Raw genomic sequence first — 566,944 nt, forward strand, 5'->3', positions numbered from 1 at the left:
AGGAAACCTCCTAATAAACAATAATATACAATATTCAATACAATATACTAAACCTCTAAATACACATAATACACATAACTAGAGAGGATACAATTTCTGGGGAAATTGTAGGGTGTGCTTGCTTGCGTTGGTTGCACAGGGGTCTGTATATTTTATATAAAAATGCATCGGGCCTACTTATTATTTATAAAGATTACATAGATTTAAAAGCATCTTTTTTTTGCTGCTCATTTACAACTCAAAATACGAGTGAAGTGTCGAATGAAATATGATGTCTTCTCATTTCCCCTGCAAGAGGCAGCTGACAGGCTGAATCAAAAGGAATACATTTGGCAGACCGGTGTAAAAATTGACCTAATCTCTATGACTTAAACGTCCTTTTAAGTTGTCCCTTCTCGTGATATTTTCAGGCATTTAGCCTACTCATATTGCATTCATTCATTAATAAAGAACCCCCTTTGAAGATTATTCTACGACTTTACCGGCAGAAGATAGAATCGCGATTCAAACAGTACCATCTGCTAACTGAAAATATGCCCCCAAAAACGTAAATAAGCTTGACATTTATTTAGTGGAAAATCGCTCATTCATAAAAAGCTCACTGGTAGCGATCATTGTCAGTAACAACGCAAAATGCGATATAGCCCTGTGTGGAGAAGCTGCCCCTGTAAATTCTACTACTACAGTACAGTACTTGACTACTGCTGTGTTCGTCTTGGTAGCGATTGCGTTGGTTGAATTCGATTTAACGTTCCGTTGTACGGTTTAGGCTGAAATTAATTATTTTCATGAACAGATTGACAAAGTTTAGGCTGTGGCAATGAAGTTCAGGTTAGTAGTCAGATTGTTTCAACTATTGAAAGACTTTTGAGTAAGGGGAGTGCCGAACATGTTCTGTCACCGTTTGACTTGAACAGCTGAGGAGTTTTTGTTAGCTACTCACACTAGTGTCTCGGGTAGGCTACAGCGTTGCAGTGAGCTACACTGGTTTGAAACCACAGGTAATGGTAATTTCACCAACAAATCGTTTACTAATGTCAGAATAAATCATATAACGAAAATGTATATGTGAGGAATGTTTATTTTAACGATTGAAAACAGATACATCATAGACCACTGTAGTATGTGTTGCCCGGGCAACACAGGCTAATGTCATGATGCTAATACTTCAGTGAAATAGTAGACTACTGTTTCCGAAAGTAGATGTACTTCCTTAATAATATCAGCTTATATTGTACATTACACATCACAATTGTGTGTCATATCACAAAGTAAAATGAGTAAATAGTTATCACCCTGGCCTCTTTTCTTGTGGCGTTTCTGCAGCTGCCTTGCAGTAAAGCTATAGTTAGCCTAGGTATCCCCCAAGTTAACAGATGCAAAACGAATGTTCTGCCAAAGGTAGTCATGCGTGTTTTCGTGACATTAGTGCAGACCGGTGTAAAAATTGACCTAATCTCTATGATTTAAACGTCATTTTAAGTTTTTCCCTTCTCATGATATTTTCAGGCATTTAGCCTACTCATATTGCATTCATTCATGAATAAACAACCCCTTTGAAGATTATTCTATGACCTTACCTGGCAGTAGAAGATGGAATCGCGATTCAAACGGTACCATCTACTAACTGAAAATATGCCCCCCAAAACGTAAATAAGCTTGACATTTATTTAGTGGAAAATTGCTCATTCATAAAAAGCTCACTGGTAGCGATCATTGTCAGTAACAACGCAAAATGCGATATAGCCCTGTGTGGAGAAGCTGCCCCGGTAAATTGTACTACTACTAGACTACTGCTGTGTTCGTCTTGGTAGCGATTGCGTTGGTTGAATTGAATTTAACGTTCCGTTGTACGGTTTAGGCTGAAATTAATTATTTTCATGAACAGATTGACAACGTTTAGGCTGTGGCAATGAAGTTCAGGTTAGTAGTTAGATAGACTTTTGATTTAAGTAAGGGGAGTGCCGAACATTTTCTGTCGCCGTTTGACTTCCTAAACATCTGTGTACTGTAGCTAGATGTTTTTGTAGTGTGTCTCGCGTAAGCTACAGCGTTGCAGTGAGCTACACTGGTTTGAAACCACAGGTAATGGTAATTTCACCAACAAATCGTTTTCTAATGTCAGAATAAATCCTAAAACGAAAATGTATATGTGAGGAATGTTTATTTTAAGGATTGAAAACAGATAACGCTACATCATAGACCACTGTAGTATGTGTTGCCCGGGAAACACAGGCTAATGTCATGATGCTAATACTTCAGTGAAATAGTAGACTACTGTTTCCGAAAGTAGATGTACTTCCTTAATAATATCAGCTTATATTGTACATTACACATCACAATTGTGTGTCATATCACAAAGTAAAATGAGTAAATAGTTATCACCCTGGCCTCTTTTCTTGTGGCGTTTCTGCAGCTGCCTTGCAGTAAAGCTATAGTTAGCCTAGCTATCCCCCAAGTTAACAGATGCTAAACGAATGTTCTGGCAAAGGTAGTCACGCGAAAATAAATAAATAAATAAATAAATATATATGTGAGAGAACAAAGGTTGTGCTCTCGCCGAAGGCTTGAGCACACCCAATAATATATATGTGAGAGAACAAAGGTTGTGCTCTCGCCGAAGGCTTGAGCACACCCAATAACCTATACTAACCTTATAAACCTATACTAACCCAAGACAGGTGAAATAAGAATTGAAACGTTCACAGGAGATTGACATCATCGACGGTGTTTCTGATTGAGTGACCGAACCTGTTTGGATGTTTTACAGCGCGACATCCACCTGCGCGAATGCTATTTTCAACTTAAAACCTCAACTTAGACTTTGATCCTCCTACACTGCACCAATAATGCATTTACATTTAGCAGACGCTCTTATCCAGAGCGACTTACAGTAAGTACAGGGACATTCCCCCGAGGCAAGTGCCTTGCCCAAGGACACAACGTCACTTGGCACGGCCGGGAATCGAACCAGCGAACTTCTGATTACCAGGCCAATTCTCTAACCGCTCAGCCACCTGACTCCCAATAATACCACACCACCGCCACAAACACACACCCGCTATATTTCCTTCTGCCTTTATACACGTGTCAGACTGTGTTCATCTTCACACCAGTCAGACCATCTGACCACCCTCTCGCACAGCGCTGAGTCACGCAGGTCGTCTACCCAGGTTACCCTCCTGATCCCTCTGAACATGTGGGATGGAACCACAGATAAGATACACCATGCTGATACTCCCAGACTTGACCTATGAATCTTGCACTCACCACTACCATATGTAACACTTTACTGGTCAAAAATAAATAAAAGCTAACCTTTGCCTGAATAGAACTACCTGTTTCTGAATTGCAAACTTGTGTAACTCACCTGTTCATGTGTAATTGTGGTAGCACACCCAGACAGATAATCAGGCATAATCAGGTGTAAAAAGTTACATGAGCATGATCATGTTCCACACTAGTTTATTTTTGGGATAGACAATCTTGACAAAGCAGTTGTTTTGTATTTAATGAAATTGAAGGTCAAACATGTTGAGTTGCCACACAGAACATCTGGTTTTATGTTTCATTTCAGGTTGAGAAACTGATGACTGGTAAGTACCCATTGTGTAATACAGACATGTATGCCCATTGGTATTGAATGTTCAAAATATTACATAAATCCCCAAATGCAGTCATAGCAATTGTTGGAGGAAACTAAAAAGACTACTGTGTTTTTTTCCTCTGGAGCAATGCCAATGTTATTTCCCCCAAATCTGTTGATGCATTATGCCAATGTGTCCTCATCCAGGGGTAAATAACAGGATAAAGAGAAATGCAGAAGTGAAGAACTATAGCTGGTATACTGTGGTGCCACCGTGTCAATGCTAATATCAAAGGCCTTGTCAGGCTGTAAGGTAGGAAAGTACCTTAGAGAAGAAGTCAAAAGAATGAAAACAATAATCACAGGTTGCTTTCATTCTGTTCAGTAAGAAACCTCAAAGAAATCCGCACTTCATCGTTTCGAAAGTGAAGTCCGAGAGTGTCCCGCCCACTTTCTGATAACATCCAATCAGCGGCCATCACAATTTGCCACTTGCCATTCTATAATGTTATTGGAGGATGGCTGATTAGCTCAATTGCCATGGGCTTACTAGTAGACCCAAATGCAGTACAAAGCAACACAGGATGAAGGGATCGAATCAGGGGTATTTAATGACAGGGTAGGGGAGTGAGGAAGGCAGGACAAGAGGCTATAGGCAGGGAAGGCAGGCAGGTGGGAACTGGGGAGAGGAAGCACGAACACAACAACAAACGATCTGGCGGCGAGTGGATGGAGAACCTGAGTACCGACGCTGCGGGGTGAGGATGAGCCACAGGTGTGAAAGTTGGGCAGGTGGTGTAGAAGACGTGTACTGGAATCACAGGAGCCTGGAGCCAAGCCTATCCTCGTGCGCACACAGAGGCTGACAGGGGAGAACAGGAAACACAAGGGGAATAACTCGAGGCACAGTCGAGACCGGGACATATGCATGCACCACCGTAGCACAATCCGTGTTAGTGTCTTTATTTTGTATGTTGTCAATTGTAATTGTTTTGCTGATATTCGATAAGAATGTTGAGAACTGTGCAGATACTATACTGTTGGTGTGTTCCAGCATCACAAAACTGGACTGTCTGATAATAACTGACTTTCCACACCTGTCTGACCTCCTTGGGAATTAAATCCTTTTACATTTACTTTTTACACTCACGTTGTCACACATCCGGCTCAGACACTGTGACAAAGTATGAGGAGGATATGCCAAGGGTCGATGATTTACAAAATAGTTTATTAAATGACTAAAGAAACTTCCAGCGACACAACCAATGATCAGTGTCAGTCAGTAGATCAGCTGTGTAAGTGGGTGGTGGATGAGTGAGTGTGTAACCAGGGTGTAGAAACAAACAGTCCAAAATGCCAACAAATAAACAAAACATGTGGCTTGGAGAAGGGGCTCCTAGATGTCTGTGACCAGCGTTCTTAGAAAAGGGACGGGACACGTTGGGTCCGAAGACACAGGGAGGAGACCGTCACACACAATGTTTCTGTCAGTGTTCAAAGCTCAGGTCTTCAAGACATCAAACATCTGTAATGGAACCGATCTAGACCTTTATGAATGACCTGCATTTTGCCCCAGATGTATTTAGAAGAAGCAAGCCATTGTTTCACCGACTTCATGTTTCTCCACAATGACGCTACTGTGAAATATAATTTGTCTAGTTTAAAACAAGACTCCCATTTTCAGTTCATGATCTCGTGCTGAGCTTTGTGAGTGTCTTATTGATAGCTGTTGATAGATCAGCTCAAAGCTTGGTCTATATTTCCAGGCAAATCATGTCTACAATGATCTGATACCATGCTAATTTTGACGGGGAACATGTTGATGCCTTCAATACTTTGAGCAAACCTTAAAATGGTCTGTGTAACATGCAGTAAAGGTCACATACTCGATCTCTCACACAGAACATATTGCAGTTCTATTCACATGGTATTTAGGGTAATGTCATTTAATCTCCAATCCATCTCATGTGTGAATCTCTGTATATTACTTTTAAAGGCCACAGCCTACAATGGGCACTTGTATTTGTGTATCCAGACGGCCAGGCTCGTCACAGTCTGCCTAAGGTGATGCTACATAGACTGCTCAGCTGCCAGTGAAAACCAATACTGCCGTTCATACAGAGGTCTTTTTGATATCTAAGGACACTGCTGAATGTCTGGTGCCGGTATTGGTTTATTATTCATCTCCCAGACCCTTAGCAACGGAATAAATACACATTTTTAGATTCTGCTGAAGCATCACTTCCTCGTTTTTCCCCCCTGTATGTTGGTGAGTCACTAAACTGTGATGGTAGTGCATCTGTTGCTGGGTTCATCCTTCTCCATACTGTTGTTATAAGAACATTCTGGCCCCTTCAAAAACACAAAGAGTGGTTGTGTAGTTGTTCAGAACCATTTTGGGATCTAAGGAGGACATCGGGAACTTGTTCTATATAAAAGCAAAAGGGATTCTGACTGACAAAATAAAACTCAAGTATCGGCAATATCCAACTTCGTATCCATGCCTTGATATGCCCTTCATATCAACCTGTAACTTATGTAGGCCTAAATAAAAGCTACTCTTTAAAGTCAGCCTTTGTTGAGGCCTTTGTTTTGCAGAATGTGAATGGAAGACAAATTCAATTCTCTTTAATATTACCTCAACATCTAAGGACATTATATCTGCATACAAATGTAGGCAAACCAATTTAAATAGGCACATTCAGAAAAATGACTGAATGTGCCTTAACAGAGGATCCTGTCAGGCCTCTGGATGAAAAACTGTTTGAAGTACTCCGCGTTTCATTATCTAGCATCCATCTCCATGTTTCTGCGCCTACTTACTCCTGCGGCAGGTCGTACCAGGTGAAAGAACTACAGCATGTGTTTCCAATGAGACTGTGATATGAACGTCTTGCCTATCTAGCGAGCCAAACATCCGCCTTCTATTTCTCATTCAATGTTTCTCACCATTTATTTATGCCTGTGTGGATAACAAGGGCTGTTTGATGTGTGGGAGACATGAGGTGAGTGAAAAGATTTACTTGTTTGGGAGGAGGAAAGGAGTCAAGTTTGCATGTGTGCCAGTTCCAACTTTTTCTTTCCCCACTAGGATGCCCATTAAACCAGCACCTCGAATGCTAATTTGTTTCTGACTCCGTAGTTCCAGATAAGGTTGTTTTTCGGCATAATTGTTGGTTTTCACATATCTGTACACAATCCCATTGTATTCCGAAGTGGTACTGCTGAGAGTGCGTGCGTTGTCTCTCATGTGCATCTGTGTGTCTTTCTCTCAAAAAACTCAAGTCAACACAACCCTAAAAGATCCAAGTTAAAGCCCTGATCCGAGGAGACCTTTGAAAAGGCTTGTGCCCGTGAAGAAGGAAGACAACACTTTGATTTGCAGCCGTGCTGCCTGAGAGCAATGGACTGGAGACTCTCAAGGCAGTGGGAGAGGGCTGTGTAGAATGTATGGAAGTGCAAGAGAGGTGAGTGGTGCTTGTTTCCCCCCCCCCTCCCTTTTTTTTACTTCTTCTCTTTCCCTGTAAAACAAAGGATGCATAGGCTATAATGAGGAAGTTGGGTTGTGGGGGGGGGGGGGGGGTGTTTTACGTCAGTCATTTATTACTCCTCTGTTCCCTAGAGGTGAGAACTTTGCCAGCCATTGTTTTGGAGAAAGCTTTAGGCAGCCAGCTTGTAGGATTTTGTGTTTCAGAATTTACAGGAAGGATTCAAGTACAGGGCAGACAGAGAGAGGGAGAGAGAGAGAGAGAGAGAAGGAGACCCACAACCCGAACACCAAGGCCCCAGGACAAAGAAGATGAATCGTCTGATGTACTCCCTTCTTCTAATTGGATGCCGCTGCTCCACAGTGGAAGGCTCAGGTAAGTTGTTTTTTTAATGAATTACTGCTTTTCTATCTGAAAAAGATTATAGCTTTTAGTTTAGTTAACAACGACATACAAGCCTGCTCACACCCAGGATTACATGGAGTGATGGTGGACTATTCATAGTAATACATTACAAAATGTGACATCACGCTCAGGAATACAATATAGTTCATTAAACCTCACATGTACAATACGCAAGCTTAACCACTTGTGTAAAATTGTGTTCAGTCTTTGTACTTTTGCTTCACGTATTATCATTGAGTCACTGAAAACAAAACGCTAACCATGGCTACTTTTGCCACTGTACCATTATTAGGATCAAGTAACCCCTATATATTTTCTTTATGGGAACCAGTAACTTCAGTTTATTGCCTGCTGCTTCTCAAGCTGCACATTGTTTGATCTCTGAGTAATAATCTCTCACCAGTGCTGCTGGTGTCTGTGAGGGACCTTGCCTCTCTGTGTCGCTTTTATAATTGTCCCCCAATCAAGCGCTCCTGCAGCTATAAAAGAATCCCCTTTTACGAGCAGCCAGCCAAGGGTAGCACTGGTCTTGAGAAGAAAGTTCAGCACAGCTGCGTGTAAAGTTACTTGTTACGTCATCAACGCTCCCCACTCATTCTACTTATTGATCCAGATTTATGGGATAATTCACCGTCTATATGGGTGGATGTGAGCATCTCCCTGCGCCATAGATGTGACCGAGCCAAAACAGATCAACGACATCATGGTCTGAGTTAGCTTGGCTGATTATTCTAGCAGTTCTCTGTCTTTCAGTTACTGTCAATGTCCGTCTCTCACTTCTTTCTTTTTTCTTTTCCTTTTACTCACCACGTTTTGCTCTCTTTGTCTCTCTCTTTCCTTCCCTCTCAATCGGTCCTCAAGTCTTCCTCGCGATAAACACACAATTTCACCCTTTCGGTCTCTGCACGTTCTCTCCTCTTTGCTCTCTGTAATGCGCGTATCTCTCCTGATCTCCCGCAGTCTCTTCCATCTCTATCTGTTCAAACTGCCCTTGCAATCAAGATCAAAAGACAGGAAGAGGGATATGCCCTCTCTTTGAGAAGGGGGATGTGTGGTCTACACCACCCACATCTCTGGTCTGACAAACCTGCACCTAAACATTTCCTCTGAGCTATAATCTAGAAACACGATCTGGTCCAACCACTATAATTCACACAAGCTATCCAGCAGACGCCAGTTTGTTGGAAGCTGTGAAATACAGGATGTACATTTGGGCCCACTTTCTGCAGAGTGTATGGAGTATCTCTTGAAGCAACTACTGTAAGATGTTTGATGTGCGCGTTTGCAGTTGTGTGTGAAACCCGACATGCACATGTGTTTTCGTAGGAGTACACTCCTGTCACAGATACAGACTTGAGTGGTGAACGTTTTTCCTTCGTCGTGGTGGGTTCAATTCAATTTATGAACCATCGAAGTCACACAAAAAAATCCCTCCCGACTTTTGTAAAAGAGTTATCACGCAAGAGAGAGTAAAAAGAGGACCATAATAACCTGCAGCTATTTTGAGTTAAGAACAGTCACCTTTGCCGACATAAGCCAGCCTTTCTCCTACGACTGAGCAATCCTGACAATGGACAGACGTGTCTCCACAAGATCGGAGGCTCGCGTGTCTGCTCTGGTATTTGGGTCTGCATGGTGCGGCCACGTTATGGGAGGCCCCTGTCCAAGAAGCCCCTCCGATTCCCCTGTTTTTATTAGCTTGATCACGTGACTACAATGACCACAACCCACCACTCTCCACTGATGACTCACTGGCACAGGCAGACAAGTAGATCTACCACAGAAGCTGTCTACTGTGACTAACGGCAGTCCTGCTCCCTACTGTTTCAGGAAAATCATATTTTCCATAGGTTTTATAGAGAATGAAGATCTGGAGTATACATGGAGAGAAGACTGCAGTGATGCATTGGGATTTAAATCAGTTTGGGTGTACTGTAAAGGTATTAGATTTGGGTGTACTGTAAAGGTATTAGATTTTGGCCTCTAACTGAACAATCCTGGCTTCACTTTGTTTTAAACAACAGTTGTTGTGTTTGTGTGAAGTAAAATTAACAGGATGTGTCAACCCCAGGCGATCTCGACTACCTCACAAATGAAAAATGTATACTTCCCCGACAAAAAAACTGCAAGTTTGGTTGATAATGGAGCCAAGAGGTATTTTTACAGGCATATACATAGTTAGTGAAGAAAATTGAAATATGACCCTAGCATGAAATCCAGAGCACATCATGACTCAATCATAATATTCCTGAGAATAAAACCGTTGGACCCTTTTTACACACAAAAATATTTTTTCCAGGGGGGAAGAGAGAAATGAAAAAGCAGTGATTGTGATTTGCATGGTGTCGAATGCCAACACCAATTGGGCAGCCAATTTTTTTTCTCAGTCAAATCAACTGGTGCATAAAAATACCCATTAGAGCATTTCCCACATCAAAGGGTATTTCAATTTCTATGACACCCAATTTTTGAGAAAGCGACAAAAGAGAGGGAGAGAAAATGAATCCAGCCTTTTAAAACAAACAGGGACAGTACATTGCAATTAAAAAACGAAAGAGAAGAGAGATCACTTCGACATGTGGGGAACTATACGTGAGCTTGTGTGGTCCCAGCTTTCCCCCCAATTTTCTCATCCTTTCCCTCTCTCTATTTTGCTCCCTCTCCCCTTCTCTAAGCCTATGAGCTGGCTGTGGCCGTTGCCGGCAACACACCCTAAGATTTAAAAGGCTGGGCTGAAGGTTTTGGGAGGCACACTCTCTCTCTCTCTCTCTCTCTCTCTCTCTCTCGTCCTAAGTACTGGGTGTGGAAGCTCCTTTTCGCCCAGGCTCCAGGGTAGGGATGCAGGTGTCACAGAGCTGGGCCCCCAGGCTGTGGATGCTCCTTCTGGGCTTTCTGCTGCTCTCCTCTGGGGGCCTCGCAGAGGACCAAGGTGAGGAAACAGCAGGGCCATTGTCCCTGGTTGTAACATTAGAACAGTGTGGGTGAACGTACAGAAGGATGGGCTGACACAGGTGAACCTTTTGGGGCGGTGAGTAAGTGGTCAGGTGTGTGTGTGTGTGTGTGTGTGTGTGAAGAGGTTGTGTGTGTGTGGTTTGTAGGGGGAGGGAATGTATGTGTTTAACTGTGTGAGTGTGTGTCTGTGTGTGTGACTGACCAGTGTGTGTTTCAGACCCGGCTTGTGTAAAGTGTTATGACACACTGGGATGGATGGACTGTTTGTCTTTCCGTTGTTTTGGTGTGCAGCGTGGTGGAATGTTCTTTTCTACTTCCTGCTAAACCATCGGCCCGGTCTTCCAGTCCACCCACAGTATCCTAGTCAAGGTGTCTTTATTTCGCTAACCTTTTTCCTGACAGCTCCTCAGATCCGTTCCGCATAGCTTGAGGCCACGCCGTTTCGTAGGTGCCAAACCAAGACGCACGGATGTCCAACTTGACACCGCCTTTCTTTTTTTTCTTCTTGTTTTCTCTCACTCTCACTTTCTCTCCTTCTCTCTTTCCTTAATCTCTCTGTGGTGTCGAGCAGCAGAGCAAGAGAAGGAGCCGGCCTACTGGAACTCTCAGGCCAAGGAGACCCTGCAGGCGGCGCTAAGGCTCCGCCCCCGGGCACACCGCGCCAAGAACATCATCCTCTTCCTGGGGGATGGTAAAGAGCCGGAACCGTTCAACATACGATAACCAGATGGTGCTCATGTCGAGCATGGCATTGTCTGGAACTGTGCATTTTCCCCCTGCCTCACAATACGATGTGTGCTTACAGCTTAGAGCTGTGATACTTCTATCTGCTGCGATCTTGCTAGTATCTGATTTCTTTGTCAGTTTGGAAAAGGGATGTCTTGACTCACAAAATCAACAGAGCTGAGTTTAATGTGTAAGCTGTCCAGCACAGGCACGTGTCCAATGGATGTTTTGAAATATTTTAAAACGGTTCAAGGACCCTGACTGAGACATATGCTCAATGAATGGATGAATCAGAACGATGGGTCATCTCAGTCCATTGATGGTAAAGAGAAACCTGTTTCGTCTTGAGGTCCAATTTATATACTTCTGAATAGTTATATTAGTCATATGAAAAGGCACAGTATACATGACCAGTGTGGTTGTAATATGCTGTTAGACATTCACTTCTTTCATTGCTTGTTTAATGTTTTTCACCTCGGCGTCAGAACCAATGAAGGTTGAAGCAGACTTCCTTAAAATATAAACTACCCGAGGCTTGTAGGAGTTCAGCTGCAACAAAGTATATTTGTCAACTCATTTGTCAATCAGGAATGGGGGTGTCGACGGTGTCAGCCGCGCGAATCCTGAGAGGCCAGATGGAGGGCCACCTGGGAGAGGAGACGGTGCTAGCCATGGACAGCTTCCCTTACCTGGCCCTCTCGAAGGTGGGATCCCCTCTGAACCCTTGGGTTAGATTAGATTTAGATTAGATTTTTATTGTCATTATAAAAAAACTAAACAAAAAAACAAGACAATGAAAAACAGTTTAGCAACTCTTAATGGCAATAAACACATGATAGCAAAAACATGAATAACAGTAAAGATACCCACACTAAGGTTGTTTGCTAATGTCACAAGAGGGACTGAGAGGAAAGATTAGTGTAGAAATCAAATGGTGTCGAGCCACCTCGAGGTGGGGGTGTGTTTTTTTTGTGTGTGTATGCTTGACATGGTTTTCAAACTTTTCGTTTTCCAAACATGTTGCCTCTTGTCTCATTCCTCCTTGTTTCAGCTCTGTAAAGTCCTCTTTGTGCGGCATGGGAAATTCTTTTTTTTTCGCTTATGTTTTTGCAATACAAACAATTTGGATATTATGGTTGAGAGTGAGATTAGGTGTTTGGTCAAAAAAAGGTTTATGACACAGCATAATCTTCTGTTTTCACATTTCAGTCACAATATATGGGCATGCAAACTTGGTCTAGACTAGTCTAAGTTCCTTTCCAGCAGCATTTTCAATCATATTCTAACAATTATTTACATTACTTTATCTTTTTTACAATTGTACATTTGATGAAGAAGCTGTTCTTGAGGATTCCAACTGAAATGGACAGCAGACCTCATAGGTTTGCAGTAATGTTTTGATGCTTTTTGTGATTGTGTTTTGCTTCCCAGACGTACAGCGTAGATAAGCAGGTAGCGGACAGTGCAAGCACGGCTACAGCGTACCACTGTGGGGTGAAGGCGAACGCTAAAACGCTGGGCCTCAGTGCTAATGCGGTAGCCTATGAGTGCAACACTACCTTCGGCAATGAAGTATACTCTGTATTACGGCGTGCCAAAGAACAAGGTATGGTGTACTTTAGCACACTTTCAATAACAGACACTAATTTGATAATAACGGATATACTGTCAAAGTATGCAAAAGAAAACAGAAATTTGCTAGAACACAACTACAGATACAGTTTGGCACCTGGCAACTTGGCCCTTTGGCAGTGATGCACATTCACACAACCATAATTAGAGATACGATAATGAATGTTTGATTTTCTTCTGGCTGACACGCACTCTTTGTCAGCCTGTCCTTGAATGACAGTCATTATAAGGAAGTGCATAAAGTGTGATTACATTATTATCTCCTCTAGAGCACCGCTGTAAGCTCATCTCATCCCTGATATAGATGGAAATCAATCACAAGATTACAAAGGATGGACTTTAGGGTCACAGACATATCTCTGCCAGCTATCAGGGATTGTATGGGCTTGGTGCATGTATGTGTGTTTGTTTGTTGTGTTTGTGTGTGTGTTTTGCCTGTCAAGTGTTTGGTGTTTCCTCACAGGCAAGTCCGTTGGCATCGTGACCACTACGCGAGTCCAGCACGCATCCCCTGCAGCCGCCTATGCACACTCCGTGAGCCGCAGCTGGTACAGTGATGCAGACATGCCCTCCAGTGCCCGCCGACAGGGCTGCGTTGACATCGCCACCCAGTTGGTCACCAACGTTGATATTGATGTAAGACTCTGCGATTCCTCTTTAGTTTTTTTCTTTTTTGTCTCGCTTTCTCTACATCACACACACACACACACACACACACACACACACACACAGAGGAACACATTTAAATAAAGCAGACTGGTTGGTTAATAGTTATCATTTTGGCTACTTCCTGTTCTTTCCCTCTACTGTTGACTATTGTCAGCTTCTTACGATATCCTTGCCCTGATAGGTGGTGCTGGGTGGGGGGAGGATGTACATGACTCCTAAAGGAACTCCAGATCCGGAGTACCCTACCTCCTCTTCAAGGAAAGGAGATCGCAAGGACAAGAGGAATCTCATCGATGTCTGGCTGAATGCCCAAAAGGTAAGCTTCTATTTGATTCTCCATATTGTAAAAACTTGATACTGCAGCCTTTTCTCAGATATTTGTCCTTTTCAGAACAAGAAATCACAGTATGTTTGGCATAGAAAACAGTTTGACGAGGTCAATGTGAAAACAACAGACCGGCTCATGGGTATAGTACTTATCTTATGTACTGGAAACTCATACTTGCATGCGTGTACAATCTGCAGTCAGAAGAAATATCTGCACAAACAAATATTCAAAATGTAAAATTCAATGAAAGATCTCATCTTGCCTCTCTAGGTCTCTTCGAGCCCAAGGACATGCGCTTTGAGGTGTTCCGGAACATCTCTCGAGACCCCTCCATCGTGGAGATGACAGAGAAGGCCATCCAGATTCTCAGCAAGAACCCTAGAGGCTACTTCCTGTTTGTGGAAGATGAGTACTATTTACACTACTGTATAGTCTGTACTAGTATACTGCACAATACTATACTAGTGTACTACTTAGAATGCTCTAAGCGAAATGGAAGACAATTGTACTCCACGTTTTAGTTATCATAATATAGAGTAGATTCATTAATACTGACTTTACGTTGATGTGGGTGTTTTTTTTCCAAGAGGGAGAATCGACCACGGGCATCACGATGGCATTGCCAAGCTTGCGCTAACCGAGACGGTGATGTTTGACCAAGCAATCAGGCGCGCCTCGCGACTCACCAGGGAGTCTGACACGCTCACCGTCGTTACGGCGGATCACTCGCATGTTTTCACCTTCGGAGGAAACACCCAACGAGGGAACCCCATCTTTGGTATGGCCCAGGACACAGCGGCATAAAGGCCCTGTGAAGTGATTACTAAATAAGTGACATGGTCATGTGAAATCCCAGTTGAGGGTCATCCTCTTACACAAAGGTGGTGAACATTATCTTCACAAGCAAAGGAATATTTCACGATGCTGAAATCAAGTCCGTTTTTTTTTCTTAACCAACCTTCCATCCAATCTTTGGGACTTTATGGGCACGGATTGAATATGGAAATGATCATATTTGATTTACAGTTTCAAAAATCCTCATGAAAAGGGGGAGGGGTGCATGCAGACTTCTTAGTTGTGGTAATCTGGGATGAATATACAAAAAAGTGTATTTGTTTTATTGGTGGAAAGTATGGTTGCTGAAATGACGTCACCTCATCTCATGCAGACCTTGCCTTGAAAAGAGATGTTTAAGGAAATGTTTAAAACCTGACCCTTTTAGAGAAGAAATGTACAAATCACCTTCAAGCAATATGCCATGACAAGCCAAATGCTGAAGATAATCACAAGTTGTGCTGATATTAAGCAGTAACGTACATCCTTGAGTGTGATATTGCTTAAATAAGATGCCATTGGTTAACAAGCCAACAACAGATGTTCCGCCACTAGACTGGGACTGGACTTGCCAAGCAGCACAAACGTTTTCCTGCACTCTAGCGACAAAGGGTTGTTAATGTAAGCGGAGTGATGCATGTTTAGTTAAAAGCAGTGCTGTTATGGCGAAATGTCAGCACTCGTGGAATGCCTCTTGTCAAATCAAATAACTTGGTCAAAACTAACTGTTGCATAAATTGTGTACATATTGTAGAGAATATTTGCTTTAGTGGGACAAAGATGGTGAAGATCAACAGGAAATGTTAGGGAGAGAGAAAGGGGAGGACATGAAGGATTGGGCCAGGGCTGGATTCGAACCCAGGTCCCCGCACACTTCACTGGTGAGCCAACTATACAGAGTATTTAAGGGGCAGGTAAAGGCAGGTAAAGTCTCTTTGTGCTGAGGTAAGCATGTCTACTAAAATGTCTACTATTCAACCGACACCCACAAACATTGAGCGTTTCTTTTCAGGTCTGGCACCAAAGCAAGCGGACGACAAGATGCCATTTACAAGCATCCTGTATGCCAACGGTCCTGGTTATGTGCATGTGAACGGTACCCGAGGAAACATCACTCTGGTAGATTACTGTGAGTAATGGGTGGGGATATCATATGAGTCAGCGCTGTCTTATCACCAGTTATAACCTCCAACGTCGTGGGTCAGGGACGGACTTGGAGTAAAGATAGCCCCCGGACTTTGATCCAGACCGGCCCTCCGGCCCAAAAGTGCTTAGGCCCACCCGATGGCCAGTCCGCTACTGTCGTGGGTTATGGTACTAGAGTTTACGACTGTGAATGGTTTGTGTATCTGTTTTTGTTGACCAGCATGTGCTCTTAAACTGTTTACGTCATCAGCAACCCTCTTTCTCCTCAGATGATGAGGAGTACATGCAGCAGGCTGCTGTACCCTTGGACTCTGAGACCCACGGAGGGGAGGACGTGGCCATTTACGCCAAGGGCCCCATGGCCCACCTTTTCCACGGGGTGAAAGAGCAGAACTACGTGGCCCACGTCACGGCCTACGCCGCGTGTCTGAGACCCTACACCGACTGCCCCCCCAAGCCACCCTCGTCCGAGGGCCACGCGCACCCCTTCCCTGGGCTGCTTCTCAGTCTCAGCATCCTCCTGTTGCTCCTGTTTAGATGACTGCGCACACACACACATACACACGCGCTCTCTGTCTCGCACGCACGGCTCAATGTGGGAGTGTTTCTTTACAAAAAGGTACTCTTATACACTCAATTGTGAAATCGAAGTTCCAGTGTATCATTAATCTCTAATTGATGAATGAATAGCAGATGACTGAAGTGTATCTGGTTAACAGAACCATTGTAATCATCATGACTCATTACTGCAGTACACTTCTCCCATCTTTATCATTGAAACTTGTTTTCCAAGAAAATGCTTTTAGTAGCTGATCAAGTGGACCTGCATCAGAGCACATATCACATTGTTTTTGTTCGGAAATGTATTCAAACACTTGCTCATAACTGTTTCACAAAGCACAGTTAACAAGAGAAAATCACGTTTACCTCAGCATTGCAGAAGGTTGATGAACTTTTTTTTATGGTCTTTGAAGCTTGTGTGCTGACCTCCGTGTCACCAACTTGATGAAGCTGTCTTTTTCAGATTATACATACATATATATGCCAATTACCTTTATACTCCTTTTCTATGTGTGTTTTTTTTTATGAATGTATTTTGTATGAACATTTTTATTGTGTATTTTTATACCATTTGTTGCCAAATGTTTGAATATGTATAAAATGTAAAAACAAAAACATTGTTTTGCTTTGCAGTGCTTTGACATCTGAGTCAGGCATCATAAAAAAATACCAAATGTCATACATGTATTCTGATGCACACAGTTACTGAAGAAAGCTCAAGTGCTCTGTTGAGAATTTAGCACCCTTGCAGTTTACTCAACGTATTCCTCAGGCTACATTACTAATTCAGAAACATTTCCTGACAAGAACATCTTTTATGAGCGGTAATAGAGTACAGAGTACAGATTATTATCTAATCAGCAGTATATACATTTTATAATGTCAATTTGCAATGAAAGGAACTCCTGATTCAGTGGTTTAATGGTTGATTGTTCTGGATAAGTGTTGCAGTGCTTTGACATCTGAGTCAGACATCATAAACAAAACACCAAATGTCATAAAGAGAAAGAAACATGCAGCCAATAGAATATCTCGGAACCAACTACGCCATTGTGTAAGCTTGACATTTCCTGGTCACAAATATGCAAACTGAATCTGCAGATACTCAAATCATATAGTAAATAGGCCAATGTGTGTGACCAATGTGTCTGTGAAAGCTAAGAATGTTAAGATTGATAATCAGAACTGAATTGGTGTGCCACACTAACAATCATACTTTATTTGTACAATAAAACATAATACAATTGCTTTAACAAATGGATTTTAGTTTACATGCAATAAATGTCATAGATTTTAAACACAAAAAACTTTTTTACTAAAAGAAAATATACACAAAGTAAGGGATAATGCCCGACGAGGTGTACAATATCACCTGATAATGGACGATGCGGAAGCGTGAACCGGTTGCTTCCGCGGAGTCCATTATCAGGTGATATTGTACACCTCGAAGGGCATTATCCCGCTTATACCATGGTCACTTGCCAACGATTTTTTTTCCAAACTTTAATTTATGTTTTCATGCGTTTTGCAATAGAAATCTAAAGTTTTTTTACCTTAGCCAACTCTGATATTTTATAGTCCGCTCAGCTCATAGAACCAACACCGGCTTTCCTTTGGATGAGCTATTAGCCCGAAAGCTAACGTTATGCTAGCAAGATTAAAAGGCAATGTTCAGGTGTCCAATATCACCTGATAATGGACTCCGCGGAAGCAACCGGTTCACGCCTCCGCATCGTCCATTATGGGCATTATCCCTTACATCATGGACACCCCTACAGCCAATCAGAATCGAGTATTCACCCAGACCATCGTATAATATAGAATAATAGAGAGAATGAATTCATAGTTAATAACTCAAGTTAATAACTATAACTCATAGATAACTTAGTTATCTTCCATACAGCAATTTGGTGTGATCTCTTACTTCTGTTACCACCATGTTGTTGTTGTTATCAACCATTTTCCCCGAAAAAGTGTACCGTATTTTATGGAGCACATTTTTAACAATGCACTAACTAGCTGACTCCCATTGGCTACTTTTTTAATGTATTACTTTAACGACCACATGAACACCTTTATTGGGAACTATCACTTTAAAGTGATAACACTTTAAAGTGATAGGCCACAGGCCACACAAACTTGAATTTATGCAAGATATTCACAATTATCAAGCAAAGTATCTTTCACATAATCGTAATATGGCAAAAGAATGTCCAAAATGCATGTAGGTTTGCTACAGCACACAATGCTTAATCTGTGTCTGTCAATCCATGTAGTTGGACAGCCTGTATAGTTTTCTTACTACACCAATACTTCCATCTATTCTTTTGTGAATGAGCTATGATCGTAGACAGAGTGGTCATGCCCAATAAAATTATGTTTTGTCATTACTGTTCATCGTCCAATTGTCCATATTTATCACGTTGTGTAATGGGATTGCTGTATGTGTGGATGTGTGTATGCGTATTTTTGCTCTTGTGTACATTCACACAAACTTTACATTTAAATTTACATTTATGTAATGTACATTTAATTTACGTATTTATGTAATATTTGTGTAAATACTATATAGATGTATATTTCTTTTTTCTTTTTTTACATTTTATGAATATTGCAGAGGTTTTATCCAAAGCAATGTACAAAGCAGTGCATAAAGTACAGCAGAATATCAAGAATCATAAGTGCCTGGTTCAAAAAGTATTTTGGTGGTCGGGGTCAAGGAACGGTCTGTTTGTACTAGCCACAGTGTAAAGTAACCACAGCTCAGCCTCTGACACGTATTGTTCAGACACACTGAACAATACCAATAATAATAACTACAGTGCAACAATAACACAATAGTGCATAGTACAGTGAAGCAAAAACAACAATATATATGTGCAACATCAAACACTTTTGTGGGTGCAGTCTCTTGTCAGACAGCGGGAAAACAGCATCTCAAATACAACGTGCAGAGAAGAGCCAAATTTGCTAGTATCACAATAAGTAACGTATTGCTAAGTTCTGCTTTCGGTGCCCTTATGCTAACTAAAAGAATGGTTAGTTGAGGTAAAGTTTGAAGAGGTTGGTCTTGAGACCACGTCAGAAGAACGGTAGGGATGAAGAGTTTAACGGGGAGTTCATTCCCCTACCGTGGAGGACTGAAGAAGCACTGCATTGTGGGAGTGCCAGGACCCTTTTGTGAGTGAAGTGCCTGAGTCGGTGTGTGCAGCTGTACGATGTCCTTGACTTATGCGGGGCCCGTCCTGTTGGGAGCAGCGTGAGCAAATTGTCAGTGTTTTTTTGTACCTGATCCTCACGGTGACCAACAGCTAGCAGAGTGACCTCAATAGGGTGAAGCTGTATGTGAGGACTTGGGGCGCTTGAAGAAGCTACATTCTGGGTGACCGGGAGGCAGGGCTGAAGGGCGAAGAGGGTCTGGAGGACAACCGGGAGGCAAGGCGGAAGGACTTTGTCACTCAGGGGGTCGATGATGTAGGATGGGCCGCTCTAGAGGGCGACAGCGACAGCTTGGTCACGCTGGAGACAGGGGCCGAGAAAGTTTCAGGATCAGAATCAGAATTTGGTTTATTAGGCATGTAAGTTTACACACACAGAATTTACTGTGGCAGGAAGGTGCAAACAATAAACATATACGCATCTTAGATAAAAAGTAGAAAAGTACAATAGTCTAACTGATTCGAAAAACGAAACAATTTAAAAATGAAACAATTTAAAATATATATAAAAATAAGAATATGAATGGGCATCATGCAAATGAGGTCAAGGTGGCTTGTGCGGAGTGCAAATAGGTGTCGGATGGACTTATAATAGATGATAAAGTGTTAAATGTCAGTGGGAGTCCTTGGTCTGGTTGAAGAGGCCAGTAGCAGATGGAACGAAACTGTTCTTATGGTGTGAGGTTTTGGTCCTGATGGACTGCAGCCTTCTGCCAGAGGGGAGCTGGAACAGAGAGTGTCCAGGGTGGGAGGAGTCAGCCACAATCTTCCCCGCTCGCCTCAGGGTCCTCGAGGGGTGCAGGTCCTCGAGGGTTGGCAGATTGCAGCCGATCACCTTCTCAGCAGTGCGGATGATACGCTGCAGTCTGCTCTTGTGCTTGGCAGTGGCAGCAACCAAAACAACCCACTCATTAGGTTGCTTCCATCTCACGTTGAAGTTGTCCAGCATACTACACCATGGGAATCATTCCTTCATGAGGCATAAAAGCTGTATCTTCCAATTGATGTTAAAGAGTTTGTTGAAACCTGGGAAAAGTGAAAGCTGCAATTTAATAGACTATTCTGGCATTTTTCACATTTGCTACCCTTTCTCGATTGCATCATGAAATCCAACTTTAAACATGCTAACAACTTGTCTCCAAGCACAATTTTCAACAACAGTATATCATTACACTCAGGGACGGTGTTTCCTACAGGCGGTGTAGGCGGTCGCCTAGGGCGCCACTCAGAGGGGGGCGCAAAAACATTGCGCCCAGCAAAAAACAAAACAAAACATTTTTTTTTTGCTGGGCAGTTTTTTTTTGCACCCCCTTCTATAGCTCCAAACAATATTGGAGATATTGGACACATTCCCTCATCGCTTGAAAGTTGCAATTCCGTTTTCGTGCAAAATCGTTTTTAATTGAATTTCTTTGGTTTTTTTGGGGGGGGAGGGGGGCGCCACGAGTGAAGCTCGCCTGGAGTGCCAAATGTGCTAGGGCCGGCCCTAATTACACTAGCCTGACGTTGTCATACTCATAATTCTAGTCAGAATATGAGTCTGATACCGCTCCGTTGGGTTGTGAGTATGGGGCGTGTTTCAACCGAACCCGGATAAAAAATGCCTCTTCGCTCAATTGGATAGACCTACAACCAATCAGAGCAACGTAGTATGTTGTTTGTTGAAAACAAATTCAACCCAAGCGCTCTTTGGTGACGTGGTTGATTACGTTACTGTTGATCATCTGTCCATCATCGTATAAAGCCCGCCCTGACAATTTGATTGGTCCGAACAGCTCTTGTTCTGACATAGTTTTTCCCCAACTGAGCGATCCCAGACCCAACTTCCACACCAAATTTATTTGTGGGCGGGGCTAAGCTCGGTTGGCACCCAGGCTATCATTACACAGCATGGAGCATGGAACACTGGACAGGGAATGAATTGTCTTTCCATCACATTCGTCAACACACAATCATAGACAATAGCATCAGTATTCCTTGCTAACGGTACAACGGTTCATCTTCTCTGAGAGACCCCCTCAAGGTTGTTTTGACAAAGTTCACTCTTCAGAAACCTTTTCTTAAAAAAACAAACAAAGTAAAAACATAACATCAGAACACGACAATCAAATTGTCAAACAGTCAAGTAACTTCTGCATGTGTGTGTTATATACCTGTGTGTGTCCTCATGCATAACACCCACAAATGCACATGGGAAGTCTGCACTGTCAGTGTGCCCTTTGCACCCAGGTCTGAGTTTAAACCCTCCTGACTTTGGTTCCATTTCTAATGTTAACGCACATGTAACTCAAGACCATGGCTGTACAACATTTGCCAATCATTCTTGGATTACTACTCTTTCTCTCTTTGGATTTTTCTTTTTCTATCATTCCAGGTGAGTAGAAGAAAAGACAATCAGTAAAACAGGGTTTTGTTTTTCAATTAATAAATGTAATTTCTCAGTAATTAATTCAAAAGACTATAAAATGCTGTGAAAAATATATTTTTTTTACATTTTAACCATCCTATTTGGATTACTCTACAGTCATACTCTATAAGTTTACTTTTCCCATGAAAAATATAAACCACTGTGTTGAAACCTCTCCTGAACACAAAGTGACTCAGCTAATAATAAATAACACATAAACTGTACTGCTATTCGTCATTGGCCAGGTCAGGTCTGACTAAAAAGTTCTTTCCTCATGGTTTCTTTTGTGGTTGGATGCTAGTTGGGTAGACAAAACATCACGACTGTGTATTCTTTGTTCATTCCTTAGAGGAAGAGCAGCACCCAAGCTACTGGAACAACAAAGCCAAGCAAGCTCTGCAGAAGGCTCTGGATGTGAAGCCTAATCTCCACCAAGCCAAGAACCTCATTCTTTTCCTGGGGGATGGTGAATGACTTAACTTAGAGAAAGAGAGAGAGAGAGAGAGAGAGAGAGAGAGAGAGAGAGACAGAGAGAGAGAGAGTAAGAATGGGAAAATCTGACTGACAATTCTTAATTATAGGGTAATGAGGTGTAGGCGGTTGATGCAGTGAGCATAGTAGAAATAAAATATATAAAATATGTGAATATTTGTGAAATATGTAAATATTCCTTATCGAGTTATGTTGAGAGTACACAAAACATACTCTACAGCAATAAAATGTGGCAGTGTACTTGGACAGAGCACTTCATAATAGAATCAAATCAAGCCCTTATCAAATAGAGACCTTTGTCATGGCACAATCCTGCTGCTCAAGCAATTTCAGCACTATTAATAAATTGCTTATAAATGAGTGTACAACCATTGTCTGTCACTGCAGGTAAGTTGTGACATTGATCTTTACTTTCATAACTAAAGTGACACATGAACACGATATAATATTATATTATAACAAAAAACAAGATATAACAAGATAATAACAAATACCAAGGTAAAAGGCCAGTTTGTAACTTACTGTTGTGGAAGAAATTGGGATTTCCTGTGAGCTCACGTTATTCACTAATCAATAGAACTAGTCACCCTGAACATCTATTAACCTGACACATAGACACAATATACTCTTTTTAATAGTAAGCTTACATGAGAAGGTACTAACTAGTATCCAATGACTAGTTCTATTGATTAGTGAATAATGTAAGCACACAGGAAATCCCAATTTCTTCCACACTGTGTACATCAAATCCTTCAGATTCACAAAATAGACTAGCAAGAGAATTATTAACGTTTATTCATGAGCTATCTATCTATCGGTTCAAGAGTAACTTGTTTTCACCCAGTGTTCGCAGGTCTGATCACAGATCCACAGCATGACTGGGTTTTTCAAACTAAACAGCCATAACAATTTTTGTAAACAAATACTTTCACCTGGATGGGCAGATGAAAACGTATTTAAATATAAATGAAAAAATGATCATTTAATATGATTTATTTTATTCAATTCATCAAACCTTTCCTGGAAAGCTAGCACTATTTTTTTTCCACCGGTAAAGTTAGGTAAGTTAAAGTCTCTGTCCGTCTCTCTTGAAATAAGTCTATGAAGAGGGAGAAGTAGACCTTGACTCATAAGCTCTAATTATATCACGTGAAAGAATGGTTCCACCCAGGAGCTGTCCTCAATGTTTGACTTGTGTAAAGGTTGTCTGTGTCTTGTTCCACCCATTTCCTAGGCATGGGCATACCTACTATAACTGCGGCACGTATCCTCAAAGGGCAGATGGAGGGGAAGACAGGAGAGGAGTCGAGTCTGGTCATGGACACATTTCCTTACCTGGCCTTGTCTAAGGTCTCCACAATCTATCCATTATTTTTCCCATCTTGCCCTGGCCTTCCTGGGCATGTTTTGTAAAGCTGACCCAGAGAATATGTTCCCGCTTGATGTCTGTCATATAGACAATTAAAAGTGTGCATGCGTGGTCGGTGTGTGTGTGTGGCCTGTGGCTGCCCCTCGCAGACATACAACGTTGACCAGCAGATGCCAGACAGCGCTGCCACAGCCACGGCCTACCTGTGTGGTGTGAAGGCAAACTACGGAACCCTGGGGCTCAGTGCTTCTGCTCGGCGCTACAACTGCGGCAGCACCTTCGGCAACGAGGTCAAATCAGTACTCCACCGGGCCAAAATGGCAGGTAGGGCATGTCCTTGCCTCCTCTCCCACCTCCCACGAGAAGCATTGGTGTGGCCTGCCGGTATACAAAGCTGTCACTTACTGTACCGAACTTCAGGTCATCTTCCTTGTGTCCTAGCTTCTTCTCCTCACCTGCTAGCTTTCTTTTCTTACGTCCCAGGCATAGGCACCTTCTGACCTTATACCAACCAGTGGTTATCAATGAGGGAAAGGACAGCAAGCCTGCCAACCAGCACACACAGTGTCTTTATCAGACCCCTTAAAGGCTCACATAGAAAATTTAGATATTGAGCCATTGGCAATTGAAAATTGGCAGGTATGTAGGTTTGCGCCTTATATGTGAGGTTACTGACTATACAGATAAAGGCTCTTTGGATGAGTACTTTACAGACTTTTTTCTTTTCTATCACATTTATTCCTGTAATTTAGCAGATGCTTTTATCCAAAGACACCCCCATTGGGATCAATAAAGTAGTGTTCCGCTGTCTACTGTATTCTACAAAGCTTATCTCTGGTGGAGACGAGTCTGATTATAGGTGGGAAGCGGCCAACCTGGTGACCTGGTGCAGCCAGAACAACTTAGAGCTCAATGCTCTTAAGACAGTGGAGATGGTTGTGGACTTCAGGAGGAACACAGCCCCACTCACCCCCATCACCCTGTGTGACTCCCCAGTCAACACTGTGGAGTCCTTCCGCTTCCTGGGCACTATCCTCTCCCAGGACCTCAAGTGGGAACTGAACATCAGCTCCCTCATCAAGAAAGCACAACAGAGGATGTACTTCCTTCGGCAGCTGAAGAAGTTCAACCTGCCAAAGACAACGATGGTGCACTTCTACTCAGCCATCATTGAGTCCATCCTCACCTCCTCCATCACCGTCTGGTACGCTGCTGCCACTGCCAAGGACAAGAGCAGACTGCAGCGTATCATCCGTACTGCTGAGAAGGTGATTGGCTGCAATCTGCCTACCCTCGAGGACCTGCACACCTCGAGGACCCTGAGGCGAGCGAGGAAGATTGTGACCGACTCCTCCCACCCTGGACACTCCCTGTTTCAGTCACTCCCCTCCGGCAGAAGGCTGCGGTCTATCAGGACCAATACCTCACGCCACAAAAACAGTTTCTTCCCTTCCAAAGCAAATTCCTTGTCTGTGCAAACTTTCATTGCGAATAAATCCCTTTCTGATTCTGATTCTGATTATGTATCTATTTGTGTTTCTAGGGAAGTCAGTGGGAATAGTTTCCACGGCTCGCGTTCAGCACGCTTCTCCTGGGGCTGCGTATTCTCACACTGCCAACCGCGGCTGGTACAGCGACCTTGAACTCCCTGCCGACGCTGTCGCCGGAGGCTGCCGCGACATCGCCTACCAACTGGTCCACAACACGGAGATCAATGTACGACATGAGGCGTGAGACATTTTGGCTCGGCTACTCAGAAACTGCTTGGCAATCAACAGGGCCTCTGACTGTGGATAATAGAGAAGTGTCTTTGCAGTGTTGGATAATAGTGTGGTTGTTTTCGGACCGCCAAATATTCAACAGTCATTACCAAATATTTAACTTTGGAGTTGGGGGACATCCACGTCATACATTCACCACATCATCTCAGGAACCATTAATTGAAACATGGACTCCCATTGGCTTAACTGTCTGACCTGTGTTTGCTGTGATAGGTCATTCTTGGCGGAGGGAGGCAATACATGTTCAGCAATGAGTCCTTCGACCCAGAGTACCCAACAATGAAAGGCGATCGCCTGGACAAGACTGACCTCACTGCTGTGTGGCTGCAAGGCAAAAAAGTAAATTTTGTCTGTCTGTATGTCTGTCTGGACGTAATGATAATGGAGACATTTTGGAGGGGCTCTCATGACAACTTGTATGCTGTGTGACTACAAAAATACACCTCAAATCCTTAACTACTTATATATTTGTTTTTTTCCCTTCTGTCTCATGCCCTCAGAATGCACATTATGTTTGGAACAAAGCTGAATTTGACAAAGTGAACCCAGAGAAGACTGATTTCCTGATGGGTAAGAGTTTTCTTTGGGGGATAGATGTTTGAGGGATTGTTCGAAACACACATTCTACATTTCTCAGAATCTTTGTGTCAGGAACACCAACCATTCTTTTAGTGAATGTGACAGAGGGTTCTCAAGATAATGTAAAAGCAGTAAGATATACTTTACCATTCTTGTCCAGAGTAAGGCACCCAAATAGTGCAAGGCAAGTTTTAGCTGTAATATGTATGTAAATATGTAATTTGATTGTTCCAAATTTATATTTAACGGTTATGATTTGGAACAGTTCACAACTTTGCTTCACAGTAAGGATTGATTCCATTTATTAAAACAAAATGTTTAGTTTCAAATTATCATCACTCGTATTTGTAGTCTTCGTATCAGTACTATAGTAGTAGTAGTAATTTGTTATTGTAAGCTTACGTCCTTGACTCCTGCCTCCATGAGATTATGATGATTGGTAGTATGTAGCAGCAGTATCAGTAGTAGTAAATATGACAAGATCATGTGTCCTACCTGCAGGCCTGTTTGAGCCAAAAGACGCCCGTTACGAGCAGGATCGTGACCCTTCCATGGACCCCTCTCTTACTGAAATGATGGAGAAAGCCATCAAGATCCTTCGCAGGAACCCCAATGGATTCTACCTATTCGTGGAAGATGAGTACCTTTTCTCTGGAACTATAATGTGGAGACTGAACTAAATTATTGTTAGTGATGATTTTGGATGTTAGCTTTAAATACTTTTTATATTGAAACTCGTTTTGATGTCTTCAGTACAGCTACTGCTTACTCATGACACGACTATGGCCATCTTTTAAACTGCAAGGGGGAGAATTGACCATGGTCACCACGGTAGCCAAGCCAGCTATGCCCTGACGGAAGCAGTGGAGTTTGACCGGGCGATTGGACGAGCAGCTGAACTGACCAACGAGCTGGACACGTTATCTGTGGTCACCGCCGACCATTCCCATGTATTCTCATTTGGGGGCTATTCAGAAAGAGGAAATCCTGTCTTGGGTAAAACTTTATTTATTTGTTTAAATTTTACAAAACATTAAACATGCTACATTACAGAAATACCTAATGTTGTGTGTATATGCCTCTAAAAGGATTGTCCCGGACATATGCTATGGATGAGAAACGATTCACCACTACCCTCTATGGAAATGGACCTGGCCACATAATAATTAATGGAAGTCGACCAGATGTGAATGCCAGTGTTGCAGGTACTTGCTGTCAAACCATGATGGAGGAATTCCTGTCAGACATTCCGTTATAGGCAAAACATATTCTACTAGCGCCCCCTTGTGATGTTAATATAAATTACATACGCATGAATGAATGGGAATGAAACATGGTGTTGTTATATAACATATACTGCTTGCATTGGATTAAAACAACGGCCATGCAAGTCTGAATCTTCTTTAATCTCATTTATCCTCAGAGAGCAAGGAGTACAGACAACAGTCGGCAGTCCCTCTCGATTCTGAGACGCACGGCTCTGAGGATGTGGCCATATTTGCCAAGGGCCCCATGAGCCACCTGTTCCACGGGGTCCAGGAGCAGAGCTACATTGCCCATGTCATGGCCTATGCAGCCTGCATTGAGCCCTACGAGAACTGCGATCTGGAACCTTCCCCCGACCATGCTGGAGCCCACCACCCCAGCTTGGTGGTGCTGCTGCTTGGTCTTGTACCCGCCCTCATCTCCCTCACATCTGCCTGATCCACAACGTGGAGAACAACGTCTTATGACGCAATCATTCCAATTTTTTTGAATATTTTTTATTTTATTTTTTCCCCCCACTGTACATACTAATAGACACTCCTTGCTAAAACTGATTCAATCTGGTTCAGAAGCTGCTGTAAGATGGCTGGTGTAGGTGTAACATAGTGTCTTTGAATTGTTGTTTTACAGCTTCCACTTCTCCATGTACATTATTGTAAATTATTTGCAATAAAATGTCAAAGTGAAATGTGAATGAAAATTCCCTCAATAAATCTCAAGTCAGCAACCTTTAGGCCAATTTAGTGCGCAAAAATGTGTCAACTGAAATAACAATGTAGGAAGGCCAAGTTCTTGTGAGGCTCCTGCAGTCATGCAACAGATTTCAAAAATGTTGTTGGGAATGCGAACTGCCTCGCGTTATGACTGGGCAACAGTCAGCTCACATCTACCTGAAAGAAGTTGTCCCACTTGGCCAGGACTTCAGGGTAGCTGTCAGAGAAGGAAACATGGAAAGGTAGTTGTCAAAACCTGCACAGAGAAATTAATTTATGAGATTAGGCTTGCTCTAACAGGTAACAGGAATATATTGCTCTGGTAAATACTTGATAAACAACTCGTCAGCTAGGATGAGGAAAAGCACATATAGTTTCCACTCTTTCACATAGTGAAAACCATTTACCATGACCCCAACCACACTAGTATTCTGGGCATGTAAAATACACTCATTGAGCAGAATAATCCAACTAGGTCCATTGTCAGTTTATTCATATGGCAAAACCACAATGCTAGGCCAGTTGATTATTTTCGCATAGATACATTTTTTAAAATATTATTTAAAATTGTATTTTTTAGATACGGTACAACATTTTTCACATGCAGGTTCCCTTGTACACCATCAAACCTGACCACCATTAATGGACGTCTGTAGTACGTAGTCAGATTGGTCAGGTAGAGATTTTGGTTGGATTCAGCCAATGAGTGGTATGCATAGGGAGGGTGTCTACACAAGGGGCGGGATCAGTGTTCTTGGAGGGAACTTTAACCGTGTTGTTTAGCTTACTAGCTCGGTACTGTTAATGCAATTTGCAACCTGCCATTGAAAGTAAAAGTTAAATAATGATCTAGGTTGCTAGACAAACAAGCACGAACCAGCGGGCATGGGAATCTATAATCATGCATCGAAAAAGTAGAGACCTGGCAACTCAACTGTGCGACGCAGTGAACGATGGGGATTCAAGGTAATGTGAACTTCTGCTTGTCTTGCTCTCTACGTAAGTTAGCATGGAGCTTTGTTATGTCTTCTGTTATTTCTTAGTCTCTGGCAGTGGTACATTTGAGCTCACTCGTACAGCTAGGCTAACTATATAGTAGCTAGAGACACCTAACCAATTATCCATATGAAAGCTAGCTAGCCAATATGCCATTATTCACTATTCATTCCAAGTCATTGATTTCGGCATCTATAGGCTGACGACGTTCGATGTTTTTTAGTTGGCTGTCATCGAGTCGATCATCCCAAATGATTGCCTACAGCACTGTATTAGAGATAGCTAGTTGGCGACAAACTAGTGTAGCTACTCAAATATAGAATATGTGTAAGTCCTATATGTACAATAGTTTGTTTACAAAGTAAACTAAGATGTTTAGCTAGCTATATATAGCTACGCCACACAAATAAAAATACTTGCTTCTGTGCTTCGGCCTAGCTAGCTCTAGAGCTAAAATTACTTGGCATAATAGTTTACTGATTAAAGCCTAAGCATCACTTTTTCATCCCATTTTGTTCAGCCAGTTTGGTGTCATACGTGGTATGTGTACCATCCATTATGGGCCTGTACAATGACATAATTATAACCACGGTAATTCTTCTTGGCAGAGCCGTTCAGATCCTTCTGTCTCAAGGCGCAAACCCCAATAGTATTAACAACAATGGAGTTGCAGCAGTGCATCTAGCAGTCGGCAAAGAGTCTGAGAAAAATACCCGCTGTCTCAAGCTGATTCTGCAGTATGGAGCTGACCCTAATCTCAGGTAAATGACAGACATCACTATAGTGTTTAAAATTTTGTTTAGTTGCTATATATCTAAATCTTTACGACTCCAAAACGGATATGCACATAGCTGGATAGTTACACATGCATCAGACATTGTTCATTATTTCTTCCAGATCCTCAGATGGGTTGACTCCCCTGCATGTTGCTGCTTTGTGGGGTTGTTATCAAAACCTTAAACTGCTCTTGAAGAATGGAGGAAATCCTCATTTAAAAGATCAGGTACTAGCATAGTTAAAGCATAGTTGTTTTGTAATATTGTAAGACAATATTAATGCCCATGTGAACCATAATGGTGTCTATGTAAGCACAAAAAATAAATGTATCTTTTAAAATGTTTGTTTCTTCTTCAGCGCAACCACACAGAATACAAAAAACAATGCAACACAATCAACAATGTCCCCAGCTGACCTTATAGACAGTTTAACACTCTCTTTATGTAGACAAATATCAACATGGATTTGTTAAGCATATGGATTTAGCTCTTATTGTCATTGTTCTTTATAGGAAGGCAACAAACCAGGTGATCTAGCACAACAGCAGGACAACCGCAAGTGTGCCTCACTCCTCCAGGAGTACCAGTCCACTTCTTTAGACACAGAGGAGGAAGACCTGCCTCAGTTCCAGTACTGTAAGACAATTCAAGTCCCCAAGATGCTCCTTTCTGCACATCAATCGCAAACACACTGGTTTTGTATTTAAATGGACATTTCTCTTGCCCCGCAGCTGTTTATAACGGTGAAGTGGACACATCCAGCTATGCCGAGACGACGGACGACTGCTCCGTTCAGAGCCTGTCCTTGTTGAGTGACTTTGGGGAGGGCCCGCTGAGTAGCACGCGATGCTCGTTCCTTGACTTGTCTGCCATAAGAAGGCCAAGCTTGAGGGAAGGACACCTCTCAAGGCCTTCAGATGTCAAGCCTAATGTGGGCCACACTAAAACCTGGGACATAGACAGTGAATGGAAAACGGAGGCTCCGTCTATGCTATCGAGTACACGGATGTCTGTTGCTGGGTCCAAAGCTACCCTGCCTCAACTGAAGGAGGGCGTTCTGCTCACTGACCACAGCGTAATACCAACTCAAGACGTGGGCAACGTTCAGGTCGGAAACGTTGGAAACGCTCCCACACCTTTGGAGACCCTCCCTCCCTTTCGACGTGCGAGTCGCAAGAGTGTGAGCTTCAGAGACGTGGATGAGTATTTCCCCGTTTTCAGCTTGGAGTCGCCCAGGGGGCACCCTGCTGTCCCAGAGAGTCCCGCTACCAAAGACTGCTCTCTCGACCTTTCAGAGTACTCCGGCTTCCTGAACTCCGACCGCATGGCCACTGTTCTACAGCGCCATGGCATCGACGTGACATCCCCGGATCACGTGTTTGTTTTCTCCAGGGATGCTCATGACTTCACAGCGGAGGACATGGAGAAAACTGTACTAGGACACTTGCTACCCGAGGAAGAGAACGAGGATGAAAAGGGTGATGGAATCGGAGAGGAGGTGAAGGCCGATGAGCGGCCAGCATGTAGCACTGGCAGCAGCAGCAGCAGCAGGAGTAGTCAGTACAGCAGTTGTGAAAGTGACCATTACATGAGTGCCCTTGATGCTTCCGTGCATCCGAGATTAGGTGTAATCCGTGAGGACGAGCAGGGGATAGTGAAAAACACAGTTGTTGAAGCCGGCAATAATAATTATAAAACGAATGCTAACCTCCATACTGATGGATTTAGGCAGGGTATTGGCAGTCCAGTTGTTATAACTGAAACTCCAAAGTACCCATCGTCCAAAACGACAGGAGAAGATGAGTACCCAGCCATTGATAAACTAACACTGTCTGAAAAAATATCTCCAACCAAACTGTCGGAGATTAACCGTGGCTCTGAAGGGAAGGTTGCAGGTGCTGCGTCAGGCACTGCGGAGGAAAAGCGCGCAACTCAACCGGTCCAATGCACTCCTGTGGCACGTGCAACTGCTGCCTGTGAGGACGAGTTTGACGTCTTCACCCCGAGCCCCTTCGTCACAGGACGGACCCGATCGAGGCTCAGCCGCTGTTCCCTGAGGACCAGCAGAACCCTGGAGAACTCCACCTCGTCTTTGTTCGAGCAGAGCCTGGTCACGCCAACCAGAACCCGCCGTGACAGGGCCAAGTCGCAAAGCAGTGATGGCGTCTTTTGTGACACGCCCGGGCGTTGTCCCACTCCTGTCTATTCTGGAAGCAGCGATGGGAGCACAGCTTGGAGCTCTGTGGACCAGGAGACGCAGTCTGGGCCGCTTAAAGACGGCTCGTGCCTGAGCGCGAGCCAAGCTGACACCATTATCATCCCCAAGAGTGCCGGCCAAAGGACCTGTTCATATGGTGTCAGTCAAGCAGACACCCTCAGAATCTCTGACAGCACGTCCGATGCAGTCATCAAATCTCAAACTTTGGCCGACACCATTATTCTGGAGAGAGGTGAAGAAGAAGAAACGTCAACAGACTACCGAAATCATCACGCTGACCCTTGGCTGGCCCATCTTCAGAAAGAAATCAGGGAAGCTTGTCCATTTCTGACCGATGACACAAGCTCAAGTGACACAGGTATAAAGGAAGCCGGCAGAAGTACCGCTCCAGTGGAGCCAGTTGGTGGTCTTAAGAGAGATGAAGAGCCATCTTGGACCACCGAAGACTCTGACTCTCAGCCTGAATCATCCCAGTCCACATCATCCACCTCCCGAACGCTCTCGTCCAGCTCTAGCCACTTCTCCCCAAAGAGGTCAAGGGACGACACCCCCCTGACCCCCGGCACGGGATGCACCCCTCGCTACAGCATGAGCCGACTGTCGGGCCTCCACAAGCCGCGGTGCTTGGCCGACCTGTCCTACACCCCGGGGGGTCGACCTCTCATCCAGGACCTGGAGGAACCGGTGGAGTACCTCTACACCGACACCGAGCAGGGTCATGAGCTCATCGAAACCCGCGTCCCGCCCACCACTAACACCTCCCTCAGCTCCAGCGCGAGCAGTGAGGGCGACGAGGACACAGTGCTGTACGATTGGCGCTCCATGCACGGCGGCCTGACCAAAGGGAAGGAGAACCGGAAGCCGGTTGACGAGAAGCTTCCCAACACAGAAGGGCTGACCGACCGGGAGTTGCGGCGCAGGCTGGTGGAGCTCGGTGAGAGTCCCGGTCCGATTACCAGCAGAACCCGGCCAGTGTACATGCAGAGGCTCCAGCGCATGATACTGGAGCCGGGTCCAATGCCAAAGTTCCAAGCTCAGAATCCGGATCAGCTCCAAACAGGTATTGAACTATCTTACTACACATTGCAGAATATCAGTTCCACCGGTTCCTCTAGAATCTGAATGAGAGGGCGACCCTCAGTAGCCTGGCTCTGCCCTTATACGTACTTCTGCTCAATTTTGATTTTGCTTCTGTACTAGGTCTGGCCATTCGGTACGTAAGTCAGATTTTTCAGGTTGATTTTCAACCGGCCAATCAGCGAACAGAGGGAGTGGCTGAGATCGATGACGTTGATGTTGTGCGCTAGTTTGTGTTGTAGTTCCGTAATGGCGGCGGAGAAAGATGCGAGCAAAGCCATTCGGTCCGTTGTGGCAACGCTGCCGAATATCCATAAGCTAAAACCAGAGTTTTGCTGAGTTTTGTTGGTGGCCATGATGTTGTGGCCCTCCTCCCCACGGGGTTCGGGAACAGTTTGATTGTCCAGCTACGGCAACTAGCTCTGTTACAGTGGTGAAGGAATTGGCTAAGGCGAACGCTAGTGATTGGTTATGGCAGATCAGAGTGGCTCTGGGCAGATCCTATAGTTTTAAACTTCAACATAGTACCCGCCTACAAGGAAGTCAACGCTTGTCAATGGAGCGAGGCCAGACTGTCTGTACAAATTAAATGTACGAGAGTCTGGTTAGGACCAGGATAGACCCTCAGGTGTGTAGGAAAGATTCAAAGTGTATTTCTTAGTACTTAAGATTAGTCCATGCTAATATTGTCCGGGTTTCCCAGATTCTTTAAGAAGCTCTTAACGCTAAGAGCTTCTTAGGAGCGTTCTTCAGCGCTCTTAGAACGTTCCTAAGAAGCTCCTTAACGAATCTGGGAAACCCGGCCATTATCATTCGATGTCAAACTTGTTCTCCTGCTGTAGTGATGTCGGGCCACAGTCTGGAGCTGTGCCGGGCCTTGCAGACGTTGGAGCTGCCTGATTGCCAGGCCGATGAGCTGGCTCTGTGCCAGCAGTTTGACCAAGCCGATCAGAACAGGAAGTGGAGAGAGGGTGTCATCAAGTCGAGCTTCAACTACCTTCTGCTGGACCCCAGGTCAGATCCTAAGTTTGGTCTATCTCGGTGGAGTTTTCACAATACTTAAGTACATTCAAGGGTTGACTGATTTAGTTTTCCTTTTTTCATTGTCTGTGGTGAGTTTTTATGGATGGTTTTTCTGTGATTCCATAGTCTTATACCGGGTCATTTCATAGTTATGTAAATGCTAAAAGTGCACATCAAGTAAATCAAGCCTATATGTTAGGACCCATGTTTTATGTACACTCTGCAACAAACCCAAAGCTAAACCATTGGTGACTTTACAGATATTGATACTTATTTCTCTGTACGGTTAACTTCTCTTACAGAGTAACAAAGAACCTTCCATACCGTAGTCACTCCATGACTCCACTTGAGTGCTTCCAGACATTTATTGGCTCCATATTCTACATCGGGAAGGGCAAGCGCTCGCGGCCCTACAGCCACCTGTACGAGGCTCTGGAATACTTCCGAGGGGACAAGACCTCCAAGGTTTGACCATGTATCTTTATTGCCTTTTATGTGAAGGAGTATCACTCTTAAAGCAGAGTGGCACTACAATGCAAAAGCACGAAATCTCTCTCCCTCTCTCTCACACACACACATAGAAGTTGTGCACGAAGGTTCAACACATTCTCCAGGTATGGAAGGCCGGTCAGGGGGTCATCTCTCTCCACTGCTTCCAGAACGTCATACCAGTTGAGGCCTACACACGAGAGGCCTGCATGGTGGATGCTATTGGTGAGTCTCTTTCGCTGTCAAATGTTCTTTTATTATTAAATGAGTCATTGTATTCAAGTCCGCGAGCTGGTTTTACATGACAAATGTACCTGCTTTACAAAAGACTCCCAAGACACTCTCTTTAGAAAACAATTAAACCTTTCAAACCGACTTGTTTCGGCATCAAGCCTTCATCAGGGAATCAAACAGAACTCAGTAACACCTGGCCCAATCCAAGAGTTTCCTTAGTTGTCACCTTTTTGGTTGGAAGATTGAATGTGATCAATGCCAAAGAAGTGTTGTGGATGCGTTATTATGTCGTGGATGGGTTACTATGATGGAAGTCCAGATAGTGTCAAGCACCTGCACGTTTGTCTTCGCCCCACTGTTACCAACGATTTCATGACATGGCACTCGACCCACATCCAGGACTGAAGATGCTGACCAACCAGAAGCGAGGAGACTGCTATGGAGTCGTGTCCACCTGGCAGGTGAAGAGGAAGAAGGAGCTGGGGGTGCGCCTGCTCTACCGTGCCATGAACATCTTCCTGGCCGAGGGCGAGAGGCAGCTGAGGCCTGCAGACATCCGTGCTGGACAGTGACCCCTCCCCAGTGGAGGGAGAGGGAACTGCGCCCACAGACCTGCTATTGGAGGGAGCCTCCACCCAAGCTGCTGCTCTGGGAGAAGGATAGTGGATGTGAAAATACAATGTACTGATGGCTGTCGTGGTCAAGGTCATACACGTTATCTTAATGTTCATTATCATATGCTTCAAATGGGCTAACTTTTTTTTACAGGCATCTAGAGTCGATCAAGTATTTTAAGCATTGTACCGTCCTAGCTTTCTTTTACTTAGTGAACGTGATTATATTGGAGGTTTTTTATACAGCAATTTGAAATGGTATGTTTAAACTTTTTCCCACATTTGATTACATTGTTAGTAAAAAATAAAAAAAAGCTAGCGTAAACTATAAACAAGCAGTTCATTTGATTGCTGTGTTTTAAGTGGCCCTTATGATGTGATTTCATATAATTAAGAGCAGTTTTAAAATGAAGCACTTGTCAGACTTATTACACTGGAAGGTTTGTCATATACTGATCATATACGGGTTTGTGGTAGATCTAGCAAACCTAGGCCTTAGAAATAGTAGTGGATTTTTTTTTTTTTTTTTATATATCAAGTGTTTACAGCACATTCTTTAAGGGCCAATTACATGAAAAAATATAAAATCAGTAAATTAGTGTTAGTATTAGTAAATGTCATGGTGATTGTATATGTAGGAACATTATGCATTACTAATATTGTATGTGTATTCAACATTTTTCTAGAATTGTTTTTTTGGAAAATTGTTTTTTTTAAATGACTGAAGAGAAAGAATGTGTGTTTTTTCTTGGAAAATCAAGCACACCACAATGAACGGGGTTCAAATGAATCATTACCTATAACGGATTTTGCAACAGCCATTGAGTCTCAATTATATAAACAGCATTTACAATAATGAGGTATTGTCTCCCCCACTGTTATTTTCAATAATGTATTGCCCTCTAGTGGGTAATAAGGGAATAACCATTAATTATGCATCATACGGCTACAAAAGTACAAAAGACAAATTATTTTGGGAGATACCATTTAAGGAGCAGAACACGTGAGAATGGTGATATAGCAAAATGTTTAATATCAGTATAATTTATATATAGAAAAATACAAATAAATGTCAGAAGTCAGGCACTACTCTGACATGGTTTTTACCTAATTTCTAAGTTAATAGTAGTTTACCCTTTGTGTGGGTGTAATTTCTACTAGGACCAGGAGATGGCGTGTTTGGATCGCCTGCTCGTGAGGGCGTTGCAGCGTTCCTTCCCACATCTCCAGTAGTTAGTCCACACTGACCTCATAACAGGAGATAAATGGCAGCGTGACACAGCTGGTCCGCTTGTTGGCTCAGGGCAGCTGTAGACCCCCAACATTTAAAAGAAGTAGCATTCCACCCATAACCCCACCACACGCCCACTATTTCCCATACATACACCTTGCATTTGCATTTCACCCATACCCCAGACACACAGTACTTTTCCCCCTTTAACCATTAACTTGTTCCCAGGCTTTCTCGCTTCACAAGAGAATACCTGGTCGAAAAATCTCGCCACTTCGGTCCTTGGGGACAGGTATATACTGATGCGCTTCATATCTGGATCTACCCACCAGACTCGATTCACATATTTCTTTCACATAGTGTAGGCTACACGTACCACCTTATCACAGCAGATTGTTTTCTAGATTGTATATCTGTTAGCTGTAGCATGTCGGCTCTTGTGTGACAATGCCTTTGTTTAAGTAGACTGTATTCGGGGACTCATCAGTGGTGAAATGTGCATTTATATTTACCATTATAAAACGGTTGCTCTTTTAGTTAATGCTAGCTGACATCAGGTATGTAAGAAACATTTTATAATAATAATGTTGCATGTTGATTTAATTTGATTTAAATAGTCTATCTACGGTTAAAACAAAAGTCTCATTCATTTTCACCAACATCATATTACATATCTTAAACAGTCGTGAGTGGAGTGCATACTGTATAAGAGATTTTGTCCAACATCTATTTCAGTAATAACTGTTAAACTAGAGCAATGATCCTACAGTAGACTCATAAAGGGCTATGTCTAACAGTCACCTACATACAGAAAGCACACATCCACATGTGATTTCCAATTTCAGCTTGGTTAATAAGTCCCCTTGTGATGGTGAGCGAAAATAGACACAGAATACCATGCAGTAGATAGTTTGAAAATAACTTTATTTTTCTTTCAAGCAGCCACATAGCAAATCTCCCAAACCAGGATGATCAAAATAGATTCTGAGCTCTGTCTCTTTGCATTGCCTATACAAGCCTTTGGGGTTGATACAATAAATAATAAACATGCACTCAGCATATCTAGCTATATCCTTTTTGACGGTTGGCTGTGTAAATCTGGGCCACAGTTGCATTCATTGTTCTGTGAGCTTTTCCACATAGTTAAACCCACCGACAGCAATGAATGTTGATTGTGACCTTTGCTGAGGTTGGAGGCCGAAGTCATCCACCAAGTTGTTCGGGGGGTGGGGGGGTGTGGGGGTGGGGGGGGGGGCGATACTTGGCGAGCAGGGGCGGAGAGGACATCAAGAAGTGTGTGTGTGTTATTCGTGAAAGAGAACACGGCCACAATTTGTGGGTGTGCTGGAGTATGTGATCATTGGGAGCGACAAGAGCTGGCCACAGGGTACAATCAACGGTCGATGGTTTTTTCAATTGAGCTAAAACTCACCGACAGCGTTGAATGTTCACCGGGGCGAACAAAGACCTGATGGTGAGCCTGGCTGACAGGCTGCTTAAACATTCAGAGGAGGTGAGGTGGCATAGTGGGTGCCTGGAACTCTCCCTCATACACAACACTGTTCCTCTCTCCATCTCTCTTTCTCTCTCGCTGTCTATCTTCATATCTCTCTCACTATCTGTCTCTCTCGTTATCTCTCTCAGAGCCGAAAGAACACAACAAAGACATTGCTTTTATCTGTAATGACTTGGGTTATTCATCAGAAGGCACCATTTTAGCTCTTATCAGAGGACAACAATAAAGAACCCATCATAACATACTTTTCTTAGGTTCCTTACCTCAGCTGATATAGCTAGGTTTAAGATTAAAGGATGAGCATTTGAACTTTCACCTTTTCTTTCCCGGTCTCCTTCACGTCCCTAAACTGTGGAGACAAAAACAAGATTGGTGAGTGTTTAAACTGGTTTGGATTCATAAAACCAAATGCATGACAACATCCTTAGCACAGGAATGTGTACAGGAAGAAAGACATTTGACTTCAAAACTTTTGACTTAAAACCCATATTAAAGTTGCTGTACATTTGTAGAATGTGCTTCATTCTGGGTTAGACATATAATTCGATCCAAGTTGTGCCTTGTGCTTTACTACGATTTTTCTGGTTTTAAAGAGATGATAATATTGAATTTCAGCAACACCTTCAATGAAACACTTTAAGGCCTACAACTTGATTACAAATTAAGCCCTAAAAGAGTACAGTATTGTTGTGATCAAAATGGGCTCCATTTAACCTTCAGTCTTGCTGGTATTGTGTCTCCAAGGCAAAACCTCATGTCACATGTAGTTCTACAAAAATCTGTCAAGGCAGCAAAATACATTTCTTATTTTTGCTCGGGGTAGCTGTCGAGGGGAAGTCATCTCGAAAGTCCTGACTCATTCTGGGTTTGGTAGACATAGTCCATGAGAGAGACCTTGGGGGTGGTTTTTGTGGTTTGTTGGCAAGAGAGCTACCGTCGCTGAGCAGGATTGGTAGATTGAGAGAGCTATAACTCAGGGCATCATCACTAGCTCAGAATGACACGGCACCGGACTCTCAGAAACTGCTGACTCATCCAGACTGATAACATCTGGAGTTTCACTATGACTAGCAGGGGTTCACGAGAACAGAAGTGCTAGCATTGATGCCAGTAAGGAAGCAGTAGACTGTCACAGATTGTGCACTAACCATTCGATGGTTCGAATCCTGCGTGAAGTTACTGTACAGTTTCAAGAAGCCCATCTTTGTTGACAGAGTAGACATGAATGAGTAGGGACGTTTTGCTCCTTTCAGTCAGTTTGCATAACAGCAATGGCCGTATCTCCATCCTGTTTGACTCAAAGAGAGAAGCTTAGCCTTCGGAGAAAACTCCCAACAGCTAGCATCAACTGGACTTTAAAAGACTGCCTACGCGTTACCCCCCAAAAAGCACAGTCTTTGCTGCAGGGGCTGCAAACAACTAACAAGCCATGGTGGTGCTCCAAAGGTTCTGTGACTGACATTATCTGAATTGGCCAAAGAGGATGGAAGAAGTTCTTGTAGGTCCAAAACTGCCTGAGGACAGGGGTGACGCTGGTGTCTGCCGAGTGGCTGTCCAGAAGACCTTGGACAAGGGGCTCTGGGCTGATGACCCAGCCCTAATCTGAGTGACAAGGCTGGTCGTCGCCTTGGATAAATCAAGGCGGGGGGTGGGGGGGGGAGGACTAGTCTACATGGGGCTGTAGGTCGGTGTATGTGTTTGTGAAGGATTCAGACAAGATGGCCTAAATGGAACAGGCACGCGGTACATTGATTATTGGTTTGGTGACATATCATACAAATCAAAAAAAAGGTTGAGGCTGCAGCTGCTCTAGAAGACATCTCGGTAAAGTACCTTGATCAAGTTACTAAAAAATAATAAAAGACTTGTCTGCACATGGATATATCAGTAGAGTGTGAATTATTTGGAGTATTTTACAGCCTGTGATCACCTTACGGAAAACGGAGGGGTTCATGTAACCCAAAATAGCAATTTAGCCACAAAGAAATTCTTTTTGGGGTTTTCTAATTTCTTTACAACTGGTTTTAAACAGTAATACAAGATGAACCAGTTTCAGACCAGGTTTTTTTCCACATCTTCCCCCTCTCTCTCTTTCTTTCTTTCTTTCTTTCTTTCTCGCTCTTTCTAATGAAGACACACACACAATTCCAACGAAGTGTGCTTTGAGGTTTTGATCTTTGCCTGCAGGTACAGACTAGTGAAGCTCTGCCTGTCTGCAGATACTATACACTACGTGATCTGTTTAGCTCCAGTCTGAACGCTCACCTGCCACGCGCCTCTGAGAGAGTGTGTGTGTCAGGATTCTTCTGGCTTCCTCCATCTCCTCACAGCAAGAATGGCTTTTTCAACGTCCAATTATCTGCAAAACACACACAGGTTCACAGACATATAAACAGGTGGGGGAAAAGGAATATATTGTGCTATTTGCACAACATTTTACAGTTCAACATCACAGTCGAACTGTAGAGTTTGAAACATTTTACGGTTCATAGTTCACACAGGACACACACTCACGCCACAGACCGTGACAGGCTGTCTTTGCCAAGTGTGATTACAGTCATTAAGGACACCGAGATCTGCAGTGGGGAAGGGTGCAAGGGATGGGGAGGACAGACTGGCTCCGCCTCCTTCACCCTGACAGGGAGAGCAGAGGGTTAGGCCTTGGGGAGGGTGGGGGGGGGGACTGGGACAGCCCTCCTCTGTCAGCCTATGGGTGTCACACAGAAAACAACCATCCTCCACAAGCCTACAGGCTTGCCTGCGCTAATCCCCTGGCTAGCGCTAACTAATCAGAATTCCGCAGACACGTTGACTCGCCCATGTGTGCCACATTGCTGAAGTGATGACACGGAGGTAGGCAGACAGACAGTGATGACACGGAGGTAGGCAGACAGACATACACTCTCCTTTGCTAGTCTGACAGTGGGGGGGCATCGGCATTTGCAGCCTCCGTTTTCATATTTGTTACACAACAAAAGAAATGGAGAGCAAGTCAGACAGAAACTCGCGTTTGCGCACGTGTGAAGAAACGGATGGAAACGAGGAGAGGGAATCCACGCTGAGTGAATAATAACCTGCACCATTATCATCGTCATCATAATTTTTCAGTCCGCGCCTGTCTTTCAACGCAATCATTCCAGTATCGTTTACAGTGGTGCGGCCTTAACGTGAACATCAATATTCCTCCATTAGCTATCTGTTCTGAGGGGTTTAACGGCTCCAGTGTCAGATATATGTTCACACTACACACTCACACTACATATCTATATATCTATCCATCCATTTGGAGTGACTTGTTGGACACTGTATCAAGACTAAACGGGTAGCGATGCCAGTGGAGAACCGGTTGGTACACAACACGTCATACACTTTTGAGGTCGGGATGAACTGGTGCGATGAGGGCACACCTGTTGTGTGGTGTGAGATAATTAGTATCTCCGCATAGTTATGTTAAAGACACACACAAACATGAATACACACACATTCACACATTCATCCACATTCATAGACACGAAACTAATAAACACAAATTCATCTGGAACACAAACCAACAAGACAACAAGAATCACACCTCAAACCCAAATTGCCTTAAGCTACAAAATCATGTTTCACTCCAAAATCCTCTAGATCGACAGCAGAGACCCTTGTTACCCTCCTTAATAGCAGCACCAGGCCTCTCTCTCTGTCTCTGCCTCTCTCTCTGTCTATGTCTCTCTGCCTCTCTCTTTCCTTTCATCGTTTCCTTCTCTCCCCCCCTTCATAACACAGCACCAAGCTTCTTTCCCTCTCCAACTCCCCTCCTTGTCTCTCCCTAACGGGGCATTATAATTGCAGATGTGAATTAATGGGGGCCCAACTTTGATAGTTGTATGCACATCAAACGGATCTCAACCGGACCAAAATGAGAAGCAGACTAGGAAGAGATGGAGACACCGAGCCGGGGAGAGAAGGAAAGGCTACACCCTCCGATTGGGGAAGGTGCACCATGTGCCATACAAAATGTGTGTACACAGAAGGTATAGTATGAATGTCTCTTGGTTACACAAGTTATGATTAAAATCAGGTGATCTCGATTTGACAGGCTGAAGATCTTACCGTCGGTGGTGCCATAGAGGTTCATGTGGTGTAGACCGCAGACACTGCTGCATGTATGGGTGGGTGTGTGTGTGTGTGTGTCTTCCATTTCTGCACCTGAGGGAGAAAACACAGACAAGAGAAACAAAGGGATTAACTTAGGTGTGCTATTATACACAGTATCATTAAGCAGTCATGTTGAGACAAACACACACACACACACAGACTCGCAGGATTGTGAAAAATGGATAAACCCAACAGAAGGATTTACTTTTAAAAATATTTAATAATCATAGCCCTTTATTACGCTTACTATAAATACCCTCTAATATAATTCCATCATTGCTTTGAGTTGAATATTGTGGCCACTGAGATACAGGTCTCCAGAACAGGAAGATATAACATAAACCTTTATAAAACAACCCATCTACCGAAAGAAAGTTGACGGTTTTCTTGCGAGGTATGTTGTGTCTACTCAAAACCTCACTGGGTGGTCTGCAGAGACAGTGGTAAGAAACGGTTCTGTGTTAACCATACAAAAGGACATCCTTATTCATTTTAGACCCATGCAAGTAAAGTTAGTTTGTTTTTAAGTACATGGATGAAGTGTGCCTCGTCCCACTCAAACCTAAGTTGGGCTTTTAATTCAACAGATGCGTACAAATGTCTACACAAAGCCAGAAAAACCCCCAGACAAATGCAGAACAGTTTGGTGCCATAATAGTGCCACCAAACGTTTAATCTCTGTTCCTATTTTTTTTTTTAAAGGGGTAAAATGTGGATGTGCAGGTACCAGTGAATCCTCTATTGAGGTATTTAAACGGTTTCACGAACAGAGAGAAAGGACAATGATTGACCTTGGCTTGGTGGGGGAAATTGCCTCCATTGTTCACAGCTCACTTTGATGTTAAATATGACTGGGGAGTGCAATAGTTGCAGCACTTATATTAAGCTTCTTTTGACAGCGGCGACACGTCTCCTCCTCTCTCTACCCTCCTTCTTGGTTCTCCATCTCCCCCTTACTTTACTCTCCCTCTTCCAATTCTCTCTCCTCTCTCCCACCTCCTTCTCAAGCCATCTCCCTCCCTGGCTCTCTCCCTCCCTGTCTCTCTCTCTCTCTCCCTCTCTCCCTCCCTGTCTCTCTCTCTCTTTCCCTGTCTCTCTCCCATCTCAACTCCAGTGAACGAGCTCTTGCTCCAAAACCGCGGAGGGCATTTCTTCATTAGGGCTCTGTGCGGACTCGCCAATTCATTCTCTCATTAGCAGATATGTTGTGTGAGTATTCTGCACGCTACATTAAAAATGAGGCGACCACCCACACGCGTTCATGCCCTCTCAGACAAACTACGAGACAATAAGGACGCTCCACTAACTAAATGAGGGAACTCGCTCCAATAAAATAGAAGAGAGCATCAAGAATTAAATGTGGCAGTCTGGGGGAAACACACTGTGCCCATGCTCGCAAGTTCAGCGGAAGACGCCATTCGTCTAGATCAGGGTGTTTGAAGCCCCCCCCCCCCCCCCCCCCCCCCCCCCCCCCCCCCCCCCCCCCCCACCCCCCACCCTCAGATGAAGGCCTCAGTGCTTGGGCACAGCACGTAAAAATAATAATGGGGGGACTGTTTAGGACTGTATGACTAACTCCCTTCTGGAGTGAAGGCAGCATGTCACATTTGCTAGACTGTAAAACTGGATGACATCGAAGGCATGCATTGGAAAAGAGAACATTTTGGATATCTTTTGAAAGGGGAAAAAAAAGAAAGAAAAAAAAACACTTCTGCACAAATAGCCGTCTATCTTGTGACAAATACACAGGTGTGAGACATCCCACAACAGAATAACATTTCCTATGAGTCACACTCTACAGTCATTTCTCATTCATATTTCTTTTTCGCCATGTACAATCAACCAGCTACCAGCTAAAAGGGAGCAACAGCAGTGTCTGAAGGACAGAAATGACCTGGTTTCTACAGTATCTTGGATTACCATTGTGAGTGTACTGTAGCACTGTAGTGTGTACTACCTCGTGTGTCCTAAGCCTTCTATACGGTGACCAGTGTAGTGTATAGTGTGTGTGTACTGTACTGGGTTTTACCCTCCCTCATATGTGTGTTGTAGCTACATGAGGGTGTGTCGCGTTGCAGTGCATGTTGTACTTTTGTGCAGGTATTATTTGTGTGATGTGCTCTAGTGTGTAGTATTGTAGTACTGGAGTGTGTTCTACTGCAGTAAGTAGTACTGTAGTGTTTTGTACTGTATTATAGTTTTGTAGTAGTGAGGTAATATCCTACTGTAATGAGCAGTATTGTCCAATAATGTGTGTTCTACAATAATGTATATTGTTATAACTTTTAACAATGAACTGTCTAGCTATTAAGTAGTGTTGTAGCGTGCATTCTGTTGTAGCATGTAGTATTCCAGTGTTAAGTCTACCCTGGTACCATGACCTGTGTAGCGTAGCGTGTGTAGTAAAACCGGTATGTTAACGTGGACCACCCAGAGCACTCATCCAAACATCCCCCTCCTTGAAAGTCTTAATTGTCTCCATCCTCTGGGCAGCCCTTCATCTTAAAACATATCCAAACTACCCACACTGATGGTACACCTCATATATACAGTAAGGGATGGGCCTTAAGCTTGATGCATGTATACTTTTAGCTGTGCAACTCCGTTGGACAAATAAACTTCGTAAAGAGCTGTTGTTTACCAATTATCATGGGTTCCCAAGTTAGGGATTTTATACTTTTCTACTGCACCGATTTGCTGTAACAACGAGAATAGTTGAAATTTTGTTGCAACTGTACAGGACCAAACCATTGACTTGCTTCAAAGGGGCGTAAAATACCTACCATATCAAACAGCGTGCAGAGGTAAACTCGAAAGAGATACACACACACACCGAGTAATAAAAGAACTGTCTGCTAAAGGGAGGGGGTTGTTGTGACTACACATGCCTGTTCAGGGTCTGTAATTTTAAGACGGCAAAATCAGGGGCAGCCAAATACAGGCTGGGGAGACTAAGGAGGTAGGACCCGAATCATCCATCTGCCAGCTTTCCGCCTTTGATCCATTGCCCGCTGCTCTCTGTGTTCTTGTTTTGAAATGAATACTTTAGATGCTTCACTAGAACACAATGAAATTCCACTGTACAAAAAAAAAAGTCCCGGAAAGCCACCGCAGAAGTGAATTTTAAATGAGAGGCACAAACTCAAGTCGAAGACGAAAAGAAACGTCCTCCTCCGCCATCCCTCCATCTCCTCTTCTCGTCCCAGAAATCTGCCAACCTCCAGGCTGGAGTATTAATCTGTCTCTGTTGTCGTTGAGCAGTTTAGCCCAGATGCTATCAGAGCACCATTTATTCCATGCAGTGAGGCTAATGACCCTGAACTGATGCAAGTAGCTCCCAGGCCGCAGTGCAAGGTAAGGTAAGTAACCCAATACATTCTGGGCTCGCTAATGAGAGCGAAGGGGCAAGGCTACTTCGCCCGGTTAGCCCCGACAGTCGCACTGAGGTTCCCCAGAGCCACTCTCTCATACAGTGCTCGCACACACCACTCACACAAACACAGAAACGGCGACACGTAGCCCACACGCGCGCGCAGGCTAGGAATGGAGTGGAGAGACGCCATTTTAGCTTCAGTCAACTGGCTCTGATGGGAAACGGCAGGGAACCCGCTCTTCTCACCTTATTCGATTCCGGTGGAGCCTGACTGAATCTTTCACTGTGCGTACATGCGTGCAAGGGTACAGTGTGCAAGATGGTGCGTGGCAGTGTGTTTGTGTGTGTGTGTGTATGTTTGGGGGAAACATTATGTGCGTGTGTGCTCGTGCGAGTTGAAGTAAAGCTTCCAAGGGCAGCCTAATGCTAGCTCTTATCGACACCCAGCAGTGAATACGAGCCTTTGTCTCCACTCACGGGCATTAGAGGAGGCTTAGGGGCTGCAGTCTAAGCCTCTCTTTGACTGCCACCGAGATGGAGAATAGAAAGGCAAACCACTAGATATCTCGCATTGTACAGTACGAGGCTATGAAGCACCCCACATCCTAACCAAGCAACTGAACTTCCACCAGTTCAGTCAAGACACTCACGTATTGATTTAACCATTTAATGCAATGGAAATTGGTTTTGTCTTTGGGCGGTGTGGTTCTCTCTGAGGGGATATCTCCCTGCCTTGGAGCAGCTAGCATAGCACAAGTACATACAATAACAAGGCAGGGAGCAAGGGATGTAAATCCCCCGGTGGACAAGAAATGAAATCAACTTAGTGTTTAGCCCTTTTAACAAGCAAAGTCAAAGGGCTTCACAGAGCATTAACAACGTCTTGTAGTAATAATGCAGAAGGCAGCGTGGAGGACCTGGGGATGGTGAAGGGTGGCAGGGATTGCACAATATGCATGTACAAAAACGTATAATGTGTGTTTCCGGGTCTGTGAATGCACGGAGGATTCACAAACCCGAATGGAGAAAGCATAGACCTTCACTTAAAGATGCTGTAATGCAAATTCCATGATTTGCTTCTCAGTAATTCTCAACAAATTCACAAACTAGAAATGTTACTCTCGACAATCATAATCGTTACGGTTAAAGGGCTAGCTGGAGTATGGCTTCTTAAACAAAAGCAAAAAAAGCCGTTTTTGAAATGAAAATGTTGTCTTCAGCGATTGTTATTACGGTTTAGGCTTTACAACTCTGCCATACAATTCATTGAGGAGAACCATGCTAATTCGTAAAGTCGTTTCCACTCATAACATTTCCCTCACTCCCTTTTTCCATCCCCCTCTTTTTCCCCTTTAACCATTTTGCTCTATATACACCTCTGATTAACTTTCATTTCCTCTCTTTCACTTGTTTCTCCACCTTCCCCATTTACTGTACACTTACCCTCCATACCTCTTTCCCCCTCTCTTTATCCTCTCCCTTCCCCTTACCTCTGTCTTCCCTTCTTTTTACCCCTCCCTCCTTCCCTCTCAGGACCAGTGCGCCTGCTGCCCTAAACAGAGGGCAGCCAGACAGTCAGGATTTAGCGTCTCTATTTAGCGGGCAGGTACAGTACAAGCAATCCTTCACTGCAATTACACAAGAGCCAGGAAGCACATGCACTTTATGACGTTATAAAGAGGTTTAGAGTTGTCTCTCTCTCTCTCTCTCTCTGTCTCTCTTTCCCTTCCTCTCCCTCTCTCTTTGTGTATTGTAGGTACTTCTGTTTCTTGTTTTATTCTCTTGTTTTTATTTTTCTTCCAGTAAGCAGTTTTAGTACAATGAGAAGTGGTGTGACTGAGGGAAATGGCCTTACATCTGTGAAAAATGCCTCCTTCATCAACTGCTTTTGGCAAGTCAATTATTCATTGTGTTGTCATCTAGGGTGAGGCATACAGTCATTCCCAAAAGGATCAAATAAGATCTGGCAACTGATTTTAAACATCAGTGATGTGACAGAGCAGCATGCTGGGTGGGGTGTGCATAGCTTGGTGCAAATTCAAATCCCCCACTGGACTGTAGGTCACTTTGGATAAAATTGTTGGCTAAATAAATACACTATTATGGTGCATCTCTCTCTAAATTACTAAAGGATAGCACAATAGCTAGCGCAGACAATGCCAGTCCTGCTATTTCTGTGGCTCAAAAAAAGCAGCTTAGACCAGCCTTGTGCATCTAGCACAAGTCCCTATTCAAAGTACTTCTCACTCCAGCGAGCGCACGGTTTGTGCTGAATAACAGCGGTAAGTGGCCCTTCCCATAAAATAATCGAAGAGTCTTCCGCTGTACTCTGTTCTTTAGGACATTCCGGGCTATTTGTGAGAAGAGGCCATCCTGCAGTACTAAATCTGCTCTGAGATAGTGCCCATTCAGAATGACAAGGAAGCCATATTGTGAAGCCAATCAGGTGATAGGGGCCCAAGCTTTTAAGCTCTAGGAGTCGAACCTAAAGTGTGTATGGCTGTGTGTTTGTGTGTGTGTGTGTGTGACGAAGTGTTATTTGTTAGAATGCTTTCCCTAAGGGCCTTCCCCATTGTAAAGATCCAAGGAGGTACCTTTATATACCACCCCCCCCCCCCCCCCCCTCCATGCACTTTCTGAATCCCTACCTCCTGTCCTGTCTTTAAACCAGGAGGGCCCTTTGTTGGGGCCTCTGTAGACTGGAATCACCAGGTCACGCAACAGCAGTCAAAGGCCTGGGAACCAGCCTGAGTCGCGGGCGGGAGAGCGAGGTGTGGAGCGCCAAGAGAGAGAGGGACTTGTGGCTGCATGTGAACAAGCCAGCGACAGGATGCTAACACAAGCCACCGGTTGTCACATAAAATAGCAACCTGGCCAAGAAAAAGAGGGCCGGACGGAGGGAGAGAGAGGGAGGGAGGGGTAGAAAAAGAGTATAAGAAGGGCCTCTTCATACTGTAACCGGTTTTCACCAAGCTGTATTTTGAGAGAAGTGATCAATGTGTTGGTGAAAATGTAGATCTATCGCGCCCATGAAAAATTGCCAATAGGTAGTAAAAAAACTAAAAATGTACGGCTGTGAGTGAAACTCACCTAGAGATAGTGAGACAGAAAGAGAGGGACAGAAAATGAGAGATGGAAAGAGAGAACAAGAGAAAGAAGGCAATGAAAGTTCTTGCAGCCCTAGCCCGACAACATGATTTACAGATCGCCTTCAACCCAGAAATAAAGAAGGCTCTCAGACTAAGTAGTGGAGAGACATTTGGTCTGGAACACTAAAAGACGACAAAGAACAATACAATATATTTCATCCTCCTGCAGAGAATGTTGTGACTCTAGACTCAAACAGAGACGTGTTGTTTTGATGGAAAGACCTTGGTAAACACTATATTTGACATTTCCAAAAATGTTATGCACAGGTCGTCAAAGGTTTTGATCTGAGATCAGTTGTTAAAGAGGTACATTGCTCTTGACTAGACACGTGTGTAGTTGATGTTAAAGATATCTGTACAACAAATGGATTTGGACATTTAATGCATTTAAATGTTTATTTCTGTTCAATTAGAGAGAACGAGATAGAGTAGATTAAAGGGATGGGTGTCAAACCAATGCTAAGACTAATCTATGACTTGTTTGCTGTTTAATTAGGACAGAGACAGAAATAGAGTGGATACTTTATTTCATTCAATTAAAGAAAGAGAGAGAGAGGGACAGAAAGAGAGATGAATGATTGAGGAGCAAAGTGTAGGGGATGACGCTGGCGGGGGGAGACAGGAAGCCAAGCTCTTCACCTGCCTGACATGGCTCAGTGCCCAAAACACACACACACACACACACACACACACACACACACTAGGCTGCATGCAGGCAACTAGGTGTAGAAGTAACCGAGAGCAACTGAGGACACGTTCCTCTTGTCTCCACCTCCTTACCATAAAAAGACACCATTTAAACCCCCGGGCCAATCGACAGGTCCGTTCCCTCTCTTCCTGATTCACCTTCTCCGTCCTTTAAGGATGATTCTGTCCCAGGGATTCTTCCATTCCTCCAAAGGCAGACAGGGCAAGGCCTCTCTCTCCCTCTCTATGTTCTCTGTCTCGCTGCTCCTCTTATATTTCTGCAATAACCTGTGAAATGTAATAAAACAGAGAGTCAATGATAAAGAAACGATTTGAGCAGATAGTGGCCTGTGTTGTCTAGGCAGAGAGCAGGTGTACACATTCCATTGAAAACTCAATTCGATGGCACCCTACTAGCTTGTAGGATTCCAATCATTAGATTGGAAAATGATTTCAGCAATGACCCAGCTAAATTCATATGACTAAATGTATAAATGAAAAGAATTACGCGAGCTGGTAGCAGAAATAAAAAAGAACGCGTTTTAAGAAGTATCTATAAATAATAATTCTAAATTGTGTTTTCAATAGTGAGCCAAGTTCAGAAGTCGGGGCACTCCAGGGAATGTTCAGGAACATTGAGTATCAGCAAGAGACGCCGTGTTAGCCAGGGTTACGGGGGGGCGATGGGGGCGCCATGTCCACGGCTGTTACAGAGCACTCATGAAATCGCTAACAGCTGTGCTCTTATTCTAGCCCCCCAAACCCCCCCCCCCCCCCCCCCCCCACCAACCCCTTTTCTAATTTTTTTTTTTGCGTACAGCTGCGTAGATAAAGGAAGCGGGTTAAGCAAATATTACACAATGAACAGTAAACAGCGTAGGCCCCTTCTATCCATCGAGGAGTATCTCTCCTCGGGAGGTGAGGGCGAGGGCGCCAACTGTGCGCCAGTGTTTGTGTGAGAGTGTGAAACACTCCCTGCTTGTCCTCTTCATCCCCCTCTCAAAAGATCCCCCCCCCCCAAACTCTCCATATTTAATCTCTATTCTCCATGTACTCCACCCAGCCACCCAGCCAACCAACCCCTCCCCACACACACCCACCCAATATCCCTCCGCCCTAGCCCCTACCCAGCCAGCCAGCCAACGCCGACCTTCCCCAAAAACCCGGGGGAAGCGGCGACAGTGCTCCTTTGTTCACCCCCTTCCCACCCTCTCCTCTCGCTCACCAACCCCAAACCCCCCCCCCTCCCCCACCCCTCTCTCTCTCTCTCTCTCCGCCTCGGCGTTGGTGGTGAGGCATGCCTCGACAGGATGAGGGTGAAGGGGGTGTCTAACCCCCCCCCCCCCCCCGGTCTCTCTCTCTCCTACTCCCTCTCTCGTCCATTCCTGCGTGTTTCTGTCGACTCAGCATTGCGTGAGGGGGCTTCCGAAGGGGCAGCCCTAGAGCCTCCGACCTTGGTGAACTGAGCTCTCCACTGGTTACAACCAGAGGAGGCCCCAGAGTTGGGCCTAGTTCCGCACTGCCTATTGCTGTGCCGTACGTAGAACGTCACAAGCACGCACACACACACACACACACACACACAACCTAAATTAGAAAAAGAGTAGATGGAAGAAAAAAAACGAAGAAAAGAAAAAACGCAAGGCACTTAACGAGTAGACTCTGTGTCTCCTGTCCCTCAAAGAACAAACAGCAGAAAGGTCTTATTTCTGCAAATGAAGCCGTTTGCGAGGACAGAAATAGTACGCTGTGATATTCCGCCACTCCTCAAAAATAGCCTTTGAGTACACATTGTGTAATTTCTCATTTTAAGCTAAAGAAAACACCAAGTCTGCCCACTGAGGTCAGTCACCAAGACGTCCCTTTAGCTGGATTTTTTTCCTCGTAACTTTTACAGGAAAAACCCATCCCAAATAGCATAAATAATGGTGCTGTACAGTGCCTGAGGTGTGTTTCGTTTGGTAGTGAGGGGGACTGGAGAGCCAACCAAAGCTTGGTTTTTCTCATTTTTTTCTCAGCAAAGCCAGTTGCTCACAGGCCACTGGATCATTAACCTCAGCTAATCTACAAACATTATGTTTAGAAAAAAGGCCATTCCAGCTTAAGCTGTCTCCTCGGCCCACAGCCTGCCTAATTCAGTACCAGTTTGCGAGGAAATGTGACAGAGTGTGTGTGCGTGTGGGGGAGAAAGCGTGTTTCGGCACTGAGCATGTGTATGCATGCCGGTATGCGTGCGTGCGTGTTCCCACTGAAGCTAACCGTCGTGTGTATGTTTGTCTGTGTATGTCTGCGTGGGTGAGCGGATGTGTGCGTGCAAGGACGTCTCTGTGTATATGTCAGAGCAGTTTTCTGTGTGTGTGTGTGTGTGCGAATGATTGTGTGAGCAGGAGTCGAGTGTGATTGCTACTGAAACAGGCAGCTGCCTTGATCTTGCCTCTCTCCTCTGCACAGTACTGAAACCCTGCTGGTTTGTGTTCATTAATCAATAGGACAGATGAAGACAGACTCCCACTGCGCTGTGTGCGTGGGTGTGTGTGTATATATGCTCTTGTGTAAGAGGAGGAGGAACGAGATGAGGTGGCAGACAGAAATAATGCTTAGAGAGCCCTTTAAGGTTCCCAAAAAACACAGAAGATTTGTCATTCTTTTTTCCTTATAAAGCTGTCCATATAGACTAAATGCCTGTCTGTCCCATCAGAGACAGTATACAGTACAGGGTGTTGTAATGTTTATTTTTTGAAATTGTATCTAAAATCATACATACATTATGATATTTTTGACAAAGGTAAAAAACCTAGTCAAGATGTTCATTATGTACTGTATGGTACTGTACTACTAACTCAAAACCTTTGAACATAATTGTGTCTGCTTTTATTTATATCATCGAAATTAGCCTAATGCTGTACACACAACTAGCTGACAACAAGACACTCAATCAACCATTTATTGGCAAAGACAAACCCTTGCCTCACCTTTCTACCGCCCCCCCCCCCCCCCCCCCCCCCCCCCCCAAAAAAAAATTAATTTGCATTCTTGAAGCAAACAATAACACAGTACTGGCGCTTTGAGTGTTTTCCTTTTGGCCCTCCAGAGAATCCAGTCAATTACAGGCTTGTCTAATTACAGGCCTCTTGACCTGGGCACTAGCCACGTGGCTCTGAGCTCTTTAAAAAACACACCCAATCCACACTACTGCTATGCAGATACAGCCTCAGCTCCTGAGCTTAAGTGAGTGCAGGTGACCTGAAGGAAACACAGGAAATCGCCAGGGATACCTAAAACCCTGTCCATGGGAATGGCAGCATGGCATGTGAAAGGAATGGCGCTAAAGCAACAAAGGAGATCAGTCAGAAGATACTGTGAGCCCATTCGTCCGCTTGTTTCCTCAAACTTGTTTTTCTTTCCCTTTTTGTCTTCCTCATCCTGGAGTCATATTAACTCATATGCAGAGTGAGGAAACAACCCCTTAGGGAAGAAGCCTAAACTCGGCGTATCTCTTTGTGAAAAATCCACTTAAAATGATTACTAATGATTACTCATATCCCGGTTTTCTATTTAAGTGTTGAGTAACAAAAGAAAAAAAAAATGTATCCAGCTACTCCTGCATGGCCTAATCTACCAAACAAATCAACTACAGGCAGGAAGTTGGAGTAGGAGGTTTATTTTGTCATTTCTATAAAGGAATGTGTGTCATTTCCTGGACTTGTACAGTGTGTGAATCTATGCCACTGCACAAAAGACGATTCTTCAACAGTAGCCTAACCTTTGACTAGCTGGTGCCCATCCATGGAAGACATAATCAATCTACTTATTATGTGTGTGACTACAATGTGGTAATAGCTTGAATTTGTCACAGGGTTCAATGTGCTCTTTGTGTGCACCTTTGTGTACTTTTTCTTTCTTTCGAACTATTATTATTATAAATTATAAAACTAGACGGCTGCACTTTTAGCGCTCAGCGGTATGGATCAACCAAACAATGACAAGATGTTCATCTGGAAACAAACAAGTCTTTGTGACTGCATAGATTTTTTTTGTTTTACATTCTCCAACACTACAATAACATCCCTGAAAAGGCACATCGTGGCTGACCCATTCACGTGTTCGACGCCAAGTCTAGCCATGAATACACATGTAGTTGCCCAACCCGAGATGGCCCCCGATTGCATGGGCATATTGTACCGGGGCTGACACAGTGCAAACCCACAGTGCCCGGACAAAAGAGGCAGCGTGGGCCTCGGGATGGGGGTGAGCGGGGGGGCGGGGGGGTTGACGACAAACGCGTTAAATCCATCCAGACGTAATCGAGTCTCGCCAAACAAATAGGAGGTGGAGGGCAACTTATTCAGCACACATTAGTGGGGGGGGGGGGGGGGGGGGTGACAGGGCCAAGCGCTGAGGGAGCCTCCCCTCTCTGCTGCCCTAATCAACCCACCCACCCACCCACCCAACCCCCCTACCCCCTCGAGACCCCCCTGTCCCCCCTTCCTTCCATACATCCATCCATCCCCCCTCCCCTTCCCCCTCCACCCAGACACATCCAGCAGCGTTTATGAGGGCTGCTAACCAAATGAACGGCCCCACGGGACCTGTAGTTTAATTGTCCGTCTTGGTCCAAATTAAACAAGCTGCAGCACACAGGGGCTGTAACTACACAAACCCCGGCCCCTCCTTAATAGACTGGCACGTTCCCTAGACTGTGTCACTGGTCGGGGAAGGATGAGCGAGAAACTATTGTCCCATCTCACATTCTGCAATTAAGGGGGGGGGGGGGGGGTAGATGATAGAGATGATGATATGAACATTTGTAATCATGACTGCTGGGACACCGCTGGGAATTACAACCTGTTTCTCCAAAATGCGCTTCTCTCTATTACTCTGAATGACCGTAGCACCATTTTAGCTTAAAAAGATGCAGTTCTACCCTGCAACACAAACTATGTCTAAACCAATCAAATTAAAAGAAGAAATGCATTTCAGGAGATAAACGATGGCCCAAGGAAGCTAACTAGCAGAATGTCTTTCCCACACGAGAAAAACCCATCCCTCATTTTGCCATGTAGTTCCAACAAGAGCGCTGAACTGCAGGCCTGTTGAGTTCCACCTGACCCATCTTCATGTCGTTTATCTTTCTTCGCAGATGGACTCTGCCAGACTGCTCATCATCGCGCGCGGGGACCCATTCCTCCCATGTGTGTCAGATCTCTCTGTGTAACATCAACTCTTCAATCAATGCCGTCTCCCAAGAAAGCTTGCGAGGTTGTGGGGGGAAAAAAACGAAAAACACGGCTAAAACAAGAAACTGCACTCACGGTTTCACCTAATCCACATTAATGTTGTCCATGCACCGCTTTGGCGGGGGGGGGGGGGGGGTCAAATGTAGCTTTCACAAAATTGTGCAAATGATTTCTTTCATCTCTGATCGCAACAGCATTGTTCCATGTCTTTCTCCTCCTCTTTCCCTCATGGCACAGGGAGTTAATCTGAGACAAACACAAGCACCCACTCTTTTCAAACTAAAAACAAGCTCCTCCCACTATAATTTCTTTTACTCACGCAGAAGTGCAAGGTGAAAAAGGGTCCCTTATTCCCTCTGGCCGGGGTGACGAAATGGATGGAATTAGCCTTGCTTTTGTGGCTGTGATGGGGTTTGACTTTAAACCCAACCACCAGCTCTCTGGTCATTTTTACCATGCATCCAGAGACACTTCCTGGTTATGACCACATTAAAAAAACAGGGCCGGATGGGACCCCAAATGCTTTGAACAATTAGATCTCATACTGGGTGCCGGTCGGAAGGATATCCGTCAGATAGTGCCGGCCTAGGGCCTTAGAACCCATTCTGCTAGACCCAGACAGCCTTATCTGATTCCAACAGACAGGGGGAGATATCGGCTTTGCCAACCAGAGATCCCTTGATTCCTAAGGCCAACCCTCTGGTTCATTGACAGCCTACGGGTTTTACTTAGTCTCTTCACGCAAAACTAGCTTCATCAACAATCTATTTGTAACGCAATCTTCTCGATGAGGGACGACGCCCAAGTAGGAGGGGTGCTAATCTGCCATCGCACCCTCTGTGGTGAATTTCAATGACCGGTCCTGTTGGGTTTCAGATTGGCGACCCCCAACCCCACACTCCCCTTTGAGTCCCCCAGTTTGGGCGGAATCCTCAAGTGTCGCCATGATAGAGAACAATAGCCCAAGCCGTGCGTTGCATGCTGGTCAAATGTAATAAATAAAAAAATGATGACGAATTTAAGAGCACACAATGTCTTTCCTCTGTCCGCCTAAAGACTCGCAGTTCTGAGGGTACATGTACTACAACATTGGCCCTGAAGGAAGGGCCTGTACAAGTGAATCTGTCGATGTAGGAATAGAAACTTCCTTCACATTTAGTTACATTATGCAACTATATAGCATCTGTCGATTCATTGTACCCAGCTGGCAGCAGAACATATGTAAATTGGTTCATTAACCTTACAGCGCTTTACTAGTGGGCCGTGTATAGGGTTTAGTCCATCAGGACTTTGTGGAATTTTATTAAAGCACATTAATAGCATCTGGAAGCCTTGGTAATTGCTGGAGGTGGTTTACTCTACCGTCTATCTAGTCCAACTCGGCAATAATCAAACATGACAAGCCTCTAATTAATGTTCTTATGTGTATTAGTCTTATTTATTTATAAAATATGTTCATGTAAAGTTTTTTTTAATTAAAATAATAAAAAATATATATAATTTTGATATAATAAATAAGTGTCTAAAAAAAGGGATCGCAGGGGGCCACCCTGTCCCTTCTGGTTTGAATCCTCACCCTGAGACGATACAATAGGCCCCCCTCCCAAAAGAAGGAGGGGTGAAAATGTGAAAAGGATCTGTGTTTTCATGCTGCGTTTCCCTGTGGTCTTCCAGTGTGTATATGGAATTAATGTGGAGTGTGCGAGCTTCAGCAGTGAGGGCTTGCACCTGGAGCAGGGAGAAGCATGTGATAGGTCAGGGGTCAGCCAATGGGCTAAACGAGACTCAACGCTCTCGCCGGCAAGGGCCAGGAGAATCCTGCTGTGCCTTTGCACAACATGAGCCTTTTTTTCCCCTGCCCTTTCTCAAAGCTCCCTTCTTTTTCTGTCCCCCTCTTCTTCTCTGTCTTTTCTCCTTAGTATAGGAGGTGCAGTAATCCATAACACACTCAACAACCGGCAGCTCAATTATCCTCCCCTTTGCCCATTTTCTCTCTTCGGATGGGAATTCAAAAACAATTAACCTCTTCGTGGCCGGGAAATATTCCCAGGAAAGAAAGAGTTGGTAATTGAATGACTCCTCCATTTTAAATTCCTGACCGTGACTCCAGTCCTTCACGCGTGAATCTTGTTACAAAAATCCCAAACTGATGCTTTGTGATTGCCCAATGACATTATCATGCTCCTGGCATTATCATGCAGGGAAGATCCCATTTTAAAGCTTGATTTAAATTACTTTTGGATTCATTCTTTTTTTATGGTTAATTTAATAAATACATACACACACAAAAACTGTTTATGTGCTTATTTACAAAAAATATAACCTACAATAATAATATTGACTGTCTGCTTATATCGCCTATGGGGTTAAATAGCAGATCAACAGAGCATCTAAAGCTGATTCTCTAGAATTTTTCAAATATATTTAATTAATCATACATTTTCATTGTTAATAGTAAGCAATAGCAACACTGGCAGTATTGATAACACCATATAACTTTGGGAATTGATGACTTCTGTATGAGCAGTGTTGCATCTACCCTTTCCTTACGCTGCAATGAAAAAATACTTTTCTCTCTTCTTTGCTTGTAGAGGGCCTCCTATTCATCAGTAGGTAGAATGCCTTAAAGTGCAGGAGAGAAAAACAGCTTGTTGCTCCCATTGAGCCCTTTATTGCTCCCCTTCAAAGGATCATGGCAGAGGAGGACAGATCTGTGGAGCTACCCTTTGGAAGAAACACGTAAATTGTTGTCAACTGAGGCTTCTTCAATTTGCATATCACAAAGTATGTTTTTCAGTAAGGCTAATGTGCCTTATTTCAAATATTTATGTATTTTTTTTGTGACGAAAGGTAAGATTTCCAGCCATCTACATCGTAAAGATTTACTTCTAAACTGAATAAATGCAAAAAATTTACTCTGTGAATACCTCAGATTTTTCTCAATAGTTTTATACTGTGGTAAAATATGTTTTGTGCTCTTGGACACTTTTTTGCCATGAGACAACCTCAAACAAAGACCAATCAAATCTATTTTCCAACCAGCCATTTTATGAACAGAACCTGCAAGCCATCTATTCAGCAGCCCATACAAGATATACATATTGTGTATATAATTTTCTTTATAATTATGAAAAAATGTATTTCCCTGTTGAACTTCTAATGAAAACAATTTGATCGTTTGTACTCGTATTTTGCATTTCATTCTGAAAGTGGCGAAATACGCTGCAAGAACCGTTTTAAGCCATGTGCTGAGATAATGATCATTCCTAAATGTATAATATATTTTTTATGAAGATGTTGAGGGCCAAAAGTCTGTGTATAAAAGTCAGTTAGGATTTTTTAATGCAAGGTTTTTGGAATAAAACACTTAATTGGTCATCTAGTTACAAGCCTCCAGTTCTAAACTTTTCAACATACAATATGACAGAACATGGCGAAAACTGCAGCCTTTGAAGGCCTTCTGAACATCTCACCATCGTTGCTGTGCTATGAGAGATGCACAAAACCATCAATGGAAGCCATAGCCCAACAATGGCGGGAAGGTTTACAGTATGAGATAGAAATAATGAACAGAAATGGATAATAGATACCTCAAGTCAACAAGTCTAGGTTTCAAAATGAGATATATGGTGAATACGCCCACACTATGTTTGCTCAAACCACTGTAGGAGCCATTTCAAATGTCTTTTTTTCTCTTTTTTTTTTCTTTTTACAGAGGCTTGCTAAAATCATGAAGAAGAAAACGCACAGCCACATGAACAGTGTTGTCTTTCATGTTCCCTTACTGTGTGCGTGTGTCTGTGTGTTTATGTGTGCATGAGAAAGAGAGAGAGAGAGACGGAGAGAGAAGGAGCCAGTCAGGCTTCATCCTAATTCCATACATAGCGGCGGAACTGGCCACGTGAAAACTTAGCAGGCTACAAGGCTCCTTGATTGTGGCTGCGCCGAAGAGGAAGGAGAGGAGGAGCAGGAGCAGGGCAGGGCAGGAAAAAATAAAACAACTGGCTGCGTTCCAGACAGACTGGAACTCTGTTGATCATTATGTCTAGCCTTCAGGTGTCTCGGGGCAGCAGTGGGTGGTGGTTGGGGGAGGTGTAGATAACAGAGGAGCCAGACAAAGAAGGAGCATGCCACCAGCATCAAGGAGAAAGAGAGGAAGAGAGAGAGAGAGGGGGGTGGGGGGGTTATAAAAATTTGATTAGACAGTCCTCCACTGAAGTGACTTTCTGTGTTGTGCACCCCCCCCCCCCCTCACCTCGACCCCCACCCTTCCTCCTAACCAAGCACCGCCCTGAAGAATGGGACAGACAGACTTTATAGGTTGTAATTAAAACCATCTGAAGCCTTTTCGACATCAAACGACAGCACTGTTCTTTCTGATTGCGCTGAAATCAAGAAAATCAGCCACTTTTATTGCGTCAGGAAAATATTTTCTTTCAGGGATTTCGCCCCAACGGGTGTGGGAATTGATATGGGGGTTGAAAGAATGTCATGGCCTCTTAGAAGGTCTGTTAAATTCATTAGAATGTGAAACCCTGTCCAATGCACTGGCATGTTCATTGAAAAATTATGCAAAATTGACTTCTTGTTGCATTATACTAATAAAGTCTCAGAATAGTCCCGTTTTCTGTTTGTTATGTGTCACCATATCCTGTGCGGGAAGACACAGCCCTAGTGAAGATCCACCGTTTTCCAATTCCAAAGCTGTAGCAAGAGCTTTGCGCCTCAAGTGCTCCATTCCTCTTGTTGAGCTAATTATCCTCACTCAGCCGTGTCGACCGGTTGGACAGCCCTCCACGCATTGCGAGCTAGGGTCAGTGAGTTTGCCTTGCTTTATTCATATTTCATGCGCTGAACAGCACAGCCAACATATTTTTGCCACAAAACACGAGACACATCAGTACAATTTACCCTCATGAACCAAACTATCAACCTTAATTACCCCTAACTATTGCGCCTACACAAGAGGCGCAATTCAAGAAGAAACACTGAAATGCATTTGACACTGAGGAGACAGACATATAGATATCAAAGTGTCTGAAACTAGGTTTACTAAATAACAAAATACAAACAGTGGTTTCTACTAAACTTATTATCTATTATAAATAGAACTACAATAAAGTAGGCTCATTTTAATACTTACAATTAATTTCAATAACTGGGCGTCAATCATCTCTTTCGTCGCAGGGTGTTCACGCCGTGTGGTGACAGGAAAGTCCGTTTGACAGAGCTATTATTCTTAATACGGCAGCGTTTGATATTTCATCAATGGAAGTCTTCATTACTGATTACTGTACCGCGATGTATAAGAATCTACTTTGCCGGTTTCGGTTCTCCACTTCAATGATGCATCCACGGCGAGATTGAACGCTATGTGGTAAGGCGAGAGAGAAAGCCGTCATGTGAGCTATGAAGAGCCGCGCCATTGGCTAGGCAAACATATAATGATAAGGCTGGTCTTTGTTCCATTGGGCCAGAGCGAAGGCAGAGGCACCTCCTCGCTAAGGATCGCAGCCAACTGATATGTGTGCAAGAATGCGACTGCATTGTTCATAACTTTGCAAAAAAGAGGAAAGTCAAAATGTATGGCCTTGCATTCCGAGGTGCAGAAAAAAAAATCAATTTTGTGATATATTTGGGTCTTTCTTAATTCTTAGAGAGGTGAACTTGTGAATGTCACTAAATGTGTCACTTTAGGGTGACACATTGTACATGGTACATGCATTATTACAGAATAAAACAGAACAGAAAGTATTGCATCATTCATAGTTCAATGGAGAGCTTGTAAAAAACAAACTGTGATATGTTGTCTATGTTTTGCTTTTCATCCACCAATCATAGGCTAATTAAAGGTAGCTCTGTCAAGGTATCACAATAGCTTCATAGCCTACCCTTTTTTCCCTTTCTTGAATTATGTTACAGTTGGCCTAATGTATCGATTAACGGACAGAGGACAGTTGAAACCAAAATACAAACGTGATACGGGCATGTGCACTGGTTTAAATGAAAATAGGGCAAAGCGACTCATTTGATGAAGTACATTCCTTAGGCCTACAAGCTTCTCTTTGATATAAGGTGGTTGTTTATCCTACCATGTTTTTTGTATTTTAGATATATATTATACATGGTTTGACTTCACAGTTGAGGGGAAACATCCTCCATCCATGTTGAAAATGACTCTTTCCTGAGCGGAATCCAAGGTAGGCCTATATGGGAATGTGGTAAATAGAGCATGTGTAATCGCGCATCTTCCACTGCTTGAACGCAGCATTAAATCAATATTCCGCAAAGCTTTCTCTTGTTTTCATATTCACTTGACTGCTGCCACTATGCGTTGGGCGGTCCCAGAATCTGCTCTTTGATTTTTGTGGCACTTTCTGCCTCTCCTGGTCTTTCGACGGGTTCATTTGAAGGCTCTGATGCAATTTGTTCGTCCTATTTGTCTCCAAAGTTTGAGCAGCAATACAATGACATGCTATTGTGACACAAAACATTTCCTCCTGGTTCTGGGCCGCACAAGATAGTATGCTACGCTGAAACTGAAACAATGGGGGAAGCAGGTGTTTTTAAATTATCCCTATATAGTGAAGGACTATACAAGATACAAGGATACAAGATTCAATATTCCAAAATATTTCAGAGTATTTTTACTCACTGAGTTGCAAAAAGGTTTCCCCTTCTTACAGTTAGTGATCGTTTTAAGTTTCAGGTTGTCATGCTTTTCTTGCTTACTGTATTATAACTAAACGTGTGACAGTAGCATTTACCAGAAACCAACCTAGCACTTCCTTTCAAGATATAAGCTTGTCACAGCAAACCCATCCCAGTGTGATACTGGTGAGCACAGGCTGCAGATACCCCATCATTATGAAAGCAAAACCTTGATTCTGCAAAATAGGTCACAAACAACACTTATAGCTCAGCAAATAAAATATCTGTTAGTAATAATTGACTATATTTGCGTTGATGTGTGTTTGGGTGAGTGTGTGGCTTAGCAAGTATATATGAGGCTGATTGCTGAAGGCATCAACTGCATGCGGATATACGTAGCTTATGTTTCTCTGGTTAATAGACAAGATGGCTTTATAGATGAGAGAGTGGGCAAGCTTCTTGATACACAAGTCAAATCTCTGTCTGTCTTTCTACTGTTTTTAGGAGCGGTTTGTCTTGGAAACAGTTCTGTTTACAGAACATGGTGTATGTGTACAGTGTGTGTGTGCATGTACGTATATGTATGTGTGGGTGCGTGTGTGTGTCAAACAGATGCCACTCAAACAGGCAGATCAGAGAGACAGATACACAGGCAGATCCCAGATTGGTCTAATCCACTCTGTATTCCTGCAGCCTATATTTAGCGGGCCAGAATTTCAACACTTAACATAATTTAACAGGAAGAAAGGCGTTTTTGAGCACAGTTAACCTTGGTGGTTTTAACGTTGCATCAAGAGTTTCATCTGCACTCAAAAACACCTGCTCTCACAAACGCTCTTGCACTCTCTCCCAGTGGTTCTTTATTCTTCTTGAAAGTTTGGGAATGGGGCAGTGCTGTTTGATTGATGACAGCTGACAATACATTGCATCTTTCTCTGCGTTTCCCCATGATAGGACTGACATCATCAAACGTGTAGACAACCCTCATCAAAGATGTTAACATTTCAAATGATAAATGATCGAATGTAACATTGCCTTTCATGATAAATCAGTCATTCAAATCATATGTGCACAATGAACATACTGTGTAACAATTATTGGCACGCTATAATATAATAATACTTATTAATTATTAATAACTATTAACTATATAATATAATTTAAATAATTCAACTAAACGTTTTGATTAAACTAATAACATGAACAAACTGTATGAATTATGCTTCAAAGTGGTAGCCGGGAGTAAAGGGTACCAAATGTTCTGTGTTGGACCCAGACCCAGAGGGACATTCTGAGAGCCACTCTCCTCCATCTGCTGTGTGGTCCAGATAAGAGTGCCCATTGAAGGGGCCAGGAGAGGTATAAGGGGGGGGGGGGGGGGGGGGGGTTGCCTGGTTAAAACAAGCTGTCCCTCAAGCATTAGGGGTGCTATAGGTTTGGCCCCAGACCCACACAGGGGACAGACATGGCAGCTGCCCACTCTGAGTCTGAGCCAGAACATGGGAGAGGGATGGTGTCGAGGCCTAGTCCACGCCAGCCCCCTCCCCCATCACCTCACCACCATTCCCCCCTGATTCTGAAACCACTGGGGGGAGGTCTTGATGAAGTTCAGCTGAGGACCGCTGATAGTATTCACATGGGTGAGTGTTTTTGTGTGTCTGCGTGTGTGAAGGGATGTGGGTTGGTGTGTGTCTGTATCTGCGTGAAGGGGGTTGGGTTGTGTGCGTGAGTGTGTGGTTGTATATGTGTGAAGGGGGGGTGGTTGTGTGTGTGTGAATCTGTGTATGTGACTGCTCTATAGTATCGTTCTTATCCCTGTTTGCACATCCAATCACAGATTCCACCACATTTAGGGATCACGTGTGCTGCATCTCTTTTAGTCAATACAGCTGTATACATGAGCGCATTTATTCTGGTTAATTTGCAGTGTTAACAGCGAAGCAACCCTTCCTTGTTTATTGACTTAAATTATGTTTATTTACAGTGTTTAATTATACCATATATACTGTATATTGTGACACAATTATACTTTTTTATTTTCTCTACAACCCTTGTCATTCCGCTTGTCAAACAGAAATATTAATTATAAAAAAATCAAGGACACAATTACAATTAATACTTGTAAATGGTTTGATGCCAGAAAAAGAAACCAAAGGAATACTTTCTACTCTGATAGAAAATACAGTCACTTGACTCAATATGTTCAATACCCTCCTTCTACTTGTGGATAATATTAGCTCTACATAAGAACATCATTCAACAAAAAAGAAAAAATCTTGAATGAAAGTAATTTGAATGAAGTGTTTTTACTCTATCCAGATAAGCAAACTGCTTCTTAATAAACGGGTAATTACTGCATGCCCTTGTTTCACCTCAGGATGCACACAAAAGCCAGAATGGAAAAACCTTTAAGAACTGTGTATTATTAATCTATTCTAATGTGCCAACTCTTTCACAGTCTCATCTTATTTCAGTGTTGTTCCTTGTAACATTTGTCAAACTGCTTGTTGTTGCCAATGTTTTCTTTTGTTTTATTAAATAAATAGTAATATTTCAAATGAATTATAAACTTTTATTGTGACACATTTACATCAAATGCCCTGTCTGTTGCAGTTGTAACCCTAACCCTTTTCATCAAAGAGCACATAAATCGTTTGATGTGATGCAGAAAGTTTGGCAATAGGAGAATACAAACATGCAGCATAGATTAAATGCAGATTCCTTTTTTCTGAGTTTTTTGGTTTTGTGAAAGAAATATGTCAGGGGAAAACTGACCTGTATTTTTCTGTTCCTGACATTTTGTTTTCTTTAACCATTTGATTTTGCCAGGCCAAATATGGCCTAACAATTTTGTTTATATATAATGTGCAGTGTACTTCGCAGCACTTTCCATTAAGGTTACATTAACAACCATGTAATAGCAATGCCAAGAGTTACAACGTTGTAGCTACATTACATAGAAACTGCTTGGTTTTACTTCATTACGGTTTAGCGGTACCAACTATTAGACAAGTGAAACTTGGTAGGGGGAAGTTGAGCTTTCCAGGAGGTGTTGAACTGTGTTCCCCTTTACAACATCCACTTACCGTTTACACCCCTTTCACCCATCCCAAATACAGTGCCTTCCTACACTTCTGTAGGAATATACATATCAATGTACATATCAATTCGTATGTATACCTACAATGGAACAGGATAATCCTGGAGCAGGATAGCAGCATGCTCCAAAAATTATAAAAGGATATTTCACTGGCACTGAGCCGTCTGTGTTGATCAAAAACTCACAGAGGGCCTCCTAAGCTTACACAGCATATGCATATGGAATATGGGAGTAACCATTTTTCACTGAAAAAATCCTACTTATTGCACCTTTACTGTCAAAACTTGTGGAAAACAAGGATATTGAGCATAATAGTAGTAGCACCCCAGAATATAACATATAAATGACAGTTTAACAACAATCTCTTTTTTCTCATCTCAAAGTTATGTTAGCAGGCCTCTGATGAAACGTTAAAAGTGTTGGGTTAAGTTGTCAATTTGGAAGGTTACTGGTGAGAACGGTGTAACATTCCATGGCTTGCCATGTGTCTGTAACCCTGAGAACAGGAGCATGTGTTAATACTGGATAGAGAGAGTGACAGAGAGAAAGAAAGAGAGAGAGGTAGAGAGTTAGAGAAAAAGAGAAAAAAGAGAAAAAAGAGAGAGAGAGAGAGAGAGAGAGAAGGAGATAGTGAGAGAGAAGGAGAGAGTGAGAGAGAATGAGAATTCTACAGGATCCAGGTCAGCTATGAAGCCTCAGCTGGAGTAGAGGCTACACCTGTCAGCGCCCTGCCTTCCCCTCCCCCTCCCCCACTAGCCTCCCTTTCCCCCCTCCCTCACTTTCTCTTTCTCCAGCTGGACGTGCAGGCGCCCCTAGTGCCCCCGGATCGGACCTCCCAACCCAGCCATGCGTGTCTTCATCAGGGAATTCATTCCGGAAGCTTTCCTGACATTCCTCTCTTTTCGCTCCCTCTTTCATAATCTCTCTCTCGCTCTCTTTATATAATCCATCTATTCCTTTGCTACCTCATTTTCACCCCATTTGTTTGTGCTCAGATCCTATTTCATTTTCTCTTCTCAATCATCTTATTATTTCCAAATGTTGAGATGGCAAGTTGTTTTAGTTCATATCTTCAGATAATGGTTTTATAAATAGTAATTTATTCAACACCAATGGAAAGTGCAAACTACTACACATTTGTAAAGTTATTACCAAAAGCTTACATTTCACACTGATGTGATTTGGTGTCGGTGAAGCTTAGCAATTGCACTCATGCAGTTAGGCTTAGTTTCAAATCTTGATTAAGGTCTAGATTTAGAGTTACTACAGTAAAACATACAAATAAGTAAGGTTTGCTAGCAATACAGAACATATAGATAGATGTACTGCAGGATACATAATATGTAAAAGCTACCTGAAACATCTTTCTTTACACTACTCCAGTAATTTGATGTTTTAAGCAGTGAGTTGGGGCAAAAGGCTGAGTTTATAGAGGGAATATAAGGGTTTGGGATCAACTGATGGGAACTATTCAACTAGGGCCTGTCCCAGAAAGGCAGAAAGGTTTAGTCACCCAGCGTTAACAATTGACTTCCCAAAGGAGACCACTTTCTTGAAAATGAGCACAAACAGACACGCACAGGTAAACACACGCTCAGAAACAAACACACACACACACAAGAAAACACACACTCGGAAACAAACACACGCGTACACACAACCAAGCAAAATAATGTCACCATTATCGCAGTCTAAGCTGTCTGTCAGACAAGGTAAGATATAAAAAATATTAACGGAACTTTGTTTGCCATCATCTATCATATGCAAAGCACTTTGAGCTGCAATTATTGTATGAAATGTGCTATATTTACATTTACATTTAGTCATTTAGCAGACGCTCTTATCCAGAGCGACTTACAGTAAGTACAGGGACATTCCCCCGAGGCAAGTAGGGTGAAGTGCCTTTCCCAAGGACACAACGTCAGTTGGCATGACCGGGAATCGAACTGGCAACCTTCGGATTACTATCCCGATTCCCTCACCGCTCAGCCACCTGACTCCCCTTATATAAATGAAGTCTTATTATTATTATTATTATCATTGTATGAACATTGTATTGAGATTCCACTGGTAAAATTGGTGGTCCAATAAGGCTGATGCACTGTATAATAACACTAAAATAACATGCCTGCACTCACACCCTACCTCATCCTACAAGGAAGTGAATGAATTATTCAGCTGTTTGTACCTGTGAAGCAAGCGAGTTCTGTTAAGGGGCCCCCTGTATGATCCATAATTAAATATAATGCCACATGAAAGTGCATAAGAGATAAGCGCAGGGTTGGGGGATAAGTTCTGGAAAAACCCCACATTTGGTCATACTGTGCTGCACAATATGTATCTGTGTGTTTCTTGAAAGTCTGATCACTCCAACAGGAAGTTCTGGGTTTGAGTAACACTTATCCATTTATCGTCCTGTTCCATATGACTCGACACCGAGAAGAATTCTGAGAAACGTCAGCTGTGTTTCTTCAACGCTATCTGTAACAGTCACCGTCGCTGTACTCACTGACTCACACACTGAATCAAGGTATGTGTATCCTCACAAAGTTCAAACGACGAGACACTGTCTCCCGCTCTCAGACGTTTGAAAGCCAAAGTCAGGAAACACACCACAGTGCATCTTGAAATATGACCATGACAAAACCGTTTACAGACCGTTTAGAGGTTAGTGAATGGACCGTCTGGGATCCATAAAAACCCTATTTCCGGCCATTGTTCACTTCAACCATCTGACTCTCATTTGGTAGCTACACTGTAACACCTCAGCAGGCACTGCCAAAGGAAAACACATCCACAACTAAACATCTCAACTCAACATGGAATACGTCTCTCATGAAGAAAACAAATGAATACAGGTACCCTTCCCACATCAAATAACCCAGAGTTTGTGCGATCTTTTCTGGGAATCGAAGCAACATGAGCACTCCCCGGGTTAGCTTAGCGCAGTGCCTAGCCACAGTGAGATCCTAACATCTGTCCAAAAGTGTATTGCAATATCTCCCCCTCGCAGGCGGCTGGTGGGGACGGCTTTAGGCGCTCGCTGCTTTCTTCCTCACCGGCTGCGAAGTGCAGTCGGAGGTGGCAGGTTTTCTCTCTCTCTCTTTCTCTCTTCTTTCTCCTCTGAGGCTGTGTGTCTGTCTAGCGTACGAGTGTGTGCTTAATAGGGAACACTGCATGAGTCTGATAAGGGCCCGAAAGTAGATATACACATCCTGGAGTAGAGCTGTGGGTCCCTACAGAGAGACAGTAAACATATCACATACATTAGCCTCGCTGGATTTACTCAAGGCATGTGTACACTGCAAGTGTGGGGAGATTATGTACATTAGCATATGGGATGGTGAATAGAGAAAAGGCGTGCTGTGGCAATGTGTGCTGGAAAGCTGAAAGGTGTACATCAGAAAGACAGGTGTTTCCGATTGCAATGTGTTAACGACAAGGTTGCCGGAGATTTACCTCAGTTTTCTCCCAAACAAATGAGATTGACCTCACGTGCCAGCCATAACTAAAACACATCATTTCAGTTAATGGATGACAAAGAATGTTTGAATAAATTCTCTCTTTGCCACCGGCTGAGAGCATATTTGGAATTTAACACAGACAAGCTGTTTTACCTTGTTCCAGCTCACAAAGACCCTGCAATTACACACTGGTTTGCTGACACCCTGAATACCAACATTACAATGGCTTTTCTTCCTCTTCAAGATTCCCCCCTTTTTTTTCCCTTCCCACCATCTCAAATAAAAAGTTGCCATGACTACAGTGGGAGTTCATAAATTCAGGCGCTAAGGGACTCTTCATTCTCTGCAAATTATCTTTTGGGGAAAGAGAGGGGTTGGGGTGGGGTAGGGTGGCGAGTTAGGGGGATAAAGGATTGGGGGGGGAGGAGAGAGAGAGAAAGAGAAAGAAAAGATGAGCTCTTACCTCGGTGTGCCCGGCTAAAACAGATGGCTGTAAGGGTTGAGCGAATGCCCGTGTGGTTCCATCTGAGCTGAGCCACCATAAGGAGGAGGGTTAGCCGGAGATTTAGGGTGAAGGAGTTGGCACTGCCAACAAAGTGAAGACGTGAAGGACCACAGCCAGCACACATGAAAGGTAAGACAGTGCTCCACGCACACCCTGGGTTTGCGCCTGCTGTTGCTAAAGAGAGAAGGATGAAACAGCTCTCAGTTGAGACAGTATTCTGTCCTTTCTTTTGTGCGGTCTAATTATCGAATTATCTTGAGGGTTAATATGACAAGGTAATATATTATGGATGAGGTCAACATCATTCAAACTAAATAATAATGTAAGCAACAAAATCAGTCCTATTTTGATGTGGAAATAAATACAGCATCATTAATCACATTTCCCAATATAAAAATGTTGTATGACTCATTTGTTCCTAACTTAGATAAAGGTGAAGGTATACTGTATGTGATCGATTTGTTTTTTTTCCCCTCCATTTTAAAAGGGGAAATAAAAAAACAGGTACAATACTGTAATTAAGCTGGACCAATCAGATCCACTATACAATATCCTGCTCCAGGAAATGACAGGCCAGTCTCTGTATCGAGAACAGTGTGTACTAGCTGGGCTTCAGAGGACAAGATGTGTGTGTAGGCTGGGGTGGGGTTTGGGGGTGGACGGGCTTCTAGATGCTTCAGAAAACACCCTGACACTCTCACACACACCAGCATGCACATAGGCACGCACGCAAGTTCAAACAAATACACAAGCCCGGTGGACGCGCACACACAGACAGATAAAATCCCATCCATGCACGTGGTCACATGCACACATACACACACACACACCTAATACACACAGAGATACAGACACGTTCATGTACACACACACACACACACACAGATACACAGATACACAGATACAGGGACACACACGTACACACACACACACACACACACATACTCAGATACAGGGACACACATGTAAACACACACACACATGCACACACACACACACATTGGGCCTCTCTCAATCCATGGGCTGGAAGAATGGAGGCACTGTGCAGTGAAGCTGTGGGCAGGCAGGGGCAGGGCCAAGGTTTACAGCGGCGGGGTGGGGTTTGGGGCTGAGAGGAGACAGGGGAAGGAGGGCAAATGGGAGGGGGGGGTAGCTGAGGTTAGCTCCAGGGAGGGGCTTGTGGGCTGTACATTTGAAATACATTTAAGCAAACAAGAGATCCAAAATAGAAGCTGAGGTCTTTTAAGAATCACACACATGCAGAGTAAACCATTAGATGTGCTTGAAGTCAGGCCAGGCCCAGGGGAAAAGAGACTTTACAGTGAATGTGACACATTGTGGGCATCCTACAGTTCTTAGTCACTGTTGGTTTTCAGAGGTTCCCTTATGTCGACTGTTTATCTTTGATTCAAATTCAGAGGTCATTCCTAATACTGTAGGTAGGCCTATAACATTTTTGCATTGTATATCTTTTTTTAAAGCTACAGACCCATTCAATTTATGTATAATCTGCTACCATCCTCCATCTGATTTCAGGATTTCCAGATCTTGGAACGCATGCTGTGTAAATGACTGCATTCAAAGGAGAAATATCAGTAACCTAATTGTGTGCGAGCCCTCCATCCGATCGTCGTACGGAGTGTGTCCTCGTTCACTCCCTCCGATCTTTTCATTCCCCATCCTCCCTTTCCCCCCCCACCCCCCCCTCACGGTTTCTTTCACAGGCGCGGCGCAGATGTGGAGGGTGAAAAGCGACTGGCAGCTTTCTGTAGAGGTTGAGACGGACCATGCTCTCCCCCAAGATGGCCGCCGTAAATCAAACATGGAAGGAGCTGAGTTAATTGCACAGGCGTCCATGATGAGTTGGAGAAGGCACTGAATTACTTCCAGGGCTTGACATTCCTCGTGCTAGGGCCTCAGTATGAAGAGGTGTGTTTGTGTGTGTTCAAAAAAGGAGGAGGAGGGCAACACCAAGTCCAGTGATGCAGTCGTTTTGCTAATTAGTGCACCAAACTGCAGATATACATTGTAACAATTGATTGGACTGTGCTGAATTGGTTTACCATTTAACATTCTGGACTAAGAGAACACAGGAATAGAGGACATCATCATGATTTAGTGTGCGTCTCAGAGCTAGACATCTCCTCCAGTCCTTTTCTGCTAATCTAAGGCATACACTTTGTTAGTTGATCTTATGACACTGTGGCGTGTTTTATGTTGTAGGTATTGCACACTGAAACCTCAAAGTAAATATAACAACGCAACTACACAAACTGAATTTCTAAGCTTAACCTACAATACGACAACATTATCAAATTGAGGAATTGTGCAAGTATTGTAATGTATTTAAAAGGAAGTTCCGTTTTGTACATGTAACACCTTTTTTTTACATATTTATTCTTACATAGGACAGACGCTTCTAAAGTGGGGCAAATTGTGCAATCCAAACATCTAGGAACAATGCAGTGTTTTCACGGGGACACCAAGACTTGCTCTGTCCCTGACCTTCACAAGTAGCCCTCCGTCAACACAGAAAGCTGATGAAGACACAAGTTGACAACACACAACACACACATACGCACAGTACGTGCGGTTCGTTCGTAACCCGGCAGATCCTCATCAGCAGGGGGCTTCAGTCCCTCCACTCGGTCCTTCCCTCCTCCACCATAAGCCTCTGCAGCACCTCTTTTCCTGTGCGATGGTATCTCTCAGGACCTGGCTGCCTCGCCGCCAGCTGTGCGCTACAGGCAGCCCCCCCTCCACACGCATGCGGGACCGAAGAGTGCGAGCCGAGAGCAGGGGGAGGTGGAAGTGGTTAGAAACCGTTGACGCCGTGGTTGAGGAGGTAGGGCTGTGTGGCCGATGATGGGAAACAGTCGTTAGCGAGTGGAGGGGGGAGGGGGGGGAGGGAATCTTGATCCCTGACAGAAAATAGAAGAGAAGAGCAAAGGAGGGGAGGCCAAGACTGATATTGTACTATATATATTGTATGACTAGAGATCAATAGATGATAGGCAGAGGTTTTGTGGGGTAATATATAGTAAGAGAGAGACACAGAGAGAGAGAGAGGATGAGAGAGAGAGAGAGAGAGAGAGAGAGAGAGAGAGAGAGAGAGAGAGAGAGGACCTGAGATTGCGTGTCCCCAACAGAAGTTATCAAGCCTCTGAGTATGAACAATCTTGAGAGAAGAGGGTTGAGAGTTTACATGCTGCCCCACTTCCAAATCAGAGTCAATCTCCCACAAAAGCTTGTAATCAATTACAACAGAGTTACCCATCAAACTTACTTCCTGATAAATATTTATACAAACTCCTTTCTTTGAATTCAAATCCTCCTTTCCTCACCTCAGGTGTTTGAAAATGTTTTATTTTATCGCAGGAATATTAATGAAGTGATGATGCTCCCGATTGCGGAAGCCTACCTGAGATAACGGCTAATCTTATTTCCCAACCATGGCAGACTTGGCTGAGAAAACTAGGCCACTGGCATTATGCGGAAGGATAGAGGATGGGGGTGGGAATGTGTGTGTGTGTGGGGGGGGGATCAGTCTGTGCAAAGGCCTTCAGAACTTGCCTTGGTAAAGAACCTGATCTCCACAGGGGGCTATCGGAGCTCTCGTAATCCAAAACTACGGATTGATCCCTCACTCCCCCACCCGCCATAGCCCCTGTCTTTTCTCTGATTCCAGAGCATGTTACCGTATGCTGACGAGGCTGGGGATGAGAGAGTCTATAATTAGACTGTGACACACTCCTTGTTCTTATGCTAATCCCAACTCTCTCTTTCCCTGTTTCATTCTTTCTTTCCTTACAGTTTACTTTACCTAATTTACCTGTGCTGTTAACGACTTGGGCAATTTGAAAAAAGCTCAATCTTGGAATCAAAATAGATTCAAGATACATAAATGTTATTGTTTAGCACATCATGATGTAAAATGGTCTTAGATTAGGGGCTCAAAAGCAGCATGAAACATACATACATGAAAGACGTTTGCAATTCTACAAAATTACATAACAACAAACAAGAAATAAGAGCATGTGTGAAAAACTGCTTTAAAAAGTAGTGACTGTCTACTTGGCCTTGTTTGAATTTGATATTGCTGTGGAAATGAAATCATTTTGCCAAGTTGTCACTTAGCAACAAAATTGTAAAAAAAATGACATTATCAGTGACTTAAAAAAATTATGCTGCTCGGAGATTCTCTTTGAATATCAGTTTGGAGACCTTGTTGATTGAAACGATTTTAATAGACAGTGGAAATGGTTGACCTTGTCATTACAGTCTAAATTGATCATTGTAACACTAACAATATTTTGTTAAATTGTGTAGTGAAGAAGCTTGTTTGAACTTCAAGACCAATGACTGTTACATTCAAAACAGTTTCATTCAAAACAGTTTGAAAAATAAGTGTTGTTTGTCAGCATTATCAGGGCTACAAGTATCTTCACAGAAAAGTATTATATTTTCTAAATGAATTTAAATGTTCACCATATAAGAAATTAGTGTATCAGCAGATAAATATATTTGTTGTCAGCATCTAACAAGGTTGTCTACAAATATTATCCAATGTTTTTTTGTTTTTTTTGATTGTATATTTATTTGACAATAACAAACAAATAAGGATACAACATACTGTGTCCATACATACACAAAAAACAACCACATTTATATATACAGTATATATACTGTATATGGAGGGAGAGAGAGAGTGAGACAGTGTGTGTGAGAGAGAGAAACAGAATAAATATGATACATATACTATATAACTATATACAAAAATATCTCTCTATATTTTTTTGTCCATCTCACATCCATGGATTTCCATAAAAAACAGCTTTCCGTGCTAAACATTCTTTTTTCTATTTTTATTCAGCTGGGTGCAGGGCAAGCTGACTCGTCTCTCAGATGCAGAGGCCTGTGTCACAGGGATGCAGTGAAGCTTGCTTGACGTGTGTATAAAATGCTCTGCTCTCCTCACCTCAGGGTGCGTGGTGCATCCGCGGCGTATGGCCTACATGCTCGCTCAAGCGGGAGGTAATGTAGCCTCAACCCTCTCAACACTGCAACTTCAAGTTTGTCGTCTAAAGATCCCATTTATGCTGATAATGTTGTTTTGTTTGGTGTGCTGTTGAAATACTCAGAGGAAATATATGGCCTCTCATTTTGAGCCTCTCATTTGTGGTGTTTGAGACGGAGGGCCGAGTATTTGTACACTCTCTCATGTAGATTTCATCTCAACATCTACATCTAAAACAAAAAAAGTGGTTACCTCACATGAATGCATTTTGTCATCTCAAATGAGGATAGGTTATTTTCATACTGTTATTCTACAAGATGTGGAGCGGTCGAACTCTCCTATCTGAAAGAACATGAAAATTCTACAGATTCAGAATTACATTAAAATATCTGCAATAAAGTAGTGTCCAATAACTTATTCTATTTGAAACTACAACAAAGAGTAAAACTTCTGCTATGTTAAATCACATATAACAACAGATTGACAGCGTTGACATTTCACAGTCTGAAAACCCTGTGTGTGACTGCATGAATTGTCTTACATGCTTGACCTATCACAGTGGCCATATATACGTTGAAATACAAAACACAACGTTTTGAGCTTTTCACTTCTATTATTTCAACATCATCAGTATCTTTTGATATAAAGTGACGTTCATTTAATTATGTTTCACTGCAGGCCATCGCTGAATCACAATCACTGAAGTAACACTGGATACAAAACCCAACTAAGTTCAGCCATATTGGTAGGTGATATTTTTGACTGTAGCACAGCCTCATTTGGTCCACTTGAGTTGGTTTTGCCCTGACATTGACAAGACTGTAATTCAATCATTTTTAATGGAGGTTTTACTGATTACAGATTCATTTCAGCAGACTCGCTTGCCAGATTTTTGGTGCATGGATCCAAGAATAATTGGTGCTGCCAATTATTTAGATGTATTGCACACAATGAGCATGTTGATGCCCCAGTAAAGCGTAAATCAATATTAAGCCAACTCTAAGGTCCATTCGACAAATGACTACACATCCTTTTGACTGTTCATAATGGCAATAATTCACAAATAAATGGTTGACATTCATTAGAATGCTGTTTGTGGATATATAATATATGACAAAGGCAAATAGGTACTTGGTATGATACGCTTTTGTGTATACAACTTGCCACATACAAAGCATCGAACAAATGCCTTCTCTCTTTCGTTGCCATAAAAAGATTTGTATGTAAGCATGTAAAAAAATCTATCCCCAACGTGATATCAGACACACAGCGGAAATCCAGTGAGCTTACGCCAAACCCTCAATCAGAATTATAGGGTGAATCACTCCTTATCTCTGCTCTGGAATAGTAACATGTAACAAAATCATCACGGGAGTCAGATGGCTGAGCGGTGAGGGAGTCGGGCTAGTAATCTGAAGGTTGCCAGTTCGATTCCCGGCCGTGTCAATTGACGTTGTGTCCTTGGGCAAGGCACTTCACCCTACTTGCTTCGGGGGAAATGTCCCTGTACTTACTGTAAGTCGCTCTGGATAAGAGCGTCTGCTAAATGACTAAATGTAAATCTTTAGAATAATAATGGATATGGCTTTATTCCTAGAATATAATTGTGCAATGGCAAAAAATGACCCATATAGCTTTATCTTCCATACAGCATCTCTAATCGCCTCAAATGTTGCCTGTGCTTTTTGGCAGGCCATACTACTGTATCTTGACTCTCTAATGAAATAACACAAATATGTAGAATTCAAACTGGGGAGGATGGATGTGCTCACAGTAAAGTTCTTGTCTTCGGAGGCTCTGACCAAAGTTTGCTTGCCTATGAGCGAGTACTGTTGCTCGTTCACAGGTTTTATGTTGTTTAACCAGAGCCCTAACCGTGTGTTTTTCTGCAATTGAAGACTAACCTACATAAAGACATTTTACTTCAGTAATTCGCCTTGTTGCTGAGTGCTCCTTGTCCTTCAGAATCACAGATGTAGACATGCACTGTACTTGCTATGGGGAGGCAAATCCTGGACACAATTGCAGATAGGGCAAAATATTAATGTAATTCCCCTGAGATGACATTCCGTAGGCTAACCGCAGACTAGCTCCAGGCCAGCTCCTCGTCATCCAGTCCTATAATCCCTTTACAATCCGAGCAAGATTGGACTGTCTGCAGTTCATACTGTCGGTACGCCGTTCAGACTATCAAACGGCGAGAACACGTTTTTTACATTCCGAGGTTTCTCCCCACGGAGAGTAGATGGTGTTATTCAGTCAAGCAGCAGGGGAGGAGTAATGGAGTGTGAGTTCCTTGGCTACACTGTAAAAGAATGCCCTGCTGGCAATGCAGTGAGGAGTAATAGAAACAGCCTCCGCAGAAACTTCTAGGTGTCTCTTCACTCTCTGAATGAGTGGATACACACACCGGCGAGTAAAGTTACACGGCTTAGCTTGGCACACAAAGACATGTGGGCTGAACTGAAAATACATTGATTCCGCCATCACGTGCTTTGTGTCTTGTTGTCTGATGACTGTACGGTGAGGAAACTGGCGCAGAGTGGCGAGGAGGAGCATTATAATTTTTTTGCAGCGGTGCATATTGGAATTCAAATCTCCCCTAAGTAGAAATATTGGTTGCTCATATCTGTTGTTCAGTGACTCAATGCGAGTACAGGAACACTTCAGAGAGCTTCTGGCACAGGTCCAAGTCTGGATACAACTTTAGAAAGAGATATCACGTTAAACTGTTCCCATGCTTCAGGCGTTTCAACCGCAGAAAATGTATGGAATTCCTTTATGGGTTCTCTTGCCTTCCATGCTGTGCTCTGCAGGATCTTTTTTAAGGATCCAACTGAATCCCTTATTCTCTGTTTAGAAGTCCTTGAAAAGGAGTTTCAGTTATCGTGAGTGAGGGGGAAAATGCTTACACAAAAAGATGTTATCAAATATACTGATCTCCAGACAAACCAGGTCTCTCGGATAATTAGACGGTATTAAATCCGGGACTGTTCTCAGAAGACTCAGGCCTCGTTCTGAAACCCACCCCTTGTCCGTATCTGAAAGCCTTAGACTCCACATTGCTGGTTTGATAGGGAAACAGTGGAGTAAACATACAACCAAACAACCGAGAACCTTCAGATAAAACTGGAAGCCGCTCACGTTACATGAGTATTTAACGTTGAGTTTTTAACGTTTTTGGGTGAGTGTTGAGGGATTGACGTAGAACTAAGCCTGTAGTTGTACTGTACCTCTGTTTATATGTGCTTGCCCTCCAGCTAGTTCACCAAGCTGCTGGTCTCCTCCCTTCTTTCCTTTGAAGAGAACAACTGTTGTCTCATTTGTTTGCTCGAGTTCAGGAGCTTGCCGGTGAGTTGCACGGACAGTAGCAATCGAGGCTGGGCCTTAGAAACAGAGGAACGAGGTGATCGTGCGAATGCGCACATGCCCCGAGGTGGCCTTGTCACGTGATGATGGCTGGGTTGAGTCATCCTGCAAACAGAAGCAGTGTAGCGGACAACCAACAGAGGCTTGCTCGCTGTAATGAGTTGAACAAGTAGGACACTTCTCATTAGCAATATTTGTGGACGTTTGAAGCAGAAGCGGTTCATTATTTTTTGCATTCTGGAGTTTTCTGGGAGGAGGAAAGGATGTTGAGTTTTCAAATGAACAGGCGCATTAAGATTACTGTCGAAATGACTAACAGGGGCTAGGTTGTGTAACGTGAACTTTTTTGATTTAATGGTTATGTTTTTCATTAGCAATATTGTACATATGACCACTACAAGAACATTATTGGAAAAAAAGAAATTAAGGCCTGAATTGTGGATTTCACGAGAGTATAACACTCTTTGTCAGGTATAGATCATTTCTGGTGTTTAGTATGTCCAGCATGTGAAAGATGGAACCAACACTTGACATGTTCACTATATACTTGTGTTCATTGCAGGTCCTGATCTCCTGATATTCCATTAAGAAAAAGTGGACAAGCAGCACCTACCCATCTCCTCGTCTTCCGTCCCTCCAAACCCCAGATTTGAACCCGTCGTCCTGCCGCCGTCCTGCCCTGAGGGGCTCGGTGAATGGACCAACTTCCTGCAGTTTAGGGCGGTGATTAACCCGGCCTGCTTCTTTATGCTTACGAGCCCCCGCGCTTTTGTCATCTGTACGCCTCACTTCCCCTCCCTGAAGGGGGGGGAGAAGACAAGAGAGAGCCTCCCATGCCTACTCAAACACACAAGCCCCAATAATGTCTCCTCCATTGTCCTCCTTCCACTACATTGTAGGGGTGGAGGGCAGAGGAGGGGGGGGAGTAGTAAGCTAGTATAGGAGCACCATTGCAATAAAGAACTCTCAACATGTTTAGAGCCCCGTGGTAGCCTTTCTGCGCTGGGCGGCGCCCGCAATTACAACGCCATTGAGCCTCTCGTCTGTAATTAGGCCTCAGAACTCTTCCACGCGGGCTCAAAGAAAGCTCCGCCGCTTAGCATGAGAATCAGGCTTGCGGAGCGTTGTTAAAAGCTACCTTTTGTTCTGGTCATACGGTAGGCGAGGGGCCAGAGTGGAGTTGTTTTCATTCAGAATTAAAAACTGTATGAAAGATGGATGTGGCGGTAACGTGGGTTTAGACGACTGTGATGTGAGGTGTCTTTACCATGCACAAACTGAACAATTCATCAGTTATTTTGTGGCATGATATCTGCTCTTTTATTCCTTCCATTTGATTATTTTCCATCTTCAAATGGCAGATAAATCAGGCAAACTATACTTACAATGACATGCAGAATTTAAGAGCTGTGGTTGAATGGAAAGGTTGGTGATTTTGTAATCTAAGATCACATCAACATTCATGGATTTACAGTACCATCAGAATTGTGAATTGTGAATTGTGGGAAGAATATGGGAAATAATTTTCATTCATGAAATCCAAAGGTCTAACAATCTAACTGCAGTTTCTGCTTCTATGGCAGTAGTAGTGGCAATAGTATTAGGTACTACATTCATTGCTGAGGAGAAATAGTCTTGTTACAGCAGGCAAGGTTAAGAAAGAGGTCAAATAAAATAAAGAAATGAAACAATTGAAGTTTTGGATGGCAGCAAACATTCATAAGCTCACCTCCTAACCTCCTTTTGTGAAATGTGTGTTGTTTTTTGCATCCTGTTTCCAGGTGGGGAGGTTTAACCCTATCTTAACCATATTTCCACACTGTCTGAGTTCCACAGTGTCGTTCCACATGTTTGCACCGAGCAAAGTGTTGATAGTGTGAGGCAAGGTTTGGAAGAATAACTTTCATTCCACACAATAGCCATCAGATCTTTAATGACGACACACCAAGGCAGGTGTGTGAGAGACAACAACAAAAAAATGTACGTTACCCTCCCTAATTTGTGTGACATATGCTTGGAGACCAGAAATAAGAGAGAAAGGGTCTGATGTCCAGGCGCTCGGTGTGTGCACATCTTCTCATGTCAAACGGATCCCTCCGAGTTCCCAAGAACAGCCCCTGTGGTGAGAGATGGCACACGGATGGAGGGACGGAGGGATGGAGGGAGAGAAGGAACAGGTGGACCGCCTCCCTCCTCCTTCCCCCCTCCCTTTGTCTCAGGCTAATTCCTCCCTCTTGTCCTGACAAAAGGGGTCCTTTGCACAATGTTTACAAAGGGTCTCTCAACCGTGACCCCTCATTATGTTCAGACCATCCCCTCAGACACTCTGCTTGCACTCCCCACCCCCAAAAAACACAATACATACATATTACATTTGCATTTGCTTTCACATTGTTGTATAATGTTTTTTTTGTTGTTGGTTTGTTTCTATAAATGCATGTCTCTGTAGATTGCGTGCAACCTGTACAGCTTGTTTATGCTTGTTTAAAATATTGGAAATGCATTTAAAATCAGACAAAAGAACAAGTAACGTGTAGGCGTCAGAGGGTAATTTGTAGAGAGTGATAGAATGGATTTGAAATTAAAGTCATGCATCAATTGCTTTATTGACAATAACTGTGATAAGTAAAACAGCATTCCTGCAGTAGCAAATTAAAATCAAGGGAAAACTTTTCTGCGTGGGGTGGCTTGTCAGAGCTGAGCATACTGCCATTCTCTATATGTCAGTGAGTGTGTGTGTGTGTGTGTGTGTGTGTGTGTACAGTATGTGTGAGGGTTAGGGCTCGTCTGTAGGGCAGCTGTGCCCCTGAAACGTCAGGAGCTGACCCAGCTGTCACTCAAACAGATTCACACGGAACTCTGGGTAAGGAGGGCACTGGAATGCAAGATATTCAAATCTACAATTTAATTTCAGTTGGAGCCTGGAAATATTTTATATTATATCATATTACCATTCCAACGTATCTATTTTGCCTGCTCTGCAGTGATAAACCAAGAAAGACATTATATCCCAAATTTGACCTCTTTCCATATCTCTAATGATTCTCTCTAATTATCGCAGAAGAAAATCCTGGCCATGCTCATTTTGTCAAAGCATGTGGCTTAGTTGTATCTAAAGGAAAAAGAGATCACCTGGTAAACCCGGTAAACCGTTATTCAGCCCCAACACAGGCCCAAAAACATCACAACCAGATCAAAATATGGACGCCACACTCTCATGGATGCACGTAGCTCTCACCACGGCAGAGAGTAGCCAGGGTAGGAAGAGCTCTGGGTGGCCTCGGCGCTCGCGCTGTGCTCCCGGTTAAATATAACCGAGGTCCCGGCTCTCTAAAGCAAACGCGATGTGAAGGGCAGGCAAAGGCGAGAGGGACGCAGCTGTCGGCGAAGCGACGTCTCCTTTTCAGAAGGGCTGCCCCTAATGACTGGAGACAGTTGGCAATTACATAACGATCACTCTGAGGCCACAGAGCCACGCAGCATCAAGCCCACACGCTCATGGAACAGGGGAGGGGGGGGGGGGGGCGGTTGGGGAAAGGGGCATTGCAGATGAGGCAGGGAAGGGGGAGGACAAACTGGCCAGGCACCAACGTGGTCGATGGGTGATCTTGGCGCATGCCAGGGTGGTGTGTGTGATTGCCGTACCCCAGTGTCTCTAGTGTTTTCCCTGTTTTGTTCCCTGCCTCCCAGGTGTTTCCTTGTCATTTCCTGTATGTGTGTTGTGTCTGTGTTGTGGGTGTGTCTTGTCTCTCTCCTGGTCCCTAGCTTAGCTCCCTACACACCTGTGTCTTGCCTGGAATCACCAAGCTGTCCATTGTCGTCACCCTCCCTCTGTAAATAAGTGTGCTCCCCTTGTCTCATTGTCAGTCCTGTTCCCTCATGTGTACGTTCTTGTACGAGTGTTCCAACCCCTACATCCCTCCCTGTTGTTTTTGCCACTGCTTGTCACCTTAGTTGCTACATTTCTTATCTTTTTTGTTGTTGTATTAATGTAAGTTCTTTAGATCTTGTCTGCCTGCCGTTCCTGTGATTGGGTCCACTTGTTGTGCTGCACAGCTGACAGGCATGGTAGAGTGAGAAGAAGAGGTGAAAAATGTGTCGAGGGTCAGATGAACGATAGCCAAATTTGATTTAGTAGATCTACATCACAGCCGGAGGAAGCATCTAATTGCTTCATGATTCTGTTGGTTATCGATTGGCTTTCCCGCCTGACTCTCTCCAACCCTCTCTTGTGGCTGTTTCTCCTCTTTCATTTGTCACAGCCAACTATTTGTTTGGGTATTGGGGTGTTGTGTAGGTGTTCCAAGTCCAGTCTTTTCTGAGGCCTATTGAGCGTGGTCTAGGCCTGCAGACCAACACGGTCGACTCCTCACTGTTATTAGCAGACTCCTTTACTTTGCACTGAGTGGCACCCTGCCGTGCCGACTCATCTGTTGTCAAATATTTATAAATGTCACCAAGTCAGGGCTGCCAAATAATGTGACTGTCTGCTGTGAGGGTCTTAGTAATGAGGGGAGACAATCTGAGGGAAAGACTGGAGTTGGACCATACGTCCTTCTGCCTTACCCTTCGACCGGTACAGAGTAATTGGGTGAGGTTACAGAGACAAAAGGCTCCTTTGTATTTATCCAGATAATTTCACAAGCAGTCTCTTCCATTGCACATGAGACAGGACAAGACATGAGTCAAGTGAACTCAATTGGATGAAAAGTGGCTTTTGCATTTGCCTTGAACAGTGCGGTGACAAGGTCTTCCTAATAATGCCTAACAGTCTTTGTCAACATTTGTCACCCTGTCGGGTTAATAATGTCCAATTTCGGTAATTGTGAGGGACACCAGCGATGACTGTTTATTCATTTGCACAAACGGCCTAATTATGTGTTCAACCATATTTGTTGTGAATATTGTTTTCCACAGAGAGCTCAGTTGTCTGTCACACAGTCCAACCAGCATGATACACAGAAAAATATATCGATTTGAATTCTCAAAGTGTGCTGCTTGGAAGTAACCTTACAAATGGCATAATTGCCTAAAGCAATTTGTTTTATGCTGTATTTTACTCCATTGATATTTTGTTCTAATTTTGCTATAATAACATTTAAATGTATTCATGTTCATGGGGTAAGCTGCAGTATGCTCTTGATCTTTCGGCAGTGAGGAAATACTGTAGACTATCCCCATTCATATTGTAGTGCAGATTACAATAACCAATTTCTGTGCATGGAGTGTTTTAGTAAAAAGAAAATCACAATTGACCGAAAACAATGTGTTCTGCCAAACAAACAGACGGGTATTTAGAAACTGTTGCCTCAATACTCATACCATAGGGTGAATGAGTCATAGACCCGAGTTGACAAAGAACCCAGTTATTCTATCTCCTCGCCTGCTCTACCTTCCCCCGATATGAAATCATTTGTAACTTGCAAAAAGGATTACTTCCGTCAGAAAAAAATAAAAACGCTAAAAAAAAATAATCCCGCTGTGATTTTCAAAACTTGCAGGGAGGCTTGTCACAGTACGTCTTCTAATCTCTAAGGAGGATTTGAATAAGTACTCAGTCGCTCCTTCTCCCTCGCCTCTCCTCAACTCCACCCGCCAACCCACCCCCCTCAGCTCAGGAGGGAGGAGGGGTGGGTGGGTGGGTGCAGGTCTCAGACTCCTTGAGATCCCCATGCTGCCAACTCACTAAGTGAGATTCATTTCCACATAAACAACTGGTTTTCAGATCCTGCAAGCGGCGCGGTAGAGAAACAACCGTGCTTGACTGTGGTTTGTGCCTTCATCTGCCACAAGCCAGATCATAGCCCCTTTTTTCTTTTTGTTTGTGGGTGTGTGAAGCACTAACTGGCTCAGAGGAGTGAAATGTCATGATGACACGAGGCCATTGTCTCTCGTTTCTCTCTCCCGACCATCCTGAGACAGGCTGATAGCTTTTTAGGAATAATGGAGATTTCATATCATATAATTTTCTCTCACCGTTTCGAACCCCACCCCCAGCCCCCCCGTCCCCACTTCCTTCCAATCACTATTACCCCTGACGTATTTCGACTCAGACCTTTGTGAAAAGACCTGCTGTAAAAAAAAAATAACAACACGTCATTAAAAGCCACAGGGCCAATCTCTCAGTGTGCAGCTCAGAGTAATGCAATCACTGGCCCTGTCTCATGCTGTGAACCAAACCCATAACTGTAACGAAAATACCCAAACAGGATGCCTCATTAAGAAGTGATGTACTCTTATTAAATTTCAACAACATATCTAATCACGAAGTGGACTGGACATTCCTTCATTTCAGAAACAAAAGGATCTCTATAAATTGTGATTGGCCTACTGGCGTCAGTGTAGGCTTGCTGGGGCTTTCGTAAAGCCTGTGGTGATTCTGAACATTTAGTCAATCTAACTGAACCATCGTGGTTCAATGGTGATTGTTACTTCCCAATTATACACTGTATGTTTTTTAGTCTGGGCAGGAGGTTATGAAATCCATGTTATAGGGAATCATGAAAAGGTTAAATATGCTGTGTGTTTTCTATATTTTTGAAAGATATATTTTACTTTGACAACTCACAGGGCCAAACGAAATGCATCTAACCGGAGTATTTGGCTCCACTGTTTGTACCAATTTAACACAAAGTTTTTCCAACCTGATTTCAACAGATTTAAAGAAGGGCCAAGCAAGGCTGCTTTAGTAACATATGTAGTGATGGAAGAAAGAATCTTATTGCTCTGTATTTGTGTGTCCAATGTTTTTTCCCCACAATGCATCTCCCCTCACGAACGTATGTTGCGTCGTCGACTGCCTGTCGGCGTGTGACGAAGCGTTAACAACGCCGCAAAACACACGCATACATTAACACGTTTAGAATACATGAATACGTAAACAAGTGCACTTTCCAGCGCAGCTCAACTAAACCGAAACATGGAAGGGATGTAATATAAACAGGCTTGACCTTAACTCAAGTGACCGCTCTCATGTTGATTTGCATGAATTTGGAACCATTTATTTACTGTTGGGAGGATGAAATTGAACAGCCCCAAATTTCTGTCTTTTCAGATGCCTGTTTATACAGTTCATGCTAATTCCAGACCTTGCTGTAGCAACAGCGCTGCAGGGTTGAAACCTCGTTGGGGGTTTCCAACATGCAGTGGCCTTCTTGAAATACAAGAGGTTCACTCTATCAATCGACAACGTCCAACCAATTGCTATGGAAATTGTGACAGCAATGCAATTCCATTGAACCCGTTCTTCAGAATAGACATAAAGATTCTTGTGTTTCTGGTTGATCATCTTAGGTGACTTTTGACATATGCTGCTCACCACAACATACAGTCAATTCTTCCAGTCAGTTGTCAGTTGTCACAGGTGCCATCTTCCATGCTGTCGTGTGTTGGGTGCCGGCATCAGGGCTGGAGATGCCAACAGGATCAACAAGCCAACAGCCCCGGAGGAGAGGGCAGGGGGCAAGGACAGGGTCCAAACTGCAGGCCATTATAGACAATGCTTCCCACAACCTCTACGACATGGGGGTGGAAAACCAATGAGACTTCAGCACTGGACTGATGGTGTCACCAGGTCAGGGTCACTCATCAACAGTGTTGATATTGTTTGAACTGTCTGGTTTTCTGTCTGTCTGTCTGTCTGTCTATATGCCTACCTATATCAATTTCTCTCTCTCTCTCTCTCTCTCTCTCTCTCTCTCTCTCTCTCTCTCTCTCTCTCTCTCTCTCTCTCTCTCTCTCTCTCTCTCTCTCTCTTTCATTCTCTCATTCTCTCACTCAATGTCTATCCATTTAGTAAGACATGGTCTCCCATAGCTCTTTTATGTAAGATCCAGTGCATTGTCGTCTCCACCCATTTTCTCAGGGTGGGAAACACTGAAAACGGATTCATGCAGTATTGCTGCTGAGAGCAATAGGATGTGTAAAGAGATTGTGCTTTGTGTTATGGGGCGTGATTCATTATTTGACTATGTGATGGTAAAAGAGAGATAGTTCCTCACTTGTTTCACACCCATGTACTCACAGTGTGAAGACTGCAGATGTGTAAATGACACACGAGAGATGCCAATAACGTGAAAGTATGTGTTAGAACGGAGTTAGCTGACAGACAGACTGCAAATGTCTTCTAACCCGTATTTTACAATCCCATTTGAAAAAAAAGAATGCAGCGGGAGATTCCCATTCATTTTCTGTTTATACTGAATATTTGAATGGAAATGCCCGCCTCAATTTCAAGTTTCCTCCCAAAACCTGGATATCTCTGTATCCAGTTGCTGCTGCCGGGCCTCTGGACTACACTTCTGTCCCTTAGGAGAGAGAGACGGAGCTGGGGGGGTTAAAAGAGAGAGAGAGAGAGAGAGAGAGAGAGAGAGAGAGAGAGAGAGAGAGAGAGAGAGAGAGAGAGAGAGAGAGAGAGAGAGAGAGAGAGAGAGAGAGAGAGAGAGAGAGAGAGAGAGAGAGAGAGAGAGAAAAGCAACTCAGCAGCCGACCCCTGTAGAGTCCAAATTTATTATTTGTGCAGTTGGGGAGGACATTTCCCAGCTGTGTTTGTCTTGGACTGGTGTGGTGAGTATTGGGTGGCAGGAGTACGGGGATTGCAGATGTGATTAACCATTCACGGATCAGCCCCGTCCAAAAACGGTCCCTCAAGTTTTCATACCTCCTATGGCCCAATTAATCAACCCCCAGCCCTTCTCACCTCCCCTCCCCACCCTTGACCCTCCCCACCATCCCCTAAAACACACTTTTCCTCAAGACTGTAATTCATCAGCTTCTGCCTAATTTAACAGGGGCTTTTTCGACGTTTTTTTTTCTTTCAAATCGTGTCGGCTCCCCAATTAGGTTGCTCTGGGGTGAAGTCAGTTCTACCGCTCCCTGTTTTGTGTGTCGCTCTGGGAATGGGTCCAACTTGCGATGGAAAGAACGACACAGTGCGGTATATTTACAGTCCCTGTTGGCTTGGGATAGACTGGCTTTGTGTGGCCTGTTGGCCTGCAAACCAAGAGAGTGCTTTTACTGTACATTTACGGATCCATACTGTATCAAAGACTGTAGTGACCTCCTAAGTCTAACGTCTCTGGTTGTGTACACAGGCCGTAGGAGGGGGCAAGTCTTAGGGCAGGACTAGGGTGTTGCGAATGGAAGGGAGAAGGAGAGGCTGGGGTGGAAGTTGGGGTAAGTACAGGAGATGCTGCAATGGAGTTTATCGTAGGTGTGGGGGGGGGGGGGGGGGTTAGGGTAGGACTTGGGGTAGGAGATGTATATGCAAGGATGGGGTGGAGTTTGGGGTACATGTAGGAGAGCATGGCAAAATATCCATTTGACTATATTTCTTCGCCTGTGTGGAGATGGGCATGAAACTAAAACTTCCGATTGTGTCTTCAAGAAGACAGAAAAGAATCAATATCCAGCACAAACAAAGAACAAGCAAACAAAAACAAATAAATAATACTCTACTGACAACTTATTGCATCCAACATACAAGAACTGGAAAATCAGGCCTGTGTTTGGGTCTCTGTTGTTGGGGAGTGGACAGGTGTGAGCAGGCCCTAAAAATAGGTTCAGGTGTGTGTGTGTAAATTGAAGGTGTCACCTACTCTGCTTCAGGTTGGGTTAAGGTTAGGGTTACGTTTGTTAGTATTAAAGAGGGAAACACCCTGTGGGTTTGTGGAGAGAATACCCCGGGCTGGATTCTTAGGTTAGGCAAACCTAACCCTAAACTTAACACAGGGTGTTTCATCTTTAATACTTCCAAACCGTTTGGAAATAGCAAAGAGAAACAAAGAGGTGGATTTACCACACATGGAATGTACCGTGAAAGATAAAGAGCCGCAGGTGTGACCATTGTCCCCATGCCCCAGCAGTAGCACAGGATCGACAGCGCCACGATGTTCAAACCCCGAGAGATTATTTACAGCCGAGAACAGCTGAAGTCAATGTGCTACCTCAGCGCCACTCATAGCTTCCATAAAACACAGTAACTAACGGCGAAGGTCTCAGCTAAATAGTTAGATTTAATTAGCCACTGCTGCACATCTGGTTGAGGTCAGTGAGGAGCACTGGAGTCCCTGTCTGTCAGCCAGCCAGCCGGCCAGCCAGCCTGTATATCTGTCTGTTAGTCTGTCTCTGTCTATTTGCCTGCCTGCCTGCCTGCCTGCCTGCCTGCCTGTCTGTCTGTCTGTCTGCCGGCCTGTCTGCTTGTCTGTCATTCGGTCTGTCCATCATGTTATTTTTTTCTGTCTAACTGTTCCAGAGCTTCCATGCAACTAGGGGACACATTGCACAAAATCTCCTAACTGCATGCTTCACGTAGCTGTAATTACGGCTCGTTGCTCTTTCACCATGTAAATCAGTTCACATTGGTAGACATGTATAGGGGCACATGGGTACACTTTTACACACAAACGAAGTCTAACATGGCCATGGTAGAATGACTTTAAGGACAATGGTTGATTGGTTTCAATTTGTTTCTCATGATTTCCTGCTCATGTGAGCAGCACTGGATCATTTGCATCATCTAAACTGATCCAAAACCTCTAATTAAAACGAAAACAACAAAGTAAGGTTTAGCAATGCAAATAACATCGCAGAGAACCCTAATTGCCAAAGCTATGTCAAGGATTTGATCTGTATGCAACATCCACACACACAAACACACTCAATTGCGCACACACACACACACAAACTGTATACATATACAGTTTATGTATTATATATACAGTATAAAATACATACAGTGTATACAGTCCATTACAAATACGTAATGTATACAGTACACATTACTGACACACATATTACTAATATTTATGTCTCATCCAAGCCATTCAAACCAAAGCACTGCTTCCCAAATTACAGCAAAATCCACAGCCATGTTGCTACCATACAGCTTACAATCATTGTAGCCTCTTAGCCACATCTTAAAAGTAAACAGGTGCTCATCGAGCCCTCACACATATACACACACTGAGCAGAAAATGGTTCTGGTTTATGGAAATGGAATACCTCCATTTGTCCATTACACCTCCATTACTCCAAACTGTCAAAACGGCTAGTCTCTTTATCTGTCTCCACTCGCCGTCCGTCTCGGGAGACGCGTGGGCTAAACGCTTCTCCTCTTCCTCTGGCGAGGAGGAGGAGGAAACGTCCATTTTAATATCCTGTCTGGGCTGCTCCCTCTCACGTCTATCTGCGGATCTGAGCACGGTGGCGGGGTGCGAAAAAAAAAGAAGAGAAGAAGATCCCTGCTATCAGATGCAAACTCCCCACAGCCACTTCCTTCACCGCCACCCCCCACCTCCGGCCACATCACCCTGGGCCAGGCCGGCCCGGCTGGGGACGCGAGGAAAGGCAGTGGACGAGAAGTGCGGTTCCTGGCATTTCTGGCTGATTTCACTTGTTGGTTTACGCAGGGAAAACACCACCCAGACACAAATCCTCAATTGAAGGTGTGGTTTTTGACCCAAAGGAGGGAAGAAAAAAGAGATGGCGTGGGTGCGTGTCGAGGGGGGGCGGGCGGGTGGGTGGGGGGGGGTAACGGATGCCACATGGTGTAGCCCAAGCAGGATGAGGAAGAAAGGAAAAAAGAAAGGAAAAAAGCAGTCGAGAGAGAGAGAGAGAGGGGAAAGAGGAAAGACATATCCGTCACATCTGTCTGACTCTTACAGTACATGTGGCACCTCTCCATCTTACCTTGCATGAACCCCCTTTTACAAAGTACAGCCTTCGTTTTTTTTCCTGTTTAAAAATAGTTCCTGTTCAATTCTACACGCACAACTTGCCTCACTGGCTGAAGTCTATGGTGAGGTTTTCCTGTGTAAACACTCGTACTTTTACCCCTTCACTGTTTAGCATATTTTGAAACAACAACGATTGGAAAACAACAGCGTGCCAAAGTATCTTCAGGTACATCAATGTTTGTGTTTGTGTGTATACATAATTTAGACTGTGATACACTGCTGGTCTTACAAATGATAATGGGTAAGAAAGAGAGAGAAAGAAAGAAAGAAAGAAAGAAAGAAAGAAAGAGAAAGGGAGAGGGAGAGAAAGAGAGGAGGTTTCTCTCATTTAAATTTATCTGCCAGGAAAATTCTTGTAAAAGGGATTGGGTGAACGCTCCTAGACTAACTGTGAAGTGATTATTTTTGCAAGCCTTTCCTGTTATCATACACTAGCATTACATCAATAACAAGCGGAAACCCTCAGGACTTGCCAAATAGTGAGCAGGCATGAAAAGAAACTGTGCAGCGTGCCTGTTACAAAGAGGTCGTATTAGCTGTATGAGTCAGTACGGGCCAACATTGTCATGTAGATGAGTTTGTCGACATCTTTGTACAAACGTTTTTTTGTACTGTCAAATGTAGTGTGAACTGCAAATATGACATACAGCCTTGCGTGTCACTTTGTAGAGCATGTGTTTGTGTGTGTGTGTGTTTTGGGTAGGGGTGCCACCAGGCTTCCAGAAACAAAACGTCACAATCAACAGCATGTGGTAGCGAAGTGCAGCTGTCCTGATAATGAGATTTGCCATAATGCTCCTTAAACGACTCCTACATAGAGAATGATATGCTTCATGTGTTATATTTGATTGGTGCTGAGAGGTAGGGGGGGTATGGTTTGTGTGTGTGTGTATGTGTGCGTGTACACACACACGCTTGTAAGAGTGTATGTGTGTTTGTGTGTGCTAGAGTGTGTGTTTGCAAGTGTGTGCTGGTTGTCTGTTGTCAAGCTAAAGCTAGGAAAAACTTGCATCATTTTTGCAATTCTTGCTAGATAGTAACTCACAGTGTGAATGAATTACTTGAATATTCAAATCATAACTCCTGTTCTATGTGACCTTGAATGCAGAATCAATGTATGTGTACCACTGAGAGGCACTGAATTGCATTGTACAGTGTGCAATGGCAATACAAGGTATTGATCGAGAATGTGTGGGTCACTGTCTCTGTGGGTCACTGTCTCTGTGGGTCACTGTCTTCTTTATCCCAAGCACAGACAGGGTGTGATTGCTGCTTTTCAGAAGTATATTTTCTCTGCTGAGTTAGCTAGCTGTTTGAAAGACCAGGCAGGCAGTTGAGCTGGTAAAGTAAGGCTACTTAGTAACTGGGAGAATAAGGGAGTGAATGGAGATAGAGAGAGAGAGAGAGAGAGAGAGAGAGAGAGAGAGAGAGAGGGAGGGAGGGAGGGAGGGAGGGAGGGAGGGAGGGAGGGAGGGAGGGAGGGAGGGAGGGAGGGAGGGAGGGAGGGAGGGAGGGAGGGAGGGAGGGAGGGAGGGAGGGAGGGAGGGGGAGAAGAGAGATAAACAGTGTGTATAGAAACAGGCATGTATGTGTGCCTCAGACAAGGAATGACTGTAATGTCGCTAACCATTGAAGAAAAGCAACAACACAAGTGTGTGATTGCGATTGTGTGCGGTTGGTGCGAGTGCGAGCGCGTGCGTGCGATTGCCCGTGCGTGCTTGTACGTGTTCATGTCTGGATGTGCATGTTTTGGCCTGTCTGAAGACATCTTTTGTATGAGATATGTATGCTCTTTGTGGCAAAATTGAAAACCATTAGCATGATAAAGGCAGGCTGGGGCTGTCTCCAGAGGTCACGTGCAACATTACTCAAAAAGCACATAGATGCTAAATGACAGGAACCCCATTCACACTAGCTGCCCTGCCTCCCCTTAAACTAATAGCCTTGCAGGAAATATCAAGGAGGGTGTATCCATTATGACCGTCTCTTTGCTACCATTGGGATACCAAGAGACACAGGCTCTGACACAGCTTGTGCTTGTGGGGCGTTGGTTTGTGAAAGCCTAAACGACGATGCTCTGTCTTCTTTCTTTCTTTCATTCTTTTTTTTGGTCGTCGTTGTCCGTCTTCCCTCGTGCCCTTCTGCTCTCCGTGTGTGGGCAGCCTTAATAGGAGGGTGGCGATGGCATCTCTTGTTTTGGAGAGCTCCGTTTCAAAGCTCTTCACAGTGGTCTTTTTTTTGGGGCGTTTGTGTATGTGTTGGTGTGCGTGTTGGGTGGGGGGTGGGGGGGTTGGTTTCTCTCCAGCACTCAGCTGTGGTCACGCCACACACTTGGCATCACGTCATGACAGACAGATAGGCGACATGCTTTGGATTGTTTGGGGTGTAATGATTCTGTGTGGAATGAAGCCCTCTCCGACGAAGGTGCCACAATAAATGATATAGTCGTTTGCATCTTTTTTTGACATTGCATTGCATTTGACTTTTTATTTGGGGTTTTGGCTAACTGATTTTTGGCTGTGGCATTCTATGGTTGAGTGACTTGCTGAGTAAACGCGAGAAACCTGTTTCATCTTTGAAATGTCAGAGATGAATATGTGGATTGTCGAAGAAAGATATCTGCAACCCGAAACCAAATCCCTGTGGACTTGGAGTCAAACACTGTCCCCCGGTGGAACGCGGAGATAACGGCCACACATTTATCAATCCGTCATTGTTACGGTGTGTTTTTGGCAATGTATAAAATTTATGGTTTTAACGTTTACTTAGACAGGAGAACCAGACTGAGTTAAGACAAGGGGACAAACAGAAAATAAATGACAAAATATGGTGGTGGAGGGGCTGGATAGGGATGAAGTGACCCATGGAAATACAAGTACCTTTCTGCCATGATAAAAAATCACCAAACCACTTTTCACTATACTACCAATCCACAACCCATGAGAATTTCTGTTATACAGCTATTGGTCTCTTAGAGCACAACCATAAAAATCCAGTCAAATGAGGGCTGTGAGGTGAAGTGTGTGTGAGGATGAGTTGAGAGCGAGACCTGCCAGACCAGGGCGTTTCCTCAGGCAGGGGGTCTGGGCACATACAGTAGCTGATGCTGCCATCTTGTGGACAGTCCCAGGTTGGCGTTGTAATAGCTTCAAATGTTGTACTAAAGCATTACATAGTACACTGCAGCAAACTAACATCCTGTCTTAAGTACGACATCAAACAGTTGTGTGGTTCAGTCCTATACGTGACAGCGGTACTAAAATGGTGCAAAAATATCTCAGATATATCATTCAAAGAAAGGACAGATTTGCAGGAATCAGGAATATGAAATGTACCTTTTTTTTGAGTAGTTAGTCCATGTGAAGCGTAAAGAGGACTGTCTTGACACCTTGTTGGAAGGAATACAGGGACGGAGAGGCGTGCTAGTTAAACGATGACGTTATTCCACCACTGTGGAGCACGGACGGATAAATACCACGTGATAGGTAAAGCGAGGACCCTTCTTTCTCTGTACAGGGGTCACGAGGCGACCCTTTTGAAAGATCTGCAGCGGGCAGATAGTACATGCCGGTAGGCCAGCGAGAAGGGAGTTACAGTCAAGATGATGGCCTGTACCAGTGAGGTGTCTAAAACGGTTGTATCTTCTAGATCTTTCCTATCAGATCTATACTGTCAGATCTGCATGGTGAGAAAAAAAAGCCAGATTTTCATCGAGGACGATGCAGAGGTTTCTTGCCGAGTGAGAGGCGGCTGCAGAGATGATGAGTGATGGAGAGCTCTCGTACCAGGGAGGATCTGGATGAACAGGATGAAGAATAGCTCCATCTTGTACCGAGGGGGTGAAGTGCTGAAGGGGACCCTCTCCAGGTCCCATCAGAGAGGTAGCACTTAGACCTGGAGGAAACAGTTCTGGCCATACCAGCCAGCTGTCCACCAGATTCCACCCAGCGTGGAGATGAAAAGGTGATGGTTGACCATGTCAAAAGCAGCAGAAAGGTTCAGGAGGATGGATGGGATGTCGGAGGCTTTACCTTTGTTGAGGGCCTCAGTCACGGCCAGGAGAGCCTTCTCTGTCGAGTGTCTGGTTTGGAAGCCAGATTGGTTAAGTTCATACAGGTTGTTCCTGGTTAGGACAATATCGCATAGAACTTTGGTGGCGCAATTTAATTGACACGTTATGATCATGAGGATGATGAGGAGGATTACTGTCATTGTTGTTTTCAAATATTTCAGGACGGTGATGGAGGGAAACTATCCATACACTCTGTCAGAATATAAGAGCAACAGGGAGAGGTTTTGTACTAGAAAAGCAAAAGAAGAACAACTCAAACCAAAGGTATGAGAGATGTACCCTACAATAAGTGTATGATGTCGGAAGTGCCACTAATTTACACCCTTTCCCCGAGAAGGAAGCACCTCACAGAGTGAGAGCCGTATCCGTGGAGAATGATGAGCAGTGGCTGGCGATAATCCAGCTCCTCACCTTCTCTCTCCTTCAGGATGACAGGGACCAATTACAGTAAATGATAGACCTTCTGAATGTCCCCCATTGGCTGGCCACCCACCCAACCCACCAACATCAGCGAGCCAGTGGCAATGTGATTTGACCTGCCACTGCCTCCTAACCAATGGGTGGCCTTCCCTGAGGCCTGAAAACACTCCTTTGGGAATGGGTGTGCAAGTGTCTGTGTGTACGTGTGTAAGTGTTCGAACCTACGTGTGTGTGTGTATGTGTCTGTGTGTGTGTGTGCATAGGGTAGATTTAGGGGAGGGGGGAAGAATGGATCTACTGTGGAGTCAACTGTGTTCCCCCGAAGACCCCCAATTAATTTGTCCCCCACCCCAACAGAGAACACACAAAACACGGACTAAGTAGTATTAGTAGCACTGTAAACAAGTAGTACAGTAAACAAGGCTAGCATTTTCAAATGTGTCTTGTCCAAATTGCCCAACTTCTGGCTGTAATCAGTGGGCACTGTATGGGGCACTGGAGGATTTGGGAGTTGTAGAAATCCTAGGGGGACTGATAAGGGAGTGGGGAAGGGAGCTGGAGGGTGGGGGGGGTGAGGGGCGTGACCCAGCACTGACCCCCATCCTGGGGTCAGCCATGTCATTTTTCTCATTTGGAGCATGTGTTTGTGTGCGGTGGGGGGGGGGGGGGGGGGGGGTAGCTGGGGGTGCAATTGTGGAATGCTGGGAGGTGTCTGATTAGCACCTAATGGTGCAAAGGAGGTTGATGGGTGGGGAAAGGAGTGAAGGAGGGGAAGGGGGAGTGGCTGGTGAAACCTGCAGCAGCCCATCAGAGAGCCAACCGGCCCTGGGAAGCCAACCTGTCAACCAGCCTGCTAACCAGCCGGCCAGCCAGCCTGGCCCCGTGCTGGGTGATCTTGGCTGATTTATGAGACCTGCAGGCCCTCTGAGGAGCCCTTAACCTGGGGAGATGGTTTCTCTGAAGACCCCAGGAGTGCGCCTCTTTCATTTGGGAGTTAGGTGAAGCAGTTTGTGTGTGCACACGTGCGCGTGTGTGTTTATGGGAGAAGAAGGCGTGAGTAAGGGAAGGGAAGGGAAAGGGGAGGGGGGGGTACTGGGGTACGTGAGGGCTGGGGGGCTGTTAGGATGACACATGCCCCCCACGGTGGCTGCTCACATAACCGTGGTGAATTTCAAATTTAATCTCAAACATTAAAAAAAGGAACACCTGATTGTTTAGGTCCCTACGGAGATATATATTTGGGAAAAGGCCCATTTTGTGCAAACTGGCCTCAGCGAATAGATAAAGCAAAGCTTTGCTCAAAGTTGCACGCAGACAAAAAATATGTAATGACTGTGTTGTTGATATGTGGAAATTTACAAAATGGCAGCACTTTACATTAAGGTTACATTAAATACCATGTGACTACATTGCAATACTGCACCTATAATAGTAAAATATTGTGTACTAAATAGGAATTTCTGTAATGAAATGGTATTAAATGTTAGCAGTTAGTATAAAACTGTAAGAAGGCACATGATAGGGATGGTGTGTAAGGGATACGTGTTGTAAGTTAAAGGTTTAAACCTAGATTAAGGAAGATGGGCTCAACATTTGGACATTTGACTGCAGATTTCACAGGTTTCAATATCTGTTTTGTACATTGCTAAAAGTGTCATGTAAATTAATACATTTTTATAATAATAACATCCTCTTACATCTCAAAAGCCCAAGATCCCCATTTCAAGTTTTACTTGTATAATAACTTTTACTACAAAAATGTAATACTGTGTAACCGTATAGAAGGTCCTATGTGACTCCAATGTTGTTGTATTGCTATGCAGAATATTTATTATGGTAATTGATTTAACCGTAATGTAAAGTGCTTCTGACAAAATTAGTTGTTTTTAAGTCACATACAGTATGAATGACCTTTAACTAAGTACCATGTTTCTAGAACTGTGATTTAAGCTATTTCAAAGCATCACATCCTTGTTTGACGCAATTTAATTTTGAACCATCACAATTGCACTAGATGGCAGTAGAGTGCTGGCAACAAGCGTACAAATGTCTACCATCAAACCAAATTGAGAAACATGGCTGTTTGTAATTTGTTGTTGCAAAGACCTTGGAAGAAAATCAATTATTTGAATAGAATATTTATAGAGGAGCAAATGACGAATATCTGATCTAATATTAGTTGTGCCAGATGCTTCTATGCATTATCATGTTAAATTGACTATTTGCATCACTAAGAACTGGATACTGTGTGTATTTAATGACCCTATTTTAGGACGTTGGCAGTGTCAAGGAGGTCTTCTAAAAGTTGCCCACTTTGTGATGCTATTAGGCTACTAACACATTGTTCACAGTTCACAGAGTCACTTAGCGCATCTTTAGATTTCGGACTTCTACTAGAGGCGGACTGAGGTTATAAAGCACTACGCCTATATTTAAATACAATTACTATACTAATTATATTGGTACATATATATGTTTCCTAAGGATTGGTTGTTTTCAAAGGAATTTTGAGTTTACAGCTCTACATAAAGAGTCTTACAGTTATTGCCAGTAATTTACTTTGACTGTGAGCGTGCTCTGTGGGCACAACCTTGTAGCTAGATCTTCTGACCAGCAGGTGTTTAGGGGTTTTACTGGTCATTTTCCTGGTGCTGCTCTCAGGATACACAAACACAGAAAGACTGACAGCCCTGATAACATGAGTAAACTCCCTAAGCTTCCAAAGCCAGGTTGGAACCATGGGAGAGCCCCATGCGTTCAGCTCACTGTGTGTGTATGTGAGAACGTGTGTGTGGGTGTGTGTGTGAGTGTGTATGTGTGTGAAAGGAAGGAAGGATGAGAGAAGAGAAGGGGAGAGATGCCGCAACAGTGAGTGGTTGTGTGTGTGAGAGAGAGCTAGAGAGTGAATCAGAGAAATCAACAAAGAGAGGGAGTATGAACAATAATTCATAAGATCTTGATTAAGTCAATCAAACTAGAGTATTTAGTGAGTTTGATTAGACAATTGGATTAAATTAAAACTGGGATTTCCTGTGGGTCCCACATGTCCAGATTCATTTGTCATACTTCCTCTGTGCAATCTCCTGCTTAAATGAATAATCTTTGACAATACAAAACCTCCAGGCCAGCAATAAATTCTGAATGAAACTGTCATCCTTCAATATTGTTAGGAGTAATTCATTAACTTATTCAACAAATTTCAAAAGATGCTACAGCACACAAGAAATTGTAAAACAGTTCATAGTACAACGTTGACTATATGTGTCTCTATGTTAACTGTTAACTTGACCATTCAATTTTGTATTGTAACAGAATGATTATATATAAGAATAATAGTACAAGACTAATTTAACACAAAAAGCACTGAGCATAAAGTAAATGAGTCACAATAGTTTTTTTTGTGTGTCAATGTCACTGTAAAGTATATCAGATCATAATCAAAACAGCAGCATGTCATCATGTTTGTGATTAAATATACACAGTTACAACAGCAGAATGGTTTTAGCTTAGGTACAGTACGGGATTCCGATTTGAAATTCTTGTCAAAGCTGAAAGGACTGCAGGAGCAAATGTGGGCGGTTAATATTTGACTTTCGTCCTGGGAAACAAATTCTGCAAACATTTGTGATGTTTTGCAAGCAGCCCTTATTATCATTTTTAAAGACATGGTATTCAGTTTTGTCAGCAGGTGTTTTTATTTCCTTAAAAAAAAAATATGAGGCGCTGAAATTCAAGACTTGGCTTTGCTTTGTACAACTAACTATTACGATAAACCTATTTTTATGTCAGAAACATAAGGTTGAAGCCTGAATTGTTATAATTAATCGTGTGTGTATGTTTGGGTGTAGGGTTTGGCTTTTTCTATGTTAATGCACTATGCCACCTTCCACAGAACCAAATACAATTTGAATCCCTATTAGTTGAATGTCACACATCTTACAGTAAAATACATCCCATCAGCCATATGTGTCGCGTTTTTTCCACTGTACTTCTAATACATCGTCTATTCCAACCCAGAAATGGACCACAAGTACTGAACAGTTGTAATAGACCCTCGCACACTATTCCATCCTTCCACCTTGTTTATATAGCTTTATGCTGTTGTCTCTCTGTCAAGTCATGGATCCTTTCTTACAAGTTGGTTGTAAAAAACAGTATTAATCTGCTGTGTGCTGTTCTATTTCAAGTTGTTTAAAGTAACTTTAACTATAAATTTGACCTGACATAGTTAAATGGCAGATTCAGAAGATGGGACAAGAATGTCACTGAACTAGCCTTAACCGGACCAGGTTTACCCACAGTTCAAATCAAACATACAAAACTTACCACTTACCCCCCATCTAGCCACAGAATTAGTGTTTTAATGATAATTCATCCTTTTGCATAAATAGCCTTTCCTCTGATATGTAACTACAACTGTCAGACAATTTTAAGGACCCAAACAACAAAAAAAGGAACAGATAATTTCCAGTCTACTCTCAAAAAGAATATTATTGCTAACTTCTGTTGTCAAAACATCTTTTTTCTTTTATTGTGTTATGCATTTCAGTACAAAGTTCAATAAAAACAAACTTGGGTTTAAATACAAAAAACGTATTCAGAATTTCTAAATGTTGACATGTAGACGTCCAACATATTGTATTGTGCTGTCAAGTTATTCATCCAGGAAAATGCACCGCCATAAATGTTTAAACCATACCTCTTTTTATTTTAACATAGTATGGTTTGCATTGAAGGCACAATGACAGATAGTGTCATGCCTTTTCTATTAATACCATACTTTCCACTGTTGGCTCATGAAATATCTCTTTCTCATGCACAGTTGTTTGTGGGCTCAGTGGTTTCCGTTTCAGCTGTGGAGGCATGGTGTGAATGAGTGCATCAACCGCTCAGCGCCGACAAGACACACACACGCAGACACATACCTCTACACGCACACACACACCAAACTGTCACACACACCTCTCTCTCTCTTTCTCTCAAACACACAGTGTCTCATATACACGCACAAAGACACACAAACACTGTCACAAACACACTCTTTTACACACACACACAAACTTTGTGTCTGACTCTGCCTGGAAGATTGTTTTAATGTGGACATCAAACAAACCTCAGGACGACCAACTCCAAAGTTCTATGAGCAACAGTACAAAATCATTCACACTTTACCAAATAATATGAATTACCACTTAGCCTTTGGTCTACCTGTCGGATGCCAAATCCTGAGTGTCTCTGTCTGTTTGTATGTGTGTGTGTGTACGTGTGTGTGTGCCGGACACGTTTTCTTTCCTCCGGTCCAGTGTTTTAATGAGATATAGGATATGCACGGAACACGTCGGAGTTGAAAGAATCAGTCACCGGTGGCAACTGTGCTGATCCATCAAGGATAGCACCTTTACCCTGAAAATTCTGCTAACTCAGGAGGGCAATTAACACCTCCGCAACAAGGGTCAGAAATGAGTTTAAGATTTCTCCCTTGTGGACGCATGGTCAGGCGCAGAGCAGCACTAGGCTTTGCTGATGCGCCGGTGTGTGTGTGTGTGTGGATGAGAATAGGGAAGCAGGGAGATGCAGGCAGGTACAGCTTTCCATAGAGTAATTACACATCTCCTCAAGAGGGCAAACACTGAGGCATTGTGGGTAGTTTTGTTTGTCTTAGAGAAAAAAAAGAAGAAATTCAGATCATGAATGAAATATCAAATATACTACCTTAGTGACTAGTGCCCACTTGTGAGTGTTCAGTGTTGATCTGCATATTAGGATTGATGTTGGGGAAGTGTGATCTGTAGACTCTAGACACACATCTCTGAAATTAATATGCGCTTGATATGCTCTGAGCACTGTTGCTCATGCATATTCATAAGGTGTAATGTGCATGTCTGCAACCAATCAATGTCCATCAAGATAAAACATTCTTAATGCTCTTAATTGGCCGCCCTCCCATGAATGCATTAGGATTTGGCTGTAAGGTTTTTCTGTGTCCATTTTAAATAACCTTTCATATATAAACTGTATGACCTGAACTTTGATCAAAGCAATAATTGTACAGATTTCATTCAATTATATTGTTCTGGTTTGTATTAAATCCGCAACGCTGATCAGATGGATTCGTGGACGTACTGTATATTTATAATAGATGATTGTCAGTAGTGACAGCACTGCAATTTCCACATCATGGAGTTAATACAGATTACGGATTATTTTCAGAAAATAACAGCAATAACAACAATAAAATGTCAAAATATATGTATGCCTTTCATGCTGCATTCACCACACTCAGGCCTGTCTTGAGAGAGCTCTTATGTTTTTTTTTTTACTGAATAAATGATAATGCATTTTTCGGCCCTGGATTGTATCGGCATAATTACAGCATCAAAACCATTCATTATATATATTTGTGGACTAAGAAGCATGCTATTAACTACATTGAGCCTTTATGCACCTCCCAAATTTAGGCTCCTCAAAGGAACTGAAATCTGAAGACTTGACAAGCACGAGTCATTAATAGTGTTCCACAACAATATCGCCTACCCTTACTCTCTTGTTCGTCTTGAACATCATAAATAAGAGCGGGAATGTGTCGAGAGGGGCCGAGGGGGCGAACAGCGGCTGCCGGGGTCGCCATCCATCACAGCTCCTTCGCGCTGTAGAAGCTCTGGAGTCGTAGGCTACGCAGCGCACCGGCGGGCCAAGCAACCCGATATGCGGTAAGACAAACACATGCTCCTTCCAAAATAACAATGCGCTCCTGTCACACTCGCGCTAGCCTGCCTGCCTGCCTGCTTGCCTGCTTGCTGCCCATACACAGCCTCAGGCCCGAGGCATTCTGACATCGTAATGCTGGAAAGGGGTATTGTGTTACTTGGCCGGCTGTAGTTTGAACTGAACGGGCTGTTCTTCCGAAGAGAGGGGGGCAACAAGCACTAAAGATAATCGTAAGTGACAACCTCAGGAGAGCTTGTGATGCTTTTGTCTCGCATGAGCTGCGGCGTGTCATAAAAGAGGAGGTTGTAGGGATTTGACTGTAACTTATACCTAGAAATGTAGATGTTACGAGGCGACCTGCGCTGCATCTTCATAACAGTGCCGCTGAGGCTCAAGACCAATTTATGCACGGTGCCTTTCTTTGGTGACCTACCAGATAATAAAAATAGAATTGTTGTGGCTGCCAGTTCATTGGGGGTTGCTTGCTGGCAGCCTACTCATGGATTGACCACCATTTAAGTAGCTATCCCACTGTAACTAAGACCTAACTAGGAGAGTGTTGGGCATGTAACGACAACTAAGTTTTGATATCAGACATTCAGGTGGTCAGTGAGAAAACTCTTCTGACCTCAGGGCTGTTTTTACTCTGTAAGTCGCTCTGGATAAGAGCGTCTGCTAAATGACTAAATGTACTCTCAGAAAACAAGTGTTTTGGAGAAGGAAGTGTTCTTGTCAGTCATTAACCTCTGTCTGTCAGTATAGTATTCTTCTCGATGCCTGGAGGAAACAGCCTTGGGCAGGCCTCTCTGGCCTGCTGTGGTTCAGCTGGCAGACCTGGGCACACTCTGGGGCATGACCAGCCTGGCCAGTGTGTGTCTGTGTGTGTGGGGTGTGGGTGGGGATGGCAGATCCTAAAGAAATAATTACACAACAATCCGTGTACATAAACCAGCACCGACTAGCCAAACAACATTGCTTTTGCAGGGCCTTTCCTGTCTGCTCTCATCATCGACTCGGAACTAACATTCATGCATTGCTATAGTACTACAGTTACAATTTATTACTTCGTGTTTTTTACTACATTATTGAAATGTAATATTAATAATGAATGCATTTTGTAATGAACAAAATGTAGCTGTTATTATAGTCCCCGATCCCTTCTTCCCCTACATTTACAACTTTGAACCAGTGCACGGCTTAAGGACTAAGGGAATACAGTATCTTCTCCAGGTCCCAAACAGTAAAATATTAGTTACACCAGTTAGAAATAGGAGAACATTAATTGACTAGACTTGGTAGATTTCAATGCTCAGCACAAATTGCTCATTCACACACATGTACATACACACACACACACACGCTCACACGCACACACACACCCATGCACACCTCTTTCCCACGCCACATGGGTGTGTTTCCTAACTGTGTACACAGGGTGTGCAACTATACACGTCTCCATAGATTTGTTTACGTTCACCGGTGCAGATGTGCTTGTGTACGTCCGTCTGTGTGTGTCTATGTCTGTGTGTGTGTGTGCAGTAGCGGGGGCGTAGAAGGGAGTCCCTGGTCGCTCTGCTGCTGAAGTACCCCCAGCTGCTCCCTGAGCCCACAGATTTACAGGTGCCACTGACCTTTTCATCAGAGGAAGTCTACTTGGCCGGCTGGGCCTACCCCCCCCAACCACCCCCCCCCACCCCTCACCCCTACCCCTCCATCCACCCACCCTCTGTTCCCCCGGAACGTCTTTTCGGAAACCAGATATCTTTTGATGACTCCATCTTTTGAGACGCAGGAGGAGCTAGACAGAACGGGACACGGCTTGTGTGTTTTTGTGCTGCGGTTTCGTGTGTGTGTGCCTGTGTGTCTGTATATGTGTGTATCTGTGTGTTTGTATGCATGTTTGTGTGTGTCTGTGTTTGTATGCATGTTTGTGTGTGTCTGTGTTTGTATGCATGTTTGTGTACGTGTACATGTGTCTATATGTATGTGTGTGTGTGAGTATGGGTGTGCATGCATGTCAGGGTGTGCATGTGTGTGTCTGTATATGTGTGTATGTCAGCATTTGATTCCCCAGGCCTGCTGGAGGGACTACTCTGCCTTCCAGTCACAGTGTGTGTGTTGGTGTGTGTTTCTGTGTGTGTGTGTGTGCCTGTATGTTTGTATGCATGTTTGTGTATGTGTGTGTCTGTAAACGCATGTGTGTGTATATGTGTGTCCGTGCATGCCTGGGTCTGTCAACATGTGTGCGTGTATATGGGTGTTTGTGCATGTCTGGGTCTGTAAATGTGTGTGTGTGTGTGTTTGAGTCTGCAGGCCTGCTGAGGGGACTAAGCTGCAGTCACAGTGGCCTTAGATCAGCAACATTTAGAGTCTGATTTGTAGACAGGTTATGTTATAGATTGGGACTCTTCAAAGCTTTGAGATTGAAGTATGATGTTGTGAAACGTGATGTGATAGTGAATAATAGTACAGTGATGGACACCAGTGTAGGTAAGCATGAAATGGCAGCTCATTGAATTGCTGGACATCAAGGAGAAGAAACGTTATGAACGATGACAAATCCCCAAATAAAAAGAAAATGGCTGCGGAAAAAACGTTTATCATCACAAGGTGTGAAAACTTTCTCATGCATAACAAAACAGTATCTAAACACAAAGGATAAATAAACACTATCTTAACACAAAAGACAACAAAACACTATCTAGACGCCAAGGACAACAAAACACTATCCACACACAAAGGAAGTCAATGTATTGTATGTTGGTAATCAAAAAATCATTCCATCTCTAACTTTTCGTACCCCATAGAGTTGTGCAAATAGCCTACCCTAAAGGGGAAAGACAATTACACCTTAATGCTTGTAATAATGAACTCATGAACCCAGCTTTATTGGAAAAGCTTGAGAGATCGGAATCAATACAAATGGACCGAGAAGCCATTGGGAAGTGAAAGCCGTTCCAAAATCCCTGTGCTGCCGGAGAGCTTCTCCCAACTCTTATTTATTTACATGTCGATTGACGTGCTGCGAAATCTATCTCGCCCGGCAACTCTGCTTGAGTGCTCATTTGCTAGGAATGATATAAGGGCGTCAGGGTGCGGGACAAATCTAGCTGCTTGAGATGGATATTTACACATTTGTATAACACAATCCAGCTGTAATGGCAAAATCATGAATCTATGTTAGGGACTCTATCTGAAAACTGGGCATAATCTAAATTTTAGTGCTTGTGGATGGATCCCTCGGGGAACATTTAGGAGTATCTGGGAGAACATAGATGGACCTTACCATTGAATATACCGGGCAATTCTGCCAAGACCAGCCTAGGATGTGCGAGAAAATTGAACAGCTCCCTAACCTCTGGTATGAAATGGGATCAAAGTCCATTGACCCCTGTTGTCCATTAAGCATAATTAATTTGCCTGAATATCAAAACACTATTAAAAGCCTGAGGTCAGCATCAAACTGTGCCAAAATGCTATCGATTTAAGGTTTGCATTTGCGCTAATATATTTCAGCGAGCCCATTACTGGATGCTGTCATCTGGCATCTGAATATGATTAAGTTAAGATGGTGGCATGTAGAAATAGGTGAAAAGGATAATGTAATAATAAAAAAAAATACCTTTCCAAGCGAACTCATCGGTATACACATTGTTTGACTCAAAACTCTTATTCACATGTAAGGTGTTGGGTTGATATTGGCTCAATCCTCCTGAATGAGCCCCCAATTATATGTCAGCCTGTGTTGTATATTGTGTGTAGGTCTTTGATGACTTGTTCTAGTTATAAACATCACCGTAATCATGATACGTGTGCTGCTACCGGTCTGTTTAGCTGCTTGTTTGTCCGCTTGATGTTCTATATCCGGTATAGCGATATTTTTTTGTTTGGTCGTATGCCACAGGGGCTTTTGCAATAGTCTAGCTAGTTTAGAGTCCTGGTAGGCAGTGTAGTTAGGCTGTTTTATTTCTTTCATTAGTTTGGTGCCATTCATTGTTTCTTTGTCCTCTGGCGTGTGAGGTTGGCAAAATGCCATTGTTGTTATAATTAATCAATGATATTTGTATAATATTTCTACCTGTACTTATTGTGGCCACACTCTTGCCCTTCACCTTTGCTCCTACCAGTTCGGTCACTTATGTTCTTCTTAGGCTCTTCTAACCCTAGACCAAAAGCCAAAAAACAAGGGCAATAACAGCTTCATTTAGCGTACCTAGGTGCCTAGGATAAAATTTAATGAGAGGATCGCTGAGGCGTCAGAAATTCCTCCGGCATCCCTATTATTTTAGTGATAAATGAAAGCTAATGGACAGTGTTAGCCGCAGTAGCAAAGGGGGAGGGCGAGAGCTAAACGAAGAGGTGGAACTGACTCATTTTTTCCCTGTCCAGTTAGTCTAACGGCTGAATCAAACGAGCAAGCACATTAGCTGCTTTGACTGGCTTAATGGGCAGAGGGGAGAGATGATTTAACGCGCGTTTATGAAAACACAGTCGGCCTCTCACTCGTGAAATTGCCTCAGAGTGTTACACGCTGCAACTGCCAGAGTTGACTGGCAGCTGGTTAATTTAGACAAGAGTTATCCTGTGTTTGTGTAACAGACGTGGTCTTGCTCCATCAGAGGTATACGGGCCGATGTTTGCCCCTCACTGGGGTCGAACACGCCACCTCTGGCTTGCCAAGAGCGACCACTACCAGCTACGCCAACGAAAAGCTAGCTATTCGTTGACGCGGGTGGCCTGTTTACATACTTGAGGAGTGAGTTTAAACCGATACACACCGGCTACATTTGCATGTGTGGGCCTGCACTGTTGCATGCGTGGGCCTGCACTGTTGCATGCATGGGCCTGCACTGTTGCATGCGTGGGCCCTAACACCCATCTTAGACATCTCACAATGTCATCCCTGCACGTGAAGACGTACTAAAAACATACTCCAGTTGTATAATCACCTAACCTATCTCGCTGTGTCCTCGGAGACAGCGTGCCATTGTGTGTGTGCATCACAATGAGGGAAAGGGTTCCCCCCTTCACCCATCCCTTGTAAACAAATGTAGTCTTTAACACAGTGCTCCATGCTGAGAAGCACCCCTCTGATGTCGTGCTCGGTGAGGTCGGCACCTTTTCCTGGTAAACACGACGCTGTGCCCACCTTCCCCCCTGATCCTAGCCCCTCTCTCTGGCCCCCCCAACGCGGGGACAGTCCGTGGCACGGGATCCTCAGGATGGGACGTAACCGCCATCGCCACTTCCTCGCGGCCCAGGCCGAGGCCTCTGAAGCAGCTTGCGTGTTTTATTGGGGGTCGGCCTGTATGAAAACAAACGGACCTGTTCGGAGGGCTTTGATCTCCGTTTCCTGCCCCGTTATTTACGTCTGTTTCTCACGAACCTTTTTTCTTTTTCTTCCACTTGATTACTATTGGTTTCCTCACTGCTTCTGCCTGACCCAGACAATGCGTTGTTCTTTTATGATTTTTTTTGTAGAGGACAGGAAGCTATAAAAGCTTTCTAGTCAATGTAATTTGCCTTGCTGAAAAAGTCTATAACCGTGCCACCTAAAGTAAGTGAGGGAGACTAGCCAAAAGGATAAAACATACAAATGAATAAAGCAAACATTTGTTCTAAAGGTCATTCTCTTTTTTCTCAATCATACAAACCAAAAATATTATAATAAAATACAATAACATTCAAATGAGACTCTTGAGTTACATTCACTGATGAGGTCATGTCTTTTGGTGCTCAGTTAGGTCTCCTTCCTGCACAGTGAGCTCAGATCTATTTGCAGCTTTTTCATCTTAATTCTAGGCCCATGTCAAATGATAACTTATTGATAACTCAAGAAAAAGCAATGGTTCGTAAATTGTATTATGTGATACCAGAGATTTTGGCTCAAACAAGAACACAAGCCTTTAAACTCATTCAACTCCCCAGTTTGCTGGTTGAGTAAAAAAAATGTCTAGTCTCAAACTCTCACCAGAGTTGAATCCAACAGAATCAGCAGAAATGAATTAAATGTTGATATGAATGATATGAAGACAATTGAGTAGATTAATCTCGTGGACCAGGGTCCAGTCAAAGTCTGACTGTTGGACTGACCAGTAGTTATCTCCCCTTGACCCACGAGCAGCACAAGCTCAGCATATCTACCTGAAAAGCCTCTCTCTCAGTGGAAAAGGTGGCTCCTTTTGAGCCAAGATGGTGGCAGTCATTAAAGACCCTGCAGCCGAGGGTCATCGTAGGGGCCAGTTTGTGTCCAGGTTGCAGGTTGCATTTGATGTATGATCCTGTACAAAAAAATTTTTTTGTCTAACACATTGTGCAGAAAAGGAGGGATTTTTGTGTTTGCGCTTTTTGTGTCTGTGTGTCTTGATGTGTATACTTGAGTGCATGTACAAAACCTGTTTTGTCACTCATTCCTTTCACTCAGGTGCAGCAAATATTCTGAAACTACAACCCCGTCAACTGTAATACACAACTTTTAGATAAGAATAGGCTAAGAGAATTGGCTGACGTACAGGAACTTGATAACTTGCTCTAGAGAGAACATTGCATGTGTGCTGTCACACAATGAAGAGAACATTTATTTCAAATTATTTGCATCCTCTTTCCTTATGCTAAAGCCCATACCAGATGTAAGGTGCGTAAGTGCCTGGATGGCCAATAGTTTTAGTGCTCGTTTTTTCCAGGTAAATCTTCTGAACAAATAAGGGAACGGTAGTGTGTGAGTTCTCCAAAATACCAGACCAAAACTGCGACACAGATGGCTTCTCCTCTCACCCAGAACCAATGAGGACAAAACAAACCTTCTCAACGGTCTGGCTACAGTAATTAGCTTTTTTTTTTGTCAGACAATCAACTCATCGTCTGTCGCTAGGTCTTTGCGTACATCCGACAACCAGGTTCCAATATCACAGGCCGCTAAGCACCCATGGATAGACGGGAAACGTTGCAATAACTATTTGAACGATTCTGGTGCTCAAATTGTCTCAGCCTTGTTGACTGAATTCAATTAATGAGAATCTTCCCTCCTTGAGGTCCAAAGATGAAAGAGTTGGGGGAGCAAGTGGTCAAAAATGCGGGGGTGGGGGGGTGGGTGAGTTTGTCCATTGCGTGTTTGAAAAGAAGCAGTTGGGAGGCCGATGACAGAATGGTCTTTGGGAATTTAAGAGTAGCTTGGAGTGTACTTTTCCCTCTGGACGACAGGTCCAGGAAGGAAGGCTTTGCCTTTCAAAGGGCCTCCAGCTTTATTTATATTACATATTTTCATCACCGGGCCCTTTCAAAGGGAGGAGGGCTTTCCGATTTCCAGTGAGTTTGGCTAGCTTTTTTATCTCTCTAACAATGTATTTGTTTCCGGAGCGACGGTCGTCTTTCGGGCTGCGTGTGAGGACAATGTTTACTACGGAGGGAGACAGCTGAGGTGTTATTGTTGCGACGAAGAGAGAGTGATGGGGGGGAGCAAAGGGGGGGGAATTGTTTCACCAGCTCCATTTTCCAATAATGCCCAGTAGAGAGGAATAGGAAAGCACAATGGTGAAGAGACCTTGGAACGATTGTACAAAGCCGCCAAGAGTTATGCATCAGTTCATTTGTGTAGAAGCTGGCCTTTGTTTAGTAGAAAACAAATAGAGTGTACATGTGTTCTTGTTAACTTGTTGGGACAAACTGAAAGATGGTTATGGAGGCATTGTTCTATTGTGCAAGATCATGCTGGGGACAGATGGGTGTTGAGAAAATATTTATTCCATTCTACGTGGAACAATTCATCACGTTTTTCACACACAGGGACAGAAGGATGGCCTGAAACAATTTCCAAACTTTCATACTAGGATCAGGGACTACCTATGTCAAGGGAACAAAACAACGAAAGTGAACAGATCACCATAAGTGTTGCACATAACAAACACACACTTTGCCCCCTTAGCAGTCAACCTCAGCCTAGCTATCAGTGGCATCATTAACTATCATTAAGCCCAAGACAGCCGGTGATAAATGAGTTCTCCATCAAAGGAGCCCGTATCGTCAGGGGCACAGTGTCACGACGGGGGACAAACAACGGTGTCACATGACACTGTCAACCTCCCGCCCCTCTGAGAGTCGACCACCCCCATAGCCAATCACATAGGCCTCTGGGGGGACAGGGAAATCAAAGCATGGCCTTTTCACCTGTTAACCTACCTGTCACTGGGCTGAACCTGTGTCACGCTTAAGTCAGGTTTCAGGTAACTGGCTCTCAACAGCACAAAGCGCAATGTATTGGAAATAGCCTGGATGTCATTCTCACTTTCTTTCTTTCAACTTTCTCTCTTTCTCACCTTTTCTTGTGTACAACTGGTGTTACTAACCTTCCAACTGCCTTTTTGAGTTATGGTATTTTGAAATGCATATGCATTTGATGCTGGAAAAACATTTTTCTGTACTTGTGTAAAGTTGTACAGCTTACTGTTATGTAAACATTTTCAGCTATCATAAAAACAAAGTGAATTAAAGTGTTGAAATGAACGAGTAGATTTTCACTCTCCTTTGGTTTTGGGTGAAAATATTCCAAATTTGAAAATGATTTAATTTGTTTGTTTGTTAGACTAGCTGAAAATATTTGAAAAATACTTGACAAATATGAAATTTGACCAAATGAAGAAGTCACATTTTCCTTATTTATAAATGTTGAAAATTACATTTTCTGTTCATAAATTGCCAACTTTGCCATAAAACGTAATAAACAGAACATCTAACAACACTTCAGCTTTGCCGAGGCAACTTATGAACCATCTTATGAACACAGTAGTGGAGAGAAGTGACAGTTTAAAAGCTCCAGGAGGTGGCTTAAGGTGACAACACAAGCTGGTACCTTTTGTTCTTACAGTGTCTCGCCCTCCCAAAACCAACACTTAATTAATTACACACAGTTGCCAACAGTGGTCCCCAGGCCCTGGAGAAATCAAACGGGGCAAATTACAACAAGTTACCGTGTGTGGGGAGGAGCACTGAGGGGGGTAGGGGGCCTGTTGTTGTCATTGTTATGACAATTGATTAATTTCTCTGTATAGATTCTGACACTGGGTGCATATGTAACCTGTCACTGCACTGACATATCTATTCATCACTGTGTGTGTGTGTGTGTGTGTGCGCGCATCGTGTTTATGTGTGCGAGTGTGAGGTTTGTGCGTAGTACAGTAGCACCATGTAAACAAGATGGGAAATCCTGAAGGGGTGGGTGGGATTAGGGGGGCAAGGGGGGGTGAGGGGCGTAGAAATGACAAATGGCTGATAATGTCTGGGGACGAAAGGCCAGTGAGGAAGTGTATTGATTAGCCTTATTACCCCGAGCATCCGTCTTGGGAACGCAGGGGGGAGGGAAGGGGGAAGGGGGGGGGGGGGGGGGGGGACAGAAGGGAGGAGGGGGGGGGGGGCAGGGAAATTAGCCGTGCTCCACCCTGCTGACGGACTGATTGCTCCGGGGGCCCTGAGCAGAACAAATGGGCCCCACTTGTCTTTTCTCGCAAAAGCACTTGCTAGTACACACACGCACGCACACACACCATTATACAACAGCGCACAAGCGACAGCACGGATAAATGAAGGGAAGAGCACAAGATGCATGTATGCACACACACATAGACACACATAGACAGACAGAGGCACACACACACTCGCTCACTCCATACCTATTAACCCAACTCCTAGAACTTTCTTGTCCTCCATGGTGTGGGTCATGGACTCTGGGTTAGTAGAGATACATCAAATGGTGCACAAATCAATACTGGTCTGTAATCCGTATATACTTCTTACTCCTTTTGAGTCGGAATTCAAGAAACAACATTAATAGAAGTACACATAAAAAAAAAAGATTTCATTGCAAAGTCAATAAAAGTTCAATAAAAGACACCTTTGCAACGCGTGTTGTTGTTGCATTCACCGCCTTATGATGTTTATGTTCCATATTTGAATTCAGCCCCCTCCTACAACCCCCGTACATTAATGCTAAACAGCTGCAATTATCCAGCTCAATACACTAGTAAGTCTCGCAAATGCTTCATGCGTCCATTCATCTGCACTGAGTTCTTAAATGGTGAAGTATTGGCTCCAGAGGCCAGAGACGTCCATTCATATTTTAGTCCAATGAGATATTGCATCACTGATGGGTTCCCAGTAATTCATCATGCTAAGTGTACTTAATAGCCTTTAGTGCACAACTTCATCTGAAAGGAATATGGTTTCTAGTTTATTTTTATTGATGGGTCAAAATATGCAAATTCCATAAATTACAGTGCATGCTACCCTTTAAATTCTACAGTAGATCATAGTTATTTTTGTTGTGCAAACCCAGTTATTTTGGGCTGCCTCCGATACCTCCACACAGTGTTTTTTGGTGTTCGATTTGAAGCAGAAAATTCATTTCCAGAAATGCTGACTTTTAAGATGTGCGCCGTCCGCCCAGGTCAACCTTGCGTTGGCCGTAGAAGCGCGGCAAAAAATGAGGTCACACTTTTCTGCTGCTTCGCCACAAACTCACTGAGGTCTTTGCCCTAAACACTGGGCTTTAAGCCTATATGCTCTCTAACCTTCCTATTTGTCCCTGTCTTTGACTCTTTCTTTCTCTCTCCTTCTGTCTTACTATCTGTCCTATGCTAATTTCCAACACTTTTACATTGGACTTATTTATTGAACTCGTTCCCTGCCTGTTGTTAACAGCACACGCTAGTGTACGCTGGGAATAGTTATCCATTGCTTAGTGCAGCTCAACATGGCGACCGAACGCGTTTATATGTATAATTATTTTGTTCACGCAAGTGTGTGAACAATTGATACAGTGCTCTGTTCGCGAGTAACCACAGACTCACACACAGACACCAAGATAGACACAAAGTTACATAATTGTTTTCATAGATGTAAACCACATTTCTACATCAATACTGTTTGTATAGAGATACACAGTATACAGTACATTGTCATAGGATCATATTACAATGTTTTGACACAGAATTATACTATACATTCAATTTTAATCATGTACTTTAGTCTAACTCAGTGTGATGAGCCTAACCAATCCTACCACCCAATTCAACTCTTTCACTATAATTTGTGAATACAACGAAATTGAATATCACACTTTTCTTATAATATTAATCATTGTTTCTGGCGGTAGGCTTACTTTCAACAGAGGTCAGGAACTGTGGTTCATTGTAGTGTCTTACCTGGGAGCTGCATTGTATTAATGGAACTGATCGATCTATACCCCCCCCCCCCCTGCCCTATCCTTTACTGTAAACCTTCTCAAGTATTTATGAATGAATTGACTTCCTCCATCCTAATAAGATCCTCCCGCCATCGGAGTTGTTATGCGGACGTCACAAGCACTCTGGGTAATAAATAGGGCTCTTGGAAAAAAACTTTGGTACACCTTGTTGCTACCACAGCTTGACCCTTGGCCAGAATGGAAACAATTTCATTCATGTGGTTTCATTGTCTGAACCAAGCGTTTGAGAGCAGTGGCGTTGGAGTTCAGAACGTGAGTGCTGCAGGGAGAGTCGACCGAGGTGGGTGGGTTGAAATCACTATGTGTTGTTTGCTCCGGACTACATTGGACATCTGTATCATATCGTATAATCTGGTCAGTTTGCATATTTGCGTACCTTAAATGTGTTTGTGTGTTCCCTTCTCGCTCGCAGTCATTTAAGCCTGTGGGTGTGTTCACTGCTGTTGGTATATAAACCTTGTACCTGTTGGTATATAAACCTTGTACGTGTTGGTATATAAACCTTGTACGTGTTGGTATATAAACCTTGTACGAGTGTGCCTCTTCCTCCCTTTTCATACATGAAAACTCTGTGATTTCCCCACTTGTTTCCACTTGCTTCTCACTTGTTCTGTGTTCAGATACTCAGGTGTTATATACTGTATGTGTGCTTGCGTGTGTTTGCGTGCACGTGTGCGTGTCAGCCACTCAAACAGATCCATTCTGATTTGGTGAAGGTCATCCCCATTGTGGAGAAGGCTGCGATAACTGCAGTGACAGATTGCATTTGAGGCTGTATACCTTTAATCTCTGCTTTGCTCCAACCAATCACCATGACCCAACCCACCCCTAGACCTCGCACTCAACCTGCACTCATTATTGGATAGCACAATGATAGAGAGGAACATTCTCAAAAAGACTGTTGTGAATGGGCTTCATTAATTGGATTTCTCTCGATGGCAGACTTTAATTTCAGCTTTGGCACTGGAAACTGGAAGCAGCTAGGATCTGCATAGGGGAAAAGAAATAAAAAACATGCAAAAAGACTTAAAATCTCACGAGGGTGAAAAAATACTGCTACTATTGCAGAATATTTCAAATCAAGCCCACAGTTAATAGACCACCACAGGAAAATCGAAAAAGGATTTTTAGGGAGTATTTGACGTACAGCTTGTTGGCCGTCTGTGCCCCAACCCATTAAATCATGGGATGTCACTGGTCTGATTTCAGACGCATGCTCCTGTGTAGGAGGTTGTCGACACTTGGGTGGTACTGAAGGGAGGTAGTGGCGTTTCAAAGGGAAACATGTGGAACAAGCTTCTTCCCTGCCACGGTCCAGTGACTGTAGGAGTGGGATGGGCAACCAACCACCCTGAGAAAACATTGTGGTCCGCCTCCACTTATGAGAGAGGGCAAAAATACTAGAGACTGCTGGGACACTGGGAGTACGGGGTTGGCCGCTGGAAAACACTCCTATTTTAGGACCCTCTAGATTTATCTTGCTAAAAATCATTACAAAGTCGACGTTTTTTCGTATTGTTATTTAATAAGGAGACACATTTAGATCAGAAGTTAGTCCAACAAAAGTGGGGTTCCTTACAGGGAACTTGTTCTCTTTTATCGGGAAATGTTTTCTTGCAGGCCAGAGTCCAGCTGTGATATTAACTTTCAGCGTTTGGGTTAAGACCACACGTGTAGCCTCTCACCCCGACGCAGCACCCAGACTACAAACCGCCAGTAATTTTAGAGGAAAGCTCCTTTTTTTAAATTTCACTATGAGATTTATAGATCCTCTTTTACAAGCAAGGCAAACAAAAGTGCACACAACCGTAATATCAACCACCTACGTCGAAAAATTTGGGGATAGTAATAACGTTAAAATAGTATTGTTAATATATACAGTAGACATGGTTATTTCATTGTTTTTTTGTATTTGCCTTACAGAATAAATAGATCATGGGGTTGAGTGTGGACATGTATTTATACCATTTTTAGCTGGTGGGAAACGGAGAGAGATTGACCAGATCCTGTTTGAGGATGGGAGCGTGTGAGCTCTTCAGAGACTCTGACTGTGAATGAACGAGAGCATTTCCTTGATAAAGACTGATGTTATATTATCACCTCTCACTTGGCCCGCTGCCCTTTTATCGTGTGTGTGTGTGTTTGTGTGTGTGTTTATCCCCTTTCCTCATGCCAATAGATGGCCTCTACTACCCTGTCTGAGATCCTTTCTTTTTTCCTTTTGTTATGTCGGTATGTGAGAATTTGTGGGGATTGTGTGTGCATGTGTGTGTGTGTGTACATACGTACATATGTGTGTTTTAGAAGGAGTTGCTACGCAACACTCCAGGGCCTATCTGCATCCTCTTTGAGCTGCGTCCCATTTCCGTCCGACGACTCAAAAATAACCGGGGCCCTCTGCTCCCCTGCATGTTGTTGCTTCCTCTCTGCGCGCCGTGACATCGAGTGTTCCAGCGCTTCCCTATCTCTTCCTGTGACAGACAACTTCGAGAAACTAGCCAAAACACACACATAGGCATACACACACATGCACGCAAACACACACAGTGCACATCCACACATATCGACAAACCGTTACACACACACACACACACGGAAAATACCGTACGCACACTTACACCCAATCCCTAAACACACATTTGGACACGCACTCAGATATACACATATGCACACAGCCACACACACGCACAAACACAATTCATGACCCACACAATCAGCCACACACTCACACATGCACTGCACACACATCTTTTTCATGTCCCATGTTTTCCTGCTTGTTTCCTAGTAATGTGGTCTTTGGGATGGCTCCAACAGGGAGAATAAAGCCCAAGTGACTGGTGCACCTGCCCCATGCAGCCTCTGAGATAGAGAGTAAACAGCTTGCTCCATCTACCTGGGATGTTCTTGTTTGCTTTCGATAGCAACCGACTGGAGCGCTTCAGCCGCACGCAAAGCCGAAACTATTCCCTACACAAATATCAAATATCACACACTCAAGACTTGCCATTTTAAAGCAAATAAATGTACTCTGAATGTGTGTGTGTGTGCATATGCGTGTGTGTGAATGTGTGCATGTGTTGTTTTTTTATCCATGTTGCATTTCCTACTCGAAAGACGAGTAAACAAAAGTTTGTGACGTGGATATCTCAATTTAATCCCTCCAATCCCTGTGTGGTCAGACAGACAGCCATGCAAGACTCCATATTCTGTCCAGTGTTCCCTGGTTCGAATCCCATTGGGGAAGAAGCTTAGAGGAAGCCCAGAGAGAAACCATGCCAAAAACTGCAGCCCTGAGCTCAAACAATTTAAAACCACAATTTCTGTCCGGCTGTCTGATATTTAATTACTACTTCCCTATTTTCAGTCGAGTATGGTTAATACCTTACCTGGCTCACTCATCAACCACAGGTCAATTTATAGAAATATGATCAACTGACATGCATACTTTCTGCTGTTTTGCATCCCTGGGTTAGACTTGATGTAGCGTTTGCAATTGAGTTTGGAGCTTGCAATGATGCAGACACATCTGTTTCTTTGAAATAATGATTGCGATATCTCTCTGTTTCTTCAAAAATTGAGAATTTGTACAGGATGTCAAATATTACATTTATAAACTCCTCCCCGAAAAATCTTTACCCCCATACCACGGAGCACTGTAATGATCTGTGCCGGGAATTTCACCTAGCTGGGGCCTCTTCCCCCAAGATGGGAGTGTTTTCCTGGGGCTGATCGAAGGCCTCCCTCCCCTGGCTGATCACTGCCGACGGGGCTCCCAGCACTAGCCCGCTACACTTCACAGATATTTCCTGAGGAAAAGAGATCACCCCAGGCTAGGCCGGCTGAGCTGAGACAGCAGCCCGGATCCACAGCACCTCCACCACCCCCCCCCCCCCCCCCATCTCTCTCTTCCTCTCTCTCTTTCTCTCTCTTCCTCTCTCTCTGTCTCTTTCTCTCTCTAACTCTCTGTCTGTTTATCTCTCTCTCTCTCTCTTTGTCTCTTTCGCACTATCGCTGTCTGAATCCCACAAACACAAGTACCCTGGGTGGAAATAATTACAAATCAATACGTTTAATCGTTTTTACGATATGAAAATATTTGACGGTGGAAAAAAAGGAAAAATCTATTCAAATGATCTACCGCTCTCAAACATTTAGGAGATGGGAAATGATGAAGTCATACAAAAGTAAAATGTGCGTGTTCAACACAAGGCCATTTATGTTTTAAGCTTTTCTCAACATGTTCTGTGGCGTTTATTGAAACAGGTGCCTCAAATGATTAGATACAGTATATTACAAACTGCAGCACTCTACTATTGAAAGTCATTTTGGCGAGTAGGTCCACGAATGGATTTCGATATACTGCAGTAGTTCTGAATGCTTCTTATTCATTTGGAAATAATTTAATGCAGACACACTTGCGGCAGTGGTAACTAAAAAACTTTACTTTTAGGCAATGACTCATTGGACGTGGAGAAGAGGGGGGCAGGATTTTACATAGAAGAGGTTGGGGAGAAGGATGGGGATGTGGGGGAGGAGTGCAGGAGATGGGGCTAGCCCTCTGCTGTGCCCCCTTAACAGTCCGTCCCCCCGTCCCCCCCTCGAAACTTTGTCAAACGTCTTTGCAAGCTGCGGGGGAAAAAGGAAGGACACGATGATGTGTTTTATGTGGGAAGGGGGTGACTGGGGAGGGGGGGGGAGGAGACAAGGGGGAGGGGGGCACCCCTGAGGACTGATAGTAAAACAGGGAGGACATGTTAAACGTATTGATACCGTCGTGTCAGGAAATCCCTTTTACCTGATGCTGTCTCGCTCTCCCCTTTTTTAGCCTCCAAACCCATGGCAGCATTGCAGATCAAGGTACGTCTGTCTGTCCGTCTGTCTGTCTGTCTGTGTGTCAGCCTGTCTTTGTTCCTTGTGACCAACATGATTTGTTGATCGAGTATTGGGAATATTGGGAATATTATTGCATTTCATTTCAATTGGACATACCGACATACATACATACATACAGACAGACATACAAACTGATCCATACATACATACATACATATTCTACAGTAAAGAATTGTACAGTAGATAGACAGCTAAACAGTCAGTGAGGCGTGGCCAGCCAGGGGGCTAGAGTGATGCCTAGCAATGCTCATCAGGGGCCAGAGGAAGTCAAGGTACATGGGTCTATTATGACTTGGTCTATCTCAGCCATGTCACACCATATCACTTAGTTTGAGGAATCACTCTATCTGCCCCCCTCCTCCCCACCTCACCCCCAGCCTCCTCCAGCCTGTCGGGGCCATGATTTGTCGAGATGGGATCTCCCATTTGGATAATTGATTTGATCGAAGTGCAAACAAATCTGGTTTTGATTCGTGTGATATGGACCCTGATCGTACTTGGACTTATTTGGGGGAGTTTCTTATTGTGAATGCAACACAATGCTGTAGAAATTGACAAAAAAACAGAAAATGTTGACATGAGTGTGTGTGTGTGTGCTGTTACAGGAACATGCCCGGAGGTGACCCACTCTTGTATGTATGTACTTGTGTTTCCTGCCTTCGACTAGCCACTAGGCCTATTCTGTTGATGGTTGCTCACTGTTACAATAAAACAGCTCTACATTCACTGAATTATCGCGACTTTCATATACATTCAAAGCCTATGCCCTACATACAAATTCACTGTACCACACTCAAAACAGAGAGGCCTGACACCTTGATTTACATTTCAATGACATAAATGAGTCTAAACACATAGGCTAGTCCATATCGTGTACAGTGCATAACAAGCCCTCCCTACAGGAAGGGTTGGATGTCATCCGCTTTGACGGATAGGTTCCCATTGGTGTCCCACAGGTTACGGGGGGGGGGGGGGGGGGGGGTCGGGGGTGAGGAAAGAAAAAAGGGAGGGGCAATAGGGGAAGTACTCTCACCCTTCTCTCCCTGTCCTGAGGGAGTGTCCTGAAGGGAACGGAGCTACAATGGAAGAAAGCCCCCAGGCCTGGCTAACTAACTTGCTGGTTGACTGAAAGGCTATCTGACTAACTGACTTGATGGCTGGTTAGTTGTCTGACTGACTGACACCCTGACTTGCTGGCTGGCTTACTGGATGATTGATTGACTGACTGATTGTGTGGCTGGGTGGTTGGCCTGCTGGCTGGCTGACTGGCTGACTACCTGCCTGGTTGGTTTGCTGGCTGACTGGCTGGCAGATTTGATGACTAGTTGGCACACAGATTGATTGATCCCTTGACTGGCTGACTGACAAACTGGCTTGTCGGCTAGCTGGTCAGACTAGTTGGCCTGTTGGATGGTCAGACTGGCTGGCCTGTTGACTGGCAGGCAGGCAGGCTGGCTGGCTGGCTGGCGTTGCATTTGCAGGAAGCCCAGAGAGAAGCAGCAGGGTGTGGGCCACTCTGTCCGCTAGGATCCGATTTCCACATTCTTCCTATCGCCACACCTAAATCCTTAATTGTCTGGCCACAGACAAAGTATTTTGCAGACCACACGACTACAGCAGCTAGCGTTTTGCCAGAGAGCTGTGTTTAAATTGGTTAGGGACCAGTTATACTGTTCCTAAGTTTTGTGCAGCATTGGAGTCTTTCTTGACAGAAAAGACAGAGAGAGAGAAATCTTTTCGGAATTTACTTCTGGCAAAAGGCACTGAGAAAATAAATGGTGACAGTTTGGTTATTCAAATCACAATCATTGTGGAAAATAATACATGGTGGGGAAAAATATATTGTGATAACAGTTTCATTTTAGATTGTATTTCCTACTCTGGGAAAACAAATCTATGTAGGTATTTCTTTTGACAGTAAGGTTAATCATTTCCCTAAAATATCACCCTAAAACATGAGTACATAAAGTCATAATATTGAATATTAATGAACTGAATTCATTAACTGTATTGAGTGTTAGCAAATTGCAATTGTTTTAAAAGCAGAGCATGGACAGTGAGCAAGTAAGCACACACATTTAGGCTAATAACATCATTATTACGAAATCTATTTAAAACGAGCTCCGACATTTGAATTTACGACACGGAAAGTCTATAAAATCATAAATAAGCGGTGGGAACATCATTTTCCTAGATGTCAGCCGTTCCACCTCACCTCCTTCCTCCTCCCCCTCCCCCTCCTCTCTGATCAATAAAGGTCTATTTTCTCCCACGCACAAGGTTTCCCATTCAATACAACTGCCACAGGGTTTAAAAACACAGAAGCATGATCCATTTATTATTGGCTGTTACTATGATTTATCTGCTCAGATACCTGCCATTGAGAACAGGTTCTCTTTATTTCCTGGGTATGCCCTTATTGACAGCCCATTGGTGGATGGCCAATTCATCATGTTGGCGCGGCTATGCACAATGCACGACTGCCTGTCTACCACAATGCAGCATGAGAACCAAAAGCTTCATCTGGGTTTTGTCTTTGGTGTTGATGTCGTGCAATGAGATCTACTTTTCATATTTATTTGCATAATGTACAATGCAGAAGCATACACGGTGGAATAGTATTATATGCCTGATATCTTACGTAATGAAGATGTATTATCCCTTTTACTACATTTGCATGAATGAAAACAGATATTAAGCTCTCCCAAGCTTATTGCCTGAGCAGATGGACTGAGCCTTGCTGTGTCGAACTGAGATTTAGAAATTTTACTGTGGGTAAAAATCCCTACGCTTGTCAATATCTCTCGTCTGTGCATAGGTGTGTGCGTGTCTGTATGCGTGTGTGTGTGGTTTGCGTCTGAGGGAGGCTGAGAGTCAATAAACCAGAATCATCTGTGCTCCCGGGGGATTATGAGGACATAGAATATCAGGTACAGAACATAGCTCATTCTAGAAATATCTGTATCCGTTACATGTCATATCCTGTTTCAGAAGATATGACAGGAAAGACCAGTTGAAACTCCTCTGACTAAACAAAACCAGGCCTGTGCTTTTGTGTGGTCCCTCTGAAATTGAGGGCAAATAACCAAACACCTCTTTATTTTAGTTGTCAAATTACACATCCACATTACACATACTCTATATACTCTGGTGATTTCTTTAAGCCGCTCTTGCCAAACATGGCTGTTTTGCTGAATTCTTACCGATCCAGAGTTCAGTGAGAAATATGACTTGTGTGTTATGCCTCAAATGAATTTTGAAATGTCACTTTGATTTGCGTTGTGTGTGTGTACTGTATATATGTGCAGACTGTAGGCTAGTGAATGAGTGTATGCATTTATTTTTGTGTAGTATGCGTGTGCTATTGTGTGTGTGTGTGTGTGTGTGTACACCCACCACAGTCTCATGAGGACTTCCTTGTAAGGTTGTTGGCTGCTATGGACCATATTTGACCACATTAACTGGAGGCCCCTTTTTAATGTGGTCAACTACATGCCAAATTGTACATACAACCATTGGGGTCTGCACAAAAATGGCTTAGAACTGTCCATAAATACCACACACGATTCTCCCTGTTGGTCTCCCTCCCAGTTCTCAATGACGTCATACTCTTTTCCACCTTTGGTTTGCTGTTAAATACCAATTGCATGTAAGCAGATTCATTGGTCACTTCAAATCCACGTTGTCAGAAATAGATAAGACTGTAGAAAAAAAAAAAAGAGGAATCTTATTTGGGAGAAGAAAAACTAGAGAGTTGGAATTTTTTTCCGAGCATATTGACGAAGCTAGGTCGAAGCAAGGAGGCCAGTTGCCGCGTCTCTAAAACTTGCTCACCAACGGCGTTCTGGCCGGTCAGCGGAAAAGATAGGCGGCCATTTTGTCCGGATGATAAATGGGGTGGGCTGACAGGTCACTTCTCTCTCTCTCTTTCGTTCCACTCTTACTGCCCCCCCCCCTCTCCTGCTTTCCCCCCCCCCCCCGACCCACCCCCTCCCCTTCTCAACCCCCCCCCCCCCCCCCCCCCCCTCTCGAAAGCCACAATTTGTTCCCTCGGGCAGGGTGCGAGACGGATCTCTGGAGGTGACAGATTTATCGGTGTCTGCATGAGGTAAAACGCCTCAGCCCCCTGATAACGCCTCCAGGACCACTGCTGGGGGAGATTGAACCACCATTTATATCCAGTGGGGTCCCAGTAAAGGGCTCTGCTCCTATATATCTCCTTCAACAGGGACTAGCGTCTCAGAAATGGACTGGCAAGTCAAACCCTCTTTCACCTCCAAAGCATGAGGGAGAGAGAGACCAAGGGGCAGAACAAGATAGATAGATGGATGGATGGATGGATGGATGGATGGAGAGAGAGAGAGAGAGAGAGAGAGAGAGAGAGAGAGAGAGAGAGAATGAGAGAGAGATAGATAGATAGAGAGAGAATTATATAGAGGGGGAGAGAGAGAAAGAATTAGATAGAGTGGGAGAGGCATTAAGACAATTACGTTTGTGCATTATCTGGCACTTGGCAGACAACTACTTCCCAATTGGTCACATATTTTAGAATTTAAACAGTCGACTCCACAGTGTGTCTGCACTTCTCCCTTTCTGTGTCTTTTAACATTGCAGACCAGCATAAAGAACACATGGTGGAGATTGCCCTCCCCATGGGCAAGCTGGAAGTCATTCCACTGGGCAGAACAGCCTCCCGCCCACTCGCAAAAATATCAGTCTTGAGGTTTTGGTGACGGCTCTCCTCTGAGTTCACAGGTGTCCTCACCACAAAACCCACCTCACACAGGGACCCTAATTAATCCAGGCCCAGGCTTCACCAGGAGGGGAGAGGCCTATGGGTGGTCCATTCATCGAGACAGGCACACACACACGTACACACACTCGTTCTCACCCGCTCTCTTGCTCTCACTCTATCTTCCTCTCACACCGACACACGCGGCGATGAACAAACATACAAACAGTACACATATTCTCTCACCCCCCAAAAAACACACGAACGCACACACACACAGCTGCCCCGCTCTGAAAATATACAACCCCCTCCCCAAGCTGTCTGGGGGCAAGTCTCCCCCAGAGTGACTGACTGACTGTCAAAGGGCTCCTTCCAGACCTGTTTAACCCTCAAGTCCAAACTTCCATCAGCCCCAGAATGTATCTGGCCGACCGCCCTCCATTCCCATGTCAGTGTAAAGAACAACTAAATTGCTGGGGTCTAGCGGGAGGTTTTGAGTCAAGACGAAATAGATGATTTTGTTAGCGGTCTCCTTAATGGAAGAGGCATGTTCTTTAAAGCTGAGGAGTATTTCCAGAGCTCCAAAAGTGGTTCCCTTGCCAAACAGGAAAGCAGAGCCATGAAGAGGAGGAAGAAATAGACTTGAATGATCCTTTACACAATACACATCGATCCGGTCCAAAAACAACAGGGGCCCATTCACCCTTAATGACATGGTAGTGTCAGGAGTTGTGTTTAAGAATGCCTTTTAAATGCTTTGGTAGATAAAGCTATTGAATCTTGTCAGATCGAATGTGTCAGTGTGCGTGTGTGTGTGTGTGTGTGTGTGTGTGTGTAGGTGTGTGTGTGTCTTTACAGTAAGACTCACACAGGGGAATCAGGATGTTCAGGGTTAACAGGGGTTGCATTGCCGTCTAATGGGATAATGATTGGGTGCTCAGTTAGAGTGCCATTATATGTAATGCAAACTGTATTTAGCCCACTCTCAGACACATACACACACATACACGATACTGAAGGTTTAGCTGTTCTTTATATGCAGATTATTCAAATGTATTTGGCATATACCAATACCTACCATAACGGACCAATAATTGAAAGTGACTTGATGCAAAGACGAAATATCACGGTAAATCAGATTGTTTCCAGAGGAAAAAGCTTTTTTTTGTTCTTGCTTAATCTGAAAACAAACGTATAAATAAAAGTGTGCCTTTATCATTTTCTCCGAGAAATTCCTGCACTCCAGAAAAGGAAGGCTCATAAAGTGCCTCTCCTCTCTGTCCCAAACACCATCACAGTGTTAATGGTTAGGTCTTGTATTTGCCCTGCATCAGGATTTAGTTAGCAGACACAAAGCCTAAGTCTGGATGCCAAGGGATTTATACCCTGTGTGTGTGCATGTGTTTTTGTGTGTGTGTATGTGTGTGTGTGCGGAGGGGGTGCAGGGGCTCTTCTTCATCATCCCAGGCAGAGAGGTAGGTAAACACAAGTTGTTTAGCGGAGGACCTGGTCAAAGCTCTCAGAGTGTGTGTGCACACTGTCGGACTGATATCCACCTGGAGGGTTTATCTTGACAAAACAATGGTCTCTTAGCTCAGAGAACGCTCTCAGCCCACTTAAAAGCCATAAAGCACATCCCTCGACCCCGTCACCTGCCTAATTTATAGTCCGACCCTGTGCAATTAACCTTTATTACGCTCTACAGTTCAAGCAGCATGAGAGAGAGAGAGACAGAGAGAGAGAGAGAGAGAGAGAGAGAGAGAGAGATGAGAGACCCACCGCGATTGAAAAGTATCAAATTGATTGTGAAATATTCACATGTTTCAATTAGATGGCGCTAGCTTGGCGGCGGAGCGGAGGTGTGTTGGGGGGGGGGGGGTTGTCCTTGGCTAAAGGACTATCGAGGGGGATGTCTTAATGTTTGTGCTGTGAGGCCTGGTGGCCGAGGAGGCATTAGATGCTCTGTTGGCTGTTCGGAGTCATTAACATGGTGTTGGATGGGACGATGGAGGGGCATAGGACGGTAAAAGGGTTGCTTGCGCGCTTCGTTGGCCCTCATTGGAAGATAGCAGTGAATGTGGTGACCAGGGGTCAGAGAGAGGCGACTAGATTAGTCCGTTACGAGTGACCGCTCTGTGACCATGGGCCGGACGGCTGGGGTCTGTTGTGTGCGTGTGGGTAGAGAGAGGAAGAGACAGTGGGTGTGTGTGTGTGTCTAAGGAGAGAGAGAGACAAGGAGAGGGTGAATTCTGCATGTTACGACTGACCGCGTGCTGACCTGGAGTCACTGTGTGTGTGTGTGTGTGTGTGTGTGTATGTGCGTGAGTCTGTGTTTGAGTACAGATATAGGAGACAAACTCAATCTCAAACAATTAACTCTTGTTGCCCCATTCACCTGAAACAGGAAACAAACTAAAGGCATTGTAAAAATATCCCTATGGAACCAGGCCTGTTAAAATCATTTGTATGTGGGAGTTGACCAGAATGAAATATATAAGATTATCTAGCCAAACAATTCTCACGCCTACACATGCATCAAAGTTGCAATATATTTTCACACAGACTAAAATCCATACCTAAACATCTTTATTGGGACATGACCACATGCAAGCTCTCAGCCTCTTTAGATTGACATGTAATTAATTTAGCAGGCACTTTTATTATTATTTTAACATACAAATAGTTATACTAATAAATAGCTACATATAATAAGTCAATTAAATTATTAGGACCAGAACTGCTTTAATAGTATTTCATCCATCATGGTCTGAACGGTCTAATCAAACACATCCAAACCAAACTTCCTCCCCAATGCATAGAGCAACACCTAAACTTAGCATGTCGAAATCCTCGCGCACACACACACACACACACGCCCTGAACAACAATACTAACATATCCACCTGACATTCCACTCACAGCTGTTATCACGTTCACTCGTCTGCGCCTTGGCACATGAGAAACCTATCATTCACAGATCAAGCCTGTGCTCTGTTCGAGTGCCGACGTTGCCGGCCTAGCCTGGCGGAACGCTAGCAGCACTTTAAACATAGCTTTCTCAGACTTCTCTGGAGGCAAGAACTGCGGCGTACTCAAAAAAATAGGTGTCTGAACTCATGGTCTCTGGTCTTGTTTTCACTTGGGCCCAAATCCCTCCACTCTTTGTTTAGATTGGTGGCTTGCACACCTGACAGTGTTAGCAAGTACTATTGTTCCTCACGGCTCTTGAAAATAGAAGCATATAGGAAGTAATGAACAATGACTGTAGCTTGACCCGCTAATGGATTCACCAGTTGCCTGAGTTTCTCTCTCTCTTTCTCCTCTCTGCCTCCAACTTTCTCTCGGCTCTCTACTCAGTCAGAAGAAAAACATATGGAGTTTAATGAAAGGAGGACACAACATGATTAGGCATTCCCTCTGGCTCAGGACATACCTGTGTCGTGGACGGTAATGAGTGTGGAGGGCGGGTAGGAGTTCTGGAATGTTCCGCCAGTAAACATGTGTGCCGCTACGTCCGAGAGATGATGCGCGATAAGCCCCCCTGTGTGACTCATGATTACCGTGGCACACATCCCTGTGCTTTCCCAGGACCAACTGTTTACACTAGCTCTCGCACAAGTCTGTCTGTGTGTGTGTGAGTCTGATAAACCACAGATACTGCCCCCCTCTTCTCTCCCTCCCTTTCTCTCCCTTCCTCTGCTTGTTTCCCAGAGGTCAGTCGGCGAGACAGCTCGACTCACACCGTGCTACGTTGCACCTGACGTTATGCTTAACCTGACCTTACTGTCGGTCCCAACACAGAAAGAACCCCCATGGATCGTAAAAAATCTGCTCATGCAGAGTGTGTGTGTTTGTGTGTGTGTGAGCCTTTGTATGTTGTATGTTGACTAATCCCCCATGTCTTTGATACTGGGTGTTAGTCCTTAGAGCTTATCAGTGTGAGTCCACTTATGGTAGATGGGGGCGGGGGGTATCCCTCGAGAGGAGGAGGAGGGGGGGGGGCTTTCTTGACATAACCGAGCGAGTTGTGAAGTCGATCTTCAGTGGGAGGTGCAAGTCTGAGATTATTTTGGATCCGTGTCACATACAGAAAAAGAGAAAGGGAGGAAGAGAGAGAGAGAGAGTGTCTGATTTCCTTGTCAGGAGGCCTGATGATTAGACTTTAATGATGTCGCTGGGTGAAGCTGGAGTCGTCAGGTCATTGTTACAAGGCCCACATGAAGACCCTTATCAGATCGTAAAACCGACTGGGAACAAGTGTACAGAAAGTATTTGTGGTAGCATGCCACCTATATATTTCGAGTACCATGCCACACACACCCATACACACACACACACTCACACACCCACACGCACACAAACCTATGCAACCAAAAACAGCCCACCGAAATGCCTTGAGGTACAACAAGCTCTGGCAGATCCAATGGATCAATATTATCATTACTGGCATTATTTAACTACAATGTTCTCATAATTTATGATGGCATCGGGTTACCCCATCCCTACTTGCCCCCATGCCACCCTACAACCACCTACTGCCACCCCCTTGCCACCCCAGGTGAAAATGTCTAAATCCACCCCTGACTATGGGCAAGTCTATTTATGGGGAATAATGATGGATCCTTGCTGTAGGGTCAGCCGTGTACATATACATCTAGGAGTGTAACGTGGCGGGAGAGTTAGTCCAAAGTTTCAGGTTGTAGAGTCGGAACGATGCCTCTTGATCTCTATTTTACAACCTCTTACTGCACACAATCGTGGCCTGCACAGTAACGGTGTTCTTACCCTCTCTCTTTCTCTCTCTATCTTCTCTCTCTCTCTCTCTCTCTCTCTCTCTCTCTCTCTCTCTCTCTCTCTCTCTCTGTCTATCTCTCTCGCTCTCTCTGTCGCTCTCTCTCATCTCATCCATCCAGGTTAGTCATTTGTGTGTGTAGCTATCTGCCTGAGACCCCTTATCAGTCTGTTTCACTTTATAACCTGCGCTTATCAGCCTGGCCCCGCCCTCTGAACCGGACCTCCACCAATCCCGGCCCACTGTTTTTGAATACTAGTTGATTAGTGGCTTCTACTGTGATGGATTTTACGCAGGTCACTAAATATGTGTGTGGGGCTGTGGGGGGGGGGGGGGGGGGGGAGGCTGGGTTACTACAGGTGGAGACTCCAGTTGTCTTTGAAGCAAGTGGAAAGTAGTTGTTCCTTACATTAACCCTTTAGGCTACAACATTGTCAATGTTAGTCCAAACGTGTCATGGAATAGATAAACGTTTTACATTACACAGTGTTCATGTTGTAGACTGTTGGTAACTGACCTGTGTGTGTGTGTTGGGAGTTAAAGCCATGTCTTCTAGTCTGGAGAGTGAGAATGAGCTTTTCAGTTCGACAGAGGACCTGACTGGAGCAGGTGAGTAGCGGTCTGCGCTGTGACAACATCACGGCTCCACTCGTTCTGACCTGTAGAGCTTGGTGTGCCAAGTTAGAGTTCAACAATCCGTTCCTTGGTTTTCTGTTCAGACATTTCAGCCCACACACACTATTTGACATGCTCTTGTCGCTAATATATCATTTAATTCGCATTTATAAATTATGGTTATTATCAGCTTGTATAGACTACTCTTTCACATTTTTGCAAGTTGTATAGGCTACTGTAGCCTATGTTAGAAGCGCTGGATGTCTTAAATAGCAAGTTAGTGCACCGAACAAAACATTTAGTTTTAATGATCCGTCAAAAACGATACAATCTTCATCATTAATTTGGTTGCTGAATATAATTGTAATTTCAATTAATCAGATGTTGATGTCACATGTCATATGTCATATGTTATCCTACATGTCAGGTGTTACAAATAAGCCGCTTACTAGTGATCAACTTTTTGGCTCTTCGTTAATGCAGCGTATGCAATGCTTATTAAAACTGAACAGAATCTGTTATTACAAAGAATCATTGAATTAATCAGGTAAATATCCTTGTAGTATTGAGAGAAATATCGAACGAATACATTCCGCCAATTTTACTTGTTTGGTAGGCTTTAGTTAAATGTCAATACCCTATGCATTTAATGCACGTGATACGCAATAGATAATCAAATGAATGTCATGTGGATAGTTGTGTATACTTATACACAATGACAATGCATCTCTATTCTATAGGCTAGTAAAACGTGTTTACAATTAAATCGTTTATAAAACTTAATTTGATGACAACCATTTGAGAAAGCCAAAACATGACATTTATTACAAACCGTTTATTAAATTATTGAATTATTGCTGTGCGTGTGTGTGTGTCAGAGAGAGAAAGAGGGAGAGTTGGAGGGGGGGTTGATGAGAAAATGCTTATAACACCTTAGGAACGTTCAGTTACGTCTTGGATTGACCTTTCCCCCGAAAACTTTTGCCAGTCAGGTGCCTGTGAGCTCGGCGAGTCATTTTCATCCATCTCTTCCGTTGAACGACATGTCTCATTAGCATCAGATGACAACACGGGTAGCCTGTATTAGGCTAAGTGCCACACGGGACCCTGAAAAATGGTGTTCCTAAATGTATAAAAGTTAGATATAAAGAGGCGTAGACAACCGTTAAGTTCTTTATAGCTTATTTATTTAATAAAATAAGTTAATCAAAAGGTTAAACTGTTCAGAGTTTTTTAGTGGGAAGGTGCTACGCAAAATGTTACCTACTAAATGTATAGGGTTAGGCTACCTATTTACCTGCTGAATAGGCTAGCTTATAGCAAATATTTACGATATACATAGGCCTATATAAATATGCCCTAAATCTCCACTGGAGATTAATTCATTTAAATAAGGTAAGATTCCTTAAAATGTTAATGATAGGCCTAGCTATAACTTAAATCTTGTAAAAGTGTATGGCGCACTGCGCGATATGGTCGACATACCTTCTCGTGCGCTCGCCGTCCACTAAACATTGTCACGGTTCACTTCCATATCATTACCTGAACAGATCTCCTTGTTATCCCCCTCACGCTTGAAAGTCCATCATTAACAGTATCAAACAGCTGAGATTTGGAAAGTGTGTAACGGCTTTGAGAAGATGCTTTGAGTCTCCATGCGCTATTGGACAAGTGTGTGATGTCAGACTGGAACATGGGCCTCTGATTGGCGAGAACCAGCGTGTCGGTGCGGAGTAAACAAAGGAGCGAGGAGAGCTCTGAACTTCAGATCACAGCGCATCACAGATCCACCAAGTCCGATTTTACGCGAAGGAGGGGCCGGTGTGTTTTTTTGTCAGGGAGCCGATAGTTACTGACAGTTGGCTGAATACACTTTGTTAAGACCGGTGTCAAAGACTTGGTTAGCGCAGCGGGAGACCATCCACAAGCCGAAACCTCACAAGAGGCTTCACGGTCTATTAATCCGTTTAATTCCTCGCTGTCCGTTCCGATTTCTTATCATTTAGAGAGAGAGAGACGCTTCTCGAAACCTGTGCACAACTCCACAGCAAGACATTTTCTATATTTATAGGTTCTTCACCAACCGTATTTACTTTTAGTCCACGTTTGAGCACTTTTAAAAATGAATTTGCGTCGCGCTCGACGTTTCAGCCTACCCAATGGGTATGTAGCCGTTTGATAGCAGTTTAAATCGAGCAAACACGGTTAAGATTCGAAGGCTCTTCACCGGATTTAAAAGGACATTTGTGCGGCTTTGTGAACTTGTGGTGTGGTGTCCCGTCCCGTACTGTCCCGTCCAGGTGGCCCACCGGACGGAGCTGAGTCTCCCGCTCAGCCCAGCAAAGCTGTCATGCTGCCCAAAGTCGACACGGAATCTCTGGGACTCGCTCGATCGCATGGGGAACAAGGGCACATGCCAAGAAATATGCAAGGTAAGATTATCGTAAGGTATTCAGAGACATCATTTAGTGGCATGACCGACTATCATGCGTGCGTTATCATAGCGTCTTGACAGTGCGTAATCATGGCCGAAAGGCAATCCGTGTCCGTCTGTTAGAAACTTGGCTTATATCTCCAAGTCTATCAACGTTGGGGAAAATAAAACTTGAAACTCCTTAAAACATAGCACTAGCCCTCCGTTAATAGCTTCAAATAAGCGGAATGTATGTACCAAAAAACTCTTTCATATGTTATTGAGGATACTTTTTGTGGCTCGTATTCCACTTGAATGAAATTATATAACAAAATTCCACATACTGAAATTAATCAGATTTTTCTAATAGGCCAAACATCCTAAAGCCAATGCTTCGACCGGATGCAATAGACTGCTCACATCACGAGCCTATCTTATATGTTGAGCCTCTTATCAATGTTACAGAATTGTTTTTAAGGCTACAACTCAGTAAGAATACATAGGCTATTGTAGAAAATATTCTGAAATTAATTGCTCAAGTTTTAAAGTGTAAATGTCGTGCACGGTGCTAAAAACACAATGTCGAATCAGTTTAAATTCTCATTAAAGTAGTAAACAATAAAAAAAGTTAACTGTATTACATTTTCAGCTGTCGTTAATTCAATATGATAAGAATGTTAAAATGTTATATTTCAGTATTTTTAGTGGGAAGTGATGGCGTTAAAAGACTGCTTCCTAAAGCAGCCTATCAAACAATTTCATGGAAATGTAGAAATTCAGCCTTAATTGAGAAAGTATTCTCGCGGTTCCAAATAATGTCCCAAAAAATTATTATGTCCTATATGAGGTCAAGATTGGGTCAAAATCACTATCTTTGAATCACGTACTTCCTATCTACAAACATTTTATAATGCGAACCTAAAACAGCATAGAGGTCTGTAAGCCCAAAACGATTGAATAGTCAGCTAAATTACGATGGTGGTTGAGGATTTTTTTAAATCATTAGGCTATAAACATATTTTAACAAAATGTTTTCTTGCTTTTGTATAGTTGCTTTTCAGTATTATAGCAAGGAAACATGTCTTTCAGTTTGTTTGGCATTCTGAACTTGGCAAGGTGAATGCGAATGGCGTACATAGGATAAAGGCTATACATATTCGTTCAAGTTTTGTTCGCATTCGACCCGCATAAGATGCTATGCACCCTATTTATTTGTTTATTATAACAAGACTCAACTGTGCATATCACTATCTATTTGCATAGTATTTTATATATTATATGGCATAGTATACTTTTACCATGAAGATCAAAAGAGATAAACTTCAGGACCCCGAGTCAACTTGTTGCATCTCTTTACCTCAAGTTAACACGATTTCTCATCGCAAGAAATCAAAAGATCATAGGAATGACTTAAAATGTTCCCCAAGATCATAGTAATAACTTTTGCAAATGGTAAGGTAAATGCTTTTGAAACTCATCATCAATATTTTACTTGTAGTCTTTACAAGTGTTGAGGAATTAATTCCTTAATTCCAATAGGCCTACTCCCTCATGGAATTCAAAGTGCAATTCTGTCTGATGTTCATTGCGTTTTATTGGAAAGATAAATTAGATTGCAACCAGTATAAATGTCACCGCAGCTGTTTTCATAGCGCAGTCACAGTTCAATGCGAAGTATTTCTTTCAATAGATAGATCTGTCTGTTAGAAATAAATAGATGCTGCTGCATGCACTGACATTTTAGGCTAAGAATTTTCAACAGTTTAGCTCATCAAAATGCACTGGTGAGAGAATGTGATTCAGTTTGAGAAATTGTAGTTCAGTTGTCCAGTCCAATTTTATATTTCCCTCGCACAGAGCAAAAGGTTACAGTCTGTCTTTTGTCTGTGGGCGGCAACATTTTCTCCTCGAATCCTTAACTGCATTTCCCTTATGAATTCACGACTTAAAGTCATGAATATTTATTAAGCACAGTTTCGTACGTTTGCCTTGTCTCCGACAGAAAAAGGATAAAAATTGTTAGCCTATAGGCCTAGTCTAAATTCTTTCTGCTCGTCTAAAAAATAGATTTCGAATTTGTTTGTTTTATTTTGTATTAACGTATGTTGAACCAGTAAGTTAAAAACGTTCTCGGTTTAAAATAAAATGCTACAACATCCTTTAATATCGATGCACATGTTAAATGACTATATATTTTCCTTTATGCACTAAACTATGTATATCTTTTTTTCTTCAGCTGCTCAGTATAAAATGATGGACTACTCTTATGACGAAGACTTGGATGAGATGTGTCCCGTTTGTGGAGACAAGGTTTCTGGATATCACTATGGACTCCTCACCTGTGAAAGTTGCAAGGTAAAATATGTACTCTTTTTGAACTCTTTCTTTTTTTCTTCTCTTATAACTTTGCCTTTACCTTTTGGTCTATGGAAGGAGGATACTGTATACCAGTAAGTTAGTCAGATTTGCTCTACTGATAAAGTTACAAGGCACAAAATAGTGAACTGAGAATACTATGCAATGCAAAAGCAAGCCATTGCATTTAACTGTGCTTGAAACGAGTTAGAGAGTTCTTGCCTGTGTGGACCTTATTCAAAACAGTATTGTTTGTATTCCAATATATTGCATTTGATATTATAAAAAAATATGTTGTCAGTGGAATAATAATTTCTTTGGATCTTGATGTAGTGGTAGCTTGATGTAGCGATATCATCACCATCATTTTTCTCCCATTTTCACGCTTAAAGATGGCCTAAACTGTGGTTTGTGATCTTTTAGTTGTATGGGGGGACCCAGTGGGGGGGGGGGGTTTACACCCCCTCCAACAAAATACTGTTTTATTTGCAAAGGAATGTGCCCAAGGTTTATTCAACATAGTTGTAAATGGGATCTCTTTATCAGGAACTAATCAGAGGTGGCTTGATGTGAACTATGTAGTTACTGAGATGGGGAAAGTTTGTTTTGGACTAAGAAAAGGCTGCTTTGAATGTTTTCTCTCTTTTCCTTTTGTGGTGTGTTCCCTGTGGCGTAAGGATGGGTGGTATGAGGGCTCAGTGACTGAATATACACACCGTGTGTGTGTGTGTGTGTGTGTGTGTGAGGCACTGCATTAGTGTTCATTAAACCTCAACTCACATGCACACACATCAAAACACTGTCAGTTCAGATTTGCCCTGAACACACGGCACCACCCACCCACACATATAAACACATACAAAACCACACTGTACCTGTTAAAACAACACCAACAATCAAGAGCAGACCTCAAGCCCTAGTATCTCACACTGCTGTCTATTTGGAGCCTTTCAATACTTGCTCCGTGTCTCTGTTTTTCACTTTTTCATTAAAACCACAGTGGAAAAGCAGTGGAAGGTCATCAAATCCAATCAAATTCAATTTGTGTAGCAAGCACTTCTTACAAGCAATGTCACAGAGGGCTTCACATTCGCTCATAGAACCGCTCCTAAACCAACCTAAACCCTCAAGGAACCCTTGAGGGTTTATCTTAAACCCTTATGAAAAGAAATGTAGACTCTGCACATACGTACATGCACCCAGATCCCAACGCATGTGGATGAACTCGGGTCTCACATTGTTTTGGGTAAAAAAGCGTCAGCTAAATTAACATATTACATTCAGCTAGTGTATGCTTTCTCTGTAATGCACGTAGAGAGCAAATGAGAGGTTGTCATAGGTTCTCGTCTAGAGGGGATGTCTTGAGGTTTTACGCCACTTGGGCTGTTGGTATCCAAGCCATGGTCAGGCATACTGAATGTATTTATAGTGTGCGCTCTATGCTAAAAGGAAAATTGTAGAGAATCTTCACTTTGACTCATATCTGTCCTGCCTAAGTCGGTAGACTGGCCAACTACCATAGTTAAGTTTTCGTGGTGTGTGCACGGATCAAGCAATGTAGATTGTCCATTAAATCCATGCCTGGAATTTGGTGGAATATCGACATCTGTACTTTTAAATGGGCCAGGTTTAGGGATTCTCCCCTAAGTATGGATCTGGAATAAGTTAACAGCTTTTTCACCTTTGATTTTCCTGCTGCTATGAAAATGTATTCAGGGTTGCAGATAGAATCGTGCAATCCCAGAATTGTAAATTATGGATATAATTTATTGGATTTGGACTCCTATCCTCATATTTTTCAATAATTGGAGTTGGAGAAATTCTGAAGTCTTTATGGGGCCAAGTAAGATAATAACCAATATATACCACAATAGAATACATTGTGTAAAATAAAATATTTGAGGTGGATTATAATTCTGTCAAATGAGGTTTAGATATAAAATGACTTGCTTTATTTCATAAGTAAAATGTTGCATATTCAAACTTAAATTAAGTTAACTGTAGTTATTCCATTCTCATAATCGCTCTCATGCAGGCCCAGTTGTCTTGTCATAAATGTCATCAATATTAGTTACACAGTGTATGTTTACCTGCTAAAACAATACAACTTTGACTTCAACCTGTAAAATTCACGAATGAACACTTTCCCTTGACCTTGGTATTAAATGATGCAGGGTAAAAGTGGTGTAATTTCGTGTGCGTGCTTTTGACGTGTCTTTCTTCCATCTGCGTGTGAGTTTTCCCGTGCCTGTTCTTGACCCCTTCTTGTCCTCTGTGTGAATGGCTTGATTGCAAATGCACAGGTCATAAGCGTTGACATCTTCATTCCCCGTCCCCACAGGGCTTCTTCAAGCGCACGGTCCAGAACAACAAAAGGTACACATGCATCGAGAACCAGAGCTGTCAGATCGACAAGACTCAGAGGAAGCGCTGCCCGTACTGTCGCTTCCAGAAGTGCCTCACCGTCGGCATGAAGCTTGAAGGTAAGGGGACACTCCGGACCCGTCCGCCCCAAACTCTCGGTTGGCCTGCTCATTCGCTAACCATGCTTTGAATTATGGGAATGTGGAGGGGGAAGTTGGGAGCTCCTCGACAAAAGCACCAGAAAAAGAGAGTGTGTCACAGGCAGAGGTTTGGAAGTGTAGCAACAAATGATAGGGTGACGACAGGGTTATTATTTTGGAAGAGCGGCCATTTTAAGTGTCCTCCGTGTTTGATCTGAAACTAGTCCAAACCGAACCTTGACCAAACAAAAAGTGCTGTGCAAATGTGGGTGTTGTGGTGAAATGTTTATCTTTACTAAGCAGCGAGGGGGAACAAGAAAAGTCGCTTTGCAAAACGCATCCACGCATACCTGTGATGACTGCACTGCAGCCTAAAGTTCACAAAGAACTTCAACTAAACAATTAACGAGCGTAGCAAAGGCACATCTAGCTCGTGCTTTACCCTCCTTAAAGACAACATATCGTTTGGAGTCTTTTCCCCATCCTCCATCAGGGTGGCGTATTAATTACTGGTAATTGCAGATGAGCCTGAGGGGAGAATTTTCCCTGCCTGTCATTTTACAGCTTTTACCCAGGGTTTGATTTGTTTTGGTGGGCTAGAAGCCGGGTGCTGGAGGGGCCCCGGAGCACTGTGTCTGCTGTAGTCCAGGGCCCAGAGGCTCTCTAGAGCGCATGGCCTCCGAAAGCTCAGCGGCTGCCACAACCTGTAATCACTACTGGGCTTCTTCTGCTGATCTCTTCCCACACAGTCAGTAAACACATACATATATTCATAGCCCCTAAATAATGTGTAAAAGAGTTAGTGCCACACTGGAAGAATTCAGCTTATGCTGTGTCTTAAATACAAATGTGCAAAAGTTTTTGCCATAAAGAAGATTTGAAGTATTTCTGTCTTTCGACTCTTATTTAGTGTAATACTGATCGACACACATCAATCAAAGGACATATAAAGTTGTTTTAGGTGGTAAAGTGTTCCTTTGGGCCTCCTTCTTATGTCACCTCATGAGTTGGACTGCTCATTATTTATTGTTTGTTTTGTTTCCCTAGTATTATCCAAAGTCCCTCTGTTTGTTGATAAGTCTGTTGGCCAATCGGATTAGCCGTAGGAAGGTCAGAGACAGGCAGAGTGAAAATGCCATGGCTCACTGGTATAAACTGTGTTGTGACATATCTGTCTGTTCCTTCCAAAAATTCAGTTCCCTTTATCTACAAATGATAAGCACTTGGCGACTACCAACTTGATTAGGAGGACAAGGAATCAAAAATATTATTAGGACATAGAGTTATCGCTTGTTGCAACTGCTAAATTGCTTACCTCTGACCTAATGTCCCCTCGGCTGTCTTCATAATTTGATTAAAACCACACTTTTTCCGGTTGTTGTTGTGACTTTGCATCACGTGTTGACAGTTCAGTATTTTGACTGAAACTTCTCATTAAATGTGCTGCTTTTATCAGCATTAGGACCCATATAGCAAAGTATGCTAAACAACTCCTAATTCCTTATTGCTTGTTTATTGTCCTTTCTTCTGGGCAAGACTATAACTAGCATCAGTAAACAGGAACCGTAAGCCGAGGGCTTATCTTTTCCAGGTTACTTTAGTGCTGCCTGCTCCAATCAACCAAACACCGCACTGATCAATAAAATTACACCGTACACTTTTTCCTGCTATAAAAATGCATAATTATTTTGTTAAGTTACTCATCAGTTATATTATGTGTCTTGCTTATCAATCAATCGTCCCTCATTTTACCCGGCAAAGATACTTTTCTGACCGAATTACCACGTATATTCACCTTGCCCTACCAATCCACTGCATGAAACGCGGATATGCCGAATCAACATAAACGCACATTCTTTTTTTTCACCTCACCCCGTCGCAGATTTGTTTGTTGTTTGAACCCCCCACCCCTCGGTCCCGATATTTCCACACGGATAAACGGAAGTGTCTCCGCCGTGTTAGTCTTATCCCTCTTCTCGTCCGCCTCCATCCTTTTTTTTTGGATTCCCACTCGGAAGCCTTCTCTCTCTCTCCCATGGAGTCCACCGCTGGTGCAGCCAGAGACCTGTCCCATTACTTATGCATAGGTATCATAGGTATTCATGTGTGTGCGTGGGATAGTGTGCATCCAGAGTAGGGCCCAGGAGAACATGACAAACAGGGTGTCAGAACCAGGCCAGGGGAGCCATTTATATGCTCTGATCCGACAGGGATCCTCACCTACGCGCGCTTAATATTCCTGTATATTAAACACTCATAAATCAGGCGGCATAAGCAGCCGCCTTTACGGCGATGGTCTACGTGTGTGTATGTGTGTGTGTGTGTGTAGAATGCAGAGTAATGGAGCGACTTTGAGATTTGCCCGACGGCCCCAGGTGGCTTGACCTTTATTTTTCTCGGTCTCTGAACTGCCCTCGCGTGTCCCAGCCTCGTACCCTAATCTTTGCTCCATAAACCCCATACCCCCCCCTGCCACCCACCCTCGCCCCCCTCAAGAGTTCTTGCCCCCTTATCCCGACATCCAACCCTCCCCCCTCCCGTGCCCATGCTCTCTTCTCCCTCTCCCCTGTCTCCCTCCCCCCTCTTTCCCCTCTCCCTGCCTCCCCCTCTCCTCCCCCTCCTTTCTCAGTCTCCCCCCTCCCACTCTCTCCCCCTCCTCCCCCTCCTCCCCCTTCTCCCCCTCTCCCTCTCCTCATCCTCCCCTCCCCCCCCCCCCCCCTCCAACCCCTTCTTCGCCTCTCCCCTTCCCCCTCTCCTCCCTCCCCTTAGCTCCAGCCTCGTCCCGGGCTCAGATTAATCTGTGTAACATGCATGTAAATAACCTTGTTTAATTAGATACAAGGAGGAGGGTGAAAAAAAAGCCTGCGTTCAAACCCCCCCCCCCCCCCCCCCCTCCGCCCCCACGCACCAACCCCCCCAGTATTCATGATGTGATTCCCAGCCAGGTCCGGACCTAATTGTGTTTTCCCAAAAGGGCCAACTATTCGTTTTGAGCTCATTAATTACCCTGTTGCTCTAAATCATTAATAGTTTGAGTCACCACAATAATGTATAATGTATACAAAGGGCCTCTTTTTTCACGTGATGAATTGTTAACCATTTTAATTCTTTAGACTGTGTCGCGTCGGACTTGACACCCGGCACATTTGAGATGTGTGTGCGTGTGTGTTGGTTCATGTGACACGTGTTTCTAGGCCTGTTTGTTTGGGCCTATGGAGCTAAGGGCTTGAGGAGTGTGTATATGTGTGTGTGTCACGCGGTCTGTCTGGGTTCTGTCCTGGGTGTCAGCGGACCCTTGCCCCCCTCCCACTCTCGCGGCCGTCTCTCCCTCAGATCAGCCCTGCTGGGTGTCTGTGATGCGCTCGGCGGCGTGTGTGAGTGTGTGTGCGGACCCTGGCCGCTCCCCTCTCTCAGATCAGCGGGGCCGTGACAGACACTGCTGGGATGGAGGCCATTAAAACCGCTCCCAAGGCAGCTGTTGGGCCAGCCCCTTTTTAATTCCTTTTTTTCTTCTTTTTTTTTCATCCACCTCGTGGATATATTATGGCCTGAAGTATCCAGAGTGTGTGTTCGTGTATGTGTGTGTATGCCTGTGTGTGTTTTGCATGTGTGGAGGCTCACTTTGACCAAAGACTAGAAGGGGTATCTATGTTAAGTATGTATTGGTTTTGTGTGTGTGTGTGTGTGTGTGTGCGTGCGTGCGTGTGTGTAAATCGCACTGTCCCAAATGTCCACCATGCTGAGACTGTCTGCTCCAAAGCCCTATCAGAGAGAGAGAGAGAGAGAGAGAGAGAGAGAGAGAGAGAGAGAGAGAGAGAGAGAGAGAGAGAGAGGTATAATTAATAATCAAGCATGAATAATTAAGACAGGCACCCCCGACAAAGACAGACAGAGAACCAGCCTCCCTATGGCAAACAGAAGATCACACATGGTCCAGGCACTCACACCCACAGAGCCCAGAGAGGTCCTCATTCATTAGACATGGTCCAGTCGGGGGGAACTCGCAATGGGGTTCTGCTTGGTTTGACTTGATGTTTGGTTTGTTCGAATTGTGTATCTTTCTGCCCCCATGTGTTTTGAATTTTCCAAATGCATGGTAGAATGATTTGCAGTGGCAAATTCAGATTTTGAATTTGACTCATGTTATTCTTATTTGGGATCAGGACAGCCGGTTTAGTCAATGTCCAGTTAGTTGTTGATGAGATGCCTTGCCTTTCAGACAGTTCCTAAACTCTTTTTTGGTTGTTGCTTGTATTTGTGTACATGTGTAAAGAGTAAAACATACTATTTGAGGCATTACTGAAGATATTGCAAGCATTTCGCAAAGACTAGAGATGTTCAATCAATACTCTCGGGACATCCTACCGCTAATAATTGTATTTCCTGTGTGTTTCTTCCTGTTTTGTGTTTCTTCGTGTGTCTCTCAGCCGTGAGGGCGGACCGCATGCGCGGCGGCCGCAACAAGTTCGGCCCCATGTACAAGCGCGACCGGGCGCTCAAGCAGCAGAAGAAGGCGCTGATCCGCGCCAACGGCCTGAAGATCGAAGCCATGACCCAGGTGATGCAGGCCGTGCCCACCGACCTCACCCTCTCCTCCGCCATCCAGAACATCCACAGCGCCGCCGCCAAGGGCCTGCCGCTGAGCCACGCGCACCACGCCGCCCACACCCACCACCACCACCACCACCACCCCCACCACCACGCCGCCGGCCTGCCCCCGACAGACTACGACCGCAGCCCCTTCGTCACGTCGCCCGTCAGCATGGCCATGCCCCCGGGGCACGCCGCCGCGAGCCTGCAGGGCTACCAGGCGGCCTACGGCCACTTCCAGAGCCGCACCATCAAGTCCGAGTACCCAGACCCTTACACCAGCTCGCCCGAGTCCATCATGGGCTACCCCTACATGGACTCTTACCAGACGGGCTCCCCGCCCAGCTTTCCCCACCTCATCGTGGAGCTGTTGAAGTGCGAGGCGGACGAGCCCCAGGTGCAGGCTAAGATCCTGGCATACCTGCAGCAGGAGCAAGCCAGCCGGGGCAAGCACGAGAAGCTCAACACCTTCGGCCTCATGTGCAAGATGGCCGACCAGACCCTCTTCTCCATCGTGGAGTGGGCCCGCAGCAGCATCTTCTTCCGCGAGCTCAAGGTACGTCGTGCACACACTTCCTCACACACACACACACCCACATTCACACACGTTCACACACACGTACGTTTTTGTGTCTGAACAGTCAGTGCTCGGGTATTTGCTTCAAAAAACATATACCTTTCCTCTAAGCAAATTGTCATAGTGTGCTTTCCTAAGTGAGGTACCTTGTAAGAAATGATGAATGAATTGAAAACAAGCTGTGAGAAACATGTTTAACACGGCTAGAGCATAAATAAGCGAGGATGGCAACAAGCATTACTTATAGATGTTAAAGCATTTTCTCTGCTCTCCTACTTTATAAACCAGTCACATTATACATGCATGGGTGTGAGGATTTATACAGGCAATATCTCCAGTATTTGTGTGGGTAGGATTCAATCTGTGTTTTGTCAGGATGCTAAATGTTTCACCACAATAAGGTTATCTATAATTGACAGTTTACCACACAATCCGTGAACTCTGCATCAGAGCCCTAATCTTTTATCTTGAACAGCCTTTAATCTTTCTCTTTTATGTACTGGCTTGACACTAATGCAATGTGTACAGCCTGGAGTGGGGGGAGGGAGGGTTTTCCATTTAGCTGCCCGTACGTCTATTTTAGCGTTGGATACAAATTAACAGTAGCCCCGTGTACGTGTGTCACATTTTTTGCGGGGGATGGGTCAAAACTTCAGGCACTTTTCATCCATGCCAACAGGCTTTTGAAGTGAATATCACACTGTGTTCTTCCTTCAGATATCCCTGTGATCTGAAGAAAGCGGTGGAAATATGTGGTCAATAAGGGTATGAAACAGGCAAATAAACATATTTTGGCTGGAAAACGTCCTATAAAATTAATGGATGAACTTTATTAACAGCATCACCAAAAATATTATGATGTCATCATGAAAGTGAATCTGGGTCCCAGCTGAGGCTTAAAGGAGCAAAAAAGAAAATATTACCACCAAAATGTATTTATTTACATAAATGTGCGTCCAATCTGTGTTTATGGGTTTGTCTATTCCAATTATTAGAAAGAAAGAAAAATGTTTGGCTGAAAGAGCACTATTTGGAGTGTCAGTGTTTTCAAACAAACCACCAACACCCTCCTTGCCAAAAACAACCAAAAGCCTTCCTGTAAAAATTGTATTAACCCCCCCCGCCCCCCTCCACCACTCTCTCTCTCTCCCCTCCAACACCCCTGGGAGAATGGGGGATGTTTCCAGCACATGTTTGTTCGCTCCCAATTTGATTTGTTCAGTATGAAGGTTAATAATGCGGCTCGACATGAAAGCTTTTCGATGAGTCTGTGTGCTTCACCTGTTTTTCTAAACACCCCTGCCCTTGTTGGACTCTTTTGTTGGCCGTGCTCCGAATAGCCAAAGGCTTGACTGCACATGCAAACTTAGAGAACAGTTCTCTAAGTTGTGGGTGTGTGGGGGCGTGGTTTTGGGAGGAATAGTCAACACAGACCAAGACTACACAATTATGAACTTCGATGAGAGCTCTCGGGAAGCACATGTTGACATTCAGCGCGCAGCAAATCACATTGTTGACAAATCTTAATTTGCATACGGTTAGGCCCCGGTACTTCAGGGCGTTTGTATGGGCGTTTGGGGTGTGGTCTCAGACTAACGTTCTGCTGTCCCCCATTAGTTCCGAGTGAGCATTGTGTCGCGAGTCCGTGTCTCTCCAAACTCATCATGATTCAATTATGCCAAAGCCACTTGTGAGCTGTCACTTCTCGTTTGCCTCAGTGTGACACGTCATTATGTTGGCCTAATGACTATCCGTATCACCCTGGCTTCGTGTGAATTGAACTCAACACGTTATAAAGGTAGAAAATGACCCAGGGTGGAGGGCGGGGGGGGGCAATTCCTGAAGCCCCAACAATTGTGTTGGCATAGAGGTGAAGGATGGGGGGGGGGGGGATGCGCTCCCACACTAAAGCCAGGAGTGGATGTGTACCACAGGGGAGTAATTCACTGAAGTGACCGAATAATTGTTGTGTTTTTTATGTGTGTGTGTTTGGGGGTATTTTGTGTGGTGTCCCCCTCCGCTCCCCCTCCGCTCCCGCTCCCCCTCCACTCCCCAAAATCGCCAACTAAAGCAAGAGAGTTGAAAAATGATGTGCATGCAGGAGCACTGACCGCTTTTTTCCCAGCACCCCCCCCCCCCCCCCTCCATCATCAGCACTACCCCAATCCTACCCCTCACAGCTAATTAATAGCTACTTGAGCATCCATTGTTAAGCAGAAAGCTTAGTGTCGGTGATGGGAGAAAGGCCTGTGTAAGCCCAAAACAATTCCGACATGCGCAGGCAAATTGGAGCATCAATTTCTGAAGAGAAACCTAATCAGTTTGTCCTACACATAACCCACCATGGCTGAAATCTTTCAGTATTGTAATGTGGTGTATGTATTTCTTCGGATTTTTCTCCATTATTTATCATGATCATGTGTACCGGCTAGTTTTGGACAATACGATAAAGACAGCAAGAGCAGAACAGTCGACAAACACAGGAAATACAAGCGAATAAAAAAACTTTTCAGACTCTCCTATGCTCTCCATAGGGAACTATAAATACACCCACCTCAGCCCCCCACCTATTATTAGCTTAGCAAGAACAAAAGGATTTCTCTGGTAAGCGAGGCCGGGGGTAAGAGGCGTCTGCCAAAAGTGTTTAAAGATTTAGTTTCCAAAAGTTGGACTTGGTCATAAATATTTTGCCATTAGTAGATCTCTAAAGAGAGTTCCCCATTGTGCTCCAAGGGAGCACGGTTCACTGTGGCTGTGAAAGATACATAACCAGAGCCATTATATATTTCTCACACCTTGAAACGGGGTGGGGGGAGGGGGGTTCCTCCCAGTACCTACCCCAGTCCTGATTCATTTCACATTCACAGCTTTTAGGTCCAGGTGTCTTAGTATTGTCTGGTTCTGATCGAAGTCCTGCAGAGATTTTAAAAGTCGTTTTTTATTTATTTATATTTTGTACGTTTTTTGGTGTGCTAACAGGCATAGTAGCGTTTCAGTAAGTGGGTTGTTGTAAAAGTGTGTGTGTGTGTGTGTGTGTGAATCCCGTGTGTGTGTGTTTACTTAGAAAACTCATACGTGGGTGTGTTCTCAGTGCTGTCTAGCTTCTGGCTGCTCCCACCCTGTTTTTAGCTGGACACACTTTCAGATCCGCACCACAACAAATGGGGGGTGGGCCATCACCTGAGGTGAGGGGGGGGGGGGGGGGTGCGCAGTGTTGAGACACTCAGGACACACAGTCCATGCCCTGGCTTGACTCCATGCCAGCAACAGTTAACATTAGATTGTTTTCCGTCCCACCAACCTGTAGCATTTAAATGTGTCGCGAACAACCTTAAACGTGCGCGGAAGGCCACATGTATGTTTGAGAGTGTGCGTGCAAGCATCAGTCCGCGTGTGCAAGAGTCCGTCTACGTCCGAGCGCGTGCGTGCGTGCCTGCAAGCATGGGCGTGTGTACGTGTGTGTGTGTGTGTGTGCGTGCGTGTGCGTTTGCTACTCTCCGCCTCCCCGACTGAGGAGTGAGTCACGGCTGGTGCGGGAGGCTTGTGCTCTGCTCCACCATTGTTCAGAGGGTAGGATGCATGAGCCGAGCTTTTCCTCCTCCTGACAACACAATGGGACGGAATTAAGCCTCCGATTGTGCTTATTGATTCATATGTTTGTGCTATTCCTCCCTTTTGCTCCGCTTTAGTCACTCTGCGTCCCCGCACCGGCTTTGCTCATTACAACTGTCCCACCGAAAAGTCAGTACATCGCCAGCGGACATTTCCCTGTTTTCACAGGCGTAAAAGAGGAACCCGGATAGCACTCTGTAACTTTATACGTATATTTAGTCCATCGAGCTGATAAAACCGAACCGGGCAGAGCCGGCGACGCTTTGACAGGCGGCGGCGCTGTTTATTTTTGTCCTTTCACGGCTGTTCGGGGACAGTTTGGGGTGCGGGCTCCTCTCGGCGGAGAGAACGACAATACCAGATCCGTCGTTAAGAGAGAGAGAGAGAGGCAGTATTGTTGGGCCTCGTTCCTGGACCCTGCACCCAGCTGAGCCGAGTCGGGCTTTATTGGTTTAGCAGCTGGAAGAGAGGAGAGAGGGAGGTGAGAGGGAGGAGAGGAGAGAGGGAGGAGAGGAGAGAGGGAGGAGAGCAGAGGAGAGGGGGAAGGATAGGAGAGGGGAGAGGACAGGAGGACAGGAGAAGGAGCAGGTGTACCTATTCCTCTTGTATAAAAAATGAATTATTCATATACTGTACTTCATTTGAAGAACGGGTCATTATCTTAGACAACAACATTCCATTTCTGAAAATCATTCACTGTCTCCTACTAAATCCAAAATATCTAAAGACCCAGAATTATTTACTCTGTGTATTCCAATAAGCTGCTGTTCATAGACTCAGTGCAAGTACTTCTTGCATTCATATCTTATACAGCGTGTGTCAGTCAATCTGTCAGTATGACAAGTCCCTGTGGGGTTCAATGAACCTGAATATTCCCCATTTATGGATTTACCTGGGTGAATAATGTACAGTCTGATGCCCCTACAAGTCAGGGTGTATAATTTTGCCCCCCTTCCCTACCCCAACATAAATATTACATGAATTGACTTTTGTAGAAATGCGAGCATCATTTTTTCTCTCCTCTCTCCTCTCCTCCCTTCCAGCCTCTGTCCTTCTCCACTTAACCTGCACTCCCTCCATACACACACACACACACACACATCTCCTCTCTCTAACCCCCCTCAACCTTTCCCTGCCGTGCAATTTCGAGGTCGAGCGGGGATCGTTGGCTAGGGCAAAAAAAGGATGGGGGTGGGGGTTCAGATCGTCCCTTTTACATCCATCCCCCGACCGAGGGCAAGAGGGGGGAAATTAATAAGGCGTTTTAGGCGTGATCTGTGAACCCAGTGAGGACGGGGGGGTTGTTGTAAACCCCCCCCCCCACCCATCCTCCCCGTGCTCAGGCAACGTCCCTCTCTTGACACTGCCGGGTCACCGAGAGCCCCCACCCATACACCCCCCCTCCCCATTGCCCTGACATACTGCATGTGCGAGGGTGGCGTTTGCAGCTGGCAGAGATTTGTAACCGTGTCCCTGCTCCATTGCATTTGAATTATTCCACAGGGCCGCCCCAACCTCCCCCGCCCCCCCACCTCTCTCTCTCACTTTCTACATGAGCTTTCCTCTAGAGCGGGGGGAGGGGGGGGGAGTTAGACAGTGGGAGAGTGACACCAGTGTCTACACGAGTCCAGAACAGAGTAAACAAGCGAGAGATAGACAAGAGAGAGGAGCAGTAGTCAAGGAGAGAGAAAGATAGCGCGAGTGACAGAGAGACACAGAGAGAGAGAGAGACAGACAGAAAGAGAGGGAGAGAACAGGCCTGCTTGGGTGTGAAGGTGGCGGGGGCAGTAGGAGAAGATGAACAAGGGCCTGTAGAGGCACCAAGGGCAGGTGGCAGTGTGGTGAAGGACAAGGGAGGGGGGGGGAGGGGCAAGAACGAGCGAGAGGAGGCTGGGGGAGGGGGAACAGGTGGGAGGTTAATGGGCCTGGACCCGATCCACCTCGGGGGCCTTGATATATGGGGCTTTGGGCCCGGTGCAAGGCGGAGGCTTTCAAAGATATATTATTTCATTTGAGGAGCAGCATTTTGGTCCCCCCACCCCCACCCAGCACCACACACACACATTTGTCCACTGATAAATGATACTCCCCCCCCCCCCCAACCCTCTCCTGTACGTCCCCCTCCCCCTCCTCCCAGGTCCCCCTCGGCACACAGCCACAATCGGAGGTGGCACGTGAGCTTTCGTGAGGCTTGCTCCACTGCGCATAGTCGTTTTGGGTTCTTGCAAGGTATCGCACGTCCTTCCTCCCTTCATCTCGAAGTCCGTCTCGTTCTCACGCTGTCTCTCTCTCTCTCCCTCTGTCCGGCTCTTCCCTCGGAGTGTATTTCTTTTCACCCTTGGTCTTTTTCCACCGCGCTCACCTTCTCTCTCCTCCAATGGGTCTCTCTTTGGAGAAGCTCTCCCTCTCTTTCTCCCCGTGCCAATCCATCCCTCTCCTCCATCGCTCTCTCCCTGTCTCTCTGGAGTATCCCTCCCCTCGCTTACACGCATTCACTCTATGTATCGCGACACAATATCTCTGTCTCCCATCTCTCTTTCTACACACTGCGCACACACACACACAGATTCCTCCCTGTGTTAAAGTAGGCTGCAGCAGGTCTTGTGGAAGGCTGTTTATCTAAGCTGCTACTTTAGTGGTAACAATATCTGTTTAATCAGGTCTGGGGTGAGGAGGAGGAGGGTCACCAAGGCTTGTTTTCAGTCGTAAATTATTGAACAACAAGCCGAACGAACGCAGAACCATATATCAGTTGCTCGGTAAAACGACGATGATACATAAAAAGTAAGTGTTGCTTTTGGTTTAGAATTCGACGGCCGGGCGGATGAGTGTTTGAATAGAGCACAGACAGGAGGAATGTCTGGGGACATGGCTGGGGATGAGACTCGAACTGGAGGACGGCGCGGACGTCTGAGGACTCTGGGGAGGAAGCGAATCCCCGTCCGCCGTCTGTCCGAACGCACCGTTCCATCTGCATTTCTACCGGAGCTCTCTCTGACGTTTATTTACTACCCCATCCCCGTCTGGGGACTTTGCAGTGGCGTCCGTGCGTAGTTGCTTTGACAACCGCCCCAGGACCCCCGCCCACACACTCACACACGCACGCACACACACACACTCACAAGCCCCCTCACTCCCATCTGTTCCGTGCAGCGATTACAAGCCCAGTGTCCTCCTTCTCTTCCACCACCCCCCTGTGGTCCACCAGAGGAGAGACCAGAACGCAAAAAACCTAGAACGTTCCCCCAGGGATCGGTCAAGGCGGAAGGAAGCAAGGGCACTTGTTAAAAGGAAAGATTTAGGGTCGGGGGGGTAGATGGGGGGTGGGAGGGGGGTGGGGGGGGGGGTGTGGTGGGGGGTCCCTGCGGACGTGAGGGGAAGGGGGAGCAGGGGAGAGCTTTTAGCGTTCGCGCTGAAGTCTGCTCATCCACTTGTTGCTTTGATGAGGGATAAAAGGCTGTAGCGAAGTTTCTGGGGCTGAATATGATGGACTCATCCTTCCTGAACCGGTGACCAAACTCACCGGTTCCTTTTTCTTTCTTTCTTTTTTTTGGGGGGGAGGGGGGGTACATATTTCCCCCCCCCCTGCTTTTCCTCTTTTCCGTTTCTTTACCTCATACTCATCCACACCATTCTCTTGATTATTCTTCTCCTCCCTCTTCCTCCACCTCTTCCTCCCTCTGCTCTTCGACAACCCAACCGAGGACCAGATGGAAAATATTGCTTCCCCTACCGGCAATTCTTTTTTATTTTTAGTTAGCGTGGTGAGAACTTACATTTGCCTGCACTTTATCAGACACAGAGCACAGCCTGGCCACGTTAAGTCTTGTTTAAAGACGATCAGGGTAAAAGCCTTTTTTATTGGCAGGTCAGAGCGCTCGTTAAGGCAGAGGAGGCGCAGGGCGATGGAGTTGGTGCACGCGGTGTGTCTGTGTGTGTGTGTGTGTCCCCCCCCCCCCCCGGTGACTTTTCACAGCGCCACGACAACACCTGGGAAATCTACAGGGCAAAAGACAGAGCGAGCAGTGGAGAGAGATGAGAAAGAGAGTGTGAGAGAGAGAGAGAGAGAGAGAGAGATGCGAGAGGGGTTAAATAAAGTGGACATTGGAAGCTGATTTACTTGGCTAGCTGACGAATCAACTTTAAAGGTGTGCGGATCATGGTTAACACCCGCGCACCTACTGTAGATGACGCACACCAAAGAGCCTGGTGTTTTCCCCTCCCTCCCTCTAGTCTATCACCCTCTCTTCACCCGCCTCTCTTTAACCTCCTTGGCTGCTGTTAGGCGCTGGCATTCAGCGCAATAGGTTATGCAGGAACTTTTCCAAGGAGTCTTCCATCCCAAACAGGTCGCCAGGAACGTATCTCTCTCAAAAAGGTTTCAGAGTGGAGCGACGGACGGGAGTGTCGTTCTCAGGTGCGCCTCAGGTACGCACAGCGGGCACGGTCACCCTCGGGGCGTTTTAGGGTTCCCACCCCCTGGGTCAAGCGGAGCAAAGGTGTGGTCGCCCCGGCCTCTCTCTGACACCCCCCTCCCCACACACACGAAACCTGAACTATGGTCATGACACAGAGGTATGTGGAGGTGTCGGCTCATTTATCCCTCCCTTTGCTACTGAACAGTGGACATCTTGTTTTCGTCTAAAGATACATGGCAGAATGTGTCAAACATGAACCACTAACAATAGCCCTCCCCCCACCCCAATCACCACCACCACCACCACCACACACACACAGGCACACACACACACACACAGACACTTTATACTATGAGCACGGTCTAGCAATTAACTTTAAACTCTGGTCTCTTTTGTCTTACTTTGGAATCTCTCTCTCGCGCGCGCTCTGCGCAGCTCTTTCTCTCTTCGTTGATGCGCAGCCTTAATTATCTTCTGGTGATCCGTGCTGGCTTGAGGTGGTGGCAGTGTCTGCTGCCCTCGTCACTCCCCTGTCAACAGTTGTCCTCGACATCTATTTTTGCTCCTTATTTATGTCCGCTCTATTCTCGAACTATAGAGACAGAGATAGAGAGAGAGAGAGAGAGACAGAGAGAGAGAGAGATGGGGGGGGTCTCACTCACTTTTCGTGTCCAAAGGACAAAGGAGATGAAGCGGGAGGTCCAGGGGGGGTGGGGTGTATGTGTGTGTGTGTGTGTGTGGGGGGGGGGGGGTTAAAGCTAGGTTTACAGTGTGTGTGTACGTCCTTATTTATAAATAACTGCGGTTGGTGTGAATTTATGGACACGTCGGTGAATGACATTTTATACGGGTCACGCAAAAACCCTTGCTGGGAGATGGGGGCGGCAAAAGATTTTGGGAGGCCTGCCGGTCACAAGAAAATGCCTTCAGATACAGCAGCCCATTAACGCCACCTGTTCTTTCTTCTCCAATTGTTTCTTCTGCTACTTTCGGAGTGTATACTTCTTTCTCTCTTTCTTTCTTTCTTTCTTTCTTTCTTTCTTACTTTCTGTCTTTCTGTCTTTCTCTCTTTCTTTCACCTGCAGAATGTATAAATGTTTCTTCCTGTCTCTCTCTCTTTCTCCCTCTTCTCTCTCTCTCTCTCTCTCTCTCTCTCTCTCTCTCTCTCACCCCCCTTCCATCTCTCCAAGCCATAACTTTGAACCTGGCATAGCCTCATGATAAATGATTCCATACATGTGAAATAAAGTCTGATTCTAAAAATAGGCATTACAACTACGTTCTTTTAGAATTGCGTCCCTCTTGCAGGAGATTAAAAAGTGATTTGCACAATCAACGACACAGTGAGAATATAAACCAAGTATGTCGAATAGGGCTCAAGGCCTACAGATTTTTTTAAATGCCCCTTGAATATTGGGTTGGAGGTGTTGACAGCGTTGTTAAAACTCCAGAAGGGAACTAGATTGGTGAATGTAGGGATTTCAGGTGGCAAAGGTGTGGCCTGCAGGCTCATAAAGACACACTACACCAGACACCGCATGCTACACTAAACAAGTTTGGGATTTTCGTCCTTGACGCACAAGGCATTCTTCACAATGTGTTTTTCAATTAAGGGGATGTCCAAAGAAACAGCAGAGGCTTACACAGGTAACAGCTAAACCTGTCACGGCGCCCTCCAAACTTGGCATCCGTTTTCTCTGTGGCTATTACGCACGGCCTAGACCAGAACCAGATCAGCGGGTTAATTCTGGTATTAATTTGCTATCAAAGCCTATGCCAAAGCTGGTATGGTGGTGTCTGGAGTGGACCCAGCTGTTACCCTGCCGTCTGTCAGCCATAATGGGAATCTATGTCTTCCCCTCAGACAGAGAGAAGTACATTTGTCTCTGCATTTTAAAACAGTCCAGTCTGCGGCCGTCTCTTACAGCCTGAATAATGAAGGAGAGTAGATGGAGACGTTTAACTGGGGCTTCATCGCACCGGCCGGAGAAGGAGCAGCAGGTCATTTCCCACTGTCTGTCAGTGGCCGCGCGTAAAGTCACGCGCGTGCACGGCGCGCATACAAGCACTCGCACACAAACATACATACGCGCACACAGACAAAAACACACACACACACACAGAGAGACAAACATACATACTCACACAAAGACAAACACAGACACACAAACACAGACAAACACATACACACACACTCAATACAACAATATTGACAGCACCCCCCTTACCATAAAGTAGCCCATAGCCATAAATTGAGGAATCAAGTCAAACAATGCACAAAATGAAAATCAAATGAGCACACACAGATCACTCAGAGCTGGCCAGGGCTTAATGCACAGTATTGCGCGGTAGATTGAGCACTGTGGAACAGATCAATACTCCCATGCCTTCTGTACAGTGCAGAACTCATTTCACATTTGGAAGGCATTATTTTCTCCCTGTATTTCAGTTTGCCAGGGTTGGGTAGGGGATGGGTGATGGGGGATGGGGTGTGAGGGGGCTTAGATGGGTGGCGGGATCACAGTGTGTGTGTGTGTGTGTGTGTGTGTCCCATGGCTTGGTGTATTAGAAGCCTAATGTTCATCTGAATAATTGATTAGCCTCTCTCTGGTTTTGATAATTAGTTGATAGCTTCTTAGCTGTAAGCCCTCAGATCCTGTGTAGCAAACTCACAGGCCTTTTCTAAACAGGTATGAAAGAAATGACTCAGAGTGCTTTCCAAAGCTCGAGATGTTTGTAAGCCATGCTCTTCTACGGCTCAACTGGGTGAAGACATAAAAGAGACAACCCAAACATGTTTCTTTTCTCATAACCTCATTTACTAGATTGTTGTAGATGGTTGCTAATGTACTAGATTGTTCTTTCACGTAACTCAATCCAAAAATACTTCTCTGGTAAACTCGGTATGTAAACAAACTATGGCTCAAATACCAAATGCTACTGTTTATCAGTGGTGTCGGTTTGACACGGATTTCAAGCATATTCAAAAGTTTTAAATATTCATTGTGGCAATGTTATGGACTGCCAACTAGTCAACAATAATAAATGTGTCGAATTTGGAAGGTAGAAAAAACATCTATTGAAATTCATGACCGCCTTCTCTCTGGCCAGTTTCTCTACCGTTGTATTGATTTTCTATCTTTCATATGCTTATGCATCAGGTAAAAAAAGAATACGTGAGTTTGGATGCCCTGTCTGGTTTACAAACCCCAGCATGACCGAGGAGAAGCAAAGGGTTTGCTTCTTTCTTTTAGTGACCTTGAGAAAACAAGGCATTCCTCCGGCAACACCAACTTAAGATACACTTTGTATTTACCTCCACCGCATGAATGCATTCTGTTATTTTAACCGTTTGCGGGTGTGTTGGTACCTGCAGTAGCTTTGCATAAAGATCTTGCTCTGTCCAAGAAAGAGTACACACACACACACACATATATATTTGTGTGTGTATATATATATGGTCAAATCGTGGGTGTACTTGCCTTATTAAACGCCAGTCAAAAATGCGCAAGCGTATCTAACAGTAGATGCTGCCCAGGCAGAGAACTAGGGCGTAGAAAGCACTGTGTAGAAAGCGGACATGACGGCCTGGTCTGGTGCTGCAGTCGGAGGGTGAAGAGGCGGGGAGATTCCTCCTGTTCCCGGCGAGGTCCCAGATCAGGGCCGGGGGAAGAGGTCAGCACAGTGCAGGAAGACCTTATTAGAGCCGGGGCAGCACCTCTTTTTGTTCTCCATTTTTTCGCCGTAGGGACAGGACTTGGGGGGGGGGGGAGGGGGGGGGGGGGAGGGTAGATGAGCTGTGGGGGGGGGTCCAATCGAAGGCGGTGTGTTTTAGTGGTCAAGGGTCGCCCTCTGGAGTCTGTTAATGCGGGTCACCGTGGGAACTGATCAATCTCCGTGCCTCAGCAATATCGACCAGACGGCTCTGAGAGACACTGGCATTCACACACACACACCACACACACACACACAAACACACACTCCTCCCAGCAACTCCCACCACTCAGACATTCTTACCCAAAGGAGCCAATCAGGCTCTGTTTCTTGATAATCAACCTTTTCCTCCCCGATCAACCACACAGTAGTTAAGTTTACTGTAAAGCCTTCTTCAAATTTGAAGGTGTGCTGCAGTTGTACTGAATAGATACATACTCAATAGATAGTACAACATTTTTGCTAAAAGGTTGCTTTCTTTGGCCTTTTGTGTTGATTTGGCTTGATGCAATGGTCTTTTTGTTGGAGCCTTAATGCACTCCCAGTAGAACGTGTGTGCGTCACATAGTCGTACATTACCCATCGGTGCAACAAACGTGGACCATGTATGTGAGCATGTGTGTAATCTACGGTACAGCCCTCTCTACTGACCTCACAGGGGTGTGTGTGTGTGTGTGTGTGTGCCTGTGTGTGTGCTCGGAGAACTCCGGAAAGACAACCAGCCAGCCAGCCAGCCAGTCAGGCACACAGGCAAGACAGCGTTTCCGGTGTGTTCCGCGTCCTTTCTATTGCTGACGTTGCTGTAGGCGTCCGTCAGGCCCTCGCAGTCATACCAAGCCCTCCCCATCTTGTTCCATGACCACCTGCTCAACTTCCCAAGATGCTTATCATCCCCTCACCCCCCCCCCCCAACCCCCCCCAGCAGCAAGCAAGCAGGAGCCACGTGCAAATAGCGCCATTATAAACAGTCTGGTTGGAGGGGGGGGGTGGGGGCGGTATGGACTATGGGGCAAATACACAAGGGCCAGTAGCTAGGGAGAGATTGAGATACTAATCTCACACACAAAATACCCCTCCTATCCCAACACCTCAAATGTTCTCTACTGGTCACATCCCTGACATTTACTCACTTTGTAAAATAGAAAACAGTCTAAAAAGACGAGCACGTCCCTAAAATGGCGTATTATTAATTCTAACAATGGCGTTCGACTTTGTTATCATATTCCTTTAATGGCGCAAAACCCAAAATATCAGATTGAACATGCAAACTGAGATTGCAGTGTTAAGACGTGTTAAGGCTGATTATAGTATTGAGCAACTCCAGAGTGAATTAATTCCTATCCCCAGGTGTAAATCCGGCCAGAGAGCCACCAGACGAACAGATGCCGACACAAGACAACATAGGGAAGCCTTCCTGTGAGTGGAGCCATTGAAGTCAACTTCAAACCTGAACTTCAAGCTTCAAACCTGTAGTTCTCGGAGAAAACATTGATTCAGATCCAGCTTGAGAACGAGAGCCACAGGGAGAAAGAGAGAGAGAGAGATAGAGATAGAGAAGGGAAGAGAGAGAGAAGAGAGCGAGAGAGAAAGAGAGTGTGGGAGAGGCAGAGAAAGAGGGGGTGTAAAACAGGCCTGTTCTGTTGTGCTGCTCGTTTTATGTAAATGTCAGTTGAGAAGATGAACCCATGGTGAGTGTGTGTTCCCCCCCCCGCTTTCACGGCTACAATAATTTAATTCACTTCATTCATTAAGCCACGCTGAAGGAGATTCCATTAATCTGTTCATTAGGATACTTCAAAACTGGAGCTACTTATTAAAATCAGATCCAGCTGTGTACCCTCGTTAGGGACATGATACCCACACCGCTTAACAATGCTTGTGGCATTCTACCAAACCACAGCACCGAAGAAAGAAAGAAATATTTCGCTACATTTGGCCGTTTTGACTCACAACCATTATAGATGGTCCTCTCCTAGCAGGGGCTGTTGAATAAACATGACTTTTGGGCGCTCCAAACACACCATTACCAATTAATTGAAATTCCCAGAAAAATGGCGAAGATTTCTTTTCTTAATCACTTTATTTTATTTGCCCGTTTTCCCTCCAGGCCTTTTGCCCATTCTTCTCTCTCTGCCTTTTCTCTTTCTCCCTAATTCTCTATCTCCCTGTCTGTCTGTCTGTGTGTAGAAAATCACATTAATCTGTGCTCGTGGTGTTGAACAAAAGCTATGGGCTGAGCGATTGATCTGGGCATTGATCCCCCCTTGCCTGAATGGCCATAAAGGTTTTAAATTGGTTTCTTGGAGGATATGTATTTTTCATTGCGCTCTCCTTTGCGAAATTCCTGCCTGAAAAGAACAGCATTGATGATGTCGAAATAATGAAAGAGAGGTGCGCCTTGAAAATATTCCTAAACGTATGTTTGGGAAGAGTTTTGTGACTTATTTCGACTCAAACCGAATAAGCCAAGTGTAGACACAGTGTTGCCCAGTGCCCCTGTTAAGGAAGAGACTCCAGTGGCATTATTTAAGACATGTGTTACTCTTTCTCAACACTGATCACCTTCATGAACAGTGAAGTGTAGTCTTGAGATGGTATGCAGACTAGTTCAAGTTCAGTAAGTTCCCTAAACGGCAGCTCAGTACAGTAAGCAGATATTTTTTAAATATTTTTTTATTTTTTTATTCTTATAGTGACAGTTATAGAGAGACTCAGGGCCTCATGTACTAACGCTTTTGCGCCCACTTCAGGCGTATTTGTTTCGCAATTTGCGCGTAAAAGCATGGCGAGGTATGTACAAACATGCCGCACTAAGGTAAAAGCGCAGACTGCCTGTCGCGGGAACTGAAAATGGCAAATTGCGCTTTTCCGTGTCATGCATGTGCATTCACGGGAGGGTAAAGGCGAAAGTGGGAGTTTTCCATAAAGAGATGGGAGGGGATGCGTAAAGTGTGCCTAATTCTGTATTCCGCGGTATGTACAAAACCCGCTTGTGAAAGCGCAACTCTATTTTGCGGTGAAAATTCTCCGCCTGTTAAAAGCAGGCGTAAACCAGGATGCGCATATGCCTCCTAGTGAAATGGCAGCCGTAACCCGAGCAAGACGAAGACATAGGCAAAATAATTGTTGCCACAAGGATCACACTTTTTGAGTTGAGTGAACACGAAATCATTACGCGTTACAGATTAAGCAGCCATGCAACATTAGAGTTACTGGAAGAAATCAAAGATTACATCGAATCTCCGACTCAGCGTTCACATTCCATTCCAGCAGTTGTTAAACTCTTCGCTACATTACAAATATTGGCATCAGGATAACTTCAAACAGTCATTGCTGTTTTGACTTTGGTGGCTGATCCATGATAGAGAGAAAGAAGGAGGCCCATTCAATTGCGCGTTTAAATGCTCGCAATGTAAGGTATAGTGGGCGGAAAAAGGCGCTGATTACCTGATGACCTGCAGGTTTCGTAAATACGACGTAAACTGAAGTATCACAGAGTGCGCAATCTGCGGGTTGGCCATGGCGCTAATAACGCTACGTTTGCGAATGTACGTACATGAGGCCCTCAGTGAGCCCCTCGGTATGCATTTTGAGTCTTTGTTGGTTGTGAATCATTTACTTTAAATTACATTTAAAAACTAAATGAAATAGGAATGTTTACTGTGGTATATTATCTGCTCTTGGTAGTTACATTAGTAGACATTGACAACACTTAGAACCTTGCAAAAAGATGAACAATTAACGTTTTTGTTCCCTTCATGATCCAATAAAGAATCATTTTAATTTTGTTTGCATGCAATGGAAATCCATAGGTAGGTTAATAGCCTAGGCAATGTTCAGTTCAGCTTCCTATATTAAAAGACTGCTAGAAAGAAGAGTGAAAGATATAGCTGCATGGACGCATAGGAGTCAGTAGGTTCCCCTCGCCCTGTCAGTGGAGCCCCGCTGTGTGAGTGGAGAGGCGAAACATTAGGAGGATCCAGGGCTTGTCACTGGGCGCTCAGGGTCACGGCCAAGGAAGAGCTTGTCAGGGAAACAGCCGCTATAAGCGACCCTGATCTGAACTGTCCACCCTCCCTCATCCCAGCCCCCCGACGATCCCGCCCGCCTGTCGCACGCGTCTGTCACCATCCACGTCTCCGAGCGGGACAATCCTCCACACACACACACACACACACTCATCCACCCACCACCCCCATCACCCCTTTCGCCAGCATCCCCTTTTGATGACCCGGTCCCGTTGTCAGAGAGGGCCCTTGCAGGCAGGCAGCGTGAGGACAGCCCTCTTTGATGAGGACCCCGACACTCACCAGGCCCCTGACGGGGCGGGGGGGGGGGGGGGGGGGGGCTTTGAAGAGCTCCCCCCCCCCCTCACCGCCTTCTCTCAGAGATGGGGGTTAAGGCAGTGTGGGGTTGGGGGCAGGTGGGGGTACAGTAAGAAGCTCATCCATTTCACTCTCGTTGGCCTCTGTGTGATGGTTTTAATGATGCCATTTGAATTTCATTCACTTTTCGTCGCCTCCGGTCGATACACCCCCAAAAAATAATATAGGAAAATGGAAAAGATGGAAAGAAGAGAGTTCATCACGCTGTCAGAAGTTGTGGTAAAGGTCAAAATGGCTTTGTTGTACGTATGTGCTATCTCGATAAAAAAGGGATGAAAGATTGCTTACATTTTTCTGCAATTTTGATACAAGTTAGCAAACCTTGGTTTTATTAGACTTTAGCCATGTGGCTGTGTGATTTGACCCAGCGAAGCCAATCTCGATGATATTCAAGTTGTAATGTCTGCCTGGAAGACAAACAGACGCATAACCAGTCAAAATACTCACTGTTAACTGGTGATATGAATAGCAAGGTTGGCTGAGGCTACCACACTATCATCCAAGGTCATGAAACACAACTCATGGGTTTGGATGTTGACCTGGTGTTGATGAATAAAAATCCCCCCCTGTTCGAATGAAAGTAATGGCTCCTTTCATTAAGGTATGTGTGGCAATGCACTACCAATTGATCCACATTCCTCTCTCTAACTTTAATTGACACTCTCAAATTCAATGTGACACACTGTCAGGTGCCCAAGGATTCTCTCAGATTCACACCAAAGGCATTTCACAAAAATGCCAAACCAAAGCATTCTGGGAAAGACACACCAATCCGTCAGATAGGAGTATCGAGAGGGCTGAGTGTGTTGACTGGAAAGAACAAAGAAAGGAAGAGAGTGAGAACATCTCCGTTTTTTTTTTTTTTTTTTCTCATTCTTGGCTCTCAATGTGGCCTTTCTGCCTGTGTGGCTACAGTGTCTAATCATTAACGCGTCGGGGCCCTGGGAAATAGGGGTGGTGACAATGGCAGTGTTGTTGTGGTGTAGCGAACTTATCCCTTCGCCCCTGCCTCAGCTCCCCCCCCCCCCCCCCCCCATTCACCTGGCATTGGTGGGAGTGAGCGGCTGTCGCAGGCTGGCTACTTTATCACTTTCAGCCGGCGGAATCACTCAGGCAGAGGTGGCACCGGGCAAACAGATAGCCCCGCTATCACTTGACAAACAGGCACATCCAGGTAGTGGCAGGCCTGGGAGAGGAGAGGGTCGCGTTCTCATGAGAAAGCTGTGGCATACTCTGTATGTGTGAAGTGTGTGGGGGGGGGGGGGGGTGCTCTGACATTTGAGGCATTGTGTGAAGTCAGCCATCTACACCTGCAGTTGTACTAATCAATACCTGTAAGCGAACTGCAAAACCCATATATGTTATATCTTATGTGTCTGCTTGTCTTGAATAGCAAACCTACAAACGACCTTAAAGACATGAGTCCTTTTTAACTTTTGCTTACTTTTCAATGGAGAGGAAGTAAATGGCCAAAAGCAACTGCCAGTATTCACTGTACATAAATAATCGTTAGACTCAGTGAGTCAGTGTACTGAACTATTGTTTCGGATGAGTTTTTCCATTTCTAGTTCCATCTCTGGAAAGGTGGTTGAAGCTCGTTTTTTCTACCGGAGTTTGACACAGCAGGTGGCATTAGCATGCTGTTAGCCTCAAGAGTTAACTTTTCCTCTTTTTCTTTCAACCTCTCTCTCTCCCTCTCTCTCCCTCTCTCTCTCTCTCTCTCTCTCTCTCTCTCTCTCTCTCTCTCTCTCTCTCTCTCTCTCTCTCTCTCTCTCTCTCCTCTCTCCCTCTCTCTCTCTCTCCCTCTCTCTCTCTCTCTCTCTCTCTCTCTCTCTCTCTCTCTCTCTCTCTCTCTCTCCCTCTCATCAGGTTGATGACCAAATGAAGCTGCTGCAGAACTGCTGGAGTGAACTCCTCATCCTCGACCACATTTTCCGGCAGGTGGTGCACGCCAAAGAGGGCTCCATCCTATTGGTCACCGGCCAACAGGTGAGTCCCACCTTGCCTTCTCCCATCTCTGTCTCCCCCCCCCCCTCCCGGCCCTCCCCCTAGACCTCATCAGCCACTCAGCGCGCCTAGATCAACAGCCTTTAAAGCTTCATCGACCTCTCTGCCCCCCTCTCAGTCACCACGCCATTAAAAATAGATTACGCTTATAGGTATAAGATAATGTGACCAGAATAATCAATTATGCATTATTATTTTTTTACGTTTTCATTTTGCGTGTGCGTTTGCTGGGAGTGTGTGTGCGTGGGCATGTGTGTGTGTGTGTTTACTTCAAAAGTGAATATATAAAGCGCCTGGTTAAGCATGCGGGAGCAGTAGAGGTAGAGGGGGGGGAAATCTGTGATTTACCTTAGTTGAGGGCCCTGAGGAGGAGAGGAGGGACTATTGCCTCAGGCCCTGACGAGGCCCTCAACCTAGCGGGACCACGGGATTCCTCCGTCTGTTTCTGGCTCTGCTTTCCTGCTCGTACACACACACACACACACACACAGGCATACACACAAACCCACGCACATACCACACAGCCGCATGTAAATACCCACACATGCACAGAGCGATGAAATTGCTCGTTATGAATATGCCTCGGAATGTTGGCGCGCCTGTCAATGGGACAAGGCGTGCTTAATTATTGATTGGGTGTGTTTCCAAAATGCTGCTCTCTGCCAAACCTGTTCTCCAACAATAGATGTGGGCATCAATATTGAAGCAAGGATGTCTGACAGTGCGTGGTAGTGTGTTTTCCTGTTCCTACTGTTTATAGCGAGGTGAACGTTGCGAGGGGAGGAAACTATAGAGGAGCGGGCCGCAGGGGATAATTGAAGCACGACTTGTTTGAGTTGATTGGACGAACTCGTCACATCAAACCGCAGAGATAGAGATAAAGGAGAGAGAGAGAGAGAGGAGCGAGAGAGAGAGAGAAAGGAAGAGAGAGAGTGGGAGAGAGAGAGAGAGGAGCGAGAGAGAGAGAGAGAAAGGAAGAGAGACAGTGGGAGAGAGAGAGAGAGAGAGAGAGGAGCGAGAGAGAGAGTGGGAGAGAAAGGGTGGAAGGGAGATCGGGGCCATGCAAGGATGAAAACGGGTCGAAGGGGACATTTCCAATGCTGCTGTACATCTGAGACAAGCCCCCGCACACACACACGCGCGCACCCAGAACACACTCACGCAGTGCCTTAAGCACTTCATCCCCCCCCCCCGCCCGCCTTCTCTCTCTCTCCTGCTCCTCCCACATCCAGCGCAGAGAGAGAGAGCGAAGGGTGCTGAGCGGCAGCCGGGACTCCCAGCAGTGTCTCTGCTGCTCCGCGTTTGATTAGCCAGGTCTGAGCTGTGAGCAAGCAGGGCCGGGAGCAGGGGAGAGGGGCGTCAGGGCGGAGCGGTAGAGGGGTGGGGGGGGGGGGGAAGGGGGAGGGGGGGTGGAATGGGGGGGTGCACAGTCAGGGGAGGCGGAGGACCAAGTCTCGTTTGCATATTTTGGCTAATGAACAGCTGGTGTTGGGGGGCCAGTGTGTGTATGTGTGTGTGTGTGTGTGTGGGGGGGGGGGGGGGGCAGTCACAGGGAGGAGCAAGAGAGAGAGAGGAGGAGGAGGGGGGGGTCTCAAACAGTTCCATCATTATCTTCTATTATTCTCCACCAGGCCAGGGGTGACAGCAGCACAGTGAAAGCTAAAGCCATGGCCCGTCTTTTACCAGCTACTGTACACAATGCCCACCCGACCAAAATACACACACGCATGCAAATAATGAAAACACACATGCACAGTGCACATTAACCAATGCTGTCCCAATTCATTAGGACGACATTATGCCCAGGCAGGAACTAACGAATGGGACAGTCGTTAGGGAGTCAGATGGCTGAGCGGTTAGGGAATCAGGCTTTTAATCATAAGGTTGCCGGTTAGATTCCTGGCCGTGTCAAATGACGTTGTGTCCTTGGGCAAGGCACTTCACCCTACTTGCCTCGGGGAGAATGTCCCTGTACTTACTGTAAGTCGCTCTGGATAAGAGCATCTGTTAAATGACTAAATGTTAATTTCCAACGATTATATCAGAAGATGTCTTTCAGTCACTGTGATAAGTTGGTCCCCCTGTCGTGAGGATGTTGGTGGAGGATTAGATTCTGATTGGGCCAATGGCTTGGGGTGACCTGCCTTTTCTGAGCTAGTGTTGAGTGGAGTCTCAGAGCAAGTGACACAGCCCCAATGCACCATGGGGGATTAGCTCAGTCATGTGGTGACACACGACACCCAGGGTGGCTTTGGAAAATGCCACAGGGCCGCCCCGTCACAGTCCTACACTCCCAACTCCCTTACCATCCCTGTGTTTCAATTACTGTCAGCCTCCTCACGATATATAAAAATACAGTAGAGAAATGCTCTGGAAAAGAGGTTCCCATTTTAGCACTGAAGTTTTTGAAAATGTGATAGAACCGTTTTCAAACAAGGTGCTGTTTTGAAGACCTGAATGGTTCTCTCTTACCTGAAACTGATTGGATGTTGAACCTCCGAAATCCGACACAGGGTTCTGTCGGCTACGAACGGTTCGATTAAAACGGCTTTTATTTCAGAGCTAGAGGTTTCTGCATAGGCAGTTCTGTCTGCCAACGGGTGCCCTGGTGTCTGTCCCATGACCTTCAGAAGAATCTGAAGCTAAAACAGAGGCAGGTCGAACATGCATTCGCGAGGCTAATTTATACAGCTCCCTCTTTGGCCTCCTTGTCCTCCCTTTGGATCAAACAGGAAAACATGACTTGTAGGCTATCGCATAGTGGCACAGTTCAGATGGCGTGAGCAGACAAGGTCTTTTTTGTCGTTTGTCAGCAAGGCGAACATAGAGGGCTTTGATAATGTGATAGCGTGACACCCTGACTTGAAAGTCGAAACGGTCCGAGGGTTGTTTAAAATGACACTTTTTGGACATGGATTCGGCTTCTTGTGAGCCAGTCTTTCGCCACAGCTAATTATCAGTGACACTTGCACTGGATATATACTGAAACTTACATTTTAATAGCAAGTTGTCATTTTTGAGCGCAGAAGATAAAAGGTTAACACAGAAAGAGAAAAGGAGACAGATAAAAAAAAAGGATAAATTAGCAGGTCAAAGTTTGCAGGTCGGCTGAAACAGGAGGCCAGGGTTTTGTCAATCTACTTGTAGGACGTGACCCGAAACGGGACTAATAAACATGTATTGATTGATTGATATGTAGGTCGTTGGGGTGACAGATAAGTCTATTGTCATAAGGGTGGTGTTTTCCTTTGACTCGGGGGAAAGGAAGCCATAACCCAAGGCAGCGCCATGAGGAGTCCTATCGCTCATTGAAGTTATTTCATGCACAGTTGCTTTTATGTAAATTGATTGACACTTTCCAGGGCACTGACTCATCAGGGAGCCCGACAGGGGAGGCGTGTAGAGAGACGGAAAAGGAGAGGGAGTATGAGAAAGAGTGCGCCGGGAAGACGACGCTCCGAAAGCCGCCGTCTTTTTTTTTCCTCTCCTTTTTTTTTTCACGAACATTCCGCTCGTCCTGTTTACACGATAAATAAATTCCGATCCGTGGCGTTTTTTTGATTGCAAATTGCAGCTCGCAGGGACCTTCCTCCCTGAGGTTGAGCCAGCCCTGCCGTCTACCTTCCCCCAGAAATCCTGGCGCAGTCAATTATGGTAATGAATTGTCAATAAATATAAAAATTTAATACGGCCTGCTTACTGTGAGTGGCAGCTAAGGACTTGCCTCCCAGACAAATCTGCTGTTGCTGCAGATATTAAATGCACCTGAGAAGGGGGTCTAGTGCCGGGTCACTGAGGGGATGGGTGGTTGGGGTTCAGACCTGAAAGGGGGGCGATCTCTCGCCCTCCACTGCCCCACACAACCCTAGAGAGAGAGAGAAGGAGAGGGGGTTAGGATGGAGGGAACGTGCTGCCCTCTCCCTTTTTTTTCGCGAGCGAGTGATTAGGATTCAGGATTCGGGCCTAGGCCCTAGGGCCCCCTTTCGCAGAGAGAGAGAGAGAAAGAGAGAGATTCTCTGTGCATTTCATACTGATGGTAAATCGGTGCTAATTTGAGCTGTATGCTCATATAAACCCACTATTCATTCCAAGGCTCCACCTGTATGTAGGTTGCTAGGCTTGTTTGTGTGTTTTAGGTTTGTGCTAGGAGTCCATCCTAAACGGGAGAACATTGTCTACTTTCAGAAGAACCTAAATGACAATTCAGGAAATGTACTAGAATCGCCTCACAAAATAGGTCTCAAAGCTCTTGGAGAAGTCTCTTGGATGTGACTGTACACATACCCACACACATACATTCATTGTGTTTTTACAGTACACTGTGAGCTGGTAGAAATAGCTGACATCGAATGTGTGTAATGACAAGTTAAGGCAACATTTGGTAATGTTAGATAACTCCCCTTTTGTGGCCACAATTTGCTGTTTGGGATTTGAAAGTATTTTACAATACCTTCCACCTACGTTCATTACTTTATCCCCCATGGTTCATTAGCATCCTCAGGTCTTATGCCCAAGTCATGTTGTTATAAAGTCCACAGAAATGACACAAGACGACAACCTTACAATATGAAGACAAAGCTTTGCGCGTAACAGCCTGCGGTATGTGTGTGTGTGTGTCCTGCAGGTGGATTATGCTGTAATTGCCTCCCAAGCCGGAGCCACCCTCAACAACCTGATGAGCCACGCGCAGGAGCTGGTGGGCAAGCTGCGCTCCCTGCAGCTCGACCAGAGGGAGTTTGTCTGCCTCAAGTTCCTTGTGCTCTTCAGCCTGGGTGAGTACGGAGGAAGAGGAGGGGGGGGTGCGTGCGTGCGTGCGTGTGTGTGAGTGAGTGAGCGGGGGCTGGGAGGGGGCAGGGGTGGAAGCCGGGGTGGTAAGACTGAAGAGGGGGATGGGGGGCTGGGATAGGTGGGATACGGTTCCGGTGTGATTATTATTATTATTATTTGAAGCGGGGGGGTGGGGGGGGGGGGGGTGGATCACGAACGGGGGGGGGGGGGGGGGGTTAGGAAAGGGAAGAGCAGGACGAGGGGTGGGAGAAGTAGAGAGAAGCAGGGAGGGTTTACAGGATAGGGCCGGGGTGAATTAATTTGGGCCGGGGACTACCTGAGGTGGGATGTTGTTGAGGGCCTCATGGGTGATAAAGGGAGCACAGTGTTTGGGGAAGGAGGGAGGGAGGGAGGGGAAGGCGAGGGGGAGGAAGGACAAAGGGATTATCCAATGCGGAGGTGATTTAGGGGAAGAAGTTGGAAGGGTGAATTTAGGACTAACTAACTAAAGTAAGAGAAGAGGGGGAGTGGACAGGGGCGAGAGAAAAGAGTCCCCTGTGTTCTCTCTCTTTCTCTCCCGCTCTCTGTCTCTCTCTGTCTCTCCCTCTCTCATACTTTTCTCTCTCTCCTCATCACATCCATTTCGGGTCTACTTTCCAAGGCTGGGTTGGCTGTCAGGAGACTGTAATCTCTCTCTCCCACTCTGATAGCCTGAATGTAGCAGACTGGGTTCGTGTCATAGTGGCCCAGAAACACACACACACACCTCAATACACCAACCCAGCATGCACTCTGTTGTACAGGCACGCGCACACACACCAACCTCCAAACACGAGCAGGCACGCAGGCGCACACGACACCAACCAATCAAGCACTTTGGCCAAGTTGAAGAGACACACTGTAACAAATCCTGTGTGTGCTTCCAAGAGATCCTCCCATCACTTGTGAGAAACTAGACAGTGGCTGGTTTGTATTCCAGGCTCGCGCCTTGACTGGACTCCAACACCCTCACCAGCCCCATTCGACTTCTGTAATGGGGATCGCTCGCGATTCCACCATGCCTCAGTTTTAAGATAATTCATTAATGAAGTCATTTGATGTCAAGGTGAGATTTTTCGGAGCCCAGTCCACCTTCAATCAAAGACAGAGGGGTGCGCTGACTCAGAGGAGGGGGAAAGGGATGAAGGGGGAGGAGGGGGGGCCGGGGGAGGGGGCGTTGGAATTTTTTGACAGCAAATCCGGCTGTTTGTCAACAGCATTATCATATCACTGGCGTTTTCCCCCGATGAACAGTAAGATAGAGACAGAGGGACAGACGGACAGATGGACAGGCAAACAGACATACAGGGAGACCGGGGAAACAGACCGACAGACAGGCAGACTTTTGACACCAGACGCAGGCGGGAGGGGCTCACAGGGTGGGAGGGCTGCTGTTATGGGGTTTGGAGGTGGGGGGGAGGCCCCCCGTTGGTGTAAATAATTTGGCGGAAACATCATCCATAATGAAGGGCTCACCTGAGGGATGTGTATCGCCCCAGGCTCTTGCCTGTTCTCCCGCACTGCCTGGGCCTCCGTGGTGGTGCACAGATGTCGGAGAGGAGCTGTAAACACGCTAAGACAGGAGATTAGAACTGTTATGATTAATATCACCCCTCCCACAGTCCTGACTGGGAGAGAGCCAGTGGTGTGTGTGTGTGTGTGTGAGAGAGAGAGACAGAGTGAGAAAAAAGTGTGTTTGGTGTGTTTGTGTGTGTGTGTGTTCAGGGTGCGTGAGAGAAAGAGGGGAGGGAGAGTAATAGAGACAGAAGATTTTTACGCTTGGGTTTGTGTGAACCCACACTCGTAGGGTTAAATCAATTCCACAGGAGCCAATTAATGAGGAGTCAACGAAATGAGGCATGAAAAAACTCCCAAGCCAGAGTTGGGAGAACTTCTTTCCCTCTGCTAGATCACACAAACTCAGTACCAATGCTAAGCTAATACAACCAGTCTCTAGCTGGAACTCAGTGACGTCTATTAGGGATCAAAATCGATGTTGCACACTGGCATACAAGTAGACTGACGTCGTCATACTCATAATTCTATTTAGAATATGAGTCTGATACCGCTCCGTTGGGCTGTGAGTATGGGGCATGTTTCAACCAAACCTGGGAAAAAAAATGTCACTTCGCTCAATTGGATAGACCTACAATCAATCAGAGCAACCTAGTATGTTGTTTGTGGAAAACGAGTTCAACCCAAGCGCTCTTTGGTGATGTGGTTGATTAAGTTTCTGTTGATCATCTGTCCATCATCGTATAAAGCCCGCCCTGACAATTTGATTGGTCCGAACAGCTCTTGTTCAGACATCGTTTTTCCCCAACCGAGCGAGCCCAGACCCAACGTCCCGACCAACATTTTTTGGGGGCGGGGCTAACTTGGGCTGGCACCCAGGCTAGCATACAAGAGCACAAGTGTGTGAGTAAGTTCAACATAGCACTAAGAACATCCTTCCCTGCCTGCATGAATGTCTCCCGCTTTCATCACACGTATTACCCTTTGTACAAACGACTTAATGCCTTCCAGTAACCTGCACAATGTTAGGACAATACATTGTTTTGATACATTATTTCGAAACATTGTCAACAAAGATCGGTATTTTTACAGTCTGCACAGTACCTGTCAGGTGTATTGTTGTAAAAACCCTATAATGCTGTGGGTCTATCAGATCCACAAAAATGTGTGCACCAAAGGGCAACTATTCTTGGTGAGGTGCAGAGATACCCAAGTCAAATTCTTAAATTCCCCACAAAACTGGAGCAATCGATGTTAGGTAAAAGCTGCAGTCAGATAAAAGTGTGTGTTTGTGATGGAGAGGTCAGCTTGGTCTTGAACACACAAACACACACTTAACACCACCCACCAATATCAGCCATAGCCTTTCTGTCTAGCTCTGTCTCTGTCGGTTTCTTTCTCTCTGTGTCTATCTGTCTGTCCCTTTCCCCATCTGTCTGTCTGCCTGTCCCTCTCTCTCTCTCTTTCTCTCTCTCTCTCTCTCTCTCTCTCTCTCTCTCTCTCTCTCTCTGTCTGTCTGTCTGTCTGTCTGCCTGTCCCTCTCTCTCTCTCTCTCTCTCTCTCTCTCTCTCTCTCTCTGTCTGTCTGTCTGTCTGTCTGTCTGTCTGTCTCTGTCTATCTCTCTTGCACAATCCCTCAAAATTGAAGCCTTTTAAAGGGAATCAAAGGTACTTAAATTTCCCCCTGGCTTGATGTGAGTCCGACAGCCCCATAGCTTGGGCTGTGGGTCCTCTCTATCAAGGGTGTCAGAGCCTCTGTCACCGCTCACCGTCAACCATCAGCTCCGGGGCTCTCAATAAAGCCAAGTGTCAATAAGGAGGGGAGGAGACATCACTTGACCTGAGAGCTCCCTTGTCTTAGTAGAGAGAGTGTGCGTTAATGGGCAGGGGGGGAGAGAGGAGGGGGGGTTGTGTGTGTGTTTTTTTTTCCACCTTCTGTTGTTCGATTGAACTTCGTCCTTTCTGTCCTGGGGTCAGTGCTTTCTCACCTTCTTTCTCGCTTTCCGTGTCTGTGTCTCTCTTTCTATCCCTCTCTCTCTCTTCCTCTCTATCTCTCTGATCCTCTCTCTTTCACCCTCTCTCGCACTCCCTCTCTTTCACCCTTTCTCTCACCCTCTCTTTCTTTCTTTTTCTTTCTCTATATCTCTCCCTCTCTCACATCCTTTCTTTCTCTCTCTCTCTCGCGCTCTCTCTCTCTCTCTCTCTCTCTCTCTCTCTCTCTCTCTTTCACACACACACACTATCACTCTCTCTCAAACACACTCTCACACTCCCTCTCTCACTCTCCCTCCCTCCCTCTCTCTCTCACATACTTTCTCACCTCTCTCTCTATCCCACACTCTCTCCCTCTCACTCCTTTAATTCTAAATGTCATTTCCTCCCTTCATCCTTCTCTATCTATCTTTTGGTATACCAATATCCATCAGATTTATCAATCCGTCAATTCAGAAATATTGATCTCCCCTAGCTAGGGCTCTCAGTGTGTGAGTGTTTGTGAATGTGTATGTGTGTGTGTTTGTTACATGCCAGATGTTGCTAAAGCACCATAAGATGGCAGTTATGTTGAGGTTTGGGCTGTGACCCCCTGTCTCCAGGTTAGCCTGTCATGTGTAATTGTGGAAGGCAGCCCCCGTCATGTCTGGTCAAAGCCGAGCAAAGCCAGAGAAAGCCAGCCACTGCTGGTGCTAAGTGCTCCCTGCGGGTGCCAGATTTGTGGGTAGAGCTCTAAATAACCCCCAATCTGGACCCTTTTACTGAAAGAGCAAGGAAAACCAGAGAAAGACAGATACTCAGACTGAGTACTGACTAATGTTCAGTTTGTCTTGTCATAGTGTTTCCTCTTCACTTGCTAGCACTGGCAGCGCAGACAAGAACAGTCACATCGCGACGGATCCGTGCGACTGTACTTGCGACGATGACAGACTTTCCTGCTGACATAACTTTAAGGTCATCTCACACTAAAGATAGATTCCATTTCGAATTTTCGAATGACAATGAGCATTGTGGAGTGAGCATTGTAGCCCCCTGTTCCATCCTCCCTTCCACCACTCCCTCTCCCTCTGGGCCCGCTCACTAGTCTCAGCTACCTCCGTCCCTCCTTCCAATGTGTCCACCAACCATCCTCTCTGTTCCCCCCCCTCTCCCCCCATTTTCCAGTTGTCTCCCTGCCCCGCCCGTCCACCCCCTAACCCACACTCCTAGTTAGCGTCTCTCATTAGCATGGTTAGCACATCTTCAGAAGGGCCCTGTCTCTGTGTACGAGGTCAGGCGCCAATCTGCTGAAACAACACAAAAGCCTCCCCCCCCCCCAACCCCCCCCCCTCCGCTCCTCTTTTATGCCCTACTCAGAAAATAAGAAATAAAAAAAAATCATCGTTCCCAGACAGGTATGTCCTAATTAAGCAACAAGGCGTCGGGTTCTGCTGCTCCGAATCAATGCTCTGATCCCGGCGAGCGCGCTGGGGAGTTGAGTGGTGAACGCACGCCGACCCATAATGCCTCGCAAATATTCATTTCCTGAAACGAACCAAATCATTTGGAATTCGGCGGGGATTGATTAACATTCGGACGCTGGCGACGGTTCGATATTTACACCCTGCGAGACCCGAGCCGGGGCCAAATAATGGAGTATATAACCCCAGCTACGTCTTAATTAAATGCAAGATAATAGGGCCGAGGTTTTTTCTTGTGAGCCAAGCACTTTGGCAGTGATGGGTTGTAAGTCATGTGGACGAAAGTCATGTGTGTGACGTCCGCGTGATCAATACGTGTGTAAACCTTGCTGTGTGTGTGTGTTGTTTGTCCGTGTGTGGGATATTTTGTGTGCGTGTGTGCGCACGCTTGTGTGTGCGTGCACTTTTGTGTGTGCGGTTTGTACACCACCTTATAGAGTGAACGGTTTGTCCAATCAAATCAGTAATGAAATGTATAGGGGAGGTGAATTCAAGAGGAGATGAAGAGCACAGGAAGTGCGCCAGGTGCCCGTTCTCGTCCCCCCCCCCCCCCCCCCCCGGCCCCTGTGAAGTGCTCAGACAAATATACCTTGATGAAAAAGCACTGGGTTTTCATAACCTCCACATTCGCTTACTACTGTTGTAAAAAGAAACTGTAGCTTCCTTGGCAGGTACAGTTGTAAGAGAAAAAAAGATTTGCCCTGTGTAATGAACCTGATATGACTGCTTTTACATAATTTTGCTCCTTTGGTTGTGAAAAAAGGCAAACTCTCATCTGGTGTAGGGTCCCTAGTTTGAGAAGCATTCAATATAATGAGAAGTCTAAAAGGCTTTCAGACTTTATCAAGCTTTAAAAGCACCAGACATTACAGCTCAGCGTAGTGTTTAAGTAGGGGAGTTTGGGGATTGGGTGGCTGTGTATTTTCGTCCCTCACCCTGACAATCTTTAGCTTAACACTCAAAGTATGTTGGAGGTTCCACTTTGCTCCTGACTGATTTCAACACTTCCATATCTCTAATGTCTCAGTTCAGCGTCTACGGTATCTCAAACTTAGCCCTCGCTCCAGTTATTTTTCCGGTGATCATGTTTGTGTCTTATCAGTTAGTTATGTTGTGTTTCATTCTGCAATTGCGTCAGCACAACTCTTTATCTATGGTTAAACAAGTCACGTTATCAGTTGACTAAAGAGTGCAACCTTTTATTTAGGTTATGATATTTAAGTCACTAGACCCCCCCCTTAACACTTAACACTCAATATCTGATCATGTGAAAAAGAAACTTTGTTTTACACGAGATATCTCAATACAGCTCCTCCTGCATGCTGTCAAGGACAGGACTGCTCTAGTCTTTCTCTCATCGACACTGTGGAAGAAACACCCACACAGTACATTAGCCCCAAAACTGGACATGACACAAGACAGACCACCGCGTGCAAAGTTTTCTCCTGTCCAAAAAAGCCCTATCTTTCTCTCCTCCTCTCCTCTCCACCTCCTCTGTCCCGGCGAGGTCTGATTTAAGGCAGGATGAGGAATGGTTGTTGGTGTAGGGAGAAGCGCCCGATTCCCATCCCATCCTCTCCTCCCTCCCTCCCCCTCTTTCTCTCTCCTTCCTTCCTTCCCTTCCTCTCTCTCTCTCTCTCTCTCTCTCTCTCTCTCCCCTTCCCGGGTCCTTATTACAACCTGTCAGTTTATTATAAAACATTAGAAAAGCAGAGGGACACTTGCAGTTACTGTCTTATCGATCGGCGAGGATGGGTTCTGTGATTTAGCGTTGGGTCCTGCCCAATAACACATCCCCATTCTCGGCCCTCCCCATTAAGCCCCATGTGCTTTCCTTTGGCTACTGATGTATCAACATTAACAGTTACAAGCAGCTACAGAAAATCAATGTTCAACTTTTATTACCGGGTGCATAACGGCGGCGAGTGCTAGCCACGCTGCGGTACTTAGCAGTCAAGGAGAAGCTCGGATGCGTAGCCTACGTGTCAGGTGCTTTCTAAGTGATATCTGCGGTGGAGATACCAATCATGCGTTTGGCAGGGTTGCCGGGAGCACCTCAAAGGATGTGTGCGCGTGTGAGAACATGGGAATACACATCTGGGTGGAAAACGTGAATGGACACGCTCCCGAACACGTGAAATGTACACAAGTGTACGTTAGGCGCTGGCGTGCACCAGTCTGAGCATGCCCGCTTGCGTCTGTTGTGTGCTACGCGAAACACGGCTACACACACGAGCAGACGCTTACATCGACTCCTTAACTCCACCGTCAAGACGCGTGTTTTTACTTGTTTATCACTTTGCACCCGACCTCCCTTCCTTCCTACCCACCCCCACCCCGAGCGAATTAAGGTGAAATAATTAAACAAGTTCCCAACAAACTTAACTTAACTGTCCGTCAACTCTATCTAAGAGGACACATTTGAAATGGAATAACCGAGACCGTGGCAGATTCTGAGGCTCTCTCAAACATTTATGAGCCTGGCGTCACAGTGGCCCTGCTGGGACAAACAAGCCCGGTCCTCGCTTTCGTTCTCGATCAATGGAGCCCAAGTTCATTACGCACGCTTACACACTCACACACCGGCGCACACACCCGGGGCCCCTCTGATGGCGGGCTCAGGTAGCAAGGGGGGCCCCGGGTGTGGGGGGTGGGGGGGGTGGTGGTATCAGAGCTCTTGTTTACAGGACTGGAGGTCTCCCCGGGCTGGGCTTGAGGTTATCATTATGTACAGGTAGCTGCGGTGATGCTAATGTTCTCACCACTGGGCGCGCTCTCAAACGTCCACACACGGGGCTACCCGCTCGCCACCAATTAGAGGCTGAGGTTAGGCGAAGTGGAAGGGGGGGAGGGGTGAGGAGGGGAGGAGTGGAAGAGGAGGGGGGGGGCACTGTGGAGAACGGGAACGTTTTTTTGTTTTGTTTTTACAACACTCATAACAGGCTCTCACCATGGTCTGGTCAGTAAAAAAAAATACGAAAAAAATTAAAGAAGCATTTGTTTTGATGAAAACATTTTCATTGGCCTGAGAAAGAGAAAACGGCTGAGGTTTTAATTTGCGTGGTTGGGCTTGCTGTGGTTCTCCCGGGGCAGCCGCACGGAGCTCCTGTCAGCCTAGGACTGTGTGTGAGAGGAGAGAAAGAGCAACTGCCACGGTCAGGCCAAGTATTGATCAGACCGGCAGGCGAAACCTTATTTAAACATTACACACAAACACAGATAAGGCGTTACACAAGCCCTATGCGCAGAGCTGTCATTTCTCCATCGATCCCTGCCTGAGATTTCTACTGCCTAGGCCATCTATAAAGCTGTCCCTGTCTCACACACACAAATGCACACACACACACACACACAAATGCGCCCATAGAAGGATTCAGGTCAAAGGCTTTCCTGGCCCCCCTCAGGCTGTTAGGATAACACAGGTCAAGTGTGCAAAAAGACACACATGCTATGAAACAGACTTACACACTTCTGTCAATCATTTGTGAGGCTCCATAAACACGAATGGTTGTCTTTTTAGCACGAATCATCTCGTAGAAACCCATGGGGACATGTCATCCAACACAGCTGTGCCAACACTTTACCACAGTCCTTACCACATCTACAACCAACTTCACAGTATTATTAACGTTATTCATTTGACTTAAAACGTCTTTCCTTTAAGCTTTGAAACGGATGCACACATGGTATGGACACAGAAACAGCTCGAAAAAAGTTGGTCTTATTGGTCCCTCCCCGGAAAGATTTGTTGTTTTTGCCAGTGAGTCTGGCAAGTAGAACGAGCCGCATAGCGACAGCTAACGCACAGGAGAAAAAATGGTGGCCATGCCTGGCATTAGGCGACCATCTGCTCCTGCCAGCCTGGACGTATACGGTGCCCAGGCCTCTGTGGGGCAGTGGTGGGGGTTGGGGGGGGGGGGGTGAGATGTGGCAGTCAGGTGGCCCTACAGCAGACAGGGTGGGGGGGAGGGGGGTAGGGAAGGGGGAAGGGGGAAGGGGTATGGCATGTGCTTCCCTTTGCTCTTTTTCGGACGGCTTCTTTCAGACAATGCGGGTTACGAGATCCAGGCAGGTCGGAGGACAAGGGCGGGGGGGTGCAAGGGGGACGTGTGGAGCGGTAACCAGAGACAGTGATTAAAGGTTTGAAAGCGCACAGATGATCCAACAGGTGCAACACGGCCATGTGTCTCTCTCTCTATCTGTATCTCTCTCTGTCTCTCTCTGTCTCTCTCTTTCTCTCTCCAGGCCCAATCGACAGATAGACAAGACACACTCACACACATTCTCCTGCGGGGGGGGGGGGGGGGGGGGGCACTTGTGCAAATGTTATTTAAAGAAACAAAGCCGTCTGCAGAGTCCACTGTCTTGAACCCCTCGACCCTGCCAACCCCTTCTCCCAAACATCCTCTCCCCATCACTCTTGGTTGGAGTGTAACACAAACTGGTTTTTTTTTTGGGGGGGGGCCTGGACAAGGGGGCAAGGGTTGCGTCAAGAGTGGGAATCCGAATTTAGACAATGGGGGGGGGCACAGTCTGCCTCCAGTACCAAAACGGATGTCCCCGGTGTCACGGAAAGCTTGATGGCTCTCGGGTTAGAGGTCGTGAACGAGGACAGGGGGAGCTGCCATGTCCGTCAGTAGAGCAAATGGTCTGGCAGCATCGCGTTTGATAGGGCTTGCCATCGCCCTGCCATGCCCCTCCTTCCCAACCCCTTGCAGGGGGCACGGGCGTTCACACTGCTGTGGTAGTGTTGCACAATGGTGCCACCTGGCAAACAATGTTAGTCTCGAATAAATCTCTGCCGGAAACCGGTGAAACTGAAGAAAAAAATGTGTTTTACAACATACTGACAATATTATTTTGTTAGCCCCCTAATCTATCCTCATTTAAAATGCCGGGCTCCCGGAACACTAGAGGGACCCAACCAGGAAATGCTCCTCTGAAACAGCACTCGGCTTTGACAGGCAGTGCGCAAACATGTCATGTTACATTACCCTGGAGATAGACGGGAAGACCACCGCAGCCAACAAAGCTGAATAAATTAAACCCAATTTACACTGAAATCACATGAGGAAATGGAATCAAAGAAAAAGAGAGCGAGAGATATAGGAAATCAGGGGTTAGACATAACCCCTGATTACTAACCCTAACCCAAACAGAAGTTGTGTTTCTTTAGTCAGAATTCTACTCTGTTCAAACCGAAGGATAAATAAAAGACTGGAGATGAAGAGAGGGACACTGCTGAAAGAGGAGCAAAATGAGAGAGAGCACGAGAGACAGGAAGAGAGAGAGGAGGGTAAAAATACGACGCTATGGATTAACTGTCCTTCACACAGAAAATATACATCCCCAGGCATGCTGTTGAATTATTAATTCAAATTTGTCAGAGAAAGAATGAGAGAAATATATTGATGGGAGCTTGGCTTTAATGGCCTCATTAGGGCTGAGGTTTCCCACTCTGGGCAGGATTTCTGCTTCTACAGGAGTTTAGTGGAGAGAGGTTGGGGCGGGAGGTTGGGGGCATACTTGACCCCCCAATGATTTTCTGTCACTTTATCATAAACAAGAAACATTGATGCTACCCCCCCTCCCACCGCCACCCCCCCCCCCCCCCCCCCCACCTCCCGTCCGACTCACCTAGCACACGTAATTAGCTGATGAAAGTGCACTGCATATAGAATAGACAACGAACACACACAACCGTTCCCCTTCTATCCTCAGAGGTGGGACTGGGGGTGTAGACCAGGGGTGTAGACTGAAGAGTGGAGGGCGGGTGCTGGGCAGAGCCGAGTAGAAGGGAGAAGGGAAACGCTGCAGAGCATATTGCTTGTTTGCCTACTCTTGTTTGATTCTTTTTCAGTGTCATTCAGTGGTTTGCGGTCGAGTTAGCCAGGTTACTGTGGCGCTAGCTAGCTTCGTTAGCGCTGGCTAGGTGGCTAGTTATGTTGCCAGGAGCCCTGTTGGCAGAAGAGGGGTTAAGAGCATTAGACAGGTGAGAGAGCATAGGCCCGGGAGTGCGGCCTGACCCTGCAGAGGTCGACACATTGAAAGGAATTTGGCTCAGCCTCGGGGAGGGCTAAAGATGGGGGGCGGACGGGGGATGGCGGGGGGTTGGTGGGGGGTTGGGGTAGGGATTGGAATCAGATGGATGTGGCAGAGAGGGCCATTGCTTATGCAAGTACACCTCTCTCCCTTTCTCCCTCTCTCTCTCTCCCTCTCTTAACAAAATACAGTGTAGTGCTATGCAATACTAAGAGAGAAGTGTTGAGTGAATCCTGCTTCCCTCCCTTTATTATGGGATGAAATACAATGAAATGACTAAAGAAATAGGGGACCGACCAAAGTACCCGGAAGACAAACCTTATTCTGCTGTCTTGGTACCAGTACAATTCACTATGTGGATAGACAGCGCCATATTGACATCACAAGATGAAGGTGGGGATTTGCCGGTGATTATTTGTGTTGATACAAACCTCTTCACCGCTGCTTCATACAATTCTTAAAAACATGGGCACTGGGGCCACATCCAGAATGAATGGATGTAAATATATTTCCCTCTCTCCTCAGGACAAAGCTCTAGTGCCTTGCAGCGAGCATTAGCGAGAAGAGAGGTTAGCCTTCTGGCTCGGAGCACCACTCTCTTGTTTATTTCATCATACCTAAGGCGCTTTTCTCATCCTCCTAGCGTCTTCACCGCGCCCAGCGAGCCAGTCAACCCGTCCTTGGGCGACAGAATGGACTTGGCAAGCTACCTGCTTAGTATAACAACAATAGCGACGGCGGCTCAGATTTGACTTAATATATCCCCAACTGGACCGTTCCTGTTTAATTCTCTTTCATAGCTAGGCAGCGTTGGCCCCAGTGGTATAGAAGGTTGACGAGGAGAGAGAAAATTGAGCCTTCATGCCTTATTCTGACTCGCTGACAAAAGCCTGTCCCCACTGGCCCATCATCGACCAATGAGAAGGCTTGTTGTGAGAACCAGGAACTAGCGTGAAATGCTAATTGTGCATCTTTAATACACCGTCAGTTTGGCCTGAGTGCAGGCCGGAATTGGTCTCTGTTGGTCTCTGTCAGACTGTACTTTTAGCGTTGGGCTCGCGCAAAACGCAGAATACCTTTTATGGTTTAATGAAACGTCATTAACCTTTCATGAGGTCTACATAGGTGCTTCACCACTCATTTATAATTAAAGTCATATCAATCAAAAAGCTTACTCATGGAGGTCCTTAAATATAGTGCTCATGTAGGCCCTACAAATGACTTATTAAAGCAACATTAAAGTCTAACTGTTACTGTATGCTTAGCTCTCTGGAAATAGGTTTTGTCCCAGATAGCCAGGTGTTGTCACTCCAGAAAGTTGCTGATAACATGTTCGCCAAGGCGTGTGAATGTGGAGCAGCCAGTGTATATCAAGCCCTGAATCTTTATTGGAGATCAAAATCCAGCTGAGTTTGATAATGGCCCTGTGTGACGGCCCATAAACTCTCTCATACTTACGAATGCACTGTTTGCACTAGGCCAGAGCTGTTATGATACTGTAGCTAGCGCTAGCCAGTGGATAGCCTTAAAGATTCCCATGAAATCTTAAGAGGTACACAGCTCAAATGTTTCCACGTTGCCACTCAGATGTGGAATCTATGAGAGATGAAAAACCCCCAAGTGAGAAATTGGTTTGGGGGAGCAATTTGGGTACTTTGTGAGTGGAAAGATAAGGAGCAGACCGTTTCGTAGTGCTCAGAAGGAAAGTGTCCAGGACACAGCCTTACTCACCAGGAAAGCCTTTCGATATTTATTGTTTGGAATCTGTGTGTCTTTGTCAATTAATTCACTAGTGTTTGTTGCCTTAACCAGTACACGCGTTGCACCACTGAACAAGTACGAAAACATGTACCATACTATTGCCCAGTCAGTGACGCAGTCTAGTTATGATTAAACTTAGTTGGAAAGGTGACCTGGTGGCCAATGCCCTTTTTCTTGCTTCATTCAAGATTCTCCATAAACCCTCATCCACGCATGTGCGTATTGACACAGGCACACACACGCATACACAAACACAGACGCATACACAACACAGAGGCACACACACATCTGGGCAAGGTTTATTGGGTTCTCTCTCTTTCTTTCTCTCTCTCTCCGACACCACGTTCCCCAGATTGGAAGGAGGTTAGGGTTCAGGTAATAAGTTAATGATAAAGAAAGTTGTCATTTACAAGACTGAGAGATTATAAAAATTATTACAGTGCTCTGCAAAGGGAATGTTTTACATAGACGCCAAGTCCCAAACACTCCCTCTCTCTCTTTGTTGTCACCGCGGTGATCGTAAAAAAAACGGGAATTCAAGCCAGGAGATACCAATGGACAGAAGCCTGACAGAAGTCTGCACATTTGGAAGTTGACCCTGGTTTAAAGCTCACGTTTTATTAACATACAGACATTTTATAGTGATTGTTGTTTTGTTTTTTTCTCTTCCTTGATTATTCAGGGACAGTCTGTTGAAGTTTGGACTGAAAAAATGCTTTCTTACGTTTAAACGTAAGACCTCAGTTCATCGTCTCAGACTTCAAGACCTCAGTTCATTTTGTATTTTTTCAAAGTGCCGTGTTTCTCTGCATTGCCTTCTTGCCTGCTCTGTCTGTAGTGTTCAGGTGTTCCCTGGGGGGAGGGGTGAAACATAGTAGGTTTGTGTCTCCATTGATGAATGAATTCCATTTAAAGAGCATCCACAACACAGACTAATTCAAGTTTGTTAACAGTATTTGTGTGCAGTTATGTGACAAGTGAGAATGCACAGGCACACAAACACGTTAAATCTGTTTTGGAAGTAACGCCATGCAGATTTGGTCTAATTAAAAGGCGCTGAGGAGTATTGAGGGCCTGTGTGTGTGTATGTGTGTGTGTGTGTATGTGAGTGTGGGCGTGCGTGTAGGGTCGTGGTTTTGGCATGATTGCTCGTCAAATGAAACAATGTATTCCACGGGACCTCAGGGTCTCCATTTGAGCTCTCGACGCGATGCGGCAACGCACTGAGCCTGTTTTATGTGAAAAAAGTTGATAATTAGTCCCACAGTGACTAGACAGAGAGATGGAGAGAAGGGAGAGAGAGAGAGAGAGAGAGAGAGAGAGAGAGAGAGAGAGAGAGAGAGAGAGTGAGTGCTTACCAGACTAAGCGTTAAAACCTGACTCAGTTTGGGCAGCATTGATCAAAATAATATGATTCCATCCCTCCTTTCCTCCCTCCCTCCCTCCTTTTGTAGCTCATGAGTGTAGTCTTGTCAAGCCACTTTCCGAACCACAATCCAAAAGGGGACTAATTCTGGCCCAGTAATCCTGTGTGTTTGTTGGCTTGGTTCGCTACTCAGAAAAGGGATCAAGTTGTTGTCATCGATCATCACTGTTGTATGAACAGTCCCTTAAAAAAACGTTTTTTTACAGAAGGCGGCCCTCATAATAATTAGCAATTAAAATTATATATTTTCCCCTCATTAGCTAGAGAGGCATTGGCTTGTAAATTTCTGTAGTTTGGAGATCCCCCCTACCCCCTCTCGAACTACCTCGCAGACACTCACCCCTCCCCTCACACAGACACACACACACACACACATATACTGTACACACAACCCCAGACAACATTTTGTGATACCATGGCAACATCAGGCATGTTTTGTCTGTGATCTGGGCTAGCCCTGTCACGTTTTCTCTGATTTCTTACATGGAAATAAGCAGTGAAAACATTGGACTGTTCATGTAAGAATGTTTTGACAACAAAGCAAAAAATTTCAAGGGCAAAAGGAAGACCATTTTCAAGCATGTTTTTATTTTACAACATTTTAGGGATGTAGTATATAAAGTAATTATACAATGAATCCTACACAATATAACACAAAACAACATGGTATACTCCAAAAAGGGCAAAGGGATATGAATAACTTTATACTGTATGTTACTGTTCATTGTGCTGAATGGGTCTGACTATGTGCAGAGAGAAGCACCTATAGCTCAGACACCCGTTGTTTAGCCCCAGTCCTCCTTGTTGAGGTCTGCAAGGATAAGAGCAGGTCAGCAAAGTGTGTGACAGCAGGAAAAAGCATATGTCATATTTGTTTGGAGGGTCTTTTGTCAGACCCCCCTCTCCTTCCTGTCCCCCTCCTGACCTTAGTTAGACTCTCTGTGTCATAAAGGGGTCAGAGTGAACACACACACATATACAGGCCAAACATGCAATCTACAAATTAAGGAGAAAGTGCATCGTTCTGTAAGTGGCGGTGCCTTGAAGGATTGGTTTCTCATTCTTCAGACCTCATTTGTTGCCGTTGTATCTTCCTCCCACCTTCCTCCTCCCTGATGCTCCAAGTCAGGCAGAGAAAGAGAGACAGACAGACAGACAGAGAGAGAGAGAGAGAGAGAGAGAGAGAGAGAGAGAGAGAGAGAGAGAGAGAGAGAGAGAAACTAAACAGAAACAAGAGAGGGAGGGAGGGAAGGAAGGAAGGAATGAAGGAAGGAGAGAGAGGTAAATCAATAGCAGCATGGTCAGGATGAGTGAATGTGTGTGTGCCAGCAGTGGCAACGGAGGAGGCAGCCTTTTTTTCTGAGATGTGTGTGCGAGCTGGTGCATTTGTGTGTGCTGGGCATGCCTAAGTTCTGTGTGTGTGTGTGTGTGTGTGTGTGTGTGTGTGTGTGTGTGTGTGTGTGTGTGTGTGTGTGTGTGTGTGTGTGTGTGTGTGTGTGTGTGTGTGTGTGTGTGTGTGTGGATGGTCCAGGGGTTCCAGCTGGATACAGGGACCCTGACAATATCAATTAGCCCTTTCAGAAATGACTCAAAGTGGGGTTGAACAGATCATTTTTATTATTATTTGATTAAAAAAATTATATATATATATATATTCTTGTGCCCCAAACACACTTTCATCCATTTAAAGTACAGTGTCTAATTTTGTATGTACTGGACATCTTCAAGTTCAAATCTGAGCCCAACTTCAGAGAAGTACAGTAAGAAAAGCATTGCAAGAAAGCTATTAGAAAGTGCTTTTAATTCAGTACTTTTAAGAACCAGCTATGTTTTATCTTGCATCTATTCAAATTAAAGATTTTACAGACATAGAAAATAGAAAGTCTTGTTAAAGGGACAGTATATTATCGCAAAGCAAGTCAAGTCAAGTATCTGGCCTGTGCCATGGCTATAATTCTGGCCTACATAATTCATATACTCCGGGGGAGGGAATCTCTGAGGAAAGGGCTTATTTCGATTCTCTCTCCATTCTATTCTCCTGGGAGGATCTGGTGAAAAAATACAAGGGTAAATTGCATCATTCAGTGGTGTGAAAAAAAATCATTTTAAGATTTCATCACCTGCCGTTTTATCCTCTCTTATCATTTAGTCTCTCAGAGGAAAGGATTTCTTTTTACATTAATGTTACATATAATAAACCTTATCTTATATCTAACAGCATTTCTTTGTGTTTTTCTTGATTTCCTGTTTCTCCCCCAACTTCCTGTTTCCTTCCCCTTTGTAGATGTGAAGAACCTGGAGAACTTCCACCTGGTGGAGAGCGTCCAGGAGCAGGTCAACGCAGCGCTGCTGGACTACGTCATGTGCAACTACCCCCAGCAGACGGACAAGTTTGGCCAGCTACTCCTACGGCTGCCGGAGATCCGCGCCATTAGCCTTCAGGCCGAGGAGTACCTCTACTACAAACACCTCAACGGAGACGTACCGTGCAACAACCTGCTCATTGAGATGCTCCACGCCAAGAGGGCCTAGAAAGAACTACAATACCCATGATGCACCTGGTCCAATCACCGGGGGGCCCTAGACTCCATCAGCGCTAACGCCGGCGTCTCTACTCCCTACTGTATTTGTAGACTTGTAAGAAAAACGCTCAAGCAGGTGAAAGCACATAATAAAAAACATGACAGTACATTCACACAGACAGGACACATGAACACACCCTTACAAACACGTCGATCCCTTTACTCTGCAAGTTTCTCTGGCCTTTTCTCGGGTCTTGAGGGTGAAAAACACACTTGGCAAACACTTTTTTGTTTGTGGGCAAGGTTTAACAGCACAAATACAAGTATTGTCAGACTTGAACTACAGATCAAGCTACAAACTATAAGTATGATGCACCTGTCACACTGTTGGTAGCTTACATGCATGGAAGTGGGCATTCTTTCTCACAGCCCATGGTGAGGACTTGAAGCATGGACAGTGACTTTGTCTGAAGGCATTTGCTCTTTGAAGATAGCCACGGCCGTCACATTTGGTACAAGATAGTTGGTTGCCTGGGACAAACATTACCAAAATGGCTGCCCTACCACTCATTGCAGACAGGTAAATGGTGGCAATGTAAAAAACAGATCCTCAGATCCCAAACCCTCACTCAAGAAGAAACTCGGCAAACTAACTGTAAACTTTGAAAAACAAAAGAAGTGAACACACACAAAACAAATCTTCTCCCTCTGATTCCTAATTTTAAGCCCCTTCAAAAACCCATTTTCTGTTTGTCTATATCAAATCTGTTTTAAACACATCATAAGTTATGAATACATCTCGTTATAAAACGTCAGTGTATTTGTACCATATTTCCCTTAAAAAAAATCTTTCTCATGAATAACTGGAACTAAAGCATGAATCTGGTGACAAGGAGGAGCTATGCTGCCTTCCTCCAAACAGACCAAAGCCTGCTGCAGAACAAAAAAAGTAACAAAACCTTAACTATCAGTATTATACAATTTTGTGATGTCACAGTTATGTGAGTCTTGCCTTACTTCATTTCCATGCTAGCTAACCGTGCAGATGTGAATGAAAAATATGTACAAATATATATATAAAGTATTAATGTTGTAAAAATTTAAAAAAGAATAATTCAAGATGTGTTTACATTAATGTTGTCATGTGGGAGAGAACTGTGATGAAGCAAATTGCAAAGCAATGATTTCCTTAAAAAAGAAAAAGTTGAAAAAAAGGGATTCCTCTGGTTTGTTTTATTTGGTGTGTACAGTGTTTATTTCTTTATTTGACCAGTACTTAATTATGTCGTGAGACACTAAAATCAGAAAGGAATCTCAGTTGAATTTCTATCTGTTTTATTTTTTTGATGGCATTCAATAATTTTGGCGGATTGTGTAAGGGTTCCGTTTTTCAGTTTCAAACATTTGTTTTTGTTTTTTTGTAGAACTGTTTTTATTTGTTATGGTCTTCTACCTTTTTTGATGTATGTCACTGGTTACGCTTAATAATGAAGATAATTTATTGCATCTTTAGTTTTCTAGTTGTGCGGCGTACATAAGGCGTCAACGGCAATTTGTTTACCGTAGCATGTTATTTTTTTTTAATAATAGTTTTTAAAATGCAGCTCTGGAACAAAACAATGAACACAGAAATTATCTGATTTGTTTTGGATTCTGTTAAATTACTCCAAGAATCCAAACTGTAAACTGAAGAGACGTATTGTATTTAAGTGAATGGGTGTGGCTGATTTTCTTGTTGCATCACTTTTTATTATTGAATTTCAGATGTCCCAAGCTTATATTTCAGTCCGGTCTGTTCCACGGTATACCAAAGACTGCATCTGTCTATTGAGCTGTGGTTACTTGTAATGTGTCCAAATGAACAAACAAATCTTTTTTTTCTTTCAGCCATTCAGATGTTTGTCATTCCGCACTATCCTTGCGTAGAATTCTATAGTTGTTGTCTTATCACAGTTTTACCAAACGTCCAAGTACTACTTGGATAGGGCCTCACAAAATATCTGTCAAGTACCGTCATCCTTCTGGCTGTGAGTCATCACGTTGTGTTTGATGAAGTCTCACCTCTGTGGCATGTTTATCGAAACAAAGCATTTTTCCCCCTCACATGTCCACATTTGCATATGTACAGAACATTTTCAGTATCCTGTTGGCATAAGCTTCAAATTTGTCTGTGACAAAACCAGATTTTTTACAGAAACATTATGGCTTTTGTAAGTGTAAGTGGTTATTTAACTCAGTATTCATTCAAAGCAGTGTGTTTTGTACAGAAGAAAAAAAGCCCTTTTGGCTAAATCTTTTGCTTTAACCCCTATGATGTCTTTGAGCTTTACTGTCTTGTTGCCCCACTCCTCTAAAATTTGTGTACTGAATTGATCAGACAATCTCTATCGGTCCCCTCCCCCCTCTCATTTGTGTGTTGTAGTAAAGTTCTGCAGCTGCCTTGGATGTCGTCAAACACAGACACATACACGCATACCCCCAGATACATCTCTCCTGAACATGCTGACCTTCTGCTCTTTTATGACCTTTCACCCCCTGCTGTCCCACTCACCCGTCATGCCACTTCCTGTCACAGGGAGGTGATTTGAAGCTGATGGAATTTTTCCTCATATTTCAATAAAATAATTATATGCTTACGACACTGTTCTTTCTCCTAGTTATCATTCTCACCTGTAAAGGTGTGCTGCTATTCCAGTCTAGTTATTGCATTGTAAAGTTATTGTCAGGCCTGGCCATGAAGTTTTACCAATAGATCCCAGTCCAGTGAAGTCACATTTTATTTCAGCATGGACGTTTGACCAGATACTAGATATGTACCTAGGTCAAATTGCATTACTTGTCATTTTATGCAAGCATGCTTCATTATGTATGTCATTAATTTAGGGGGGGGGGGGCAAGCTAGGTTGGAATCAAAGTACTCGTAAAAGAATCAAAGTACTAGTAAAAAAAAAAACATATACAAAGTGACTACAAAAACAAAATAGGAAACTAAAAGATTAGAGAAATAACAGAGAAGCGTGTCAGTTTAAACAGACAAGGCTGTGAGACTTCGGAGGTGCGGGGTTTCTGGTGAAACAGGACGTAAGCTCCGCCTCCACCTCCACATGAAGGTTGCCATCACCTGGCATGGCCGCTGCTGAGGATGTGGGCACCTACGTGGGGGAGAGAGAGCACACAGTCAGGGAGAGGGTTTTGGTGCCCTCAAAGGAGAGCATACTGACCTGTAAGGATGGCCTACACATGTATTGACATAGAAAACAGACAAACAAATAGAAAGAGGACACCTCAGTCCTCTGCCATGGATTTCTTTAGACAAAAAGGCAGTATTGCATTACCTATCAGTTCATTAGAAGCGTTGTACTACTTATTGTTGAATTATTACTATTCAAGTGATAAAGACAAACTCCTAAGATGGTACCAGAGATAGTAATAATAGTGGTATTTATAGTGGTATTTATATCACAGCATTCAAGAAATTTCACCTCCTGGTGTAAAAGACAAACTCCAAGCTTGGCACACAGTGCACTGTCTCCTTATGTGAAGAGTATTAAACCTGTAAACCCTCGACATGAATTTGTATAAATAATGTATATACATTTACACACAGACTCTTAACAAGTGAAGCCTCGGGTAATGAAAAAAAAGGACTCCGAAATATATGCTGCTTCCATCCCAGAAGGTAGCAAAACTCTGAGCTCTATCTCTTAAGATAACACAAAAACAAAACAAAGGAAAAGTTTGCCGACAGCAAAAAAAATTATAAGAGTGACGTATCTTTCACACATGGCAGTTCCTAAACGAGTTCTCCCTTCATGGCAGAAACACCCTGGAGTTGTGTGCATTTTCAGTGCGTCTGAACCGTTTCTTGGAACACATCACGCATAGTGCTCATTAGTTTTCTAGCATATTCCGTATTCACACAGAAGAGACGGACGCTGCCTGTGCAACAAGTTAAAGTGTTGGTGGTCGCCACAGAGTCGGGCCTAGCAACAAGTGGAGAAAATTATAGGAGAAATTATAGAAATGATAGGCTAAATCCTTCTTATATTCTGGCAAAAACACCTGCTATTGGCTTTACAAACTACAAACACAACCCCCAGTGGCCTTTCCGTGCTGTACACATCACCTGCAGTCACAAAACTAGGTTCTGAAGCATAGGCCTATTCAAACCAGAAACAAACCACCCTGTTAGCCATGCACAGATCACATAAGTGCCAAAAGTATCTGGAAGTTCTCAAGGAGTGGTGACGAGATGCCACTCAGAAAAGTGATCGGAACCAGACAGCAAGGGAAATCCCTGAGACCCCAGGCATCTGGTTCTGTTTCATCCATCTCACCAGCCTCTCGGCCTACAGAACACAGATCCCGTTTATAGGAGGGCTCAGTGGCTTTCAACAGCCCCCCCCCCCTGACACACACATTAATCTGTACCACCCTCCACCCTGCCTTTGTCTTCATCTCACAGTCCACGTGCACAGGCCAACGGTATGTGTTCGTTAAAAGCGGACGTTCTCTTGAGTATCTGGAGTATGGGGAGTCAGGTGGCTGAGCGGTTAGGGAATTGGGCTAGTAATCCGAAGGTTGCTGGTTCGATTCCCGGCTGTACTAATGACGTTGTGTCCTTGGGCAAGGCACTTCACCCTACTTGCCTCGGGGAGAATGTCCCTGTACCTACTGTAAGTCGCTCTGGATAAGAGCGTCTGCTAAATGTAAATGTATCTAAACAACATTGACGGCCAGAATTGTTGCCACCCCCCCCCCCCCCCCCAGAACAGCCATTTTGTTGTCCCCGACATTGAAGACGCCTCGCCCAGTTTTATTCAGAGTTCGTCACAATGAACATTCAATGGGCCAGGAGTACTACCAAAAAGAAGGCCAAAATGGCTGAATTCTTCAGAGAGTCAATTAGCCAAGTTTCTCATCGCCGAGCGATTGGGGCGCATTGTTCGTCCGCCTTTAGACAAACTTAAAAAATGTACGGCTTAAATTAATAGGCCAACATGTGAATAGGATCACTCCCATTGTTATGCAAAACCCTCACCTTAGTATTCAAAACAAATACAGGGGTTGGGAGATGGAACGGACCGAAGGCCGTAGTCGTTTCATTTAGACGCAAGCATAATACATAATTACGCATAAAGAGGAAGCCTACAGCATTAAGATGTGTTTTATTTTTAATTATTATCATTCTTATTAGCCATAAAAAATACCAGCGGGGTGGGGGTTGGGGGGGTGGTAACTTTTAAGTACCTGAACCTAGCTGCCAGCCTGCCATTAATTGCCAGGACAATGGCACATCTTCAGAGGGTGATTTTTCAATGAAAAAATAAATCAAATTAAACATTAAAAAACATTTAATAAATGAAGAGCATGCATTCAGACACACTTGCATTATACCACCACTTACATCCTACAGAGCTCATATAAAAAAGACTCAAGGTTACGTCCAATTGAAAGCTCCCCCCTTCCGCCCAGCAGCAGCAACCACTCCAGAAATCCATTTGGAGCTTGCAGACTCGAACATCTAATTCAAACATGTCGTTCTGTTGAAACGATTGTTGTCAACGTCTTTTAAAACCTCCCTCCTCTCCTTGTTTGCTTAGCTCCTTTGTAAAAGAGATGAAACTGTTTCGCCAGAAGGATTGGAGACACAAAAACCTTATCCTGGCAGTGGCCTGAAAAATAAGAGCATGTGTATGAAATTTGACCTTTGCTCCATCAAAGGTGAAACGATTTCCCCTTTTCCAGAGAATATTGTATACAGGTTGAAAGAGTTCGGTTGTGGCTGAATGCCAAGTCACCCTCTTCAAATATACTGTAGTGTGAACTTCTTTACAAGTAGTTATGAAATGTTGTGTGACCTTCATAGATGCCAGGTCAGAAAATGAAAACCTTAAACAATGAAATTAGGACATTTATTGATGTTAAAGTCTCAAGATAAAAAATAAAGAAAGTAAATTGATGCTACAATGAGTGCCATATTATAGTTCATGCAAACCAAGTGACACACAATAACGCTTTCTATTTCTATGGAACTTCCCCATGTCCTCACTCTGAAATAAACAACGATTGATTCTAGACCCCATGCATGCTAGTGAAGCAAGCCTTCATCAGTTTTAAAAGATTAGGGGAAGGGACTCAAAGCATGTCTGTGGAGAGGCAAACACAAATTCTACATATGCATAGAGACAAAGACTAACCACTCACACACACACACATGGAAATCATAACCTTGACCGTGACCCCAGTCTTTCCCACCTCACCTGAAAGCTTAAATCTGTCCATCCAAATGAGCGGCTTCACTAGCGCACAACCCACATGCCCACAATTGCCCCCTACCCAAATCAACCCCCAAGAGGAAGTACGATCCTTCCTAAACTATCTCCCAACCCACGCATACACACATCCACCCACCCACCACACACACACACACACACACACACACACACAGACACACTCACTTATGAACACACACCACTAGAAACACAAGGCATGAATGGCTTTTGGGGGGGGGGGGGGGAAATGAACTCTGAAGGACCTACAGGCCTCTGTCTCCTGTGGCTCACTGCAGCCTTGAATTGTGACCCTCTGATGGAGAGCTGAGGAAATAACACAGAGCTGAAAAGCAGGCAGGGTTCACACCCCGAATCACACACACTCACACACATACACACCACACATATTACACAGACCTGTTGGCGGGATTAAACCAGCACACCCAATCACAAATCCTGAGAAGCAAACAGAGACACACGCTCATTGAAGCTGTCAGGTGCACTTACTCAGACACACGCACACACTCACACACACATACAAGCATCAAAATAGTGGCTGGATCTCATCATAAGGCAGTCCTGTCAGACCGCCAATGTGTGACCATGACAATAGCATGTTGTACAAGTAGATACACTCGAGTCAAAGAAAGTCAAAATGTGTTTCTTTAGACTTCTAAATAGCACTACAGTCAACAAACACTGCGCGCAACCATGCTGCTTGTTTGCAGCCTAATTCTTAACTTACTTTCCTTAACACCTCTCTGAGTCAGTAGCCATTCAATTCATTCGGTCGACGTCTCGAGTTGTAATCGAACGATCTGGGAGCGTGACAGTGGCTTGTCGGTCTTTGAATAGATCAGTGTAGGATTGAACAAGGAGAGGGCTCAACAATACAATCCAATACAATCCACAAAATCCAGTGCTTCCTTTGTGGAATGTTGTGTTGTGCACAATACTGCTATGTGTAATGAAGGACACTTTGCTATTACAAAGGAGACACTGCAGCGCTGTAGGCAGCGTGATGAAGAGCTAGATGAGCTAGTGGCAAATTACCTGCAAACTGTACCCACTGCACAGGTAACTACTTCTCCTTTGTAATGGCAAAGTGTGTACCGGTATATATAAAAATGAAGTTTAAACTAAAAAGTAAGTGTACACAGACAGAGAATTTACTTTGGCGTCAGGTGCTTACAGTAAACATAATAAACATAATCTTATATATACATTGGTGAACTTCATTTGTGAATGCATGTTGTCTAAATCTCTTTATAGTGTAAGTATTTACTTCTTTTTCACACAACCCCTGTTTACTGTCAGGCACCTGATTGCATATGGAGACCAGCCAAATTACTTCATTATTCCACCCACGTTGTGAAGCTGGTCTCACCGACTTCCGGATAAATTGTGTGAGCAACATACCAACTTCTTTTCATTTTGATCAGAGCGTTAGACTGCACACTGGAATGTTAGATAACACCCTGGTGGGGTCAGTGGTTACAACATGTATCCATTGTGACTGTTGGTAGATAACGCTGTGACTTTAGGCTTAATTTGTGAAGGATGTGATTAGTCAGAAATGTGTTAACATCTTCTAGTTATCTGAAAATCTGATGCGGTGTGGTCTTGCTCTTTTAAATGTGTAATTTCAAGCCAGGGCTCTCCGCAGTTCAATACTGCATGTCCTTGAGTGAGGAGGGGTGCTTTGTGTGACAGACAACAATGACACAGCCTACCAATCTGGACATGGAACATCTCCTCTGTGTTGTGTGTGTGTCTGCACACACTCGTCCGTCTGTGGTGCACATCAATAGAGACACGTCGCAACAGCAGCGGTGGACGACAACAACCGCAGCAACTTTCCTTTCATTCCTCCCACCTCTCCTCCTCTCCATCTTTCACGAGAGAGACGCACACCAGCGTTGGCAAGCCTTCAGATACACACAGCTGCTCCCAGAAGCAGCAGATAGGTACTGTAATGGGGGAAACATCGTTTATTTTGTCTGCCTAAGCTCCTTGGGGATTCTGAGAGTTCCTGTGTTCCAATTCTAGGCCCGAGTCCCTGCCAGCAGCCACTCTTTATCAGAGGCCCAGGAAAATGACATGGCTTACATGGAGAGAGAGAACATCACAGGCCTAAATGAAGCCATCAAACTGAAAACGGAAGAGGACCAAGGGGACACCCCTGGGGGATACCCCTTGGCATCTGTTAGGGTCACAGCGGTGTGTTTCCACAGGAGAGGAATGGAGGCGGAGAGTAGAGCAGGAGGGAAGAAGCGATGAGGGGATGAGGACAGTGGAGGGGGAATGGGAAGAGGAAGTTGTCGGGAGAGAAGGGAGAGGAGAGCGGGGGAGGCCAGGAGTGAAAGGGAGTGGATAAAGTACAGTGGAGAGGGGCCAGGGAAGAAGTTATTTCTGTTTTCCTTTTGTTTTCGGTTTTGAATAAGTTTTGTTTTGAGGTAGTGCAGACTGGATGTCACATGGGACGTAGAAGTGCAAACCAAACACACATCCCACACCATAACCAATAGGACAAATAAAAGAAAAGCATGAATGAATTTTTTTAATGTACGCTTGGAGCAAGAAGGTGCATAGAAAGAGGAGAAAGAAGGGTGAGAAAGGAGGGGAGAGAAAAAGAGGGGACAGGGGAAAGAGTGAGGGAAAGTAGCGGGGGGGGTTGGAGGTGAACTGCTTCTTGACGCCAGCAAATGCATGTTCAGTCGACGGTGACCTGCAGCCTACAGTACAAAGACACGACAGAGAAAGAGACAGAGAAAGAATGAGTAACAATGCGGTCAACGTCAGAGAACAGAGAAAGAAATGGACAGGCGAACGGAACGAGAGAGCCCACATTGAGTCAAAAAAGCGGTATTTCCCTCTGATGTCACGTAAAGCCCTGTAGATAGAAGAGCGTGCATTACGGCCATGTGTCCACTGGTGCTAATCAAAGTCAGTTTGACAGAGAGCGCGCGTCCTTAGTGAATTCGAAGCTGAAAATGACTGACATTTTAAAGGGTCTTTGTGTGTGCTTATGGGGCAGTGGAAGGGGGGAGGGGGGGAGGGCTGGAAAACACCCGACACCTTATTCTCCATTCTGACCAGCTTTCGGTGTGTGTTGTGTGTGAGAGGGAGAGGCTAGGTACGCCAGGGTTGAAGCTCTGAGTAGGCCTGAGGCTGGACCAGAGGGCTTCTATCTGGACTATCAGATCAATATCACCTGGAACTTAAGACAAGCAATGGAGAAGGTGGTGTGTGTGTGTGTGTGTGTGTGTGTGTGTGTGTGTGTGTGTGTGTGTGTGTGTGTGTGTGTGTGTGTGTGTGTGAAGGAGGGCGGTGATGGAGAGCGCATGAGAGAGAAAGTGGAGAGAGAGAGAGAGAGAGAGAGAGAGAGAGAGAGAGAGAGAGAGAGAGAGAGAGAGAGACAGAGACAGAGACAGAGAAAGAAACAAGAAAAAAGTGAAGGAAAAGAGAAGGAAGGCAGAGAAGGGGGGAGAAAGAGACAGGGAGACAGAACGACAAAAAAAATAAAAATCACCAATTGATTGAACATAATCATACCCCAAGTTGTTGCTTGTGTCTACAGTACCCAGAGTCCACATGTTAATTAAGTTTGGACCCTGCAATAAATAATCACAGTCTGGTCGTGATTGGATGGTGGGTGGGAGTGTGGGGAGGAGGGGATGTGGACACACACACAAACCCCATGTAGCCAAATCAGAAACAGAAATCCAGAACTGATATAAATGTCAGTATGAATTTGAAACTCATACATAATAGATGTGCTTATAGCAGGGGAGCATCTTCAATAAGACGGGAATGTAGAGATGGTTTCTTATCTCCAAACCGGGGAGTTGGCCTAATGACTGCACCCAGAGACCAGGGGCCCCTAGTCGGACCCCATCATATACCACAAGCCCCTTCCAAGCTGTGAACGTGAGCTGTTAAATTAAACATTCACAGCTTCTGCTTCTTTTAGGGAAATCAGGATAGAAATAAAACAAATAATTCACCTCTGCCCAATACGTATGCAATTGAGAGATTATTTGGTGTCTCAAAGTATTCTTTATGAGTGTTTATACACACAAGCTACGAGGGCAGCATACATTATGTTCATGTGAGGGTGTAATTGTCGTTAGGGTCATTGTTTTCGTGGAGGGCGTTCTGCATGTTTGTGGCAGTGATGCTAAGCTAAGCTAAAGGTGACAGAGTTGTAGGGGTCAGCACCAGAACACACCAAGACCTGGGACCACTATGTCCCCTCCTGACCCCCCATTTCAGACATTAACAGGAAGATGCCCACAGGGAGGAAGGAAGTCGTGTTTTTTACTTGCAGGACACAAATTCATTTCAAGGAAGGAGAGTTGAGTCAAAGCGTGTGCGTGTTTCAGTCTGTGTTGGATGTTTTCATGCCAAAGGATCTTGACAGGTTTTCAGGGTAGAATAATCAACTTTGTCGAAACAGTTTTTGATAATCAAATAGACTTTTAAAGGTCATCTATATGGACAGAAATCAGTCTTACAGCTTGTGACAGGATCTGAGTGAATGGTTTGAACACGGGCAATTTCACCCCTTAGATGTACAATTGAGAAAACCACTTGAAACATCTTTTGACTCGTGTTCCGTGTTGGTGCGATCACTGGCACAAGCACGCACACACACCAATCAATTCTCCTGTCTGCTGTAGGATATACCCAGAGATAAACCCATAAGCGCAGGTCAGCGCATTTCCCTGGAGGAAGTGATTTAATGTCCAAAAAGATGTGCTCTTGTTATTCTTTGTCTCTTTCCTGTTGTGTTCTGATAGGGACTTCCTCCCTAGAGGGGGTGGACACGGGTGTCATCCTCTGCCCCACCACTGCCACGCGGAAATGTCATTCTGCCCCCCCCCCCCCCCCCCCGAAAATGACCAACCTCGCTGGTCATCGGCACTTATACCCTGTGTGTGTGTGTGTGTTTGAGATGACAAGCATGAGACATTGAGTGTGTGTGTGTGAGTTTTCTGTGGTCTACGGAACAACACCAGAATGACCCCCAAATAATCTTTTCCTGTTGGTTGTGCTCACCAACCAACGCCCATCCACTGAATCAAAGCAACTCCAGGACGTCGTGTTCGTCATGGGACATTCTGATTGCCACACCCTCGACGAAAGGTGACACTCATTCACAAAATATCTACATATATCCTGTTTTACCAGAATAATACAATCCATTGCTAATCCACAGAAAACTGAATGCATCATTATCATACGTGTGTCCCAGGTGTTAGCAGTGGTGACACAACTTCTGTGCCGCCACTCTTTAGACCATAGTCCACTGTTGAGGGATATGTGGCGCACTCTCTCATCGCAAACGTCACACATACACACACTCATTGAATCCTCAACTCACTGACCCCGGCTCGCACACAGAATTACCAACTGTCCAACCTGTGAACATATAAATACAGTACACACACACCTATTTCTCTCTGGCCCTCACACACACACACAGAGGAAATAACATCAGTGCGCCGGTGTCTAATGAGGATATGAGGCGTGGTGATGGCACATTAACGACAGGACCCTTGACAGGGCCACACATCGGTAGAACAAAAGACAGCATACTTTTATTCAATGAGGATTGTTGGATGAAACAATGGTGCTGGCCACAGAGGTTTAATAAAGGGTGAGAAAGGTGAGTTTGTCTGTACCGCATCCCCGGTGCATCCCGGGGGTCCGGGATCAAAAATATCATAGCGGCGAGGACACAGTGTATCCTCGCTTTCTTCTGAAAAGCACACGAGCAACGTGAAGTTGATCATGAAATACAGTAATGCTCTGTCATTTGGGATAATTGACGGATGGCTAATTGAGTGATTTGGTTCTAATCAGATTCCTTTCATTCACTGAGTTTTAATTAACTTGGTTTGTTCACACACACACACACACACCATTAAATGACACAGCTCTCTGGCTGTTTGCAGTAACAGGCTATTTGCATTCCATTCCACCACCTATTTGGACTATGCTAATGGATGCGCTCATGCAGAGCGCAGGGCCTAATGAAAATCTTTGGGCAGATGAACACTGGTATTGATCAGCTAAAGCCCATGTCTAAGCGGGCTAATTGATCAATCATGCCAGCCACTGATCGGATTAATGGTACATGAGAGCTCTTACGGACCGAGTCTTTCTCCAAGGATGGACCTAGGATGCGCCTGTGTGTGTGTGTGGGTTTGTGTGTGTGGAAGGGAGGGAGGGAAGGGGGAGGTAAGTTGGAAGCAGAGAGATGACTAGAGACTGTGTGAGTGTGTGTGTGTGTGTGACCTCTGTGGGCGAACAAGCAAAAGAGCATTGACTGCAACTGCAGGTGTGTGTGTGTGTGAGCGCGTGTGCACACGGCAGCATGCAAAAAACAAAAGCCATCGTGCGCTCCCGCTCTCGTGTGTACATGTTCCCTCTTCGCTGACAGACTGACATCAGCGGTCCCTTGCCAGGAAGCGGAGCTGCACTCGGGCAAAACAGGAAGCCCAGCTGAACCCACCCCCCCCATCACCACCACCACCCGCATGCCATGACTGACAAGCTAGCCGGCGAGTTGGAGTCAAGGGAGGCCCTGGGGGTGGGGGTGGAGGGGGGCCCTGACTGAGTGTGAGTGGAGGGGCCCACCTGGCCTGTTGTGGGGGTCCCAATCGCGTGTGGTGCCTCTGATGAGGGGCAGGGGGCTTGTGACAGGCCCCTTGTATGGTGAACAGACACGTGAGTCAGATAAAGTGCTGGGATTGAATTCAACTGGAGGGATTTTGAACATTTATTTTGTGTTCATGTTGTCTAGTTGTCAAGGGTTTCATATATATGGTGCCATTTAAACTTACATCCATTTTGTACACAGTCACTTTAACGGAGGCTGCCATTTCTTGTCATGGATTGAACTGGCTTCTGGATTTGGAGTTTGGAGTTTGTATATTGTAGACAAATAAACAATAAGCAGCAGTTAGACCAAAAAGCTGAAGAGACTATGAACACCAACAACAACGACATTCATTAACAATGGAGGAAAAATTTTGGACAAGGAAGAAAAGCCAATACATTGTAAATATATCCTGCGTGAGGATCAAAACAATATAGATTGAACCATTCGAGGATAAAGCCATGTTACAAAAAGGAAACACACAATTTTCCTGCACAGTAGAAGTCTCCCACAGCAGAATCTAACACAGCTGAAAGTGATCAGAACACTGGAAGAGCTGTCTCAGTGATTGGATGAAAGTAGCCAAAGAGGCACAATCGCTATGGGGACAGCCAACCTGCTCATAGCCCACCCCGCCACCCCACCCCCAATTGCGTAACCTTGACCATAGAGAATCATGATTCTGTACGGGTTCAACCGATTCACACCTCCACGGAATGGAGACCATTTCCCTGTGTAACCTCTGGTGTGAACTTAATTGTGTACACTGGGGGTATTGGTTTTCAGGCCATAACCCGGCCCCTTCAAAGATGAATCGTCGTCTCAAGGCGTCCACTTTCCAGGGAGAGGCGCGGACCACCCAACTGAAAAGCAAACAAAGGCGAGCAGAGGCCCTAGTCAGGTTTGATCACGTCACACACGCGACAGTAACAGCCACAACTCCGCACAGAGAGTTGTGCAGAGAGCGAGGAAATGGGGAGAGTTGGCCCTGTGCTATTGTTGCTGGCCACCAGGGGGCCTTGACAGAACGGTGGGATGGTGGAGCTGGCTGAGACTGAAGCTCCCTGCTTTCACAGTAGCGCTGTCAGCTAACCACTCACACACACACTAGCTTGTTAGCAAGTGGGGTTTGTTGCATGTCAGAGAAAAAGTGTGAGAGAGGGAAAGAGATAGAAAGAGGGAGAGAGACAAAGGGAGGGAAAGAGAGGGAGAAGGGGGGTGTTGGTAGGACTGCTCTGACAGTTAGAGTATGTTAACTCCCAACATTATAATCACCTGGGCTGTAGTTCAAGCTGTTTTTGTCTCAGGGTCAAAGGTTAAATACTGTTGTCTGACCTCCTGTTACCGAAACCTCAAAGGCCAAAGAAGAGGCTGACAGATCTGACAGCCTTTAAGTGTGTATATGTGTGTGTGTGTGTGTGTGTTACCTTGATCGGGATTAGGACGCTGTGAGAAGCTTGGACCGAAGACTCCTCCAGTCTCTCTGGAACACATGGAAGAGGAAGTGGACCTGTGAACACATGAACACACATACTCACCTTAGTTTGTCTCTCTCATAAGTCACGGTCGCCACTAAAACATACACCCTGCATGTCCTGAAAACACTGGCGTGGTAAACCTGAAAGTGGTCGGCCATGACTGTCTCTGCTGTTCACTCACTGCCGTACAAACAAACTGAACATAGAAGACTTAGGGTAGAAAGGTGTATGTGTTAAAAGAACTGAAAATACCTCAGGGAATGTGGAAATGTGAAAAAATGTCATGTTAATTTTGTCATTTTCTTCTGTAATTATATAAATACATTGTGAAACACAATTAGTGAACTGGAATTAGAACAGCAATTAGCTACAGTATCATGCAACATATTTATTCATAAGTTATAATAATAATTTTACTAATTGAAAGCATTTTGAAAGATTTTGCTTTATTTGTATTTAACTTGTATATATATATATATACATATATTTGTATATATACAAAAAATGTGCCCCAAAGAATTACTATAAAGGTTTTCTCTGATTTGTTCATTTGATCTTTGCTGTGACTGACAATAAGACAGCTCTGACAGGCTCAGCCACATTGTCTAGTCTTGCCCTCGTTTTCATGACTCAGTTAGACATATCACGGACAGGGAATGGAAGCTCTGACTCAGCACAAAACCAAAACCTGTTTTCATGGCACAGTAAAGGGAGGACTAATATTTAATCACACAGTATTAGATCTTAATGACAGGACCAGGGATGAAGCAGTTTACAAAATTATTTGCAGTGGTAAGATATTAACGTATAGTTACCTCTCCAAAAATTGTCCTTGCAAAGTTATCACATATTGTAGTCAAACAAACAGACGCACACACACCACCACCACCGCCACACACTGCTAAGCTCCTGTTCTCTCTCATGGCTGTCTTGATCTCAAAGTGCCCCATGTCACTATTAATCTCTTATATTGGGAGGTGGGCAGTTGGGGGCCGCCAGAATTCATTCCGTGCATAACCGTGAAATCTCTCCCCCACCCCCCCATCGCAAAATATCTTCATCTGTCTCTGTCTCATCTACATGGTGGGGGGGGGGAGGAGAGGCAGAGAGGGTGAAGGAGGTAGGGCGGAGAGGAGGGAAGACAGGCCGTCCGAGAGGAGAAAGGTCAGCGGATTCAAGGAGTCCATCATTCTGATGTGTCAGGCCTCTCTTTAGGGGAGGGGAGGTAGAGGAGGTTGATGTGCGCAGGGATGGCTATCAGGCAGAAGGTTGACTGAGGAGTTGGCTGAGAGCTGAGGGGACAGCGAAAAAGTATGAGTTCCGAAAACTGAGCCCCCATTCGTTTTATCCTCACTGTGGTACGTGGCCGACAAACGTGCCGTACACACACACACACACACCGATGCACTTCCATCATGCCTGGGAACTGGAAGTTGAGAACACAGCATTTGTCAGGATAAAACATGCGCACACACACACGCGCACACAGACACACGTCTGGCTGAGGTAAACAGCTTTTTAATAGCACCAATTCCGTTTATTTTCCCTCCATGCAGGTTTGTTTCGGACCATCTGTCGGTTCCATTGTGTTTCTGTGTGTCTCTTTGGTGCCTCTGGGTGACAGCTGATATATGTATGCTACAAAGTGCCTGGACAGACCCTGGAGACCCCCCCTGCACAGTAACTCGGCCTTTTCTTCTCTTCGGTTTTCTCTCTCTTCCGTTTTTTTCCCTTTCTTTTTTTTGTCTTTTTTGGAACATTCCGTCAGATCGGAGCAGCACGGTGGCCCGCATCCTTGGTGGCAAGAAGCCAGGCCGCTCGGCTTCCTTCTTCAAAGTGTAGGCCACGGGGCCACTCGCTGTTTGAAAGGTTAGCAAAACGATGCCAGAGATCTTGAGGACGGCGTTGGCGGCAGAGTGAGCTGCGTCGGCTTCGACCGGAGTGGGGTTTGCCTGTGGAGAGGCCTGCCGAACGTCTTCAGAGAGATCGAGTGGACCTTTCGCTAACGGCTAACGTTAGCGCCTCTTAAATGGTGTCAACTTCCAGAGGTTGAGAGGAAAAAACGCTGCGGCTAGATATAGGCCAAACAAGCTAAACAAATACCAACACTGTCTCTGGAGATATGCATGTTCAACATTCTTATTTCTGCTAACTTGCGTATAATAAGTACCTAAATATAAACAAATTCGACTGAACACAGTTGATTATTCATACGATGGCCAGAACTCAGTGATCACAGTCAGCATCCATTGTTTTTAGAAATAACAACAATTTGGCCATCTTGGCAGTGAAAGGTAGGGGGTGAAAGCGAGGGTCTTGTCAGGAAGTTTTTACTCTGCGCCTGGCTTCCCAGGGTTCCCTGGCCTTTCCAACTTCCAGTCACGACATGAGAGAAGCCAGGCGCGGCAGGATAATCACACCCTAATAAGAGAGTATATTGAAAGCAGCCCTCTACTCACACACGCAAATATGTGAAAACACACACAGACGTTCCAGTACACGTACACACGTGCACCCCCGTTCACAGAAACACAAATCTCTGAATATACAGACACACACACACACACACACCTCAGATCCTTTTTCCACATTCGCCCACTTTCTTCTTCACCCAACTCAACGTCCCAGAAAAATGTTTGCACATGGCCGCACGTAATATCAATAATTTCACAATACAGTGTATCAATTAACACTTCAAAAACGCCAGACAGGAGTGTGTAGGGTTCTGCGTTCAAGTTGGTGTTTGGCTTGGAGGCGTTGGTGCTCTGTAGGTGAGACATGGGAGATGGTGTCGCTAGTTCTTGGCTGTGTTGGCAGACTCATTTACCAAGGTACCTTCTACAGAGCTAGCTTACGTTACCGTACAAAAACTCACAGTGCACGCTTCAGTATCATTTGACACTTCCCATTGGGGAGACAAAGACACTTACTTTTTTCACATTTTCTTTGATGGCTTCCGTGCGGGCAGCAGCTGTTTGGGTATTTAGCGCCATTAGTCAGACACTGAAACTTAAAATGAGAGATAGTGTATACTGGGGTATACTAAGGGGGTCAGATGGCTGAGCGGTTAGGGAGTCGGGCTATTAATCAGAAGGTTGTTGTTGGTTCGATTCCCGGCCGTGCCAAATGACGTTGTGTCCTTGGGCAAGGCACTTCACCCTACTTGCCTTGGGGAGAATGTCCTTGAACTTACTGTAAGTCGCTCTGGATAAGAGCGTCTGCTAAATGACTAAATGTAATGTAAATGTACTGGAGTACTTGAAGGGAGTTTAACACTAAAAAGCCTACTAGTTCAGTGGTAAAAATAAATTGGTAAGAGAAACTGGTAAGTAAGCAGGCTAGTGGCTCGTTGGGAAAGATTTGTAGTGTTCATCTCACAACTACAGATTCCTCCTTTTGAGTCTTTATAGACTTCCTTAGTGGGAAATATCTGTCATTTTAGCAAGCCAGATACTGCAGATTCTGTGCCAGTGAATGAAATTGTAGCGCATGTAGAACATGGCTGCTGCTTAATGCTTAGTGACAAGTATAGACACCTCAAGACCATTTCCTATAACGTTTCTCTGCAACTTTTGCAACTCTTCTGTCTCTCCTTCACTTACCCTGTGCCCTTTTCTCTTTCTCCTCCCCTCTCTTTCTCCTCTTCTCTCGTCTCCTCTCCGGAGCCTTTGCCTGTACAGTAAGTTCTTATGTTTGTGTGTGTATGTGTTCTTGCGGTGGTCCAGGGTGTGGGACTGGAATGGGGGGGGGGGGGGGGGGGAGTGTGTGGGGGTGATGCACCTGTCTCCTAACAATCTCTCATACCTGTGCATCAGCTGCCATTTTAATTACCACTCCAAGGAGGTTTGCTGAGAGTCATCAAGCACCTTGTCGCTTACAAACCTCACAAAAAATCGCGAAATCAATAGAAATCATGAAGATCCTGGTCTCGTGCCTGTTTAATTGCCTCGTTGCCGTAAACAGCCCACACGGAAAAAAAATCGGGAAGCTGGAAGGCGGGTTTTAATGAACCAATATACCGGAGAATCAATGCATGCAGACACAGGCTTTTTTTGGTGTTTTTTGTGTGTGTTTTTTGTGGCAACATGTAGCAGGACGTGTTCGCTACCCGTCTTCTTCTAACGTGTCGTTGACGACAGCGCCAGGCGAGGCGGTCACAACAGCGGCAGCAGCTCGGGCTCTTCTTTTTCATTTCCTCAGGACGAGGCAGAGGCAAGCAATAGGTTTAGCAGGCGAGGCGAGGCAAGTCTGATTTATGGCAGTGGGGTGACCTCTGGGGCCGTAACACAGTGATGGGTGAGTGGCTCTCAACGGTAAGCTACTGGCACTTGACAAAGTGCCTGAAGCAGAATGAATTTACTTCTCTTTTCCTCAATCATCAACAGCCACTGCCCTGACCCCCATCCTGACTGCTATAACAAGATCTCCCATCTCGGGGGCTGAAAAATTTACTGTCACATCTACTTTTCAATGAGCTCAAGTGAGCACTTCTTTCACCTTCAGTGGAGCAGGTGCCTGGGTAACCTGGTCGCCTGCCACGCACGCGCACACGCCCTACGTCCGCGTACCACACGCGTGTAATCGCATGCACTCAAACGCAACGCAGACACACATTCAGGACCTGTAGGGGGGGGGGGGGGGTGGGAGGCGGGTTGGTGGATTGGGGGCAGGGGGGGGGGGGGGGGCAGAGGTTACCTGGGACAGAAAGAGTGAGGCAGAGTCTAGCAGACAAACTCCAGCCTTTTACATCAGAAGTCAATCTTCCTAATCGTATTGCCGGCACTGGAGGGGGTTTTCTCTCCCCTCCACTGCCCTCCTTCTGCCCCTCCACCCCCCTCTGCCTTATTTGGCCAACCTATCCGTGTTTGCCTTCACATCAACTTGATGACAGTGCCTTGAGGCAAGTTCAATTTAATAACACCAATTTTTTTTTTTTATATTCTCACGATTAATCTCCACGCCCATTCAAATTTTATCTACCCCTCCACAGACTGGTGATCATGAAAGCTTAGAGATCCTTGCTAGGGGGGAATGTACTGTAGAGACCTTACCAGGGCCAATATTCATTCACGTCCTTCTGTCTGGTACAGTAGTTTGTTTTGCACCAAAATCAATACGTTTCGAACATCCTGAATAAAGATGCTTTATTTCACAAATGACGCATGCTATTCTTGCCTCTAAATTCCCCTCTCGGTTTCTCGTTGGCTAGGATAATGTTGTGACAGCGAGATGGTTAAAACCGAATGCATGCGATGATTAAAGCAGCATCATTTGCCGAGATGGGGTTTTAAATTTTACGGCTGTGCGGGGTTTGAGCGTGTGGGTCACAACCCCAGAAGGCAAGACACTGTGGGTTATAATTGAAAATAAAGAAGCTATTAAAAGGCATTCAATAATCTAGTGTAAAATTGATCAAGCTATAAAAGATGTCCCCGCGGGATTGTGGCCGTGCATGGGAAAGGAGCGAGAGAGAGGGATGGATGGAGAAACAGGAGATGGAGAGACCGAAAGAATGAGAGCGTACCCAACGCTGACGCAGCAATAGCAATAAAAGCTCTCAGAGACAAGACACAACATTTGCCTCATTACATTATTAGCACACAGTAATACTCAATTATAATTACCATTTACATGTGTTTATTTGTGACGTGCCATAGAGTGAGTATTTGAAACGATGACACTGCATTATGTTGAATTGCAGCACAACCTTGAAACTAGAGGGATATCTCACAGTACCCTGCAATAGTCTTAAGTGGGACCGACTATAATACTAGGCCCCCCACCAAAGCTAACCCCTTAGTGGCCTTCATCAGTACCCACCCCCCCAGCTGGGGTATTTGTCCCCAGACAGTGTCTCCCGGGCTATCAGCACCCCCTAGCCTAAGACTGGCTTTACAGAGCATGAGTCCACAACCACAAGAGCTAGTTACATACAGTGCTATTCACTCTAAGACTAAACATACATTGACAGACCCTACAGCATGTGTCACAGCAAAAAAAGTATATATTGCTCCCGTTTCTCCCACAGAGGTCAAAAATCTCCAAATGGCAAAAAATAGAGTACAGCAACCCGAGCAATTTATCGTTTGCTAGTTTATCAAAGTGTGTGTGTGTGGGGGGAGAGAATAAAAAAAAAAAGAGTACAGGAAAAAAAATCCAGCGGCGTTTGTCGCTGCTTCTTTAACTTTCAATTCTCCTAAGCGTGGCCTGCTTCACAGCTCCTGGCTATTGCCTTTCTCAATCTGTCCCTGGAGAAGCAGGAGTTATGGTCCCTGTCGATTGAGGAGAAAGGGATGTTATTCCCCTGTCACCCCAAGTCGCTCCGCCATCCTCCCTGCCCTGATCTACGGCCCCCATCCCCCCTACCCCCCAGCGCCGATGCCGCCACCGACGCCCGCCACAACTGCCGCGGTATAAGAGGCAGAAAAGTGTTATCCAATCCACACACACGCGCAGACATGTGTGGTACAGTGCATGCATGCGAGTGTGTGTAGGTACACAGGCAGGCGAACACACGCACAGAAAAGAACACAGCCCCTTTGCCAATCCTTGTATGGTGAGACATGGGGTGGGGAGGGGGGGGGGGGGCTGTCAGGCAGACAGGCAGGCCCAGGAGAGGTCACCCCCCACCCCCCCCCCCCACAGCCACAGGGGCGACACGGCCCCCTGAGTGACGCCCTTGATTAGGGACCGAGAGCGGGGTTAAAGATGTAAAGGGGGAGGGAGAGGGGGGGGGGAGAAGGGGGAGCGGAGGGGGGGGGGGGGAGATGTTAGTCTTGGATCGCAGTTGGCGATCCTCACTCATTTGGTGTCAGTGATCCGAGTCCCCCCCCCCGGGGGCTTCAGTTTGGGTTTGAGCTGGCGGGATGTGACAGCCATGCTGTGACAAGAACAACTAGCTGTCGTTGCGTGCATGTGCAGAGAGCGAGCGCATTGCAGAGGGGGGTGAAAACAGTAGCACAGACTGGCGGTAATCACTTTAATTAATCATTGGGAGATGTCGTCAAGAAAGAGGCACAAAGTCCAAAAATGATGTTGTTAACGATGATAGTGTTGATAATGTTAACAGTAACAATGTTAAATAAGATAATATATTAGTCAGCATGTTTAACTTCCTGAAACACTTATGATACGATAAATCGAAGGTTACGTTTTCAACACTTTACATCCTGAGGTAGTTAACTCGACGGTACCTGGTTTAGGACAACGATGTATACATCCCTGTCTTACTACAATAAGGAGTTAACCCACGCCATGCTCACCCAGGACAAACGATCACACACCCCAGCCCCCCATGCTCAGTTTGTCTGGCTCGCTCTGTGGGCGATGGCATAAATAAATAAGTAGATAAATAGATGGATAACGCAGAGGAATGGGAGTCTATGCGGTCTGGCCATCCATCATGGAGTCTATTACCACAAGCTTGCAGTCCCTTCCGTATAATGCAGTCAGCCTCCTAAGCAGATACAAATTCAACTTTTTTGCGTCCAATTTGTTATAGCTGACAACGACTGGCATTCCGCCGTAGTGGTTTCTCTGAATTATGAATATATTTCTCTGCCGGGTTTTGCCCAAGCATGATGGCGTTATGTAGAACAGAGAGAGAAACAAATTTGGGAATCCCGGCACGCTTTGAAGCAGCTGGGTGCATAAGCATAAACAGTCGCACTTAAGGCACCTTTAGAACAACAAAATGGCTTCCATATTTCATCTGTCTATTTGCTCATTGGGTTTGATAAATATCAGGTGCCAGTGCATGTGCTTTAGGACAATGCTGTGCACTAGAGTTGCGTTCAAAAAGATCTGATAAAGTTTAACAGATTTTCTCATCTTAGAAAAGCGAAACCTTACCTGAGAGAATGAATTGCCTGAATTGACTATTGACACGTATTAATTTCTCCCACAAAACAGCATTTGTGGGAGAAATAAGTGGTTCTCAATTCAAGTGTGTTATTCTTGGCCCCAGATACTTGCCACTCAGAGTGATAATGAAAGAAAAAGAGATAGAGGGGGAACGAGAAAAAGTGACTGAAAGGGAGACATACTGTAGGTAAAAGAAACATAAGCAACTAAATAGAATGAGTGAGTAAGTGTGATGTAGAGAAAGTAAGAGAGAAAGAGAGAGAGAGAGAAAGAGATAGAGAGAGAGAGAGGGAGAAACTGAAAAGAGAGAGAAAGACAGAGAGAGGAGGAATGTAAATACAGGGCAAAACGATCGCACATTTCGACTCCAGCTGTTTGTTTGGGTATTTACACTGCGAGCTACAATCAAGTCCTCAAAGTCCACGGATGACAAGGCCCCGATCTGCAGCCACAGATCCAGTAAACACACCGCGGAACGCCACACACACCACCATCAAGGTCGCCCTTTACTTATTTGTCAATCACTCAGGACAGCAAGGAGGGAAAAATGAAAGAAAGACGCACAGAAAATGTGCAAATAAAGGAAACGGAATATGGGAAGAAGAGCGGGGAGGGCTGAAGTTTCGAGTTGGCTGAACTTTAGGGCCCGTTTAGTTTAAGCAGATGTAGAATTAGTCCCCATCACTTTGCATCAGGGAGACACTGAACATGAAGCGTGTGCAGCTTAAGGGGGACTATCAGTGACGTTGTTCCCCAACGACGGTTCTAACGCGAAGACTCCTTCCTGGAGAGAACAGAAGGCTTTTTTTATGGATATACCTCTTCAGCTGTTCCAGCAGTTTGATAGTTGTGTCCTTATCATCCTCGATGAAATGTGAAGAAATAAACTAACCTTGCCACCACAGACACAATATATACCAAGCCTAACTAATAATACTGATAAAAACAACAAAATACCAGTGCAAAAGTTGTGGCTAGTAGGACTCAATGGCGTCAACGTTTTTAGCCAAATACTGATGTTATTATAGTAGTTTAATTATGACTAGAAAGTCATCAATTGAAACTGTAATTTGAATGGATGGTGTCTGAATGGTTTCTAACAAAAGACGAAACAGTTTTGCATTGTGCCCTAACAAAGATTTCCATCCACTTGATTTTTTAAGGTCTCCAAAAGGGTCAAAACCAGTATTACACAGCAGACCAGTCAACCATGTTCTGTCTTTTAAACGTATTGTATTACCGTAGTTCCGGATGCTTCTAGTTGCACATTTTGATTCACTAATCCATATGGCGGAGGGAGGTGGGAGGGGGGGGGAGGGCGGTAGGGTTGGGAAGGGGGGGTTCTGAACTGGTGTTGCAGATGAGATTGGGACGGCGATGTTGTCATCTCTCTTGGGCATTTTTTTCCTTTCACTGTAGGTACTCTGCGCCATGTCAATGAATCAGCCTAAACGTGCGTGACAAGGAGGCTATGAGTGTGTGTGTATGTGTGTGTGTGTGTGTGTGAGTGCGTGCATGTCTACGTGTCATCCCCCTGTCTGTAGAAGGATCTGGGTGTAATCTGCTGTTGCATGCGATCCAGGGTCCAACCTCTTCTCTTATTTAGACACCAGGCAAGGCTCTGTGTTCGCGGCCCCTAATTGCAGGCCGCTCTGAGGACCACATGTTCAGAGAGAGGAGGCCGGGGCAGATGTCAGCCTGGACACATGGCTCCAGCACGTTCTATCAGTGAGCCAAAAACGACAGCACAGATTTCTACTAACATCTTATTTGAGTGGATATATAGTACATATGTGACGAGGATACATTTCATTTAACAGCCGTTTTTCTCCAAAGACCGCAAAAAGTCAAACAGGACGGGGTGGGTCAAAACAACTGCGACCAACCTTACTACACCGGTTCAAGTTCAAGTGGGCCGCGAGACCGCAGACGAGGCATAACGTTGTTAATTTCAGTCTTGCCACGCTATTCTCATGCGTCATACGCTCACGCACTCTCTCATCTCTCGTGTTTTTGCACAAACTCCTGTTCGTTCTTCGCTTCACTCCTCCGTACGCACTTGTCCTCGCCATTTTCCTGCCATCTCCTCCTTCACTGTCTCCTCTGCTCTTTTCTCCTCTGCCGATTGTCGCAGTTGGTCAATGTGAGCGGAGGCGTCCACGAAAGGGAGAGAGGCATGAAGTGATCAAAAGCAGTCTTTGTTGCAATTGTTCAGAGCTCGCGACAAACCTTGTGGGTGAGGTCACGATACCAAGGAGCACTCACCAATTCTCATTATGGACGTGAAGGTGCGGTCGTTATTTCACAGCCGGCAACCTAACGTCAAACCCAGTCGCCTCGCACACTCAAGTCCGCGATTGTTTTTCCTCGCTCTTTCTCGCATCCTTTTCCGTTCGCACTCTCTCAAGGTTTCTGTTCTCCCTTTACGGCCCGTCCTTTGCCTTTCTTCTCTACACGGTCTCAGTCACTTTTGTTAACTGTCTTTCCCTTCTTTCTCTGACTCTTTCCTCTTCTATTCTCTGACACCCCCCCCCACACACACACACACACACACACACACACACACCCACACACCACCGTAACCTTACAGTTACCAAGTTTTAATAAATGGCCTGTTAGTAAATGAAATTGTTTATGTTGCGTCGCATTAAGGGCAGGCAAGTGGAATAGTCAGGATGATTAGTTACAGTGTGTGTGTGTGCGCGCGCGCGTGCCTCATATGCACAAAGGTATTTTAACAGTGAGGTATGCCCGGACCGCTGAGCTCATCAGAAAGCCAATCATGCGAAGCCAAGAGCATTTGCATCCAGTTAGCATCAGGGCGGCCCAGGAAATGAGCTGGATAATAACTGCTGACAATCGATATTTCTCCATACACGCTGTACTAACAATGAAAATGTAATGTGATGTGTTGCTCATACAGTATGTACCGCCTGCAGTATCTTGGGAGATGAAGACATTGGGGAGGATTGAACTGGTGTGGCATGAATAAAGGACAAAAACGACATTTTCACTTGAGTCTGGAGCCATTTATAGGGAGGGGTGGCGAGGGGAGAAGGGGTCTGTAAATCTCATGATGCTGGTGGCTCATTGCCCAACAAGTTTTTTTTTTCACACTGTAATTTCTGATCCAGGACATAGTGAAAAATCACTGCATGGGCTACAGTGCAAGAGAGAGTGATACCCACGCCAATTTCAGATGACTTGGCAGAAGGGGGAATAATCCTTTGCCAACCTTTTTACCTGGATAACTAGATACAAAATCTTTCAGTCATCGCCCTTCCTCCTCTCTCACTCTCCCTTTCTCCTCTATTTATTTCTCTCTCTCTCCCCCCCCTCTCTATCTCCGTCTCTCTTTCTCTTCCTTCCGCTACGCAACCTTCTCCCTCTCCTTTCCGCACTTTGAAAATGTTCTCTGGCATCCTCTCTCGCCCCCCCCCCCCCCCCCCCCCCCCCCCCCCCCCTAAATTACTCTAACTGTACTGAGTACAGCCTGGGTCAGGGAGCTAGATTGAGGCTGTTGGGATCTGCAGGCTCTGGACTCTGTCAGGGTTGGACAGAGGATCTCATGTCTAAGTTCACTCTCGGTGCCAAACGCTACTCCTCGTTCCCCACCTAATGCCTAGCAGGTTTGCGTGTCTGCATTCACCCCCCCCCCCCCCCCCACCCACACAGACACACACACAAAATAATGAAAAAGACAACTGTGTTGTTCAAGCAAACTTGACATCTGTATTTTTTGCAACAGATTGTTATTGTGCTGGAACTGTGTAAAGATATATAGATATAAGATACAGATTTAGATATTTTGTTTGATATGATAATAGGGTTTTCGTTTTTTCGTGAAGTTGTACAGTCACTAGAGTTCTCAGGATGCAAGGACAACATCAAATTTGTTGTTTTATCTCGCTCTGCATTTTCTGATTGAATTGCCCCACAGAGTATTCACTGGAGTTCTGTTGTCTATTCCCTAAGTATTTGAAATCCTACACACAACTGAGAGATACAGTCTATTCTGGTTTAAAACTCAATTAAATGACCAAGGTCATTTGATGCAAATTCTAAACAATTAAAAAAAAGGAAAAAGAATGTATTCATGTTTGGATAAGATATTACTGCTGTTCAATCATCATACAATTTGTGACCTCAGCTCAGCTTTTGCACAGGACATGACCTATGAACCGAGTTAAACTGAGGCATTCAGGCAGGCTAGGTTGTATGTGGTGAATGACTTAGCCCTGGAGGTGTCAAGTACAGGCCTAGGGAACCCAGAAGGTTACTCACCGTTGTCTGAGCTCCCCTCCCTCTCTGCCAGCTCACAGATGTGGGGGTCAGTGGGGCAGAGGGTGGGCTGCTGGCCAGGGAGGGGCCCCTCCTCCTTCTTCTCCTCCAGGCCAGGGCTGTGGGGACTCGGGGGCCCAGGGACAGGGGAGCTGGTGGGGCGAGTGCTCGTCACGGAGCTGGAGGGTCTGGAACTGGCACAGTTCTGAGGGGAAACACAGGTAAGTGAGACTGGTCTATGGGAGAACATACTATAGTCGAATAATGTATAATAGACCAACTAATGATTATATTAAGCAAATATATATACATTTTAAAAACTATGTAAAGGCACAGCTATTTTTTAATTCAGTCAACACTACCAACTGACTGTCACATTCAATGAGTTTGTAGCTCAGACAGATTATGTAAATAATTTAAATCCAATGTAAAAGCATAATGTAGCACCATTAAATGGTATTAACAATAGTCTATAACGTAAATGGTAGATGCCAAGTAATTTCTTATTTAAAAAAAAAGTCAGTCATACCTTGGAAATATGTCATATTTGCTGACAGAGATACAGCAAAAGCTGCTAGACCATTTCACGTTTGGAAGACCATAAATTAGCAGATTTCAAACAGAGCATCTCCCCTCAGAGACCAAAATAAACCTCAATCACTGAATCCCATTTGTTTGCACAGCTATTATACAGACTTCAGAGAGCATCAGCGCCTATATGGGCCCGGCCTCTTGTATTACATATGCCTGTCATGAAGGAATGCCCAGCATCGCAGACCTCCGAACAAACATTCAAAGTTATGCCAGCCGCTCCTCTAACAGCCTGGTTTATTCCAAGTACATATCCCAGAGCCACGCATACACGCACTCACACACTCAGTACAGAGTGTATTCACACACACACATACACACTCACAAACATACACACACACACACACACACACACACACTCACACACAGATGCAGGAGGAGCACATAAAATACTCGGCACACTAATATGCAAAAATACACACACACATCACACACAACACACAAACACAAAACACACACTAGTCACTCTGCTTCCTATATCTTGTCAAAACTTGAATTAAGATCAAAAAACTAATCCGCTTCCAATTTATATCTATATTTCAGTGCTGTCACTGACACGGAACTCCAAGTATTGAGGATAGGGGGGCGGTGGGGGGTCGTTTTTTATTTGGGTGGTGCAACTGACAGCTTTATTTCACAAAGCAATCTGGCAGTGTGTGTACAAGTGGGAGGTCAGAGAGGGTCAGAAGGCAGGTGGTATCAAGCAGGCAACATTGGTCAGGCTGTGTATAAATAACTAAAGGTGCTCCACAGCCCTAGGGGGTAAGAATCTGTGCTCAACCCCTCTACTAGGGCATGGGGTGGGGGCTTGGGGAAAACTAGACTGCTGAGGTCGATATAGGAATGAAATCAAGGCGGAGAAAGTGTCATTACTAATATTGATTATCAAACATCGTGTTTCGTTTTGGTGGACCTAACACAGAGTGTTGTCAAACGGGGGATGATCATTCCTATTATGTCTTGTTATTGTATTAGCAGTTTTGTGCTAAAAGTCAACATGAGTGCTTTTTGATGTACATTCTGGAACTATGCAGAAAAATAAATGCAATAAATGTTGCCTTCCATCGACCCCGCTATCCAAATCGTAATTCATGTTTTACATGTTTTACATTTCATCATTCCAGTTTTAAGTCGCATTATTTAACATAAAACCTTAAGAAAATGATGAAAGATTCTGTCAGATTTCATCTGTCTCACACAATACCTATTTGCTGTAACACCATCCTAGACAGAATCTTGTTAGTCACATGATTTGCTTCTGCAACACAATACACAATCTTGTGTTTTACAACAAGGGGAAATATAGGGGCATGTGCGGTCATCTAGAGCCAAATGCCTCCTATCTCCCCCAAGATAGGTGGATACAGTATTTCTGCCAGATTTATGGGACAAAATAGCATGAGCTAAAAAAAAAACATTGGCTGCATGGGCAAGCTAGATGGTGGACTCTGAGATTGGAAAATTGCAGAGAGAAAGAGAGAGCACTAAAATGGGGACCCTCACTGATAATGTGGGGGCGCGTCATATATCAAGATACCTGAAGTGGGATTGGGAGGGGGGCTGGGGTCGTCCCTGCAGTCATTTTTTACTGGGTCCCCGTCTTTGCAGTTTCAGACTGTCAGAGGGTCAAAGGGAAGAAGGTGGCGATATTCTAAAATCAATCTGCCTTTAGAAATGGTCTCATTCCCTTCTCAATGACCTGATGGGATGGACAGGGACTGGTACAAACTGCCGCGACCCATAAAGCCTGACAACCCAGGAGGGAGTTAATGTGATCACTCATAAGGGCCATGTTGCAGTAGGGTGTAGTAGACTGTGTGTGTGTGTGCGTTTGTAAAACCTGGAAGGTGAATATATGTGTTTGGTTCGGTGTGTGCACGTGCATGTTTGTGTGTTTCAGGTGTGTGTGCGTGTGATTGGGGACACTGGAGGAGGGGGTGGGAAGTGGGGGGGTTACTGGGCTATTAACTACTTTTAAAGCGCTTTGCTGGGGCTAAGTGATCTCAGAGCAGCAGCGGCCGGCCAGGTATAAATATTGGCCTGACACTTTAATGTCAGGGGACAGCTCGTCCAGGATTAGAAACTTGTAACCCGGTGGTGAGGTTGACATTGCGAGGATAAAGGTGCTGTAGGGGGGGGAGGGGTTGTGTGTGGGGGGGGTGCAATGGGGAGAAGGGGGCTATTACAGAGGGGGCACGTTTGATGTATAAGGGCATCTAACATGGAGTGTCCACTGTTGGGACTACTGCTGCAGAAGCATTGCATGTCATTGACATCGCTACTGTGAAAAGGAGTTTTTTTTATACATATAGGTGTACACAACATCCACTGTGGCACTGCATGCACGGTCACACCGAGAAACATAACACAGTCACACACAAATACACACAGAAAAACAGGCAGATGTTACCGCACAAACACACATACAGAACCCCAGAAATAGAAAAGTGGTACATGACATACTGAAAGATTAAGAGCTTTTCTTCTCTCCTTGATCCTGTTTACAGTGCTCCGAACCTAAACAAAAAAAGAGAAAAATAAGTGTTTCTGATTAAAGTTCTAAACAGCAAATTTTCCAATATGAGTCTGCACCATCTGAAAACAACCAACACATGCCATTCAAAATCAAATAAAAACAACAGGAAAGTAGATCGATAAAAGAGAAAGAAGCTTTGGGCTTTCAGGCCACTGAGAGATGGGGCAAAACTTAAATGTTGCAGTTTGTCATATGTAATGGAATTTGAAAGTGACACATATAGCCCGCAAACTAAGGAGACTACTTTAAGTTATCATCTGTCACACAGAGCAGGCCACCAACAAATGGAGTTATTGGAGGAATAGCGACTGCCCTAGCAGAACAGATTGCATTTATTGTGCTCAAAGAGGAAATATATCTGCCATACTGTTGTGTGCAGTACACATGTACAATCCCTACAGCCTGTTTAAACTCTGTTTACAAGAATATTCTGATTATTATTATTCACTCAGCTACTTTTTGTTTATTTTTATATGTATTTGAAACATACTTCATGAATATGTCGGTGGAAATGATGTGTACGTGGAAAATGATTACACTCTTTAACAAAGAATCCCATTCACAGGCATTTAGAGAACCCACAACCTTCCCTCACAGACAATTATCTTTAAAATGTGTGCAGTCTTCCTCCATTCTATTTCCATACCAAATTGACCTTGAAAGATATACTGCATAAAGACATACTGTCTTCATAAAGACTTCATAAACTATCGGCATGAAAAAGAAAACTACAAGAATCATGGACCCATTAGCCAGCCTCTCTCTGTAATGTTTTAGATCCAATAAGGTCTGTGTACTGTCACCGCTTACTGTAAATTTGTAGCGGCTCAACGCTCATCACCCAGACCTGTCCCGGCCCAACCCATCACGTTAGTGAATATGCATTATGGCTTACGGCTTCATTAGGCCTTGGCGTGTCATAAATTATGACGCCACACTGAAATACGCTCACACACATAAGAGAGAGAGAGACCGCGCGCGACAGAGAAAGAGAGAGTGTGTGTGTGTGTATATATATGGGGTGTGGGAGGTGTGGGGGGGATGTTTTGCATACACACCATTGTTGAACAGCCATATAATGAAGAGACCAGACGGCATTTGACAGGGCAGAATCAACAGTGGCAGTGTCATATTTATAAAAGCCCACTATTAATCTTGGCACATGGCAAGGCTCAACGTACAGAAACGTTGCGCAAATGTTCAAGGGGGAAATCCTGAGTATTTCGCTTCTTTGCTTCATATCAAAGCGAGCTGAGGCAATTACATGACACGACTTAATTAATCATTTGACAATGAGGGGAAGGGCATTGTTTTAGACGATCATTATGTGGTTAAGGCATTTTTGTTTGCTCTCAAGGTTTTGAGATGATGCAACTGCGTCTCCCCATGTAAATGGGCAATAAACGATTACCATATGAAAGAGCGGAGGAATGCTAACACCTGCCGACATCCTTGGAATTTAGTCAAATGAAAAGGTGGTCAAAGGAAAGGATTACAAGGTGACCACCAAGGAAAAACTAAATGAGATGAATAATGGAAATGTTTTGTTTGGTAATTAATGTTGCATTAAATGGGTATTATCTGTGGATGATGTATGTGTAAGTTTTCTAATGATGCCTGAGGAATATCCTCATTATATCCCTGATATCAGTAGTGGCATATGAGAGAATAATGCTCTGTCTTTGAACAAAAGACCCACAATCCGGTCTGAAATGTACAGTATATTTACAGTATAATCTTTTATTATTTACAGTATAATTTAAAAAAAACCTTTTTGATTTTGTATGTATTTATTTTTTCATGTACATTCAAAAGGTTTTTTGGAATATTGGTTATAAAAATTGAATAATCTTTGACAGTGCCCTGGCACCTTGGTTACACAGTCCTAATAAATTGTAGTATTAATAATACCAATTTCAAAGCTACAACAACTTTCAAGTTCAACCCTCACCACTAATAGAAACTTTATTTATAGTGTGGCCTTGTAGACTTAAATCTCAATGTTGAATCAGTTTACTTGAACTTAGCATGTGTCTCACTGCCAGATACAAGTATCGGCACACGAGGGAGGCTATCACCCACACGTTCTTAGCAGCTCGTCTGAGATTGTGTAATCAAATCAGAGGTTACATTGTCCCTGGTGATCTGGGTCTAGTTTGTTTAAATGAATACAGACAGAACAGAGCCCTCTCATTCTGGCCTCTCGTTTTCCCCTCTTTGATTATCTGATTTACTAAACACACACACACAAAAACAAGAAGAAAAAGGAAAAAACGTTGATCATTCCCATTCAGCTTTCTGCAATTTTTCAATTAAACAAGAATTTCCTTTCGATGTCAGAGGGGTGAAACTGGAATCTGCCTGTGTTCTTTGCCACACCTTCCACAATGCATGAGGAAATTGAGAGATAAAGATGGATTTAAGAAAAAAAAAATGCAAAAGAGAGGTTAGGGAAAAAATGGGAAACAAAAGGAACAAGAGGTGGGGTGGAGAAAAGACACTGGAGAAAGGGGGTGGAGAAGCGAAGATTATAACATTTCCCAAAAGCCACCCTTTGGAAAAGCACGACGCGTACATGGGTTGCTCACAAATTGTAAAGACCCCAGGGTCAAGGAGAACTTGGAGTAAGAAAATGGATTCCCGGGCACTAAAAAAGCCACTTAAGCAAGAATGCGCCAATGATTTATTTTACAATGCACGGGGTCAGACCCCAAGCCTCCGCCATGTCAGTACAGTGTCTCATGACTCAGGGACACCTCTTCACCCTCTGCTCTGTCGTGGAGAATGATAGAGAAAGAGAGAGAAAGAAGAAAAAAGGGCGAAAAGAGGAAGAGTGGATAGGACAGGGAGGGGATGGGAACGACATGGGTTTGACTTCCTTGGTCAGTAACACTCATGACGGAAGAGGAGGGATGGAAGGGAGGATGCGGAGCAGGAAGGGAGAGCGGTACGGAGAGGAGAGACAAAGAGGGGGGATGAGAGGAGGGATGAAGAGGAGAGATGGAGGGAAAGAATGGAGAGAAGGGATGACGAGGAGGGATAGAGAGAAGGGATGGAGAGGAGGGGTGGAGAGAGGAGAGAAGGGATGGAGAGAGGGATGTAGAGAAGGGAAGCAGAGAACAGATGGACAGTGGGGGGTGGGGAAGGGGGAATTGTACAGTGCCCCATTGACAATGACCTTTGTGGGTTCAGTCCAATCAACAGGGCTAACGTAGAGGTTGAGCATCTACCAATTTAAAGGTTTACAACCAATTAAAATAATTAAATCATATTGGTGATTTTGATTTACCAAACCATTCTAACCCTATTGTCCTTGAGAACAAATACAACCCTCCTATTGTGTTTGGGTCAAATTTGACCCTTTTTGAAGTTTAGATGCATGAAAAAACACCTTAATTTTTTTCTGGTCAAAACAAGGCTTCATTAATGCATCCATGCTGGTTTACTGAATACAATCAAGCACAATTTGATCAGTTTTCTTTTTTTTAAATACCTATAAAAAAAAAGTTACATCTGTGGTGTTGTGGGTCAAATTTGACCCAGTAGTAATTCTGAGTGTTTTAAGCAGGGAAATAAAAAGTAAATGTTGCCAAATCATCATCAATAACTAAAAGGTCAGCAACACATAAATACTATGAATAAAACCTACAATAATAGTGTATTAATATTGTCTAAAATAATTCAAATCATGTTTTGCATTGACTTGAATTCAATTGTAGCATGCAGCAAATACTATGATCCCACAGACACACACCCATCCCACTCTCTCTTTCACTCACATCCTCCACCCACCCACCCACCCTCCCTCCATCCCCGCCACCCAACCCTCACCCCCACCCACATCTCTCTGTCCCCCCAGCTGTATAGCAGTATATAGGCTTGGACTTTCTCACAGTTCATTACCAACATCTCACCGCAGCATGTGCACACACATACACAAACATGAAAATTCAATTTCATCTCTCATATTGAATACTTTTTTGCTTTAATTATTTTGGGAACCCATTCATTGTCATAGATGTGACAAGGGTTTTTTCAATTGGGGAGTGGTAACATAATTTTGATAAGACCTTCTTTGAGGTCTTACCCACATCCCATTCTGAAGCAGCATATGAGTGAAGCCTAGTTCAGGCATGGCACTCTACACCTCACCCATTGGCCCACGTCCGATTATAAGGCCGCACGGATACTCCTACATTCACTCCCGGTTGTTGTATTATTGTGCTGCTGCTGCCCTCCACCATCCCCATCTCCCCATGTTGTCTGTATGTTACTATCCATCAGGTGGGATTATTTCTCAATTTGCTCCCTGCCTCATAGTCTATGTATGTTGTGCTTCCCCTAGATACATCCACTCTGCCAAAGTCAAACCTATTTTCATGTCTATGGTTATTAATTAATGCTGAAATCTTGACTGAACTGCAGTTGTCAACATGAGCAAAGGATATCTCACAGCCTATAGAAAGATCCTTATTGACATGACCAACATGGAGGGAAGACTAGTGTTTGTGAATAGTCGGAGGGAGATTGCCACATTGCCATTGATACATTGCTACATGCCATTTCAATGCTTACCTGGTGTACCTTCCTGGGGTATAAAAATCAAACAATGAGGCCACTGTTTTTGGAATGACATTATCATTACCCTCTTCTCATGGTCTTATAAATCGTTTCCCTGTTCTGTACATAACCAAATAAAACAGATAAATGGTGCCTTTTTTGTACATAAAACGTGCACATGGTAAGTCCAATATAGTGCAAGGTACTTAAAAAATTCAAAGCAATATATATTTAACTATGGATATGGATGGCTAATATGTTACTTGGCAGATAAAACATTTCATTGGATGATATTTTTTGCTTTAATTCAGTGCTTGTCAATGTATTCAAACATGGGTCAGATTTGACCCGCGAACACCAAAGGTGTAAACACTTTTTGGATATAGGAGGGTTAAGACAGCCTGTGAATAAAAAGGTGACACGGCATTGGGTGGCATTTTAAAATGAGAAATGAGAAAAGTTCTTAAATCGCCCGGCTCTCAAAAAGGCTCTAAGATGTATCTGATTATGCACATTTATAGTTATTGCTATTTACATACAGTACAGGGCCAAAAGAACACAAGTATTTGACCAAGAGTGATACTGCTAAATGAAGCCCATCCATTAAGTCGAAATTTATTTATATTTCAAATCTCTACGCCGTACTTTTTTTTTAAGTGAGCACATCTAAATGGTAATAACAAACCATTTCAATACAATATTTCACCACTCCCTCCTCCGTCAGAGACTATTTTACTCATAGACAAAGAGAGGAGCTGGGAGACACTCCGCAACTGGCCAGAAGCGTTTTGTCAGAATGCTAAATGGAGCAGCGTGAGTTTAAAAACTTAAAGAGGCAGTGAAATATTAGCCAATGTGGGTGAGGAATGAGTGGTTGGAAGAAGGGCCGTGTCAGTGTTTAATGGCCAGCCCGGATGCATATAAGTTAGCCCAAGCATGAAGGGCAGTGGGACGCTCATGTGGAAAGACAGGCGCCTCTTCCTTCATTTTCCACCATCCCTCCCTTCATCCCTCCACCCGCTCCTTTAAGCACGTAGCCCCGTCAGGAACTTGTCATTTCTCTCATTCACTCCGACAGCCTTGAGACACAATGCAGACTTACCTCTGTGTTGTAGACCCCATATATCAGGAAGATGAAAAGCCCCTGTAGACACACACAGACAAAAGAACACAATAAAGTAAACATTTTCTCTATTTTATCAACTTATGTGAAGAAACTACATGAACAAAACACATGACAAAATATTCCCACGCATGTTTGTTTCATTTTTGTTTATTATTCAAAGCTATGTTTTTAGGGAGCTCAAGAGCCAAAAGCTGCTTGTTCGAGTGTGTCTATACAGAGTTTGGAGGACTGAAGAAATAGGAACATCAACAAAACTGGGGCACTTCTGTGAGGCGCATCCCCCAGACATTGTGTTCATCTTCAGCCCGATCAGAGCATCAAGCTCAAGGTTTCCCCCAGCTTTCTATCTCAAGTGTCCATGTTCAGTTTGTACTCTATGGAAGACAGTTAATACTCAATATGTACAGAGAGAGCCACACACAATGGAACCCACACAGGGAAAACACAGAAACACACACACAGACGAAGAAACACAAGAGTGGACTCCTCCCTCGTGAATTTGTCAAGAGAAAAATCATTGGAAGAGGGCAGAGAAAATAATGAAAGAAAATGGCACATAAAAGAAGATATTTCAGGTTCACAAAACTCCATGACTAGTACTAAGAACACAAGAATGAAGTGCCCTTGGGAGCAGAAAGGACACATTTTCGGTCGCAGAAAAGTAGCAATTTTTCATTATGCTCATTGTTGTCTTTGTTGAATGTACAAGCTGTGCATTCACCTTCGGGCCATAATGCAATCCTCTGAGCCTTAATAAGCATAGGTACGGGCGACATTCACCAAGGTGGATTGAGGGATGGCACTTCTGCCTAGCAGATGTACCGGGAAAAAGGAAAAAAGGAAATTCCTATGAATCTCAAGGCCAATCGATCTGTGCTAAAATGTTAGGAGAATGTTAGGAGTAACTTCATTTGAATCAGCGCAACTCTGTGAAAAATACTGGAACATATTGTTCTCTTCCTTTGCTCTCCCTGCAGTGGATCTCTTAGAGAAAGGGTGACACCTCCAAAGAGGTGCGACCTGCCTCGGGCATCAATCAAGCGCAAGTTTGGAACATCCAATTTGCCAGAGCAAGATCTCGATGCATCACCATTGACAACATGATTTGGAGGCCCATTCAAACTGACAGCCATGCTGCTAGCGATGGCACCTCCAGCTCTCCTGCTGCCCAACTCCTTAGGTCCTTTGACTATCCCCTGAGACTGCCCTGTGTCTGGTGCCATGTTAGGATATCCATCCTCTTTAGACATCAGCTTGGCTGGACACAGACACTCTAAACGGGTGCAGAAAGAGATCTCTGTTAAATAAAGTAAAAGCAAAACATACTTAAAATCACAATATACGCATTTACCTTTCAAATCCTTTCTTTTTGCCAAAAGTTTAGGCTGTATCTCGTGGCGCAACAACTGTACCACATGGGAAGAAACACAACAATACCCAGAGTGTAGGAGGTAATTTGCAACACATACCCCATTGTATTGCATTAGAACAGCAATTTCCAACTTATTGTAGCAAATTAATGATCGTGTTTTTGATCATTTCTCTTATTTGTAATTAATCTTTTGTTGTGAGGCGAACAAAGTGGGAAAACATCTCACACACATTATGAAAAATGATCAATTAGAATATAATTGTGTTAAAAATAAGCGGCATCAAAACAATGATGATGGATTGTTTAAAATGTTAATTCATTAATATTTCAGTTCAAAACAAACATTGCACACAAAAAAACTAGATTGCATTATTTAAATGCACAGTGTGTTTTTCTAAACACAGTCCTGTTTCTTTTGAACTCTGCAGTAAAATGGTTAAAATTTATGCAAAGTATTGGCACAGTTGCTCTCAAAGTATTACTATACATCAAACAAATAGCATAAATTAATTATAGGCCAACTAATTAGGGAACGATTGTATGTTAAAAAGTTAAAGCCAACAAACAATATGTTGGGAAAAAAACATATCTCCCTTGAGAAATGTAATGTAGTGCAAACGGAAGATGAAAAAAATAACATTTATTGTATTTGAAGAAACAGGGGGACATGCCGTATGCGTTAGCAGAGGAAGCAGGTAGCTTCAAATCAGTGCACTTTCAAAGCAGAGGGGTCAAAACCAGAGTAGTTATTAAAACAAAAGGCATACCTTAGATAAACTTTGCAAACTATACCGTTTACACCGCACATGGTTGAGAACTCTCAAAATACTTTATTTGTTGCTTATTGCATTCACAGTTTGAAAAGAACACGCAACCATTCAACAAAACCCTTTTCAAACACACGACCGGTGTGTTCCCTCATTCTACAGTGTGCAGTAAACACTGATAGAAACCTCTTACAGCTGAGCCCATGCATCATCAAGCCTCCATCAATGAAGAGTGAAAGCCTTGTGCACCACTGTGAAGCAGAACTCCTATCTTCTCATTACTCGGTGACAAGACACGGACATCCACCTTTTCATTTAGGACACCACATGCCCAGACTTTATTAAAATGTTCCTTAAAGTCTCTCCCTAAACCTCGCAGCCCATACCCCGCTCACACCCCCAACCTCCCACCACCACAACAGTGTAACAACATTTTGACCGCCCTCCACACACAAACACCCCCCCCCCCCCCCCCCCACAAATGTGCAAACTTAAGTAGCAGCAGGTAAAAAATAAAAAAAAAAGCATGACAACCACCTTATTTATGACATTGTCCTTGGTTACTGAAATTTCAATGTACCGAAATGAAAACTATGATTAAGGGAGAGTGTCTCGGCAAGGAGAGCACAGGGCATGGGGGCTTTCTATTTTTCCCCAGAAATACATAACGTCTCCTGACACCACTTCTGTAGCAAACGAGCCTTGCCAGTCCAGCTGATGGACAGAAGTCAGGAAGGTGTGGAGTCGTGACAGACTCCTGTCACCGTCAGCTGGGCAGCACACTCTCAGTAGACTCCCTCAACATTTACAAACGTTGTCTTAAGGCTGTGATTCGGTTACAGCTGCGTGGCATTACTTCGACCTAAATGTTTGGGGACACTCAAGTTTGATAACAATTGGGGAAGCTGTCGTGTAAACCGTGCACAAAATATTGAAATAACTTTAAGTTTCCCCTTGATTTGAAAAAAGCTTTCTTCGTTATAATTTTAGAGCTATTTCTATCGTAGAGGGTGAGCTAGATTTGACTAAAAGCAGGGCAAACGTCCTAGTGCAAACTCTTGGAGACTTAACAAAAGCCAGCATTTCAAGTTCTGAGTTTCAGCTCATTCTAAGAACCTTTACCTGTACCAGACAACAAAGTGATTTTCTCAGGTATCAGTCCAAAAACCATATACACTGATGTTACTTTGTACATTTAAAGATGTTGGCTTTTCCCTTCATTTCCTTCATTCCCCCCATACATACACATCATTTCTTTCTATTTTCTTAAATAGAGAATCTGCAGCTTTTGGAAACTCAGAACTCTACCCATACACCTGGCAATCATTAGGGAAATGAAAGACAGAAGAGGTTAAAACTGTGGAAGGGAAAAAAAAGTTCACACTTTTTGCTGAGGGACCTGTTAATGTCTCTGACCCCTTTACACAAAAACAGTTTAATTAGCTTGTATACATAACTTTCACTTTAACCGCTCACAGCCTGTCAAATCAATCTGTCCATCAGAGCCCTTGGCTCTGGGATTGAGGCTCCGCAGGACCTCAATTTAGAGCGACTCTGCAACCCATCCAGCTGGAATGCAGACAGACACGATGTCAAAAAGGGTCAGCTAACCTCACTAACAAGGCTTGAAACTAGCTGCCTTTAAACTAGAGAACCCCGGTTGGAAAGAGTTTTGTACGTAATTACATGGACTTTATACAATTTTGTAAAACTCACACAAATATAATTCTTTCAATTAGCTCTTTCAAGTTAAACAAACGCAGATCACAACAAAGGCACTGGGGTCAGGATCTTAACAACAACAAAAAAGGTTTGAGTTTGAAATTAAGCGTTCATTTTTCAGGGAATTGTCATTGTCCGGGGTGGGCTCAGTGTCCAGATACAGTTTCCATAAACGTTCATATTGCAAAACAAATCACTTATTCTTTAGATGAGGTATTTCCACATTACCCCACTTGGATTTAAACTAGAGTTTGAGTTGATTTGATTTCTTTCTGGGCTAAACGCCATCTTAAATATGCACTGCAAATATGTAACAGTTACTGTTATAGTCATGGTAGAAACACTTTCTTTCTCATACCAATCAGTTCCATTTACATCCATAAAAGCAGCACCAGGTGGAGATCTCAACAAGCCATCAAAAGTAGTTTAAATTGGGGCGCCCCGGTGGCTCGCCGGGTAGAACACGAACCCCATAAGCTAAGGCAGCAGCGGCCCAGGTTCAATTCCAACCCGGGCCATTTCCTGCAGGTCATCCCCTCTGTCTTTCCTGTCTCTTTCCAACTGGCATTATCAAAAATAAAGCCAAAAATGCCCCCCCAAAATATATAGATCTTTCAAAGTATAAAATAAAATGTAGTAGTAGTGGTGTAGTTATTTTAGCATAAAACTGTGTCAAATTAAGTCTTTCAGCAACTACAAAAGCCCTGAAAAGAACTAATTAGAGTATGCATTATAATGATGGCAGAAAGGTTACAGTGTGATGAAAGAACGAAAGGGGTCAGTCGCGGGCCGAACGAGATTCACATACTCGCGCAGGCGATAAAACGGTCCCTCCCCGGACACACGCGCCACCCACTCCCCCCCCCCCCATCCACCCCCATTACCCACACACACACTCACTGACTGTCACACAGTGAGGAGAGGACCCCCAGGCCAGCAAGCCCTCCGGAGCGAGGGGTGGGGGGGTGGAGGGGTAAGCCGAGAGCATAGAGAGGACCAGTGCTGCCTGTGATCACTCAGGAGAGGAGGGAGAGTTATTAGCTTAGCCCTGAAACACCTACTTAATATAGGGGCCAGCGCTGATAGCTAGCAGAGCCTGGTAGAGGTGACAGCTTTTGGACCTGCTTGAGGAAATCCAATTGAAAAGCAGCCAAGAGGAACAACAAGCCTGAAACAGATGTTGCTCGCTACCACTGGTGCAAATGGGGGGTGGGGGAGGGGGTGGTATACAACAGCAAGAAAACGGTAGCAAATTTGACACAAAAAAAAAACACATACACAAAGGCGCTAGGCACATACACACATATTACATAATGGACTCCAGAAGACACATATGAGCATTACCTGGGTGGGTATAGCGAGCAACTATAGCATCAATAAGATCCCGTTTCAAAAAGTGTACATTGTTTTCAGTTGAAACAGATAGACAGCTGATGAGTAAATCACTAAATAATAAAAACCTAATAATAATTCAATACAATATCAATAGACATGTAGAAAATGTGAAGCATAAAGTCGATTTCCATACTCTCTCATTTGAGAAAAAGAATCCATAAAGCCTTTTAATTCAAGGTTGGAAATATACAGTAGCACAATAACACAAATGCAAGGACCCAAAAGAATTAGCCAAAACATACAGTAGGTGAAAAATACAAGAAAAAAACACTGAGGAGAGAGTTATCCATTGACAGCAAAAAACTGCCGGCCGTTTGGAAGGTCAGTTAAAACACGTATTGAGCGATGTGAGTACAAAACTACTTCCCCATGAGCATACAAACTCACCTTTCAAACTACTGCGGCTGAGAATCCCGATGTAAACATGAGAGATCTAATCGCCCTTGTTGTTGTTGATCTAATATTAATTGAGTTTGGCAAGGCTGACCATGTCTCATTCATAATAACTTTTATTTATTTATTTATTTATATTACGCACTAACAACTGCGAGGAGAGAGAGAGAGAGAGAGAGAGAGAGAGAGAGAGAGAGAGAGAGAGAGAGAGAGAGAGAGAGAGAGAGAGAGAGAGAGAGAGAGAGAGAGAGAGAGAGAGAAAAGGGGAAAGCGGCCGGCTAAAATCAATTGTGACATATCTTTATTGCCAGTCGATGACAGATGACACATCATTTGCCATCGGTCTAACATTGTGTCAGTGTGTGTGCTATTGATTTTACATCAGAGGACAAATGTTATTGATGACGCTCTAGGGTGAAAGGAGAGTGCTCTATTTTACTTGCTCTATCTTTAAGTAAACTGAGAGTGTGGACGTCTTTTGATTCTCAATGCCGAAACACACATTTTGTGAGCCATATTAATCAAATTGAATCATGTTTACACGCATTAAATCGTCTTGTTGCGAGCCAAGCAGAGTATGTAACTGTAGCCCCAAAACTATCATAACACACATGTGGGTGAGAAGAAACGAGAGAGAATGTACTGTAAACAAACGAGCTTTTAAACAAGACAATTTTGGGTTGCATGTCTCTGGCGCCAAGGAAAACATACACATGGAAAACCGATACAAACTTTTAACACATGGGTCAGACTAGAGTCTTTGAACTGACGATTGAAAGAGCAGCCAGAGTTCCAAATATCGGTTTAATTAAAAATACTTAGGTATTCAACCGACATTTGGGGTGTCCCCTTGTCATATTACATGAGACCACACTGTCGATCTTTGGGCCGTATTATAATTACAAATGTTTCCACTGAGAGAGGGGAAAAGGCTGTAAATTAGCAGCTAGGGCTCAGCAGCTGGGTTTGGATTCAGCTGGAAAACACACATGCACGCACACACACACACAAACATACAAACAGTGGACAGTCCAAATGTCCATCACTGACTCAGCCATTCCACTATTTTAACTACACTAACCCCTACTGAACACCTACTAAGATGCCTTGGACAGCTTCAGTCGATCAGGCCATCATTGTAATAAGAATTTGTTCTTAATGATCTTGCCTGGGTAAATAAAGGTTAAATAAAACATTAAAATAAACGCCATAACAAGGGAAATAAAATGTTTGCTTCCCACAGTACTCGATAGATAGTATTAGATAGTACTGCACATATACTTTCAAGCTTTGTTTTATGTGTTTGTCCTTGATGCCTCCATTAAGATGGAAACTTGCAACTTGATAAAATGATAAAACAAGTTATTTTACATATTTATGAACATTCATACGTGAAAGTAAGTCATTATACATTATATAATATTGTCTTCATACGCTCATAATTCCATCTATGCCACTATGCAGCGACATCACTAAGCAAAGACAAATTGCACGGATATGCACAAAGTTCTGTCAAGTTGAAAAGAAGACTTTCTACACTACCTTTCCCACGTGAGGTGAGACAAGTTTGGGCGTGTGTGTGTGCATGTGTATGTGACGCGTGCTCCCCTCCAGTTCAGACACTCTGCGTGGGGAGAGTATCCATCATGATAAAGCCGCAGACGCGGCGAGTGTCACATGCAATCACACTTCACTACGGATCGCAGGGCTTCAAAGTGAAAACGAATGGTAGTTCATCGACGTGAAGACTTCATATATCTTCGTTTTTTTTAGAGGGGGGGTGTCTTATCTTTTTTTCCCAACCCTCTGTGGACCTCTGAGTTTTTGTCACTGTCTAGGAAACCCGACAAAAAAGGCCTGTATTTTTTACATGCATTCCTCGGCAATCTCTAAGTTATCCTGACGATCAATTATTTTACATGTAGGCCTACCCTAAAAAGTGATTGATGCAGAGGGATTAAAAGATCCTTGTGGATTTAGGTGTGATTGAGTGCAGCGAGTGTTAAATGTGATAATCATCAAATTTGTAACCACTAGAAAGTTAAACGAGCCATAATAATGTCGTAGCTGCCGACGTTCCATCTCTCTCCCACCAGTATGGCTTTAATCTACTAATGAGCCTAAACGATACAGGCTTGACGTTATTGAGACAGTGTTAGAGGCTCTCTATTCCCGTGCCTTTCTCTCGAAAGCGTTTGATTGGCACATGCTTTCACTTAATGAGGATAATTACCAAGAAAAACAAGAGGGAGAGTGTGTCTGCTCAGTGTTAGCCTGGTCCGGGTGTGTTGGACAGATCTTTTTCAGGGGCTGTCCCTCTCTCGGCTGTATTTTTCCCCGTCTTTGGGCAACCCCTTTACAACATACTCCCCTGAGTCCTCCCCTCCCTAGTTCAACACCCCACCCTCTCTCCCTCTCTCCGCCATCACCTTCCTCCTGTCCGACAAGAACCAGATTAATAGGAATCAGCGTGTGGTTGTAAACACTCGTTAGGTGCGGGGAGGCTTGGCGGCGACAGGAGGAAATGACACAAGCGCTTGTGGTGACCAGCCTGGGGCTAAGCAGGAAGGGCAAGGGGCCAACACCGATCGTCGGCTCTACAGGGCAGCCACGGACGGCTGTGTTGTGCTCTCCGTTTGTCTTGGGGTCTGTTAAATTTACACAACTGCGAAAGCAGTGTTCAGGTATTTTCAGGTATTTTCCCGCTCTTTATAAATCAATACAATTGGCGTGGCTTGCTACTCATTGGAATAAGCGAAAACATCTGGTTTGGTAATGTTTACAGTAAAATAAGGCACCACCGAATGGACTGTATTCAGTGGAAAAGATTCTGGATGCTATTCCGTAAAACATTTCTTAGACAAACCAACACATTCAATTTTCTTTTCTCCATTCAGTAAAAACGATGACATGCAATTAAGGCTTCTTTGCCACAGGAATGATTTAAAAAGAGAAAAACACATGAATAATACATTGCTGTTTATTCTTGTTTAATTTTAAAGCGAAGAAAGCAAATAGCTCACTTGCAAATTGGCATGTGTATTTGACAGCCTTTATGCCCCACCCCCACCCCCACTCCTTGCAACCCCACTCCCCTAAAACTGAATCTGCTCCTTTGCCCCATGCTGACCCAGTTCTTACTAATTAACTACAAAGTATACATCAAAGAGGGCCAAAACAGTCCACGCCACTTAGATCCACACTGATACACTGATCTGCAATGTGGCCAGCCCACACGACTACCCCCACCAGTCATCCGAGCTGTCAGAGTGCCCCCCACCCCTGCCCATGCCCCCATCGTCCCCCCCCGTCCCCCCCAGCCTGTCTGTGTGAACTTGTGACAGTTTCTGAGAAGCCAAAGTGGTGAACTTATAAATAGAATGGTCATTGTTTCGACATGGGCAATTTGGGGGGTGCCGGAGTAGTTCCTGACGTTGTTGCCGTCAGGGTGGGCCGCTGGTAGGGGTGGGAGTGTGTGTGTGTGTGGGGGGGGTCGTGTTATTATAACAGGGGTCACAAAGTCATAGTCAGCTGATCAGGTGACGCCCTCCAACACGCACACACACACACACACACCAGTATTCTGAAAGACAGAGAGGTATGGTTTGCTTTTATATGACAGAGCCTATTACTAAATTGAGCTGGCAGGTAATTCTAAAGCAAATAAATGCTAGTGAGCTTAACAGAGGGAAAGGTCTTGGGGTGGCGGCATGAGCAATGACAGGAATTCTCTCGCCTCTCTTGACAGGAAGCATATTATTCTCCCTGCTTTATTTTACCAGAACAGTTTTTGGGGGCATTTCTCTGTCCAAAATGAGCTCTTTTCATTCTGAAGTACCGCATATTGCTCACTTAGGCTTCTGTTCTGCAGACTAGCTAGACTTAATATTTATACGAGTGCTAAGCAGAGGTTCTGTATATTCAATCAATCGGAAGTAATTCTGTGTTTGATTTTGGTTTTATGTGACACTTCTTTGGTGAGAGCACCTTGCTATTTCAATGTTGAAGATTACGCTATCTTGCGAACAAACTTGCTCTCAAAATAATGTTTCCTGCAAAGTAAACACATCGTTGTGAAATGTGCTACATAGGTCTCCTTAAACACGTATCTTCTTCAAACCCAGAACAAGATGAAAAGAAGCACGAAAAAAGAACAAGTTGAGACAAAACACACTAAAAATATACTACTTAAGAATCGTGATAAGACCTAATTAAAAGTGCCATCTTCTTAGAAATGCGTGGTAGGAAACAACACTGACCTTGATATCCTGTTTAATATTGTTTTACACTGTCTGTAATTGAACATGCAATGCAAACAGTTTACTTTTATCAAAGGGAAATGTGTTTTTTTCTAGGCAGCATGACTCCAAAACAATATGGCATACTTTTCCCCTCATGTTCTATAATCATTCAAATCCAATCAAATATTAAATAATGTTTCAAAGATAAATCATTGACCTAAAATGCACTTTTACCAAAATGTACTTTGTCTTGTCAAAATAAAACATCTTAATTATGTTGAACAGTTTGTAGTAGTTATGTAGTAACTAGATATTAAAGATATTGAATAACATTTCATTTAATTATCTTCTAAACAGGGCACAGCAATGTATGATCACACACTTGTACTGACATTTCCTGGTAATCTGACTGTGTGTATGTGTCTGTGTGTGTGAGAAAGCATGTGTACGATGCAGTACCATATTAGGGAGGTGGTGGGGGAAGGAGGTGGAGGAGGAAGAAGGAAGGGAGGGAGGGTGCTGTCACTGCCCCCAGAGAAGCTGAGGGTTCCTTTGAGTGGATTGGACACCTGTCTGGGACACTGGACCCTCCGGTTCTGTTTTTGTTTCTTGTGCTGCACAGGGGATTTTAAAATAACCGGTCTCCCCTTTGTCTTAGGGGGAAGGGGCGGAAAGGTAGAGGAGGGCTGACACACACATGCACACAGCCCTACTGTAGATGGGAGCTGGGTTCTTTAGTAGCCCAGTCAAGTGTGGAGAGGAAACCCGACAGAGACTGGCTGAGAGGTGGCCGGGAGGCCCACGCTAATCCCCTCCCAGTCTACTCCCAATACAACCACCATTAATCAGTCTCAAGCACAAATGTATGGGGGTCAAGTTCATTTGAATCCACTTTGCATATAGCTAAGACATGGCATTCAGTTAATAGAATAAACATCATGATAAACGTTTGTTCTATTAATAGTAAAGAAGATCAGGAACAGAGACAGAATTGGTTCCAATGTTTCCTGACCAGGCATCCCCAGGAGCACAGAAACAATTGAGTAACACTTGGCTAATGATTGAGCAACTCAAAAAGTTGTAACGTGCCTAAACTAAACTTAAATTTGCTATGGATGTCCTCTTGTTGTCTTTTCACACCTTGTCACAAACATTTCTGTTCATTTAACAGACAGCTGATAACCTTTAGACCATGCAGATAGATTTGAACGCAGTTTGGGTTAGACAGCCAGTTTTGTAATTGTTTTCCTGGTTTGGGTACTAAGAAAGGCCACAACCAGTCAAACAAACATTAAAGACGTCAAAATAACACTTCATGTCAAGCAGCAAAACATTTTTTGAAATGTTGTCAAACAATATTTCATATCAATGAACAAATCCTAAACAGATAAATGATGGGCATATGAATCAGTTATCTGTGTATTTAGTTGCTGCCGTGACAGTGAAACGCTGATCTATTGAAAGACTGTTAGTATCCAAAGTCTATTGCGAAATGCCCTAAACAACACAGTATTAAAATCATTGATGTTACAATGCACTTGTGTGTGTGTACTTGCTTGATACGGATATTAAGGTTCAAAGGATTAGTAATTATAAGTACAAATATATTAACTATTTTATAAATATACTATTGCATGCCATGTATACCAACTGTCTGCATACACCCAACATGAAACTGAATAAACAAAAATGGATTGCTCCATCGTCTTACACAATAAGACCACAAACTGGAGGGTTGTAATGGTACTGCCCTCTACTGGTTACCAGGTCGAGCTGTTGGACGCTTCAAACTGAATTGCCTAAAACAAACCTGTAACAATACACACAGCACTCTTAACTAACACAACTAATTAAAAAACTGAGAAACGGTACCCCCAAGTTTACTTTTATGAGCAAACTCACTCAAGTTCCAGACCCCCGGAACTCTTTCCCCATTTTCTCTCTCCCTAACCCTCTCTCTCTGTCTCTATCTCTCTCTGTCTCTCTCTCTCTGACTGTCTTTCTCCTTCTCTCCGTTTCACACAAAAGTTATTGATAGTTTGAAGTTATGGTCTAATAATACGGCGGACAATGCATGGGCAGGAGCCCATTATACTCAGGTAATGGATAGTGGGGGGGGTTGAATGACATTGCACAGAGATTGGATGACGGAGGGTCACGCGATTTATGGCAGAGCAAAGCAACCCCCCTCGTGCCGCTTATTTCCAGCTTGATAAGAGAACAGATGAGGCATGGCTGTATTTATGATACACACATTCTTAAGAGACCACTGAGGGAAGGATAAAACTCCAAAGGACTCAAATATTCAGATGAATGTTTGGTGAAATAGGGAGTGAGATTTTAAGTTGCTGTAACGTAGTCTAACTGCTTTAATAATGTATGTGACTGAGTCACATACATTACAGTATGGGTCTGTCTGAGTCAGAAATTTATGATTTTGATTTTTAATTTGATTGCATGTTATTTTTACAACTATTGCAAATTATAAGTACAGTAACTATTAGGTCCGTGCCAAATGAATCAAATTGTGGTCCACAACTGAAATAAAGTTTGGTAAAAATGGTAAAATACCAAAGGTTTATAAAAAATAAAGATTGTTAAAATCGTAAACAAACAAATGCCACAAAAATGCAGAGGAACATTTAAAGACACAGTACGTTTCTGCAAATAAGTCTGTAGGCTACCTCAATGCTGCCCCCCAAAACGATCAGCTAACAATTAAATAATGATTCTGTCCAGCAAAATATTTGGTTTGGACCAAAATGACATTTTCTTAGCTTGTTTTCGTTGGTCAAAAACAAGAAAGAAAAAAACAACACTGTAAGTTTGCCAACAATCTTGTCAAGCACCCAATAGGTTGAGGTGTGTGATGAAAAAGGCATGTCAACATGATCTGTTTCATTGATTTAACAGTAAAGACCGGCCACTTAAGCTTTATGTTGCTTTGGCTAGCCCACTGGAAAAACAATTGCCACAAATAAAATACATAAAACCCTTACAACTTCTAATTTTGTCACTTGCTATCACTTTGGGCTTTGCACGCAGTAATAGTGTTTATGTGTGTTTTAGTTCTTTATGGTTGGCTTGATGTTGAACAGATTTTCCTTAGCAAAATGATCGATGTCATTGAAGCGGACACATCTCTTTCAATGCTGAATATATGTTATATACTATTATTCATCCTGTTTTATTCAAGAATATAGCATGTGAGAATGATTGAGAAACAAGCTAAAACTCCTTTGTAGCGTTGCTTGTTTTACATACAGATAAAGAAAGTGTGGGCAAGAGAGAGAGCGAGTAATAAGCGGGCAGAATTTTTTGGGAAAAAGAGAGCAAGAACGAGGGGGAGAAATCAAGTGAGAAATCGAGAATGATGAAGAGAGCAACTAAAGAGTGATAGTGAAGAGAGAGAGAGTGAGAGAGAGAGAAACAGTGAGAAACAGTGAGAGAGAAAGACAGAGTAGACAAAGCGATAAAGAGAGCAAAGGGGCCCACACAGGTCTGGAAATCAGCAGGAAAACAGATGAATTCATTCAAAATTGAACACTGGGGACTGCTATTTTCTTCATGTTCCAGTGGAAAAGGCTGGGCCAAAGACCTCTCAGTACAATTAAAAGATCACAGAAAACACCCGGAATGTTTCCTTTTGCGCTCTGCAGCGCTAAAAACACAAAAAACTTGGATCTTGGTGACTCACTGACAATATGGCTGCGATTTCCGCACCATCAAACAAGCGCAGCACATCCTCCTTGACTTGAAACAGTCACAGGTGAAAAAACACGACAATCTAATAATACTTTGTTGAGGGATTTTAGTAACTACATGGATTTAGCACAACCACATTTTCTACTTTGAAAAGTCCAACTTTATTTTAAATGTATTTAATTTCCATGCAATACTCAATTTTACAGCCCATCATAACTATAAAGTAAATTCACACTCAATATTTATTGCATAGAAAAGGGAATGTCTAGTCAATGGCACTACAAATTACCCTGACAACCCCACTGACCATCCAGGCACTGCCGTTGTCAGTGAAACAGCTTTGAGCCTAGCAGGGGTGTCGTGAGGCCTCCTATTCTCTGTGGCACGAGTCTTTAGAGTTGGCCTATTATGGTGTGGCAGCTGGCTGTTACGCAGAGCTGTCGTCCCCCTCCCTCCCTGACACCACAGTGGCCCCGTCGCTTCATTAACTTCTCTTCAGACTGGGTGAGGGCAAGGGGCGGGGGGGGGGGGAAACTGGGCTGACCTCCCCCGCTCCTAGCTGGACTGTCTGGAGTCATTTGAAAAATGAATGAAATGACCTGCCAGGTTTTTTTAATATATATTCTGGTATATGTAACCAACCCAGAGGTTGGATTTGACGCTATTCGACATTGAGACGATAAACTTGAATGCCGTGATGGGATGGGACGGCGTTTTTGGACAAGAGAGTAAATCTGACTCAGGAGGGGAAGGCGATGTTTAAATCAAGCCTGTCTATAATGGAGGTATTTTCAGTATGTAAGGTTCACAAAATGTGGCAATCATGTGCCATACAAGATACGTGAATCTCAAATAAACCCAGTTTTTATCCGTTCCATTTTACATGGGAACGGTCCAGCCAACACTGTGACTTCATCTTTACAACATTAATAAGAAGCTCTGCATTCATTATAGTTAATATATAAAAAATAAAGATCAGATGTGAGAGAAAACAAACTATTTATAGAGGAGCTTTCTTAATGATCCGGCTCAGACTAAATCTCTATTGATTCCTTATGAAATATACAGCTCAATTATAGACACAGCTGATTGAAGATTACTACAAATTGCTATGGAGGATTTTAACACAGAGCAGCAGTGAGTCAGACTGGACTGCTGCAGTGAGAGTGTTACATGATTCTCTTTCTCTCCATCCTCCCAAGCCAGAGAAATTAAGTTTTACTGGAATGAATGTTCATGCACAAGTTAATTACTGGTTGCGAATGAAACATACTGATGTATTTTTTTACAGTAGCTACACATTAAAAGCCAAAGAGTGTGAATGAAGAGTGTTTAAGTAAAAAAATTTGTCCCTTTTCCACTTAATAGAATGTTTGGAAAATCACTTTCAATAAATAATAATAATGATATCTTCACATAACTAGCTACCTAATTACCTTTACAGCTGACCTTTCTACTCAGCACAAAAATGTATAACTGCTGGAAGAAGAAAAAAAAACATCTTCAAAAATCATGTTTTCAACAACAAGCAAGCACACAAAAAATCACATATTTAAAAGCAATTTCAGCCCAACCTTTTGTCACTGACAAAAACGAAAACCTTGAGTCTGTCGGTTCCCTTACTGACAGAAAGACAAACACCATGTATAATAGAAAAGGCTTTCCAATTCAGCATGTTGAATTGAATATTGCCTCGGTAAAGTGAGAATCTCTCAAAAATATCCCTTGCAGATTTATTGATTATTTTTATTTTACCAACTTCCATCAGTGTTCTGGAAATACAGTAACCACACTCAGTAAATCCACACCCATTTTTACAGTTCAACAATTTCAACTTCTCTCACTTCAGCTGATACCCGCTCCAGTCTTTACCAAAATGTCAAATACCTGGTCCATTGAATAGACTAACTTCACAAAAATATATGGCTGTCCATGAATAACACATAAAAAGTTGGGTACATTAAGGAAAATAACTGATAATGAGGAAAAGGGTGACAGAAAAATTGGGAGAAAAAAAGAATGAGCCATGGAGAGACATAGGAAAATAAATAAAGGGGAAAGCTTAAATGTGCTTGTGAGAGTGAGTGTGTGTGTGTGTGTGTGTCTGTGTGTGTGTGTGTGTCTGGGTGTGTACGTGTGTGTGCGGGTGCATATGTGTGGGTATGCGTAAGCGTGTGTGTATATTCCAGGCAGTCTGCAAGCCACATACCTGCAGAGAGTTGAGCAGGATGAAGATGTAACCCATGACTATGGAGAAGGGCACCAGCACACCACACAGCCAGGTCAGGCCTAGGATAGGCAGCAACACCAGCACTGCTTTCACTGCAGCCCTACGCAAACAAACACATACAGAGAGACACTTACAAAGCGGGATTATACATTCACTATTACCTTTTCCCCACCAATCAGGCACAATCAAGCGCAAACTCAAATCTACTGGACATGTGACTCGCTCTTTCCTCCCCGTGCTCCACTCTGGAATGAAGGGGTTAGCATTACCTGCCATCCTCTGTGCCAAATAAGCCAGGTTGGCAGGCGGGTCATTCCAAGCACAACAAGGGCCGCCGGTGAGGTTTATAGTGACAATTTCCACCCTAAATCCATCTTAATTCTGTTTTAGTATGGAATTACCTTCCCGTTCAAGTGACCACTAAACCACACCAGCTGGGGCTGATGGGGCCAGGCTCTAGTTTGTTTAGCGGAGGAATGTGTTTGAATTTCCACTGGTGCTGCTGTGCCATCGCCTCCCGGGCCGACTAACCCTCAAGGCCTACATTGATATCCCTCCACAGAGCTGTACTGTGGACCCTTGCGACTCTGTGGCAGAAATAACACGTACGAGTGTAAATTATTTCCACTGTTAAAATGTAAACACCCCTCGGGGATCAACTTATTCAATGTATTTACAGTCTGTTCCTTTTAACGAGCCAAAAACACAAGGTAGGAAAATTTGGCACACAAGAACTGAAAAAAAGCAAATTTCGAATAGTGACGATCAAAAAATTATACACTGTTAAAGTTTGCACACTGCATTGCCAAACGGATGTCTGGTGCCTACTGTGAAGCACAAACAACGTGTCTTGCCATTCCAACCTGTTTGTTCCAGTTGTTTACAAAGGAGAAATGGCGTCCCCCTGTGGTACTTACCGGATCTGTTCATAGGCCTGCTCCACAGGACTGCTGCCCAGGGCCAGCATGATGGACCTCCTCTTGGCTGTGGACAGAGTGATGACCACCACCCTCGTCAGGACCATGATGTTCACCTGGACGAGACGATAAAGGAGGAGACAGGAAGGAAGTGGAGGGGAGGGGGATTGGGGGTAAAACAAGAAAGATGACAGAATAAAACTTTTCTGAGGTACGATCTTTTTCCCAAAACGAATAATTCCACTATTGCTGGAATTGAATTTGAGGTAGGGTGGCCTTCCTAATGCTGTGAGAGAATGTTGAAAAACTGGAGACACATTATGATTTTTCTATGCGTGGTTGTGCCACAAAGTGGACTCTGACCATTATGATGAAGATGACAGGGCCAGCAAAGCCCCAGATGACTCCGTTCTGGACGCTGAGCCAGCAGTGGCCATCAGCAGAGTACTTCCCAGAGGCCGAAGCGAGCGTGATGGTGACTATCAACACTGGCAGACCTGGGGAAAGGAAGGAGGAGAGGAGAGATAGAGGGGTAGAGAGAGGAAGAAGGAGAGAAACAGAGAGAGAAAAGGAGAGAGTGAGAGAAAGAGAGCGAAAGGGGAGAGAGAGAGAGAGAGAGAGAGAGAGAGAGAGAGAGAGAGAGAGAGAGACACAAAGTGAGAACAAGGGATAGAGAGAGAGGTGTGGGTAGAGAGAGAGATGAGAGAGAGGGTGATAGGGAAATAAAGACACACTAAGCCATGGGGATTTTCAGATCTACCCACAGCATTCACACAAAGCTGTTACCAACTTTCAGGGGACATGCTAACTAAAAGCTACCTCAGCGTGTCCCAAAAACAAGCGGTGAGCTCACAATGAGAGTAATAGCGCATTAGCTCCGTCACACAATTTCTTTGTTGTTAGGAGAGAAAAGAGTGTCCCGCACCCTACCCCAGCCGATGAAGTAGTAGTACTTCATGTGGCGGTCTTCACTCAGGTTCACAGTCACCACCTTGCTCCAGAGCAGAAGGCCCTCCACCAGCATCCAGCTAAAGGACGCCATGAAGAACAGGTGGAGAAGGGCTGCCACCAGGGTGCACGCCACCTGGTGGGGTGGGGGGTTGGGGTGGGGGGGGCACAGGTTCAGAGCAGTGTGGGTCAGAGGTCAGAGACACAACAAGGGACCATGGAGGGACTGTCGATGTGTGATGGATATTCATCGAGGGGTACAGCTCCCCCGCCTTCCCTCTTCTGCCAGCCCGCCCACGGTGCTCCATAACTGCAGTAGAGGATTGTTCTGTCGTTCTGGTCATTTGCTTTTAAGATGAGGTACGTGGATGCGTTTACACAGAATCCTCTCATTGCTCAATTTTGGCAGGAGCTCTATTATCCTAATGTTCGAGCAGAATACATTTTTTCCTTTTTACATAATATTTACATAATATTTGGGATCTATTTACATTTAAATGGCAATTGACAGCATTTCTGTCCAGATTAAGCACCTATTTTAAGAGATTGGATTGAGTCTGGTATCTATTAATGACACTGACTGTTATAGCAACACTCCTAATGTACTGGGGTTATTACCTTGTCGTTGACGGCTGAGCCACTGCAGAGCAGTACGACCTGGGCACAGGTCAGGGAGATGAATAGGTTCTTGTGGATCGATGTCCGGTCAGACTTTGGGATGCTGTGGCAACATACATGATTGTAAAATACGATGATTTAAGGTTATTGAAAAACCTAATAGATTTATACCTGCACATTTAAAGAACAAGATCATGTTGACATGGTATTGATGAAATAAGACATGATTGGGGCTAACAAAAACATGTTCTTTTTCATAATAAATTATTCATTCCGTGGTTTAATTCCTGAATATATTAGTGGCTTTCTTTCAAAGAATTAAGCAGAAACAGAGATTGGGTTGGAGAGGATTAGTTGGAAATGCTTAGGAGATTAATGGCCATCGCTCGAGATCAGCCTGTAAAATATTCTGACATCATGTACATAGGGTGTGTTCATTATCCCATGTTCCATCAGCTAGTGCATGTATGTTTGTATGTGTGTACATGTACAGGTCCTTGTGTCTGAGTCTGCATGTGTGTGTGTGTGTGTGTGTGTGGTGTTTGCCTGTCGGGTTTAGCTGGGACCTGGCCACCATAAATCCCCCAGTCAAATTGTCTATCCCAACACACGTCTGATTGGGACCTCCCTAGGTGACCCTAACCGTTAATTAACATCACAGTAATGCCACCATAAACCTTCAGAGGAGCTTTGGGGAGAGGGAGTGGGAGTATGTGCTTTTGTGTGTGTATGTATGCGTGTGTGTGTGTGTGTTTGTATAGGGGGCGTGGGGGTTGATGACACAACTAATTACCAGGTTAGAACTAGTCAATACTGATTCTGTCTTTAAACACCAGAGGCCTGAGGGAATACTGACTAAAGGACCAAACCAGAATGGAATTGACCCAAGCTGACAATATGCCTTTCAATCTGCCTTAGCTTTACAACCAATTCTTTCACTGAAGATGTGGGCAGATATACTAATTGTCAAATTTTGGCATTGAACGCCTAAATGACTCAAGTGTAATATGAAGCGACCCTAACTGAATTCCAGTAGTGAGTGTTGGTTATGAGAGAGACTGTGACTGTAGAATAACAGGGGTTCCAGCTGGGCTCATTCGAGATTCAGGGGGAGAGGGGGAGAAGGGAGGCAGCCACTGAAAAGCCTGGAGTGCCACTCACTCCAGCACGGTGAACAGCATCAAGGTCACCACGAGGGCACACAAAGACGCCCCCGAACCGATAAACGTCAGCTTGGTCAAAATAACCTCCTCCTCAGGGCTCCACTGGGGAGAGATGAGCACACACACACACACATATCCACACACATGCACGTATGCACGTGCACACACACAGACAGAAAGGGGAACACAGACGGTCACACAGACACAAGTAGGCACACGCATTCATGGACAAACAGGGGCACACGGACACACATAAGTACATACAAACACCCACACGCACACATATGTACACACAGCACACACATGTACACACAGCACACACATGCACAAGTACTCACGGACACACCCACATAGATATAAACATGCATAAACACAAACACACACACACACGAGTACACACTGAGTCACACAAATACACATACAGTAGCAACTATTTAAAACAAACACTTGTCACGTATCTTGCATACTGTTTAGTGCTATTGAGCAAAATTAACTTTACAGTGTAGGTTGAGCCAGTGAGTAATTTGGTACTGTTGAGGCTGGCTAAAACTGTAACATCCTGGTTTTCAAACATATAGTGCCATCTATTGGACAATATAAAATAGTGCACAGGGTATACATCAGAATGGTGCTGATGTTCTATTGGTTTTGATGAATATTCATCACTAATATCAATAAGTAAGACAATGTGTGTATAAGTACAGTTTAAGTGGGTTCTTAGCTTAAAAATAATTGTGTTACATGTGTGTCTAATTATAGCAACAAATATCTTCTAGCAACTAATATTTCCTATCAAATATTTGTTGTCATTTTCTTAATTTTCCCTGATTGTATCAATACAGTACTTACAATAGAAAAAACTGGCAACTGTTACCTTGGCTTCCATGTAATTCATCAACACTGCAAAGTTTGTGGTGTGGTTACATAAACAGGAAGTAGTATCAGAGCCAGCATACGTCACCACACATCCCTCAATGGACCAACCGTCGGGATAACCTGTCCTGCTCCGACATTACCAGGAAACAAAATACACGCATCACTGTCAGGACTGCATGAATTATCACGACCGATACTGACTCTTGCTCTCAGTAATACTTACATCAGGCTGAAATTCCAAAAGGCACAAACAGGCATGACTCGTGGAGTAAACTCCACCTAGAATAGAAACAGATGTTTCTCTCCCGCCAGAAAACTCTAGGCCAAAAGTAACAAGGGATAAGGCAAGGGAACTGACCACAAACACCCGGTGCCAACTCTCAAACTTTGACAAAATACAAGTTAATAAAACACCTAAAGAACATATAACAGACAGAGACCCATATATCACATCATACCATGTGTAGTGTAACCACCCCACCCCCAATCATGTGAATTATGAACAGACCGCTACCCGGTGTGTGTATGTTGTAGCAGTGGACCATACCACGTGCGAGGAAGAGAGGGTGTACTGAACGGCCACCGGGATGGTGTGGGCCTTGGAAGTGTCTCGGACAGACGCCGATATGACCGCACTGGTCAAGCGACTGGAGGGATCACTGGAGGAGGATTACAACGGTCAAGTCAACCTATTTCATCGTTTCATGCGAGAATGTGAAATACTATTTTCCAATGCGCATAAATGTTGGAAGGTCTCCGACCTTTTGTCGTGTTTCAGTGATGAGTCACGGACTGTGGATCCTTCCATTCCAGACTGGATCTCCATCAGGTGACTGTAGTAAGTATGGATGAACATGAGCTCCTTGTAACCTGCAGGAATAAAACAGAAACAAAACCACTATGAATGAACTGTATAAGACATACGCTCAATTTCTGGTGTGTCCATATATGTTTGCTTGTGTGTGTATGGGTGTGTGTGTACATGTGCATGTTTGAGTGTGTATGAGTGTGTGGGTCCATATGTACATGTTTGTTTGTGTGTGTATGAGTGTGTGTGTCCGTATGTACATGTTTGTTTGTGTGTGTATGGGTGTGTGTGTGTGTGTGTGTGTGTGTGCGTTACCGAGGGAGTGCAGTCTCTGGACCTCGATATCTGGGATGAGCAACTCATCCTGGCTGCTACCTCTGCCGGGACCGCTACCGTACACCGGCGGTTTGAACACACAGCTGCAGCTCATCTGGGACAGCTTTCGAGCCTCAATGTGTACGTCTGGGGGTGCAAAAAGACACACAGAAACAATGATCATCAACAGTGATAAACCCAAATGATTGACATTTCCGCATGACAAACGCAAACAAATGTTACCTATGTTTTTCATTGACAGCGTGAAGCTTTGTCTCTCCAGAGACAGCACATCAGCTAACGCCGCCGTTAGCTTGTCAATACTCTCCACAACAGTAAATGGACCAACAGCAGTCTAAACACAGGATGAAAACATGTCAAATCATAACCAAAAAAACATCTACTGCCCCATCTCCTTTACTCATGACCAAATCCTCCGATAGGAAACTCACACATGCTCAACAGGGTTAGAATCGTTCTCAACTGCATGCCACGAGGCTGTGTTAACCCACACCCAGCCAAAACATGATCCTGTCCCCAAACACCCACCCCGTCTTCCGTCAAACCCAGCCACCGACTGGCCACAGCAGGCTCCAGGACGAGGCTGGCCAGCTTTAGGTAGTTGCTGGCAATGGAGACCACAGCTTCCGAGGGCGGCAGAGTGAAGGCCAAGACGGAGGCGGTGGTGGCGGAGGCTGTCAGCTCCATCATCTGGGTCAGGTAGAGCACGTCAGCGGCTTGGAGGATGTCTGGCTCCGCCTCCAGCGTCCTCAGCAGAGCCCTGGTCAGGTGGTTCATCAATGACAGCTCCGCCTCAGAAGATGCGTTCACGCTTATCTCACCCGTCACCTGGAGGGTTAAGACAGATCTCTCTAAACTTGGTGGTTGTTCATTCTGAAATCATTTACTTTCAGCGGTTATGTAACAAATAATAATAATATAGTTATTTTTTTGCATGACTGTAAACAAAGCTTTACAAAACAACTGTACACTTTATTTAAGGGGAAATTCAAACTAAAAGACTCCAAACCACTTTTTCATATTTGTCATGAATGACATGGGGAGTGCAACACAAATAAATAATAATAGCACATCTCTACACAGGTTGTGTGACGCACAACTGACAGTGCTGTGACATTTGCAAGGTCCTATTGTTCGTTTGGAGTCAATTCCCCTGGGAAAATGGGTATGCAACTATTGGATTGTACTTCTCCGATGCAGAATCAAAGATGGTACACAAGTAATGCTGTGTAACTAATTTACTGTACAGCTGCACAGCTGTAGGAACTTCCGACTTACAGACATGGAGAGCAGATCTTTGCTCACTTTGGTGAAGAACGCCGTCTTGGGGAAGCCAAATATGTCCAAGCTTTCTGTAGTGATGCATTAATGAAATTAATATTAAATATGGTGTCAAATCAACAACAACAAAAATGATAGTAGCACATAGTTTGACCTGAACTACCATAATGGTGATTGAGTTGGCTGAGATAGCAATGATAGGTGGAATGTGGCTTCTTAGTAAGTTTACCCGCACATAATTTATATTTGATAACCTTGGCGGAAGTAACTATAAAGTTCAAAAACTGTTTTATGATCTACTTTGTACTTATTGATTTTCACTCAACCCACACCTGCTCCCTCCTATTGGGTCCTTGGGGAAGGATTCAAGAATTGCCAAAAAAGTATGTCCTTGAAACAATCAAACGTTGCTTTGATTTTGACGGTGATTGTTTACTTAAATTATGTATCACCTTTCTCAAACTGGCAGACGGCCCCTCTCAACGAATCACACGCGTCCAGACCCCAACTCCCACTTTGGGGGTCGAAGGTGACACACTGCCCAATCTTGGGGGCGTTGACTGCCTCGTCAGAAAAGTTGTGATAGGGCTCGAAACCTGCGTTCCGTAGGGTGTCAAGAAAATGGCCCGCTGACTCACTGATATTAACTGGCAAGGAACAGAGAGGATCACAATAGAGGAAGAGAAGAATAAATGATCATACAATAATATACCTTCATCCACAACCTGAAACTCCATGACTTAAGTCTGCAAATATATATTTTTTAATTATTTATCTGTCACCGCCTGTTAGGAGGTTGGTGAAACAATGAATCTGACACGCCTTCTTTAAGCTACAGAATAGTAAAAAGACATCCAGATCTCCAGGTTTTGAATTGAATAACATTACTGAACTGTATATGTGATCTGCAAGGGTATGTAACATTTAAAAGGCATACTGGCACTGTGAGCCCCTAATCTATTTGTTTCCACATGACGTCAGAACGAGTCAACTTTGTTAAATGGTCCGATAAGGAAGGGAGGGCCCGTCTCAGAGTCACACCATCTGCACTGCATGTTCTCTGTCTTGTGGAGGGGAACCAGAGCTGTTGCTGAAACTCCCATTACTCACAGGGGATGGCTGTCTCAGAAAGGAGAGTTTGTTTTGAAGGGTGGGATTCAGAATTACGGCATGCGCAAAATATTTACAACCATTTAGGGCCGCGTTTGCCAATTACAACTTGGCCACCAACTTCCAGCAGAAGATAGAGAAGGGAGAGAAGTGTGTGAGTGAGTGTGTGAGAGAGCAAGGGAGAGTCAGAGAGACACAGAGAGAGACAAAGAGAACATGAGGAGAGACCAAGAGAGAAAGAGAGAGGCAGAGAGTCAGAGTGACACAGACAGAGAACGATAATGAGACAGAGAGAGAGACAGACAGACAGACAGAGAGAGAGAGAGAGAGAGAGAGAGAGAGAGAGAGAGAGAGAGAGAGAGAGAGAGAGAGAGAGAGAGAGAGAGAGAGAGAGAGAGAGAGAGAGAGAGAACGGCTCTGCAGCTCTGGATTCATAACCGTGTCCAAAAAGGAAGACATGAGTGAGAGAGGGAGTAAGACAAAGAAGACAGGGACGAATTAGAGCTGGGGGATATAGGTTATGGAGGCAGAGAGAGCAGAGAGGGAGTAGTTTAAGAGTAGTTTGAGACCAAACTGAAAGACTAGTCCTTTTCAAATTAACTCCACCTCCCCTGCCTACGTTTTACCTTGACAAGGGGTGTCTCCCCACACACTCTTGAGGGAGGACTCAATTTCTAGGGCGGCCTTGCTCCAATTGAACACCAGCCCAGGTGAATTGAACAAGCATTCCTTTTCCATGGCGTGGATTTCACTGTCGTTCAACGCCCGTTCCCAAACGTTCAGCTGTGATATACTACCAGAGAAGGACTCGACACTCCGGAATGATCCGCCAAAGGTGTCCTGCTCCTGGCCAATTATGAACAGCCCCTCAGGCCCGATGTCCCTCCCCACATTGAGGCCGTCCCCTCTGTTGATGAGACTCCCGTCGGCGTACAAGGCCCATCGCCCGCCATGTCGGCTCCAACCGACACAGACGGAGTGCCAGGAGCCGTCATGGAGGAAGGCCTCCTGGTAAGGCCCATGTGTGCCATGGACCAGCAGAGCCAGCTGGACTGGCTGGCCCTGAACCAGCCTGCCACGGAGCTGGAACTCATTAATGAATGACTTGATGGAATAAGAGAAGACAGTGGAAAATCCGAAGCAACTCGGGTCGAATCGGAGGCGAGCGCAAACGGTCACTGAGCCCATGGAGGGGAACGTGTGCAGGAGGCGCGCGTTCTTCTTGTCGGATCGACCCCTGAACTCCAGGATGAGGGTCTCAATGGAACCTTGTCCCCGTCAGACAGAGAAAGAGAAATAACAGTTGAATAAGCAATGAAATGCTGGGAACCCACTTGAGGGGATAGAATGATATTAGGAAATTTCAGCTGTGGTCATATTGAGGTTGTAAACACTTGTGTGCCATTTATACACAAGGACTTTTTAGCCGTGTCGTCAGTACAATTTCAAATGTATTAACCATATTCTCATGTGCAAATGGGTATATTTTACTCAAAGCACAAAGACCCTACTGTTGCTAAGTAAAAGGTGCTGATATTTCAATAAAAACCTGGTCCGAAATGGCACACTGAACTCACTTTTCAAGTGTGTCATGACTTTCCTGGCAATCCAAACAGGCTGGGTTATGTTCAAGGACGTCAAGAAGTTGGTCAACTCTCGATTCTCAAAAGCGTTGTAGACCATGGCTAAGGCCCCAGTGCGCTGGCTACATAGGCGTCCAGAGCTGTGCCAGGCTAGCCTTTCTGGCACATAATCATAGTAGTACTCATCATAAGTAAACAGTGTCCTGTTTTCCAACATCAGTGGTGCAACTGAAAGGTAAAAAAACAAACAAAAGATGATCTTGGAAGTAAAGCTCCTTTGTACGGAATTTGAACCGAGGTCTCCCGAGTGTCATTATTAAAACTGTCCAGGCCAAGGACTTAGATCACGGAGCTCCTACAATCTCTGTGTCTCCAGAACAGTGACTCCTCTTGGGAGTAAGACCACTAAACTATCTCCACTTGAGTTACTACCGAGGCATTATTTTGAATTAGGGGCTGTAATATTAATAACATAATGAGAGTTTAAGCCCTGTGCCCTTGCTTGTGGACTGTTTTTGGTCAGCGGTTGCTATTTTACACGAACTCAGCATAGTTAGGAAATGATGATTGGACTGATTTGAGAGAGACAACAATAAGAGACTACAATAACAGATACTACTGTATCACAGTTACAAGTTAGAGATTTCCTTTATAGATATAACAGAAAATGAATAAATGAGAATTGGATAAAACATGGAATTCACAAGCACTAGTAATACACGTGGATGAAAATGGGGATGTTTGAATTTTTCACTTATAGCTTCTTACCTGATGTGAAGTGTGGAAAACATATCTACAAATGAAGACAAAAGCGTTTCCTTTAATTGGAATCAAGTGTCATGATCATGATAGTACTGAAACAAAACTTATAAAATGTTCATGTCGATATACACAAAGTTAAAGCATTTGGAACAGCTGTTTGTAGGTTTCACCTTCCACAAAATCAAAGTTTGAAACCCTTTGAGTAGGCAACATAAAAGCATGCCACTTATATTTTATCTATAGAACTTCCTAACCGAAAACGTATAATAGCTAAAGACATGTACTTACCAATAAACTCAGGTATTTGAGTTTAAACCACTGCATCCTATCAAACTGCATGGAAATGTGTTAGTGTGGTGGGGAAAGAAATCGTGGACAAGTCACGCATAATTATCCCATAATTATAAATAAGCGCAAACGTTAACAGGTTATTATATTATTCATCCTAACATTTTGAGCATGTTTTTGTGTTCCGTTCCATCCTACCTGAATATAGGCTACTTGTGACGGCTCGTATTCAAAGGTATTTCTCCTTTTTATTCCACTTCTGTTATCATTACAAGGCAGTATTCAAAAACGAACAAAAAGTATAGTCTAATCCCGCACTTCCTTAGGCTATTTTTTATACAAATAGACACATATTCTGTGTAATATCGAACGAAATCTGTCGATAAACGTATCCTTCAATAACTTGGGAAACTCCTCGATTACATCAGGCTTCATAAAGTAATGCAGATCGGGAGAGGAAGAGCAGTGGATGATGACGCTAGACTCTGCTAGAGGAATCGCAATTACGTTGCATACATGTCTTTAAAAACGAGTTAATTACAGTTTTTTTTCAAATGCTAACCTGCATTGGTCAAAACTGAAGTCACATTATCAAACCTCTTCACACAGTCCGCATAACAGAAGTGTACGCTACGTGGAGCAAACTGTGAATCATTTATTATTGCTTTCACACAAAGGGCATTCAATGACCACTTTCTCCAAAACCAATGAACTTTTCCTCATTTATTAGTGATGGGAAGTTCGGATCCTTTTACGGACTCGGTTCTTTGAATCTCGTTCATTAAAAGGAACGAATCTTTTTTCAAGGGGGTGGGGATAATTTACCAATTATCACGGCAAACAATTACGCTGCACTGAACTGTAAGTAAAGTACAAAAAAGTTAAAATAACGAAACCTGTAATTATTACTTGTGAACGAATATCATTCACGTCTTACTAAACCTAGTCACGCAAAAGTAAACGAGGTAAACAAATCCTTTCTGTTTCCTCTTCTGAGCCTATGCAGGTCACGTGAAAAATGATCCAAAGATTTGTATCCGAAGACCCAGTCAAAATGAACAAATCATTTCTGTTTTATCTAGCTACCAGTACTGAGCCTATGCAGGTCACGTGAAAAAGGATCCAAAGACTCATACCCGGCAGATGAACGAATCGTTCCCCTCCCGACCGTGTCTTGGATCAATGTTTCGTTCCTCTGCCAACCGAGTCCTCGGATCAATGTTTCGTTCCTCTGCCAACCGAGTCTTCGGATCAATGATTCGTTCATCTGCCATGTACGAGTCTTTGGATCAATTTTCACGTGACCTGCATAGGCTCAGTACTGGTAGCTTGAGGAAACAGAAATGATTTGTTCATTTCCCGACTGGGTCTTTGTACGAGTCTTTGGATCCTTTTTCACGTGACCTGCATTGTTTTAGTAGAGGAAACAGTTACCTCTCCCGATGCGCTGCCACGAGAAAATGAACGAATCTCTCTTTGAGAGGACTCATTACTCCCGAGTCCTTGTAAGGATTCGTTCAAAATGAACGAATCGTTCACGGACGACACATCACTATCATTCATACAGGGCTGCCAACTCCCACGCATTGGCCGTGAGACACACATTTCAACCAGTTCGCACGCTCTCACACACATTGTATTTCTCACGCTGAGAAGGCAACGCCAACCAAGTCCTAGTTCTGCTAACGTTGTAAACAGTAATGGACGAGGCGCAGATCAGATACATTGAGTGAAGCAACATAGACACGCGGGAGAGGGGGCGAACACACGTGAAATGTAAAAACCAAGTTATGGCAAATGTAGCCTATGGCATTAAACAGCTTGACAAGAATATTAGCAGAATATTTAGCAGGCCTAATCATTTCAAACACAGCTGATTGCAAATACAGCTGTTTTTGGTCTTGCGCGTGCTGGGGAACTGTAGGGATCCACAGGCCTCAAGCGCGGAGCCACCAAACCTACCTCTGTGCCAGAGAGCGCCGGGCGGCACAGCGGCTGAAGCATCGGGGCTCATTGCCATAACACGTAACCATTGTTTTTCACACTGACGCCAGCCTCCGTGGAGGCCATAAAAAATTGTCAAGACTGACTATATTTCAAGCCAATCCTGACGGGGTATTGGGTTAAGTTTTCAACCAGCAATAATCACGTCTCAGCTAGACTTCATAGACTACGAAATTGCCTCTGCGAAAAGATAGCTGACAAAGCAGAGGGAATTCAGGCTGGTGTAGGGGCACAGCCGAGCCATGGACGGTGTCCCATTCTTGGATTCAAGCGTATGTTGAGGACCAATTTAGGATCGAGCGTGTTGGCGCATTCTTTCAAAATGCCCTGGATGTTACTGAAAGTATTGAACAAAAGAGCGGGTGGGTGAGCTTTGTTGGACTTTTGCGGACCGAATCCTGTTGGCGCATTCTTTCAAAATGCCCTGGATGTTACTGAAAGTATTGAACAAAAGAGCGGGTGGGTGAGCTTTGTTGGACTTTTGCGGTCCGAATCCTGAAGCCTTGACGCTAATGCGAGAGCAAGGCATTGTGGGTAATATGCTGCAACGGTGCCTGCTGAGGCCACGCGTGCTGGGGAACTGTAGGGATCCACAGGCCTCAAGCGCGGAACCACCAAACCTACCTCTGTGCCAGAGAGCGCCGGGCGGCACAGCGGCTGAAGCATCGGGGCTCATTGCCAAAACATGTAACCATTGTCTTTAACACTGACGCCAGCCTCCGTGGAGGCCATCAAAAATTGTCAAGGCTGACTATATTTCAAGCCAATCCTGACGGGGAATTGGGTTAAGTTTTCAACCAGCAATAATCACGTCTCAGCTAGACTTCATAGACTAAGATATTGCCTCTGCGAAAGGATAGCTGACAAAGCAGAGGGAATTCAGCCTGGTGTAGGGGCACAGCCGAGCCATGGACGGTGTCCCATTCTTGGATTGAAGCGTATGTTGAGGACCAATTTAGGATCGAGCGTGTTGGCGCATTCTTTCAAAATGCCCTGGATGTTACTGAAAGTATTGAACAAAAGAGCGGGTGGGTGAGCTTTGTTGGACTTTTGCGGACCGAATCCTGTTGGCGCATCCTTTGAAAATGCCCTGGATGTTACTGAAAGTATTGAACAAAAGAGCGGGTGGGTGAGCTTTGTTGGACTTTTGCGGACCGAATCCTGTTGGCGCATTCTTTGAAAATGCCCTGGATGTTACTGAAAGTATTGAACAAAAGAGCGGGTGGGTGAGCTTTGTTGGACTTTTGCGGACCGAATCCTGTTGGCGCATTCTTTGAAAATGCCCTGGATGTTACTGAAAGTATTGAACAAAAGAGCGGGTGGGTGAGCTTTGTTGGACTTTTGCGGACCGAATCCTGTTGGCGCATCCTTTGAAAATGCCCTGGATGTTACTGAAAGTATTGAACAAAAGAGCGGGTGGGTGAGCTTTGTTGGACTTTTGCGGACCGAATCCTGTTGGCGCATTCTTTCAAAATGCCCTGGATGTTACTGAAAGTATTGAACAAAAGAGCGGGTGGGTGAGCTTTGTTGGACTTTTGCGGACCGAATCCTGTTGGCGCATTCTTTGAAAATGCCCTGGATGTTACTGAAAGTATTGAACAAAAGAGCGGGTGGGTGAGCTTTGTTGGACTTTTGCGGACCGAATCCTGAAGCCTTGACGCTAATGCGAGAGCAAGGCATTGTGGGTAATATGCTGCAACGGTGCCTGCTGAGGCCGCGCGTGCTGGGGAACTGTAGGGATCCACAGGCCTCAAGTGCAGAACCACCAAACCTACCTCTGTGCCAGAGAGCGCCGGGCGGTACAGCATCTGAAGCATCGGGGCTCATTGCCAAAACACGTAGCCATTGTCTTTCACACTGACGCCAGCCTCCGTGGAGGCCATCAAAAATTGTCAAGGCTGACTATATTTCAAGCCAATCCTGACGGGGTATTGGGTTAAGTTTTCAACCAGCAATAATCACGTCTCAGCTAGACTTCATAGACTACGATATTGCCTCTGCGAAAGGATAGCTGACAAAGCAGAGGGAATTCAGCCTGGTGTAGGGGCACAGCCGAGCCATGGACAGTGTCCCATTCTTGGATTCAAGCGTATGTTGAGGACCAATTTAGGATCGAGCGTGTTGGCGCATTCTTTCAAAATGCCCTGGATGTTACTGAAAGTATTGAACAAAAGAGCGGGTGGGTGAGCTTTGTTGGACTTTTGCGGACCGAATCCTGTTGGCGCATTCTTTCAAAATGCCCTGGATGTTATTGAAAGTATTGAACAAAAGAGCGGGTGGGTGAGCTTTGTTGGACTTTTGCGGACCGAATCCTGTTGGCGCATTCTTTGAAAATGCCCTGGATGTTACTGAAAGTATTGAACAAAAGAGCGGGTGGGTGAGCTTTGTTGGACTTTTGCGGACCGAATCCTGTTGGCGCATTCTTTGAAAATGCCCTGGATGTTACTGAAAGTATTGAACAAAAGAGCGGGTGGGTGAGCTTTGTTGGACTTTTGCGGACCGAATCAGAATCAGAATCAGAATCAGAAAGGGATTTATTCGCCATGAAAGTTTGCACAGACAAGGAATTTGCTTTGGCAGGAAGGTGCATACAATAAACATATACCTAAAATTTAAATATGTGGACTAACTATACTAAGGGTACATAAACTAGCAGTACTAAGTGGGATAAATATAAGTTGCCGTAAATTACAATATAAAAATACAAAAATACAAATATTACAAAAAATACAAATGTACAAGATACCATGTTGTGGTGCAGTGCAAAAGCAGTGTGTTTTAAGCAATAAGTCATTTGAGTCAGTGTGGTCCCTTGGCCTTGTTGAAGAGGCCAACAGCGGAAGGGAAGAAACTGTTTTTGTGGCGTGAGGTATTGGTCCTGATGGACCGCAGCCTTCTGCCGGAGGGGAGTGACTGAAACAGGGAGTGTCCAGGGTGGGAGGAGTCGGCCACAATCTTCCTCGCTCGCCTCAGGGTCCTCGAGGTGTGCAGGTCCTCGAGGGTAGGCAGATTGCAGCCAATCACCTTCTCAGCAGTACGGATGATACGCTGCAGTCTGCTCTTGTCCTTGGCAGTGGCAGCAGCGTACCAGACGGTGATGGAGGAGGTGAGGATGGACTCAATGATGGCTGAGTAGAAGTGCACCATCATTGTCTTTGGCAGGTTGAACTTCTTCAGCTGCCGAAGGAAGTACATCCTCTGTTGTGCTTTCTTGATGAGGGAGCTGATGTTCAGTTCCCACTTGAGGTCCTGGGAGAGGATAGTGCCCAGGAAGCGGAAGGACTCCACAGTGTTGACTGGGGAGTCACACAGGGTGATGGGGGTGAGTGGGGCTGTGTTCCTCCTGAAGTCCACAACCATCTCCACTGTCTTAAGAGCATTGAGCTCTAAGTTGTTCTGGCTGCACCAGGTCACCAGGTTGGCCGCTTCCCACCTATAATCAGACTCGTCTCCACCAGAGATGAGCCCAATAAGGGTGGTGTCGTCCGCAAACTTCAGGAGTTTGACGGACGGATGACTGGAGGTGCAACTGTTGGTGTACAGGGAGAAGAGCAGAGGAGAAAGGACGCAGCCCTGAGGTGATCCGGTGCTGATGGACCGGGAGTCAGAGACTTGTGTTCCCAGCTTAACGCACTGCTTCCTGTCAGACAGGAAGTCTGTGATCCACCTGCAGGTGGAATCAGGCACGTTCAGCTGGGAGAGCTTGTCCTGAAGCAGGGCGGGGATGATGGTGTTGAAGGCAGAGCTGAAGTCCACAAACAGGATCCTGGCATAGGATGCTGGGGAGTCCAGGTGCTGTAGGGTGAAGTGGAGGGCCATGTTAACTGCATCGTCCACAGACCTGTTGGCTCTGTAGGCAAACTGCAGGGGGTCCAGTAGAGGGTCAGTGATGGATTTAAGGTGTGCCAGCACCAGGCGCTCGAAAGACTTCATTACCACAGAGGTCAGGGCGACGGGTCTGTAGTCATTATGTCCTGTTGGCCTTGGCTTTTTGGGCACAGGGATGATGGTGGAGGACTTGAGACAGGCTGGCACATGGCATGTCTCAAGGGAGGTGTTAAAGATGTGGGTAAACACCGGAGACAGCTGGTCAGCGCAGTGCTTGAGGGTGGCTGGAGAGACAGAGTCCGGCCCAGCTGCTTTGCGGGGGTTCTGCCTCTTGAAAAGTCTGTTAACTTCACCCTCCTGAATGGAGAGAGTCGTCACTGTAGAGGGGGGGAGGTGGGAGGCCTCCTGGGTGGGAAGGGGTAGTTCAAGACTGTCCAATTGTCTTTCAAATCTGCAGTAGAACTCATTCAGGTCGTTGGCCAGGCGGGAGTCGTTAGTGGAGTGGGGGGCTCTGGGCTTGTAGTTGGTAATTTGCCTGAGCCCTCTCCAGACAGAAGCAGAGTCGTTTGCAGAGAATTGGTGTTTTAGCCTCTCTGAGTACAGTCGTTTAGCCTCCCTCACCGCCTTGCTAAACCTGTTCTTTGACTCCTTGAAACTGTCTTTGTCCCCACTCCTAAACGCGGCCTCTTTCTCTGACCTCAACCTTCTGAGTTTAGCTGTAAACCAGGGTTTGTCGTTGTTGTAGCTTACCCTGGTGCGTGTTGGTATACAGCAGTCCTCACAGAAGCTGATGTATGATGTCACAGCCTCTGTGAGCTCATCCAGACTATTGGTAGCAGTCGTGAACATGTCCCAGTCAGTGCAGTCCAAGCACGCCCGCAGATCCTCCATAGCTTCACTGGTCCACTGTTTTGATGTCCTCACAGCAGGCTTACAGCGCTTTAGCTTCTGCCTGTATGCAGGAATCAGGTGGACCATGGCGTGGTCAGAGTGACCCAGTGCTGCTCGGGGGACCGCATGGTATGCTTTGCTGATTGTAGAGTAGCAGTGATCCAGGGTGTTTCCTTCTCTGGTAGGGCATTTGATGAATTGTCTATATTTTGGGAGTTCTTGAGTGAGATTGCCTTTGTTAAAGTCGCCTAGCACAATAACCAAGGAATCCGGATTTTCATGCTCCACACTCAGTATCTGGCTGGCGAGCACACGTTGAGCCTCGTTAACGCTAGCCTGCGGAGGCATGTAGACGCCAACCAGAATGAATGATGCAAACTCTCGTGGCGAGTAAAAAGATCTACAGTTAATAAAAAATGATTCCAGATCAGGAGAACAGTGCTGCAGAATCACTGTCACATCTTCACACCAGCAACTGTTAATGTAAAAACAAATACCACCGCCTTTCGTTTTGCCAGAGAGCACAGGGTTACGATCCGCTCTCAGCAGTTTGAAACCTGCTAGCTGTAGCGCAGAGTCTGGGATCAGTTCACTCAGCCATGTCTCCGTAAAGCACAAAACGGAAGATGAATGAAAGTCTCTGTTTTTCCACACCAGTAGCTGAAGTTCATCCAGTTTGTTGCTCAGTGAACGCACGTTGGAGAGAAATATCCCCGGTAACGCTGTGCGTGCCCCACGCCGACGGAGTCGCACCAGAGCACCGGCTCGTTTGCCTCTCCTACGGCGCTTCGCTGCTAGGACAAAGCCGAGGGTGGCTTTGACTATAATTCCCACTAATTCCGCCGCTGGAAGCAGAAAAGTGGGAAATAAATCCACAGGAGTTGTAGTCCTGATGTTTAGAAGTACTTCTCTAGTTAGAGAACCCCGGAAATCTTGGCAGAACACTGAATTAACAGACAAAACAAGACAAAAAAGAGCGCACCTAACGACCGAGGCAGCCATCATCGGCGCCATCTTGGATGAAGCCTTGACGCTAATGCGAGAGCAAGGCATTGTGGGTAATATGTTGCAACGGTGCCTGCTGAGGCCGCGCGTGCTGGGGAACTGTAGGGATCCACAGGCCTCAAGCGCAGAACCACCAAACCTACCTCTGTGCCAGAGAGCGCCGGGCGGTACAGCAGCTGAAGCATCGGGGCTCATTGCCAAAACACGTAACCATTGTCTTTCACACTGACGCCAGCCTCCGTGGAGGCCATCAAAAATTGTCAAGGCTGACTATATTTCAAGCCAATCCTGACGGGGTATTGGGTTAAGTTTTCAACCAGCAATAATCACGTCTCAGCTAGACTTCATAGACTACGATATTGCCTCTGCGAAAGGATAGCTGACAAAGCAGAGGGAATTCAGCCTGGTGTAGGGGCACAGCCGAGCCATGGACGGTGTCCCATTCTTGGATTCAAGCGTATGTTGAGGACCAATTTAGGATCGAGCGTGTTGGCGCATTCTTTCAAAATGCCCTGGATGTTACTGAAAGTATTGAACAAAAGAGCGGGTGGGTGAGCTTTGTTGGACTTTTGCGGACCGAATCCTGTTGGCGCATTCTTTGAAAATGCCCTGGATGTTACTGAAAGTATTGAACAAAAGAGCGGGTGGGTGAGCTTTGTTGGACTTTTGCGGACCGAATCCTGTTGGCGCATTCTTTGAAAATGCCCTGGATGTTACTGAAAGTATTGAACAAAAGAGCGGGTGGGTGAGCTTTGTTGGACTTTTGCGGACCGAATCCTGTTGGCGCATTCTTTGAAAATGCCCTGGATGTTACTGAAAGTATTGAACAAAAGAGCGGGTGGGTGAGCTTTGTTGGACTTTTGCGGACCGAATCCTGTTAGCGCATTCTTTCAAAATGCCCTGGATGTTATTGAAAGTATTGAACAAAAGAGCGGGTGGGTGAGCTTTGTTGGACTTTTGCGGACCGAATCCTGTTGGCGCATTCTTTGAAAATGCCCTGGATGTTACTGAAAGTATTGAACAAAAGAGCGGGTGGGTGAGCTTTGTTGGACTTTTGCGGACCGAATCCTGAAGCCTTGACGCTAATGCGAAAGCAAGGCATTGTGGGTAATATGCTGCAACGGTGCCTGCTGAGGCCACGTGTGCTGGGGAACTGTAGGGATCCACAGGCCTCAAGCGCGGAACCACCAAACCTACCTCTGTGCCAGAGAGCGCCGGGCCGCACAGCGGCTGAAGCATCGGGGTTCATTGCCAAAACATGTAACCATTGTCTTTAACACTGACGCCAGCCTCCGTGGAAGCCATCAAAAATTGTCAAGGCTGACTATATTTCAAGTCAATCCTGACGGGGTATTGGGTTAAGTTTTCAACCAGCAATAATCACGTCTCAGCTAGACTTCATAGACTACGATATTGCCTCTGCGAAAGGATAGCTGACAAAGCAGAGGGAATTCAGCCTGGTGTAGTGGCACAGCCGAGCCATGGACGGTGTCCCATTCTTGGATTCAAGCGTATGTTGAGGACCAATTTAGGATCGAGCGTGTTGGCGCATTCTTTCAAAATGCCCTGGATGTTACTGAAAGTATTGAACAGAAGAGCGGGTGGGTGAGCTTTGTTGGACTTTTGCGGACCGAATCCTGAAGCCTTGATGCTAATGCGAGAGCAAGGCATTGTGGGTAATATGTTGCAACGGTGCCTGCTGAGGCCGCGCGTGCTGGGGAACTGTAGGGATCCACAGGCCTCAAGCGCAGAACCACCAAACCTACCTCTGTGCCAGAGAGCGCCGGGCGGTACAGCAGCTGAAGCATCGGGGCTCATTGCCAAAACACGTAACCATTGTCTTTCACACTGACGCCAGCCTCCGTGGAGGCCATCAAAAATTGTCAAGGCTGACTATATTTCAAGCCAATCCTGACGGGGTATTGGGTTAAGTTTTCAACCAGCAATAATCACGTCTCAGCTAGACTTCATAGACTACGATATTGCCTCTGCGAAAGGATAGCTGACAAAGCAGAGGGAATTCATCCTGGTGTAGGGGCACAGCCGAGCCATGGACGGTGTCCCATTCTTGGATTCAAGCGTATGTTGAGGACCAATTTAGGATCGAGCGTGTTGGTGCATTCTTTCAAAATGCCCTGGATGTTACTGAAAGTATTGAACAAAAGAGCGGGTGGGTGAGCTTTGTTGGACTTTTGCGGACCGAATCCTGTTGGCGCATTCTTTCAAAATGCCCTGGATGTTACTGAAAGTATTGAACAAAAGAGCGGGTGGGTGAGCTTTGTTGGACTTTTGCGGACCGAATCCTGTTGGCGCATTCTTTGAAAATGCCCTGGATGTTACTGAAAGTATTGAACAAAAGAGCGGGTGGGTGAGCTTTGTTGGACTTTTGCGGACCGAATCCTGAAGCCTTGACGTTAATGCGAAAGCAAGGCATTGTGGGTAATATGCTGCAACGGTGCCTGCTGAGGCCACGTGTGCTGGGGAACTGTAGGGATCCACAGGCCTCAAGCGCGGAACCACCAAACCTACCTCTGTGCCAGAGAGCGCCGGGCGGCACAGCGGCTGAAGCATCGGTGTTCATTGCCAAAACATGTAACCATTGTCTTTAACACTGACGCCAGCCTCCGTGGAAGCCATCAAAAATTGTCAAGGCTGACTATATTTCAAGCCAATCCTGACGGGGTATTGGGTTAAGTTTTCAACCAGCAATAATCACGTCTCAGCTAGACTTCATAGACTACGATATTGCCTCTGCGAAAGGATAGCCGACAAAGCAGAGGGAATTCAGCCTGGTGTAGGGGCACAGCCGAGCCATGGACGGTGTCCTATTCTTGGATTCAAGCGTATGTTGAGGACCAATTTAGGATCGAGCGTGTTGGCGCATTCTTTCAAAATGCCCTGGATGTTACTGAAAGTATTGAACAGAAGAGCGGGTGGGTGAGCTTTGTTGGACTTTTGCTGACCGAATCCTGTTGGCGCATTCTTTGAAAATGCCCTGGATGTTACTGAAAGTATTGAACAAAAGAGCGGGTGGGTGAGCTTTGTTGGACTTTTGCGGACCGAATCCTGTTGGCGCATTCTTTGAAAATGCCCTGGATGTTACTGAAAGTATTGAACAAAAGAGCGGGTGGGTGAGCTTTGTTGGACTTTTGCGGACCGAATCCTGTTGGCGCATTCTTTGAAAATGCCCTGGATGTTACTGAAAGTATTGAACAAAAGAGCGGGTGGGTGAGCTTTGTTGGACTTTTGCGGACCGAATCCTGAAGCCTTGACGCTAATGCCAAAGCAAGGCATTGTGGGTAACATGCTGCAACGGTGCCTGCTGAGGCCACGTGTGCTGGGGAACTGTAGGGATCCACAGGCCTCAAGCGCGGAACCACCAAACCTACCTCTGTGCCAGAGAGCGCCGGGCGGCACAGCGGCTGAAGCATCGGGGTTCATTGCCAAAACATGTAACCATTGTCTTTAACACTGACGCCAGCCTCCGTGGAAGCCATCAAAAATTGTCAAGGCTGACTATATTTCAAGCCAATCCTGACGGGGTATTGGGTTAAGTTTTCAACCATCAATAATCACGTCTCAGCTAGACTTCATAGACTACGATATTGCCTCTGCGAAAGGATAACTGACAAAGCAGAGGGAATTCAGCCTGGTGTAGGGGCACAGCCGAGCCATGGACGGTGTCCCATTCTTGGATTCAAGCGTATGTTGAGGACCAATTTAGGATCGAGCGTGTTGGCGCATTCTTTCAAAATGCCCTTGATGTTACTGAAAGTATTGAACAGAAGAGCGGGTGGGTGAGCTTTGTTGGACTTTTGCGGACCGAATCCTGTTGGCGCATTCTTTCAAAATGCCCTGGATGTTACTGAAAGTATTGAACAAAAGAGCGGGTGGGTGAGCTTTGTTGGACTTTTGCGGACCGAATCCTGTTGGCGCATTCTTTGAAAATGCCCTGGATGTTACTGAAAGTATTGAACAAAAGAGCGGGTGGGTGAGCTTTGTTGGACTTTTGCGGTCCGAATCCTGAAGCCTTGACGCTAATGCGAGAGCAAGGCATTGTGGGTAATATGCTGCAACGGTGCCTGCTGAGGCCACGCGTGCTGGGGAACTGTAGGGATCAACAGGCCTCAAGCGCGGAACCACCAAACCTACCTCTGGGCCAGAGAGCGCCGGGCAGCACAGCGGCTGAAGCATCGGGGCTCATTGCCAAAACATGTAACCATTGTCTTTAACACTGACGCCAGCCTCCGTGGAGGCCATCAAAAATTGTCAAGGCTGACTATATTTCAAGCCAATCCTGACGGGGTATTGGGTTAAGTTTTCAACCAGCAATAATCACGTCTCAGCTAGACTTCATAGACTACGATATTGCCTCTGCGAAAGGATAGCTGACAAAGCAGAGGGAATTCATCCTGGTGTAGGGGCACAGCCGAGCCATGGACGGTGTCCCATTCTTGGATTCAAGCGTATGTTGAGGACCAATTTAGGATCGAGCGTGTTGGCGCATTCTTTCAAAATGCCCTGGATGTTACTGAAAGTATTGAACAAAAGAGCGGGTGGGTGAGCTTTGTTGGACTTTTGCGGTCCGAATCCTGAAGCCTTGACGCTAATGCGAGAGCAAGGCATTGTGGGTAATATGCTGCAACGGTGCCTGCTGAGGCCACGCGTGCTGGGGAACTGTAGGGATCAACAGGCCTCAAGCGCGGAACCACCAAACCTACCTCTGGGCCAGAGAGCGCCGGGCAGCACAGCGGCTGAAGCATCGGGGCTCATTGCCAAAACATGTAACCATTGTCTTTAACACTGACGCCAGCCTCCGTGGAGGCCATCAAAAATTGTCAAGGCTGACTATATTTCAAGCCAATCCTGACGGGGTATTGGGTTAAGTTTTCAACCAGCAATAATCACGTCTCAGCTAGACTTCATAGACTACGATATTGCCTCTGCGAAAGGATAGCTGACAAAGCAGAGGGAATTCAGCCTGGTGTAGGGGCACAGCCGAGCCATGGACGGTGTCCCATTCTTGGATTCAAGCGTATGTTGAGGACCAATTTAGGATCGAGCGTGTTGGCGCATTCTTTCAAAATGCCCTGGATGTTACTGAAAGTATTGAACAAAAGAGCGGGTGGGTGAGCTTTGTTGGACTTTTGCGGACCGAATCCTGTTAGCGCATTCTTTCAAAATGCCCTGGATGTTATTGAAAGTATTGAACAAAAGAGCGGGTGGGTGAGCTTTGTTGGACTTTTGCGGACCGAATCCTGTTGGCGCATTCTTTGAAAATGCCCTGGATGTTACTGAAAGTATTGAACAAAAGAGCGGGTGGGTGAGCTTTGTTGGACTTTTGCGGACCGAATCCTGAAGCCTTGACGCTAATGCGAGAGCAAGGCATTGTGGGTAATATGCTGCAACGGTGCCTGCTGAGGCCGCGCGTGCTGGGGAACTGTAGGGATCCACAGGCCTCAAGTGCAGAACCACCAAACCTACCTCTGTGCCAGAGAGCGCCGGGCGGTACAGCATCTGAAGCATCGGGGCTCATTGCCAAAACACGTAGCCATTGTCTTTCACACTGACGCCAGCCTCCGTGGAGGCCATCAAAAATTGTCAAGGCTGACTATATTTCAAGCCAATCCTGACGGGGTATTGGGTTAAGTTTTCAACCAGCAATAATCACGTCTCAGCTAGACTTCATAGACTACGATATTGCCTCTGCGAAAGGATAGCTGACAAAGCAGAGGGAATTCAGCCTGGTGTAGGGGCACAGCCGAGCCATGGACAGTGTCCCATTCTTGGATTCAAGCGTATGTTGAGGACCAATTTAGGATCGAGCGTGTTGGCGCATTCTTTCAAAATGCCCTGGATGTTACTGAAAGTATTGAACAAAAGAGCGGGTGGGTGAGCTTTGTTGGACTTTTGCGGACCGAATCCTGTTGGCGCATTCTTTCAAAATGCCCTGGATGTTATTGAAAGTATTGAACAAAAGAGCGGGTGGGTGAGCTTTGTTGGACTTTTGCGGACCGAATCCTGTTGGCGCATTCTTTGAAAATGCCCTGGATGTTACTGAAAGTATTGAACAAAAGAGCGGGTGGGTGAGCTTTGTTGGACTTTTGCGGACCGAATCCTGTTGGCGCATTCTTTGAAAATGCCCTGGATGTTACTGAAAGTATTGAACAAAAGAGCGGGTGGGTGAGCTTTGTTGGACTTTTGCGGACCGAATCAGAATCAGAATCAGAATCAGAAAGGGATTTATTCGCCATGAAAGTTTGCACAGACAAGGAATTTGCTTTGGCAGGAAGGTGCATACAATAAACATATACCTAAAATTTAAATATGTGGACTAACTATACTAAGGGTACATAAACTAGCAGTACTAAGTGGGATAAATATAAGTTGCCGTAAATTACAATATAAAAATACAAAAATACAAATATTACAAAAAATACAAATGTACAAGATACCATGTTGTGGTGCAGTGCAAAAGCAGTGTGTTTTAAGCAATAAGTCATTTGAGTCAGTGTGGTCCCTTGGCCTTGTTGAAGAGGCCAACAGCGGAAGGGAAGAAACTGTTTTTGTGGCGTGAGGTATTGGTCCTGATGGACCGCAGCCTTCTGCCGGAGGGGAGTGACTGAAACAGGGAGTGTCCAGGGTGGGAGGAGTCGGCCACAATCTTCCTCGCTCGCCTCAGGGTCCTCGAGGTGTGCAGGTCCTCGAGGGTAGGCAGATTGCAGCCAATCACCTTCTCAGCAGTACGGATGATACGCTGCAGTCTGCTCTTGTCCTTGGCAGTGGCAGCAGCGTACCAGACGGTGATGGAGGAGGTGAGGATGGACTCAATGATGGCTGAGTAGAAGTGCACCATCATTGTCTTTGGCAGGTTGAACTTCTTCAGCTGCCGAAGGAAGTACATCCTCTGTTGTGCTTTCTTGATGAGGGAGCTGATGTTCAGTTCCCACTTGAGGTCCTGGGAGAGGATAGTGCCCAGGAAGCGGAAGGACTCCACAGTGTTGACTGGGGAGTCACACAGGGTGATGGGGGTGAGTGGGGCTGTGTTCCTCCTGAAGTCCACAACCATCTCCACTGTCTTAAGAGCATTGAGCTCTAAGTTGTTCTGGCTGCACCAGGTCACCAGGTTGGCCGCTTCCCACCTATAATCAGACTCGTCTCCACCAGAGATGAGCCCAATAAGGGTGGTGTCGTCCGCAAACTTCAGGAGTTTGACGGACGGATGACTGGAGGTGCAACTGTTGGTGTACAGGGAGAAGAGCAGAGGAGAAAGGACGCAGCCCTGAGGTGATCCGGTGCTGATGGACCGGGAGTCAGAGACTTGTGTTCCCAGCTTAACGCACTGCTTCCTGTCAGACAGGAAGTCTGTGATCCACCTGCAGGTGGAATCAGGCACGTTCAGCTGGGAGAGCTTGTCCTGAAGCAGGGCGGGGATGATGGTGTTGAAGGCAGAGCTGAAGTCCACAAACAGGATCCTGGCATAGGATGCTGGGGAGTCCAGGTGCTGTAGGGTGAAGTGGAGGGCCATGTTAACTGCATCGTCCACAGACCTGTTGGCTCTGTAGGCAAACTGCAGGGGGTCCAGTAGAGGGTCAGTGATGGATTTAAGGTGTGCCAGCACCAGGCGCTCGAAAGACTTCATTACCACAGAGGTCAGGGCGACGGGTCTGTAGTCATTATGTCCTGTTGGCCTTGGCTTTTTGGGCACAGGGATGATGGTGGAGGACTTGAGACAGGCTGGCACATGGCATGTCTCAAGGGAGGTGTTAAAGATGTGGGTAAACACCGGAGACAGCTGGTCAGCGCAGTGCTTGAGGGTGGCTGGAGAGACAGAGTCCGGCCCAGCTGCTTTGCGGGGGTTCTGCCTCTTGAAAAGTCTGTTAACTTCACCCTCCTGAATGGAGAGAGTCGTCACTGTAGAGGGGGGGAGGTGGGAGGCCTCCTGGGTGGGAAGGGGTAGTTCAAGACTGTCCAATTGTCTTTCAAATCTGCAGTAGAACTCATTCAGGTCGTTGGCCAGGCGGGAGTCGTTAGTGGAGTGGGGGGCTCTGGGCTTGTAGTTGGTAATTTGCCTGAGCCCTCTCCAGACAGAAGCAGAGTCGTTTGCAGAGAATTGGTGTTTTAGCCTCTCTGAGTACAGTCGTTTAGCCTCCCTCACCGCCTTGCTAAACCTGTTCTTTGACTCCTTGAAACTGTCTTTGTCCCCACTCCTAAACGCGGCCTCTTTCTCTGACCTCAACCTTCTGAGTTTAGCTGTAAACCAGGGTTTGTCGTTGTTGTAGCTTACCCTGGTGCGTGTTGGTATACAGCAGTCCTCACAGAAGCTGATGTATGATGTCACAGCCTCTGTGAGCTCATCCAGACTATTGGTAGCAGTCGTGAACATGTCCCAGTCAGTGCAGTCCAAGCACGCCCGCAGATCCTCCATAGCTTCACTGGTCCACTGTTTTGATGTCCTCACAGCAGGCTTACAGCGCTTTAGCTTCTGCCTGTATGCAGGAATCAGGTGGACCATGGCGTGGTCAGAGTGACCCAGTGCTGCTCGGGGGACCGCATGGTATGCTTTGCTGATTGTAGAGTAGCAGTGATCCAGGGTGTTTCCTTCTCTGGTAGGGCATTTGATGAATTGTCTATATTTTGGGAGTTCTTGAGTGAGATTGCCTTTGTTAAAGTCGCCTAGCACAATAACCAAGGAATCCGGATTTTCATGCTCCACACTCAGTATCTGGCTGGCGAGCACACGTTGAGCCTCGTTAACGCTAGCCTGCGGAGGCATGTAGACGCCAACCAGAATGAATGATGCAAACTCTCGTGGCGAGTAAAAAGATCTACAGTTAATAAAAAATGATTCCAGATCAGGAGAACAGTGCTGCAGAATCACTGTCACATCTTCACACCAGCAACTGTTAATGTAAAAACAAATACCACCGCCTTTCGTTTTGCCAGAGAGCACAGGGTTACGATCCGCTCTCAGCAGTTTGAAACCTGCTAGCTGTAGCGCAGAGTCTGGGATCAGTTCACTCAGCCATGTCTCCGTAAAGCACAAAACGGAAGATGAATGAAAGTCTCTGTTTTTCCACACCAGTAGCTGAAGTTCATCCAGTTTGTTGCTCAGTGAACGCACGTTGGAGAGAAATATCCCCGGTAACGCTGTGCGTGCCCCACGCCGACGGAGTCGCACCAGAGCACCGGCTCGTTTGCCTCTCCTACGGCGCTTCGCTGCTAGGACAAAGCCGAGGGTGGCTTTGACTATAATTCCCACTAATTCCGCCGCTGGAAGCAGAAAAGTGGGAAATAAATCCACAGGAGTTGTAGTCCTGATGTTTAGAAGTACTTCTCTAGTTAGAGAACCCCGGAAATCTTGGCAGAACACTGAATTAACAGACAAAACAAGACAAAAAAGAGCGCACCTAACGACCGAGGCAGCCATCATCGGCGCCATCTTGGATGAAGCCTTGACGCTAATGCGAGAGCAAGGCATTGTGGGTAATATGTTGCAACGGTGCCTGCTGAGGCCGCGCGTGCTGGGGAACTGTAGGGATCCACAGGCCTCAAGCGCAGAACCACCAAACCTACCTCTGTGCCAGAGAGCGCCGGGCGGTACAGCAGCTGAAGCATCGGGGCTCATTGCCAAAACACGTAACCATTGTCTTTCACACTGACGCCAGCCTCCGTGGAGGCCATCAAAAATTGTCAAGGCTGACTATATTTCAAGCCAATCCTGACGGGGTATTGGGTTAAGTTTTCAACCAGCAATAATCACGTCTCAGCTAGACTTCATAGACTACGATATTGCCTCTGCGAAAGGATAGCTGACAAAGCAGAGGGAATTCAGCCTGGTGTAGGGGCACAGCCGAGCCATGGACGGTGTCCCATTCTTGGATTCAAGCGTATGTTGAGGACCAATTTAGGATCGAGCGTGTTGGCGCATTCTTTCAAAATGCCCTGGATGTTACTGAAAGTATTGAACAAAAGAGCGGGTGGGTGAGCTTTGTTGGACTTTTGCGGACCGAATCCTGTTGGCGCATTCTTTGAAAATGCCCTGGATGTTACTGAAAGTATTGAACAAAAGAGCGGGTGGGTGAGCTTTGTTGGACTTTTGCGGACCGAATCCTGTTGGCGCATTCTTTGAAAATGCCCTGGATGTTACTGAAAGTATTGAACAAAAGAGCGGGTGGGTGAGCTTTGTTGGACTTTTGCGGACCGAATCCTGTTGGCGCATTCTTTGAAAATGCCCTGGATGTTACTGAAAGTATTGAACAAAAGAGCGGGTGGGTGAGCTTTGTTGGACTTTTGCGGACCGAATCCTGTTAGCGCATTCTTTCAAAATGCCCTGGATGTTATTGAAAGTATTGAACAAAAGAGCGGGTGGGTGAGCTTTGTTGGACTTTTGCGGACCGAATCCTGTTGGCGCATTCTTTGAAAATGCCCTGGATGTTACTGAAAGTATTGAACAAAAGAGCGGGTGGGTGAGCTTTGTTGGACTTTTGCGGACCGAATCCTGAAGCCTTGACGCTAATGCGAAAGCAAGGCATTGTGGGTAATATGCTGCAACGGTGCCTGCTGAGGCCACGTGTGCTGGGGAACTGTAGGGATCCACAGGCCTCAAGCGCGGAACCACCAAACCTACCTCTGTGCCAGAGAGCGCCGGGCCGCACAGCGGCTGAAGCATCGGGGTTCATTGCCAAAACATGTAACCATTGTCTTTAACACTGACGCCAGCCTCCGTGGAAGCCATCAAAAATTGTCAAGGCTGACTATATTTCAAGTCAATCCTGACGGGGTATTGGGTTAAGTTTTCAACCAGCAATAATCACGTCTCAGCTAGACTTCATAGACTACGATATTGCCTCTGCGAAAGGATAGCTGACAAAGCAGAGGGAATTCAGCCTGGTGTAGTGGCACAGCCGAGCCATGGACGGTGTCCCATTCTTGGATTCAAGCGTATGTTGAGGACCAATTTAGGATCGAGCGTGTTGGCGCATTCTTTCAAAATGCCCTGGATGTTACTGAAAGTATTGAACAGAAGAGCGGGTGGGTGAGCTTTGTTGGACTTTTGCGGACCGAATCCTGAAGCCTTGATGCTAATGCGAGAGCAAGGCATTGTGGGTAATATGTTGCAACGGTGCCTGCTGAGGCCGCGCGTGCTGGGGAACTGTAGGGATCCACAGGCCTCAAGCGCAGAACCACCAAACCTACCTCTGTGCCAGAGAGCGCCGGGCGGTACAGCAGCTGAAGCATCGGGGCTCATTGCCAAAACACGTAACCATTGTCTTTCACACTGACGCCAGCCTCCGTGGAGGCCATCAAAAATTGTCAAGGCTGACTATATTTCAAGCCAATCCTGACGGGGTATTGGGTTAAGTTTTCAACCAGCAATAATCACGTCTCAGCTAGACTTCATAGACTACGATATTGCCTCTGCGAAAGGATAGCTGACAAAGCAGAGGGAATTCATCCTGGTGTAGGGGCACAGCCGAGCCATGGACGGTGTCCCATTCTTGGATTCAAGCGTATGTTGAGGACCAATTTAGGATCGAGCGTGTTGGTGCATTCTTTCAAAATGCCCTGGATGTTACTGAAAGTATTGAACAAAAGAGCGGGTGGGTGAGCTTTGTTGGACTTTTGCGGACCGAATCCTGTTGGCGCATTCTTTCAAAATGCCCTGGATGTTACTGAAAGTATTGAACAAAAGAGCGGGTGGGTGAGCTTTGTTGGACTTTTGCGGACCGAATCCTGTTGGCGCATTCTTTGAAAATGCCCTGGATGTTACTGAAAGTATTGAACAAAAGAGCGGGTGGGTGAGCTTTGTTGGACTTTTGCGGACCGAATCCTGAAGCCTTGACGTTAATGCGAAAGCAAGGCATTGTGGGTAATATGCTGCAACGGTGCCTGCTGAGGCCACGTGTGCTGGGGAACTGTAGGGATCCACAGGCCTCAAGCGCGGAACCACCAAACCTACCTCTGTGCCAGAGAGCGCCGGGCGGCACAGCGGCTGAAGCATCGGTGTTCATTGCCAAAACATGTAACCATTGTCTTTAACACTGACGCCAGCCTCCGTGGAAGCCATCAAAAATTGTCAAGGCTGACTATATTTCAAGCCAATCCTGACGGGGTATTGGGTTAAGTTTTCAACCAGCAATAATCACGTCTCAGCTAGACTTCATAGACTACGATATTGCCTCTGCGAAAGGATAGCCGACAAAGCAGAGGGAATTCAGCCTGGTGTAGGGGCACAGCCGAGCCATGGACGGTGTCCTATTCTTGGATTCAAGCGTATGTTGAGGACCAATTTAGGATCGAGCGTGTTGGCGCATTCTTTCAAAATGCCCTGGATGTTACTGAAAGTATTGAACAGAAGAGCGGGTGGGTGAGCTTTGTTGGACTTTTGCTGACCGAATCCTGTTGGCGCATTCTTTGAAAATGCCCTGGATGTTACTGAAAGTATTGAACAAAAGAGCGGGTGGGTGAGCTTTGTTGGACTTTTGCGGACCGAATCCTGTTGGCGCATTCTTTGAAAATGCCCTGGATGTTACTGAAAGTATTGAACAAAAGAGCGGGTGGGTGAGCTTTGTTGGACTTTTGCGGACCGAATCCTGAAGCCTTGACGCTAATGCGAAAGCAAGGCATTGTGGGTAATATGCTGCAACGGTGCCTGCTGAGGCCACGTGTGCTGGGGAACTGTAGGGATCCACAGGCCTCAAGCGCGGAACCACCAAACCTACCTCTGTGCCAGAGAGCGCCGGGCCGCACAGCGGCTGAAGCATCGGGGTTCATTGCCAAAACATGTAACCATTGTCTTTAACACTGACGCCAGCCTCCGTGGAAGCCATCAAAAATTGTCAAGGCTGACTATATTTCAAGTCAATCCTGACGGGGTATTGGGTTAAGTTTTCAACCAGCAATAATCACGTCTCAGCTAGACTTCATAGACTACGATATTGCCTCTGCGAAAGGATAGCTGACAAAGCAGAGGGAATTCAGCCTGGTGTAGTGGCACAGCCGAGCCATGGACGGTGTCCCATTCTTGGATTCAAGCGTATGTTGAGGACCAATTTAGGATCGAGCGTGTTGGCGCATTCTTTCAAAATGCCCTGGATGTTACTGAAAGTATTGAACAGAAGAGCGGGTGGGTGAGCTTTGTTGGACTTTTGCGGACCGAATCCTGAAGCCTTGATGCTAATGCGAGAGCAAGGCATTGTGGGTAATATGTTGCAACGGTGCCTGCTGAGGCCGCGCGTGCTGGGGAACTGTAGGGATCCACAGGCCTCAAGCGCAGAACCACCAAACCTACCTCTGTGCCAGAGAGCGCCGGGCGGTACAGCAGCTGAAGCATCGGGGCTCATTGCCAAAACACGTAACCATTGTCTTTCACACTGACGCCAGCCTCCGTGGAGGCCATCAAAAATTGTCAAGGCTGACTATATTTCAAGCCAATCCTGACGGGGTATTGGGTTAAGTTTTCAACCAGCAATAATCACGTCTCAGCTAGACTTCATAGACTACGATATTGCCTCTGCGAAAGGATAGCCGACAAAGCAGAGGGAATTCAGCCTGGTGTAGGGGCACAGCCGAGCCATGGACGGTGTCCCATTCTTGGATTCAAGCGTATGTTGAGGACCAATTTAGGATCGAGCGTGTTGGCGCATTCTTTCAAAATGCCCTGGATGTTACTGAAAGTATTGAACAAAAGAGCGGGTGGGTGAGCTTTGTTGGACTTTTGCGGACCGAATCCTGTTGGCGCATTCTTTCAAAATGCCCTGGATGTTACTGAAAGTATTGAACAAAAGAGCGGGTGGGTGAGCTTTGTTGGACTTTTGCGGTCCGAATCCTGAAGCCTTGACGCTAATGCGAGAGCAAGGCATTGTGGGTAATATGCTGCAACGGTGCCTGCTGAGGCCACGCGTGCTGGGGAACTGTAGGGATCCACAGGCCTCAAGCGCGGAACCACCAAACCTACCTCTGGGCCAGAGAGCGCCGGGCGGCACAGCGGCTGAAGCATCGGGGCTCAATGCCAAAATATGTAACCATTGTCTTTAACACTGACGCCAGCCTCCGTGGAGGCCATCAAAAATTGTCAAGGCTGACTATATTTCAAGCCAATCCTGACGGGGTATTGGGTTAAGTTTTCAACCAGCAATAATCACGTCTCAGCTAGACTTCATAGACTACGATATTGCCTCTGCGAAAGGATAGCTGACAAAGCAGAGGGAATTCAGCCTGGTGTAGGGGCACAGCCGAGCCATGGACGGTGTCCCATTCTTGGATTCAAGCGTATGTTGAGGACCAATTTAGGATCGAGCGTGTTGGCGCATTCTTTCAAAATGCCCTGGATGTTACTGAAAGTATTGAACAAAAGAGCGGGTGGGTGAGCTTTGTTGGACTTTTGCGGACCGAATCCTGTTGGCGCATTCTTTCAAAATGCCCTGGATGTTACTGAAAGTATTGAACAAAAGAGCGGGTGGGTGAGCTTTGTTGGACTTTTGCGGACCGAATCCTGTTGGCGCATTCTTTCAAAATGCCCTGGATGTTATTGAAAGTATTGAACAAAAGAGCGGGTGGGTGAGCTTTGTTGGAATTTGGCGGACCGAATCCTGTTGGCGCATTCTTTGAAAATGCCCTGGATGTTACTGAAAGTATTGAACAAAAGAGCGGGTGGGTGAGCTTTGTTGGACTTTTGCGGACCGAATCCTGAAGCCTTGACGCTAATGCGAAAGCAAGGCATTGTGGGTAATATGCTGCAACGGTGCCTGCTGAGGCCACGTGTGCTGGGGAACTGTAGGGATCCACAGGCCTCAAGCGCGGAACCACCAAACCTACCTCTGTGCCAGAGAGCGCCGGGCCGCACAGCGGCTGAAGCATTGGGGTTCATTGCCAAAACATGTAACCATTGTCTTTAACACTGACACCAGCCTCTGTGGAAGCCATCAAAAATTGTCAAGGCTGACTATATTTCAGGTCAATCCTGACAGGGTATTGGGTTAAGTTTTCAACCAGCAATAATCACGTCTCAGCTAGACTTCATAGACTACGATATTGCCTCTGCGAAAGGATAGCTGACAAAGCAGAGGGAATTCAGCCTGGTGTAGTGGCACAGCCGAGCCATGGACGGTGTCCCATTCTTGGATTCAAGCGTATGTTGAGGACCAATTTAGGATCGAGCGTGTTGGCGCATTCTTTCAAAATGCCCTGGATGTTACTGAAAGTATTGAACAGAAGAGCGGGTGGGTGAGCTTTGTTGGACTTTTGCGGACCGAATCCTGAAGCCTTGATGCTAATGCGAGAGCAAGGCATTGTGGGTAATATGTTGCAACGGTGCCTGCTGAGGCCGCGCGTGCTGGGGAACTGTAGGGATCCACAGGCCTCAAGCGCAGAACCACCAAACCTACCTCTGTGCCAGAGAGCGCCGGGCGGTACAGCAGCTGAAGCATCGGGGCTCATTGCCAAAACACGTAACCATTGTCTTTCACACTGACGCCAGCCTCCGTGGAGGCCATCAAAAATTGTCAAGGCTGACTATATTTCAAGCCAATCCTGACGGGGTATTGGGTTAAGTTTTCAACCAGCAATAATCACGTCTCAGCTAGACTTCATAGACTACGATATTGCCTCTGCGAAAGGATAGCTGACAAAGCAGAGGGAATTCAGCCTGGTGTAGGGGCACAGCCGAGCCATGGACGGTGTCCCATTCTTGGATTCAAGCGTATGTTGAGGACCAATTTAGGATCGAGCGTGTTGGCGCATTCTTTCAAAATGCCCTGGATGTTACTGAAAGTATTGAACAAAAGAGCGGGTTGGTGAGCTTTGTTGGACTTTTGCGGACCGAATCCTGTTGGCGCATCCTTTGAAAATGCCCTGGATGTTACTGAAAGTATTGAACAAAAGAGCGGGTGGGTGAGCTTTGTTGGACTTTTGCGGACCGAATCCTGTTGGCGCATTCTTTCAAAATGCCCTGGATGTTACTGAAAGTATTGAACAAAAGAGCGGGTGGGTGAGCTTTGTTGGACTTTTGCGGACCGAATCCTGTTGGCGCATTCTTTGAAAATGCCCTGGATGTTATTGAAAGTATTGAACAAAAGAGCGGGTGGGTGAGCTTTGTTGGACTTTTGCGGACCGAATCCTGTTGGCGCATTCTTTGAAAATGCCCTGGATGTTACTGAAAGTATTGAACAAAAGAGCGGGTGGGTGAGCTTTGTTGGACTTTTGCGGACCGAATCCTGAAGCCTTGACGCTAATGCGAAAGCAAGGCATTGTGGGTAATATGCTGCAACGGTGCCTGCTGAGGCCGCGCGTGCTGGGGAACTGTAGGGATCCACAGGCCTCAAGTGCAGAACCACCAAACCTACCTCTGTGCCAGAGAGCGCCGGGCGGTACAGCATCTGAAGCATCGGGGCTCATTGCCAAAACACGTAACCATTGTCTTTCACACTGACGCCAGCCTCCGTGGAGGCCATCAAAAATTGTCAAGGCTGACTATATTTCAAGCCAATCCTGACGGGGTATTGGGTTAAGTTTTCAACCAGCAATAATCACGTCTCAGCTAGACTTCATAGACTACGATATTGCCTCTGCGAAAGGATAGCTGACAAAGCAGAGGGAATTCAGCCTGGTGTAGGGGCACAGCCGAGCCATGGACGGTGTCCCATTCTTGGATTCAAGCGTATGTTGAGGACCAATTTAGGATCGAGCGTGTTGGCGCATTCTTTCAAAATGCCCTGGATGTTACTGAAAGTATTGAACAAAAGAGCGGGTGGGTGAGCTTTGTTGGACTTTTGCGGACCGAATCCTGTTGGCGCATTCTTTCAAAATGCCCTGGATGTTACTGAAAGTATTGAACAAAAGAGCGGGTGGGTGAGCTTTGTTGGACTTTTGCGGTCCGAATCCTGAAGCCTTGACGCTAATGCGAGAGCAAGGCATTGTGGGTAATATGCTGCAACGGTGCCTGCTGAGGCTACGCGTGCTGGGGAACTGTAGGGATCCACAGGCCTCAAGCGCGGAACCACCAAACCTACCTCTGGGCCAGAGAGCGCCGGGCGGCACAGCAGCTGAAGCATCGGGGCTCTTGCCAAAACATGTAACCATTGTCTTTAACACTGACGCCAGCCTCCGTGGAGGCCATCAAAAATTGTCAAGGCTGACTATATTTCAAGCCAATCCTGACGGGGTATTGGGTTAAGTTTTCAACCAGCAATAATCACGTCTCAGCTAGACTTCATAGACTACGATATTGCCTCTGCGAAAGGATAGCTGACAAAGCAGAGGGAATTCAGCCTGGTGTAGGGGCACAGCCGAGCCATGGACGGTGTCCCATTCTTGGATTCAAGCGTATGTTGAGGACCAATTTAGGATCGAGCGTGTTGGCGCATTCTTTCAAAATGCCCTGGATGTTACTGAAAGTATTGAACAAAAGAGCGGGTGGGTGAGCTTTGTTGGACTTTTGCGGACCGAATCCTGTTGGCGCATTCTTTCAAAATGCCCTGGATGTTATTGAAAGTATTGAACAAAAGAGCGGGTGGGTGAGCTTTGTTGGACTTTTGCGGACCGAATCCTGTTGGCGCATTCTTTGAAAATGCCCTGGATGTTACTGAAAGTATTGAACAAAAGAGCGGGTGGGTGAGCTTTGTTGGACTTTTGCGGACCGAATCCTGAAGCCTTGACGCTAATGCGAAAGCAAGGCATTGTGGGTAATATGCTGCAACGGTGCCTGCTGAGGCCACGTGTGCTGAGGAACTGTAGGGATCCACAGGCCTCAAGCGCGGAACCACCAAACCTACCTCTGTGCCAGAGAGCGCCGGGCGGCACAGCGGCTGAAGCATCGGTGTTCATTGCCAAAACATGTAACCATTGTCTTTAACACTGACGCCAGCCTCCGTGGAAGCCATCAAAAATTGTCAAGGCTGACTATATTTCAAGCCAATCCTGACGGGGTATTGGGTTAAGTTTTCAACCAGCAATAATCACGTCTCAGCTAGACTTCATAGACTACGATATTGCCTCTGCGAAAGGATAGCCGACAAAGCAGAGGGAATTCAGCCTGGTGTAGGGGCACAGGCGAGCCATGGACGGTGTCCTATTCTTGGATTCAAGCGTATGTTGAGGACCAATTTAGGATCGAGCGTGTTGGCGCATTCTTTCAAAATGCCCTGGATGTTACTGAAAGTATTGAACAGAAGAGCGGGTGGGTGAGCTTTGTTGGACTTTTGCTGACCGAATCCTGTTGGCGCATTCTTTGAAAATGCCCTGGATGTTACTGAAAGTATTGAACAAAAGAGCGGGTGGGTGAGCTTTGTTGGACTTTTGCGGACCGAATCCTGTTGGCGCATTCTTTGAAAATGCCCTGGATGTTACTGAAAGTATTGAACAAAAGAGCGGGTGGGTGAGCTTTGTTGGACTTTTGCGGACCGAATCCTGTTGGCGCATTCTTTGAAAATGCCCTGGATGTTACTGAAAGTATTGAACAAAAGAGCGGGTGGGTGAGCTTTGTTGGACTTTTGCGGACCGAATCCTGAAGCCTTGACGCTAATGCCAAAGCAAGGCATTGTGGGTAACATGCTGCAACGGTGCCTGCTGAGGCCACGTGTGCTGGGGAACTGTAGGGATCCACAGGCCTCAAGCGCGGAACCACCAAACCTACCTCTGTGCCAGAGAGCGCCGGGCGGCACAGCGGCTGAAGCATCGGGGTTCATTGCCAAAACATGTAACCATTGTCTTTAACACTGACGCCAGCCTCCGTGGAAGCCATCAAAAATTGTCAAGGCTGACTATATTTCAAGCCAATCCTGACGGGGTATTGGGTTAAGTTTTCAACCAGCAATAATCACGTCTCAGCTAGACTTCATAGACTACGATATTGCCTCTGCGAAAGGATAACTGACAAAGCAGAGGGAATTCAGCCTGGTGTAGGGGCACAGCCGAGCCATGGACGGTGTCCCATTCTTGGATTCAAGCGTATGTTGAGGACCAATTTAGGATCGAGCGTGTTGGCGCATTCTTTCAAAATGCCCTTGATGTTACTGAAAGTATTGAACAGAAGAGCGGGTGGGTGAGCTTTGTTGGACTTTTGCGGACCGAATCCTGTTGGCGCATTCTTTGAAAATGCCCTGGATGTTACTGAAAGTATTGAACAAAAGAGCGGGTGGGTGAGCTTTGTTGGACTTTTGCGGACCGAATCCTGTTGGCGCATTCTTTGAAAATGCCCTGGATGTTACTGAAAGTATTGAACAAAAGAGCGGGTGGGTGAGCTTTGTTGGACTTTTGCGGACCGAATCCTGTTGGCGCATTCTTTGAAAATGCCCTGGATGTTACTGAAAGTATTGAACAAAAGAGCGGGTGGGTGAGCTTTGTTGGACTTTTGCGGACCGAATCCTGAAGCCTTGACGCTAATGCCAAAGCAAGGCATTGTGGGTAACATGCTGCAACGGTGCCTGCTGAGGCCACGTGTGCTGGGGAACTGTAGGGATCCACAGGCCTCAAGCGCGGAACCACCAAACCTACCTCTGTGCCAGAGAGCGCCGGGCGGCACAGCGGCTGAAGCATCGGGGTTCATTGCCAAAACATGTAACCATTGTCTTTAACACTGACGCCAGCCTCCGTGGAAGCCATCAAAAATTGTCAAGGCTGACTATATTTCAAGCCAATCCTGACGGGGTATTGGGTTAAGTTTTCAACCAGCAATAATCACGTCTCAGCTAGACTTCATAGACTACGATATTGCCTCTGCGAAAGGATAACTGACAAAGCAGAGGGAATTCAGCCTGGTGTAGGGGCACAGCCGAGCCATGGACGGTGTCCCATTCTTGGATTCAAGCGTATGTTGAGGACCAATTTAGGATCGAGCGTGTTGGCGCATTCTTTCAAAATGCCCTTGATGTTACTGAAAGTATTGAACAGAAGAGCGGGTGGGTGAGCTTTGTTGGACTTTTGCGGACCGAATCCTGTTGGCGCATTCTTTCAAAATGCCCTGGATGTTACTGAAAGTATTGAACAAACGAGCGGGTGGGTGAGCTTTGTTGGACTTTTGCGGACCGAATCCTGTTGGCGCATTCTTTGAAAATGCCCTGGATGTTACTGAAAGTATTGAACAAAAGAGCGGGTGGGTGAGCTTTGTTGGACTTTTGCGGTCCGAATCCTGAAGCCTTGACGCTAATGCGAGAGCAAGGCATTGTGGGTAATATGCTGCAACGGTGCCTGCTGAGGCCACGCGTGCTGGGGAACTGTAGGGATCAACAGGCCTCAAGCGCGGAACCACCAAACCTACCTCTGGGCCAGAGAGCGCCGGGCAGCACAGCGGCTGAAGCATCGGGGCTCATTGCCAAAACATGTAACCATTGTCTTTAACACTGACGCCAGCCTCCGTGGAGGCCATCAAAAATTGTCAAGGCTGACTATATTTCAAGCCAATCCTGACGGGGTATTGGGTTAAGTTTTCAACCAGCAATAATCACGTCTCAGCTAGACTTCATAGACTACGATATTGCCTCTGCGAAAGGATAGCTGACAAAGCAGAGGGAATTCAGCCTGGTGTAGGGGCACAGCCGAGCCATGGACGGTGTCCCATTCTTGGATTCAAGCGTATGTTGAGGACCAATTTAGGATCGAGCGTGTTGGCGCATTCTTTCAAAATGCCCTGGATGTTACTGAAAGTATTGAACAAAAGAGCGGGTGGGTGAGCTTTGTTGGACTTTTGCGGACCGAATCCTGAAGCCTTGACGCTAATGCGAAAGCAAGGCATTGTGGGTAATATGCTGCAACGGTGCCTGCTGAGGCCACGTGTGCTGGGGAACTGTAGGGATCCACAGGCCTCAAGCGCGGAACCACCAAACCTACCTCTGTGCCAGAGAGCGCCGGGCCGCACAGCGGCTGAAGCATCGGGGTTCATTGCCAAAACATGTAACCATTGTCTTTAACACTGACGCCAGCCTCCGTGGAAGCCATCAAAAATTGTCAAGGCTGACTATATTTCAAGTCAATCCTGACGGGGTATTGGGTTAAGTTTTCAACCAGCAATAATCACGTCTCAGCTAGACTTCATAGACTACGATATTGCCTCTGCGAAAGGATAGCTGACAAAGCAGAGGGAATTCAGCCTGGTGTAGTGGCACAGCCGAGCCATGGACGGTGTCCCATTCTTGGATTCAAGCGTATGTTGAGGACCAATTTAGGATCGAGCGTGTTGGCGCATTCTTTCAAAATGCCCTGGATGTTACTGAAAGTATTGAACAGAAGAGCAGGTGGGTGAGCTTTGTTGGACTTTTGCGGACCGAATCCTGAAGCCTTGATACTAATGCGAGAGCAAGGCATTGTGGGTAATATGTTGCAACGGTGCCTGCTGAGGCCGCGCGTGCTGGGGAACTGTAGGGATCCACAGGCCTCAAGCGCAGAACCACCAAACCTACCTCTGTGCCAGAGAGCGCCGGGCGGTACAGCAGCTGAAGCATCGGGGCTCATTGCCAAAACACGTAACCATTGTCTTTCACACTGACGCCAGCCTCCGTGGAGGCCATCAAAAATTGTCAAGGCTGACTATATTTCAAGCCAATCCTGACGGGGTATTGGGTTAAGTTTTCAACCAGCAATAATCACGTCTCAGCTAGACTTCATAGACTACGATATTGCCTCTGCGAAAGGATAGCCGACAAAGCAGAGGGAATTCAGCCTGGTGTAGGGGCACAGCCGAGCCATGGACGGTGTCCCATTCTTGGATTCAAGCGTATGTTGAGGACCAATTTAGGATCGAGCGTGTTGGCGCATTCTTTCAAAATGCCCTGGATGTTACTGAAAGTATTGAACAAAAGAGCGGGTGGGTGAGCTTTGTTGGACTTTTGCGGACCGAATCCTGTTGGCGCATTCTTTCAAAATGCCCTGGATGTTACTGAAAGTATTGAACAAAAGAGCGGGTGGGTGAGCTTTGTTGGACTTTTGCGGTCCGAATCCTGAAGCCTTGACGCTAATGCGAGAGCAAGGCATTGTGGGTAATATGCTGCAACGGTGCCTGCTGAGGCCACGCGTGCTGGGGAACTGTAGGGATCCACAGGCCTCAAGCGCGGAACCACCAAACCTACCTCTGGGCCAGAGAGCGCCGGGCGGCACAGCGGCTGAAGCATCGGGGCTCAATGCCAAAATATGTAACCATTGTCTTTAACACTGACGCCAGCCTCCGTGGAGGCCATCAAAAATTGTCAAGGCTGACTATATTTCAAGCCAATCCTGACGGGGTATTGGGTTAAGTTTTCAACCAGCAATAATCACGTCTCAGCTAGACTTCATAGACTACGATATTGCCTCTGCGAAAGGATAGCTGACAAAGCAGAGGGAATTCAGCCTGGTGTAGGGGCACAGCCGAGCCATGGACGGTGTCCCATTCTTGGATTCAAGCGTATGTTGAGGACCAATTTAGGATCGAGCGTGTTGGCGCATTCTTTCAAAATGCCCTGGATGTTACTGAAAGTATTGAACAAAAGAGCGGGTGGGTGAGCTTTGTTGGACTTTTGCGGACCGAATCCTGTTGGCGCATTCTTTCAAAATGCCCTGGATGTTACTGAAAGTATTGAACAAAAGAGCGGGTGGGTGAGCTTTGTTGGACTTTTGCGGACCGAATCCTGTTGGCGCATTCTTTCAAAATGCCCTGGATGTTATTGAAAGTATTGAACAAAAGAGCGGGTGGGTGAGCTTTGTTGGAATTTGGCGGACCGAATCCTGTTGGCGCATTCTTTGAAAATGCCCTGGATGTTACTGAAAGTATTGAACAAAAGAGCGGGTGGGTGAGCTTTGTTGGACTTTTGCGGACCGAATCCTGAAGCCTTGACGCTAATGCGAAAGCAAGGCATTGTGGGTAATATGCTGCAACGGTGCCTGCTGAGGCCACGTGTGCTGGGGAACTGTAGGGATCCACAGGCCTCAAGCGCGGAACCACCAAACCTACCTCTGTGCCAGAGAGCGCCGGGCCGCACAGCGGCTGAAGCATTGGGGTTCATTGCCAAAACATGTAACCATTGTCTTTAACACTGACACCAGCCTCTGTGGAAGCCATCAAAAATTGTCAAGGCTGACTATATTTCAGGTCAATCCTGACAGGGTATTGGGTTAAGTTTTCAACCAGCAATAATCACGTCTCAGCTAGACTTCATAGACTACGATATTGCCTCTGCGAAAGGATAGCTGACAAAGCAGAGGGAATTCAGCCTGGTGTAGTGGCACAGCCGAGCCATGGACGGTGTCCCATTCTTGGATTCAAGCGTATGTTGAGGACCAATTTAGGATCGAGCGTGTTGGCGCATTCTTTCAAAATGCCCTGGATGTTACTGAAAGTATTGAACAGAAGAGCGGGTGGGTGAGCTTTGTTGGACTTTTGCGGACCGAATCCTGAAGCCTTGATGCTAATGCGAGAGCAAGGCATTGTGGGTAATATGTTGCAACGGTGCCTGCTGAGGCCGCGCGTGCTGGGGAACTGTAGGGATCCACAGGCCTCAAGCGCAGAACCACCAAACCTACCTCTGTGCCAGAGAGCGCCGGGCGGTACAGCAGCTGAAGCATCGGGGCTCATTGCCAAAACACGTAACCATTGTCTTTCACACTGACGCCAGCCTCCGTGGAGGCCATCAAAAATTGTCAAGGCTGACTATATTTCAAGCCAATCCTGACGGGGTATTGGGTTAAGTTTTCAACCAGCAATAATCACGTCTCAGCTAGACTTCATAGACTACGATATTGCCTCTGCGAAAGGATAGCTGACAAAGCAGAGGGAATTCAGCCTGGTGTAGGGGCACAGCCGAGCCATGGACGGTGTCCCATTCTTGGATTCAAGCGTATGTTGAGGACCAATTTAGGATCGAGCGTGTTGGCGCATTCTTTCAAAATGCCCTGGATGTTACTGAAAGTATTGAACAAAAGAGCGGGTTGGTGAGCTTTGTTGGACTTTTGCGGACCGAATCCTGTTGGCGCATCCTTTGAAAATGCCCTGGATGTTACTGAAAGTATTGAACAAAAGAGCGGGTGGGTGAGCTTTGTTGGACTTTTGCGGACCGAATCCTGTTGGCGCATTCTTTCAAAATGCCCTGGATGTTACTGAAAGTATTGAACAAAAGAGCGGGTGGGTGAGCTTTGTTGGACTTTTGCGGACCGAATCCTGTTGGCGCATTCTTTGAAAATGCCCTGGATGTTATTGAAAGTATTGAACAAAAGAGCGGGTGGGTGAGCTTTGTTGGACTTTTGCGGACCGAATCCTGTTGGCGCATTCTTTGAAAATGCCCTGGATGTTACTGAAAGTATTGAACAAAAGAGCGGGTGGGTGAGCTTTGTTGGACTTTTGCGGACCGAATCCTGAAGCCTTGACGCTAATGCGAAAGCAAGGCATTGTGGGTAATATGCTGCAACGGTGCCTGCTGAGGCCGCGCGTGCTGGGGAACTGTAGGGATCCACAGGCCTCAAGTGCAGAACCACCAAACCTACCTCTGTGCCAGAGAGCGCCGGGCGGTACAGCATCTGAAGCATCGGGGCTCATTGCCAAAACACGTAACCATTGTCTTTCACACTGACGCCAGCCTCCGTGGAGGCCATCAAAAATTGTCAAGGCTGACTATATTTCAAGCCAATCCTGACGGGGTATTGGGTTAAGTTTTCAACCAGCAATAATCACGTCTCAGCTAGACTTCATAGACTACGATATTGCCTCTGCGAAAGGATAGCTGACAAAGCAGAGGGAATTCAGCCTGGTGTAGGGGCACAGCCGAGCCATGGACGGTGTCCCATTCTTGGATTCAAGCGTATGTTGAGGACCAATTTAGGATCGAGCGTGTTGGCGCATTCTTTCAAAATGCCCTGGATGTTACTGAAAGTATTGAACAAAAGAGCGGGTGGGTGAGCTTTGTTGGACTTTTGCGGACCGAATCCTGTTGGCGCATTCTTTCAAAATGCCCTGGATGTTACTGAAAGTATTGAACAAAAGAGCGGGTGGGTGAGCTTTGTTGGACTTTTGCGGTCCGAATCCTGAAGCCTTGACGCTAATGCGAGAGCAAGGCATTGTGGGTAATATGCTGCAACGGTGCCTGCTGAGGCTACGCGTGCTGGGGAACTGTAGGGATCCACAGGCCTCAAGCGCGGAACCACCAAACCTACCTCTGGGCCAGAGAGCGCCGGGCGGCACAGCAGCTGAAGCATCGGGGCTCTTGCCAAAACATGTAACCATTGTCTTTAACACTGACGCCAGCCTCCGTGGAGGCCATCAAAAATTGTCAAGGCTGACTATATTTCAAGCCAATCCTGACGGGGTATTGGGTTAAGTTTTCAACCAGCAATAATCACGTCTCAGCTAGACTTCATAGACTACGATATTGCCTCTGCGAAAGGATAGCTGACAAAGCAGAGGGAATTCAGCCTGGTGTAGGGGCACAGCCGAGCCATGGACGGTGTCCCATTCTTGGATTCAAGCGTATGTTGAGGACCAATTTAGGATCGAGCGTGTTGGCGCATTCTTTCAAAATGCCCTGGATGTTACTGAAAGTATTGAACAAAAGAGCGGGTGGGTGAGCTTTGTTGGACTTTTGCGGACCGAATCCTGTTGGCGCATTCTTTCAAAATGCCCTGGATGTTATTGAAAGTATTGAACAAAAGAGCGGGTGGGTGAGCTTTGTTGGACTTTTGCGGACCGAATCCTGTTGGCGCATTCTTTGAAAATGCCCTGGATGTTACTGAAAGTATTGAACAAAAGAGCGGGTGGGTGAGCTTTGTTGGACTTTTGCGGACCGAATCCTGAAGCCTTGACGCTAATGCGAAAGCAAGGCATTGTGGGTAATATGCTGCAACGGTGCCTGCTGAGGCCACGTGTGCTGAGGAACTGTAGGGATCCACAGGCCTCAAGCGCGGAACCACCAAACCTACCTCTGTGCCAGAGAGCGCCGGGCGGCACAGCGGCTGAAGCATCGGTGTTCATTGCCAAAACATGTAACCATTGTCTTTAACACTGACGCCAGCCTCCGTGGAAGCCATCAAAAATTGTCAAGGCTGACTATATTTCAAGCCAATCCTGACGGGGTATTGGGTTAAGTTTTCAACCAGCAATAATCACGTCTCAGCTAGACTTCATAGACTACGATATTGCCTCTGCGAAAGGATAGCCGACAAAGCAGAGGGAATTCAGCCTGGTGTAGGGGCACAGCCGAGCCATGGACGGTGTCCTATTCTTGGATTCAAGCGTATGTTGAGGACCAATTTAGGATCGAGCGTGTTGGCGCATTCTTTCAAAATGCCCTGGATGTTACTGAAAGTATTGAACAGAAGAGCGGGTGGGTGAGCTTTGTTGGACTTTTGCTGACCGAATCCTGTTGGCGCATTCTTTGAAAATGCCCTGGATGTTACTGAAAGTATTGAACAAAAGAGCGGGTGGGTGAGCTTTGTTGGACTTTTGCGGACCGAATCCTGTTGGCGCATTCTTTGAAAATGCCCTGGATGTTACTGAAAGTATTGAACAAAAGAGCGGGTGGGTGAGCTTTGTTGGACTTTTGCGGACCGAATCCTGTTGGCGCATTCTTTGAAAATGCCCTGGATGTTACTGAAAGTATTGAACAAAAGAGCGGGTGGGTGAGCTTTGTTGGACTTTTGCGGACCGAATCCTGAAGCCTTGACGCTAATGCCAAAGCAAGGCATTGTGGGTAACATGCTGCAACGGTGCCTGCTGAGGCCACGTGTGCTGGGGAACTGTAGGGATCCACAGGCCTCAAGCGCGGAACCACCAAACCTACCTCTGTGCCAGAGAGCGCCGGGCGGCACAGCGGCTGAAGCATCGGGGTTCATTGCCAAAACATGTAACCATTGTCTTTAACACTGACGCCAGCCTCCGTGGAAGCCATCAAAAATTGTCAAGGCTGACTATATTTCAAGCCAATCCTGACGGGGTATTGGGTTAAGTTTTCAACCAGCAATAATCACGTCTCAGCTAGACTTCATAGACTACGATATTGCCTCTGCGAAAGGATAACTGACAAAGCAGAGGGAATTCAGCCTGGTGTAGGGGCACAGCCGAGCCATGGACGGTGTCCCATTCTTGGATTCAAGCGTATGTTGAGGACCAATTTAGGATCGAGCGTGTTGGCGCATTCTTTCAAAATGCCCTTGATGTTACTGAAAGTATTGAACAGAAGAGCGGGTGGGTGAGCTTTGTTGGACTTTTGCGGACCGAATCCTGTTGGCGCATTCTTTCAAAATGCCCTGGATGTTACTGAAAGTATTGAACAAAAGAGCGGGTGGGTGAGCTTTGTTGGACTTTTGCGGACCGAATCCTGTTGGCGCATTCTTTGAAAATGCCCTGGATGTTACTGAAAGTATTGAACAAAAGAGCGGGTGGGTGAGCTTTGTTGGACTTTTGCGGACCGAATCCTGAAGCCTTGACGCTAATGCGAAAGCAAGGCATTGTGGGTAATATGCTGCAACGGTGCCTGCTGAGGCCACGTGTGCTGGGGAACTGTAGGGATCCACAGGCCTCAAGCGCGGAACCACCAAACCTACCTCTGTGCCAGAGAGCGCCGGGCGGCACAGCGGCTGAAGCATCGGGGTTCATTGCCAAAACATGTAACCATTGTCTTTAACACTGACGCCAGCCTCCGTGGAAGCCATCAAAAATTGTCAAGGCTGACTATATTTCAAGCCAATCCTGACGGGGTATTGGGTTAAGTTTTCAACCAGCAATAATCACGTCTCAGCTAGACTTCATAGACTACGATATTGCCTCTGCGAAAGGATAGCTGACAAAGCAGAGGGAATTCAGCCTGGTGTAGGGGCACAGCCGAGCCATGGACGGTGTCCCATTCTTGGAGTCAAGCGTATGTTGAGGACCAATTTAGGATCGAGCGTGTTGGCGCATTCTTTCAAAATGCCCTGGATGTTACTGAAAGTATTGAACAAAAGAGCGGGTGGGTGAGCTTTGTTGGACTTTTGCGGACCGAATCCTGTTGGCGCATTCTTTCAAAATGCCCTGGATGTTACTGAAAGTATTGAACAAAAGAGCGGGTGGGTGAGCTCTGTTGGACTTTTGCGGTCCGAATCCTGAAGCCTTGACGCTAATGCGAGAGCAAGGCATTGTGGGTAATATGCTGCAACGGTGCCTGCTGAGGCCACGCGTGCTGGGGAACTGTAGGGATCCACAGGCCTCAAGCGCGTAACCACCAAACCTACCTCTGGGCCAGAGAGCGCCGGGCGGCACAGCGGCTGAAGCATCGGGGCTCATTGCCAAAACATGTAACCATTGTCTTTAACACTGACGCCAGCCTCCGTGGAGGCCATCAAAAATTGTCAAGGCTGACTATATTTCAAACCAATCCTGACGGGGTATTGGGTTAAGTTTTCAACCAGCAATAATCACGTCTCAGCTAGACTTCATAGACTACGATATTGCCTCTGCGAAAGGATAGCTGACAAAGCAGAGGGAATTCATCCTGGTGTAGGGGCACAGCCGAGCCATGGACGGTGTCCCATTCTTGGATTCAAGCGTATGTTGAGGACCAATTTAGGATCGAGCGTGTTGGCGCATTCTTTCAAAATGCCCTGGATGTTACTGAAAGTATTGAACAAAAGAGCGGGTGGGTGAGCTTTGTTGGACTTTTGCTGACCGAATCCTGTTGGCGCATTCTTTCAAAATGCCCTGGATGTTACTGAAAGTATTGAACAAAAGAGCGGGTGGGTGAGCTTTGTTGGACTTTTGCGGACCGAATCCTGTTGGCGCATTCTTTGAAAATGCCCTGGATGTTACTGAAAGTATTGAACAAAAGAGCGGGTGGGTGAGCTTTGTTGGACTTTAGCGGACCGAATCCTGTTGGCGCATTCTTTCAAAATGCCCTGGATGTTACTGAAAGTATTGAACAGAAGAGCGGGTGGGTGAGCTTTGTTGGACTTTTGCGGACCGAATCCTGAAGCCTTGACGCTAATGCGAGAGCAAGGCATTGTGGGTAATATGCTGCAACGGTGCCTGCTGAGGCCGCGCGTGCTGGGGAACTGTAGGGATCCACAGGCCTCAAGCGCAGAACCACCAAACCTACCTCTGTGCCAGAGAGCGCCGGGCGGTACAGCAGCTGAAGCATCGGGGCTCATTGCCAAAACACGTAACCATTGTCTTTCACACTGACGCCAGCCTCCGTGGAGGCCATCAAAAATTGTCAAGGCTGACTATATTTCAAGCCAATCCTGACGGGGTATTGGGTTAAGTTTTCAACCAGCAATAATCACGTCTCAGCTAGACTTCATAGACTACGATATTGCCTCTGCGAAAGGATAGCTGACAAAGCAGAGGGAATTCAGCCTGGTGTAGGGGCACAGCCGAGCCATGGACGGTGTCCCATTCTTGGATTCAAGCGTATGTTGAGGACCAATTTAGGATCGAGCGTGTTGGCGCATTCTTTCAAAATGCCCTGGATGTTACTGAAAGTATTGAACAAAAGAGCGGGTGGGTGAGCTTTGTTGGACTTTTGCGGACCGAATCCTGTTGGCGCATCCTTTGAAAATGCCCTGGATGTTACTGAAAGTATTGAACAAAAGAGCGGGTGGGTGAGCTTTGTTGGACTTTTGCGGACCGAATCCTGTTGGCGCATTCTTTCAAAATGCCCTGGATGTTACTGAAAGTATTGAACAAAAGAGCGGGTGGGTGAGCTTTGTTGGACTTTTGCGGACCGAATCCTGTTGGCGCATTCTTTGAAAATGCCCTGGATGTTATTGAAAGTATTGAACAAAAGAGCGGGTGGGTGAGCTTTGTTGGACTTTTGCGGACCGAATCCTGTTGGCGCATTCTTTGAAAATGCCCTGGATGTTACTGAAAGTATTGAACAAAAGAGCGGGTGGGTGAGCTCTGTTGGACTTTTGCGGTCCGAATCCTGTTGGCGCATTCTTTGAAAATGCCCTGGATGTTACTGAAAGTATTGAACAAAAGAGCGGGTGGGTGAGCTTTGTTGGACTTTTGCGGACCGAATCCTGTTGGCGCATTCTTTCAAAATGCCCTGGATGTTATTGAAAGTATTGAACAAAAGAGCGGGTGGGTGAGCTTTGTTGGAATTTGGCGGACCGAATCCTGTTGGCGCATTCTTTGAAAATGCCCTGGATGTTACTGAAAGTATTGAACAAAAGAGCGGGTGGGTGAGCTTTGTTGGACTTTTGCGGACCGAATCCTGAAGCCTTGACGCTAATGCGAAAGCAAGGCATTGTGGGTAATATGCTGCAACGGTGCCTGCTGAGGCCACGTGTGCTGGGGAACTGTAGGGATCCACAGGCCTCAAGCGCGGAACCACCAAACCTACCTCTGTGCCAGAGAGCGCCGGGCGGCACAGCGGCTGAAGCATCGGGGTTCATTGCCAAAACATGTAACCATTGTCTTTAACACTGACGCCAGCCTCCGTGGAAGCCATCAAAAATTGTCAAGGCTGACTATATTTCAAGCCAATCCTGACGGGGTATTGGGTTAAGTTTTCAACCAGCAATAATCACGTCTCAGCTAGACTTCATAGACTACGATATTGCCTCTGCGAAAGGATAGCTGACAAAGCAGAGGGAATTCAGCCTGGTGTAGGGGCACAGCCGAGCCATGGACGGTGTCCCATTCTTGGAGTCAAGCGTATGTTGAGGACCAATTTAGGATCGAGCGTGTTGGCGCATTCTTTCAAAATGCCCTGGATGTTACTGAAAGTATTGAACAAAAGAGCGGGTGGGTGAGCTTTGTTGGACTTTTGCGGACCGAATCCTGTTGGCGCATTCTTTCAAAATGCCCTGGATGTTACTGAAAGTATTGAACAAAAGAGCGGGTGGGTGAGCTCTGTTGGACTTTTGCGGTCCGAATCCTGAAGCCTTGACGCTAATGCGAGAGCAAGGCATTGTGGGTAATATGCTGCAACGGTGCCTGCTGAGGCCACGCGTGCTGGGGAACTGTAGGGATCCACAGGCCTCAAGCGCGTAACCACCAAACCTACCTCTGGGCCAGAGAGCGCCGGGCGGCACAGCGGCTGAAGCATCGGGGCTCATTGCCAAAACATGTAACCATTGTCTTTAACACTGACGCCAGCCTCCGTGGAGGCCATCAAAAATTGTCAAGGCTGACTATATTTCAAACCAATCCTGACGGGGTATTGGGTTAAGTTTTCAACCAGCAATAATCACGTCTCAGCTAGACTTCATAGACTACGATATTGCCTCTGCGAAAGGATAGCTGACAAAGCAGAGGGAATTCATCCTGGTGTAGGGGCACAGCCGAGCCATGGACGGTGTCCCATTCTTGGATTCAAGCGTATGTTGAGGACCAATTTAGGATCGAGCGTGTTGGCGCATTCTTTCAAAATGCCCTGGATGTTACTGAAAGTATTGAACAAAAGAGCGGGTGGGTGAGCTTTGTTGGACTTTTGCTGACCGAATCCTGTTGGCGCATTCTTTCAAAATGCCCTGGATGTTACTGAAAGTATTGAACAAAAGAGCGGGTGGGTGAGCTTTGTTGGACTTTTGCGGACCGAATCCTGTTGGCGCATTCTTTGAAAATGCCCTGGATGTTACTGAAAGTATTGAACAAAAGAGCGGGTGGGTGAGCTTTGTTGGACTTTAGCGGACCGAATCCTGTTGGCGCATTCTTTCAAAATGCCCTGGATGTTACTGAAAGTATTGAACAGAAGAGCGGGTGGGTGAGCTTTGTTGGACTTTTGCGGACCGAATCCTGAAGCCTTGACGCTAATGCGAGAGCAAGGCATTGTGGGTAATATGCTGCAACGGTGCCTGCTGAGGCCGCGCGTGCTGGGGAACTGTAGGGATCCACAGGCCTCAAGCGCAGAACCACCAAACCTACCTCTGTGCCAGAGAGCGCCGGGCGGTACAGCAGCTGAAGCATCGGGGCTCATTGCCAAAACACGTAACCATTGTCTTTCACACTGACGCCAGCCTCCGTGGAGGCCATCAAAAATTGTCAAGGCTGACTATATTTCAAGCCAATCCTGACGGGGTATTGGGTTAAGTTTTCAACCAGCAATAATCACGTCTCAGCTAGACTTCATAGACTACGATATTGCCTCTGCGAAAGGATAGCTGACAAAGCAGAGGGAATTCAGCCTGGTGTAGGGGCACAGCCGAGCCATGGACGGTGTCCCATTCTTGGATTCAAGCGTATGTTGAGGACCAATTTAGGATCGAGCGTGTTGGCGCATTCTTTCAAAATGCCCTGGATGTTACTGAAAGTATTGAACAAAAGAGCGGGTGGGTGAGCTTTGTTGGACTTTTGCGGACCGAATCCTGTTGGCGCATTCTTTCAAAATGCCCTGGATGTTACTGAAAGTATTGAACAAAAGAGCGGGTGGGTGAGCTTTGTTGGACTTTTGCGGACCGAATCCTGTTGGCGCATTCTTTCAAAATGCCCTGGATGTTATTGAAAGTATTGAACAAAAGAGCGGGTGGGTGAGCTTTGTTGGAATTTGGCGGACCGAATCCTGTTGGCGCATTCTTTGAAAATGCCCTGGATGTTACTGAAAGTATTGAACAAAAGAGCGGGTGGGTGATCTTTGTTGGACTTTTGCGGACCGAATCCTGAAGCCTTGACGCTAATGCGAAAGCAAGGCATTGTGGGTAATATGCTGCAACGGTGCCTGCTGAGGCCACGTGTGCTGGGGAACTGTAGGGATCCACAGGCCTCAAGCGCGGAACCACCAAACCTACCTCTGTGCCAGAGAGCGCCGGGCCGCACAGCGGCTGAAGCATCGGGGTTCATTGCCAAAACATGTAACCATTGTCTTTAACACTGACACCAGCCTCCGTGGAAGCCATCAAAAATTGTCAAGGCTGACTATATTTCAGGTCAATCCTGACGGGGTATTGGGTTAAGTTTTCAACCAGCAATAATCACGTCTCAGCTAGACTTCATAGACTACGATATTGCCTCTGCGAAAGGATAGCTGACAAAGCAGAGGGAATTCAGCCTGGTGTAGTGGCACAGCCGAGCCATGGACGGTGTCCCATTCTTGGATTCAAGCGTATGTTGAGGACCAATTTAGGTTCGAGCGTGTTGGCGCATTCTTTCAAAATGCCCTGGATGTTACTGAAAGTATTGAACAGAAGAGCGGGTGGGTGAGCTTTGTTGGACTTTTGCGGACCGAATCCTGAAGCCTTGATGCTAATGCGAGAGCAAGGCATTGTGGGTAATATGTTGCAACGGTGCCTGCTGAGGCCGCGCGTGCTGGGGAACTGTAGGGATCCACAGGCCTCAAGCGCAGAACCACCAAACCTATCTCTGTGCCAGAGAGCGCCGGGCGGTACAGCAGCTGAAGCATCGGGGCTCATTGCCAAAACACGTAACCATTGTCTTTCACACTGACGCCAGCCTCCGTGGAGGCCATCAAAAATTGTCAAGGCTGACTATATTTCAAGCCAATCCTGACGGGGTATTGGGTTAAGTTTTCAACCAGCAATAATCACGTCTCAGCTAGACTTCATAGACTACGATATTGCCTCTGCGAAAGGATAGCTGACAAAGCAGAGGGAATTCAGCCTGGTGTAGGGGCACAGCCGAGCCATGGACGGTGTCCCGTTCTTGGATTCAAGCGTATGTTGAGGACCAATTTAGGATCGAGCGTGTTGGCGCATTCTTTCAAAATGCCCTGGATGTTACTGAAAGTATTGAACAAAAGAGCGGGTGGGTGAGCTTTGTTGGACTTTTGCGGACCGAATCCTGTTGGCGCATTCTTTCAAAATGCCCTGGATGTTACTGAAAGTATTGAACAAAAGAGCGGGTGGGTGAGCTTTGTTGGACTTTTGCGGACCGAATCCTGTTGGCGCATTCTTTGAAAATGCCCTGGATGTTATTGAAAGTATTGAACAAAAGAGCGGGTGGGTGAGCTTTGTTGGACTTTTGCGGACCGAATCCTGTTGGCGCATTCTTTGAAAATGCCCTGGATGTTACTGAAAGTATTGAACAAAAGAGCGGGTGGGTGAGCTTTGTTGGACTTTTGCGGACCGAATCCTGAAGCCTTGACGCTAATGCGAAAGCAAGGCATTGTGGGTAATATGCTGCAACGGTGCCTGCTGAGGCCGCGCGTGCTGGGGAACTGTAGGGATCCACAGGCCTCAAGTGCAGAACCACCAAACCTACCTCTGTGCCAGAGAGCGCCGGGCGGTACAGCATCTGAAGCATCGGGGCTCATTGCCAAAACACGTAACCATTGTCTTTCACACTGACGCCAGCCTCCGTGGAGGCCATCAAAAATTGTCAAGGCTGACTATATTTCAAGCCAATCCTGACGGGGTATTGGGTTAAGTTTTCAACCAGCAATAATCACGTCTCAGCTAGACTTCATAGACTACGATATTGCCTCTGCGAAAGGATAGCTGACAAAGCAGAGGGAATTCAGCCTGGTGTAGGGGCACAGCCGAGCCATGGACGGTGTCCCATTCTTGGATTCAAGCGTATGTTGAGGACCAATTTAGGATCGAGCGTGTTGGCGCATTCTTTCAAAATGCCCTGGATGTTACTGAAAGTATTGAACAAAAGAGCGGGTGGGTGAGCTTTGTTGGACTTTTGCGGACCGAATCCTGTTGGCGCATTCTTTCAAAATGCCCTGGATGTTACTGAAAGTATTGAACAAAAGAGCGGGTGGGTGAGCTTTGTTGGACTTTTGCGGTCCGAATCCTGAAGCCTTGACGCTAATGCGAGAGCAAGGCATTGTGGGTAATATGCTGCAACGGTGCCTGCTGAGGCTACGCGTGCTGGGGAACTGTAGGGATCCACAGGCCTCAAGCGCGGAACCACCAAACCTACCTCTGGGCCAGAGAGCGCCGGGCGGCACAGCAGCTGAAGCATCGGGGCTCTTGCCAAAACATGTAACCATTGTCTTTAACACTGACGCCAGCCTCCGTGGAGGCCATCAAAAATTGTCAAGGCTGACTATATTTCAAGCCAATCCTGACGGGGTATTGGGTTAAGTTTTCAACCAGCAATAATCACGTCTCAGCTAGACTTCATAGACTACGATATTGCCTCTGCGAAAGGATAGCTGACAAAGCAGAGGGAATTCAGCCTGGTGTAAGGGCACAGCCGAGCCATGGACGGTGTCCCATTCTTGGATTCAAGCGTATGTTGAGGACCAATTTAGGATCGAGCGTGTTGGCGCATTCTTTCAAAATGCCCTGGATGTTACTGAAAGTATTGAACAAAAGAGCGGGTGGGTGAGCTTTGTTGGACTTTTGCGGACCGAATCCTGTTGGCGCATTCTTTCAAAATGCCCTGGATGTTATTGAAAGTATTGAACAAAAGAGCGGGTGGGTGAGCTTTGTTGGACTTTTGCGGACCGAATCCTGTTGGCGCATTCTTTGAAAATGCCCTGGATGTTACTGAAAGTATTGAACAAAAGAGCGGGTGGGTGAGCTTTGTTGGACTTTTGCGGACCGAATCCTGAAGCCTTGACGCTAATGCGAAAGCAAGGCATTGTGGGTAATATGCTGCAACGGTGCCTGCTGAGGCCACGTGTGCTGGGGAACTGTAGGGATCCACAGGCCTCAAGCGCGGAACCACCAAACCTACCTCTGTGCCAGAGAGCGCCGGGCCGCACAGCGGCTGAAGCATCGGGGTTCATTGCCAAAACATGTAATCATTGTCTTTAACACTGACGCCAGCCTCCGTGGAAGCCATCAAAAATTGTCAAGGCTGACTATATTTCAAGTCAATCCTGACGGGGTATTGGGTTAAGTTTTCAACCAGCAATAATCACGTCTCAGCTAGACTTCATAGACTACGATATTGCCTCTGCGAAAGGATAGCTGACAAAGCAGAGGGAATTCAGCCTGGTGTAGTGGCACAGCCGAGCCATGGACGGTGTCCCATTCTTGGATTCAAGCGTATGTTGAGGACCAATTTAGGATCGAGCGTGTTGGCGCATTCTTTCAAAATGCCCTGGATGTTACTGAAAGTATTGAACAGAAGAGCGGGTGGGTGAGCTTTGTTGGACTTTTGCGGACCGAATCCTGAAGCCTTGATGCTAATGCGAGAGCAAGGCATTGTGGGTAATATGTTGCAACGGTGCCTGCTGAGGCCGCGCGTGCTGGGGAACTGTAGGGATCCACAGGCCTCAAGCGCAGAACCACCAAACCTACCTCTGTGCCAGAGAGCGCCGGGCGGTACAGCAGCTGAAGCATCGGGGCTCATTGCCAAAACACGTAACCATTGTCTTTCACACTGACGCCAGCCTCCGTGGAGGCCATCAAAAATTGTCAAGGCTGACTATATTTCAAGCCAATCCTGACGGGGTATTGGGTTAAGTTTTCAACCAGCAATAATCACGTCTCAGCTAGACTTCATAGACTACGATATTGCCTCTGCGAAAGGATAGCTGACAAAGCAGAGGGAATTCATCCTGGTGTAGGGGCACAGCCGAGCCATGGACGGTGTCCCATTCTTGGATTCAAGCGTATGTTGAGGACCAATTTAGGATCGAGCGTGTTGGCGCATTCTTTCAAAATGCCCTGGATGTTACTGAAAGTATTGAACAAAAGAGCGGGTGGGTGAGCTTTGTTGGACTTTTGCGGACCGAATCCTGTTGGCGCATTCTTTCAAAATGCCCTGGATGTTACTGAAAGTATTGAACAAAAGAGCGGGTGGGTGAGCTTTGTTGGACTTTTGCGGACCGAATCCTGTTGGCGCATTCTTTCAAAATGCCCTGGATGTTACTGAAAGTATTGAACAAAAGAGCGGGTGGGTGAGCTTTGTTGGACTTTTGCGGACAGAATCCTGAAGCCTTGACGCTAATGCGAAAGCAAGGCATTGTGGGTAATATGCTGCAACGGTGCCTGCTGAGGCCACGTGTGCTGGGGAACTGTAGGGATCCACAGGCCTCAAGCGCGGAACCACCAAACCTACCTCTGTGCCAGAGAGCGCCGGGCGGCACAGCGGCTGAAGCATCGGTGTTCATTGCCAAAACATGTAACCATTGTCTTTAACACTGACGCCAGCCTCCGTGGAAGCCATCAAAAATTGTCAAGGCTGACTATAATTCAAGCCAATCCTGACGGGGTATTGGGTTAAGTTTTTAACCAGCAATAATCACGTCTCAGCTAGACTTCATAGACTACGATATTGCCTCTGCGAAAGGATAGCCGACAAAGCAGAGGGAATTCAGCCTGGTGTAGGGGCACAGCCGAGCCATGGACGGTGTCCTATTCTTGGATTCAAGCGTATGTTGAGGACCAATTTAGGATCGAGCGTGTTGGCGCATTCTTTCAAAATGCCCTGGATGTTACTGAAAGTATTGAACAGAAGAGCGGGTGGGTGAGCTTTGTTGGACTTTTGCTGACCGAATCCTGTTGGCGCATTCTTTGAAAATGCCCTGGATGTTACTGAAAGTATTGAACAAAAGAGCGGGTGGGTGAGCTTTGTTGGACTTTTGCGGACCGAATCCTGTTGGCGCATTCTTTCAAAATGCCCTGGATGTTACTGAAAGTATTGAACAAAAGAGCGGGTGGGTGAGCTTTGTTGGACTTTTGCGGTCCGAATCCTGAAGCCTTGACGCTAATGCGAGAGCAAGGCATTGTGGGTAATATGCTGCAACGGTGCCTGCTGAGGCCACGCGTGCTGGGGAACTGTAGGGATCAACAGGCCTCAAGCGCGGAACCACCAAACCTACCTCTGGGCCAGAGAGCGCCGGGCAGCACAGCGGCTGAAGCATCGGGGCTCATTGCCAAAACATGTAACCATTGTCTTTAACACTGACGCCAGCCTCCGTGGAGGCCATCAAAAATTGTCAAGGCTGACTATATTTCAAGCCAATCCTGACGGGGTATTGGGTTAAGTTTTCAACCAGCAATAATCACGTCTCAGCTAGACTTCATAGACTACGATATTGCCTCTGCGAAAGGATAGCTGACAAAGCAGAGGGAATTCAGCCTGGTGTAGGGGCACAGCCGAGCCATGGACGGTGTCCCATTCTTGGATTCAAGCGTATGTTGAGGACCAATTTAGGATCGAGCGTGTTGGCGCATTCTTTCAAAATGCCCTGGATGTTACTGAAAGTATTGAACAAAAGAGCGGGTGGGTGAGCTTTGTTGGACTTTTGCGGACCGAATCCTGAAGCCTTGACGCTAATGCGAAAGCAAGGCATTGTGGGTAATATGCTGCAACGGTGCCTGCTGAGGCCACGTGTGCTGGGGAACTGTAGGGATCCACAGGCCTCAAGCGCGGAACCACCAAACCTACCTCTGTGCCAGAGAGCGCCGGGCCGCACAGCGGCTGAAGCATCGGGGTTCATTGCCAAAACATGTAACCATTGTCTTTAACACTGACGCCAGCCTCCGTGGAAGCCATCAAAAATTGTCAAGGCTGACTATATTTCAAGTCAATCCTGACGGGGTATTGGGTTAAGTTTTCAACCAGCAATAATCACGTCTCAGCTAGACTTCATAGACTACGATATTGCCTCTGCGAAAGGATAGCTGACAAAGCAGAGGGAATTCAGCCTGGTGTAGTGGCACAGCCGAGCCATGGACGGTGTCCCATTCTTGGATTCAAGCGTATGTTGAGGACCAATTTAGGATCGAGCGTGTTGGCGCATTCTTTCAAAATGCCCTGGATGTTACTGAAAGTATTGAACAGAAGAGCGGGTGGGTGAGCTTTGTTGGACTTTTGCGGACCGAATCCTGAAGCCTTGATGCTAATGCGAGAGCAAGGCATTGTGGGTAATATGTTGCAACGGTGCCTGCTGAGGCCGCGCGTGCTGGGGAACTGTAGGGATCCACAGGCCTCAAGCGCAGAACCACCAAACCTACCTCTGTGCCAGAGAGCGCCGGGCGGTACAGCAGCTGAAGCATCGGGGCTCATTGCCAAAACACGTAACCATTGTCTTTCACACTGACGCCAGCCTCCGTGGAGGCCATCAAAAATTGTCAAGGCTGACTATATTTCAAGCCAATCCTGACGGGGTATTGGGTTAAGTTTTCAACCAGCAATAATCACGTCTCAGCTAGACTTCATAGACTACGATATTGCCTCTGCGAAAGGATAGCCGACAAAGCAGAGGGAATTCAGCCTGGTGTAGGGGCACAGCCGAGCCATGGACGGTGTCCCATTCTTGGATTCAAGCGTATGTTGAGGACCAATTTAGGATCGAGCGTGTTGGCGCATTCTTTCAAAATGCCCTGGATGTTACTGAAAGTATTGAACAGAAGAGCGGGTGGGTGAGCTTTGTTGGACTTTTGCGGACCGAATCCTGTTGGCGCATTCTTTGAAAATGCCCTGGATGTTACTGAAAGTATTGAACAAAAGAGCGGGTGGGTGAGCTTTGTTGGACTTTTGCGGACCGAATCCTGTTGGCGCATTCTTTCAAAATGCCCTGGATGTTACTGAAAGTATTGAACAAAAGAGCGGGTGGATGAGCTTTGTTGGACTTTTGCGGACCGAATCCTGTTGGCGCATTCTTTGAAAATGCCCTGGATGTTACTGAAAGTATTGAACAAAAGAGCGGGTGGGTGAGCTTTGTTGGACTTTTGCGGACCGAATCCTGAAGCCTTGACGCTAATGCCAAAGCAAGGCATTGTGGGTAACATGCTGCAACGGTGCCTGCTGAGGCCACGTGTGCTGGGGAACTGTAGGGATCCACAGGCCTCAAGCGCGGAACCACCAAACCTACCTCTGTGCCAGAGAGCGCCGGGCGGCACAGCGGCTGAAGCATCGGGGTTCATTGCCAAAACATGTAACCATTGTCTTTAACACTGACGCCAGCCTCCGTGGAAGCCATCAAAAATTGTCAAGGCTGACTATATTTCAAGCCAATCCTGACGGGGTATTGGGTTAAGTTTTCAACCAGCAATAATCACGTCTCAGCTAGACTTCATAGACTACGATATTGCCTCTGCGAAAGGATAGCTGACAAAGCAGAGGGAATTCAGCCTGGTGTAGGGGCACAGCCGAGCCATGGACGGTGTCCCATTCTTGGAGTCAAGCGTATGTTGAGGACCAATTTAGGATCGAGCGTGTTGGCGCATTCTTTCAAAATGCCCTGGATGTTACTGAAAGTATTGAACAAAAGAGCGGGTGGGTGAGCTTTGTTGGACTTTTGCGGACCGAATCCTGTTGGCGCATTCTTTCAAAATGCCCTGGATGTTACTGAAAGTATTGAACAAAAGAGCGGGTGGGTGAGCTCTGTTGGACTTTTGCGGTCCGAATCCTGAAGCCTTGACGCTAATGCGAGAGCAAGGCATTGTGGGTAATATGCTGCAACGGTGCCTGCTGAGGCCACGCGTGCTGGGGAACTGTAGGGATCCACAGGCCTCAAGCGCGTAACCACCAAACCTACCTCTGGGCCAGAGAGCGCCGGGCGGCACAGCGGCTGAAGCATCGGGGCTCATTGCCAAAACATGTAACCATTGTCTTTAACACTGACGCCAGCCTCCGTGGAGGCCATCAAAAATTGTCAAGGCTGACTATATTTCAAACCAATCCTGACGGGGTATTGGGTTAAGTTTTCAACCAGCAATAATCACGTCTCAGCTAGACTTCATAGACTACGATATTGCCTCTGCGAAAGGATAGCTGACAAAGTAGAGGGAATTCATCCTGGTGTAGGGGCACAGCCGAGCCATGGACGGTGTCCCATTCTTGGATTCAAGCGTATGTTGAGGACCAATTTAGGATCGAGCGTGTTGGCGCATTCTTTCAAAATGCCCTGGATGTTACTGAAAGTATTGAACAAAAGAGCGGGTGGGTGAGCTTTGTTGGACTTTTGCGGACCGAATCCTGAAGCCTTGACGCTAATGCGAGAGCAAGGCATTGTGGGTAATATGCTGCAACGGTGCCTGCTGAGGCCGCGCGTGCTGGGGAACTGTAGGGATCCACAGGCCTCAAGCGCAGAACCACCAAACCTACCTCTGTGCCAGAGAGCGCCGGGCGGTACAGCAGCTGAAGCATCGGGGCTCATTGCCAAAACACGTAACCATTGTCTTTCACACTGACGCCAGCCTCCGTGGAGGCCATCAAAAATTGTCAAGGCTGACTATATTTCAAGCCAATCCTGACGGGGTATTGGGTTAAGTTTTCAACCAGCAATAATCACGTCTCAGCTAGACTTCATAGACTACGATATTGCCTCTGCGAAAGGATAGCTGACAAAGCAGAGGGAATTCAGCCTGGTGTAGGGGCACAGCCGAGCCATGGACGGTGTCCCATTCTTGGATTCAAGCGTATGTTGAGGACCAATTTAGGATCGAGCGTGTTGGCGCATTCTTTCAAAATGCCCTGGATGTTACTGAAAGTATTGAACAAAAGAGCGGGTGGGTGAGCTTTGTTGGACTTTTGCGGACCGAATCCTGTTGGCGCATTCTTTCAAAATGCCCTGGATGTTACTGAAAGTATTGAACAAAAGAGCGGGTGGGTGAGCTTTGTTGGACTTTTGCGGACCGAATCCTGTTGGCGCATTCTTTCAAAATGCCCTGGATGTTATTGAAAGTATTGAACAAAAGAGCGGGTGGGTGAGCTTTGTTGGAATTTGGCGGACCGAATCCTGTTGGCGCATTCTTTGAAAATGCCCTGGATGTTACTGAAAGTATTGAACAAAAGAGCGGGTGGGTGATCTTTGTTGGACTTTTGCGGACCGAATCCTGAAGCCTTGACGCTAATGCGAAAGCAAGGCATTGTGGGTAATATGCTGCAACGGTGCCTGCTGAGGCCACGTGTGCTGGGGAACTGTAGGGATCCACAGGCCTCAAGCGCGGAACCACCAAACCTACCTCTGTGCCAGAGAGCGCCGGGCCGCACAGCGGCTGAAGCATCGGGGTTCATTGCCAAAACATGTAACCATTGTCTTTAACACTGACACCAGCCTCCGTGGAAGCCATCAAAAATTGTCAAGGCTGACTATATTTCAGGTCAATCCTGACGGGGTATTGGGTTAAGTTTTCAACCAGCAATAATCACGTCTCAGCTAGACTTCATAGACTACGATATTGCCTCTGCGAAAGGATAGCTGACAAAGCAGAGGGAATTCAGCCTGGTGTAGTGGCACAGCCGAGCCATGGACGGTGTCCCATTCTTGGATTCAAGCGTATGTTGAGGACCAATTTAGGTTCGAGCGTGTTGGCGCATTCTTTCAAAATGCCCTGGATGTTACTGAAAGTATTGAACAGAAGAGCGGGTGGGTGAGCTTTGTTGGACTTTTGCGGACCGAATCCTGAAGCCTTGATGCTAATGCGAGAGCAAGGCATTGTGGGTAATATGTTGCAACGGTGCCTGCTGAGGCCGCGCGTGCTGGGGAACTGTAGGGATCCACAGGCCTCAAGCGCAGAACCACCAAACCTATCTCTGTGCCAGAGAGCGCCGGGCGGTACAGCAGCTGAAGCATCGGGGCTCATTGCCAAAACACGTAACCATTGTCTTTCACACTGACGCCAGCCTCCGTGGAGGCCATCAAAAATTGTCAAGGCTGACTATATTTCAAGCCAATCCTGACGGGGTATTGGGTTAAGTTTTCAACCAGCAATAATCACGTCTCAGCTAGACTTCATAGACTACGATATTGCCTCTGCGAAAGGATAGCTGACAAAGCAGAGGGAATTCAGCCTGGTGTAGGGGCACAGCCGAGCCATGGACGGTGTCCCGTTCTTGGATTCAAGCGTATGTTGAGGACCAATTTAGGATCGAGCGTGTTGGCGCATTCTTTCAAAATGCCCTGGATGTTACTGAAAGTATTGAACAAAAGAGCGGGTGGGTGAGCTTTGTTGGACTTTTGCGGACCGAATCCTGTTGGCGCATTCTTTCAAAATGCCCTGGATGTTACTGAAAGTATTGAACAAAAGAGCGGGTGGGTGAGCTTTGTTGGACTTTTGCGGACCGAATCCTGTTGGCGCATTCTTTGAAAATGCCCTGGATGTTATTGAAAGTATTGAACAAAAGAGCGGGTGGGTGAGCTTTGTTGGACTTTTGCGGACCGAATCCTGTTGGCGCATTCTTTGAAAATGCCCTGGATGTTACTGAAAGTATTGAACAAAAGAGCGGGTGGGTGAGCTTTGTTGGACTTTTGCGGACCGAATCCTGAAGCCTTGACGCTAATGCGAAAGCAAGGCATTGTGGGTAATATGCTGCAACGGTGCCTGCTGAGGCCGCGCGTGCTGGGGAACTGTAGGGATCCACAGGCCTCAAGTGCAGAACCACCAAACCTACCTCTGTGCCAGAGAGCGCCGGGCGGTACAGCATCTGAAGCATCGGGGCTCATTGCCAAAACACGTAACCATTGTCTTTCACACTGACGCCAGCCTCCGTGGAGGCCATCAAAAATTGTCAAGGCTGACTATATTTCAAGCCAATCCTGACGGGGTATTGGGTTAAGTTTTCAACCAGCAATAATCACGTCTCAGCTAGACTTCATAGACTACGATATTGCCTCTGCGAAAGGATAGCTGACAAAGCAGAGGGAATTCAGCCTGGTGTAGGGGCACAGCCGAGCCATGGACGGTGTCCCATTCTTGGATTCAAGCGTATGTTGAGGACCAATTTAGGATCGAGCGTGTTGGCGCATTCTTTCAAAATGCCCTGGATGTTACTGAAAGTATTGAACAAAAGAGCGGGTGGGTGAGCTTTGTTGGACTTTTGCGGACCGAATCCTGTTGGCGCATTCTTTCAAAATGCCCTGGATGTTACTGAAAGTATTGAACAAAAGAGCGGGTGGGTGAGCTTTGTTGGACTTTTGCGGTCCGAATCCTGAAGCCTTGACGCTAATGCGAGAGCAAGGCATTGTGGGTAATATGCTGCAACGGTGCCTGCTGAGGCTACGCGTGCTGGGGAACTGTAGGGATCCACAGGCCTCAAGCGCGGAACCACCAAACCTACCTCTGGGCCAGAGAGCGCCGGGCGGCACAGCAGCTGAAGCATCGGGGCTCTTGCCAAAACATGTAACCATTGTCTTTAACACTGACGCCAGCCTCCGTGGAGGCCATCAAAAATTGTCAAGGCTGACTATATTTCAAGCCAATCCTGACGGGGTATTGGGTTAAGTTTTCAACCAGCAATAATCACGTCTCAGCTAGACTTCATAGACTACGATATTGCCTCTGCGAAAGGATAGCTGACAAAGCAGAGGGAATTCAGCCTGGTGTAAGGGCACAGCCGAGCCATGGACGGTGTCCCATTCTTGGATTCAAGCGTATGTTGAGGACCAATTTAGGATCGAGCGTGTTGGCGCATTCTTTCAAAATGCCCTGGATGTTACTGAAAGTATTGAACAAAAGAGCGGGTGGGTGAGCTTTGTTGGACTTTTGCGGACCGAATCCTGTTGGCGCATTCTTTCAAAATGCCCTGGATGTTATTGAAAGTATTGAACAAAAGAGCGGGTGGGTGAGCTTTGTTGGACTTTTGCGGACCGAATCCTGTTGGCGCATTCTTTGAAAATGCCCTGGATGTTACTGAAAGTATTGAACAAAAGAGCGGGTGGGTGAGCTTTGTTGGACTTTTGCGGACCGAATCCTGAAGCCTTGACGCTAATGCGAAAGCAAGGCATTGTGGGTAATATGCTGCAACGGTGCCTGCTGAGGCCACGTGTGCTGGGGAACTGTAGGGATCCACAGGCCTCAAGCGCGGAACCACCAAACCTACCTCTGTGCCAGAGAGCGCCGGGCCGCACAGCGGCTGAAGCATCGGGGTTCATTGCCAAAACATGTAATCATTGTCTTTAACACTGACGCCAGCCTCCGTGGAAGCCATCAAAAATTGTCAAGGCTGACTATATTTCAAGTCAATCCTGACGGGGTATTGGGTTAAGTTTTCAACCAGCAATAATCACGTCTCAGCTAGACTTCATAGACTACGATATTGCCTCTGCGAAAGGATAGCCGACAAAGCAGAGGGAATTCAGCCTGGTGTAGGGGCACAGCCGAGCCATGGACGGTGTCCCATTCTTGGATTCAAGCGTATGTTGAGGACCAATTTAGGATCGAGCGTGTTGGCGCATTCTTTCAAAATGCCCTGGATGTTACTGAAAGTATTGAACAGAAGAGCGGGTGGGTGAGCTTTGTTGGACTTTTGCGGACCGAATCCTGAAGCCTTGATGCTAATGCGAGAGCAAGGCATTGTGGGTAATATGTTGCAACGGTGCCTGCTGAGGCCGCGCGTGCTGGGGAACTGTAGGGATCCACAGGCCTCAAGCGCAGAACCACCAAACCTACCTCTGTGCCAGAGAGCGCCGGGCGGTACAGCAGCTGAAGCATCGGGGCTCATTGCCAAAACACGTAACCATTGTCTTTCACACTGACGCCAGCCTCCGTGGAGGCCATCAAAAATTGTCAAGGCTGACTATATTTCAAGCCAATCCTGACGGGGTATTGGGTTAAGTTTTCAACCAGCAATAATCACGTCTCAGCTAGACTTCATAGACTACGATATTGCCTCTGCGAAAGGATAGCTGACAAAGCAGAGGGAATTCATCCTGGTGTAGGGGCACAGCCGAGCCATGGACGGTGTCCCATTCTTGGATTCAAGCGTATGTTGAGGACCAATTTAGGATCGAGCGTGTTGGCGCATTCTTTCAAAATGCCCTGGATGTTACTGAAAGTATTGAACAAAAGAGCGGGTGGGTGAGCTTTGTTGGACTTTTGCGGACCGAATCCTGTTGGCGCATTCTTTCAAAATGCCCTGGATGTTACTGAAAGTATTGAACAAAAGAGCGGGTGGGTGAGCTTTGTTGGACTTTTGCGGACCGAATCCTGTTGGCGCATTCTTTCAAAATGCCCTGGATGTTACTGAAAGTATTGAACAAAAGAGCGGGTGGGTGAGCTTTGTTGGACTTTTGCGGACAGAATCCTGAAGCCTTGACGCTAATGCGAAAGCAAGGCATTGTGGGTAATATGCTGCAACGGTGCCTGCTGAGGCCACGTGTGCTGGGGAACTGTAGGGATCCACAGGCCTCAAGCGCGGAACCACCAAACCTACCTCTGTGCCAGAGAGCGCCGGGCGGCACAGCGGCTGAAGCATCGGTGTTCATTGCCAAAACATGTAACCATTGTCTTTAACACTGACGCCAGCCTCCGTGGAAGCCATCAAAAATTGTCAAGGCTGACTATAATTCAAGCCAATCCTGACGGGGTATTGGGTTAAGTTTTTAACCAGCAATAATCACGTCTCAGCTAGACTTCATAGACTACGATATTGCCTCTGCGAAAGGATAGCCGACAAAGCAGAGGGAATTCAGCCTGGTGTAGGGGCACAGCCGAGCCATGGACGGTGTCCTATTCTTGGATTCAAGCGTATGTTGAGGACCAATTTAGGATCGAGCGTGTTGGCGCATTCTTTCAAAATGCCCTGGATGTTACTGAAAGTATTGAACAGAAGAGCGGGTGGGTGAGCTTTGTTGGACTTTTGCTGACCGAATCCTGTTGGCGCATTCTTTGAAAATGCCCTGGATGTTACTGAAAGTATTGAACAAAAGAGCGGGTGGGTGAGCTTTGTTGGACTTTTGCGGACCGAATCCTGTTGGCGCATTCTTTCAAAATGCCCTGGATGTTACTGAAAGTATTGAACAAAAGAGCGGGTGGGTGAGCTTTGTTGGACTTTTGCGGTCCGAATCCTGAAGCCTTGACGCTAATGCGAGAGCAAGGCATTGTGGGTAATATGCTGCAACGGTGCCTGCTGAGGCCACGCGTGCTGGGGAACTGTAGGGATCAACAGGCCTCAAGCGCGGAACCACCAAACCTACCTCTGGGCCAGAGAGCGCCGGGCAGCACAGCGGCTGAAGCATCGGGGCTCATTGCCAAAACATGTAACCATTGTCTTTAACACTGACGCCAGCCTCCGTGGAGGCCATCAAAAATTGTCAAGGCTGACTATATTTCAAGCCAATCCTGACGGGGTATTGGGTTAAGTTTTCAACCAGCAATAATCACGTCTCAGCTAGACTTCATAGACTACGATATTGCCTCTGCGAAAGGATAGCTGACAAAGCAGAGGGAATTCAGCCTGGTGTAGGGGCACAGCCGAGCCATGGACGGTGTCCCATTCTTGGATTCAAGCGTATGTTGAGGACCAATTTAGGATCGAGCGTGTTGGCGCATTCTTTCAAAATGCCCTGGATGTTACTGAAAGTATTGAACAAAAGAGCGGGTGGGTGAGCTTTGTTGGACTTTTGCGGACCGAATCCTGAAGCCTTGACGCTAATGCGAAAGCAAGGCATTGTGGGTAATATGCTGCAACGGTGCCTGCTGAGGCCACGTGTGCTGGGGAACTGTAGGGATCCACAGGCCTCAAGCGCGGAACCACCAAACCTACCTCTGTGCCAGAGAGCGCCGGGCCGCACAGCGGCTGAAGCATCGGGGTTCATTGCCAAAACATGTAACCATTGTCTTTAACACTGACGCCAGCCTCCGTGGAAGCCATCAAAAATTGTCAAGGCTGACTATATTTCAAGTCAATCCTGACGGGGTATTGGGTTAAGTTTTCAACCAGCAATAATCACGTCTCAGCTAGACTTCATAGACTACGATATTGCCTCTGCGAAAGGATAGCTGACAAAGCAGAGGGAATTCAGCCTGGTGTAGTGGCACAGCCGAGCCATGGACGGTGTCCCATTCTTGGATTCAAGCGTATGTTGAGGACCAATTTAGGATCGAGCGTGTTGGCGCATTCTTTCAAAATGCCCTGGATGTTACTGAAAGTATTGAACAGAAGAGCGGGTGGGTGAGCTTTGTTGGACTTTTGCGGACCGAATCCTGAAGCCTTGATGCTAATGCGAGAGCAAGGCATTGTGGGTAATATGTTGCAACGGTGCCTGCTGAGGCCGCGCGTGCTGGGGAACTGTAGGGATCCACAGGCCTCAAGCGCAGAACCACCAAACCTACCTCTGTGCCAGAGAGCGCCGGGCGGTACAGCAGCTGAAGCATCGGGGCTCATTGCCAAAACACGTAACCATTGTCTTTCACACTGACGCCAGCCTCCGTGGAGGCCATCAAAAATTGTCAAGGCTGACTATATTTCAAGCCAATCCTGACGGGGTATTGGGTTAAGTTTTCAACCAGCAATAATCACGTCTCAGCTAGACTTCATAGACTACGATATTGCCTCTGCGAAAGGATAGCCGACAAAGCAGAGGGAATTCAGCCTGGTGTAGGGGCACAGCCGAGCCATGGACGGTGTCCCATTCTTGGATTCAAGCGTATGTTGAGGACCAATTTAGGATCGAGCGTGTTGGCGCATTCTTTCAAAATGCCCTGGATGTTACTGAAAGTATTGAACAGAAGAGCGGGTGGGTGAGCTTTGTTGGACTTTTGCGGACCGAATCCTGTTGGCGCATTCTTTGAAAATGCCCTGGATGTTACTGAAAGTATTGAACAAAAGAGCGGGTGGGTGAGCTTTGTTGGACTTTTGCGGACCGAATCCTGTTGGCGCATTCTTTCAAAATGCCCTGGATGTTACTGAAAGTATTGAACAAAAGAGCGGGTGGATGAGCTTTGTTGGACTTTTGCGGACCGAATCCTGTTGGCGCATTCTTTGAAAATGCCCTGGATGTTACTGAAAGTATTGAACAAAAGAGCGGGTGGGTGAGCTTTGTTGGACTTTTGCGGACCGAATCCTGAAGCCTTGACGCTAATGCCAAAGCAAGGCATTGTGGGTAACATGCTGCAACGGTGCCTGCTGAGGCCACGTGTGCTGGGGAACTGTAGGGATCCACAGGCCTCAAGCGCGGAACCACCAAACCTACCTCTGTGCCAGAGAGCGCCGGGCGGCACAGCGGCTGAAGCATCGGGGTTCATTGCCAAAACATGTAACCATTGTCTTTAACACTGACGCCAGCCTCCGTGGAAGCCATCAAAAATTGTCAAGGCTGACTATATTTCAAGCCAATCCTGACGGGGTATTGGGTTAAGTTTTCAACCAGCAATAATCACGTCTCAGCTAGACTTCATAGACTACGATATTGCCTCTGCGAAAGGATAGCTGACAAAGCAGAGGGAATTCAGCCTGGTGTAGGGGCACAGCCGAGCCATGGACGGTGTCCCATTCTTGGAGTCAAGCGTATGTTGAGGACCAATTTAGGATCGAGCGTGTTGGCGCATTCTTTCAAAATGCCCTGGATGTTACTGAAAGTATTGAACAAAAGAGCGGGTGGGTGAGCTTTGTTGGACTTTTGCGGACCGAATCCTGTTGGCGCATTCTTTCAAAATGCCCTGGATGTTACTGAAAGTATTGAACAAAAGAGCGGGTGGGTGAGCTCTGTTGGACTTTTGCGGTCCGAATCCTGAAGCCTTGACGCTAATGCGAGAGCAAGGCATTGTGGGTAATATGCTGCAACGGTGCCTGCTGAGGCCACGCGTGCTGGGGAACTGTAGGGATCCACAGGCCTCAAGCGCGTAACCACCAAACCTACCTCTGGGCCAGAGAGCGCCGGGCGGCACAGCGGCTGAAGCATCGGGGCTCATTGCCAAAACATGTAACCATTGTCTTTAACACTGACGCCAGCCTCCGTGGAGGCCATCAAAAATTGTCAAGGCTGACTATATTTCAAACCAATCCTGACGGGGTATTGGGTTAAGTTTTCAACCAGCAATAATCACGTCTCAGCTAGACTTCATAGACTACGATATTGCCTCTGCGAAAGGATAGCTGACAAAGTAGAGGGAATTCATCCTGGTGTAGGGGCACAGCCGAGCCATGGACGGTGTCCCATTCTTGGATTCAAGCGTATGTTGAGGACCAATTTAGGATCGAGCGTGTTGGCGCATTCTTTCAAAATGCCCTGGATGTTACTGAAAGTATTGAACAAAAGAGCGGGTGGGTGAGCTTTGTTGGACTTTTGCTGACCGAATCCTGTTGGCGCATTCTTTCAAAATGCCCTGGATGTTACTGAAAGTATTGAACAAAAGAGCGGGTGGGTGAGCTTTGTTGGACTTTTGCGGTCCGAATCCTGAAGCCTTGACGCTAATGCGAGAGCAAGGCATTGTGGGTAATATGCTGCAACGGTGCCTGCTGAGGCCACGCGTGCTGGGGAACTGTAGGGATCCACAGGCCCCAAGCGCGGAACCACCAAACCTACCTCTGGGCCAGAGAGCGCCGGGCGGCACAGCGGCTGAAGCATCGGGGCTCATTGCCAAAACATGTAACCATTGTCTTTAACACTGACGCCAGCCTCCGTGGAGGCCATCAAAAATTGTCAAGGCTGACTATATTTCAAACCAATCCTGACGGGGTATTGGGTTAAGTTTTCAACCAGCAATAATCACGTCTCAGCTAGACTTCATAGACTACGATATTGCCTCTGCGAAAGGATAGCTGACAAAGCAGAGGGAATTCATCCTGGTGTAGGGGCACAGCCGAGCCATGGACGGTGTCCCATTCTTGGATTCAAGCGTATGTTGAGGACCAATTTAGGATCGAGCGTGTTGGCGCATTCTTTCAAAATGCCCTGGATGTTACTGAAAGTATTGAACAAAAGAGCGGGTGGGTGAGCTTTGTTGGACTTTTGCTGACCGAATCCTGTTGGCGCATTCTTTCAAAATGCCCTGGATGTTACTGAAAGTATTGAACAAAAGAGCGGGTGGGTGAGCTTTGTTGGACTTTTGCGGTCCGAATCCTGAAGCCTTGACGCTAATGCGAGAGCAAGGCATTGTGGGTAATACGCTGCAACGGTGCCTGCTGAGGCCACGCGTGCTGGGGAACTGTAGGGATCCACAGGCCTCAAGCGCGGAACCACCAAACCTACCTCTGGGCCAGAGAGCGCCGGGCGGCACAGCGGCTGAAGCATCGGGGTTCATTGCCAAAACATGTAACCATTGTCTTTAACACTGACGCCAGCCTCCGTGGAAGCCATCAAAAATTGTCAAGGCTGACTATATTTCAAGCCAATCCTGACGGGGTATTGGGTTAAGTTTTCAACCAGCAATAATCACGTCTCAGCTAGACTTCATAGACTACGATATTGCCTCTGCGAAAGGATAACTGACAAAGCAGAGGGAATTCAGCCTGGTGTAGGGGCACAGCCGAGCCATGGACGGTGTCCCATTCTTGGATTCAAGCGTATGTTGAGGACCAATTTAGGATCGAGCGTGTTGGCGCATTCTTTCAAAATGCCCTTGATGTTACTGAAAGTATTGAACAGAAGAGCGGGTGGGTGAGCTTTGTTGGACTTTTGCGGACCGAATCCTGTTGGCGCATTCTTTCAAAATGCCCTGGATGTTACTGAAAGTATTGAACAAAAGAGCGGGTGGGTGAGCTTTGTTGGACTTTTGCGGACCGAATCCTGTTGGCGCATTCTTTGAAAATGCCCTGGATGTTACTGAAAGTATTGAACAAAAGAGCGGGTGGGTGAGCTTTGTTGGACTTTTGCGGTCCGAATCCTGAAGCCTTGACGCTAATGCGAGAGCAAGGCATTGTGGGTAATATGCTGCAACGGTGCCTGCTGAGGCCACGCGTGCTGGGGAACTGTAGGGATCAACAGGCCTCAAGCGCGGAACCACCAAACCTACCTCTGGGCCAGAGAGCGCCGGGCAGCACAGCGGCTGAAGCATCGGGGCTCATTGCCAAAACATGTAACCATTGTCTTTAACACTGACGCCAGCCTCCGTGGAAGCCATCAAAAATTGTCAAGGCTGACTATATTTCAAGCCAATCCTGACGGGGTATTGGGTTAAGTTTTCAACCAGCAATAATCACGTCTCAGCTAGACTTCATAGACTACGATATTGCCTCTGCGAAAGGATAGCTGACAAAGCAGAGGGAATTCAGCCTGGTGTAGGGGCACAGCCGAGCCATGGACGGTGTCCCATTCTTGGAGTCAAGCGTATGTTGAGGACCAATTTAGGATCGAGCGTGTTGGCGCATTCTTTCAAAATGCCCTGGATGTTACTGAAAGTATTGAACAAAAGAGCGGGTGGGTGAGCTTTGTTGGACTTTTGCGGACCGAATCCTGTTGGCGCATTCTTTCAAAATGCCCTGGATGTTACTGAAAGTATTGAACAAAAGAGCGGGTGGGTGAGCTCTGTTGGACTTTTGCGGTCCGAATCCTGAAGCCTTGACGCTAATGCGAGAGCAAGGCATTGTGGGTAATATGCTGCAACGGTGCCTGCTGAGGCCACGCGTGCTGGGGAACTGTAGGGATCCACAGGCCTCAAGCGCGTAACCACCAAACCTACCTCTGGGCCAGAGAGCGCCGGGCGGCACAGCGGCTGAAGCATCGGGGCTCATTGCCAAAACATGTAACCATTGTCTTTAACACTGACGCCAGCCTCCGTGGAGGCCATCAAAAATTGTCAAGGCTGACTATATTTCAAACCAATCCTGACGGGGTATTGGGTTAAGTTTTCAACCAGCAATAATCACGTCTCATCTAGACTTCATAGACTACGATATTGCCTCTGCGAAAGGATAGCTGACAAAGCAGAGGGAATTCATCCTGGTGTAGGGGCACAGCCGAGCCATGGACGGTGTCCCATTCTTGGATTCAAGCGTATGTTGAGGACCAATTTAGGATCGAGCGTGTTGGCGCATTCTTTCAAAATGCCCTGGATGTTACTGAAAGTATTGAACAAAAGAGCGGGTGGGTGAGCTTTGTTGGACTTTTGCTGACCGAATCCTGTTGGCGCATTCTTTCAAAATGCCCTGGATGTTACTGAAAGTATTGAACAAAAGAGCGGGTGGGTGAGCTTTGTTGGACTTTTGCGGTCCGAATCCTGAAGCCTTGACGCTAATGCGAGAGCAAGGCATTGTGGGTAATATGCTGCAACGGTGCCTGCTGAGGCCACGCGTGCTGGGGAACTGTAGGGATCCACAGGCCTCAAGCGCGGAACCACCAAACCTACCTCTGGGCCAGAGAGCGCCGGGCGGCACAGCGGCTGAAGCATCGGGGCTCATTGCCAAAACATGTAACCATTGTCTTTAACACTGACGCCAGCCTCCGTGGAGGCCATCAAAAATTGTCAAGGCTGACTATATTTCAAACCAATCCTGACGGGGTATTGGGTTAAGTTTTCAACCAGCAATAATCACGTCTCAGCTAGACTTCATAGACTACGATATTGCCTCTGCGAAAGGATAGCTGACAAAGCAGAGGGAATTCATCCTGGTGTAGGGGCACAGCCGAGCCATGGACGGTGTCCCATTCTTGGATTCAAGCGTATGTTGAGGACCAATTTAGGATCGAGCGTGTTGGCGCATTCTTTCAAAATGCCCTGGATGTTACTGAAAGTATTGAACAAAAGAGCGGGTGGGTGAGCTTTGTTGGACTTTTGCTGACCGAATCCTGTTGGCGCATTCTTTCAAAATGCCCTGGATGTTACTGAAAGTATTGAACAAAAGAGCGGGTGGGTGAGCTTTGTTGGACTTTTGCGGTCCGAATCCTGAAGCCTTGACGCTAATGCGAGAGCAAGGCATTGTGGGTAATATGCTGCAACGGTGCCTGCTGAGGCCACGCGTGCTGGGGAACTGTAGGGATCCACAGGCCTCAAGCGCGGAACCACCAAACCTACCTCTGGGCCAGAGAGCGCCGGGCGGCACAGCGGCTGAAGCATCGGGGTTCATTGCCAAAACATGTAACCATTGTCTTTAACACTGACGCCAGCCTCCGTGGAGGCCATCAAAAATTGTCAAGGCTGACTATATTTCAAGCCAATCCTGACGGGGTATTGGGTTAAGTTTTCAACCAGCAATAATCACGTCTCAGCTAGACTTCATAGACTACGATATTGCCTCTGCGAAAGGATAGCTGACAAAGCAGAGGGAATTCAGCCTGGTGTAGGGGCACAGCCGAGCCATGGACGGTGTCCCATTCTTGGATTCAAGCGTATGTTGAGGACCAATTTAGGATCGAGCGTGTTGGCGCATTCTTTCAAAATGCCCTGGATGTTACTGAAAGTATTGAACAAAAGAGCGGGTGGGTGAGCTTTGTTGGACTTTTGCGGACCGAATCCTGTTGGCGCATTCTTTGAAAATGCCCTGGATGTTACTGAAAGTATTGAACAAAAGAGCGGGTGGGTGAGCTTTGTTGGACTTTAGCGGACCGAATCCTGTTGGCGCATTCTTTCAAAATGCCCTGGATGTTACTGAAAGTATTGAACAGAAGAGCGGGTGGGTGAGCTTTGTTGGACTTTTGCGGACCGAATCCTGAAGCCTTGACGCTAATGCGAGAGCAAGGCATTGTGGGTAATATGCTGCAACGGTGCCTGCTGAGGCCGCGCGTGCTGGGGAACTGTAGGGATCCACAGGCCTCAAGCGCAGAACCACCAAACCTACCTCTGTGCCAGAGAGCGCCGGGCGGTACAGCAGCTGAAGCATCGGGGCTCATTGCCAAAACACGTAACCATTGTCTTTCACACTGACGCCAGCCTCCGTGGAGGCCATCAAAAATTGTCAAGGCTGACTATATTTCAAGCCAATCCTGACGGGGTATTGGGTTAAGTTTTCAACCAGCAATAATCACGTCTCAGCTAGACTTCATAGACTACGATATTGCCTCTGCGAAAGGATAGCTGACAAAGCAGAGGGAATTCATCCTGGTGTAGGGGCACAGCCGAGCCATGGACGGTGTCCCATTCTTGGATTCAAGCGTATGTTGAGGACCAATTTAGGATCGAGCGTGTTGGCGCATTCTTTCAAAATGCCCTGGATGTTACTGAAAGTATTGAACAAAAGAGCGGGTGGGTGAGCTTTGTTGGACTTTTGCTGACCGAATCCTGTTGGCGCATTCTTTCAAAATGCCCTGGATGTTACTGAAAGTATTGAACAAAAGAGCGGGTGGGTGAGCTTTGTTGGACTTTTGCGGACCGTATCCTGTTGGCGCATTCTTTGAAAATGCCCTGGATGTTACTGAAAGTATTGAACAGAAGAGCGGGTGGGTGAGCTTTGTTGGACTTTTGCGGACCGAATCCTGAAGCCTTGACGCTAATGCGAGAGCAAGGCATTGTGGGTAATATGCTGCAACGGTGCCTGCTGAGGCCACGCGTGCTGGGGAACTGTAGGGATCCACAGGCCTCAAGCGCGGAACCACCAAACCTACCTCTGGGCCAGAGAGCGCCGGGCGGCACAGCGGCTGAAACATCGGGGCTCATTGCCAAAACATGTAACCATTGTCTTTAACACTGACGCCAGCCTCCGTGGAGGCCATCAAAAATTGTCAAGGCTGACTATATTTCAAGCCAATCCTGACGGGGTATTGGGTTAAGTTTTCAACCAGCAATAATCACGTCCCAGCTAGACTTCATAGACTACGATATTGCCTCTGCGAAAGGATAGCTGACAAAGCAGAGGGAATTCAGCCTGGTGTAGGGCCACAGCCGAGCCATGGACGGTGTCCCATTCTTGGATTCAAGCGTATGTTGAGGACCAATTTAGGATCGAGCGTGTTGGCGCATTCTTTCAAAATGCCCTGGATGTTACTGAAAGTATTGAACAAAAGAGCGGGTGGGTGAGCTTTGTTGGACTTTTGCGGACCGAATCCTGAAGCCTTGACGCTAATGCGAGAGCAAGGCATTGTGGGTAATATGCTGCAACGGTGCCTGCTGAGGCCACGCGTGCTGGGGACTGTAGGGATCCACAGGCCTCAAGCGCGGAACCACCAAACCTACCTCTGTGCCAGAGAGCGCCGGGCGGCACAGCGGCTGAAGCATCGGGGCTCGTGGCCAAAACACGTAACCATTGTCTTTCACACTGACGCCAGCCTCCGTGGAGGCCATCAAAAATTGTCAAGGCTGACTATATTTCAAGCCAATCCTGACGGGGTATTGGGTTAAGTTTTCAACCACCGACATTCCAGCTTCTCGTGGTTTGCTGCGTTGACGTCAGTCATGGCCGATCAAGCGCTGTTTGCTTACTTTACTTTATTTATAATTCAACTTAATCTTTCCGTTAGTGAAGAGGCGGACTAAAACCCTTTCTTCAAAACATTTTTTATTCAATTAAACTGTTTGGTCCGGATTTGAGCGTTGGTGAAACTGAAGGTGTCAGAATAATTACAAAACTTGCGTCAAAGTTGTCGTGAAATAGCTGTGTCGTCATTAGAACCTGTGCAGTTGCTCTTGATAAAATGCGCTCGGCTACACAGCCGGCAGTTCTTGAATCGATCTCACGGTACTTTGATGGCTACGTCACAGTGACCTAGCCTCGGCGCCGTCTCAAGTCGGACAAAAAGTATAACCAGAATTCACTGTTTCAAGTCAGCCGCCTGCAGCCGGCTGCAGCGCTGCATGAAGTCAGTCCATGTCGAACGCACATAATAGCAATCCGCCATGGAACAAGCGCTGCTCTTAAAGGGATGTGAGATGACGCTCTGATTGGTTTATTGCACGTTACGTCCAAACCACACCCATTAGTAATGTAGCTACTTAAGACCAACCCATTTTAGATTTGGGGAGTCAGGTGGCTGAGCGGTTAAGGAAACAAGCTAGTAATCAGAAGGTTGCCGGTTCGATTCCCCGCCGTTAAAATGACGTTGTGTCCTTGGGCAAGGCACTTCAACCTACTTGCATCAGGGGAATATCCCTGTACTTACCGTAAGTTGCTCTGGATAAGAGCGTCTGCTAAATGACTAAATGTAAACTGCCGGCTGTGTATCCGAGTTGCACGGGTTCTAATGACGACACAGCTATTTCATGATTGTTCAGACTCACACGAACAACTTTTACGCGTGTTTTGTATTTATTCTGACACCTCCAGTTTTGCCAATGCTCAAATCTGGACCAAACAGTAGCTACAATTGAATGAAATATTTGGCAGACTGCGATAGCCTACTATTGTTGAATAAGGGGTTTTAGTCCGCCTCTTCACTAACGGAAGTTTAATTGAGTTCTGGTTGTATTATCAATCTGCAGATTGGAGAAAGAGTTTAACATAGCCCAATACATAAAATGACAAATTTCAGTGCACTGGTTTGTGCAAGTTCTAATGAGAAAACAATTAAATTTGCGACCATGCAGTTCGTCAATGTTAAAGTAAGCAAACAGCGCTCGATCGGCCATGATTGACGTCAACGCAGCAAACCACGAGAAGCCGGAATGTCCGACTTTACGGAGCTGTTTTTAACTCCTCCAGAGGGGTGAAAGTAAGACGGTACTGGCCGGTATGCCGTACCGGGAAGAAATTACGACACACGCACAGGCCCGTCGCGACAAGGCAAGCAAAACAAACAATTGCTTGGGGCGCCGAGCTGTCTTGGGGCCCAAGACAACGACTGGTTAAGAATAAAATGCAACAACAAACTGTGTGAGCAAGGGTGCATCACTAAAGTAGGACGTGATCGTAAATAAATTAACAGGTTCCGCCATTGTTATTAGATCTGGACGAGCGGAGCGCTTGGACCCAGAAGAGGCTAAATGTCACGTGTGACGATAGACTTAACAACCGAATAGCGCGCACAGTGATTCAAGTCAGGTGGCTGAGCGGTGAGGGAATCGGGCTAGTAATCCGAAGGTTGCCAGTTCGATTCCCGGTCATGCCAACTGACGTTGTGTCCTTGGGCAAGGCATTTCACCCTACTTGCCTCGGGGTACTTACTGTAAGTCGCTCTGGATAAGAGCGTCTGCTAAATGACTAAATGTAAATGTAAGTCCTATAAGTACTATAGAGGACAAGTGGAACAAAGAAAATGCAGAGAAAAATGTATGATATGTTTAAAAGAAAAATCCATAGCAATGAAACAGAAAACCCAGGTAAAGTTAGCAGAATGGTAATTCAAGATGAAGATGATTCAGAAGACGATTCAGAGGAAGTTCAAACGCAGGAGTCACAAAGTCAGGAGAATGAAATAACTGAAGGATCTTCAGGAACAAGTACAGCAGGACCAGGTGATAATGATGATGTTAGGCCTACCCAGTAGAATCAGAATGGGATTTATTCGCCATGAAAGTTTGCACAGACAAGGAATATGCTTTGGCAGGAAGGTGCATACAATAAACATATACCTAAAATGTAAATATGTGGACTATCTATACTAAGGGTACATAAACTAGCAGTACTAAGTGGGATTAGAATAGAATTAAATATACAATAAAATAAAATATAAGTTGCCGTAAATTACAATATAAAAATACAAAAATACAAATATTACAAAAAATACAAATGTACAAGATACCATTATTGTAATGCAGTGCAAAAAGCAGTGAGTTTTAAGCAAGAGTCATTAGAGTCAGTGTGGTCCCTTGGCCTTGTTGAAGAGGCCAACAGCGGAAGGGAAGAAACTGTTTTTGTGGCGTGAGGTATTGGTCCTGATGGACCGCAGCCTTCTGCCGGAGGGGAGTGACTGAAACAGGGAGTGTCCAGGGTGGGAGGAGTCGGCCACAATCTTCCTCGCTCGCCTCAGGGTCCTCGAGGTGTGCAGGTCCTCGAGGGTAGGCAGATTGCAGCCAATCACCTTCTCAGCAGTGCGGATGATACGCTGCAGTCTGCTCTTGTCCTTGGCAGTGGCAGCAGCGTACCAGACGGTGATGGAGGAGGTGAGGATGGACTCAATGATGGCTGAGTAGAAGTGCACCATCATCGTCTTTGGCAGGTTGAACTTCTTCAGCTGCCGAAGGAAGTACATCCTCTGTTGTGCTTTCTTGATGAGGGAGCTGATGTTCAGTTCCCACTTGAGGTCCTGGGAGAGGATAGTGCCCAGGAAGCGGAAGGACTCCACAGTGTTGACTGGGGAGTCACACAGGGTGATGGGGGTGAGTGGGGCTGTGCTCTTCCTGAAGTCCACAACCATCTCCACTGTCTTAAGAGCATTGAGCTCTAAGGTGTTCTGGCTGCACCAGGTCACCAGGTTGGCCGCTTCCCACCTATAATCAGACTCGTCTCCACCAGAGATGAGCCCAATAAGTTTGACGGACGGATGACTGGAGGTGCAACTATCGGTGTACAGGGAGAAGAGCAGAGGAGAAAGGACGCAGCCCTGAGGTGATCCAGTGCTGATGGACCGGGAGTCAGAGACTTGTGTTCCCAGCTTAACGCACTGCTTCCTGTCAGACAGGAAGTCTGTGATCCACCTGCAGGTGGAATCAGGCACGTTCAGCTGGGAGAGCTTGTCCTGAAGCAGGGCGGCGATGATGGTATTGAAGGCAGAGATGAAGTCCACAAACAGGATCCTGGCATAGGATGCTGGGGAGTCCAGGTGCTGCAGGGTGAAGTGGAGGGCCATGTTAACTGCATCGTCCACAGACCTGTTGGCTCTGTAGGCAAACTGCAGGGGGTCCAGTAGAGGGTCAGTGATGGATTTAAGGTGTGCCAGCACCAGGCGCTCGAAAGACTTCATTACCACAGAGGTCAGGGCGACGGGTCTGTAGTCATTATGTCCTGTTGGCCTTGGCTTTTTGGGCACAGGGATGATGGTGGAGGACTTGAGACAGGCTGGCACATGGCATGTCTCAAGGGAGGTGTTAAAGATGTGGGTAAACACCGGAGACAGCTGGTCAGCGCAGTGCTTGAGGGTGGCTGGAGAGACAGAGTCCGGCCCAGCTGCTTTACGGGGATTCTGCCTCTTGAAAAGTCTGTTAACTTCACCCTCCTGAATGGAGAGAGTCGTCACTGTAGAGGGGGGGAGGTGGGAGGCCTCCTGGGTGGGAAGGGGTAGTTCAGGACTGTCCAATTGTCTTTCAAATCTGCAGTAGAACTCATTCAGGTCGTTGGCCAGGCGGGAGTCGTTAGTGGAGTGGGGGGCTCTGGGCTTGTAGTTGGTAATCTGCCTGAGCCCTCTCCAGACAGAAGCAGAGTCGTTTGCAGAGAATTGGTGCTTTAGTCTCTCTGAGTACAGTCGTTTAGCCTCCCTCACCGCCTTGCTAAACCTGTTCTTCGACTCCTTGAAACTGTCTTTGTCCCCACTCCTAAACGCGGCCTCTTTCTCTGACCTCAACCTTCTGAGTTTAGCTGTAAACCAGGGTTTGTCAGTTTGTAGTGATACTACAGTGATAAGAAATCCTAGTGAATGCTTGATAAGTAGACTATAATACAGTAAATAAACAAATACATAAATAAATATGGCTGCAAGCAGCAATGGGGTGGCCAAGCAGGTCAGATGACCCAGAAGAAACTTTCGACATCCTCAGAAGAGTGTTCCGAGTAAACGCAGCAAGTTTGGCGTGAATCCATCAAAGATTTGCTGAGATACGACACAACTTTCTGTTTGGCGGCTCTGCTGCCGATTTCGATTGGCTGTACCGGACAAACGGTTTCGAAAATCTAAAATCATTTTGATAGTTTGTGTGAGGATTGCATATACTATAGCTTGTAGCTTTACTACAGGTAGCTAGCGACTGCGGTGTACCTGGCTTCCTTTGCAGTGGCCTACAGTGTCGCTAAACAGTGAATCAGAGACATGACAAGCTCGTTGGCTTTGGCTGGATTCGAACCTCTGACGTTGCCGTTGCCAGGACACCAACTTATCCTAGTGAGCGCTTCTCAGTGCTGCAAATCACAGTCCAGTTACTGGGTAAAAATATAAGCAGTTTTTCCTGTGGCAAGCGGTTGTCCGATTTGGCCCAAGTTTAAACAGCTGTAATTCAGTCCTATTTTGACATGTCAAGGTAATTGTGGTCTGAAGATAATCTGTCCCAAATTTGGTGAATATTTGATATATTTTGTAGGAGGAGTAGGACAAAAACGTTTTATTAATTCATTCAAAATGGCGGCATCAATTCGGCTGGTATCACAAGTTAACATGTGTCAGACATGGGATCGCCCCCCTAGAGGTTAGAGGACACATATCTACAAAGCACAATAAATCTGACTCTTCTTGAGTATAGATCCCCTGAGAATGATAATTATTACCAGTATACTGTTAGACAGCTACTGTGGCATACCTGGCTTCACTAAACAGATAAACCAGTATCATGACATGCTTGATGACTGTGGCTGGGTTTGAACCTGTAACCTTGCACTTTAGAGGAACCCATCTTATCCCAGTGAGCTATTTTCACTGCAGGGAAATGCTGTGTTCAGTTACTGTATAAAAAAAAAGTAAGCAGTTTCTCCTGTGGGAAGCGTTGTCAGATTTGACCCAAGTATAAAAAGCTGTAATTCAGTCCTATTTTGACATGTCAAGGTGATTGTGGTCTGAAAATGATTTGATTACATGTCCATGAAAATAGGAGCAACGGCGAACGAGGAGTTTGTTTTAATGAAAATTCCAAATGGCCGACGCCCAAAATGGCAGACACGGGACAGTGTGATATATTTCGAGTTAGTATGCCACTTAGAATCAGAAGAGACCAATCTTGTGATTTATGACAAATCTGTTCAGAAGTTATGATGCAAGAAATCCGATGCACTGGCTAGATGTAGCATCACTATATATCGACAAAGCACAATAAATCTGACTCTGAGTATAAATCCCCTGAGAATGAAACATTATCGTGACCATTATGATTACACTGCTCGACAGCATACCTGGAATCACTAAACAGATAAACCAGTATCATGACATGCTTGAGACTATGGCTGGATTCGAACCTACGACCTTGCACTTCAAAGGAGCCCGTCTTATCCCAGTGAGCCATTTTCAGCGCTGGGAATTTCTGTGTACAGTTACTGTATACAAAAAGTAAGACATTTCTCCTGTGGCACGCGTGGTCAGATTTGGCCCAAATTGTTGCCCCAACAGCTGTAATTCAGTCCTATTTTGACATGTCAAGGTGATTGTGGTCTGAAGATAATTAGATAGATAATAGATAGTTTCACCTCCATCTTGAAACTGTGAAACCCGACCAACGGTTGCTACGTTACAAGAAACAAGAAACCAATCCGATTGGCCAACACTAGCGTTTAACGCTCCCTATTTACATAAAGTTGATCATATTTCAACTCGCAACGCTCAGCTCGCCTTCCTTCCCACAATGCACTACAAGCGTTAACGCCCGGCTTAATAAAAAATTAATTGGAAGCCGACGCCCCGCGCCGTCCGCTCAGCTGTAGTGGACACACACCGTTAAACAGTTGAAATGCATGAGAAATACAAGTTGTTGCGTGAGAGCGTGAGAAATGACTGGAATGCGTGAGTCTTAAGGCGAATACGTGAGACTTCAAACTAAACATGACTATGTATGTTGTTTTTTGTAGTTACTAATGCAATTGCATTATCATTGATAATTGGGTGTGCTCAAGCCTTCGGCGAGAGCACAACCTTTGTTCTCTCACATATATGGGGAGTCAGTTGGCTGAGCGGTGAGGGAGTTGGGCTAGTAATCCGAAGGTTGCCAGTTCGATTCCCGGTCATGCCAAATGACGTTGTGTCCTTGGGCAAGGCACTTCACCCTACTTGCCTCGGGGGAATGTCCCTGTACTTACTGTAAGTCGCTCTGGATAAGAGCGTCTGCTAAATGACTAAATGTAATATTTATTATTATTATTCTTTTTGCCCCCCTAAAACTCAGTCAATATTTGGCCTACATAGACAACGTAGGTGTCAAAAGTTTCGTCTTGGTAGCGATTGAGTTGCTTCTATTGGAATTTACGTTCCGTTGCATGGTTTAAGCTTCAGTTAAGTTTTTGTGGCGAAAAGTGAAGCTAACGGTGGCTAATTTGCTAGCCACAGTCACTGACGTTACTAACGTCACTGCGTCACTAACGTCACGAAAACACGCGTGACTACCTTTGCCAGAACATTCGTTTAGCATGTTAACTTGGGGGATAGCTAGGCTAACTATAGCTTTACTGCAAGGCAGCTGCAGAAACGCCACAAGAAAAGAGGCCAGGGTGATAACTATTTACTCATTTTACTTTGTGATATGACACACAATTGTGATGTGTAATGTACAATATAAGCTGATATTATTAAGGAAGTACATCTACTTTCGGAAACAGTAGTCCACTATTTCACTGAAGTATTAGCATCCTGACATTAGCCTGTGTTGCCCGGGCAACACATACTACAGTGGTCTATGATGTAGCGTTATCTGTTTTCAATCGTTAAAATAAACATTCCTCACATATACATTTTCGTTGTAGGATTTATTCTGACATTAGAAAACGATTTGTTGGTGAAATTACCATTACCTGTGGTTTCAAACCAGTGTAGCTCACTGCAACGCTGTAGCTTACGCGAGACACACTACAAAAACATCTAGCTACAGTACACAGCTGTTTAGGAAGTCAAACGGCAACAGAACATGTTCGGCACTCCCCTTACTTAAATCAAAAGTCTATCTAACTACTAACCTGAACTTCATTGCCACAGCCTAAACGTTGTCAATCTGTTCATGAAAATAATTAATTTCAGCCTAAACCGTACAACGGAACGTTAAATCCAATTCAACCAACGCAATCACTACCAAGACGAACACAGCAGTAGTCTACTACTGTACCGTAGTAGTACAATTTACCGGGGCAGCTTCTCCACACAGGGCTATATCGCATTTTGCGTTGTTACTGACAATGATCGCTACCAGTGAGTTTTTTATGAATGAGCGATTTTCCACTAAATAAATGTCAATCTTATTTACGTTTTGGGGGGCATATTTTCAGTTAGCAGATGGGACTGTCTGAATCGCGATTCCATCTTCTACTGCCGGTAACGTTGTAGAATAATCTTCAAAGGGGGTTCTTTATTAATGAATGAATGCAATGAGTAGGCTAAATGCCTTAAAATATCATGAGAAGGGACAACTTAAAAGGACGTTTAAGTCATAGAGATTAGGTCAATTTTTACACCGGTCTGCCAAATGTATTCCTTTTGATTCAGCCTGTCAGCTGCCTCTTGCAGGGGAAATGAGAAGACATCATATTTCATTCGACACTTCACTCGTATTTTGAGTTGTAAATGAGCAGCAAAAAAAAGATGCTTTTAAATCTATGTAATCTTTATAAATAATAAGTAGGCCCGATGCATTTTTATATAAAATATACAGACCCCTGTGCAACCGACGCAAGCAAGCACACCCTACAATTTCCCCAGAAATTGTATCCTCTCTAGTTTGGTTTTGTGTTTCAATTTAGCATTTTTTATAGTACGTACATTTCTATACACACAGATATCCATCCATCCATCATCTTCCGCTTATCCGGGGGTCGGGTCGCGGGGGCAGCAACCTAAGCAGGGAGGCCCAGACTTCCCTCTCCCCGGCCACTTCCATCAGCCCTTCCTGGGGGACCCCGAGGCGTTCCCAGGCCAGCCGAGAGACATAGTCCCTCCAGCATGTCCTGGGTCTTCCCCGGGGCCTCTTCCCGGTGGGACGTTCCCAGAACACCTCACCAGGGAGGCGTCCAGGAGGCATCCTTATCAAATGCCCGAGCCACATCAACTGGCCCCTCTCGACGCGGAGGAGCAGCGGTTCTACTCTGAGCCCGTCCCGGATGACCGAGCTTCTCACCCTATCTTTAAGGGAGAGCCCGGACACCCTGCGGAGAAAACTAATTTCGGCCGCTTGTATTCGCGATCTCGTTCTTTCGGTCACTACCCACAGTTCGTGACCATAGGTGAGGGTAGGAACGTAGATCGACTGGTAAATAGAGAGCTTCGCCTTTCGACTCAGCTCCTTCTTCACCACGACGGACCGATGCAGAGCCCGCATCACTGCGGATGCCACACCGATCCGCCTGTCGATCTCACGCTCCATCCTTCCCTCACTCGTGAACAAGACCCCACACACACAGATATACAAAACATAAAGGATACTGAAGCAAATTGCTGCATTTCTGATTCATTCTTGTATAGACTTTTGTAGTCAAAGCGAAAAGGGAGATAAAAGTTCATAATTTTTGTAATGCTCTCTGTTGTTAGTGTTTTTTAAGTCAGTGTGTTATGAGTGACAATGTATGCTTTTTGAATGGGAATTGTTGCCTGTGTTCTAACAATCTTATTTTGAGGCATGCATGTGTGGTGGTTCGAATGAGTTTTGGAAGTGAGATTAACTATTTGTATTTGTAATAGTCTAATATGATTTATGAATTATTATAGTGATTTAACAAGTATGAAAGGCGTATTTGATAGCTGGTACCAAGAGAGATATATCCTATATAAATTATATGTCCCCAAAAAAGGGTTTGGGGACAATTTCTGCTATCAACAACAGGAAGGAGAAAAATCAATGAATATTTATTAAAAGGACAAGATTGTGAGCCAATCTTTTTTTTTTTTTTATTGTGTGTGCTTGAGTTTTTACATGATAGACATGCACTTAAAAAGATACAATATACTTGATATGATAACTCATATCAAGTCATAAAAGACACCCATTGTGCAATATTAAGTGCAAACATGAGTTATAAACATCTTCTGAGTGCATATAGTGTGATTACAGAATACAGAGTAGTCAATTATTGCTTCTTAACTTACATATAAAAATAAGAATAACAGGTTATCCCCTTTTACTGCCAATAAAGATAGCAAAACAAAAATCCAAATGTTACAAAACACTGAACAATTTTAATACCCAATACAAATTGAATCAGTGACAGAATGTTCTTTAAATTCTGAGTCACAAAAAGTGTACATCTGGGAACCTAACTATTAGTAGTGCAACTGGGGGTGGACCTGTAAAGCTGATTTAATGTATCTCACTGCTGATGCTACGCTAATAGGCTAGCTATATACATAAAAGGAAGCTCAAAAGTCTATACTTGTTCATGGGCCTTTTTCTTGTACCTCCTTCTTGAAACAAATTGAAGTACAAAAAATATGATATACATGTATAAATATATTTATACTTTTAATCTTCAGGGAGGCAAGGAAAATGAATGCAGGGACACGAGTAAAGACTGAACAACTCAAATCTACAGCCTCGCCTCAATAACTGCGTTTCAGACCCAACGAGGATCTTCGTTGGATGACGAGACCCCTGAGGACAGAGAGTACACAACCTTGGGGACTGTCCTACTTCTGAAACTGTTGGAGGCCCCCTCTCTCACCCAGCCGCCCTCCTCAATGCTCTTCTCGGAGCCCGCCGACCCACTCCTCTCTGTGGACTCTTGCTGACTGGTCACGGCGCACATGGACTGCAGTGCCAAATGGAGCTCGTTCCGTGCCGCCATGACGGTCTGAACGCAGGGCATCTGCAGGCCAGGGGACACCCCAAGCCCCTTGGGTTGGCCGTTGATGAACTCGTTGATGCTCCTGGAAGACGAGAAGATGGCCGCTCTGCAGGAGCTGAGGCAGGAGTCGCCGATTTTACCTGTGTGTGTGTGTGTGGAAACAATATTATCTTCATTTGTCTGGGTCTCAAAAACACCCTCCCCAGCTTATTTTAAAAGAAGACATTCTTAAAATTCTAAATTTGAATTCCTGCTGGACATGTGCCTATCTAGGGGTTATTTATCAGATGATTATAGAGTTTAAGCACCTCTGAGAGCGACGGAGAGGGAGGAGTGGAGCTCTCTGATGGCCTGGTTCAGCTGGAAGAGTTTGGCTGCAGTGTTCCTCAGCCGGTGTAGGTGTGAGATATCAGGCTCCTGGCCACCCTTCTCTGGGCTGCCCTCGCTCTCCTGTGAGCCCACACAAACAATCACACAAATCGATGTCATTGGAAAAATGGCACTTTTCCAGGGAAGGGATAAACCCTTGCCAATGACATATGCAAATTTGAGTATTTCCTCTGCCTGCAGTGAAGAATTGACTCCCCCCCCCCCCCCCCCCCCCCCATCCATACAACACTCTAGCTAGCACATAAATTGTGAAATACGTTAAGACTTGAAGGCGTTTGAATCATAGCTCAGTGTTATGTAAAAATATACATTAGTAAAACAATAGCTTTCCATCTCATAAAAGTCCGCTGGGATTGACATGTTGCTTTTTGTCCCGGCCTCCTTTTGTTTGACAACAATGAAGGAGTGGGGGATAACCCCCCCCCCCCTTCTTGTCCCTGTCCCTCCGCAGGACGCTGATCAACGCCAACAGAAGCGCTAGTTTGTGTGCCGCCGATAACGGCAAACAGGCGGTGTTAACGTTGACGGATGCCACTTCATTCAACACATTCATTAGCTGAACGAGGGGGGCCCCAGTGTGAGACCGGCCCGATAAGGCGCTTTTACAAGAGTCGTAAAAGCCGCGCCGCACCTTTAACAGGCTGTCGTGGGAGGAGGGGGTGGGAGGCATCAATCTGGCAGCGTTTAAGCCAGCGATCAATCCGAGTTGATCCGCCCCAAGGGAGGTTGGTTGGTAATTGTTGCTCACCGTCATGTTGCAGTGGATGTATCTCTGGAGGGCGCATGCCAAGTCCTGCGTCTTGGATTTAAGGCTCTGTAAAACCTTGACGAAGGAGAAAGTATTTTCAATGTACGGAATACTAATGTTAGTAAAAAAAATATCATATTTATATACACATATCAATAATATTACTGCTGTCATCGTCATTTTAAATAATACAACGCTAGGGAATTTCTATCTTGCGTTGCAGCCCCCAATAAAATTGCCCAAACTGAATTAAATTCCGGAAAGAGCACATGCACAGGTGTTATATCTAGACTTTAGTGGAGGCCCACGGCTTACCGGGGTCCTGGGATACGCCAGCTGAGCCTCCCTCAGCATCTCCTTGGTGACGTTCAGCCCGTCCACCAGGAGTGAGCGCACACCCTGATTGGTTCCCTCCAGCAGAGACAGGTTCACGGACAACTGTGAAGAGAGAGACCAGCTCAGGCTGAACTGACTGTTGGCTACAATCTGCATCACAAGAGTTACACTAATTAGTCAAATTTAGCTTTGTCTACTCTGTGTGTGCACAAGATATGTCAAGTATGTTTTCCTATTTCATCCCAGACTTTACCCATCAGCCCCTCTCTCTCCCTGTTAGATAACACTCCTAACCTAGAACATTCTCTACCTTTACAGATACAGGCTTCAGAAGAGCTGGCCCCTTTCATCCCTGTGTGGTCAGGAAGGTGGAGGGTTTAGCATGGTGGTGATGGCAGACTGACCTTGCCGGTGGTGTCGTCGGTAGCCAGCTCGGTGACGTGCATCTGGGTGCCGGTCAGGGCCGCCAGGTGGCTAATCCCCTGCAGCGCCGCGTCTAGACACTGGGCGCTCTTCCGTCCCGCCTCCGTCACCATGGAAGAGATCTCTGAATCACAGCCCTGGTCCAAAAAGTCAGTGAAAAAATGCTAAACAAATAAATTATGTATTTATATTATAACCAAGTGGTTGGATAAAAAGAGAAAATATAAATACACACAATTATTTGGGAGTGGGGGGGCCAGCAAAAGAGTTGAAAAAGTGTGAGATATTTAGGGCTGAGGTTTGTGAGAGATTTTAATTTGAGTTTTACATATATTCATTTTTCCGTTAGGGGCTCAAGGCTGCGAATTCCCTGGGCTTGACCATTTCCATACACACGGCTCAAACAGCTCAAAGCTAAAACTTGTCAATCAACGGCGAGAATTTCCAAAAAGACCTTTCCATTTCAGAACGGACTAAATCAGAAAATAGTTTTCCTCTTCAGCCATTGCAGTCTTTTGGAACCTTTTCAGCTTGACAATAACAAAATCATCCATCACATGGCTGCATTTGAGAAAAAAAAGAAGAATAAACTCGGATTAGGTGCTGAATAACCTTACCTGGATGAGAAGCTGGAAGAATCCTCCCATTCTCTTGACCTGGCTCTTGAGTTCTTCAGAGGCGGTGTAGAGAGGACCAGAGGTGGGCCTGAAGCCAGCCAGCCACTGCATTGTGACGAAGACGGTTCTCTCCACGGCCGAGGTGGCCTTCACTAGCTGGGTCTGGGCCTCAAGGTTACACACAAACACTGCCGGCGAAAGAAGGAAGAGGACTCGTTTGTGAGAATGACGGTGTTTTTAACCACAGACTACGTGGCTACTATCTACATGACAAATGACTGAATGTTCCTCAACAATGGCAGTTATTGACATACACTTAGAGCTATGCTAACGTTCCTCAATGAGTGCTTACTGTTCTCCTGGCTGTCGTCATCCAGAAGGTTGTACAGACTGCCGATGGCCCTCACGGCTGAGTGCACAATGAACAGGTCATAGGTCAACCTGTCCGCCACGCTCTCCTCGCGACTGTCGCACCCGCGCAGCCGGGCAACAGTCTGGCCAATCAGATCTTTGCAGATCCCGGGCAGGGAGGAGTCTGGGGAGCTAGAGTTGGTGGAAGGGGGTTTGGACACACCCATCAAGCCTGGGAGAGAGAGTTGTTAGGTAAACAGGCCAATCACAGAGCAGTTGTGGGATCATGTGATCCCAAGTCTTATTACATCCACTTCGTTCTCAATACTGCTTATCGAAGAGGTGGTTTCTCTCTAAACCAGGTGATCCTTCTACAGGATCTGTATGGATGGGGATCTTGTTGGGGTTACCAGAGGACTGGGAGGAGCTTTGGTGCAGGCTCTGGATGGGGTGAACTCGGATCTCGTACAGACGCCCTGAGATCCTCCTGCTTTTCAGCATGCTTCTGCTCCTATAGGAGGGAAAAACGCAGGACTGAGGAGTTTGAAGTGGCCAATCAAGGTTTTGTTACTCATCTACTTTAGTTGTATCCACCAATGAGAAACTGGTAGACGGGTTAGGATGGGTCAATATCTGAGAGGCATCAGCCAATATGACTACTATTCACAATAACATTTCCTAGGACAATGTTCTATTGATAAGAAATTAAGAGTTAAGAGAGCAAGCAATGCAGGACTAGATAGAGAGAGCAAGAGAGAGTGAGAACACGAACAAACAGTGAACTAAGTTGCTGTCGCTGTAGTTTAGGCCGGAGATTGAAAAAGCAAAAGAGCCAAAGGAGAAACCACAGGCGGTTCTGCCTTGTTTCATTTGGCCACCTGTCCATCCAAACCAGGCACCGACAGGGTCGTCCTGTACGGTCGACCAGATTAACGACGACATGAGGGGAAATGTCATCCAGGGTTGTGTGGCGGTGGGGGAGAATGTTAGACTGAAACCCTGGCTGGCCCTTCTAAGCACCCCACCATATAATGTAGAAATATTATTAAACAGAAAGAGAAATTTAAGAAAAACTTTGGAAAATATTTTATGGGTAGGTAGGTAACTTTACGTTGAGGAATACAAAAGTTCAGACGTGTCAGGTTTTAAGAGTGGAAATATCAAGAAGCGCCTTATGAACATCAAATAAAGAAATACATTTCTTAACATTCAATAAACTTTCTATGGTCTTCCATAAAAAGGGAGCGTTTCCCCTCCCATATTAATCATATAATCCAGACAGGCTTTCCCCCCAAAATAGATTATGGATGGAGAAGGGGAGAGTAGCTGTTACCTGCGGCGTGAGAAAGTGGAAGCGTTGGCCGAGGAGGCCGATATATCTTGTTCCCATTCATCGTTGGGGTCGTAAAACACATCGTCATCTTTAGAGGCAAAGTCCCCCTGAGGAAGATAAACAACTGCTTAGTTTCATTTATTCAGCTTGATGAGAAACGACAACAATGGACACCGAACACCCTTCAAGTATAAACAAGTCGTGTTGGTTCTGTGAAGTAGGGGAGAGAGCCTGGGAGTCGTATATTACTTGTTGAAAGTAGGTGAGGGGAAACGTGCAATAATAACATGTTCATGTTAGTCTACCAAGCCCATAAATGAGTCCAAGTTTCAAGTTGTCATTATGTAATGATTTAGCGGGAATGTATTGTTTTCAGCTGCAGCAGATCATTCTAGAACTTTGAACTGGTCACTCTTCCCCCCCCCAATAGAGTTGTGACCAACCCCATCAATGTCCCTCATAGCAGCCAGGTTGCTCTGGAACTTCTCCAGGCTCCAGAAGGTAGATATTCCCAGCTTGGTGTTCTGGACCTGAACCTCCTCCCTCTGGCCTCCTCCGTTCTCCTTTTCAGAACTCTCATTTCTATAAAAACAGAAATGAAGACAATCCAGGTTAAAAAAAAGGGAATACTACTTAAAATGAAAAACGTCTGTAAAAAAGCCTGTTGGAAAAACGATGCTTTGAATAAGTAGAACAGTTCATTTCAGTTGACGCTGACCTGCTGAAGACGGTGTTCTTCTTGAGTTTGCCACTGATCTTGTTGGCCTCCTCGATCATCAGAGACAGCTTCATGGCGTCCCACTGAGGTGCGGCTACAACAAAACAATACGAGAACTTAGTGGACCCGGACTACGTCCTAGGGGGACCCAGGTCACAGTGCCGGATGTGGTCACTGCCAGCAGGATGGTCTTTACCGCTTTTCGGGGCCTTGTTTCCCCTCAGCGCTAGCTTCCTCTGCATTTCCTCCAGGTCTCGGCTGATCTTCTTCTTCTCTGCCTCCAGGGCGTCCACAATCTTGGCCTGTCGAACGCTGTGGTCCTCCATGGCCTGGAGGAGTATAATGGGCACAACATTCCAAAATCAGACAATTATCAATAGGGGTAGAACATTTTTTATTTGACAACTGTGTATGAATCCCCTACTTGAATGAGCACTTACAAGCTTGGACAGATTTGTTTGTTTATTTCACAAACACATCAAGGTCTTTTCAGATCAATAGCAGGCAGAACTGGGTTGATTATAGGGATCAATTACGTGAACGTGTTTAAAGAAGGAGAACAGCGCCCAAGTTTTTACAAATTGTTGGTTTCCCTACGACCTACATTCTAAGCCGTGCTCATCTTATAACACTTAAATCAACCAAAAGTTAAGCTTGTTGCAGATGGATAAATGGAAATACAGCTTTCCAAAGTGGAAGATATCTCGGGCATGACCTGTCTGGCAGCCTGGGCCTCAGTGTGCAGGCGGAGACGCCTCTTGTGTGCGTCCACCTCCTGTTCCAGCTGAGTCTTGGCTGACTGCAGCTCCACCATCTGGGACACCACCCTCTGCTGGTCCTGTTCCTGGCGCCTCTTCCTCTCACCCTCCTCCTCCTGGAAACATACACCGTTACTGGGGCCCACTGACCCCAACCCTGTCTTCCACGAAGGATGGAAGCTAAACAGGTTGTTACACGACACATCCCAATCACATCCAACGTTTTGTGCGTTACATTACATCGTTTTGTAGAGAGGTGCACGGAAGGACAACTGTGTGGCATGGTGTTTTTTGTGTGCGATATAACAAGTTTGTGTGATACGACTGTTGAGTAAAGGAAAAAAATGTACCAGTTCATTCTCAAGAGTGTTGATTTTGTTCTCGTACAAGGTCTTCTGGTCTAACAGCTCCTTCTGAGCCAGCTCCTTGGCCATCTGGATACCCTGCATCATCTCCTCCTTGGCTTTCAGACGAGCCTCCTCTATCTCCACCTCCAGTCTGCGCAAAAGCATGGCCGCCCAGTTGCATTAACAGAGCCAGGAGTTGTTTGTGTTTTTTTAACCACCACATTAGCAAATAATCACAAAATTAAGAAAATAAATTTTTCTCTATAGCGCACAATATAGTGAGATTGATAGACTAACTAACATTTTACAAGTTTCTTTTTAAAACATTGTTGTTGACTCACTGTGCTCTTTGAGCCGACAGCAGTTCATTTTTGGCAAACTCAAAGTCCTTCTGACCGTCCCCAGAGCCCGTCCAGCAAGACACGCGTTTCCCAGACTGTACCTCTGCCGGATGGTTGAAACGGAAGTAGTGGTGTCCACCCAGGATCACCCTGTCACCCTGGCAACAACAGAGAGACACAGAACACGGGTGAGGAGACATTTCTGGCTGCCATGTTGGATAACAAAAATTTCTTATTTCTGACCAACAGGATTTCCTATTCTTACATGGTGCAGGACTGTCGACTCAGATATCAGGGTCCCATTGACAAAGGTCTTGGCGTTTTCCATGGGTGTGACGCTGACCGTTCCACTGACGTTTGAGATAACGCTGCGTGGACGGGGAACAAAACATGAACACACAAAAAACTTTTTGGGAAAAAGAAAGAAATAAACTTTTACCTCTAACTGACACAATAGTAAAACAGCTCTGCTATGACATGTTTATCGTGGAAAAGATCATTAATATAATACAGTAAGATAATACAGCAAGATCATTTAAGATGCACAACTGCTACGCATAATTAACTCTGTTCTAACCCCATCCGCTTCGAAAGGGCTTTTCTACCAGCCGCCACAGCGGTTGTCCCTCACCAGTGGTGGTCCGCTATCAGAGCCCCGGTCAGATGGATGTCATGAGCCGACTGGGCCTTGTGCTGGCCGACCTTGGTTTGTCCCTCCTTTATCATGTACAGCAGCATCTCCGACAGCTGCGGGTCCTCATTCAGGTTCACCAGGTTAGGCAGACGGTTGTCCACTTTAAACGTGATGCCCGCTTTCTGGAGAGACAAAAAAAGATAAAGGAGGTGGTGGTGTGTGTATGTGTGTGTGTGTGTGTGGGGGGGGGGGGTAGGAAGGTAAGGATAGGTGTTCTATTCTATCTCATGTCAGTACATGACATGACTGTGTATAGTAGGTCAGAAGTTTGTGATGGATTAGGGCTGTGGTTGGGACTGGTTGAGGTTCGTGTCCAGTTAATATCACTCAGTGTTTCCCCTAGGTTTAAAGCTTTGGGGGGGCGACCATGTAGAGACAGAAATGACATGCCGTCGTGTAAATAAGATAAATAACATAAGGCCATTTAGTTTGTTTAATAAAAGAGCAAGCTATAGACCTGTTTTATAGGAAAGGTTATAGGAAGTTATAGGAAACCTTAAATTACTTTTTTTTTTTACAAAATTAACTTGACCTTCCAGGGGGGGGCGGCAGGCCCCCCTAATATAATGGTAGGGGAAACACTGTCACCTGTAACTCTTTGGTCTCCTCGCGTTTGCGTATCTCTGCTTGTTCCAGCTTTTCCCTCCATGTTCTAGCACAAGGTAAAAAGAACCACACAAGCATGATTTACGTTAGAAACAACACTACATATCCCACTCGGACAAATTAACAAGTCATATGGCACGGTACTGTGGGATATGCAGTCCCATGTTATAAAATCAGTCTGAAATTAGGTCAAAGTAAATATATTCTGTATGACCGCCGAAGGGTATTTATTTCCAATAAAGTTCCTGTCTCATTGTTACAAATCACTGAGGGGAAAGCGATACCTCATAATTCAATCATAAGAAAAGCCACTCTAGCTATGGAAAAGTTCACTTTTGCCAACCATACTTGCACTATCGTAACTTCACAGAGCCATCTTCCCAGTTACTTTAGTACAAAAACTATGTCAACCGTGACCTCTGTGTCACGTGCGTGTGGAGGTTGTGCACGGCTGCTCTGCTGACCTGTGGGCCTCCACCATCTCCTTTTCCTGCTGAGTGAGCTGGCTCTTGAGAGCCGCAATCTCCTGCTGGAACAGCCTCATCTCCTCTGGCTCGATACCCTGGGTGCTCATCTGAGCGGCGCGAAGCTTCTCCACTTCGGCTTTCAACTCTGGGGATAATAGAAAAAAAATCCCACACACTTGAGGACTGAAGGTAGTAGACTTGTGTGTACCAACAAAAGGACATTGCCTTACATGCTTTCGTCCTCTGGTGTTATTTCAGGGCAAAGCCTGTTACAAGAGCTCCCTCTAGGGCTGAAAACAATGTGCAAAAATGTCTGTTCAAATAACTATATAAAGTATAGGAACCGGCATGAGTTTGCTTGTCTGTTCTCTGGATTCTGTTTTGTATCCTTCTATACTTTACATAACCTTGCTGGCTTAGCACACATCCACATGTTCAGCAACAGCAGCAAATGACGCAACATTATGCTGCATTACCATGAACGGATGTTTACATATGTGATTAAACCAATAAATAGCCACATAAAGATAATCTTTGGAAGTTTGTCTATATATTAGCCATGTTTATTTGCTCCCAAATTCACAAAAAACTTTTTCCCCTTTTCAGAGCAGTTAGCTCTCATTGTGTGATGACGTGACAGTGTATTAACTTGGGCTCAGAGGCAAGGTTAGAGCTAGGGCTTAATTTAATTAGAGGTGAAAAGGAGGCAGTGTTGAAGTGACACGTGACTGGGAGGAAAAAAAAACTTGCCTATTATCAAAATTTGGTAAGCATGATGCCTTTTCCAATGCCACGTGGTCGCAAGAAATCTGCCATATTAAAGTAGTCGGCAGATACCATGGATTAAATTGGCGTAAAATCTACCGATACCAATAGCTGGAAAATAAATTGGTGTATTCCCCCATAAAGGCAGGGAGAGAGATAATCGGTGGGTGAGAGAGTGCAAGAGGAGGGAGAGTTACAGTTGTGTTCTTTAACTTACATTATATTGTTGTTCACTTGTGTTTGTTTTGTATTGTTTGAACCTCTGTCTAAAGACAATTTTCTACTCCTACGTGGATGGACAATAACGTTTTTTGTATTAAATCGGAAGAGCCAAAAAACGAAGAAAAAGTGCACGCTTGGATGAAATCTGGCGGGCGTCCGAGCCTGACCTCTGATGAGCTTAGCGTTGGTGTCCTCGTTGACCTTGGCCAGGTTGATGATGGTGCGTGCCTGCCGGGCGTAGCGTAGGGTGCTTAGGCTCTCCTCCACATTGCTGCCCGCCGGGCTCAGCGTGGCGATCATGGCCGTCTTCGAGTTGCCGCCCAAACTCTCCTTCAACAACCTGGACGCCCACACACGGAAAGAACATGACCTCTCAGGTAACCTTCCATCACTTAAGATGGTTGGCTCATAATTATGAGGCGTTTTCAGACGCGCAATGCTCCAGTGTTCTATTCCAGCATGCAAGGACAGATTCCTTGTAGGTGTGTGTCAATGAGCACAATTTTTCTCTGCATGCGAAGACAGGGTGCGTTAGTGTGCCTGCGTGTGCCTTCTCTCTAACCATGTGAAGACTTCCTTTTAGGGTGTGTGTGTGTATGCCTTCTCCCTCACCATGTGAAGACTGTCTGGCTGTTTGTGTGTGTGTCTATTATTCTTGTCGTCTCACCATGTGAGGACTGATTCTCGGTAGGGGGTGAAGACCTTCCTCCTGGTCTGGGCCTGCTCTGAAAGGGCTGAGATTACTTTGCCCAGGGTCAGCAGAGACTTGTTGATACTCGCCCCCTCCTGCACACACAGGGCAAGGATGATGAGGCAGGCTGAATTTGAACTTCAATTCAATATCAGAAACAAAAACAATAAAGAAGATAAAGATAAAACTCCTTTTCACATTAATTTTACACTAGGAATTACTTTTCGATTAATCTTTTTGACACCGCTTATAGTAGTAATCCAGGAGTACACAGGTCAATATATTAGTCGGCGGTGACGTGAACCCTGGAGGCGACTACAGTAGGGAGGGCAGAGATGAGTGCGTACCCTAAGACGGTCTCCGCTGGTCTGGGCTGAAGAGCAGCGTTCACTGCCTGCCAGGTCCACGAGGTTGATCCTGCTGGTGATCCTGTGCTCGTGCTCCTCTTCCTCCACAAACTCAGTCTGACACACACACAAACAAAACGTCACAATTAGTGGAAAGACACACATGATCTGATGAAAGCTGGTCATACACAGAGAATAATGTAGACACACACACAATTGTACCTTTGTCTGGGTCATAACCAGGGTGAAAACAGAATGGGATCTGGAACTCTTGTCATTCATGCCCGTGGCTGCAGTGGCTCTCTGCTTGTTGCCAAGCTCCAGCCAGCCCTACGAACAGAGCGGGGACATTTTTTATGATTCACAATGGATTGAGCTCTAGCTGTTAGCAGCAATAATACAAAACAACAATTATTGATTAAATTCATGCTGAGTGCTTTTTGCTTACCTGAATGTCTGGGTAGGAACTCACCACATTCCTGTGTGGAAATACAAATCCAATGAATCCAAAAGACAAGCCACACATCACAAGCTACTTTTACCACAAAGCGAAGAAAAAAATGGTTTGCTCACGTCGACAGCTCAGCAACATATGGCCCATGAACTGGGTGTTCCCTCACTCTCAGCTAAAACAGATGAATCAATATAATTATTATCACCATAAACAAGCAAGGTTATTTCAAAGACCTGTACAATAAATTCTACAGACCAGCCACCTCAATGAGAGACACTGAACACCATTTATTTCCTTTTTTGTCTACTCACAGGTAATCTCTTGTGGTTTTGTTCATCCTTTGCCACCAGCAGGTCGTGGATTTTCTCGTTGTACACCTCAAAGTAGCTCATCTCTAGGTGACAGGTCACCTGTCGCGGCAATCAATGAAACAAAGTGTTTATACATCTGAAAACTAGCTGTGTTCTTCCCCCTCTGTGTGACTGGATGCTAGATACTCGGCCTACCTCCTGAGTCTGAATTGAAGACAGTCTGGAGAAAAGCCCCTCACAGAATCTTGGGATAACGCCTGCTTCTTCTCCAAAACCCATCATACTAGAGAACAAGTTGAAATGCTTTCATATCTAAACAATATGTAGGTTTAATCTGCTTTAAATATATAAAAAAACTAAACTGAGGATGTTTGTCCTTACGTGTAAGACTTTCCAGAGCCAGTTTGGCCATAGGCAAACAAACAGGTGTTGAATCCTTCAAAGGCTCTCTCAAGGAGAGGCTTTGCCAGTTTCTCATACACTGTCTGCTGGCTGGCATATTCTGGGGTGCTTTTATTAACCGAGCAGAAGGAGAAGTCGTAAGTAAAGGAGTAACTCTGTTTGGTGTCTGGGTGTTGGACCACAGTCTCCTGGTTATCCATGAAGATCACTTGCAAGGCTTTCTCAGTCTTCTCCCTGAATACAAAAACAATCATTATTCTAAGACATGTTTTTATTAATTGTATTCATATAATTGTAATATTATTTATGACAAACTCCAAAGTCAAATTAGTTGAAAACAAAAGACAGGGACAATCCCCAAAAAGTTAAATAATCCACATACCTGATGTTGAATGGCCTCACTCGGACAGCAACTGTCACTGCACTGTTCTCCATTTTCATGTCCTGCTGCTTCAGAACCTCGCTGAATAACACCAGAGGCTCGGTAGAAGTGGTTGTCAGTGCAGGAGTCACCACTGCTGGTGAAGGGGTAGAGCTCCTCACAGTGCTAGCATTTCCGTTGGGTTTTGAGCTAAGTAAAGGTGTAGTCTTTTTCACCAGGGCTGGAGACAAAGTTGAAGCAGGGTTCGCTTTCTGAACACCCGACAGGAACCTGTTTGAACGGGGAGTAGCAACTGGTTTGACCTTTTCGACGGTCATCTGTGGTTGTGTCTTTGGCCTGTCCATATTTGCAGATTTAACTATGACTGCTTTAGGGACTTCCCTCCCCGCCAATCGTTCAAAAACGTCCTTCTTGGAACTGATATTCTCAAACACAGTCTTCCTGGTAGGTGTTGACGTTTTGCCCTGGTCCTCCAACTTGGCGACGTCCCCATTAAGTGTGCTTTTAGTCGTAGTCTGTTTTTGCAGGTATCTGGCTGATCTGTCAATTACTCTGCCTGGTGTGGTACCTGGATTTGGATATTCTTTTGATTTGTTTGTAGAAGCGGAGTCCTGCAAACTAACTGATCGAAATATACCTGCAGTTCCAGGTGTTCGAGGATTTGATTCTTGTAAAACTTTGGACTGCTGAGCGTCGGTGCCGCTGGCCAAACGTTGTCTTTCTGTGGCTTTGCCAGTGCTGTTATCATTCTTTGCACTTTTGTCAATAGAGCCAGTCCTTGTTCTGCGTTGCAAGGTCAGTCGTTTCTCGGGTGCTGGGGTACTGTTGAGAGTGTTCTCGTTCATTGTCTTTTCGTTGTTTTCAGCACCCGTTTTCCTCCTTTGAAGCGTGAGTCGGCCACGGCCAGGTGTGCCACGGTCATGCCCACCGCTTTTTGAAAGCGCCGAAATGACATATGTCCTGTTTATCTCCTTCGATTTATCGATTGATCGGTCGTTGCACTTGAGGGATCCTGACGTTGTCTCCGCTTCGTTTATTTCTGCCTGTTTTCGGTCCTTTGAACTGTCGCGTACTGGTACCTTTGGCACTAAGAAGTTGTCATAAAAAGCAGTGTGCTTTTTGGCTGGTATGGAGTATAAAGACATGTTCAGGCTTCTACAGTAACGTATGTCTTTAGAAACGTGTAAAACGATCCAAGCGAATAAATCCAGAAATCAGGCACATATCTCCCTGCAAAGATAAGCTTGCATTTAAATTACTTGACAGTGTTAAGGAAAACAGCGATGATCCAGTAAAACTTAATTGTCAGACTTGGTAACGTTACACCCGGTTAGCTGTTACTGTGTACAGTAGGCTAGCAAGTTAGCTCTAGCTTGTAGGTAATGTTAGCCTAGTGTGGACTGTCCGGTGGTTTTTTAGAATTTACCTGTTTTTTAACCAACTGAAATCATAGGATCGTGTAGAAGTATTTGCAATCAACCCAGATACAACACAATTCGTCTTTTGTTTACCATTGCGTATTCCTCACTTCTTCCGTATGCCCGCCTCAAATTCAAACTCCAGTCTCTAAACTTTCTGTTGGCCTACTGAAAACCATTACGTCAGCGAACGCTCCAAAAATGGTCACGTAGAGCTACCAAGAGACTGTAGGTGGCAGTGTTGAAGAATTTGGGAAATATCTATATTTTAACATCAATTTAAGTCGTCTGGGACTAGTATTTTTGTGGAAGGACAAGTTGTTTATTTTTAATCAATTTATTAATCTAAATATCACAATACAGACATGTACCCAGTGCATCCAAATAAATAACAAGTGTATTCCACAGAAGCCTCTTATTTCTTTAAACTCCTGGAGTGCTTCCTGATGATATCCATGAGGTTGCTCTTGGTGACTATGGTGTCCTTGTCGTCCAGGCCCCCAGCTGCCTTGGCTTTCTGCTTTTCTCTCCTTTGCTGCTCGTGGAGGTGGGGAGAGTTGAGGAGCTGTGGAGGAAGCTGGGAGCCTGTGGGTCTCACCCGGTTCACCACCTCCAGGAACAGGCGCTTGTTGTTGTTGTTGAGAAATGTGATAGCTGTCCCCCTGTGGCCCAGTCTTCCTGCTCTGCCAACCTGGGGAGGGAGGTGCGGAGGTAGGGAGGAAAGAGTGGAGGTTCATTAAAGGAGACAAGGGCTCAAATGTGAATCGTGCCATACATAAATGATTCCCGTCATCATTTGGAGTGAACCAACCTGATGAACGTATTCATCCATGTTGGGGCACATGTCAAAGTTCACCACCAGCTTGACGTTTGCCAAGTCGAGACCTCTGCCCAGCACTCCTGTGCTGACCACCACCTCAAAGTCCCCTTCGAGAAGACCCTGAAAACACATACAAATCAGTTGGTGGAAAAACTATCCTTTACAGTGTTGGACCGTAAGTTGTCCCCTGGTTGACCTCACCTTGAGGATGCGGTTGCGTTCCCACTGGGTTTTGTCTGAGTGGATGGCCACAGTGTTGAGGGTCATCACCTTTGTTATAGCCTCACACAACAAGTCTGCTCCCAGCTTACAGTCCACAAACACCACCACAGGAGGCTGGTAAAGCTTCCTATCCTGGGTAGACATCACAAAGCAGAGGTAAACAGACTTAAAAAAAAAGGATTTATAATTATATGCCTCATACTCTTAAGGGTATGAGCCTTACAATAAACTCTTCTCAATACCTCAGAAAAATATAAAAATGAGAATGTCTGTTAAATATGTTGTCATGGGTAAGATTTCTATATCTTTTTTTGTGACCTGAAGATTTTATGGTAAAAGACTCAATATTTCCACACATGGTAAACAAGATACAGCTATTCAAAAAATGTGCAATAATGTAATTCCTCCAATAGGTCTAGGAAAGCACTGCATGGGCTTTTTGGTATGAGCCGTTGCTTTGTTTCCTGGAGAAGGGCCCACCCATTTCCTCTGGAAGGGGCGTCTGGGCTGCCATGATGTCTGTCTAAATATGGTCCAGAGGGAGACTACTTTAAACAAGCTCCAGTTCCCACCTCTAGTTCCTAAAATGGCAAGCCAATAGCAACCTACCCTGTGGCATTGTGAAGTGTTACAACCAAACTTGAAATTCAAGCCCCCCAATTAACACAAGAAGCTGGTTTCCAGGACACAGATAACACATAGCCAACTATATACTGGATTAAAGAGTCCTTTTAGTGGTTTAGTTCTAGATTTACTTGTTTGGGTTAAGGAAAATACTAAGTTCCTCTGAACATACATTTAAGATCTCAAAGAGCTTCTTTTTCTTGGAGGGCTCCTCCACCCAGAGCAGGATCTGTCTAACATTGGCACACGGTTGGTTCTTCTCCCCGATGGTGATGCGGACCGTGTCTTGTGTCAGCCGGGCTGCTAGCTGCTCTGTTCCAATGGGGATGGTGGCAGACGTCAACAGAGTCTGGTGGTCCTCAGGGACGTCATCTAGAACTTCTAGAACCTGCTGCTGAAAGCCCATCTTCAACATGGTGTCAGCCTACACAACCAAATGATAGGTTTAAATGCCTGTCTGGATACACCAGATCGTCTGTGTTAGTCTGGTGCAAATATACGTGAAGTGGTATTGAATTGTTGTTTTACAAGAAGAGCATACCTCGTCCACCACGACAACTCTCACTGCATCTAGCTTCACTGCCTTCTGCTTCAATATATCCAGGAGTCGTCCAGGGGTGGCTATTATTATCTATGGAGCAATTCATTAGAATAAATATGTAAATACACAAATATAAGTACTGTATAAATATATATCCCATTATGTCAAACATTCAACATTCAGAATACTTAAAGTTGCCGTGATTTTTAAGTCTTGAGAAAACATTGATGCAACAAAACTGTTCTCAGTTGTACTATCAGGGTTTATACACCTACATTTACATTTACATTTAGTCATTTAGCAGACGCTCTTACCCAGAGCGACTTACAGTAAGTACAGGGACATTCCCCCGAGGCAAGTAGGGTGAATTGCCTTGCCCAAGGACACAACGTCATCTGGCATGGCCGGGAATCAAACTGGCAACCTTCTGATTACAAGCCCGCTTCCCTAACCGCTCTGCCACCTGACACCTAACTTAACCAATGGGTTTCCATAACTTTAAACCTAATTTCCATGATCAGAAATCTCACTCTCCATGACTTTTATGCATGTACATTCATGCTACAAGTAAGCACACAAAAATAGTAGTTGCATAGCCTCCAACCAACTGTTACAGTCTCTGTGCACATATGGGTGGTCTATGTTGAAAATAGACTTTAACAGGTTTTCCATGACCATTCAAGGAGCCCTTTACCTAAGTCTGTACCTTGATGTTCTGTTTAAGGCGGTGGAGCTGAGGGGGAAGGGGCATGCCCCCAACCAGCAGGGCTGTCCTCATGTTGGGGAGCCCCAGCACCAGCTCCTTGGCCTGCCGTTCGATCTGGATGGCTAGCTCCCTGGTAGGGGTCAGGATGAGAGCCGCAGGTCCATGTTCTCCATCTGCTGGTCTCTGAGGGAAAGCATTGGAACATGCCTACATATTTTATTGTATCTACACTATTGTACTGACACAAATCACCCAGTTACAATACACGCATGAAGTAAGGACGAAACGTGTCCTTAGTATAGAAAAGGTGCTCAAGGCAACACTAAATTACTTTTCGGTATAGCTGCATAATCAAATTGTCTCTTATTACTGTTTGACCTGTATAGTTAAGAGTGAAGAGGAATTATTACTCAGGTTTACAAATATATACCATTCATTTTGATATCCTGTCTAAACAGCATTGCAACCTCTTTCTAGGTCGGCTGCAAATCTGAGTAATAGTCTACATCATAAAATTGCCTTTGATTCAAGAGTAGGGCACTCTTATCCAACATCTTTGCTGGTCTTCTGTACAGGCCAAAGTACAAAAGAAGTAGAGGAATAAAAACTAAGAGAAAAGATTGTCGGACAGTAGCTCCCTGTCCTATCACTGTACCTCCAAGGCCCTCACAACCACTGGCAGGAGAAAGCCCACTGTCTTCCCAGAGCCGGTGTCTGCGCTGGCGACCACATCCCTGCCGGTTAAACCCACAGGCACCATCTGCATCTGTACTGGTGTAGGTGCCTGATAACCAGCCTTCTTCAAGTTGGCACCAAGAGTCACAGGGAAGTTACAGTGCTCAAACTCAATGATGGGTCTGGCTACCTCTCTGCCCTGGGTTGCTATCCCCAGCTCCTGTTTTACCCTCTGCACCTGTTCCTCAGTGAGACCCGAAATGAAGGGATCATCCTTGTAGGAATAGCCCTTCTCTAGGTCCCTGACAATAGTGTCAGTGCTGTCGGCAGAAAACTGTTCTGACAGCGAGGTCCTTGCTTCCCCTATTTGTTTATGGTTAAATGCGTCCTCCCCACGGCTCATTCCCATTTTAGCCAGGTGATTGGCTTTGCATTCCAAACTGCACACGTCGTTATCTGTACTGTCACAAATGTACTCCCCAAAGCGACCACACATGACACAAACGGGCTCCCCGGGTTCGGGCCATCTCTGGCTCTTTCGGAATGATTTGACCGGTTCTTCCTCCTCTTCGCTATCTTCTGCCGGAGACCCCTCGGAATCCTCTGATGTATGAACAGAACTTATAGACGGGGATAGAGGGTCTGTGTCTTCGTGGACTGGATGTCCTTTTATTTTAGTGTTCAGCTCTTTTTCCACACATTCTGTAGGCCTAGAAGTTGCAGAGGAAATATGGGTGATGGTTTCTGGAATGTCATCGTTGCACTGGCGCACCTTACACTTCTTTGAAACTGGGTTTGTGCTTTCAGTGGGTCTCTTTACCTTGAGTGCTCTTGGCATAAACATTTTCTTCTAGAGTTAGCAAGGAAAAACAAGAATCAAATCAATCCAAGTTACTTCAGACGTGTCTGCCCTTTTCTCTTGATCAGTCGATCTAACACGATCTAAACAACACACGATTTCACGCAAAACTGGAATAAGAAACGAATAGTCCAACACAGTAAAGGAAATGTTTCTACTTTTAAATGAACACAAACATGACATCTGTCGAGTTTTTTTTTTTTACAATCATCACGGACAAATTCGACCCATGTTGATGACGTTGTCTCAAACTTGCATGCTGGGTAGTGTAGTTCAACCGATATCCTTTGCATTAAACCAATCATTGGATTGATCTGGCCATGTGTTACATACCATGCTGTTTTGTGTTGCGTAGTTGATTGGGGTACGGTTGCAAACAACCTTAATTGTGTCAGCCATAGACATTTCAGCATCATGAGCTTAATACATATTTCACGAGTAGGCTACAATCAGTTATATTTGCACTGTGTACACACTGTAAAGGCATGCCCTTTATGTCGAGCAATAGCTGGGTGGTACGCGCACGCGCAGTGATGCGTGTCTTTGATAGCCACAGTGCGGCAGGAAAACCGCATTAAGCGAGAAGAGGCTGAGATTGCTTACAGGCGGCATACGAAAATGATCCTTCAGATAAGGAATATGTGAATGTACAAGAGAAAAATCGGTTTGCGCGTAGAAGAAGTACTTAAAATGATGTTTTTTTTCTCCGGCTGGGAAAAAGATGCATCCTTCGGGACTAAAATTCCGAACCGCTATTCAGCAAACCTGATTTCAACTGGTAGCAGAATGAAAAATAGACCACAGGGAGAAAGGTTCATGGAATTCGTAGCATACTGACCATTTCAAAAGACAACACAGTAGTCTTTTATGAACGAAAAGTGAATTCAATAAGTCAAAATTGACACTTTTGATTCCATTGGAGGGATGACATCGGTTTGTATTGCTTCATAGTAGCATACTGTACTGTAGTTTTTAGAAGGCTGGTTTACAATGGGCGAAGTGATGGAGAACAAGGAGAAGAAGAACTGTCTTGCCCCAGCAATAAAGGCTTTTGAGCATTATGATTTTTCAAAGGCCAAAATGTGTTCTAGCATTAAATGGCTAGTGGCCAAAGCATATGGGCCAGGTAGGTGTTGTGTTTTCTTCTATTTTTCTAAATGCATGGTACGATAGCAGGTCAAAACACTGTATATTTAATAACAACTGTGAACCATTTATCCATTGCCTATTCACGACATTGTTGCTTAACTTGTCAAATCATTTAAATGTGTGCAAAACATTGGCCAACAATTTGAGGGGAAAATCAATACACAAATATTTCAAGCACCTAATTCAATTGGAGTTGATAAGTGGGAAAACTTACACCCCACAATATGGCACACACATGAACTAGGCTTATTTTAGAGCTCCACTCAAGAAATTACTGCTGCATGATCTTTACTGGTTGAGATGGGTGCATATAAACATGCAGGTGTGAACAGATGCCACAAATGATCTCATAACAAACTCTTGGATCATCACCCAAGGTTTAGCTAAACAGCTTCCCATTAGCGTGAAAGGCTTTACAAGGCATGTATTCTTTTAGGATTTTAATATATGCATCAGTTTGTTCTACCTGCATTTTCGAAAATCATTATTGTTAGGGTGAAGCAGTCAAACTACACTAATACTAAATCCAATACTATGTTATATGTTTTTTTTGTTGAGATGACCAATGTTTTGTATAAGAAGGCTACTGTAAAACTCAGAACTTTACCTCACTTGAATTGTGGGGGGCCAGGGGTGGTGATTGGATGTGTTCATCCATTATGTGAGTCACCTCAGCTCAGATGTTTTCCATCTTACTCAGTTGCTGTGAGCTATAGTGTGTCTCAGTAACATGGTGAAAACATAGAACTGTTCCTCCTCAGATTGATCCATAACATTGTCAAGGGCCAGGACCATTTTGTGGAGAGTAAATATAAGCATGTCATGGGGTGACTTTTGGGTTACTTGAATTATTTTCCATAAGGTAACCCCCTGAGTCTAATGTTTGGATCTCATTGGCCTATGGAAACCCTTTCCTCACCGTAGACGGTAGTTTTACCAAGGTTTCTGATCCGCAAGCAAGCTGGAAAGAGATTGCCACCTAAAAATCAACACTGTACCAAAATAGGCCTTATTCAAAACTTTACATAGGTTTAACACTGTGCTATAGGGTTGATTCAGTTGTCTAGCTTTGTTTTTTTTTGTCAGCAGTTTGCATGTTTAAAGAGGAATTGTGTTCTACTCACTGCTTGCTCGTTTTAAGTGCTCATAGCTCAGGATGAGTTTGCTTAGCCGCGGGATACTTATGATGTACACTATGGTGTTCACCCACTCATGCAGGAAAGACAATTAAGTCTGCACAGTGCTTTGATAAAGCCAAGCTGATGAAAATATGAAATGGGCTGTGCTCTTATGTCTGCACCATGTCTTTTATAGTTAGTTTCCTTACTGGTTGTCTTGTTAATTTGAGATTGATGTGGAAAAATGCCAAAAGGCTCAATAGCATGTTGATCTAAACGTTTTTTTTTTTTTTTACTAATAGATAATGCAGTGTGCAATTTGGAAAGCCCTCTTATTGAAACTCTGCCTTAAGCTGTTGTCCATAAAAGACCAACAGTACCGGTGGATTTGAAGACGATGTTGGCTATTGAGGACTTGCATGGTCCCCATGCACTCCAAATTGCGATGATCTTCCTTTGTAACTGAACTACAACAAGATGTCTTCTGGCTTGCTCTTCAGGGTCTGGATATGTAATCAAGACCAGCTGCTATTCATATACAAGTGTATGGATCGTAAACATCCCATAACAAAGTGTGGCTTGGTAAAAGACAACATAACACAATGTTGGGAGTGGTTTTTATTTTGTTGTATGATTCTCTTTTCAGACAGACTGAATGCCCTGCAGCTGTTGAGCCCTGCTTATTTTGCTTTCCCCCGCTGTATATCTGAAAATACAGAATTGCCAAACCAGACCTTCCATGCACTGTAGTTTCAATGAGGTCTGAATGAACTGGGGTGATTCCAAAAATACTGTCCCAGGAGGAAGAGCCAGAGCTCTCCAAGCTCCATCCTACGCTTCCTAAAATACTTTTGAAAGAAACGCACAGAGCTAGTGGGCATAGGCACACACAAAGACTGCTGAGTTTGGAAGGACCATTTCTACTGTGGATTTTTGGCTTATAGGTGTGCTGCCTGGGTCTATGATGATAACAGGTTTAGTACACTGTAAACCTCGGTAAGGGGTTTACTCAAAACTTGTGTGGAAACTGATGACATCAAACAATTATAACAATCTAATCTTTTAAGTAAATAATAACAAAAAACTATTATTGAAATCAATTCATAGATTGTATAAGTTATAACAAGAAATTGCTTAGATTACTTAAAAAGTTTGATGTAATCAGTTTCCACAAAAGTTATGAGTATTCTGAATTCATGGGTGAGAAATATTCATCTATTACTAAAAGCACTGACTTCATTCATCCTTTTTGCATCTTGAATCTTTTCACCATCATCCAACATCTGTCAAATTATTCTTGACTACACTGCAGTCTCCAACCAGAAAGATGTTTTGGGGGACCAGATATTTTCTCAACCGCATATGATCAACATTACATCACTGTTTTATGATTAAGTTCTAAAATTCTTGACTTCATTCAGTAATGGCCAATTCTAAGATAAGACCCTTACTGTAGTTGACTTTATTAATGAGCCAGGGAGTGCCTGTGTTATGAGCTGCTTCTCTCTCCGTCTGCCGTGACTCGCTGAAAGGTGTGAGGGTGACGGGGCGCTAAAAGCCATGAAGGCCTCTGCCACAGATTCACACGCTTAATCAAGCTTACAAACAGCTGGTGCTTTGTGTGGCACAGAGATTGGCATAAGACTGGTCTGAGTGGGAGCACTGTTGCTCCTATTTCTTGTCAGTCCCATTTTTGGAAGAATCAGGTTGGGGAGTTTTGTATTTAGTCAATGCCTGTTTAGGGCAATTTTTCAGCCAGATGCTGTTTCTTTTTCAGCTATCTGCCAAATGAGGAGGTGAATTGTTAGAAGTTTAGGTCTATGAACCACCACCATTCATACACAACGCACAAATACACACACGGAGTGAATCTGTCTTGTCTCTTTGAGGCAGCATACTGAGAGGGAAGTTCCCAAGAAGCTGGAAGCAGGAGAGATGGGGAAGGAAGATGAAACGATTGGGTTCCTCCTCTCCTCTAGTTTCCATAGTAACAGAGAGGTTCATCCATACATCTCTTTTCGAGATTATTTCGAGATTGTGTATGGAGAACTGAAATATGAACTAGACTCCCAATATCAGACACTGAATCAGGCATTCACCAGGGATATTAGTTTAGTGGTTAGAGCATTTGACTGCAAAGCAAGAGCTTTCAGGTTTCTTTGGATAAAAGCATTTGCTAAATGAATACATACTTATGTTTGGTGGTGGACTAGTGGCCTTTTTAAATATATAAAACCCCACAATACCAAGATTAGGTCAAGAAACTTGAATCATACTGCATGAGGACAGTATTAATTTGTGCTTGGATGCGATTTAACAATCTAGTTTTCCTGTGTTTTTCACCCCCTCTTTTTGCACCATCTCCCTATAACAAGGATAACACATAAAGTTAAATCAGATTAAATGCAATAATCTTTCCCTCACCTCTCTCCGTCCTACAGACAGTGTCCCGGCCGACTTGAAGGAGCCCTTCTATACAGACCAGTACGACCAGGAGCACCTCAAGCCCCCGGTGACCAACCTGCTTCTGTCAGCGGACCTCTACTGCAGGGCGGGGAGCCTGATCCTGAAGAGTGACAGCGCCAAGCCCCTGCTGGGCCACGAGGACGTCATCCAGGCCTTGGCCCAGCGCGGCCTTTACGTTGCTGACCAGGAGCGTCTGGTCACGGAGAGAGACCTCCGAAGCAGGACCCTCTTCTTGGTAAGGGGAGGAGAAGGGGGAAAGGGAAGTTCAGTGGGAAGGCCGGCAGCCATCTTTGTTGTTATCGCGTTTGACCATCTCGGTCTGTACTTCTTTCTAATGTCCGCTTTTTTCTGTTTCTCCTGTTGTGATCGTCTCCTCACACACTTTATCTCTATTTATCGCGCTGATGTTATCTTTTTTTCTCTGTATATCTCTGTCTTTGTCCGTTTATCTGTTAACTGTCTGTGTGTGTTTTTGTCCTCGTGGAGCAATGTGTCTGAGAGCACACAAGCGAAGCGACTCTACAAGGCTCTGTCTCGCTGAAATGAGAGGCAGTCATTATGCCCCGTCTCAATCACAATAGGAGGCCTTTGTCATTTGAGTGGTTCTCTATCATAGCATAATTATCAAACAGTGTTACAGTGTCTCTACAGGCCATTATTGACTGAGGCTTGCTGATTTTTATATCTTCCCTATGCAGATGGTACAGTTATTTAACCTTTTTTTCTACTTACTCTCGTTTTACATTGTGTTCCTTTTCCACTACTTCCATTACCATTACTACTCTTCACAACAATGATTTGCTTCAGTTTGCGGTTAAACAACACATTTTTTGGTTTTGCGTCATTTCTAAGCTTCAGGTTTGGTAGAAAAGATTTGACATTGACAAAAAGGCTGCTCAGGTGGAATGGGCTTTTGCATCTATTATTAAAGGGAGTTTCTATTTGAAGGTAGGGCTCAGTGGAGAGCTGAGGGCGAAGAACTGTCATCGCTCCCTCAGTTTGTGGAAAACACCTGCAGTGTTGAGATTCTCAACCGCATCAGAAGATTTACAGCTAGATATTATTTAGACAAGGAACATCATTATTTTGTCCCTAAGGAAATAGTCCAAAATGTCCTATACAAGTTTGTGTTTCGTGTTTATGGGAAATCATGAGCAAAATAATTATTCTTTTGTAGGGAGGAGAACCATTTTAAGTTGCAGTTGCTGCCTCATTTGCGGTTTCATGCAGTCTCATACAATATTGTCTTATGTAAGAGGCATTGTCACATTACCGAATTGAATAAGCTGGTCGAGAAAACCAAATGCAGGCCCCCCCCCCCCCTCCGTCTTTCTCTCTCATTCCCTTTCTTTGGCTCTATGGTGAAGACACTGGCTACAAATTGCAGCTGCCGCCCACACACACCCACACACATTCTATATTACTCATATTCTCTTTTACTCTTATACCTTTAGTACTCACACACACACACACACAAACAGGACATGTCAGACCTTAAAATAGCTTGTTTTTTTTATGACGCACTCAACCGCCCACATCCCTTGATGCAGTATACGATTTGCACTAATGATGGCAAAAAGTCATTACCAACAGGTGCAGAGAACTATTCCTTGAGTTTACACTTTCCTTATTTTACCGGTACATCATCCTCACGTATCTTTTCCTGCTCTGTAACAGGATGGTAAAGAAAAGAAACTTTGGTACAAAGCTTGACTACTCACTGCTGGGCAAGAAAAATGATGGACATGAGTGGTCATGCAAGCTGGGTATAATACCATCTTAACTCTGCCCTGGCACTGACCTAGGAAAAGCTTACACCCATCACATGGGGAGGAAGAGGACTATTCTTTACTGGTGGACGAGGAGTGGTGCATAATGTTACAGTTATCTAGTTTAACTCAGATCTTACAACCAACAGGATTAATATTTTTTTACTTCACATTGTCGAACCAGGAGAGGGCTTTTTGCCCTTCAGTAGCCCTTCTTTCCTCAGCTAGAAAGCACGCCATCCCCAGGGCCCACTTCTGTGTCTCTGAACCATGTGTCTCTCTTGTGAACACATTAATAAAATATTCAGTATATTGTAAGTAGTGAATAATGTTGACACTTACAACAAGTAATACTGACATTTATTGAGATTGTGATTTATTCCTGCTGAAGTTTTGGTTGGCACGACCCTTAATACATACAGCATATAGGGGTGGACAGCGTAGGCATGTGACTGCCATTGCCTTCAGTTTAGAGGGTTTGAAGTGGTCCCTGTGGCAAGATAAACAGTGTGCAGACCAGGTGGTTGGCGCATGGAAAGAGCGCTTTGCATCCACGTGTCATCATTAACAGACGGTGTATGTGTGTCAGTGTCCGCGTGTGTGCGTGCGTGCTTGTGCATATGCAAGACAGCGCGAGGCTAACCCGTGCACAGGGATTCACAAACCAGATTTATACTTCTACACTTCATGCTCATCATGATGGTCAGTGTTATCACTCTAAACAACTGTCTCGAACATGTTTAATATTTAATGGAGGCATAGTAAATAGGCTACAAAATGTCTTCCTGTCAGTACACTCTGATATATAGGTCTTTATCTAAACCACCATCACCATGGAGACGGCTCTGACTACTGTTGCTGATGTTTGGAGCCATAGATGGCATCCTTATTCTGGAATATACAGGACAGTGCATGTGTATGCCAGATATTATAGGCCTATATCATAGTCATTGGCATGGAGAGAGAGGTTATAGTGATGTTTTGTTTACATTGATAATGCCTTTGAATCTGTTTCAACTGGGTGAAGTGAAATGTGTCAATGGCCATGATATCGGTAATATGTAGCATTAGCTTAAATTGAATATTCAAAACAGCCCAAGTGTTTAGTTTCAAGCGTAGGTTTTATGTAAATCTGCGAAAAGAATTTAATATCCTGATAGTTTCCTCAGCACTTTGCAGTTCAGGCTCTAGTGTTTTGATATCTGACAAACCTTCTGCATGGAGAATATAAAACAGATGTCGTCTTTGTCGTATTTGTCGATGCATTAGTGAGAAACAGTTTACAAGGATCTTAACAAGTCAGCTGTTCTGTGAAACTGTTGCTCCTTTTCTTGTAACATGTTATATATGCAAATAAAACAAAATTGCTTCAGATAATTTTCTTGGCACAATGTCCCCAAGAAAAAAAATCTGAAATTCATATATTAAATGAATATTGACATAAATTCGAGCGTTTTTCACTGCTGTAATCGTATTCATGGTAACATGGAATTTACAGGCCTTTGCTGTGTCGGTCAGTAATCTGGTGCTGTTGTGACATCTTTCTGACGGCTCCCTGATGCCTCTTTTCAGCTCCTCTGCCCATGCGCCCTTGGGCAGCTTTGGAAACGACAACCTTCCGATACGATGCTCTGAATTCAGATAAAAGGTAGACCTTAGTAGATGTGATGTGTAGAACTCGAAGGTTGTCGTTTTGTCAGTGTAAAGATTCTGTGTCCTTACTGTCACTGCGCAGTTATGCAAATGTTCATCCTATATCATGAGCCGACATATCCAAAGGATGCATTTATTGCATTCTTTTTGGGTCTGGGTTTTTACAATATTTGACTGCTCTATAGTCACTCGCTGGATGTTAGTAGGATAAGAAAGATGTGTTAGGATGGTAATGAAAAACAAGAATTGCTGTCTTTTGTTTGCTTACTGAGGTGAATAGGAAGGCTGTTCTATTGATCCATGATGGACGAATAGATGGAGACAGGGGGGATGAGTATCGGTGTACCCCTCTTCTCTCCCGCGTTCTCTCTGAGACTCCTTTCCTTCTTTCCCTTCTCTTCCCTCCCTCCCTCTTTATCTCCCGCTGCCCTCCATTCCCGTTCCTACTGAGCAGCCATCCATCTCCATGGTTACTTATCGAGGAGAGGTGGAGGGGTGCGGTCGGTGTGGTGGAGAGGAGGTTTCTCTAGCTCGGAGGGGGAGAATTCTGAATAGCTGTGACCTATGCAGTCAGCCAATCAGACATCCAGTTCTATACAGCTAAGCCATTGTATCTCATTCCTCACTCACATTTAAATATGGATCTGGAACAGGCACCATAAGACTCTAAACTGACACGTACTTTCCCAAAATCTCAAAACCAGTCTCTCCCAGTCTTCAGTCCGTCCCCCTATACTGATCTGAGACACAATGATGGGTTAAAGCAACAATGTGAAAGAAAGCCTGTCCATGGTGCTTCTGTCTCTGGCGTGTGGAGATGCAGCAATGTGCATCCTTCACAGTGCCGAGGGCTGTTCACAAGAAGTACAAAATGGATGAACGAACTCATCACATTACATTTGAGCCATGAATCTGGACTGTGAGAGATGCCTCACAAATCCATCTGGATTATTAACCCAACTGTAGACCCAGTGGTGCTTCCCTTCAATATGGAAGAAATGTTAAAGTTGTATGTCTGCCTCTCTTTTCAATATTACAGTGTGTTCATCACTCATGTCTGTAAACAAACAAACAATAACTGTGGAATGAAGGTGAAGTTATGAGGTTTGTCCAAGCAGGTGCATGGTTTGTTTATTACCCTATGTTTCCGGTGTTCTACTCGTATTTCTGGGGTCAGATACGTTCTCCGCAAATTTGTATTTTTACCGCAAAGTATGTGGACTCTAAACTGCCCCAGGACCAAGGAAATCACAGAAGTGTACAACCACAGGGGATTCAAGTTCAAAGTTCATGAGTCGACTTGCCTGAAAGGGAGGCCAGACACTTTAGGAATGTCTGCTATTTCTTGGCATGACTTGCCCCTCAAACATGAGCAAATATTAACTTGTTTACTCTAGATGTCTCACCATATTGTTTCTTTATAGGGGTATTACACAAGAGTTTCTCCCTTTTAGACTTTTGCTAAGTTTGTAGTCTGCAGGGACTGATGCTCGGGATCCAATGGAAATCACTGTTCATAATCTTCCCACCAATCATTTTTTATTGTTGCCTAGGTCACTAATGTGGAGATTAAGTCCGATATTAAGATGGTTCTGATGTTAACCCATGTTCATTCATACTGAGGATAGTGTAGGTATCTCTTGGATCCTTAACTAATAGCATAGTAATCTTGTTGTACCCTCACTCCCTAACCATGAGATAAAGAGTGATGTAGTTTTCTCATAGACCTTAGACTGTACAGTCCTTGTAAAGACTGTAGAAATCAGAGCAGAGGATTTAAGATATATCAGCTATGCTCAGAAAGGATTTTCTCAAACCAGTCTCATTACTGTAAGAAAATGAAAATTCAAGATTAAGATAGATGGATAGAGGTTGGTGTAGAATTCTCTCTTTTCATAGCGGATTCATTTTATTTTCCCAAGATCTTCTGTTTCGTGCTGAGAGCTTTTCAGTGTCAGGCCAAGTTGGCGAGAAGTTACCTTGCGTAGGACAGATTTCATTTTTAGACATTGCATCTCTCTGTTAGTGTTTTTCGACACATGGCAATGCACTCTCAGACGGAGCTCAAGCCACCACTTTTAGTGCTGAAACAATTTAACATTTCTACATACATAACATTTCATTGCAACTTTTAGATTAAAGAATCATGAACAAGTGTTACATAATACTGGACTGGAATACACTGCAAGGACTTTTGGGGAGCTTTGCTGCTTACCTGAAATATAATGTCCCTGTGACTTTCAAACCCAATCCAATTTAAACCTCTTGATTTCAAGACCTCTCATAAGCAATGCCGCTAATGGAACAGACTGAGAGCTACCATGTGCAGACCAGCTCATGACGTAAATGAGCCGTACTGTATGTGGCTTATTATCATGTGTGCAATTATTAGCTCTTTCCTGTTTACTCAAATCTAACCAGGTTAGCCTGCTCTCTCAGTACATTCAACAGTTGCATCTGACGTTTGACAAAACGGTCAAATATGAGAGGGAAAATATCACACAGATTACATGTTTATGTGTAAATAATTGCCTTTATCGGGTTCTGTAAAGGAGAATTCAATGGAGGGTTTATGCCGTGCTTTGTGTCTGTCAAGGCTTCTCTGAAGATGTACCGCTCTGCCTTAAGCTCAGGGTATTTCGTTACCAGGAAATAATCTCTCAGATACACAGCAGTGATTATGTGCATAGCAGCCAATAATTTTTATAATAATAATGCTGTCGATAATTAAAATGCATCTCTTTCCTTAGGAGAAATCAATATGAACCTCATAGAACTAATCAGATTAAATGAGAGAGCAGAATGTGAAAAGGCCAAGAAAGGGTGTTGGTGCTAACTATGGTAATGTTGCAGTAGTAATGGGGAGGTTGTTACATTATAGCTCACTATCTGCTTTCACATGGTAACGACCAGTTTGGCACAGTGATGTCACGGCGTGTGTTCCTGGGGGAAAACGATTCTTCTGAGGTAATACTGTAAGGTAACTTACCGAAGCGAAAGAGACTAACAGACTCCATCTCTCTCCCATACACTCACTGCTTCTTCTCGCCTCCTCTTCTCTATATCTCTTGTTCCATCCCCTCTGACTGTCCTTTTCAGGTTCATGTGACATTTAGACAGTCATGTGGTCTGAATTGTCACTTTCCTTTTGCTGGAACTGGCTCTGAGTTGATTTGCACCTGGTTCATTCAAGCAAAGTAATTCATGATACTGCAATACATAGTATTGTATTCTACTCTATTGAGTAGACTCAATAGACTCCCTAAAAAGCTGATAATTATGAAGAAACTGGTTAGGTGCTTGTATTCCGGGCTCCATTGACCAATGGGACATGAGTGTTTTAGTTCAATATGATGTGATGTGACTGATAAATATATAACCAAGTACTGTAAAATCTGTACATGTTAACACCCATACTGTGTTTCAAACAACAATGTTGTTACATACACAGTAATACAGTACCACATGTTGTAGTGTCATACACTTTCTTGTATGCCTGTTTTCTCTCAAATATATTTACAGAATTCCAGTATAAAAAAAGGTTACTCCATCCATAAATATTATTATACACACTTGCTGTAACAAAATGTGTGTATTTTCTTGTCATTTGTTGTCTCTGCAGGCCAACAAAGGATATCAAACCAATATATTTTCACCAATGCTCTCAAGGCAAGGAAACTAGCCCTCTCAGTTGAAATTAGTCCTCTGCTGTTTATTTGCTTCGAGGTTGCCAAGTTAATTTCAACTGTGTCCCTTTCACATAGCACAGTGTGTGTGTGTGTGTGTGTGTGTGTGTGTGTGTGTGTGTGTGTGTGTGTGTGTGTGTGTGTGTGTGTGTGTGTGTGTGTGTGTGTGTGTGTGTGTGTGTGTGTGTGTGTGTGTGTGTGTGTGTGTGTGTGTGTGTGTGTGTTAGAGGCAGATGGGGAGGAGGCTGATATGTTGTTTCCCCAATGTTTGGATGCCTGAAATTAAGGCCAGCCTCATATGTCTCTAGAGTATGTTATTAAAAGGGGAGTGATGAGAGAAGGGCGATGCGCTTGGAGTGTTTGTTTGGGTGTAGAGTTGCCAGGTTGGAGCCATACGTAATTACACGGTGCCACACAGGCTAACTATTAGGATCCTCAAATAGTGAATTAGCCTGTTCAGTTCCACAGATTAAGATCATATATTTGATAATCTCCTCATGGCTGTGACCAATGTTAATGGATTGAACTACACCAGAATTACACCAGGCCGAAGTTTCTGCTGTGCATACATTGGGGCCTTTGTACTATAAGTTAGAATGCACCCATTTTAACTTCAAAGGTACTCACTGAAAAGTCACTTGTTGAAAAGGTTTAGGCTGATCTGTAAATTTGAGGACATCGACGTCTTCAGTTTAGCAGACGGGAGAACACACAGTAACCTTCAATGCTCTGTGATTATAGGGCAGGGATGCCAGCATCACTGTGTTTTGTCATTACAATGGATTGAAAGCGCTATTCCAGTATGACAGTGGCAAAGTCCTGACTGAACTTGTGGACCCAAACAAGGCAGGAAGTGCTTTTTTCTATCACCTTCCTATCACATTTTATCCCATGCTTGGAAAGAGAGTGTGTGTGTGTGTGTGTGTGCTTGGTGTGTTGTTTCTGGAGGACAGAGGAGCATATGTGAGTTTTTGGTTGGGGCTGGTATATATGTGTGTGCATGTGCAATAGCTACAGCACATTTTCTATCGGCAGGCAACACAACCAGGCAAGGCCTCTTGCTACTCCCTCTCATAAGTCTGAAATTGGGTTGTGCAACAAGGGACAGACAACTTGTTTCCAGGGCAACAGCCACCAGGGAAAGGGCAATGAGACAGACAAGAAATTGAGGGGGAGAGAGATTGAGAGACAGAGAGAAAGGGAGAGAGACATAGAGAGAGAAATACCTCATGTTTCACTTGTGAGGTGGCACCCTCTTAATGTCCTTTAAAACGTCTAAATACTCACACCAAACCAACTCAGTATGACCCACCCACATTTCAAACACTCCTACGTTCGTGTTTAGTATCCACACTCTCACACTATCCTTGTAGACTTCAGACCCACCAAAAAACACAGAGGGAAGAGCGCTAGCAAGACTCGCAATAAGAACCCTGTACTGGAATTACAACCTTAATTACCCCAACGTGCTAAGAGCCCGTTTCCTCTTGCAGAGCGCCCACATGGCGATGATCGACACGCTGATGATGGCGTACACGGTGGAGGCTGTGAGCCCGGAGAAGGTGACGGCGTGTTTGCGAAAGCACTGCCCCAACGACCCCGACATCGACACGCCCTGTAGCACGGAGGAAGCCCTGGCTGTCTGGATCAATAAGGTCAGTCACAAAGACTCGAGCAAGAGTTGGACCTCGTCTTGTTCACATCAGGGTGCTTCATATCTTTTGTAAACGGTTTTAAGTGCTCTTTGGTGTAAGCGCGTTCATTCCAGGATATGTCTGTGAGTGGATTCCATCTAGTGTGTGTGAATGTGTGTATGTATGTATGTGGGTGTGCACGCGTGTTAGCATAGCCCCACCTCTTTACATAAAAAGGCCCGGTTTGTTTACATTCCTTTGCTGGTAACACTGGACTGCGGCCAGCTAGAGACTGGAGACACACACATATATTACTGTTTTCTCTCATGGGAGTGGGTACATGTGCATAGAGACATACAGTACAGATAGTCTGACCAGTTCACAAATGCATATTAGTCTGGAACCTCTCAGTTCATTTTTTATTTCTAAGGGGCATTAGCAACAGGCGCAGATATGACAAGAGCAACAAAACGTCATCTTGTTTTTTCTTGTATTAAACCCGCCCCATATCAGATGAACAGTTGTGATTGGCCTGACCAGATTCTGGTTGTGAAGTCTGTTTAAATGGTAGGGTGGCCAGACCCATCTGCCAGAGAAAATATAACATGAGCTGTCAGATTCATCTGTTTCTCAAGCTATAGTACAGACACATTAACACATTAAGGGAAGTCAGATGGCTGAGCGGTTAGGGAATCGGGCTAGTAATCAGAAGGTTGCTGGTTTGATTCCTGGCTGTGCAAACCAAATGACGTTGTGTCCTTGGGCAAGGCACTTCACCCTACTTGCCTCGGGGGAATGTCCCTGTACTTACTGTAAGTCGCTCTGGAAAAGAGCGTCTGCTAAATGACTAAATGTAAATGTAACACATAAATCATTTTCTGACAGAATTTTTATGAAGCAGTTTGATGGTTGATTACACAGGTAAACGAGTATCTGAAAGAAATCATCGTTCAGGAGCAAAGGAAGAGAGAAACACAGAGCATTGAGTCTGCCGGGAGTCCACGGGTGAGTATTTCCTAGTAGTTTCTCTCCTCTCCTCCCCTCTCCTCTCCTTTCCTTCACTCCTCTCCTACCCTCTCTTCTCCTCCCCTTCCCTCTCTTCTCCTTCCCACTCCTTTCCTTCCCGCTCCTCCCCTCTCTTCTCTTCTCCTCGCCTCCCCTCCCTTCACCTCTCTTCTCTGCTGTCAGCATTAGCAATCCAGTCAGTGCAGATTGACTAGCACGCATCGCTAATGTGATTGACAGTCCCATTTGGTTACGATGGGAGTGCTTAGAAACCCTTCATGGATTTAAGTGGATGAACTACATCAATCACATGCACAACTGAAATAACTAATCTTCTCCAAGCGCCTCAGAAAGAAGGAAAACCAAACCTCAACGTTGACATGTGTACAGTCTGTGTGTCCGTGTGGCTTAGCAACATCTTGTAGCTCATTGTGAGGTTGCAAAATGAAATCATATATATCAGCATCAGACAGACATATATGTCTGATGCAGCTTCTCTACAAAAGATAAAGTGCATTGAAGTTGTTTTAACCCTCGTGCTGCCTTTGGGTCACATGACCCAAAGGTTCATAAAGAACCATCGTTGTGTTTACCCAATTTTACCCAATACAAAAACAAATAAAAATAATTTTCTTTTAACCATTCCAATGTGGGGGGTCTGAGACAGCCCGACAGTTAAAAGAAAATGCTTCACTTTGTTTTTGTATGAGGTAAATTTGTCGCAATACGACGGTGGGTCACAATGACTGATGGGTCAGAATGACCCGAAGATAACACAAGGGTTAAAAGCGCGTTACAGAGCAGTTCTTTCAGCAACATCTCACACCGGTCACTCACACACACACACACACGGGTCAGAGACTTTCGAGAATCAAGACTTGTAATACCTTACTGTAGGTGCATGCCCTTCCTGTTTGTGTGAGTGAGTGTCCGCCAATGTCCCTTTTGCATTTGACAATGCCATCCTTGGTATCGTCATAGACTTGATTGGTCTTGTTATGTTCTGACAGGAAGGTGCAGGGGTTGATCCGTACACCCCCAACCCCTCCCTCATCCCCCACCGTAACTCTGACACAGCAGAACTGTCAGGGCAAAAAATATGACATGATGTCCTTCTCTCCAGTCTGTCGCTCTCCCCCACTCATTGGTGGATTTAGGCATAGGCAACATGGGGGCGGGGATTGCCCAGGGAACCATACAAGCTAAAAATGCCACTATCTCCCCTTCAAAAAATCTCCTCTCCTTTTCCCTCCGCTCACCCTTCCATGGGACATGCCACAAACGAAGTCACCGTTTCTTCCAGTAAGCTTATTATGTCACAACACCTCTGGTGACCTCTCTTTGTGGAGGAGTTAGGGCTCCATATAAATCTGGAGAGATATAACACACAGTCCAGACAGGCAGTGTTACCGCCCAGAGGGGCTCCCCTTGCCCCAACCCAGCTTGTGTGTGCCTGCTCAGACCTGGAGCCAAGAACTCCCCACTGACAGGGGCCTGAATGACGCATGGTGTGTGTGTGTCAGACAGATAGATCAAGTGTATGTGTGCTCACGTGCATGCTGCTAGATGATGCAGCATGTGACTGTTTGTTCTCATGCAGTTCTTAGCGAGCAGGTTTACAGTGTGTGTGTGAGTGAGTGTATGTCATCTACCATCATTTTGTGGCTCTTTTTTTTTTTAAGTATCGGTTCAGGCACTGTTTAGGCACCGGAACCGTTTAAAAATTATGGATTTGGCACCGGTATCGTAAAAACACAAATGATACCCAACCTTAGTGTGAGTGTGTGCGTGGGTGGGAGTGAGTTAGCGTGAGTGTAAATGTGTGAGAGTTAGTGTATGTGTGGGACATCGCCTCCCCACCCTGTCCTCGGGCCGTGCTCCCTGTTGTCCCTGTTTGATGCTGATGTGACCTGTCAGACTCCAGAGGCAGCTCTGAGTGCCACGTGCCTGAGCAGAGCACAACTGTCCCAGAGTGCCCCCCCCCCAGAGAACCAGGCACTGGGGGTACTGTAAGACCTCAGTTGCACAATATCAGTGTGTGACAGGGTGCTGTAGTTACCCCTTGACAAGTTGAGAAACAACAAATGAACTCAGCTGGTATATTTTGAAAACCATGTCTAGCTGAGTTTGATGACGGTGCCCTGAAAGTGGTTGAGCTACTTATGACAAAGAGCAAACTATTCAGTGATATGAATGCTCTTTCACTCCACTGCACTTATACTGTGTCATCTACGGACTGCCTTATTTCAGAAAGATTTTCAATTTCTTCAAACAATTAAACAATGTGCCTAGTCATAGTACCCTACTTTTGTCCCTTTAAAGGTAAATATCATTCATAATCTCAAACCTGACCATCCAATCAGACATTACTTTCAACACCCAATAGGCTACTAACTTATAATTTTCCTTCAAAGTAGCACTAGAACGCTTTTTAACACTGCAGATTTGATTGGCGGGGCCTCTGACTAGCCAGAAAGGCCAAGCAGCAGCCGTTGCTAAATTGTAACACATGAGGACACTTCCAACCAGGGGCGCAGGTGTCATTATACATAAATGTCCCACACACTTTTTACAGCTAATCTGTTAGCTGCCCCCCCCCCCCCCCCACACACACACACAACCACACACTTTTCATTAAGAAAGTCATATTTAACGCCCGCATCCTCAGTGGCCACAAAAGCTGTCCCACCCAGCTTTGAAAACATACCTACGCCCCTGCATCCTGCACCTCCTGCCCTCTACAGATCTCCTGTCTCTCCCTTTCTTCAAACACTGTCATTTGAATGCCATCTCGGCCCCAGTTCCTCTCAATCCCACAAACATTCACACTCGTTTGAACGGGGGCGGGGGGGGGGGGGGGGGCGGGGGGGCAAGGGCTTCACTGAGGGACACACACACCCACGAAAAGACAGATGTGCCGCAGTCATCGGAACGGGGAAATGCTGAAGGGGTCAGACTGGCTTTTATTTTAAGCTTCTGGGCTGTAGCGCAGTTTACCAAAGGTACTTGTGGTCAACTTAGAGTCCCTGCTCAGCAAAGTTGGGGCTCGGTAATCCGTTCTGATGGCAAATCTGTGTGGGGCTTGATTAAATATGTCTGGTTTGAGGATAAGAGAGGGAGTATGGACGCATGATTGGAGTTGAGGATGGCGGGATAGTTTGGGAGAAAGGATAAGGGTCTTTCTTGTTGGGCTTTTCTTGGTCAGGGCTGCTCAGCTTTAGCCTTGACTTAAACCTGTCCTGGCCCTGTTGCAGACCCACCTTGGCATGGTAGGGGCCCGCCAAAGATAACTCCTTAAGGAGTTAACCCTTGCCCCATAACGTGTACAGACAGTAGGCACAGAAGAAAGACCAAGAGGTACAGTCAAGGAGGGAGGGGGTCATGGCCGTGGCCAACACAGCATTTTACCAGTGCTTTACAACTTTACAACTGGCTCTGGAACCAATCGTCACTCCTAATGCCTAAACCTCACCGCCAATCAGAGGCAAAGTGGGGAGGGGTTTACAAACCCATCTTACATCATCTAGTAGAAACTATTTTTATACAATATTAAAAATGATGTCTATTGGATGTGTGTTAGCTTTACAGTAAGTGATGGTTTTGACGCTTTTGATAAAAAATTAAGTAGTTCATCACAGGTGATGTATGATGTATGCCAGGGTTCCCCAATTAGATTTCCAAAAGGGCCAAATTTGGTCAGGCATGCCAAGTAGCGGACTGGCCATCGGGAGCACCGGGAAAGGTTGGACACATTTTCCCAAACTTTTAACTGATACTGTATAACAATCTAAAACCAGGCTAAGAAACGTAAGGGGCTGAAAAATAAGAGACAAAAATACATCATCTTCACTAGACAAGGTTTTACCAATTGAAAAACGGCTGTTTCTTTTACGTAAAGCTCAAAAAACTATTTTGCGCTCAAATAAAGGCGGGAAACTAATTTAAGTTGTTTAGTCGGATTCTGTTTGATAGAAATAACGTAGGAAATATAGACTATTTAGTTTAAACGTTTGGTGAGTCAGGTGGCTGAGCGGTTAGGGAATCGGGCTAGTAATCAGAAGGTTGCCGGTTCAATTCTCGGCCGTGAAAAATTACGTTGTGCCCTTGGTCAAGGCACTTCACCCTACTTGCCTCGGGGGAATGTCCCTGTACTTACTGTAAGTCGCTCTGGATAAGAGCGTCTGCTAAATGTAAATGTAAACAAGATTCAATATGTTTAGTCCAAACATGTAGTTTGCATACGGCGATAAACCAGGTAACTGTGCGTTAATGTTTGTTTTTGGTTAAGGTAAATAATCGACGACAGCAACCTATCATCATAAAATTAATTTTATTGACTGTCAAAATCACATTTTATTGAATGACACAGTCTCGCGGCTCTGTGGATCTAGGTTACTATCAGAGTCTAATAGGGGAGAACTGCCACTCTCGGGAAACTTCCGGGTTCTGAACTGGTTGCAGTTCCACTCTAGTTCCATATGAGTGCGCTAACGGGCGAGTGCAGAATGAATGGAGGTCTATGGAGTTATACCCCTCAAAATCCACTTTTGTCAGGATATACTTTTTTGTCTAGTAATTTTATTGTTGAATTCGAAAGGAGAAGCAAAACAGATACACACTGCGGGTGTTAGATTTTTCTTGACTTTTTTAAGACTTTTTTTGTCTTAAAAAAACTCCCTGTCAATACACATGCTAGAAAGAGTTTTGGCTTGCTAATGTTGTTGTTAATGTTGCTAATGCTCTGACATTCTGGTTCCACTTTGGATGCCATCAAGCGGGATCTCTGGTCGTACTAAGTCCTTCAGTAACCAATCAGCATTCATTAGCAGAATGATAGCGAGTTATGAGCAACAACGACTCACCCTGTAACAAATCGAAAGGACATAAGTACTCGTTCATTCAACTTTTGACCTATAATCCATGTTGAATATGCAAAAACTACAATAAAATCTGAGATTTCTCAACGACAATCAGGTGAAAGAGACAAATTTAGCTGTTTAGCTCCACAGACTCCCATTCATTTTGCAATCGCTCGCGATCACCCCCGTTGGAACTGCAACCAGATTCAGTACAATGGGGCTTAATAGGGAGTTGACAGGCCCTCCGTAGATGGGCTCTGCTACTATCTTATGGGCTGACTCTTGAATCCATAGTTGAGCTCAGCTCCCCCACTCAGGAGCAGATCTATCCCTGTACAGAAGGTGGCGTCCGCCGCCAGAAACAGCGCCGCCAGCCCGCTCTCAACCTCGGTCCCCATCCGACCAATAAGCTGTAGAAGGAAAGGTGCAACGTGTTTGAGCGGAGGCATCGTGCAAGTTAATTATACCATTAAAAAAATAAACCTTTATTTCTTTCAACCTTTCAGTTCCGAACAAAATAATCAGAAGAAACTCCGAAACTTGCCTGGGCGTTTTCTCCCGCTCTTATCGTAGCTGCGGCGTCCGCTGTTTGACCTGCCAGCTCCTCCCATAGTGGCGTCATCACGTTACTGGGAGAAATACTGACAGCGACGGCAGATGGGGAGGAGGGGAAATATAGAGAAACATTCCCGAGAAGACGCAGAAAAAGATTCTGAATCAAAAAAATAAAGCTGCTCAAATATGCTAATAAATTGAGTTAATCATTGGGTTTTGTTACATTTCGACATGTTCTTACCAGTTGACTCTGACTTGATAGCGACTTTCATCCACTGCCATAGCTTTGGTCATAGCAACGATCGCCCCCTTGTGGATTAAAGTAGACACCCCCCATGCAGCTGCAGATTACGGTTTCAAAAGCCAGACAGGAGATCAAGATGTAATGGAATGTTCACTATGGAATCACCTTGGTGGCTACGTAAGGTACAGCATGCTTCTGGCCTATGAAGGCCACCAGGCTGGATATGTTAATGATGTTCCCCTGGCATTCTCGCAGATGGGGCAAAAGGCATACTGGGAGGCAGGGGATATATCATCACAACATTGCGCTCTCTCTAGGCCGCAATATGCTTCTGCATCTCCGTTTACGGATGGGCGGGCACACGGATACGCACGGATACGCACGGATACGCACGGATACGCACGGATACGCACGGATACGCACGGATACGCACGGATACGCACGGATACGCACGGATACGCACGGATACGCACGGATACGCACGGATACGCACGGATACGGACGGATAGACTGCGTTTATGGTTCTCCGTAGGCTGTGGGTGCTGAAAACAATTCACCGCCAGAAGAGTAGGTGGCGCAACATTTTTTTGTAAATCGTCGTGGAGTGTTTATTTACCTAGGTTATCGAGAAGTCGGAGCAAATTTACAAATTAGCCGTTTCATCAATAAAATACGCACATTTTCAGCAACTACACTGCCCATTTCTCGTCACATTTTAATTCAGATGCTGATTTACATGTACTGTAAAATTGTACTGCTGAAATATGAATTGTGAAAACTTACAGCAATGGCGGTCAAAGGATTCAATCACAGCCAAGGGGGTCTCCGTAGCTCTCCGTCGCTCACGATGGATAGTTAGAAAATTCAGGAGGTGCACGTCGAGCTCTCCGGGGCTCTCCGAGGGCTGACGGAGAGCTCATAGAGGGCGTTCCTCGGAGAAGAGGGCGTTCCCATGTGTCCGTTTTTCGAAAAGAAAACGCAGAAGCATATATTCTCTCTCTCTCTCTCTCTCTCTCTCACAGACACACACACACAGACAGACACGTTAAAAGGTGAATAATGACTTTAGACGTCAGGAAGTAACTGATAAGGTTTAGGTTGAGGAGATATCTAAACTCATCTGCTGTCGTTTCATCCGTGGTTTTGTGAGGCGCGTCTGAGGCAGGGAGAACATACATGTGCGTCGTTATCTACAGAACGCTAAACTCAAGAAAGAATTCTTCAATTATAACACTGTATTTTGAATCTCCAAATCAATGCGGCTGTACTTAAGCCATCCGGCATTGTTGACCAGACAGTCTATCTGACCATATTGCTCAACTGTCACAGTAATCATTCGCTGTGAATAGGAAAGTAGATTAAATGGTCAGGAGCATATTGGTAGTTTATTTGTGATAGATACATGTAAGAACTTTCTATTTGCATGTGCTGATGAATTTCAAGATATGACAGTCAGGTCGCTATTGCAGAGAAGCAGAATAACCTGTCAGGTAAGGCAGTAACTCTAGTCCTAAATGGATCATGCTCACAACGGCAATACTGAGTGTTAGTTTGTACCGTCTATTATTTTCGAAAAATAAAAGTTTTGGAAAAAAAACAGAAACTTTTTTGCGTCTGTTTTTTTTGTGTCATTTCACATGTGGATGTGTTTCATACGTGTCTATGCGAGCATTTCACATATGTGGATGTGAGTTTTCAGTAGTCTGCAGGGCCTTGGTGGAGAATCGGGGGAGTTCCCAGTGGGCCGCTTCACTTTTGGGCCGGTCGAGGACTTTTTTGTTGTTGACATTTGTCACGTTAGTCTATCTTCTCAAAGTAGGCTACACACGTTCCGCATTCTGACACCTCAGCCCCTGCATGGGTTGTACCATGTGAGGGAGTTCTCCCCTCCCAAAAAGAGTTGGTTGGGTCCATAGCGCGTCTTTTCCAAAAAGTTTTCTCAGATAGGCTACCGATAGCTGGGACGGGCGGCCCTACCGTAACGAGACGCGTCAGGGAGGATGGATGGGAGCAGGGCCAGAGTGATGGCATCACAAGACAAGGTTTTACCAATTGAAAAACGTCTGTTTATTTTACATAAAGCTCAAAAAAGTATTTTGCGCTCAAATAATGGCCACAAATTTTCGGTTGCGCGCTTTGCGCGCTCGCATTAAGTGTAGAAGTGCCTATCTTGCATCACATCAGACCCATACATCCTAGGTTGGGGCAAAGCTCCGAATGTTTACAACGTCTGGCTCCGTGCCTGATTAACACTCGGATCGTTAAGCAGTCTCAAAAATGGTATCAATATAAAAAAATAATACAATCCCTTTCTGTAATCATGATACCCCCCAGAAATGTTCACTGCACCCACATTCAAAGCAGGCTGCATCCGGCCCTGTTTGGTATACAAAAAAAAGGGCCGGTCTTGGGGCTGAAACTCCCGGGCTGAAAAGTGGCCCCACTCCGGCCCTGGTAGTCTGAATGCGTGTGTGAACATTTCATATGTGAACGTACAGTATATCAAATCTTGAACAAAAATGACATTACCCTAGTAGATAAAGGAGTCAACAGATACTATTGTGAGCTACTGAGTATATCAGTGTCATGCATGGTTGGATGACTTGCATTAGCATTCAAAGAGCTACTGGGCTATTCAATCAGCAGGAATGCTACAAGTGACCTTTTGATCAGCCAGCAACTGACTCCAGTTCCTGGTTCATCTCAGGTTTTTCCATAGAGGAAGGAGTGTTCATGTTTGAAATATTTAAGTACAGCAGTTAGCGCCCAGTTGGAGTGGTGCTTAAAAAGAGAAGTCAGTCCTCTTTGAAGAGTTTTTTTAAGTGCAGAAGACTATCCCCAACCCCCTCCTGAAAATACATCAAGTATTATAAAGGAAATTCACTGTAGTCAGCTTAAATTGTCAGTGTGGGACAGAGTTTGGCGCCTGGACTAACACACACATACACACTTTATTTTGCAGGGCAGGGGGTTCTGTGTAATTTTGCTGACCTATTCTTCCCCCTATTGAGGTCAATTCCTGTCAAGGATCTTCATCTTAGCTTTTGGTGCGCTGTTCTTAAGAGAAAATCTACTTGATGGAACAAGCCTCATCTGACGGGATAATCCCTCACTTTCTTGTCTTTCATTTTGTCTCTCCTCCCCCCTTTCTTCCCCTCTCTGTCTCTTTCTGGTCGGCTCAAGTCCCCCACCAAATGGTACATGAAATTAGTCCCTGTAAGTCAGCCGACCTGCTCTGGGTTGTTCTCTCCCCTCTTCCTTTTTGCCTGTCTCCATAGTAACTGTCTCTCACCGTCTGCATCGCCATCAACACGCTTCACGTGAACATGTGGTTGTGGTTATTCATGAGGCTTGTTGTTGAAATATAGATCACTACAGATCCTTTGTGTTACTGTTTAGGTCATTGCATGTGGCTAATGCATGGAGATCTTGTTACATGGAATTTGGTTTCGAGTTACTTTATCAGTGAGACAACACATTCCAGTTATCCATGTATGAGTTGCACGAGTCCTCGTTATATTATTTATATAATAATGAAAATAATATAATATTTTCACGTGAACAATCTCCTTCAATGGTTCAATCTACACAGTTTTGGGTTGTGATCTTTTTATTTTTCCCCTCATATGATTTGTATTTCTTTTTCTCATAAAACGTGTATGGAGTATGCCAAATGTGAGACACTAGGCGGATATATTTGCACTCTCCCCACCTGCCTGTGTAAATATGGATGAGTGTGAAAGTGTGAATAGCCTCTGTTTAGATATCTCCCTCTCCTGACCTGTAATCTCTGTGTGTGTGTGTCTCTGCCACCCAGGCTCGCTACAGGAAGGAGCAGGCGTGTTCCCAGCAGGTTCCCTGGATCCCTGTGGTGGACAACCTGCTGAAGGATAGCACTGATGGCTGTGCCCTGGCTGCCTTGATGCACTTCTACTGCCCTCAACTAGTCAAACAGGAAGGTGTGTGTGTTTGTGGTCTTCTTTAACTACCCTTGCGGGGACCAAATATGCTCACAAATATAGTGAAAAATTAAAAACTTGACCCTGTTGGGCCCTTTTGCTGGGCAGCATAACTTCAAATGTTTTTTTCAGGGGGGTTAGGGTTAGTGTAAGTGGCACTCCATCTTATGTTCCATATGCCACTAATGGAGCAGGCTTCTAGCAACTAGTTTGAAGCGACAAAAAATTCCAAACTTCAATGAATCTTCCTTTTAAACTTTTACTGACAAAAACGTAACATACAAACAAAAACATGAATTATTTAGGTCTTAATAACAGTAAATCGGTACATTGGTGTCGTCAGTCAAACTGTGTTGCTCCTTAACCTGACCATCTCAAACTGAGCAAGCACAAGTTGGTAACATGACCACCTTTCTCTCCTGATTTAATACATGAAATTATGAATTTACAGATTTAAATAAACAATGTTCTAAATACTAATTTATACAACAAAAACTCTTCTTCAAATTGTTTCTTACAGTTAGAATTTGTGTTAGAGTTAGAACTACATTAAGAGTTAAGGTTAGGGGTTAGTAGTTAGAGATAACACAATGTTGAATGGAAGTAAATGGTCCGGCGTCACTGGGATAGAAAACAAACTGGCGTGTGTGTAAGTATGGGTCAATGTATATGTGCACATTTCGCATCTACTTTCGCATGTGTGTGTGTGCTTGTTTGTGTTTGTTGATTTACATTTACATGTATTCATTTAGCAGACGCTTTTTATCCAAAGCGACTTACATTACATTTACATTTAGTCATTTAGCAGACGCTCTTATCCAGAGCGACTTACACTAAGTACAGGGACATTCCCCCCAAGGCAAGTAGGGTGAAGTGCCTTGCCCAAGGACACAACATCATTTGACACAGTCGGGAATCAAACTGGCAACCTTCAGATTTCTAGCCCGATTCCCTAACCGCTCAGCCACCTGACTTCCAAGAGAGAGCTTTACAAAAGTGCATAGGTCACTTATCATAACAACGCGATAGCCCCAAACATTGCGGGTAGCCAAAACATGAAGCATACATTGTGAAAAACCAAATAAGTGCCAAACGCAAGAACCATAAGAGCATGTAGTTAAACAAGTTACAATTAAACAACTAAACAACATGAACCTCAAAAGTGCAAGAGTTTCCCTTGTAGAAAGCAAGCAACAATGATATATTTCAGAGCGAGTACAATCATTTTAAATCAATGTTGATCTGTCCACAGTGAGACAGCCACCCGTTGCCTCAGAGAAAGCAACAAAGCCCATAATCTACTCACACCTAATCACATCAACTCACTGATGAAGTGGCTAGCAAGCTGATAGGCACACACACTGAGCTGAGCACAATGCAATTTTTTCTAAGCCAATCAGAGATCGGACTCACCAATAAAATCCACCTCTGGCCACATACAGTACACGTGTCACTCTAAAACACACTTTCTCAAGTCCTGGTCCTTTCTCCATTCCCGGTCTTCAGATAATTCAACATCACAACTCTTTAGGAAAATCCAACGAGGGGTTCTAAAGAAATTGTTTTGGAGTCATATTGGATCCAGGCCTTTCCACGTCTAACCATGCCCACCCCTGACTCCCCAGATGTGTATCTGAAGGACAACATGTCGCTAGCAGACAGCCTGTCCAACCTGCTACTCATCCAGAATTTTTGTAAAGAACACCTCAACAACTGCTGCCACTTCAGCCTGGAGGACATGACCTACGCCTCCTCCTCTGTCAAAGTAAGTCAAAAACCATGCATGTCCAGCTTTAAACTGCCTCAGTTTAGACCATGGGTAAAGAAAGTCCTGGACTAAGTCTAGTTGTTGGTGGCTTATGTGTGTGCTGACTAGCTGGAGTGAGGAGTAATATGTGTACACTGCAAAAACTGGAGCTTACTTGGAGCTTTGTCTTCCTCAGTCATCTCTTCAGTGTGTCCAATTATTTGTCTTGTCTTTTCACTCCCCCTCTTTCAACCGTGCTATACTTTATTTATTGCTTTCCTATCTTTTTTCTCTTTCTCCCTCCCTTTCACCTTCCACCTTCCTTTTTCCACGTAAAGTAGTTACATAGATGGTATTCATGTGTTAGCAAACACAGCTTGGATCTTATTGTTGTCTTGCAGGTAGTTAATGGTGGGTGTTGTCTAGATTATGTTGTTACTGCTGTCGTGGGCAACTGTAGACACGGGTATAGCAAGCTCTGACTCATCCATTTAATTTTCTGTTTTCCACAGTCAAGCCATATGGATAAAGAACGTGACTGTTCAGTATTGACATGTGAAATCTTCCTCAGAATTACTCACTGCAAGAAGTGGGTCTAAGGAGATTAACGGTACAGAACACGGAGAAAGAGCTTACTTCTGTTTCCGTTTTTGCGTACAACTCCCTCAGATTTGCGTTAGCCTGCTAGCGTATGGGCGACTTGCCCGTATCAGCACAGACAGCTCGTCCTGTCCTGGTGATGAGAATGGAACCAAAGCCGGTTGTCAGCTCTGCTGGCCATCTCAGAGCACAGGACTCGCTACAGCACGGTGGCAGTTCTCCGCCAGGCTAGATGTGGCTCTGCAAGTGTCCCCAGTACACACAGAGTCTAATGTCACATCCCATCGGAGGGCTCTGAGGAGTGAGGACAGGCCCAGGCTAAGGGGGGGGAGGGCGGTCTGTCTGAAGACTGGCAGAGTTATGCACAGCATATCGTCATACAAACACAACGGAGAGGCTGACGCTAGCAGCCGCCTGTCTCAACAAGGATCCTGCATTCTTCTCCAAGACATCTCATAATAGTTTGACTGGGTCCCACTTTTGTTTCCCTGTGAAATCTCCCAGAACGCACATGTAGCCATTCCTACTTAATCGTTCAAACACTTCCAATTATTAGAGAGAAAGTCAGATTTGGCTCTTTTTAACTGATATGCTGTCTTATCATCCCCTTCTGACCCAGTGAATGGCAGAGAAAGAAAGAGAGATAGAAGCCCAAGGGATTTTGCCTCAGTGGATATGCTCAGGCCTGCCTAGCGCTGGTGCACAGTGCACACACACACACCACACCATTTTCTCACACATGCACACACACCCATCCCCAAAAATTCACGCAAGCACACGTCGGCTCATGCTATTGTCGGCCATTCTGGCTTTCAGAAGATTACATACAGTATGCAGTCTGAGCTAGCACACAAGCGTTCACACACACACACACACACACAAAGACACTCCCATTGGCTCTTTATTAATTCCACATGGAAAGCTACCCTCCTCCGTGGTAGTACATATCGTATATTTCCTCCATATCAAACAATAGGCTGGTCTTCATTTACATTTTACCTTTACATTTAGTCATTTAGCAGACGCTCTTATCCAGAGCGATTTACAGTAAGTACAGGGACATTCCCCCGAGGCAAGTAGGGTGAAGTGCCTTGCCCAAGGACACAACGTCATTTGACACGGCCGGGAATCGAACCAGCGACCTTCTGATTACTAGCCCGATTCTCTAACCGCTCAGCCACCTGAATCCCTGTATCCTGCTCAAACCAACCCCCCACTTCCATAAGACCCAACCCAGCCTATTTTTATTGAAAGCCTCCGTACTAAATCACATCAAGCTCCTCACTTTGGCTGACGAATCAGTTTATTCCGGATCTAAATTGCGATCTGCAGTAGCAGGGGAATGAAATACAGCATTTTGGGGGGATGTAGTGAATACGTAATGGCAGGAATACCTGATTTATCAGTGTAGGCCCCCGCTTTGAGGTGCAGTCATGCAGTGTTGTTGAGATGGGTCTTTTCTGCTTTAGTGTGTGTTTTCCTGTTGCTCATAAGGCAGTGTTGACTCTCTCGTGCCCTGTTGTCTGGTGCAAGCATTCATTATTTTATTCGGTTGATTAAGCAGCAGCCTATTTTATTGGTTTGACGGATTGCAATATTTCTGCTTGTTTCTAACATCCACAGACACTGCACACACTGCAAAAGACTGTTCCTAATGTTTGTAAAACACACACACACACTCACACTGACCATGTAAGAATTGCTAAGTCTCTTTTTCAGTATTAGAGCCAGACTTCAGGTCAACCTCATGGTGCTTGATGAAGTCACAGCTACTCAGAGTGTGTGTCTGTCTGTCTGTCTGTCTGTTGTGGGTCCGGATCTTTCTGTGTAACTGCAAGGGGGGCAGGGCTGCCAGCAGCTCCCTCTGAGTGGATTAGCCTTCAGCTCTGTTTGACCTGCAACCAATCAGTTCTCCCAAAACTGAAAGGGTGGGAGAGAGACGAGGCACACAAATCTGGCAACCTGTGGGGTAAAGCTTGGTATCAGACAGGTCAGTAGTGTGACTGGGAGATCAGGGGAGTGTGTGTTTGACTGCTACAGGGGGTGTTAAAGGATAATGGTCCCATTGATGTGTTAGTAAGCAAGTAGGATGGACAGACAGATGGAGGAGAGGACGGCTTTTACCATCATGCCATCTGGGCTGGAGACAGGTTTCTCGCTTTGCCTCTCTCTTGCTTTTTCTCTACCACCCTCCCTCTCTCTGTCAAACTGAGAGGACAGAACCTCGTGGTGACCAGACTTACTTAGAGGTAGGCTAATGCAATTAACTAACTGTTTACTGCTGCTAAGTTTATGTTCCCTCAGAAGAACATTGTATCAATGGCTATACTCCATACATGCTCTCTTCTGGATGTTTGAAGATCTTGGTTTTGTTTTTAGGCTTCAAAGGTTAGTCATTTGGACAGTGTGGTAACTGTAAAATATAAATTCATTAAACTGCAGCTTTAGAACCTTTAAGGAAAAGCTAGCATCTTGTGTGTTAGCTTGTTTGCTGTCACGAAAGAAGCAGGCTGGATACTACGGAGAAGGTGAATCTGTCTATTGGGAGGAAAGGTGGGAGGGAGAGGGAACATTCTTTCTTTGTCTGAGCCAGTGGTCCTGAGCAGAATGCCACAGTTCCTCAAGGTCAAACTGGAACACGTGGCAGGCTCCATCCATAGGGGAACCGTTGGTGGTTAGACAACGGTAAAAAAGACAAAAGGCAACAAAAATGCTGGTTGACTTTGTAATAATAATTCGGTTTGCAGCTTCCTATTGTGTCGAATCTTGTTTACGGTCATGAAGTTATCTGTGACTTACAAGTATGGTAGTGTCTGTCAACATTTTGATGGATGTATTTAATTTCATACACAGGCCTTCCATACTTCAGTTGCAGCATATTATGTCCTCTGTGGTTTTTATCTCTCCCTTCTCTCCCCCATGATTCTGACCTGGATTTTAACTTGGTCACATCGTTATGGTGTCAAAAACCCATACAGAAATTGAGCTTTAGCTGATTCTGCCCAACAACATGCCACCAAAGTGTTTATTTGGCAGAAATGTAGCGGTGTGAAGCAGTTTTTATATAATATAGTGTTATTAAACAGCATCTCTGTCAAGCTAGTCTATCTTCACGTGGAAATACTGCATGTTTAGGGGCAGCTTTGATGATGGAAATGCCAAAAAGGGAGAGTTGGTACGTGAATGTTGGTGTAAAAAATATTTTTTGCTAAGGGAGATGTATTGAGATTGAGCTTCTCTTTATCAAATATTTAAAAGGTGTTTGTCAGGTTTTTCTTTTAGGTATTAAGAGACATCTTGTGGAAGGAAAGGTGCACTGCAATGTTCTGATAGATTAGACAGTTGCGGATAGTTTGTTCTATGAAAACTATACGTTTTTGCCCTCGGTTTGCTGTGTTGTCGATTTGCCTCAATATGACACAGTGTTCTTTTTTTCCAGAACAACTTCCTTGTGTTCATGGCTGAGCTGTTTTGGTGGTTTGAAGTTGTGAAACCGTCTTTTGTAAAACACCAAACTCTGGACAGCGAGGGTGAGTGTGGGAAAACAGGCTTTTGGACTAAAGAACGTCCTCAAATGCAAAGTATATACAGTACTACAAAAACATTATACATGCTCAACATTTAGTATCTGATTTGAGTTTTTGGGGTTTAAAAGGCAATGTGTGTGTTGTTTTTTTATACAAGAGCCCCCCCCATCATTGAAGAGAATGCCCTCCGTGCCCATCTCCAAGGCAACTAAGAGGAGCTTCATGGACAGGCCTCCCAGTCCAGAGAGACCCAGGTTGGATGATATCCTCGAACTAAACAGGGCTTCTCTACTGCTGCCCTAGTCTTCCCATTAACTGCATTATACAGCTTCTTGAAACAATCTTTAATTTTTACCCTCTTTTCTAGTCTGCCTCTTCGACCTCAACCCCGTAACTCAGGTAACTAGATTGTTTGTCACTCGTGCTCGTTATAGGTGTACAAACACCCAAAGCATTTAGAGACACAAACGCATTTACAGATGTACATATGGTTGTTTTTACCCTGCAGATGAAATCAAGAGATCGACTTCAATGTCGTTTGTGGATGGCCACATAGGTACCTGGCCCAAGGAAAAAAGGTCAGCCGCAAATTAAAAATAATACCTAAAATAATACTTCTTTTTTTTTTGTATAAAATACTTATAATAAATAAAAATAAGATTAAGAAATCCCAAAAGAAAATCAATCTTAAAGACAAGATAAAATAAGACTAGATTCTTAATCTGTCAGTTGGCTGAGCGGTGAGGGAGTTGGGTTAGTAATCCGAAGGTTGCCAGTTCGATTCCCGGTCATGCCAACTGACGTTGTGTCCTTGGGCAAGGCACTTCACCCTACTTGCCTCGGGGGAATGTCCCTGTACTTACTGTAAGTCGCTCTGGATAAGAGCGTCTGCTAAATGACTAAATGTAAATGTAAATGTAATGTAATCCAAAAAAGAAAATAAATATATAATTATTATTTTTCAGATCTGGGCCTTACGGAGTATCCTTCGACATCCCCTTTGATAAAGATGGCGGCTCCCCCTCTGCTCCTCCTCCCTTGCGGGGCATGACTCGATCAGCCAGCACTGAGGATGGCCTGGGTTTCAAACTCCCCCACCAGCTGCCCCGTGGCATGAAGAAGAACCTCTCCTTCCAGCCCGTCAACGGACAGAGCTTGGGCATCGACGAGGAGGGCTGCCCCGACAGCCTGGTGCCCACAGAGCCTGACAGAGCGCCGGCGGGCAGAGCCTACCCCAATGGGCAAGGGAACGGCACGGCCACCCCCAGCATCGAGGAGGCCCTCCAGATCATACATAACATGGGCCAGCCGCTGCAGAGACTCCCGGCGGAGGCAGAGGGGATCGACAACGGGTTCTTCCTTCACAGCCAGGCCCGTAGGCCCAGCGGACTGGACCCCGGATCTGAGACGGATTCGAAAGCGGCTCTGAGCCCCTCAGACTCCACAGAGCCCGACACGGGCATCCACCTGAGGACGGATGACATGGCCGAGACGTTGGACGAAGACTCGTCTCTGAGGGACTGCACCGCCAGCATGGAGCTGGACACCCCCAGCCCCTGCCCCAGCGGCTCTGCCAAATCCCCGCCGGGCATCAAGATGACAAGCTTCGCTGAACAGAAGCTTCGCAAGCACAACCCTTTAGCCGGTGACTCGGGCCGGGGCAGCGGGAGCGGCTCCCTCAAGACCACCCCGGAAGGTTCCGAGCCCGGACTGCCGCTGTGCGTGTCCTGGGCCCCCACCCCTGAGCACAGCCCTGTCCATCACCAGCCCACACCCCTCTCCGCTCCCACGAAACCCATCTACCCAGTCCAGGCCGTGACCGTTGACCCGGCGCAGGTCATGGCGACGGAGATGGTCCAGCTGCGCATGCGATTGGAGGAGAAGCGGCGGGCCATCGAGGCTCAAAAGAGGAAGGTGGAGGCGGCGTTTTCGAGGCACCGGCAGAAGATGGGCCGCTCGGCCTTCCTCACCGTGGTGAAGAGGAAGGGTGATGGAGCCGTGAGCGGCGTGGAGGACGACAGGGGGAAGGCAGAGGATGTGGAGAAGACGGTAGGCGCCAGCCCCACCCTCCGGTCTGAAAGGAGCAAGGCCGACACACCCGACGGGGCGGAACAAGGGAGCGGCGGCGTTGCAGGTTGGTTAAAGTTGCCGAGAGGAGGAGAGGAGGGCAGTCCTAACGCCGGGCAGGTGGCGGAGACTGACCTGATGGAATACACCCGCTCCATTGAGAAGCTCAATGACTCATTGGCCTTCCTGCAGACCGAGATGCAGCGATTGGCCCAGCAACAGGAAGTCATCATGGCCATGCGGGAGCAACAGCAGCAGGCATGGGTAATCCCGCCGTCTCATGCGAGCCCCTCCCCTCAGAAACACAGCCGGGCCGCCCCTCGCTCCTCTGGACCCTCCTCCCCCGTCGACTCCCCTCACTGTTCCCGCCGCTCGCCCACCAGCATCAAGAGGAAGTCCGCTTCTTTCCACTCCCGCACAGCCCGCACCCCTAGACCCAACGAGCTCAAGCTTGCCCCTTACAACCGTGTGCTGACTGCCCCCCAGTCCGTCGACAGTATCCCCCGCTTACGCCGGTTCTCTCCCTGCCAGCCTCTAGCCACCTCATTTGTGCACATGGGGGATATGCCCGCTAGCAGCAATCTGGAGCCCGGAGACCCAGATCCTGGCAGAAGCAGGTACTCAGATCCACTTCTCTCCCCAGAGAAGGAGGCTTCTAACCTGGCTAGCGCGGTGCCCTCGCCCCCTTCCTCCCCAGCCAAAGGTCCAAACCAGCAGGACCAAGAAGAAGACATTGAAGGAGAGATCCGGAATGAAGATATGGAAACAGAGATGGAGATGGTGAAGGAGGAGGAGATCCGACCCATCATCGGTTCATCGGTGTCGGAGGTGTTGGCACATCTGGTGACAGAGACCTTCACGGTGACCCCCACTGAGGCCCCTGCTCCCATAGGAGTTCAGAGCCAAGCCAGGAGTAGCTTGATCGAGGTGCCCCTCTCCGTGTTGAAACCACTGGAGGGTGAGGTGTTGGAGGAGAGCGGGGAAATGCAGGCCACCATCAAGGGCCTGGATGAAGACCAGAAAATGTGCCGTGGCTTCTTTTTTAAGGTGGGCTGACCTGGGATTGTACAGTGCATTCGTCACAAGATTTAGGGAAAGGGAGACCAATGGATAGTTTGTAACCTTCTCATATTTTTTTTCTCTGACGATAACAATTATTTGACCATTTCGTAGTGTTTTAAATTAGGATGACATATTTTTGACCATTGTTGTCAAAATCTGTATCAAGACAGTGTGTCCCAGTTTCTGCCTCTTTATGTCTCCGTGTTTGTTTTCTTTACAGTATGTAAGGAAACCTCCTGTTTCTAATATGAGATGATGAATGGCACTGAAAATAGGCCGGTTGAGGACAAACTTGTTTTGCAGTTGTTAGTCAACTCTGCTTTCATCTAGGTCAGAAAACTGGGTCTTGTGAATTATTTAAGTGCAGCTGTACATTGATGTTAAATGAGGTGTACGATTGTGGTGGTTGTAGAGTGCATATACCGTTCACATTAAATATTACATGTTCAGACACATGGTCTGACTGCAGTTAGAATAAAAAATGTCTTAGTATCTTTTGATACTTAAAAGAATAGCCTAATTATTAAGATAAGAAAGACTTAATGCTTCAAGTGAAAGCTCAACCACACTAGCTCCAATATATACTTATATACTATACCCAATTTACACACTCAGCAGTTGCAACTGCATGAATTCCGAGGCCGAAAAGATTTTAAAACAAACAACAAACCTTTTGACATTTTCTGTCACATTATACTCTAGGATGACGGCAAAGGGGAGGACAACATGGCTCAGAAGAGGGCGGCGTTGCTGGAGAAGAGGATGAGGAGGGAGAGAGAGACCCAGCAGAAGAAGCAGCAACTGGAGGTGGAACTGGAGCAGAAGAAAGAGGAGGCACGGTAGGTCGTTCCCGCCCGAGTGTCACCTGTTTCTAGGCAGACTATCTACAGACTATCTATTTTCTCGATGGACTTACCTCTGTGAACCCTTTGTGAGCTCGCAAAAACACAGAGGTCCTTTATGGACACAGACATGTTTATACAACTCAATGTAAAAAACAAAAAAGCCCACACTGTCCCCCATCCACCCTTATCCAGACTAAAAGCCGAAGAGGAACGTTTGAGGAAGGAAGAGGACAAGGCCAGGAGAGAGTTCATCAAGCAGGAGTACCTGCGGAGGAAACAGCTAAAGCTGATGGAGGACATGGATACGGTCATCAAGCCTCGGCCTGCCAGCACCAAACAGAGGCGAGCCAGGCCCAAGTCGATCCACAGAGACAGCCTGGACTCCCCCAAAACGCCAGGCAGGGCTGCTGCAGGTAAAAATTTCAAAAGATTAAATGACCCCCCCCCCCCTCCCTCCCTCCCCCCATACCCTAGGGGTCAACTGGCAACATGCCAATAGGCACGGTTTTGTGCTTTGTGCCACACCCCTTGCACGCTCAGCATGGCTTCTTCTATCAACTTGAATCTGTTGAGTGAAGATTGACAATACCTTTGGGGCTCATGTTTAAAGTATGTTTGTCCTATTGTTAACCCCAACCAATTTTGGTAACGTGCTTTCTTTCCCAAACTGATTTGAGTCGTTTGGGGAATGTGATAGATGCAAGCCATGTTTCATTATGTTAGTGTGTGTGTGCTTCTGGCATTGGTATGTGTTTGTGTCAACTGAAAATCTTCAGCGCTGCATGACAAGTTTGCCACAAAGTGCTGCAGACACACACATCCATGGTGGTCATTCGTGGTGTAACGTGCGTGTCCCGTGCCGTGTTTGTGTTTCACATCCAGGTTCACGACCTCGTGTCTTTTCAGTCTCCAGCTTGTCGCTGGCTTCGCTCAACCTGGGAGAGAGTGACAGCATGCAGTCTGAGAAGAGAGGCCCAAGGTGAGCCGGACACCTTAACGTCAGTTCTGAACCAAAAAAAGATTAAAAGATAACATATCCTTAATATTTGTAGACTATAACCTTATGAACTGTCATGACAGAACATGAACTACTGGTCACTGACCTGAAGATGACCACTCATTTCGACCGCCTCTCGACTCTTTTAAACCTAACGTTTTTCTCTGTGTTTCCTTCTTTCTTTGATCACCCTGTTTATTTTCGGGCTGTCAGAAGTGCTAGTGTAGCCTCTGGCAGCCTCTACTTCTTTTTGAGCTCTCCTAAACTGAGAAGGAGAAGGTCAGTTGTCTGTATTGTAGAGCAACACTTCTTCCCCATACCCTATACCAAATTGTTGGTTGTTTCCCTATCCTTTATGAGCTGGTATAGGGGCTAATGTTGCTTACAGTCTGGAAAAGATCCTAATGACGAAAACCCAATTGCACTGGAAACAATACCCTTCACTGAATGTCACCTCTTCAATGAATGTCACCTCTTAACAGTAGCCCACAGTATATCTTGCCATCAGTATGTGACTTTGGCTGACTGCACCATCCGCCCTTGCTCAAATCTGCGCTTGCATTTAGCACGGCTCACTGAACAAAATGTCACGACACATTGTTCTGATTTGCCAATATCCTGCCTATCTCTGCAAAGATGCAAACCCTGTGACTGTCAAGGTTTTGCTACCTCCTTGTTTGAATGTCTCCCGCCACTAGTAATTAGTACTTACTATTAATTACTAACTGCTAATGAGTCACTACTCAGAAGTTCTACTAAGAGGCTGTAATAAAAGCTTGTGCAATAAACACACAATCACATTTTTCTCACTGCTTTACCCACCATGCTTGCAGGCTTACAGCACTTAGCAGTAGTCAAGTAATGGTGTGCAATAGCAAACCTATCCCTGTTGTCAAATGGTGCAGTATTTAGATACAAACCACATATTTCAGTAGGTACAGAAAGTCAAGGTAACAAAAGGAGCTGTATGCAACCAGTCACGTGAAGAGAAGTGACCTAACTGTCATTTTACTGTGTTCACACTTGTATATGCCTTTGTTTGTTTCCTGAAGGCCCGATTCTGCTGATGGTTTCCTGTCTCCGAGTCGGCCCGGGAGTCGTAACGGGGAAAAGGACTGGGAGAACGGCTCCACCACCTCCTCTGTCACCTCCAACGCGGAATACACCGGTGAGTACTGCAGTAAACTCTCACCTTACAACAGATCTCTGACAGACATGGGTATCGTCAGTTTAATGCTGTCAAAAGGTATAGTGGGCTATACAGTAAAACATTTTTTACAAATGTACTGTAGATGTCAATGGTGTCCGGAAAAGATGACGTGTTAAGTTTACAGATGGCATTTTTTCCGAATGAATGTATGTTGTACACTATGTTTGTGTTTTGGGCCAATTTTTTTATACCTTTCAGAGATACCAGCAAGTTACCAATGAATGATTTATCTTCAGTCCTGAACGGATGTCAGAAATCCCTTCCTCGAAATAGATAGTGGTTGCTATGACGATCGTCTCTTGACATCTCTCCTCTTGTGTGTGCAGGGCCCAAGCTGTACAAGGAGCCAAGCGCCAAATCGAACAAACACATCATCCAGAATGCTTTGGCCCACTGCTGTCTGGCTGGCAAGGTTAATGAAGGGCAGAAGAACAAGATCCTTGAGGTAACGGCAACGATAATACAAATGACAAATCTCTGTTCTGTTTTTCCCAGGTGTGATCTCAACGGACTAACAGGGTTTTGAGACAACCTGGGGATTGTGGTGAATAGTTGTAAAATCATCGTAAAAAGGCATGGGAAGCAAAAAGGGGGTGGGGAAGGTGATTCATCACTTTTTCAAGATTTTAAATATTTTTGAAAGATCCCAATTCCTAATTTCAATCACTTTCTCCATTTGCGTGTCAGGAAATGGAGAAATGCGAGGCCAACAACTTCCTGGTGCTGTTCCGGGATGGGGGTTGCCAGTTCCGATCTCTGTACACGTACTTCCCTGAGATGGAGGAGATCACCAAACTGGCAGGCATTGGGCCAAAGAGCATCTCACGCAAGATGATCGATGGGCTGTACAAGTACAACTCAGACAAGAAGCAGTTCAGCCAGATCCCGGCAAAGACCATGTCTGCAAGCGTCGACGCTATCACCATCCACAGCCACCTGTGGCAAACCAAGAAACCAGCCACCCCCAAAAAAGTTATACCTGCAAAGTCCTAATGAAACTTCAAACCCCTCTGCCTGTTTCCCTTCAAATGGAACATTCACATTCAAATTGCACTTCACTGTACATAATTCATGAGGATTCTAACACCTGCAATGCCAGTAGATTAATGCATACTTTGTATGTCTCCTCTTCTATTCCTGTCTTTTTACTACAAGCTTCAGAGCAGACATAAGAGAAAAAAAACTGGAATGTAAAACCTTATTTAAAAGCAAATTGTAAATGGATACCATTGATTTGTTTGGTTTAAGAGGTTGTCTGATTTGAGTCATTACGACAGCATGTGCGAGTACGTGAGGTTTTGAATTGTGCCAAAAAGAGTAAAGTAAAAAAGGTATGAATGCAATTGCTGTTTTATTTACACTGAAGCACTGAATGTTGATGATAGTAGTCTGATTTGTTTTTGCTTATCTGTTGACATGCGTGGCCTTATGCTTGTTTTGTATGTGAGTGCAATGCGGTGATTGTAAAGCTATACCCTAGAAAGGTTTTTTGTACTGAGGCAAGTGATTTTTTTCCATTTATTGTCTTTTGAAATGTTAATTGTTAAGTCTGTCAAGGTATATTAACCAGACCTGGGCCACTTACACACTGTTACTTTATCAAGAAATGTAGGCACATTTGATTCACCCCACAGCCGGCACTTGGTTTTATTTCAGTGGGTGCTTAAGCAAATACACCCAGAATATCTGACAGTATTTGCAAAAAGTATTTGACCCAGGTTTTACACCACAAAGGGCCAAAAAGCAAATAGCTAGTATACCCACACAGTATCATGACTCCATGTTAAACGAGTGGTTTTTACTAGAAAAACACATTTTTTAAGGAATCAGGAACCACATAGTGGGCTATATTGTTGATGCTGCTGGTTCACTGCAGGTTTGTGAACAAAACAAAAAAGGTTATCGCCTTTAAATTGCCAAATCATGGACCAGCCTTTAAGATTACTTTAGTGTGGTTACTTTGATGATATTCAGATTTTTTAAATTTATTTGTTGCTAAATGGTTTGGATATATTTGGTTCATTATAAAAAATTAAAAAATAAATGTTTTGAATTAATTTTGTTTTGCATTCAATTAATCAACTTCAGAGTAAAAGTAAAAGTTTCAAAGTAAAATTGTTCTTCCATAGCTTCCATAAAAATAAAAAACAAACATAACACAGACCAGTAGTCTCAAAATTAGACTTATTTTCTAAGAAACACTTGTCAGGTCAATCCATTTTACTTATGTATTTCAAAATGTAAATGCTCATAATAGGATACAAGTTACTGTCAAAAATGTTACTGTATACAGCACCCTACATTCTGCACTTGATGGCTTCTCTGTGAGACTTGTTAATGCAATATGCAGTTTCTTTATTTTTTTGCTATGTAAGAGCAGAATGTGGTGGACTTCATTGCTGCACATGGGTATAGCCTTGTTGCTTCTCTTTTTGTTTTAGTTTAAAATCTAACAATATCACTCATGCCAGTGGTCAACACACACAAAGGTCAGGCATTTGTGCTTTCACTGAGACATAATATACAATTACCAAAAGAGAAGTTATATAGGTCTGGAATTGTAATGCAATGTCACTATTTCATCTTTTTAGTAAAGGGATATAACTGGGACCTTGCTGTTGTCTTATTTGGCTGTTTAAGGCCAATATGAATGGATATTTAACTGTTACTGTACATTCAGTGAAGAACATGTGGGCAGGGCAGTGTAGTGTGCTGCTGTGAGCTCATCTGTCCATCTATGAGAAGCACTGCTTCCATTTTGTTTTAGCAGACGCTGTGCTGTCATAAATCATATTGCTGAATTTGGTAGTTTTGTTTGAGTTTTCTTTAGCATTGAATAAAATGAAGCATGGCCTCCAATGTGTGTTGTGCCTTCTTGTGCTCAAACAAAATATTTAAAGAAAAAATAATAATAGTATGGTCAACCGCGAATGTAAAATGTATACATTTGACTCTCAGAACCACACAAAAGATCCATAGAAACAGTCATAATGACGATAATGTTATCAAATGTAACTACTGAGTCAAATTCATTTGTGCAAATTTGTTAATGAACAGATGGACACACAGATTGCCCTACCCTGCCATCTAATTGTAATTGTCTTGAATTGTCGCTGTGACAAAACGACATCACCTCAAACGCTGGCAATTGCATCCCCTGCAGAGTAAGACAGCAGAAAGTTGCTGAGCCGAGCGCACCCTCCGTCACATAAGTGAGAGCAGTGCATGGTTTCAGTTGGCTTGGTTTGCTACAGTCTGTCCGCTTGGCAACCGGGGCAATAACGTGCAACAAACAGGACCCATATCAGCACAATTGACAGAAGAAACGAATTATTTGTTTTATATGCCCTCCCAAAACTGAAATCGGAAAATTGTGGGTTTATCGAATTCATGTAGAGCGTCATTGTAGGCTACCAGGAGGAATTGACAGGTGAGGGGTAGGCTACAAATCATTTTGGGTGGTGCCTGTTGGTACCGGTGAGAATTGTTGTGTTTAATGCTTGGAATACCGGTGCTTAGCTTGCTTTTTAACCAGCTCTTTTCGATCTGGAAGGCTCTTATTCTTAGAGCATTGTCCTTGGCTTTCTGCAATGTACAGCATGTTACGTTATAGAGCTGCATATAGACTACTGCCCGCTAATCCTTACGTATACGCAGTGCAATGGCATGGCAGCATATTTATGTTCTATGCTAGCATGCTAGCAGGGAAAAGGGAGGGTGGCTAGCTAGATGTGTTATTAGATGTAGTATTGCCCAATGTGGTATTGCCCAAATCATGGGCAATACCTTAAAATATTAAAGCTTTTAATGCGAAGCTACACCAAATGTATTGTTGTCTATCCAAAGATGTTGCATCAACAATAACTTATAATCATGCATCTGCCGGAATATGTTCATTTGTCAAAACAGTTGAAGAAAACAAAGTTACAGAATTGAAGGCTGCCAGTGTGGGAATCTGTTTGTTATGAAATGGATGTATTTAAACAACTTATTGCTGTGTGATTCCTAACTTTTCCCCCTTTCTTAGTGATGCAAACAATTCAGCTTGTAGGCATCTACTCCTCTATCTTTCTCTAAAGGCACCCAAACTGACAGGTGGACAGACAGTTACTATGACAGCGGAGGAGACCATCAACATCAAGGAGGCGGAGGTGATCAAGCTCATGTTGGACTTCCTCAACTCCCGGAAACTGCACATCAGCATGCTGGCCTTAGAGAAGGAGAGTGGCGTGATCAACGGCCTCTATTCGGATGACATGCTTTTCCTCAGGTACTGGGACTCTAGGAATCCCTAAAACCGTTGTAACAGAAAGAGGCCATGTTCCTGTGTTTGTACTGGTGCTGTAAATCTGTGCCAGATCTTTTGTAGTGCCAGGCCTCTCTTCTTGACATCATAAACCATCACAAGCTCTCTATTACAAAGCACTGGAATTGACGTTCCCCAGCTAAATTCAATCCAAAGACTATCTGACACATTATTACATTAACCTGTGGATGATAGTATGACCATTCATCATTATTGATTTTGAGGCTACTTAATATGCCCCCCTTTTCCCATTTGGCTTGTTTAAGCTTGTACAGTGCCACATACAGTGTTAGTGGTTGAATTGAGTTATGCTGTTGCCAAGATTTTCTCTTCTTGACTGACAATTAGCAATGCCTTCTTTCCTGATCTATTCAGACAGCTGATACTAGATGGCCAATGGGAGGAGATCCTACAGTTTATTCAACCATTGGAAGGAATGGATAAGTTTAATAAGAAAAGGTGGGTTCTTCTCAAATGTACCCTAATATGGCCAATAGTATGTGGACACCGCTCAGTGAACAAGAGACTCACAGACCTACTTGTTGAACCTCTCATTCCAAAATCTCGGGCATTGATAGGGAGTCGGTTCCCACTTTGTTTCTATAGTGTCCTTCATTTTATAATTCCCTTCATTTGATCATTTATCATTAATATACACCATTGCAATGACATATTGTTCACTGTTATTAAGTGGCTTGATAATGACTGGCCTGCACAGATCCCTGACCTAAACACCATCAAACACATTTGGGATGAATTTGAATGCCATCTGCAAGCCAGGTCTGCCTAACCTCCCCAAGTCTAGGAACTGTATAGAAGCACATTTCCACAGACGCACTCCAAAATATTATGGACAGCCTTCCCAGAAAGGTTGCAGCTGTTATAGCCCCAAAAGGGGCCCAACTCTATATTAATGCCCACATTTTTTAAATGGGATGTCCATCAATCTCAAATAGGTCTCATGGTCAGGTGTCCACATACTTTTAGCCATACAGTGTATGTCCAGATTTATGCAAGCTAAATATATCCTACTGACTGTTCTACCCTACCAAATATTGATTAGCCATTCATGCAGAAAGTCCCTGGCCCATGTTACTGAATTAGGTTAAAACTTCATAGAGGATTGACACTCTCAACATGTGGTGCTCACTTACTATGAAGTTCATTCGACAGTGGTACAGTCTCTTTATATACTGTGACGATTCGCTATCTCCATTACCGAATACGTTTCCCCCGGGTGCAGGACAGCAAAAACAAGACGCTGAGACGTACAATTGCAGCAACACTTCGGTTATATTTTTTGGTTCAGAGGAGCCAGGCACACTGCCATCATAGGATTTCCATAAACGGTAAAATAAACACTACGTCAAAACAAAGTTAACACAAACAATCGTCAAAATCACAGGCGGTCCCTCAACCGCCATCTGCCGAGTATTTCTCATACACCCCCCTCCACAGTTCAGACCCAGAGGGGCTGGCGCCAGCCTTGTTACATCTGTCACAGCGAGAAAGCGCGTCTGCGTTGCCATGCAGCTTACCGGGCTTGTGGATCACCCGGAACTGGAGCCACTGGAGAGAGAAACCACCGGGTGATACGACTGCTGGAGTCTCTCTTCCCAGCCATCCACTGAAGGGGGGCGTGACCTGTGATCAGGTGGATTTCCCTCCCCAGAAGATGTACCGTTTGTACTCCAGTGCACATTTTATGGCAAGCGCTTCTCGTTCCACTGTTGCGTAATTACGCTCTCTTGGTGTCAGTTTCCTACTAATAAAGAGGATAGGGTGGGAATCCTCCCCTTCCCCCTGGGAGAGCACCGCCCCTATCCCCGTGTTAGAAGCATCTGTGGAGACAGAGAAGGTTGCATTAAAATTGGGTATCTTCAACACAGGCTCACTACACTTTGAGTCTCTGGAAGGCCTCTTCAGCCTGTGCGTTCCACCGAACACGGTGGGGTTCGGCCTTCCTTGTCAGCTCCGTAAGCGGAGCCGCGATCCCTACATAGTCAGGCACAAACCGTCTGTAGTAGCCCATTAGGCCTAGGAACGCTCGAACTTCTTTTTTGTCCTTAGGGCGAGGCCATTCTCTCACAGCCCGGGTCTTTTCCTGTTGGAGCCTGACTAGTCCACTGCCGATCATATACCCTAGGTACTCAGCCTCGTCCAAGCCCAGATGACACTTGGCTGGTTTGGCTGTTAGTCCTGCTGCCTCCAAACTTGCCAGAACCGCTTGTAGCTTCCGTAGGTGATCGTCCCAGTCGTCTGCGTGAATGACTACGTCGTCAATGTAGGCCGCTGCATACTCTTGATGAGGGCGGAGCAGCGTGTCCATCAGCCGCTGGAAGGTGGCTGCTGCTCCATGCAACCCAAATGAATCAAATCAAATGTATTTGTATAGCCCTTTTTACACGCAACCATGTCACAGAGGGCTTCACATACGCCCATAGAACTGCCCCTCAACCAACCTAAACCCTCAAGGAAGACAAGGAAAAACTCCCAAAAAAACTCCCAACAGGAGAAAAAATGGAAGAAACCTTGGGAGGAGCAATTCAGAGAGGGATCCCCTCCTCCGGAGACGGTTGGAGAGAGGAGCAGAACACAGACTAAACATAGTCTTACAGTGTCAATGGGTTTTGAAACACCAAAATCCATTGTTCAACTTTATAGATGTAGGACTGGACCAGGAGACTCCCTGTTGGCCGTCATGGAGACTGGTTTCCGGTTGACGACCAGGTCCAGCATTGGCCGACCGACGACCAGGCAGGTGCTGACAGCTCAAACCCCACATACCACAAGGGATGTATGTGTGTGTGTGTGTGTGTGGGGGGGGGGGGGCAGAGAGAGGAGAGCAGGGATTAGAGAATGCCAGGAGCAGCTAACAGTTACAGTCATAATAGAATGAGATCCCCACCGGTCAAGTGTGGACTATTGCAGCAATTTAACAGAGCAAAAAGGAGTATTTGATGCAGCCCCACACACCAAGACAGCGACAGCCCCCCTCGGTTGAAACATGAAATCTGTTCCAGGGGAAAGAACTATAAAATAAGTTATACTTATAGAATAAGGATGGAAACAACCCGTCCCCCGTTGTCTCCAACTAGTAACAGAAACAATAACAGTAACAATATACAGCAACGGAAACTATAACAGTAACAATATACAGTAACAGGTTTACTTTGTATGTAACATCCATGTGAACATATAAGCTATAATTACAATTTAAAAGTTACATGTGATACACACATAGGCAAACACACACCCCAGATTTACATAGAATGTAAATACACACATACTTACCTTTAACAATCGTAGAATTGACTAAACAAGAACGTTATTAACCTAATTTTAAATGTCTAAACAGTATCAGCCTCCTTAATTGAGACAGGTAATTTGTTCCAGAGAAGAGGTGATCTATATGAGAACGCCCTACCTCCAGCTGTTTTTTTTCTTAATTTTTGGAACCACCAGATAGCCGGCATCTTGAGATCTAAGTGTCCTTGCGGGGCAATAGGGTGCAAGGAGACCGGAGAGGTACAGTGGTGCCAATCCATGCAGAGATTTGTAAGGAATCTCTGGGAAAAAAATGTAAGGCGTACGTATTGGTAGAGACCATCAGGCGTAGCGAAAGCAGTCTTATGGCGATCTTCAGGCGCCAATGGTACCTGCCAGTTTCCCTTGGTTAGGTCCAAAGGGGAGATGAAGGTGGCCTTCCCCAAACGCTCTATTGCTCTAACGCTCTACTTCATCCACTCTGGGCATGGGATACGCGTCGAATGTGGATATGGAGTTAAGGCCTCTGAAGTCGTTACAAAACCTTACCGATCCATCTGGTTTGGGCACGAGCACTATCGGACTGGACCAGGTACTGGTGGAGGGCTCCACGACTCCCATCCTCAGCATCGAAAGAGGTGAGGGAGACGCACCTTTTTCCCTGGTTCGGTGGGGATGTGATGCTGGATGGCTGTTGTCTGTCTGGGCGCTCTTGAGAACACCCGGCTGTTCCTCTTAACCAGCGCCTTCAGCTCTCTCCTCTGTTGCGCTGTGAGCTTGGTCCCCAATGGGACTTCGGGGGAGGCCGCCTTCTTCTCAGCTGTACTCCCATACAGAGCCTGCGCTCCTCGCTCCTGATACGACTTCAACAGGTTGATGTGGTAGATCTGTTCAGGTTTTCTCCTGTCGGGCTGTATCACCTTGTACCGGGGATGTTTGTGTCACTACTTCATATCCCCTTTGTGGCCATTGACCTTAGGGGGATCGCTTCAGGGAATTTTGAAGCGTAGTCTACCACCACCAATATGTATTTGTGGCTGTGCGCAGAGCGCGGTAGGGGTCCCACCAAGTCCATGGCCACCCTCTGAAAAGGAGTCTCTATGATGGGGAGAGGTATAAGAGGGTTACGGTAGTGCACCTTAGGGGCTGTCCGTCGACAGATGTCGCATTAAGTACAGTACTTAGCTACGTCTTTTGTCACTCCCGGCCAGTAGAAGCGGGCCAGCACTCTTTCTGCCATCTTGTCTCTTCCTAGGTGTCCCCCTAGGACGTGCGAATGTGCCAGATAGAGAACGGTATCCCTGTACGTGCATAGGACCACCAACAGGTTGCGCTTCTCACCCCTGCGTTCGCAGACAAAGTACAACAATCCTTTGGTTAGGGCATAGAATGGGTATTTTAACTCATCCTCGGCTATGAGTCGTTCTCCATCCACCATCACCACTCTGCCCATTGCGTTGCAGACGTCTGGGTCCCTCTGCTGGGCCTTACCAAATTGTCCCATTAGGTCCTCTGAAAGGGTCACGTCCCGGACGTTGGGTCGAGGGTGGGGGGGGGTGTTCGCCCTCGACATCAGACGACTGTGTGGAACCCGTGCCATGACTCGTCCTCAGTGGTCTCCATGAACAGCTGTTGTAGTCTGTCCTTCTATTTGACCCCCTCGTCCTGTGAACTCCCAAAGCCCTTCCATTCTTCCTCCAGCGAGGCCTCGGCAAACAGCTGTCGTAGGCGTCGTTCTGGAGTATCCGCCTCCTGTTCGTCGTTACGCGCCGTCTCTCTTTCCCCCAGCAAGCCGTCCCGTTTATGGCGCCTGTCAGCCCCTCTCCTCCCAGGTCGTCGGTGGCCGTTGGTCGAGTGGGCAAGTCCGATACGTGTAAAGGCCGAATTATACTTCTCCAACTCCGTTACGGACGGACGGAGTCGGACAGATTGATTGAATTTATAGTACTCCGAAGGCTGTGGGTGCTGAAAACAATTCACCGCCAGAAGAGTAGGTGGCGCAACGGTTTTTTGTAAGTCGTCATTGAGTGTTTATTTACCTAGGTTATCGAGAAGTCGGAGCAAATGTACAAATTAGCCGTTTCATCAATAAAATACGCACATTTTCAGCAACTACACTGCCCATTTCTCGTCACATTTTAATTCAGATGCTGATTTACATGTACTGTTTAGCTGAAATATGAATTGTAAAAACTTACAGCAATGGCGGTCAAAGGATTCTGTTTGTCCTGTTTATCACGGCAACCCTGCCCCTGACGCAAGCGGTTATTAATACGGACCAATCACAGCCAAGGGGTATCCGTAAAATGACGGACGGACAGACGGATAGTCAGGAAATTCAGGAGGTGCACGTAAAGCTCTCCGAGGGGCTCGGAGAGGGCACGGAGAGGGAATTCCTCGTCGGAGAGGGCGTTCCCTGTGTCCGTCTCCGTAAAAACAGAGAAGTATAAATCGGCCTTAACCGTGTTTCTCTTCTTCTTCTGGGCTTGGGTACTCCTCTCTGCCTTTGCCCATAACGCACCGAACAACGGGCAGTCCCGCCACAGCAACACTGGCACTGTTAGGACAGGAGACACCCCCATTGACATTGTCGTCTTTCCCGTTGGGGTGTTGAGCTTGACTTTAGGCTGTATGGTAGTCCCTGTTGTCCCCGTGGATGCACAAGACCGTCATATCCTCAGCCAGATAATTCCACTGCCTTTTGTAGGTCCTCTCTGATCAAGGATACCATGCTCCCTGAGTCCAAAAAGGCATGCGTCTGCCTGGTATGAGCGCTACTCCTGGGTTCTTGCGCTGGGTAGTGCGTCCTGTCAACATTCTTAGGAGGTCCCATCTTCCTCTCGTTCTTAGGGTTGGGTCCTCGAAGAGGTCCCCCATCCCCTCCTGCTCGCACTAGGGCTTCTGTGGTCCCGCCGTTTCTATTAACTGGACCAGCCTGTCCACGGTGGTAGGGTTCCTGTGGCTAACCGTCTTCACCAGGTGGGTAGGCAAATCCCTGAGACATTTGTCTACCACAATGGTTTCAAACACCTCTTCGATAGTGTTGGCAGGTCTTAGCCACCCCTTTATCAGCCGAATGAGCTGGTGTAGCTGGCCTCTCGGGGACTCACCCTCGCAGTACTTCCACTCGTGGAATCGACACACCCTTTCCCTGGGGCTGAGGTGGAACCTGGCCAGGATCTCCTGCTTCAGTGTGTTATAGTTTTCTGCTCCTTCCTCCCCCAGGTCAAAATAGGCTGCCTGGGCCGGACCAGTCAGCTGTGGGGCAATGAGCCCCGCCCACTCTCCAACCGGCCATGCCTCCCTCCTCGCAGTCCTCTCAAAGGCCGTCAGATAGGCTTCCATGTCATCCTCCTTCGTGAGACGGGGTATCAGGCTACTCAGGCGTGGGCCGTCCCCACAGTTCCCTTTCCAACATCTGCCTGATGACGTTCAAGGTCGCGGCCTGTTGGGCCGATAGGGCTGCCAGCTGCGTAACCATCTTGGTTACTGCAATTGGACCGTCAGGGTGTGTAGGGGATACGTCTCCGCTTCCAGTGCCCGCATCTTCCACCAGTTGTGACGATTCGCTATCTCCGTCACCGAATACTTTCCCCCGGGTGCAGGACAGCAAAAATGAAACGATGAGACGGACAATTGCAGCAACACTTCGGTTATATTTTTTGGTTCAGAGAAGCCAGAACACTAGCAGGCACACTGCCGTACTAGGATTTCCAAAAACTGTAAAATAAACACTTTACGTCAAAACAAAGTTAACACAAAAAATCGGCGAAATCACAGGCGGTCACTCAACCGCCGTCTGCCGAGTATTTCTCCAGCTCCACTCTGTCCTCTCCTTCACCTAATCGGGACCTTTTAAATAAAGCACAATCAAGTATATGCGTTTCACCTGGTTACTCGATCATACCAATTAAGTGGCCTTGGGCCTACCTCCCAGGAGAGGGTGCCCCCGGACCCTGTATTCCACCTGACCCCTCACAATACAAAGATACATTTTATAATTAAAGTAAGCGTAGGTTGTTCGGGATTTGTATCCACATAATTGTGTTGTATAATTAATTGAGTATTTTTATATTTCCCCAGGTTTCGTTACATTATTTTGAAGCAGAGGTTTCTGGAAGCTCTGTGTGTGAATAACGCCATGTCAGCTGCTGAAGACCATCAGAATGTGAGTGTGCACTATTTGGAGCACTTTCTACTCCATTGAGTTTTGTGCCGTTTACTTTTGAGGGCCCAATAACACTGCAACAAAACGCTCTCAAAAACCATTCATTAGCTTTATGGCATTGACATGCTGCATTTGTAAACATCCTCGTCACGAATGTCCCTCACCTCTACAGCTGGAGCTGACTATGCAGGAGGCCGTCAAATGTCTTCACAGCCTGGAGGAGTTCTGTCCTACCAAAGACGACTACAGCAAACTGTGCCTGCTGCTCACCCTGCCACGGCTCACCCACCACGCAGAGTTCAAGGATTGGAACCCTAGTACGGCTCGCGTCCACTGCTTTGAAGAGATTTGCGCCATGGTGGCCGAGTTCATCCCCGCAGACAGGAAACTGAGCGAGGCAGGGTTCAGGGCCAGTGGAAACCGTCTCTTCCAGCTGCTCATTAAGGGGATCCTCTATGAGTGCTGCGTGGAGTACTGTCAGGTTAGTACCCCCACCTCACGGTTTAATTTTTTTGTTTTGTGTTTTGAGAAGTTTGAGGTTTCGCAATTGAAATGCCTTGGGATTCGTGATTCGTACTTTCGTTTTCTTGACATGACAGTTTTCTTCTCAAGTGTCCTATTCTGGATTCCAGAGTAAAGCCACAGGGGAGGAGATCACAGAGGGCGAGGTGCTCCTGGGGGTGGATGTTCTGAGCGGTAACGGCTGTGACGAGGTGGACCTGTCCCTGCTCTCCTGGCTCCAGAACCTCTCCCCCGGGGCCTTCTCCTGTTCCTTCCAGCAGAAGACCCTCAGCATCCACGTGGACCGCCTGGTCAAGCCCCCCAAAGCCGGCCACGCTGACCTCCTCAGTCCCCTCATCAACCGCCTCTCCCCGTGCCCCTCTTCTCCACTACGCCAGCGACCCCTGTCTGCAGACACCTACATGTCCCGCTCCCTGAACCCGGCCCTGGACGGTCTCTCCCACGGGCTGGCGGCCCAGGATAAGAGGGGAATGGAGGGCAGCGTCAGGCCCTGTCTGAGCCGTAGCCTTGTGGAGAATGACCTCCACCATGAGGAGGACTCCCCAGAGAGGTAAGGGGGTGGGAAACAAAGACCGAATAGCACACAAACGTTCCAGGCTTGTGTTCTTGGTGTACCTACATTGCAGTTTCCAATGCGCAGGTTGTATGATCCTACTATGATTCAACGTAAAACACTATGGAACCCCAAAGACATTTTGATTGGTTGACACGTGACAAGTCCAATTCAAGGAGACTTAGAAACTGGTGAACTGGACTTGTGTGCATTTTAATTTAGCAACAATGAACTTGAAAGTAACAATGAATACAAAACATCTTCCAGGGCACTTCGCTTCACCCCGGTTGGCGGCTCGTGCTGGAACGTGAGGCAGACAATCACACTACAGGCCTGCTTCACGTTATCGGACCGTAATACTGGTGCAGGAGGCCGGCTCTCGACATGTCTCTCTCACCCTCTCTCTCCCTCTTCTCTCTCTCCCTCCTTCCCTCTATCTATTCTCTCTCTCTCTATCTTGGCCTCTCCCCCAGCCCTGAGGGCTCTCCTCCCCTCTGAGACATGTCAGCTCTGTTTTTGTGGAGCGGGCCGTTGATTCGTTGATTGTTGATTACCACAGCCGTGAGTGTCATGAGCTATGCAGAGAGCGGGAAACGGTTTAATGTAGCCGTCTACGACCGCTGGTAGCGCTGGGAAGATTCTGAATTTCTAGAGACTGTTGAGGCTTTTACAGTCAGTGCTCAACATTAAAAAAAATTGGGTTTGAAACTTCCCCCCTCCAAAAGTTGTAATTTATCATTGTTACAACAAAACCAAAGACTTATAAGTTATGTTATTCTGTTAACATGTTTAACCATTGAAGGACTCAAATTCTTTGTGTCTATTACAATATGTAATGATGGTATTCAATTACACAAATGTGTATTAAACACATCCTGGATATAAAAAGAACAAAAATGAAATCACATTTCTAGTGATAAAAAATAAAAAGGTAATAGTCAGCAAAACAATTGACTTTTAACCTCAAACATGACGTGCTCTCTTCCCTGCTGACAGCCATCTCTGCACAAAACTGAAACCTCTGATCCCTCAATGCTAATATATAAAAGCTTCCATAGCATTTCATCAGTATGATACTAAGTACCCAAGTCGACACCATTCTTCTGCTGCAGTTCAATAGCCCGGGGGAACGAGGCGAACGGCTGGCCCGTCTTAATTACGTGATATGCCGTTGTTATAAATCGTGCAATAACACGATGGGCATCTGCATTTAAATTCCGGACCAGCATGGTCCGGAATTGGATTGTCAACCATCCGCTTAGCTGTCACGCAAACCAGGTGCTGTCTGCTAGCATGGCTGGTCAGTTTTTGTTTTCGGTGCATGTGTAAAAAGATCCACTTTTGTCTGATTTAGACGAGAACAGACGACACAGTCCATCTTAGTTCCATACAAAAAGTTGCTTCCGTTTGAGCTCGTAGCTCTACTTTGCTGCCATCTTCACTTTATTGTATTGCGCCAGTCTCGCGCCAGTTTTAAAAAAATGTATCGAGATTAGAGAATTACAATTTGACAACCACTCGTCACTCACTACTCAACTCTTTATTTGCCAACTGTGCGCCTCACGAGCTTCAAAGTTATTTATGCATTTAGCAGATAGCAAAACATATGAAGGATAAATGCACTTTTAGAATGCGATTTTTTTTTTCAATCAATAATTTGCAGTGGCCTGATCTAGACAGTGAGTTACTAGTTTAACTGTCCCAACGTTACTTTTTACTGGCCTCGGGCCATCGTTGTTGTGGAGCCCTGACAGTGTTGGTTGTTTGTGTTTATCAATTCACAACTCACTTCAAGCAAACCCCTAGGCATTCATCTAAATGCTGGATCTCTGTTTAGGACTAACTTTAACCTAGGCAATCCTAGGATACCAATGCTTCAATGTTGCTGCTTTGACTGCTGGAAGTAGTTGCAAAAAGCCAAATACATCAAAATCTGACATGACACAGCTTTGGCCTGATGTGGGTGATTGGTAGTAAGAGTTGTTACCACACCGCAACAGAACTGACAGTCCTTTCCCCCGGGTCAGTTTTCATCAGAGATGTGTTAGATGACACTATCAGATCCCTTGTGGGGCCTTGGCAGCATGTAATGTCTATACTAATTAAACTCCAGATAGAATGGAGACAGACCTCAGACGCCTGTTTCCTGATTGGATAATGATCACTATGAAGCTACATGTCCGTAGTTATGTGGACACAGTAAACGGCTCTGCTGGCAGTAAGTCACGTGTATGTTGTGTTTCTGTCTCTAGAAAGCAGCCACGGGGTTTGAATGGGCCCAGCGCAGTGCGTACTCCATTGGCCCCTGGGATGGACGGTGGGCCACCCTGTAGCACCGAAAGAAATGAGGTAATGAAATGAAATAAAAAAAATAAAGCAAGTGTCAGGGTAACCCCCACAATCTCCCCTCCTACCCTCCCTCTCCCTGCCTCCCCCCCCCCCCCCCCCCCATTATTCTCTATGACCCCTAACTTCACCTACTCATAAATCCTCCCCAACGACTCCTTTCCTGTGGGGGGTGGGGTAAGGGGCTCGGGGGGGCATCCCCCCATGCCCCTGTCACCTGACGGGGAGGGGGGAGAGCATGAGCTATTGCCTCCCGCGACCTCCTCATCAGCCTCGGCAGACATCGCCTGGTCACGGGGGTCAAGGGCAGTGAGACTGCTGTGATGGGCGGTCGGCAAGCTAGCGCGCTCATCGTTCATTTTTGTACATCCCAAGATCGGAGAGGTGTAGATTGGATTTTTGTGTGTGTGTGTGAATGCATATCGTCATGGGTGGGGATATGTTGGACACCGGGTTTGATGGGGTCATTGGGGAAACTTTATATATATATATGTGTGTGTATACGGATGAGCTTTGAGACCTTGGATCAGTAAAGTTTGCATCTTAGGCTGAAGACATTAAGTCAAGTGTGGCTGTGTGTGCATGTATTTTGCACTCACAGGTTTGGTGTGTATGTGTGTGGTTGTGAAATGGTGTGTGAATGTGTGCGTTCACCACGTCGACAGCGCGAGTCTACTGAGCAGGTGCAGGAGTACTACCGTCAGCGCCTGCGTGTGCAGCAGCATCTGGAGACCAAGCAGCAGCAAAGACAGCTCTACCAGCAGATGCTACTGGAGGGGGGGGTCAAGCCTCAGGAGGGAGCACAAGTCCAGCACAACCTCACCCAGACATTCCTCAACAGGTAGGAGTCCAATTCCAACAGGTATTTTTATGGAGGTGGTGCTGATGGGGAACCCCCATTTGAGTCAAGGGACACCCCATAAGAGAGAGAAGTTCATATTTAAGGGGTACCATGGTATTGGTGTTCCCTCCACCCTGCCGACCATCCACCTGAGGGAAACCCAACACCTTTCACACAGTTTGAATTCTGGTTACAACCTTGCGTAGTTCTTAAAGGTTCCGTTCACCTACTCATCTCAGAGATCATACTCAAGCTTTCTAGACTTTCATGAATGTGTAACAACGCAGAATTAACTTCATTTTCAAGAACAAAATTACTTCGATCAGAGCTAGTATCATTACTAGTGGAGGAGAAACTGACATCAGTAGATCCTGCAACATAACCAAAAGCACATTTACATGTATCACACTAAGTGAACTTTCCAAAATTGTGAGCGAATGTAACTCCACAACCTCAGATATTGATCCTATACTGACAACATTCTTTAAGCAAGTGTTTGTTGATCTCAGTGCTGGAGATTATAAACACATCCCTTCAAACTGGCATTTTCCCAGATGCCTTCAAAACAGCTGTTGTAAAGCCCCTATTAAAGAAACCCAAATTGGATAACAGTATACTTGCAAATTACAGACCAATATCAAATCTTCCATTTATTAGTAAAGTATTGAAAAGATAGTATTAGTCCAATTAAATTATTTTCTTGAAGAAAATAACATCTTGGAAGTCAGGTTTCAGAAAATATCACAGTACTGAAACTGCTCTCACCAAAATAATTAGCGACCTCAGACTAAACTTTGATGCAAATAAAGTCTCTATCCTTATCCTGTTAGATCTCAGTGCAGCATTTGATACCATACGTATATCACGACATCCTAATAAATAGACTGGAAAAGCTTATCGGGTTCACGGATAGTGTATTAAACTGGATGAAATCATATATCACCCAAGGAAGGAAGTTTTATGTTAGTTTAGGAGACCATATGTCTAAGAAACATGAGAACTGCTACAGGGTTTGTAAAACTGTTTAACGGGTGTAAAGGACCCGGGAGGTATAGGTTCAGGTTCAGATATGGTGGTGTCGCCCTGGTGTGTCTGTAAGAACACCTCTGGAGTCGGAATGCAGTTTCATGGGATTACGTGGCTATTGTAGGCAGCACAGCAATACACAGGACTTGTTTGTGGTCTATCAAAAGAGAATAAATTACAGATTATACATTAGTATGCATACATAACATTCACATACAGGCTTAATATAAACATATCTCAGACACACAACCAATTGCTCATAACAGCATAATAATGGTGATTACTATGTGATTATACTGCCATCTACAGGTCATTCACGTCCATTTCAGTAACCTATAATTATAACTATGATGCCAGTAACGTGCATCCCCGCGGTTGGAATAGAATACTCATTCAATACATGTGGTTGGATTACACTCACGAGATGCTGCTGAGAAAACAGATCTCTGCGCATGCGCAACCTGTTACGGTCTCTGGTCTTTCTAACAGGGTTAAGGAAGCTGCTTAGGTCCATTACTTTTTTATCTGTATATGTTACCACTTGGCGGCAATCAGAGAACATAATATAGATTTCCATAGATGCGGATGACACACTATATATATCCGCTGAACTCAATGATGCAACAGCCATAAATTCCATTACCAACTGTTTGTCGGCAATAAACAAATGGATGAATGATAACTTTCTTAAATTAAATGAAGACAAAACTGAAGTCCTACTATGTGGCCCCAAATCCAAAAGAGAGATGCTAAGTAAGAATCTAGGAGGCTTAACCCCCTGGCTTAAACCAGAGGTGACAAATTTCTGTGTAATCCTGGACCCAGATTTGAATTTCAACTCTCACATGACTAAAACAGCTTTCTTTCAGCTCAGGAATATAGCGAAGGTACGACCATTCATAAACCAAAATGATGCATTGAAGTTAATTCATGCTTTTATATCCAGCCGGCTGGACTACTGTTACACACTTTTCGCTGGTCTTTCCAAGAAAACCACTACAGCTCATTCAAAACTCTGCAGCTAAATTATTAACCAAACTAAAAGGAGAGAACACATTAGTCCTGTCCTAGCTACTTTACACTGGCTTCCTGTTACCTTCAGAATTCCTCACATACAAAGCTCTAAACGGACAAGGACCTAGCTACATTGCTAACTCTCTTATTAACTACACACCAGCTAGAACACTGCGATCATTAAATGCAGGCCTATTAGAGGTCACCAGAAGCAGTTGGTTTAAGATTAGAAATACTTCATTTATAATAAAGTATATAGTTAAGGGGGCACCACCTCAGAATTTGTTTAAAGGGTCTGAGGAAACCTTATAGAACCTTGTTTAATAATAGCTTTCGTAATAATCAGTCTAATCTTAAGTAATGAATTCTATCAAAGTAGAGCAGATCAGATAACATGAGGGATAACGCGAGTATTATACACAATGATTTATTTAAGAAAATGTAATTATATAATGAACAAATACCAGAGAAGTTAAGTCTCGAGTTTGAATAGCACAGTAAACTATAATGAAAGCAGGATACACAATAGCTATGTGAAGAACGTGTGGGTAGGGGAAAAGGAGAGAGAGAGATCGGCCTCGTACAGTAAGTATAGGGACATTCCCCTGGGGCAAGTAGGATGAAGTGCCTTGCTCAAGGACACAACGTCATTTGGCATGGCCTGTATTCGAACTGCCAACCTTCTGATTACTAGCCCGATTCCCTAACTGCTCAGCCACCTGACTCCAGTCTAGCAGTAACTATAATCCTAACAATAGTTGGGTTAAATCATTTGTATTTGTAATCATTGCACACTTGTCAAACACTACATCCCCACGCTCATATCCCCTTACGGCACAGCACGCAATGGCCGGACGGTGCTATCACGCCCACACTTCACCTTAACCTCACACGTGTCTCGGGACCGCTGGCAGGGTATCTCTATCCGTACGGGTGCTCCAGTTGCCTTCCGCAGTACTGTAGCTCTCTGCTCTACACTCTAAAATCATGGTCGACCTAAAACTACCGGCAAGCGGTAGCCTACACAGAACGGACAATTTGTAAGCATTAAAATCACTATACTTACGGTAACTTTCCAGAGTTTGAGACCCTCCCCTGGGGTCTGCGCTTTGTGAGGCCGCTCCAAGGACAGCAGGAGAGCCTCCTCCACAGGCTGGGAGTGGACAAGGGTACGCCTATAGCCCCACTGTCTACGTCACCCTAACCCGCCAGGAACCTCGCCCTGTCCCCCCTCGCTGTCTTCGCGCTGGCAGCCCTAAATGGTCTGCGAACGCAGCCACCCCCCGATTGCAACAGGTGTACAGTTGGATACACTTCCGTGATGTCCACCACAACGGCTCCCAGACCAACAAACCTCCCCTATCGATCTTCTCCCTTTATACTCCTCCCGACACTCCCTTCCACAGGAGCAGCCACTTGCTTAATTGTCGGCGCAGCACTCAACCATTTCTTGAGGAATGTTTATAAATCCAGGAAAAGTTAGTTTTCCTCAGACTCCTTTGTCTCCATACTGTAAGACCATTTTGGTCTACCTTCTGACCCAATGCTGGGCCAGAAGCTTTGAAGCTTCTCCTGTAAGATTAAAAAAGGGGGAAACCCCTTTCTCTTGTCGGGGCTAGGAGAAGGGTGTCTAGTACCGTGTTTTGTCTGTTGGTGCTGCGTTCCGCGTTCAAGCATGTAAGAATACAACAACACTTAAAATATGTTACTACATGATGTATGGTTGAAGATATCTTAAGTTATACCAAAATGTCAGAGATCAAGGGGAGTCAGGTGGCTGAGCGGTTAGGGAGTCGGACTCGTAATCTGAAGGTTACCGGTTCGAATCCTGGCTGTGCCAAATGACGTTGTGTCCTTGGGCAAGGCACTTCACCCTACTTGCCTCGGGGGGAATGTCCCTGTACTTACTGTAAGTCGCTCTGGATAAGAGCGTCTGCTAAATGACTAAATACAAATACAAATCAATTTCAGCATTGTAAGAATATATGGTGGTTTCTGAGCACGTCAGTGCCCTTTTTAATCAAAGATATTGTTTCTCCTGTTCAAATGGTCATTTTCAACTGTGGTTACCTGTTACGGAACACAAAGACAAACCTATGGTATAAGCTTGTGTAAAGGCCCCGTCACACCATAACGTTCTGGTCAACGTTCTATGACGTTAGAGGAAACGTTGGTAATCGTCCATGGTCGCTGGTATAGCGCTGGTATAGCGCAAAAAGAGCGTTGTGTGGACGCTGGTGACGCTGATAATCGTCGGTGATCGTCGGAGAACGCTGGTCCAAAAAAAAAGTTTTCAACATGCACAAAAAGTTCTCATGGAGACCAGCATTCTTCAACGTTTATTTTTAAACGCTGGATAACGCTGAAGAACGTTTGTGGACGTTTGACTAACGTTGCACACGTTTGGCTATTGTTGGTCAGTCGTTACCCTAGCGTGAATTGGTTGTTATTTATCGTTTGTTAAACGTCGTTTTCATCGTTTGCTTTCGTCACACATTGTCGCGACCCAGTGACACGTCGTCATACGCTAATAGTTTTCAGGGGTGTCTTACTTGGTCGCTGTTACATGCTCCTCATGCGTCAGTCCCACGCTAGTCATGCGTTATAGTCACACGTTTCTCACACGCCAGATGTGGCCACCTCGCCCTAGAACGCTCGAAATTGAACGATTCGAACTTTCAGAGAACGTTAACCAGAACGTTATGGTGTGACGGAGCCTTAAGATTAGTGGGACATGACGTGAATGGCAGATTGGATACCTTTACCTGTGTGTGTGTGTGTGTGTGTGTGCGCGCGTGTGCGCGTGCGTGTGTGTGTGTGTGTGTGTGTGTGTGTGTGTGTGTGCGCGCGTGCGTGTGTGTGTGTAGGTCCATCCAGAAGCTGGAGGAGATGAACGTGGGTATGGACAACCTGGGTGAGGAGGTACAGACTCTCACCCAGCAATGCAACGGAGTGATGGGGAAGCCTGCCGCAACCCCCACACCCCTCATCCTCCCCACCCCACCCAGCAGCACCAAGACCCCAGAGACAGGCTGTCTCAGAGAAAGGCCTGGAGGGGGCAGCAGCAGTACCCCGTTGAAGGCTGTGGTACTCGGTTTGCCCTCCCCGGAAGTGTCCCCCGTTACCCTCACTGAAAAGTTAGAGGGTCATTTCTAGTTTCTAACTAGAATATCTAAGCAACTGTATGGCGATGCGACTAGCATGCTAACTATCTACTGTGGGTCTGTGTGTGTTTGTGTGTGGTGATTTCAACAGTGCTCAGAGGCTCAGAGCCAACGTGCCGAAAGTCGAAGACGATTCTGGCTGTCCCACCATGCGCAAGTCACAAGAGGTACGTTTTCAACCAATTCCATGTGGTACGGAGCATCAAATAATTTACTATATTACGGACAAGGACCTAGTTACATTGCTAACTCTCTTACTAACTACACACCAGCTAGAACACTGCAATCATCAGATGAAGGCCTATTAGAGGTCACCAGAAGCAGTCATAAAAAGATTGGTTATGCGGCCTTTGTCAATTACACCCCAAAACTATGGAACATATTACCCATAAATATTAGGGAAACAAACACGTTAGACATTTTCAAAAGACCTATCTTTTTACCAAAGCATTTAACCCTTGTGCTGCCTTCGGGTCACATGACTCAAAGGTTCATAACGAACCATCGTTGTGTTTACCAAATTTTACCCAATACAAAAACAAATAAAAAGTATTTTCTTTTAACCTTTGCAATGTGGGGGGTCTGGGACAGCCAAACGGTTAAAAGAAAATGCTTCACTTTGTTGGAAGGAAGGGTCTAGGAAAGGAAGTCAATTCAGATTGTGATTCCTCAGACCCCCACTTATGTTTATATATTGTTTGTTTTATCCAGGGCAGGAAGCCCAAGTCCCAGTTTGTGGCTGTGAACAGTCTAGAAGACACTCAGGCTGTGCGCGCTGTCGCTTTCCATCCAACAGGGGCACTCTACGCAGTTGGCTCCAACTCTAAAACACTGAGGGTCTGTGCCTACCCGGAAACCCTCAACACCAAGTAAGGCCATCGCATTTCCATAGCCTATTAGGAACAAGTTAGTTCTACCTTTTACATGTGTACTGTTCCCCAGTGTTTCAGGGCCAGCCAATCAACCAGTTGTGCGTTTCCGAAGGAACAAGCACCATAAGGGCTCGATCTACTGTGTGGCGTGGAGCCACTGTGGCCAACTGCTGGCCACTGGCTCCAATGATAAATATGTTAAGGTGCTTCCTTTTAACGCTGACACCTGCAACGCCACAGGTATAAGGGGTTCTGGAGGGTACATTATGCTAGTATTGTGCAAGTGCACGTTTGTGTTTTATCAACATTTGTTTGTCTGAATTAGTGTATTTAGTGTATGAAATATTTGGTGTTGGTACTGTCTTGTACCTACCCCTTTCTTTGTGTTCTAAACTTTGTTCTGGTTGGTTTGTGTCGGGGGGGGGGGGGGGGGGGGCAGGCCCAGATTTGGAGTTCAGCATGCATGATGGAACCATCAGAGACTTGGCCTTCATGGAGGGCCCAGAAAGTGGAGGATCCATACTGATCAGTGCTGGGGCTGGAGACTGCAACATTTACACCACAGACTGTCAGAGGGGACAGGGGCTGCATGCTCTCAGTGGCCATACAGGTACAGTGTACACACACACTATGTGGCCATACATGTACAGTATGCACACAGACACACTTTCAGAACCAACTTTATTCGGCAAGTAAGTTTACACAAACAAGGAATTTACTATGGCAGGAAGGTGCATACTATAAACATATAAGGTTGCCGTTGCAAATGAGAATATGTTCTCAATTGGCTCACCTAGTTAAATAAAGGTAAAAAAAAAAAACGTAATTATAAAATGTTGAACATTTACAACAGTTCTAAATAATTCTAATCATTAATATACAATGTTTAAAAATTATAATATTTATGTACACTACCGTTCAAAAGTTTGGGGTCACCCAGACAATTTCGTGTTTTCCATGAAAACTCACACTTTTATTTATAAAATAACTTTCAAAATGAATAGAAAATATAGTCAAGACATTTACAAGTTTAATTATTATTATTAGAAATAATTATTTTTATTTGAAATATACATTTTGTTCTTCAAACTTTGCTTTCGTCAAATAATGCTCCACTTGCAGCAATTACAACATTGCAGACCTTTGGCATTCTAATTCTAATCTTTCTAATCATCCATTAGTCTTCTAAGGCAATTAGCAAACACAATGTACCATTCGAACACATACAGTAATAGTTGCTGGAAATGGGCCTCTATACACCTATGTAGATATTTAATTAAACACCAGACGTTTCCACCTAGAATAGTCATTTACCACATTAACAATGTATAGTGTATTTCTGATTAATTTAACGTTATCTTCATTGAAAAAACAGTGCTTTTCTTTGAAAAATAAGGACATTTTTAAGTGACCCCAAACTTTTGAACGGTAGTGTATATATATATATACAATAAGATATATTCAGTGGCCATATAGGTAACACACACAACAACATACAACACACACTTACTTGCACACAGTCTCTCCAAGTCAATAAAGAACAATATTTATTTGCATAATAGCTCAATAAATGCTAAACCAAACTATACAAATATGAATCAAAGCAGCAGCAGTATTAAACTATAAAGTATGTAGCTTACAACTTAGTCACAGTTATGTGCATAAACATCCCTGACCAGTTTTTGTAACAAACATATACAATGCTACCAGTGCCTTAGCTTAACCATCAGCGCAGAAACTAAAATCTGCTTTATCTCATTTCAACTCAAAAGACATCCAGGACAAAGTCAGGCCAGTGAGTGTGTTTTGTGGTGTTTGTAACAGAGAATCTTTACACCCCTCATCTTTAAACACCATGTCCAGTAGTAAGAGATCCTCTTTCACTTTGCCCCTCCCTCTAGGTCACATTCTGTCTTTGTACACGTGGGGGGGCTGGATGATTGCCACTGGCTCCCAGGACAAGACTGTTCGCTTCTGGGACCTCAGGGTGCCTAGCTGTGTCAGAGTGGTGGGAACAGCCCTGCATGGATCTGGTAAGGGTAACTGCTTTGGCAGGAAGGTGGCTGGGGATTTGTTGTTGGAATGCTGTGGATGACAGAGAGGTTGACAGCATAATGCAGTAATATGTAGTTGTAGTGATGCAGTTTCTCCCTTAGGGGGCGCTGATGGTTTAATGATTTCTCAGTTGTAGTCATGGCCAGATTCTCCTTGTTTGTCTTATTGGTGCAAAACCGTGTCTGTTCAAGGTATCAGCAAGCAGGGTTAGTTTCAGCATATTTGATCCAACCGGGATCCAACCAACCATGGCTTCTTTTTTCTCAACCCGCAGGAAGTGCTGTGGCCTCGGTGGCGGTGGACCCCAGCGGGCGTCTCCTGGCGACGGGCCAGGAGGACAGCAGCTGCATGCTGTACGACATCCGGGGGGGCCGCATGGTGCAGACGTACCGCCCTCACGACAGCGACGTCCGCTCAGTCCGTTTCTCCCCCGGCGCCCACTACCTGCTGACGGGCTCCTACGACAACAAAGTCATTGTCACTGACCTGCAAGGTCATATTACACACACACACACCCATGCTCAATGAAGGAATGGCCTAGAAAAAGTATTAGTATTTGGAAGAACTGGTGGACAATTGGTGTGCCTGTCCTTGGTTGCGTGAGCTCATAGCTTGTTTTGCCTGTGTTCCTCAACCCCATGCAGGCGACCTGACCAAGCCGCTTCCTCGGACCGTGGCGGGGGAACACGGGGACAAGGTGATCCAGTGTAGGTGGCACACGCATGACCTCTCCTTCCTGTCCTCCTCTGCAGACCGGACAGTCACTCTTTGGTCACAATGTGCCTGATGCCCTCGGCGGTAATTTGGCGGAGCAAGAGGGGGGACACTGACCACAAGAAAGCACAACACAGTCTACCTGGATCTCCCCATGTCTTTTTCCCTGTGTGTGTGTGTGTGTGTGCGTGTGTGTGTGCGTAGGTGCGTGCGTGTGCGTGTTCACCCAGTTTGTATTTGCACTGGATGTTACTGCTTTTAGCCAATTTCAAGCATTTGTGCCTCATGGGATGGCTGTTCAGATACTAGTTATGTAAAAGGCTTAGGAAAAAAAAAAAAAAAATGTAAACACCTCCATGTGACTACACTGTAAGAATATGTTAAGAGCTATTGCAATGTTTGAAATGTACTCAACAAATGCATGTTAGCATAATGAACATCTGCTTCAAGCACTTTTCAGTTTAGGCGGGAGGATAGCTAGGATAGGATAACACTTTCAAACTAGCTGTTTTGCTGATGCAAAATGGGTGATCTGGTCCATTTTAACCACAGTATGTAAATCATCTGGTGCCTAATATTAAAAGCTTTATCTTGATATGTTATAGTTTGTATCTCAGGTGTCCAGTCTTAACTGACACCGTTGTTTGTACACATTTGCTCAATGTAATTGTGGTGTGAGCTTTGTTGTTGGATTGGTAACAAATTCTATGGAATTCATGTTGTCTGTCATTATTCATTAATTATCTATAATTTTATGAGGATTATTTGAAAATTTGCTAGCAACTATGATTTCTTTTTTGCACAAGTACAAAAATGCTGTTGGATGATAAAGTTGTGGATGATAATGTTTTAAACAACCACACTTATACAAAGTATATTATGAGAGTGAATAAGATGATGAGGTTTTAAAAGTGCACGTTTTACCATCACTGCATTGCAGATTACGTAATTTAAATTAACAATTGAATGGCTTGGAGCTGTGTACAGTACAATGTCACCTTTGCATGTACTGTTCCGTTTTAGCGTTGAGAGGCTACAAAGATTTAACACAAATAATGTAAACAAGCTGAACCAGGCTGTGTTAAAGTAGACCTGTCAGTTTTACTGCACTTCAGAAATTCTAAGGTAACATGTGTGTTTTAAACTTAAACCTTTACTTTTGTTGTAATTGTAAAGGTGCAATAAAGGAAAACAATGACCCCTGTGGTCAATATTCTTTACGTTACTTACCAGTAACTATAGCATTTTAACATTGTGCCAAACAACCCCGTGATGGGGCTGACTTTAATCACAAATCACCACATCTTAGAAAATTATATTTCATTATACCTTGGACAATAACGTTTCATTTGCTGCTGGTTAGAACACTAACATAAATGATGCCAGAGAAATATGGCAGACAGTGAAAAGTGTGCCAACCAACCCCGGTCTCCCCTACACAGTCAGTTGGCTGAGCGGTGAGGGAATCGGGCTAGTAATCCAAAGGTTGCGAGTTCGATTCCCGGTCATGCCAACTGACGTTGTGTCCTTGGGCAAGGCACTTCACCCTACTTGCCTCGGGGGAATGTCCCTGTACTTACTGTCGGGGGAATGTCCCTGTACTTACTGTAAATCGCTCTGGATAAGAGCGTCTGCTAAATGTAAATGTACACGAGCGTCTGGCTATTATCAAGTTGTGGTAGTGATTGGGGAAACGAAGCTTTCCGAATCAAGCCCGAAGCAACGAGCCATTTAAAGCAATTGCATCGAAAAGTATCGTTTTTTTCTGAACGTGTGACGCATCTTCTCCATAGGGACATCTGCTGGTTAATTCATAGTATGGTGACTGTATTGAGTGATTGAAAGAATGGAGTGACGTCAAGTCCTCGAGATCTCACAATCGTAATTAGTACGTTTTTTTCTTTATTTGTTTTTGATTTTCACTATACACATGTTTGTATTCTAAATTACAGTTGTGACTATACACTGACTTTGTTTAAGTTCAAGAAAGCAAATTAAATAAATAAAAAGAGGCTACATACAGCAGGGGGGTATTCCAGAAAGCAGGGGCCCGTATTACGAATCAAGATCAACATGCTCTGGATTACTTTAAAGATCCTGTAAAGTGGAATTGAAAATTAGTTTTAAGTTCATCACACCACAGAAGAATGTGTTGTTACCCATCCAAATTCGAATGAGAAAAAAAACACAGACAAGCATGTTAAATTAGGCTTTGAAATCGTCAGTAAATCTGATGTCTTCTCTGCTTGAGACTGGGGGGGCGTGTCGCCTGAAAGAGCTGAATCTCCACCCCCTCGAATTTATGGAATTTAGCAACAACAGCAACACTAGCTAAATCAATTGCAGATAACAGACCTACCTGAGTCTCTGAGTGGTATACCCACATAGCAAGCACTGTTGGCCCGCTGAGTGTTGGCACAATCGGCTGAAGTCCGGGTCGGCTGAAGCATTGTCTCACTTGATCGGGACGACTCTGGCATGGTGTAGTCGTACTGACTACATCACACTGTACCTGGCCCAATAATGGTTCAAGTTATGTGTTACGTTGTTGATTCACGAGCATGACTGCTTTAGTCAGAGTGTTGGCACTATATCGGCTAATGTCCGGGTTGGCTGAAGCTATACGGTCTCATTAAGTTGGGCCGACTTTGGCATGGTGTAGTTGTACTGACTACATCACACTGTACCTGGCCCGATTATGGTTCAAGTTATGTGTTACGTTGTTGATTCGTATGTATTAATTACTTTGTCTTTGCATCGTACCAGCTGAGTAACAGAATGCAACCGTCTATGATCTGACGTAGATAGGTCATTTTTTGGCTCCGCCTATTAAAACCTGATCTGAAAACGGAAGAGAAACTGTTCTACGGTCTAAAGGCAGATTAACTCCACATTTCAGTGCAACAAAGTTTTTGCGCTTTGCACATGCTTTCAGGAACTCATTTCACACGTATATAGCTAATGTACTGAGAAGCAAATCATGGAATCTGCTTTAGAGGATCTATAAGTTACACAAAGCCTAACAATCGCAATCACGATAAGCAGTGTGCGAATTCTACAATTACAATCGGGGGGTCATCTCAGTGCCCCCCCCCCCCCCCCCCCCCCACCGGGACGAAGTTGACCCCTGCCGCCGCCCCAACCAAGTAAACGGCACGACAATGGCACACACGAACGCACTACTAAAACTACAAACACTATTGTTTGTAGTCATTTCTTTCTAAAGTTGATCTTTACAAAATTACCAGAGGAACGTATCTGACTGTTCATCACAAAATAAGGTTGTTGGAAATCTCTCCAGATTCTGACAAGCAATGCAGGGCTCTCAAGTGTCACGCATTGAGCGTGACAGTCACTCATTTCGGTCTTTTGTCACGTACTCCCGCCACACATCGTATTTCTCACGAAAAAAACTATTTATAATATATTTAATATGCCGCAGCGCCCAACCGAAATGTCTCTGTCCGCGCCTCTCTCACTATGGAACCGGCAGGAATAGAGCGCGTCTCCCCTGGAGTTTTAAGTTGAGCCTGCCACTTATCACCCAATCAAAAAAAAGAAAAGGTCTACACAATAGCTAATCAGAAAATAGCACTATTGCTCAAGCAGCCCTACATTTAATCTCAGCACCCCTAAAGAATAATAATAATTTAAAAGTTAATGAAGAAAGGGACATCTTTAGTTTTTTCATTCATTCAATATTTTGTATAATAATACATAAATGTATGAATTGTTATTCAGTGAAATTAGGGATTTATAGGCATGCAAACTCCTCACCTTTTTGAAACCAAAATAACCTACGTTCGTGGCCATGGCCAACACCCGTGCTTCCCAACTTTACAACTGGCTCTGGAACCAATGCTATACAAACAATGTCTTTATGGTTAAAAGAACATGACATTGTTTACAAGAGCACAGATTCTACATAGATCTAGCCTCTTAATTTTGCTCTTGAAGTGCACCAGATTCATGCGTTTAACTTTAAAATTTAATACATTTTCTTCCAGGGGAGCATGCCCCCGGACCCACTTAGAGGGTCGGGGTTTCGCCGTATCTTTCTTACCTTTTTCACCCTTGACCTGTTTGCATGCCTGTTACTAGCAAGGGGGTTTTGCACTTTTGCAAGGCACTGTATTCATGTCACATTGTCATTGGGGGCTGAGCACCCCTAAAGGTATGATCCTAGAATCGCCCCTGAGTCTAGGCCTAGTCATATCGTTATCACACGATGACTGACATTTTGTCACATTATAAACATATTTTTCAAAATAGGATTAGTAATTTTATTAGCACTAAATACATTTAACTGTTTTGCATAGTCGATGTTATAGGTCACTTTTAAAATCATGTCATACTTTATCATTATATCCTGGCCATGGATGTATTGATCATTGCTGCCTTTCAAAAATGTCAGGTAAAAAGCAATTCATTAATTAATTTTGAGGGGGGGGCTGGGGGAGGGGAAATGTCACTCTTGCCTGTCTTCAAAACTTGAGACCCCTGGCAATGAGACAGACAAGCTATCTAGCGATAGCTATCTTTTAAATTGGTGGTTAACCATGTTTCTATCATTAACATTCTTGTGAATGTTCTACAGCCAATTGCCATTACAAATACATTCGTGACAGATTTTTGGGGTATCAGATAGCAAACTTTGCCTTTCTTGCACTCTCACGACGCAGAACGCACCGCTACACTGAGGTGATTCAACAAAGCTTCTGTATTGCACACTGCCTGGTCACTTGCGCGTGGTGTTTCTTGAGTTTTATTGGGCACTGGTCACTCGCGCTGTGTTTATTGAGTGATTTTTTACTATGGGAGTCAGTGTAATAGTGTGTGATATTCCCTGCCATAAAGTCAACATTTCTGTGTATCGCCAACCTGTTATTGAATGAATATGGTAACTATATTGTGATATTTACAATTACAGGTAAGAACGATATATAAATGTGTCGACCCCTGTGCTTTTTACCTCTTTTGGGGGGGTCCGAGCCTTAATTTCAAACGAAATTCGTTTGAAATTCGCTTAATGGAGTTTAAATAAAACTGTAGACATGCATGGAGTCCATTCAAGGCTAATCAGACAAATGCGGGACGGTTGTGCAAATCAGCAATGTAACATTAGCGCAGCAAACTAGCGATTTTTAAAAACGTTTCAGGTAAGAACATGGTTGCAAATACAAATGTAGGCTACAGGACTGTGTAGAGCACAAAACAAGACTGTCATAATTTTTTTAATCAATTATTTAAGACGAAAATATTACATTTATGGGACTCTCTGGATGATCTGTCCGCCATTGTTGCAGGTAGCGCAGTATTCATATACCCCTAGGTTTCAACTTGGGCTGAATCCCAATACTACAGTACCCCTTACCCCTAGCCCTTAGTTTCCCCTAGCCCTTAGTTTCCCCTAGCCCTTGGCCCTCGAAACTGAGGGGTAAGGGCTACAAATCCATAATAAATAGAACGCCACTTAGGTACGTCATCTAGCACGTATCGATATCTCCAAAGCAGGTAGCCTAGTGTTACGCACTGATATCAAACGAAATTCGCTGTTAATGGAGTTTACTTAAAACTGTAGACATAGTCTGAGAAATGCTTGAACTGTTGTGCAAATCAGCACTGTAACATTAGCGTAGCAAATTAGCGATTTTTTTAGAAACGTTTCAATTAGGAAAATGGTTGCAAATACACTCTTAAAACAGATGTGTTAATATCAACACAAGTTGTGTCAATTCCCAACACACTAATGTGTCTATATAGGGACCACACATATTGTGTTACTTATAACACACCTACTGTGTTAAAAACACTCACACATGATATGTGTTAAGATTTTCACACAGTAATTGTGTCAAATCTAACACAATATGTGTGGTCCCTATATAGACACATTAGTGTGTTAATAAATGTGTTAATAAATGTTCATAATAATGATACACCCAATACACCCGATGTAGCAAAATGTTAATTTATTTTACAATCATGGTAATAAATACATTTCCATACAATCAATACATTTCCATACAATCAATCAATACTTTTTAAGAATATAACTTAAATGAATATAAGAATATATTCATTTAAACTTACACAATCTTGTACCTGGGATTTAAGTAAACCATATCTCCCCTGAAAATTGACATCAATGGTCTGACATCTGCGAGGTCATTAATGCTAACCACTTCAAACACATCTTTTTTTTTTCACCACATAAGCATAGTAATGATGGTCAAAAAACTGAACTGATAAAATTCGGACAAACATGAATGATTCTTTGTCAGATTCTGGAAGGATGTGAATTATTTCACCAAACTGGCATTCACCTCTTGTATCATATTTAAGAGGGACTACACTGCATGTTCTATATGTCTGACCAAACACACTAACTGTGTGTGCAACATGAACCGTGCTTAAAATGACAATATTTTCATCCTTTGTATGCAGTTTTTCAAGGAGCAGCTCACTGAGTTCTAAAGAGCCTACAATGACAGGAAAAGCATTAGGAACTGATATTTCTCTCTCAAGTGGCTTCCCAAATTTCCAGCTGTACATACTCTGTATTTGGTTCTTGTAAGCCAGTGTTTTGGATATGTTTTTAAAGTTACAGACTACATGAGCCTGACGTTTCATTGGACAGTGTTTACTTTCAAACCTCATGCACCATAACTTGACAAGCGGTCCAAACATTACAATCATTCTACCATAGTGAATCATGAAATGGTGCTTAGGGATAAGTCGCCTGTCTGGATAGAGTGTCTTAAACATGTTATGATGGTCTATAATCAATTGCTTCAAAAACACACCTAGTCCGTTTGTGACTACAGGTGCAAATATTATACTGCATATTTCTCTCAGAAGAAGGAACAGTTTCCAATGTGAACTCTGCCTACTAACTAGGTCTCCTATAATTAGTGGCAAAAATAGTAAGAGACACCACATTTGGCTGGCTGTCTGCCTGACAGCATTTTCATTTGTTCTAAGATTCAGAATTACAGATGGCTTGTTCTTTTCGTTCATGTAACCGTAATCAAAGCTTGATATTCTATTGTTAAGCTGCTCCAATGTAAACATATTATCTTCATATATTAACTGTCGGAGCAAAAGCTTCACTTCCAAAGGAGCAACACCTTCTAATACATCATGCATGATGTCAACACAAACACCCTCTGTTACATGGAAGTATTTAAGTGTATTCAAACAAGAGTCTTGCTTGATGCCTGTTGAAGTGGAATCGTTCAGCATTACATGTTGTTGATAATTGTCTTTAGTACGCTTTTCAAACTCATCTTCTTCAAAAACATGTTGAACATTTTCTTTGTCAGCTAAGCAGAAGTGACAAAACACATTAGCTGAGAAACTCTCCAAATACCCACAAAGGGAATGACAAGCAAGGTTGTCAGCTGTCAAAAGGCAAATGGTACCATAAAGCAAATGGGTTTGACCTTTGATGTCAACTGCAATACCATGACTTTCCAGATATTTAATGTCTTCTAACAACGGCTCTAGTATTTTTGTAAACCCATATGTTTCTTTGTCTATAGAGTTAAAAAGGAGACACAAATGAATGTTTGCCAGAGATGAGTTGTACTCTGCAGGCAAGTTCCTCAAGGAAAAATACACAGCTCCCATTTTGTGTATTTTGGTTTTAGAACCTAACGGATTAGTGGTCTCTACATCATCAAAATAAAGCTGTATTTGTAAGGCATCTGGATATCTACTGTACAGAGGATGAGTAGCAAACTGTGCACCATCGCTATAGTCTCGCATTTTACCATCTATACTTTTATTAGACTCCATGTAAAGGCTCTCCATTTTCTCACTACTAAAAAGAAATCTGATTGTGTCAATAATATTAATGTACTGACATGTGTCTGAGATCAGCACTTGTGTCATTGTCCATTCTTTCTGGCAGTATCTGCCCTATGCCCCAAGAATATGTCTGTTGGTTTCACAAGACACTTTTTATCAGAGAAATATTTGCCCATTTTATAGGGAGTGTCAACATCCTCAAACATTTTCCTCCCATTTTCCAATTCTTGCATCAAAGTTGTAAAAGCATCATCATCATGAGGTATAGAATGGGTATCTATAAAGGAGAGCATTTTCTCTTCAACAATGTCCATAGTTCGGTCTAGGACTTCTTTTGCACATGTAACGCTCCTCTGCACATCAGTGAGAGTTGTATTAGGTGAAGAATACATTTGGGCTACAAATGCAGATGCACAATCATTAAGAGTTGCTGAATCCACGGTCATATTTGTAGTTCTGATATCTACTGTGGCTCCTACTGGAATTGGTTCATTATCAATGTCATCATCATTCAACATATTACAACATTCCAAGTGTCCTGGGACATAGTCAATTTGTTCATTTGATATCCTTTTTGAATGGTCTTTCTTAAGATGTTTTCTATAGGAGTTTAAATTGTGATATGTTCTTTGGCAGTTGTTCTGGCAACATACAATTTGAAAGTCTTGGGAATCTGATAAAGCATGAAAAGTTCTAAGATGCCGGATAAGCTTCCTGACTTCTCCTCCAATGACACGCTTGCACCTTGGGCACACATACATGGCTTACTTATGATATAGCCTGGAGCTTGGAGATAAGCTCAACAACTTTGGATCTTTTGTTAACAGAAATGGGTATTTCATAAATATGCTCCAGGAAGGAGAAGACAGACTGCAGTTGGACAGGGTACTTAAGATTGCAAACCCAATACATCTTGAAGAGCTTGTCAATTGCGCAGGTCAGCCCTTCATCTCCAAGTGGCACAGCAATCTTGTCACTTCTTGCGACAATCAGATACTGCTGGTCAGCTCCACTTGGGTGTCCAATGCACACGATGCAAGGTTGGTGGGCTCTAGATGAATCAGGATTCTCAAGCAATGATGAGATGCTTGTTCCAGGCTGTAACACAAAACGTTTGAAATACTACATTAGTAGTATTTACTAGTATTTAGTAGAGGAGACCACAACACAACATCAGGAGGTTCAGTGAACAGTGATGCAACCAAAAAGTAATAATACACAAACATACTTTCACAAAGTCCATGAGGTAGGAAATGGCTGATTTCACACTGCAGCGACTCCATCCAGCCCCTCGTCAAGATGCAGTTGGTGGAAGGAGATGCGTGAGCACCTGAAGTGCTTTGAAGCAAAGCATGTCTACATGAAATTATTAGAATCCAAATTAGATATCTACCCTTACCTAAGGTTAAGTCATCTTGAACAATTAAATTGGCTTAAGTAATTATCCATTGCATAAAAGTTATAAGTGCATGTTGCCCACATCTTCCTGAATGCGATCCAACATACCATCATTGTTGTTCCCGGTGGTTGAAGGATTTTCCTGATCCTCAGACATCTCCAACGCAGCAACCTTCATTAGCTTAGGGATGATGTTCGTCTCCCATTTGCGAAGGAAAAGATCAACCTTCCCCTCGAGCTGTTTATCAAAGTCTAAATCAAACTAAGATGTACAAAGATAAATATTCAATCCAATTTATTCATTTGAATTAACAGGCTATATTTACTGAGGTATGCAGGGTTGCTTCAAAGGACAGATAAACTGTAACTATAAAAAAATTATAGTATTAAGAATTTGCTTACCAGGTGTGGCATGTCAATGAATCGTGGATACTGATTAAATATCTCAGCTAATGTTGGAGATTGTGTTGTAATCCATATTCTTCTGTGAGCGTAGGTCTGGTCCATAGCATGCTTGATTGTTGACAGGTTTTCAGGTGAGGGCTTAATTCTCTTTGCCAGGGTTACCCACTCACTCACATCCTCATCTGTGTTTGCCACAGACGAGGTCAGAGTCAGAGTTACAGTGCCCCCTGATTTGTTCTTCCGCCGATACCTTCTCTGGCTTTCTTCCATATCCCTTCTAAGGTTTCGTAGTTTCATTTCAATGAAGCCGCTGTGTGAAGCTGGATCGTAGTAGTGTTCCTTTGCATGGGTTGAAGGTAGAGAGTGGACATGAGGCGTCAGTCAATAATACCAACAATACAATGGCCCTCATTTCTGAAACCAATAACATTTGGTACATCAGTAAAATGTGGAGTGGGAAGGCAAACATTATTTTATTTTTTAACTTACATATCCTTCATTGTGTTCCTGGATTTTGACACCCAATTTAGGAAACGTGGTGACAACATTCTTGGCAAGACACACCTTGTCATCACTGGATGGGTAACTGAAAATAAGACAGCAACAATTCAAACTATTTTTGTGGTAAATTGGCAAAAACACAGCTGACATTTAAAGGGTTTCCACCAATAACTCTAGTTTTGTAATGGTGTGAGCGTGGGATTTAAGCCTATTTGATTATCGTATAGTAGGCACTGAGACCTTTCCCTTTATATCATTATCTCATTTTTCACAGAAGTGGTTTTTAGAGGTTTTTGCATCTAAACTCTTCAATTAGTAACATCGATTTCCATCAGTTATACTCACACTTCACATTTACTGACTAAAATACTAATTTCAAGTATGATATGAGAACAAATTTCACTCCATTGTCAATACTTTTGCATCTCACACTTAATACAGTGTGAACTTACAATCCTTGTCTCTCCACAAGATTGCTGACAGCAACCCTCACAAGTAGCATCCTGTTTTTTGTGCATAAGGTGCCAGATTCCTCATATTCTGTGAGTATGTTTGGAGCTTTTGTTTGAATTAGTAATTTGAGTGCCTCCAATCCACTGTCATCCAGCCTGTCATGGGCAGGTAGAGATTGGGCAGGTAGAGATTGTGTCTGTCCTGGCAGGGGAGCAGGCTGGAGTAAAACACAAGCAAAAATGTATGAGCCATCGGTGCAGTTTAAAATCCCCAAACAAACATTTAAAACACAATATTATCAACAGGACTGCACAATTACTTGAAAAATTAGGAACAACTACTTGCTTTAATTCTCACAACCTTACCGGACATATCAGTTCAATTTCTGCATCCGCTAGCTCAGAACCCGACCGGAAAAATTACTGGAATTTATCCAGTTCTTTGATGTCTGTGTTGCGATCTGTATCAATAAACTCATTGAAGTCTGCATTATACTTGAGAAATCGATCTAATTCTACTGCAGAAGGTAGGCCATCTTGAGATTTGCTTTCATCGATTAATTCCCTAGCATTGCTTAGGTGGTAAACTTTCTTGCAGATCTCTCTGCCATCTAGGTAGATCGATGCCAGTATTTTTTTTTGAGTTAGCCTCCATTTTCTGATAAAGAAAAGACAAAAAGGTTTTAGTCATTACTCACTACAGTAAAATAACACAAAACCACTCCTACCACTTACCATTTGTTTTGCTAGCTAATCAAACCATATAGCACAGGTCAAAATGTAAGATTATATTTATAGATAGTACCGTATTTGAGTAATGAAACTTACCGAATGTGTTTTATTTAAACCTTTCAAGGCCCATTACTCTATTGTAGCACTGAACAGAAAAATAAAATTATACAGGTGAGGAACAGACAATACAATGACCAATTACAGTACTCCTATGCATTCAAGTTCACACGCGATTGCTCTGTCCCGATTCCATTGTGCCTCGTCTGTGGGGGAAAAAACTCTCTAAAATAGCTCAACTGAAAAGGCATTACACAACAAAACAACTCAATTCACAGAAATAAAATGTCATGCTGGTTTGCCGTGAGATTTTTTCCTACAATACATAGCCTATATGGTGCTGCGAGAGAAAAAGGATGGCGGAAAAACAGATTTACACCACTAGGGCTGCACCTGCTCTATGGTTATAGTTAGACTAATACGAAAGGGCGCGAACTAGCCAACACCACATGCAAAATTAAGCTATGACAAAAGAGTACGTGCTTAAAATAGACTTCATCGTTAGAAAACGCAAGCTGTTACTAGCCAGGTTTTCACGTTCTCTCACTCTCCATGTTTCAATAGCGAATACAAAATGCTAACCAATTTTACATATTAAATTATCCAGGTTGACTAGCTAGGTACTTGAACCGTTAACGTTAGCTACCTTAGCTAGCTAGCTACTAGCAAGTAGCTTACATTAGCTAACGACATTAGCTACCAACTGAAGGTTGTCAGTGCAAGCTAGTAAATGTTAGCCAGAGCCTCATTACAGTATGGCTCTGATGTTAGCTACACTCACATAACGGTTCCCATTCAGCACACCAGCATGACAGTCACAAACTATAGACAACGAGCCTCTCATCGTCAAATAAAAATCCCAGGGTATTTACTTTTTTATATTTGCGAACTCAAGTAAAGTAAAAAAAGACATTTACCTTTAGTCTTCAACTCCGTGGTTACCAGTGCTTCTTTCAAAAAGGAATTTTCTTTTTGGGCGCTCAAAGATGAAGTAGTGATGTAATTGGTCAATGTTTTAACACATGTTGTGTGTGTCCAATCGTAAGATCAAACAACACACAATTTGTAGAAAACAACACAATATGTGTCTGATTGGTAATAACACAGAAATTGTGTCAGCTAACAACACATCTGTTTTAAGAGTGTATATATGTACAGGACTGTGTATATCACAAAACAAGACTGTCATAATTTTTTAATCAATGAATTAAGCCGAAAATATTATATTTATCGGACTCTGGATGATCTGGCCGCCATTGTTCCCGGTGTTGGACCGAATTCTCACTCCCCCGGAGAATCCCACTCCCCTACGCGTGAACGCGCACTACCTTCCTAGCGTATTGCTAGTTGTAGTTTGACTAACGGAGGCGATTTTTACAAGCCTAGGTTCCCTCGGCTTAGGCTTTGAGGAAACTGTCAGTAGGCTATTTAATTAATGTTTCATCAAAATATAAGTTATGTTGTGCTGCACTTGAGAGCCTATACGATTTGTATGTCGTGCTACTCGTAAAATCCGAATGATTGTCTCAAGAAAATAGACGTACTTTGGAACTGCACTGTCCTATTATCGGAATGAGGGTAATATGTGAATTATGTTGTAGTTGCGACTGCTGTTATGTCACTGTCTGGTAAAAGCGAGCATCCTTCTTTGTATTCATTTGTACAAATCACTTTTAGTAGAACCATTCACTTCTGATTCTTGATTACGTTGTACTTGCTGTTATAGGTATACTTACTAAATGCACTATATGCCAATTAATTGGCATATAATCGTCTGGTAAATGAGTATAGCTACATTATTTTACAAATGTAGGCTATATAAAAAGGCCACTGCTCACAGGTCCCTCCTACCAGAATTCAACTTCTATTTCCCTTTGCCTTTTTAGTACCTGATAAGCCAAGCCTTCCCTTTGTGAATGGCTAGTGAAAAACATCTAATAAATGATGACATTTTGATTGGTTCCATCACATTTATTTTAAACAAAAAACTATAATGATATATTTAACAAAAGGTAGAAAAAAGAGAGAAAGTGATCATTTAAATAAGAGTTTAAATATGAGATTTTGGATAAACATTAAGATTAATTTTTGGAATGATAATGAATAATCAAACATTAGGAATGGCAAAAACTGTCACTGTCACCTAGAACAATACCACTTATACAAAGAAATACCAATGATTCATTATAACAGTGTCTATCCCGTTAAGGAGTAGCGTCACACATATGTGATTCTGAACATTCCAACCGACCATTTTCCGATAGACAAAAACTATATGACAAACGCTATAGTATGGCTTCAAAATGTACAATTAGGAGGCTAACAAGTAACACTAGCAGGTAGTAGCATTGCTACGAGTATTATGCTAGGTAACGGAAGCTAACTAAAACTAGCTAGCTTCCGTTTTGGAAAAATAACTCACTCCTTAAAAGGCTAGCAGTGAAAAATGTATTGTATTCAATACCAGTTGACAAGCTATTACCCAGTTAGTGTCGCCATCCAGATTGTCCACATCCCCGCATAGTTGGGGTGTGTCAGATCTTATAGCCCCAAGATATGGGGGGGGGGGGGGGGGGGGGGGGGAATTTCGGCAGGTAGGATGTTATCCACCATCATCCCTGTGCCCAAAAAGCCAAGACCAACAGGACATAATGACTACAGACCCATTGCCCTGACCTCTGTGGTAATGAAGTATTTTGAGCGCCTGGTGCTGGCACACCTCAAATCCATCACAGACCCCCTCCTGGACCCCCTGCAGTTTGCCTACAGTTTGCTTACAGAGCCAACAGGTCTGTGGACGATGCAGTTAACATGGCCCTCCACTTCACCCTACAGCACCTGGACTCCCCAGCATCCTACGCCAGGATCCTGTTTGTGGACTTCAGCTCTGCCTTCAACACCATCATCCCCGCCCTGCTTCAGGACAAGCTCTCCCAGCTGAACGTGCCTGATTCCACCTGCAGGTGGATCACAGACTTCCTGTCTGACAGGGAGCAGTGTGTTAAGCTGGGAACACACGTCTCTGACTCCCGGTCCATCAGCACCAGATCTCCTCAGGGCTGCGTCCTTTCCCCTCTGCTCTTCTCCCTGTACACCAACAGCTGCACTTCCAGTCATCCATCCGTCAAACTTGAAGTTGGCGGACGACACCACCCTCATTGGGCTCATCTCTGACGGGGATGAGTCTGATTACAGCTGGGAAGCTGACAACCTGGTGACCTGGTGCAGCCAGAACAACTTAAGCTTAATTTATACTTCGGTCGTGGACACTTTTGAAATGGTCGCCGACGAAAAAAAAAAGTGTCGCTCAGGCTGCTGCATTTATACTTCGGAAAACAGTCGCCTGTGCTCAAGGTTCGTGTGACGTAAACAGAATCATTTTACCATTACATTCATAGCTATGGTTACATTGTTAACGCTTTGTAGCCTAGGTGATCAATCGGAAAAACTGACAATTTTAATTTTTCACTATGTGACGACATCCACGCCAGTAGAAATTTCTCCTGGTAGGCGACACTTCTAAGCGACGGTTAAAAGTGTCGACCGAGACGTCATTTCTGTCGGCGACCTTTTCAAAAGTGTCTGCGACCTAAGTATAAATTGGGCTTTAGAGCTCAATGCTCTTACGACAGTGGAGATGGTTGTGGACTTCAGGAAGAATACAGCCCCATTCACCCCCATCACCCAGTGCGACTCCCCAGTCAACACTGTGGAGTCCTTCCGCTTCCTGGGCACTATCCTCTCCCAGGACCTCAAGTGGGAACTGAACATCAGCTCCCTCACCAAGAAAGCACAACAGAGGATGTACTTCTTACAGCAGCTAAATAAATTCAACCTGCCAAAGACAATGATGGTGCACTTCTACACAGCCATCATTGAGTCCATCGTCACCTCCTCCATCACCATCTGGTACGCTGCTGCCAAGGACAAGAGCAGACTGCAGCGTATCATCCACACTGCTGAGAAGGTGATCGGCTGCAATCTGCCTACCCTCAAAGACCTGCACACCTAGAGGACCCTGAGGCGAGCAAGGAAGATTGTGAACACACTCTGTTTCAGCCACTCCCCTCCGGCAGAAGGCTGCAGTCCATCAGGACCAATACCACACGCCACAAAAACAGTTTCTTCACATCCGCTGTTGGCCTCTTCAACAAGGTTAAGGGCTCACACTGACTTAAATGACTTTAATCACAATCTGCACAATGACACCTTGCCACATTGCAATTTGCACTATATTACACTATTTGTATCTTTTGTACTATTTGTATTTTTATATTGTAAATTATGGCTACTTTATATTTTATTCTAAATCCCCTTAGTATTAGCTAGACTTTGTACCTTTTGTATAGTTAGACCACATATTTAAGTTTTTAGCCTACTGCAATGCATACAAGGTGAAAATAATGGGGCATTAAGTTGTATTAAACATACATGAACACAGCTCTATTTGAACATTTCAGGGATATAGGGGGTGGAAGAAAATACATTTCCTATGTGCTTATGCTGATCACAATAGCCATTTCCTTATCACCTGTTCATAAAGCCAACTCCAGAATTACTGGCAACATGTAAGTGAACGATGTTTAAAAAAAAATACAAATACACAGTAATATTTAGGAATTTACCAGCAGTAAAATATTGTAGCCTATATAGATAAGGTGACACAAAGGCAATATTTATATAACCCTATTGCAAACCTGTAGGCTGAGCTGAAGATGAGTGCACAATTGAGTAGGACCCTGGCGTATCTGGAGAGATTCTGTAAAGAGGATTGCTCTCTGATTCCTGACAACCCCTATTTGACTGTAAATCATGTAATAACTACTCCCTTTTGTATCTTTGCTAAATAAATCTGAGTTCTGCGCTTGGGTCTACTCCTGTCTCATGTGATGCGTTACAGAAGACTTCGCCTCAACAAGACCCAGCGGAGTTTGTCACGAGCCTCCCTCAGCATTTGAGGATGTCCGAGCCGGATCAGCATACAGTAGGAGCCCCCAGTATGCAACAGGTCATTGAACACCTTGCTGCTGTACAAACGGAGCAAGGTCACAGACTCGGCCAAGTTGGGGAATCCCTCAACAATTTAGCAGGAGTCTTCCAGGATTTAAAACACCATGTGATGAGCCTTTCTGCTCAGGAACCTGCCCCTACTGTCACAGCCGGGGTTTCTGGTGCTGAAGCCCTCAGCTCAGCACTCTGCACTCCATCTAGCTCCACCCCAGCGATATGATGGCAGCCCTGAATCTTGCAGAGGTTTTCTAACCCAGTGCTCTTTGGTTTTTGAACTGCAACCTACACAGTTTGCCTATGGTCGCGCTAAAGTGGCTTTTCTTATATCTAGACTCACAGGAAGAGCCTTGGAGTGGGCCACGGCAGTGTGGGATCAACCCTGTTTGTTCAGACAGTGAGATGTTCATGCAACAGTTAAAACGTGTGTTTGATCATCCCACTAACATGCAGGAAGCTGCTAAACGCCTCCTAAATCTAGGCCAGGGACAACAGTCCGTTTCCGACTTTGCTATAGATTTCAGGACCCTGGCTGCAGAGAGTAGGTGGGAAAATTCCGCTCTGATGACAACCTTCTATCACGGCCTCAACGACATCATCAAGGATGAGTTGGTAAATAGGGACTGGGGTACTACCCTTGAGGGCCTCATCGACCTGGCTGCTCAACTGGACCGCCGCATGAGAGAGCGGCAGCTGGAAAAGAGTTTCAGGCGCAGCAATGTCTATCGTCCCAGGGTCTCTCCACATCCCCTCTCTCCTTCGGGCCCAGTTTTGGAGGAAGAACCTATGCAACTCGGGGGGACCCGATTATCTCTTGAGGAGCGTGAACGGCGTAGGGTAGAGCGTTTGTGTTTTTACTGTGGTAAAGCGGGACACTTACGGAATACATGCCCACTTTGGCTGACTGGATCAGAACAGCTGCTACGTGTGAGTACGCTACTCTGTCCTAACATTACTCAGCACCAATGCCTTTTACCTGTCATTGTCTATGGTAGTGTGAGTCACGCAACCGTTTCAGCCTTGATAGACTCTGGATCTGCAGGAAACTTCATAAGTAAACGCCTGGTTCAACAACTTCAACTGTCTACGTCACCCTGTTCTCCTCCACTACCGATTACATCCATTGACAACCAGCCCCTTGGTTCTGGCTTCATTACTCAGGCAACAGTCCCGGTAACTCTGGTTGTGGGTGCTCTTCACTCTGAGGAATTGTCTCTGTTAGTCATAGACCACAAAACGAACAATGTTATTTTAGGTATGCCATGGCTCGCTTATTATGAACCACAGATTTCCTGGTCCACTAATGAACTGCTCCGTGGGGTAGCAAATGTGTTTCCCAGTGTCTTGCTTAACCCATCAGAGCAACCAGCATCGAGAGCCCTTCAGTCTCTGTCACACCAGCGTGCGATAAATACCCTCGGCCTATCTAGACCTCGCAGCGGTCTTCAGCAAGAAGAGTGCCACCTGCCTGCCACCACACAGACCGTGGGACTGTGCCATAGATTTGGTGTCTGGAGCTACTCCACCCAGAGGTAGGATTTATATTTATGGAAACCTATGTGGAGGAGGCTCTCGGTCAATGGCCAATGGTTTTATTCGCCCTTCCACATCTCCCGCAGCCTCAAGTTTCTTTTTTGTTGGGAAGAAGGACGGTGGTCTCAGGCCATGTATAGACTATAGGGGTCTGAATTTTGTTACTGTTAAGTACCGCTATCCCTTGCCTTCGGTGCCTGCAGCAGTAGAACAACTCCGGGAGGCTCGGATATACACCAAGCTAGATCTTCGCAGCGCCTAACCTCATTCGCATCAGGGACGGTGACGAATGGAATACAGCTTTTCATACTACTACAGGCTACTATGAGTATCTGGTGATGCCCTTTGGATTAGCCAATGCCCCTTCAGTATTCCAAGCTTTTGTTAACAAAGTTCTCCGTGAATACCTTGGCAAATGTGTGATCGTGTACCTTGATGATATTCTGGTCTACTCCTCAGATCTGGGTGAGCATGTCAAGCATGTATGCCAAGTTCTCAACAAACTCCTTGAAAACCGTCTGTACGTCAAACTGGAGGTGTGAATTCCACAAAACAGAAGTACAGTTTCTGGGGTACAGAATATCCTCCCAGGGGGTCCAGATGGATGAGGGTAAAATCAAGGCGGTAGTAGACTGGCCTGAGCCCCAGACCGTTAAGGAGCTTCAGCGTTTTTTGGGCTTCGCAAATTTCTACAGACGCTTTATTCGCAATTTTAGTTCAGTTGCAGCCCCTCTAACGTCTCTGTTAAAAGGGTCCCCCAGGAGGCTCTGTTGGAATGATGCTGCCGACCTGGCCTTCAGGAAGTTGAAGAGCGTGTTTACCTCAGCGCCTGTCCTCAAGCATCCGGATTCGGATCTCCCCTTCGTTGTTGAGGTAGATGCATCAGAGTCTGGAGTGGGAGCCATTCTCTCCCAGCGCCATGGAAGCCCGCCAAGTTACACCCGTGTGCTTTCTTCTCTCGCAAATTGACCTCGGCAGAGAGGAATTAAGATGTGGGAAATCGAGAACTCCTGGCGATCAAACTTGCCTTCGAAGAATGGCGGCATTGGCTGGAAGGCACCAGGCACCCTTTCCTGGTGCTAATGGACCACCGTAATCTAGAATACAGACAGTCTGCAAAACGGTTAAATCCCCGCCAAGCTCGTTGGTCTTTGTTTTTCACTCGGTTCCATTTTACTCTAACCTATAGACCAGGTTCAAAGAATGTGAAGGCAGATGCCCTCTCTCGGCTCCATGATTCTTCTTCCTCCCAGGACACCCCGGAGCCAATCTTGTCACCTCAACACATCATCGCCCCCATCAGATGGGATGTCCTGGAACACATTCAACAAGCCTTGCCAGCTGATCCAGTTCCCCAGGGGTGTCCCGGTGACAAGACCTATGTCCCCACAGCTGTTCGTGCTCAGCTTCTTCAATGGATTCACTCGTGTCCCAGCTCAGGTCATCCAGGTATCCAACCCTGTTACTGGTCAGAAACAGATTCTGGTGGCCATCTGTGAGACGTGATGTTGTGCAGTATGTTAAGTCTTGTGCTGTTTGTGCTCAAGTAAAATCTCCCCGTCAACTACCCTTGGGTCTCCTGGAACCCCTTCCCATACCTAACAGACCATGGTCCCACATCGCTGTGGATTTTATCACTGACCTTCCCTGTTCTCAAGGTTTTACTACTATTTTGGTTGCGGTGAATAGGTTTTCTAAGGCATGCCGTCTGATCCCACTCAAGAAGCTGCCTTCTGCCATGGAGACCGCGGAATCCCTATTCCACCATGTGTTTCGGACTTTCGGCCTACCTGAAGAGATCGTGTCGGACAGAGGGGTCCAGTTTACCTCAAAAGTATGGTCATCGTTTTTCACACTGCTGAACGTGCAAATTAATCTGTCCTCAGGTCCACAGAGCAACGGTCAAACGGAGAGACTAAACCAGGAGATTGGCCGGTTCCTTCGCACCTACTGCTCTCAGCAACAGGGGGAATGGAGCAGGGTTTTGCCATGGGCAGAATATGCTCAGAATTCCCTTAGGAGCTCTTCTACAAAACTCACGCCATTCCAGTGCGTCCTGGGTTTCCAACCAGCCCTCTTCCCATGGTCTGGGGAACCTTCGGAAATCTTGGCAGTGGATGACTGGTATAGACGGAGTAAGGCGGTCTGGGATGCTGCTCACGTCCGGCTACAACAGGCCGTCCGACGTCAGAAGATAAAAGCAGATCGACACAGACGTATGGCACCTCGGCTCCAACCCGGTCAGGAAGTCTGGCTCTCCACGCGGAACATCCGTCTCCACCTCCCTTCCAAGAAGCTAAGTCTTTTTGGCCCATTCAAGATTGTCAAGCAAGTCAATGCGGTAACGGTTACTGTTGCCCTCTCACTACAGGATCAATCCAACTTTCCATGTCTCCTTCCTCAAACCTGTTGTCAGACCCCAAGATGGCCAGTCAGGCCCTGAGGTTCAGTCTGCGCCACCTCCCCCTTTGCTTTTGGATGATGGCGTGGCATATACGGTCAGGTCTCTGCTTGACTCCCGTCGTCTCCGGACTGGTCTTCAATACCTCATGGACTGGGAGGGTTATGGGCCGGAAGAGAGGTCCTGGGTTCCAGCCTCGGACGTTCTTGACCATTCCCTCAAGGCCGACTTCCATCTGGCCCATCCCGAGTGTCCTGGCCCTCGCCCCCGTGGTAGGCCGCCCCTTGGAAGTCGGTCTTCGGCTTCAGGAGCCGCCCGTGGAGGGGGGGGTTCTGTCACGATCCAACGCTCCTCTTCCCCTGAGTACTGAGGCCTTCAAATCTGGACCCCAAATTCCCCCCCTGTTTACTGTCTAGTTGGTTTGTTCCATTCTGTTTCTGCCTATCTGTTGTGCACGCCCACTCCTTGGATAGAGTTGCCCACTTATCCCTACACACCTGTGTCTGGTTACCCATCAAGCTGGTCTGTATATATATACCCCTGATTCCCTTGTGTTCCTTGCGAAGTCTTGTGTAGTTTACCGTCACATTCTGAGCGTTGAGCTGATTTCCTGTTTGGCCTCTTGTTGACAATCCTTGTTTGTTCCAGACCTCGTTCCCTCCTGTCTGATCCTTGTTGGTACCTTCGCTTCTCTACCTGCTTCTGGATTTTGACTTCCTGCCTGGATACGACTAGCCTACTCCCTTTTGTACCTTTGCTAAATAAATCTGCGCTTGGGTCTACTCCTGTCTCCTGTGATGCGTTACATAAACATTCTCTCTAATCTGCAGATTGATAATAGGCTTCTTATAAAACCCACAACTCAGCTTAATTTTGTAACTCTGTTAGTGAAATGACAAACACTTTCTCCATTAAGGAGTTAACAGTTTGCCCTGTAGAACAGCAATCAGATGTTTTTCAATCCACAGACATTATCCTACGTAATCAGTTGTGAAACGTCGCATTTGCACTACAGTGCATTTCACAATGCATTTTAGAAACAGTATAATAAAACTGAATTCCCTGAAATGTTCAAATAGAGCTGTGTTTATCTATGTTTAATACAACTAAAGGCCCCATTATTTTCACCTTGTATGCGTTGCAGTAGGCTAATGTGTATGAGTTGTCTTTATCTCGCACGCTACCTCACCAATTTAACAATCCTAAAAACCAACTGCTACTTGAATCAACTATTTAATGAGGCAGCAATTCAGTATTTCTTTTTAACTTACTGGGGGAGTAGGATTTTGACAACACTGTTCATCATACCTGCCGAAATCCTCCCCCCCTCATATCTTGGGACTACAAGATCTGACACCCCCCCAAATTATTTTGGTGGCTCCTCATGCCCCATAGAGCGTGCCATAAAAAGCTTTTGATACTAGTTGCATAAATGTAAAAGTTAAAAGGGGAGTAGGATTTTGGCAACACTGTTTTTCATACCTGCCGAAATCCTCCCCCCCTCATATCTTGGGACTGTAAGATCTGACACCCCCCCAAATTATTTTGGTGGCTCCTCATGCCCTGTATAGCGTGCAATAAAAAGCTTTTGATACAAGTTGCAAAAATGTAAACGTTAGAAGGGGAGTAAGATTTTGGCAACACTGTTTTTCATACCTGCCGAAATCCTCCCCCCCCCCCATATCTTGGGGCTATAATATCTGACACACCCCAACTATGCGGGGATGTGGACAATCTGGATGGCGACACTAACTGGGTAATAGCTTGTCAACTGGTATTGAATACAATACTTTTTTCACTACTAGACACATTTATAATGAAGCATTGGTATTTCTTTGTATAAGTGGTAATGTTATTATAGGTGACAGTGACAGTTTTTGCCATTCCTAATGTTTGATCATTCATTATCATTCCACAAATTAATCTTAATGTTTATCCAAAATCTCAGGTTGGCTGTGACAGCTGCCTCAGAAGGTTCCATCACTGTTGTGCTAAAATCCAACTGAGAGGAATATGTCTGTGCTGCCTGCCGTAAACATCCCTGACCTGTTTTCATGATCAAGCCTCAAACTTGTTAAAACTCTTATTTAAACGATCACTTTCTCTCTTTTTTTCTACCTTTTGTTAAATATATCATTATAGTTTTTTGTTTAAAATAAATGTGATGGAACCAATCAAAATGTCATCATTTATTAGATGTTTTTCACTAGCCATTCACAAAGAGAAGGTCCAGGCTTCGCTTATCAGGTACTAAAACCAAGCACTGTACATTGCAAGTTAGAAGACACAAACTAGGCTGTGGGAAGCAGGATCTATAAAATGGATATGATTGTAAACACAAAACAGTTGTGTGGCAAGTAGTTTACTGAGAGGGATATAGAAATTGAATTCTGGTAGGAGGGACCTGTGAGCAGGGGCCTTTTTATATACATTTGTAAAATAATGTAGCTATATTCATGTACCAGACGATTATATTACAATTGGCATATAGTGCATTTAGTAAGTAGCCTATAACAGCAAGTACAATGTAATCAAGAATCAGAAGTGAATAGTTCTACTAAAAGTGATTAGTACAAATGAATACAAAGGATGCTCACTTTTACCAGACAGTGACATAACAGCAACTAAAACATAATTCACATATTACCCTCATTCCGATAATAGGACAGTGTAGCACAACATTGACATCAACATCGTTTTTCAAGTGCAGCTCCAATGTAGGCCCTACTTCTGTTTTCTTGAGACAATCATTTGGATTTTACGAGAAGCACGACATACAAATCGTATAGGCTCTCAAGTGCAGCACAACATAACTTATATTTTGATGAAACATGAATTAAATAGCCTACTGACAGTTTCCTCAAAGCCTAAGACGAGGGAACCTAGGCTAAACATTGTAAAAATCGCCTCGGTTCGTCAAACTATAGGAATACGCTAGGAAGGCAGTGCGCGTTCACGCGTAGGGAAGTGGGATTTTGCGGTGGAGTGAGAATTTGGTCCAACACCCCCCCCCCCCCCCCCCCCGGAGACACCCCAGTCAACAGGAATACCATATCAACATGACACTTCATGGTAACAGTAGTGAAATAACGCAACGCTATGCATACAGTCTGTGGGACTGTGAGCGCACGGCTTCGATATGTCGCATTGGCAACATACGGCTCAAGAAGCTGGCAAAGATACATAATTCCCTCAGCTGAGAATCTATATTTCACGGGTGCTGGCTGGCAGATAGACCCAAATGCAGGACTCAGACCCAGGAGGTAAATTAAAGATTTATTTGACTTGAAAAAATAAGGTCGGAGAAAACAAAAGGCAGGGGGTAGCGGACAATCCGGGGGGAATGCTGGAACGACGGGACAAGGTTGGAGCAAGCAGGGGTATGAACTGTGTCTAGAAAAGGCAGAACAAAAACTGGTTATTTAACAGAATACGAGGCAAGACTGACTAAGGTAATTCAGACGGCCGACTGACGTGGACGATAATGACGACGTTGAACTGGCGAAGCTTGGATGGGAAACCGGGGTTGATATACAGATGGTGATGAGCAAATGAACCGCAGATGTGCGTCGTTAACACGGAGCGTGTGTACAGGAATGCAGGAGCCTGTAATTGAAAATAAAGGGACCGAAGCCAAAGAACAGACAGAACGAAAAGGGCAGGTCCAACCCAGGGACATGACACTATATCTGTCATAAAGATACTCATGATCAGGTAATGCCAAAGGGATTTGTCGATCTCTAAATGTTCTGGCTCTTCTGAGCGCACCTATCCACGCACCAAGCTCCACAGGATCTTCTATGAACGGTAAAGGCATTATCCTCAATAATGAGTTAGTGGGCAGGGCTTTTATACCGGTTGATCTCTGATCTCCAACTTAACCCTTGTGCTGCCTTCGGGTCACATGACCCAAAGGTTCATAACAAACCATCGTTGTGTTTACCCAATTTTACCCAATACAAAAACAAATAAAAATAATTTTCTTTTAACCTTCGCAATGTGGGAGGTCTGACACAGCCATACGGTTAAAAGAGAATGCTTCACTTTGTTTTTGTATGCGGTAAAGTTGTCGCAATACGACGGTGGGTCCAGGGGCGGATCTAGAAAAATATTCATGGGGTGGCAGAAGTATATATGCTGATTTAATTGCAGTCATATTAATCAATGTTTATTTGGAATAAATGTTTATTTGGAATGCCCCCAAATTAAGACATTTTAACTCAAAAACATTAGGCTACATTATTATGGCACATTATTAAAGCCTTAAATCAAAGATATTGAGGAAACACTGATAAATAAATAAAGTGTTTTCATTGATTTATTGACTATTGCTTAATCAACAATAAACTGTAGCCTATCACCAAACCGAAGGTTGGACAACTTGGTCAGCTAGTAGTAGAAGAATGTGCAACAAGTTTGAAGTTTGTATGGTCGATTTTGACAAAGATATTGAAGAAACACTGAAAATGGTGTGGTTTTTTGGCATTCAGGCTCTCTACTCTTTTACCCCGGTCCCTAAATATGACACGAAGACTGAACGGAGGTACGAATATGAATGTTTGTTGAATCTCAAATATAAAACTGAGTTCACCTCGGTCTCGGCGCAGTGGGGAGGGTGGTTGGAGTCGTCTAGTGCTGCATTCACTTGCAGTGGGATATTAGCAGGCCCAAACGTAATTCGCGAGCGCAGAATTCCGACGATATCAAATTATATTTACGCTCACCCACAGTAAACTCATAGTCGAGGACAAAAACGGTTCGACATACCTTCGTATTTTAAGACAGCACCCAGATCATGGCTTACATCACACCAGTGCCAGCAGCAGAGTGACACCCTACCGGTGTAAGGACCCCAGGTGTCTATTTATATACGCCTACCTCTACGGCAATTAAGTGGCCCACTAGACGCCCACTCCACTCCCAATTAGTGACGTCATTGGCACTGGAAAAGAGCGCACAGAGGAGAGAGAGAAAGAGAGACTAAAGGAACCCAGTCCTAGCCTGGTGCACAGGCTACATTAGAAATGAAAATGTCCGACTCTGCGAAGTGGGGAGGGGGGTTGGAGTCGTCTAGTGCTGCATTAACTTGCAGTGGGATATTAGAAATTCTCTCTCGCAAATGTCCAACTTGGTTGAGTGGGGAGGGTGGGTGGAGTTGTCTCGTGCTGCATTAGCTTGCAGTCGGAAATTAGAAATTCGCTCTCGCAACTGTTCGATCAGCCACAACTTTTCTTTGTTTTCAAAGCTGCCAACTAGGGTGGCAGCTGGGGTGGCAAGGCTATATTTAGGGTGGCAGTTGCCACCCCATCTACCCCAGTTGATCCGCCCCTGGGTGGGTCACAACGACTGATGGGTCAGAATGACCCGAAGATAATACAAGGGTTAACCTGCTCCCGCCCAGGTTAGCCGTTCAGCATGTGTTACCATGGCGATCTACCCCGTTAACAAGTGATACTCTGTCGTAGTACAGAAAACTCTGGGTTGAACCTGAAGTTACCTCGCTAACGCCAAATCTTGATTCGTAGTAGACCTACAGGCCGTGTCAACGAAATAAATAAACAATAATACATCTAATTGATTTGATAAATAAAGGTTGTGCAAATGTTTTGATGTGGAGCCTACTATCAAAGTGTGCTTTCATAATCCTTGGTTTGGTATAAACAACATTGCTTCTTAATTTTTTTTAATTTATTTATCAGGCTATTTGTACGATGTTGGCAATATTAGAATGCTTTAAAAAATGGGGAATAGCGTAGTGTTTGAAACGCTGAACTACAAATTAAGCGGTTGCAAGTTCAAATCTGCCTGAACATGGTACTTTTGAGGTATAACAACAAATTATCCCTATCTGTGTCTAACTAGCCCTGTCAACCTATCTGTAGATTGTTAGTAATGTGACCAGCAGACAAAATTATTTTAAACAACAGTATTAAAAAAGCACTGAATTCGGCAACTTGGACATTGAACAATTCATGAAAAAACAACCAGAGAAAGGCCAGGTTGACCTAACCTAGTGTGTGTGACATTTGCAATCTCATTGATCTGTTAGTTTTTGTGTATATTTGTATATTGTGTATAGTGTATTTTAATTGTCAGATAACAGGTCAACATGATAAAACTGTATTTGTTTAATGATATTATTTATTTATTTATTTGCACAGTCAGCAGAAATTTGCTTTAAAAGGACGTCTGAGAATGTTTTTCGTTACATTCCGCCGAACATGAGAACGGTAGTGCTTGCCCTGACTCTAGCCCTTGTGGGTAAGTCTAAGTTGTTATTATTAGATGATCATTTGTTGCATTATGTTTTTGTTGTATATGAAGTAATGTGTCTGCTTAAAAATTTCAGCAAGTCAACAGGTCAATTTTGGTAAGTGTTTTTAATATTTGTATATTCATTCATTTCAATCAGAGATTAATATACAGATTACTTACAAAATTCGACATAATTGTTCATTGCAGCTCCTGAGTTTGCCTCCAGCAATACCTATGTGTACAAGTACGAGGCAGTGGTCTTGGGAGGTCTGCCTGAGGAAGGTCTGGCGAGAGCAGGAATCAAAGTCATCAGCAAAGTTCTCATCAGTGCAGTTGCCCAGAATAACTTCCTGCTAAAGGTACAGGATGCACATCAAGTTTCAATACTCAAGAGTCAGGAGTTCATCTTCTTTTCATTAAATGTTCCTTTTTATTGTTTTCTCGCAGCTTGTGGACCCAGAGATCTTTGAGTACAGTGGTGTCTGGCCCAGAGATCCTTTTGTTCCAGCTGCAAAGCTCACTTCAGCTCTGGCTGGTCAGCTCCAGACTCCCATCAAGTTTGAGTATGCCAATGGAGTTGTGGGTAAGATACATGCCCCTGCTGGTATCTCTGCTACGGTGTTGAATGTCCACAGAGGTATCTTGAACATCCTTCAGCTGAACATCAAGAAGACACAGAACATCTATGAGCTGCAAGAGGTCAGGCTTCTATATTAAAGCTCAAATGAAAGGGTTAGCCCTACTCTACCACTACTCTAACTCTTAGCCAAACCATGCTGTCTTTTATTTTCACCAGGCTGGAGCTCAGGGAGTCTGCAAGACCAGCTATGTCATCAGTGAGGATGCCAAGGCTGAGCGCATTCATCTGACCAAGACAAAGGATCTGAATCACTGCCAGGAGAGACTCGAGAAGGAGTTTGGTTTGGCTTACACTGAGAAATTGGTAGCTTCTCAGGATGTAAGTAGCCGTTTCATTACCTTCAGTTTATTCTGATAGATATCCGTATGAAAATCTGACATTTTGTGCAACATTACATTTTATCTTTATAGTCTAGAAAGAACTTGAGAGGAGCTGCAGCCTACAACTACATCATGAAGCCAACTGACAATGGTGCTCTGATTATGGAAGCCACTGTTACTGAGGTCCATCAGTTCTCTCCATTCAACGAGATGACCGGAGCTGCCCAGATGGAGGCAAAGTATGTTGTCTAATAACCGATATCTGAGAAACATCTGGAGATCTATTTTTATTGATACATTGATACAGAGACAGTGTATTCAACATGTAGAGCAATCCATAATAAGTTAATATAATTTTCATAGACAAAGGTTGACATTCCAAGAGATTCAGAAGGCCTCAGTGGAACCCATTGGAGCCGAATACATTTCCCGTGGATCTCTGCAATATGAGTTTGCCACTGAGCTTCACCAGATACCCATTCAGCTCCTCAGGATCAGCAATGCACAAGCTCAGGTATTGAGGGTTTAAATCCTTATTCAACAGTAAAAAAACAAACATAAATGGTTCTCCTCAAATCCTTAATACTTTTTGTCTTTTTCTTTACAGATTGTTGAGGTTCTGAACCATTTGGTTACCCACAATGAGGCAAAGGTTCATGAGGATGCCCCTCTGAAGTTTGTGGAGCTCATCCAGCTCCTGCGTGTGGCCAGAATGGAGAATATCGAGGCCATCTGGACTCAGTACAAAGCGAATCCAGCTTTTAGGTGTTTAATTACATAATAAGAACAAATATAATTTGAATAGGAAAAGAAATGAAGAATGTCACTAAAATGCACGTTTTACTTTTTTAGACACTGGATCCTGAGTGCCATCCCGGCAATTGGAAGTCCTGTCACTGTTAGGTTCATCAAGGAGAAGTTTATTGCTGGTGACCTCACTATTCCTGAGGCCGCTCAGGCTCTAATGGCTGCTGTCCACATGGTGACGGCTGATCTGGATAGTGTCAAGCTTGTAGAGGTAGGTAAACCTTCAAGTCAACATTAAGTACTCTTATGAATATTATAAAACCAGACCACAATATAAAGTCTCTCTTCCAGGGGTTGGCTTTCCACCACATGATTCAGCAAAACTCACTTCTTCGTGAAATCGCCATGCTTGGTTATGGTACCATGGTTTTCAAGTACTGTGCTGTACACACCAACTGCCCTTCAGAACTTGTGAAGGTAATGTAAATATTTCTCTCTTAGGCAGTGTTTACATTCATTATCCTGGAGATTGAACAATTTCATGTTTTTTCTCAACAGCCCATCCATGACCACGCTATTGAGGCGCTTGCAAAGGGGGAAATTAAAGAACTTGTAGTTGCTCTTAAAGTCCTGGGTAATGCTGCCCACCCTTCTAGTATTAAGCCAATCACAAAGCTCTTGCCTGGATTTGGAGCTGCTGCTGCTTCTCTGCCTATAAGAGTTCAGGTTGATGCCATCCTGGCCCTGAGGAACATTGCCAAGAAGGAGCCTAGAAGGGTAAGGACATTTGTTCATGGCTATGGATCTCACCGTAAACAAGTTAACTTATCATTTATATCTGTCAATGTCATTTCTGTGAATTATAGATTCAGGAAGTGGCTGTGCAGCTGTTCATGGACAGGGCTCTCCACCCAGAGCTCCGCATGGTTGCTGCTGTTGTGCTGTTTGAGACTAGGCCTCCGATGGGTCTCGTAATTACCCTTGCCGATGCGGTGCAGAAAGAGACAAATCTGCAAGTGGCCAGCTTTGTGTACTCTTACATGAAATCCCTGACTAGGAGCACCGCCCCTGACTTTGCTCCAGTGTAAGGATAAGTTGCTTCATGTATATCTTTGGACTACATGACACAGTTTGCTCACAACTGTCTTATATCTGACTTTATTGAACTATTTCATATATATCTCCCATTTCAGTGCTGCAGCATCCAATGTCGCTGTCAAGATCCTCAGTCCCAAATTCGATAGGTTGAGCTATACCTTCAGCAAGGCCTTCCACCTGGACTCCTATTCCTGTGAGGGTCTTTTTTGGCAACTTGTTTTTGGTTTATCTTAAATGTACAGCATTCATTATTGTCTATTATGTCTTGTGAAATCATATGTGAAAACATATATGTGTTTCTTTCATAAGCTCCTCTGATGATGGGTGCTGCTGCCAGTGCTTTGTACATCAACGATGCTGCCACCTTATTACCTAGAGCTGTGGTAGCCAAGGCAAGAACATACATTGCTGGAGCAGCTGCTGATGTTCTGGAGGTACGAGCTCTTCTTTAAATACTAATGGATAGCAATGAACTTGTTTTCTACGTTATTCTAAGTCACCATCTTCTCTTTCAGGTTGGAGTAAGAACAGAGGGAATCCAGGAGGCTCTCATGAAGATGCCCAATATTGCTGAAAATGCTGACAGGATCACTAAGATGAAGCGTGTCATTAAGGCGGTGAGTGAAAGGGATATTTTGAAACTACTTTAAAGGGTTGTTGAAAAAACGAATTAGTTCAGATAAAGTGTCGAAGGTTATCAAAGTTTACTCTGCTCTTCCATCCACAGCTGACTGACTTGAAGTCCCTGCCCACAAACAAGCCACTAGCTTCTATGTATGTGAAATTCTTTGGACAGGAAATTGCTTTCGCTCACATTGACAAGGAAATGATTGAACAGGCCATACAGGTACGACACACACAACAACTTTTAAAAACAACTTAAAACAGGGAGACCTTTCTTTTAAATATAATGTTCCATTATATCTATGACTTCCTTTAAACATAATGTTCCAATATATCTATGATTTCCTGTAGCTGGCTACTGGACCTTCTGCGCATGCAATTGGAAGGAAGGCTCTGAAGGAGCTGTTGTCTGGAGCCTCCTTCCAGTACGCAAAGCCTCTGCTGGCTGCAGAGGTACGTCGCATCTTCCCTACAGCTGTTGGTGTGCCCATGGAACTCAGTTTCTACACTGCTGCCGTGGCTGCTGCAACTGTACAAGGTAAGCTGTCTCCACCAACAGAGTAATGTAAACGACTGCTGTTACAATATTGATCAAATTCATATTTTATACTTGTGTTCTCTCCAACCCCACAGTCAGAGTGGCCATGACTCCTTCACTTCCTGAGGCTTTCCATCCTGCCCAGCTCTTGAACACAGACATTCAGCTGCATGCAGAGATAACACCAAGGTAGTATTCGATCAGTTTGCTACAGGGATACTAGTACAATTTTACACCTATACATTTGTTATGAAAAGGTTACTTCATGTGATACAATTATTGTTACAATTATTTATTTTGTAATGTTTCAGTGTTGCCATGCATACATTTGCTGTGATGGGAGTGAACACTGCCTGGATCCAGGCTACTCTTATGGCAAGGGCAAAAGTACACACAATTGTCCCAGCAAAAATGGCAGCTAAAGTTGACATTGCAAAGGGCAACTTCAAGTTTGAGGTTTTGCCTGTTCAGTCTGCAGATCACCTGGCAACTGTGCGGTATGTAACTGCTTCTTTTAAACTTTACATCTGAAAAAACTATTGCATTGTGTACTATAATATTTGAATGAATTTCATAAATCATTGTTACAGTGTTGAGAGTCTTGCTGTGGCAAGAAATGTTGAAGACCTTGCAGCTACTAAGATGATACCAATGATTCCTGCCAAAGAAGCACAGCTGTCTAAAGATACTTTGAGATCAAAGATCTCATCCTCACAGGAAAGTGATTGGGTAAGATGAGTAACCTATTTGAAACCATACCATTTGACCATTTACAGCATGAACTTCTTCGTATACCCCGGAGATCTAATCTATTGTATATGTTTCAGTCAAGATCATCTGAACGGATTTACTCTGATTTGCCTTCTAATATCATTCCTAAAATGAGAAGGTTGTCTGCACAACTGAAGAAGAAATTCTGTACCGCATTCAAAACCTTTGGTATCAAGGCATGCGCTAACATTGAATCCCAGAATGCTGCCTTCATCAGAAACTCACCACTCTATACCCTTATCGGGAAACACTCAGTCACTGTTGATTTGTCACAAGGCAAGTGAAATTATAAATGTTATATTTGATTGAAATACAATTACAAATTAGATACAAATTCCAATGTCTAAAAATATTGTATCTATTTTTGTGGATAGCTTCAGGCACAGTCATTGAAAGAATGGAGATTGAGGTCCAGGTTGGAGCAGAGGCAGCTAAAAAGATTGTCAAAGTGATCACTGTGAATGAAGATGAAGAATCTCCAGAGGCAACAAATGTCCTGTTGAAACTCAAGAAAGTCTTGGTTCCCGGTGGCAAGAATGGTACCAGATCTTCCTCCAGCTCCAGCAGTTCTAGTTCCAGCAGCTCTCGGTCTTCTTCTTCCTCCTCTTCCTCCTCATCTAGCTCATCCAGCTCATCTAGCTCATCCAGCTCATCCTCCCGTAACAACAAAAAAATGCTGATTGTTGGTGCTGCTGCAGCTAACAAGCAGTCTAAGAGAGTACGTAGCAACAGTAGCAGCAGTAGCAGCAGTAGCAGCAGTAGCAGCAGCAGCAGCAGCAGCAGCAGCAGTAGCAGCAGCAGCAGCAGTGGACGCAACAGCCAAAGGAACACCAGAAGATCACCAAACAGCTCTTCCAGCTCCAGCTCCTCCAGCTCCAGCTCCTCCAGCTCCAGCTCTTCCAGCTCCAGCTCTCGCATGTCAAAGGTAAGGTAGAATCAAAAAGTACTCTTTTTCTCAAAAGAACAATGCATTTACTGAAAGGTTTGCTTTTCTATTATGGCAGGAACTCATTGACATGAAGTTTACCAAGGACCACGTCCACAAGGTAATTTTTCATATAAAATGTTGTGTGTGTAAATAAACACCTACTTCAATCTAACCTGCCTCGTCACTCTTGCAGCATGCCATCTCAAAGGAAAGAATGTCCAGCAGAAGCAGTGCATCCAGCTTTGAGGCAATCTACAAACAGGTGAAACAATACCCCTAACAAAAAACTTCAACAATAATTTATTCTCCCACAGCTCAAACCAACCCTGGACACGAGTATGAGAATAACTTCACTTTACATCTTGTCAGAACAAATTCCTTGGCAATGCTGTTGCTCCTTCCGTGACAATACTCATCCGTGCTGTGAGAGCTGACCATGCAGTGCAGGGATACCAGATTACTGCCTATCTGGACAAAGCTACTTCCAGGGTGCAGATCATCGTGGCTAACCTAGAAAAGGATAACCATTACAGAATCTGTACCGATGGAGTGTTGCTGAGCAACCACAAAGTTATGGTAAGCCTGAAGACATCTGATGCTGTCTAAAGTGACAAAAACAATGATTAGTAAAAGTATTTTCATGGGCACTGCTGTTATCTAGAAAAATGTCCCCTTAAACCACCCTCTACCATTTATTCTGCGCTGTTGGTGCAGGTTATAATATATTTAGTTTGTTATTATGAACTACTATAATTGTTTGTTTGACAAGCTATCTGAGGTCCTGCAAGATGCACATAACAACCCACAACAACATTTATCCTCTTAGGCTAAGATTGCATGGGGTGTTGAGTGCAAGGAATATGACACTGAGATCACAGCAGAAACTGGTCTTGTCAACGAAAATCCTGCTCTCCGTCTGAAGCTGTCATGGGACAAGATCCCAAGTGCCCTGAGGCGAAATGCAAAGAGGTACAATCTCTCATTACACTATTAGTCATTCAACACTATGGCTTTGTGGTCTATACTATGTGCAAAATTGTTTTAGAAATAATCCTCAACTGTATATGTGAATGTTTAAAATGTTACTTTCTTGATCTAGGGTCACTGAGTCCCTTTATAGTGCTGCTATCCTGGCTGGGGTTAGTCAAGGAAAAGCCAAAAACATAAAGAAAGAAATCAAACTCACACTGGCTCTTATCTCTGCGAGAAGGTTGAATATTGTGCTGAAGACTCCAAAGGTGAGCTAGTCATCTGTTTTTAACTGAGGTTACTTTTATAGAAGCTGGTTTTCCATCCATTATTTACATTTACTTCATTGTTGTTCCTTACAGATGACCATTTCCAAACTGGCGTTGAGTCTCCCTATTGCTTGGCCTGTTGGAGACACCGCTGCTGAGCTTTCTGTGCTGTCAGACAACATTGTTGACCAAGTGTACTACCTGTTCTCCAAAGCCAATGCAGGTGAGAAGAATATGATTATTCAAAATAATGTTTTAGGTATAAATGGTTTAGTGAATGGTGTAATCATTTTACTTTTTCTTAACTCTAGCTGAATGTAGCATGGACGGAAACACACTGACGACATTCAACAACAGGAGGTACAAGAGTGACATGCCACTCTCCTGCTACCAAGTTGTGGCTCAGGATTGCACACAAGAGCTCAAGTTCATGGTTCTGTTAAAGAAGGACAATGATCAGAACCACATCAGTGTTAAGATCTTTGACATGTGAGTATTCAATAACAAGCACAACATGATGGGGTTAACTAACTAAAATATATTTTTTAATCCCTTACTGTTCATGTTGAATTGGGGCATACTGTATATTCGATTTTTACAACCTAACCAAATTGGATTATTTTCACCAGCGATATTGAGCTGTATCCCGAAGACAACCAGGTACTGGTGAAGGTCAATGGACAGAAAATTCCCATCAGCAGCCTCCCATATCAACATCCTACAGGTTATTTTCATTCATTATAAAATATAAATTTCCTTTAACAAGAGCAGCATATTAAATGGCAGGTTTGGCAATATTAGGACATTTCATGAAGATAATGCTCTTCCTCACCTAGGCTCAATCCAGATCAAACAAAAGGGTGATGGGATCTCTCTCCATGCTCCAAGCCATGGTCTCCAGGAGGTCTACTTGGATAAAAATGCATGGAAGGTAATAGAAACCTTCTTATAAGATGTATTAATTTCACTTGATAGGTTAACAACTTGGTTAAGATAAAAAAAAAACAGGAGGTAAAGATAACATAAGATTTTTGAACTACTAGGTCCAAGTTGTGGACTGGATGAAGGGTCAGACCTGTGGTATCTGTGGTAAAGCTGATGGGGAAGTCAGACAGGAGTTGCGCATGCCCAATGGACGCCTGAGCAAGAGCCCAGTCAGCTTTGCCCATTCCTGGGTGCTTCCAGCTGAGAGCTGCCGTGACACCACTGGTGAGTGCTTTCTGGTTTTACTGAAAAGTGGGGGATTCAACCTTCACAGGAACATTAAGAATGAACAAGAATTATACCGCCAATAGCACAGCAATGGTGGCACAATCAAGTATCTGGCTAATTGCTATCGTTCTGTACGACTGTTTACAGAATGTCGCTTGAAACTTGAATCTGTGAAGCTGGAGAAGCAGATGATTGTCAATGGCCAGGAGTCCAAATGCTACTCTGTTGAGCCTGTGCTGCGCTGTCTGAACGGTTGCTACCCAGTGAGGACCACCCCTGTAACCATTGGCTTCCACTGCCTGCCCACCGGTGAGTGCATGATGGTCTACATATGTTTAACTGAAATGAAAATGCATCAAATCCTGTACCTTGCTTTTTACCAACATTTTACTTTACAGATTCCAACCTGAACCGTTCAGAGGGTCTGATCAGCATCTATGAGAAGAGTGTGGACCTGAGGGAGACAGTGGATGCCCATGTGGCCTGCCGTTGCACCGCTCACTGTGCTTAGTCTCATTGCGGTTTCTGCGACATTTTCCTTACTTGAACACTTTTGGTTAATAACTTTGTTTCAAATGTCATTAAGAATAAATTTCACACAGCATTCTAAAGACAAAAGGTTTCTTGAAAATTATTTAACATTTTTTAAATGATGACTACATTTTACATTTACATTTAGTCATTTAGCAGACGCTCTTATCCAGAGCGACTTACAGTAAGTACAGGGACATTCCCCCGAGGCAAGTAGGGTGAAGTGCCTTGCCCAAGGACACGTCAGTTTGCATGACCGGGAAGCGAACTGGCAACCTTCGGATTACTAGTCCGACTCCCTCACCGCTCAGCCACCTGACTCCTACAAATTTAGATGTTCTAAATCACAAAGGTGTGGATGTTGTTTTCGACAAACACAATATTGTAGCGACCCGCACAGACAGATGTGTGTGGCATGTAGGGCTGTTGTGTTTTGTGGCCATTGTTCAGTGTTCGCGGGGTCTGACATGCCAATCAACCTGCCATCTGCCAATCACAGGAATGCACGGAATGTTCGGTTTCAGGGCATCCTGGTGGTTGGTGGAGGGGCATGGGGGGGTTGGGCTGAAGGGATGGGGCATTGTTAGGACCAGATTTGACCTTTTTAGCGCTCTCTCTTACGCCTGGGTTTTCAGGAGCTGGTCGTGATTGCTCTGTGTGTGCTAGTACTATTCTGTTAGTTGATTTGGCGTAGGCTATGGCCAAACAGTAGCCTGTGTTACCGTGAATAAACGAGTCAGATCCTGTAACGTCATCGCTTGCCTGTTGCTTTCGGACCTAGGCTGGTCATCAAAATCAGAATCTGAATCAGAAAGGGATTTATTCGCCATGAAAGTTTGCACAGACAAGGAATTTGCTTTGGCAGGAAGGTGCATACAATAAACATATACCTAAAATTTAAATATGTGGACTAACTATACTAAGGGTACATAAACTAGCAGTACTAAGTGGGATTAGAATAGAATTAAATATACAATAAAATATAAGTTGCCGTAAATTACAATATAAAAATACAAAAATACAAATATTACAAAAAATACAAATGTACAAGATACCATGTTGTGGTGCAGTGCAAAAGCAGAGTGTTTTAAGCAAGAAGTCATTTGAGTCAGTGTGGTCCCTTGGCCTTGTTGAAGAGGCCAACAGCGGAAGGGAAGAAACTGTTTTTGTGGCGTGAGGTATTGGTCCTGATAGACCGCAGCCTTCTGCCGGAGGGGAGTGACTGAAACAGGGAGTGTCCAGGGTGGGAGGAGTCGGCCACAATCTTCCTCGCTCGCCTCAGGGTCCTCGAGGTGTGCAGGTCCTCGAGGGTAGGCAGATTGCAGCCAATCACCTTCTCAGCAGTACGGTCATTACAATATATATATTTTTTCAATTGCACATTTGTAAATCTGTAGCATATTGTCTTGAGTTAGTATTCAATGGCTTGCACCAAACTTGACTTGACGTTTTTATAATCAAACTAGACAATTTCTTGATTTATTTTTATATATTCTCCCTTAAAGTAATTGCACTAGGCTAATACTGGAATTTGATTTACAACTACTTTAAGTTCAGCTATTACTGCCAAGAAGGGCTCCAAAACTACTATCCACTTTTCTGTCTCTTTCCAACTGTCTCCATATATTAATCTAAGATATATCTTTAATTTGGTGTTCTTCGCCTTTAAATAGAAATACAACAATGAGTATTTATATATTGTTCCTACAATTAACATTATTCACCTGTGATCATGCACCCACCTGTAACTGGTGTTCCAGAAAATCAATTTCAAGATAAGGCTTCCTAATCTTCTGTCTGGGGCGCTGTTCGACCCCCTATCAAGCCTAATCAGACAACAATACCACAGGATTATCAAGATCCAAGGTATGCTAAGCCTACCCACAGCCCATCAACACTTAGAGGAGCTAACGCTGCTAGCATTATAGAATTTACTGCTAGCACTGACACAGTGGCTAACCTTGGTCTAGCACACCGAGGTGAAGTTAGTTTCATATTCGACATTCGACATTCGTCTCACATTCAGAAGACGCTACTTTGCAGCGTCGAGTTAGGGACCGGGTGAAAATTACCCATACAATTTTGAAAAATTTAGACTTTATAATGATTTTATGACTATAAAACCTCAAACAAACAGCAGAGTATTCCAACAATGTCTTGTATACTTCCACAGCCTTTAATTTTTATTAATAATGTTTTTAAAAGAATGATAGAAAATCGCTAATCTCTGAAAATAGCATGAAATCTTCACTAATCTCAATATATTTTTCAAATTTGTGTCAATAAATCTCAAATATACACCAGATTATTCTAATAATGTCTGGCCTACTTCCACACCCTTTACTTTTTCAATAAAACTTTTTTTTAAATGATACAAAATCGCTAATCTCTGAAAATAGCATGAAATCCTTGCTAATCTCAATATCTTTTTCAAACTTGTGTCTAAAAATCTCAAATACACACCAGATTATTCTAATAATGTCTGGCCTACTTCCACACCCTTTACTTTTTCAATAAAACTTTTTTTTAAATGATACAAAATCGCTAATCTCTGAAAATAGCATGAAATCTTCACTAATCTCAATATCTTTTTCAAATTAGTGTCAAAAAATCTCAAATACACACCAGATTATTCTAATAATGTCTGGCCTACTTCCACACCTTTTACTTTTTCAATAACGTTTTGGATAAAATTCTAATTAATCGCTAATCTCTGAAAATAGCATGAAATCGTTGCTAATCTCAATATCTTTTTCAAACTTGTGTCAAAAAATCTCAAATATACACCAGATTATTCTAATAATGTCTGGCCTACTTCCACACCCTTTACTTTTTCAATAAAACTTTAAAAAAATGATAGAAAATTGATAATCTCTGAAAATAGCATGAAATCCTTGCTAATCTCAATATCTTTTTCAAACTTGTTTCAAAAAATCTCAAATACACACCAGATTATTCTAATAATGTCTGGCCTACTTCCACAAACTTTACTTTTCCAATAAAACTTTAAAAAAAATGATAGAAAATCGCTAATCTCTGAAAATAGTATGAAATCCTTGCATGCACTCATGTTAGTGGGTGTGATTTCCACTTCAGGGCCACCGTATATTAACCTGTTGGCTTAATGTCCATAATGAAATAAGATAGCTAGCTACAGACTAATGTTAGCCTACATTTCATCAACATTTAATCAGTACAGGGAAACGTTTAGCAAGATATTCATATTAAATCATTGTCCCGACTCCCTGCCCCTTTTAGCAGACTTAACAACAGATGAGTCGGCAGCACCCCAGTCTCCCCATAACTGTACCCCTCCCTATCCCAGTGAAGAAAGTGAGCAACATTGTGTTACAGTTTTTCACAATTCTTAACACACAAAAAGCAAAAATTTTGCACAATTTTCACAACCTTAACTTCATGTACCAATCGCTCGACCCAATTTGGCACGACTTCACATTCCCTTATCTGCATTAGACTCTGACCTTCCTTGTTTACACACTGATGTCAATTACACATCACCTTGTTGTCAAAATACGACACACAATGTTCAGTTGTTGCACACACTTCTCAAGTAAAGTCTCAAAGCATCAACCTACAACACACAAATATCCAAATCTCTAAACACTCAGGTCTGGTGAGCAATTTGCGATCAGGACTGTAGCATAAAAACGGCCTTGAGCCTCTGTTTTGTTTGGTGAACAATGGAGAACTTATGGAGAACATATCAACAACCAGAGAAGGAGATGGGTAAGAGTGAGAGGAGGAAGAGGAGGACAAAGAAGAGCACAAGGAAGAGGACAAGGAAGATGACAAGGAAGAGGAGGGAGAGGATGACAAGGAGGAGGAAGAGGAGGACGACAAGAAGAAGGAGGATGAGGAGGAGGAAGAAGAAGGAGAACGGTGATCTCTAATGAGATTCGGGGCACTGTGGTTGACCATGTGCTCAACCATGGTTTGAGCATGAGGGAAGCTGGCCAGAGGGTCCAACCAAATCTCAGCCGCTTCACAGCTGCTGCCATTATTAGAACCTTTAGAATGGAGAACAGGTATGAATTATATTTGCATTGTGTACTGAAATACTGAATATCAATATAATACAGTGTGATCACTGTATTTGTATTTTGCAGGACTGAAAGAGAACCACACCGTGGAGGAAGAACATGCACTTTCACAGCCGAACAGGAGACTGACATTGTGAAAATGGTTTGTGAAAACAATACTATCACAGTCCGACAGATACAAACCAGGATCCTGGCTGACCATGCCACATTCGGAATCATCCAGACCGTCATCCTCTCTACACTGGACAGTGTTCTACGCAGGAATGCCATGCGGATGAAACAAGTGTACAGGGTCCTATTCGACCGGAACACAGACCACATCAAGAAATTACGCCAAGAGTTTGTGCTTGTAAGTCCCATACATTCAGCACTGACACATGCATGTATTGTACCTGTAATCCAATATTGTTCCTTTTCTACAGTGTCTCACTGTAGCCCACTGTGTTGACCCATCTGTGTCCATACTATAACTTGCATTATCATGCTGTCTGTTCCAGCGGATCCAGGAGCATGACACAGCTAATGAGCTATATGAATACATATTCATTGATGAGGTTGGATTCAACCTGGTGAAGAGGAGGCACCGGGGCAGAAATGTCATTGGCCAGCGCGCCATTGTTGAGGTCCCCGGCCAGCGTGATGGGAACATCACTTTGTGTGCTGCAATGGGTTGAGCAGGCCCGTTGACAGTAGTGTACTGTTCAGAAATAAAACCTTTTTTGCCGCATATGTGTGCTGTTTTAAGTTTGACTATGAAAAAATTAGGCCTACACTGAGACATTTTACAAAAGTTGAAATGACTCATTCTCCAGAGTCATTGTCATTCATATGGTGTGTTCCATTTGTAGAATTGTGTTTTCCATTTTGCACTACTGTGTGCTGTGAATGCTTGGTAGTGTGCAGCAAATGCTTATTGTGTGTACTGTTATGAATGGTATGTGTGTGTCATTTGAAAATATGGCTGTGTGTACCAAATGAGAACACAAGTTGCATTTTGTGAACTGGTAAGAGATTTGATGGCAAAGAGTCATCTTGCAAAGGGAGTGTCAGGTTTAGCATTTTGTGTGTGAGGTTTTCAGTTTTGTGTGTGCAGTTTTGAGAAAGCCGTTATTGTTTTGAGAAATGTGTGTTAACAATTGTGAAAAACTGTAACGACATGCCAGTTAGCATCATTTCAGGGAGTCTGTGGGGATTTCTCTGTCTCCCTTGCTCTTTTTACCATAACAAAAAATATAAATAAATATTTAGTAATGACAGAAATTCAAACTAATTATTTTCTCACATAATGATCATTATGAAATAATAATAATACTTTTAAAAATGACTGTCTGTACTGGATGTATATATGTGTATATCTCACATATATATCACATGCATTGTGTACATTAAACAGAGCCAGGGCCCTCTCAGGTAGAGCTAGAAGGAGGAAGAAGTGTAGAAGCACAGGAAGAAGGGAAAGAAAGTTACAGTGATGATGAGGATGAGAGATGCATGGTGGAAGAAGACAGAAGTCATAAAAAGGATGTTGACCCAGGTTTGTGGCCAGCAGATTTGACTGACAGGGACAGGGAGGCTTTTGTGAGGGCACTGGCCAGCAGAGATGATGATGATGTACACATGCAGACTTGAATGTACAAATCACCAGCAGTACATATTGTGTAAAGCTTTTGATGGGACAGTTAGGTCCCAAAGGGGGCCCAATTGGATTTATTTGTCATGGGGCCCAAAATTCCTGGCGGCGTCCCTGCATACAACCCCCTTAAATTCTGCAAAATTTGTGAAGCACAACAAAAAAACTAACAAATAAACAAAAACATACATATAAGCATACAGGTAACAATCAGGTAAACAACACAAATCACGTAGAGCACCATCGTACATGTCAGTCAATGAAAACCCTCCCCAAGGGAGTGTGTGAGGATGGGGTGGTACCATACCCCAAACTAAACACAGAAGAAAGAAATGCCGACTACACCTCAATATCAATGCCCCAATAACCCAATCACCTCAATGCCCATACATTGAAACCTGTAAACACTTGCTCTGTGTAAACAGCTCCTGCTCATTCCCCTAATCAATCTGTAACCAATCTACATTGCAAAAACACAAGAAAACAAGGATGCCCCCGATGGCACTGAATCAGTTACAATTTGGCATTTACTTCACAAATAAGCCTCTTAGGAGGTCTAGTAATTCTACCAACTCTAGTTCTGGTGGACTCAAGCATGACGCTACATGGCTGAGTGCAAACTACGGAACCTGTCCTGTCATTGCCTACTGGGTCAGCTTCACAAACAGGGGAGTCAAGGACACTGCCTATTGAAGGTTGGGTACTGTCGTCACTAGAGACATCACTATCCTGGTAGATCATGACTTCACTCAGGTCACTAGCTAGGACATCCTGTGAACCATCTTCTCTCTGGCCGTATCCAAATCCTTGATCCTCTACACGTTGATTTCCGGTGCCACTGATGTCACTTCGTAGATGGTCGAGTCCCATTTTTCTGCAACCTTACTCTTACCCCGTTCACCTCTGTTGGCCAGCAAAACCCTGTCCCCTACTGCTAACGGTGATCCTCTAACCTTGCTGTTGTAGAGATTGGCATAACGGGTCTGCTCTCTGAGGCTGTGTTTCTGAGCAATCCGGGCTGCCTCACTCAGGTCTTTCTTCAACTGGGACACAAAGCTCAACCGGTCCACTACACTGGTATCTGCAAGAACATTCTGAAACATGACATCGACTGGAAGACATGGGACTCTCCCAAACATGAGATCAAAAGGCGCAAAGCCAGTTGTCTCATGTTCAGTGCAGTTGTAGCAGATGGTTAACGTTTGAAGCATCTGCGGCCACCTGGCTTTGGACTTCAACGGCAGAGACCTTATCATAACACCAAGCATTCTATTGAAGCGTTCCGTTATCCCATTCCCCATCGGATGGTATGGTGTAGTATGTGACTTTTTCACTCCAGCCATTTCCAAAAGTTCTTTAAAGATCCTGTAAAGTAAATTCCATGTTTTTCTTCTAAGTACATTATATACGTGTGAAATGAGTTCCTGAAAGCATGTGCAAAGCGCTAAAACTTTGTCGCACTGAAATATGGAGTTAGACCGAAGAACAGTTTCTCTTCCGCTTTCAGATCAGGTTTTAATGGGCGGAGCCCAAAAACTAGTATCTACGTCATTTCGACCTATCTACGTCAGATCACTGAATGGCTCCTCCTGCTGTACTGTTATTGTAGCTTACATCAGCTAGCTAGCTTCAGGATATCTCCCACCACCCGCAACTGCATCTTCCCTGATGCAAGAACTCCAGCTGCGCTGCAACGCCACTTAAAGGTGACATGACATGAAAACTTCACTTTAGGAGGTTATTTAACATTAATATGAGTTCCCCTAGCCTGCCTTTGGTCCCCCAGTGGCTAGAATTTTCGATCGGTGTAAACCAAGCCCTGGGTGTTCTTCTCCGCCTTTCAGAAAATGAAAGCTCAATTGCTCTGTTTGAAAATCTCCTCTTTGTTACGTCACAAGGAGGAAGGTTACCTCCCCTCTCTCTGCTTTGCCCGCCCAGAGAATCTGGCCCATAAGAAACTGAGCTACGACCGTGCAAGTGTTTTTATCCTCGAGAGACATCATGGCTTGCAAACGAACAACCCAGCTAACACAGTTACGTTGCCTTTACGTTGCCGCAACGTCACTCGATGACCAAACATACGTTGCCGCAACGTCTTTGGCGACGTTGCGGGACCGTGCATCTGTGGGACGCCAGAACGTCACCGCAACGTAATCTTGTGACGTTGCCAGTCCGTAACCGCGACGTCGTGGCAACGTTATTTTCCGACGTTGCCAGTCTGTAACTGCGACCTCCTAGCAACGTTGCCAGTCCGTAACCGCAACCTCCTAGCAACATAATTTTGTGACGTTGCCAGTCCGTAACTGCAACGTTAACTAAGTAACCTATATTTCTCAATTCTACTGCTTATATTGGGGCGGTTCATATGCAGACCTCATTTGCCCAAAATGCTACTTGTTCTTGTATAATAGGCTACATGGTAGCCAACTTTAGGAGGACTATGTTTGTGTGATGTGTAGAGTAACTCCAGCTAATCATAAACAAGGCAGCATTTCCATGTAACATTGTCATTTTATTTCAAACAAAGTGCCAAACAGTGAATTAAAATCTTCTGCCAGTCCCCGCTACAGGTCCTGTCTGTTGGCCCTGACAATGAAGCACAAAATAAGTTAGTGTTCTATCAACATAATTGCACGTGTAAAAAGGCGCTATTACAAGTCATAAAAAAATCACATCTAAAATAATATACATCAAAAAAATATGTGATTCTAGATTTTTGTCACATAGCCATGTGAAAGGTTGGATATGGAAGCTGCAATCATGATTCATTCACCTGGCTTGTTTTGAATGGGCTGCCAGGGTGTGTTTGAGTGTCTCCGCTATGAGGAGCTCCACAGCTTTCTCTCCCAGTCCCGTCTTCCACTTCATCACAGCGTCTGGAATTAGAAGTCATGAACTTATTGTCAGCACCAATGTGAACGTTGAACGCTGCGTGTAAGCCATATTTCATGGCATCTCCAAACACTTACCACTCTCTTTCGCAACTTCAGCACCTTAAGGCGCTCCTCAAGGTCTTGGAGTTCAGCCTGTGTTTGGGCCACCTGTAGGTCCATCACCGGCACCTCTTCAGTGTGTCTGCCCTGTAGTCGCCTGAATAGGAGAGCCTCTCGCTGGTTCTCCTCCAATGTCTCCATCTTCCGGAGCATAACCTGTAATGTGTCTGTCATTAAAGACAAGTAAAACAAGTTTACAAGAGTTAGCATGATTGGCATACACTGTGGTTCTTCTAGATTAGCTGTAACATTGATGTAAATAACAAATGTTACCTTGAATGGTTGTATACAAAGCATATATTTTTTTTAGTGTCTTATATTTGCACTTGCCTGGCTACCAGCTGTTTTCCTGGGCCCCCAATTGGTTCACCTCCACCAGACCAGAGTTGACATCTAGGGGTATGGAATCTGGTGATGCAAAAGTTTTAAGTCATGCTTTTGCTTTAAAACAAAGCCTTTAGGTTGCCATGGCTCATACAATTATTGTCACTGTTTTAAACGGTCATTCATTACTTTACCATCATTTCCCAGGGACACAGTGCTAGGCCGTGTGACGCCGTGTGACGCACATCGTAGCGTCGCACATGTGTGATTCTGAAAATTCCAACCGACTGTTTTCCGATAGACAAAAACTATATGACAAACGCTATAGTATGGCTTCAAAATTTACAATTAGTAGGCTAACAAGTAACACTAGCAGGTAGTAGCATTGCTACGAGTATTATGCTAGGTTGCTAGGTAACGGAAGCTAATTAAAGCTACCTAGCTGCCGTTTTGGAAAAATAACGGGTGGAAGCGTCGGAAATATTTAGAGCTCACGCATCTAAAGGTTAAAACGAATAAACTTATCCAAAAACAGATGTCATGTACAAATTGGAAAAATTAGTCACATGATACTTTTATAGACGCCATTGCTGTGCATGCCATGACCGACTGTGATTAAAACGTGATCAGCCACGCTAGCTCCAAGGTCGTTGAAAATTACGGGCTAAATAAACTATTTTGGGACAAGGTTTTTGGGACAAGGTTTTTTAACAGTTCTGAACGTTTATTTTCACTGATTCTTTAGTGGGTGATTTGTGAGACGCTAAACTTTGATAACATGTAGGCCTGGGAAGGTCGCTGGTTCGATTCCCGGCCGTGCCATATGACGTTGTGTCCTTGGGCAAGGCACTTCACCCTACTTGCCTCGGGGGAATGTCCCTGTAATTACTGTAAGTCGCTCTGGATAAGAGCGTCTGCTAAATGACTAAAAAATAAAAAAGTAGCTAATTTCCAGTTGAAATCCAATGCGTACAAGACGGTGTTGAACCCCTGCAAAATCTCTTCTGAAACCCCAGTTTCAGCGATGCGTTGAAATAGGCATGCATAAAGTTGTTGCTCAGGGGCAGACTGAGGGGCAGGTTTGCTAAGGAAGAATTGTAATATTCTGTGATGACTTGTGATGAAATGAAACTCTTAAGAGTCGCTTACCCTTTGGTCACATTTAACAATTTTGTATCACAAAAATTATTGGAGCACAAATTTGCATTGTGTGTCATACAGCTTTGGTGTGCTATACAAAGAATGTCAGAATCAGAATCAGAATGGGATTTATTCGCCATGAAAGTTTGCACAGACAAGGAATTTGCTTTGGCAGGAAGGTGCATACAATAAACATATACCTAAATTTTAAATATGTGGACTATCTATACTAAGGGTACATAAACTAGCAGTACTAAGTGGGATTAGAATATAATTAAATATACAATAAAATAAAATATAAATTGCCGTAAATTACAATATAAAAATACAAATATTACAAAAAATACAAATGTACAAGATACCATTATTGTAATGCAGTGCAAAAAGCAGTGTGTTTTAAGCAAGAAGTCATTAGAGTCAGTGTGGTCCCTTGGCCTTGTTGAAGAGGCCAACAGCGGAAGGGAAGAAACTGTTTTTGTGGCGTGAGGTATTGGTCCTGATGGACCGCAGCCTTCTGCCGGAGGGGAGTGACTGAAACAGGGAGTGTCCAGGGTGGGAGGAGTCGGCCACAATCTTCCTCGCTCGCCTCAGGGTCCTCGAGGTGTGCAGGTCCTCGAGGGTAGGCAGATTGCAGCCAATCACCTTCTCAGCAGTGCGGATGATACGCTGCAGTCTGCTCTTGTCCTTGGCAGTGGCAGCAGCGTACCAGACGGTGATGGAGGAGGTGAGGATGGACTCAATGATGGCTGAGTAGAAGTGCACCATCATTGTCTTTGGCAGGTTGAACTTCTTCAGCTGCCGAAGGAAGTACATCCTCTGTTGTGCTTTCTTGATGAGGGAGCTGATGTTCAGTTCCCACTTGAGGTCCTGGGAGAGGATAGTGCCCAGGAAGCGGAAGGACTCCACAGTGTTGACTGGGGAGTCACACAGGGTGATGGAGGTGAGTGGGGCTGTGTTCCTCCTGAAGTCCACAACCATCTCCACTGTCTTAAGAGCATTGAGCTCTAAGTTGTTCTGGCTGCACCAGGTCACCAGGTTGGCCGCTTCCCACCTATAATCAGACTCGTCTCCACCAGAGATGAGCCCAATAAGGGTGGTGTCGTTCGCAAACTTCAGGAGTTTGACGGACGGATGACTGGAGGTGCAACTGTTGGTGTACAGGGAGAAGAGCAGAGGAGAAAGGACGCAGCCCTGAGGTGATCCGGTGCTGATGGACTGGGAGTCAGAGACTTGTGTTCCCAGCTTAACGCACTGCTTCCTGTCAGACAGGAAGTCTGTGATCCACCTGCAGGTGGAATCAGGCACGTTCAGCTGGGAGAGCTTGTCCTGAAGCAGGGCAGGGATGATGGAATTGAAGGCAGAGCTGAAGTCCACAAACAGGATCCTGGCATATGATGCTGGGGAGTCCATGTTTGCTTAATCATGTTAAACATCACACATTGATTGCTTTTGTACATGTTTATAGTAAAGAATGAAAGACTAAATTATATTCCAAATTCAGTCTTTTATTTATTAAAGCTATGTTTCTGCATATGAGAAAATTGATGACCAATGACATGCTGGGGCTGAGCAGCACATGAATTACATGCATTGTCTACATGTATACGTGCTGGGCACAACATTTAATATTGTGTGTGATTGAAATTCATGTAGACTATGGCTACATTGCATAAGTGTCATAACTGAGAGCAGTCCAGTGTGATCTCTCCATCTCTGGATAAACCACTATATTGCACTCGAGATCCGTTGTCCTGCGACCAAAGAGCGACTTAACCGCAACTTAACCCATGGTACCAAAATTAATGTATCCAGCCGACCAAGGTACAACTTCGCGGCAACGTTGTCCAGGGGACCAAAAAATAATTTAACCAGCCGACCAAGGTACGACGTCGTGACAACGTTGTCCATGGGACCAACTGGCAACATTCCCTTTATAACGTTGCTACGACGTTGCCACGACGTTGCCAGAAGGTAACGTCGCGGGTTACCAACTGAGCACTTACTGGCAACGTTGCCGCAACGTCATGTGTTAGCTGGGGAAGCATTACATTTGCTCAGTTTGGATGTACAAAGGAAAACAAAAATATTTTTACAGTTCCTTCATCCGAGCCTCTGAAGACCCAGTATCTTAATTTTATTTTCTCTGGAAATGCGCCTACACAACTTCTGTTGTAGGCGCATTTGTTTTGTATGTCTGCGCCAAACACTTAAGCCACGACTGTTTCCTCAACTTGAGCTAATACAAAACTGGCCTTGCTGAAATTAAATTCTGGATCAGTACTAACTCTCCTTCCTCCAGCTACTAACCTCGGACAAGTAAGTTAACTAACGCTATATCATTTTGTAGCTTAATGGTTACCTAGCTTGCTACCCTTAGAATGTGGCTGTAACATTAGCTCTGCAGCTAACAGCTGAGTTACTGTCGCTAATGGAAAGGTAGATAGCATCAAGTATGTGTGTGAATACACATGCTGTAACGTGAGTGTTGTACACTTCTTTGTTATTTGGATAACCGTTCTGCTGTTGGTGTTATGGCGCGTGCGATATCCGCCTTTCCCCTCATTGAAATGACTGAGTGTGTACCTCTGCAAACCAGGGTTATCAGATGAGAATGGGCAAATTCGAGGCATCTTACAGCAACGGGGCTACAGCCATTGCGATACATCCATTGTAAACATTAGCGCATGGTGCCGCCCCTCCGCTCCTCATTAGCATTTAAAGCTACAGACACCAACACAGCGCGTTCTGAGGAAAGCTCCTTGTGGGACTGCTAGTAGTGGCTGTAACTCTGCACCAAGGCTGAATTTCGGGAAAGAGACTTCTGATACAGTATTAGGGGACCACTAAGGCCTAAATAAAAGCATCCAAAAACAGCATGTCATGTCTCCTTTAAGTTCTCTATTGATAATGAAAGGAAAAATAGGTGGATAGATTTTATGAAGACCATTTCACGGCGGACAGTTTTAACATGGACCAGAGACAGACGGGGTTTACCAACACACGGCTTCTCTTGCAGCGCGGAGCCGTACCGAGCATCGCCCCCCCGTCCGTTCATCCTCCGGTCTCACCTGGACCATCCACCGCCGCCAGCAGTTCATCACTCAGTTCTGTGTGCTTGTTATAATTATACTAGATAACTTTTCCAGAGGTATCTCTGCTATGAGTTAGTGCAAACCGCTAACTTGATATTGGGCTACTCGGTGTAGAATGATGGTATTTTGGTGAAATGGTAGCTATGTGCTAGAAGTAGTTGGAGAGCTCACTGTCTGCTGTCTCTGGTGTCCATTTTTACTCCTGTGTTACAGCTCAGGGGAACATTTAATTTATATGCATCTGTATGTTTCAGTCATTGAACAAATAAATTCTAATTCTATACTGTTTTGTTCGGCTTGATGTAGTGTCCATTATCTGGGTCGTAGGTAGCTTACTTGAGAGAGGTGGCGCCTTCCAGCGAGGGGGCCGAGTTTCAGCTCCTTCAGGCGACACACCCCCCCAGTCTCGGACAGAGAAGACTGCTGATTTTCTTACGATTTCAAAGCCTAATTTAACATACTTGTCTGTGTTTTTTTTTTATTTTTTTAATTTGGATGGGTAGTTAATAACACATTATTCTGTGGTGTGGTGAACTTGAAACTCATTTTAAATTCCACTTTACAGGATCTTTAATCAATCTGCTCTCAAAATTAGCCCCTTGGTCAGAGTGAATGCGCTTTGGGAACCCATAAATGCAGAATAAGGTTTTCCACAGCCGACGGGCAACTTGCTTTGCAGACTGGTTCTTGCAAGGGAACGCATGGGCCATTGTTAAGAAATGATCGGTCATGACTAGGACATCAATGGACTTGTTGTCGCCCTGTTCCGCTGTCCAAAAGTCGATGCTAACTAGTTCCATTGGCTCTGAAGTGTGGATGTTTGCTAGTGGAGCACGAGCATGCGGTTCAGGGGTCTTCCCCACGATGCACCGATGGCAGTTCTTCACATGGCAGTTCCTCACCGATGGCAGTACTTGCCGTTTCAGAGAGTCGAGTACGACATACTGGAAGAGCTTTTTGCTCATATTCTCCGCCCTCCGCTCTCTGTACAATATCCCATCACGGATGGTGAGCTTGTTCAGGTGCTTCAGCAATCTGATCACGCCGCGAGGCTCAGACGCACGTTCATGTCTGGTAGGTCTATGACGTTTCCGGACGTAGTAAAAAACTGCACAGAATATTATCTTGCTCTTGAAGGCTCAGAAGGTCACTCTGGGGAAGGGCTGTGGGTTGATCTCCTTGTGGAAGCTGAAGGACAGATGCACCGATACTCAGCCCACCTGAGCATTGTGCATCCAAAACGGCAGAAACTTCATCAGCAGAAATGGAACCACCTGCCCTAGGCAAAGAGGCGGTGACAATAACCTCTCCAGGTGAACTCACACCAGGCGAGCTCGCCACTGCCATGTAATTGTTGCTGGCTCTAAAAGCATCCTGTACTGTTGTATTGATCACTCCGTTTACTCGATCCAGGAGAGATAGGTAGGGCTCTGTCACGAGTCGGTGACTGATACATGACTGGACGAATGGCTCCCTGCTCAAAGCGTCGGCTACCACATTTCTACTGCCGGGAACATATTTGATGTCAAAACTGTACGAAGCAAGCTTGGCCACCCAGCACTGTTCACACGCATCATGTCTCGGCTTTGTCAGTATGTATGTCAGTGGGTTATTGTCCGTCCAGGCTGTGAAGTGTCATCTGTGGTGGAAATTTGGAATACAGTTATAATGTGTGTGTTTTAAAGTTGGTTGAGAAGCTTGATACAATGAATGTTGAATCAACTCCATTTGGTAGAGATGCCATTTGCAGTTTATGACACCTGGGGAGGATGAATTGTATTGTTATTGTGATCTGAGGGAGCAGTTTAAGATAGATGAACTCATCAAGCTGCTCTGACCCTTCCTGGTGGTCTTAATTAAATACTTGTTTGAAGATGTCCACACAAAGGACAGTTGACCATTTGACTGGTGAACTCCTGTGGCTTTACTATCTACTGGTTTGGGGAGAGATGCCACATCAAAGAACTGTGGGACACTTGGTATGGAGTCACACTGTCACTGAGCAGTGCTGACCAATCACAGAGTTTGCTACATTGATGGATTGACCATCAGAAGAACCATTTGATCTAAAGTTTATATAAGGCAGGGTTTTAGGGTTGTTCTTCATCACTCTTGCGAACGATCTGTGGCTAGCACCTCCTTCGTTATGACTGATCACAAAGTACTTTGTTATTTCTTAATTTGTACAAGCGAAATACATTTATTGAAACCGCCATCTCTTGACTATTCAAATCTACACAGTGCCACTAGAATTTCTCCACAACACATCCCCTTAGCCAATGACTAAACTTGTCGCATACTGCCCACTTCAACGCAAGGAATTCCAGTCTGTGTGCTGGATAATTCATCTGGGAATGGGAGAGCGTTTTACTAGCAAATGCAACAGGCCTGGCCGTCTTCTCGCCTTTTGAGATCTGTGAAAGCACAGCCCCGATTCCATCGAACGAAGCATCAACAGCAAGGATAAACGGCTCACTGAAATCAGGTTGTGCCAGGGTCACACTTGTTACTAGATCGTGTTTTAGCAGTTCAAATGCTTCCTGACTTCTTGATCCGCGCCACACTTTGCTTGGTTGGCCCGGCCGTAAGCTTGAACAGTGGCTTGGCTTTTACTGAACACTTCTCTATGAAATGCCCATAGTACAGGACCATTCCCAAGAATGAACGAATCTTCTTCTGACATGGTGTAATTTGGTCTGACTCCATCAGATCTGTTGCCTGTACATTGTTGATACTCTGAACTTTCTCTGGGTCTGTCTGCACCCCATTCTCACAGATCACGTCGCCAAGAAATCTTACAGATCTTCTCAAGAAATTGCACTTTTTTGAGGCTAACTTCAGGTTGTGTATAGACAACTGAAATAACACCATTTGGAGACACTCAAGCGCTAACTGTTCAGTTGGTGCAAATACCATGAGGTCGTCCAAGTAGCAAAGTAGACTTGTGAAGTTCTCATCCCCAAATATGGACATCATCATGCGCATGAACGTTGCTGGGCTGTTGGAAAGGCCTTAGGGTAACCTGTAGTACTCATGCAGTCCGAAAGGCGATGAGAATGCGGTGTATTTCTTGTCTGCTTCGTGTACAGGAACATTATAGAAGCCTGATAAGGTCCATTGTTGAGAAGAATGCATTCCCGCCCAGAGCAGCTAGCGCATCAGCCTGGTGTGGCAAGGGATGGGCATCCTTCACTGTTCTGGCATTAAGCCACCTGAAGTCAGTGCAAATCCGAAGATCTACATTTTTCTTCCACACCAGAACAAGTGGAGATGCATACTCGCTCATAGATTTTCGTATAAGGCCCTTCTCTTCCATTTCATTTAGAGCAGTTCTCAGCTTTTCGTAGTGGCCGGGGGGCACTCGCCGATAAGGTAGGCGGAAAGGTTTGCCTCAATTATGCGTAGCAGTTTGTCCTTCCAGGCTAGTGACACCTCACATGATTCCAAGTCTATGCTCTGTAATCTCAGATCCTTAAGGACTGCTGCCAGGGTTTTTCCTTTTTTCCTGCATAGAGAAAATTTTGGCGCATGCCAAAGCTGTTTTCCCGAGCGCCAATGACAAATCCAGAGCGCCAAAGGCAAAAAGACACAAAATTCTTGTGATGTCAATACTGAGGTCATCCTTTATCTTACCCTGTCCCTTCAGGCCCTCTACAGCAGTGTCCGCAGCTCTTTGAAGTCTCAACCAGTAGTCATATGGTCCTTCGTGCTCCATTGGCAAGGTTGTGTAGAAGTCCTCTAGCGGGATGGGTGAATATTGACTCTGGCATTAATGTTGTCTCAGGAGACCATAGATTGAGTAAGGGTTGACTTTAACGTCAAGGCTACTATTTCTGGTCCCAATTTTGACTACATCTTTGTCTCTGCCTCTGAAATGGCTAAGAATCTCTTCGGCTTGCTCTCCTACATTTATATTTCCTTTTTTAATGTAGCTCTTCATGGCGTCTTCCCAATCATCGAATGTGATCGTGTCTGTCTTGTCTCCCCTAAAAAAAAGGTGTCTCTTTCACTTTCCTCTGGGTGAACACTTGAACCTCGGTCACTCTCGCGCCACTGCAGACATCCCAACCTGCAGAGACTCATTTCCGGGAGGTGGTTCCCCCACCTTCTGTTACATACCGTCACAGTTAGTATAGGTATATATATATATATATATATATATATATATAAGGCCTTTATATATATATATATATATGTGTGGTCTAGTTAGTAGGCTATATTTGAGATGTTTCCCTGTTCCAACACACCTGATTCAAATGAATGGTCGTTAGCAGGCTTCTACAGACCTAGATAACGACCCATTTATTTGAATCAGGTGTGTTGGAGCAGGGAAACATCTAAAACATGCAGGACAGGTGGTACTTGAGGACAGGTTTGAGAACCAATGGTAAAGACCAATTATCACACTACCTCACACGACTGTCAAGCAGGCTCAACTGCGCATGTCGGAGGCAAAAGACGAACTTCTCCCGGGTATAATACACTTGGAGTGTCGGATCAGGTCATCATATATCTCTGGCCACTGGATTGTAGGGCTTGACATTAACTTTTTGAGGCACTTGTCCTTTGGACAAGTACATTTACGTTTCACTTGTCCATGCACAAAAGTAGAGCCCGACCGAATTTTTAAGGCCGATACCGATACAAATATTTGGTGATTTAAAAATCCGATATTCCGATATCGGACAATATAAAAAAATATTTAAAAAATCTAGAAACACGTAACAAAACAAACTGATTTCCCTAACAGTAGTTATCTATGGTTTACATTTAGTCACTTTTAGCAGAAGTTCTTATCCAGAGCGACTAAGTACAGGGACATTCCCCGAGGCAAGTAGGGTTAAATGCCTTCCCAAGGACACCGTAATTTGACATGGCACGGAAAGTCACTTGACCCCGATACCTATAAATAGCCTGACCAAGTGATCGGGCAAAACTAGCCTGGCTAACGGAGGTCACTTTCTCAGGCAAATGATGAATGAAACAGGCTTGGTTAAAGAAATCTGCGATGCTGGCTATCTTCAGCAGGCTTGTATCTACAAAAGGCAGTCCCCCCTGACGTTTTTGGTGTAGAATGGAGTGAACTAGGGCCTACAACATTGTGCACACTGCCAGTGAGCGACCCGAGTCTGACTGAGGCTAACAACGTCAAAACAGTGTAAAGGGGACGCAGTCTCACTCAAATTGCCAGTTTTACACAAATCACAAAAATAATCCAACCAGCTGGCTAAAAGCAAAATTCCCATATCTCTTGAAAGATGCCCTGCTCGACTTTTTAGGTGTACAATTGACTGTAAAACTGTAAAATTATGAACTTCGTGACATGACGTGAAGACATGGCGCCTAAGACTATGCGGTGTACCAGGCGACATTCTCACTCAAATTTCAAGACTTTCGTGACCCAAATCAAAATTCTGATGTGACAGATCAATGGGAAATCGCATGCTCTCTTTAAGGCTGTCCTCCTCAACATTTTTGGTCTTTTTAAATCTAACTATTTGTATAATCCGTGTACTTCTCCAGCTAGGTTTTCTGCCACTACATTGCGTGTAGTGCAAACATCCCGAATGTTTACAAACAAATAATTGGTCTATATTGCATACTTGTTTGTATATTAGAATGTCCCTGTACTTACTGTAAGTCGCTCTGGATAAGAGCGTCTGCTAAATGACTAAATGTAAGTCTCTCTGATGTTAGTTTCCTCCAGGATCACAATGACTCGTATTGAGAGACTTGTTGCACTTGTTGGTTAGTTGTAACGGTTTCAAATTCTTGTACTCGCTGTGAAATATTTTACTGTTGATTGTTTTTTCTACAGGTACACTCTTGCACTCTTGTGGTGAGTTTCATGTTTTTCAATTGTAACTTGTTTAACTGCATGCTCTTATGGTTTTTCCCTTTGGCACTTATTTGGTTTTCCACAATGTATGCTTCATGTTTTGGCAGCTCGCAATGTTTGGGGCTATCTCGTTGTTATGATCAGTGACCTATGCTCTTTTGTAAAGCTCTCTCTTGGAAGTCGCTTTGGATAAAAGCGTCTGTTAAATGCATAAATGTAAATGTGTGGGATGTGGAATAAGGGTCAGTCTGATGGTATTGTTTTAATCTAAGTCCCTTAAAACATAACTCTGGACCATGAAGATAGTTTATTTTATTCATTCCAAGCCTCTAATCAGGGCATACATTTGACCTGGGACATTGCTGGATGGGTGAGTGACAGTGATGAGGTAGAACTGAAAGACTGCAGACTCTGGACCGCATAGAAGTTACCCCTGATCTAAAAAATGTTCCCTCTTATTTTTCTGGTGTCCTACTGAATCGTACGAGGACCAGAGTCCTTGGATCATGACTACCTGGCCTGACAGGATTGATTGATATTTGATGTCAGCAACGTTAGAGCAGAGGAATGTGCCCACATTGTGTACAAGCTTTAAAGTATGCTTTAACCATACCGTCTCATGTGCAAGAGATAAGTACACTGTAAATGTTTTTTTTATTAAATTACAGTACTTTTTCTGTAAATACGTGTTTTTTTCTGTATTTCTGAATGACAGGAAATACAGATAGAAAGACAATGGCAAAATGTACATTTATATATTTACATTAAAATTACAGCAAAATATTGTTACTTAAAAATACACTGTTTATTTTTACAAATATTAATAACATTTTCACCAAAATGTTCTGTTAAAACACATACTTTCACTTCATCAAAACTAGCTATTTTAACAATTACTTTGCAGACTTTTGGTTTAGACATAGGAACCTTGAATTGTGAACTGAGCTTGGGTAGTTGACGTCATGCAATCCCAGCATGCGCCAGACAGCATATCAAAGACTACAAAAGCCTGCAAAAGCATTTTTGGGACTATCTTGTTGTTTATGATCATTGACCAATGCACTTTTAGTAAAGCTCTCTCTTGGAAGTCGCTTTGGATAAAAGCGTCTGCTAAATGAATAAATGTAAGGACTCCAGAGTAGGACAAAGGAAAGTTGATTAAAGGCCATATGGCAGGTTTATTTTTCCAACGAATTTGCGCTATTTGCTTGTTGGTAATAAACATTTAAACTGTTATCCATTGTATTTGATATTGTTGGGTGTCACAAAACGGAATATAATACGAAAAAGTAGCTACTCTTTGCAATGATTCTTCTCTCCCCCACAATGCATTGCATGACATCACGTTGGGGAGACAACAGACCAAAGCCCGTCTTTACATTAACAGAGTGATTAAGTTCAGTTCTGTATTTTTATCGATCTGAAGATTCAGAGAGAAAACAGACCTCTGACAATAAATGAAGCATAACACCAGGCTTGGGTCTCAATCATGTCTCCCAGCTTCAAAGGCCGGAGGACCATATTTTATAGGGCCAAATAAAGTCAACATAGATTTTGACAGTCAGGCATAAATGGTGTTACAACAGTAACAGAGAAAGATTCACAGCTCCCAGGCCATGACCACTCTCAGGAAAGAGAGAGATCATAGTTGGAGCTCTCCTCGTAGTCATCACAAGGGACGTTTACCGAGTCCTTTCTCCTGACCCTGAACATCTAATCAGCCTGACACATACACAATCTACTCTTATCAATATCAAACTCACATGAGAACATTTTAACGAGTATCCAATGACTAGTTCTATTGATTTGTGAAAGTTCTATTGATTAGTGAATTCCTGTGTACGTAAGTACACAGGAAATCCCATGAATGCATGTACAGTGAGACAGACACAGTGATTCAATGTGTGTCCAAGTTAGGACTGTGATTGGAATGCTTAATAACACCCATTGGAAATGCCAATGTCTTAGGAATTAATAACTGCATCTTTTGTTGTTTCAAACCGCATCATTTAAACATATTTGTTATTTTTTACAATCTAGTTGCTTTTTCCCTCCCACATGAAAAACACAGGCCTACTTATGTAATATGAGTTGGTTTTGGATTGTGTTGGATGGTTTTAGTTTAATGTCTGCCTGTAGTTATTCAAAGTATTGGGTGGTAAAGTCACATCATTCATTCTTGTGCTTACAATACATGAATAAACACTAAGACAAAGATTGTTTTTTTTTGTGACTTTATAAAAGAGATGTAGGTTGAATAGATGCATTTAAAAACATCCATTTAAAAAATCCATGATGATGTAAAATGATATTACTAGTGGGATCAGTGTAATACAAATTTTGTAACTTTTTATTATATGTAAAAAAAAGTAATTGTTTTTCAAGATTATAATGTAAACTATAAGTGAATGCACTATACTGCAACTATTTCTGCAACTATTTCTACTTCATACAGTAGTTCTGTGAACTAAGACACACTTCTCCAGGTCAAGCCAACCATTATTGACTCTTTGGTGGTTCATCTTATCTATTATGTGGCAGTATTTCCCATTCTCTGTAACTGGCCAAGTTTTGAATGACCATTAAACTGTTATTGTTCTACAGTTAAGTATGTTATATGTTATTATTATATAAAAAATACTTTTGATATTGAGTAAATTGTGTCGTCTTTCAGAACTATTTTTGCAATGGTTTGTCTTGGAGAGCTATCCTTGTCAGAGTAATGCTTCAACAGTGCTAAAGGTAAACCAGTCAGCTGGTTTACGTAATTTATCTTTTGTTTTCACAATGTTTGGGAGTAGTTTCACTGCATGTACTTACACAACATTTTGCATTTAAATTCAATTTTACAGTAGCTTGAGGGGGGTAAAAAAATTTTTTTAAAGCTCCCATGTAGTGTTATAAGTAACCATAGTCAAACAACCCAGAATCTTTTCATTTGACCTCTTTTTAAATTCTGTTATATGACGTATTCATATTACATGTCATATGGAACCTAATTTTAGATATGACAATATACAAATTGTTGCATCAAATTACTTTCAGATGTAGTTCAAATGAACCAGAGAACATTGATCTTTGGCATGCTAAGTTGCTTTAGGGCAGGTTGACCTAACCTTCATGGATGGAGCCAGGCAAGTCATCAAACCAATCAGCTGCCTACATAAGAGTGTGAAATCTGACATAAGTTAATAATTCAACATTGTCAACAAAGATTTTGTTTAAAATGGCTTTCTGAGGAGTTGTCCATCTCATCTCACCTCATCCCACCATGAGAACGGTCGTGCTTGCCCTGACTCTAGCCCTTGTGGGTAAGTACATTAGTTTTTTCCTGTTTGCGGTATATCAAAGATTTTTCCTGTTCTTCATGTTTTACGTAATGCATGTAATATTGTAACACTAACAATTTTAAGAGAATTGCTAATAACTGTTACAAAAATTGAATTCCACATCTTTTAGCGAGTCAAGATCTTAACTTTGGTGAGTTCCACATTTTCACACTTTTTCAATACAACATCACACTGATTGTACCATTTGGGTCAGCAATAGTTTATTGCAAAACAATTTTTTTTGTATGAAATATAATAATATTACATACAGTATTTACACATTAGTAGATTAAAGGCACTATAATTATGTCTTAAATTGTTTTTACAGCACCTGAGTTTGCTGCCAAAAATACCTATGTGTACAAGTATGAAGCAGTACACCTGAGCGGTCTGCCTGAGGAAGGTCTGGCAAGAGCAGGATCAAAACTCATCAGCAAAGTTTTAATTGGCGCAGTTGCCCAAGATATCTATGTGCTGAAGGTATGCACATTGTATCCTACATCTAGTTGAACATTTGTATTTAAATGTCTCAAAGCACAATGTTCTTAATACTGAGTTTGCTTTTCCTTGTAGCTTGTGGACCCAGAGATCTTTGAGTACAGTGGTGTCTGGCCCAAAGATCGTTTTGTTCCAGCTGCAAAGCTCACTTCAGCTCTGGCTGCTCAGCTCCAGAAACCCATCAAGTTTGAGTATGCCAATGGAGTTGTGGGAAAGATATTCGCTTCTTCTGATGTATCTACAAAGGTGTTGAATATCCACAGAGGCATCTTGAACATCCTTCAGCTGAACATAAAGAAGACACAGAACGTCTATGAGCTGCAAGAGGTCTGACTTCTATCTTCTAAGGGAAAATACAAATCCCAGCACATGATGTTCCTTTCTCATCTTCCATTTACGTTCTGCAGGCTGGAGTTCAGGGAGTGTGCAAGACCCACTATGTCATCAATGAGGACACTAAGGCTCAGCGCATCCATTTGACCAAGACCAAGGATCTGAATAACTGCCAGGAGAGACTCATGAAGGACTTTGGTTTGGCTTACACTGAGAAATGTGTGGCTTGTCAGCAGGTAGGATTTCAACAAAAAAAATCCTGATAATAGATTATTGGTAGACATTTACCACATTGTAGTGCAATGTTGCTTTCTACCTTTACAGGCTGGAAAGAACCTGAGGGGAGCTGCAGCCTACAACTACATCATGAAGCCAACTGCCAATGGTGCTCTGATCATGGAAGCCACTGTTACTGAGGTCCATCAGTTCTCTCCATTCAACGAGATGACCGGGGCTGCACAGATGGAGGCAAAGTAAATAGACTCACATGATGAAGACGTTTTCAGATATGTATCATTTTATAATGCTACAAATGTTTAATGTACTCATTTGTTCATTTTAAAGACAAGTCTGGACATTTGTTGAGATTCAGAAGACTCCACTTAAGCCTGCTGAAGAAGAGTATAACCACCGTGGATGGCTGCAGTATGAGTTTGCTTCTGAGCTTCTTCAGACACCCATTCATCTTCTTAAGATACACAACCCACAGGCACAGGTAAAGTGAATACATTAAATGTGTTAAGTTTCAAATGTAATTTGACGCTTATTGATAATGTGATTGATTATTGACAATGTTTCTCATTATCTTTAGGCTGTGGAGATTCTGAATCATTTGGTCAAATACAACATTGCTGAGGTTCATGAAGATGCCCCTTTGAAGTTTGTGGAGCTAATCCAGCTGTTACGTGCAGCCCGCCTGGAGAATATTGAAGCCATCTGGTCTCAGTTCAAGGCCCAACCAGCTTTCAGGTAGGTTCTCAGAAAATGCAGTTGTTTGGACCACACTCTGACTTCTGGTGGAACAGACAATATCAACACTTATTTTCAGACACTGGATCCTGGATGCTATTCCATCTATTGGATCTGCTGTTGCAATCCGGTTTATCAAGGAGAAGTTTATCGCCGGTGACATTACCGTTGCTGAGGCAGCTCAAGCTCTTGTGGCTGGTGTACACATGGTGACAGCTAATATGGATAGTGTCAAGCTTGTTCAGGTAGGTACATCTTCATGTGAATATTATGTCAATTTGATAAATACAACATCATGTAAATTCATCACTTTTCCTCAACCAGGAACTGGCTTTTCACCACAAAATTCAAGCACAACCAGCTCTGCGTGAGGTTGCAATGCTTGGATATGGTACCATGGTTTTCAAATACTGTAACACAGAACCCAATTGCCCTTCTGAACTTGTAAAGGTAAAGCAAATATTTCTACATCAATCACTTGAAAGTTATTACACATAACAAGCCACCTAATGTGTCTTTCAACCTTTACAGCCCATTCAAAACCTTGCCGCTGAAGCTGCTTCTCAGGACAGAATTGATGAACTTTCCCTGCTTCTGAAAGTCCTTGGTAATGCTGGTCATCCTGCTAGTCTTAAGCCAATCACCAAGCTCCTGCCCATGCTTGGAACTGCAGAATCTGCTCTGCCTTTGAGAGTCCAGGTTGATGCTATCTTGGCCCTCAGAAATATTGCAAAAAGGGAGCCCAAATTGGTGAGCTTAATGAGTATATCAGAAAGTTTGCGGTATGTTTCCATCTATGGAGTTTATAAAGCCAACATTTGTCCTTGTGAATTAGATTCAGGAAGTGGCTGTGCAGCTCTTCACGGACAGGGCTCTCCACCCAGAACTCCGCATGGTTGCTTGCGTTGTGCTGTTTGAGACTAGGCCTTCAATGGGTCTTGTGACTACCCTTGCAAACATCCTGAAGACAGAGGAAAATCTGCAGGTGGCCAGCTTCACCTACTCTCACATGAAGTCCCTGACCAGGAGCACCGCCCCTGACTTTGCTCCAGTGTAAGACCTTTTTTCCCATAATTTGTCAAAACATATCTCTCTGTCTTTCATCAAGGTTGATTAAACGGTTTGATTATGCATTTGTAGTGCCGCAGCATGCAATGTTGCAATGAAGATTCTCAGCTCCAGGCTGAACAGGCTGAGCAGTCGCTTCAGCAGAGCTATTCATCTGGATGCCTATCACCGTAAGCACATTTACTCATGCAAGAACTATGATTGTATTTGCCAGTGAACTTTATTAAGAAATTATAAATGGAACTACTCTGGCTTTTCTCCTATTTAAGATCCTCTGATGATTGGTGCTGCTGCCAGTGCTTTCTACATCAATGATGCTGCCACCTTATTGCCCAGAGCTGTGGTAGCCAAGTCACGCATTTACATTGCTGGTGTAGCTGCTGATGTTCTGGAGGTAAAATATATATCATGATCATGTATACAGCATATATGTATATATATTGTTTGTATTCAATTTACAATTGTTTTTAGTTTTCTGTATTTCATACAAAGAAATCACTTTTTCTTAGGCTGGAGTGGCAACTGAAGGACTCCAGGAGGCTCTTCTGAAAATTCCCCAGGCTGCTGAAAATGCTGACAGGATCACAAAGATGAGACGCGTCATTAAGGCTGTATGTTTCAAGATTCTTAACAAATATTTCTACTGATGTAAAGCACAGATTTGCAAACTAGATTTGATTATTTCTTCTTTCCACAGTTGATGGACTGGAGATCCTTGCCATTGAACAAACCTTTGGCCTCCATTCATGTGAAATTCTTTGGACAGGAAATTGCCTTTGCCAACCTTGACAGGACCATCATTGATCAGGCCATTGAGGTATGGCCAAAGACATTTAAGACTTACAGCATTTATTAGGCTGAGATGAAGAATTGTGTCAATTTACATCCCTGAATTATTTCATATTTTTTTTACAGCTGGCTTCCAGTCCCTCTGCTAAATCACTGGGAGCACATGCTCTAAAAGCACTGCTGTCTGGAACCTCCTTCCAGTACACTAAGCCCCTGCTGGCTGCAGAGGTGCGTCGCATCTTCCCCACAGCTGCTGGTCTGCCCATGGAGCTTGGTCTCTATACTGCTGCTGTGGCTGCTGCAGATATCAATGGTAAGTATTGCAAACACTTTAGACAGCTCATAATTTTTTTGTCTTTTATGCTCATTACTTGAGCATTGTTTTAATTTTTTGTCAATAGTTAAAGCCACTTTCACACCAGCTCTGCCAGAGCCAATCCACGTTGCTCACTTGTTACAAACAGACATTCAGCTTCATGCTGAGGTCAAACCAAGGTCAGGCTAAAATGTGTATTGTCTGATTACAAATATATTGTTTGACTTTGTCACTGATGTCACACTGACAGGTTGATTAAATAACTGTTTTTTTTAATAGCCTTTCTGTGCATACCTTTGCTGTGATGGGGTTGAACACCGGTTTGATGCAGGCTGCTGTGATGACAAGAGGAAAGGTCTACTCAATTTTACCTGCTAAACTAGCAGCCAGACTTGACATCGCAAACGGCAACTTTAAGATTGAGGCCTTGCCTGTACCTGCTCCTGCTCACATTGTAGCAGCACGGTAAGTCCAACCTCTTCCTCGATCAAATGTTTGAAAAAAACTTACATTTTCACTATTTAGAAACTTTGGTCTTCCTTCAACAGAGTTGAGACCTTTGCTATTGCAAGAAATGTGGAGGATCTCCCTGCTGAAAGAATTACACCCATGATTCCTGCTAAAGCCTTAGCATCGATTTCCAGGGAGAAGTTGTCATCCAAAATTTCCTCCTCTCTTGCTAATAGTTGGGTGAGTTTGTTTGCAGTATTTCATAATTTTTTTTATCAATAGTCACTTAAATGCAATAGAAATGTTGTACAATTTTGTTTTCTTCTTTTACAGTCAAGATCTTCTGAAATCATTAATTTTGATCTGCCCTCCAACATCAAGCCTTACATTAAAGTATTAAAGAAGACTCTTTGTGCTAAAACCACTACCTTTGGTCTCAAAGCATGTCTTGAAGTTGCCTCTCAGAATGTGGCCATCAGCAAAAACTCTCCACTTTACAAACTGATTGGAAAGCATTCAGCTCTTGCAACCATTGTGCCAGGCAAGAATTTTGACAAAACATTATACGACAAAAACTCTTTATACGTTGTTTTTGTGAAATTTATATTTTTAATGTATTTTGGCAGCTTCTGGACCCGCCATTGAGAAACTGGAGATGGAGGTACAAATTGGCTTGAAGGCAGCTGAGAAGATCATTAAAGTTATCAATCTGAACGAAGATGATGAATCTCCCAATGCAAAAAATGTCCTGTTGAAACTCAAGAAAGTCTTGCTTGGCAAGAATGGTACCAGATCTTCCTCCAGCTCCAGTAGTTCTCGTTCCAGCAGCTCTCGGTCTTCCTCTTCCTCCTCATCCTCTTCTTCCTCAAGCTCATCCAGCTCATCCTCCCAGGCCAAAAGAAAGATCCTTGATATAAATGCTGTCGCACTTAACAAGAGAGTTCGCAACAACAGCAGCAGCAGCAGCAGCAGCAGGAGAAATGGCAAACTAAGCTCAAGCAGCCGTTCCTCAAGTTCCAGTTCCTCCAGTTCCTCCAGTTCCTCCAGTTCCTCCAGTTCTTCCAGTTCCTCTAGTTCCTCTAGCTCCAGCTCTTCCAGCTCCTCCAGTGGTCGCCAGTCCAGAGTAATTATGCTAAAAGTATTTTCTTTGTGAAAAAAAAACTTGTTTGATTAAAATTGACTATCAAGAATATGACATAATGTTCAAATGACCCCTGTTTCCCAACAGGTAAAGATTCCAACATTCAATAAGAACCATCAGAAACAGGTGAGTTCTGCTTTCACTGTAACATATACTTTAAATTGGTGTATAATTAAAATGCAAAAAGATACAGGATATCATTGTAATTTGTGTTTCACTTTCAGTCTCAAGTCATTTCTCAATCCAGCAGAAGCAGTGCTTCCAGCTTTGAGGCAATCAACAAACAGGTAACAATTATATATATAAGAAACATGGAAAAAGGATAAATACGGGAGGAATTGTCTCACCATGCCTGTTTGTGTTTTCAGAATAAGTTCCTTGGAAATGCTGTTTCTCCTACTATGGCAATCCTCATCCGTGCTATAAGAGTTGACCGTAAAATGCAGGGATACCAGGTTGCTGCTTACATGGACCAAGCTACATCCAGAGCACAGATCATCATTGCTGCTCTGGCTGAGGGTGACAACTGGATGATGTGTGCTGATGGTATTCTGCTCAGCCAACACAAAGTCACAGTAAGAACCAATATCTCATGGGCAATCCTTTAGTCAGGGTCTGACACAATGTTTTTGTATGGCTTTTTGGTAGTAAACTGTACAAACCTGTCTCTCACTAGGCCAAGATTGCCTGGGGTCTTGAATGCAAAGAATATGAAACCTTCATCACTGCGGAGACAGGTCTTGTTGCCCAGAGAGAAGCAGGTCGTTTGAGGGTTTCTTGGAACAAACTTCCCAGTGCTGTTAGACGTTATGCTAAAAGGTAGGATGTTCTCTTTATTTCTCCATAACATGGTGCTAGCCAGATCATTTACCAGCTTTTTTATTTTTTACAGTGTATCTGCACATATTTCCGATGCAGCCTCCCTAGCAGGAATGGTGCAGACTAAAGCCAAAAATAGTAACAAACAGATTTCTCTGACTATGGTTGCAACATCCAAAAAGACTATTGATATCATTCTGAAATTCGCAAAGGTGAGTGGAAAATGGTTCAAGTCAAAATAAAAATTGTGGTTGTTTTTCAAACTCAAAATCACTGTTATCTTCTCACAAAATTATTTCTAAATTACAGATGACACTGTACAAACAGGCTGTGGTCCTTCCCATGTCTTTACCTTTTGATAACAGTGGGCTCGATCCCTTAGATGACAACATTGTTAATATAGTCCATTACTTGTTCGCCCAGGCCAATGCAGGTGATATGAAACACTTTGATGAATGAAAATATCTAAATAAAAAAGAAAAAGATATATCCTAACCAATTTCTTCTACAGCTGAATGTAGCATGGATGGAAACACACTGACTACATTCAACAACAAGAGGTACCAGAGTGAAATGCCGCTCTCCTGCTACCAAGTTGTGGCTCAGGATTGCACACAAGACCTCAAATTTATGGTTCTACTGAAGAAAGATCACGCCAATGAAAAGAACCACATCAACGTGAAAGTAGCTAACATGTGAGTTCCATCTAAGAACTGGATGTAAAAATGTGAAAATTAATAACATGATATTAAGTTTAACCGTTTGTGTCTATTTCAGTGATATTGACTTGTCTATCAAGGACAACAATGTGCTGGTGAAGGTTAATGGAATGGAAATTCCAACCAACAACCTCCCATACCAACATCCAACCGGTTAGTTGTGCTACTTCCGCTGTAAAATCTTTCTCTTGATTCATTTACTACAGCTATGATCTCATGAGAATACAATCCACAACCATACAACACAAAACTAGCAAGGAAACAAAATTACCACTTTTTATTAAGGTTCCATCCAGATCAAGCAAAATGGTGATGGGGTTTCTCTCTTGGCTTCAAGCCATGGTCTTCATGAAGTGTACTTCGATAATAACTCATGGAGGGTAAGAAACTCCAACACAAAAGGCAGCGTAAAGCAAAGCAACACTTGATTACAATTCTTCTAACGTTTAAATAACTTAATAAGAGATGTCCTATTCATACTGTACATAACTGATCCTCCATTTATTGTTGTACTAGGTCCAAGTTGTGGACTGGATGAAGGGTCAGACCTGTGGTATCTGTGGTAAAGCTGATGGGGAAGTCAGACAGGAGTTCCGCATGCCCAATGGACGCCTGAGCAAGAGCCCAGTCAGCTTTGCTCATTCCTGGGTGCTTCCAGCTGAGAGCTGCCGTGACACCACCGGTAAAACAGTGTTCCGTATTTGACAGAGAACCAATAACTAAACTGACGTTTTTTGTGTGAAAAGTTCAGCGTAGGTTATTATTATTCCATACCTAACCATGAAAAGTGTATTTTGTCTATGCAGAACTTAACCATACTTATATATTCTAGAATGTCGTATGAAGCTTGAATCTGTAAAGCTGGAGAAGCGGATGTTTGTCAATGGCCAGGAGTCCAAATGCTACTCTGTTGAGCCTGTGCTGCGCTGTCTGGACGGTTGCTACCCAGTGAAGACCACCCCTGTCACCATTGGCTTCCACTGCCAGCCAAATGGTGAGTCTCGAATGATTGATTTAATAAACTGTAGGGAATGTAATACATTCAAAGCACAAATCACTATGCAGTTGTTTCTGCAATTCCTTTCTTGTCTTTTTTAGATTCTATCCTGAGTCAGCTGACCAGCATCTATGAGAAGAGTGTGGACATGAGGGAGACAGTGGATGCCCATGTGGCCTGCCGTTGTACTGCTGAGTGTGCTTAGTGCGCTGGCGGAGCAGAAACATAAAAGCTCTTAACAGCTGAGTTTTAATTTAAAGGTGTCAGGATGTATCCTTATATGTTTCATCCTTGATCAGTTAAGTTGAAATAAATTTTGAGAACGTTTAAAAAACTTGAAAGTCTCTGGAGTTATTATGTTTCTTTTCCTCTATCGGCAGAATGCAAAATAAAGGAAAACCACAAAGAAACCATAAACATTCATGAGTTTGAGTAAAAAAGAATCATTCTACCATACCTACTCACTTAACTTTTAGAAAGATCTGTCCTCGGCCACACAACACCTCAAGTTCATTTTTCACTATTCGGTTTCAACACAATCCAATCTGGAAAAATACATTTTAACATTCATTTTCAAGAACTACACTTATGTAATTGCATTCAGTGTAACAGCAGCATATTTCTAAAAGAAATTTCTAAAATAAATTCTAAAACAATGTCATGTTTCAAGAAAGAAAATAATTTACATCAGTCTGACTGTTTCTTCTCAGCTCTTACACAAGACATTCATCAATAAAAAACTAGACTACACCGCAAGAAACAGTGCAATACTACATACAATGACAATAAACACAATTCCTAAACATAGAAATATAATTAGCAACAAAACATTACAATCCATAATCTTTTTCTCTCATTCATTTACACAATCACACAGCAGCAAACACACAACGCTCAATATGGTACCAAAAACCCAATTGACCAGGTTTCTCAATTAATATTTTAAAAACATAAAAACAGTTTCAGAAATTCTACAGACAAACAATTTTTGTTTGGCATTTCCATACAGGTGTGTCTCTCAAGATGTCATACAATAAACCATGGATTGTCAAACAAAATATCCATGATGCAAATTTGTGGCTTTAAATGGAACAGTTTTTCTCTCCTCTGAAGGTTTCCTCTCCATTCAGGTTCCTGTGCTGGAAGGTGACATCCCCATTTAAGACAATGCCCAATTCCTGCAGGCTCCCTCTCTTTGGTTGGACTGTGCTTGGACTGGAGATACAATTTTAACAGCATTAGATTAAAGACTTTATGACTTATGATTTATATGTATATATCATGTATTTATGATGTTTGACACAACAGTATCTAGGTGAATGAAAGGAAGTCACAGTACAGTCACATATCCGTTTGTTGTTTTGTGTAGTTTATAGAGTATTATTCTGTTCTGTTTTGAGAAGACTGTGACACAGACTGTGACAATGGTAAAAGTACCTGTTTTCTGGGATAAGGCGTATTGTACTTTGCAGGCTGGCTGTGGATGGCGTTTTCATTTGGGAAGCTCTAGGTGTTGAGGAAGTTGTGTGGGATAGTGACTTATCCAGTTGAACTGTTGACACAGTTTTAGCCTCGGGCTCAGTACCTGCAAGAAGATGATGGTCATGAATAATACACTGAACTGCACAATATTATGTATTGATACACATTCTGAAGCTTCCTCCTTTTAGTGGGAGCCACAAGTAGACTAAAGTACATTATTTGTAGATCCATTTATTTTCAATGTTGTTTATAAGGAACAGCTAAGTATGGTTAAATATACCGATGATGGTTTTCAGGTGATCAGTACTTACAGACTGACAAGGCATTTTGAGACTTTGACATCTGAGATTTCTTTTGGTCAGCAAAGGGAGTCAAGTTCAAAAACTGGTGTTTGAGCCACGAGGCACGATCCTCCTCAAAGGTTTGTCTCTACAGAACAAATAGGGTAAAATAAGTCTCACTTGCACAAAATAACCCCTTTCCATCTTGACCTTGTCAACATTAAACCGAACTGGGATTATAAAACTGAAAGCTCTTTGACGTATCCTGTAAAAGGTCCATAGTCATCTTCAATCAGTTACTCTTTAACAGCAATTCCATGTTATTTGACCTGATAACTGAAAACAAACCCGATGTCAAACATATCAAAGGTAGGCTCCATGCACCTCATGGCCAAGTCTAATTGCTGCCTCCGTGAAGTTCCTCCTCTCAGTCTCAAAGTTCTTCCTCTGTTCTTCGAAGGCCCTCCACTCCTGTTTGAGGCGCTCCTTCTCCTCCAGCATGTAGCAGTCGTTGAGCAGGGCTGACGTGTCCTCGTCACACGGCGTGCTCAACTGTTGCTGCAAGGGTGAACGACCATAGATATATATAAACACGACGAGCAGAGCAGGAAATATGACTGACGCACAGCATACCATATTTTTCGGAAATAAAACCACGGTTTATACCCCGATTTTACATTTTTCTTGTGGTGGTGCGGTTTATATTTCGGAGCGGTTTAAAGCACGTTTTTATAACAAAACAACAGTAGATTATGAGTATTACGAGTATTACTACGAGTATTATGATAGCTAATTTAGCCCGGAAGCTAACTAAAGCTAGCTAGCTACCTTTTCGCTTTGGGGACCGAAATATTTAGAACTCACGCGTCTAAAAAAGGTAAATATTAGTTAATTCCCGGGCAATATAAAACATACATTACGCACTTACTTACTTTCGTTTTCGAAGTGTGTTACACAATGGCATGCTGTAAGATCGCCTATAGGCCTACTCGTGCATTGCATGGTATCATTGTTCCCGTATCAAGTGTGGCATATATTCCAGTGCGGTTTATACTCAGATTTACAAATACAAAGCTCCCATTCTGGTGGGGTGCGGTTTATAGAAAATGCGGCTTATTTCCCGAAAAATACGGTAGTTAACGTTCATTGATTGAATATGTAGTTATTTTACCAGAAACATGCCTTTCAATCCCATTTTGACAACATAGAGGGGGCAAATAGGTTTTCAGAGTTAGGCTGAATAGAAATAATTACAGCTTTTGCAGCCTATCCAAGTAAGATGCCCATACCTGCAAGAGCTGCTGCTGTGTGCGGATGAAGTCTTTGCACTGCTGAATCTCTAGTTTCAAACTGTGCATCTCCTCCTCGTGAGCCTCTCTGGGGATGGTGTCCATGTTGGCTCTATCTCCGACCAAGGACGCTAAACAGCAACCATGTCAAACCTGTAGCATTAATCCTTGCGACAAATACTTTTAGATTTGTGTTTGTATTAAATAACCATAACTAAAACCCCAGAATGAAGTGTTACCTCACTGAAAAAAGGGAATGGAAACTAAAAACTTGTCCAGGGGGGTCCTGTGATTTACATTATACGGACCAGGTTTAAATGAATGGAGAACAGGTCAGTGGATAACTACCACATATTCAATATTAATAGTAAAAAGCTCTGTTTTACTCTTGCTTGTTGTGGCCATTAAAGGAAATGCCCTATAGTTATTAATTTTATATAAACGGAAAAAATAAAGACCATTGTGCATGAAAACATTGCACCTACAGAAGGCCAGTCATAAGTAAAGTCTCAGTATTGCTGGCCCTCTGTAGGTACTGTGATGTTATTGTATACAATTACACTATTATAGTAATATAATGTGCACCTCACATTATGAATTCAGTGACTAGCTAATGGACATCTGGCTGGTCTTGTATTCGCTACTACCACAGAGCAGGGCCGGAGTGGGGCCACTTTTCAGCCCGGGAGTTTCAGCCTCAAGACCGGCCCTTTTTTTTGTATACCAAACAGGGCCGGATGCAGCCTGCTTTGAATGTGGGTGCAGTGAACTTTTCTGGGGGGTATCATGATTACAGAAAGGGATTGTATAATTTTTTATATTGCTACAATTTTTGAGACTGCTTAACGATCCGAGTGTTAATCAGGCACGGAGCCAGACGTTGTAAACATTCGGAGCTTTGCCCCAACCTAGGACGTATGGGTCTAATGTGATGCAAGATAGGCACTTCTACACTTAATGCGAGCGCGCAAAGCGTGCAAGCGAAAATTTGTGTCCATTATTTGAGCGCAAAATACTTTTTTGAGCTTTATGTAAAATAAACAGACGTTTTTCAATTGGTAAAACCTTGTCTTGTGATGCCATCACTCCGGCCCTGTTCCCATCCATCCTCCCTGACGCGTATCGTTACGGTAGGGCCGCCCGTCCCAGCTATCGGTAGCCTATCTGAGAAAACTTTTTGGAAAAGACGCGCTATGGACCCAACCAACTCTATTTGGGAGGGGAGAACTCCCTCACATGGTACAACCCATGCAGAGGCTGAGGTGTCAGAATGCGGAACATGTGTAGCCTACTTTGAGAAGATAGACTAACGTGACAAATGTCAACAACAAAAAAGTCCTTGACCGGCCCAAAAGTGAAGCGGCCCACCGGGAACTCTCCCGATTCTCCCGATTACCCACCCCGGCCCTGCCACAGAGTCTACCTTGGCTGTCGAGTCTCTCCATGTGGCTCTTGAGTCTCCTCCACTGCAGACGGATGCTGTTGGTGAGTTTCTCCCGTGCCCGCTCACAGGACAGCTCCAGGTTCTCCCTGCTAGAGTCGAATACCTCCTCCTCCTCCTCCTCTGAGCCAGCCTGCGACATGAGGTGAGGTTGAGCCTTCACTCTTATTATTTGGAAGCGGTTTAGGGTCAATTGTTGCCAGGCAGTTTGTTATTCTCAACCCATTCAGTTTTGTGTTTGATGAAACCCAAGGGGACAGATAGACTGATAAAGCTAATGTGAAAACTGCAACACTGAGCTTCCTATTGACACAGCACACTAAAAAGCATGGAAAGATAAAAGCCACTACTGGACCAACCTGTTCATGATTTTCATTGGGTTTCTGGTCTCTGAAGGTCTGTTTCCTCTGGCTTAAAATGGACACCATCTCCCTCTTCATCTGTTGTAAGACTTTCTTCAGCTCTGCATTCTCCCCCACCAGATCCTTCTGGCGGCTGTCGTAGTCATTCAGAAGGGTCTTGTACATCTCACCCTCGTGCCTGAGAAAAATTAATCAATTTAATTTCTGACAGTCTTTCAGTGGTTAGGTCATAATAATAGTGTGTATTTCACCAGTGCAACAAGAACATCATCTTAACTACATAAACCCCATTTTATTTTATTTATATGCAACTTAATTAAAGAAGTCTGTAGGGCTGTCCCCGAGTGAGATTTTCTTTGACCAAGACTCGACTAAACACTTCTGAAAATCGACTAATCGAAATTTGAAACTTTATTTTTTTTCTATAAATGTACAAATGTTTTTCATCAAACCCTTTTGTATGATGTTTTACCTTACTGTTTTAAGAGATAATATGAAAGAAATACATACGTAAGAAGGGAGATTGACAACTAGACAAACATAAATGTACAAACATTTTCCCGATCTGACTCAATGTAGCTGCTGGACATTCCAGATTCAGCCACTATAAATGAAGCTATTACTAATAATAAGTCTTGTGTCACTAGTCCTGTTGTTACCGAATGCCGATATAATACAAAATGCCTGATTGGTTATGTATTATCTCTTACAATGTACTACAAATTAAAAAATATTGTTTGTTTAACATGCAAATCATCAGAGCGCGCTAATCACTGCCTGAAAAAATGCAGCATGCAAACTGACGTAGAAGACTAGTGGGGGATGGTGCAAGTGCAACAGATAAAAATGTTGTTGTCTTGGCCGGAGAACATAATGTCAATTGATTTGGATGTGATTCTTAAATCAACCATATTAATACGCATATTCATTTTTCAACCCAGCGCGTTAGCATGAGTGAAGTAGGCCAACTTACGGTTTTCAGGTGGTAGGCTACATCATATTCGACGTCAAACTATGAAAAATAAACCGTTGTTGGCAGAGTTTGCAGTCAACATTTTTCGCGTCACCTGGTACTTTGTAAATGTACTTTAATGAAATGCTGCCATACCACAGATTTCTTTGCCATTTTGACTAATAACACCAACAAAGTAGGCTATGGCAGAGTTTGTAGTTTGGCAGCCAATTGTGATCGTGCCGTGTGCAAAAAAAAAGAAACAAAGCGCAGATTAACGAAAGGGTAAACAGTAACACCTTTACTTTTAAATTATATATTTTTAGAGCTGCTTTATTTGTCTTAAATAATATAATCTACAATTTCTGTAAAACATTTCTTTAATTCAGCAATGGTTACACAAGCGGGAATCAGATCTCACACTGCAATACGCAGCTCGACTAAAAAAATCTTAGTCGACCAAGAGCATAACGACCAGAAAATCGACTAGTCGACTGAGTGGGGAAAGCCCTAGAAGTCTGAATGTGTGCACTGTAGTTACCTTCCCTCGGTTTTACCCGTTTTCCAAAGGCTTCTTTTCCCATCAGATCGCCCAATGTAGTTTAATACTTCAATGGCTGCGAATAATAAAGAATGATTAACAATGTCTTCTAATGAGGATAGCAGGATGTGGAAAATGTATATATCTACGATTTGGTGTGTTTTAAATTCTCACAATATAGCCTAGTGTTATTACCTTGCTTCTTCTCTTTTTTGTCGATCAGAAGTTGATTCAGGCGCTCTTTCAGTTTACTGAACTCTCTCTCTTTTCTCTTCATGTCATGGTTGTACTGAGTGGCTCGACTAGCGATTATGTTCTGATGTTTCTGCACCTGGCAAGGCAACAATGGACGTTAATATTACAGTCAGCATGCTCGCTTTCTCTCGTGGGAGTAGGTATTTGATTACGTTCAAAGTGGGAAAAGGAGAGGTGCAAACCAGTTCCACATCTAAGCTGAACTTTGAACTCAAACATACCTCTTCTTTTTCATTCTTCAGGCAGTTCTGCAAGCTCTTCACTTTCAACTGTAGTTGGCGCTCTCTCTCAAGCAGTCCAGTGTTCTCCCTTCTACACAGTTCAAGTTGATCCTGCGAGTACACATAAAACAGACGCTGAAGCCAAGTCTGGTTCATTAACCAAGAAAATGCTTCCGGAAGAATCCCTCTGAACGTTCGAAACAAACATGCACGCCGACGAGGGTCACCCAGGCGTTGACGGGAGTGAGCGGTTCATGACAGACAAGTGTTCTACCTTCAACCTGGCGTAGCTGTGCTGCAGATAGTCCATGTTGCTGCTGGCCTTGAGCTGTTCCACTTCCAAGTCCTCCACAGCTCGCAGGCTCCGCCGGTGCAGCCGAAGCAGGTCATACATGCTGTTCAGCACGGCAACGTTGTTCAGCTTACAGCCCCCCTTCGACTCAACGCCCACCGACGGCAGTCCCAGCGAGGACATCTCCTACATTGGGACAGCAATTTTTATTTTATTTATATTTATGTTCTTATAATGTATTTGGTTTGGATGTTCATATGTTTTAATGTGATGTGTGGTCAGATGGCTGAGCGGTTAGGGAATCGGGCTACCAATCAGAAGGTTGCCGGTTTGATTCCTAGCCGTGACAAATTACGTTGTGTCCCTGGGCAAGGCACTTCACCCTACTTGCCTCGGGGGAATGTCCCCATAGCTGTTTTTATGCCACACATCAAAAAATACTTAATGTGCGTACTAGGGCTGAACAATTTCGGAAAATAAGTTAATTGCGATTATTTTGACTAATATTGCAATTGTGATTTAATATGCGATTATTATATGATTTATTATTAATAAATATAGATATATACTACTGTCTCCAGTCAGCAACATAACACAAAGTTAGAAAAATAATGAAATCATACCGCCTGTACCTCTTCGAAAATATTTTGGTAAATCAAAGCTAAACGTAGGCTAATAACGTTCGTTGCACTTTCTTAACTAAAGCTAGCTAGCTACCGTTTTGGGAAAAAAAAAGTAAATATTTAGAACTCACGCATCTACAATCCTAAAAGAAAAAGAAACGAAAAAGAAACACTGTCTGAACATTTATGATCCAGTCAGTAGCCTAAAAGAAACAGTATGGCACTGACAGCCATAGTGATATTACTGTATGTGTATCACCGAGGGGCATCATGTATTTCGTGATGAACGCTGTTACTGCCTGAGTAATTTCTTACATGAATGGAGTTACGCTTTGAAACATTTCGATCAGTGATCCTGTCGGGTGTTATTTGGCTTTTTTGACACACTGTTCAGCATTTTAGCTATGCATCGCACATCAATTTCTTTTTGCCCCCCTAAGGATCCGTCAATATTTGGACTACATAGACAACGTCGGTGTCAAAAGTTTCGTCTTGGTAGCGATTGAGTTGCTTGTATTTTTATTTAGGTACCGTTGCACGGTGTAGGCTGAAATTCCGTTTTTGTGGCAAAAACTGCCTCGTGTCAACGAAGGGAACTCAGTGGTAGCCTAAGTCACAACGTCAGTACACGTTAGCAACGACACATGGATACAACGTGCATTGCTGTTGCACAGCAAGTATCGTATCGTGCCATGGTGTACTAGCAGCATTATACATTTAAGCAATTCAAGACTTGCATGTACAGTAAGTAATGTCACATTAAATAATGTATTTAAACTCAAGCTTGTGTGGTGCGTCGCTGTCTTCAATGCCACAGCCATGTCAAAAGAAACGTTTTTAATTTCCGGCGCATTCAAACAATCCCCTCAGTGTAGTTTGGCTAGCAACAGCAGCTAGGCTAGCTTGGTCGTAGCACAATTCAGCTTCTCCACGCAGGGCTCTAGACTGAGACCAAAAAGTCACTTTTGGGGGCATATTTTCAGTTAGCAGATGGTACTGTTTGAATAGCGATTCCATCTGAAAAATACTGCCGGTGACAACGTTGTTAGAATAGCTTGTTTCAAAGGGGGTTCAGCTTGTTTCATATTAAATGGACCCATCTGCAACCGACGCAAGCAAGCACACCCTACAATTTCCCCAGAAATTGTACCCTCTCTAGTTTTTGTTACATTTTGTTACATTTTGTTTAGATAAGGGGGAGCTCCCTCCACATCCACCACCAGACGCCACTGTAGAGCATAATGACACCGCGAATACGGACGTTTATCATCATTATTATTTTGTATTATTATTAAGAGGCCCCTGATTGGTCGAGGCCCCGGGCTTAAGCCCAGGTAAGCCCGTGCATTATGGCGCCACTGCCCTTGAGGTGGCAACGTTAGCCAGGCAGGTTATGCACCATACTTGACACTGCACAGCATATTTTTTAAAGGAAAAGTTGTCAAAGTGTCTGTAGTGTCAGGTTCTGTCGAGCCTGAGGCCATCGTACACATCAAGGTAAAGTGTAACGTGCACCAAAGTAAAATCGCAGCCTTTGCGATTACAAAATCTTGTTTTGTCACATTGCGATATAATCGCAAATTCAATTAATCGTTCAGCCCTAGTGCGTACATATTAATGTGATGTGAAGGCGATTTATGACACTCTTTGCCACTGCTGAACATTAAACAAGACACTCATCAGATCAAAACTATCACTAAATGTATTCCTCTTAATGTCATTAGAATGGAATTGACACTGACACATTAGGTGCAGTTTACCTGATTGATGTAGCAGAGGCATTCTGACATGTTCTCCTCAGTGCAGAAGGCACTTGGCTCGTTGTAGGGGTGTTTGGACGTTGGCAGAGTGAGCACAGATTGTTGGCAGAGCTGCCTCAAAGGAGACATTCTGTATCTGGAAGAACTGCAGATGTCCTTGATTTCTGTAGAGGACAAATGACAGGGAATGTTGACATTTCATTCATGTTTTAGTAAATTTACATTTAGTCATTTAGCAGACGCTCTTATCCAGAGCGACTTACAGTAAGTACAGGGACATTCCCCCCGAGTCAAGTAAGGTAAAGTGCCTTGCCCAAGGACAGAACGTCATTTTGACAGCCTGGAATCGAACCGGCAACCTCTTGATTAATAGCCCAATTCCCTAACCGCTCAGCCAACTAACCCCCGCAAAAAGTATACCTTTTTATTATCAGCATAACATACAGAGTCTACAATGATTTAAATTATGTGTAGATGTATTGGGTAGGCCTTTAAACAAGATTGTGCCATGGAGTAAAAACCAAGGCAATATTCCTTTAGCATGTGTGTGGTCTGGAATTGAGGTTAGTTTCACACACACTCTTTAAATAGCATTAATCGGTTACTTCTGACAATTTAATCTTCTCCATCACACTAGAGGCCTGATTTATGTAGAGCACCAAAAGAGACGAGACGAGAGTAAGTTGTGGTTATTCATATATGAAACTCATCAACTTAACAATATCTACTGTGTACTACAGAACAAATGTGTATGTTGTTTTATAAGACAGTACTCACCTACTGAAGACTCAGGCATTGTTGCAGTGTGTTCCTCACCCTCTAGACAACAAACAGCCTACAGAGCTCACCAAATGTGTCTGGATCATCAGCTTTGGGCAAGCAGACACATGCAGCTCACCAATTCGCCTACGCAGACAGCTCCTAAAATAGAGGGTTCAGATTAGCAGCACCAATTCAACAGTGCACATGGCACATGGGATTACACAGGGCAGTGGATGATCACAGAGAATGGAAAGAAGATAGCCTGAAGTTGAGAGATGAGACCGAAGAGGGGGATTAGGATGGTCACAGCCAAATCATTTATCAGCGGCAATGAACTGTGTAGCACAGTGAGGCAAATTTGGGTTGTAAATTTAAAGACATTAAATTACATGTCTGACAGTCTTTAAATCAACAGAGATTGAGCCATAAAATGGAGCTCGCTACCATTAATGATGCTCATTCAATACAATATGGCATATGGGACAAGAACTAAGCTGGATAACAAAAAAGGTCAAGATCTGGCCATTGTGCTAAACTTCTAAGTTAATCATACCATAATGCCACATTTGTGTTTGAAGTACAACAGCTTCACGTGAAATAAAGCACACATTTAAGAATGAAACATTTAACATCTTGTCTTGCCTATTTTCCGCAGCCTAATCAAAAACATGGTGTAGGCCTACTTTTCTACAGAAAAAGACAAATACTTGAGACTGTCAATCCACTAAACTTTGCTCTCTTTGCAAATTTCAGTTGGATCAGAAAATATTTGTTGAGGTTTTAGACTTTCTAAACTAGTTAGCCTAAAAGTAGAGCTACCCTCTACCCTATTCATTTACCATTTAAACAAAGATTTTCAGAACTAGCTAACATTTAGAGGTAAAACAAAAACACACTAAGATTAAATCACATGTTGAAATGTTTAATAGCAAATGGTTAAGAGCTGAAATTGTGTTTTATAGTCAGTCCATTAGTGCCTTATGGTGATACTTAATGTAATGGAATCACAGGACAGATGGCCAGCCTACATGGCTTAGCTACTCAGACATTTAATTAACTGGCCATTATTTCACTTGCTAAACCAGATTACATCTTTACTTCTGTAAATTACCCTAAAGTCTTCCATCTAAGGAAAGCATGCAATTTTTGTTAGATGTTTGAGGTGTTACTGTATGCCACGTCGGTAACGAGGCCAATACATGGTCGAAACTAAAAAGGAGGCACAACACAACTTTCAGGACAGCAGCCAAGAATGAGACTACAACAAGACGGTGTGTGGCTACTACTGCAAGGTTAGAAACAGATACTGTAGAAGTCCTTTTTTTGAAACGCGACATAGTTGGTTAACTGTAATAAATTAACTAACGTTAGCATACAATGAAACGTGCAGGCAGCTAATGTTGTTCCAACACAACCATTTTTCACAATCACAATTACTAGGCAGTCCCTACTAGTAGCATTAACCTAACCCTAGTGGCCTAGCCTTGTGTTCTGACAGGAGCTCGAACTCAGCTGTCAAACCAAAAAGCTTCTAGCTTTGGCTGGAAAAATTATATCGCGCCAATCAATGCAACGTAAAAGGGTCACCAAAAACATACAGATTTGTAACCCAAGTATGCGTCAAATAATTTCACTTACGGTTTTCACACCATTATAAGAATGTGTAATTATTGTCCGTCTTTCTAAAATATGCTTTGGTGACCTACCTCTAGCACTAGCTAGCTTGTCCACTTGCTACCGGACTCGGAGAGAAACTGACAAGCCAAACAGTACTCTGATTGGTTAAGGCGTTGTTAGGCAACCAACACCTGCTTTCTTGATTGGCTGTAATCCCAGTCTGTTGACCTTTACGGCAAAGTTTGGGTCAGCGGTAGTACCAAAGAATTTATGTGCTTATATACTCTTTGGTAGTACCTTCAAAATATCCATGGCCTGGGGATGCAGTCCTGTAATGCAGTTATTTTTTGTCTTCAAATTAACAATGATGCATTCCGTGCTCTGGAATCACTGTTTAAAGGCTGACGCTGCGTGTCGCCAATTTACCTTAATTTTTCATATCCAGTATTTCCACTGATACAACACATTCACATCTACAGTATGTAGAAATTGTTTTATTTAGCAGATTGGTTTTCCTCCAAATCATATATGTCTTAAGGGTTCTTACTCGCATTATATTAATGAAACAGACACATCAAGATCTACTAATTTCAATTTCTGTGCTTTATTTAAAATACTTCACTTGTAGGCCTACTTGAGAGTAAATGCAGATCAACAGAAGTGGAGCAATTCTACTTAATTTACATATTTTACTTATTTTTGGTAGTTCTTTAATCATGAGATGTGTGAAAATACAAAATGACTACTACTTTCACTACACCACCAAAGTAATGCATTGTAATAACATGGAAACACAGCAATTATCAGTTGGTAACTGTATGTACATCTTTAAATGCTAATGACACAATTAAATGCATTTTATTTACTTGTTCTGCCACATGATATCAATTTCAACTCACTATACAGTATGCCTGTATACAGTGCCTATTATTGTGAATTATTTTAGAGGTGCTTACTTTGTGTAACCTAAAATATTATGTTACTTTCCTTAAGACAATCAGATGGGTACCCAGATAAAGGTACAATATGAGAGTGACTGATTCTAATAACTTGTTGTTTGCATCTCTTCATCAATTTTCCAGTTAGAATACATAAACAAATACTAACACAATACTAATGAATGTACTTTCCACAGATCAGATTCTCAACATACTGTAGCTATAGGAGTCTTAAAGCTCTGGAAACTGTATATGTCAGGTTTTAATTGAACAATACTCAAATTGAGCTGGGTAAAACCTACTGTGGTACATATGGCTAGTTAACTAGTTGCTAACTGGTACAGGGACACTCCTGAAGTCAGCTGCTTTAAGCACAGGGTCTGTATCCTCTTCTCTCTTTGATTCCAGCCACCATGTTGTCATATCACCTTTACCCTGGAAGAACAAAACACAAAGCATGTGTGTCTCGCAGTTTCTTCTGTCCATAGCATCTCTACCAGCTGAGTGTGTCTCTTAATAAAAAGGGACAGTGTTTGGAGAGCATGTGCATCCTCATGAATACAGAATGCTAGGGTATATGTGCACTCAGCTGCTGAGGCCAGACCCTAATTGAGACATACAGTCTTCCAATGAGAAAGAAGTATGGGGTCCCATCTCATAGGACCAATGTCTCCCCTACCCCCCACCCGACCTTTTGTTCCAACCTGTATTTCATAAGTCAGTATCAACCCTGTGCTATAACGAAATCCTTCTATTCAAATGGGGTGTCGGGTCATTGCATTAAGAAATACTCTGGAGACCAATAAAGGGAATATCATAAAGACCCACAAAGTCTTTAATAAAAAATAATAAAAAATAGTATTAAATCTCCCTCAAATATACATATGCAAAATCCTCAAATGTTTATAGAATATTTGTGAGTTTTGTGAACAATAGAATATTAATTTAGATCTAGAGCCTGTACACATGCTTATTTATAGTATGTCACTTACTCCTCATCTTTAATTGGATAATAATATTTAAATATACAAACTAAAGACATATTTTATTTTGTTTAGTTATTGTTAGCTTACCTTGACATTCAGTGATCCCCTGCAAGTCAGGACATACCCTCCTAGAGTGTGAAGCAGCTCAGCAGTATCTCCACTTACCTGTATTTTAAGGGCTGGGGACATAACAAAGAAGTATGCATAGGAGTAATGTGACAAATTTCCATTTGAATGTAATCCCAATCAGTAGATCAAGTATCATCAAATTCTTCCTTTACGTTATCTTATTATGTTATAGTATATAATCCATTGTTATCTTCACGTTTGTCATTTTGTTGTCTCCATGATACTACTGTATGTTGATTGATTCTTGAATTACAGTCTGTATTTTGAACGGTTTGTTTTGTAATTTTGTTGTTGTCTGTCACGTCATTCTAAGCATGTCATTGTCTAGATGTCTCTATATATTTAGAAATTAATGAACAATAAATAATTCTATTTTTTAAATTAGTATTTGTCACCTTTTTTCATTTTTCTTCCCATGGCCTGTGCTTGACCAGAAATATTGCTGTCAGGGCAACCATTTGATATGATACTAGAACTGTCTTTTTGTATTCATTAATATGCTTTTCCATCTACCAGCTGTTGATGAACTCGCTGACTCAGAGAGTCAGAGAGACTTTTTAACAAACCATTACTGCTTCTTTTATTTGGTCACTATTCTTGTCTGGTTTTTGGTCTCTCTCCTCTCCGTTGACTGACAAAGTTGAATAAATCCCAAAACCTTAATAAATGTCCCACTATTGGTGGAGACGGATCCTTTTCTTTTACATAAGTGCCATATTACAAGAATTCAGACCTACAAAGTGCAGTAAATAACCTCAAACAATGTGTGATGTGTCAACTTGTTTATTTACTGAATGTATTTAAGAAATATCTACATATTGTAGCAACATTATCTATTGTTATTGTTATTGTATTTCACTTTTCCAATCTGGGATAGTCTAGCGCACCTTTGCCACCATTAACCTGTTGTCTTGGATCAGAGGATTAGGAGCTCAGTGTACATAAATGCCCCCCCCCCCTTCCCTAGTGATGTAACTGCTCTGTAGGGTGCAGGAAGACAGAGAAAGAGGAAATCCAGCTTCGCACAGGGACTCATTCTGTAGCCCTTTCAAAGTCAACGTCATTAGCTGCCCTATGAACAATGCGCTTAACCTTGGCTTGAACAAAACAAACAGGAGATTTTATTTTTAGCGTGTTTCACACGCTCTTTTAAACTATTCAACCTGGATACAGGTATAAATTAAAGTAATGTACCGTAATCTCATCTTTGCCTGAGTACCTTCACTTGTTGATTCCATCCGTGAAGATGTGTTCACCGTGTCACCAAATAAACAGTACCGAGGCATTTTGGTCCCTACAACACCTGCTACAACAGGTCCTATGAAAAAGAAATGTACACATCATGGTTGTAAATGTGTCTCCCCAGTGATACATTTTATTTCAAATTTCATTCAGGCAATGAGGTTATAACATAGAAAGGTTTCAGGCAGAGAGTACCTGAGTGGATGCCTGCTCGTATCTTCAGCTGGGTGGTGGGTTTGTGGGGGATTTTGAAGGCATGGCAAACATTGACCAGGTCCAAGGCCATGCTGGCAATTTCACCTGCATGGTTTATGCCGTTTTCATTTGGAACACCAGAAACAACCATGTCTGGAAAGACAGAAATTACACAAAGGGATGAAGAGAAAGAGAGATGAGTGAGACATACAGACAGATAGAAAATGCATGCTTTATGCAGAAATACTCACAAGCATCCCCAATTGTCTCCACTTTGTATACGTCGTAATTGTCAATTATGTCATCAAAGGTTGTGTAGAGCTGGTTGAGAAAGTTTACCACTTGGTGGGGAGTACTGGCACCAGACAGCTGTGTGAAACCCACTATGTCACTGTTCCCAATGAGGAAAATAGAAAGTGTATTTTTCAAAACAAACATTTTCATAAAAAAGCTAAACTATTAGGTTGGTAGGCTATTGATGAAGACCCTTCAGTATCACTTACCTAAAGTAGACTGTTGCATTGGAGTAGCTCTGTGCCTCTGCTGTACGACCCTGCCGGAGGTCATCAGCCACTGGCTTTGGTAGCATACCTGAGAGCCGTTAAAATCTTACAAAACTGCTGGCATCATGTTTTTACCACTAGATTGCAGCAATTATTAGAAAAAATAAAAATTAATACATATATGCATGGAAGAATTATACACTCCAAGTCCTCTTGATGTAGCCTACTGACTTACTGTAAAGCAAGCGATCCGTCTTCTGTTTCTCTTGAAGAAGATCCTGTGTTCTTTCAGCTACAATGGCCTCCAAATGCTTGCTGTATTTCTCCATCTAGAAAGGAAGGATTTTTTAAACATTTAATTTGTGTTAACAATCACAATGGATTTGAAACATACATTGAACATGTCTGATAACGCGTCAAATTACAAGCCAAATCTGATTTAATATTTTCAGCGGGAACTAAATAATGCACATTTCTCGATCGAATTTTTGAAAATAACAGATTGTGATGTTTTTTTTATGTCTTGAAAATACCATATATATTTTGAAGAAATATTTGTACTTATTTATTTTTTGTTGTATTTTATAACAAACAATTGTGTCAAACCCCTACAGTACATTACCAGGTTCATCATCATGTCGACAGGGCTAACTTTGTGTGGGTTCATCTTATCCAGTATCTTCTTCACCTGGTCAAACGTTGGCCTCAAAGTGAGGTTATGGGACCAGCACTTCTTGATTAGCTGTCAATAAGAAAGGAGTTTGGCTGTATTGTAGTCAATTAGCTAACACATTGGACATCAAAGTAGAGTCAGAGGCCGTAAGAGTATGATAGTGTTGATCTGTATTTTTTTTAAATCTAAAAGAGCTGAACAAATCCATCCATCCATCCATCATCTTCCGCTTTTCCGGGGGTCGGGTCGCGGGGGCAGCAACCTAAGCAGGGAGGCCCAGACTTCCCTCTCCCCGGCCACTTCCACCAGCTCTTCCTGGGGGACCCCGAGGCGTTCCCAGGCCAGCCGAGAGACATAGTCCCTCCAGCTTGTCCTGGGTTCCCCGGTGCCTCTTCCCAGTGTGATGTGCCCAGAACACCTCACCAGGGAGGCGTCCAGGAGGCATCATTATCAGATGCCCGAGCCACCTCAACTGACCCCTTTCGAGCTGAACAAATAAACTACTAAAACCGTCTAACCAAATTCTAAATCCTGTAACAGACCTCACAGTAGTCTCCTCGATTAGGACAGTCGGTGTCCGCTTTCCCAGCTTTCATTTCAGGCAGTGGAGGCCGCCACATGATATCCATTTTGACCCCTTCATTTTGGTCCTGGTCAGTGGGTTGCACAAGAAGACACTGTTTAAAACAACAGGTTTACAAACACCAAGTCCACTAGCCTAAAAGTGGGTATTTCATACTCACTGAGATAAGGTCAGAGCGAGTAGCAATCTCAACTAGGATGATAGAGTAACTAGGGAGTGGAGCAAACAATGTTCATTCAAGAACGCTGTATACATATACTTATACACAATTCATTACAGATACTATTTCAAATCATGAATCCAGATAAATGAAAAATCTTTTCAACCGGTGCCAAGAACTCTTGTAATAGTAATACCTGTAAATGTCAGCCGCTGGAGTGATACTGGAGCTGCTTCCCAGAAGGACCTCGGGGGCGCAGTATATACGGTAGATATCCACACAGTGGAACCCATGGCTGCCTGCCTCAAAGTCCTCCTTTCTGTATGCTGTAAGCCCATAGTCTAGGAAAAGAAATTGCCTTCACCTCTCTTTGTCCATATCTGCCATAGTAGTCACAACCAAGTGAATCCACAGAATCCACCTCAATGTTTTGTAAAAGATGTAAAGTGAGACATCAACCTACCTTTATGAACAATCCTGCCATGATACCAAAGTAGATTAAATCATTTTGATCACCTGAGATCTTGCAGACCCAGCGGTCATCAATGATGCAGTTCCTTGAGTGAAGTCTCCCATGAAACATTTTGTGTTGGTGAAGATAAGTCATGCCTCGTGCTATGTCAGTGGCGAAGGACAACCTAATTATCAATACACAAAGCAAGCAGAATGAGTTTTTACTGTAGAATATCTGAAGATTATCTGTAGATTTTAAATTGATCTAATCAGATTACTTTATTCACCTGAATCCCCAGTTGATTGGGATGTCCTCATTGAGTAGGACATCAGCAAGACTTCCTTTAGGACAGTACTCAGTTATAATACTGACATATGGAACTTCAGTCGATCCACCAATGAATTTAGAGAGGTTAGGGTGATCCAATTCCCTAATAAGAAATATTTTACAGAGGAAATGGCATTATTCCGGTTCAGAATACATTTAGTAAGTACAGTATTTGACAAAAGAGTTGCCCAATGTATTGGCTAAATAAGAACTTAGCTTACCTTACTTCTTTCACTTCCTTCCTAACTGTTTTTGTGAGAGTGAAATGTTTCTTTTGGATGTGTTTCACTGCTACAGTTCTCCCATCACTGTCAGTCAATAGATTGTATGACATTCACTAGACAGATAAATACTTGGATAAACATTTGAAAAAGACTAGAATGAATAAAATGGAGAGAAATATAAAAGAAAGACTTCTCACTAGATGCCAGGTTGAATGAAGCCCTGTTTGAAGGTATTGTTGACCACAGTACATACAGTCACATCAGTAGTTCGGCTGACACTGGAGTGACTCTTAACCGGTTGTAGACTGGTGGTGCTGCAGAAGCCCATGTAACATGCTTTTCCTGGGGTGGATACAGAGGGAGATGAATAGGGACTAGTTAACATATCAGCAACACCCTTAGTATTTGTATTCTTGAAATAAATGATTTGTATAAACAACCAAATCGAACCGAATTGGTCTGAAACAACATACCAAACATTATGTTCTTATAACTGATGATCCAGCTTTCATCCCAAAACATCTTTTGTTTCTGGTACTGGAGCCACTACAGAAAAAAACTACTATGTTTTATGAAATATGAAATATTGAAAATGTTTCATATTGACACAGTGACATATTTACTGAGAATGAAACTTTTCAAAGATATTGAGTGTTTGCATTTGCCCTAGTGCCGTACCACCATGGTTAAGATGAAACCACAACAGAAGAGGGCGACCGGCAGTCCGATGGCCACCTTGATGGTAATGGACATTGGACAGACGCCACAGTCTGCTGGGCAGTTGAGACAGCTCTCCTCCAACTCACACACATCATCCCCGCACACTGGTATACACACACACAGACTGTCAAACACTCAAATGGATGTCTATGCAACTGTTATGAAAGTACCTATGAGTGTTATGAAAGAACAGAACACAGCTGATCCATCATGCATAGTGAATGGCAGAGGTGGTCCTAAAATGGGAGACTAGATCTCAAGGACGACATCACAAAACAACAATTTTGAATGTTGGGCATTGAGTACAAAAGTGGCTACAAAGAGCTTGCAGATGAGCAGCCTTGAGGGATTCCAATGTTGTACAGAACAATAAATGTTGACACACTGACCTTGGGCACTGACAACCAGCACCTTGGACTCCAGCGCTGCATGCATTTGTCCTATTTTGATATGAGCGATAACTGAGGTCACTCCCACATGGACCAGAACCACCTAGAGGGGACCATGAATCAATACTTGAGTAAGGAATAGTGTGCAATGAACAGCACACTCAGCTATGACTATGCACTCATTTGATTTGATTTCAGTAGCCGCTGGAATTTTTTTTAACTTTCTGTACCAATCACAGGAGAACCACATTCATGAGTCGGCACCTTTGAAGTCCAGAGCTGCTGACTCATCTTTCCTGCTTTGGACACTGTGTGTGTCACTATCTTGCCGTCATCAGGGATCCATGGTCCACAGATTCCTCCTTGCCTCTGTTGACATTTATAGACCAACGTTAAAAGAAGCACACTGTGCAATCAAGGTTGAATGAATTCCACTTGGACTGCTTTTGGTAATCAAAAACAATGATTAATAATTTGTATTTTTATTTGTGTGTCTGTGTGTGTTGGATGAGCTTGAGGTGTGTTAACAGTAATCTGCATGCATTCACGCATATTAAAATGAGCCACTTCTCCTCCAGTGTCTGGTGGTTCTGTTCTAACCATGAGGGCAAGAGGGCAGGAGTGGATGTTGGCATGGTAAACACAGCAGTTGATCTCGTTGGCATTGTTCCAGTTGGCAGGGCAGTCATGTTCATGGCAGAACCTTTTGGCTTCTGAAGCATTGCTGAGGAAAGATGTGGGTTAAGCTATTTTGCTTTCATGTGAGTGTGTGTGTGTAAACACTATATGACTATATATTTGGACCCCACTCAGTATACGCATACCTGCTTGTTGAACCTCTCATTTTAAAACTATGTGCCTTAACGTGGAGTTTGTTCCCACTTTGTTTATATACCTGCTTTCAATTTTCCAGGAAGGCTTTTCAAGAAATGCTGTAACTTGATGCAGAATTTGCTTACATTTAGCCAAATAAAGCATTAAAGAGGCTAAGAACTGATGTTGGGTGACCTGGCTTGCAGATAGCATTAGAACGTTTCCCAAATGCATTTAATTGTGTTTGGGTCAGACAAACACCATCAAACAAAACATTTCTGTATAGATTTCACTTGTGGGGATAATGTAGGCATTATCAAGGTGAAAAAGGAAAGCTTTTGCATTAATATTCCACCAGTTGAATTAAGGGCTCTTGCCCAAAACCATAAAAACAGCCCCCATTGGTAATTGGCTTTAAGATGATCCCTGCCCTGAACACATTTGAACGTACTTTTGGTCTTATAGTATATATACTGTATATAGACAGAGAGAGAGATGGTGAGAGACATTTGTTTTTGCTGATATACTAATGACAATTACATTTTTCTACATTTAACACTTCATCAAATTGTTCTAATACTTTCTAAAATAAACAGGAAGCTTATTTCATCCTTTGCAGTGATATTGTGGTGCATCCAACACAGAAATAATTCCAGACACAAGCTCAATCACCTGAACTGGAAGATCTTGTTCTTGACTGCATACTCATAAAAGGAATCCGGTGCTGTCACAGTGTACGTCACATTGAATTCCTCTCCGTCAGTCACCTTCTCTGGAGGTCGCTGCACCCAGGCCATCTCCAGTCCTGCAAACGCACAAACACACAGAATTGCATGTGTATACACACATACTGTACGCACATCAACACTCATGCAAGTATGTGGAATTACACACATTCACAACATCTCTTTTTACAAATACGTGACAACATTATTATCATGACAATGCATCAGTTCTGTGTGACCATCAAATGCATCTGTTCTGAATGACTGCTTGCCGGATGGTGAATTATGACCATCAAAAAGAGACCAAAACAAAACATTTAATTAAATATAATTAAATGTATGACAAATTTAAGTAATACGTAACTTCACAGCAACACTGTACACAGAGCTACAATGTTGTAGCTACAGTTAATTAAAAAAAATAGAGTACGGTTGACAAAAAATAGAGTAATTTACAAAAAAGCAGTTGAGTTTGTATTACCAAAACAAGATAAATATTAACATCCACTGATCCTTCTAAAGTTGTCATATCCCTCACAAGCTTTAATGACAAACAAAATGGTAAGTGAAATATAAAATTGGGAACAAAGACAACATTTTTACAATTTTCACAACTTACCTCCACAGTTGATCATGTTGTAGTCATTAGGGTTATCTATTGGCCAACAGTCATACTCTGTGTTATCCAGATCATGCCAACCATCCACCACCTTACGAATTAGGACATAGTAGAATTAGCACATCCAAACACCTTTTGGATTATAATGATGATCATGTTCTGATGAAAGACTGTAAGTATCAATAAGGGCATCTCTAAACCATGAACAGGATAGTGACCAAATGATTTATAGTGCAAACTGCTTCAACCCAAGCAAAGTGCTGTTGTGGTTAACACAGAAATGACCCCTTTCACAAAACCAACTGTAGAAGTTGATGTCTCATAAAACCTGAGAAGGAAATCCCAGTAGTTTATTACTTCATTCAGCCTTAAAAGTGGATTCATAAAAAAACTAAATACTGCAAACAAGCAAAAGTTAAGCAACCTTACAAATCTATTTGGCAAAATGAAATGACGCAGGTCATGTCCGCAGCCACAAATGTTTCTGACATGGCAACAAAAGCACCGGGAGTTTCCTCAACAGCAGGGAAAACCAGGACTTTATATATCCAACCTGTTTGATTATCACACTCAATTGGATGAATGAACTGTATATTTATTTACACAATCTGGCAAGGTATTGACACAGACATGGTGCTATAAAAACACAAAGCTTACATCTACCACACCTCCAATAACCTTATAGGCAAGCATAATGCCTTATGACAACCCAATGGTAACAGCCTTTTTACATGGACGTACAGCAGGATTCCTCAACTGTGTTATGTACTCACCAAGAAGAGAAAAAGGTAGAGGACTGAGGTACTCCATAGAGCCATGAGAACTGTTACTGTGTGAGAGGCAGCTCCAGGCTGACAGACCAACTGACCTGTTAGTATGAACGTTTATGCGTCTGTGTGTGAGTGTTTGTGCGTGTGCGTTCCACTTGCCCTCTGCTCTAAGCTAGGAGAGGTACTGAAGCCCCTAATTGTTCAATCAGGCAAAGAGACTCTCCAATCAAGGTCCGGACCTCATTCACAAGGAGCCTTGATTAACCTTCATCTCTTCACCTTAGCACAGCCTAAAAACAATGTTGGATCATGCTGTTCTGATCGCAAATGTTGATTGTGTTCTTGTGATACATGCTCTGCTCCATTTATAATTAAATTTGAAAGGTTTTAATGTTGTTTTACTTAAAGAAAAATATATAATTTTCTAGATTGTGTTTAGAGCCTACAACACTGCATGTGCTGGGTGTCTTACGTAATTGAGATTACTGACCAAAAGGAATGAATTCCCTGCCATCTGTGACATTTAATTGGCATTTCAAGAACACATAATTACAGCACTGCAGTAAAATAAATACCGCCACACCGCAGTTTACAGGGCTTTTTAAGTGGAGCTTTGGGAGATAGTCACGATAGCTTTTAGGGTGGGCTCTGATTGACGACTCTCACTGAAACTATAGTAAAGCTCTGCTCCTAATGAAAACCATCTTCCATCTCCAACCATACTAGTCAAATCTATGCAGAGGCAATTAAAATACCAAACCAGTTTTAGCAAGCCAGATGTACACCATTTCTTTACAGTTTTTCACAATTGCTAAAACACATTTCTTGAAACTGTAACCCATTTTCTCAAAACTGTAAACACAAAATCTAACCTAAAAAAGCACTATTTACAAAACCTCTGAATCCTTTTGCAAAATGTAACTTTCGCCTCAAAACAAATTTACCTGTGCTCAAAATCAAACACTGCTCTCAAATCATAAACAAAGTGATCAAAATGATATTCACTATCAAGCAGTCAGTAAACAATACACCAAAAAATTGAAAACACATTGTTCAAAACATATAGTTCTCAGGGAGAAGTACATTTTTTATCTCAAAACACATTTCATATTTATCCGTCATTGTCTTTTGTAAACGAAAACATGTTCTATCATAGTAGCTCAAAGTTGATCAGAAATTACTACTCTGCTTTGCTCTTTGCAATTTATTGTGTTCTTTCTCCTCCTTGTACCCCTTATATTGGTTGTGTCACATCATTTGAAACAAGTGAAATCAATTTTGAGTGGTTGTGTTTAGTCAATGACATGTTTTCTCTATTTGTATTTGATTGTTGCCATTTGTGTTTACCAGTATGGATGACATGTGCATTAGAGTGCAGAATGTGTCTTGAGAATGAGAATGTGTTTAGAGTTTAGCTGAAAAGTCTATGTGAGATCTGCAAATTGTGTGAAATGGTTTAAGGTATTGACAACAGACTGCACAATTAGCTACATGAGTTCAGGCAACTGAGAACTTTGTTAAGCCAATGGGTTTTAGTGTTTTAGCAATTGAGGAAAACTGTAAGATGTTTTACTCTCTCTTTTCACTCAAGTAGGGGGCTTGTTTTCATCATTGGCTACAAAGACCTTTGGGTCTATCCATCAAAGAACTGCATATTTGTCTTTATAACTTTTGGGATTCTATCTTCCCAAATACAGTAGAGTTGTGTACACAACTTCCCTGTCAGTCAAAATAAAACCAGTTGTGATTATACAGTTCTGCAGAAAACTGATATTCAATGTTATCTGAACAAAACTAAACAAGTCAATGAAAGTAGTAATTATTACAGTTACTGAAATTACCACAATTTCCTGTGACAATATAAGATGTTTAATACTGTTCCTGACACTCCCTTTGCAAGATGACTCTTTGCCATCAAATCTCTTACAGTTTTTCTCGATTGCTAACACACAAAAATGGTATGTGTAAGCCATCCCCACAAAACCATTTTGCCAAATCCCAGCAGAAAGACCATGTACTCCAATCTTTAAACACAATTTACCCTTTTTGACACATTTCTCAGGTTCATTCACACTTCTTTGCAAAAGTCTAAACACACCTCTTACTTTAAGACACAATTATCACCATTATGTCGTTCAGAAAACACTGCCATTTGATAAGTAAACCCAAAACAGCGCAATTCAAACACCCTTACCAACCAATTATCCATGTGTAAGCACTAACAAGAAAATATACTCAACAAGCAATCAGGGGTTTGGAATGAATACAAAGGTAAGCTCATCTGTACTTTGAAATCATGGATGAAAATATCAGAAGAAAAGGAAGAATTGTCCAAATGAGAGGAGGTGGACAAGGGAGAGGAAGAGGTAGAGGAAGAGGAAGAAGAACAACAATCTCAAATGAGATCCATGCCACACTATGACAGAAATCCCTATGATGATTTGTTTATTTCCTTGTTTTCTTAGCCTTTGTTCCCCAAATTACAATTTACAGCAATACATTTGTGTTGTTGACTAACAGTACTACTATTTGTATACTGTGACTACTACAGTAACAAGAGCTCAAAATGCAATTGCTGTATATTAGAAAATAAACAGCCTGTAAGAAGGACAATTGCAGTAATTGTGAGTTTTATGATTTACATCATGTCAAACTCATGAGGTGGAACATATCTAAAATTCAGGGACACGTTATAGTCAATGGTTCTTGAAAACCTTTTTATAATAGTGTTTTCAATTCCTCCCAGCAGTGTCTAAAGGGTATTCAGAAGGTTGAATTTATTTGAGGGCTTTGTGTGTATTTTGAATGCAAAGTTAGGTTTATACGGCAGATAATATGGCTTTGACTACAGTGTTTGATTTTGGGTCAAAAGTCAAGGGTTTGGCCAAAACAGTGTAAGTATGAATATGTGTGTTTAGAGTTTGGAGAAAACACAGTACACATTCAAGAAATGTGTCTTAGCAATTGAGAAAAACTGTAACTGTTCACAAAATGGAACTCGTGTTTTCTTTTGGTACACACAACCATATTTTCAAATGACACACACATACCATTCATTACACTACACAAGTAGTGCAGCATTTGCTGCACACAACCAAGAATTTACAGCACACTGAAGAGCAAAATTGAAAACACAATTATAGAAATGGAACACACCATATGAATGACAATGACTCTGGAGAATGAGCCATTTCTCCTTTTGTAAAATGTCTCAGTGTAGGCCTACTTGTTTCATAGTCAAGCATAAAACAGCACACAAATATGCAGCAAAAAAAGTTTTATTTCGGTACACACAGAGAACAGGCTGACGGTCTGTACGTTCCTGAATGTAGCATACTCAGCCAGGATCCTAGTTTGTATTTGTCGGAGTGTGATAGCGAACCATATTTACAATTTCAGTCTCCTGTTCGGCTGTGAAAGTGTGTGTTCTTCCTCCACGGTGCGGTTCTCTTTCAGTCCTGCAAAATTCAAATACTGTGAGCACACTGTATTCTATTGATATGCAGTATTACAGTACACAAGGCAAATAGATTTTGTACCTGTTCTCCATCCTGAAAGTTCTAATGATGGCAGCAACTGTGAAGCGGATGAGATGAGGTTGGACCCTCTGGCCAGCCTCCCTCATGCTCCAACCATGGTTGAGCACATGGTCTACCACAGTGGCCCAGATCTCATTAGACGACCGTCTTCTTTCTCCTCCTCCTCCTTGTCCTCCTCCTCCTACTATTCCTCCTCCTCTTCGTTCTCTCTGTCCTCCTACCCCTCTACATGCTACTCCTCCTCCCCCTTATCCCCCTCCTTCTTGTCCTCCTCTTCCTCCTCCTCCTCTCACTCTCACCCCTCTCCTTCTCTGGTTGTCGATCTCGTCAAAGTTCTCCATTGTTCACCAAACAAAACAGAGGCTCAAGGCACTTTTATGCCACAGTCTTGATTGCAAATTGCTCAACAGACCTGAAAGTGTAGAGATCTGAATATTTGTGTGTTGTAGGTTGATGCTTTGAGATCTTACTTGAGAAGTGTGTGCAACAACTGAACATTATGTGTAGTGTTTCGACAACAAGGTGATGTGTAATTGACATCAGAGTGTAAAGAAGGAAAGTCACAGTCTAATGCAGATAAGAGTGCAAAGTAGTGCCAAATTGGGTTGAGCGATTGGTACACAACGTGAAGGTTGTGCAAATTGTGCCGCTTTATGTGTGTTAACTGAGAAAAACTGTAAGTATACTGGGCCTACTCAGAGGAGGTATTGTACCTTCCCGGTAATAGTGGAACAGTTTTCTGGTAGACCAGGACAAATAGCTTGATTAGGTCCTGGAAACCAGTGGTCAGTCATTAGGTCATTAACTGAAGAGCAAATCCCACTTGAGAAAATCCTATTTCCATTCGAGCTCATGAAATATGGTCATTGTTCAGCCCCAGGTCCACCATGGACTAGATGTCAATTTCTTATACTCAATCTGCTAAAACTGCAAGAAATGCAATGGACAGGGCTATGACACTTTTAGACAGAAAGTCAGTGATACATAAAGAATATTCCTAAACTGCTGAAAATAGTCAGAAAGCTAAACCCTAACCATGATTCAAATTTATTGTTACACACCCTCCCCAGATATGGTGTGCCTAGGGCGGAGAAGGGGAATGCAACACTGCTGACCCATACGCATACAGTAAGATGGTTAACAGGACTGTATATGCATGATGGGAGGTGTAGGCCCATGGGTAGCTTGCCTATCCCCTTGTTCCTTGCAGGGGGAAACATAAAACACTACACTCGGTGTAGGCGCAAAAAGGAACAAACATATTCTATGACAAAAGGATAAATCATGTACGGACTCACTTCAGAAGACTCTAACAAAGGTACAGCTCTCTCTCAGAACTCAAAACACAAACACACAGTGGTGGACCACACACACACAGTTCTTGGGGTGACAGCTCTCTAGGGGCGTTGAAGCAAGCAGCCTTTGTACGCATGGGTGTTGGTTGCCGATTGGTCGTTATGGGGAGGACTGATGAGTGGTTAGCTGAGGGAACCAGCATGGACCAATCAGGAAGCGTCTGGTAGATAGATCGAGTGGGAGACAAAAATACGGCGAGAGAACGCAACACGAAACACAAAGACAGCTCAACGACAGGGGATATAAGTTATACTTTTCTTGTTACCATTATAAACCAGTTAACTTCCATAGAGACCATTCACACCTTGATTTGTTTGTAAGACCAAAATCTGTTTCCCCCAGTGCACCTTCCTGTTTACAGATCTCCTAGAGAAAATCCAGACTCTGTAACCAATCACACTGCCTTGTGGTTTTTATGGTGTCTGACTGGACTACTACAGACTTATCATAGCAGTCTCATCAGCCACACCGGACACATGAATCATCCTGTTTACAAGCACATAGTGTACGTGACATGTTAAATGTCAAATTCCAAAAGAGACAACACTAGTAGATATACATTTTTTAATTTAATCAATCCCTTTTACTTAAGGAGTGGTCGAATAACATACATATTTTACAGCAGGTTAGGAGTTTTATTGACCCTGTAAATTATTTACAACAGGCCAGTTGCTTGGTTCAGTCATATCCTCTGAGGTTCCTTCAAGCAAGGCAAACTACATCAGGAATCCAGTGTGTTGCAACATTTTTTACAGCCCTGCTCTTTTTCAGTTCAGTTTAACCAGTGCCCCAGCCATCAGCTGTGTTCTGAGTCACTTCAGAAAGGATGTGTAAAAACTCCAAGACAGACAAAACAGGTTTGCCTTGGCTAGATTAAAAATAAATAAATTAATGAATAACTGTGGGTGAGAACTTTATGCAACTAATAACACACCTGACTGTCGGCATGAAAATACTTCAGCAGTTAATCTGCTCCTTCTGAATCGCAATTGTGACTTTGCCTAGAAACAAGAGAGACAGATCAATCTAGTTGTCATCTATTTGAAAGGAACTAAAAATGACATACATGTACACAGTAGACTGTGACAAGACATACATAGTAATTTACTGTCCTTTATTTTTCCCTGTGTTTGCGAACACATACAGTACAACAGTGCTACTGTATAGTACCTATACCTCAATTTATACACAAGGAGTACAGTTTTGAATGTTGTGAACTACAATCTAGTACTAGTGTTTCAATAAAAGAAAACAAGAAGTTCTCCCTGATAAAATATCTCTGAAAAGTTCAATAAACAATAGGTCTATTAAAAAAGTCAACATTTGATGTTTGATGTGAAAGTAAAAAGAAATAAATGTATGATGCTTACGGTATTTCTTATCATAACTTCAACTTTCCTCGTCCATTTTCTGCTACTGTGCTACCTCCAGTAGCACAAAAGACAGTAACTCATATTGGGTTTATAGCAATGCACAGAAAACCTGTATTGCATCTAGGAAGTGCACCAAGTATGAGCATCCCTCCAAGATAGTCGTCTTGCTATACCTTGAGGATATGAAGACAATGACTGTAATGTGTCTCTTGACAATACAGCCATATTTTTCACTTTAAACGTGAAACTAGAACTGGGGCGCCAGATTCAAGTTTGGAGCATGTCTTTGGCGTCACTCTTGGTCTCTTCAGATGTGAGCTGGCTGACGCCGGTTTCCTGGTTGGAGCTGAGGGGCTTGGTGTTGGCCTTGGAGGACCTCTGGCGGCGGGTGCCATTGCACACGCAACGCAGAAGGTTCTTGAAGGTGGTCCACATCTCTTCATCCTTGTATGAGTAGATGACAGGGTTCATCACTGAGTTGAGCACGGCGAGAAGAAGGAGCCAGCGTTTAAATATCATCACCTTGCACCTTTCACAATGGAGACCATCCAGCAGTAGGACAATCAGGCCCGGTGTCCAGCAGATCACAAATGCACCTGGGATAAAGAACACCAAAACATACACAGTTAAAAATTGATTACCAGGTTTCTTTCATGTTCACCCATGTAAGCTCAATGGCATCTTGATCATACTAAGAATACCTTCCTACCTATATTTTAATCATACTATCTAGTAGCCACATTATAGATAACTGTAGGAGTACAGCACAAAATGTTAGAAACCACGGATGAATGTAGGAAACCTCACTAACAATCCCACACCACCGTGAATGTCTATCTGTAGACAAAGGCAACAGCTCGATGACATAACTTCCTCCACATATGGAACCTCAAGACAAGTTCACAAGTAAGCCAATGTCACAGAATCATCTAAAGTGTTTGAAGACTGCTGCTGTGTTGGTCATAATTGTCTGCACAACTAATGTTGGTCGCAAATTCAACTGAAATATGAGACAACAATATCACCCGAATGGGAGTGCATGTTGGGACACGAGGCCGGAGTTTTCTAAAAGATTTCAAGGAAAGGGGTGAAAGTGCACGTCACGGCATGTCTTTGCTGCTGGCCTGTTCTTAACTCCTCATCTCAGCTGAACAAAAACAACGCTTGTTCTCCACAATGTAAAGAGGGAACACACCCTTACTTGCACAATATAATGCTACCAATGAAAATACAATGCTGACAGCATTGACTTCAGTAGTTTTTCTCTGTTTTGTCAATGTGAGGCATGAGTGTAAAACAGACAGTTCAGATTTTACTGCAAAACCTCACCAAATGGATTTCAACTGGCAGTATATCTTACATATTCTCTATTTAAGTTCATGTTTTGTCCCTTCTAATCTTTTAAACAAAAAAAATAAAACATCTGGGGAAAGAGGCAGGCATGTTTATTGCACATGTGCGTCTTTCATGCCAGTTTTCAAAAATACGTGTTATAATTCATGGGAATGTACAAATGTGGGAATATTAGTGAGGTGTATCTCTTAAATCACAATCTTCTCTCACAATCAAACTCCCACATGCCTGAGATACATATCTTACAAAGGGGGCCATCACTTGCTGGATAAAAAAACAGCATTGTGACTCAAATGCATGAAGCCTGTTTGAACCTACACAGCTGGAGACATCCCAAATTATTTACTTGGAGGTACTGGCACTGAGCCTTTCAAACAAGCTGAAAATGGTCCTTAAATGTAGTTAATTATTGTTGAGTGTGCAATAATAGTCTAATTTGCTGAACTCTGCTTTTCAGATTTTCAAAAGCAGTTATTTTTCTATCTTATTCAACCCTTTTGCCCAAAGTTACTGTAGCATGTGTGGATGTTTCCAGAGGGACTATGAACTGGTTGACCCAGTTTTTCTTTCAGTTCCAGTGAAACAAAAGAGTTGTAGTAGACTTGATGCCCTGCTTCTTTGTCCACTAAATGAGGGGTATTGAGGTTTTTCTGCTTTTGCTCCTCCATACTTCACTCCCTCATGTCATTATCACATACGCATTTTAGGAACATTTGTTAGTATTCTAGATTTTGAAATGAAATGGTCATTTTTGCTTATTACAACAAGTACTCAACGTATTACATACAATAAGACACTTCAACTCCCCTGAGGCATTTTAACACCAGAATAATGCTATCATCATCATCATCATCGCAAACTGAAACCTGAGAAGCACATAACAGGACAAAAGCAGTTCAGGGCAGCTAAATCCATTTAAAAAATAACATCTGAGAGCAACTGCACATGGGCAAAAAAGTTCTCAAGTATAGGTTATTTTTGTGGAGGTTGTTTGGTAAGAACCATTTCACAGAATTCGCTTGGAAGCCTATTGGGCAAAGCAGTGTCCTTGTGAGAGAGATAATTACACAGCAGTCCTGAAGACAGTGTCTCCGAGGCAGAGACTACTCCTACGCTCCCTATCTGCCAGACAACCAGCGCAAAGACTTAAGAGATATACCAAAAAAACAAAGCAAACTCATCATCTGGCAAGCTAATGCCATGAAACTCAAACATAACACATTTTTGAGCTGTGTTTTGCTACTGTATCTGGAAAGGAGATTTGCCATAAAAGTTAGTGGGAATCAAGCACCTACATTTGGATCTGATAACAATTACTTGCACCTTCCGGCCACAGTAAATTCTGTGTTTGTGTAAACCTACATGGCGAATAAAACCAAATTCTGATTCTAATTCTAATAATTCAGTGTGTTCAACACTTTTTTCAATATATGAATTTCAGTGAATTTTGAGTAAGAATTCCAACTGTACTTTAACAGTTTTCTGAACAATGTTTTGTTCACTTGTACAGTAATGATTCAAGGGCATTTCTACAATGCAGACAATATTCATTTAAAGTTAGACAGTGTCACTTTCAACAATAACACGGTGTGTAGAGAGACCCTTCTACATCATTACCTAGCACGGTCATGACAGTCTTGATCAGCTTAATGGGTGTCCTCTTGCGGCCGCTGGTATGGGGACCCAGCATATTTGTCTTCCTCTTGACGTACATATAAATCCTAATGTAGATGGACACCATGATCAGGAAAACCACCAGGTTGGAGATAGACCAGAATATCAGGTAACTCCTGCTGAAGATGGGAGCCAGGGTTGAGCAGTCCTCCAGGTTGCAAATGCAGTTCCACCCCAGGCTAGGCACAGCCCCCATGACAATAGAGATGCTCCAGACCAGCACAATCAGCAAGGTCACCCTTCGCTTGGTCAGGTTGCTGTGGACCTTCCAGTTCATGACTGAGATGTATCGCTCCAAGGCTATCACTAGTAGGTTAGCTAACGAAGCAGAGAGACTGGTGTCTAGAAGACCCTGGCGGAAGAAGTATCCCCCTACAGTTAGCGTCCTGGACAGTTGGCCAGTGTTGAACATGAGGTACACATATGCTATCCCTGCCAGAAAATCAGAGGCAGCCAGGTTGGCAAGAAGATAGTAGAAGGGGTAGTGGAACCTCTTGTTGGTGACGACAGCGGCGATGACCATGGCATTGGAAACAAGAATGAAGCAGCAGAATAGGGAGCCAACCACCTGGACAAGAACGAGTTGGGATGAGGAGGACCCCCATTCTTCTTTGGTCTGGTTGCTGTTGTTGTAGAAGAATCCCATGAGCTCGTCGTGGTAGCAGTGGTTCTGACTGGCCATGTTGAGCTGGAAGTCTGTGGGTGAAAAAACATTGAAAATGCAACCGTGCAGCTCCAGAAATCTTTAATTCCCTTTACAAGCCCTTCTCTGCAGTGCACATTACCATCCTGTTTTTACCTACATTGGATAATTTAGTAAAGGGAAGGTGAGGAACATTTCAGATCAGAATGTTTTTTACAAACCAAGTCTTTGTGCAGTGCCAGTTTTCTCAAGGCCAAATACCTCTTGAACTCAGAAAGATTAAATGACCCAGCTCTAAAAGGCAGTTCACATGTCAAACTTATTTTAAGTGGAAGCAGCTTCTGAAATCAGCAGTTAATCACACATTCTCTCCCATAACGGAGACACATTTTGAATAGTGAGACCTACTAGATAAAAGAGCTGTGGTTAATCACTGGTATAATTCACTTACTATGACTAAGACTCTGCCAAAGCCAATTACCTAGTCTTTAATGATGATAGTTAAATTACATTTAGGGATAGGTATATTAATTTGATTAATAATTCATTTGAAAACGATTCTCATTTGGGGCTATAATTATTTGAAAACACTAAGTAACAATTATGAAAGTAATATGCCTACCTTCTGAGCAAATTACATTGTCTACATGGATGTACAGTTCTTCCAAATTGTAACTTCTTATGATTTTTATCTATAATGAGTACAAAATTAAGACACGGCGATCATATCAAAATGAAATTCGATCGATAGTCTCCAAAATAAGTGAAGAAACCACCGGAGACGGAGACGAAGAGACAATAATTCCAAGTTAACGCCATTCGTCATAGCAGCACGCAGTTCATTCAGACAAGACAGTAATGAAAAAGTTCAAGCACCAAACAACTTAAAAGAACAAATATATACTTTACCTAACAGGTCGGCTTAACCGAACAACCCGCTTTCCTCTGTAACCCTTGTTAATAAAAGTTATCCATAGCACATTGTTGAAAGTGTCTCCAACTTCCAAGTAGGCAACGCTGACTATAGAAGGTGAGGGTGGTTGTGAGTGAAGTGATCGAGGGCAAAAAACATTTTGAGCAAGAGAATTCACTGACGCAGAGGGCGTGAACCACCACTGTCTTTGCTAGACTATTAAATTCCAGTGTTGTGAGAGGTTGCATTGGAGCCACTACTACAGTGCGGGCTATGCGGGCTATGTCAGTCAAAGGTTTTTGACTGAATTTCAAACAATCAAAATTATTGAGAATAACTAGATTTTAAAAAGTAGACCAAAACAGTTAAACAGATGCAATAGATCATTAATTAATTGGATAAAAAACAGCACTACAAGACCATTTCCAAGTTAAGCCACATGTTAGGAGAAACACAACAGTCTCAGTGGTTAACGTGGGGGGTCAGATGGCTGAGCGGTTAGGGAGTCAGGCTATTAATCAGAAGGTTGTTGGTTTGATTCCCGGCCGTGCAAAATGACGTTGTGTCCTTGGGCAAGGCACTTCAACCTACTTGCCTCGGGGAGATTGTCCCTGTACTTACTGTAAGTCGCTCTGGATAAGAGCGTCTTCTAAATGATGAAATGTAAAGCCCAGGAACAGTCTGTATTTTACCAGGCACAGTGCAAAAATCTCAACTATAGTGAAACAATAACATCTCATAAGGCAATTGACCTGTAATTCTGAACTAGGCCTATATAATATGCTGAACATGTATTAGAGCCTACATGTTCTTCAGAATTCCCTCAGCATTTGTCAAATGTAATTTTTATTATTGCGTAACAATTACATATGTGGGTGTATAACCTTTGGCAAGGCACAATCTATATTCTCTCTCATATATTTACATTTACATGTATTCATTTAGCAGACGCTTTTATCCAAAGCGACTTCCAAGAGAGAGCTTTACAAAAAGTGCATAGGTCAAAGATCATAAACAACGAGATAGCCCCAAAAAACATTGCGGGAAGCCAAAACATAAGCATACATTGTGATAAGCAACCAAGTGCCAATGGGAAGAAACATAAGAGCAAGTAGTTAAACAAATTACAAATTAAACAGCATGAACCTCAAAAGTGCAAGAGTGTACCTGTAGGAAAGCAAGCAACGATAATATAATTTACAGCGAGTACAAGTAGTTAACTCAGTTACAACTAACCAACAAGTTAAAACTAACCAACAAGTGCAACAAGTTCCTCAGTAAGTGTCATTGTGTTTCTGGAGGAAATAAACTAACATCGGATCCAACAAATCTTTCTTAAGTACCGTTGTACTCCCGGAACAAGTGCGTCTTTAGCCTTTTCTTGAAGGTGGGGAGACAGTCATTATCTCTGATGGAGGTGGGGATATTATTCCACCATTTGGGGGCCAGACAGGAGAAGAGCTTGGGTTGGGACCGGGCGCTCTTGAGAGGTGGGGCCACCAGACGGTTATCAGAAGAAGACCGTAGTTGGCAGAAGGGGGTGTAACGCTGGAGGAGAGACTGGATAGGTAGGTGCAGTGCCGTTCACTGCTCGGAAGGTCAGTACCAGCAACGACGGGTACAGCTGCGTATCGTCAGCGTAGCAGTGGTAGGAGAAGCCATGGGAGGTGGTGATCGGTCCAAGTGAGGTGGTGTACAGGAAGAAGAGGAGGGGTCCAAGGACAGAGCCTTGTGGGACACCATTGGAGAGCTAGTTGGGGGCTGACACTTTGTCTCCCCAGGAGACCTGGTAGGATGTGATCCACTGAAGTCCAGTGCCAGAGATTCCCATCTCAGAAAGTCTAGCGAGCAGGATCTGATGGTTGACCGTATCAAATGCTGCAAATAGGTCCAGCAGAATGATGACAGATGACCTTGAAGCAGCTCTGGCAGACTGGGGGGCAGTGGTGACTGACAGGAAGGCAGTTTCTGTGGAGTGGCCAGTCTTGAAGCCTGATGGGTTGGGGTCTACTAGGTTGTTCTGAGAGAGAAAGTTTGACAATTGGTTAGATACAGCACGTTCAATTGTTTTTGAAAATACAGGTAGCAGTGATACTGGTCTGTATTTCTGGCGGACGGCAGGGTTAAGGGAGGGTTTTTTGAGTAGAGGAGTCTGTTTGAAGGCAAAGGGGAAGGTGCCAGAAGTAAGAGAAGAGTTAAAGACATGGAGAAGAAAAGTTATGATAGAGTGAGAAATGGATTGGAAGAGAGGAGAGAGGACTGGGTCAAGGGGACACGAGGTGGGGTGATGAGAGAGGATGAGGTCAGAGATCTCTGCCTCAGACAGGGTAAGGAAAGAGTTTAGACATTTAGTTGGATCAGTCACAGAGGGTGAGTGAGTAGGAAAGATAGGTTCAGGGAACTGGCTACTAATGTCAACAACTTTCTTCTCAAAGAAGGAGAAGTCATATATAGAAGTCATATATATTATTTATTTATTATTTATATTATTATTTTCCCACCTTTTAATTTTTACACTACACGGACAAAATGTTAGTCTTGGTCCCGTTTGCGTTTTTTGTATTTGCGCGAACGTTCCATTCGACATAAGTTTTTGTGGAAAAATAACTGAAGCTAACGGTGGCTAACTAGCTATTCACAGTCATAAACGTCACTAACCTCAAAGATTGATGTAACCTGTAATCAAAGAACGATCTATCATTTACGTCTTACTGCTAAACCTAGCAGTCACACAAAAGTGAATGATGAAAACAAATCCTTTCGATTTTTTTTTCGGAGCCTAGAGCATTTAGCCTGGCTCTGCCCTCCTACGTACTTCCGCTCAATTTTCAATTTGCTTCTGTACTAGGTCTGGGATTTCGGTGTATTAGTCGGTTTTCAGAAGAAAAAAAATTGTAGGTCCAATCAGCGAACAGAGGGAGTGGCTGAGAACGATGACGTTGATGTCATGCACTAGTTTGAGTTGTAGTTCAGTAATGGCTGCGAAGAAAGATGCAAGCGAAGCTATTCGGTCGGTTGTGGCAACGCTGCCGAATTCCGTTGTAGCCTGGTCCTAACCAGACACTCGTACATTTAATTTGTACAGAGAGTCTGGCCTTGCTCCATTGACAAGCGTTGACTTCCTTGTAGGTGGGTACTCTGTTGAAGTTTAAAACAATTGGATCTGCCCAGAGCCACTCTAATCTGCCATAACCAATCGCTAGCGTTCGCCTTAACCAATTCCTTCACCACTACTGTAACAGAGCTAGCTGCCGTAGCTGGAAAATCAAACTGTTCCCGAACCCCGTGGGGAGGAGGGCCACAACATAATTTACATTTACATTTAGTCATTTAGCAGACGCTCTTATCCAGAGCGACTTACAGTAAGTACAGGGACATTCCCCCGAGGCAAGTAGGGTGAAGTGCCTTGCCCAAGGACACAACGTCAGTTGGCATGACTGGGAATCGAACTGGCAACCTTCGGATTACTAGCCCGATTCCCTTACCGCTCAGCCATCTGACTCCATCATGGCCACTAACAAAACTCAGCAAAACTTGTTCTTGCTCTGGCTTTAGCTTATGGATATTCGGCAGCGTTGCCACAACGGACCGAATGGCTTCGCTCGCATCTTTCTCCGCCGCCATTACGGAACTACAACACAAGCTAGCGCACGACAGCCACTCCCTCTGTTCGCTGATTGGCCGGTAGAAAATTAACCGGAGACATCTGACTTACTGACCTCATGGCCAGACCTAGTACAGAAGCAAAATCAAAATTGAGCGGAAGTACGTAGGAGGGCAGAGCCAGGCTAATTCCGTTGTGGCAACGCTGCCGAATATCCAAAAGTTAATGGTGTTGTGGTGAAGGAGTCTAATGGTTATGGCAGATCCAGAGTGGCTTTAAACTTCAACAGAGTACCTGCCTTCAAGGAAGTTAATGGTTGTCAATGGAGCAATCCCAGACTCTGTACAAATGAAGTGTACGAGAGTCTGGTTAGGACCTGGCTACCTAGTAGTGCTATAACTAAAAATAAAAAAATAAAAAAACAAACAGTACTCCTGTGCGGAATGAATAAAAATAAAGGCAGATAGATACCAAATAAAATATAAATATTGAACATAATAAATATGGGTATTGCACATATTAAAAAGACAGCATATAAATACAAATACAAAAATCCCTTGCAAACAGCGGCATATAAGACCAATCCACATGAAGCTCACTGTAACGCATTGAGATGTAGTGATTAGGGGTTATTTAGAATTCAGAAGTCTGATAGTTTGTGGAAAGAAGCTGTTGCAGAATCTGGCTGTTCTGGCCCGAATGCTGCGGAACCTCTTGCCAGAGGGCAGAGGGGCACGAAGCACCCTTTTTGTATTTTTATATTGTACATTATAGCTATTTTATACTCTATATTTATTTTACATACCTGTTCCCTTAGTATTAGTTACTATTAGTTAATTAGACTTTGCACCTTTTGGATAGTATAGTGAGACTTGTTTAAACGTACACCACTTATTTAAGATTTACTCCTATATGTTGAATGTATGCACCTTCCTGCCAATTCCTACCTTAAATTCCTTGTCTGTGCAAACTTTCATGGCGATTAAAACCCTTTCTGATTCTGATTTTTTGCTGTTAGAACTGCACTTCTGAGATTTTTCAGCTGTACTTTGTATCTGCACTATTTGTATTTGGATAAAAGTATCTGCTAAAGCCTAAATTAATACACATTTTTAAATGTAAAGTGTAATAAGGATTTTCTTATATCTTTACTGATATATCCCTAAGGTTATCTCCCCACAAAGCCTGTCCTGACATCCCACACAAATAGATTATGCAACAGTAAAGCACCATTGCCACCTTGCATTAAGGACAAGCACTTGTCTCTACGTTAGTATAGGTTTATAGGTTATTATGTGTATTAGAGGTTTAGCATGCTGTACTGTATTTTGTATATTATTTTGTATATTTAGGAGGCTGATTATATTTTAGCGTATCATAGATGTCATCTATGTTAAACTAAATACTTATATGTTATGTTATACCAGGTTGCTTTGCGTTGTCTTGTCCCAAGAATGTCAGTGCCCAGACTGGCCTTGTGTTGTTCTGTGCATCTGACAATAAAAGACTTGAACTTGGACTCTGGAATACTGGAACTATGCTTTTAGTAAAAATTTTACTGGAGAATAACTTCACTGATCTCAAATTAACTTTAGCACAGATATTTTGCTTAACATGACCACTCGAAATCACTCCAAATAACGAAATCACTCCAATTAAGCACTCAGTAGCATATTATCCAAGTCCCCTCGTTGTCTTATCTCATGCTCCCTGCCTGTTTCTACATCCTGGCTAAGGAGGATACACGTGTTGAACACGGCATTGTGTACATTATAAATCAATAAAATTATATAACAATACTGGCACTGTGTAATTGACTCATTGTACGAATAAAATGTGTATTCAACACGCACAGTTTACTATTAACAATGACAACAAGACTGAATGTTGAGTATTGATTCATAGATACAAACAATAACACATCTGTAGATAAAGGGGTCCATTCAGTGTATTAAAGATTCAGTGTAAGTCTAAACCAGCAACACATATTTTCCACATTTTACGTTTCCTTTGTACTTCAGAAACATTGCATAGGTGGATTAGAATGAATATCAATAGCCATGCATTGCTGGTGTCAGCCTGGAAATACTCAAGATAGAAATACAGCAAATATTAGCAAAGAGTCAGCAGATTGGCCTATATGTAAATAATGTGCTTAACAATGTTTTTCAGGGTATTTTCGTCACTAGCAGAGGATCCTGTTCCTTGTTCTCTGAATCCTCTTCTCCCAGCATTTTCTGGAGTGTCAGGGGAGCTTGCTGTCAGCTGATAAGTGTGATGTCATCATCTCTTGGAACTCTGAAATAAAACAACCACACATATATCTAATAGCAATTTCATATAGCGAAATATAATGTATATTGTGTAAACTCAAAGGGCTAGTTTCATTCAGACCTGAGTATCTGCAAGATTGCTATTTATTTAAAGAGATTTTTGTTTGCGGAGTTTGCTCGCTACCAACCAAAGGGGATAAGGCTGCTAGTTTGCTAAATGTTTTGCTTAATGGGAAAGCTCATCTAACTTTATTTTTAACTTGAACATAAGGAAATTGTAACTCACTCATGATTATGAAAAATAGACCAGATTTGTCAAACCAAATTTGTCAATATAGGCCTACCGGTTATGACAGATAGCAAATGCATTGTTACCAAAACCATGGTAGCTATCTACAGTACGTTGCTCTGCTAGTAGGCTATGGTTGTCAACCACTGTCTGAGTCATTAGAGTCTATCTGAATTTGTCAACAGGCTTACGTAAATGGTTAAATCTTTTCAGAATGATAAGAGAAAACATTTTCAACGGAACGCAAAACCTTTTGTGAGGGAGCTTTTTTTTCCCGCTTGTCTTTTAGGGATTCCATGACATGATACCTATGGTTACGGTTAAGGTTAACTGAAACTAAACCAAACTATTCTAACATTACAATACACTTTTTCAGGAAAGTTCTTCTCCTTTTCTTCAACACTGTTTATTTTCAACAAGCTTCCTGGGAGGAACTAGGCATGATCTTGTAAAGCACTGCAAGTAGCTTATTTACAGTGAGTATGCAGGGCTTCCTTGCAAAAGAGATCCTCAATTGGATACACTGATAAAGTGAAAGTAAAAAAAAAAAAAATCCTTTGATCTAAACTGAAAGTGAACCAATGGTTCATGTTTTTTCATTAGGTTTATACAGTAATGGCAAATTAAAGACTAGTTAACTGACCTAAATGCACTTTTTTTCCTCATGAGTTCATTCTCTATCATGCTATCTATCTAATAACTCACTTTATCAAAGAGTATGACGATATCCTGTAGCTAACTAAGTTCATACTATTACTGACTTTTTACACTTTTTACAGTTAATATGTTGCCTATAGCCATAGTATTGCAGTTATGAATGTGGAGTTGGAGGTAACTAACTTAAGTTTACTACCATCTTGTGCCTCCATATTGCTTAAGCAACACAACACTGTTGGTACACTTGGATTTCGTTACATAAGGCCTATAGTGCAAATATTTGTTTAAAGAGTGAAATAACTCAAATGAGAGAATGCTCTGAATGTATTGATTTAGTTAATGTGGTTAGGAAGTTTGCTAGAGTGCTTTTTGAAGCCAATGAGAATGTGATCAAATTAAAAATGTAAACTTGAGAATGGAGCAGGAAGGCACAACCCACTCAGGGGAATGTCCTTCATTTGATACCACCACCAAAATGATGCCTGCAATTTGCAAAGAAACAAGTGTGCAAACAAAGGAACCTCAAGGTGAGGGTTGAATTACTAATGCAGTAAAGTGCATCAGAATAGACAAAAACAGATCTCAGATAACTTACCCAACCATTATCAAACTTGCATCAAACCAACATCAAGCCCTGCTACTGAGGTTCAATTTAGCGATGGATCACTCAGCTCTTGCCCCTCCATATTTAACTGGAAAATGTTATAGGAAAACAACTGCTCCAGAGATTCTTACAGATCCTACTGTACCACAAAGCGACTATCCGTAACGCAATGGTTTAATGATGGTTTGATACCTCAGACCCTTGATAATGGTTAATAACGGATAATGGTTCACACCTGGATTGTCAGAGACACATTGAAATTGACAGTCTTTGTAGTATTAGAGTGGAGGAGGGACAACTAATAAGATAACAAGCGTTGGATAATGCTGATGGTTCACAGACCAAAGGAAGTCAATAGAGTCAAGAATGTACAAGTAAAGAACTAAACATGTATATACTATTTGATCAGATTTGCCATCTATATCAGCTTGTGTTGCTGTAGCACTAAGTTGACCACATTTGACTTGCAAACTTGCAAATTTCAAACCAACCTCACTGGTCTGTTGAAACATTTAAAGGGCTTTGGAACAGTTGAAAAAAGCAATGGGAGAATATGATGAAAAAGACTGGATTTACGAAATAAAATGTCATTAGTGTGATGAAAAAGGATGTGGTATAATACTACTGTCACAATCCCAGGTAGATCCCAGAAAGGGAAGAGGACCCAGACGCAGCGTAAAAGGTCCTGTGTTTTATTCCACAAAAAGGACAAGGCAAAATCGTACAGGTCGGTAATCCACAAGGCAGAAATAATCCAATGGGCTAGGCACAATACGAGGTCAAAGAAACAGTGCAATGGTCTATAACACTATATAAATCAATTCAAAGTATTTATGCTCAGTAAGGCGCTAACACAAACAATACTTCACAATGAAACAAACGAAAGGCCTGATTTAGGAACGCTAACTAGTGAAATCATCCATCCATCCATCATCTGCCGCTTTTCCGGGAGTCGGGTCGCGGGGGCAGCAACCTAAGCAGGGAGGCCCAGACTTCCCTCTTCCCGGCCACTTCCACCAACTCTTCCTGAGGGACCCCGAGGCGTTCCCAGGCCAGCCGAGAGACATAGTCCCTCCAGCGTGTCCTGGGTCTTCCCCGGGGCCTCTTCCCAGTGGGACGTGCCCAGAACACCTTACCAGGGAGGCATCCAGGAGGCATCCTTATCAGATGCCCAAGCCACCTCAACTGGCCCCTCTCGACGCGGAGGAGCAGCGGTTCTACTCTGAGCCCCTCCCGGATGACCGAGCTTCTCACCCTATCTCTAAGGGAGAGCCCGGACACCCTGCGGAGAAAACTAATTTCGTCCGCTTGTATTTGCGATCTCGTTCTTTCGGTCACTACCCACAGTTCGTGACTATAGGTGAGGGTATGAACGTAGATCGACTGATGAAATCAATACAACGAAATGACAGCCAGAACAACACGGAACATAGAAACTTAATACTAGACAGTGAAAAAACTGAACTTGAAGCAAAACAAAACCAAAAGAAAGAGGACGAACAAAAAAGGAGCATAATAAAAGAACCCTCACAACTGCTTTCTAAAAAATCTTATAATTTCTCATAAGGAAACCTGAGCACATCAAGTCAACCACCAATCATGGAGATTTAATCTAAGCATTATAAAATGTGCCATTATAGATTTATCTCACTGATTCAAATCAGTAAATAGAAAAATCCAAACATGTGATTAAACCTTTGCATCCCCGCAGGACAGTCATGGCATTGGATAAGTGTTTTGTAAAAAAAAAAGGGGCCATGGGCTCGAACTCAAGTGGACCCAAAACATTCAGGGGAGAGATGGGACTATGCAAAAGAAAACTGGTTGATTTGACTCAGTCTCAACGCCAACCCCGAGTTGTTTATCTGTGGCGGCCATAGGGAGAAGCCTCTTCCCAGCCTGAGCCAGTCTCTCTGTAATCAGCACATCGCTGGGTGTGTCTGCATTTTTCCCACCACTAATTTCATTGCTGAAACCACAGAGGGCCAGGCTTAACCTCGGCACAGAAAAGGAAACTCTGCATCGCCACTGATGACAGAGATTGGCTTGGAAATGGAATGGGTACAAAAGACATGTATCTAAAGAACTCGTAAATTTGGCCATGGCAATGAAACAAAACAAAGTTTCTCATTGTTGCACATACAAACTTGCAGAAAGGACTGAGATGTGATGTTGTGAGCAGAAAAAGATACGACTGAATAATATTTGTGCAGCACATCTACCTAAATTAAGAGCATTCTTTATAGCCTGTCATGTCTACAGACCAATACCTTAACATGATGGAAGTACAGTAACACTTTACCGTCTACAGCAGCAGGGAGATGAGTATCTCATCTGTGAGTCGGTCTCTGTGTCCTCACCAGGAGGAAAGTCTTTGTCTTCTTTCAGGAACTTCTGAAGGTCAGTTAAGGGAAAGCCATTCTTCTGGTAGTTCTGTTTGAAAAAACAAAAGGCCATTCATAAGTGTGGCTCTGTAGAGAATGTTGTCATTAATGAACCCCTTATTAGTTACATTTGAGGAGAATTGTGCTCAGTTATTTGATCTCTAATAAGGGCTCATCAGTTTTCTGTCAGAATTCTGTCTCTGGAATTGTATGTTTTACAAGGCCTTGGGATCATAATGGATTTGAGCATAATCTTGGTTCTGGCGTCAATACCTTGATGGTCTCGTATGCATCTGTGATGATAGCAATGAAGAGTGACAGCACCATATAGATGAAGAGGGAGATGAACGAGTAGAGGTAGACACGGCTAAAGACCCACACCAGCGTGTTCCTGTCCTTTAGCTGGGCGAAGGTGGTGAACATGTCGTCTCCGTTCACCAGGGAGAACAGGCACTCTGCCACACGACTTAGGCCCTCAAACTGAAAGAGGGATATGATGAGGAATAAAAAGGGGGAGGGTGAAAGAGAGATATTAAAACACAGAAAACAGGGGGGGGGGAATTGGTCCCTGTTGGCCATGAAAAATACAGATAATAGAAAGACACAAAAGGAAGAAAGACAGACCAAAGACAAAGAAAGATGGGACAGAAAGAGACCAATGGAAGATCAAAGATCCGTGAACGATAGAGACAGAGAAAAGAAAGAAAGCAGTCATGAGACATGGTAGAAAACATACAGAGGAGCAAACTCCGCAAACAGAGAACAAGATAGGATCTAAACACAGCCCACTCAGACCATATGGATTCTGGGTAAGAGGACAGGAGGACGTGTGGCCTGGCAGCCTTCTCACATCCGCTGTTTACCTTCCACAGTAAACACACAAACTGGAATTGCTGACATTGAAGGGACGCCCATGACCACGTCTTCACTTTCAGTTGTCTGATAGACACTGAACTGAACCCACTTTATTTACACTGCGGTGACAGACTCCAATGGGATATGCCACTCTGCTATTCACAGGTGTCATATATAATATTGGCTTTACTGATTTCAATCTAACAAGAGCACATTGCTGTAAAATGTGTGATGAATGTGTTTGCATTTTGATTGTGTCCACGTTTGCAATGCATTTATGGTTCATAAACGTGAGTGTCTTTGTACACGAAACATTTTTTCTATATACTTTTGAAATATTCTGCACCTTATTCAACAAACTGGATTTTTGCTTTTGTAGATGTCTACTTTCAGTTGTTTGTTGGCATTGGCCCACGTCAGAAAAACGAGTTACATGTATATTCAGTTAAACTTTACTTCCGTAATTAATTTATCTTACATGACAATTATGGCTAAACACTTGTTGCTATTATTTATTCTGTTGGGCATAGCAGGTTGCTTTAACTAGAACTAGAACATAAACCTCTTAAAAATGAATAAACACTGCTGCCTTGTGGTTACAAAACATATCAACATTTGAAATCTATCTAAATAAATTTAAATCTAACTAATTGCTGGCATTTTAATTATCATCAATCTACATGACACTTTACTATACTAATAAATACTGCACTAGACTATATAGTACTGACTGTAATATTATCATACAAGGATTTGTACCTTTTCATGGTAGGGCCCAAGTACTATCCAGCCACAGAAAGTATAGCCAAGATAGATCATTCCAGCACAGCAGCAGAAGCGTAGAACCTTGGGGAAGGCAGCTTTCATGGTCAGGATGAGAACCTGGGGCACACAAACAGAGTGCAAAAATCTAACAGACTGGAAGGGAAAAAAGGGACGGTTATTGTGTGTGTGTTGTGGTATTCTTTCCAGAACTTGGGACTGACAGTTTGTGTGTGTAGAATCGTATGTGACACCGTATGACAGCTGATTAAATAAGGGGAGTATTCATACTATCCAGTCTCTATACAAACATACATTGTATTTCTGAAAGTATCCAAGGTATCTGATGACCCCCACCCACACCAATAATGTAGACGTTCCCAAGAAGATACTGCACACATCATAGCTGGTCAGACTCTAAATAAGAGATATATAAAAAGATAGATGAGAGGAGAGAGTCAGACACATTCACAACAGACTGTATAAATACAGCAACTGATAGTATCACAGCCCCACAAACAATACAGTGTACAAAGACGGGACTTCTATTCTCCATATGTCAGCTTAAAGTATAAGCTTAGTGCGGGGGTTATAAAAGCTTGACTACAAAGTCACACTTGGGTTAAAGTAAATAGCTCTGGGTTTTTACAATGTCTACATTCAGCCATGTTACTCCAAAGTCCACGGACATTGACTCTAGGTGTCTAGGCAACAGACAATTTGATTTCTTATCTTCTTCATTCAAGTTTTTTTGTTATTAACCATTATTGGGTTACAGTATAATGAGAAACATTTTACAATTCACTTTTCAAGCGGTTGTCAAAAGGTTTGTGAATATTAATTCAAATGAATAAACATGAACTTTAAGGCTGAGAATGTACCTTTGCTTGTATTTCCATCTTCAATATGGATCCTACTATGGTCAGGGTGTCACTGACGATAACCAAAACATACCAACCATTTAAGAACTCCTTTTTGTCTGATTTGCACACGTTGCGTTTATAATTGTCATGGAAGAATCTTGAAAATCGCTATAAACGAGGAGCAAAACAGCAAAAGGGCAGTGAATTAACAAGCCAAGTTAGGTCAAGTCTTAACTACCACTGCATGCATCATCAGTTTGATTAAGTTAGCATAAAACTGCGAAGCTAGAGTATAAAGCATGAATAAAAGTGACATAAAAATTATTCAATAGATGCAAGGAAACACTGTTGAAAAGCAGACAATATTTGTGTCATTTGTTGTGATTCAAACACTCATAGAGAGAAAGACAAATTGAAGTATACAAAGACGCACCTGAAGTAACCGAACTGCCAAAACGATGGAGCGAGTGCACAGCACTGCTGAGGTCAAACACACCAGGATGACAAAACCATCAAAAAACAGTAGATAGTGTGTGTTCTTCTGGGCTGAAACAGATAAACCCATCCAAATTACAGAAGTCTCTTCTGGGCAGAAACAGATAAACACACCCCAGTTACCAGAAGTCTAATCTACTAACAAGATATGTGATGTGGGACATAATAATGTTAACAGTTAACAGTCTGCAGTGTCCTTTGTTTACAGTGGAAAAACAAGGATTTACCAGTCCCAGATATCTTCCAATTTTTGCATGGGCTACTCAGTGCATCGATCTCGAGGAAGATTTTCACCTTTCCACTGTGACACTGATTGTCAAATGTAATCTATAAAGTGAGTGGAATAAAGTTTTATTCAGATATAATTAATCGTTATCCTATGTACGTGGCATGGAAGATGTTTACACTAAACAGGGACCCTTACAGTGACAAAGAATGTGTAACAGTCAGGTAACTCATGCGAGCGCACTGTTTGGAGGTTGATTCCTTTTAGTTGGAAAGTTATCTTGATGTCTACTAGCCTGAATAGAATAGAATGACAAATTACCAACTTCAAGGCCAAATAAATACTTTTCATTAAAATGTCTTAATATTTTTTAAGGGTTACAAACCTATAAAATTCCAGATCAAAAAATGAAGAATTTTCAGTTCTCCATCCATGCACATAGGCTGGATCTTTTGACATACAAACTAAAAGGGTTTAATCAAACTTTAGGAAAGACAAATACAAATGTAAAAACTGCTTAATATACTACATCATTTAATACAGTCCCTTTCACTTAACATAATGTAAGTACGTTGTTTGCTCTACTCGATTATCTATGTACCAATTCACTTGTTTACTACTTTTACAATTTCTAATAAAGGACAATGCCAAACAATAGCTCAAAATTGACCATGACGACCACAAAGGTGACAGAACCTGTTTCCAACTGGGCCTCTATGTCGTAGGCCTCGTCAGAAGGCTTGACACTCCCTCTCTTGTAGTACTCCTTACACATGATCAGTGGCACCGGCTTCCCATTATCCTCAGCATAGCTGATAGGCCCCACAGAAAGGTGACCCAGGTGGTCGTACTGCATGGATACAGCCTCCATAAAAACCCAGTTTCTAGAATTCACGTTCAGCCTATTTTGTTCAATTTTATTGACAGTCAGTCTTGTGCAAAAAGAACTTCTGCAAACAAGCTTTGTATGTTTAGTTGTATATTGTTGTAAGTTTTTAAATACAAATAGATTTACATGCTTTATTTTGTTTTTCAACTGCAGTGCAGCTAGATCAATATCAGTCAGTGCAGTACAGTCAAACTCAACAATGAAATGAAATAGTACCACCGTGACATCATTGCTCTAGAATGAAGTAATTGCTCTAGAATGACTTCAGAATGCCTTTGACTGATCAAGAAAGCAAGGCGAGATATAAAGAAGAAGGGAGACTTGCCTGATCCAGTACATAAAAGAGCCTGTCGTAGACATCTTGTTGGGTGTAAACAGCCACACTATAGTCATCCTCATCCACACCACTGTAGCCTTTTAGAAACAGGTTCTTAAATGCCATTACATTTTCCTCCTTATAGGAAACCACCAGCTGGTTGTTGAGGCCAAACAGAATCAGCTATTGGTCATAAACAAATACAAAAAAACATTATTTGTCAACTAATTTGGGTAGAACATATCGTCGATAGAACACAAGTTACAGTATGCCAGTTCATTATTTGTCTTGAAGATACTCAAGACATAATTGTATTGTCATTATGTACACTACCTGTGTGGTGATCATGACAATTTTGAGTATCTGCACCCCCAGTTTCCATGGGACCTGTCCTCGGGCCCTGTACTTTTCACAGGGGCTCATAAAATAGTATTTCAGGTCATCCCTCAGCACCTCCTCTTTAATGACACTTTGGGTTATGGAACTGAAACCGCAAACAAAGCACAAATCAAAGGCACTTGTGAACTTGAATATAGCTGAAAGTTCAACTTGTGCTCATAAAAAAACGAGATTTCATGGTCGTTAGTATAAAGAATTAATCAATACAGAAAAAAACAAAACTCTTTACTGACAAGTATTTAGATCCAAACCGGACATTAATAGAGAAATAAGGCTTTGCGTGAGGAAATTGTATTCCGTAAGAAATGTTTTTCATTAGTTTCTAACTTCTAACTTGGCTCAACACGCTCGCATTTGCACTGGTGTTGACAGGATATAGCTACATTCAGTGTGTTTTGACCGACAAATGCTTTTATTTTATTTCTAACTCTTTAGTTTATGGATTGTTTGAAGGGTTTACTTGGTTGCCTGTCAATATTATTAAAATTAACTTTAAAACAGATGTTTGGTTTTAATACGAACAACAGGCTAAAGTTACATGAAACATGTGTGGGCTATATTTTCTTCGTATCCCGAATAAGTGTACTGTAATCAAATGTATCTGAGCACAACATTTTATTTAGTTTAACAGTGGCAAATATTGACATTGTCAATATTGGTACAGTTCAAAAACTTACCTACTGGACTCTCTCCTGTCGAGATATCGAACTAACATTTCCATTTTGATCTGTCAATTGTTATTAATCAAATGAGATAATTAATTAGCCTATCATGGTTAGGATTCTTCATAACACGGTGAAGAATCACACATTATGGTAGAATACCTATTTTCGTCGTCAGTCAACTCAGTTGCAATAGCCAATCACAGAGTAGTATTCAATACTCACAAAGCTACAGGCTGGCCCAATGTTTCCAAAGCACATGCACATGCAGTAGCAGAGTACAAATGGCCATTATGTCATTTGGCGGCAATGTGGTCCCTAAGAAGCCAATTAGAACAATTCTAACTTTATTTAAAACTCATGACCTTTGTACATTGATGGATGTAAGGACAACAATTGTCACTACAATGGCCTTTTGCAAAATGGAATAGATTTAAGTATGTTTTGGGTCAAGTTAACTCTACATTTAATCCAAACTGAATAGAAGTTGCATGAGCAAGATGACCGAGAAAGTTAGGCTATGTATAGTGGAGGAACCGCTAAACACGCGTTGGACAACTTGAGGGATGGTGTGTATAGGCTACTCACAAGCATAGGCGTTTCTAGGTTTTAAAACTGAGTGTGCAAAGGGTATGATTTTTTTAATGGTTACAAAAAACATGCTCAAAACCAGAGCCACCGGCACACGTGTGGCGAGCATGCATTTTCCCCACCACTTTAATAGTATCTACTATTAAAAACGAAAATAACTTTTTCAACTTAATTCTTTTTTTCTTGCAATTGAACAAGTTGATAAAATACTTTTCCAAATTTCAGCCCGTTTACTCTGTTGACTATAACCAGAGTCTCTGTTGGTCTCTATCACCTGATTGTCGTTGAGAAATCATATATATATCTATGGGGAGAACCATAGATATATATATAAAGGCCTGTCCAGAGAATGTATAATATAGGGAGCACTATAAATATATATAAAGGCCTTTATATATATATATATATATCTATGGTTCTCCCCATAGATATATATATATGATTTCTCAACGACAATCAGGTGATAGAGACCAATTTAGCCGTTTAGCTCCATAGACTCCCATTCATTTTGCACTCGACCTCGATCACTCCCAGTGGAACTCTGGTGAAACTGCAACAAAATTCGGTACAATGGGGTTTCACCCTACGTCAAACGACTGTCAAGCAGGCTCAACTGCGCATGTCGGAGTTAGTGAAGGACTGACTACGATCAGAGATCCCGCTTGATGGCATCTGAAGTGGAATCAGAATGTCAGAGCATTAGCAACATTAGCAACAACATTAGCAAGCCAAAACTCTTTCCAGCATGTGTATTGACAGGGAGAGCCTAACCTGTCAGCTGTGTTGGCGATGCCTCGAGAGAAAAAAGGAAGGGACCAGAGCTTGCCGAAAAGCAGTATCTCTGGTCGTACGATGTGTGTGACGTCATTGACATTTTAAAAGGCTTTTTTAGAACAGAAAGGCGACTTTAACCCTATCACGCATAGTGGTCACTACAGTGGACAGCTATTCAAAACTTTGTTTCTTGTATATGCATGGGTCTTGGTGGTTTAGTTGCACATCAGCACGGTAAAAAGGGAGAGGGGAGATGCTGAGGAGTCAGAAGATTCTTTATATGTCATTGCATTTCATTGAGAAAGATGGTCAAAATGTGACACAGTAGTTTTAACAGCATAATATATGATTTTTCTTATTGGTTTGGTTAATCCATATTTCTTCAACTTGTTATTTTTTTACAACCCAGACGCATGCTGTCCACTCAAAAAATATTGTGTATAAAAAATGTGTGTATAAAATAAATAATGTTCAACTTCATTTTTGTATGCCTAAAGAGGCCTAAAAACATGGGGAAAAAATCCAAACTAAGGTGGTCATAATTCATGCATGAAAGGGTAAAAAAAAAAAAAAAACACCCAGCAGTGTGTATTTTTTTTGGCCTCCTTTCGAATTCAAAATTCAAATTACGTAAAAGAAGATGTTATCCTGAGAAAAGTGGATTTTGAGGGGTATAACTTCATAGACCTCCATTCATTCTGCACTCGCTCCTTAGTGCTCTCATATGGAACTACAGTGGAACTGCAACCAGTTCAGAACCCGGAAGTTTCCCGAGAGTGGCAGTTCTCCCCATAGATATATATAAAGGGTAGATGTCTCGTCCAGTGTTGGGAAAGTTCACTTTCTACATGAACTAGTTCAGTTCATAGTTCACAAATTTTAAAATGAACTAGTTCAGTTCATAGTTGAACTAAGTTCACAGCTCCAAAAAATAAACTAGTTCAGTTCTTTTTTTCAATATGTTGCGAGCTATAATTTTGAATTATTTCCACAGCCCATATATAATCACAGACAGCAATTATTTTATTAGTTTAATGCTGAAACTATGTCAGATTTCATATTCATATCCAATTTTTAATCTTTATCCAACATTCGCATTGAAGGGACAGCCTTCCCTCATTTGTTCTATCTGTCTGCAATACCCCTCTCGGCCTCTACGCAATTTCGGCGCTCTCACACTTGCCAGGCATAGACAGTAGAAGAAAGCACACGCAGCGATTGACTGGTTGGGCAACCCTGGATACAGGACATAGTGATGGGAAGTTCGGATCATTTGACTGATTCGGTTCTTTGAATCTCGTTCAGCAAAATGAACGAATATTTTTTCGAGTCATTCGTTCATTTCTACGGGGGGGGGGGGGGGGGGGGGGGCTAAATACGTCCACTGCAAACACGTATCATATTCTCATGTTAGTGCATGTAAACCAGCAGATACTATTTTACAAGAAATTCATTTATTAAAATAATGTATCATGACAGTTTGTATGATTTTGAAATGGTCATTTAATTATCACGGAAAACAATTACGCTGCACTGAACTATAAGTAAAGTACAAAAAATAACAAACCCTGTAATTATTACTTGTGAACGAATATTATTCACGTCTTAACCTAGTCACGCGAAAGTGAACTAAACAAATCCTTTCTGTTTCCTCTTTTGAGCCTATGCAGGTCACGTGGAAAATGATCCAAAGATCCGTATCCGAAGACCCAGTCAAATTGAACGAATCGTTTCTGTTTCCTGTAGTTACCACGTAACATGTTTATCTGAAAGTAAATAAAATATATTAAGGTACATTTTCTCTGAAATGTTTCTAAACACGTATTTCTTTGTGACTGCATGCACAAGTTAACTTTGTAATTACCTACCTAAAACCTAGACCTAGACCTACATTTACAACTTTAAATAATCATATTCTACTGTAAAGAAAAGAAATAACTAAATATTTAATTGACCAGCACATTGGGTACGTTGTCAGAATATGTGACCCGGACCCACTGTAACTGCTTAATAAAGGAGTTAAACTTCAAAATATTGTTTGGGGTAGTTTTCATCCCTTCACAATGGGACAGATACACTTTTCAGACTCTATTCCGATGTTGTGCCTCGCTCTCGCGATATTCAGCTTTCAAAATATTGTTTGGGGTAGTTATGTCATCCCTCCACACTAATCTGGACACGTTTTCTTATTTGGAGTCATCACAGAGCCAATACCTCAGAGAGGTCACCGTATATTATAAGTAGGCTACAGTAGCAGCCGTCAGAATGTGACTCCACTGTAACTGCTTAATTAATGAGTCAAACTTCAAAATATTGTTTGGGGTAGTTTTCATCATAGACATATATATGGTTTTCATCCCTTCACACTGGGACAGATACACTTCAGACTCAATGCCGATGTTGTGTCTCGCTCTCGCGATATTCAGCTTCGTTGCTATGGAAACGAGACGCTGATGTTTCTGCCTGGCTGTGTAACTGACTTTTGCCATTCAGACAACTTCTTGACAACTGACATATTTGTGGAGTTCATAATTTAAGATGGAGCCATTTGTAGACAAAGCAATACCTGTGCAAATTACAGTTTCGCGTGGTAATAATCTGGTAAGGCATCCATGGCATGACCAGCGCAGAAGGGCTGCTATAGTGGGAATTACAGTAGCTACATGTTTGTGTAACTGAGTGTCAAGTGCCTGACTACCACGTATAGGCAGTCCACTGTTAGCCTACAGTAGCAAGGAACTTCTGGCAAAAACGCAAACCTGAAAACAAAACAAAAAAATAATATAGCTCTAACCTTATTTGTGTTTGTGTACGTTAATTATTATCTGCTTAGTTTTTAATGCATCGTTAAACCTTTTCCAGCTAGCTTAGTTTCTTAGCTTCAAGTGTACTGTACTGTACTGTAGCTCAAACTTTTAACCGTTGAAAAAGGAACTGCTTTTAGTGTCCAGGTCCAAAACAATGACTCTAAAAATAACTAAATGATTGGTCGCATTATTACAGTCTTGCGACGCCCACAGATATCGTATTTATTTCATTTTAGTGTCAAACGTTTGGATTTAGTTTTTTTAAGGGCCTAAACAAATTATATAAATATATTAATAATTATCAACTGTAATGCTAATTAATACATATATAATTCTACGATGTAATGCTTAAATAATGCTTAAACAAACGAAAGTTAATTATTGTCGATATTTATTTGACAATTAATATTCTACAGCTAGTTTAGCTAAAAGTACTGTAAACGATTGTGTTTCCTAGAGTAAACTGATTACATTTTTCTTTTGAAGAAGGGCAACAAGCCCAACGAGTCTTTCCTCAACTTTGTCCGTGCCGAATTCAATGGCCAAGTCCTGGGGGATTCCCAGAAGCTTGATGCGTCCGTGGACCTGGGAGTAAATTACAACTTTACCTGCAGCTTTGAGTGTTCAGAGGCTGCTGACACATTGGATGATGTGGCACATAAACCAGTCATACGTGAGATAACTGTTATTGTCCTGGCTATTGATTGAACCGCAATTAGCTGTGAAAAACATGTTACGTAAAACAGTGATAGTACAGTAGTATGAAATTTGATTTTAAATATATATATATACATTTCATCATTTCACTATTCACTGACACCTACACCCCCACACACACACCTTTCTCTCTCATGGGTGCTATAGTGACAGTGATTGAGATCCTTCCCAAGGAAAAGAAAGAGAAGACTGCAGTCGTAGGTCAAGCTGTTGTCGATCTGCTGCCTCTTTTGCATGGTGAGAAGAGAATAACATAGTCTCTATTCCAAGCACATCCTCCCAGAAGACTTGATTGTGCATTTATTCTGACATGCTGTCCTCTCCCCTTCTTAAGGTCAGTGCAGCATCTCATCCACTGTGCTACTCCATCCCACCCCTGGTTCATCTGCCGAGGTTGCTTACCAGGAAGGCAGCAGTAAGGTACCCCCTCACACGCACACACACACACACACACACTTCGGCCTGCCATACCATTTGGTCTGTATAGGAAACGAAAAATCATTACAGTACCATTAGAGAGACAACCTTTTGTCTTTTCTTCTGAGCTCGTGGCGGTCAGTCAGATCATTGTTGTGACCGACCTGCCTTCGTCAGATGGTGTGATGATACATTCCTAGACCTTTCAGGCAGAATAGTAACAAACCAATAATCAGCATTATACATGGCAAAGACGTTCAAATTGTCGATACATAAGTGTCTGGACTCAACATATAAGTATCTGGATTCGAACAGAGTCGGTTGTTAAGCGTAGACCGCAAATAATTTACTTTAATGCAGAACTATTAGTGTCTGTGTTGTGATACTATTTTATGTAATTTTTTATCAATCTTTTAAAGTCTTTTCACTTTCTCATGTATTTGCCAGTTAAATGTGTTGTCTGTTAAGGACAAGCAGAGCCTAAATTCTATTGTGAAAACCTGCTATACGATATCTGGAACCCAGCAAAGAGACTTGGGCTCCCTGGGAGAAACAGGTGGCCCAGAAAGCAAAACAAGTTATCAGTCACCTCACCATGTTCTGTACAGTGAATTCACCTTCTGGCTGGCGCCCTTAGGAAAACAAACCACTGCACTAAAAGTATTTAATTACTTCCACTGTCAGGCTTTTAAACGCTGACTTTAGTCATTGGTCAGGACTGTTACATTATTTTAAACTCAATTATTTATATAACAATGCTTTATTTATATGTTTTTTATTATTATTATTATTTTTGCTTTAGTTTTTATGTATTATGTATTGACCTATGTATGTTAATCTGTGCCTTTGACATTAAATTTCATGCCTATAATATTGCTGGGATCCATAAATTTGTCTGATTCTGAAACTTTAACATCAACTGTTTAGAATGCATTGTTTTAATTGCTCTGTCCAAAATTAAATAGATAAAATGTATTTACAGTTTTTAAATACATATTATTCGATCTCATTATAATCTTATTAATTATTTTTAATGTATTATCTTTTTGTATTTTATATTATCCTATTTTCTGCACTTCATAAGCACTTCTATTAGTTTGTACTATTGTTGTTGTGATGTTGTTGTGTCTATATCATGTTAAGCACCTTGAGACCTCTTTGTATTTTAAAGTGTGCTATACAAATAAAATCCATTATTATTATTATTATCAAGCTTCTTAACCTCACACCCAGCAATTCTATAGGATGTGTTGTGTATAATCACAACAGGACACAATGAATGGTTATTATGAATGTATCTTTTCTGTACAAGAGCTTGTCTGTGATTTCTCTGCCCCTTTCTGCTTGGTACCCAGCCATCTTTAGATGTGATCATCTGTGTGCCAGAGCCTCTGCTCTCTGTTGTCCAACTGTCAGAATCCAACCTGTTGAAGGTGACGGTGGAGGCAGCCTACTCCATCCCGGAAGTATGGAACCCTGCTTTGGGGTCCGACTATGTGGCTGCACTGCAGATACCCCTCACAGCCGAGGTAAGAGAGACATTATGTCATCTTCATTCAATGATGAAGCTCCTATCAACATAGTAAACTACTGTTCAGGCCACAATGGTGCTTTTTAACTTAAAATATGATTTAAATACCATGTGTGCACATTTGTTTTGTTTCTTCATAGAAAGAGGAAACATTGTGGTTTTCCAACGGGTTACTGAAAGTAGGTGGAGAGAGAGAAACTGTAGGCAGGCCCAGGAAGTGGCCTCTGGGGCCCCTGTTGGCGCCTGGAGCTCAGTTCATCCCAGCGTTGTCCATTGAGGGAGACCCCATCGAGCTGGAGGATGGAGACCTGACCAGCATAGAGGTACTCTAACCTACATACCGAGGTGTTACCTAGAACCATATAAAAGGAAATACATTTTACTACATTTTACTTCCTAAAAATATAAAACGTCTCATACTAATAATTCAGAGACCCTTCAAATAAATTATACAGTACCAGTCGGGTTGTGCAAGTGAAGCATTAAGATTTATAGTCAATTAATCCCTTTTCTTTATCACTGTCCTTGTGTTTCCTAGGATAGAGATTTCCGTATTGACGCTGAGACTAACAAAAAGAGAGTAAGCTGGGACACGGAGCGACGCTGCTTCCTGGATGCAGGGGGTGCTGTCTGGTGAGATGGACTTCAGCAGCTGCACCCTGTTGAGATCAGCTAAACTCCATTGAGATCCCTGCTTTCGACATATGCAACATATATAAAAATGAAGTGTGGCTATCCTTCAACTCACCAACGCTCTTCTCTTTCCTGCCTTGCTCAGCTTGACCCGTAGGATAGGGAAGAGTCGACTGTGGCCGGTGGAGGTCATGAGGTCCATGCAGGCTGGAGCCCCGAAGGGAGGAAAACCTGGAAAACCGGCAACGGTGAGATGTCACAAGCAAAAAGCCACCAAGAAGATTACAGAACATCATATAACCTCACAGAGCATCATTCAGCATCACAGAGCGTCAGAGAAGATCTGAACAAATGTAATCTTAACTGGATCTGATGAGTCTGTCTGTATGGGACCATCACAACCTAAGACTACTCTGATTACTGTTTCTGCACAATGTCTCAGAAGTTGGTAACCAGAGACTGCATAGATGAGTCCAGGTGGTCTCAGATAGTGTGGTGCTAGGCATAGCAGTATGATCCTTGTCCTCTGTTGTGTATTTACAAGAATACAACTAAATAGCCGCCTCTGTGTTTGTGTGTTAGCAAGCTGAGGATGAGTCCCAGATCTCCTTCCACGGTGTGGCTTATGTCGACATGGCCCCTCTATTGTATCCCGGGGCGAGACGTATCCGAGGAGCTTACCGTCTCTACCCCTTCTACGACTCTGAGCTGCTAGCTAAGGTGAGGTCAGACACACAAGGGAAAGCAAGCTTGCAGGCAGACATGGATGAAATCACTTCAAGACGGAACGTATTACTGGTGCTGTTACTGTGACAGTACAGTACAGCAGGTATGGAGAGGAAGAGGGGCAGTAGTACTGAGTCAGAGGAGCATGTCAGTACGGTTCTGTCCAAGTTTGTTCAAGGGTGTTTTTGAGGATATTTGATTCATAATTCTTAAAAAAAAAATATATATATTTCTTTTTGAAATTGCTACATTACAACTCGGAATTGCTCTCAAAAGGAACATTTTACACTTTGTTCATAAAACATCATATACAGAAATATAGTAATATAACAATACAAACCGCGATGTGCAACTATCTCAAGGGTCCATTTATCGCAGTTGTTTCCACCGTACTGTGGGCTCTGGTCTCTTGAGAGTATTTTGTTCCCTGTGTCGTTCCAGCACTTTGATCATAATCAGTTTTTTCAGTCTCTTGACCTCTACCTCGCTGAAATCCGTCATAAGTGCTCTGATGCTCTAACGATCTCCACAAAATGCCTCTTAGCTCTGCGGCAGGCTGTGTCCTTGGCAACATGGAGCGGCCCCTCGCCCCGTTTTCCCAGTTATCACCTATGTGACCTTGTGTGTTTCAAAGGCTAAGCGCAATGTCAGCGTTCTGAAGGAGAGCGCCAGGGCCCCCGCCACGCAGGGAAGAGGCCGAGCTCCTTCGTCCGTGGGGTCCTGCAAAGCAGCCCCCAGCAAGACCTTCGAAAACCTCAAGGGCGGGAAGGACACCAAGGAATCTCCCAAAAAAGTAAGGCCAGCTGCCAAGAAAGCAGTCCAGAATGCAACCCTTGCTCTTAGTTACAGTGTGACTCACATAGCACAGCACTTATCAAAGTAGGCTCTGGCAGGGCCGACAAAGGCCGCCTGTGCCAGTGGTCTGTCTTAGATCAGAGCCGGATTTCCCATCTGATTGAATCCGGTTCCGCGGTACAGAAGCTGCTTCCCAAAGCAATTATCAGTAACAGCAATAGCTTGTGGCTCCATCAGAGGATGGTGAATCATCTCGTTAGCTCATCTTCCCCTCACCGGCTCCCTGTGGAGGCGCAGCAGACAGAGGCAGAGAGGAGCACACAGCCACCCCACCAAGATAATAAACTCCCACACGCGTAGACTCACATGCCCACAGACACCTGCAATAGAAATGGTTATTTCGAATTGTGCTTTATCGTAGAATTGAATCAAAGGCCAGATTTTTCTGCTCCCCAACTGTATATACAATTGCCTATAACTGTCTTCAACGATCCAGGATCACACTCTGAATAGAAACAGCTTAAAAAATCCTGCGAAAATCAGCCCTGTGCACCCTCTCCCTTGCCCCCATAACATCTCCCAAACAAAACTGTAGTGATAGTAGTAGTGATGCCTGCTGTGTTGTGAGTCAGTTGGCTGAGTGGAGAGGGAGTCGGGCTAGTAATCCGAAGGTTGCCAGTTCGATTCCCGGTCATGCCAACTGACGTTGTGTCCTTGGGCAAGGCACTTCCTACTTGCCTCGGGGGAATGTCCCTGTACTTACTGTAAGTCGCTCTGGATAAGAGCGTCTGCTAAAATGACTAAATGTAAATGATATCAGCCAGGGGCTACGGTGAAGCCTACTACAGCTGAGAGTGTGACCGAGGTGGAGCCACAGGTCAACGTGGAGGGCCAGGTGAGTGGGATCAATGTCACTGTCACTGAGAAGGATCTCACTACAGGTCAAGTTTCATTATCTCAGAACCCTCCACACTCCTCGATCTATGTGTGCAGATGTATGCAGACTCCAGAACCTACATAATCATCGAAATAGCTCTGGAGAAGCCCTTGGTGCCCAAGAGTCCGCCTGAGGAGCTAGCTCAAAGGTACAGTACTGTGCTGTGGCTGTACCGTCTGAGATTGAAAGGATTGAGGGGTGTAAGAGGTCATATGTGTTAATCATAATGATTGGTACTGCCTCGTTACTGTACTCAGAACAGTAACTGTAAGTGTGGAAGGGAAGTGAGGAATAGTCAGAAGAGAGACAAAATGGTTCTGTCTGTCTATTGACAGGGTGAAGGAGCTGCTTCCTCCCAGACCCCCCCTGCCTCGCAGACCCGCTGGAGCAGAGAGAGTAATCACAACACACACTTCACAATAACACAATCCAATCACCATGACGTTAGCACACTTGTCTATTCACTTTGCTGTGTCGACGACACCTTGTGGCCATTTGCCAGCTACTACATGTCTTTCGACTTCCTCCTGCTGGTGTGCAGGAATGACGAGTTCTGACTGCAGTTGTGTCTTAGGCCATCCAGGGGTACCACAGCCAGATTGCCAGTGTGGCGGGCCAGGTTCTGGAGCAGTACAAGCAGCTGTTTGGACCTGCCTTCCTGCCCGGAGGCAAGCCGCTGGATCCAAATGCACAGGAAGAGCGCAAGACTCAGCTCCTGGGAGAGCTCAACTACTCTGGAAAGTTCTTTGCTTTCAAAGAGCAGATGAAGGTGAGAGATGTGGGGATGTTTTTGTTTGTTTTTTTGCTCTTTTGGTCTTTCTAAGCCACCTTTAAAAAGCAGGGTTTAATTATAGACTCTTGTCTGTTTAAAAAGAGGTTCAATCATGAAAAATATTTATGAAATGAAAGAAACAGTGGAAGCATTTCTTCCATTTGTTCTTACTGTTTGTGTGTCTGTGTGTGTTTCTCAGTACTCTGTGGTGAAGATTGTACGGGAGAAGATGCTGAGAACTGAGGCCTTCACTGACCCTGAGCAGCTCCAGGCATTCCTCAGCCAGCTCCATGTGTTCCTGGTGGATGAGATGCACGTGGCTCTCAACAAGGCAAAACACACCTACCACTGTCACCACCTTAGATGTGTCCACAGAGACAGTAGCAAACCAGCCTTGTGCCACATCATGTTTGTAATCCATCGAGTTCTTTCTCTCTCACTTTTTTCCTTGCACTTGTTTCCCCGTCTCCAGACCCTATCAGTGGATGCCCAGGAGAGCCAGCCTCGCCCGCAGCTAGACTGTGCCCAGCTGAGGCACTTTGCCAGGGAGGCTCAGCTGAGCGGAGACTACCAGCTGGCTTCTCAGTACTACCAGGAGGTGCACTACCACTGACTCTGGCATAAACACGCTGCCAACACCCTCTTCAAACGTATTCATCATAATACCACATGGGTTCATTCACCATTCTGTCCAGTGAACCTCCTGGTGTATCAGTGGGCATTTTCTGATATTTTCTCACCCGATTGATGTTGTCTTCTGGGTGTTCTTCTGACTGTACAGCAGCTGACTCGAGAGCGCAATAACCCATCCCACTGGTTTGACTACGGGGCATTCTACATGTTGAGTGCTGACTACCTGAAGGCTGAGGAGTGCTTCCACTATGCTGTGTCCATAGACCAGGCACACCTGCCCAGGTGAGCAGAGTGGGGGCCTATGGCTTTAGCAATGCTGCCGCTGCTGCGGAGCTGGGAATGTTCACCCATCTGGTATTGGCTAATAGTGTTTCCACCCTGCAGCTTGATGATGTGTGGGGTCCTGGCAGAGATGGGTGAGCGCCATGAGGAGGCAGAGATCTTCTTTGAGAGAGCCACGTGCGTCGACCCCACCAGTGTGGCGGCTTGGACTCTGTTTGGTGAGAGCACACATGCACGCATCCTCTTTGAAGGACACACACACAACTCTGTGAAGCATCCACTCTTAAAAAGAAGAGGTAAAACTATTGTGTGAACACTAAAACCGTAACGCTTGTTCCATAAAACCCTATGGTTCCACATACATAAATACTGTAACTATTTCATCAACCAGCTAGAACTAATTTGTTCTACCTGAGACTCCACAGGGACACCTTTTTGGAATCTTTTTTTTTCTTTTCTAAGCGTTATAAAAAATCTTTGCTTGACTGGTTTGTGGTTCGTGTGTGTGTGCGCGTTTGTGTGTGTGTGTCCAGGCTTGTTCTACCTGAGCCAGGACAACCCCATCCAGGCGGAGATGGCGTTCCTGGAGGCCAGCAAGCAGCAGCGGGCCTGCCTGGTGGTGACTCCACCGTGCAGACCAGACACTGGAGAGGCAGGGCCTGTCGGGGAGGAGGAACCAGAGCAGGCTGTGCCAGAGTCCCCCAGGGCCAACAGGACAGGTGAGCTTAAGAAAAAGACAGAGGCAGAGCTGAGCATTTCAGAACTGTAGTTACTGTAGAACTCTGCACTTCTGAACCTTGATCTTCTGCTGTATGTTTTATATGCATTATTTGTTTGCATTATTATTTGATCACTTTGGATAAAAGCATGTTTTGAATGGATACAATGTCAAATGTTAATGCACCGTGTGTGATTGGGGCTGTTCCTCTGGCGCAGATGGAGAGAGGGATGGAGATGGAGGCAGTGGGAGTGGGGTGCCTGGCTCTCAGAGCAGCCAGGGAAACAGGTCTGGGGAGGACTTTAATGGAGGGGTGGACCCTGAGCTGGCCACAGCCAGACTGGTAGCCACGCCCACCAGACTCAACTCCACCATCTACATGGAGACAGTCCAGTTCCTGTTGCAGAACAACACTCTACAGGTCAGCAGTCTGAGCTACTGGTCGAATTTGTCTCTTTCAAATGCAACATGGCAGAATGTATGTGACAATATAACCATAGCCAGAACATACAACATAACGTCAGATCCATTCATTTAAATATATTTGTGTGTGTATGTGCATACTGTATGTGTGTATGTGTATACTGTGTGTGTGTGTGCGTGTGTCTGCATATACTGTGGGTGCAGATGGCTCAGCGGGCTCTGGCCCAGGAACTGCTGTGTCCAGAGGGGGGCCTGAGTAGCTCCTATCACCTGGCCATGGCCAGGCTGCAGCTGCTGAGGGCAGAGTACAGCGGTGCCCAGCTCAGCCTGCAGGAGGCGCTCAATGACAGCTTCCAGGTGCCAATCACAAACAACCAACAGACCAGAGGCCTGTTCCATAAAGCGAGTTTACAGAATAAGCCAAACTTATGTCAGTTAGTCAGACTCATTTCTAGTTCATTCGGTTCCATAAAGCCAGCTCAACGTAGTTTTTAAGTCAGTTACTATGGCAACTTATGCTTCGAAACTAGCCTGGTCAGGGGCATGCTAACTGTCAGGCTTAGCCCGTGTTGTTGCAGACGTTCCTGTAACCCTGACCCAACTGGAAAACGATGATTTACCACGGACATTCTCATTTTCTCATTCTCCCTCAGTTCAATATGTAGGCTACATTTATAGAAAATCAACTTAAATACATAGGCTACAACATTTAGCCTAATGCATTAAACAATGATGAACAATGATTTGATACAAACCATAGCCTACGTTAAACGTATGGCTATATGGTAGTTTTTGATTTCAAATGTTTAGGCATCCGGCATAGGCCTCTATCTCAATCTAAGTTATCTGAGTATAATTATCATAGCTACATAATTGTTAACAGTAGACTACAATTGCAAATCCATACATCTATCCTCCATTTTCCCGCTATTTATTTAAAACAATGTAAAAAAAGTCAATTTAGATGTGTTTAGAGAATGTCTGTTTTTTTAATCAATGAAGTAAAGGTCTATAAAAAAGGACCTCAACCTACGTAGCCTATCGTTCACGTCAATCATGGCATGTCATTTTAAGGAAGTGGATGAGGGAGCTGTCATAGTACACGGCTTAAAGGGAACGTTCTTTCTGGAAGAAGTAACGTGGCTATGTGCATTGCTTTTTGCCATGGTGGATCGGTATGATCCATGTTCTACCTCTCGGGCTGCTTAAGAATAGGGTGCACGCGCAATTAGCTTGACTACTTAAATCTGACTTGACTTAGTAGGATTACTTGAACCAAAATTGGCCTTTATGGACCCGGTTTAGCCCCGCTTGACTTGTTAAGCTAATTCAAGTCAAGTTTGACCAGTCCAGCTTTTTTGAGCGGCCTTTATGGGACAGGCCTCCGGAGCATCTACTTTTGATATTCATGTGCTCTTTTTTTAATAAATGAATAATGATCATTTTAAGTAAACCTAGACTCACCAGAGATCGTGGGGGATGTCCATTCAGTGCCTGCAAGCACACCACGCATGGGTTTGCCAAATCAATCAAATGTTCAACTGTAATCTCTCTCCTGATGGTTCCCCTTCTTTGCAGGACCCAGACGTGTGGGCTCTGTATGGTCACCTGAATTACCAAACTGGGGAGCACAGGAAGGCTCAGGAGTGCTATGAGAGGACCCTGGACTTTGTGGTGGATGCCTCAGACACACATCCCATCTACCTGCGCCTGGGCTCAATATACCTTGAGGAGGCAAAGGTGAGATGGGCAGGGTCACACACAAACACACACGCCAACCAGTGAGATGGTTAAGTAACTTAACTATGAGGTAGTTCGGGAATCGGGATAATCATTGTTTTGCTGTATCCTCATCTGTTGTTTTTATCATAAGTAAAACCCATATGTTTAAATCCATTTGTAGTATGAGATGGCAAAAAGGACATATTTACGTGCCTGCATGAGCACTCCATCTTGTCTCACCTGGCTTGGACTGGGCATCGCTTGTTACCGGGTAACAAAAACATACTTACTTATGCTTAGGTATATTCAATCACACACTTAATATCTTTGAGTGTAAACCTTATATATTTGTATATGTGTGTTTGTGTGTGTATGCCTGGGTTTGTATGGGAATATGGATCCTCATAGCTAGGGGAGCTAACAGAAGCAGAGGATGCCTTGACCGAGGCTAACATTTTAAACAATGGGAACTCCGAGGTGTGGGGTTATCTGGCACTTGTCTGTCTGCAGGTGAGTGCTGGGTGAAAACCTGTCATCTAGACTTGAGTGTCAACACTGTCTGCTCAATCTTTGAGATTTCTCTGATTAACTATATATATCAAAAAGATCACACCCTGATATCAACATTTTCTTAATGATTGAGTATGATGCTTTTGTATTTCAGACTGGAAGGAGACCTGAGGCTGAGCAGTCCTACAAATATGCCGTGAAGGTATGTCCTGTCCCAATGCCCTCATAATCTTGAAGTTGTTTCCTAATTTGTACATACATACTAATTGTCAACACAAACAATTCCCCCCTCCCTCACAGCTTAAACTACAGAAAGAGTATGTTTTGCAAGAGATTAAGGAGCTACAAGCTCTTGTTGGTTTTGGAAATCCAAGTTTCTGAACAGGACCCTGCACCATAAAATGGAGACCATAAATACTTATTAATATGCCTTGGTATTGTTGTAATAGATATACTGTTGTATCTATCAATTGCTGGTGGCATTACATTTACACGCATGCTTACGATGCTCGTGACGTACAGATGTCTTTCAGGCTGTCAAAAGGTTCAAGTATAAATCGATTCCATTTTCATATCGTCCCTAATTTCGGGATCATCTCAAACTACTTCAAAACACTGTGTTGTTCAGGACACAAAGTACAATGGATATGGAGAACGAGTTTTATGCATTCGTATATTTATAAAAGAGTCAGTAGTTATAGTTATCGAGGAATGTTTTCTCAAATAGTCCCAATGATATTCTAAAGTTACGTATGTGTGAATTTATTCACATAAAATGTATCATTGATTAGTGGTGCTATGTCTTGGTCAACTCTTTAATGGGTGGAGGCTGTTGAAGACATGACTACAGACGAATAAACTGTGAAACGAGATATGACATCACAGACAGCTTTAAAGTCTGTGATGTCATCAGTACTTCCCATTCTAGACCAGTCATTCCCCTGAGACACAGCTGAGACCCCTGATAAGTCGGACCTGCGTGGAACGCTTGTATAGTCAGTCTTAGGTTTCAAGGCAAATACAGCATAGTATATGTGGGTCCAGTATAGTTCAATATGTAAACAAATTGGTCAGTTTTTATTTTGCATGTCCTGAAATATGTAACCTTGCGAACGCCATCACAGTTATCGCGCAGTGTGACCGTTTTGATGGAAGGTTCTTAAACTGCATTAGGATAAACAATTTTGACTCATTGTTAATGTAGCTGTGAAGTAGTGTCACATTTTGAATTTCCTTCAGGATCAATAAAGTGGGGAAGGAAGTGAAGGAAGTGCCAAGATATGAGCCTTGAGTGTCAAAATGCTTTTACACAATGGTTCTGAACTCAATTTATTAACCGACAATAACCATGGCCATATTTGCATACCAAACGACTGCGGGGGTGTAGAAACGCAAAGCTGCAGTTTTATGGATGCATTGTGCGAATAACAAGACTAGCTAAGCATATCTATACCTGGTAAACACTTCCAGTAAAGATTTAGCATACAAGGTGGAAGCAGGCCTACACAATTATACAGTAACATTTGAAATTTCTCTATGGTTTGTCTGAAAAGATACCATATATATGTGGTCTGTAACTGAATTCTTAAATTATTTGCACAAACAAATGTGGACAAGCCACTAGTCATGGTTCTGTAAACTAACATACTGTACACTTTAGAATATTAAGGAGATCACAAATGGGTTTTAATGAAGCCAAACCTTTGAAGAGGAAAGTTTATTTATTAAGTATTTCTCCACTTATTTCACAAATACGTGAATAATTAATAGTGCTGTCAAACAATTAAAATATTTAATCGCGATTAATCTCATAGTTATCTCGCGATTAATCGCAAATTTTTATCTATTCTAAATGTCCCTTGATTTCTTTTTGTCCCATATTTTTTTCTCATTTTAATGCTCTTATCAACATGGAAAAGTGGATCGGTTTGCTTAGTGCAAATGTTTTTTTTAAATTGAAAACAACATTGCAATCGACTGGCTGTGACGAGGGGGCGGAGACTTCGCATCAGCTGTGTGCTTGGCCATCAAGTGACGTGCTGCGAAGATACCTGAGTTCACAACGACAAAACGCACAGATCGCTTTAGTCTTGTCAATGGAACCATTTTGCAACTTTTTTAAAGTAAACTTTCCATTCTGAATCTTATTGGCATCCATTTCGGCGTCTCGCGCTCGCCATCCACTCAACGTAACGTTAGCCTACTACTCTTTAGCCGGCTCGCAAGCCCAAACAAGTGTGTGCGGCGTGCCTGTTGTTTTGTTTCCGGTCTAGCTAGATCCGGTGTGGTGTTGTAGTTTATTAACGTCAGTAGTTGTTGCAACAGCATGTGAAAATAACTACAAAGTTTGCTAGGCCAAAAAGAACGTTAATCTCGCGATTAAAAAATGTACGCCGTTAAAATGGGTTTGCGCTAACGCCGTTAATAACGCGTTTAACTGACATCACTAATAATTAACAATGCAACAGATTTAGTTAGAAAAACAACTGTAATCGAATACAATTATAGTAATAATATAGTAATCCGAAGGTTGCCAGTTCGATTCCCTGTCATGCAAACTGACATTGTGTCCTTGGGCAAGGCACTTCACCCTACTTGCCTTGGGGGAATGTCCCTGTACTTACTGTAAGTCGCTCTGGATAAGAGCGTCTGCTAAATGACTAAATGTAAATGTAAATTATATAATATATATATTTTTTTAATTATATGCCACAAAAAGGAACAAAGTCACAATAATCAAATATCTCAAATTGTAGCATTCCATGATATACAACTCCAAATAACTCAGGCAAATACCTTTCAGATAAAACCATAAGATGTTACACATTAAAAAAGAAAAGAAAAAAGGTCAGACTAAAATAAAAGCCCGGAAACCCAAACACTGATAGAAAATTCCATATTGATTTTAGCAGGAACAACAAAGTTCACTCTTGTGATGTTGGCGCAGTTTCTTGTACAGGCAATCCAATTGTGTCAATATGTTGTCCAGTGACGATTGAAGATTTAGTTAAGGCCTCATGCACCTATTAAGAACATTTAGAAGAGAGGGATATTAGTGAGAATTATCTAGCAACCCCAACAATCTCCACCAAATGTAAAGGTTTGTCATTCACAAGGATGTCAATACAATAATAACAATAGAAAATGTAATGATTGAACATAAAAGGTTTTCAGGAAAGCTAGTTTTATAATAGTGTCGAGATAACATGCACATTGACCAGGAAAACAAAGGGCACAAAGGGATTTAAAATATATGATGTATATGGAGAGAAGTGACAAAGAAGCAAACAAGTTCTTATTTACCAATTTCTGAAGCATCTGAATAACCATTCCATTTATGCATGTACAATGCTGTAGCATTTAAACAAGCAAAGGGGGGACCATATATGTACATTACTAAGACTATAATAGTAAACATAGTAGCCTATTTAGTTCAGTTAAAGATCCTGTAAAGCAAATTCCATGATTTGCTTCTCAGTACAGTATATACGTGTGAAATGAGTTCCTGAAAGCATGTGCAAAGCGCGAAAACTTTGTCGCACTGAAATGTGGAGTTAGACCGTAGAACCGTTTCTCTTCCGTTTTCAGATCAGGTTTTAATGGGCGGAGCCAAAAAATTACCTATCTATGTCATTTTGACCCATCTACGTCAGATCACTGAATGGCTCCTCATGCTGTACTGTTATTGTAGCCTACATCAGCTAGCTAGCTAGCTTCAGGATGTCTCCCTCCACCCGCAACTGCATCTTCCCTGGATGCAAGAACTTCAGCTGCACTGCAACGCTATTTAATCGCCATCCACTCAACGTAACGTTAGCCTACTACTCTTTAGCCGGCTCGCAAGCCCAAACAAGTGTGTGCGGCGTGCCTGTTGTTTTGTTTCCGGTCTAGCTGGATCCGGTGTGGTGTTGTAGTTTATTAACGTCAGTAGTTGTTGCAACAGCATGTGAAAATAACTACAAAGTTTGCTAGGCCAAAAAGAACGTTAATCTCGCGATAAAAAAATTGACGCTGTTAAAATGGGTTTGCGCTAACGCCGTTAATAACGCGTTTCACTGACATCACTAATAATTAACAATGCAACAGATTTAGTTAGAAAAACAACTGTAATCGAATACAATTATATGAAATGTGGAGTTAGACCGTAGAACCGTTTCTCTTCCGTTTTCAGATCAGGTTTTAATGGGCGGAGCCAAAAAATTACCTATCTATGTCATTTTGACCCATCTATGTCAGATCACTGAATGGCTCCTCATGCTGTACTGTTATTGTAGCCTACATCAGCTAGCTAGCTAGCTTCAGGATGTCTCCCTCCACCCGCAACTGCATCTTCCCTGGATGCAAGAACTTCAGCTGCGCTGCAACGCTATTTAATTTCCCTATTGATGAGGAAAGGAAAAATAGGTGGATAGATTTTGTGAAAAGCCACGCTGATGGAAAGCTTCGGATAAACTCCAACAGCCGCCTCTGCAGTGACCATTTCACGGCGGATCATTTTAACATGGACCAGAGACAGACGGGGTTCAGGGACACACGGCTTCTCTTGCAGCGTGGAGCCCTACCGAGCATCGCCCTCCTGGCCGTTCCTCCTCCGGTCGCACCTGGACCATCCACTGCTGCCAGCAGTTCATCACTCAATTCTGCGTACTTGTTATAATTATACTAGATAACTTTTCCAGAGGTATCTCTGCTATGAGTTAGTGCAAACCGCTAACTTGATATTAGGCTGCTCGGTCTAGAATGATGGTATTTTGGTGAAATGGTAGCTAATGTGCTAGAAGTAGTTGGAGAGCTCACTGTCTGCTGTCTCTGGTGTCCATTTTTACTCCTGTGTTACAGCTCAGGGGAACAATTCATTTATATGCATCTGTATGTTTCAGTCATTGAACAATTCTATACTGTTTTGTTTGGCTTGACGTAGCGTCCATTATCTGGGTCATAGGTAGGCAGCGAGGGGCGGAGCTTCAGCTCCTTCAAGCGACACGCCCCCCCAAGCAGAGAAGAGTGCTGATCTCACGATTTCAAAGCCTAATTTAACATACTTGTCTGTGTTTTTTTTCATTCAAATTTGGATGAGTAGTTAATAACACATTCTTCTGTGGTGTGGTGAACTTAAAACTCGTTTTCAATTCCACCTTACAGGATCTTTAAGGTTGAAAAATAACACGTTAATTAATGTTTACCTGTGCGTCATTCCCTTGTGCTGTTAATGAGGGTTGTCCTTCATTCGTCGTCCTAGCTTGGTTGTCTGAGAGATGAGAATCAGCTGAAATACCATCCTTCTTGGCTTTTACTTTAGTTTGAGAGTCATTTGCCCTAGCCTGAGAGGTTTTGACCTGCAAGTCCCTCACTATGCTGCTCGCTGTAGGTCCTTCCATCTCTTTTTGGACTTCCTTCCCAGTCGTAGGGTCACTCTCCACTGAGTTGGAGAACCCCTCGGTAAGTTCTGCCTCACTGATACTCTCCAGTGTCTGTGAGTCAACATCATCATCACTGAACAGCTGGTCAGCACTCCGACCGAGGTTTTCTGCATAGACAGTCTCTGGTTCCATTCGGACCCTATTTGGCCTCCTCTGCCGAAGATTGTTTCTCTGTACCGGAGCCGGATGAGGAGCAGGTTGAGGTGCATCCCCCTCAGCTAGACGGTCCCTCAGTTGAGCAGGCTGGAGTTGGGGCTCAGGTTGTTGCTGGCCCAATACAGGAGGAGGGGGGTCCCTGCGGTGGCCTGTCAGTGGCCTGAGGATACCGTGCTGGAAGGCTGCTTGGACAATGCCATACAGGAAGACCTTGAGAAAATTGAAATAAAATATATCACTCACTGATGGAATTTCAATGCAGAAACATTAACAAGTGATTTGTAACTGTGCAAACTGTGGATACTGTAGAGTGCACTGTAGTCTACGACCAAGTATGTTTTAAATCAGTTTTGGCATTTCCATACCAAGATCGACAACACAATGGTGAGAAGAACTGGAATCTGCAGAGTGACTGGCAGGTCCTTGAGGAGAGCTCTGAGAAAGTCACTAATACCCTGGCCAATGTGCTTCAATGGCTCCGTGATGAACGTGGTGATGGTGACAGAGATGGCCTGCATAGAAAAAATTACAAGTGTATACTGTCATATCCTATGTGTAGTCATATCTACCTACTCTACTGTCATTATAATAATGAAATACCCTGGATGAGGCCAATCCTATGGCTTAATTACCTTGGTTGGAGGTACAATTAAGATTGGATTAACATAGACGACTTCGTAGTACTTCTTACAGGGATCATCCTGAAGTGTCCAGGTGCTTCTGTACCACTCTGCAGAAAAGACCTACATTGATTTCTCTAAATGTATTGACATACATCGCTAATCATTAATGTGGTAACTCTTTATTCTTTGGAAGCCTATTGATGGTTAAGACGCATACAGTATGCATTGACAAACATGCATGTAGCATAAAAAAAAAACTATCAACTAATTAGGGGCTTCTCAAAATTAAATTTTCCAAAAACAGTATGCAATCCCATCAATGTGTCACCCTTCAAGTTATCGCTCCAGTCAATTTTTCTCAATCCAGAGCACTTTTCATTGAAACCCTCCATCTTCACAAAGTTGTTTTGGTGCTCCGCAAAAGCAATCTGACAGGTAGGGAGAGAAACAACACGAAAAAACAACAATAGATGTATTCAATTACTCAAATTCTTGATGACACTTAATACATTATACATAGTGATAAATACTGTATATCAGGGGTGCACGATTGGCAGACCGATTGAAGGTTCTATCTGGAACTAGATACAATTTCTAATAAATAATTGTTAAATACTGATGAAGCAACCATTATTTTCAATGAACACACACTGCGCTGGCTCAGCGCAGCTGGGAAAGTCACAGACAGCGCTCTATACTACCTTTGGGGGGTGAAAATGTTAGTCAATTGACCTCTTTGAATTCTAATTGTGCACCCCTGCTGTATATAATGGCCTAGCAACCAAGGAATGTGTCTCACCTTGTACAGATACAACCAATTCCATCCAATACTGATGAAGAAGCATATAGCAAACAGTCTCCTAAACTGGACAAACCAAGAGATGACAGACCATACCTCACTACAGATAATGGCCACTATAATCAGCACACAGACAAGCATCTGAAAGAGAAAAATTGAAAAGACATATTGATATTATCAGTAGCTTAACATTGATTGGTCAATCCCAAAACAGTTTAGACAACACCTTCGCACACAGACAGATAAAACACACTTCACCTGTATGACTGTAAACACCTCTACACCAAATGTGTCTTCAAAGTGCCACCTCCAGGCCTCATAGTCATGAGGTTTGAGATCCACTAGGATCTGACTGAGGGCATCATCCAGTGCGCCTGTTCTCCAGCTTTCAATGCCATCTAGAAGCGTCTTGATCTCTGACATGGCTTGATGAGACAGTTTCACCTTAGCATCATAGTAGACTTCACTGCCAGAGTCACTGGGCTGATGAAGTAAACACATAAAGGGAAAAGGGAGATTAGACAAGGGTAAAATGTATGTATTATTTGTAATGATCAGTAGAACTTTTCAGAACTTACAAGGCCTACTCTTTGAATTTCCTTCAGGAGCTTGGTGATGAACCGCTTGAATACAGGATGACATGAAGGCTGCTGCGAGATCGCTGCAATCTGTCAGGATGCCGAATACAGGAGGATCACAGAACATGACGTGTTGATGACACGTTGTATTTCTATTAGTCGCTACGTTTAACCCCGTATTGAAACCAAACCATGACCCAAAACCAAGGCGTTAACAGTGGGAATAGTCAACTTCATCCAAGACGGATAATTGACAAACGTGTTCTACAATAGAGCCTCACTAACCTCTCTCTGTAGGCCCTGGACTTTAATGTTGCACTCTGCAATGCCAATTTGATTAGAATCTTGGATGTGATCTCTTCTTTTAGTCGGCACATATTCGTAATTTTTTGGCTGTAAATGATCAAGGACACATTAATGACGTGTTGATAATACGGTGTAAGGTGACTTATGTATTATATAAGGTACAGCCACTATTGTACAATTTAGGCGGGACATACTGTATATTGTAGTCAATTTGTTAACTAATAGTTTACCTCCGCTGGGTTTTTCATTGTCTTGGTGCTTGCATCGTAATTCAACATATCGTACGGATCGATCCATTCCTCATCTTGCCCCTTTGCAACCAACAATAGGCTACACACTAAAACACTAACCATGTGCATTTCCTAATACTGTGAGGACCTCTTTACTTGCTAACAACACACTCCACTATAGCAAGCTAGCTGGATATGTCTGGTACTGTTCTACAACACTTGTCGATTACTTGCATACATCTTCACAAAAATGATAGTTTAATCAAATGTATTTGATAAGTTAGCCATAAAGCATGGAAATCAATAGGAAAGTACACCTTTCAAATAGCCGTTACAGCAGCCCATTAAAAGAAGTTTGTTTTGTTTTTGTTTCCGGGTGGCTTTGTTGCGTACCTCCAGAGAATGTCTAAACTTCCGGGTTCTGAACTGGTTGCAGTTCCACTCTAGTTCCATATGAGGGGGTTAACGGGCGAGTGCAGAATGAATGGAGGTCTATGGAGCAATACCCCTCAAAATCCACTTTTCTCAGGATATAATTTTTTGTCTAGTAATTTGAATGTTGAATTCGAAAGGGGAGGCAAAAAAATACACACTGCTGGGTGTTAGACTTTTTTTTATTTTTTTATTATCATTTTTTTATTGCTTGAAAAAGTACAAAGTATACAGATAATAGTACACAGATCAGTATACAAGTGTATAGACAACTGAAATAAGAAAAATAGGATTGCCAGGGGTACAAGAGAATATTAAATTAGGTCCATATATTAAACGTTTTAAGGCCTTTTAGTTGTGGGATTTAGAAAGTAAAGACATGTTATTTGCAAACTCACAAAGGAAAAGTATAAAATACGGTTTCTTACTGCTGAATTTACATTTGTGAATGTGACATTTTTCCATTAAGATCAATACATTTATTACAAAGTATTCATTTTCTTTTCTCAGATTCTTGTAGAAACAAAATATCAAATTTTCCCACAATAAAACAAAATCATTAAAGATATGATCAACTATAAATCTGCTTTAGTTTTGCCAGAAGGCTTGGGTGTGTAAACAGTGCCAGAAGAAGTGCAGGACAGTTTCAGAGTGATCTTCGCAGAAGCAACATTTCACATTTATGTCTCTTTTATACTTAACCATATAATGATTAGCAGGGTCATATCTGTGTATAATTCTAAATGATACCTCCTTGTTCAGAATAAGGTACTTGTGAGGAATCATCCAGACTTTTCTCCAATCAATGTTATCAACCAATTGGTTCCAATATGACATGACATGTGGAAGAGATACAATGTCTTTCTGAAACAATGCACGTACTGTATGTCCTTACTACTGGCATCAAATACTATGGCAAATTCTCTTGGCGTTACTGGAATATTGTATGTTAAAAACTTTTCATAAGAGAACAAGTGCCCCTCTCCATCAAACAGCTGGTTCACCATCAGAATCTGATTCTCTACCCATCTCTCAAAAAAAAGTGATTTGTTTTAAAATAAAATATCTCTATTATTCCAGATAAGGCACCTGTGTGGTGAGAAATTGTGCTTATATATCAGAGACCATGCTAAAAAGACCTGCTTATGGAACACTGATAACTTAACAGGAAGTTTTTCCACATTGTAATTACAATTCAAAACTAGAGAGGATACAATTTCTGGGGAAATTGTAGGGTGTGCTTGCTTGCGTCGGTTGCACAGGGGTCTGAATATTTTATATAAAAATGCATCGGGCCTACTTATTATTTATAAAGATTACATAGATTTAAAAGCATCTTTTTTTTGCTGCTCATTTACAACTCAAAATACGAGTGAAGTGTAGAATGAAATATGATGTCTTCTCATTTCCCCTGCAAGAGGCAGCTGACAGGCTGAATCAAAACGAATACATTTGGCAGACCGGTGTAAAAATTGACCTAATCTCTATGACTTAAACGTCCTTTTAAGTTGTCCCTTCTCGTGATATTTTCAGGCATTTAGCCTACTCATATTGCATTCATTCATTAATAAAGAACCCCTTTGAAGATTATTCTACGACTTTACCAGCAGAAGATAGAATCGCGATTCAGACAGTCCCATCTGCTAACTGAAAATATGCCCCCAAAACGTAAATAAGCTTGACATTTATTTAGTGGAAAATCGATCATTCATAAAAAGCTCACTGGTAGCAATCATTGTCAGTAACAGCGCAAAATGCGATATAGCCCTGTGTGGAGAAGCTGCCCCGGTAAATTGTACTACTACGGTACAGTACTAGTAGACTACTGCTGTGTTCGTCTTGGTAGCGATTGCGTTGGTTGAATTGGATTTAACGTTCCGTTGTACGGTTTAGGCTGAAATTAATTATTTTCATGAACAGATTGGCAACGTTTAGGCTGTGGCAATGAAGTTCAGGTTAGTAGTTAGATAGACTTTTGATAAAGTAAGGGGAGTGCCGAACATGTTCTGTCGCCGTTTGACTTCCTACAGCTGTGTAGATGTTTTTGTAGTGTCTCGCGTAGGCTACAGCATTGCAGTGAGCAACACTGGTTTGAAACCACAGGTAATGATAATTTCACCCACAAATCGTTTACTTGTAATGTAATGTCATAATAAATCCTACAACGAAAATGTATTTGTGAGGAATGTTTATTTTAAAGATTGAAAACAGATGCATCATAGACCACTGTAGTATGTGTTGCCCGGGCAACAGAGGCTAATGTCATGATGCTAATGCTTCAGTGAAATAGTAGACTACCGTTTCCAAAAGTAGATGTGGGCCTACTTCCTTAATAATATCAGCTAATATTGTACATTACATTTCATAATTGTGTTTCACATCACAAAGTAAAATGAGTAAATAGTTATCACCCTGGCCTCTTTGCTTGTGGCGTTCCTGCAGCTGCCTTGCAGTAAAGCTATAGTTAGCCTAGCTATCCCCCAAGTTAACAGATGTGAAACGAATGTTCTGCTACAGGTAGTCACGCGTGTTTTCGTGACGTTAGTGACGTAGTGACGTTAGTAACGTCAGTGACTGTGGCTAGCAAATTAGCTACCGTTAGCTTCACTTTTCACCACAAAAACGCAATTTCTACTTAAACCATGCAACGGAACGTAAATAAAAATACAACCAACGCAATCACTACCAAGACGAACCTTTTGACACCGCCGTTGTGTATGTAGTCCAAATATTGACTGATCCTTAGGGGGGCGAAAATAAATAATAATAAATAAAGATATATGTGAGAGAACAAAGGTTGTGCTCTCGCCGAAGGCTTGAGCACACCCAATAATATATATGTGAGAGAACAAAGGTTGTGCTCTCGCCGAAGGCTTGAGCACACCCAATAAAAGTCGAACTACCAAAACGAGAAAAAATAATGGGATAATATTATATTTGGAATCAAATCTGGAATCTCAATCTGGATCAAATTCCAAAGTCCAAAAAGTTCTGCTCACCAAATTCGTACTTATTCATAACATCCCTCTTCCTGATATAGTGTATGCGATTTTTCCAAAGAAAGTTAAAAAGCATTCGATCGATGTCTTTACTGGTTTTACTTTCAACGTGTAAGGAGAGAGCTGCGTATGTAATCCAAGATAACCCTTCGGCCTTGGTAAGTAACACCCTACCTTTGAGAGACAAATCCCTTTGCAACCATTGATTCACTTTATTTTTTTATTTTTTTTATCATTGGAGAGAAATTCAGAGGACATCTTTTGATCTTTAGAGATTAGAATCCCAAATACCTAACTTCTTCTTTGATTGGAATGTTACAGATGGGCAACTTTTATTGGTAACAGTTCACATTTATTTAAATTCAGGCATAGGCCAGAGGCCATTGAGAAGTTGTTGATTACACGAATGGCGACAGGTATCTGGCTTGCATCTCTCAAAAAGATTGTTGTATCGTCAGCAAGTTGACTGATGATGATATCCCTACCTACATTTACATTTTACATTTAGTAATTTAGCAGACGCTCTTATCCAGAGCGACTTACAGTAAGTACAGGGACATTCCCCCGGGGCAAGTAGGGTGACAGGCGGATCGGTGCGGCGTCCGCAGTGATGCGGGCTCTGCATCGGTCCGTCGTGGTGAAGAAGGAGCTGAGTCGAAAGGCGAAGCTCTCTATTTACCAGTCGATCTACGTTCCTACCCGCACCTATGGTCACGAACTGTGGGTAGTGACGTAGACGTAGTGACGTAGACGTAGTGACGTGGGTAGAACGAGATCGCGAATACAAGCAGCCGAAATGAGTTTTCTCCGCAGGGTGTCCGGGCTCTCCCTTAGAGATAGGGTGAGAAGCTCGGTCATCCGGGAGGGGCTCAGAGTAGAACCGCTGCTTCTCCGCGTCGAGAGGGGCCAGTTGAGGTGGCTCGGGCATCTGATAAGGATGCCTCCTGGATGCCTCCCTGGTGAGGTGTTCTGGGCACGTCCCACTGGGAAGAGGCCCCGGGGAAGACCCAGGACACGCTGGAGGGACTATGTCTCTCGGCTGGCCTGGGAACGCCTCGTGGTCCCCCAGGAAGAGCTGGTGGAAGTGGCCGGGGAGAGGGAAGTCTGGGCCTCCCTGCTTAGGTTGCTGCCCCCGCGACCGGACCCCCGGATAAGCGGAAGATGATGGATGGATGGATCTTGCAGAGCTCGGCAGAAAGCGTCTACTCACTCTGCCATCTTGGCACGCCCCACTTTTTTGTCTTAAAAAGCCTTTTAAAATGTCAATGATGTCATACACACCGTACGACCAGAGATACTACTTTACGGCAAACTCTGGTCACTTCCTTTTTTCTCTCAAGGCATCGACAACACAGCTGACAGGTTAGGCTCTCCCTGTCATTAAACATGCTAGAAAGAGTTTTGGCTTGCTAATGTTGTTGCTAATGTTGCTAATGCTCTGACATTCTGTTTCCGCTTCAGATGCCATCAAGCGGGATCTCTGGTCATAGTAAGTCCTTCATTAACCAATCAGCATTCATTAGCAGAATGCTAACGTGTTATGGGCAACAACGACTCACCCTGTAAGAAATCGAAAGGACATAAGTATTCGTTCATTCAACTTTCGACCTAAAATCCAGTCGTTGAACATGCAAAAGCTACAATCAAATCTGAGATTTCTCAACGATAATCAGGCGAAAGAGACAAATTTAGCCGTTTAGCTCCATAGACTCCCATTATTTTGCACTCGCTCTCGATCACCCCAGTGGAACTCTGGTGGAACTGCAACCAAATTCGGTACAATGGGGCTTAAAGATCCTGAAAAGCAAATTCCATGATTTGCTTCTCAGTATATATATATATTGTATACGTGTGAAATGAGTTCCTGAAAGCATGTGCAAAGCGCAAAAACTTTTATGCTCAGGTTTTGTATAGGCGGAGCCAAAACCCGACCGATCTACGTCACAGCGACCGATCTACGTCAGATCACAGACGGTTGCATTCTGTTACTCAGCTGGTACGATGCAAAGACAAAGTAATTAACACATAAAACACTCAGACACTGCAGGTATCGCTGTTATGATATCTGCAATTGATTTAGCTAGTGTTGCTGTTGTTGATAAATTCAATAAATTCAAGGGGGTGGAGTTTCAGCTCCTTCAGGCCACACGCCCCCCCAGTCTCCAGCTGAGAAGATTGCTGATTTTCTCATGATTTCAAAGCCTAATTTAACATACTTGTCGTTTTTTTTCATTCGAATTTGGATGGGTAGTAAACAACACATTCTTCTTTGGTGTGATGAACTTAAAACTCATTTTCAATTCCACTTTACAGGATCTTTAATAGGGAGTGCACAGGCTCTCCGTAGACAGGCTCTGAAGGCAATCAATTGACGCAACTCTCTCTCTATGACTCTGGATGCAGCTAAATGGTACAAATTGGTAACCAGAGCCTCATCGCAAAAAGGTAAACATCTGGACTAGCACTTTTTCAGCAAGGTTAGCTAGCCCAAACTCTCAAATCTCTGGCTATAGCCTGTTCTGTATCTGTTGCGAGAGTGCAGCCATTTGTTTACTGAGGTAGTTATAGCAACCCCAGGCATGGACAGTCAGTCTTCGCACTCTGATACAGACCAACCAATGGGAGTAAGGTGACACAAGCTCTCAAGAGCGCCCGCTCTCAACCCAAGCTCTTCTCCTGTCTGGCCCCCCAATGGTGGAATCAACTCCCCACCTCCATCACAGACACTGACTGTCTCTCCACCTTCAAGAAAAGGTTTAAGACACACTTGTTCCGGGAGTACAACGGTACTTAGAAATGATTTTCTGGACCTGATGTTAGTTTCCTCCAGGAACACAATGACTCTTATTGAGGTACTTGTTGCTCTTGTTGGTTAGTTGAAACTGATTTAACTTCTTGTACTCGCTGTGAATTATATTACATTACATTTACATTTAGTCATTTAGCAGACGCTCTTATCCAGAGCGACTTACAGTAAGTACAGGGACATTCCCCCCGAGGCAAGTAGGGTGAAGTGCCTTGCCCAAGGACACAACGTCAGTTTGCATGATCGGGAATCGAACTGGCAACCTTCGGATTACTAGCCCGATTCCCTCACCGCTCAGCCACCTGACTCCGATATTAATGTTGCTTGCTTTTCTACAGGTACACTCTTGAGGTTCATGTTGTTTAATTGTAACTTGTTTAACCCTTCGGGTCACATGACCCAAACAGTGGTGTAGTGGTAAAAATAGAGGTGGGTAAACTATGAATTGTATTATTTATTTATTTACAGGGTCGTCAACGCAACGCATTGATTGGAGGGTCACAGACCCTACAGCGCAGATGAAATGATTCAGACTACAGCGTTTATATGTTAAACAATATGAAATTTAGTCTTTGGTGTTACACCAAATTTATTTCGGATTATTCCAACGGCAGAATACGAGGCGCAGGGAACTTAGATGTGCGTAAACGTGCATAAACGCTATTTAGAGGTGGATAAACGCAATTTCTGCAATTTAGAGGTGGATAAACGCTATTTCCGACTTTCGGGAGGTGCGTAAACGGCGTTTACGTGCGTTTAGCCCCCACTACATCCCTGGACCCAAAGGCTCACAACGAACCATCATTGCGTTTACCCAATACAAAAACAAATAAAAAGCATTTTCTTTTAACCTTTGGGATGTGGGGGGTCTGAGTTACAGTTAAAAGAAAATGCTTCACTTTGTTTTTGTATGCGGTAAAGTTGTCGCAATACGACGGTGGGTCACAATGACTGATGGGTCAGAATGAAACAAAGATAACACAAGGGTTAAAGATCCCATGACATGCTGTTTTTGGATGCTTTTATATAGGCATTAGTGGTCCCCTAATACTGTATTTGAAGTCTCTTTCCCAAAATTCAGCCTTGGTGCAGAATTACAGGCACTATGAGCAGTCCCACAATGAGCTTTCCTCAGGACGCGCTGTTTCTGTGTCTGTATTAAATGCTGTGAGGAAGAAAGAGGCGGGGCTAACTGCCATGCTTCGGTCGTTTGCAAGTCATGATGTTTCGAGGAAAAACCAAGGTCGTAGCTCAGTTTCTCATTGGTGGGCCAAATTCTCTGTGCGGGCAAAGCAGAGAAAAGGGAGGTAACCTTCCCTATTGTGACGTCACAATAGGGGATTTTCAAAACCGAGCGTTTGAGCTCTCATTTTCTCAAAGAAGAAGAGAAGAATATCCAGGGCTTGGTTTACACCTATTGAAATGTCTAGCCACTGGGGGACCAAAGGCAGGCTAGGGGAACTCATATTAATGTTAAATAAACTCCTAAAGCTCTCTTTCATGTCATGGGACCTTTAACTGCATGCTCTTATGGTTTTTCCCATTGGCACTTATTTGGTTTTCACAATGCATGCTTCATGTTTTGGCTACCTGCAATGTTTTTGGAGCTATCTCGTTGTTATGATCAGTGACCTATGCACTTTTGTAAAGCTCTCTCTTGGAAGTCACTTTGGATAAAAGTGTCTGCTGAATGAATAAATGTTAATGTAAAATGTATTACCCTGACCTTGATGAGAGACTGCAGTATCAATCAACTTTATTTATATAGCACTTTTTTTTTTTAAACACAGGGGAAGCCAAAGTGCTTTACATTGAGACATAAAATAAATAAAAACACAATCAAACAAGCTCACTGCAAGTGCTTTTTAGGGAATGACGGAAAATGTAAGGTAAGTTAAAGGCAAGGGAGTAAAAGTGCGTTTTTAGAAGAGATTTAAAAACTGGAGGCCTGTCTGACATTTAAAGGCAGCTCATTCCAAAGCTTGGGTGCAGCAGCTGCAAATGCTCTGTCACCTCTGAGCTTCAGCCTTATTTTAGGGACTGTCAGCAACAGCTGGTCGGCTGATCTTAGGGATCTGGGGGGTCAGATGGCTTAGTGGTTAGGGAATCCGGCTCTTAATCAGAAGGTTGCTGGTTCGATTGTCAAATGACGTGCCAAATGACGTTGTGTCCTTGGGCAAGGCACTTCACCCTACTTGCCTCGGGGTGAATGTCCCTGTACTTGCTGTAAATCGCTCTGGATAAGAGCGTCTGCTAAATTCCTAGATGTAAATGTAAGAAGGAGACGGTGCAATTTAGCTAAACCCAAAGTCGTTAAATTCTTTGTGCACACAGGAAGTTACAAACTCCCTCTTGAAAACAGCCCTGGTACACTGGATGCCCAGTTTGTTAGTCAAGGTAAATAATCGTATTGCCAACTGTCAACACATCCATCGAACACCGTTCTCCAGTTGATCAGTTTGTGGTTTCCATCAATGTGCCTGTGAATAAAGATTACATAATAAAGACATAAGTGTATATAGAGGTCTTTATTATACATCAACTTATTATTGTGAACGGTGGCTATAATAGGCAGAAATACTTAATGGCCCCTCAGAATAATTAATATTTAAAATATTTGTGCGTTTTTAAACCTCTTGGCAAGTAAAGTTTTCCTGTTCTGTTGCAGATAATTTTGCTTACTTTAGGTAATATTTCCCCCATTTTAGAGACTACGAGTAGCATGAAAACTTAAGGTCAAGCTGACAACTGATGAAGAAAGTAAAGAATATATTGTTCTTATTAAAGTTATGCATTGTGCTTATTAAAGATATGAACTTAGAAGTGTGCTCAGGCTTAAACATTGGGTCTCACACTGAGTGTGGGAAGCAGCCTGTTCTTTGTGTCTCTATCTCTTCATTTTCAGAAACAACCTTGAAACTGGATGGAGATGGCACCCGAACAGGTGGGACGCGCGTAGGCAAGAACAACTCCCTGACGCACGAGAGAACAAGATTAACCCTTTTTTTGATACTTGTGTTTCAATTGCACTGTATAAATATATGCTGGGGAGGGACAGATAGCCAGTTGGACTTCGTGAACCAGCCCAAACTCTGTTGCGGGTAGGGAAACGTAGACAACCCCAGAGCTCTGTACTTGTTGATTTCCAACTGCTGCATTAAAGCTGATATTATCGGACCTCTGCGACTCCAGACCACTCTTTCTAGAACACAGATTTGTGTCATTGAATACTATCATTGGGTGTGCTCAAGCCTTTGGCGAGAGCACAACCTTTGTTCTCTCACATATATATTTATTTATTGGGTGTGCTTTGCCTTCGGCAAGGGCACAACCTTTGTTCTCTCACATATATATTATTATTATTATTGTGAGAATGCTGTTAAGCATTCTCACTATTGTTTTCCTGTTTCTTTTTATTATTATTATTATTATTATTATTATTATATCAACTTCTTAGTTCTTCCGCCGTTTTTTGGCCTTTAACTAGTTCTGCATACTTTCACCGATTCCTACAATTTATGTATCAAAACGTTCAGCTCCTTCAGGAGATGTTGGCTATGACTTTTGGTATTTCTCACTTTTATACTTTTTAAGGCATTAAGGTTTTTGTGCAAATTATTCTCCCATTAAAAGTAATGGTAAATCCTTTCAAATCATTAAAAAGCTTCCTCCTCTTTCAAACGCTATTCCCAAATGATTCAGCTTTTTCAAATATTCAGCCAATTTTGAATTATGACAGTTTGAAATACATTAAAATGTTTGCTCCTTCTTGTTTTTTATGAATGAGCAGCAAGCAGAGTGGCACACTCTGCTGGCTGCTCTTTTTCTGATATTCAACTAATTTGTCAAACAAATTCCTCTAACGTTCATATAGTTTAACTTACAGAAACAAGTTATACCTTAAAATGTAGGAAATATTGTCCTCTTTCAGCCAATGTAACTACTAAAGAGCTCACATTTACAGATTTTCAGCTATGGGCCTTGAAGCGAGAGCAGCCTTTCAAATTCTCTCACTAACTTCGATGGAGAGGTGGGTAAAATCCGTCAGAGAAAGCAGGAAGGAAGACGATTTCGAAACTGCCGGTAGAGACATATTTCTGACCGCACATACATATAAAGGACATCTCTAGTTTCGGCAGAGTCTTGGGTCTCGGAAAATATCCTCATTTTATTGATTGGACGTGTAGTTTTGCGTCTAGGTCAACTTGTTAGAGGTGTGGATGCTAGGTAAATGTTCGTTTTTCTCTCTGCCTAGCTCGTTAGCGATCACAGCTGCTCCATCGCCGTGGCAACCAAACAAACACGCACCAGGAAAGCAAAAGGAACACGTTTTTGAAACTGCAGGTAGAGTCGTATTTCTGACTGCACAGACATATAAAGAATATCTCTGGTTTCGGAAGAGTCTTGGGTCTCGGAAAATATCCTTATATTTTGGATTGGACGTACAGTTTTGCGTCTAGGTTATCTTGTTTGAGGTGTGGATTCTAGCTACATTTCTCTTATTCTCTGCCCTCAGAGCGTTAGCCATCATAGCTGCACCATCACCGTAACGACAGACACGCACCACTCAGTCTCTCACACAGGTGATTGGTACGTTTACTTGACCATGAGAAACCCGATTACTAGCAATTGTCGGTTTATACCAATAATACGATTACTCCGTTTACATGTGTAATTAGTTATGCGATTACTCAATAAACGCCTCTACATGATTCTTTTTTATTAATCGTTGTATGCTCCACGGCCAAAACTTGCACCATCATCCTTCTGCAACAAAGTGTCGCCGTGTCTTCCTGTATCGGCTCTACTGCTGTATGTTTCATTCCATCAACACATTGAATCCTACTAAGAAAGCCGAGTAAACACACTCAATGGTAGGCTACATCTGCTACTGCTATTACTATCCCAACTATAATTTCATCTGTTAAAACGATAATATTCTTGTTACGACTAGCTAGCCTACTTCTTCTGTTTAACAGTTCAGCTTTCAGCTTCTCCCGCATTGTAGGCTATTTTAGCTGTTAGCGTTGTTAGATGATGCAGTTCAGCTTCCACACTGCCTCTTAATTTTGTGTGACTCACACATTTTTTTTAAATTAATTTCACCTTTCAGCGTGCGGGTATTTTCTCATTTATCACTTTTATACTTTTTTAAATATTAAGGTTTTTGTGCAAATTATTCTCCCTTTAAAAGTAATGGTAAATCCTTTCAAATCATTGTTGGAATGGTGCTCCAGCCCCTTTCAAAATTACCTCAGAACCAGAATCAGAAAGGGATTTATTCGCCATGAAAGTTTGCACAGACAAGGAATTTGCTTTGGCAGGAAGGTGCATACAATAAACATATACCTAAAATTTAAATATGTGGACTAACTATACTGAGGGTACATAAACTAGCAGTACTAAGTGGGATAAATATAAGTTGCCGTAAATTACAATATAAAAATACAAAAATACAAATATTACAAAAAATACAAATGTACAAGATACCATGTTATGGTGCAGTGCAAAAGCAGTGTTTTAGGCAATAAGTCATTTGAGTCAGTGTGGTCCCTTGGCCTTGTTGAAGAGGCCAACAGCGGAAGGGAAGAAACTGTTTTTGTGGCGTGAGGTATTGGTCCTGATAGACCGCAGCCTTCTGCCGGAGGGGAGTGACTGAAACAGGGAGTGTCCAGGGTGGGAGGAGTCGGCCACAATCTTCCTCGCTCGCCTCAGGGTCCTCGAGGTGTACAGGTCCTCGAGGGTAGGCAGATTGCAGCCAATCACCTTCTCAGCAGTACGGATGATACGCTGCAGTCTGTTCTTGTCCTTGGCAGTGGCAGCAGCGTACCAGACGGTGATGGAGGAGGTGAGGATGGACTCAATGATGGCTGAGTAGAAGTGCACCATCATTGTCTTTGGCAGGTTGAACTTCTTCAGCTGCCGAAGGAAGTACATCCTCTGTTGAGCTTTCTTGATGAGGGAGCTGATGTTCAGTTCCCACTTGAGGTCCTGGGAGAGGATAGTGCCCAGGAAGCGGAAGGACTCCACAGTGTTGACTGGGGAGTCACACAGGGTGATGGGGGTGAGTGGGGCTGTGTTCCTCCTGAAGTCCACAACCATCTCCACTGTCTTAAGAGCATTGAGCTCTAAGTTGTTCTGGCTGCACCAGGTCACCAGGTTGGCCGCTTCCCACCTATAATCAGACTCGTCTCCACCAGAGATGAGCCCAATAAGGGTGGTGTCGTCCGCAAACTTCAGGAGTTTGACGGACGGATGACTGGAGGTGCAACTGTTGGTGTACAGGGAGAAGAGCAGAGGAGAAAGGACGCAGCCCTGAGGTGATCCGGTGCTGATGGACCGGGAGTCAGAGACTTGTGTTCCCAGCTTAACGCACTGCCTTTCGGTTGCTTTGAAGCTTCAGCTTATAACTTTCTACTAAAGTTTCACAATTTTCCGCTTTTTTAGCATGGTCAGCTATCCCCATTCAGGTTTTCAGCATTCTCACTGCTGTTTCGCAGGAACAGCCGTTTCTAGTTATTATTGTGAGAATGCTGTTAAGCATTCTCACTATTGTTTTCCTGTTTTTCTTTATTATTATTATTATTATTATATCAACTTCTTAGTTCTTCTGCCGTTTTTTGGCCTTTAACTAGTTCTGCATACTTTCACCGATTCCTACAATTTATGTATCAAAACGTTCAGCTCCTTCAGGAGATGTTGGCTATGACTTTTGGTATTTCTCACTTTTATACTTTTTAAGACATTAAGGTTTTTGTGCAAATTATTCTCCCATTAAAAGTAATGGTAAATCCTTTCAAATCATTGTTGGAATGCTGCTCCAGCCCCTTTCAAAAATACATTTCGGTTGCTTTGAAGCTTCATCTTATAACTTTCTACTAAATTTTCACTATTTTCAGCTTTTTTAGCATGGTCAGCTATCCCCATTCAGGTTTTCAGCATTCTCACTGCTGTTTCGCAGGAACAGCCTTTTCTAGTTATTATTATATCAACTTCTTAGTTCTTCCGCCGTTTTTTGGCCTTTAACTAGTTCTGCATACTTTCACCGATTCCTACCATTTTTGTATCAAAACGTTCAGCTCCTTCAGGAGATGTTGGCTATGACTTTTGGTATTTCTCACTTTTATACTTTTTAAGACATTAAGGTTTTTGTGAAAATTATTCTCCCATTAAAAGTAATGGTAAATCCTTTCAAATCATTAAAAAGCTTCCTCCTATTTCAAACGTAACTACTTCGGCATACTTTCAGCTAGAGACACCATTCAACCTTTAAAATGTTCACAAGACATTCAGCTATTCCCAAATGATTCAGCTTTTTCAAATATTCAGCCAATTTTGAATCATGACAGTTTGAAATACATTAAAATGTTTGCTCCTTCTTGATTTTTATGAATGAGCAGCAAGCAGAGTGGCACACTGCTGGCTGCTCTTTTTCTGATATTCAACTAAATTGTCAAACAAATTCCTCTAACGTTCATATAGTTAAACTTACAGAAACAAGTTATACCTTAAAATGTAGGAAAAATTGTCCTCTTTCAGCTAATGTAACTACTAAAGAGCTCACATTTACAGATATTCAGCTATGAGCCTTGAAGCGAGAGCAGCCTTTCAAATTCTCTCACTAACTTCAATGGAGAGGTGGGTAAAATTCGTCAGAGAAAGCAAGAAGGAAGACGATTTCGAAACTGCCGGTAGAGACATATTTCTGACCGCACATACATATAAAGGACATCTCTAGTTTCGGCAGAGTCTTGGGTCTCGGAAAATATCCTCATTTTATTGATGGGACTTGTAGTTTTGCGTGTAGGTCAACTTGTTTGAGGTGTGGATGCTAGGTAAATGTTCGTTTTTCTCTCTGCCTAGCTCGTTAGCTATCACAGCTGCGCCATCACCGTGGCAACCAAACAGACACGCACCATGAAAGCAGAATTGGGTACACGTTTTTGAAACTGTCGGTAGAGTTGTATTTCTGACCACACAGACATATAAAGGATATCTCTGGTTTCGGCAGAGTCTTGGGTCTCGGAAAATATCCTTATTTTTTTGGATTGGACGTATAGTTTTGCGTCTAGGTTAACTTGTTTGAGGTGTGGATTCTAGCTACATTTCTGTTATTCTTTCCTATAGTTGAGCTAGCGCGATGGCTCTCCATAACTAAAAACGGTTCGACTTCTTTTCCACAATCGACCAAATTGGCCAAACAAGGTATGTACATTGAGCTTAAAGTGTACATAATCTAGCTAGATCGTTTTTATTTTAGCAAGTTTCACAGAAACGTGCAAAAATCGAGGCTCAAGACTGTCTGCAGCCTTACACCCCCACCCGCCACCTACGGTCTTCTTCAGACAACCGCCTGGTGGTCCCACCGCTCAAGACCGCCCGGTCCCAACACAAGCTCTTCTCCTGTCTGGCCCCCCAGTGGTGGAATCAAGTCCCCACCTCCATCAGAGACACTGACTGTCTCTCCACCTTCAAGAAAAGGCTCAAGACGCACTTGTTCCGGGAGTACAACGGTACTTAGGAACGGTTCGCTTGACCCGATGTTAGTTTCCTCAAGGATCACAATGACTCTTGCTTAGAGACTTGTTGCTCTTGTGGTTAGTGGTAACTGATTTAAATTTTTGGTTCTCGCTGTGATATATTGTTTTATTACTGTTGCTTGCTTTTTTCCACAGGTACACTTGCACTTATAGCTGTTCATGTTGTTTGGTTGTGACTTGTTTAACTACATGCTCTTATGGTTCTTCCCTTTGGCACTTACTTTGGTTGTTCACAATGTGTGCTTCATGTTTTGGCTACTCGCGATGTTTTTTGGCTATCTTGTTGTTATGATCAGTGACCTATGCACTTTGTAAAGCTCTCTCTTGGAAGTCGCTTTGGATAAAAGCGTCTGCTAAATAAATGTAAATGTCATAGCTGACCGTCACGAACAGCCAAACCGGGGCTGGGGTAAGTGTTTGCTGCAGCTGGCGTTAATCCTACGAACAAACGCTTCGTAACTGGAAAGTTTTTACTTTTAATTGACGATATTGAACACAGATGTTAAGTAACTTGTCTTTACTCAAATATATTCTCCGTTTTCAAATTGAAGCAGTATCTAGCTTACTATAGGAAATCTCCCAATGCATCCTCTCTCTAGCTTCGCTTCGGCTAAAGTCAGATGGACAACTATGAAGATGCATGCATTGTTCACGCCTACGGTGTTAATACAGTCTGTACAAATACCACTTTGACACACTTGCAAGAAATGATCCGCTGGTTAGATGTAGCATGATCTTCTTTAATACCCACAATACTGTAGTTCAGCTTTTTTTGCAGCATCATTTTTATTTGAGTGGAGCTTTTGCAGTTGCACAACCAACAAAGTCACGTAATGTGACGTGATTGAATTTAAAAGTTTTTATTTTTATGTCATCTTAAATTAAGTGTCTGAACAGGACTGGGTGTGCAGGCACACATGATTAGTTTCTCCTCCGTCTTGAACCTGAAACCTAGATTCTAGGTTAGAAATGTTGCCAGTCTGTTGCCAATGACCAACGGTTGCTACGTTTTTCCAGCAAGTTCAAGTCATTCCAGTGTTGTCCTTTTACCTTCAAATTCGTTCAACCCAGACTTCAGCAACTGGTTTTCTGCAAAATTTTCACATTTTCCTGCAGCTCATCTTTCTGAATTTTTGCCCTTATTGTTTTGCATTTTTCTTCTTCTTTTCTTCTGTTTTCTTCTGTTTTCTGCCTTCATCTTGCTCCAGGTCCTTTCAAAAATACATTTCAACCAGATATCTCTGGTTTCGGCAGAGTCTTGGGTCTCGGAAAATATCCTTATATTTTGGATTGGACGTACAGTTTTGCGTCTAGGTTATCTTGTTTGAGGTGTGGATTCTAGCTACATTTCTCTTATTCTCTGCCCTCAGCGCGTTAGCAATCATAGCTGCACCATCACCGTAACGACAGACACGCACCACTCAGTCTCTCACACAGGTGATTGGTACATTTACTTGACCATGAGAAACCCGATTACTAGCAATTGTCGGTTTATACCAATAATACGATTACTCCGTTTACATGTGTAATTAGTTATGCGATTACTCAATAAACGCCTCTACATGATTCTTTTTTATTAATCGTTGTATGCTCCACGGCCAAAACTTGCACCATCATCCTTCTGCAACAAAGTGTCGCCGTGTCTTCCTGTATCGGCTCTACTGCTGTATGTTTCATTCCATCAACACATTGAATCCTACTAAGAAAGCCGAGTAAACACACTCAATGGTAGGCTACATCTGCTACTGCTATTACTATCCTAACTATAATTTCAGCTGTTAAAACGATAATATTCTTGTTACGACTAGCTAGCCTACTTCTTCTGTTTAACAGTTCAGCTTTCAGCTTCTCCCGCATTGTAGGCTATTTTAGCTGTTAGCGTTGTTAGATGATGCAGTTCAGCTTCCACACTGCCTCTTAATTTTGTGTGACTCACAATTTTTTTTAATTAATTTCACCTTTCAGCTTGCGGGTATTTTCTCATTTATCACTTTTATACTTTAAAAAATATTAAGGTTTTTGTGCAAATTTTCTCCCTTTAAAAGTAATGGTAAATCATTTCAAATCATTGTTGGAATGCTGCTCCAGCCCCTTTCAAAAATACCTTTCGGTTGCTTTGAAGCTTCAGCTTATAACTTCCTACAAAATTTTCACTTTTCAGCTTTTTTAGCATGGTCAGCTATCCCCATTCCGGTTTTCAGCATTCTCACTGCTGTTTCGCAGGAACAGCCTTTTCTAGTTAATATTTATTTTCGCCCCCCTAAGGATCAGTCAATATTTGGACTACATACACAACGGCGGTGTCAAAAGGTTCGTCTTGGTAGCGATTGCGTTGGTTGTATTTTTATTTACGTTCCGTTGCATGGTTTAAGTAGAAATTGCGTTTTTGTGTTGAAAAGTGAAGCTAACGTTGGCTAATTTGCTAGCCACAGTCACTGACGTTACTAACGTCACGTAAACACGCGTGACTACCTGTAGCAGAACATTTGTTTCACATCTGTTAACTTGGTGGATAGCTAGGCTAACTATAGCTTTACTGCAAGGCAGCTGCAGGAACGCCACAAGCAAAGAGGCCAGGGTGATAACTATTTACTCATTTTACTTTGTGATGTGAAACACAATTATGAAATGTAATGTACAATATTAGCTGATATTATTAAGGAAGTAGGCCCACATCTACTTTTGGAAACGGTAGTCTACTATTTCACTGAAGCATTAGCATCATGACATTAGCCTCTGTTGCCCGGGAAACACATACTACAGTGGTCTATGATGCATCTGTTTTCAATCTTTAAAATAAACATTCCTCACAAATACATTTTCATTGTAGGATTTATTATGACATTACATTACAAGTAAACGATTTGTGGGTGAAATTATCATTACCTGTGGTTTCAAACCAGTGTTGCTCACTGCAACGCTGTAGCCTACGCGAGACACTACAAAAACATCTACACAGCTGTACTAGTAGGAAGTCAAACGGCAACAGAACATGTTCGGCACTCCCCTTACTTAAATCAAAAGTCTATCTAACTACTAACCTGAACTTCATTGCCACAGCCTAAACGTTGTCAATCTGTTCAAATAATTAATTTCAGCCTAAACCGTACAACGGAACGTTAAATCCAATTCAACCAACGCAATCGCTACCAAGACAAACACAGCAGTAGTCTACTAGTACTGTACCGTAGTAGTACAATTTACCGGGGCAGCCTTTCCACACAGGGCTATATCGCATTTTGCGTTGTTACTGACAATGATCGCTACCAGTGAGCTTTTTGAATGAGCGATTTTCCACTAAATAAATGTCAAGCTTATTTACGTTTTTGGGGGCATATTTTCAGTTAGCAGATGGTACTGTTTGAATCGCGATTCTATCTTCTACTGCCGGTAACGTCGTAGAATAATCTTCAAAGGGGGTTCTTTATTAATGAATTAATGCAATATGAGTAGGCTAAATGCCTGAAAATATCATGAGAAGGGAAAACTTAAAAGGACGTTTAAATCATAGAGATTAGGTCAATTTTTACACCGGTCTGCCAAATGTATTCGTTTTGATTCAGCTATGAGGCTGCCTCTTGCAGGGGAAATGAGAAGACATCATATTTCATTCTACACTTCACTCGTATTTTGAGTTGTAAATGAGCAGCAAAAAAAGATGCTTTTAAATCTATGTAATCTTTATAAATAATAAGTAGGCCCTATGCATTTTTATATAAAATATACAGAAATATCAGTTGTAAAAATGTCATTAAAAACGGACCCCTGTGCAAACGACGCAAGCAAGCACACCCTACAATTTCCCCAGAAATTGTACCCTCTCTAGTTACATATTGGAATAGACACATAGATATATGAATCCTTCACATGGTGACCCCGACGCTGAAAAGAGGGAGTCCAGACGGTTCTGGCCCGACCGACAGATCGGGAGAAAGACCCATACACCGGTACGAGGAGGCAGACGTAATCGTCAGAGGCGCCTCAACATAAAAAAGGTAAGCAGACACCTGTTAATTCAAAGTACTGCTATTCGGAACTGAGAACCAAATTTAGACGATTACTATGTTTCATCGTACCTAGTCAAACCAACAGTGGTGGGAAATCAACCGTTTTTGTGTTTTGTCTTTGTCAAGGGGAGGTTAGAGTCCTCTCCAAAAGGGTGGAAGTCCCTACACGTTTTTCTTTGTCAAGGGGAGGTTAGAGTCCTCTCCAAAAGGGTGGAAGTCCCTACACGTTTGTCTTTGTCAAGGGGAGGTTAGAGTCCTCTCCAAAAGGGTGGAAGTCCCTACACATGTTTTGTCCTTGTCAAGGAGAGGTTAGAGTCCTCTTCAAATGGGTGAGAGTCCCTATACGTGTTTTGTCTTAGTCAAGGAGAGGTTAGAGTCCTCTTCAAAAGGGTGAGAGTCCTAACACGTGGCTTGTCTTTGTCAAGGAGAGGTTAGAGTCCTCTTCAAAAGGGTGAGAGTCCCTACACGTTTGTCTTTGTCAAGGAGAGGTTAGAGTCCTCTTCAAATGGGTGAGAGTCCCTATACGTGTTTTGTCTTTGTCAAGGAGAGGTTAGAGTCCTCTTCAAAAGGGTGAGAGTCCTAACACGTGGTTTGTCTTTGTCAAGGAGAGGTTAGAGTCCTCTTCAAAAAGGGTGAGAGTACCTGTAGGCCTACGTGTTTTGTGTTTATAAAAAAGGAGAGGGTTAAATCCACTCCAAGGGTTAGAGTCCCTGAACTTGTTTGCCTACGTGTTTTGTGTTTATAAAAAAGGAGAGGGTTAAATCCACTCCAAGGGTTAGAGTCCCTGAACTTGTTTTGTGTAAAGGGTTAGAGTCCCTGAGGTTAAGTGTCCTCTAAAGTCCTAAAAAGGGTTAGAGTCCCTGAACTTGTTTTGTGTTGAATAAAAAGAGAGAGGAGTGTGGTGTGGTTTTTTTCTTTGACCAAGAAGTTACAGAAATCCCGAGGAGAGATGGAGAAAGGTGGGGGCTAAAAGAGCCCTGTTACTTGAGATCTTACAAAGGTGATCCCAGAGGGTATAGTTCTGCATAATTATATGAGTATTAATGCTGATAGATGTGTTCGTTTAGATGAATCCCAAGTTTGTTATAATTCCTAGCCAAACAGGGAGGTTTTTTGAAGCCTTTCCGACCAGAACTTGGATTTATAGGCGGAAAATCTGTGATGTGTGATGGTATTCAGTAAAAATGCAGAAATTGAACCTCTGGTTTATAAATTGGTTCTAATACAATTGGAAGAGTTATACTAGAGCAAACCAGCTGTGTTGGTCAAAGAATGGTTTGAGGAAATGTATGTGAAAAATTATGAGGAAGCAATTGGAAAGGTATATGGGATAACATTTTAAGTCAAAATAGTAAAATCTAGGGTTTTTAAGAGTTTTGATAAAGGTAAATGAGAAAGAGAAAATAACTAAATGTACTTTTATTTGGAGTTTAATTGTAATTTGGTTTTAAGTTTTATTTGAGAGTTTTATCAGAGCCTGGCATACTGTTTGGGATAAACAGTTAGGCTGTGATAATGTTGTATTAATAAATGGTATTAGTGCATGAAGAGGGTTATTATAACATTCAGTTCTGAAAATAATTTGGGAAGACTCATCAAGTCTGATAAATTGTGGTTATGATGGTTTGAGCTAATTGGCTTGTTTTGATCTGCAGCAAAACGAGTTATGAAGTTCTACCTATCTGACCTTTATAGAAAATATAGTTGGGAAAAATGTTTGGTTAATAGCTACATTAAGAACATTATTTGGTCTATATTTCATTTAAGAAGCATACAGATTCTGGTTTGGCATAATGAAAATTGCTTTTATCATATCTTTGATAAAAAGAGGGGTGATTTGGTAAAATAGAGAATCTAAAACAATATTGGTCTTAAACTTAACTGTTTTAAAAGACAGAAAAGGTTTTTTGAAGTGAAAGAAATTAGACTAACAGTTGATTTTCTAAAGAAGGGAACAAAGAAACAGATTGTCATTTCTAGGCATGACTAATAGGAGTTGAATATCAAATGATGATGTATTGTCTTATTAGATGCTGTTACATGTGTTTGCTCAACAATAAGAAAACTGAAGGGTCAATACTGCCTGGTAATTATAGATATGTTTACAGTGGATTGAAATCTTTCCCAGTCCTGTACCAGATGCATTAACAAAATTTGAATTGAATTATAAAAGATCATAATTACACAACTTAAACCTAATGCTCACGAGAAAAGAGATGTCTTCTGCTAAATTCTGTTCCAGGTGAAGCAGTAAACCAAAGAGTGGAGGAGTCAAACGAGGAGATTGGGTATTGATTAAAGTTATCAATGGAAGGAGGGATCTTATGAAAACATTAAAATATCCTGTCTTATTTCTGGTTTTTCTATTTGTTTCGAATTTATTTTATTTTATTACAATTATAAATAAATAAATAAATTATATTTATCCCACTTAGTACTGCTAGTTTATGTACCCTTAGTATAGTTAGTCCACATATTTAAATTTTAGGTATATGTTTATTGTATGCACCTTCCTGCCAAAGCAAATTCCTTGTCTGTGCAAACTTTCATGGCGAATAAATCCCTTTCTGATTCTGATTCTGATTCTGATTCTGATAAAAGCTTGGCTAAAGTTGTATGTATGTGGTGAAGGGGGCCTGTGAGCATGTCCAGGTCTGCCGTGGATTCATGGATGTCGAATGTCCACTCTGTGGAGTGACGGTGGGTTTTCCCCTATAACATCATTAGGGTTTTCCCACTGTGTCCAGTGTGTCCACACCACTTGGCCATAACACTGCATAGTCTCATCATTATTGTTGATTTGTATGTCAACATTGTGTATTCGGAAAATGGGATTTTTTTTTAATTTGGGTTTGTTGTCACACCCTATAAGGGTGTGAAAGGAGGGATTTATTTGAACTTAAAAAATATCCACTTTAAATCCTCAAATGGGTTCTTGATTTCAATATCTGTGTTTAATCATTGGTGTTCAACTGTTCGCATCTCATTTGACTCAGTTACTGCTTGATCATGGGAGATAAGGTGATGCTGGGACTGTAACTCTTTTCTACTTCAGGACGAGTCAGACCGGCGGGTCTGACTACCTAACCCCTGTTCTAAGGCTCCATTCCCCTGGAGACCCTGTCCCCCCCTTCTCACTGGATGATCTACCCCTTCCCCTTGGAGACCCTGCCCCATCTGCCCCTATGCCCCATCAGACCTAGGAGTGGTCTGCCCCCCTTCCCCTTGAAGACCCTGCCCCACCTGCCCCAATACATCATCCGATGTTCGGGGAAGCCTGTTGTACATTTATGGACAGGACCATTCAAGGTCATCGAGAGAACCTTGCACGCCCTAAGGGTGCTGGGGAAAGGAAGTACGTGGTACCACTGGAGCATGTGTTGTGCTGCTCCAGAATCCAGTCGTACGTTGCAGGAGTTGGTGGAGAAGGGCCAGTGAACCTTTTGCTATTGCTACGAATGTGAGAGTCCGGAAAAGAGGGTTACGACTAGGTCAAGAGTGATACTGCTTGACCACACTAGAATTGTACTGGACTAAGAAGGTTTCCGCTATTTTACTTAAGAGTGTGCTATATCAATATCAACATGATTGTTGCTGTATCCCGTGTATCAGGTCCCTGTGAAACCGAATCATTGTCTCGGCTGTGGAGAACCCAAAGACGGGGTTCCAAATGCCGTTGCTGGGGCTGGTTGACCAGGACGAGGAGACTGTGGTTGGTCCAGGCTATGTTGATTGATCTCTGGTGTTTTCAGAGATCAAAAGAGGGATTAAGGAATATATTGTGCTTATTAAAGTTATGCATTGTGCTTATTAAAGGTATGAACTTAGAAGTGTGCTCAGGCTTAAACATTGGGTCTCACACTGAGTGTGGGAAGCAGGCTGTTCTTTGTGTCTCTATCTCTTCATTTTCAGAAACAACCTTGAAACTGGGTGGAGATGGCACCCGAACAGGTGGTACGCACGTAGGCAAGAACAACTCCTGACGCACGAGAGAACAAGATGAACCCTTATTTTGATACTTGTGTTTCAATTGCACTGTATAAATATATGCTGGGGAGGGACAGATAGCCAGTTGGACTTCGTGAACCAGCCCAAACTCTGTTGCGGGTAGGGAAACGTAGACAACCCCAGAGTTCTGTACTTGTTGATTTCCAACTGCTGCATTAAAGCTGATATTATCGGACCTCTGCGACTCCAGACCACTCTTTCTAGAACACAGATTTGTGTCATTGAATACTATCATTACATATTGGAATACACACATAGATATATGAATCCTTCAAAAGTTTTTTGTCCGTCTCTTCATAAACGGAGTGACTAAGTTCAGTTGAGTTCTGGATTTTAATACGTATTTATCAATCTGCAGATTGGGAGAGAAAACCAGACCTCTGACAATAAATGACAACACAACACCAGGCTTAGGTCTCAATCATGTCTCTTCCCGCTCTGAAAGCCGGAGGACCATCTTTTATAGGGCACAAGAATGTAAACATAGATTGTGACAGTCAGGCAGTAATGACGTTTCAACAGTCTCAGAGAAAGAGATTCACTGCTCCCAACACATGACAACTCTCAGACTAGAGAGTTCATAGTTGGAGCTCTCCTTGTAGTCATAATAAGGAACGTTTAGCCAGTACTTTCTCCTGACCCCCAACATCTATTAACCCTGACACATAGACACAATATACTCTTATTAATAGCAAGCTTACATGAGAATGTACTAACTAGTATCCAATGACTAGTTCTATTGATTAGTGAATAATGTAAGCACACAGGAAATCCCAATTTCTTCCACACAACCAATGGGCATCCCCGCAGCACTTCGGATACAATTTCTGCAGTCTCAAACACCAAGAGCAGTCCCTCCCTGGCTATTTTAGCTGCTTTCACACGCATCTCAAATCGTTCTCTATCCTTGTGGTCTTGCCAGACCGTTCTCGCAACCGAGGTGAGATCAGTTTTATTCATATTCATACCTCCGTTCAGGGTCTGCGTCATATTTAGGGACCGGGGTAAAAGAGTAGACAGCCCGAATGTTTCTTCAATACCTTGACCATACAAACTTCAAACTTGTTGCACATTCTTCTACTACTAACTGACCAAGTTGTCCGCAAGAGTATTCTTTTCAAGAACGCAAGTAGCCTACGTTCTTAGCGTTTTTTGGGTTGATAAACAGACAGAATCTCAAAAGACAGTTCCGTCGAGTGAATTCCGACTTGCAGAGCACATTTGTTCCGTCCGTGCGTCCCATAAGCAGACGCGGCCTTACCTATGTTTCACCCGTTTCAATTGAAACGGGCCCCGCCCTCCAAGGGGGGCCCCAACAGACCAGCAAAAATCCCATTCATTTTCTCCGTAGGATATTGATTGCCAGCCATAATGTCTGAACCATCCAAGGTAAACTGACCACGAGCTACGAGGTTGTGAAACGAAAGTTTCTGCTCCTATAAAAGCCACAAGTCCGTATGAAATCAACCTTGGCCGGGTTTCCCAGATTCGTTAAGAAGCTCTAAACGCTAAGAGCTTCTTAGGAACGTTCTAAGAGCGTTCTCTTAGAACGCCCGGCCCTTGTTAGTTGCGATCTTCTGTTGAAATACTACATTACCCACAATCCTAAGCAACACAACACTGACTGATATCTCTGATTGGTCGAACTCGCGATTACCATGGCGACGTTTACCGCCCCCGCGACCGGCTTAAGTGATCTGAAGGTTAAAATGTTAGTTTTGAGCAGGAAAAGAAATGAAACGTACATATGCCAGTGGTGCTGAAAAACTAAAGATATCGGACAGCAAAAGAAAAGCCTTATCCAGTCTTCCAAAAGTGACCTCTTTCTTTCGTCCAGCATTTGTAGAGCTAACGTTAACCCTACCGGCGACAGCAGCGGTGCGCCCAGTGAGCTGCATGTCCACGGTGCTAAAATAACGTGGAGCCCATCGTTGTAGCTCTACTTATGATAAGTTCGGTTCAGTTTCAGTCACTCTTTTTCTTCTTTGCTTTTGTTAAATAATTCAAGTTGAGGGGATGTTTGAGCTGTTTTGGGCAATATATTTTCAGCCCAGACAGCTGAAAATATACTGCGCTAATCAATTAAGCAGTGAAGTTGCCGTGCGTGAAAGGGCGAGGCCTTTTCCAACGTAAAACGCTGTATAATTGTATATCGTTTTAATCAAATAAGGTTGGATTATTTCTATGTTGAGCTGCCCTGTTCTGAAAGTGCACGTAATAAAATAATATACCATTGATGCAAACACACAGGAATCCTAGCTTTTTCTGCTCTACTATGTTTATGTTTTATGTGGGTAGGACCCCATATTAGTTATTGAAACGGGCCCCCAGATGCTTAAGGCCGCTGCTGCCCATAAGTGCCCCCCCTAACCCTAACCCTTTTTTCAAAAGACCCAGCACGAATTAATTTACGTGGTTACTTCATCTCCAAAGAATGTATTAATTTAAATCAACAACTTGAGAAATAATGTAATTTTCACTGTTTTCAAAAGCCATTGGTTAATTGATATAAAATAAGGCCTAAACTAAAGGCCGAATTATACTACTCCGACTCGTTACAGACAGACGGACGGAGTCGGACGGATTCGTTGAATTTATAGTACTCCGAAGGCTGTGGGTTCTGAAAACAATTTACTGCCAGAAGAGTAGGTGGCGCTGCACTGCGATGCTAGCTAGGTTATCGAAAAGTCTGAGCAAATTTACAAATTAGCCGTTTCATCAATAAAATAAGCACATTTTCAGCAACTACACTGCCCATTTCTCATCACATTTTAATTCAGATGCTGATTTACATGTACTGTTTAGCTGAAATATGAATTGTAAAAACTTACAGCAATGGCGGTCAAAGGATTCTGTTCGTCTTGTTAGTCACAGCAACCCCGCCCCCGCCCGACGCAAGCGGTTCTTAATACGGACCAATCACAGCCAAGGGGTATCTGTAAAATGACGGACGGACAGACGGATAGTCAGGAAAATCAGGAGGTGCACGTAGAGCTCTCCGAGGGGCTCGGAGAGGGCGTTCCACGTCGGAGAGGGCGTTCCCTGTGTCCGTGTAAACGGAGTAGTATAAATCGGCCTAAGCAGTGCGTCTTGACAAGTTTAGTCAATTATTTCAATTATGGCGTATCCGTTCCTCAACCCTGTGGATGAAGGTGCTTAGATTATACAAAGAGCGTTTATCCCATCAGCCCCAAGGGTCTTCAGAGACAGAGGTATGGAAGAGGTATAGGTTCAGCAAGTCCAGCATAGTTTATCTAGATTGTTTTTATTGTCATTCTTAAAATATATATATATATAGAGAGAAAAACACTTTAGTTACTCATAAGGATGGCAATGAACACATAATAGTAGCATCCTTAGTAGAAAGTTGTAGAAAGGAGGGTAGTAGACTATGCAGTCTATGTAGGTAGGCCTAGACTATCTGCTGGAATCACACATAAGGAAGCAAACTCACTGTAGCCAAGCCTTGCCCACTGTTCAGTTTGTCTGCATCTCTGTGTGTCTCTTGCATGTGGGTCATTCTTGAACAGGGTTGGTGACTTAAAGGTTTAGCAAAGGCAACTATGCCAGAAAATAAGAAGGGTATACCTTGCTCCAAAGCGGTACCTGAATATTTTCATCAGTTTTCCAGGTCATATTGAAATACAAATAATTCAATTGTATAAAGTATTTTCATTGTTTGAAGTATCCTACATGTTGACAAGCTTCTGTATTACTTCATCCTCTCCTTCTGGCTTCCCAAATGTTATAAGTGCAATATACTTTCCCCATGGATGTATCCAGTCCCACTGGAAGACTCAGGGGCTGACTGCCTGGTGCCCCCAGGGTTGCCCTCTTGAGTGGCAAAAATGAGACAAAGTGCCCTACTGTCTGCCATTCACATGATAGTGTGCCCTCTATAATAAAATAAAAAACATGTCTTAATGAGTGCCTTAGAGTGCGTAGAGAAAACGTGATGCAGTACCCCATAAGGTGCCCTTACAATGGTCTAAACGTGACTGTTCCAGAAAATGAGATGCTGTGGCAATGTTGCCCTTTTCGGGGACAACTCAAAAAATCCATTGACGCTGCTGAAAATAACACCACTCTGCTGGTTTACGCTTTGCTTTTTGCGACATAACTCCTCTTTTCGACGATCGCCTGATCTGGGCTGCTTCTTTTTTCTCTGTGCGCGCACACAATCTAAGTTTATTGAAGTCTAGCTTGAATTAGCGTTGCTTGTTAGTGGAACGGCTTAAGTCTAAATTGATATTTACCTAAGCGAGGCGTTTTCGTGTAAGCACGTCTTTCGTTAGCGACGTTGATGGAACACCCCCCAGGACCTGAGCACATTATAATTTCATTCAATTTACACACTATGACACAGTTCTCTATGTAAGAAGAATATTAACTCAAAATTGGTACATTCTCTTGTGAAAGTTCTCAAATTGTTTCAAGTAGTTCTATGATGAACATTAGTGTCAGTCAAGACAGGTTTGAAATTCCAGACTGGTATAAGCTGTAGGGAAGATGTTGACAACACTAGCGACGATGGAGTAGTCTCTTGTACAGAGACTCCAACATGTTCTTCTGAGCGGGTTGAAAAACCATCATCGGCCTCATGCACCTGTCAAAAACAAAAGAATATCTGTCAAATTATAAACAAAAACAAACGTACACAAAGTTCTGCTTATAGTATAGCATACATATATTACAATAATGTTAAGGTATTTGTTTGATTTTGCAATAAACACACACATGAAGGTTGGCTATTGTTTGCAATCCTTCATTCAAAAAATAGGATAGATTTTTGAAATCTCAAGATAGCATGTAGAATTGACCAGGGAAACCAATTAAGGTCCACATATTTTCATTTAACAAACTCAGACTTAGGTTATTCAGATGTTCATAGAGAATTTGAAAAACCATCCTATTCAAATGCAGCTGAGTTAAAACAAACAAGAGGGACCTATTTTCATACTAAGTTCCTAATACCATACATATAGCACTAACAGAATAAAAGGCATACAGAATGTATCTGTCAAACATATTTACAGTACCATTGTGTAATTCATTTGTTCTGTAGAGGAAAGCAGTTCTTCATTCAGCCTTCCAGCCTGGTTGTTAGAACCATAGATATATATATAAAGACTAGATGTCTTACGGCGGAGTCTAGAACGTCCGCGCATGGCGGCCATTTTGCTACAGTCAACTCGCTCACCCATAACATTGTGTTGGTGCTACATGTACTTTTTAAATGAACATACTTTGTTCAGTTTTCAACCGATTTTGGAACGGTTTGGTTTGTTATCAACGTCAGAGATGTCGTTATGCCACTGCATACTTCTATTCTTAAAAAAATAAAAAATAATTATTATTCATAAGTATGCAGTGGCATAACGACATCTCTGACGTTGATAACAATCCAAACCGTTTCAAAATCGGTTGAAAACTGAGCAAGTTATGGTCATTTAAAAAGTACATGTAGCACCAACACAATGTTATGGGTGAGCGAGTTGACTGTAGCAAGATGTCCGCCATGTGCGGACGTTCGACTCCGTTGGCCGGCAATGCGGACGAGACATCTACCCTTTATATATATATCTATAGTTAGAACATTGACAATCAGCTGCCACATTGTCCTCATTAAATTAAGCTTTGGATGGAATGGCTTTAACTTTATCGTTATCTTGAGAGGCTTTCACCTGTGAGTCACTGCTAGAGACAACTCCTACATCCTCCTCGTGGGATTCTTTTGCTTCCTCACTTGAAGGTTTTTTCCCCTCCACATCACAAAACTTGTCACAGACAGCCTCCCGCCTCTCTGAGTCAACCTCACTCAGGCCAAGTTTCTCCACAGAAACCGTTTTCGGTTGCTCTCTGACTCTACAAGGCTTCCTGTGCCTAAGAGGGTCCACCTGAGCTGTAAGGTCCTGAGGTACATTCTCCCTCGTTATCTGGTTCTTCTGTTGACCCAGGGAAGTAGGCAGGGGCTGGTTTCCTGCAGTGGGAGGTGGGTCCTTGCAGCTGCGTCGAAAGTATACCAAGACCTTAGAAACATTGGAGAGAACATTTTAGAATATGACAATTAAGGAATGACTGAATGTGTGAAGCCATGAAGTCTGCGTGTGATTGAGCATGTTTGCATTTATGTTTGTTATAGTATTTCCTTACCATGATGGAGAACACGGTAAGAACCACAAAGCTAAGGAACACAGAAAACTGCAGGTCTTGGATGAGAGCTCCAAGGAACTCAGTGACACACAGATTTGACCCTTTTATGGTTGTGATGAGGGCGTCAAAGATGGTATGGTCAGCCGAGGCAACAGGCGGCTGTAAATATGTATAAGGATTTGACTAGGCGGGGTCTACGTAAGAACAGGTTTGTAGTGCTAGGACATTCAAAGTTAGCACTCACATGTGGACTGTATGATAACCCAAACTCGAATGCTAGTGCTCTGGCAGACAACATTAACATATTAGGTCATTTTATTAATTAATTACTTAGAATATTTACGTAGGCTATGTACTTTGCAAAATTGGCACAAAAGCCTACTGGCCATAGTAGCCTATATCTGTCACGATATCAGATTGGGTCACAATATCAGTTTTTGCGTATGTGCTTACCTGGTTCTTTGCCGTTTGTTTTCTCATATTCTTGGTGCTTGGATCGTAGTTCAACATGTCGTTTGGGTCGATCCATTCTTCTTTATCATCCCCACTGCCAACCAACAGGTTGCACACCAAAACAAGTACGATTTGCATACCGAATTCGTGCATTTGACCAAATGTGATCTTTAATGACCCGTCAAACACGGTAAACGACGAGCCCTCGTCTCGAGTGTCTGAATGTTGTTAGAGAAAAATAATGGAAAAAATTTGACAAAGTTAACTTGCAAAGAAAACACTGAATGTAGTTCTTAAAATAATTTCTAATTATAGACTCAAACGTTTTTAGTAGGAACGGTAGACTAAATGTGGGCTAGGAACTTACTTCCTGTTTTGACGCCATTGCGTAACCCCTTTTGATGCCTGCCCTAGATTTATGATTTCGTTTCTCAAGTATCACCCTGTAACAGGGGCGGCGCCAGGGGGGGGCTAGGGGGTGCTAGAGTTCCCCCTGGATTAGACATAGCACCCCCATAGCACCCCCAAGAAAATAATGGTTTATTTATTATTGTTATTTAATTTCATTCTGCGTTCTTAATTTAATTTATTGTGTGATAATAATATTTAAATCACAAAAGAAAATAATAACAGATTGAAATAAACAGATTGTTCACGTAGCACGACACAGACACATGTCGAGAGCTACCCAGATAGCACACATACGTCTTGCTGACGTCATCTTAAAATCGAAACGTGTGTTATATTCATAAGGTCGGATAAGCATCGGCAAATGATCGGATATTTTTTTCATCTCTGTGCTCTATTTCAAACGTTGCAGATACGTTGGCTCATCGTCGGCTCATCACTGACTTTCAGGAAGAACGTTCTATGCTCAGTCTGTGTTGTATTGCAAGCATATCTCGAGCCAGAGACTCGAAAGTCAGAGGCATTCACTTTTTAAACTGTCATTTATCTTCACATAGAAGGAGCAGTATTCGTTGTTAGGTAAGTAAATGGAAGTAGAAAAATATCAAAAAGTTGGCGATAAGTAGCCTATGCCATTGCCTACAACAATGTGTAAAGTTACTGTAATGAGCTAGGTTTGAGTGAACTATAGGCTACAGAGCTAGTTAGCGCAAAGGGACCCCAACCGGCTAGGCTAGCTCAACACACTGGTCAGACATTTTACAAAAATGTACTAGTAGTTAGCTATTAGAGCAAAATACACATATACATGTTATGTCAAAGCGTATTGTAATAAGTAACCTAGGCCTTCTTACACATAGGCTAATACTAGTGGTGGGCATAGATTAATTTATTTAATATAGATTAATCTCACTGTAATTTTAGTGTTAATCTAGATTAAAATGGCTCATTTGAATTCCGCCGAAGGCATTCAGAATATGTGTGCTACCCAAATAATGACTAAATATAAGTTTCTCTGTTCCGTTGTTCTCTCTTTTCTGTGTTGGAGTTCTTTTAAGAGCTTGATGGCATCAACATCCAGTTTGATAATAAGAAATCATTAACTTGAATTGTGTCTTTTCATTATAATACCCACACACAGAAAATCTAGGTTGAATCAAGTAGCTACTGCTAACCCATTGTATGTTCATTTGATAAAGGCCCCGTCACACCATAACGTTCTGGTAAACGTTCCCTGAAAGTTCTAATCGTTCAATTTCGAGCGTTCTAGGGCGAGGTGGACACATCTGGCGTATGACTAATGTGTGACTATAACGCATGACTAGCATGGGACTGACGTGTGAGGGGAGTGTAACAGCGACCAAGTAAAACACCCCTGAAAACTATTAGCGTGTGATCACGTGTCACTGGGTCGCGACGACGTGTGACGAAAGCAAACGATGAAAACGAAGCAAACGATGAATAGGGATGCGTATTGATAAGATTTTAACGATTCCGACTCCTTATCAATTCCTGCTTATCGATTCGATTCCTTATCGATTCTCTTATCAATTCTCCCCTCTACAGCCAACTAGGTCTGTGCGTCCTGCACCCCCCACACACACACACTCGTTCTAAACAAATTTCTCAAACTGGCTTTGACTGGCTCTGAAATTAGCTAATACCTACCACCTCTAGGCCTCTGTTTTCAAAACAAAATCTAGTCGGAGATAGAAACTTTCAGTTTCCTTGTGTTCAAGCTTCTATTACTCAACACCAGTAGGACTTACAGGGGTCCTAACAACAGGGGAAATAACTTCAGTGTCACCTTTCAAAAGAGACCATTTACATGCATGTACTCCAAATGGTTCAACAACAGCTTTCAATGTACTTTGGGTATGTTGTTTAGGCGTTTTCAGGCACATTTAACAGGACTATTAAAGGTTAAACAATTAAAATGCTAAGTTTAATAATGGATTAAAAATTGATATGCTCAGTTTAATAATGGGACACGCGAACGTTTGCTGATAACACATGCCGCCCCGATAACGTGAAATGATCAATAAGATCAATACTAAATAATATATTGTGCTTATTAAAGTTATGCATTGTGCTTATTAAAGTTATGAACTTAGAAGTGTGCTCAGGCTTAAACATTGGGTCTCACACTGGGTGTGGGAAGCAGGCTGTTCTTTGTGTGTCTATCTTTTCATTTTCAGAAACAACCTTGAATCTGGGTGGAGATGGCACCCGAGCAGGTGGGACGCGGAGGCAAGAACAACTCCCTGATGCACGAGAGAACAAGCTCAACCCTCTTTTCATCTTTCTGTTTTAATTGCACTGTATATTATATGCTGGGGAGGGAAAGATAGCCAGTTGGACTTCGTGAACCAGCCCAAACTCTGTTGCGGGTAGGGAAACGTAGACAACCCCAGAGCTCTGTACTTGTTGATTTCCAACTGCTGAAACCAACAGTGGTGGGAAATCAACCGTTTTTGTTTTGTCCTTGTCTAAGGGGAGGTTAGAGTCCTCTCCAGGGGTTAGAGTCCCTAAATTCATTGTCTTGTCCAAGGGGAGGTTAGAGTCCTCTCCAGGGGTTAGAGTCCCTAAACTCGTTGTCTTGTCCAAGGGGAGGTTAGAGTCCTCTCCAGGGGTTAGAGTCCCTAAACTCGTTGTCCTTGTCCAAGGGGAGGTTAGAGTCCTCTCCAGGGGTTAGAGTCCCTAAATTCGTTGTCTTGTCCAAGGGGAGGTTAGAGTCCTCTCCAGGGGTTAGAGTCCCTAAATTTGTTGTCTTGTCCAAGGGGAGGTTAGAGTCCTCTCCAGGGGTTAGAGTCCCTAAACTCGTTGTCCTTGTCCAAGGGGAGGTTAGAGTCCTCTCCAGGGGTTAGAAGTCCCTAAATTCGTTGTCCTTGTCCAAGGGGAGGTTAGAGTCCTCTCCAGGGGTTAGAGTCCCTAAACTCGTTGTCCTTGTCCAAGGGGAGGTTAGAGTCCTCTCCAGGGGTTAGAGTCCCTAAATTCGTTGTCTTGTCCAAGGGGAGGTTAGAGTCCTCTCCAGGGGTTAGAGTCCCTAAATTCGTTGTCTTGTCCAAGGGGAGGTTAGAGTCCTCTCCAGGGGTTAGAGTCCCTAAACTCGTTGTCCTTGTCCAAGGGGGGGTTAGAGTCCTCTCCAGGGGTTGGAGTCCCTAAACTCGTTGTCCTTGTCCAAGGGGAGGTTAGAGTCCTCTCCAGGGGTTAGAGTCCCTAAACTCGTTGTCTTGTCCCAGGGGAGGTTAGAGTCCTCTCCAGGGGTTAGAGTCCCTAAACTCGTTGTCCTTGTCCAAGGGGAGGTTAGAGTCCTCTCCAGGGGTTAGAGTCCCTAAACTCGTTGTCTTTGTCCAAGGGGAGGTTAGAGTCCTCTCCAGGGGTTGGAGTCCCTAAACTCGTTGTCTTGTCCCAGGGGAGGTTAGAGTCCTCTCCAGGGGTTAGAGTCCCTAAACTCGTTGTCCTTGTCCAAGGGGAGGTTAGAGTCCTCTCCAGGGGTTAGAGTCCCTAAACTCGTTGTCTTTGTCCAAGGGGAGGTTAGAGTCCTCTCCAGGGGTTAGAGTCCCTAAACTCGTTGTCTTGTCCAAGGGGAGGTTAGAGTCCTCTCCAGGGGTTAGAGTCCCTAAACTCGTTGTCTTGTCCAAGGGGAGGTTAGAGTCCTCTCCAGGGGTTAGAGTCCCTAAACTCGTTGTCTTGTCCAAGGGGAGGTTAGAGTCCTCTCCAGGGGTTAGAGTCCCTAAACTCGTTGTCTTTGTCCAAGGGGAGGTTAGAGTCCTCTCCAGGGGTTAGAGTCCCTAAACTCGTTGTCTTTGTCCAGAGGGAGGTTAGAGTCCTCTCCAAGGGTTAGAATCCCTGAACACTGTCTATTTGTGTGGAGTCAGATTGAGTTTAATAAAAATAAAGAGGAGTGTGGTGTGTTTTTTCCTTTGACCAAGAAGTTAAAGAAATCCCGAGGAGAGTTGGAGAAAGGTGGGGGCTAAAAGAGCCATTAACTTTGAGATCTTACAAAGGTTATCCCAGAGGGTATACCCCTGGTTTATAAATTGGTTCTAATACAATTGGAAGAGTTATACTAGAGCAAAATTAAGTGAATAGACGGTAAACGCTAAACAGCTGTGTTGGTCAAAGAATGGTTTGAGGAAATGTATGTTAAAAATTATGAGGAAGCAATTGGAAAGTTACATAAAGGATTGGTTTAGAGAGGATCATGGAAGGTTATGAAATAAAACAAGAACGTTTTGTGGATGTGAAGAGATGATTGGTTTAAACACTGATGTTTTGAAGAGGAAACTATGAATATACTTTGAAGGTATATGGGATAACATTTTAAGTCAAAATAGTAAAATCTAGGGGTTTTCAGAGTTTTGATAAAGGTATTAGATGTAATTTGGTTAAAAATGAGAAAGAGAAAATAACTAAATGTACTTTTATTTGGAGTTTAATTGGGTGTGCTCAAGCCTTCGGCGAGAGCACAACCTTTGTTCTCTCACATATATATTTATTTATTTATTTATTATTATTTCTTTTCGCCCCCCTAAGGATCAGTCAATATTTGGACTACATACACAACGGCGGTGTCAAAAGGTTCGTCTTGGTAGCGATTGCGTTGGTTGTATTTTTATTTACGTTCCGTTGCATGGTTTAAGTAGAAATTGCGTTTTTGTGGTGAAAAGTGAAGCTAACGGTGGCTAATTTGCTAGCCACAGTCACTGACGTTACTAACGTCACTACGTCACGAAAACACGCGTGACTACCTGTAGCAGAACATTCGTTTCACATCTGTTAACTTGGGGGATAGCTAGGCTAACTATAGCTTTACTGCAAGGCAGCTGCAGGAACGCCACAAGCAAAGAGGCGAGGTGATAACTATTTACTCCTTTTACTTTGTGATGTGAAACACAATTATGAAATGTAATGTACAATATTAGCTGATATTATTAAGGAAGTAGGCCCACATCTACTTTTGGAAACGGTAGTCTAGTCTAGTCTACTATTTCACTGAAGCATTAGCATCATGACATTAGCCTCTGTTGACCGGGCAACACATACTACAGTGGTCTATGATGCATCTGTTTTCAATCTTTAAAATAAACATTCCTCACAAATACATTTTCGTTGTAGGATTTATTATGACATTACATTACAAGTAAACGATTTGTGGGTGAAATTATCATTACCTGTGGTTTCAAACCAGTGTTTCTCACTGCAATGCTGTAGCCTACGCGAGACACTACAAAAACATCTACAGAGCTGTAGGAAGTCAAACGGCGACAGAACATGTTCGGCACTCCCCTTACTTAATCAAAAGTCTATCTAACTACTAACCTGAACTTCATTGCCACAGCCTAAACGTTGCCAATCTGTTCATGAAAATAATTAATTTCAGCCTAAACCGTACAACGGAACGTTAAATCCAATTCAACCAACGCAATCGCTACCAAGACGAACACAGCAGTAGTCTACTAGTACTGTACCGTAGTAGTACAATTTACCGGGGCAGCTTCTCCACACAGGGCTATATCGCATTTTGCGTTGTTACTGACAATGATCGCTACCAGTGAGCTTTTTATGAATGAGCGATTTTCCACTAAATAAATGTCAAGCTTATTTACGTTTTGGGGGGCATATTTTCAGTTAGCAGATGGGACTGTCTGAATCGCGATTCCATCTTCTACTGCCGGGTAACGTCGTAGAATAATCTTCAAAGGGGGTTCTTTATTAATGAATGAATGCAATGAGTAGGCTACATGCCTGAAAATATCACGAGAAGGGAAAAACTTAAAATGACGTTTAAGTCATAGAGATTAGGTCAATTTTTACACCGGTCTGCCAAATTTATTCGTTTTGATTCAACGATGAGGCTGCCTCTTGCAGGGGAAATGAGAAGACGTCTATTTCATTCTACACTTCACTCGTATTTTCAGTTGTAAATGAGCAGCAAAAATTTTTTCCTTTAAATCTATTTAATCTTTATAAATAATAAGTATGCATTTTCATATAAAATATACAGAAATCAGTTGTAAAAATTTCATTCAAAAACGGACCCCTGTGCAACTGACGCAAGCAAGCACACCCTACAATTTCCCCAGAAATTGTACCCTCTCTAGTTATAATTTGGTTTTAAGTTTTATTTGAGAGTTTTATCAGAGACTGGCATACTGTTTGGGATAAACAGTTAGGCTGTGATAATGTTGTATTATGAAGAGGGTTATTATAACATTCAGTTCTGAAATAATTTGGGAAGACTCATCAAGTCTGATAAATTGTGGTTATGATGGTTTGAGCTAATTGGCTCGTTTTGAACTGCAGCAAAACGAGTTATGAAGTTCTACCTATCTGACCTTTATAGAAAATATAGTTGGGAAAATGTTTGGTTAATAGCTACATTAAGAACATGATTTGGTTTATATTTCATTTAAGAAGCATACGGATTCTGGTTTGGCATAATGAAAATTGCTTTGATCATATCTTTGATAAAAAGAGCTGTGATTTGGTAAAATAGAGAATCTAAAACAATATTGGTCTTAAACTTAACTGTTTTGAAAGACAGAAAAGGTTTTTTGGAGTGAAAGAAATTAGACTAACAGTTGATTTTCTAAAGAAGGGAACAAAGAAACAGATTGTAATTTCTAGGCATGAATAATAGGAGTTGACTATCAAATGATGATGTATGGTCTTATTAGATGCTGTTACATGTGTTTGCTCAACAATAAGAAAACTGAAGGGTCAATACTGCCTGGTAATTATAGATACAGTATGTTTACTATGTGAATTGAAGTCTTTCCCAGTCCTATACCAGATGCATAACACCATTTGAATTGATTTATTGGAGATCATATGTAATACCACAACTTAAACCTTTCACATAGCATGATGAAGAGGCGAATCAAATGGTTAACCAATTTTATAAAAAATGCTAACTAGAAAAGAGATGTCTTCTGCTAAATTCTGTTCCAGGTGAAGCAGTAAACCAAAGAGTGGAGGAGTCAAACGAGGAGATTGGGTATTGATTAAAGTTATCAATGAAAGGAGGGATCTTATGAAAACGTTAAAATATCCTATCTAATTTCTGGTTTTTCTATTTGTTTCGAATTTATTTTATTTTATTACAATTCTAAAAGCTTGGCTGAAGTTGTATGTATGTGGTGAAGGGGGCCTGTGAGTATGTCCAGGTCTGCCGTGGATACATGGATGTCGAATGTCCACTCTGGAGTGACGGTGGGTTTTCCCCTATAACATCATTAGGGTTTTCCCACTGTGTCCAGTGTGTCCTCACCACTTGGCCATAACGCTGCATAGTCTCATCATGTTGATTTGTATGCCAACATTGTGTAATCAGTAATGGGATATTTTTAAATTTGTGTTTGTTGTCACACCCTAAAAGGGTGTGAAAGGAGGGATTTATTTGAACTTTAAAAATATCCACTTTAAATCCTTAAATGGGTTCTTGATTTCAATATCTGTGTTTAATCAT

General features: G+C 44.0%; 19 protein-coding genes and 74 non-coding genes across 100 annotated transcripts; 9 read left to right on the forward strand and 84 right to left on the reverse strand.

The window, feature by feature from the left end:
- Window positions 1-6,463: 6,463 nt before the first annotated feature.
- On the forward strand, window positions 6,464-17,523 carry alpi.1 (alkaline phosphatase, intestinal, tandem duplicate 1). Of its 5 annotated transcripts, none has more exons than XM_067229871.1 (14): window positions 6,480-6,591; window positions 6,678-6,739; window positions 6,872-7,053; window positions 7,281-7,449; window positions 11,003-11,122; window positions 11,746-11,861; window positions 12,589-12,763; window positions 13,253-13,425; window positions 13,640-13,774; window positions 13,850-13,925; window positions 14,057-14,191; window positions 14,373-14,564; window positions 15,633-15,749; window positions 16,036-17,523. In XM_067229871.1, the coding sequence occupies exons 3-14, from the start codon at window positions 7,033-7,035 to the stop codon at window positions 16,305-16,307; spliced, it is 1,701 nt and encodes a 566-aa protein (XP_067085972.1). In that variant the 5' UTR covers window positions 6,480-6,591; window positions 6,678-6,739; window positions 6,872-7,032; the 3' UTR covers window positions 16,308-17,523. The 5 variants fall into 5 exon arrangements, with proteins under 5 accessions (XP_067085969.1, XP_067085972.1, XP_067085971.1 ...); XM_067229870.1 differs by having other exon boundaries at window positions 6,481-6,591; window positions 7,266-7,449; window positions 11,006-11,122; XM_067229867.1 differs by having other exon boundaries at window positions 6,482-6,591; window positions 7,266-7,449.
- Window positions 17,524-21,840: 4,317 nt separating this feature from the next.
- Window positions 21,841-28,079, forward strand: alpi.2 (alkaline phosphatase, intestinal, tandem duplicate 2). The gene is made up of 11 exons (XM_067229664.1): window positions 21,841-21,919; window positions 22,302-22,418; window positions 23,679-23,794; window positions 23,963-24,137; window positions 25,357-25,529; window positions 25,808-25,933; window positions 26,095-26,164; window positions 26,675-26,813; window positions 26,979-27,169; window positions 27,262-27,378; window positions 27,597-28,079. Exons 1-11 carry the CDS (start codon window positions 21,841-21,843, stop codon window positions 27,875-27,877), a joined length of 1,584 nt encoding a protein of 527 aa, XP_067085765.1. The 3' UTR covers window positions 27,878-28,079.
- Window positions 28,080-29,053: 974 nt separating this feature from the next.
- Window positions 29,054-36,351, forward strand: ankle1 (ankyrin repeat and LEM domain containing 1). Its single transcript, XM_067229467.1, has 9 exons — window positions 29,054-29,118; window positions 29,757-29,909; window positions 30,046-30,151; window positions 30,437-30,560; window positions 30,656-33,143; window positions 34,039-34,233; window positions 34,545-34,707; window positions 34,824-34,956; window positions 35,365-36,351. Exons 1-9 carry the CDS (start codon window positions 29,054-29,056, stop codon window positions 35,535-35,537), a joined length of 3,600 nt encoding a protein of 1,199 aa, XP_067085568.1. The 3' UTR covers window positions 35,538-36,351.
- Window positions 36,352-128,571: 92,220 nt separating this feature from the next.
- On the forward strand, window positions 128,572-178,347 carry nr5a2 (nuclear receptor subfamily 5, group A, member 2). Its single transcript, XM_067229633.1, has 7 exons — window positions 128,572-128,671; window positions 130,889-131,007; window positions 133,349-133,490; window positions 137,939-138,657; window positions 156,677-156,796; window positions 161,439-161,586; window positions 178,100-178,347. Exons 1-7 carry the CDS (start codon window positions 128,590-128,592, stop codon window positions 178,345-178,347), a joined length of 1,578 nt encoding a protein of 525 aa, XP_067085734.1. The 5' UTR covers window positions 128,572-128,589.
- A 3,010-nt stretch (window positions 178,348-181,357) lies between these two features.
- LOC136935811 (adhesion G-protein coupled receptor D2) lies at window positions 181,358-240,265 on the reverse strand. Its single transcript, XM_067229468.1, has 24 exons — window positions 240,230-240,265; window positions 239,948-239,972; window positions 239,174-239,407; window positions 238,223-238,864; window positions 236,939-237,133; window positions 236,484-236,557; window positions 235,734-236,033; window positions 235,428-235,539; window positions 235,185-235,331; window positions 234,823-234,931; window positions 234,609-234,720; window positions 234,285-234,340; window positions 234,060-234,186; window positions 233,184-233,287; window positions 232,023-232,125; window positions 231,387-231,540; window positions 230,820-230,953; window positions 230,457-230,572; window positions 229,519-229,639; window positions 213,691-213,732; window positions 207,956-208,009; window positions 204,905-205,106; window positions 192,707-192,789; window positions 181,358-181,489 (listed from the first exon to the last, which is right to left on the reverse strand). The coding sequence occupies exons 1-24, from the start codon at window positions 240,263-240,265 to the stop codon at window positions 181,358-181,360; spliced, it is 3,414 nt and encodes a 1,137-aa protein (XP_067085569.1).
- A 2,018-nt stretch (window positions 240,266-242,283) lies between these two features.
- Window positions 242,284-242,425, reverse strand: LOC136936469 (U4 spliceosomal RNA). Its single transcript, XR_010875135.1, has one exon. It is a non-coding gene; the product is annotated as a U4 spliceosomal RNA (small nuclear RNA).
- A 524-nt stretch (window positions 242,426-242,949) lies between these two features.
- LOC136936449 (U4 spliceosomal RNA) lies at window positions 242,950-243,091 on the reverse strand. Its single transcript, XR_010875117.1, has one exon. It is a non-coding gene; the product is annotated as a U4 spliceosomal RNA (small nuclear RNA).
- A 1,009-nt stretch (window positions 243,092-244,100) lies between these two features.
- On the reverse strand, window positions 244,101-244,242 carry LOC136936388 (U4 spliceosomal RNA). Its single transcript, XR_010875062.1, has one exon. It is a non-coding gene; the product is annotated as a U4 spliceosomal RNA (small nuclear RNA).
- Window positions 244,243-248,192: 3,950 nt separating this feature from the next.
- Window positions 248,193-248,334, reverse strand: LOC136936389 (U4 spliceosomal RNA). The gene has a single exon (XR_010875063.1). It is a non-coding gene; the product is annotated as a U4 spliceosomal RNA (small nuclear RNA).
- Window positions 248,335-249,246: 912 nt separating this feature from the next.
- LOC136936432 (U4 spliceosomal RNA) lies at window positions 249,247-249,388 on the reverse strand. Its single transcript, XR_010875101.1, has one exon. It is a non-coding gene; the product is annotated as a U4 spliceosomal RNA (small nuclear RNA).
- A 427-nt stretch (window positions 249,389-249,815) lies between these two features.
- LOC136936390 (U4 spliceosomal RNA) lies at window positions 249,816-249,957 on the reverse strand. Its single transcript, XR_010875064.1, has one exon. It is a non-coding gene; the product is annotated as a U4 spliceosomal RNA (small nuclear RNA).
- A 621-nt stretch (window positions 249,958-250,578) lies between these two features.
- Window positions 250,579-250,720, reverse strand: LOC136936450 (U4 spliceosomal RNA). The gene has a single exon (XR_010875118.1). It is a non-coding gene; the product is annotated as a U4 spliceosomal RNA (small nuclear RNA).
- Window positions 250,721-251,438: 718 nt separating this feature from the next.
- On the reverse strand, window positions 251,439-251,580 carry LOC136936476 (U4 spliceosomal RNA). Its single transcript, XR_010875141.1, has one exon. It is a non-coding gene; the product is annotated as a U4 spliceosomal RNA (small nuclear RNA).
- A 621-nt stretch (window positions 251,581-252,201) lies between these two features.
- Window positions 252,202-252,343, reverse strand: LOC136936391 (U4 spliceosomal RNA). Its single transcript, XR_010875065.1, has one exon. It is a non-coding gene; the product is annotated as a U4 spliceosomal RNA (small nuclear RNA).
- Window positions 252,344-252,770: 427 nt separating this feature from the next.
- LOC136936392 (U4 spliceosomal RNA) lies at window positions 252,771-252,912 on the reverse strand. The gene has a single exon (XR_010875066.1). It is a non-coding gene; the product is annotated as a U4 spliceosomal RNA (small nuclear RNA).
- Window positions 252,913-253,533: 621 nt separating this feature from the next.
- On the reverse strand, window positions 253,534-253,675 carry LOC136936393 (U4 spliceosomal RNA). Its single transcript, XR_010875067.1, has one exon. It is a non-coding gene; the product is annotated as a U4 spliceosomal RNA (small nuclear RNA).
- A 3,950-nt stretch (window positions 253,676-257,625) lies between these two features.
- Window positions 257,626-257,767, reverse strand: LOC136936394 (U4 spliceosomal RNA). The gene has a single exon (XR_010875068.1). It is a non-coding gene; the product is annotated as a U4 spliceosomal RNA (small nuclear RNA).
- A 912-nt stretch (window positions 257,768-258,679) lies between these two features.
- Window positions 258,680-258,821, reverse strand: LOC136936433 (U4 spliceosomal RNA). Its single transcript, XR_010875102.1, has one exon. It is a non-coding gene; the product is annotated as a U4 spliceosomal RNA (small nuclear RNA).
- Window positions 258,822-259,248: 427 nt separating this feature from the next.
- On the reverse strand, window positions 259,249-259,390 carry LOC136936395 (U4 spliceosomal RNA). Its single transcript, XR_010875069.1, has one exon. It is a non-coding gene; the product is annotated as a U4 spliceosomal RNA (small nuclear RNA).
- Window positions 259,391-260,011: 621 nt separating this feature from the next.
- On the reverse strand, window positions 260,012-260,153 carry LOC136936451 (U4 spliceosomal RNA). The gene has a single exon (XR_010875119.1). It is a non-coding gene; the product is annotated as a U4 spliceosomal RNA (small nuclear RNA).
- Window positions 260,154-260,774: 621 nt separating this feature from the next.
- On the reverse strand, window positions 260,775-260,916 carry LOC136936434 (U4 spliceosomal RNA). Its single transcript, XR_010875103.1, has one exon. It is a non-coding gene; the product is annotated as a U4 spliceosomal RNA (small nuclear RNA).
- A 427-nt stretch (window positions 260,917-261,343) lies between these two features.
- LOC136936397 (U4 spliceosomal RNA) lies at window positions 261,344-261,485 on the reverse strand. Its single transcript, XR_010875070.1, has one exon. It is a non-coding gene; the product is annotated as a U4 spliceosomal RNA (small nuclear RNA).
- A 524-nt stretch (window positions 261,486-262,009) lies between these two features.
- On the reverse strand, window positions 262,010-262,151 carry LOC136936399 (U4 spliceosomal RNA). Its single transcript, XR_010875072.1, has one exon. It is a non-coding gene; the product is annotated as a U4 spliceosomal RNA (small nuclear RNA).
- A 718-nt stretch (window positions 262,152-262,869) lies between these two features.
- LOC136936470 (U4 spliceosomal RNA) lies at window positions 262,870-263,011 on the reverse strand. Its single transcript, XR_010875136.1, has one exon. It is a non-coding gene; the product is annotated as a U4 spliceosomal RNA (small nuclear RNA).
- A 427-nt stretch (window positions 263,012-263,438) lies between these two features.
- LOC136936400 (U4 spliceosomal RNA) lies at window positions 263,439-263,580 on the reverse strand. Its single transcript, XR_010875073.1, has one exon. It is a non-coding gene; the product is annotated as a U4 spliceosomal RNA (small nuclear RNA).
- An 815-nt stretch (window positions 263,581-264,395) lies between these two features.
- On the reverse strand, window positions 264,396-264,537 carry LOC136936401 (U4 spliceosomal RNA). The gene has a single exon (XR_010875074.1). It is a non-coding gene; the product is annotated as a U4 spliceosomal RNA (small nuclear RNA).
- Window positions 264,538-265,060: 523 nt separating this feature from the next.
- Window positions 265,061-265,202, reverse strand: LOC136936402 (U4 spliceosomal RNA). The gene has a single exon (XR_010875075.1). It is a non-coding gene; the product is annotated as a U4 spliceosomal RNA (small nuclear RNA).
- Window positions 265,203-265,823: 621 nt separating this feature from the next.
- On the reverse strand, window positions 265,824-265,965 carry LOC136936453 (U4 spliceosomal RNA). The gene has a single exon (XR_010875120.1). It is a non-coding gene; the product is annotated as a U4 spliceosomal RNA (small nuclear RNA).
- A 718-nt stretch (window positions 265,966-266,683) lies between these two features.
- Window positions 266,684-266,825, reverse strand: LOC136936454 (U4 spliceosomal RNA). Its single transcript, XR_010875121.1, has one exon. It is a non-coding gene; the product is annotated as a U4 spliceosomal RNA (small nuclear RNA).
- Window positions 266,826-267,543: 718 nt separating this feature from the next.
- On the reverse strand, window positions 267,544-267,685 carry LOC136936455 (U4 spliceosomal RNA). Its single transcript, XR_010875122.1, has one exon. It is a non-coding gene; the product is annotated as a U4 spliceosomal RNA (small nuclear RNA).
- Window positions 267,686-268,306: 621 nt separating this feature from the next.
- Window positions 268,307-268,448, reverse strand: LOC136936403 (U4 spliceosomal RNA). The gene has a single exon (XR_010875076.1). It is a non-coding gene; the product is annotated as a U4 spliceosomal RNA (small nuclear RNA).
- Window positions 268,449-268,875: 427 nt separating this feature from the next.
- Window positions 268,876-269,017, reverse strand: LOC136936436 (U4 spliceosomal RNA). The gene has a single exon (XR_010875105.1). It is a non-coding gene; the product is annotated as a U4 spliceosomal RNA (small nuclear RNA).
- A 427-nt stretch (window positions 269,018-269,444) lies between these two features.
- On the reverse strand, window positions 269,445-269,586 carry LOC136936404 (U4 spliceosomal RNA). The gene has a single exon (XR_010875077.1). It is a non-coding gene; the product is annotated as a U4 spliceosomal RNA (small nuclear RNA).
- A 524-nt stretch (window positions 269,587-270,110) lies between these two features.
- LOC136936405 (U4 spliceosomal RNA) lies at window positions 270,111-270,252 on the reverse strand. The gene has a single exon (XR_010875078.1). It is a non-coding gene; the product is annotated as a U4 spliceosomal RNA (small nuclear RNA).
- Window positions 270,253-270,970: 718 nt separating this feature from the next.
- Window positions 270,971-271,112, reverse strand: LOC136936472 (U4 spliceosomal RNA). Its single transcript, XR_010875138.1, has one exon. It is a non-coding gene; the product is annotated as a U4 spliceosomal RNA (small nuclear RNA).
- A 427-nt stretch (window positions 271,113-271,539) lies between these two features.
- Window positions 271,540-271,681, reverse strand: LOC136936406 (U4 spliceosomal RNA). The gene has a single exon (XR_010875079.1). It is a non-coding gene; the product is annotated as a U4 spliceosomal RNA (small nuclear RNA).
- An 815-nt stretch (window positions 271,682-272,496) lies between these two features.
- On the reverse strand, window positions 272,497-272,638 carry LOC136936409 (U4 spliceosomal RNA). Its single transcript, XR_010875080.1, has one exon. It is a non-coding gene; the product is annotated as a U4 spliceosomal RNA (small nuclear RNA).
- A 523-nt stretch (window positions 272,639-273,161) lies between these two features.
- Window positions 273,162-273,303, reverse strand: LOC136936410 (U4 spliceosomal RNA). The gene has a single exon (XR_010875081.1). It is a non-coding gene; the product is annotated as a U4 spliceosomal RNA (small nuclear RNA).
- Window positions 273,304-273,924: 621 nt separating this feature from the next.
- On the reverse strand, window positions 273,925-274,066 carry LOC136936456 (U4 spliceosomal RNA). Its single transcript, XR_010875123.1, has one exon. It is a non-coding gene; the product is annotated as a U4 spliceosomal RNA (small nuclear RNA).
- A 718-nt stretch (window positions 274,067-274,784) lies between these two features.
- LOC136936457 (U4 spliceosomal RNA) lies at window positions 274,785-274,926 on the reverse strand. Its single transcript, XR_010875124.1, has one exon. It is a non-coding gene; the product is annotated as a U4 spliceosomal RNA (small nuclear RNA).
- A 621-nt stretch (window positions 274,927-275,547) lies between these two features.
- LOC136936458 (U4 spliceosomal RNA) lies at window positions 275,548-275,689 on the reverse strand. The gene has a single exon (XR_010875125.1). It is a non-coding gene; the product is annotated as a U4 spliceosomal RNA (small nuclear RNA).
- Window positions 275,690-276,213: 524 nt separating this feature from the next.
- Window positions 276,214-276,355, reverse strand: LOC136936442 (U4 spliceosomal RNA). The gene has a single exon (XR_010875110.1). It is a non-coding gene; the product is annotated as a U4 spliceosomal RNA (small nuclear RNA).
- A 718-nt stretch (window positions 276,356-277,073) lies between these two features.
- Window positions 277,074-277,215, reverse strand: LOC136936412 (U4 spliceosomal RNA). Its single transcript, XR_010875083.1, has one exon. It is a non-coding gene; the product is annotated as a U4 spliceosomal RNA (small nuclear RNA).
- Window positions 277,216-278,321: 1,106 nt separating this feature from the next.
- On the reverse strand, window positions 278,322-278,463 carry LOC136936460 (U4 spliceosomal RNA). Its single transcript, XR_010875127.1, has one exon. It is a non-coding gene; the product is annotated as a U4 spliceosomal RNA (small nuclear RNA).
- Window positions 278,464-278,987: 524 nt separating this feature from the next.
- LOC136936443 (U4 spliceosomal RNA) lies at window positions 278,988-279,129 on the reverse strand. The gene has a single exon (XR_010875111.1). It is a non-coding gene; the product is annotated as a U4 spliceosomal RNA (small nuclear RNA).
- Window positions 279,130-279,847: 718 nt separating this feature from the next.
- LOC136936413 (U4 spliceosomal RNA) lies at window positions 279,848-279,989 on the reverse strand. The gene has a single exon (XR_010875084.1). It is a non-coding gene; the product is annotated as a U4 spliceosomal RNA (small nuclear RNA).
- A 718-nt stretch (window positions 279,990-280,707) lies between these two features.
- Window positions 280,708-280,849, reverse strand: LOC136936466 (U4 spliceosomal RNA). The gene has a single exon (XR_010875132.1). It is a non-coding gene; the product is annotated as a U4 spliceosomal RNA (small nuclear RNA).
- A 427-nt stretch (window positions 280,850-281,276) lies between these two features.
- LOC136936414 (U4 spliceosomal RNA) lies at window positions 281,277-281,418 on the reverse strand. Its single transcript, XR_010875085.1, has one exon. It is a non-coding gene; the product is annotated as a U4 spliceosomal RNA (small nuclear RNA).
- Window positions 281,419-282,136: 718 nt separating this feature from the next.
- Window positions 282,137-282,278, reverse strand: LOC136936415 (U4 spliceosomal RNA). The gene has a single exon (XR_010875086.1). It is a non-coding gene; the product is annotated as a U4 spliceosomal RNA (small nuclear RNA).
- Window positions 282,279-282,801: 523 nt separating this feature from the next.
- On the reverse strand, window positions 282,802-282,943 carry LOC136936416 (U4 spliceosomal RNA). The gene has a single exon (XR_010875087.1). It is a non-coding gene; the product is annotated as a U4 spliceosomal RNA (small nuclear RNA).
- Window positions 282,944-283,564: 621 nt separating this feature from the next.
- LOC136936437 (U4 spliceosomal RNA) lies at window positions 283,565-283,706 on the reverse strand. Its single transcript, XR_010875106.1, has one exon. It is a non-coding gene; the product is annotated as a U4 spliceosomal RNA (small nuclear RNA).
- A 427-nt stretch (window positions 283,707-284,133) lies between these two features.
- Window positions 284,134-284,275, reverse strand: LOC136936417 (U4 spliceosomal RNA). The gene has a single exon (XR_010875088.1). It is a non-coding gene; the product is annotated as a U4 spliceosomal RNA (small nuclear RNA).
- A 621-nt stretch (window positions 284,276-284,896) lies between these two features.
- LOC136936473 (U4 spliceosomal RNA) lies at window positions 284,897-285,038 on the reverse strand. Its single transcript, XR_010875139.1, has one exon. It is a non-coding gene; the product is annotated as a U4 spliceosomal RNA (small nuclear RNA).
- A 621-nt stretch (window positions 285,039-285,659) lies between these two features.
- On the reverse strand, window positions 285,660-285,801 carry LOC136936418 (U4 spliceosomal RNA). Its single transcript, XR_010875089.1, has one exon. It is a non-coding gene; the product is annotated as a U4 spliceosomal RNA (small nuclear RNA).
- Window positions 285,802-286,228: 427 nt separating this feature from the next.
- Window positions 286,229-286,370, reverse strand: LOC136936438 (U4 spliceosomal RNA). The gene has a single exon (XR_010875107.1). It is a non-coding gene; the product is annotated as a U4 spliceosomal RNA (small nuclear RNA).
- A 427-nt stretch (window positions 286,371-286,797) lies between these two features.
- LOC136936420 (U4 spliceosomal RNA) lies at window positions 286,798-286,939 on the reverse strand. The gene has a single exon (XR_010875090.1). It is a non-coding gene; the product is annotated as a U4 spliceosomal RNA (small nuclear RNA).
- Window positions 286,940-287,657: 718 nt separating this feature from the next.
- Window positions 287,658-287,799, reverse strand: LOC136936461 (U4 spliceosomal RNA). Its single transcript, XR_010875128.1, has one exon. It is a non-coding gene; the product is annotated as a U4 spliceosomal RNA (small nuclear RNA).
- Window positions 287,800-288,323: 524 nt separating this feature from the next.
- Window positions 288,324-288,465, reverse strand: LOC136936444 (U4 spliceosomal RNA). Its single transcript, XR_010875112.1, has one exon. It is a non-coding gene; the product is annotated as a U4 spliceosomal RNA (small nuclear RNA).
- Window positions 288,466-288,892: 427 nt separating this feature from the next.
- LOC136936421 (U4 spliceosomal RNA) lies at window positions 288,893-289,034 on the reverse strand. The gene has a single exon (XR_010875091.1). It is a non-coding gene; the product is annotated as a U4 spliceosomal RNA (small nuclear RNA).
- A 718-nt stretch (window positions 289,035-289,752) lies between these two features.
- LOC136936467 (U4 spliceosomal RNA) lies at window positions 289,753-289,894 on the reverse strand. Its single transcript, XR_010875133.1, has one exon. It is a non-coding gene; the product is annotated as a U4 spliceosomal RNA (small nuclear RNA).
- Window positions 289,895-290,321: 427 nt separating this feature from the next.
- On the reverse strand, window positions 290,322-290,463 carry LOC136936422 (U4 spliceosomal RNA). The gene has a single exon (XR_010875092.1). It is a non-coding gene; the product is annotated as a U4 spliceosomal RNA (small nuclear RNA).
- Window positions 290,464-291,181: 718 nt separating this feature from the next.
- Window positions 291,182-291,323, reverse strand: LOC136936424 (U4 spliceosomal RNA). Its single transcript, XR_010875094.1, has one exon. It is a non-coding gene; the product is annotated as a U4 spliceosomal RNA (small nuclear RNA).
- A 523-nt stretch (window positions 291,324-291,846) lies between these two features.
- LOC136936425 (U4 spliceosomal RNA) lies at window positions 291,847-291,988 on the reverse strand. The gene has a single exon (XR_010875095.1). It is a non-coding gene; the product is annotated as a U4 spliceosomal RNA (small nuclear RNA).
- Window positions 291,989-292,609: 621 nt separating this feature from the next.
- On the reverse strand, window positions 292,610-292,751 carry LOC136936439 (U4 spliceosomal RNA). The gene has a single exon (XR_010875108.1). It is a non-coding gene; the product is annotated as a U4 spliceosomal RNA (small nuclear RNA).
- A 427-nt stretch (window positions 292,752-293,178) lies between these two features.
- On the reverse strand, window positions 293,179-293,320 carry LOC136936426 (U4 spliceosomal RNA). The gene has a single exon (XR_010875096.1). It is a non-coding gene; the product is annotated as a U4 spliceosomal RNA (small nuclear RNA).
- A 621-nt stretch (window positions 293,321-293,941) lies between these two features.
- On the reverse strand, window positions 293,942-294,083 carry LOC136936475 (U4 spliceosomal RNA). Its single transcript, XR_010875140.1, has one exon. It is a non-coding gene; the product is annotated as a U4 spliceosomal RNA (small nuclear RNA).
- Window positions 294,084-294,704: 621 nt separating this feature from the next.
- LOC136936427 (U4 spliceosomal RNA) lies at window positions 294,705-294,846 on the reverse strand. The gene has a single exon (XR_010875097.1). It is a non-coding gene; the product is annotated as a U4 spliceosomal RNA (small nuclear RNA).
- Window positions 294,847-295,273: 427 nt separating this feature from the next.
- On the reverse strand, window positions 295,274-295,415 carry LOC136936440 (U4 spliceosomal RNA). Its single transcript, XR_010875109.1, has one exon. It is a non-coding gene; the product is annotated as a U4 spliceosomal RNA (small nuclear RNA).
- A 427-nt stretch (window positions 295,416-295,842) lies between these two features.
- On the reverse strand, window positions 295,843-295,984 carry LOC136936428 (U4 spliceosomal RNA). Its single transcript, XR_010875098.1, has one exon. It is a non-coding gene; the product is annotated as a U4 spliceosomal RNA (small nuclear RNA).
- A 718-nt stretch (window positions 295,985-296,702) lies between these two features.
- Window positions 296,703-296,844, reverse strand: LOC136936462 (U4 spliceosomal RNA). The gene has a single exon (XR_010875129.1). It is a non-coding gene; the product is annotated as a U4 spliceosomal RNA (small nuclear RNA).
- Window positions 296,845-297,368: 524 nt separating this feature from the next.
- On the reverse strand, window positions 297,369-297,510 carry LOC136936445 (U4 spliceosomal RNA). The gene has a single exon (XR_010875113.1). It is a non-coding gene; the product is annotated as a U4 spliceosomal RNA (small nuclear RNA).
- Window positions 297,511-298,034: 524 nt separating this feature from the next.
- LOC136936446 (U4 spliceosomal RNA) lies at window positions 298,035-298,176 on the reverse strand. Its single transcript, XR_010875114.1, has one exon. It is a non-coding gene; the product is annotated as a U4 spliceosomal RNA (small nuclear RNA).
- Window positions 298,177-298,700: 524 nt separating this feature from the next.
- LOC136936464 (U4 spliceosomal RNA) lies at window positions 298,701-298,842 on the reverse strand. Its single transcript, XR_010875130.1, has one exon. It is a non-coding gene; the product is annotated as a U4 spliceosomal RNA (small nuclear RNA).
- A 621-nt stretch (window positions 298,843-299,463) lies between these two features.
- LOC136936465 (U4 spliceosomal RNA) lies at window positions 299,464-299,605 on the reverse strand. Its single transcript, XR_010875131.1, has one exon. It is a non-coding gene; the product is annotated as a U4 spliceosomal RNA (small nuclear RNA).
- Window positions 299,606-300,129: 524 nt separating this feature from the next.
- LOC136936477 (U4 spliceosomal RNA) lies at window positions 300,130-300,271 on the reverse strand. The gene has a single exon (XR_010875142.1). It is a non-coding gene; the product is annotated as a U4 spliceosomal RNA (small nuclear RNA).
- Window positions 300,272-300,795: 524 nt separating this feature from the next.
- On the reverse strand, window positions 300,796-300,937 carry LOC136936448 (U4 spliceosomal RNA). Its single transcript, XR_010875116.1, has one exon. It is a non-coding gene; the product is annotated as a U4 spliceosomal RNA (small nuclear RNA).
- A 524-nt stretch (window positions 300,938-301,461) lies between these two features.
- Window positions 301,462-301,603, reverse strand: LOC136936429 (U4 spliceosomal RNA). Its single transcript, XR_010875099.1, has one exon. It is a non-coding gene; the product is annotated as a U4 spliceosomal RNA (small nuclear RNA).
- Window positions 301,604-302,224: 621 nt separating this feature from the next.
- LOC136936431 (U4 spliceosomal RNA) lies at window positions 302,225-302,366 on the reverse strand. The gene has a single exon (XR_010875100.1). It is a non-coding gene; the product is annotated as a U4 spliceosomal RNA (small nuclear RNA).
- Window positions 302,367-302,987: 621 nt separating this feature from the next.
- Window positions 302,988-303,129, reverse strand: LOC136936468 (U4 spliceosomal RNA). Its single transcript, XR_010875134.1, has one exon. It is a non-coding gene; the product is annotated as a U4 spliceosomal RNA (small nuclear RNA).
- A 10,404-nt stretch (window positions 303,130-313,533) lies between these two features.
- kif14 (kinesin family member 14) lies at window positions 313,534-326,686 on the reverse strand. Its single transcript, XM_067229921.1, has 29 exons — window positions 325,536-326,686; window positions 325,133-325,387; window positions 324,947-325,034; window positions 324,752-324,850; window positions 324,560-324,612; window positions 324,435-324,465; window positions 324,209-324,316; window positions 323,987-324,103; window positions 323,616-323,734; window positions 323,116-323,288; window positions 321,959-322,106; window positions 321,477-321,540; window positions 320,826-321,010; window positions 320,460-320,562; window positions 320,195-320,352; window positions 319,857-320,004; window positions 319,464-319,622; window positions 318,945-319,077; window positions 318,749-318,842; window positions 318,474-318,612; window positions 318,031-318,137; window positions 317,108-317,208; window positions 316,699-316,929; window positions 316,347-316,534; window positions 315,711-315,866; window positions 315,286-315,408; window positions 314,971-315,045; window positions 314,141-314,282; window positions 313,534-313,972 (listed from the first exon to the last, which is right to left on the reverse strand). The coding sequence occupies exons 1-29, from the start codon at window positions 326,678-326,680 to the stop codon at window positions 313,602-313,604; spliced, it is 5,013 nt and encodes a 1,670-aa protein (XP_067086022.1). The 5' UTR covers window positions 326,681-326,686; the 3' UTR covers window positions 313,534-313,601.
- A 601-nt stretch (window positions 326,687-327,287) lies between these two features.
- On the reverse strand, window positions 327,288-331,449 carry ddx59 (DEAD (Asp-Glu-Ala-Asp) box polypeptide 59). Of its 2 annotated transcripts, none has more exons than XM_067229810.1 (7): window positions 330,522-331,449; window positions 329,867-330,049; window positions 329,161-329,250; window positions 328,792-329,043; window positions 327,975-328,127; window positions 327,765-327,893; window positions 327,288-327,644 (listed from the first exon to the last, which is right to left on the reverse strand). In XM_067229810.1, exons 1-7 carry the CDS (start codon window positions 331,383-331,385, stop codon window positions 327,369-327,371), a joined length of 1,947 nt encoding a protein of 648 aa, XP_067085911.1. In that variant the 5' UTR covers window positions 331,386-331,449; the 3' UTR covers window positions 327,288-327,368. The 2 variants fall into 2 exon arrangements, with proteins under 2 accessions (XP_067085911.1, XP_067085910.1); XM_067229809.1 differs by having other exon boundaries at window positions 329,867-330,073.
- Window positions 331,450-332,223: 774 nt separating this feature from the next.
- camsap2a (calmodulin regulated spectrin-associated protein family, member 2a) lies at window positions 332,224-369,844 on the forward strand. 2 transcript variants are annotated; one of them, XM_067229701.1, is made up of 17 exons: window positions 332,224-332,526; window positions 336,109-336,368; window positions 344,735-344,896; window positions 345,797-345,880; window positions 355,356-355,497; window positions 357,123-357,262; window positions 361,284-361,374; window positions 361,529-361,625; window positions 361,739-361,770; window positions 361,880-361,949; window positions 362,337-364,485; window positions 365,203-365,339; window positions 365,538-365,758; window positions 366,228-366,324; window positions 367,395-367,510; window positions 367,879-367,997; window positions 368,240-369,844. In XM_067229701.1, exons 1-17 carry the CDS (start codon window positions 332,391-332,393, stop codon window positions 368,543-368,545), a joined length of 4,359 nt encoding a protein of 1,452 aa, XP_067085802.1. In that variant the 5' UTR covers window positions 332,224-332,390; the 3' UTR covers window positions 368,546-369,844. The 2 variants fall into 2 exon arrangements, with proteins under 2 accessions (XP_067085802.1, XP_067085803.1); XM_067229702.1 differs by having other exon boundaries at window positions 366,252-366,324.
- Window positions 350,227-354,845, reverse strand: hsd17b14 (hydroxysteroid (17-beta) dehydrogenase 14). The gene is made up of 8 exons (XM_067229416.1): window positions 354,831-354,845; window positions 352,799-352,877; window positions 352,581-352,694; window positions 351,704-351,810; window positions 351,536-351,603; window positions 351,284-351,380; window positions 351,004-351,149; window positions 350,227-350,275 (listed from the first exon to the last, which is right to left on the reverse strand). The coding sequence occupies exons 1-8, from the start codon at window positions 354,843-354,845 to the stop codon at window positions 350,227-350,229; spliced, it is 675 nt and encodes a 224-aa protein (XP_067085517.1).
- Window positions 369,845-371,664: 1,820 nt separating the features above from the next.
- wdr47b (WD repeat domain 47b) lies at window positions 371,665-392,547 on the forward strand. Its single transcript, XM_067229922.1, has 15 exons — window positions 371,665-371,822; window positions 372,234-372,317; window positions 379,209-379,293; window positions 379,466-379,774; window positions 379,926-380,365; window positions 382,621-382,717; window positions 383,380-383,555; window positions 388,463-388,732; window positions 388,851-388,926; window positions 389,471-389,628; window positions 389,702-389,871; window positions 390,071-390,241; window positions 391,533-391,664; window positions 391,961-392,179; window positions 392,331-392,547. Exons 1-15 carry the CDS (start codon window positions 371,665-371,667, stop codon window positions 392,471-392,473), a joined length of 2,688 nt encoding a protein of 895 aa, XP_067086023.1. The 3' UTR covers window positions 392,474-392,547.
- Window positions 392,548-418,919: 26,372 nt separating this feature from the next.
- Window positions 418,920-427,580, forward strand: LOC136936285 (vitellogenin-like). The gene is made up of 34 exons (XM_067230066.1): window positions 418,920-418,959; window positions 419,048-419,068; window positions 419,161-419,312; window positions 419,401-419,652; window positions 419,750-419,911; window positions 420,004-420,152; window positions 420,277-420,427; window positions 420,521-420,678; window positions 420,766-420,931; window positions 421,012-421,137; window positions 421,219-421,437; window positions 421,527-421,744; window positions 421,854-421,951; window positions 422,068-422,192; window positions 422,274-422,375; window positions 422,486-422,605; window positions 422,734-422,920; window positions 423,016-423,109; window positions 423,232-423,417; window positions 423,511-423,649; window positions 423,748-423,967; window positions 424,066-424,616; window positions 424,696-424,737; window positions 424,813-424,881; window positions 424,989-425,195; window positions 425,446-425,588; window positions 425,719-425,857; window positions 425,951-426,080; window positions 426,169-426,346; window positions 426,487-426,581; window positions 426,694-426,788; window positions 426,901-427,066; window positions 427,217-427,378; window positions 427,468-427,580. The coding sequence occupies exons 1-34, from the start codon at window positions 418,920-418,922 to the stop codon at window positions 427,578-427,580; spliced, it is 5,175 nt and encodes a 1,724-aa protein (XP_067086167.1).
- A 22,370-nt stretch (window positions 427,581-449,950) lies between these two features.
- Window positions 449,951-458,325, forward strand: LOC136935915 (vitellogenin-like). Its single transcript, XM_067229608.1, has 34 exons — window positions 449,951-449,990; window positions 450,139-450,159; window positions 450,337-450,488; window positions 450,582-450,833; window positions 450,914-451,075; window positions 451,164-451,312; window positions 451,404-451,554; window positions 451,651-451,808; window positions 451,888-452,053; window positions 452,133-452,258; window positions 452,340-452,558; window positions 452,644-452,861; window positions 452,949-453,046; window positions 453,146-453,270; window positions 453,386-453,487; window positions 453,574-453,693; window positions 453,792-453,978; window positions 454,067-454,160; window positions 454,261-454,446; window positions 454,530-454,671; window positions 454,765-454,972; window positions 455,058-455,569; window positions 455,660-455,716; window positions 455,797-455,859; window positions 455,941-456,147; window positions 456,249-456,391; window positions 456,465-456,603; window positions 456,701-456,824; window positions 456,903-457,086; window positions 457,169-457,263; window positions 457,396-457,490; window positions 457,627-457,792; window positions 457,943-458,104; window positions 458,209-458,325. The coding sequence occupies exons 1-34, from the start codon at window positions 449,951-449,953 to the stop codon at window positions 458,310-458,312; spliced, it is 5,127 nt and encodes a 1,708-aa protein (XP_067085709.1). The 3' UTR covers window positions 458,313-458,325.
- LOC136935916 (afadin- and alpha-actinin-binding protein-like) lies at window positions 457,369-470,109 on the reverse strand. Of its 2 annotated transcripts, none has more exons than XM_067229610.1 (14): window positions 470,075-470,109; window positions 468,384-468,527; window positions 467,607-467,770; window positions 465,206-465,409; window positions 464,932-465,042; window positions 464,651-464,786; window positions 464,456-464,531; window positions 462,951-463,140; window positions 462,583-462,721; window positions 461,160-461,290; window positions 460,255-460,428; window positions 459,901-460,018; window positions 459,545-459,692; window positions 457,369-459,322 (listed from the first exon to the last, which is right to left on the reverse strand). In XM_067229610.1, the coding sequence occupies exons 2-14, from the start codon at window positions 468,400-468,402 to the stop codon at window positions 459,190-459,192; spliced, it is 1,743 nt and encodes a 580-aa protein (XP_067085711.1). In that variant the 5' UTR covers window positions 468,403-468,527; window positions 470,075-470,109; the 3' UTR covers window positions 457,369-459,189. The 2 variants fall into 2 exon arrangements, with proteins under 2 accessions (XP_067085711.1, XP_067085710.1); XM_067229609.1 differs by having other exon boundaries at window positions 462,583-462,733; window positions 462,960-463,140; window positions 470,007-470,096.
- Window positions 470,110-471,247: 1,138 nt separating this feature from the next.
- LOC136935812 (atrial natriuretic peptide receptor 1-like) lies at window positions 471,248-480,358 on the reverse strand. Its single transcript, XM_067229469.1, is given in 19 exon segments — window positions 471,248-471,358; window positions 471,997-472,088; window positions 473,258-473,356; window positions 473,476-473,628; window positions 473,727-473,866; window positions 473,979-474,066; window positions 474,214-474,307; window positions 474,601-474,720; window positions 475,194-475,301; window positions 475,395-475,443; window positions 475,591-475,720; window positions 476,873-476,945; window positions 477,078-477,223; window positions 477,509-477,611; window positions 477,773-477,877; window positions 478,109-478,262; window positions 479,000-479,126; window positions 479,666-479,756; window positions 480,323-480,358. Coding segments are annotated over 19 exon segments (2,019 nt in total).
- A 5,586-nt stretch (window positions 480,359-485,944) lies between these two features.
- Window positions 485,945-491,409, reverse strand: lpar3 (lysophosphatidic acid receptor 3). Its single transcript, XM_067229746.1, has 3 exons — window positions 491,283-491,409; window positions 489,674-490,426; window positions 485,945-487,299 (listed from the first exon to the last, which is right to left on the reverse strand). Exons 2-3 carry the CDS (start codon window positions 490,410-490,412, stop codon window positions 486,971-486,973), a joined length of 1,068 nt encoding a protein of 355 aa, XP_067085847.1. The 5' UTR covers window positions 490,413-490,426; window positions 491,283-491,409; the 3' UTR covers window positions 485,945-486,970.
- Window positions 491,410-496,727: 5,318 nt separating this feature from the next.
- mcoln2 (mucolipin TRP cation channel 2) lies at window positions 496,728-506,642 on the reverse strand. The gene is made up of 14 exons (XM_067229703.1): window positions 506,580-506,642; window positions 505,837-505,987; window positions 505,513-505,686; window positions 504,995-505,148; window positions 504,684-504,762; window positions 504,497-504,593; window positions 504,300-504,399; window positions 504,011-504,123; window positions 503,596-503,745; window positions 503,030-503,131; window positions 502,712-502,834; window positions 501,371-501,577; window positions 501,016-501,146; window positions 496,728-497,188 (listed from the first exon to the last, which is right to left on the reverse strand). Exons 1-14 carry the CDS (start codon window positions 506,621-506,623, stop codon window positions 497,152-497,154), a joined length of 1,662 nt encoding a protein of 553 aa, XP_067085804.1. The 5' UTR covers window positions 506,624-506,642; the 3' UTR covers window positions 496,728-497,151.
- A 422-nt stretch (window positions 506,643-507,064) lies between these two features.
- On the forward strand, window positions 507,065-522,688 carry cfap70 (cilia and flagella associated protein 70). Its single transcript, XM_067229470.1, has 26 exons — window positions 507,065-507,076; window positions 511,223-511,409; window positions 511,601-511,690; window positions 511,788-511,875; window positions 513,222-513,399; window positions 513,542-513,724; window positions 513,940-514,034; window positions 514,180-514,282; window positions 514,617-514,754; window positions 515,395-515,553; window positions 516,376-516,450; window positions 516,549-516,640; window positions 516,828-516,888; window positions 517,067-517,261; window positions 517,464-517,595; window positions 517,737-517,862; window positions 518,046-518,179; window positions 518,282-518,397; window positions 518,713-518,898; window positions 519,116-519,318; window positions 519,525-519,677; window positions 520,899-521,060; window positions 521,224-521,313; window positions 521,451-521,552; window positions 521,707-521,754; window positions 521,853-522,688. The coding sequence occupies exons 1-26, from the start codon at window positions 507,065-507,067 to the stop codon at window positions 521,931-521,933; spliced, it is 3,189 nt and encodes a 1,062-aa protein (XP_067085571.1). The 3' UTR covers window positions 521,934-522,688.
- Window positions 522,689-524,231: 1,543 nt separating this feature from the next.
- clcc1 (chloride channel CLIC-like 1) lies at window positions 524,232-530,087 on the reverse strand. Its single transcript, XM_067230068.1, has 10 exons — window positions 529,665-530,087; window positions 529,414-529,521; window positions 529,129-529,218; window positions 528,809-529,033; window positions 528,551-528,691; window positions 528,080-528,179; window positions 527,761-527,858; window positions 527,494-527,640; window positions 526,736-527,338; window positions 524,232-524,575 (listed from the first exon to the last, which is right to left on the reverse strand). Exons 1-10 carry the CDS (start codon window positions 529,791-529,793, stop codon window positions 524,477-524,479), a joined length of 1,740 nt encoding a protein of 579 aa, XP_067086169.1. The 5' UTR covers window positions 529,794-530,087; the 3' UTR covers window positions 524,232-524,476.
- A 7,602-nt stretch (window positions 530,088-537,689) lies between these two features.
- LOC136936293 (uncharacterized) lies at window positions 537,690-559,467 on the reverse strand. Its single transcript, XM_067230075.1, has 6 exons — window positions 559,430-559,467; window positions 559,063-559,280; window positions 558,610-558,768; window positions 558,141-558,485; window positions 555,288-557,062; window positions 537,690-538,381 (listed from the first exon to the last, which is right to left on the reverse strand). Exons 2-5 carry the CDS (start codon window positions 559,213-559,215, stop codon window positions 556,889-556,891), a joined length of 831 nt encoding a protein of 276 aa, XP_067086176.1. The 5' UTR covers window positions 559,216-559,280; window positions 559,430-559,467; the 3' UTR covers window positions 537,690-538,381; window positions 555,288-556,888.
- Window positions 559,468-566,944: the final 7,477 nt, after the last annotated feature.

This window comes from Osmerus mordax, chromosome 26 (genome assembly GCF_038355195.1).
Source record: "Osmerus mordax isolate fOsmMor3 chromosome 26, fOsmMor3.pri, whole genome shotgun sequence".
NCBI classification, from domain to species: Eukaryota; Metazoa; Chordata; class Actinopteri; order Osmeriformes; family Osmeridae; genus Osmerus; species Osmerus mordax.

What these genes read in the sequence shown, in the direction of transcription:
- LOC136935915 (XM_067229608.1), top strand. Translation starts at nt 449,951, where the DNA reads ATGAGAACGGTCGTGCTTGCCCTGACTCTAGCCCTTGTGG. An exon ending in AAGATATCTATGTGCTGAAG is followed by an intron (nt 450,489 to 450,581) that starts GTATGCACATTG and finishes TTTTCCTTGTAG; the next exon opens with CTTGTGGACCCAGAGATCTT. An exon ending in TGAGACGCGTCATTAAGGCT is followed by an intron (nt 453,488 to 453,573) that starts GTATGTTTCAAG and finishes TTCTTTCCACAG; the next exon opens with TTGATGGACTGGAGATCCTT.
- alpi.1 (XM_067229868.1), top strand. Translation starts at nt 7,033, where the DNA reads ATGTATGGAAGTGCAAGAGAG. An exon ending in ACGGCGTGCCAAAGAACAAG is followed by an intron (nt 12,764 to 13,252) that starts GTATGGTGTACT and finishes GTTTCCTCACAG; the next exon opens with GCAAGTCCGTTGGCATCGTG. An exon ending in CATCACTCTGGTAGATTACT is followed by an intron (nt 15,750 to 16,035) that starts GTGAGTAATGGG and finishes CTTTCTCCTCAG; the next exon opens with ATGATGAGGAGTACATGCAG.
- LOC136936285 (XM_067230066.1), top strand. Translation starts at nt 418,920, where the DNA reads ATGAGAACGGTAGTGCTTGCCCTGACTCTAGCCCTTGTGG. An exon ending in CCTCACAGGAAAGTGATTGG is followed by an intron (nt 423,650 to 423,747) that starts GTAAGATGAGTA and finishes TATATGTTTCAG; the next exon opens with TCAAGATCATCTGAACGGAT. An exon ending in AGTGTTAAGATCTTTGACAT is followed by an intron (nt 426,347 to 426,486) that starts GTGAGTATTCAA and finishes TATTTTCACCAG; the next exon opens with CGATATTGAGCTGTATCCCG.
- nr5a2 (XM_067229633.1), top strand. Translation starts at nt 128,590, where the DNA reads ATGCTGCCCAAAGTCGACACGGAATCTCTGGGACTCGCTCGATCGCAT. An exon ending in CATGCCAAGAAATATGCAAG is followed by an intron (nt 128,672 to 130,888) that starts GTAAGATTATCG and finishes TTTTTTCTTCAG; the next exon opens with CTGCTCAGTATAAAATGATG. An exon ending in TATTGGTCACCGGCCAACAG is followed by an intron (nt 156,797 to 161,438) that starts GTGAGTCCCACC and finishes TGTGTCCTGCAG; the next exon opens with GTGGATTATGCTGTAATTGC.
- camsap2a (XM_067229701.1), top strand. Translation starts at nt 332,391, where the DNA reads ATGGGCGAAGTGATGGAGAACAAGGAGAAGAAGAACTGTCTTGCCCCA. An exon ending in AGTCTGCCGGGAGTCCACGG is followed by an intron (nt 345,881 to 355,355) that starts GTGAGTATTTCC and finishes TCTGCCACCCAG; the next exon opens with GCTCGCTACAGGAAGGAGCA. An exon ending in AGAAGAACAAGATCCTTGAG is followed by an intron (nt 367,998 to 368,239) that starts GTAACGGCAACG and finishes TTTGCGTGTCAG; the next exon opens with GAAATGGAGAAATGCGAGGC.
- lpar3 (XM_067229746.1), bottom strand. Translation starts at nt 490,412, where the DNA reads ATGGCCAGTCAGAACCACTGCTACCACGACGAGCTCATGGGATTCTTC. An exon ending in GACTGTCATGACCGTGCTAG is followed by an intron (nt 487,300 to 489,673) that starts GTAATGATGTAG and finishes TCTTTATCCCAG; the next exon opens with GTGCATTTGTGATCTGCTGG.
- wdr47b (XM_067229922.1), top strand. Translation starts at nt 371,665, where the DNA reads ATGACAGCGGAGGAGACCATCAACATCAAGGAGGCGGAGGTGATCAAG. An exon ending in TGACACCTGCAACGCCACAG is followed by an intron (nt 389,872 to 390,070) that starts GTATAAGGGGTT and finishes GGGGGGGGGCAG; the next exon opens with GCCCAGATTTGGAGTTCAGC. An exon ending in CATTGTCACTGACCTGCAAG is followed by an intron (nt 392,180 to 392,330) that starts GTCATATTACAC and finishes AACCCCATGCAG; the next exon opens with GCGACCTGACCAAGCCGCTT.
- ddx59 (XM_067229809.1), bottom strand. Translation starts at nt 331,385, where the DNA reads ATGTTTATGCCAAGAGCACTCAAGGTAAAGAGACCCACTGAAAGCACA. An exon ending in GCCTTAAACAGAACATCAAG is followed by an intron (nt 329,251 to 329,866) that starts GTACAGACTTAG and finishes ATTGCTCCATAG; the next exon opens with ATAATAATAGCCACCCCTGG. An exon ending in GAGTTGTCGTGGTGGACGAG is followed by an intron (nt 329,044 to 329,160) that starts GTATGCTCTTCT and finishes TTGGTTGTGTAG; the next exon opens with GCTGACACCATGTTGAAGAT.
- LOC136936293 (XM_067230075.1), bottom strand. Translation starts at nt 559,215, where the DNA reads ATGCACGAATTCGGTATGCAAATCGTACTTGTTTTGGTGTGCAACCTG. An exon ending in TTACCGTGTTCTCCATCATG is followed by an intron (nt 558,486 to 558,609) that starts GTAAGGAAATAC and finishes AATGTTTCTAAG; the next exon opens with GTCTTGGTATACTTTCGACG. An exon ending in TCTCTAGCAGTGACTCACAG is followed by an intron (nt 557,063 to 558,140) that starts GTGAAAGCCTCT and finishes TGTTTTTGACAG; the next exon opens with GTGCATGAGGCCGATGATGG.
- mcoln2 (XM_067229703.1), bottom strand. Translation starts at nt 506,623, where the DNA reads ATGGAAATGTTAGTTCGATATCTCGACAGGAGAGAGTCCAGTAG. An exon ending in TTGTCATGATCACCACACAG is followed by an intron (nt 505,687 to 505,836) that starts GTAGTGTACATA and finishes TATGACCAATAG; the next exon opens with CTGATTCTGTTTGGCCTCAA. An exon ending in ATGCATACGAGACCATCAAG is followed by an intron (nt 501,147 to 501,370) that starts GTATTGACGCCA and finishes TTTTTCAAACAG; the next exon opens with AACTACCAGAAGAATGGCTT.
- kif14 (XM_067229921.1), bottom strand. Translation starts at nt 326,680, where the DNA reads ATGTCTTTATACTCCATACCAGCCAAAAAGCACACTGCTTTTTATGAC. An exon ending in CTATGAGGGACATTGATGGG is followed by an intron (nt 318,138 to 318,473) that starts GTTGGTCACAAC and finishes TATCTTCCTCAG; the next exon opens with GGGGACTTTGCCTCTAAAGA. An exon ending in TCCACTTTCTCACGCCGCAG is followed by an intron (nt 317,209 to 318,030) that starts GTAACAGCTACT and finishes TCCCTCCTATAG; the next exon opens with GAGCAGAAGCATGCTGAAAA.
- hsd17b14 (XM_067229416.1), bottom strand. An exon ending in TACCTTACGTAGCCACCAAG is followed by an intron (nt 351,604 to 351,703) that starts GTGATTCCATAG and finishes TTAATCCACAAG; the next exon opens with GGGGCGATCGTTGCTATGAC. An exon ending in AAGAGTCAGCCCATAAGATA is followed by an intron (nt 350,276 to 351,003) that starts GTAGCAGAGCCC and finishes AGACTCTGATAG; the next exon opens with TAACCTAGATCCACAGAGCC.
- LOC136935811 (XM_067229468.1), bottom strand. Translation starts at nt 240,265, where the DNA reads ATGCAGTGGTTTAAACTCAAATACCTGAGTTTATTG. An exon ending in AGTCATGACACACTTGAAAA is followed by an intron (nt 238,865 to 239,173) that starts GTGAGTTCAGTG and finishes GACGGGGACAAG; the next exon opens with GTTCCATTGAGACCCTCATC. An exon ending in CCCTCTCTTCCTCGCACGTG is followed by an intron (nt 234,341 to 234,608) that starts GTATGGTCCACT and finishes TTTCTATTCTAG; the next exon opens with GTGGAGTTTACTCCACGAGT.
- ankle1 (XM_067229467.1), top strand. Translation starts at nt 29,054, where the DNA reads ATGCATCGAAAAAGTAGAGACCTGGCAACTCAACTGTGCGACGCAGTG. An exon ending in ATCCTCATTTAAAAGATCAG is followed by an intron (nt 30,152 to 30,436) that starts GTACTAGCATAG and finishes TGTTCTTTATAG; the next exon opens with GAAGGCAACAAACCAGGTGA. An exon ending in CTGCATGGTGGATGCTATTG is followed by an intron (nt 34,957 to 35,364) that starts GTGAGTCTCTTT and finishes ACCCACATCCAG; the next exon opens with GACTGAAGATGCTGACCAAC.
- alpi.2 (XM_067229664.1), top strand. Translation starts at nt 21,841, where the DNA reads ATGGCTGTACAACATTTGCCAATCATTCTTGGATTACTACTCTTTCTC. An exon ending in CATTCTTTTCCTGGGGGATG is followed by an intron (nt 22,419 to 23,678) that starts GTGAATGACTTA and finishes CCCATTTCCTAG; the next exon opens with GCATGGGCATACCTACTATA. An exon ending in CCACCGGGCCAAAATGGCAG is followed by an intron (nt 24,138 to 25,356) that starts GTAGGGCATGTC and finishes TTGTGTTTCTAG; the next exon opens with GGAAGTCAGTGGGAATAGTT.
- LOC136935916 (XM_067229609.1), bottom strand. An exon ending in TGAAGAATGAAAAAGAAGAG is followed by an intron (nt 464,787 to 464,931) that starts GTATGTTTGAGT and finishes TTGCCTTGCCAG; the next exon opens with GTGCAGAAACATCAGAACAT. An exon ending in ACGGGTAAAACCGAGGGAAG is followed by an intron (nt 463,141 to 464,455) that starts GTAACTACAGTG and finishes AATTTTTCTCAG; the next exon opens with GCACGAGGGTGAGATGTACA.
- cfap70 (XM_067229470.1), top strand. An exon ending in CCAAGGAATCTCCCAAAAAA is followed by an intron (nt 515,554 to 516,375) that starts GTAAGGCCAGCT and finishes AAATGATATCAG; the next exon opens with CCAGGGGCTACGGTGAAGCC. An exon ending in CTTCTCAGTACTACCAGGAG is followed by an intron (nt 517,863 to 518,045) that starts GTGCACTACCAC and finishes CTGACTGTACAG; the next exon opens with CAGCTGACTCGAGAGCGCAA.
- clcc1 (XM_067230068.1), bottom strand. Translation starts at nt 529,793, where the DNA reads ATGCACATGGTTAGTGTTTTAGTGTGTAGCCTATTGTTGGTTGCAAAG. An exon ending in CAATGAAAAACCCAGCGGAG is followed by an intron (nt 529,522 to 529,664) that starts GTAAACTATTAG and finishes GATCATTTACAG; the next exon opens with CCAAAAAATTACGAATATGT. An exon ending in TCCAGGGCCTACAGAGAGAG is followed by an intron (nt 529,219 to 529,413) that starts GTTAGTGAGGCT and finishes GCATCCTGACAG; the next exon opens with ATTGCAGCGATCTCGCAGCA.